The sequence below is a fragment of the Tenrec ecaudatus genome, chromosome 13 (assembly GCF_050624435.1).
Source record: "Tenrec ecaudatus isolate mTenEca1 chromosome 13, mTenEca1.hap1, whole genome shotgun sequence".
NCBI classification, from domain to species: domain Eukaryota; kingdom Metazoa; phylum Chordata; class Mammalia; order Afrosoricida; family Tenrecidae; genus Tenrec; species Tenrec ecaudatus.
In genome coordinates, this window is record NC_134542.1 from 42,548,822 (window position 1) to 43,122,444 (window position 573,623).

Below are 573,623 nucleotides of genomic sequence, written 5' to 3' on the forward strand. Positions count from 1 at the left end.
CAGGAGGTCCAGGAGGGGAAGAAAACACGGGAAATCTGCTTTCTGTTGTTTGCTCGCTCAGCTTAAAGTATTTTCTTGCCTTTTGTCAGATGGGTGCCGCCCATCGAGTGGATTCGGACGCGCGGCGACTCTAGGATAGTGAACTGCTCCCGTGGGCTTCCGAGGCTGAACATCTTTGCAGGAGCAGAACCTCATTTTCCTCTCGCGGAGAGGCTGTTGGGATTGAACTGCTTACCTTGCACTTAGCAGCGAAATCATAAACCACTATGCCACCTAGGCCACTGGACGGGTTAATGGGTATGTCTAAAACTGACTTTAAGTAGCGAAACAAAAAAACGAAAAGAGACATTGAACATAATAAAGTGTAAGTCATTCTTAAGAAAATTTAATCAAACAAGGACAAAAGAATCCTATCCCGAAAAGGCCGCCTGTCAGTCTTGTTATACTATGGTGGTCTGTGTACAGGTATGCTACCAGTATTTCAAATACCAGCAGGGGCACCAAAAGTGAGCCAAGTTTCTGTGAAATGCCCACACTAAGTCTAGACTATGAAGAAAGAATAGGCTGTCCAGAGATTCAAGCTGGATTCTGAAGATGTGGAGAAGGGATCTTGTTGCTGCCATCCGGTGGGGCTTGGGTGAATGCAGAGAATACCAGAAATATTAGTCTTTTATTGACTATGCAAGGGCATTCGACTATATAGATCCTAGAAAGCCATGGGTAGCATTGGGAATGGGAATCAGCCTTTCCCTGTGCTCAGACTGACCCTGTGTATGCACCAGGAGGAGTCCCTCAACCAGAACAAAAGAATACCCAGAGATTTGAAATCAGGAAAAATATGCAGCAAGGTTGTATGCCTTCATCGTATGTATTCAATCTGTGTGTGTTTAGTGGAAAGATAACACTCCTGTGGGGTTTGGTAGCTGAACAGATCACTTATCACCACTGGCAAGGGAATGACGATTTCGTTCTGCCCCCCCAGAAGCGCAGCTGAGAATCACTTCAGGTCTCCAGTGAGTGCAGTCAGATCCCTGACATGTTCCTCATTTACTTATCAAGTCGCTGACGGACTTGACCTGGTCATTCCGGGTCTTCAGTTATAACCAGGCTCCAGAGCCTGCGATGGAGGAAATGCCCATCAAACCAGAGTTGTGAAATTGTCGGCCAATTCAGTGAAATCAGAAGAGCACACTTTATTCAGATGAAAGAACCAAAAAGCCTCTGACAAGGAGAGTGGAAAAGTATTTTAGAACATCGATGCAACGAGCCGTTTATTCTCTATGTGTGTTCTCTACTCCAAGGTCACTCACTGGTCTGTGGAGCTAGAGCTGGGAGACAGGTGCATTCGACCCACAGATGATGTCCATACTTCAGTGTGGGGTTTCCGTGCTTTTTCATGATTAGCTCGAGGATTTTCGTTCCTGAAGGAGTCTCACAGGAGAGAAGCGCCCATGGTGCACCACGTCAGTCGGGGAGTTCGTATGTCTTATGACTAAGGTACACGGGTCTTTGGTTTAAGGTGGCATCCACTACATGGTTTACTTCGATTGTATAATTTTTCTCTTTAATATTTGGAGGGTTATTACTTTGAGGCTGTGATGTTTTAAATTGCCTCATACCCATGTGGAAGCTGTAATAAAGAAAGCACAGAAGAATTGATGCTTTTAAATTTGGCAGAGTACTGAAAGTACCGTGGATTGCCAAAAGATCACACAAATCTGTCGTGGAAGATGTACAACCAGAATGTTCCTTCGAAGTGAGGAGGGTGAGACCTTGTTTCATGTCCTTTGGACAAGTTATAAGAGTTTCACTCCCAGAAAAGGACATCGTGGTTGGTGAAGTATCGGGTCAGGTTAAAAAAAAAAAGGTCATGGCAAAATTGATTGATAGAGTGGCTGCAACAATGGGCTCAAACTTGCCAATCGTGAAGATAACTGAAGACCAGTGTTTTGTTCCACTGTACATAGGGTCACTGTGAATGCACTAACAACACCGTCCAGGTGCTGCTCATGTCCTGTTTCTCAAGTTTACATATTTACCCTGAAAATACTTCCCTGCAATATCTTTGAACCTTAAACCTTGAACATCCCCCATCTTATTCATGAACATGATTTATCTCTACTTATTTTAAGTATTTTAAAGTATAGTTCATAAATGTTTTGTACTTTTCAGCATGCAGATCCCATGTGTATTTTATTAGACTTGTGTGTAACTCTTTTGTCTTTTGGGTGCTATTGTAAAAGTATTGTGATTACAAAAAAAATTCTATCTAATTGTTCATTGTTAATGTATAAAACTATAATTTTTTTTGCATTTCCATTTCTTAGTCTGCCCACTTACCAAGTTCATTGACTAGTTTTAAGAATCTTTCATGCATGCTCTTTGGAATTTTCCGTGTAAATAACCCTGCCATCTCTGCAGAGCTTTGGTGTTTCTTCAAATCTGTGTAACTTTGATTTATTTTTCCCATGAATGTGCTGACTAGCACGTCCATCATGACAATGACTAGAGGCACCCTTGCCTTGGGCCATTAATTATGATGTTAGCTGTAGGTTTTTTGTAATTGCTCTTTATCATTCAAGGAAATTGTCTTCAACTTTTAGTTTGCTGAGAGCCTTTATAATAAAATGGACGCCATTGTCACATGCTTTTGAGCTAATCATATGGTTTTCTTTTTTTTCTGTTAATGGGTGCATTACATTGATTGATTTTCAAATGTTGAATCAACCTTTCATTTGAGGGTTAAGCAACATGATGTTTTTAGAAATTGTGGGATTTGATAATAATTTATTGAAATTTTATTCATCTTATATTCAAGAGGGATGTTGATCTTTTATTTTCTGATCATGTTTGCGGTTGGGTATTAGGAGAATACTAACCTGATAAAACAAATTGGAAGCATTTCCCCCGTTGATATTTTGAAAACAGAGGTATAGAATTGTCAGTATTTTATCCTTAAACATTTGGTAGAATTTACCATGAAGCACCTCACCTGCAATTTTGTTTGTTGCAGGGCTTTTGACAAGTTCAATTTCTTTTTACATTAACAGTTATGCTACGTGTTTATTTCATTCTTTTAAATGTTTTTTATTGTGAATTGGGTGAAGGTTTACAGAGCAGAATAGTTTTCCATTTAACAACTGATAAGCATGTTGTCTATGTAATTCATGGCAGTCTCTTCAATGTAGTGCCAGGTAGCTAATTTTCTTCCTGGATTTTTCCCCTTGAGTCCCCTCCTTGTTTCCTAACCAATCTGAATGTCCTTGGATAAACGCTGCCCTTTTGATCTCAAATGGTTGATTATTCTAAGGAGTGTGTTACCCTAGTGTTATTGTTCCCCTTATAGACCTATTGTTTGGCTGAAAATTGAGCCAAGGGAATGAATTCATTTTCAGACTGAAGGATAATTAAGAGCCATATTCTCAGAGGATTCACTAGTCTCCATCCTACCAGTAAACCTGGTCTTTTTAAAAAAAATCATTTTATTGGGGGCTCATACAGCTCTTATCATAATCCACACATCCATCCATTGTGTCAAGCACATTTGTACATTTGTTGTCATCATCATTCTCAAAACATTTGCTTTCTGCTTGAGCCCTTGGTATCAGCTCCTCAGTTTTTTTGCCTGCCCTCCCTGCTCCCCCCTCTCCAATGATCCTTGATAATTTACAAATTATTGTTATTTTGTTATATCTTACACTGTCTGACGTCTCCCTTCACCCCTTTTCTGTTGTCCATCCCCCAGGGAGGGGGTTATATGTAGATCCTTGTAATTGGTTCCCCTTTTCCACCCACCCTCCCTAGCCAGACTGGTAAAGTAGAACTGGTATCATGAGAGTGGGGTGGGGTGGGGGAGGAAGCATTAAAGAACTAGAGGAAATTGTGTGTTTCTTTTTTTATTATTCATCATTTTATTAGGGGATCATACAACTCATCACAATCCATACATATATTAATTGTATAGAGCACATTTCTGCATTCATTGCACTCATCATTCTCAAAACATTTGCCTCCCTTAGCATCCGCTCATATTTTCCCCTCCCTCCCGGCTCCAAACTCCCTCGTGAACCCTTGATAATTTATTAACTATTATTTTATCATATCTTGCACTGTCCGACGTCTCCCCTCACCCACTCTTCCATTGTCTGTCCCCCAGGAAGGAGGTCACATGTAGATCCTTGTAATCAGTTCCCCCTTTCCAACCCACCCTTCCTCCACCCTCCCAGTATCGCCCCTCACACCACTGGTCCTGAAGGGATCATCCACCCTGGGCTCCCCGTGTTTCCAGTTCCTATCTGTACCAGTGTACATCCTCTGGTCTAGCCGGAGTTGTAAGGTAGAATTGGGATCATAATAGTGGGGGTGGGGAGAAAACAGTTAGGAACTAGGGGAAAGTTGTATGTTTCATCGTTGTTACACTGCACCCTGACTGGCTCATCTCCTCCCTGAGACCCTTCTGTAAGGGGATGTCCAGTGGCCTACAAATGGGCTTTGGGTCTCCGCTCTGCACTCCCCCTCATTCACTATGATATGATTTTTTGTTCTGATGATATCTGATACCTGATCCCTTCGACACCTCATGATCACACGGGCCGGTGTGCTTCTTCCATGTGGGCTTTGTTGCTTCTGAGCCACTTGGCTGCTTGTTTATCTTCAAGTCTTTAAGACCCCAGACGCTCTATCTTTTGATGACCGAGCTCCATCACCTTTCTTTGCCACATTTGCGTATGCACCCACTTTTTCTTCAGTGATTATGTCGGGAAAATGAGCATCATGGAATGTCAGTTTAATAGAACAAAGTATTCTTGCATTGAGGGAGTACTTGAATGGAGGCCCAATGTCCATCTGCTACCTTAATACTAAACCTATAAATATATGCACATAGATCTATTTCCCCATCCTCATATATAAATATATTTACATATGTATATGCCTTTATTTAGACCTCTATAAATGCCCTTTGCCTCCTACTTCTTTCCTCTATTTCCTTGTACTTTCCTCTAGTCTTGCCCCACTATTATGCTCAGCCTTCATTTGGGTTTCTGTAATCCCTCTCGGTTACATTACCCTTGATTACATCCTACCAGGCCTCCTACACCCTCCTCACCACAGATTTGGATCACTTGTTGTTCCCTTGTCCCTGGGTTTGTTAACACCACTTCCTTCTCCCCCTCCCCCTCTCCCATGCCCCTGGAACTGTTGGTCCTGTTTTTTTCTCCTCCAGATTATTCATCCAGCCTATATTATTAAACAGACCTGCAGAGATAATAATATGCATAAAAACAAGACAGAGCAAAACAAAGCAACAAAAGAAAACAAAACAACAACATCAAAAAGCCAATGACAAAACAACAACAAAGAAAATCCAGAAATTAGTTCAAGGACTGTTTGTTGGCCTTTAGGAGTATTTTTCAGTCGAGTCTGATGGGGTGCCAAGCCCTGGCCCCAAAGTCTACTTTTGGTATTTCCTGGGGACTTCGTTGTTCTGTTTCCCCTTGCTGTTCGGTTATATAATCTTAGTGTTTTGCCATGGAGTGGTGGGATCAGAACGGGCACAATTCCCACACTGTGTCTCCAGTGTTGTCCCCTGTGGGGTTATGGGTCAGTGAGGGATGTCGTGTCTCATAGTGGGGCCAGCCATATGGTCTTCTCTGTGGATTGGCTGCTCTGAGCAGGAATCATCCTCAAGGCTTGGTGGGCCAGGAAGTGCTCCACTCTCTCTTCCTCCCCCTTCATTTGCACTCATGTGCTCTGATCAGACATGTCCCTCTCCCTGAGCTTCAGCTTCAGTGCTGTCCTCTGAAATAAATTCTTCTGGGGGAAGGGGCAGGTGTCCACGTAGTTGGGATTGGGGCCGGCCCTTCAGACCTCTCCACTGGTTCTCTCCTCCATGCTGGTACGTTGCATTCACATCTTGGAGCACCTGGTTGAAGTCTGGTCCCTTGGCAAATACATTTTTATAACTATCCTCTGCCAAATCTATATCCGAGAGTGTACAAAAAAAGATATTTTTCAAAGCTGTGTATTTAATCGTTTAGAAAACAACCTTATCATCTTCAAAGTACTCTCCAGTACACTAAATGCATTTGTCAAATCTGTGATTTCATTCTTAGAAACACTTTTCAAATTCATCAGTTTGGATGGCTGACAGCACCTCCCTAATCTTTTTCTTCATCTCTTCTTTATCTTCAAATCATTGTCCTTTCATGTCCCTCTTCATTAACAGGAACAAAAATAAGTTGCAGGGAATGAGATCAGGTGACTCAGGTGCATGGGCAAGAGAGGTATGCTATTTTTGCCCAAAACTGGCGCATTGAGATGACTCTGTGAGCAGGTGCATTGTCATGGTGGCAAAACCAGTCTGCCATCTGCCACAAATCAGGCCTTTGTGGTCACACACTGTTATGCAATCTTTTCAGAACCTCTAAATAGAAATCTTGATTAACATTCTGACCTGGTGGAATGAACTCCAAATGCATTATCGCCTTCACATTAACAACAACAACAACAAAAAGCCTTATCTTGATCTTTTATTTCACTTGGCCAGCTTTTTTTGGATGAGATGATGATGGCATCTTCTACTGGTTTGATTCATGCTTGCTTTAGGAGTCATAAGAATAGCACCATGTTTAGGAGAGGAGATGGGTTAATTAGGGTGTGAGGTAGTATCGTTGAAGAACACAGCTTTCCCCCGGATCCTGGATGCTTCCTCCCCCCAACTACCATGATCCGAATTCTACCTTGCAGGGCTGGATAGGACAGAGGCTGTACACTGGTGCATATGAGGGTTGGAGGTACAGGGAACCCAGAGTGGATGATACCTTCAGGACCAAGGGTGTGAGGGGTGATGCTGGGAGAGTGGAGGGTGAGTGGGCTGGAAAGGGGGAACTGATTACAAGGATCCACATGTGACCTCTTCCCTGGGAGAGGGACAGCAGAGAAGGGGGGAAGGGAGACTCCGGATAGGGCAAGATATGACAAAACAACGATGTATAAATTACCAAGGGCATATGAGGGAGGGGGGAGTGGGGAGGGAGGGGGGGGGGAAAAAGAGGACCTGATGCAAGGGGCTTAAGTGGAGAGCAAATGCCTTGAGAATGATTGGGGCAGGGAATGTATGGATGTGCTTTATACAATTGATGTATGTATATGTATGGATGGTGATAAGAGTTGTATGAGTCCCTAATAAAATGTAAAAGAAGAAAAGAGAAAAAATGATTAGGGCAAAGACTGTACAGATGTGCTTTATACAATTGATGTATGTATATGTATGAACTGTGAAAAGAATTGTATCAGCCCCAATAAATTGTTAAAAAAAAAAAAAAAAAAAGAATAGCACCATGTAGCAGGTGGACATTGGGCCTCTACTCAAGTACTCCCTCAAAGCAAGAACACATTGTTCTATTAAACTGGCATTCCATGATGCTCACCTTCCCGATAAGATCGCTAAAGACAAATGGGTGCATAAGCAAGTGTGATGAAGAAAGCTGATGGTGCCTGGTCATCAAAAGATATAGCGTCTGGGGTCTTAAAGGCTTGGAGGTAAACAAGCAGCCATCTATCTGAGAAGCAACAAAGCCCACATGGAAGAAGCACACCAGCCTGTGTAATCACAAGGCATTGATAGGATCAGGTATCAGGCATCAAAGAATAATAAATCATATCTGTGAATGATGGGGAGTACAGAGTGCAGAGTGCAAAGCTCATTTGTAGGCAACTGGACATCCCTTTACAGAAGGGTCTTGGGGAGGAGATGAGCCAGTCAGAGTGCAGTATAGCACTGATGAAACATACACCTTTCCTCTAGTTCTTTAATGCTCTCTCCCCACTATCATGATCTCAAATCTACCTTACAACTCTGGCTAGACCAGAGGATGTACACTGGTACAGATAAGAGCTGGAAATACAGGAAATCCAGGACAGATAAACTCTTCAGGACCAATAATGAGAGTAGAGGTACTAGGAGGGTAAGGGTAAGGTGGGGGAATAAGGGGAACCGATCACAATGATCTACATATAACCCCCTCCCTGGGGGACAGACAACAGAAAAGTGGGTGAAGGGACACATCTGACAGTGTAAGACATGACAAAATAATAAAATTTATAAATTATCAAGAGTTTGTGAGGGAGGGAGGGTGGAGGGGAGGGGGAAAATGAGGAGTTAATACCAAGGTCTCAAGCAGAATGAAAATGTTTTGAGACCGAATGTACAAATGTGCTTGACACAATCAATGTAAGTGTGGATTGTGATAAGAGTTGTACAAGCCCCCAATAAAATGATTTTAAAAATAGCACCATGTCTCTTCACCAGTAAATCACCTTGGGGAAAAAGTGTGGGTCACTTCAGAGCTGTTATTTCAAAGCACGTTGCGTTTCCACTTGACGCTCTTTTTCAGAGTCAGTCAGAACCCAGGGCACAAGTGAAGCAGCAACGCTTTTCATTCCCAAATCTGCCGTTAAAATTCGCTGAACCAAACTCCAAGACAGTCCAGATAACTTCCCCATCTCTTTAATGGGCAGTGGTCCGTTTCTAGCATAGATGCATGAATTCTGTTGATATTTTCATCCGCTTGGGAAATTGATGGACATCCAGAATGAGGTTTGTCATCAATTGACACTTCACCTTCTTTGAAATGAAAAAAATCACTCACACACTTGAGTTTTTCCCACAGCACTGTCCTTGTAAGCTGTGTTCAGCATCACAACAGTTACTGCCACATTTCCCCCCAAGCAGTAAACAAAACACTGTTCTTTTAAATCGGCCATCACAAAAAGTGAGGGTCCAGCGAAACTGCTTTTATGAAAAAATTCACTGTGACTAGAGAGAACCTTCCCAGGTGAGGTCACTGGGTGCACTAATTCAGAGCAAGTTGCTGCAGCTGGCCTCGCAGGAAAAATGCACACGATGAAAGCTATTTTGTTTTGTTTTCTGGTACTCCATTGTGTATGTTCATGGGTAATGCCACTCTTGTTATTGTCAAGTGCTGTTGAGTAGGTCCTGACCTATGTACCACAGAGTGAAACATTGCCTAGTCCTGTGCCATCCTTCCAAATATTATGTTTGAGCCCATAGCGCAGCAACTGTGTCTATCCATGCGTCTGCTCACTGTCCACTGGTACTGCAAGATTGTGTGCACAATAATATTTACCACTTGTCGTAGTTAGCTTATTGTGCCAACCTGGCTGATAAACACGTGTCAGATTAATTGAAGGGTGGAGAGATAAATGGCTGGGCTTTCTTGTCTCTTGCTCTTTGATCATCGGACCAGTGTGCAGCTGCCTTGCTTATTCTGTGCCTCAGTTTGCAAGCTACACTACCTGTGGGACACCTAACCTGTGGACTGTGTCGCTGTAATTTGAATAGGGGTGGATTGAGACAGTTAAAATGTATTGTGCCCACCTGGCTGATAAGTACATGTGTGGTTGACTGATGGGTGGAGAGAGAAATGACTCGGTGAACCTTGTCTTTTTCTCGAGTCTCTTGCTTTGTGGTGGTGGGACCAGGGTGCAGCTTACCTTCGCCAGTTCCCTGCTTCAGCTGGCAAGACTCACTTCCTGCAAGACATCCCTGAGAACATTACAGTATTATTTTTTTGTTTTGTGGGTTTCGGCACAGTCATGTTATCTTAAAGGCAAATTAGAAATAAATGCACCTGTATACTTACCTTAAAGAACTGATTTAATAAGTTAAATTTAAGTAATATATTCAGGTAATTTTGAAAAGAGCCAGAAAATTCCTGGTTATGGTATATTTGGACTCAAATGATACTTTATTGCTTTAATAATGATAATCTAAGGAATGCAAGAGGCTTCAGAAAGCTTGGAGAAAATTCCACGATCATTTCTTTTCTTTTCCCCTCACAATCTTTTGAACCCCACACATCTAAATGTTAAATACTCAAACTCCCAAACAGCTCAAGCTGTCTTCTGAATATCTTGGTGAATCGATTAACAGATGATAAAAGTCTGAATATTAAAAAAAATCTTTAATAAGATTACATCACAAAGGATTATTGCCCTTGCCCTTCCATCAACAAATAGAAAAATCCATATCTACACTGCTATCTTCTTTGTCTTCCCCTGACAATTAGTATAGAGGACCCATCAAGGTAATATGTTCAATAAAATATACTGACAGTAAAAGCAAAGCTTTTGCATTAGCTCTGGACTACATATTGCCTTTCAAAATCTTTGATGGCTGGCTGGTTTCATTTCTACCCCATACTCTCTCTTCTTGGAAAGCATCTTGGGTTCTTAAAATAACTTCATTAACAAATTCCCCCTACCTACAGTGCTATCAAGATGCAATTGCTTTTCTTATGCAAACTTACAGCTAAATAAAGTCAGAGGGACTACTACTTTACTTGCTAACAAAAGCAATCTGATTCCTATATTCTTTATTCTGTAAATAGAGTTATAAAGGCTATTTATTAAAAAGAAATTTTCATCCTAGAAATGTGAACCAACTTGCCTGCCTCTACTATTCATTAGCTTCATCCTCTTGTGCGTACTTTGTACCCTCTCTGTGCTGTGTTTCCATATCTGCAAACTAGAGAGGATTAAGTAAGTCAATACATGTTGTTGGAAGATAATTCTCCACACCCACCATCACTGAGTCAATTATAATGTAGGACAGAGTTTAATTTCTATGACTTGTGAATAGAGTACTGACTGTTTTTGTTTGGGACTATCTTTTCACGGATATTTGTAAAGAGCCCAAGAAGATAATATTTCACTCAGGAGCAAAATACAGGAGTACTTACTACTGATTATAACATATTTGAGGTCCCTAAGCTCAGGCTCACCTCCCACAATTCAACAATTTTCTGTCTGGAGCAATCAGTAATGCCCATTGGGACTTGGCGGGCAAAGGGAAACAGATGTAAGCATACTGACGATGTTCAAGCTGCTTGCTGTGTCATGAGTAGCCAAGTCCTTCGTTACATGTAGTGCCATCAGTTAATTAACATGGCCCTTCTCACCGTAGTCTTTGTGAGTCTCACACAATGATTGTGTAGGACCATGCAAAAATGGTGCATGGAATCAGTGATGCTTAACGTTTATGTCAACTTGGCTAGGCCATGATTCTCTTATGTGGTTGCCTTACGGTTTGTGATCTGATGCGATTATTTACATGATGCAGTGTGTATGCATCCTAACCTCTGTGCCTGCGGCTATGTTCCCATTGGAGATTGATTTTTCCAGTATGCTAATGATGTGGGATTAGTGTGAGAAGGAACTTGAGCCACCACCTTACAAGAAGGAATGACTGGTGTCTACCTGTACCCCCCAGTCAGCAGCCTTAGGATGAGAATCTCGTTGTTGTCAGCATCCACTGAACTAGAGCAAGCTAACTGACAAGTAGAGTTCTTCACACGCACATATCGAGGATGAAAGATTCTAGAATATACCCAGTAAATATTACTAGTTGTGTTTACGATCATCAGCATTATCTCTTTAGTTTCAAAAATTCTAAGATTTTGCCAAGGAGCTCTAATCCTTGGAATTTATTTACAGTGTCTACAAGTCACCTGGGACAGCTTTCCTGTGTGCTTCTTTAGGGGCCTGAGACACGGCTCGGAATGGATTAGGTTGAGGACCCACTCTCTTGTGGCATGATCTCAGTAGCGTACTGGAAAAAATATGCCTATTTCAAAACAGGGTCCTATTTACAAGTTCAGTGGTTAGGACTTCAACACGATTAACAGGGGTGGGGTCCAAATCAGAAGAGAGGTTTAGAGCTGGCGCTGTAAATAGCAAGCGGTTTCTCAGCAGTCACACTCTGAATAAAACAACACCGAAGACCCCCTTCTACCTTTCCCCCACCTTTCTCTCTCTTACAATTGTTAATTTTGTTTCCCACCCCTTTGAACTTTCACTGACTTGTGCACTTAAATGAAGAAATTAAAATTAGAGACAGTACATTAATAAGGTCCTGTACGATTTCCAATAAAGCATAACTACCTCTAGACTATTTTATAATCTTTTTGTTTACCTTCATTAATATCATATCAACCTTTCAAACAGTTTATTGCATCCTAAGTACATAACTTACCTAAGTGAAGAGAATGGTCAAAAATAATTGAAAGCTTACTGAAGTAATTAAAAACCTCAGAGCATATCTAGTAGTAATTAAAAAGAGTAAGAAGGGGGCATGTAATTGTTGACATGCTTGATAAATTAATTTGGATATCTGTGTTGTAAGGTAATTAATAAGAGAGGAACTTTAACAATGCCACCAATACATTCAATAGGTTGTGATACTATTCCTGGCCTCCTGTATATATATACACACATGTATATATATTGAAGTCATATTTTGCGGCAGAGGATATGAGAAGTGAAACAGTAATGTCAGTCTTGCCTTGTTGGTATAGCAAGTGACAAAGACTGTTGAATAAGAAAATGAGATAATGAAAAAACCGCTAGTAAATATATTTAGAAATATTTGATGGTTGGTGATTTGTGGGGAGTTAATGTCTAGCATGGAAGTAATGTTCCAGAAGAGACTGTATTAGAAATACTAACTAAAGAAATTCATCATCGTTTGAAAATATGTAGTGCCTAAACATTTTCCTTCTCCTTTTAGCAATCGGTAAAACATCGAGTTTGAGCTTGAGAAAGGAATAATAAGATCTTCTTTACACCCTGGTGCTGCTGTCTAGCAAGCACCGAACTCCTAACCACCAGACGGGCAGTTCAAGCCCACCAAGAGCTCTTCAGAAGAAAGAGGAGGCAATCTGCTCCTACAGATAGTTACAGCCTCACAAACCCTGACGAGGCCACGATGAGTTGCAATCAATTTGATGCCAGTGGGTTGGTTGTTTTCTTTTTTTTTTTTTCACTGTATAGAAATTTCCTAATTCAAGTTAATTACATGGCAATTCAATTGCCTCTTAATTTCATGGCTATATAGGCCAGGTAGCCCAAATAGAATTTTGATTATGAAATAATGTTATGATGACATTCATTAAAAAATTCCCACAAATGTATATGAATAACATATGTGAATATTATTTTTATAGGGAAACAATCAAGAAAGTAACATTTTAATCAAATTATTGATTATTTATAGATTTCACAAAATAATGCTTCAAATCTTCTGTAAAACAAGGAGGAAATCAACCAATAACTAACCAACCAAGCAGACAACTGATTGATGCCAACCATGTTAAATTCTGATTTAGGAACGTGGGGAGTTGGTATCAGCTTCCTTGCTATTTGTATACCTTCTTTGGAAAAATAAATTAGAATTGAGATCTTTGGCCTAGTTTTTAGTTGGGCTGCTTTTGTTAGTTTGTTTTTTACTGTTATCTCCAAACTTCTGTCTGATTAAAACACTGTAGTTGTGTTTCTTTTGTGTATAGAAGGCAAACATAACTGGTAAACACAGAACAAAAGCTATTTTAATAAGCTATTCCATTGGACAGCTACTTTTTAAGAAGTCCTCTCTCAGAATCCCTGGTTCTCGAGGTGTGTTGTTGGACACACGGCCTCTTAGCAGCGGCTCCATCTTTGGAGGAGGAAGGCGTGTCATTGTTGAACATACGTCCACCACACAGCTTCTGCCTAACACACTGACAGCATCACACTAACTGACTATGAAACACCCTTTTCCCTGCACCCCTCTGCCCCTGGAAATCACTACTACACTTTGGTCTTCATATTAAAAAACATCTATATCTTATTATCCAGCCGAGGGCTAATTTCACGAATAAATATGGAGCTCTCCCAAATCAGTATGGGAAATGGCAATAAGAAAACAGGACAAAACAGCACAGGACAAGAGCAGAAAGTTCAGAAAAGGGCACACAGTGTCACGGTTATGAACGAGATCTTTTTGGAGCTAGTGCCAGAGGACGGGCTCCTTGGGTCCCAGGGCACTGGAATGGTGACTACGGCGAGTGGTCTCAAACTACTGACCTGGTGGTTAACGTACAGCCCAGAGGAACCCGCTCCACCACCTGTGCTCCTTTCAGCTGGTATGGGGGCAATAAGGCACAGGGTGTTGTTTATTCCCCAAGTTCATCACTGCTTGGGTACAACCAGTTTTCAGGATGGTTCTCATTCTTCTAATCTCAAGAGTATGACTCATCCAAAAGGGAAATCTTTTCCAATCAAAAGGAGCCCTCGTGGCGTAGTGGGTTCGTGTTGGGCTGATAACTGTTAAGTCAACAGTTTGAAAACACTAGCTGCTCCAAGAGACACAGATCAAGATTTACGGTCTCTAAATCTTCCAGGTCCTTTATGAGAGGAAAGAACTGGGAGGCAAAGGACATTTATAGAGGTATAAATACAGGCATATACATATGTAAATATATTTTAATATAATGATAGCAAAATAGATCTATGTACATATATTTATATGTTAAGTATTAAGGTAGCAGACAGACATTGGGCCTCTACTCAAGTACTCCCTCAATAACACAAGAACTCTTGTTCTAATAACCCGGCATTCTGTGATGCTCACCTTCCTGACATAATCACTGAAGACAAAATGGGTGCATGAGCAAATGTGGTGAAGAAAGCTGATGGTGCCTGGTCATCAAAACATATAGCATATGGGGTCTTAAAGGCTTGAAGATAAACCAGGGCCATCTAGTTGAGAAGCAGTAAAGTCCACATGGAAGAAGCACACCAGCCTGTGGGATCCTAAGGTGTGGATAGGATCAGGTATCAGGCATCAAAGACCCAGAACAAAATCATACCCAATGTGAGTAGAGGGAGGGTACAGTGGAGACCCAAAGCCCATCTGTAGACAACTGGACATCCTCTCACAGAAGGGTCACAAGGAAGAGATGAACCAGTCAGGGTGCAGGATAGCACTCATGAAACATATCGCTTTCTTCTAGTTCTTTAATGCTTCCTGCCCCCTCACTATCATGACCCCAATTCTACCTTACAAATCTGGTTAGACCAGAGCATGTACACCGGTACAGATAAGAGCTCGCAATACAGAGAATGTAGGATAGGTAACCCCCCCAGGAACAATAATGAGAGTAGTGATATCAGGAGCATAAGGGGAAGGTGGGGGGAAGAAGGGGGAACTGACCACAATGATCCGCATATAATCCCCTCCCAGGGGGACAAACAATAGAAAAGCGGGTGAAGGAAGAGTGGACGGTGTAAAACATGAAAAAAAATTATAAATTATCAAGGGTTCATGAGGGAGGGAGGGAGGGGTAGGGGGAAAATGAGCTGATACCAAGGGCTCAAGTAGAAAGAAAATGTTTTGAAAATTATGATGGCAACATATGTACAAATGTACTTGACACAGTGGATGTATGTATGGATTGTGATAAGAATTGTAAGAGCCCCCGATAAAATGATTTTTAAAAAAGAGAGAAATGGCATCTAAAGATTAAAAAAAATATATATGGTCTCAGAAACCCACAGGGGCTGTTCTTCTCTGTCCTATGACTTGGCCTAGTTTCGATGGCAGTGAACCTCAAATCAGTGCATTTTAGTTTAAAGCCTAGTTAGTTACTAACTTCACACATTGCCATTTCATAGGTTGTTAAGCTTATAAAAGGGACTTGGGAGGAGGGGATAACACATTATATTTACTATATCTTCCATTAACAAAAGGAAAAAATTACATATTTTTGCAACTGGATTTCCTAGAGTAAATTAAAGAGTTTGTGTTTATCTTAGAAAGCTTACCACTGACAGTCTGATGGTCGTGTATACAAGGTTACAAAAGGAATTTTTGAATAATTTTAAGTCATAGTGCAATTTTATAATTTTCCCAGTACAAATTAAGCATTTGGGAAAATTTCGTATGTTGAATTTTCTTCACTGAAGTTGTATTGAACCAGAAATTTTCCTTAAAAAGGGATTTCATACACCTGAGATAACAAATGGCTATCATTCACATAAGCAATTATGTATGATCAGACTCAGAGGAAAAATGACATTTTCTTTAAAGGAGTTAAGGAAAAGTGGAATGGGGTGGTTGGTTGGGGGGTTTCTTTAATGCTCATTAAGGTTGTTCCCAAAGTTGTTTAAACCAGTGGTTCTCAACCTGTGGGAGGCAACCCCTTTGGGGGTCGAATGACCCTCTCAAAGAGGTCGCCTGATTCATCACAGTAGAAAAATTATAGTTATTAAGTAGCAACGAAAATGATTTTTACGGTTGGGGAGTCACCACACAGGAGGAACTGTATTAAAGGGTCAAGGCATTAGGAAGGTTGGGAACCACTGGTTTAAACAAAGGCCCCCTGGCAGGGCAATAGTTATCAGGAGGATTAGCTTCCCAAGGAGTTCAATGAGATAAGAGGCTGCTTTTAATCAACAAGCTAGCGGAACCATATGTAGACTGTAGGCTGAGCACATACTGTTTGGCCTCACAAGTCAATATGCAGACAAAATAAACAGGAACCAGCGTGATCACGGCACAGATCTGTGAGCTCAATTGATGCCGTGGGGACACTGGCTTTTAAGTTGGGGAGCTGCTGGCGCCTTGCATGTTTCTCAGGTGGCTCCTGTTTAGTTCCATAATCTTCTCCAAATGGCATGAACCCTGACCTTATTTTGGCCTAAAATAAGCTAAATAAGATTCAAGGAGAGCGATGTTTGGATAGAAAGCACATACTAATATTTACGCAGCCATTTCCTTAAATACATGAAAAGAAAGTAGGCGGCTCTGTCCATGGCAGGTCTGACTCAGGATGTGCGGGGTCGGAGCCCAATGAACACATCTGGTTACAAACTCCTGCTTTGATTAATCAAAGGTCACATACGTCAATCATGCGATAAATCTTTAAAGAGAAAAAACCTCAATGGAACTCTCTCCAGAAATAGCTTAGCCTCAGAAATGATTTCTAAGCAATTTTGTGAATGGGATCAGAGTGGTATCATTATATTTCATCTGGAAAACATTCAAAAAGTCTGAGATGGTATTGTGAAATGGTTGTGATATTGTACATAATTACTTGAGATAACATTTTCATAGACACTTTTAGTAACAAACAATACCCCATTAGAGAAGCAGCGCTGTGTGGTAGGTGATCAATGGGTCTTCAGGAAGGTCCCAGAGAGCTAGCTGGCTCTGCCTCTAGAATTGGTCCTCATGCTGAATAGTAAAACACAATTAAACAACAAACTTTTTATTCAGGTATACTGTAAATATAGAAAAAGTGCATCCCTATGATAAATGTATAACTCAATAACTTTTCACAAATTGATCTACCTGTGTACTTTAGCGCCCAGATTCTGAATGAATCCATCTCCAGCTTCCCAGAGGCTCCTCCTGTGGCCTTATTCCATCCAGATAGAAACTCTCCTGATCTCTAATGACATTAGTTAGCTTTGCCTTTTCTTCTTCCATTTAAGATTATGCTTGCGAGGCCCACTCCTATGGTTATTTGGTCGATTCCCTGGTTCACATTACTACATAGCATGTCACAGGAGTACTGAAGGATGGTCTTTCTTTTTTTGAAATCGAGTCTTAAAGCTTAATCTGTCTAAGAACAATTTACCACAACAAAAATTCTCGGGAAAAGTCCTAAATTCATCCATGCCTCTCGAGCTAACTCTGTCCCCCAGGATGCAACAGCTTGATCTGTAACTGCGAATATAAATGATGTACCACACGAGAAGGTGAAACCCTGCGCCGTTGGCTCCACAGTTCTGGGGCCAGCGAATCCCTTTTGCAAGTCAAAAGTGGAAATGTAACTGAGTGTCCAGTGAGTGTGTTTTGCATAGTCGGCATCTTCAGGCGTCCTCGGTGCTGTAAGAAAACACCACAAATGGGTGGCTTTAGGGAACAGAAATGTACTTCCCAGCAGTTTAGGAGGTGACCAGTCTGAATTCAGGGTGCCAGCTCTGGAGAAAGACTGACTGTCTCTGTTGGCCCTGCTGGGTGGACCTGGTCTCGCTGGGTGGCTGTTTCCGAGTGATCTTCCTGTGGCCTGGCATCTCTCCTCCCCCATCTCTGGGTCCTCGCTTGCTTGCTGTGCTCTTTTATATCTCAGAAGGGACAGACTCAAAGCACTCACTGCTAATCCAATCTCTCAAACAAAAGGAAGACAGCTCATTCCCGAATGTCACTATCACCACAAACAGAGAGGTTGGGATTGAGGACACATATTTTGTGGGCACACAATCCATCACACATAGTGAACTGAGAAAAATCGAAGTTTTTGAACCTTGAAAATGGAGACCAGGATGCTCAATGAAGCTAGGTCTAAAGTTACCTTGTGGCAAATAGGCCTGAGGGCTACAGATGCGTACTCGGTTGATCTGAATGGTGAAGACTGTCGAAATGTCCCCCTTGCTGCATCTGAAATCCATCATTTCTCAACATGTGAATACCCTGGCCCAGAGTTCCGACATTAAACAGTGCACCGAGCTGGAATGCTGTACAAAATGTCCCGAAGAGTCTGTTCACAGAGGCGTGGGCAGGGGTATGCACACCGAGTGTGTTGAGCCTCTTGGGGGCCAGCAGTGAGGAGAAGCCACTGCTACGCCAGCTCCAGTGGGGCAAGGAGGGCAATGGTTTCTGGAGTCCACTGAGTCATGGAAGTGGGACTGGAATTCTGGGAGAGGGGAGTACTGGGTCTACCTGCCAATCTCTTCTGGGTCAGGGGTTGAGGGAACCTTTGTGCCGATCATAAGGTCAGCTTGCTTGGACCTGCTTACAGCAGGTCGACCTTTTAGGGTGGAACATGGTTCTCCTTAGCAGATAGCCTGGTCTACAGGGAAAACCAGCTTAAGAGCCTTGAGCTTTATGTGCCATCACATGACTGGGGAGCCCTGGTGGCACTGTCAGATAGTGTTGGGCTCAGCGGAGAAATATGAGGCTGTCTACTTCCGTTTAAGATTTCCGTAAAAGCCTCCTAGCCCCTATCTAGCGTTGCTAGGAGCTGGAATCAACTGGAGGGCAGTGTGTTTTTGGTTTGGTTTGACATCGTCATAGGGCATGGGACATAATGCTTAAAAGGGCATGAGAACTTATTAACTTATATTACTTTTCTATGAGTCCACCACTTTAATTTCACAGTGCACTTTCTCTACCTTCTGACTCACTGTAAGTCTGAGACCGACTAATTGTTGCACTCCATCACCTCTCCATGACTTTAAACTAAATCACAACACAAACTCCATGGCCCAGGTTTCAACAAGGATCCAGCTTCTGGCATGGGTGACTTTTCCTTCGCTGAGAGCTGTAGATCACCCAGAATCTCCCCAGACAGCATAAAATCTTGGGTTGGAATTTTGATCCAAGTAGAAATGGTAGATTTATTTGCCATATTTGTTCATCACCAACAACAAAATAAGCAAGCTAAATATTTTGGGTTAGTAAAGCACTCATAGTGTTCCTTAGATATAAACCAAGAACAAACCAACCAACCCACTGCTATTGATTGGATGCCGACTACTAGTGACCCTTTGCAGAGTTTCTGCGGCTGTGAATTATCATGTGGGCAGACAGCCTCATCTTTCTCCTGAAGAGTAGCTGGTTAGTCTGAACCTCTGACTTTGTTGCCAGTCCCAATGTGTCTCCAGGGTGCCAGCATTTCTTAAATACATGACGCAACATATTATATTTGGGGGTTCTCTTTCCTATCCTTAAGTTTATTTCGACTTCTCTTTCCAAGAAATTGTGGAGATATATGCATTCAACAGACAGACTTGGACTCTTCCTATCTGAGTATCATTTGAAGACGCCATGGACAGCATGAGTGATCTGAGTAACAGTGGAATTCATTTGGAAATTCTTAAGGAAATAAAGCGATAAAAGTAATTTAAAAGTTATAATAAAGACACTATTTTAGCCAGAGCAACAATGTACTATGGTGGAAATAGCCCTGGTCTAGGAGGCAAAGACCTCATGCTAGTCTTGGCAAATGTCAGTTTTTCTGTGCCTCAGTCTTCTCCCCTGCTAAATTCGTACAACCGTGGAGCTATTAGATGGTCACGTGGCCCAAATGTTAGTTACTTGCTGGAAAAGTCCAACTGCTTTGATAAGCATGCAAGTGTATCTTTTAAGAAATGCCTCCTGATTGATTTCCTGTCTTGGTAAACAGACCTTCTTTCTGCACCCGGGCGTCCACTATGAGAAAGCCATGAGACCAGGGAAGAAGAACGCACTGTGAGCCCAAGGGTGGTCCAGGGAGACAGGCAGAGGATGAAAGGAGCGGCATCTCCTCTAGTTCCAGGGGGTTGAGGAAGAAGAAGGCAGACATGTTCAGCACGACAGAGATGCTTCCCCAACTGTATGCTCTCCATGGGCTCTTGCACAGAAGGAGTGGGTTTCCGGGATAGGGACTCTCATCTCGCTTTCCATTGAGGATTTAGTAAGGAGACATCCACTGGAGGGCAGCTGCTGTAAAGTGAGTTCAAGGATATGATGTACTTGCTGTGGCTGTGAGTTGCCATTGTGATGATGCTGACTCATGAGAACCCCATGTGTGCAGAGTGTAATTGCCCCACAGGGTTTCCAAGGCCGGGCCTTTTGGAAGCAGATGACCAGGCCTGTCTTCCCTGGAGCCTCTTTCTGGCTTGAGCTGCCAAACTTTTGGCTAGCAGTCTAGGTGTTAATTATTTGTGCCACCCAGAATCCTGTAGTGTAATTAAAACTATTGTTATTAAATTGACTTTGACTCATTGGATCTCCAAGGCTGTGATCATTGCAAACTTGGACTGCCACGTCTTTCTCCCAGAGGGCTGCGAATGGATTTGAACTGCTGACCTTTTAGTGATTAGCCAAGTGCTCTAACTACTGCACCTTCCTGGCTTTTTATCCACAGGTATTTTGTTGTCGTTGTAATGTGTCCTCAAGTTGATGCTGACTTATAACAACTGTGGTAGTTACATAATCTGTTGTCAATTTGAGACTTAAGAGGGAAGGGGTGGAGTTTAGTCTGTCAATCAGTTCATAGCTTGATGACCTCATTTGGAGGCGCTAAGGAGATAAATAGCTCACTGGAGGCGGGATACAGGCTCACTCCCTGCAAGACATCCTTGCAGGCAAGACACATGGAGCTACGCTAGAGCCCTGGAGCTGAAGGAGCCACGTGGAGACCCCTGACAGAGCTGAGATACTTACAAGGTCCCTGGATCCACAAGACTTCCCACCCAGTGGCCTGTGATCTTCCTGCATTCGGCGTCATTGCATGTGTTTCGTGGGTCTGAAGAGGACTTTATAGATTGGTATTAGACAGATGGGCTAATATTGGATTTATGGACTGGTCTGGAATGTTTTCTTAATGTACAATTACTCTCTGTATAAAGCTTTTTCTTATCCACATATGAGTGTCTATGAATTTGTTTCTCTAGTCTACCCAGACTATCACAACGGCACTAAGAACCACAGAACGAAACACTCCCTAATCCTCATAGTTGCTGCTAAGCTTGAGCCTATTTTTGCAGCCACAGGGGTCAGTCCGTCTCCTTGAGGGATTGCCTCTCTATTGCTGCCTCTCCACTTTACCAAGCGTGATGTCTTTCTCCAGGGACGGGTCTGCGCTGAGAACGTGTCCACACTATGCGAAATGAAGTCTTGCCATCCTTGCCTTAAGGGTTGGGATTTATAACACATATGTTCAGTGGACGCAGGTCAATTCATAACAGACGCTCACAGTAGCTACTACCATTCACTAGGCACCAAGCAGAGGAATTCTGGGGAAAAATAAAAATGCCTGTGTGTAGATATGGTGATTCATCCCTGCCTGGAAGTTAGGAAGGTTCCATAATGGAATGTTGGTTCTGTCCTCAAGAAGGAGCGCCCTTGTTCACAGTTTCTCCCGCTTACCCTCGGGAACATCTCCTTCATCATCATCCCTGGACCCCCCGGAAAGGAACAGTGAAGGAATGTCCTCGTGCTGCACACCGTTCAAAGCCTCCTTCCCGCACCTGTATAATTGGCTAAGTCTTAGTTGACAAAAGGATCATTTAGTCTGGGATCATGGTTTCTTTGGTAATACAATCACTTCTAAAGCATGTCCTTGTGGATTGAATTGTTTCCTCCACCTGCCCCCTCAACTATGTGTTACAATCCTTACCTCCATACATGTGGGTGTATTTGTTTGAAAACAGGGCACTTTGTTAGATTAATGAGGCCAAGTCAACATGCTGTTGTTGCTAGGTGCCACGGAGGTGGCTCTCCCCACAGCGACCCTCTGCACAGCAGAACCAAACAATGCACAGCCCTGCGCCATCCGCACAATTGTTCCTAGCCTGAGCCACTGATGTAGCCACCGTGTCAGTCCATCTCATTGAGGGCTTTCCTCTTTTTCACCGCCCCTCCGCTTTACCAAACCTGATGTCCTTCTCCAGGGCCTCGTCTTCCCTGACAATATGTCCAAAGTATATAAGACAAAGTCTTTTCCGTCGTCTTTTCAGTGCCTCTAAGCACTCTGGCCATATGTCTTCTAATCTGTTTGTCCTTCTAGCAGTCCATGGCACTTTCAATATTCTTCTCCAGCACCACACTTCAAATGCATCGATTCTTCGACGGTAATGTCCAATTTCACATGCATACGATGCGATGGAGAATACCGTGGCTTGGGCCAGGTGCACCTTAGTCCTCAAAGTAGCCTCCATCCTTGCTCTTCAATACTCCAAAGATGTATTGTGCAGCAGATTTACCCAATGGAATATGTCTTTTGTTTTCTCGCTCTTTTTAAAAATCATTTTATTGGGGGCTCTTACAGTTCTTATTGCAATCCAAACATACATCCATTGTGTCATCTGCATATCCCAGGTTGTAAATAAACCTTCCTTCAATCCTAATGCCACACTCTTCTTCATAGAGTCCGGCTTCTCTGATGATTTTCTCAGCATAGAGATTGAACAAGTATGATGAAGCACACCTTTTCTGATTTTAAACCATATACTGTTCTCTTGTTCTGTTTGCACACCTGCTTCTTGACGCATGTACAAATTCCACATGAGCACAGTGAAGTGTTCTGGAATTCCCATTCTTCTCAAGACTACCCACAGTTTGCCATGGTCCACACAGTTCATGTCTTGGCGTAGTCAATGAAACACAAGTAAACATCTTTCTGGTATTCTTTGCTTTGTGCCAATATGCATCTGATATCGACAATCACATCCTCTTCTGAATCAGGCCTGAGCTTCTGGCAGCTCCCTCTTCTAATCAGACCTGAGTTATAGGGTCGGATGCAGAGAACACAGAAGCAAGGAGATAGATGCTATGTGAGCGGACAGAGAAAGGGCTGTTCCCTAAGAGCCAGTACCTTGAATTCAGACTCCTAGCTCTATGAAACTGTGATGAAATGACATTTCTTTAAAGCAGTCATCTTGTGGTGTTTCTGTTACTGGAGGACCAGGATACCATGACACTGCCCAATAGATCTCTCGTCTATCCCAGTCAATTTCATGTACCTATAGCCAACTTTAAAAAGAAGGTAAACATAATTCTAAATCTTCAATATGATTTTTTTCTTTTCCTGAAAATTGGCCACTCTTGACTGAGCGCATCTCTGTTTTGTGTGAGCTTCTTTGCCTTGTCCACCCAACAGGGTCCATCACGGACCAATCCGCTTGAGAGCTGCTGACTCAGCAAACACGAGGCGAGCTGATAGCTGTCACAGCAGCACTGTACAGATCCCTTTGCCAGTGCATGTCATGATCACCGTCTTACTAGCTTCTAATATTCGTTTCTGTGCTTTCTGCTGTGGCACTCTTTAGCAAATGGCAGGTATCTTAGGGCTTTCGTTAGAGCAACATCCTTCTTCAAGGTCCCCACTGAGGACTCAGCAGTCCGCTGTCCGTTTGGGGATGGCATTATCTCTACCCACGGCATCTGTTGGTCGCCAATAAAGTAAACAGAATGACGGGAGCCACCGATTCTTCACTTCCTCATTCAGAAGTCACATGCATTGTGTCTGCTTATGTTAGATTGGTTCCGAGTAGTCACATGACTCGTCGCAAAGCAAGGGAGACTGGCAAATGTAGTGGAGCATGTAGATGTTGTGAGACGTCCATTCTTTACCACACGTTCCTTATTATTTCCCCCGTCCCATTAGAATATGCATTTCACAAGGGCACGGAGTTCTCTCTCTTCTGTTCACTTTTGTATCGTCAATAGTTAGAAGGGTGCCTGGCTCATAATAGGTGGTTATTGAATATTTGCTTAAAGAATATGTGGAAAGAAGCATCCTTTCTTTCTGTTGGTCCTGGGTGAGAAAGTGAAGGGTGAGAATACAAGAAAGGGTTCTGAGCAACCAAATCTCATGCACTCACTCAGTGGGCTCCTTAAAGTTCTATTGAGAATATTCATGCAGTTTGATACCAGCTCAAGAGCCAGAATTTAGAATGAGATAAGAAAGATTACCAAGGAAAGCTAATGGCCAATAATGAGGAAAGATGTTCTAAAGAAAAAGTTACTCCAGAAGAGTGTCGAAATCATTGCAACAGCAAAACCCGGTGATCATAGCTTGAAGCCATTGACTACAAAGTCAAGAACACTTAGACCTACCTAGCTCTAAGGCCATCAGAGAATCAGGGCCCAGAAAACAAGTGACAAGCATTATGGAAATAGTGGGCCAGTTCTGCTCTGTGTACTTGGTTCTAACGAGCAGAAGCATTGTAATGCATCTAATAATATATTTTGGCATTCAAATGTGTATCTTCTTTAATGCCGTGGCCCTGCCCCTGTTCCCCAGTTGTGACTGTTATCTGTACCTAAATGATGATTGACAGAAGAAATACTGCAGGAATGCTCATCTCAAAGCAATATTGTGCCTTCATTATATCGATTGCTTACTTGGTAACTACCTCGTGATCAGGCATTTTGCATTTACACCAACAGTAAAATATCTACTACTGGACTATTTGGTACATTCCTGATATACCTCTGGCAGTGATGAATGCTGAGCAGTGAGGTGAGAGTAATTCTGGCCGTGATGGTTAAGGTTCTGTGTCAACCTGGCTGGGTCATGATTCTCAGTTGTTTGGTAGTTAATGTAATGATGTAATTTGGTATTTATGTCCGGATATAGTCATCCTCCATTTTGTGACCTGATCTGATCATCCTCCATTTTCACTTAATACTGATTTTTGCAGACTGGCCTTCTTTTGAAACCTAACCATGATGATTAGTGAGAAGTGGGTATAGTCATTTCTACAATTGGAAGGGCCCACTCTCTGAATACTGTACTCATCAGGTTAAGATTATTACATTAAAAAAAGAGATTATTACATTTAAAGGGGGCAGATCTAGTCTCTGCGGGCTCTGAAGCTTATACAATTGTGAGCCTCCTTGAAGAAAAGTATCCAAAAACAGATTGTTAAAAGAGCTGTAAGAGCCCCCAGTAAAATGATTTATTAAAAAAAAGAAAATATACAAGAACAAAGTACAGAAATAATATTTATTTGGAATAAAGAACTACAAATAGTTACACATTTGAAAGCCTTGATGAACACCAGGCAATACTGAAATCCGAAGAATAATAATAAAATGCTGCCTGATACATTTCTATGAGTGTGCATAAAAAAGTGTTGCTACAAAATCAAAGAAGCCTTAAGTAAAGAACATATCAAAATGTGAAGCTAATGTTTAAGATAGCCTCCATATAGGTCTTTATACTTCTAAAGGCAGTATTTACTCTCTAATCCTTTGCTGCACAATTCTGCAATCTGATTTATACCACATCAAATCAGCAGTTTTGGTATACTTGAGGGACTAAAATCATGTTTGACATGTTTTTGAGATTGGGGAACAAAAAGAAGTCTGTTTAGGGCCATAAAGTAGATGGGATAAGGTTTTCCAAAGAAATATTCATAGAACAGCCTTTTCTAACCTTGAAGAATGAACAGGGTACATAGCATCATAATGGAAAAAACATATTTTTCCTTGGTGTAATTTTCCTGGTCTTTTCCTCACTAATTCTGTTTTCAATTTCCTTAAAACTGCTTCACAGTAAGTCCCGGTGTTCATCCTGTATTGTTCTAGAAAATTTATCAAGACTCCACTCTCCATAACCTTCTGAACTGACATCTTTGCCTAGAATTTAACTGGCCAGCAGATCCCCTTGGAAGAAAGTTTAAATCAGACCTTTTTTTAAGGCACCTGAGAGAGACCACATCAGATGCATTACTGAGAGAACTTGTCTGTAGCCATCTACTGAGCACAGACAGAGACAGGGTTTTAAAAATTATTTTATTTTTAATTATTTTTTCTTAGATATGTTTAAACATGTTTTATCGGAAATAAACCAGTGTATATATGAACTGAAACTTTAGTAGCAACACTTTTTAACTTACCCCTGTCCTTTTTCCCTACATATTTTGGCTGCATACTCTTTTTCTTCTTTATATGAAAATAACTTTATCATATTTTTGATGCAGTGAATTGAGATATTTCCATCTTTCAGCTAGTATGGTTGAAAAGCACTTATTTTTTATTATTGATAACTTAGAAGCATTTCTTTTCCGTCATTATTTGGAAAGACACATACGTTTTTCAGATGGTTGTAAAACTTGGGAAAATAACATTTCTTTCACATACAATGAATAAGACCTGCGAGCACATCTGGACCGTACTTCTCAAATACTGTGTGCTTCACTACTCGCGTCCCGCCGGGATTTAAGCAGGCATTCACTCAGAACGATCGCAGACCCTCCACCTGCAGGTCACAGCACTGAGTGGTCCGGGGGATGGAGGCCCTGGAGCAGTGAACTCAGGGCACCATGGGAGCTGCAAGGAGCCCTGGTGGTGATGCTGGGCATAAGTGTTGAGTTGTTAACCACAAGGTTGATGGTTCCAACCGACTGGCTCCTCTGCAAGAAAAAGATGAAGCTGTTTGTTCCCATAAAGGTGTACAAAGCCTCCGAAACCCTGTATTACAATTCAGAATCGACTCAAAGGCAGTGGGTGTGGGTACTGCTGAAGCGAATATCACAAAAAAAGGTATAGCATTTACCTCATATAAGCAGATCTTCAACTCAGCTTCCCCTTCCAAAATGCCTGCAGCTACTCCGACATGTTCAGATAGATGAGACTTACGACACAGGGGAAGTTAAAATAGAAAAGAGACATTCTCTCTTGCAATTAAAATATTTTACTAAAAAACCCCACACCAACCTTATTTTTATTATCTTGTTAGGTTTAGTTTATTCCGGAGCCATACGTTTTTGCTTCTTCAGTTTCTTCTGGGATATCGTTCTCCTCTGTACCACGTCCTCTTCTGGTTTAGGGACAATTCCTTCCCTGTAAGTCAGGATCCTTCCCATGTGTCAGGGAAAGCTCCTGGGTGGCTTGATGGGACCATGAGCTCTGGAATGCTCCATCACCAGAGAATCCACATCAAAACCTTTCACATTATTTTCTGCACTTTTAAAGCAAGTGCAGCAAAAATTAATCCAGCACTTTCTTCAGGCCACGGACCCGCACTGTTTGTTTGGCCCAGGCCCAGAGCAGCCACTCGCTCCACCACACACGCTGCTTCTGCAAAGTGACATCTTTCAAATATTTGGTGGCTTTTCAGATATGCACACCCTGGATGGCCTGGGAAGCTTCCTGAGCATTCTTAAAATGGATCTGAAGATTTGAACCTCTTTATTTGCATGATCTTGGGGGGGTTTCTGTGTCACCTCAGGCTGCCATTGGAAGGGCATGATAGCTTACTTTTGACACTTTTACAAAAACATGACATTTCTCAGGACTCTCCTGTGGTGTTGGTAGGGACCTATGAGCGTCACTTTCTTGGATTCTGTCTTTGAGTTTAACTTTGGACATCCTGGTGCTTCAGGGCGACTGTTTCCAGATGTAAGTGTGTCAATAGAAAGGAGGTAAATCGGTTGGTGACACTCAGACTAAGACACTGTCATCTGGTAAGTTGTGCAGGGCCACACCGAGAGCCTGGAAAAGAGACGAGTCAAGTGGTTCACAAGTCTGTCTTAGGACTTGGAGCCCTGTCAGATGGAACCTGTCATTTTGACTTAAATGGAGAAATCAGAATCACTTTCCTGTGGCAGGCCCGTTCTCAAGGAGACCGGACCAGCTTGTGAAATACTGAGTTCTCCATATAAAAGGCCATGGAAGAACCAACCTGGGATTCAGGGATGAGACCTCCACTGGGTAGCGGTGGTGATGGGGGATGCGAGTCAGAGACGCATAACTTCACCTCTACACACTTGCAAATCTGAGACTTTAGCATAACTGTTTTAAAGATTATTCAATATATTGATACTGACCCTATAGGGCAGCAGACCCACCCCTGTGGGTTTCTGAGACAGTAAATATTTGTAGGAGTAGAAAGCCTCATCTTTCTCCTGTTGCGCTACACTCTGGGTTTCAAACCGTGAACCTTGGCGTTAACGATCCAATGTGTAACCCACTGGGCCATTGTCTCCAGGGCTCCTAGGAGGTTATAGAGCAGGTTTTAAAGATTGATGGAGCTTATTTTAAGGGGAGAGAGGGAAAATGTGACTCTCTTGCCACGTTTGTTTTTTATCTTAAAGCCAGCAGCAGTGTAAGAGGGGGCTTTAAAAAGTTCATGGAAAAAAAGATTTAAAAATGTTTTATTGACACATAATTCAGATATCCTACAATTCATCCATGATCATTTAATTCCATTTTCCCACAAAGTTTCTGAAGCCCCCCTCCTAGAGATCCATTTTAGCTCTATTTTTATACTTTTTGTTTAAAAACAGCCTGCACCACAGTGGCTAGGCGGTACAGGAGATCAGGGTTGTGGGTGTGGGGCTGCTGGGTCTGGAGTTGGGGTAGGGAACAGCTGGCCTTATTGGGGTATAAAGCTTGGGAAATCATCAATACCAGCTGACATCACATGCCTCACCACCAAGAAGCCATTTCAGCCATCACATTAGCAGTGAGTTAATTAAATGTATAAGCCGTGTGGCCTTTGAATAGGTTATAAATCTCCAAATGGCCCTTGGCAGAATATGGGTTCTCCACTCCCAGACTAGAAACAGACCATCATATGGGATCCCTATTATCCCAGTAGGAATTAGACAAGGATCAGAAGGGGGAGGGGAGCACAGCGCCTCAGTTTGGTGGATGTCCTCGCCCTGATGTCTGGGATGGACAGACTCAGGGGAATAATGAGTCAGGGCTCTTTGTGGCAAGTGACAGAACACAAGGGAGTGGAACTTCAGGAACAACAAAGGGGGAGGATTTAATTAATGGCTCAGGCAGGCAGTTCAGGCCAGATGCGAGCGAGGGTTTCCAGAGGTTCAGAAAACATCTAGGATGCCCTCTTTCCCTCAGCTTCCCATTTTTTGGATGCTGATTTCATTCTTATGCATTGGGGGCCCTTGTACCACCAAAGATTTATATCCTTCCAATTTAATTGCCCTACTTAAAAGAGTTTAACACCACCCCCCCTTCCCCCTTCCTCTGCACCCATCCAGCAAAGCCCAGGTTGAATGTCAGTTTCCATACAACCGTCCCTGAGCCAGTCACTGTGCTCGAAGTGAAGACTGGCTACTCCTAGAGGGAGGGGGTCCGATCAGCCTCCTGGAACCAGAGTCCTTGTGGATGGGGGAGGGGCGGTTCCCAAAGGAAAAATGAATTGCCATTACCAGAAAAGGGGGAGGATGGATAATACTGCACACTATCCTCACAAAATCTCAAAATCATGGCTATCCATTATTTGGGAAAAAGTATGCGTTTGGACTTCTTCCAGACGGACATAGCTTCACTGTGAAACCTCGTCAATCTTCCCTATCGTGGGCAGGGGCAGTATCCTGACAGATGACAAGATAAGTTCATGAACATGCTCCGGATGAAGTAAACAGGCGGCTGGAAATATTAATACTATTCTTCTTATTTTTAGTGCCCTCTTTTGGCAAAGACACCGAGCGCACTGGCAACAATCTAATCTTTGACTCGTGACCACACCCCGTGTAGGTGACAGGAGTATTTCACAGTCTTGCCCTTGCGTTTGGGGAAACCGAGGCAAGACACTCTCCGTGAGCTTGCTGGGGGGCAAACCGGCCGGGCCCGGCGGACCCCACAGGGTCTCCCTGCAGCCTGCAGGCCCTCTCAGAGCGCTCGCGTCCTTCCGCGGCGCCGGGGGCGAGCACCTCGGGCTCCGCCGCAGCCCCGGGACGCGTCCTCCGCCCCGCCCCGCCCTCCCGCACCTTCCTCCGGGCGGGCTGCCCCCTCGTCCGCTTCGCCCCGCTTCTCGGCCAACACGCCCCCTCGGCCCCGACGGGCAGGCGGCCCCCCGGCCAGCGCCCCGGAGGGAGGAGCAGGCAGATGCCACCGAGGCGCCTAGCAGAAGGGGCGCCGGCGTCGCTGGAGGTGAGGGGCCGGGCGGCGCAGGCTGCGGGCCCGCTGGGCCGCGGCGAGGTGGCGGCGGGCGGGCGGGCGGGAGGCCGGTCGCGTGGCGGGGAGCGGGGAGCGGGGAGCCGGGGAGCCGCGGGCGGGCGGGCGGGCGGCGCCTGGAGAGCGAGCGCCGAGGAGCCGGCGCTGCGGAGCCGCCGCGCTCGGCCGCCACCCCCCACCCCCCGCCCCGCGGCTCGCGGACCCCGGCGCCCCTCCGATGGCTCCGCGGGGCCCCGCCGCCGCCCCGACACCTCCGGCGGGGCGCGCGCGGGGCGCGGCGTCAGCGGGGGTGGGCGGCGGCGCGGAGCCGCGTCGGGCGCCCAGGGAGATGCCGGCCGCACCAAGGCGAGCCCACACCCGGCCTGGCGCGCAGGGCGGCGGGGACGGCCGCTGAGCCGCGCCGCGCCGGCTCGCGCGGTGGGGGACGGCCGCGCGGACTCCCCCGGGCCCGCGGCAGCGGCGGCCGCAGCCCCGAGCCGCAGGCGACGCGCGCGGCGCCCCCGCCCGCCTGCTCTCCCCGCGGCGCGCGCGGACCGGCCGGAGGGCGCGGGGGCCGCGGGCCCAGGCGACGGCGGGCGCCCTCCCGCCCCGGACCCGCTCCTTCCCGCAGCCCGCACCCGCGGGCGCCCGGCCCAGGTGAGTGCGCGGCCCGCGCCCGGCCCGGCCGCGCCGCAGGTACGGGACCGCGGCCCGGAGGCGGCTGGTCGCCCTCTCTCGCGCCCCGGCGCGGTCATTCCGTGGAGATCTCGGTTTCCGCTGCCCCGAAACGCGGGCGAGAGGCGCCGGGACAGGCTTGGTGGCTCAGGGACCCCGCGGAGCCGGGGCTTGGGGGCGTGCTTCGAGCATCCCTCCGGGAGGGGAGGCGATTGCGTTTCCTTTCGCGTCTCGGGCGCGCGGGGACCTTGGCCGCAGGGCGCGGGGCCTGGCGGAACCTGGGCTGCAGATGTGGAGGTGCATGCTTTTCCGAGGGAGGACGCGCGGCCGCGGGGGTCTGCTCTCGCGTGCCCCATCGCCTCTGGGAGCAGAGCTCAGGTGGTTTTGCCTTTATTTTTTCCCGTGACTGCTGTTATTATTTTAAGAACGTCTTTCCAGGTGCATTCATTTCGTTCAGAGTTGCAAGTCTTCGGAGTTAATGCAGAGAGCGCTCAGGTACAGTTAGAAGGGTCAATAGATAGTAAACTTCAAGGAGGACCGCATCAGCGATCATTGTGATGGGAGGTGGACGGAAAGCAAACTTCAGTGAGTCTTCAGCCTTCATGGGCCTGGAATCTGCTTAATTGCCCTACAAGCAAGAGGCCTTTGAATTTATGGCCTGAGTGTGAAACGTCTCCTTTTTAAAAGAATGGTTTTCTATCATTTGTCATTTAGAAGCAACTACATAATTTAAAATAATGAATGCATCCCTTAATTCGGCCTGACGACACTCCATGTATCCCTTTGTCCATTTGTCTTACACAGGAGATTTTCTTTTACCACTTCTCTTATTCCCACAAGGGCTCATTGCTTCTGTTGCCTAGAGAGGGTTTTTTTTCCCTTCTTCTTTTTTCCCTCCTCCAATCTCTCTCCTCCCAACAGATGGCTGTATGTCCTAAAGGAGGCTCAGTGAGGTCACTGGGGGTGGCGTCACCTAGTGCAGTCACTCATAGTTTCACACCCCTCCTGTACCAGACCATACAGAATGCATTGTAACATTATCAATTTTAATCTAGGGTAAGATGTCATAGATATAGTAGTGAGTCGCTTAGATATATTTCTGATAGTAGATGCACACCACCAACAAAATTGTACTGTAGAATCTTTCTACATGGAATCCCTTAACCTAATTAGCAAGTGAGCAAAACCCTGTTCCCTTTTGTTACTAATGCATTCTCAAAAGTTTTTGATAGAGGTTCACAAATACTAATCACTACCATATTGTAGCTAGAACACACACACACACCACCACCACCACCACCACCACCACCCCCCCCCCAGAATCTGTGACTATAAAAGCACCAGCAGCAATGAAATTAGTAGCTCGTGCTTGTAGCTTATGCAGCACGTGTGAAACCATGTGATTAAGATGTCCTTGTAACTGGGTGGCCATGAGAGCTCTGATCAGAGCAGCGGTTCTCAACCTTCCTCGGGCTGCGACCCTTTCATACAGCTTCTCATGTTGTGGTGACCCCTCAACCATAAAATTATGTTTGTTGCTACTTCATCACTGTCATTTTGCTACTGTGATGAATTGGGCCACCCCTGTGAAAGCGCCATTCGACCCCCCAAAGGGGATGAGACCCACGATAGAGAACCTCTGGATCTGAGTATGTGAAAAGGTTCAAAACAGAGATAGGCACAGAGTTTTAGCCTTGTCGGTATATTGAGATGTGTTTGTAGATACTTGTGAAAAAAATCTTTTGTTGTTATATCTACCTTGATATTTGTATATAAAAAATCTACTGAAATACTGCACAAAACCTCATAGAGTCATTTTGGTGTCACTCCTGAGCTCAGTGGCTTCTGTCTGCACCTCCCTTAGTGACGCCACTGGGGAGAGCATCATTCAAATGACACCCTTATAAACAAAGATCACTTATTGATACCATCCAGTGGCATCGAGTTGATTCTTACTTCTAGTGACCCTATAGGACCATATAGGACAGAGCAGAATTGCTCCCTAGGGTATCCAAATCCATAAAATCTCTACAAAAAGCACCATCTTTCTCCTGTGGAGCGGTTGGTGGGTTTGAACCGCCAACCTTGCGGTTAGCAGGCCAGTGGGTAACCCACACCACCACCAGGGCTACTTGGGGTATGATTCCAAAGGTTCAAGCCAAACTTACTGCCGTTGGATTCCCCGACTCAGAGGGACCCTGTCTGGAACAAGAGTAGAACTGCCAAGGAAGGGTTTCCGAGGCTGCCAGGGTCACAGGAGCAGAAAGCCTCCTGTTGCTCTTGAGGTAGATTCGAATCGTTGCCTTGCCGTTAGCAGTCCATGTGCAACCCACTATGCCACCGGGGACTCTTTGCGGGTATTATTAGTAGGGTGAAAATCTGGAGTTCGTACATCTGTTTGGTCATCAGAAGAGATCCCACAGGGATCGTTTATATGGAGTGGGCGGCAGATGGCATCTGTAACTGACAGAGACCCAGTCATCCAGAGTCATAATATCCCTCAGCAGTCATCCACTTCGGAGGCTGGATAGGTAGGACTGAGGATGGGAAGACAATTTTGACCTCCCCAAAGAGGTCAAAGTCATTGTCAAGGACGTCCCAAAGTCATCATCACCTTCTAGTTCAAGCAGCACATTTAATTTCTTCCTTGAGGACCGTGGCATGGGCACCACTTCGGATCTTGCCACAGGCAGAGGTCAGGCGTGCTTCCACCCGCCATTCTTTCTGCTGACACCGGCCCCAGAAGAGCCGTTCCAAGTGATAACCGCGTCACCACATGCCTCTCCTGGACAGCTGAAGCACCGTTTGTGGGCAGGCTGGCCTTCGTTGTCACGTGAGGCAGTTTAGGTAGGCCTGTTAACAAAAATGTCTTTGAACTTAGAGTTGTCCTAACACGTGGAAAAAAAGTTGTGACTTTCTTGGCTCTTTTCTAAGGGCCCCTGGTGATGTAGTGGGCTATGCTTTCAGCTGCTGACGGCAAGTGACGGCAAGGTCAGCAGTTGGAAACCAGAGCTGCTGAGGGAGAAAGGTGAGCCTTTCTACTCTTGTTAAGATTTAATCTTGGAAATCCAGGGGGGCAGTTCTGCTCTGTCCTACAGTGTCACTTTGCGTCTGTATCAGCTTGATGGCGGTGAGCTTGTTTGTTTGGTTAGCTCGTACAGAGTAAGGCCTCAGAGCTGGAAGGACTTGGTGTGACCTTCTCTGTGCTGAGGGTTCTCCTACCCGCTCCCTGACCCCCAGCATAATTCTTCAGACTCTCAGTTATTGACAGTGATGGTTTAACACAGGAAGGAATTTGCTCTACCATGCCTACACCTGTGGTAGCCTTGCCCCATGAATCCTTATGAAAGCGGGTGAGGCAATCAATCATTATGAATTCTTGAAATAAGCCGTTTCCCACCACCATGGAAGATAATTTAAGCACTGTAGATTGCAAACATGGTACGCAATTGGCCTTCCTTCTTTGCAGTGTGTTTTTGGTGGGAACTGTTTTGATTGATGTGAGAGAAAATATTCCAATAGAGCAATACTCATGAGGCACAAGGACTATCCTGAATGAAGGACATGATCAATGTTTGATCCTGCTGAATAAGAGCCAAGGAGCAAGCACCAGCTCTATGTAACCTGGGCGATGCCACGTCGGGAGAGAAACTTACACTTTCCCAAGCGATTTGTACTGTTCTTAGCCAAAGGCAGAGAAACCAAGTTGCTGTTGTGCTCGTGGTCAGATGCTCTAGACTTTTCTGGCAGATAGAAGCACTTGGCCGGAGAGCAGGCTCTTGGGTTCTGTCCTTTTTCAGTGTCTGCCCTGGCACCAAGGAGAGGCCCTACCATTGGAAATACTTGCTAGCCCCATGCTGCGTATCTGTGCGTCTCCACGCCAGGTTGCTGTCTTCATTGTGAAGAAGGCCCTTTTGAGGAACTAGAGCCTCCTTGTTGAGGGCTTGCTGTGGGCGCAGCCTGGATCCCCAGCCTAGTGCTTTGTGCCACATGCTTTTGGGGGGTGTGGGGTGGAACGACATCCGCAATACATGCTCAGTAGGGAATGTCATTGTTGAGTCGGCATCTTTTAGCTCCCTTGTCAAATACTAGCTGTAGCTCTGGAAGAAAGAGGGCGATCTGTGAAGTTTGGATGATTTAACAGAAGCAGTTCTGAGAGTCGGTGGTTCACACCCATTAGCCTTTTCCTAGGATAGCGGGTTCTCAACCTGTGGGTCATGACCCCTTTGGGGGTCGAATGACCCTTTCACAGGGGTTGCCTGATTCATCACAGTAGCAAAATGACAGTTAGGAAGCAGCAACAACATTAATTTTATGTTTTGGGGGTCACCACAACATGAGGAACTGTATGAAATGGTCGCGGCATGAGGAAGGTAAAGAACCACTGCCCTAAGAGAAAGGTTAGACTGTTCCCATAAAGATATAGCTTGCGAAAAACCCTCTTAGGGTTGCTATGAGCCAGAATCCACTTGATGGCTGAGGACTTGGTTTGGAATTTTTAAGAGAGGCAGCTGCCAGAAGTTGCTTCCTAATAGGAAGAGTGCACCTTTCCCCAGCCCTTCCCTCCTTCATGTTTCATTTGTGTAGGAGCCCTGACCACCTGGTGATTACACATGGGGCTGCTAACTGAGAGGTCAGCGGTTGGAAAGCACCAGCCAGCGCCGAGGGAGAAGGGCGAGGCTTTCTACTCCCGTAAACAGTTAGACTCGGTAACCCACAGAGGTACTTCTACCTTGACCTGTAGGGTTGCCGTGAGTCAGCATCGACCCGATGGCAGTGAGTTTTTGAGTTTATTTAATTTGATTACTTAGACTCATTTCCTCAGAATGTTACAATCCACTCTGCGGGCCTTTGGTAGAGGGACACAGCTTGAATAAGGGTGTGAGCAAGGGAGTTGAAGGGATGCGAGCCAAGCGGTGCTTTTGGCTTACAGTCCCAGTTTATGATTTCTCTTTATTTAAAAAAACTTTTTATTGTGAATTGGGTGATCAATTTTACATTCAACAATTCATCCACGTTTTGCTATCTCTCCTTTCCTGGTATCCCCTCCCCAGTGTTTGCTGCCCTCACGCCCCCTAGCGGGGCGCCACCTTCCTTGTGCCGTGACCCTTTCAGACACTTCCTCATGTTGTGGTGACCCCCGACCATAACATGATTTTCGTTGTTACTTCCTCACTGTCATTTTGCTACTGTGATGAATCGGGCGGCCCCTGTGGAAGGGTCGCGTGGCCCCCAGGTTGAGAAACCGCTGCTCTAAGGTGTTCCTACTTCACCAGTGCTTTTCTTTCCTAGATCTGAGCTGCAGTTCACTGCCCTTGACCTTTTATTATCAAAAGGGTCTCCTTTCACATTTAAATGTAATGTTTGGCTAATAAAGTTCCCTAGTACAGTGGAGAGGCAAGAAGGATAAGAACAATCTAAACCAGGAAGCAGGAACATGCATAGGAATAGACAGATGATGAAGACCCATCAGTTGTTCTTGCTTGCTCACTATTTCCGCACACAGGAAATCGAGTCTGATCCTTAAGTCGGTGGCTGTCTACTTATAGCGGTGTCTTCGAGAACAGCAGGAATTACTGCTGACTCCAGTGGGCACCAGTGAAGCGCCTGATTGCCACCTGGAAGTTTGGCTGCGGCGGTCTGCTTCTATGAAGCTTGCAGCTTAGCTCCATGGGGCAGCTCTGCTCTGGCTCAAGGGTTGCTATTAGCTGGAATTGACGTCACAACACCCAACAGCAGGAGTAACAACAGGAACAACATTCACCTGAGACTGACACACGTGGGGACAATGCTTGTGATTTGGGAGAGCCGCTGCCACACAATGTGCCTGCAGACCGGACGGAGACATGGGTCTTGTTGATATGAATGCGAGTTTCATGAGTCCAGAACACAAGCACTGTTGTGAAGACCTGACTGTACATTCTCATCGTTTCCCAGCTCTCTGGCCCCCAGGATAAGAGGAGGGCCTTTGTTTTCTGTGGACTCTTCTGACTTCAGGCTTGGATGTGGGCCTCTGCTTTTTCAAAGAGAGGGCTTGCGTCGAAGGAGAAGTTGGTGTGTTTGTACCTTATGTGAAAATTCCCACCAGGGCTTGGGATTGTGCCGTTGACCCGGTGAGCATTTCGTTCCTGTGCCAGTGCTCCGTATATGAGGGTTGCAGTACTTATTTCTGCCAGTTACTGTCCTCTGCTCAGAAACCCCTCTTTTAAATGGTGTGCTTGGAGTGTGGACCAGCAGGTGTTACAGTTGATTATGGCTCCTCTGAAGTTCCCCAAACATGCCTGAATAAGAAGACACTTGTGTTTCCTCACCAGCTGATTCACCCATTCAACAGTTTTCCCAGGTGCAGTCCAGTGACGTTGGTTATGTGCTTCAGGTTATGCAGCCATTATCGCGAGTCTTTTCAAAATGATTCCACCAGTGTGAACAGCAACTCACCGCCCGTCATCTCATCTGACCATTTGCGCTGCTGCTGTCCATTCGATCCCATCCAGCTAATTCTTGATAAAAGCATGATGTGCAAGGCGGACTTCCCCCCCCCCTTTTTCGCATTAAGTGAAATATTGTTTGATTTATAAATGATCTGAAGAGGCAGTGTTTGTTACAATTTAAAGATGATCTTAGACTCTTTAGAGCCAGGTGTATGTGGGTCATCTAGCCTCGGTGGTTCCAGAAAGTCTAGATTCCAAGAAAACTTGAAATTGTCAAACCTAGATTCTTTCAAGAGTAAAAAGGGACATCAGCTAGAAAGGATGAGACATCAACAAGCATACTCTGGGCCTAACCCTGGAAAACCGGGACATATAGTCACCTAACATCATTATTTTTTATGTGCAAATGTGCATATGTTAAAAATGTCCTTAGTTTCTTCTAAATTTATTCAACATAGTTATATGTATATAGGCACATGCATATGCATATGTATACACTAACAATGATCGTATGCCCCTAAGTGTCTGTATTATAGGATGACCTATGTGAAATAAGCCACATAAGGCAGCTTAATCAGATGAAAAATTTATCATTTTTATCACCTCCTTCATGGATTGACTTCTTAAGTAAGCCTTTTGTATCCAGCATGTCAAAACTTTAGATCACGTTCTGATTTCCTGATTTTATATAGCTTTAAAACCAATTTGTTGGCATCATTTTCTTTCTTAAAAACCATTTATGGCCCACCAATTTCTCCTTAATTCTCAAAACAAGACCCATAGACAGTTTGGTGGTTAGAGAGCAATGTAAAAGCAAGAAAAATCACCCATTCATCCAAGTGATACTTATTGAGCAACTTCTGTGACTCACTGTATGATATAGGTGCTAGGGATAAACCAGGGAGCAAAATCAAGGTCCTTTGCCCTTGTGGAGTTTTCTGCCTACACTATAGCCTGTAGGGACCCAGGGATGGGAAACAGATAATAAGCTAAATAGGGGGGTAAATTGGACTCCATGCTCAAAGGAAGTGAGTTTTGGGATAAACAGTACAACAGGGGAAGCAGAAAAAGTAATGGTGGACGAACAACAGAAACACGAGAGAAGGGAGACAGCAGATGGTATACGATATGAAAATAATAATTTATAATTTATCATGGGGTCAGAAGGGTGGGAGGGTGGGGGTGAGGGAAAAGAGAGGAGCTGACACCAAGGGTTCAAGTAGAAAGAGAATGTTTTGAAAATGATGATGGCAACATATGTACAAATGTGCTTAATACAATAGATGAATGTTATAAGAGCTGTAAGAGCCCCCAATAAAATAATCTTACAGAAAAATAAATAAGTAAATAAGTAAGTAAATAAATATGTGGTACTTTGAAAAAAATTAAAAGTAGGATCGGATCAGTGTGGTTAGAGTAGGTCTCATGAAGAAAGAAACATTCAATAAAGACCTAAAAGGGGGTGAGTAAGAGTGTTATGTAGATATATTTCACACAGAAGGAATAGTTCACACAGAAGGAATGGTCCACACAGAAGGAATGGTCCTCACAGAAGGAATGGTCCACACAGAAGGAATGGTCCACACAGAAGGAATGGTCCACACAGAAAGAACCACTAGGACAAAGGTCGGAAGATGAGACTATGTTGGGGTCTGCTCAGAGATTCACAAGAAGACCAGTGCTATAGGAGTGGAGAATCAAGAGCAAGGTGGATATGAGATTAGAGAACTGGTGTGGCAGAACAGGCAGAGCCTTGCGATATGAGACCAAGGATGACTTCAGTAAAAATCCTGTGATGGTTTTTCCGGCTCAGGCACCGCTCGTGCTCCAACTTCGGCCGCGCTCCTCCCGGAGTGGCGAGACCACGGAACTGCAGCCATGACTGAGGCAGATGTAAATCCGAAAGCCTAGCCCCTCGCAGATGCCCACCTCACCAAAAAGCTGTTGGACCTTGTTCAGCAGTCCTGTAACTACAAGCAGCTTCGCAAAGGAGCCTATGAGGCCACCAAAACCCTCAACAGAGGCATCTCGGAATTCATCGTGATGGCCGCGGATGCCGAGCCGCTGGAGATCATCCTGCACCTCCCGCTGCTGTGTGAGGACAAGAACGTGCCCTATGTGTTTGTGCGCTCTAAGCAGGCCCTGGGCCGGGCCTGTGGCGTGTCCAGGCCTGTCATCGCCTGCTCCATCGCCATCAAGGAGGGCTCGCAGCTGAAGCAGCAGATCCAGTCCGTCCAGCAGTCCATGGAGAGGCTGCTTGTCTAGGCCCCTGTCCAGGGCGGGGGTCGGACATGCTCTGGGCTGGTGTGTGGTCTTCTCGGCCATTCCCTCATCATTGTAAAATATTGTCCTGGTTTCCGAATTTTTGTATTGTTTCATTGCCCTTTCTCTCCCTCCTCCTCTGTGCCATCTCCTCCTGCTCCCTTTGGACCCAGAGCTAGTGCCTAGAGGAAACAGCGCGTGGGCTTTGTTCAGAGGCAGGGATCGGCCAGGAGCAACCTTGTAGAACTGAGTCAGAGCTCTGGCTCGAGCTTGGGCCCGCTCCAGCCACTGGGCACCCTGTGTGCCCTGCACACAGAACCTTACATACGTGTGGAGGATTGCTAGCCTTCCTTTGCTTTCTAGGTGCTGAGTCACTTGGGGGTGGGGCGGGGGCTTGTGTTTGGTGAGCCTGTTGGGTATCTTCAGCTACCAGTGTGCCCCTGACCATGAGTGAGGCAGAGCGGCAACCGTGCCAGAGAGGTCCTGCAAGCTTGGTTCAGAGGCAGCCTGGGCGAGGGAGACTTGGGACAGACAGCCCAAGGCAGCCGAATCCCAGGAAACCTGAGTGTGGGTTCCTTCAGTGGACATTTTGTGCAGATGCTGAGCCCCAGTGCTGCTGCTGCCACCATGCCTGGCAGCCGTGTCCTCTCCCCCCAAAAGGGAGAGTGCTCATGTGAGCCAATCCATTCTTGAGAACATTCTAATAAAAGGATTTACTCACACACACACACAAAAATCCTGTGATGTCCTTAAGATGCACTGTCGTCATATTAAATATCACATTTGTATAGCAAAGATGACCCTGATCAGTGAATCTAGCTTGCGTTTTGTGAACGATGCACCTCATCAAGATTAATATAATTTTTACATCATTTGTTTATTGATGTGTTGAAACAATGTGTTTTGTTGTTGCTATTTTAATGAACGTTTTATTGTGAATCAGATAAAGGGTTACAGAGCAGATCATTCATTTTACATTTTATTTCAACTCATCCATTTCAGTCCCCTCTGTGTACCCTTCCATTCCTTCCCCGTGGCCCCTGTTTCCATTCCTCCTCTTATCTGAACCCCATCTCCTTGTGGAAATGCTGCCCTTTGGATCCTAAATGGCTAAGCTGAGTGTGAGAACAGGTCTAGCCTGGAGGGGTGACAAGTAGCCACAGTGTTGGGGGTTCTACCAGTCTTCAGCTGACCGTCCTACATCTTGACTTTTAAATGATTTTGAGTTCTGTGCCACCTTTGTCTCCTGCTCTAATCAAGAACCGTGAATGCGATCCTTTTCAGAGCAGTGAGTGGTGTAGTTGGGGGTCATCTACTTCTGGTGCAGTATTGTGGAGACTCTTGCTTGTGTGGTTCAGTAGTACATTGGACTGATGGTTTCCATGTGTCTTTTGATTTATTCACTCTTCTTTCCTCCAGATGGGGAGAGATGAAGTATTGTACCCAGGATGGCTTTTAAGACCCATTTAAGACTCTAGTTTTTTAGGATCCCAGTTTCTACTCCCCAAGGTGTGTGGTAGAACATTGCTTTCATGAGCTAAGTTACGCCAGTTGACATTGGTTTCCCCTGAGATAATCATTCTTAGCTCCCTGGGCCCAGCCACTCATTCCCTCAAGGTGTTTGGCTGTATTGAGGACGGTTTTTAAACTCTGTCCCTTGCACGCACCACAACATTTCTGGGCATATTTTCAGCAAAAGCAATTACACATCTACAAATATCCTCTAACATATATACAGATAACCCGTGTCAAATCTGTACATATTCGTGGGTGTACGCCCACTCTCCTCCTACACCTGTTGGTTTGTATGTTTAAAGCATCTACTCCCAGACCACCACTACTGCGGAATTACATATCCAATTGCTGTTTCCATTTTTACATCTTTTTTTTCTTTAAAAACCATTTTATTGGGAACTAACACATATATTATTTCATTGTTCAATCACATCGGGTATTCTATAATTGCGGACCATTTTTAATTCGTATACTCAGTTCACGTGCATAGATCAGGGGCTCTGAAATCGTTCACTGACCGACAGCAATGACCACTGTATAGCCCCACGCAAGGGGAAAGAGTAACAGAATAGTAGGTGAATGGATACATTGGGTGGTATTAGATATGGGGGAGGATGGGGAGGGAGGGGAAAAGGGGAGCTGATATCAAAGAGTTCAAGAAGAAGGAAAATATTTTGAAACTGATGATGGCAGCAATTGTACAATTATGCTCGATGTAATTGAATTATGAATTGTGATAATATCTGTAAGAACTCCCAATAAAATGATTAAAAAATGGTTCACTGAAGTCCCAAAACAGTAATGTAAATGCTGTGGTTCTTAATGTCATCACAGGGAACGATATCTCTCAGAAAATGTGAAATGTGAATTTGTGTGTGTCTAGATCATGGTGCTCAACCTTTCTAAAGCTGCAACCCTTTCATACAGTTCCTCATGTTGTGGTGACCCCCCCAATCATAAAATTATTTTCGTTGCTACTTTATGACTGTAATTTTGCTACTGTTATGAATCAGGTGACCCCAAAGGGGTCGCGACCCACAGGTTGAGAATCACTGGTCTAGCTAAAGGACATCTGTACATCAAGGCTTCAAACAGGAGTGGAAATTGAAAAGTGCAATTGGAAGTAAGCTGATGAGTCTCAAACGGTTTTTTAATTGGACGTGCTGTCCTTTTGCTCCGAACTCCCGGCCGTTGCCCGTTATAAAACTTTGTCCAATGGTGGCACGAAGCCATGGGTGTTTTGGTGTCATTTTCAAACAAAGCACAGTGGCTTCTCTGTTACGCTGTTGACATTACCCAGACGCGAACCCAGTCCAGCTTTCCTTACCAAACGGATGCATTCGGTTGCTAAAGGCGAGCACCGTTACAAAGTCCGTGCCGCAAAAATAAGTCTGAGTCGTAGTATTGAAGAGCTACTCGGAAAATCAGCTGGAAAGTTTAAGACAAGCGTTATCCTTAGAGAGAAACCAGGAAGCCATTTACAAAAATTCCATTGTCAAATGACCCTGTTGGCAGCTGCGTGCGATTGGTGGCGTGAGTGTGGGAGACTGATTACTAGCAAGCGCTTGCTAGCAGCCATTTCCCTGTGCGGCTGGATGAAGCCACCGATGTCATGCAGAGAATGAATCAGCTTTTGGCTTATGTTCAGGGAGGCGTGCTTGGTGACGCGCTGTTCATTTATCACCGAAAGGCCGTGCTTCCAGCGCAGTCCTTTTTGCTTCGGTTAACCATTATTTGATGTGAAGAAGTTGCTCAGGACACACAGAGCGTGCGTCACACACGCTAAGAACGTGATGGCTGTACGAAGCCAGTGTGCGTGCTGTTCGGTTCACACAGACGGAGTGCCTCTGAATCCCGAGGAGATAAAGTAAATGGTCACCACTGTGATCCCAGTCAGATTGAGTGTGCTCTGCAGCGTACGAGACTGGCTCTCCACCCTGGGACGTGAGAAGTGGCCAGGGGCAGGTGCTCTGTGGTGTAAGATTGAAGCGTTTCTTCATGACACCGATGAGAGGCCACTTGGGCTCACGGTGGACAGAAGGAAGAATTGTTAACAAAGGTAACCGCCTACCACCATCGTAGACGAGGACTTTTATTAACGAGAGAGTGGAATTCCATGTGGGCCATGAAGGATTAATGATGTAATAGCCCCAGGAATGGGCAGACGTTTGAAATCATAAGCAGATTCTCTTCCATTGGGAGTATAAGAACTCAACGTAATCAAACTCTGACCCAGTAAGTTTTGGTGGGGAAGGGGGACATGTGCACACATGGCATTTGTGAGCTTGTAGGTAACGTGGTGGGAGGCACCTTTTATGTGCTGTGTGGACCCCTGGGTGACACGCTTGCCGAGAGGAGGTGGACAGCTATGGAAACTGGAGGCGGCGCTTCTTAGGCTTTTACCTTCCACTTGGCTTGATTTCAGACAAATGGACTTGGTCCTCAAAGCTCTGAGGCCGTGCTAGCCATTGCCCTGTCTAAGCCTGCTGTTGTTAGATGCTGTCGTGTTTGTTCCGACTCATAGGGACCCTGTGTACAACAGAACCAACCACTGCCCTGCCTGCGCCCCCTCACCGCCGGTCCTATTCTCGAGCCCATTGTTGCAGCCGTGCTACCAGTCCATCCTGTGGAGGGCCTTTCCCTTTTTCCCTCCCCTCCACTTGACCAAGCACGCTGCCCTTCGCCAGCGCCGGTCTTTTCTGACAACAGCCCCCAAGTAGCTGAGATGCAGTTTCACCCTCTTGCCTCTGAGGAACATTCTGACTGTACTTCTTCTCCATAGGTTGGTTTGTTCTCTTGGTTGTTCCTGGTATTTTCAGTATCCTTTCCCAGCACCATAATTCAAATGCATCAGTTCTTCAGTCTTCCTTATTCAGGGGCCAACTTTTACATAATTAGGAGGCAATTGAAAATACCATGGCTTGGGTCAGGTGCAACTTTTTCTTTAAAGTGCCCCCTCAAAGTGCTTTCCAACCTTCTAATGAGACCCTGTGCAGCTGATTTAACCAATGCAATGAGTCGTTGGAGCCCTTGAAGGCTGCTTTCATGAATGTTGATTGTGGAGACAAGCAACATCAACCTTTTCTCCATTTATCATGTACCACATTGGTACAGTTGTGGGGATTTTGGTTTTCTTTACATTGAATTGCAATTCATACTGAAGACTGCAATCCTTTAAAATTTTTATTTAAATTGGGGGCTCATACAGCTCTTATAACATTCCATACATCAATTGTATCAAGCACATTTGTACATATGTTTCCATCATTATTTTCAAAATATTTTCTTTCTACTTGAGCCCTTGGTGTCAGCTCCTCTTTTTTCCCTACCCCCTCCGAACCTCGTGACCCCTTGATAAATTATAAATTATTATAATTATTATATTCATGCCTTACACCATCCCTTCACCCTCATTTCTGTTGTTATACCCCTTGTGTATGTGTTATATGTCAATCATTGTGATCAGTACCCCTTTTCTCCCCCTTTCCCTACCCTCAATGTATCACTACGCCCATTATTGTTACTGAGGGGTTTATCTGTCTTGGATTCCGTGTGTCGAGAGCTCTTATCTGCACTAGTTTGGTCTAGCCAGATTTGTAAGGTAGAACTGGGGTCATGATAGTGGGGGACAGGAAGCATTAAAGAGGAATCTTGTATATTTCTTTGGTGGTATAATGCACCCTGGCTGGTTTGTCCCTTCCTTGGGATCCCTCTGTGAGGGGATGTCCAATTGTTACAGGTGGACTTTGGGTCTCCACTCTGACCCCTCTCATTCCCATTGGTATGATTGTTTGTTTTGGGTCTTCTGAAGCCTGATACCTGATCCCGTCAGCACCTCATGACTGCATAGGCTGGGGTGCTTCTTCAACATGGGCTTGTTGCTTCCCTGCTAGATGGCCTCTTGTTTCTCTTCAAGGGCTGCGATCCTTGATCGTCAGGGGCAAGTGCTTCACCTCTTTATCACGTTCAGAAAGCAAGGTTGTGTCTCTGTGTATCAGAAATTGTTAATAAGCCGTCCTCCAATCTTGATGCCACATTCTCCTAGCTTTTCTGATTATTTGCTCAGTAAACCTTTCATGGCCTGTGGAGTCCCTGGGTGATGCGGGCAGGCCCTGGGGATATTTCAGATTTGGTTCCAGGCCATGGCAGTAAATTGAATATTTCAATACATCCAATCACACGCATTTTTAATTTTCCAGCGCATATCAAATTCTGTGCACTCTATATTTTAGTCTAGTACATGTACAGTTTTCAAGTAGTGAACATTGCCAAAGTGTGACACAGAAACCGGAAGTGAACACGTGCTGGTGGGAAAATGACTCCGAAATACCTGCTAGCCACCGCAGCTACACGCCTTCACTTTGTAACAAGCACACTCTCTGTGAAACATAGTATCGTGAGGTCCAGTACAACGAGGGACGCCTATGTGTTCATGTGAACCATCTGGGGTGTGAGTGCAAAGGACATCTAAAGAAGGGATCCTGTAGTGCACTCACCTAACACATGCCAACACACAATATCCAGTTATAGCACACATGGAAATTTAAATGCCTATTTGTCAATAAAAGCCCACCTCCTGTTTTTTCTTTTTTGGCCTTTCATAAAGATGGAGGCCATTTGATCACTGTCTCTTATCTGATAACCATTCTGCAGTGATGGGCAGTCCTCAGTTTTAAGAAAGATGTCACTCATGCATTATTCATTGACCAGACATACAACGAGCGCTGCATGCGGGGCATGCGTCAGCCATCAGACACAGAATTGAGTGAGAGAGCCAGGCAGTAAAGATAGGAAGGAACAAATGGTCAGTAAATACATGCAAAACATAGGTGGCAAACATATTAACATTTGTCCAATAGGGGCTTCTCACCTATTCTGTATATTTGAATTATTTGATAAGCAATAAAAGGAAAGCAAACAAACCCGCCACAGTTGCAAGTACGGTAAGTGCTACGAGTGTAGAATGTGCATCCGTAGGGAATGGGGTGAAACTGAGACTTCCTTTTGATGGTCAGGGAAGCCCTGTCGGGCAGCTCATCCCTGGCCTCTGCGAGAGGGATGAGGGTGATCTGGACTGGGTCCGAAAAGAGTCACAAAATGATGGGGCAAAGAAGGCCTCTCAGAGCACTCTGAGAGACCCGAGAATGCCGGGAGCGCCAGGATGCGCATCCCGACGCAGCTAGCTAGGCAATCATATTGTTGCATATATTTGGAATTTTTATATACACCTTTTCTTCATTTGTTTCTTGGGTCAACATCAGGTGAGGCAAGTAATCCAGGTTAGAATGGTGTCTTAAGAAGCTTGTATTTGCAGGTTAGAATGATGTGTTAAAAGAAGCTTGTATTTGTATGCATTGTTTTGTTTCTGCAGTTGAGAAACAATTATGAAGAATCTGAGAGGCAAATTAATTTAACCTTCTTTTTCTAGAAATCGCTTCCATATTCCTAACAGGTAGTGGTCAAGTTATTAGGAAACAGATCTCATGCCTTGTCCGCTGGTAGGGATTCTGGTGTACTTTAGTTAGGCAGGGGAGCCCTAGTGGAGTAGTTGATTATGGGGTGTGCTGCTACCCAGCAAAGTTAGTAGTTCCAAACCGTGGAGAGGCTGGTGGGGTTCCAGCTGCCCATCTTGTAGTCAGGAGTCCTACGCAGAACCCATGACATCACCAGGGCGCCTTCTTGTGCACTAAAGCAAGATTAAATAAGAACTGCCTCCATCTGTTCCGACTCACCTACCCTTAGGATGGGACCTTGTTTGTTATCCAGGGACTGCCTGTAGAGACTTCCATCATATCCCCTCCAACCTACCTGTCTGCAGAATATGATATTCCTATTATTGAAGGAAGAAGTCCAAGTTGCGCTGAAAGCATTATCGAGAAACAGAACTCTAGGAATTAATGGAATACCAGCTGAAATGTTTCAATAACCTAATGCAATGCTGGAAGCACTCACTCCTCTTGGCCAAGACATTTTGAAGGTAGCTACCTGGCCAACCCACTGGAAGAGATCCATATTTGTGCCTATTCCAAAGAAAGGCGAGCCAACAGAATTCAGAAACTATTGAACAATAATATTAATATCACATGCAAGTGAAATTTTGCTGAGGATGATTTTAAAACTGGACGGAGCAGTACATCAATAGGTAGCTGCCCGAGATTCAAGCTGGATTCAGAAGAGGACAGGGAATGCGGTATCTCATTGCTGATGGATCTTGGCCGAAAGCACAGAAAATCAGAAGATGTTTACTTGTGTTTTATTGATTGTGTAAAGCTATTAAAGTGTGTGCATCATAATAAATTTCCAGAACACTTACATTGTGTTCACCCAGAACCTGTACACAAACTAAGAGGAAATTATCCTAACAGACCAAGGAGCTATTGCGTGGTTTGAAATCAGGAAAGATGTGTATCCAAGCGGTCTCCTCTCTCTATGCCTAGTTAATCTTCATACTGAGCAAATAATCCGGATTATGTGAAGGAAAATGTGGTATCAGGATTGGAGGAAGTCTCATTAACAGCTACAGTTTGCAGGTGACTCAATTTGAAGTCCTTTCTGATGAAGCTCCAAGACTGCAGCCTTCAGTGTGGATTATAGCTCAATATAAAGAAAACCAAGACCAGTAAACAACATCATGGAAACGGGAGAAAAGATTAAAGTTGTCAAGGATTTCATCTTGTTTAGTCCCCGATCAATGCTCCTGGAAGTAGCAGCCAAAGGACCAAACAGTATGCTCTATTGGGCTGATCTGCGGCACAAGATCTCTCTAAATTGTTAAGAGAAAGAAAGAAAAAAAACAAAACACAGCAAAGATGTCCCTTTGAGGACTGAGATGTGCTTGACCCACCCAAGCCATGGTGTTTTCAGTTCCCTCATCTGCAAGTGAAAGTTGGACAGTGAATAAGGAAGACCAAAGAAGAATTGATGCATTTGGCAAGGAACATTGAAAGTACCGTGGACTAGAAGAGAAACAAACAAATGTCTCTGCATATATTGAAACTTGGCTCACGCCACTGTCTGATGCCCTGTATTGATCACATAGTGTCAGTATTGATACACAATGACTGAAGGAACCACGTGTTTCTCCCTCATGGACCACTACGAAAGGTTATTACTTCTAAGATCCAATATTAAGTTGGCACAGGATGCCAAAAGACTAACACTTATGTACGTTCTAAATGACAGAGTGTGATATTCTGGAGGTCTAATTCATCCAGAGAATTGTTATTTCTGAAATCCCCTTCTTTTGTAAGACTTCTGTGTTGTTGAGATCCATCGAGTCGATTCTGCATCATCATGACCGTATAGGATGCAGTAGCACTGCTTCAGAGGACTCTCTAGGTTACTGATCTTTACTGGAGCGGGTCACCTGGTCGCTTCTCCTGGGGAGTGGCTGGTGGGTTCCCATTGCTGACCTTTCCAGTACCCTCCAGACATTTAACCATTGCACCCCCAGGACTCCCTGTAACTCTTGTAGATCTTTGTTATTCAGTGTGGCTCACAGACTAGCAGCATCGCATCATCTGATAGCTTGTTAGAAATGAAGAGTCTCAGACCTTTCGGCAGACCCATTGAATCGGAATCGGAATTTAAACAGATCCTCAGAGGTATGCACCGTAACGTTTGAGAAACATTGTTCTGGTTCACCAAAATTCAGTAATTTAGGAGGAGTCCTTTTCTTAAAACAGTAGTGAGCCTGGAAATGAAAACTGCATCGGTCCATGGATGAAGTGCACTGTACTTTCTCCTTTGTGCCGGACGTGATGTTAGCTCATATGCTTTGGTGACCTGATTTACAATCCATGGTCTCCAAAGAATCTTAGCAACTAAACTGGTGCGTGAAGAGACCTTAGATACCTAACAGAATTAAATTAAGGTTCTCTAGAATTCTTAAAATTGACTGTTGTTCTAAGAGATTAGATATGCCAGTTTTCCAGGAAAAGTCAGAAATGGAAATTTTCTCATGTCTTCTCATTTTCAAAAGTGGAAAACTGATTAAAACATTTTAATAAAACATGCTGCTGCCCCAACCAAATAAAATTTCAAGTTAGATTTGTGAATATGGTGAAGTCAAGAACATTGTGAGTTCTGAGGTTTCTGGCTGGGTTCTCTAGAGAAGCAGAAAACAATGATGCGTTTATGAGTAGCTTATAGAACGATACTTATATCAAGAAACCACTCATTCTGTTGCAGAAACGGGTTAGTCCATTCTGGTTCAGGTCTGAGAGTCAGATGGTAAACTGGGGGTCTTTCCTAACCCCTGTAACTGCAGGGGCTGCTTCATAGAAGAAGCCATCAGAGAATTGTCAGATCATATCATGGGAGATGCTGGTTCAGCCAGGCTGGCATAAAACCTGACTGTCACAAGAAGATAGCCAGCCATTGTGGTAGATTCCATGTAATTTGTATGCTTATGATATTCTAAAGGGATAGACTAAATGATACTCTCCTAGTCTTAAAAATAGAACCACTTTATTTTATAAATAAAGAAATGGGACACTACAGAATTAAGTGACTTTCCATGTTTGCAGTTATTTCTTTTAATACAGATGCAGTACTTTTGGGACCATGCAAAGCAAACTACAGAGGACAGTGAGATGCCTGCTCCTTAAAAGGCATTTGGATCCTCTGTCCATCTTAATGCTAGCATAAGCCCCTAGTGGCCTTGTTCACACTTGGGACACATGGCCAGGGTAGACCAGTCTCTAGAAAAGCATATCCTGTTTGGTTAAGAAGGGGGTTAGGAAAAACGAGGGAACCCCTGCAGCGATGCATTGACGCTATAGTTACAATAACGGACTAGGAAGCTGAGTGTCCTGAAGGTGATGCAGGACTGGGCCAATGCCCTATTTCTGCTCCGTGTAGTCGTCCTGCCAACTCAACAGCAGCTGAGACCAGTCCAGACCCCCTCCTTTCCACGTGTTTTCCTGTGTGATAGCTAGTATGATGGTCACAGATTGCATGAGGGGCTTCAAAAAGTTCACGGAAAATTCTTCTTTCTTATTGGAGCCCCATTGAAGTATAGTTGTTATTCACACTTGGCGGAGAAGAAACCACGCCCGGTATGCTTTTGTGACTGCTGCTAGATCATGCAGCTAATTGGTAATAGGTAGTCCATCCTAATTCATCCTCTCATTTGGGACCCGTCTGAGTATGGTAGTTACACGGAGACCCAGTGCCCTTGGCAGTGTGGGGCCCAGGGTTATTTCAGCGACAGAGCTGATGTCATCTTGTCTCCATATTTGTAATGTGAATCCTTTCATATCAAGCACAGCAGGAAGATAAGGACTATGATAAAATGAGGTCTTCAAAGGGGAAACAAGGCTGTGGTGATGCAGTGGGTCAAGCAATGGACTGCAAATCATAAGGTCAGGGGGAGTTTAACATTTAACATTCCCCTCTCCCCGCCCCCCAGCCAGTCTGTGGGAGGAAGATGATGTAGTTTGCTTCCATACAGATTTACAGTCTCAAAACCCTATGGAATTTTTGACTCTGTCCATGGGGCCACTGTGAGTTGGCGTCCATTCGATGGTAGTGGGCAGTTAGGGTCACTGAGTTGGCGTCCACTCGATGGCAGTGGGTAGTAAGGGTTACTGAGTTGGCATCCACTCGATGGCAGTGGCTAGTAAGGGTCACGGAGTTGGGATCTACTCGATGGCGGTGGGTAGTAAGGGTCACTGCGTTGGCGTCCACTCGATGGCAGTGAGTAGTAAGGGTCACTGAGTTGGCGTCCACTCGATGGCGGTGGGTAGTAAGGGTCACTGAGTTGGCGTCCACTCAATGGCAGTGAGTAGTAAGGGTCACTGAGTTGGCGTCCACTCGATGGCAGTGGGTAGTTAGGGCTACTGAGTTGGCGTCCACTCGATGGCAGTGAGTAGTAAGGGTCACTGAGTTGGCGTCCACTCGATGGCGGTGGGTAGTAAGGGTCACTGAGTTGGCGTCCACTCAATGGCAGTGGGTAGTAAGGGTCACTGAGTTGGCGTCCACTCGATGGCGGTGGGTAGTAAGGGTCACTGAGTTGGCGTCCACTCGATGGCGGTGGGTAGTAAGGGTCACTGCGTTGGCGTCCACTCGATGGCAGTGGCTAGTAAGGGTCACGGAGTTGGGATCTACTCGATGGCGGTGGGTAGTAAGGGTCACTGAGTTGGCGTCCACTCGATGGCGGTGGGTAGTAAGGGTCACTGAGTTGGCATCCACTCAATGGCAGTGGGTAGTAAGGGTCACTGAGTTGGTGTCCACTCGATGGCGGTGGGTAGTAAGGGTCACTGCGTTGGCCTCCACTCGATGGCAGTGAGTAGTAAGGGTCACTGAGTTGGCGTCCACTCGATGGCGGTGGGTAGTAAGGGTCACTGTGAGTTGGCGTCCACTCGATGGCAGTGGGTAGTAAGGAAAGCAATATGTATGCTTAATAGACCAGAAGGAGCTACAAAAGCATCATGTGGAAAAAGTAGACAGAAGGCATTTCTTGGATAGTTTTTAGTGTTTATCCAGAAGTTTGACATTTCAGAGTTTTTTTATTTCTATTTTAGGTTTTTGCCCAGTGCTTTTTAAGCTCCTTGTTTTCTTCCATGTAATCGTATTCATGCGTCCAGTCTCCGTTGCGCAGTAGGTGGCAGTGGGTGAAAGAAGCACTGTGAGTTTTACATTGGGCAGCACTGTCTGGGGTGCTTTTAGACCCCAGCTTTCCTGTGCTGGGATGACAGAGATAGCCGCTGCCATATCATAGAGAATTGTTACATGTGGACGAGGGGCTTTCACACAGCTTATGGAAGAATGGAACTCAAGGGGAACGGCATTTCCCCGTGAACTTGATGAAGCCCCTCCTGCACGTGTACGTGAATGTGTGTCGTCTGTGTACATGTGAGCCCCAGGGGCACACGGGGGAGGCTCTCTGGTGCCGATGGGAAGATCAGTGGCTGGAACTCACCAGCACCCCGGCGAGGAAGCGCGGCGGCATCCTGCTTGTCTCGGGATTTGCGGCAGCCCCATGGGACAGCAGTGCTCTGTCCGGGGCGTTCCTATGATTTGGAGTCCATGCTGCAGAAACAGGGTGGGGATGCAAGTACACGAGAACTGCCTTAAACATTGTGAGAAAAAAATCCATTGTTTTTTAGTCCATTTCCCACAAACTCTTAAAGCCTTGGTGTGTGTGTGTGTGTGTGTGTGATTAAGGACTTTCTTTTAAATTTTTGAAGAGAAATACACATGCAACTTGACCTTGGATGCAGTTACACACTTATCTAACAGATCTTTAGATACATTTGGAAATAAAAAGTGAGAACAAGTGGAGCAAACTAGGAAAACTCTACTTGCAACAGTTCAGTGGTTCTAGAGGAAGTAAGTTTGAAATCGTTGCAGTTAGTAATTGCCGTATTTTTAGGTATGCATAACAAGAGTAAAAGATTTACTAGGCAATTGAGATATATAAGATTGAAAAATGTTTCTACTAAGCTTGAAGACTTAACATTTTCCATTTCTGCGTTTCCAGAATGTAAGACTGTTTAGTGGTTTCAGTTTAAATCTCGCGGAGGGTGAGCGAGATAAAACTGTAACTGCTTTATTAAGATACCCTGTTACTGACCAGGAAGCCTATGGTTTGTGCCAACGCATGGAGCTAGTTTCAGAGCTTTGTGAAATTAGCCCATATCAAGGTTAGCTACCTAATCAAGTTGTGTGAATACTCTGAGATGATGGAGGCATCCCATTGTGGCATTTTCCATTTACTTCCCTTAGAGCATGGTGCAGGATTCTGAAATCACGTGACCTGGCTTGTCCTCCAGGTTATTCAGATGGCAGTTTGTTAAGTGCTTTTTTGTGACGAGCAGAGGTCACCAGTTGAGAACCCTTTCCATCCAGTAATATCCAGTTTCATGTTACTTAGCATCCGTCCACTGAACTGACGTCTCATAGGTTAGCTTTAGGTAACAAATGTCACCTCACTTCTGGTACCCAGTTCTGTTGTAACTTAGCATGAATCAGGATGCTGACAGTCATTGTTGTGTGCTATCTAGTGGGTTCTCACTCATACTGACCCTGTAGGTCAGAGTAGATTTTCCCTATAGAGTTTCCTAGCATGTACCGTATATACCCGTGTATAAGCTGAGTTTTTCAGCACATCTTTAATGCAGCTTTTGTGGTAAAATTAGGTGCCTGACTGATAAGCAGGTTGTCTTATGCTCGAGTGTATAGGTAATCTCTTTAGGAGCAATTTGTCAGGTTTTTTCTCTCACAGAGGGACTGGTGGACTGAAACCTGTGACCTTCTTTCAGCAGTTGATCGCTTAGCCATGGTCCATCTGGACTCCTTTGCTGTAATAGACACTACCTCAGAACACAGTGACCCAGTAAGACCAGAGCTTATTTCTATTTTAAATTGCTGCTAATATTTTTATGTTACTTGTTCTTGATGTAGAGAGGTAGTTCCGACGGTCTTTGCTGCTCAAAGTGGTAACTCAGGGTCTCTTAACATTTTTTTCTTTGTACCAGTGTCACTGTTCTGCCATCACTTAGTGTGTGGCCGTCATCGGCATGCTGATGTTGCCGCAGTTCTTCCTCCAGGGGTCCTCCAGCCGGTGAGAGCGCGGCTGCACCATCGCTCCCAGCTGCTCCCATTTCATGCTTTGAACTTAGTCTCATGACCACGTTTGTTCTGAGACGGGCGACAGATGTATTCTCCAGCTGGGTGGCCAACAGCTCTGTTCTTACAGAAGAGGGAGAAGCCAGATTTGGGGAAACACAAAGCAGTCTACCATAGCTTTAATTGGTAAATTAAACCTGAATTTTTGTTCCATTATCTTTAAAGTAGTAATAATAAGAGTATCTACCTACCTTAAACTGTGCTTTTAGGGTTAGATGGAGAAATACATATAAATTATTTACAGTCTCTTGTATGTAAAATATTCACAATCAATGTTAGCTTTTAACTCAAGATACATTTCCAATGCCAAGGAAATATATATTTTCCTTCCTTTTCTTTAACATTTAAAGAATTCGTAAGCAATGCTTATTTTGCTTTAAGGAAATTGTACTATTTAAGGTACTATAAGGCACTAAACTAAATATGTAGAGACCATAAATGTTCTAGGGGCATAGTATCTAGGCTTTTTTTTTAACCTTTCAAAAAATATTATTGATGGCACAACCTTTTGTGGGATTTCTTTGAATGGCTTTATGTAGATAAATGTAAGTAGGTTTTGAGGTAAGTAGCCCATTAGAGTAATTCAATTTCACTTGCAAAATTTTCAGTTAGTTTTTTTCTCTTAAAATGGGTCATTGCTAGAGGCAGTTCATATATTTGGCAAGATATTCTTAGCATATGGATTTGCTGTAGAAGTGAGAATTCTGAGAGGCCTGTGTAATTTTTAAAGATTGTTTTCCTGATATTTGACTGGAGGGAATAAACTATAAAACCTCTCACTAAAAACTAACTTAAAAAAAAGCTAGAACTTCAGTTTTTTCATTTAAAATTTTAAACATATCTAGAAATAGAGAGAACTGACTTACTATTTTAAATGCCTGAATTTGAAAGTAGGGACTGGAATGTAAGCGCGTGGTTATTTGTGCTCTGGATTATTCACCCTCAGTCCTTAGACGGAAACCTGCCAGAGCCAGCTCTCGATGGGGCTGCCTGTGTCCCCTTTGCGCACATTCCGGCTCTTTCAGGTTTTGCGGCATGTTGAAATATTTGCATACATTACATACATGTTGAAATATTTGCCTGTAATCTCGCTTAGCCAATGATTACTATTTTTGAGTAAAGATATATGTAACTATTTACATTCACTCCTTTATCTAAGTCCCACCTGTTACCTGTCAAAGATCACTGCAGAGTTTTGACAGCATTTCTGAGCAGGCCCGTGATTCGTAAGGAGCAAACAATGATAATTGACTAGGAAGATACGGAGGGAGCTTCTTTAGCTTGAAATGTCACGTTAATTTGGTGAAACCAGAGTCTACAAAGTCAGGTTTATCAAGGTTATAAACACTGGAGCATTTTCCTTGGGAATGTGTTGCGAAGAGCGGAAGCAACCTTTAAATCTGTTTATGCATTAATTCCCTACTTTCTTTGCTGATCAGAACATCAAAAAAAAAAAAAAAAGCAAGAGCAAGAACACATGAAATGTTATTTTCCCCCTGGATTTCTGAAGTATGTTCATGTGTTGCATAAGAATCCGCTCTTGGTTTGCTCTTTCTTGGGCAAAGTGCCAAAAGAGTATGCGTGCCATCTGCTCTGTCAGCATCAATTTTAGATGAAATCTCCCAAATTTAGGTTGCATTCTTGCTGTTTAAACTTGGGACTTTGGGAACTTGCTCTCTTGATGTCTGAAATAGCTCCTGACTTGTTTTGTGGGTGAGTCTTTAGATGGAACGAGAAAGAGATGAGGCTGCCACCGTCACCGACCTTGTAACAGGTAGGTAGGTTAGACTTCGTTGCTGATCTTTCGGCTCTGATTAAGTTGCCCTGTGAAGAAATGATTGGACTGCTTGCCTCAGAAAATTGAAAATTAAACTATAGCAATATTGTATGTATGCCTATGTAGATCTTGGGGAAATAAGAACTGCCACACACATAGAGATATGTACACCCATGTTCATTGCAGCACTATTCACAGTAGCCAAAGATAGATGCAGCTTACATGCCCATCAGTGGAAGAACGGAGAAGCAAACTGTGGTATGCACACATATGGACTACTAAACCATGTTAAAGAATAATGAATCTGGGAAGCATCTCATGACATGGATAAACCTGGAGGACATTATGCTGAGTGAATTAAGTCAACCATAAAAGATACAGCGTCTGGGGTCTTAAAGGCTTGAAGATAAACAAGCAGCCATCTAGCTCAGAAGCAACAAAGCTCACATGGAAGAAGCACACCAGCTGGTGCGATCACCAGGTGTTGAAGGGATCAGGTATCAGGCATCATCAGAACAAAAAATCTTACCATAGTGAATGAGGTGGGGAGTGTGGAGTAGAGACCCAAAGCTCATTTGTAGGCCACTGGACACCCCCTTAAGAAGGGTCTCGGGGAAGAGATGAGCCAGTCAGGGTGCGATGTAGCTATGATGAAAAATACAACTTTTCTCTAGTGCCTAAATGCTTCCTCCCCCTCACCCCAACCCATCATGATCCCAATTCTACCTTGCAAGTCTGGCTAGACCAGACGATATACACTGGTACAGATAGGAACTGGAAACACAGGGAATCCAGGGCAGATGATCCCTTCAGGACCAGTGGTGAGAGTGGTGATACTGGGAGGCTAGAGGGAGGGTGGGTTGGACAGGGAGAACAGATTAAAAGGATCTACATGTGACCTTCTCCCTGGGGGACGGACAACAGAAGAGTGGGCAAAGGGAGACATCGGACAGGGAAAGATATGGCAAAATAATAATTTATAAATTATCAAGGGTTCATGAGGAAGGGAGGAGTGGGGAGGGCAGGGGAAAATGAGGACCTGATGCCAGCGGCTTAAGTGGAGAGCAAATGTTTTGAGAATGATGAGGGCAATGAATGTACAGATGTGCTTTACACAATTGATGTATGTATGGATTGTGTTAAGAGTTGTATGAGCCCCTAATTAAAATAAACAAAACCAAAAAACAAAGTCTGGGAGGACAACAACAACAACAAAAGAACAAGAAAGAAGATGTTCCCCCCCCCCAAAAAAAAGAAAGAACAAATCTTGTATGAGAAAACTATTTTTAACAATCGAAGAAAAATTCTTCGATGGCTACCAGGGGTTGGAAGGAAAGACATGTTTTGATGTGGCTGAAGAGGAGGCCACTGTGCAACAGCACAGCATACAATAAGGAAGGAGAGGAAGACACTCACTGCGAGGAGCTGAAGAGTCAAAGGTAGCGAGGGTAGATCTGGTTAGATACAGTCTTGTAATGACAGTGATCTATGGGTGGATGCGTGGATGCGCATGCAGGCTGAGCAAGTGTGGGAGGGAGCGTGGGAGTGTGCCCACAAGTAGATGTGACAGAGAATATGACAATTTACCTGTGCTGCACATACACCCGATAATGTGGTGGAGCACACAGGGACAAAGTTATGAAAACTAAGACAAAACCGAAGACCTTGAGTCCCGAGATCTGGTGGTTCAGCACCATGGTTTGGGGGACACCAATGTCAATGGACATAACCTAGTGCACAAAGACAATTCGACTTTCATGAGGGCTGAATAGGGTCTTAAAATCAGGTAAGCAGCCATCTAAGGTGCACCAATTGGTATTTGCGTATTCTGAGGAAACAAGAGTGAAGAAATGGAAAATGTGTGGAAGCATTTAGGCTAGTGGTCAAATAGACCACATGACTTTCAGTTTCTCCCACTCTGAGGGCAGAACTTGACAGTGCCCGGCTACTTCTACCAAATGTTCTGAAAGGGATCCCATGAGAAGGTCCTGGATAGAGTGGGAAAATGTGGAACAGAACCCCAAATCCTAACAGAGATCAGGTTGATTGGTTGGACAGGGAAGTGTCAGAACTCCCAAGAGCATGGCCATTAGGCACTCTTCAGTCCTGGAACGGAATTTAGCCCCCAGAAAGAACACCTGCACTCGGAGGCGCACACTCCTTAGAATATTCAACCTTTGAGGTCCAGGGGGCAGCACTTACTCCAGGACAAAGTTCAGAAAGCTTAGGGAAGAAGGAGGAACACAAATGGGAAGCACAGGGTGGGATAAATTATGTTACATTGTGGGATTGCAATCAATGACATGAAAAATCATATAAATGATTGAATAGAAAACCGATCTTCTCTACCCAATTCACAATAAAACTTGGAAAATTAAAAGAAATATAAATTAGCACTCTAACTGTAATGCATCGTCTTTATTCTGTTCATTAAACTTAGGTTTGATGTCCTATTTCTTTTAATTTTTTTTTCAAAAACTTTTTTGATCATTTTATTGGGGGCTCATACAACTCTTAACACAATCCATATGTACATCAATTGTATAAAGCACATTTGTACAGTCATTACTCATCATTTCCAAAACATGTGCTCTCCACCTAAGCCCCTGGCTCCTCATGAACCCTTGATAATATTATTTTGTCATATCTTACATTGTCCGATGTCTCCCTTCACCTATTTTTCTGTTGTTCGTCCCCCAGAAAGGAGGTTATATGTAGATCCTTATAATCATTTCCCCCTTTCTACCCCACCTTCTCTCCACCCTCCCGGTATCACCACTCTCACCACTGGTCCTGAAGGGATTATCTGCCTTGGATTCCCTGTGTTTCCAGTTCCTATCTGTGTCAGTGTATATCGTCTGGTCTAGCCAGACTTGCAAGGTAGAATTGGGATCATGATGGGGGAGGGTGGGGGAGGGAGAGGAACCATTTAGGAACTAGAGGAAAGTTGCATGTTTCATTGTTGCTACACTGCACTCTGACTGGCTCGTCTCCTCCCTGTGGCCCTTCTGTAAGGGGATGTCCAGTTGCCTAAAGATGGGCTTTGGGTCCCCACTCCGCACTTTCCCTCATTCACAATGATATGATTTTTTGTTCTTTGATGCCTGATACCTCATCTCTTTGACACCTCATGATCACAGGCTGGTGTGCTTCTTCCATGTGGACTTTGTTGCTTCTGAGCTAGATGGCCACTTGTTTACCTCCAAGCTTTTAAGACCCCAAACACTTTATCTTTTGATAGCCAGGCACCATCAGCTTTATTCACCACATTTGCTTATGCACCCATTTGTCTTCAGTGATTGTATCGGGGAGGTAGGCACACATGATATGATTTTTTTATTCTTTGATGCCTGGTCCTATTTTATTTTTACTGTGATTTATCTAGATTTGGGTTATCGAATACATAGTTTAGAGATTACTGACCTTCCCACCAAATTCCAAGGATAAATTATTAGAGTTATCTACAATGATGGCATGAGGGTGAGGAGCGTAAGCTTTTATGGATAATGACAAGTTAAGAGAAAACAAGAGGACATATATACTAATGGATGTTTAAATTTAAAAACACCTTCCTTTACCTTTTAATTTAAAAAGTTTTCAAATTGCAAAAAATTTTAAAGAAAAAGAAGCACTAATGATCGTCATCGAGATCAATTGCTCACATTCTATTGCATTTGGCTATATATCTACATATATGCATAGTTTTCCTCAGTCTTTTGAAAATAAGTTGTCAATATCATGACATAATATCCCCAAATATTTCTTATTTGCTAAGAATAAGGGTATTCTCCTGTCACCCCAATATTATTACTGCCGTTGAACCTAAGAAAATGAACAATTCCATAATATCACCTCATTTACATATAAATTATCCCACAACCTTTATATTTTTGGGGAATCCAGAACTCAATACTATGTGTTATTACATTTGATAATTGTTTTTTAGTGTCTTTGAATCTAGAGCACTCCTCCCACCGTTTCTTTTAGGGCATTGATTGTTAGGAAGAGTCCAGACAGACTATTGTAGAATGCTTCACTTTCTGGATTTGTTTACCTGTTTTGTAGTTTTTAGATTCAGATTAAACATGTTTGTCACCCCAGAAGGTGTGTGCCTGACTGTGGAGTGGGGTCACTGGATAAGTGGTGAATGTCATATAGTCTCTCTGAGTCAGTGGGTTTATTTTGAACTGTAACTCTCCCATATAAAAGAACAATATATATATATATATATGATTAGTAGGTTATCTGTGGATTAGCACTTGGGATCATATGAATGTCTGGTTCCCTAATAACCTTTCACCAAGTTCTTGTAACATTCATTAGTGATTCTTGCCTGGCTCAGTTATCACAGTGATACTTGCAGTTTCTTTCATTTTTCGTCGTTGTCCAAGAACTTCCTTCACTTCTTTTTATTGTAGATTCCTAGATATCTTATTCATTATTAATTTGTTTCCAATATTGTGCTTTCCACGGCATAACTAGTCTTACATCTGGCCCCTGGGTTCTCTTTCAAGCAAGTTGAGAAGGCCTATGGACATAATTCCTGCGGTCTTTCTTCCTTTTTAAAAAGATGAACGTAGCATAGGGTATTTACTGTTACCACATCAGTAGAGCATGCCCTCTACCAAAACAAGCCTTGTGGAGACTCTTAATACTTGTTGGCTAATTTCTGCCCTGCAAACATTCAGCAATTACAATTTAATCTATGGATGAAAGGGGATTGTTTACTACAGTTGTTTCAAATCTTAAAATCTCTCAGTGAAGACCCATTTGACACCAGCATTGAGATCCCTGGCCCACATCCTCTTCTGGATGCAGCCTGAGCCGCTGCCAGCTCCCTGTCTATGGACTGTGGCAGCCCTTGTTGGATCATCTTCAGCAGAATTTTATTTGCCTGTGATATTCATGCTATTGTTCCATAATTTGAACATTCTGCTGGGCCACTTGGCTTTGGAATGGGTACAAAGATGGGTCTCTTGCAGTCAGTTAGCCAAGTAGCTGTGTTTCAAATTACTTGGCGTAGGTAAGTATTTCCAGTGCTTCCTCAGTTTGTTGAAACATTTCAGTTGGTATTCTAACAATTCCTGGAGCCTTGTTTTTGGCTAATGCTTTCAGTGCAGCTTGAACTTCTTACTCCAGCAACATTGGTTCTTGCTCATACGCTATCTCTTGAATTAGTTGAATGTGGACTAGTTCTTTTTGATAGAGCAATTCTGTGTGTTCTTTCTGCCATAGGGACTGTGTGTTCTTTCCATCATATTTTGATGCTTCCTCCATCATTGAATAAATTTCCCATAAAATCTGTCAACATTGCAACTTGAAGTTTGAATTTTTTTTGAAATGTTTTGGATTGTGATAAGAATTGTATGAGCCCCTAATAAAATGATTTTTAAAAAAAGACAGGAGCTCTTCGCCGTCTTCCCCGGCCCTCTGCTGCCGCAGCCATGAGGGTCGAGCTGTGCAGCTTCAGTGGCTACAAGATTTACCCCGGGCACGGGCGGCGCTACGCCAGGACCGACGGAAAGGTTTTCCAGTTTCTGAATGCAAAATGCGAGTCGGCATTCCTTTCCAAGAGGAACCCTCGGCAGATCAACTGGACTGTCCTGTACAGGAGGAAGCACAAGAAGGGGCAGTCGGAAGAAATTCAAAAGAAAAGAACCCGCCGTGCAGTCAAATTCCAGAGGGCCATCACTGGTGCGTCTCTTGCTGATATCATGGCCAAGAGGAATCAGAAGCCTGGGGTTAGAAAGGCCCAGCGAGAACAGGCCATCAGGGCTGCCAAGGAAGCAAAAAAGGCAAAGCAAGCTTCTAAAAAGACAGCAATGGCTGCTACTAAGGCCCCCACCAAGGCGGCACCTAAGCAAAAGATTGTGAAGCCCGTGAAAGTGTCTGCTCCCCGGGTTGGTGGAAAACGCTAAGTCGGCAGCAGAGACTTTCTAATAAAGATGCAGCTATTAAAAAAAAAAAGACAGGAAAGAAAGAAAAGATTAAAGAGGATGTCAGAAGAGACGAAACTTGCTCTTAATCAGAGAGTAACTAAAGTAAATAGAAGATATGAGGAAGTTTTACTAAACAGTTGAACAGAAATTTTCAAAAGGCAGCTTAAGAAGACAAAGACAAATAGTATGAAATGTACAAAGACCTAGAGATAGAAAACCAAAAAGGAAGAAGGTCAGCATATCTTAAACCTGTGGTCTTTCAATATTTCCTTGAGCAAATGAATGCAGATCTGGGATTTATCTCACCTGTATTTTGTCCTTGGGGGTGACACTCTGGAATTTTTGTTATATGTTTTTCACTTTTTCAGTATATGAAACCCAGGGTTGGTGAACCTGTGGAGTCAGCGAGTAGAGTAAGGGTCTCTTGGGTGGGGTGGGTGGGTATATAAGAGGGAGTGGTGGTAAGAGGGAGCGGATGTCAAGGAGGTTGAGAATGAACAGAATGTTTGGAGACTGACTGGCAGCAACGGGACAATACTGCCTGATGTTATTGAGCTCTGGAACGATATGATATCTGTATTAGTTCCCCCCAAAATACAATGGTTATTTTGCATATCATGTGACTAAAGGCATATTTATTTTGTACTAAAGTAAATAAAGCTATTTTAGCCGTTTGTCACAATTAAATTAATCTGCTTTGGTCATCAAGTGTTTGACAGTAATCTCTCCCTTTTCTGCAGTTGCAGTGAGATGTGCGTAACTTGATTTATTGAACATCATAAGCATATCAGGAGCCTAGTGTTTGGCGAGTTTCTCAAAGCTGATTCTATTCCGATCTAGGCTTCAGAATAAAAAACAACACCAAACAAAAAACCCCTCCTGAGTCCTGTCCCCTGCGAGCTCCCTGGTGTTAAGTATATAGGCAGCCAGGTTCCCTACAACAAGACTTAGAGGTAGGCCTTCTGGGCTTCTGCTCCTGTCTTCTCCAGAACAGTGTGGGAATATAGCAGCCTGCGGAGGCTTTCTAGTGCTCCTTTCCAGTCTCTAGCTCCGATTGTAAATGGGGAAAGCCTCTGTTCTCCACCATCCCGTTCACCTTCATTTTCTAGTGTCAGCCTCTCTTTATCCATTTAGGCATTGAAATGACCACGGAAGACAGTTTAAATAAATAAACAAACCAGACAAAGAAGATGCAGTTGCATTTTGAGTCCTAGGGCCTAACAGAGGAATTAGTGCAAAATATGCCAAATGGAATCCCACTGTTAAAAAGTTCTGATTTAAGTAGTTTTACTTAAATACCTGCAAGAATTTCAGTTTCCTTCAACGTCAGTTGTGCTGTTTTCAGTTTCCTTGAAGGTTGGGAGGATAGGAAAGAGGGGCTGTGAACGGCCCTCTGACTGAACTGCCATCCTGCCCCCGATCAGTAGGCACTGGGCATTGCGTGGGAGCCTTTGACGGTGGCATTGCTTCCCGGTGAGTTGGTTTTGATTCACCGTGACCCTGGAGGGCAGAGTAGAATGGCCCCATAGGGTTCCCAAGGGTGTCAATGTTGGCAGAAGCAGACTGTTATATTTTTCTCCCATGGAGCAGCTGATGGGACGCAATCTTTGGCCTTTTGGTTAGCAGCCAGGTGCTTAACTACCGTTAACACCAGGGCTCCCAACTGGCGAATCTACTCCGCACATTTTCTTTGAGCTGGATTTCGTCATTCTTGGCTGCAGGAGTGTTATAAGAGACTCAGTGGAACAGACTTGTGGGAAATCTAGGTGTTCTGTGTAAAGCATTGCCGTAACCCACCATTCCAATAAATTCGTAAGAAAGAAAAAGTATTTGGTATAACTTAATTGTTAGTGAAACCAGACTGTTTTCTGGTGAAAGCCTCTTTGTATTTCCCTTAAGTTCCCCCAAACCAGTCATTTCAGAGTTTTATAGGCCAGGAAATTAAGCTTGATATTCAGAATCTCCCCTTCCTCCTGACTTGTTTATTGTCTGTCTGTCCTCGGTAGTTGGGTGTTGGCTGTGCTTCCAAGTAAAGTGAACCTCTGATCTAGAAGTCATTGTAAGGGCATCCCCTCCTCATCAATAAAGTATTGCAATTGTAAAGAAAAAATTAAAAAATATATTTTTAGTTGATCACAGATGAAATAAACATCGTCCACCAAACCAACAACGATGAAGATGTTGCTGATTCTGTCTCCTGAGGTCCCTGGAGTGGTGACACCCAGAAGTCTGCCAGTGGGAGTCCATCCACTGGAACCCTGGAAGAAACAGGCCTGCCTTCTGCATAGTCCGCTGAGAAGCAAGCACTATGAAATCGATCTGCTCTGTAACACGTGGTATCTCCAAAATCACAAACCAAACACAACATCAACAGCAAAACTCGGGTTTCCTGGGGCAGGATCTCAATCAGGAAACAGCGCTCGGCCCCGAGGGATGTCCCCGGCAGCATCAGCGGTACCTGGATGCTCATTAGTAGTGCCGATCCTAGGCCCTCCTCCAGCCCTGCTGAGTCAGGGGCTGCATTTGCCTCGGGCTCCAGGTGACTCTGCACACTTCAGGTTTGCGAGCTCTGGGACGCATCTCTGTGAGACCGTCAGTTGGGTGATGGAGCCTCATCTTCTGAAGAATCTGTAGATAGCTAAATAGCACAGGTAGGAAAATCCTTTCTGAGCAGAAGGCTTTCAAGTGTTTATTACAAACTGGTGGCTCACGACTATTGTTAGATACTGACCTTCCCCCATTGCTATTCTGAGATTTCAGTGGATATTTCCCAAAATACCCAGCTTACTATTTTTAAAAAGTGAGACATTCTCCCAGTCATAGGCAACGTGTTAAAGCCTTGCCTTCTTTTTCAACTTCTTTATATGTTCTTTGTGTTGTAATGCCAGATGGTGACAGTTTTGAAGTCATGCTTCAGCGTGTAAGGAAGAGCTCCACCAACAAAGCCTTAGTTGTCCAGGCCCCCGTCGCACTGTGATTCTGTGGGGTCTCTTTGGCCCCATGAACACTGTAGGGCTGGGACTGAGCTGTGGATTTACTGTGTAACCCTGTGAGGTAGTGATGAGTCAAACTCTTCATGTTAGCAACTCACCTTAACTCGGCCTTGGCCTCAGGAATGTTCATCCCTCGTTTTCTAGATAGCTGAGGTGATGGTAAAGACATTGAACTCCCTGCCCCCATGTTGTATGAAAGGTGTGTCAGGTTCCTAAATTTCACAAAACTTACTGTTCTTCCTCTTGGAGATTTTGAAAAAGGTGACAGAAACTCCACTGAGTCACCGTGGGTGCGTTCATAGGTACCTGTGTGTGAGCACCCACGTCACAATTCCAGTCACTGAGTGTTTCCCTTAGTGTGTGTTTCAGTCAGGGTTGAATTTCTTTAGTGTTCAAAATCCTTATCACTCAGCAACTATATTTAGTTTCAATTCTAACTCACCAAAGTGCCATTGGGGGAAGAAAGAAGGATTCAACCGCATCATTGTGATAATGTGTTTGTTGTACATGGTGTGATTTAACTTGAACTCTGCTCATGATCAGTTAGGATGATTGATAAGTGAATGTTGGAAGCAGGAGGAAAAAAATCCCGTACTTTTCTATATTTCTTAAATTCCATGTTTCTTATGAGAAATGCAAGTTGATGCGTCCTAAAATAAGACTTAAGAAACAAGAAAATTCCTGTATACTTAATGTAAGAATAATGTATTCTCTAGATTTAATTTGCATTTGCCTTATTCATTGAAAATGAAGTTTTAGGCAATTAACCAAAATAAAGCAATTTTTACTGCTGTTACTGTCAGTGTGAGATTCTTAGGTATAAAGGAACCAGCAAGTTGCAAATATGTATCTCTGACACTTTATACACGTTCAAGCCACAAGGCCGCCTCCGCCCCTCCCGTAGCTCTCGGCTTTCTACTCCTGTAAAGGTTTCCAGTTTGGGAACCACACGGGCACTCTGTCCTATAGGGTTGCTAAGAGTTGGAATCGACTTGATCAAAGTGAGGGTTTTTTGGGGGGGTTTATAACTCTTACTTAGATTGTTTAAGATTGAGTGACTAAAGCCAAATTATGTTTCACTTATGCTTGAATTATCAGCTGTAAAATACAGTAAAGGATAAGTGAAAAATAAATGAAAATTCATTGTGCTGTCGATGCCGACTATGACTATTAAAGACGGGCAGACGAAATTACTTCTTGCTCAGAAACAACATTGTTAGGATGGAACACGCCGGGCAGTGTGGCCTTCTGTTGTGCATTGGGTAGCTATGAATTGGACCTGACCTGACAGCACCTAACAACATCGTCAGGAGTGATGTTTTTGATTTTATATAAATAAAGCCCAAGTAAGTCTGCAATCTCTGCATGTAATATTTATCACCTTTAAAACTATTGAAGTTTCCTGACAGGCCAGACTTCTTGAAGGACTACATTTGATTTCATGTGAGTCTCCATAATGGATGTATTAGGCTTAATGTTTGAATGAGTGGGTGAATGAATGAATGACTTGAAGAAATGTATGTATAGTGAAAAAGATTTTTTCTGCCTTTAGATCTTGTCTTTAGTTTTTCTCGTCAGTAGTGGGTTTTTGTCAGTTTGTTTGAATTTCTTAGGTGAATGCAAACAAACCTTTCAGACCTAAATATATCATAGAATTGAGAGGAGAACTACGCTAAGTTAGCAAGCCTGGGGTCACAACAGGTTATATTCCAGAACCTGAAGGCTCCCAGGAGCCCCGGGGATGCAGCGGTCTCACACTCTGCTGCTAACGGAAAAGGGGGTCCAAAGCCTCCTGCAGGCCCAGTGGGGAATCCCTGGTGATCGGCTCCCTTGAGGACACTCTGAGTCCACTGTGGCAATTCTGCTGGTTTGGAAAATGTTAGAACAACAATTTGAATTAAGTTTAGGAAAATTGATGAAGTAGAAGGGTGTTTTTTTGTTTAAATAATATCTACTCATTAGTAAAATGGGGATAATAGTGGTGCCTAGTAGATAGTATTAGTCCTTCCGCATTGAATTAAATTAGGTTTTATAAAGAGTTTAGCACTCGTGCTTGACACAGTGTACGGACAATTAATAGAAATTGTGTCCTTAATAGTTTTCTGTTGTTATATTCACTCTGATTACAAAAATGCGCATATGGAGAATGTGTAATAGTAAAACAAAGAAAATAAAGTCACTGTAACTACTCCACCTTATGATTACTGGCGTCAGTATTTTAGCACACTTTCCAATCTTTCTGTCTCCAGTTTATACTTGTACAAGTCAGGTTCTGTCAAGTTGATGCTGACTCATAATAACCTTGTCGGCCGAGGTTGTGCCACGGCTTTTGCAAAGTTTTCCCGAGCTGTGACCTTTAGGGGAGCAGGCTGCCACCTCGTTCCACGTCGTGGCCGGGGGGCAAGGACTGCCGACATCTTTCCACACTGTTTCTGGTAGCAAAGGACTGCCGACATCTTTCCACACTGTTTCTGGTAGCAAAGGACTGCCGACATCTTTCCACGTTGTGGCCGATAGGCAAGGTCTGCCACCTCTTTCCATGTTGTGGCCGATAGACAAAGTCTGCCACCTCTTTCTACATTGTGGCCGGGGGGCACGTTGTGGCTGGTAGGTAAGGACTGCTGACATCTTGGTTTAGCAGCCTCAGACTTAACTGGGGCACCTCCCAGATGCCTTGTGCTTTATATAAGGAGATAGAAATAATGCTGTTTTGAAACCTTTCATTACTTAATATATTAAATTACACTTAATGTTCTTCTTTTACATAATTTTGGTTGTATTTTATCTTGTGAACACATTTTATTCTAGTGTAAATACTTTGTTATTTTCAGCCATTATAAGTTACTCTTTAGTGAGTAGTTTTCCTATGGTTGAGTCAATGGCTGTTTATCTCCTTTTTGTACATATTGCCCTCTAGGAAAGGTCTGTAGATTATTATTCCCATCTGGATTATAGGAAATTCAGTACTCACGCTTTACAAAATTGGGCATAATTGTGAAAAAGAAAGTTACTTTGATAGTTAAAAATGTCATTTTTGTCTGAACTGTTTCTATTTTTAAAATCATGGTATCAATTTTTAATGTTTAGAATCATGATTGTTTTGAGACAATTTGTGTCTTTTTAACCTTTTTTGGGGGGGTTATTTATCTTCTTAATGATTTATAAAAAGTCTGTTTTGTAAGGCTAGAGGTATTGAAAATATACACCCCAGTTTTTAATTAGCCTTTTAAGTTCATTCATAATGATTCGGAGATTCCAATAGATAGTTTTTTTCTGTTTGTTTCTGATTCTGTATGGTGCCCAGGATGCTTTTCTTTTGCAGGATACAGTCTTCTGTGTCTAGTTCAGTTCTTCATTTACAAACTATAATTACACAGATATTTCCTTATTTTTACTGTGGGGGTCATTTTGCAATGTCAGTGGTGAGATGAAAAGGAGCACGTCTTAGCCTTTTGGCATTTCAACCCTGTTGAAAAAGTAGACCGAGACTAGCTACCGCCTCTGCCAGAGGAGGCTTGCCTGTTGCCATGATGACGAATAGGCTTCAGCAGAGCCGCTCGCTCGACTGAAAGACAGAAGAGGAAGAAAGTTAGTGATCTAGCTTATGAGTGTGAAGCCCTCAAAAGCCATTCAATGAAAACCAGTGGGGCGCTGCTGGGCATCCCTTTGCCCACGGGGCATGGTGTCACCGTGTGTTGGGTGCCAACTCCAGGATAGCTAACGACACCAGCACATTAAAATGTGTACGCGTCAGTTGATGTATGGATTGTTGCAAGAGCTGGAAGAGCCCCCAGTAACATGATGTATTAAAATTTAAAAAAGAAAAGTGATATGGCAATATTCATAGAAAAATGTTTGTACAAGTGAAACTGTGGTATTATGAAAAAAACTTGATCCCGTTGCTGTCAATTCCAATTTATAGTGACCCTAAGGGGCAGAATAGGACAGCCCCACAGGGCTTCCAAAGCGGTACATTTTTATGGTAGCGGACCACCAGCTCTTTCCCCCAAGGGTTTGCTAGTGTGTTCAAACCCCTGACCTCTGTGACATCAGGCCTCACTTTTATGAAAGATAGGTACATGGATATATGAAATACCCAGTGAGGTTAGCAAACCTGAATAGGGAGGTCCAGGCAGGCTTCCCTGAGGAAGTGACCTTGCATTACATACTAAAGGAAGATTGTCTTTCAGGCGGAAAAGAGGTGTAGAAGGGAGGGTATTTCAGATGCTGGCAGAGGACTAAACTGCTGTAGTGCCGAGACCAAGACGATGGGTGACTGCCGCCAGGTGAGGGAAGCAGACCATGTAGAGCCTTATAGTTAATCTTACAGATTTTGGGCTTTTATTGTAAGAGCAGTGGAAATGCAGTCTCAGCAGCATGTTTAGGGCAGGTGCAGGGTGATATTTTTCTTTTAAAAATTAATTGAAGAAGATATTAAAAACTAAGTAAGGGTAAAATGGGTCAAAAGGGCGACCAAAGGATAGAGTGTTACCTTTAACTGCCGATGCTCTGTGTTTGCTAGCAGGGCCTAATCATATCCCTCAACTGCCGTCAGGGGGGTTCACTGGAGACTGAATCCATCCGGGGAGCCGGCAAATGGATTGTGGACTTCCACTGTCCCCCAGAGCCTTCTGTAAATGGGTGTTTACAATTTAAGTTCCGATGATACCATTCCCTTCCTTAGATTTGAGTTTTATTATTTATAACCCTGCACCACAGGCTTTTCTGTTTTGTCTAGCCTTTGTTTGGTTTGGTGTGATTTTTTACGCTTGTGCTGTGCATTGTGTGGCTCTCTGTATAGGTAGGTCTATGGAGACAGTACCTGAATGGACATTGTAGGAGAGGGTGGTGGTGGTGGTACCAGCAATGAGTACGAGAAGAGAGTGTTCTGAGTTGACCGTGGCGAAAATTACACAAATCTTCTCAATATGATTGAACACTTAAGGTGTATTGTGAACAAAAAGTGATCACGTCATAACGACTAATGAAGAACACAGACAATAACAAGTGTTGGCAAAAATGTGGAGAAATCAGAACCCTTTTCTGTTGCGGACTCCTGTGTGAATGGCTCCCCGCCCCCATCTTTGACTTATGGCTGAGGACTTCAAATGGGCGTCAGCTGGCAGACGCTTTTCCAGGCTTTCATGGGTCGTTCAGACATCTGTCGGGTTTTCACCAGTGGAAGGTCCAAGACAAGAGCTAGGCCGATCAGCATAAGTTAGGAGCTGCTTCTCTTCTGCCACTGTGAGTGAGAAGTTCCCTTTAAGTCATGCTTCCCTCCCTCTCCCCCTCTCCCCTCTCACTCTTAGATGTCTAGGAGACGCTCTCCTTCATGAACAAATTCTGAGCTTTTCAGCTGTTTGAGACGGGATCATTTTGTTAGAGTGAGATGTCAAGATGACAGAGGAATTTTAAAATTCGTTACCGGAAACAAAATTTCAAAATATATGTGTTCTGTGGGCTTCATGCGGTTTGGATATTATTGATGACTCGAGTTATCTCGGGTGAAAAAAGAAGCCACCTTTTGGTGTAGGGGATCATCTTCCTGAGGACTTTTCCAGACGGTTATTTTTCAAATTAGAGTTTAAATGTAGAAGTCTTCCAGACCAGCAATTTGCTGTGATTTCTGAGTGTGTTTTCTTGGTCACTGCTTCATCCTGTCTGATACTAATCAGGCAGTGCCTGGAAGTGTAATTTCTGTAAACAGATGTCGTATAAATGCCCATTATCGTTTATAATGCCGTCTTTACTCATTTACTTGCTTGTTGTCTGTCTCCTCGGTAGTCCTTAATCATTGGCCATCTCCATGGTGCTCCCCAAACCTGGTGTAGTATTTAGCGCAGATAGGTGCTTTCTATGTATTTGCTGAAATAATTCAAAAGCGTAACACTTTTCAGTGTTTTTTTTCTTAACTTTTGTTCTTTAACTTGAAACTTAGGGTAGCTTAGTTCTGAAACCTTCTCAGGTGTAGCAGAATTATGTAGGCAATCCTTACACTTGGACAGAAGTTGAGCAAAGTGGTTTTTCTGGAGAGGAGTTATTGTTGGTATATGAACTACATTATCTCATGACTAGCAAAGTCAGGTGTTAGCTTGTGCCTTACTAACTTGGACCCTCAGAAAACTGTTATACTGAAACCATTAAAGTAGGCATCCTCAAACTATGGCCCGCGGGCCACTTGCGGCCCGCTGACGCCATTTATCCAGTCCCCTGGGTGTTTTTGCTACATTTTTTTTACTTCAAAATAAGATGTGTGCAGTGTGCATAGGAATTTGTTCATAGATGGTTGTTTTTTTTTTTTAAAACTATAGTCCGGCCCTCCAAGGGGTCTGAGGAACAGTGAACTGGCCCCCTGTTTAAAAACTTTGAGGAGCCCTGCATTCAAGGATGTGTGAAAGATGGGGTCTTCTTTCCTTTGGTCCTACCATACTGGGTCCAACCTTTCTGAGTCTTTGGGGTGCAGCCCTCTCTCTCCGAGGCCTTCATCAAGCAAGTTCAGACGAACAGATTTGGCCCGATGACCTCTTTGCAGGCCTGGGTTATGGTAAGAGAGTCTCTGACACTATCCTCCTTAGTAAGCCTTGACTTGCTCCATGAAAAGAAATAAATCATAGAAAGAAATAAAAATAAATCATAGAAAGAAATCAAAATAAATCATAGACAATATGGACCAGAAGACTGAGAGGGAGCCAGCAAATCTGACAGAAGAATCAAGACACTTAGGCACCACAGGGAAGAGGAGAGAACACCATTCCTGGGTCTCTCAAACTGGTCATGGCAGTAACGGAGCAGATGATATCGGACCACTCTTGTAAGGAGCCCTGATGGTGTAGTGGTTGTGAATTGGGCTCCCAACTGCAAGGTCAGTAGTTTGAAACCACAAGGACAGCTTTGTTCTGTCCTGTAGGGTCTGGGGTGAATCAGGGCCAGCTTAATGGCTGTGAGTTTTTGAGTTTGAATTCTCTTGTGCTATCCTCTGTCCTGTGGCCTTAATCTGCTCATAACTTCTCCTTGAATGGACGGGGCCTTTTATTGTCTCCTAACTTGGAGGCTAGGTCATCTGCTGAGACTGAGAATAATTTAGTCTATCTGGAAACTTTGAGGAGATTGGAGAAGTAAGAACTGTCTTGGGAGTAGACCAGAGAATTGCCTTGGAAAATCTAGTATAATTTAATTCCCAGGCAGTTGAGGGCCCGAAGGCCACTGTATTTGGAGATTGTACACGTGTTCAGTGTGACACAAGCTTGGTCAATATTACATCCTCCAAGTTACCTCTGACACTGCTCAAGTCTGTTTGATGCTTCGAATATCTCCTCATGGTACTCTCAGGTCAACTGCTCATACCTTTCTCATAGTCCTATCTCTTTGGGTTAAAGTAGTAGTTTCTCATGTTTCTCTCCTCAATGACAGGGCAAACATTGTTCCCTTTGTATCTCCAGGGCCTGTTACTGTTCCGCCTCATATTAGGCTCTCATATGTTTGAATTACCCACGACAGGGCAGGGAAGACTGTGAAGTGGCTCAGGATGGTGCAACATTGCATCTGGGAGGAGAATGAGGGTCAAAGATAAGGAAGTTCAGGAAAATGAATCAAGAATGAGAGCTGGGCCCTGCTGAGTGGAGCGTGTTGGAAATAACTGATGACCTGGGAGAGGACCGTTTCGGGCAAGGTTTGAAATTCTCCAGTCGAATTGTGGAGGTTTATGGAAAGAATGCATGACCAAAATTCCATTTCCTCAAAATGTCGTGTGTTTTGCAGTTCATGCTGATTCTCTTCCAAACCAGCTTGTTTTTACTATAGTTAAGCTTAAAAGAAATTGACATTCATGTTATCATCTATACAAAGTTACCAGATATATTTAGATTTGGTAGTACTGCAGAGATGTGAATCTGACTATCTTGTTTATGTGGGAGAAATTACGGCTAACTAAATAAGCATATTAAATGGGAGCATTTGTGTGTTTTGAATGATCTGTTTTAGCAGTAAATAGAAGCCAACTTTTGCTTGGTTGTGTCTATAAATATTAATCTCTCCAATTCCTAGAGTTTAGAGTGAGTCAAAATAGTTGGGTTTTCTACAGTCACGCTTAAACAATTAATACTTTGGTCTTTTAAAGTCTCTTAAAAATGCTTGTGCAAAGTAATAATCTGTTTGCTCTTCCTGCACACCCCACCTTCAGCTTCCGTCCACCTTTGACCTTGGCTAGAAGAGTGACTGTGTTTCTTCCTAATAACACGAAGTGAGGGTGCCTCTAGCCGCTATCATTGTGAGATTCGTTTACTCATTTATTTGTGGCTCCCGAGGTATTGCATTGCTTTGGTTCCCTCTTAACCCATTGAGCCTGTGCAGCTTTTCCAGGGTCTGATGTATGGAAATAAGGACCCTTGACTTTCATTTCATTTCCTCGCGGAACGTGGGTTTTTTTAAAGAGGCAAGAAGACAAACATGGAGATCTCTTTCTAATGGATAGCTGACTATGCAGCACAGAATTTCCTACATGCCCACATCAAGGCCTGTGTTAAAAATCCTTACTGATTTTATTAGAAGTTCTCTTTAGCCATTAATCTTCGTGGGTATAACTAAGGTTTCTTTAGCATCTTGTTAGCATCGACTATCCTTGGTCTTAGGCTTTGACAGAGTGCTGAGGCAGAAGATAAGAATTGAGTGTTTTCATTGATTATGCATTTACGTCCCTGAAAGAGATTATTTCCATAGATGCCTAACAAAGTTTGCCACCTTCTTACAGTAGCATCCTATTTTGCCATTCAGAATGAGTGGCTGGTGTCCAGCTGCGGACCTTTCGGCTAGCAGTCTAATGCGTAACCGCTATGCCACCGTGGCTCCTGTTTTGTGGATACACGTGGGTGAAAAAGAAGTAGGAGGACATATGTCGGTGTGCTGACTGCGGTTATCTCTGTGTGTTACATGGAGGGAGCTTCTCTTTTTCACCTCATAACATAGACAGACCAGAACATAATCATGCCAACAAGAGAAGCGCTTCTTTAAAAAAAACGTTCAATGAGTTTCATGCTGATAGGAATGTTTAAATCTATTTTTTACTTAGTTTTTTCTACTTCGTGGGGAAACAGTGTACATGGAGACAGCAGAATCTGTAGAGTGGTCCACATTGCTCTCTAGGGATCCGTTTTGTAGGGAAGTCACGTTACATTTAGAACTTGTGCTTTAGTTGGGTTCAGAGAATCAAGCTAAGCATCAAGACCAGGAAATGGAAGTTTGAGGGGGAATAAGTCGGGAAAGGGGCAGATTATGTAATGAGCAGGTGAGCATCTGCACTGCTCTCTAGTGAGCAATTTCAACCCAAAGATAGAGTGAAAAGCTTGTGAACCTGTTCGGCACCTACTAGTAGTGAGCTTACTTTCCTTGCTTACTGGGTACACTGCCGCTGTCAGGGAGTATAAATTTGAAAAGAGGTTTTGATTCTGTAGGAAGGTGGTGTGGGATTGGGAGAGTCAGCCCTATCGACAGTCTTTGATGGGCTGAAACAGTAGGAAATTGGTCACTACAGATGATTAAGTAAGTACAAGTAAGCTGGTGCTTACAGCTTTTTGGGCAATCTGATACTGGTTTAGGCCAAGATCAGGACCAACACTTTGAATACTGAGCCACGGATAAAAGGTTTGTCATTCTAACTCAGTGTCTTCAAACTAGTGCCTGGGATCGCAAACTGAAATACAGTTGATGATTAAACGATATAGTGTCTGGGGTCTTAAAGGCTTGAAGTTAAACAAGCGGCCACCCAACAGCGAAGCAACAAGCCCATATGAAAGAAGCACACCAGCCAGTGAAATCGTGAGGTGTCATTGAGATCGGGCAACAGGCATCAGAAGATTCACAACAAACAGTAAACAAACAAAAAAATGCATTGGTGAGACTGGAAGGGGGTTGGAGCAGAGACCCAAAGCCCATCTGTGGCCAATGGAACATCCCCCCACAGAGGGGTCGCAGGGAGGGGGTGAGTCAATAAGGGTGCAGTAGAGCACTAATGGGTCATGCAATATATCTCTGATCCCTTCAGGCCTCCTCACCCCCCACTGTCATGACCCCAGTGCTGCTTCCCACTCTAGACTAGACGGGAGCATGTACATAGATATAGGCAAGAGATAAAACCCACGACACATGGAACCCAGGGACAGGGATAGGAATAGAGATACCAAAAGGGTAGGGGGAAGGTGGGGAGAGATGGCGAAGGAGGGGGCGCTGATCACAATGAATGGCACATAACCACACCCTAACCCCCCATCTAGGGAGAACAACAGAAACCAGAGGGGAAGGATGACAGTGGTCGGTGTGCGATTTGAAAATAATTAACAATCTATAATCTATCAAGGGGTCATGAGGGTTGGGGATTGGGGTGGAGGGAGGGGAAAAAAAGAGCTGATCCCAAGGGCTCAATGGAAAGTAAATTTCTAGAAAAGAATGATAGAATATGTATACGAATATGTCAGATACAACTGATGTGTGGATTGTAACAAGAGTTGTAAGAGCCCTCAATAAAATGATCTAAAAAAAAGAAGAAAAAAAAAGTAAGAAGACAATTTCAGAATACTGTGATTTTTCCAGACCAGCAAACCTCCTATTGAGTTGACAGAGCAGCAGAACCCAGCAAGAACCAGGGAAGCCTGCGAAGTCAGCGTAGCCCAGCAGATTGCACTGTCGTCTTTTTAGACCCTGTAGCCCTCGGTGAAGACTGGCAGAACAAGCAAGCCCGCTGTAGTTGAGTGGAGTCTGGCTCCCATTAGGTGTCGGGGAGACCTGTGCTCCACAGCATCTTTCCTGGCTGCGCACCGTCTTTTGGAAGTAGATTCTGAGGTGGCCTGGATGGCCGGAAACCACTCACCTTTTGGCTGGCAGTGAGCACCTTGGTCATGTGGGCTGCCCAGGTCATCTTGCCTTTCAGTCAGATCTCGACGAGCCCGTGTCTCTTCAGAACTCTGAGTCACGCCTTTGCTCACCTTTACTTTGTGATTCATGTGTTTTTAAATAAATGGTCCATGGATTAGCACAACTCAGAGTATTACAGCACAGCCTGAAAAACACCAGGAAATGGGTTATTGGTAAATATACTTTGCTATGAGAGCACCATTCCTGTTTCACAATTTCTCGGGAAATGTCTGTAAAGGCCGTGCTGAAGAAAATTATTTACACCGTAACCTGTCTAGATAGGAGATTCCAACCAAAGAGGGCCTTTTTGGAAGGAAAAACAAACTCAAAAGTAAGTCTTCTGAGCCATTTCAGTGTGTAGATGCAATTTTGATGTAGACTTTGAAGGAATGGGGTGGGTGAGACTGGTAAATAGCAGGAGAAATACCTTTTTTGGCAGATAAATTGGATTTAAGTAATGTTCATTGGAAACCATTTGAAAGTGATATCACATGAATGACTCTTACACACATGTCCAGTGATATATTACAATGTATTTCCACACGCACGCTGTTCAAAAGCATGCTAAGCCAAACTTCGTTGTTTCGCGGTGCAACCAGCAGTGGTGTGACTGGGGCAGGAGGAAGATGAGGCAGTCTGCTTGCATAAAGTGACAGCCTTGGCGATCGTGGGAGACCCTTCTGCCCTGCCTGCCGGAAGTCCGAGGCCATTCAGTGGCAATGGGAATCAGTGGGAATGAAAGTCAGAAGGGGATTCTCCTACAAGGCAAGCTAGGGACACCTCCCTGGGAAAGGAAGCGTTGTGATGGCTCTGCTGGAACACGCAGGGCTCCTTAGAGCCTGCCCTCCCTTGCATTTCTTCTATAGCGCTTGTAGCTTGCAGTGAAAAAACAACAAAGTCAAGGTGCAATGACTCCAGGAGTGCGTATGCACTCTTGGTCCAAGATTTAAGGGGCAGCTTCTAGGTTTGGAAGACTGATAGTGTTTTCTTTTCCCTGATGTTTTAATCAGGAACGTTCCTTACTGACTGACCTCTTTTGGGCTTTTCCAAAGTAGAGCAGGAAGAGCTCCTTTTCCTACCCCAGAATTTGAAGTACCCCAGAATTTCCAATTAAGGTGATGGAAGTCATCCGACTTTTGTTTAATATAATACCCATCTAATTATCTTTCAGAATCTTGACTATATTTTTTCTTGCCTTTCCTGTTTTTATAAACATCTGTCTCATTTTGTGTAATGAATTTCATAGTAAGTTTCTTTAGGGTGTGATTTAAGCTGTTGATTGCATTTCTTTTTTTCTCTCCCACAAATCATTTTATTGGGGGCTCTTACAGCTCTTAAAACAATCCATACATCAACTGTATCAAGCACATTTGTACATATGTTGCCATCTTATTTTTCCCAAACATTTTCTTTCTACATGAGCCCTTGGTATCAGCTCTTCTTTTATACCCCCTTCCTGCCACCACCTTCCGACCCTCCTGAACCTTGATAAATTATAAATTAGTTTTATTTTCATGTCTCACACCACCTGCGGATTGCATTCGTCCATTCACCTCCTCCATGCTGTGAAGAGCAGACTACATTCAAGGTTCTGTAGGTGATGGAACGACACTCGGAAACCAAGGCAAGCCCATTGCCATCAAGTCGAATATGACTCATTGTGACCCCAGAGAGGGCTTTCGGAACTCCAAGTGTGTACGGGACCAGACTACCAAAGCCTCTAAGTGTCAGTCCTGATGTTGGCCCATACCAGTGTCAGATTACCCAGTAAGCAAGGTAGGCACAAGCTTACTTGTGCTTACTTATTCATCTGTAGTGATGGTTTTCTATTTGTTCATCAAGTCAAAGACTGCTTCTAGATGTGGCTGGCCTACACCCATGGAGCAGCTGGTGGATTTGAACGGCTGGCCTTGGTTTAGCAGCCTAATTCCCAGCCCACAGTGCCACCAGGACCGCTTATACTGGGAAGAAGGTACCACAAAGCATATTATAATTCTACTCAGTTGTCCCTCAATTGCTGGTGTAGATATGACTTTCTTCGCTGCGTGTGTGATCATGTGACTCACATCTAGCTATGAGGGAAAGGCACGTGCCCTTCACCTCTCTTCTTTCCTGCTGACTGGGAGATGGTGAGACTGGGCGGTGGCGAGGCTGGAAATAGCTACCTTGGAGTCAGAAGTGGAAGCTCTACCAATCTGAACAGCTGACCTCGGGACTGCTAGAGGCAGTCTTCCAGGGAAATAGCGCTCCTGTGTAAGTCACTTCATTTTCAGGTTTCTGTTTAATAGCACCTGAGACTGTACCCTCAACTAATTTACCACAAGCACTTAGAGGTGAGGACCATAGTCTCCCCACCCCTAATATGAAATTAAATGTTTATTTGTAGGAGGACACAAAAGGATTAGGAGTGCCTAATGAAGCATGTTTGCTGAGTGTGGCGCTCTGTACACTGGAGTGTCCTCACTTTGTGACAGATGTTCATTAGGGGCGAATATGATACTATTTCTGGAGGACAATATGACAAATACTGTGGTAAGATAGGATTCAGTTAAACTTGTAGTTGGCATTGACCAGCCAAAAGTTTCAAATAAGTGACTGAGTGCAGAATCCCGCCTCTTAAGCTTGCTAGCTTTGACTCCATCATGCAGTGGTAGGGTGTCCGTGAAATATTCCTCGTTAAGTCAGAAGTCATGAACATCTCAGATTCCAGCAATTAAAAACACCCACTTATAATGTCCATTTTGATCATTGATAACCGTAGTGTTTCATTAGGAATAGAGATAGCTGGAACATCATAATGGCTGCCCTTTGGGTGTGTCCTTTTGATTAATCGACTCTTTATAGTGCCTCTCTTGGAGTATTTTAACTGGCGTTTCAAAATATAGTATCATATTAATGGGGATCAGGAATGTAGTACTTACCTGATACCTCCGCTTCTTGCTGCCCCTCAGTTTTCACCAGTGTTGGTGCTTCATCTCTTTTTTTTCCCTTAAATTTTTTTAATCATTTTATTGGGGGCTCATACAACTCTTATCACAATCCATACATACATCAATCGTGTCAAGCACATTTGTACATTAATTGCCTTCATCGTTCGCAAAACATCTGCTCTCCACCTAAGACCCTGGCATCAGCTCCTTATTTTTCCCCTCCCTCCCCGCTCCCCCTCCCTTATGAATCCTTGATAATTTATCAATTATTATTTTGTCATATCTTGCACTGTCCGACATCACCCACTTTTCTGTTGTCTGTCCCCCAGGGAGGAGGTCACATGCAGATCCTTGTAATCTGTTCCCCTTTCCAACCAACCCTCCCTCTATCTTCCCAGTACCATCACTCATACCACTGGTCCTGAAGGGATTATCTACCCTGGATTTCCTGTTTCCAGTTCCTATATGTTCCACTGTACATCCTCTGGTCTAGCCAGATTTGTAGAATTAGGATCATGATAGTGGGGGAGGAGGAAGCATTTAGGAACTAGAGGAAAGTTGTATGTTTCATTGTTGCTTCACTGCACTCTGACTGGCTCATCTCCTCCCCGAGACCCTTCTGTAAGGTGATGTCCAGTGGCCTACAAATGGTCTTTGGGTCTCCACTCCACACTAACCTCTTCATTCACAATGATTTGATTTTTTGTTCTGATGATGACTAATACCTGATCCCTTCGACACCTCATGATCACACAGGCTGGTGTGCTTCTTCCATGTGGGCTTTGTTGCTTCTGAGCTAGATGATCGCTTGTTTATCTTCAAGCTTTTAAGACCCCAGATGCTATATCTTTTGATAGCCAGGCACCATCAGCTTTTTTTCACCACATTTGCTTATGCACCCACTTGTCTTCAGCGATCGTATCAGGGAGGTGAGCACACAATGATACGAATTTTTGTTCTTTGATGTTTGATAACTGATCCCTTCGGGTGCTTCATCTCTTCAGAACCCTCAGAGCCTTTGCTGATTCCCACCTCGTCATGCTTCAGAGTTTCTCTTTTTCCCTCTTTGCTGTGTGTCCCTCGGTTCTTCTGTCCTTCTATATGACAGCCTTCTTAGTGTGAATTGCATTTAAACACTCTGAGAAAATATTTCATAGACCTTAACTACTACCCAATATATTTTAATCCCTCCTAGGATGACAAGGTTCAAAACCACCAGCTGCTCTGTAGGAGAAGACAAGGCCTTCCACTCCTGTCAAGAGTTGTAGTCTGGGAAACTCCCAGGAGCAGTTCTGCTCAGTCCTACAGGGTTGCTATGAGTTGACATCAACACAAAGGTTTTGGTTTGAGGATGGTGATAGAGGGGCAGTGGAAAAAGAGGAAGGCCCTCGGCAAGCTGGATGGACACAGTGGCTGCAACGAGGGGTTCAAACATCCGAACCGCAGTGAGGATGGTGCGGGACCGAGCAGCGTCTCATCCCTGCCGTGCACAGGGTTGCTATGAGTTGGAACTGACTCGCTGGTGCCTCAAAACAGGACAGCACTTCCTGTGCTCATACCTTGTAGATGGTCTCTCTCAATGTGTGTCTAGGACCGATACCTTCAGCCCAGGCCCAATCCTTGACCCAGGATTGCCGGGTTCTTTTCTCAGTGGTGGAACATTCATGCCCACAAAACTGCTTCTAGCCTCGCTTTCTGAAGGGAGGGTGGAGGCCAAGTTACTTAGTCTTGTCTCTAATACTTTCCTTTATGCATGCAGCCAAATGGTGACATCAAGATCACAAACCAGATAGTCTGACAAGTGTTGTTAATTAAATCAAATCAAGTAATATTAATAGAGTGTCTGCGAGACACTGTGTTAAACAAGTCAAGTCACCCAAAGAGCTGAGTCTAGGGGAGGAGAGAAGTAAGCAAATGATGACAGCAGTTTGCATCTCTCTGTGCTGTGGGTTAATTAGGACAAGGACCTGGGAAGCGGATTTGTAGGGGTGCGAGTGGGCCAGATTCTCAAAGAATCTTCTACAGCCAAGATTTATGCTGAAAAGGAGGAAGATAAAATAATACACGACAGCTTTTTATTTGCCCAAATCCTTTTAAAATTTAGCTGTTATAGGAACTAAACAGACAAAGATGTCTATGTTTGCCTTGTCCTGTGAATTCTTATAGTAAACAGCTAACAGCTAAACAACTTCTGTACTTGGATAATATGGGCTTGAAGGTCCTCTCTTTAATGAAAGTATAAGAAATATGAGTTTTACCTTCCTTGAAATCTTACTGATTTATCCTAATACTTGGAAACTGTTGAGTCATTTTGCTGTAGAAATAACATTTTAGATGCTAGAATTCACAAGGAGGAAGTAAATTTCATTGCATTTAATTTGGAGGATTTATGAGTTCTCTTGGGTGCCATGGAATTTCATAATCTATTAAGTGGTTTTCGATTACGCTCTGAACTTGGAATCCACAGATGCATCCCCTTAAGAACTTGGGAGCAAGGAAACTATGATTGCCCTCTGAGAGTTACATTTTAAAATCATTGTACACTGGAGCAGAGCACATGGCTGCAGACCCGGCCGACTGGTGGAGTATCTGAGTGTGGTTTAAGAGAGAACTTGTCAGTGGCAAGTGAGTTTGTCTGATGGTGAAGGCAAGACTTCTTCCTCTTGGGTTTGGGTTTGACCTGTTGCTGAGAATTTACATTTTGGCTCCAGATAGACTGAATCAGGACCCACATTTAGCCAAATCCCCAGTCGATTCCTTTTTCACCATAAAGAAACTATTTTTATTATTGCATAAGCAGTAAACCAGAACGTAATGCACGACAGGTGAGCTGCTAGAAATTGCAAAGTTTAAAAGGCATCTCACTTGTGAATCGATACATGGATACAATCCATTCAAGATATCACGTTTCCATGACTGGAGATAGCCATGCTGTTTGGGGCCTCGTGTCACCAAGAATGCTCTTCTCCTCCCAGGATTTCAGATGGGGTTCTGAAACATGAAAAGGATGCTGTACATGCAGCAGCATCAACTCAGAGTTAAAAACAAACAAACAACCCCCCAAAGAGAAGAGTATATTCTCTCTGATTCCATTTGTTGTTAGGTGACTTTGATTTGGCTCCGACCCATAGCACCAAGTTGATTCTTATGTGCTGCCGAAAGAGTCCCTGTGAGTTGGATTCGACTCTATGGTAATGCAAATCTGTTTTGGTTTGATTTATGGCTAGCAGTAGGTATCGACTGCTCAACCACCCAACCAACCCCATTTCCTTTGAGTTGATTCTCATCCATAGTGTACCTATATAGGGTTTTCCAGATTGTAAATGTTTATGGGAGCAGAAAGCTTCATCTTTCTCCCCCAGATCTGCTGGTGGATTTGGACTGCCAACCTATGAGTTAGCAGTTCAAGGCTTACCTGACAGTCTTGCCAGGCACCTCAGCAGAGGGTCTCTGGGTAAGACACATGATTTCCGCATGACTGCTAACCCAAAAGTAGGTGGTTCTGCAGAAGAAATGCTCAGGTGACCCGCTTCTGTTAAGCTGACAGGTGAGAAAGCCGTAATAGCACCTCGTTGTCATCTGTAACCCTCTGCACTGCCCTGGGTCAGGATGGACAGCGACAGCTCAGAAGAGTGAGGTGGTTAGCGGATGTGGGTGTGGTTTTTCAGCATAGGTGAAGCATCAAGGCTCTCAGTGCCCAAAAGCAGCTCACGTGGGCTATTTTAGAGATCACTGTGTGTGCAAAAGGTGAGTTTGGCACTGGTGGAGGTTTTCTTTGAGAAACAAGCCTCATCTTGCTCTGAAGAAGGAAGTCACTTGGGGGCCATGTTTGGCTCATTTACGGAAGAGCCGGATTATCTGTAAGCCCTGCCATCGGCCTGTCAGTTGTCACACTGGCGTGACTTGTGTGGCTAAGAGGTCGGGTGGTAGGCCACCCGTATTTCTAACACTGGCAGGGTCACACACGGTAGAGAGTTTTCCGAGGCACATGGAAAGTAAGACGGAGTAAGAAGACAGACCTGGGGATCCACTTCCCAAGGCTCGTCCAGGAAGACCCGGTGGATCACAACAAAGCCCTGTGTGCTGGGACACAAGCCCCCTCCGTTGGAAGGCACGGGGGTTTGCACGGACTTCATCGCGGGTCCCGGCGAGACGGTGGAGGTGGTGCGGGACTGGGCAGCACTCCTTGTGCCTCATGGTGTTCTGTGCAGGGTCTCTCTGAGTGGAGCCGACTTGAAGGTGATTCACAGCCACAGAGACGCCCGTCTCTGAAACAGTTCCAATGACATTTCGGTCTTGAGACCTGCCAGTCCTGAGACGTGAGTGCCCACAGCATCTCCACCACAGGGTCTTGGAATGGGTTCCTTCCTAAAGTAGCATTTTGTTGTCAGAATAAAGAGGAATGGAATAGACTGGTAGAAGCAGCATGTTTCCTCTCTAGTTCTGTTGTTGACCTTCCCTGCCCCGTGCTTACAGAGAGAAAATCCCCTTGGCCCCCTGTTCAGTGTGTCTAGGCTCTTCGACAACGTTTCCCCAGTGAACTAACACGTCGGCATTCTCTGAGTGTAGGGTTCACATAGATCTCCGGCCTTATACTGAAGGAGCTTGTACCCCCTAGAGGGGTCTACCCTGCCTGTGCCAATGAACGAGGTTTCAGAGCCTCCCAAGATAAAATGTAAAGTCCAGTCGTGGGCAAGGTGCCACCCGAGGCCCTGCGGAGTCTCTTTTCTGTCGCTCTCTGCCTTTGCTTTGCTGTGTGTGAGTCCCCACAGCGATCTGCTTATTGTGCTTGTGGCATGCCAGGAGAAGGCGAGGTGCCCCACCAGGCCAGACCTGTCATTTAGCCAGCTCTGTATTTCATATAATGGCTCTGTAGAGACTTGATTTGAAGTGCTGTTTGAGAAGTAGCACTATTACTTTTCCCATTCCCACGTCACGCTGGGTAAAGGCGGCTTTGGATGGAAGTCATTTCCCGTAACTGCTACCTGCGCAATCGGGAGGTCCTTTTGGACAGGGGACAAAAAGGCTGTCTGGGGGTCTGTAAGCTGGGCTGAGCATGGAGTGGGAGCCATGCTGGAGGTGGGCGTTTGTGCGAGGAAGAGGGGGGGAGGGGGAGGAGGGGGAGTGGCTGTTGACTTCCTGCATCTCCCGTTCCTCTTCCTCTAACTGTAAGGGTTCCTGTTGTTGGAGCTCAAGGTCAAATGGAACCTCGCTGCCTGCCTCTGATGGTTCCAGATGGTACACATTTTCCCCTGGTCACTCATGCGCCTGGGAGGCTCAGGAAGGAGACCAAGTCAAGTTGGACAGTAGGTCCTGGGGACCCAGCTAGAGAGAGGCTTGCCATTGACAAGTCCCCTGTGGTTGGGCTGAGGAGAGGAAGTCCCACCCCTGCTCCAGACGGAGCTGTGCCAAGTCTGCTGAGGAGCGCTCTGCCCGGTCATGCCGGGTGTCCTGCCATCCTCAGGTGCAGGTATACCCAGAGAGCTGCGGGCACTTTATTATCACCTGTCTTTCTGAGGAACAGTCACTGAAATATGTCTTAGCATAGGACAGGCTACAAAGCTTGATTAAATACTACAGGGAAACAAAATGTAAATTAATTTTTTGTGGTTACCGCTCCGTGTCAACAGCAGTACAAACCATTTGTTTCCATTTGTGTAGCACGTTGTCTATTGAATACATAACTCCTTTCATAAACACGTTTGCACCTAGAGTAAAACGGAATGTAGCATTTCTAACTTATCCTTTTAGGGAGACTTTTAGAATGTTTCTTGAGAGTTCCATATAGAAAATAATTTTTTTTCTAAGAAGTTATGTGCATTTAAATATACTATCCACCTATAAATTTGTTTTTATTTTAGCTTTTTATGACCAAAGTATTTTCCAACTATAGGAATATCAGATTACCACAAAGAAGGCAGAAAATATGGGAAGGCACAAAGAAAAATTGAAAATCACTGGTAATGCTACATCCCTAGCAAGTTGCTAATATCGATACATTTTTCCCCTTGTGACACAATAGCTTTAAATGTTGAGGCCCTATTTTATTTACATATTACTATGTGTACACACACGGAGACTTCAAAAAGTTTGTGAAAAAGTGGAATGAAAAGATACCATTTTTTCATGACCCTTTTAAAGCCTCGTGTGTGTGGGTCTGTACAAGGGGATTTCAGAAAGTTAATTGAATGAAAAGATAATAGAATTTTCCCCTAAGCTTTTTGCAGCCCATGTGTATGTATATGTTTATTAAATAGTGCTTTGAGTTGTTACGCTGTTTAAAAACACACACTTGTGTGTGGAGGCTGTCGCTGGAGGCTCGTGGGAGGAGCTAGTAACAGTGGTTGCTTTGGGTGGGAATAGGCAGCCAAGGAAGGAGCTGTGAGGAGACTTACTTCTCAATACTGACAATTTGGTTCTTTTGCATATCGTACTTTTGTTCACGTATTTTTCTAAACATCGGAATAGGATGAACTCCCTTCAAATAATGATATGAGCATTTCCCCTTACGATTAAGTACTTTTTTCAAAACACACGTCTTAACTGCTGCTTAGTTTTCTCATGTTTGTGTTTCGCGTCATGGATTTGGCTGTAGGTCCAGTGTGATGTAAATCACATGCGTGTTTCTTATACATCCCCAGGGATCAAGCCCTCCTTTCATTTGTGCCTTTCTGTTTTATTCGTTTTCATGAGATGCTTTTAAAATGTGTGTGCTATCTTTGCTTTTCTTTCCCCAAGTCCTGGTGGGGGCACGGCTTGCTTGTGAGGCTGCCCAGTACCCGGGCAGCAGTTTGAAAGTACCGGCCAGCCGCTCTTGAGAAAGATGGCACTTTCTACTCCACTTTCTACTCCGAAGCCCACAGGGACAGTTCTGCTGTGTCTCACTGGGTCATTGTGAGTTGGAATTGACTTGAATTTGTTTGTTTTGTTTATTCCTCTGTGGAAGGAAGAGGAAACATCCTGCTCCTGATCAGATTTACAACCTCGGAAACTAGGGAGCAGTGTGCCCTGCCCTGTTGGGTCCACATGAGTCGGAATCGACGTGATGGCACGGGACGGTTTGCATGATCGCTTTAGGCAGCTCTTGCATCTACGGATGATGTCAGACAAATGTGCAGGAAAGGTCTTCAGGGCATTGAAGATGTTTGCTTTAAGAGACGAGGTCTTTACCAGGTTTCGAGGAATTGTGTTGAAAAGCAGAGGAACCATTAAAGGCTTTCTTATTGGGATCTTTAAATAAAGAATAGTTAAATCGGAGTTATAAAAAGATGATTAAAGAAGTTTTTGCACAGAGGAAACTTTATTCTTCAATCTTTTGATCTGGGGCCAAGCACTTCCACGGAGTGGCCTGCTATAAGGCGGGAGTTCCGCAGGGGATTTTGCAAAAACCCACACCCGCACTGCAGCCTCCTAGCTTCCCAGTTCCAGTTTGTTCCCTAGAGCAGTCATGTAAATATCTAATATGTAGGATGCATTTTTATTGTTACAAATTGAACATAATTAACCATAATGAAAGCATAGTGATTAATCACAAAACTATATGTAATTATATATTGTGAACTATTTATGTGTTTTCCGATGGTCTTAGGCGACCCCTGTGAAAGGGTTGTTTGACCCCCCAAAGGGGTCGAGACCCACAGGTTGAGAACTGCATTAGAGACAGTACTTGAAGACTTGTGAAGCAATTTCAGTGAAGATTTATAGAATGTTAAGATTTCCTCCAATTGTTTACCTCTTGACAGGAATGTCACTAGCCTTTTCCAAACCTTTCTAAAGCACTTCAGTTTGTTTCCATACAATCACTCTGTTTATCCAGCCATTCTGTAGCTTATATAATATGGAATTGAATGATGGAATTTCAATAGAAAGTATGGTTGGCATAAACAGGTTTGGAAACCAGGCACACACCTGAGCTGGTGGGACAGAGGTGCACAGGGAGTTGGAGGGCAGCTTCCCAGGAACCTCTTGTGGGAGCCTCACTCAGTAAGCTTTGTGAACGGAATGAGGAATGTAGGCTGTGGGAGTAGTTGGAGAAGCGGAGGTGAGTTAGAGAAGGCTGGAAAGAGACAGTTTGCTATAGAGGTACGGAGAGATCTTTCTAGTAATGAGCTGAGGGTGATTTCCTGTGTCATCTTTTGCCACCATGATAAATTTCCAAATGTTTTTCTAGTTCCTGATACTACTGTTCTCTGTCATGTAAATAAGGTGGCTATCATTTCTTTGGGTGGTCATTCAATAGGAAAAGCAAAGCGATGAAAAATACTATATTTCCTATTACAAGCTGTGCTTCTATTCTTGGTTTCAGAAAGCTGTGATAAAAGAAGATGATTTTGGAAATTTAGATTCTTTAGGCACAAATGCCCCTAGTCTCTTTTCTTGATCACTGAGTACAGATAGGTCATTATTAACATTAATACATTTCCTAATAAATAATGCCATTAGTTCTTAACCTATAGCAAGATCTAGTAATAATCTTTCTTAAAGACTAAGGAGTAGAGTATAATAGGCAGAGCATCTGCTTGCTCTCTCAGTGTTCTTGGGGGAAGAGCAGTAATGGTGATAGTAATACTGATTGACTGGCATTTGCAGCCAGCTCTCACACGTGTGTGCCATGAAGCCCTCAGAGGGAGAAGCAGACCCTTTCCCCACATCTGTGAAGGGCGCCTCAGAGCTTTGGTGATGCCCCAGTGGTTGAGCTCCTCAGACACAAATTTCAGGGTGTTTGGTTTCTCTGCCAATTCAACTCTAGACTCAGCAGAAGACTCTAGGTACTTCTAAACTTATGTCACTATTAATGCGTTGCTTTTATGTCTAAATTAATTGACTATTCTCAGTGTCTGAAGGACTTAGCTTTTGTTGTTATTGAGAAAATCCTTTATCTTCTCCACCTTCAAAGAGTACGTTAGCTCTAAGGAACCTGCCATGTCAGTGGGCACAGAGGCTGTGGCTGGCTCCCAGGGGAGTGCCAAGTTTGGATGCTTAGTTGTCAGTTTTGATGAGCAGCCTGCAAACTTGCTTCTGTTACCCCTTCCATTCCAGGGATGTCTTTCATATAAAAAAGGAACATATCTGAGACTAAAAATCTCTACAAATCAAAATAAAAGTATTAAGACATGTCCATCCATGAGACCCTTGGACAGGATTCAAAATGCCACAGTTTTCAACGAGATAACTTGTCTTAATGCTCCTAAATGCTCCAGGCTGGCCATGGAAGAGCACCCGTTCATCTGACAGCTAACCACGGTCCAGGGACTGCTTTGACGTAAGCAGGATCCAGTTTGGAGCTGTAACTGCTTTGGGTGTATTGAGGGTCATGGCTTTGGTGAGTGCTAGGGCAGCTCCCGGCTCATTAGAACGAGCTAGGCTGCTGGGGTAGCCCTCTGAAGATCCTTTTAACTGACCTCACAGTCATCTAGGCTCCAGACACTCCCAAATCAGAATCTCTGGAGAGTCTTAATTTTAAACAAGCTTTTTTCAAATGTTCACCCAAACCAAGAAAAACCCAGATAAATTCACTGCCATCAAGTCAGTGTCAACTCGTACCGACCCCATGAGACAGAGTAGAACTAGTTGCTAGGATTTTGGAAACTGTAAATCTTTTACAAGGTTTTCAGAGACTAAATCTTTACAGGAGCAGACAGGCTCATCTTTCTCCTGCAGAGCAACTGGAGGGTTTGAACCACTGACCATGTGGTTAGCAGCCCAATGCCCACATGTTTATAGATGCTCTGAAGTTATCATCTCCCTGGCTTGTCTGGATCACAAGCAGTTGGGATACGCTCAGGCCGTATCACTAGTTGGAGGAGGGAAGGGTACCTGGGGGGACCTCCACAAGGTAGAGAAACAATCAGTAGTCTCTGCGTCTTGGACTCCGTGTTCTTCCTGCCAACACCACCCTGCCCTGTTCTCTGCCCAGGCTCACACTGTGTCTGACTTCTGAGAAGTCTTCCCATAATTATAATCACTTGTTCCCGTCCGGTCTGCTTGGCAGACCTAGAGCCCTGCCTCTTGGGCAGTTCGGTGTTTACGTCTGGACACACATCTTTCTGGAAGCTATATTGCAGAATAGGTGGTCAGGCTCTCCCACAAAAGGTGATTCACCCCAGTGTCATTGAATCACACTTTCCTAAGAGTAGGGGGTGGGGGGCGATCATATGGTAGACGAGTTTTTCTCGTTTTCCAAGGATGAGAATGATATAAGCAGAAATGGAATGAAAAGGAGTTATTTATTTATTTACTCTGTCTGTCTTCCCCTTTCACCTTTTCTAGTCTGTCCCTTTGAGGTCTTGGGATCGCACTGCGATGTGGGGGACGTCTCTCCCTACTAGTGTGAGAACTCTGTCCTTGTTCAGTTGTAACTATTGCTGCTTCCCACACGACACCACCACCGGCACGGTCATCCAAGATGCCTTTCTCACTTGGTACATTGATGTTCGACATATTTAACGAATGCCGGTGGCCATTTGGTGGACTGAGATGAGGGCACAGGTAACTGATTCTGTGGCTTCTGCCCTGTCCACAGAGTTGAATTACATGCCTCTTAAAGTCATCTGCCATGTGACTTTCTGAGATGCGTGATCTTTTCCTATTGAAGCTGAAAGTGAGTCCTGGCAGGCATCTAGGCACCAAACGGCAGACTCAAATGGTCATCCACAAATGATGTGCTTATTATCCCTCTTTCTTCCTATCCAGGGAGGAATTCTGGAAGTTGACACATAGGCAGCCGGCGTTTTGTGAGGCTGAGCATGCTAGATTTTATAGTTTATGGGCTTTACGCATGCACGTTGGAAGGCTAGTGCCAGCTGATATTTCTGATCTTTCTAGCCCAGTCCTCTCATGTGGTCTTCTTGCCCTCACAGTGGTTCCTTATTCAAAATGCTGCCATAGGATGTCACAATGCATGTGGTAGACCAAGAGCACCAATGAAGCTAGAATTGGACAAAACTAGAAGGTGCACCTAGTTTTAAAGGACCATAACTCTTCTCAAACCAGATTGCCCTCTCGTGAGATCTGCTCCTTAGCTGCCGCACCCAGGGCCTTGGGCGGTTAGGAGTGTAGTTCCATAATTTCCAATACCTTGAGCTTAGCGAATTGCATCCAAGTGCCGAGGCTCATGCTCCTTCTCCAGGTTGTTTTAATGTATTCCCAAATTATTTAGGCTCAACTCTCCTCCCCACCCCACCTCTGTAGCTGTTCTCTGATGGTGTTGGAATGGAAAGCCTTCTGGTTCAATTCTTCAGAGTCCGGTGCTTCTCTTGGAAGTAGTTGGACTTTTTCAAAAGTGATGTTGGTTAACTCATCTGCAGTTGAACTGAGGCAATATGTCTGAACGAAAAGAGGAGGTTCAGACATTCTGGACAAAAATGAAGAAGGGAAAACATGAAAGAATTTATGGCTGTTTGACCTTGAGGTCTAATCCAACTTTTCTGCCACTTTTGAATTCCTAACACTTCTGAATTTCCAAAACATTTTTAGTGATTAGGGGTGATTGAGGTAGGGATAGAAAAGAATGACCAGGGACTGTTGGGCATACTGTTGGGACTGACCATGTCACAGACTCAGAGGGATATCTGGCAAGCGGATTAGGGATTTTGATGCATCTTTTCACACGTGGGCTCCAGGTAGGCATACTCGAGACTGGCATGTACATTACAACTTGCCCTAAGCAAACAACTTTCAACAGTTCTTGCACAGCGCTGCACCGGACTCACTTTGCATGCTGGTAAGCGTGTGCGTTTGCTGGGGTAGCGTGTGATGGTTCTGACACCGATGTTTTGTGGAATCTTGTCCTTCCTTATGTAGATGCTTGAAAGCAGCATTTAAGAAATAAGAACACATGGGCATAGTGAACAGTCTTGATCGCTGTTTCTGTTTTGTGCTGGGGTGGCCAGGGCCAGCCCACATCTCTTGTAGCGCAAATCCTGATGTTTGTGTTTCATCAGTCGGAGGCTCGGCCGACTTTTGGGCAGCTGCACTGACATTCCAATCGGGGAACTCTGTCTTCCCTTTTATGGCAGAACTATGGGAAACGCAACCAAGGAAGCCTTCAATCTGAGATCCTAGGGACTAGCTTTTCGTTTTTGTTTCTCTTTTTAGTCAGTTAAAGGGGAGTATATCTACTATATTGACCTTCTGTTTTCTTCCCATTTTGCTGTGTGAATTGGTAGAGGTTGAAGGGGATATACATTAGTTGAGAACTTAATAACAAACTAAAACCAACCCAAACCCAAACTCACTGCCCTTGAGTAGCTTCTGTCTCACAGCGACCCTTAGAGAACAGTAGAACTGCCCCCCTGGGTTTCTGAGACTAACTCCCCCCCCCAACTGTTTTATTGGCATGTAATTACTTATCATACAATTCAGTAGTTCAAGCCTACCAAGAAGCGTTGTACAATCATAAGAGACTAACTTTTTCCAGGCGTCGAAGCCACGTCTTTCTCCTTTGGTTTCTGATTGCTGCAGCCGTGCACGTGACCACTGTGCCACCAGGGGTCCTGCTAGGTGGGGAATTCACCACCTGAGGCTGAATGTTTATCCTGTGAAATAAGGTCGGCATTGAAATTTGGGGGACTGCGTGCTATTTGAGATGTGCAGTGAAGCAAGGAAAGCCCAGTTCTCTCTAGTCCCTGCCAGGAGAAGGCAAAATGAACACCATCCCGTTTCCAAGCAGCGAGCAACAATGAGAATTCTGTCTGAGCCTGCGACAGGCAGTGGGAAGAAACATGTTCCGGGGAGCTACTTTTAGCTTCTTGAAAAAATCATCTCTCAAAGCCCCAAGTCTCCCTCCTCCGTCGCAGCAAGTGGCCTATATTCCCCAGAATGGGCAGCCGTTCTTCTCAAGTTTCGGGGCGATGGAATGGGGCATAAGAGAATGGAAGAGAACGCAGCAATCATTGCCAACCCGGCTCTTATATCTGAGGCGGAAAATATTCTTCCATGGTTTTTAGGCATGCATTATTTAAAGAAGAGAAAATTAACAAAACCTCCCCTGGCGTTTCACAGGCTCTGAATTGAGATCTCAGAGACTGTTGCTGCTAATAATTTATTCTTGTTTATGAATGCTAACACATGACTGGCATAGTGCTCTGCAGGGCAGAAATATGAAATTTATGAACAAAGCATAATAAGGATTAGTTTATCTTATTTTTTGTTGCATAAGCCCAGAAGGCCTCAGCCCATATAGAAGATATACTTTCTTGTATTAAGGAGATATATCAGGGACTATAAATAGCTGATTGTAAGAGATCTTAAAGGGTATACATTCCTACCAACTGACATTGGGTTAGTTTTAACTCCTAGTGACCCTGTATAGAGTTTCCAAGGCTGTAAATCTTTATGGGAACAGAAAATTTCCCATTTTCCCCAAGGAGCTGCTAGTGGGTTTGAACTGCCAATCTTGCATCCAGCAGACCAAGACCTCCTCAGCAGCACCGCCAGGCCTACTTGTTGTATGGTTTCATTGAGGTTAGGATGCATGGTTGGGACTTACTAGCAATTAGGTGGGAAGCCGCCTAAACTCTCAGCTACAAAAATAATTTTCCTTTTGGGTTTCTTGAAGAGGCACATTCTTAGTAGAAACAAAAGAAAAGGATTCTGGGAATATCACGCAGCAGTTAATGGGGTCGCTTTCATAAACAAATCAAATTCCAAATCCTACTGATAGTTGATGAACAGTATATAAAAAAGATGCACTGAGCCAGATAGTTCACGGTATTGGAGATATCTGTTATATCAGAGTCCTTTTGCACAAGGCTAATATTTTATTTTAGCCCCAAAGCTCAATTTGCTTTCTGGATGCAAAGCACAAATGGGAGAGACTGTAAAGCTTTCATTAAATGCACTTAATTAAATTCCAGAAGCTAGCATTGGCCTCATAGCTGTTTTATAGTGAGGTCAGTTGAGCCAGAACAAAAGCCAGCCTAGGTCAGGGTGGCAGTAACGGAGCTACTTGCCTAATTAAACATATTGCTAATGGAAAATCAGAATGAAATTACATCTAGAGATTCCTTTTCTGATGTCAAGGACAATGCTATGATTTTGCTGAGATTCAGGAACAGGAGCTCTTCCATGCTACAGCCTGCGAGTATAAGGTCAAGGAAGGAAGATGGCAAGAGAAGTGAAAAATCCGAGGAAAGAAAACAAAAAGGCAAATAGTTTCCTGTTACAGGGATTCAGAATAACTTAAAGGGTGAGCCTCATCTGTGGTTGTTGAGGCGACCACCCTAGTAAGTCAGTGACAGGCATTTTTAGTGGGCAGCAGCATGGCTTTGGAGGTAGCCAGAAGGCAGTGGTCGTTAATGCCACTGTAGAGATCTTTTCCACAGTGCCTCCAGCCGACAAAGCAACTTTAGCTGGCACGTTTTCATAGCATTATACTTTATTTGGTTCACCAAGAGATCAACTGGCTAATAATCCCTGGTCGCCAGGAAAAATTGAATCGTAGTGGTTCAGCATCTTTCTTGTTCTTCAAACGAACTCCGATATGATACAGTGGAAGTTCTAGTCAAGGTAAAGAGATGAGTGAGAGGACATCCAGTTAAGTAGCCACACCAGATGAAGTACATATGACGAACCTGCAAAAAAGCTAAAAAATAAAGCAACAACGACAAAAATATATATGTATATATATATATGTATACATGTGGCTAATGAAACTGTCAACCACCATAAACAACAACAAAATGCCACCCCCCCAAAATACCACCCCAAACCCTCCAAACCAAGAAAGCAGACCCACCACCCTTGAATAGCTTCTGACTCCTAGTGACTCTATAAAGCAGAGTTGAACTGCGCCTGCGGCTTTCTGAGACTAATTCTGTATGGAGCGGAGAGCCTCAGTTTTGTCTGAAGGAAATCCTGGTGGGTTTGCTGCAGACTTTGCCATTAGCAGTCCCAGGCTTATCCCGCAGTGCCCCCAGGCACGGTGTTTAAGATGAGGCTTTCAGCTTCCTTAATGAAGCTGGGTTTAAGCTAACGCATTTCAACTTCCCCCTGATACATCCTCCAAATGCGTTTTCTTACTAAGGTGTTTTGGAGAACATTCTAGACGGGAAGGTTTACTAAGCTAGACCAATTGATGTGACATGAATCTGGATCTTTCACCTTTCCTCTTTCCCCTCTCATTTATCCCATGGCTTCTCCTTACTTGTGCTATTTTAAGTAAAATAAAGCAAAATATGAAGCTATATCTGAATTATAACAAGGCAACTGGCATTGCCCTTTTAACCCCTTGAAGGCAATCTGCAGATGGCATTGTCCACACACCGATGAGCCGTTCACCAGTGGGTCTCTTGGTGAAGCAGCAGTCCTGGTCAGGTCCTGTGCTAGGAGATACGGTCTCGGCCCTCAAGGATCGTACAAAGGGAGGGCAGTGACATAGGTGGGCTGACATACCTTACACATGGTAAAGGACCCAGCGAGTAGGGATCCAGCACACCAAGGGGCACCGTGGAAGACAGGCCTAAGGATCTGCTCTGTGGGCCAGAGCCTTGGACACCCATGGACGAATTCTGCTCTGCAGAACATAGGGAGTTGCCTCAGTGGTAGTTCATGTGGCCTTTCAGTAGGAGACTGTTGAGAAATCAAGTGACATCTTGTGTTGGGGTAACGTAAATCAGGGACAGAAGACCTCTATAAAGTGTTCCAAAGCAGAGAGGTTCCTTTGAGGGCTAAGATGCTCTTTCATTTGTCTCAAGTGCATGTGAGAGCTGGACAGTGCTTCCGAAATATCAAAGAAGAATTGATGTCTTTGAGTTACGCGCTAGTGAAAAACCGTGACTACACCACGGACTGCCAGGAGAACGGACACATCTTGGAGGTGAGGATGGTGAGACTTCATCCCAGGTACTTTAGACATGTCTCAGGAGGGCCCAGTCCCTGGGGAAAGATGTCATCTTTGACAAAGTGGAGGGTCAGTGAAAAGGAGGCAGGACCCTCCCCAACATAGACCGACCGCGTGGCTGCAACCGTGGGCTCATACACAGCCAAGAGCACGCGCATGGCACAAGACCAGGCAGTATTTTCTCGTGCTGTCTATCGTAGTAGTATCACTCAGCAGCTCCTGAACAGCAGTGAATCTACGCAGTAGTACCTAATAACAACTCTAATAAAGATATCCAGTCATACAGTGACCAAAAGAACAAAAATGTTTCTGTGTCGTGTGACAGTCTCAGTGTGAAAGGGCCAGGCGTCTTTCCACTTCACGGGCAATCAGGTACTTTCCAGATTGTTGTCTCACCATCTTTTATGTTGTTGGGTCACCACAGCGGCTGCATTCCGGAGAAGGAGCGAGAGTGTGGATGAGGCATGCCCAGGCTCCTAAGGCCACGGTCATAATGCTCTTAATATGGACGTGTATTTTCTTCAGCATCCTTCTCCAGTTAATTTTATTGAGGAAGCTTCAAATAATCCACAGAAAAATGGAATTAAATGATGATGGGATTTTCCCATGAACTTTGAAGCCCCCTCATATTATTTATATTCGGCAGATCAGAAACTTAGGTTAAGATGGATTGCAACTTGCCAAAAATCATAAAGAGAATTCGTAGTAAAACACACTACTTTGATTTGTGTATAACTATAATAAGAAGTCTTAGATATAGCATCTGGGGTCTTAAAGTCTTGAAGGTAAACAAGACGCCATCTAGCTGAGAAGCAACAAAGCCCACATGGAAGAAGCACACCAGCCTGTGTGATCATGAGGTGTCAAAGAGATGATGTATCAGGCATCAAAGAACAAAACAATCAGATCATTGTGAATGAGGAGGACTGCAGAGTGGGGACCCAAAGCCTATCTGTAGGCAACCGGACATCCCTTTCTAGAAGGGTCATGGGGAGGAGACGAGCCAGTCAGGGTGCAGTGTAGCAATGATGAAACATACAACTTTCCTCTAGTTCTTTAATGTCGTCCCTCCCCCACTATCATGATCCCAATTTTACCTTACAAATCCGGCTAGACCAGAGGATGTACACTGGTATAGATAGGAACTGGAAACACAGGGAATCCACAACAGATGATCCCTTCAGGACCAGTGGTGTGAGTGATGATACCGGGAGGGTTGAAGGAGGGTAAGGTGGAAAGGGGGAACTGATTACAAGGATCTACATATAATTCCCTCCCTGGAGGACGGACAACAGAAATATGGGTGAAGAGAGATATCGGATAGTATAGGATATGACAAAATAATTTAGAAATGATCAAGGGTTCATGAGGGAGGGGGGAAGCAGGGAGGGAAGGGAAAAATGAGCTGATATCAAGGGCTCAAGTAGAAAGCAAATGTTTTGAGAATGAGGACAACAAATGTACAAATGTGCTTGACACACAACTAATGTATGTATGGATTGGGATCAGAGTTGTATGAGCCCCCAATAAAATGATTAAAAAAATATTTTTAGTGTACATGAAGGGACCTGAAGAAATTTGTGAAATAATGGAACAAAAAGAGAACAGAATTTTCCACAAACATTTTGAAACCTTTTCATATCTAGCAATATTATTTGTGTTTCTGTTGCCAAACCATATTTAGTCTTAACTAAGTGTGAAGAGAAATGGCAATAGATATTTTTTCTTCCTTGAGATATCATTCCATCTCTTTCCCAAAGTATCCATCTGAATTGCTGCTTGCACCACATAGAGGAAATCACATGAACCCAGGGCTCTTTGAGTGCTTAACAGGATGGCCTTGCTCTGGTAAGATCAGAACATTCTTCTCCTTTAATGTTTCCGTTTACTTATGTGCAGGAACCGCGATTTGCTCTGGTGTGACTTTTACACGTGGTTAGAACTCTTACCCTCATCCAGGTGGGGTGGAGAAAACTGTTCTGGAGGATCAAGGCCAGAATTGCTCCCATTAGTGAAACCGCTTTCCTAGTTCTGGGGAACCACAATTCCTGCACAGATAAATGGAATTTATCGACATTTTTTCGGGGAGGGGGGTATGTAACTAATGCAGAGCAGGGGAAGCCATAGATTTCCAGATACTGTTTGCTCTTATTCATTCATATATATATATATATCCCAAGCCTTTGCATGAAACATTTAAATATTTGGAGTTCTAGGGAATGAAAAGTTATAGGAATTCTCTCTCCTCTCTCATGTATTAGTAGTAGAAAAAGAACCCAGCATGATTACATGCCTGTGACTGCTTCAATGAACAATGGGCCAAACAATAAGACAATGATGTGTTGACAATGCTTTGAATGCGCACAGTAGAAAAGCCTTCTTTTTTGTTTTGTTTTGCTGTTTGAAGGGCCCTGGTGTTCCGGTTGGCAGATCTCAGGATTATCATGTCAGCGTATCAGAGTTCTAATCAGGGGCTTTTGCCACTGGCTCTCAGCCCTGACTGTGAAAGCCGTCAGCTTGTGTTTGCTGCAGGGAACGGGTGGCGTTTACCCTGAGAAGGCTGAGCATGTCCTACCTTCTCTGTGGAAGGAGACCGCATAGTGGTGATTGTGTTGCTGTGTCATTCACGTGATTTAGAAAAGAGTGAACTTGGCTGTTTGCTATCAGTTCATCGATTTCCAATAATATAGGCATCACTGTTGACCTAATCTCTTGGTCACACATCACACATTTATGGAATTGGTCATTGAAGGAGACATATTTAAAAGCTGATGTCTTTTCCATTTTGGTGAAAATACGAGGGGGCACCCCCCCCACAAAAAAAGGGGAAACAAGCTCCACTAGGTGGAACTTTCATTATACACATTTTCCCCAGTAGGCGAGCAAGAATGGAATTGCGGATTTGACAAATGTATTAAGTGTAAGGAGTGTATTTTAAAGGTTATAAGGCTGTTTTCTTAAAAAAAGTTAAATAGCTTTGAACAAAGTGGGTTTTTGGGGTGCCCCCGGCAGTTTGTCCATGTAGAATCCAGGGATGCGGACTGCAGTCTTCATGCGGATAGACATTCTCGTTATCCGCTCAAGACGTTCCCGAGGCAGGAGAACGTGCAGCGGGGGCAGCACCGCCCCGCCAGTCCCCCTCCGGCACCTCCACCGCCTTCCCGGCTGCGGGGAGGCCTTGCCGTGGGACTCAGTTTCTTCTAGAAGAGCAACACAAGGGTTTGAGAGGGAGGCACTCGGTCACAGCGATAAGTGAAAACGCGACTCATTCTTGCCATTATCTTTTAGTAATAATTGTCTTCATGCCCATGAGCATTCTTTTCAGCATTGAGTTACATGATGGCTTATCAAGGTTTAACCAGAACAGAGAAATAGTATTTCTCGAAGGTTTTTACCAAAATACTTCTAAGAGAGGAAGTATCATAAAAAGTTTAGATGATGCAAGTTTGACGCTCCTCTGAGGTGTCTTATCTTAAGCACATATAATATTCTGTTGCATAAAATATCCTTTGGATTCGTAACATCAAAGGAGTTCTAAATTATTCAACAGGAGGTAAAATCTGACATTCCAGGAAGGTTTTTTTCTTATGATTTGTATTGCTTCATGCTCTGAAATTTATCAAGTAGGGCTTTATGGGGTTTGCAGTGGCTGAGTTAAAATGACCTATTAATATTCATTGAGGAAGCAGGCGGTGGTGGAGCACATCAACCTCCTCTGGCTAGCCAGGGAAAAGGGAAATGTGTCCACACCAGCAGGGCCAGTGGCCACAAAGCAGAGGCCAGACATGCCTCCACCTCCGTCCTCCATCCTTAGTCCTCCAGTTAGTCTGACAGTAACTGTTCTTGCCCTGACACTGCATTTCTGCTGCGTTCATCATCTGTTCAGTGGACACACAGAACTCACAGAGAGTAGTCACAAGTAGGGGCGCTTAATAGGAAAGCTAACAGGTTACCAGTCGGGATTGAGAATATTAAGGATACAGCCTTTGGGCCTTAGCTAGCAGCCTAGTCTCTGGTCCTGTCTCTTAGCCACATGGCCCCTGAAAGGGGCTTCTGCCTCCACGAGCCAGGAAGCCCACCCGCTGCCCTGCCTCACGTGCTCGGTTTCCGTGCTGCTCCCCTGCTCTGTCCTGTGGCCTTGGTTAAACACGCTGCTCTCATGCTTCTTCTTTCTCCTATGTCCCCTGGCCTTGTCTGCTTCTGCTCTCAGGTGGGTCTTTTATGCCCAGAGGAATGGCGACCCAAACGGGTCCGTCCTTCTCTCAGTGCTTCACACATCTGATGTGTAGTGACAGTCCTACCCAGTCATCTGGAGGGAGCTACAGAGACATGCATTCAAGAGCCAAATGAAGAAGTTTCACTTCGTTGCATTCATATACGTGTTTCTGAAACATTGGGAAGAACTTTAAATTGTTAGTTAAGCCCTTTTAGAAGTCTTCTATATGAGCAGGCCGTCATTAGTTGGAAAAGCAAAAATACAAGAGAGGGTAGAGGAAGTGACTTAGGTCTAATGTCGGTTCCACCGCTTTCTGGCTCCATGAGTTGGACCTGGTGCTCACAGTTTGCCTAAATGAGAGCTTCAATTTTTCCTCTGTAAAAGAGGCATGATAATGTCTACGACATTAATTCTGGATCCTTCCCATTGTGTTCATGTCTGCGAAGAAGCTGCTGGCGTTTGGTAGGAATCTGACCCCGGCTTTAAATAATTCTTTGTACTGTATAGCCACAGTTTTGTATTGCTTTTTCCTGTTCATAGTGTCTTTCCCCCAGCTTTTCAAACTTGATTTCTGTTTCATTACTCTGCATTTCCGTGCATGAGGGAGGGCTCTACCATCCTGTTGATTAGATTGGGTGCCAGTTGACCTGCCGGTCTCCGTGAGCTTCATCTTGCTAACCCGGGGGACTCTGCGTGTTGTATTCAAAACACATCAGATTTTAGGCTTGCATTTCATTCTAGCGCCAATTTACGAACAATACGTTCTCATGAGATGGCCCTACTTAACCCCCACCCTCATGAAGAGATCACTGAAGACATAGGTGCCATAGCAAAGTGTGGGGAAGAAACTAGATGATGTCTGACTATCAGAAAGACTAGTGTCTTGGGTCTTACAAGCTTGTCTTCAAACAAGAGGCCACCTCCGTGAGGTGCCTACCAAGTCCACATGGAAGAAGCACACCAGTCTGTTTGATCCAAGGATTGTAAATAATGAAATCCAAATACGAAGGAGGGAACTGTACCAGAGCTTACAGGAGGTGCTGAATGACAGTGGAGGCCCAAATCCAGTTTCAGGGTGTCCACAGTGAACCTCTTTGATCAGTCCGAGAGTGGTAAACAGCATGACTAACAGGCAGAGAACATTGTGAAGTTGATTATGGCAGATGTAGTTAGGTTAAAATGGAATCCCTTACTTATCATTTGACCTCATTTTTAAGTTGTTTCTATTTTTAATAGTTTCTGGCTTTTTTTGGGGTGGGGTGCGTGCATTGTGTGATTTTTCTGTATATAAAATACAGGATTGGTAACTCTATAGAGGCATTAATTGGATTAATAATTACGTAGGAGCACGGCAATTATTAATCCAGTTACTTTCTCTACAGATTTATGTATATTGGATTTCATATTTGGAAAAATCTTCCAAAGCCAATAACCTTTGTAATCAATTAATAGCAAACAAAACAGTGAGAGAAAATGGGTCTTTTGACTCCTTTCAAGAGCTACAGTTTCGGAAACCCACAGGGGCAGTTCTGCGTTGTCCTGTACGCATCGCCATCGGTGTGATGGCAGTGGATTTTTCCTTTGGTAGGGCATGGCAGAGGAAGTTGAGAGGAAACAGGGCGCTAGCAACAATAGGACAAGAAGAAAGTGTTCTGAAATGGATTTTGGTGATGATGGCACAGCTCGTCTTAGTGCGATTGAACTATTGTATGATATGTAAGTTAAAAGTCGTCCAAGCCATTTTGGTTGTAGATAACTATTCTATCCTTTTGTTTTGGCAAATATTTCTAACGTTTAATCATTGGGTATGACTTTTTTATTTTGTTAACCAAGTTGTAACAAAAGAAAGTTTCAGACTTCATTCCGCTGCACATAAAGCGATTTGTTAGCAAGATACTCAAAACAACCATTCAACCTGTTCTATGGGCTCTATGAATTCCCAATCTCTGTTCTTTAAGTGCACATTTTGTGCTCAGTTGACCTGGGGCAACTCCAAAAATATCTTAGCAAGAATCAATTATTAACTGTCTAGGGTCAGATGGTAAGACAAGCGTTGAAACAGACGATCCATAGGGATTCTCAGATCTAGGTTTGAGGTGTGAGTCTTCATAGCTTGCCTAACAGGCTCGCTAGTTTTCTCTTTTTAATACTAATTTAAGTGCTACAAAGCAACTGCAAAGACATCGCAGTTTCTATCTATCCCTCACGCAGTTCTATTGGAGACACCTTACGGCGCATGGTATAGTTGTAAAAAAATAGTAATTAACATCGGCATATTAGTAGTCCCGGGGCTTTGGACTTGCGCCCACAGATATGCCCCGTCTGTTCTAGGATCGGATCCAGGGTAACACTTTGCGGTCGTCACTAGATTTGCTCACCATGCCCTCTGAAGGGGCCAGTCCACACTAACTTTACCAACAAATTCCCGTCCCTAATACCTGTGACACCTACTATCAAAGCCGGGAATTGAACCCCTGAGATCACTGCCTGAGGGCGCCCTTTAACTTGGACCAGCGGCCTTTCAGTCAAATGATAGATTGCTCTATAAAAGAAGCAACACTCTCCGGAGGAGGGAGGATTGTGCTCCTCAGAACTATCAGCGAATGAATCCCACTTGCCCTCTGGGCTGGTTCAGTGAGGGTGGCACAGCAGAGTCGTTGCCTGGGGTGGGCATCGTGTCACAGGACAAGTCGTGTTGAGCTTGCTTAGTGAGAATCTCCATCATGCACAGTGTACGCTTCCACCTAAAAGACAGCAAAGTATTTTTGAAACAATGAAACTACAGAGTGTTTTCGGAGTGTGGCTCTTGGGAGACAGTATCTGCTCTTGGGAGACAGAATCTGTAGCCTCATGAGGATGGAGGTAAAGATCGCCCATACATATGTATCTCAGCGTCTCTGTCGTAGTACTTTAAAGTCAGCCCCCGTCATAGACTCATTGGCTGATGTTCAAGGGCAGCTTAGGTTAAGCATGCACTAAAGATTATTTACAAAGGGGAATCTTTGGTTCTTTTTACAATTTATCACGTTTCCCAGCCCAGTTAAAAAACTGTCAGGTAGAACATATATGAGCAGTACTTAAAAATATTTAAAAAAAACAACAACCACTAAGTATGCTAATTAATATAATCCCCATCATCCAGTTTCCTTGGAATGAATGTTCATTTCCCCTGAATCTATTCCTTCTGTGACCTGTAGCAACAAATGAAAATGTCAGAATACTTGCAGTCCATGAATCCGCATTTATCTTGCGCTAAGTGTTTCAGGGAAGCTTATGCCCCTTTGTCATCAGGGGCAGAGTGACCTGATCCCAAGAACTGAGGAGCGAGGACACAAAACATTTCCCAGCACAAAGCACGACTGTGGTTATGAGAATCTATTATGGAATTTTACAGCTCTGTATGTTGAAGAAGTCGAGTGTGCAAATGTTTCTCAGCCCAAACCGATGAGCATGCTGATGTGACAGTTGATGCAAATTGCCTAGGCTGGCTTCTGTTTATTTTGATGGATTGATGTTTTGTTGTTTTTTGTGGGGAGGTGAACAGTTGTTGAATGACTTATGTGAAACTGATGACAGTGACTTTGCTTGTCTCCTCTGGAACCTGTGCAAATGGAGCTGGGCATCAGATTGACCTGAGGTGACAATTTCTGATCTGATTCCAGCACCTTCTGTGGGTTTGAGATTGGACATACAACTTAATCTCTGCATGCTTTGTTTTCTCATCTGTACCATGGAGCTAGTGATAGAGATGCTTCAGGTTGAAGGTAACATTAACTGAGGTAATGTATATAAAGTACTTAAGTATGTGGTAAAAGCTAAATGTAAAGCTATCAAAGAAAAAATAGGGACAGATTTGGGGAACCTTAGTACATTGCATAAGCATACTATTAAGCATAACCTCAAATGCATACTAGCAGAAGACAAAGCAGAGGGCTAGGACCTCCTAAAAAGTAGACACGAACGTTCATCAAAAGATTTCACCAGAAGAGTACAAAGAAAACCCATGGACCTGGGGGGAAATTTGGTTATAGGTTGGATAAGTAACTAATCTCTAAAATTGATAGAAAACCTCAATACCTCAACAACAAAATGGCAAAGGATACGATTAGACATTTTACTGAAAAAGACATTGAGGCCATCAGCAAGCAAGAAGGAACGTTCCCGATTGTGTTAGTCTGGGTAGACTAGAGAAACAAATCCTGGGAGACTCATGTGTATAAGAAAGAGGTTTATATACAAGAGCAGTTGAACATTGAGAAAACATCCCAGCCCAGTCCAAATCAAGTTCGTAAGTCTGATATTAGCTCATATGTCCGATACCAATCTATAAAGTCCTCTTCAGACTCAGGAAACACATGCCATGATGCCAAATGCAGGAAGATCACAGGCCAGTGGGTGGGAAGTCTTGTAGATCCAGTGGCATTGTAAGTATCGGTGCTGCCAGGGGCCTCCACGTGGCTTCTCCAGCTCCAGGGTTCTGGCTGCATCAGGGCAGGTCCTTATGGCTTCTCCAGCTCAGGGCACTAGCATAGTTCCACGTGTCTTGTCAGCTGCAATGTCTCCCAGGGAGTGAGCAGAGAGTCGCTCCCGCCTCCAAGAAGGAAGAACCAGATTTCTCAGAATTCTCAGGAAAAAGCCATGCCCACACAGAGACCTCATTGGCTATGATCTGATAGACAGACTAGACTCCACCCCTTCACTTGTAATCTTCAAATTGACACCAGATTATGTAAGTACCACACCTGTCATTAGTTAAAAAGCAACAACTAAACCACAAAACAGACTGCCATCGAGTTGATACCAACCATAAAGACCTTTTATGACAAAGTATGACTGCTCTTTATGTTTGGAGACTGTAGACCTTTATAGGAACAGACCGCGTTATCTTCTCTGACCCAGAGGCTTGGGTGTGCATTCCCAGTGACAGTGGCGTAGGACTTCCCTTCTTGCAGTTAGCAGCCCAGTGCTTAGACAAACCCCCACCCCCTAGATAACATCTCGCCTCAGCTTTCAAAGCCGAGTTAAAAAGAACAACAACAGGAAACAACCAATGCTGGGGAGGGGGCAGAGAGGGAAACTGGAGCCCTCACGACTGTGCAGTGGTGCTGCAGCTGTGGAAACGAGTATGACACTGGCTTAAGAAGTTGCACGGAGAAGTCCTGTCTACCCAATGGTCCTGGAACGTAGGAATACTTAGATCTACTAGAGAAAAGGGCCAGAACACAGCTGGGAAGACGTGTAGGGTTGACAGAGGCTATGTAGACATAGGGATTGAAAACCCCATGGGGCAGTTTATTCTGTACACGCAGGGTTACCTGAGTCGGAATTGACTAATGATGTTTGGTTTATCCAGTCCCTGGTGAACTGCTGGATTCTGAAGTTGGGCGAGGGATGTGCAGTGGGGCTGACAATTGCTATGGGCTTTCATACCTGAGGACAAAATACTTTTTAAAAGTTTCCCTTATATGTAGCATGTCTCTACTGTATACCTCTACACTTGATAACTTAATATTTTCTATTTACTTACTTTTTATCTACCTTTACGGAATTTATTGTAAAAGGTAACTATACTATTTTAAACTTTATACTTTATAAAGGTAAGGGAATTGAAAGAAGATAACAATAAAATAATTATAATAAAAACAAAACAATGTAATTGACTTCTAGTTGGATACCGATGTTTGCCAAAGGCTCTAGGCTCAAATTTTAATCCTTGTTATTAAAATGGGAGATTAGCCAAGTGTTGAAGATTTATGAAAAACATTGTTCTGCCCAACAGACTTTAGTCTAGAATAGAATTGACTTAAAAAACTCAACCCATTGCCATTCAGTGGATTCTGACTCATAATGACCCTTTCTGTTAGGACGAACTGGAATAGAATTCTTGCCGTGCTGTGCGGGAATTTCCTTTGAAAGTGCGTCAGTGTGATCAGGGCCCGATGTTCTGCTCTCAACCTCCTCATGCCGCGACCCGTTAAGACAGCTCCTCATGTTGGGGCAACCCTCCAACCATAACATTGTTTTCCTTGCTACTTCATAACTGTAATTTTGCTACTTTTATGAATCGGGTGACCCCCATGAAAGGGTCATTTGACCCCCAAAGGGGCTGCGGCGATCTACAGCTTGAGAACTGCTGGCTTAGAGGCTATTAGCTATTATTTCAAATGCCCTAATAAGGAATCAACACTTGCAGTACTGGAAAGTTAGAACTTGAGAGGATCTAATGAGCCCAAGGGGATGATGGGGATGCTTTTTCATCCATGAAGTGAGCGTGCCTTCGTGTGAATGAGCTGTGGGAGCCTGGGGGGTCTTCCTTCTTCCATGGTGCAGATCCACTCATACCATGCAGCAGCGGGATGGCTGTGTCGCCTGGGGAGCGTGTCCTGTCATTTGGACACTGGTGTCTTTCCCAAATAGGTCTTTCAGGCACCGAGGTGGTTGGAGATGGCCCAGGAAGTGGGACTTTCTTGAGTCACGCAGCAGGTTTTGTGCCTGTTCCCTAATAAACTTATCTTGGCTGAATTAACTCTTGACTTGACTTTGTTGTGGCGTCCCAGTGGTGCAAAAGGTCTCGAGTGCTTAGCTGTTAACACAAAAGGTTCATGGTCCCAGTCCATCCAGAGGCATCTTGGGAGAAAGGCCCAATGGTCTACTGCTGAAAAACCAGCCACTGGAGGCCCTATGGAGCCCTGGTCTGGATCTGACACACTTGGGGCCACCTTCAGTCGGAGTGAATTTCATGGAATTCCTTGGGTGGGGTTTGTTTGTTTGATTTTATTGCAATATACCCATAGGTAACAGGTATGTGAGGAATGGGGCACAGTACCTATGCTTAATTGGTAGTTAAGAAGAGAAACTGACTTTTTTTTCCCTGAACAGGTCAGCTTGCAGTTACTTAAAAAAAAACCCCAAAATCAACCCCATCTGTTCCTGGGTCATTTAATACTGACCCTGTTACCAAGCAACCCATCCTGAATGTTGGAAAACATGACCGTAGCGAAAGCCTTACATATGCTTATACAACTCTGGCTGATGTTTTCCCAGTCGAGGCTGAGGAATATGGTACATTGGTATTCCTCAAATCTGTGGAGAAGACAGGCTTTCTTCTTTTTCATTCTTCCTTTGTTTTCAATTTCTTATATATTGTGGGCAGATGCTCTGCATTACTAGAAAAATGAAAATCAGAGGAACAAAATAAAAACCCACACTTTTTATCGTTAGATTTGACAAGCAGAATATAAGAATAAACCATATAGGAAGAAAAAATACCACAAAATATAGCATTATAGACATTATTCCTTAAAAGTGTGTATATCTGCAGTTAAGACAGAGTTGTGATCACCATCCTAGCTTTGTTGTTAGTCTGCAATCGCAACGAAATGGTTCTAAGTGAAATAGCGATTCCCCATAGTGTACGTGTGAGCACACTTTGAACACATGCTGCATATATGAGGGTTTAAAGGTGTTTCTCTGAGAGTAAGAGAGATAGGAGAGTGAAATAAAGGAGCCAGACACATTTCACAATCGTATACTCGCCTCCTGGACGGCCATGATCTCAACAGCCAGGTCCGCGCACAGCGCAGGCAGAGAGGGCAGGAGAAGAGGGAGATTTATTACTAACCAAGGCTTATGTATCTTTTGGAGGCATGCAAGCCTCCTGATTACAGGTAAAAACATCCATCACAGGAAATGGCTGTATTATAGGTAATACAGTAATGAGAGGGGGACGATTAAGGGGTGTACACACAATAGGAAGGGTAGGGACAGGGGGGGGGCGATGCATGTAACAAGCAGACCCTAAATTCATGATGTGGCCTAACCTTGATTGCCCTTAAGTTAAGACTTGAGTCTAAGCTTTCAGGGGAAATAATCCACTGTCCCTAACAGCAGGGAGTGAGCCCCACCTATGGTGGGATAGACAATAGTGTCTGATTGCTCTGGATGGCTGACTGCCTTCAGGGAGAATATCTCTAAGCATCTGACCTCCCACCTTGTGCTGGCAAACAGCCTCTAATGTTTGGCATATCTTGGGGGGAGATAAAGCTGGAGAAAGAGAGGAAGTTACCAGAATGCTCATGACAAGACCACGCCCACAAGGAAGACATCCTGTGACCTGATTAAGAGGCTAGATTATACTTCACTCTAACATCCTCAAGTTCACACAAGATTATGTACTACCACAAGTGTTTAATTGTATACCATTTCACATCGGCTTCTAATTGTTTTAGGGGTTTAGTGCTGTCTCACTAATAAAGATTGCAAGCTTCTTTAGGGCAGAGACAGCATGGCCTTGAACATGTACTGAATGCTCATTAAATACATGTTAGGTGGAATATTACAAAAGGTGAAACAAGCAAACAATAAACAAACAAATAACAAAAGCAACCACCATTGTGGAAGATGGGTGTTTAAAGTTAGCAGAGTTTACATACAGAACAGAGAATATTATGAAATAGACTTCATTGTCATCGATGCCCCCCATATACATGTCACCTTTTTAGGTTTAAAGACTAACGGACAATATTTGTGGGACAGAGTGGCATGTAGTTTTTGTTATTATTTGGGAGGAAGAGGCTAAAATACTTAAGCAAAGTTTTACTTAAATAAAAAAAGTTAACTCAAGCGTTAGGAAGATAAATCAGTTATGTTCAGATGACTACTGATAAATCTTGTAGGAAAGTTGCAAAGCAGTGGACCTTAGCCTTGTGGATTTGCCTCATAAAACTTTAACAAAACCAGAATATTTTATATGACCAGGAATACAGATTTTTGCTTCTCTAGTTTAAAAAACACTAGAATGCAGTCTCAGGTGGATACAATCAGTGCAGGTAAAGTGGCAGCTGCCCCGATTCCTTGGCCTTTCCAGTCCTGCCTTTTACACAGGGAATGCAGATAGCTGGCATCACTGTTTAAAAAAAACCCACTTTATTTATTTCAAACATTTTTATTGGCACATAAAACACATGCCATATAAATCAATAGTTTAATCACATCAAGAAGAGTTGAATAATCACTTTTAGAACATTTTCTTCTTGCTTGTACTTGTTATTATTAACCCCTCATTTCTCCCAATCTCTCCTGCCCCAAGAAACCACGAATCCAGTTACTATCTTTAGCCACATTTCATGTACCGAAAAACATACGAACAACAACAAGAATACCAGTAACAACAAAACCAATAATGGTAACAGTAAAACAAAATAAAAACCCCAGTCGAAAAGAAAGTAGAAAATATTAAAAACTAGAACACATTTGTCATGGGTCAAAAGAAAGATCAAATGATACACTGTCAAGTTTTTATCCACCTACATCAGTAATGATCCATTTTCCAATGCACTCTGCATGGGAGCAAGGCTGTTCATACCCCTGCTCTGTGGTCAGAGGGGAGGCACCAGAGGCTGAATCCATGCGCATTTCCCTTTCCCTTAAAAAGCAAAACAAAACTAACAAATCAACTGAAACATTTCAGAAGGGATCAAAAGGGAGATAAAACAGTGGGGACTGGTGAGAGGGTAAAACTTTCAATAATTTTAATGACAGTGTTAGAACTATGCCCACAAGGTTAATATGTGTCATAATAAAGCAAGGAGGGCGTTAAAATAGTGAATATATCAAGGGGTGTGGTTGGATGAGGGTTGCCAGCCCCCCCCACTAATCACGGGTTCGATAGACAATTGTACAGTTGAGATATATTTATATTAAAGTCATCGAGCACATGAGAGATAAAAGAGATATTGAAATAATGGAGTCAGACACATTTCATGGTAGCAGTGCTCACCTCAGCCCTGCTTGTTGGTCCACGTGGAGAGAGGGGGAAGGGAAGGAGGACAGAGGGAACAGGGGAGTGAGGACAGGAGAGGAGAGGGGAAGCCAAAGAGAGGTCAAGGGAGGAGCCGAGAGAGAGAGAGAGAGAGAGAGAGAGAGAGAGAGAGAGAGAGAGAGAGAGAGAGAGAGAGAGAGAGAGAGAGAGAGAGATCTCTATCGCTAACCCAGGCCTATTTACCTTTGGGGGCGAGCAAGCCCACTAATTACAGGTATAGACATACATCACAGGAAGGGGTTGCACTACAGGTTATACAGCAATAAGGGGGCACAATCTCGGGGCATACACGCAATAGGAAGAGGAGGGATTGGGGGTATACATGTGCCAAGATGGGCGGATCCTAGATTCATGATGGCAGCTTAACTTGGATGTCTCTGAGCTGGTTTGACCTGTTCCCTGGCTCAGCTGATGAGACCATTTTCAGTAGGGTGTGAACCCAACTTACAGGAACCAAATCAATGCCTGCAGACCTGTCCATTGTCCTTAGCAGCAGGGAGTGGGGCTTGCCATAGTCTGGTGACTGACTGTATTCAGGGAGGATGTCTGTAAGCATCTGACTTACCCCCCTAAGGGGTTATCCCCCCCCAAAACCCAGAATTGCACTAGGCAGAGCAGAGCTTTCATAGTGTGCATTTTCCCCACTAGACGCGCATCCAGCAACTTGCTCTGAATTAGTGCACCCAGTGGTGTCACCTGGGAAGGTTCTCTCTGGTCACAGTGAATTTTTTTTGTAAATGCAGTTTTGCTCGAACCTAGTTTTTTTGTGATGGCCAATTGAAGAGGACAACATGCTGTTGTGAAATTTTGTTTTATGCACGGGAAAAATGCCACAGAGACTGTTGTGATGTTGATCACAGTTTACCAGGACAATGCTGTGGGAAAAACTCAAGTGTATGAGTGGTTTTCTCGTTTTAAAAAGGTAAAATGTTGATTGATGGCAAACCTTCTGGACGTCTATCAACTTCCCGAATGGCTGAAAGTGCATTTGGAGTACCTTCTACCAGGTCAGACTGTTAATCAATCTTTCTGTCTACAGCAGTGGTTCTCAACCCTCCTCATGCTGCACCCCTTTAATGCAGTTCCTCATGTTGTGGTGACCACCAGCCATAAAATTATTTTCATTGCTACTTCATAACTGTAATTTTGCTACTGTTATGAATTGGGCAACTCCTGTAAAAGGGTCGTTCCACCCCCAAAGGGGTCACGACCCACAGGTTGAGAACCACTGATTTAGAGGTTCTGAAAGATTGCATAACAATGTGCAACAAAAAGCCTCGGTTTGTGGCAGATGCTGGTTTTGACACCATGTTTATGTACCTGCGCACGCAGCCATCTCAGTGCACCGTTTTTGGCAAAAAACACCATGGCTCTCTTGCCCCATGCACTTGACTCACCCGCCCTTGCTCTGTGCTTCTTTTTGTTTCTGTGAATGAAGAGGGACATGCGAGGACAGCAATTTGATGACCTAGAAGAGGTGAAGAAAAAAATAAGGGAGGGGCTGTCAACCGTCTAAACAGATGAGTTTGAAAAATGATTCTAAGAATGGAATTGTTGATTTGACAAATGTATTCAGTGTAATGGAGAGTACTTTGAAGGTGATAAGGTTGTTTTGTGAAAAAAAAAAATATAGCTTTGAAAAAAATTCTGCCTTTTTTTTTTTTTTTTTTTTGGCTAATACTTTATATGGTAATCCCAGTCCTCCATTCATGGGGCACCCAAGGCAAGAGATCCAAACCAAAGTTCAATGACTATCAGTTCTATCCCCATGGCCTAGTAGTCATTTGCTTCTTCTCACACCTAGGGAGTTTCACCCTTAGGTTCAAAGGCTACAGGTGAGCTTGAGGTAAAGCCCAATTCACATAATGGGGTCTCCACATCGAGTCCTTGTGGTGTGGCCTTTGAAGATGTTTGCCCCTGGAAAGAACAGTTGAAAGTTCCAGTAGGTGATAGCACAAATCCTGGGTCACTAAGGTCCAGATAGAAACTAGGTCAACAAAGTCCATTTAGAAACGTGTAGCACCAGGCATATCCCTGCGTTCTGTATAACTATTGGGTTCTCTATAACTTTGTTCTATGTAACTATTATTAAGTGCCTTTTCTCCCCCTGTTGAGAGGTTGCTTCTCCCATTTTCCTACTAAGAAAATGTTCTTGCCTTCTCTGAGATATACAGATTCTCCTTCCCTGATCTTGACTTGAATTTCCAGTAAGGTTTGCCTATCACTCTGGTACAGGTGGCTGTGGCTGTCAGGTGACCTTAGCACATTTTCGTATGGCAGCAACTGAATGGTCATCTTCCTTTCTCCTCATATTGAAAAACTGAGCCCATGTGAGGTGAAGTCTCCTCTATCAAAGTGCTTTTTAAGATGGCCATAAAGTGAGTTTGATATATGGACCATAGGCAAGCTCTCTACCTTGTTGCTTGGTAGACTGGGTGAGGTAGTTAATTTATTGTGTCAACCTGGCTGTTAAACACATGTGGGGTTAATTGAAGGGCGGAGGGATAAATGGCTCGGTGAGCCTTGCCTTTCTAGTTCTCGGGTCTCTTGCTTTCTGATGGATGGGCCAGGGTGCAGTTGCCTTCCTGCAAGACATCCCCAAGGAGAAGCCACATGGACCTACCCTGATGCAGCCATGGGTGCAGGAGCAGCTGTGTGGAGACCCCTGCCAGTGCTGAGATGCTTACACATTCAATGACTTGGCTTTCCTCCTGCAGTTGGTGTCATAATGTGTGTTTTGGGAGATGGAGGAAGACTTTGTGGATTGGTGTTGGACATATGGGTTAATGGGTTAATGTTGAACTTGTGGGCTTCTGTGGCACTGGGTTGGGATGTTTTCTTGATGTGCACTTACCCTTTATATAAAACTCTCTCTTATACATATGAGTTTCTGTGGATTTGTTTCTCTAATGGACCCAGACTAACACACCTGGTTAGAAGATTACTTGACTAGGAAGCAAACACCTGCATTCCTCTTGGTGTTTATCCGTATAGTAGGGAAGTCATACAATGTTTGTCCTTTTGTGATTGACTAACTTCACTCAGCATAATGGTTTCTAGGTCCTGCGGTGTCACGAGGTGTTTCGTGGGTTCTTGGCTATTTTTAAGGGGCTGTGGGATAGAATAACGGGCCTTTCTTGCTTTACACATGTCCAGTGAACAACCCTTCCTCAGGAATGCCATCTAAGAGAAGAAAGCACGTTGTCTGGTGAGTGCTGTCACGCCCCTGCTGGCTTGAGGACCAGGGTGTCCTGGATTCTCAATGGCTGCTTCGGACATATCTCTGGCTTTACCCTGCTCCTCTTGGCTTTCCAGACACCTGTGTGCATCAGCACGTCTTTCCACCTGCCTCTCAGGCTCTGCCTTTTGGATTTAATTCCAGACTGTGCACTGGCGACACAACGATGAACTACTCTGTGGCTAAGGGAAAGATTATTGATAGGTGTGTATAGCTAGGCTGTCTACTTCTGTAAAGATTGACAGCCTTGCATACCTAATGAGGTGGTTCTAGGCCATCCCGTGGGGCTGCGATTATGAATTGGGATCAACCTGATGGCCATGGGTTTGGTTTTGCTTTGTAAACTCCATGACGGCCCATCTCTGCTTGGTTCACTATGGAATCCCCAAACCCTCCCACAAATGTCTGACGTACATTTAACATTCCCATATTTGTTCTATGAATAGGATGAAGGAGTAGCAGACTTTAGAGTTGGTTGTGGAATTGTTTACACCTCTGCAGTGTGTATTACAACATTCACTTTTAATTTAAAGTGCATTTTATCTGGAGCCCTGGTGGTGTAGTGGTTATGTGTTGAGCAGCGATCTGCATGGTTGGAAGCTCAAAGCCCCCAGCAGCTCCACAGGAGAAAGACTGGGCTTCGTACTCCTGTAGTCTCTTTCCACTCCTGTAGTTTCTGGCTGTAGTCTTAGAAATCCCCGTGGGGCTGCTATGAGTTAGCATTCAAACGATGGCACTGAATTTGGTGTTTGTTTTTCAAAAATTTTAACAATTCCAGAAAATGAATGGAAACATTGGTTGATGCTTGTTTGTTTTTTTGAACATTTTATTGTATTTCAGGTGAAGGTTTATACAACAAATTAGTTTCCTGTTTAACAATTCATACACAAATGTTCCATGATGTCATTGATGGATGTTATGGTTCATTTATTATATTTTTGGTGCTTGTGATTTCACAAATAGGAACTTAGTGTTTCATACGTCTCAACATACTTTATTGACTATGTCATCCTCAGTCAGACTATGAAATTTACTTTTTAGAGATTTTCAAGAGAATAGGGGAGCTCTCCTACTTTGCTAATTGCCTGTGGTTATAACTCTAAGGGGAAAAATGAGTCATCATCAAATTAGTTTCATGACACTAATTAAAGCCACAATGCTTTAATTAGTTACACCCCTTGTAGTTACACCCCTTGTCTGTAAGTTACTCGTGGCTTTTGAAAGTCCCTTAAAGAATATCTGACAACATGAAAAATGATTATGCAATTTCCATATTTGTGAAAAGTAACTATTAAAACCTTTCCTTTTTTTACTACCCAGTAGTATTGTGGGCTGGAAGGATTTTTTTTTTAATTAAGAAATTAAGGGAACATTTTGAAAGAAATTTAACAATCCTTTTAAACGTTTTGTCTATTTTTTTACTTTATTTGGAACTAGCAGTTTACATATTTAATTTAATACTTGAAATTTGTTCCACGTTAGCTACAGGTACTTTCTACAGAGGAAATATTTGCAGTTGTTTGAAATCCTAAAGCTTTAGTTAATGGTGTCATCCCGGAGGGGTCCCAGAGGAGGACTGGAAGGTGCGGAGTTTCCTTGGTGCTGGGACACCTTGGCTGGAGGAACAGATGGGGGAACAGGGGAGAAGGCGGGCTGGCTGGTTCACATATTAGCAGGAGGCAGGGATTAAGGAGTTCAATCTGCCACAGACCCAAAATACTGTTCTTTCTTATTATGCCTCCACCCACTCATCGCAGATCACACACACTGATGGGTTTTTATTATCATCTATGAGTTTTGAAAGTCAGCTGCCGTCAGAAGCCAGTTTCTTTCTTTTGCAAGCTCTTATGCCGTGATCTTGAAGATGTTGAGCAGTTTCACTTTAAAAAAATTTAACTTATTTTGCTGTTGTTGTTGAGGGCACACACAACAGAACGTACGTACACCAAGTTAGCAATGTCTATATGTACAATTCAGTGACCTTGATTATATGCTTTGGATTTTGCCACTGTTCCCACCCTGCTTTTCTGAGTCTCTCCCCTCCTGTTGAGATAAACACATTGCCCCTTTAAGTTTCTCATTTAATTTGTCTTGTTGCTGTCTGCTACAGACATCTTAAAAGACCATAATTCACAAGGCAGGGATTCTTTGCTAGCTAAGCTAAATTACTTGTCTAGTTTTAAAGAGACTTCAGGGTATCTATCTATCTAGCATCTATGTAGGTTTTAGGGGTTAGTTAGCCTTCATGGGTCTATAAAATCTGGATTTCATGATAATTCGAAACTTTGTTTTACATTTCCCCCCCTTTGATCAGGATTCTTCTCCACACTCTTTGGTTTAAATGTCTAGTAATGGTAGCTGGACATCATCCAGTTCCACGAGTTGAGGGGTCGGGAAACTTTTGAGATGGAAAAGCCAATCCTGCCCCTCACAATACTTTAAAAATTATTGGAGAGCCAGAAATACATGTTTACAAATACGGAAACTTTCAATTATATTAAAATTACAATATTATACATTAAGCTATGGTAGTCTTACTCTCAGTTTCTCTGCAGAGCCACGTCCTGAGTGTAGGCACCGAAAGAGCCGCATATAGCTCGCTAGCCAGTTTGCCGACCCCGGCCCTTGTCGCCCTGGTCTCACGGTCGCAGTTGTTCATGGAGGCACACTTACCTACAGCTCCATTTCCTCCTCCTACTCTTGTCTTGCCTGCTCCTGTTAGTCCACACAAATAGAGGCCAATGGTGCTCGGGATGGCTTTTCAACTTTTAGGACCAAGTCACTACACAAGGAACTAGGAGTTAGAGTGGAACACTAAATACGCTGTTCGACCAATGAGCTGGGATGAAACCAGGGCCCTGAGCTTCCCTGGGAGTAACCAGATCTCATGATGTGTTTGGTCGTATGTATGCAGGCTCAGCAACTACTTTTTTTTGGTCATTGATGACAAATACAAATAAAAAGTTCTTGTATATGTAATGGAATTTTTCATGAATATCTTGAAGTTCCCTTATATGTATCCTGTATGATTATTGCTAATTGAGCTTTTTAGAGTTGTACAACTTCTTGACAGCAATTACACTAACTGGCTGTGCAATCCTCGTTCTTAATGAATACAAATTTCCCTCATCATAGCCCCAAACTTAATACTCCATCAGCAAGAGTTCAGGAGGCCTAGTAGCAGTATAGGCTATTCATGGGGCCGCCACACAAAGTCTAGTCATCTGAATCCACCAGGCACTCCATGGGAGGAACACACAGCTGCCTGATTGGTGACGATCAACAGCTTCGGAAACCCAAATGGACAGCTCTGCTCTGTTCTATAGAGTCACTATGAATCAACTTGATGGCAGTGGGCCTTTTGTTGTTGTTGGCATTTGTTTGTTTTAGCTAGCCTTTGTTTCTCTTTCTGCCCGAATAGTAGTTTATGTAAGTACCATGTTTGGATTCATGCGAGCATCTATTTTGGCTATTGTGAGTAGTATTGTAACAAACATCGGAGCACAGTGCTGGTTCTGTCTGGGTCTGTGCTTTCAAGTTATTTGGGTTTCTGCGGAGGAGTGGAATTGCTGGGTCCAACGGGGAGTTGTGTTTGTCGTCTTTGGATACCAATACACATTCCCACCAGCCTTGGCTAATGTCTTTATATCCTCACTAACCTTTGTAATTTTCTACCCCCTCGACCCCACCCCTTTTAGTCATTGTAGTGGTAGTAAAGTGGCATCTCACTGTAATTGTAATTTGTGTCTCTGATGGTAATGAAGCTGAGCATCTTTTCACGCATTTGAAGGACCGTCTGAATGCCGGCTTTGTTGAAATGTCTATTCAAATCATGTGCCTACTTTATGATGGGTTATTTTGTTGTTAAATTGGAAATATATATATATTTAATTATTAGATTCTTATCAGGTGTATGATTTCAGAAGCAATGCCTTCCATTGTGGTGGTTTAGTTTTATATTTAAGCTGCGTCACAGGGAGGGGTAGGCAATTTCAGTTGTCTTAAACATACACAGAGATTGATGGACACAAGCCTCCTATTTTTGACACACGGATGGCTTATTAAATGTCCTTTCCTCTCCTTGCAGTTATAGTAATGTAGTAGAAAAGAGGTTAGAAAAAGTAGGTTGAGGGATTTAACTGAGAAAAGTATTTATGTCTCCCTCTAAATTCAGAAAGCAGGTCTCATTAGAAATTGTTACAGAGGGATAAAAATACCTACTTGTTCAAAGTAGTCCAACCTACCCATATATAAACTATATAAACGGCATACGTGAGCAGTATTTGGAATACACTGGTCTGTCTCAGAATTTCCCAGGACACTTTCAAACAATGAACCTTGGTTTTTCAGAGCACGTTGAAGTCAGAGTGGAAGCTTGATGACATAGGAGAAAGTTGAAACATCTGACTATCGTGTGGTGGTGGAGGGAGGTGTCCATGTTTCTGAATGAAGTAAAAGTAGCTCCTGTTTTGGGGAAGAAGACTCCTAGTAGACGGAGCTGTTCTCAGTTGTCTGCATGACTGTTTGGTTAAACACAACCCCTAAGTTATAGAAGAGTTTGTGCGGACAACACAAGGGATGGTTTAAAATCAGAAAATGTGCATCGGTGTTGTAACCGTCCTCGACACTTCATTAGTCTGCATGCTGAGCATTTACTGAAGGCGATCAAAGCGACCCTCTTCTGCAAAGATTATACTTCAGTATAAAAAAACCCCAATTTGGATCAGTAAGAAAAATCAGAACAGAACATACTGCAGTTGTCGAAGATTTTATTTTACTTGGATCCACAATCGAAGCTTGTGGAAGTAGCAGTGAAGAAATCGAACAATGATTTGCTTTGAGCAAATCTAATAGAAGAAACCTCTGCTGCTTTCTCTGTAGCTTAGAGTACTGGTTGGTGTAAGCTTTGGCTAGACAAGAGAAACATTATATGCCATTAAAAAAGAGACAACAGTACCTACTACAATGATATAAGAATTCAGATGTCCAGGGACTCAGTGGTAAAAAGCAACACCAGTGAAAAGTATTTCTAAAGCCTATCTACACTTGAATATTATTTCTTACCCCAATCCTTATGAAGAAACATTGAGATGGAAATAATTCTAATGGGACCATGTCAATCAGCCATTCCTATTCTCTTGCTCACCTGTAACTTTGCAGTAACCACCCCCTCCCCCTTTTTCTTAAAAGAGCCATGATTTGTGCTTTTTTTTCTTTTAAAAATCATTTTATTGGGGGCTCGTACAACTCTTTTCACAATCCATACACCCATCCATTGTATCATGCACATTTGTACTTTTGTTGCCATCATCATTCTCAAAACATTTTCTTTCTACTTGAGCCCTTGGTATCAGCTCCTCATTTTTTCCCCTCCCTCCCTGACAATTTGTGTCAAAAGTGATATCTCTGCTTTTTAGCATCCAGAATTTAAGAAGCTGTTATTGGTTACATCAGTGCAAGGAGTCTGTAGCTATTTTGCTTATGAAAGTTTTGTTAAAGAAGGGCAGTATTATAAAAATCATTGGGATTGAATGTTTTAAACAAAACGGGGGTATTTTCGGTCAAAATTTTCATATCAATACCTTCACTATTTTGAAAACATTTTCAAAATAAGCATACTGATTCATGGGAGCTAGAGTCAAGGGAAATCCAAGTTTTCATAGTGTAAAATGAATGCTTAATTCAGAGTAACGCGAGGGATGAAGTTTATTTGAATCTGGTTTCTGGGGAAGAGGTAGTGGGCCAGAAGAGTATGTGAGGTGAGAGTCATTTTGCACACAGTTGGAGCTTCTGTTAAAGATGGTGGGGACCTTCAGAACCAGCACAGTGATGGTTGTAGACCACGAGGAACACATATGGTGACACACATGCTATAGAAGGCAAGTTTACTGCCACTACGTCTGCTGTGTTTAGATAAGGGGGTGGATTTGCTTTTTCTTGAGCTATATTGACTTGTATGCAGCTTTTCATTACTTTTCTAAAAGTTGATAAAGTTTTGGGTCTTAAAAGACATTCAAGGAAGGACATCTTGAAGTTCTTTAAGCATTCTCACATGCTACTTGATTCCTGCCACGGGAGCCTGTCCTGTGGTGTAGTGGTTACACATTAGGCTGTTGCTCACAAGGCCAGCAGTTTGCAACCATCGGCCACTCTGCTGGAGAAAGAGGAAGCTCTCTACACCTGCTGAAGAGACCAAGAACGAAAGAAAGAGTCTCAGACCCACATGGACACTTCTGCCTTGTCCTGTAGGGTCTCTGTGAGTCAGAATCGACTTGATGCTGGGACTCTGCTATTTTTGAGTTTGATTATTGCTACATTTTGGAGTTAGTAGAGAGCTTGTTTGAGAATCTCAATTACAGCGGCTTTGCCCTAAAAACCAAAAGAACAAACTTTTTGCAAGGTGATTCTTAAGATTGAATAAATACTTGGTAGAATTGGAGGTACAGTGGCACCCCTCGGCTGCCAGGTGCTTATTCAAAGGAATACACGAGGGAGCTTTGTTGCAGCAAAGTCAGATCTCTCGGAAAGGTCATGCCACAACATCTCTAAGTTGGCATGATTTTAACAATGCATTCAGAAATAAGTAAAACCTTTGAAAAAGAACTCTCAGAAAGCCTTTGTATATTTTGGGGGTGGGGTATTTGGACTTCAGTCAACATGAATTTTTAGTGTATACAAAGTACTATGTTTATTTGGTTTCTGTTCCTCTTAGAAAATGCACGCATTGTAATGTTCTTGAGTTTAAGCATGAGAAAAAAAACCCAGAATTAAACGTAATAGGAACATTTACAGAAGGCAGTGCTAAGTTCGCCTTTGAGAAGGTTAGCTGTAATGATTAAAAAAAAAAAGTCTGAAGCCGCCTATAGTTTCCCAAAATAAACCCAGCTCTTTTCCCTTAGCCCTGAACAAAATGGCTAATTTACTTCCTTATGCGTTCTTCAAGCTGTTGTATGTTTCAAGATGTGTTTAAGTCAGCAAACTCTCATTTTCTAAATAATTGAACGAGCACAGGTTAAAATAAATGGAGAATGCTTAATTCTAGCTAACACCTAGCAGCACTCTACTCCCTGCCATCGAGCCAGTGCCAGCTCACAACTGTCCCCTAAGTCTCTGTCCTCTGAGTCGAAGACAGTACAGAGCTGCTCCTGTGAACTTCCAAGATGGTCGTTCTTTTTGAGGGTGGAGCGCCCTGTCTTTCAGCCTTGGAGCGGCTGGTGGTTTCTAAGTGCTGACCGTGCAGTAAGCAGCCCAGTGTGTAAGTAAGCACTGTGCCAACACTCCCAGTACTGTTATGAATTACAATCAGAAAACATTCCAACATTGAAAGTGGTTTATTAGTATCTAATAAGAACTATGGGAACATTATAGCTTATTTTCAATATGGGAGCTTTCAGTAACCAGCCATCCATACAAAACTTTTTCCACAAAAATTTTCACCATAAATATTTATAAAAATGAGGGAAAAGGACTTTATTTTCAAAAAGTGGGAGTGGTTAGAAAAACTATGCTGTGGCCATATCATGTGATATTTACATACTGAGAATTTTAATTAAATGAGAAGAGACGTTTACTAGACTATTAAGTGAGAAGCAACAACGACTTGTGTGCCTTCTGCAGCCTTCGGCTGTCAGGAGTGACATGACATGCAGTGCTTGAGGTTCCAAGATCTGGTGCGGTGGCTCCCCGTCGTTGCCTTCTATTCCACTCACGAGAGCCAGCAGTCATAAAGTGGCTAACTGCTCTGCAGGTAGCGAGCTGCACCTTGAGATACATGGAGGAGGAGCCCAAGAACTCAGTGTTTAAATGCATACTTGGTAGTCACTCAAATGTGTGCTATCAGGCTATCGAGTTCTAGTTCAATGTCACATCCTGGATTTTCCTCCCAGGCAAAAGGCCTTGTTTACTTTAGGAATCAAGGTGGGACAAACCAAAGAGCAGAAGAAAAGAAGCCAGGAAATTCAACTTCCTTGAGGACATTTTAAGTGGACAGGTGGACTGAGCAGCTTCAGCTTTAGGAACAGGATTAGGAGTAAGAGTGATACACTGTTTAATGTACGTCCGCATTGTCCTCTTCTCTGCGCTCCTAGTAATTTCCAGCCCCTCTAATGTGTATTACTTTGAACTGTGACCTAGGAGTCGGCTGTCTTCCACATTTACTGAAAGCTCATTAAAGGCCATGTCTAAGCTTCTTCATCTCTTATTCCATCCCTTCAGCCTTGTAGAGTGCTTGGCAAGTACTAGGCCTTCAGTAAAGGCTTGGAAAGATAAAATACTGATAATGTTTATAGTTAACAACTGCCGTGACATTGACTAGATGGATGGAGAAAAACGGTTACCATTTGCTAACATGCAAAAGAGATGGCTCTTCTGTGCTGTCATTCTCCCAGGTGAACTTTTAGGGTGAATATTTACCCCCATTTTGCAGGTCAGTGAGGTTATATAGTATTTCAAACCTACTACCTCACAAGGACTAAAGAAAAAAAAGAGAGAGGGGGAGATAGAGACTAAATATAAAGTAACATAAGTTCCATGGAAGAAAATGCTATGCATATCTGAATTAGAAATGCGGTTATTTTTAACACTAGTTCAATGGCAAATGAAGAATGAAAAAGGATTTAAACTTTGGATGAAAACATGCTGTAGAAAGAATCTGAGCTATGTGTGTGAGAATCATAAAAATGTGATTAGACGTGCTAGATTATGAACACAAGAATTACTATATATGTGCACATATACATTCATATTACATGTACACACATACAGAAAAAAATCACTGTTTCTCATGTCAGCACCAATGTACTCTGATTGTGACTCATAAGAAAAAAATAAAGATAATAAGGATTTAGATTCTTAAAATATTTCAAGGTTTCTACTAGGCTCTGAGGCCAATAGCTCATTAGTGGTATAAGATGTGTGTGTGTGTGTGTGTGTATGAAGAAAGCTAAAAAATATGTGCAAGCCTGTGTTATAGGAATTTCAGCCAGTCTTACTGCCCCCCATCCTCCTCCTAGAGTTAACGTTTTCTTTTTCTTTTATAAAATCCTTTGTGTGTGTGTGTGTGTGTGTGTGTGAATCAGGTGAAAGTGTACAAATCATTTTTCCATTCAACAATTTATACACATTTTGTTTCCTTTCATTGATTGTAATGTTCATAACGAAATACCGCTTATCTTACTTCCTCTGTGTGTGTCCTATTTCCATCCCTCCCTCTTCTCTCCCTCTACTGAACTTTGTCCTAGAGTAAATGCTGGCCTTTGATCTTGAGCTGTGAGTGTTGTAAGGCATGTGTAATCATCATTTTTATTGTTCCCCTTGTGAACCTCTCTGTTGGTTAGCTATAAATTGAGCCACGAGGTTAAGTTCGGTTGAAGGACGACTAGGGATCAAACCTCGAGGTTTACTGTAGTGTCTAGCCAATCAGTAAGCCTGGTGTTTTTTGGTAAATTTTGGCGTTTTATGCACATTTCCCCCTAACTTATCCAGAACCTTCTAATGTGAACCTTTAAACAGCAGTTGGATGTGATAGTTCTTTGGTCTCAGGGTCATAGAGACTGGCCTTAGTGTGATCCATTAATCTAGTGGACGAATTGTTTCTTTTTGTCTTCATTTCCATTCCTCTTCTTTCTTCTAGGCCAGTAGGTATACCTCACAGGACTGCTCATGAGCTTTTAGGACCCTACTTGTGGCTCGTTACAGGAGGACATAGTCTTTGTGGACTGTGTTCTACCAGTGACCGAGGTGTCTCCTGTGATCACAGCATCAGTAGTTTCAACTTCTATGTGAAGCTATTGAAAACTCATAGACAGGCAAATACGGAGTAGAAAACTGTAATCAGAATACCTTAAATTGTAAATAACAGCCAGATACTCAGAAAGATAAAGGAACCCACCTTTGCTACTCTAAAACTTTAGTGATATCTCCTGTCTGCAGATTCAATATTCTGTAATTTAAAAATTCTGTGCACTCTGTTTTCCCTTTTCTGCCCACTAGCTAATGTCATGAACTGCATGCTATAGCCAAACTGGCCTTTCCTCAATTTCCTGCCTCTTCCTTTCTTCTCAGGTTGATGGCAGCTGCCCTGTGCTCCATGCCAAGAATCTTACATACAAGGGTGCAGCAAAAATTACTGCCAGTTCATACGTGCATGGGTTTATTCCAAACAAAATATTTTAAAGATGTCTTCGTGCTCATTGGATGGCTTTCTTAGAAATATACCTATCTTCATCTCAGTAGGAAGCCATGAAAAAAGGCCCCAGTCACAACAGTGCCTTCTGAGGGGATCTGATGAGCTAGTGAAATCCAGCACAGAGAGGTTAACTCAGAAGACAGACCATGGCTACTGTTTTTGGGATTCTAAAGTGCTGATCTTGATAGGATTTTTGAAAGACACAGGGTGACCTCAGGAGTATAGTATGAAGAAGTTTTAAGGACATTGAACATGGCTTTGGTGTGCATTAAGCCTCTGGTGAATCCCCTCTGACTGCAGATCAAGGACGCGAATAGCCTGGCTATCATGCGTTAGAAAGTGGATTTTTGCAGATGCAGTTAGGTTAAAATGTAATGCCATATCATTTGATCTCCTTTCTAATCCATTTTAAATCTGTCCTCATTTTTAATAGACTGCTTTATTTTTGATTGAGGTTTTTATATCTTTTACTTTGTTATTATTGTTAGTTTTAAAAAAATGTTTCTCTGGAGTGAGAGTCTAGACCCCATATCGGCACACCAAGTGCTGAGGACAACGTCCCTGCCCAGAGCTGTGAAGGCACAGAGAGGACTGTAGGGCCCAAAACATCGCAAAACGTGATGTTCCTTAGCGGGAACACACCATGACAGAGGACCATACTGGGGACTCATGGCGGGGAGTGAGTCTGAACCCCCCATAGGGGGTCAACCAAGAAAGGAAGAGAACAGATCAGCAACGGGAGCCAAGCCAAGCCACAAAGCCTCTGAGGAGCCCCTAAAATAGACTTCGGGCTGGGGGGGGGCAGCTCCTGGAATCCCCCAGCACCAGTGGGGAGAAAGTCATAAAGGTCAGCAGACAGACCTGGAATTATGTATGGTTTTTTGGGTTTTGGGTTTTTTTTTTACTAGTTATTTTTTCCCTCTTTTTATTCAACCTTTGGTTGTGTTGCCATTATTGTTGGTTTGCCTACTTATATAAGATAGGCAAGGGAAGTCAACCTGAGGAGAAAGCAATGAACCAACAGTTCTGGAGGGACTTTGGGGGATGAATAGGTGGAGGAAGAGAGCAGTAAACAAACAATGCCAAAGACAGGGAACAACTAGGGAACTAAAAGCAACAACGAGGAGGACATAGAGATCCTGGGGGTTGGGAAACAACGGCAATCCAACTGAGAGTGATTACTAAGAGGCAGAAGAAGGGTGAGCATGATGGTGGGGCAGGGTCAAAGGAAACAAAGGAACTATCTAGGAAGCAAAACTATGGATAAAGGTATAAACATAGATGTGTCCATATATAAATATATTCATAGAAATAGAGATATTGGCCTATGTACATATATTGTAATACATTGAGGCAGTGGATGGATTTGGGCCTCTGTGCAAGCCTTACCTTAATGCAAGTACACTTTGTTCTAACAACCTGGCATTCTGTGATGCTCACCCTCTCCAGCACGATCACTGAAGACAAAATGGGTACATAAGCAAATGTGGTGAAGAAATCTGATGGAGCCCGGCTATCAAAAGACATAGTGTCTGGGGTCTTAAAGGCTTGAAGTTAAACAGCCATCCAGCAGAGAAGCAACAAGCCCACATGGGAAAAGCATACCAGCCTGTGTGATCATGAGGTACTGATGGGATCAAATAACAGATATCAGAAGACCATAAACAAACAAACAAAATACATATTGCTAAGAACAAGGGGGCTCCAAGAAGAGACCCCAACCCCACCTATAGACAATAGGACATTCCCTCACAGAGGGGTCACAAGGAAGGGATGAATCAATCAGGGTGCAGTATAGCACTGATGAAACACACAATATTCCTCTGGTTCTTTGAGGCTTCCTCACCCCCTACCATCACGATCCCTGTCCTTTCTTTCAGTTCTGGCTAGACCGGAGCATGCACACTGGTACAGATAAGAGGTCAGGACACACAGAATCCAGCTTAGATAACCTCCCTAGGAACAGAAACGGGAGTAGCGACATCAGGAGGGTATAGGGAAGGTGGGGGGAGGAGGGGAGGAAAGGGGAGTGGATTGCAATGATCAACACAAAACCCACCCAGGGGGATGAACAACAAACTGTGGGGGAAGGGAGACAGGTTGGCGTGAAATATGAAAATAATAATAATCTGTACTTTCTCAAGGGGTCACAAAGGTCAGGGGGCTTGGGGGAGAGGAAAAAGAAGAGCTAATACCAAGGGCTCAAATAGAAAATAAATGTTTATAAAAATGATGGCAACATATGTACAAATATGCTTGATACAATTGATGTATGGATTACTATAAGAGCTGTAAGAGCCCCCAATAAAATGATCTTTTTAAAAAAATGGTTTTCTGAATATGAAATTGAGAATAGATAAATCAATAGATACAGTGGCTGGATTAATGATTCCTTCTAGTATGTCAAGGGAGGTTTTGGGGGAAATAGGGACCCAATAACAATGAGCACAAGTACAAAGAAAATGTTCTAAAACTGATTGTACGGAGAAGTTCAACTCTGTCCTATGGGGTCACTCTGAGTGAAACTCAACCCACTGGTAGTGAGTTTGGTGCAATAGAGAGTCACATGTTTTGAAGTTCAAAATGAGTCTGTCCAACTCCTTTTTAAAAATTATTATTTTATTTATTTATTTAATTAAAAGATCATTTTATTGAGGGTTCTTACAGCTCTTATAACAATCCATACATCAATTGTATCAAGCATATTTGTAGATATGTTGCCATCATTATTTTTTTAGGCATTTATTTTCTATTGAACCCTTGGTATCAGCTCCTTTTTTTAACTCCCCTCCCCCAATGACCCCTTGATAACTTATAAAGTTTTATTTTCATATCTTAAAAAAAAATAAAACTGATTGTAGTGATAACTGTACAAGTCTTCTTGATGTGATTGAACTATTGGATATGTGAATTATATGCCAATAAAACTGGAAAGAAAATAAACAAATGGTCATCGAAGTGTTGCTAAGGATTGCTTTCCCATCAATTACTTGAGCAGAACTTATTATTTCAGGTTAGCAAGGCCTATCTTAGGAGAATTTCATTGGGAACCTTACCCAGCCTACCATACAGCCCTGGCTTTGCCCCTCAGACTTCTTTGAGTTCCCTGACCTTGTCAAAGAACATTTGAAAGGAACAGGATTTTAGTCTCTGGAGAATGCCCAAGGGATTGCTTGGATGTGGTGCAAATTGAAGAGAGCACCATTCTGGGTGAGAAAAGTTAGCGAGATGGAAACACCACTTTCAGAAGTGGTGCCCAGACCTGGTTGGAGAATATATAAAGAAATACATTCTTCACATTTGATACTGTGTTTAGTAAAAGCTTCTATTATTTTGTAGCAATTGTATTTTTGTGTACTCTTGACCTCCCCTCTGAAATTATCCCCTAAAATCCTAATGGTCACGGAGAAGGAGGAGTTATTCTCCTTTGGATTGCACACTTGCTTAAGCCCACACCACTGTGTCTTAGAACGTCCTTACAGACCCAGGCTCTTTGACCTGAGGCCTGAGCGTAACATCCTACCTGGTCTCCTCAGCCCCAGAACCTAGAAGGCTCTTTTGTCTCTTTACACATGTATAAAGCCTCCCATTCTTCAGCTGCTGCTTCTATCAAGCCCTTTCCCAAATCCTTTACTTTTCTATAGATGGCTCCTCCTCCTTGGATGACTGAGTCTCCACCTCTTTAGAGGTGTTCGTGTACTCTGATGCACACACCTCATATCTCCCACCAAAGTCACAAGCCTTCTGCGTATGAAGAATGCGAAACAGTACATTCTGCTAACCTACGTGCTTGGTATTGTGACTGAGCAAGGGCAAAGCCAACGCTGAAATCTGTGGGCCTTGGCTCCGAGCCTGCAGCTCACCCCCCTCATTGAGTCCTGGGAGGCAGGCCGTAGATGTCTGTGACATGAAGGAACATGTGTTGCCAAGCTGGCACGGCAAGAGTGTTCTGCCTGTGGAGTTTGCAGTGGTGGTCTTAGACCTTTGACTTCATAGACTCAGTTGTGGACTAGACATCTTGAACTTCCAGAAGCTGCTCGAGCTCAGTGCCCACCTGCGTTGTACACACCCGCCTCTGGGGGCTGTGTTTTTACAAACAGCAGTGCCATCTCCCAAGCTGACTTGAGCAATCCGGGCATTTTCATTACCTTCTTTTGTCCCTCTGATTATCCTCTCCTCGCAATCCCACGCATGCAGCTGAACACTGACGTCTGGAAAGTTTGCCTCACAACGAGGTCTTGGATGTGTATCGTCTATCCTATTGAGTAGGGTCATGCCAATTGCCCTGAGACTTTTCCTTCTCAAATCTATCTTCCAAATTGTCACAGATGTGCTCTTTCATTTTTGTTTTTTTTAATCATTTTATTGGGGGCTCGTCCAATTCCCATCACAATCCATACATCCATCCATTGTGTCAAGCACATTTGTACATTTGTTGCCATCATCATTCTGAAAACATTTGCCTTTCACCTGAGCCCTTAATATCAGCTGCTCATTTCCCCCATCCCTCTCCACCCCCTCCCTCATGAACCCTTCATAATTCACAAATTATTATTATTTTGTCATATGTTACACTGACGACTCCCCCGCCCTTTCTCTGCTGTCCCTCCCCCAAGGAGGAAGCTATACATAGATGCTTATAATCAGTTCCCCCTTTCTACCCCACATTCCTTCAACCCTCCAGGCATCACCACTCTCACCACTGGTCCTGAAGGAGTCATCTGTCCTGCATTCCCTGTGTTTCCAGTTGCTATCTGTACCAATGTACATCCTCTGGTCTAGCCAGATTTGTAAGGTAGAATTGGGATCATGATAGTGTGGGGGAGGAAGCATTTAAGAACTAGAAGTTATATGTTTCATTGTTTATACCTTGCACCCTGACTGGCTCATCTCCTCCCCACAACCCCTCAGTAAGGGGGTGTCCAGTTGCCTACCGATGGGCTTTGAGTCTCCACTCTGCACTCACCCCCATTTACAATGACATGATTTTTTGTTCTTTGATGCTTGATGTCTGGTCCCTTCTACAGCTCGTGGTCTCCCAGGATGGTCTGCTTCTTCCATATGGGCTTTGTTGCTTCTCAGCCGGATGGCCGCTTATTTATCTTCAAGCCTTTAAGACCCCAGAGGCTGTATCTTTTGATAGCCGGGCACCATCAGCTTTCTCCATCACATTTGCTTATGAGCTGTGCTCTTTCTTACATGAAAGTGTGGCCTCCCTGCCCCAACTTGTCAGTGCGCCATCCACATCTCTCAATGGTTTGGATCCCAAGGGCCTGCCCATCTGCTGCCCTTTCCCTTCCGCAACACAGAACTCCAAATTCCCGAACAAGCCATGCTCTCAGACGTTGGTGCCACTGGACTTGTGAGTCATTTTCCCAGGAATGCTTCTCTCTACCTGGTATGTTCCTTCTTACCCTTCAAGACCACCTTCCCAGAGATGTCATTGGATTCTGGGGAGAGGGAGTCAGTCCCTCGTTTGTGTTCCCAGCTCAGTTTGTACTTACAGGTCTTAAGAAGTCGAACCGTCATGTGTCCAGACTGTGAACCACTGCCTTCGTAGACCAGTGCCAGGCTCACAACCACTTAAGAATCATTCGATCAAGGGTGATGGGGGAGGCCGATTCTGAAGAGTAAATAAGGAGGGTTCTCCTCAATGCCACTTAGTACTTAATGTTTACTCTTTTATAAATCTGGTTGTAACCCACCTCCAGCCCAAATTGACATTTTGAAAAGTGCTCTAAGTACCTGGGCAGCACTGCTGTTCTCTGTAAATTACAGGTCAGCGTAAGCGTTGGCTGGACAAGAGAAACATTATGCGCCATTAAAAAAAGAGAGACGAACAGTGCCTAATACACTGCTATCCCTGTTGTGCTTTCTGAAAGGTAAATTTAATGGAAGAATTCAGATATCCAGGGACTCAATGGTAAAAAGTGGAGGAAAGTCCTATCTGTCTTTGATTATTATTTCTTACCCTAATTCTTATTAAGGAACATTCAGGTGGAAGTATCCTGAATGACCTATGTCAGTCATCTTGCCCACCTATAACTTTGCAGCATGCTTTTCCCCCTTCTGTTTCTTAAAAGAGCCAAGCTTTCTGGTAAAGTTACATCTCTGCTCCTTAGCATCGAGAATTTAAGTAACCGTTATTGGTTATGTCAATACAAGGAGTCTGTATATAACTTTGCTTATGAGAGTTCTGTTTCCCCGACAGCCTCAAAAGCAAGATCAGCGGTGACAAGAGCCGCAGAGGCCGTGACAGCACTCAGCCGATGCTGTAGATGGTCATCTCTTTGGAGTGCAGATTTTCCCTTAAAATTGTCTGTTAAATTTCAGGAAAGCGAATACTTTGGTGTTAACAGGGCCACTGTAGTTAGAACATCAAACAGAAAATCTATTTTAGCTGGCTGTTCCCATGCCCCACCTTCAATCCTTTTGACTTCTGACTGAAAATGAATTTGCTGACCTTGCATAGAGTTTAATAATTTCAGTTTGGTATCTAGTTTTTTGGCAGCCTGGCAAGTATGGAGAAAATGGATTAGTCTCATAGCCATTGAGTAGATTTTGACTCAGAGCAGCCTTGTAGGACAGAGTAGAACTGCCTCCGTGGGCTTCTGAGACTGTAAATCTCTATAAGAGCAGAAAACCCCATCTTTCTCCTCAAGTGGATTTGAACCGCCAGCCGTAGTTCGTGACAAATGGTTGAGTGATGGTCTGGTTGTAAGGTCACACCTCTAGTCTCCTGGCCCTGGTATCATGGCAGCTCCTGGTCTGGGAAGGTGTATCAGCTGCTCAGGGCCTGTTGGTCAACACAGGGATACGTAGGTTTGCTGACCATTTGCATCTATTGTCTCTGGCATGTTCTGTAATGACAATCTGCAAGTTTTATATCAAGGAGTGCTCACTAAAGAGTGTTTACTCTCCAACATATGAGGAGTTACCCCCAAAAGCTGATGCCCCCGCCCCCTTTTTTGTGTGACGTGAGGGTGATAGTCCATTTGAAGTTGTTCTACCAGGTCAGACTGTTCATCAAGCTTTCAGTATCGAGGTTCTGAAAAGATTTTGTAGCAGTGTGTGACTAAAAAGGCCTTATTTGTGGCAGACAGGGGACTGGTTTTGTTACCACAATGTACCCGCACATATAGCCATCTCAGTGCGCCAGTTTTTGGTAAAAAACAGCATGCCTTTCTTGCCCCATGCACCTTCTTTTTGTTTCCACGAATGCAGAGGGACACGAAAAGACAGTGATTTGACGACATAGGAGAGGTGAAGAAGAAAAAAACGAGGGAGGTTCTGTCCAAGAATGGAATCACAGATTTGACAAACGTATTAAGTGTAATGGAGAGTACTTTGAAGGTGATAAGGTTGTTTTGTAAAAAAAAAAAAATTAAATAATAGCTTTGGTGTTGGGGTTGGGGTGGGGGTGATTCTGTTTTTATTTTTGGGTATCCCCTTGTAAACATTTGCTCTTCTTTATTTACGTTTTCAGTAAGTTGATCTTGTTATATACTTTTTAAAAGCAGTTATGCAATTTTATCTTACCCATTAAATGTTTGTATATATTGTTTAAAAAATTTTTTGTCAGTTCTTGTCTACCAGTGTGTAGCCAATTAACTACTGAATAATTTAGACTTGAAACCATTGCTGTAAATGATACTCCTATTGTTTTAAAGTTACATCAACTATCTGATATCTAGAAAAATGCGTTGATTGCTTGTGGCTGGTTTTCTTCCATTACGACTCAAAACTCTTGGTTAATAAGTAACAATTCACGAGGCTAAAGCTTCCCTGTTTTTTTCTTTTAAATGCTAACATTTTATTATATTGCAAATTAGTTGAGTATAGGGATCTATGTCATGGTGCTTCAATGAGTTTGGAATGCACTAGAATAGGAATAAAGCACCCTGATATTTAACCCTGTGGGTTAGCCATTGGGCTGCCAGACACAAGGCTGTTGGTTCAAACCTGCTAGCTGCTCTATGGGAGAAAGATGAGGCTGTCTGCTCCCACAAGATTTCAAGTCTTAGAAAGCCTGTATAGGTTGCTATGAGTTGGCATAGACTTGATGACAGTGGGCAGGGGTGGAATAAACTATTAAAAATGATCTAGATGCTGCAAGCATTTTTAAGGATAATTTTTGAGGCCTGACTTATGTAGTATAAAATTAACTAATTTGAATAATAAAAGTTACTATTTTCATTAAATTTATCGAGTTGTGCCACCATCACTGCCATCCAGTTTTAGACCATATCCATCACCATGGTTGCATTTTTAAAAATTTTGTTTATTTATTTATGTATTTACATTTTATTAGGGGCTCATACAACTCTTATCACAATCCACACATATACATACATCAATTGTATAAAGCACATCCGCACATTCCCTGCCCTAATCACTCTCAAAGCATTTGCTCTCCACTTAAGCCCTCTGCATCAGGTCCTCTTTTTTTTTCTCCTCCCTCCCCGCTCCCCCCTCCCTCACAAACCCTTGATAATCCACAGATAGTTATTTTGTCATATCTTGCCCTCCGGAGTCTCCCTTCCCTCCCTTCTCTGCAGTCCATCTCCCAGGGAGGAGGTCACATGTGGATCCTTGTAATCAGTTCCCCCTTTCCAACCCACTCACCCTCCACTCTGCCAGCCTCACCCCTCACACCCCTGGTCCTGAAGGTATCGTCCACCCTGGATTTCCTGTGCCTCCAGCCCTCATAAGTACCAGTGTACAACCTCTGCCCTATCCAGCCCTCCAAGGTAGAATTTGGATCATGGTAGTTGGGGGGAGGAAGCATCCAGGATCTGGGGGAGAGCTGTGTTCTTCATTGGTACTACATCGCATCCTGACTGACCCGTCTCCTCTCCTAAACCCCTCTGTGAGGGTATCGCCAGTGGTCGACAATTGGGCCTCGGGTCTCCACTCTGCACTTCCCCCTTCATTCACTATGGTATATATATACATGGTTGCATTTTTATGTCCTTTCACAGCTCATCTGTGTTCCAGTTCCAGCCCAAGACAAAGGACCAGACAGTTCTGTTTCACTTGGTTTTGTTGTGGTTGTTGGCTTTTCAGTTTTCATCACGATCCAAAACCAACTCAAACTCATTGCCGGTGAGTTGTTGCTGACTCAATCCTGTAGGACAGGGTGAACCTGCCCCGGTGAGTTTCTAACTATGGGAATAGGAAGTCTCTTCTTTCTCCCTCAGAGTGGCTGGTGGTCGTGAACTGCTGAGTTTCTCAGCCATTCCACAATGGTTTGCATAGTTTCCATGGCAGCAGCTAACCACAACGTCTCTTCAAAGCTGCTTTTTAAGATAAGTTGGGGGCTCCCTGCTCCCCTGGAAACTTACAGTCTCAGAAACCTTGTGTTTGTAGGCATCACACTGGGGAGAAAGATGAGGTTTTCTGTTGGCATGAAGAGTTGCAGCCTCAGACACCCACAGGGGCAGTTCTGCCTTGTCCTACAGGGTCTCCATGAGTCGCCACCAGCTCGATGGCAGTTTTTTTCATTTTTTGTTGAGTCCAATTGACTGGATAGTTTTTTGCTTATTCAGTGCTTATATGGGTAGGAGGCATTGAGTTATGTGCTGTACCCAAGGGCCAGCTCATTGAATCCCCAGTGTGTTAGATGCTAGTTTGACTTTCAAGAGTTATCCTTATGGTAGAAAAGGTGGAAAAACCTGAAAAGAAAAGAAAATTACTAGCATTCCAACCATTTGGAGGTAACAATTGGGAGAAATGAATTTCACTCTTTTTCCCCCTTAGGCTTGTTTGGATGCAGATGTGGTTTTGTTTGGTGTCTATGTGTTATAATATTTTCTGTAAAAAAAAACCAAACCAAACTTTTTACTATGTTTCTTTCAAATGTGCTTTTTCTTTAACATTTCATATGCGTGGCCTATCTTCATCTATAATGTCACTTCAGTACTTTCCTCTGCTGTTGTAAAAAAAATAAAGCTCATTGTAATTCAGTCAGTCAATTCAGGAAGATAGAAACAGAGAGAACCATTGTTTTGTGTCTGTGCTTTCAGGAGCTCCCCTCCCAAGTTTTAATCTCTTTTAAAAGAGCTATTTATGTTGTTTACATGGATGGAAATATTTGTCAAAATTATAACCCAATATACCTTAGCTTACTGCTTTTTATTTATTCTTTTTATTCAAAGGGAAAATGTGTTAGTCCGGGTAGACTAGAGAAACAAATTCATAATACTCATATATATATAAAAGAAAGAACTTTATATACAAGAGCAATTGAATACTGAGAACACATCACAACCCAGTCCAGATCAAGTCCATAAGTCTGATATTTGCCCATATGTCTGATACTAATCTATAAATTCCTCTTCAGACTCACTAAGCACATGCAATGACGCCAAATGCAGGAAGATCAGAGGCCAATGGGTGGGAAGTCTTGTGGATCCAGGGGCGTTGTAAACATTTCAGTGCTGATAGGGGTCTCCACGTGAGTTCTCTGCTCCAGAGGTCTGGATCCATCAACCTTGCTCCATGGGTTTTCTCCAAAGGGATGTCTCACAGTTCGAGCAGAGAGAGTGTGTGTCTCCTGCTTACAAGAAGGAATACAGGAATTCCCAAAATCCTCAGGAGAAGGCCATGCCCACACAGACGCTTCATTGGCTGTTACCTGATTGACAGTCTAGACTCCACCCCTACACTAGTAATCTTCAAATTGACACCAGATTATGTAACTACCACAGAAGAGTTGTGTGTTTTGCTGTTTGGGATGTAAGAAGGCATTTAATCCTATTTCTTATAACACACCCTTGAGAAGTGATGTCATATGCTCCTTGGCGAATATAAGCAGGCTGTCTTAGATGCATGTTGATATATTGTTTGACGTGGTAAAAAACCCCCAGTGATCCCCCATCTTAGAATGCATGCCAGCACTTTGCTAATTAAAAAAACGTTTAAAATCTTTTTATTAGGGGTTCATACAACTTTTATCAAAATCCATACATATATCAATTGTGTAAAGCACATTTATACATTCATTACCCTCATCATTCTCAAAACATCCGCTCTCCACCCAAGCCTCTGGCATCAGCTCCTCATTTTTCCTCTCCCTCCCCACTTTTCCCTCCCTCAGGAACCCTTGATAATTTATAAATTATTATTTTGTCATATCTTGCCCTGTCCAACGTCTCCTGTCACCCACTCTTCTGTTGTCCGTCTCCCAGGGAGGACTTTATATGTAGTTCCTTGTAATCGGTTCCCCCTTTCCAACCCACCCTCCCTCCACCCTCCTGGTATCAGCACTCACACCACTGGTCCTGAAAGGATCATCCGCCCTGGATTCCCTATGTTTCCAGTTCCTATTTGTACCAGTGTACATCCTCTGATCTAGCCATATTTGTAAGGTAGAATTGGGATCATGATAGTGGGGGGGGGGAGGGGCGGAAGCATTTAGGAAGTAGAGGAGATTTGTATACTTCATCGTTGCTACATCACACCCTGACTAGCTCGTCTCCTTCCTCAGACCCTTCTATAAGGGGATGTCCAGTGGCCTACAAAATGGGCTTCGGGTCTCCACTCTTAACTCCCCTCCTCATTCACAGTGATATGATTTTTTGTTCTGATGATGCCTGATACCTGATCCCTTCGACACCTCGTGATCGCACAGACTGGTGTGCTTCCTCTATGTGGGTTTTGTTGCTTCTGATTTAGATGGCTGCTTGTTTACCTTCAAGCCTTTAAGACCACAGATGCTATATCTTTTGATAGCCAGGCACCATCAGCTTTCTTCACTACATTTGCTTATTCACCCGCTTTGTCTTCAGTGATTATGTTGGGAAGGTGAGCATTATAGAATGCCAATTTAATAGAACAAAGTATTCTTGCAATGAGGGAGTACTTGAGTAGAGGCCCAATGTCCATCTGCTACCTTAATACTAACCCTATAAATATATGCACACAGATCTATTTCCCCATACTTTGCTATTTTAAAAACAGAATGTGTCAATGAGGTTTTCATAAAACATAATTCAAAAGCTATCAATTTGTATTTCCAGAGTTATGTGTTTTTGGTTGTTGTTCATATTTCCTCCAAAAATCAAAACCTAGCTCCCTGCTGTTGAGTTGATTTTACTGTATAACAATCCTATAGGACAGAGCAGAACTGCCCCTGCCAGCAAAGTTAATATTTGGAAGGTCTTGAAAGATCTGAGGTCTCTTGTTAAAGCTGGTGCTTTTGGGGCAGCTGTCAACGGCACGATGCCCTTGAAAATACAATATAGTCACCTCACAACCTAGTTACTACACAGAGCTAAGAGAACTGCCATTTTTTGTGAATATTACATCCAAATGATTCAGCCATGTATTTGCGGCTAGTTACTAGTTTGATTACAATCACCCTGTCTTTGGCATGGTCTTAAATGACCCTCTGGACCAAAGTCAAATCTCTGACTGAGCTCCTGGTGTGGGATAGAATCAAATGCCGTTATCTGGAGATCCCCACCCCCTCTGTAGAAATCGGAATGGAATGGACTGTCATCGCCTTGGAGAGTGGAATATGGCTGCAGTTCAAGGCAAAAGTCTTACTATTTGTGTATTATCGTATTAGTAAAGCAAGGCATAGATAAGGTTAAAATTCTCCTGGAGTAGGGAGTTCTCTGTAGGATAAATCTAGGTCTCCTAACTACAAGGTCCCAAACCACTAAATGCTCTGTTGGAGGACCAGGGAGCCTGATCCCCAGAAGGTTTACAGTCTCAGAAAGCCCTAAAGGACTGCTATGAGTCAGATTAGACTCACTGGCAGTGGATTTGTTTGCTTTTTGCAATTTCTTCATGAGCCCTGTCATCCAGAGTGGAGATAGAGTGTTAATTATCCACATTTCATGCACCTCCTAGGCAATCATAGAGATCTGACTGAGCATTTAATGCTACGACTACTTTCCTAATGTTTTTGAGGACAAGTGAAGCTGCTCAATTTCTCTGAACTTGTATTTGGAAGCACATAGGTAAGCGGTGGACTGTGCAGATTTTGATTGTCCTGAGATGCTAGGCCTACTTGGATGCTGGGCCTCCTGTCTTTGCTCCCAGGTTAAACTCTCATTCCAGTCCTCAAGCCCCTCTGAAAATAGATGAGAGTGTGCAGTAACTAGGCACACTCCATCTTCTCACTTCTGCCCTTTCCAGGTGAAGTCTACTACTACCTACATCCTGGCCTGTGAGACTGTGCTCAGTGTTGCTGCTTATTTTAATTTATTTTTCTGCTAGCGGCACTCAGGTGTGTAATGCTGGGAGAACGCATTGGCTTGTAGGTTTTCTGAAATCATAGTTTTTTTTCCCTCTGAACCATCTGCAGGATTGAAGGCACCGGGCTGGGAAGCCCCCGCTGCACTCTGACATAAGGAGAAGCTCTAACTGCTGGGTCCCACAGGTCTCTGCTCCAGTAGGGAGACAAGCAGCTGGGTCTGCAGGGAGGCTCTGGAAAGCTAGAAAATGCCATTTAATTTGCATACAGGAGTGCGGGTGTCCCCTGCCAGGCCTGGAGGTCGCCCTTCCAGAACCTGTTCTCCTGTGTTGAGTTGCTCTTTGTCCTTCATGGTGGATTTTCTTTTTTGTTTGTAAAAGTAGCCGCAGGCTTCCCACGCTGTGGCCGGGGCTGCACCCTGTCCGCAGCAGAGGGAAGCCCTCCCTCACGCAAATGGCCGGAATGCTCTGTGGAGCCTGAATTCCAACCTAGATCATGATCCTGCCCTTTACCAAAGACTTGAGCATCTCTGTGATGGGGTTACAGGAGTCATTTACTTTGTTTTCTTGCATTTTCTTGTCTTCAAAGAATCTTTCTCCTCTCTTTCTTCTTCAGAACACTGGGAGTTGCCATGGACTCTTCCTCCTCTTCAAAACCCACATGCTTCCCCTGTCGGGCCACGCTGTGTCTCTGCTTCCCACGCGGCTGGCGAGCGTCAAACTGGGATCGTTGTTTGACTTGGATCCCTCCAATAGTGTCCGGCCTTGTCTCCCATGTTGACCAAATTTGACATGTAACTTTCATGCTTAGGAGACCACAGTCTTTTCCCGCAGCCCCAAGGTGAAATTAGGCTCTTGAATATATTTTCAAAACTCTCTATGATTGGCTTCCTCAAGGCTCTTTAGACGTGTTAAGGGGCTATCTTGTCACACACCCATCCCAACCCCAAAGCATGTGCTTGCTTGCACGTTCGCTCTCGCTCTCTTTCACACACACACACACGCACACGCACACGCACACGCACACGCGCGTGCGGATTCTCACTCTCTTACTTTCCTTTACAGGTGGACCGATGCAGTTTCCTACTGTCTTCTTGGTTCTTGTTTTGCGTCACACAAAGCTCCCTCTGGCTGCTCTTCCTTCTTCCCTGGAGGAGGTGCCATCTCTCTGGGTGGAAGTTACCGAACATTCTGTGCTTCTCTGGCCCTGACCTTAGTCAGGGCCGGGTGCTTGATTCTGTGCTTTGGAGTTCCCATCACTTTTGTCACCTCCTTGTTGTTTGTCCTTGATCATGCTGGTGTAGGGACTTTTTCTTTGCCCCGTAACAAGAACACCTGTCTCTTCATTAAGGTACCATCCCTCCTATTCATTCAATCATTCAACAAATGCTGAGCTGCCCTTCCAGGCCAGGGCATGTTTGATGCTGTCATCTGAGGGGACTGCTCAGGTTTTGTGGGAAAAAATGAAAAGATAATGGAATGTGTTCCAGGAAGTTTTTAAAGCCTCTTTGTCTTTGTATCTCTAGGCTTAGCACCTAACATGTCTTGGCTAATGAATAGTGGACTACCAGGAAATAGGCAGCAGAGCCCAATTTGTATTCCGAGAAACATTCTGGCCTCATACTTCATGTTAGCCGTGACTCTCTTTGCTTGAGTGATTGCTCTTTATTCTTATAACATTGAGTCTATGTTGCTTTCATAATTAAGTCAAAAGGCCTCTAAAATGATTTAAACAAAGAATTATAATTTCAAGGGAAAATGTAAATTTTTTTATATATTGATAAAGGGGAAAAACTATAAGTAGGATGTACTTTTGTTTTATGTATATTAAAAAAGGGAACCTTACATTTCATAATGCTCACCTTCCCAACACAATCATTGAAGAAAAAGCAGGTGCATAAGCAAATGTGGTGAAGAAAGCTAATGGTGCCCCACTATCAAAAGACATAGCATCTGGAATCTTAAAAGGCTTGAAGGTAAACAAGCAACCATCTAGCTCAGAAGCAACAAAGCCCACGAGGAAGAAGCATACCAGCCTGTGTGATCACAAGGTGCCAAAGGGATCATTTATCAGTCATCAAAGAACAAAAAATCATATCACTGTGTGCTCACCTTCCCGATACAATCGCTGAAGAAAAATGGGTGCATAAGCAAATGTGGTGAAGAGAGCTGATGGTGCCTGGATATCAAATGATATAGCATCTGGGGTCTTAAAGGTTTGAAGGTAAACAAGCGGCCATCTAGCTCAGAAGCAACAAAACCCACATGGAAGAAGCAAGCACACTAGCCGGTGCGATCACAAGGTGTTGAAGGTATCGGGTATCAGAACAAAAAAATCATATCATTGTGAATGAAGGGGAGTGTGGAGTGGAGACCCAAAACCCATCTGTAGACAACTGGATATCCCTTATGGAAGGGTCGCAGCGAGGAGACGAGCTAGTCGGGGTGCAGTGTAGCAACAATGAAACATTCAAATCTCCTCTCGTTCTTAAATGCTTCCCACCCCTACCCCCCCACTATCATGATCCCAATTCTACCTTACAAATATGGCTGGACTAGAGGATGTACACTGGTACAGGTGGGAACTGGAAACACAGGGAATCCAGGGGAGATGATCCCTTCAGGACTAGTGGTGAGAGTGGCGATACTGGGAGGGGGGAGGGAAGGGGAAGTAGAAAGGGGGAACCGATTACAAGGATCTACATGTAACCTCCTCCCTGGGGGTTGGACAAGAGAAAAATTGATGAAGGGATACATTGGACAGTGTAAGATATGACAAAATAATAATTTATAAATTATCAAGTGTAAGATGACAAAATAATAATTTATAAATTATCATGAGGGAGGAGGTAGCGGGTAGTGTGGGGGAAAAATGAGGAGCTGATGCCAGGGACTTAGGTGGAGAGCAAATGTTTCGAGAATGATGAGGGCAAAGAATGTACAAATGTGCTTTACACAATTGATGTATGTATGGATTGTGATAAGAATTGTATGAACCCCTAATAAAATAATTTTTTAAAAGGGAGCCTTATGTGTTTGCTTCAAAATTAGAATAAAAACTCACACAGTGAGTCTAAGAAAGGCCCTTCTCCTGTCCTCTAGTCTAAGCACAGTGCCACCCCACCCTGGGGACCCAGATATCCAGCATTCTCTTGTCATCCTGAAAGGCTTCCTCAGCACACACCCCGACAGCAATCCAATGAACATCATGAGACACTGAAGGGCCCCTCTACCCTGGTGAGGGGGAGACAGGTGTTTTGCTGGGACCTGTAAAGGCGTTTGGAGGAGCGTAGAGAAGCCACGCCTACCCTTCCTTCCCCCGTGGTTCAGAGTGACTGAAGCCTGAGTTCAGGTGCTGTTTCACTGTAGTCGTGGGGGCTGTGGGGTGACTTCCTGTCAATAAGGTTATAACTAATGGGCTGCATCACCCCTGCCTTCCACTACAAAGGCTGAGAATGGAGGTTGCAAACTGTGATTGTGTAGCAGCTTACTCTGCTCAAAACTCTTTTGAACCAAAGCAGCCATTCTCTGAGTCCTGCCTGTCAGGCTCTCTACCTGAGTCTCCCCCCTCCGCCCACAATCCCCTCTACATATTCCGTCTGCCATCATCCATCCTCTCGGGAACGGGAGCTGCTGCGATGACGGAGCACAGCTCGGATGGAAGCACAGCAGTGTTTGTTTCTGAGTGTTTGGGGGCCGTCTCCCACAGCAGAACGTGGCTGGGAGGAGTAGGCACAACAGTGAAGAAGGCAAAGATCTTGGGGTAGATTTAGTACTTGTCTTGCCCCACCCAAAGCGCCTCCTACAATTCCTGTATGAATCTTTTGTTTGTTCCAAAGTCTAGGATCCTAAGCAAACAAACAAATAACCTGACCCCACACAGGACTTCCGTTAGCTTGAATAATAGCGTTCCATCAGATCTGGTTTTCGTTCGTTTGGAGCTTAGCGTTTAGTTGTGTTGAATGCTGGGTGTTCCTGTCTGTAGACTTCTCAGTAACTCTCGACCTCTGTAATTGCAGTTACAGCGTTCCATGAACTTGCCTGATGGTTTCTTCCTGGGGTTTCTTCTGTCCCCCTCATTTCCTCTTAGCTTGTGTGCATCCTTCAGGAGCCAAGGAAACACGAAAGACCCCTGGGCGCCGTCCCAGAGATTCAGTTGTAGTTGGTCCGAGGAGGACCTGGATTTATCTGCTGATAAAAGTCCTCCAGATGATTCTTTTCGGTAACCAGGTGAGAACTATTGCATTGCACCATCCTGTGCTTCCTACAAGGAGGCCTGGTGCCACTGTCAGGTAAGCATGGGGATGACTACAAGGTTGGTAGTTTAAATCCACTAGCCACTCTGTGGGAGGAAGACGAGGCTATCTGCTTCCAGAAATTATTTATAGCCACAGAAACCCAATGTTGGTCACTATGGGTTGGAATTGACTAGATGGCAGTGGGATTTTTTTGGGGGAGTGGGTGGGTTGGTGCTTCATACACACACAGGAAATTGGTACACTTCTTTAGCCTCAAACAGTGAACTTAATACACAATGTAGCATCCAGCTAATGTTCCTCATTTAGAAATGTGTGGCGAGGTGAGTGAAAATGGCTCTTAAAGGACATGCCATTAGACACCACTTCAAACTTTATAGTATGCTCTTAGTTAGCGCACTTTTGCTGGAAACCCTGTGATATTTGAGTTGAGAATGTGTGCAGTTTTGCTGCTGAGAAAGAGCTTGCTTAACATTGTTGTATTGTTCGGTGCTGTGGTGTCGACTCGGACTCATAGCGACCTGTACAACAGAAAGAAACACTACCTGGCCCTGCGCCGGCCTCGCAATTGTCCTTATGTGTGAGCCGTGGTTGCAGCCACAGTGTCGATCCTTCTGGTCAAGGGCCCTCCTCCTTTGGACTGCCCTTCCACTGTACCAAGCGTGATGTCGTTCTCCGGGGACTGGTCTCTCCTGACGACAACATGTTCAAAGTACGCTAGACAAAGTCTTGCCAAAGCCTTAATTCTGTACGATCCTTTCCCACGTCAGGCTCTGTGCTTTTCACAGCTCCATGTGATTGATTACAATCAAGTAATTTTGGCCTCTGCAGTTACATTTGTAAGGAGGGATTTGAATAATCAATGATACTGATAATAATGAACACATATATTGAGTGCTTCCTCTGGTCCAGTGTATTTTTTGATATTTTCCCAAACAGTTTATTGGGAGTTAATACAGACATCGTATCACTTCATAGTTCAACCACGCCAAGCAGCATTGTACAATTGCTACCACAGTTTCCAAACATTATTTTCCTTCGTGGACTCCTTACCATCAACTCTCTTTTACTCCCTGCCCCAGCTGTACAACCCACCCCCCACTCCACCCCCCGAAACCTTGTTCTACTTGCTGTCCCGTAGGTTCATCAATCCTGGGTTTCATTTACTGAAAAATATGTAACAAAATTCAAGGTCACTCCCAATGACAACACATCTGAGATAAACCCCAAAAGAACAAACAAAAAATGACCAAAGCATGTTGGAAATCAGATCAGATGTGCATCAGAGTGGGTGGGGGATCAACTGACAAGGTTTGAACTCTTGAAGTCAGGTTATCATTTTGCCCTCCTGTATCATCTTTCCCATGCACTCTGTTTGGTGACCAGTTTCTTCCCATCCATCTCATAGCTATAGGGAAATCACTGGAGTCTTATTTCCTGTGTGGATAAAAGCAAGTGTTAAAAGCATTTTGTGAGGCAGCATTAGCTCATTATTTCATTTAATCCACACAAGAACCCTTAATTAGGTTCCATCACTCCGGTTACAGACAAGAGGCTGACTCCCAAGCCCTCACGAAGTGTTGTACATGCGTATGCTTAGGTATGTCGGGGTGCTGCTCACATTTGGGGGGAAAATGCAATGAGAAGATGATGGGTTTTTTCCATGAAATTTTTAGAGCCCCCTCTATTTATTTTTATGTATTAGCTCGCTCTTTCCCCTTCCAGCATAGAGTTATTTCATTTGAGCAGAAAAAGAAAGTTTTAAGTTCTACACAGTATTAACAAAGTCCAAAGACAAGGAGGCATGTGGAAGCATTCCTTTCCTGTGATGCAGATGAGGTGGAACCCGGGGTGGGTGCAAAGGGTAAAGTGTCTGCTACTGAGAGACAGGCTGGAGCTTTGCGCCTGCCCAGAGGCATCTGACAGGAGGGAGCTGGGGATCTGCTTCAGAAACTCAGCTGTGGGCGACCCTGTGCATCATAGATTCACAGGACCATGCGAGTCAGCGTGGACTCAGTGGCCACAGCTCCTGGTCCTGGTGTTAGGATTGGAAGCTTCGGTTTGTGTCCTTTACTCCTCACTGGCCCTGTAAACTGTGGCTTAACCTCTCTGTGCCTTCCCCCATAAAATAGAAGCCAGTCTGTCTACTGGAGCGAGTTGTTGAGAGTACAAAATGCAGTTATGCCAGTGAAACACTGGAAATGATAAGTGGGACCTAATAACAATAGCTCATTTATGGAGCCCTTGCTGTAATTGTTATCAAGTACTGGTAGCCTCATCCCCAGATGCTGCTTTGTTTTTTAGCAGTTTGACACATTATTTTAATAGGTAGGCTTTCCCCCTATCAACTCTTGTTGTCTCCTATACTACGCTCCTGCGGCTCTGGCGGGAGAGCTCTTGGATGACAGCTTGTCCTGCGGGGGTAGCGCCTGGCGACCTGTGTCTGCATGGGGAAGGGGCGGCCAGGCCGTGGGGAACTGCAGTGTGGGGAACCGGAGTAGGATCTCTGAAAGTTGGACTTTGAATGCATTCTCTGGGAACACACCACGTTATCCACAATAACTGGCACAACAGCTCATTTTTATTTTCAGAGAAAATGTTATCTTTGAGCCTAAAATTTGTTTGGCTTGTTAAACCTTCTACTTCAATACTTACTGATTTCAGAAGATCAGTCACGTTCTACCATTTATTTGTAGGTGACTCTGGAGGAGTTTGATTGAAGAGCTTTTTGTAATGAGTCTTGATTTGCATGCTGGGTCTTTCAGGGAGCTAAGCGGCTGGCTGGTGCTGACTGGACAGGAAACACTTTAATGCATGGATGCAGTGCGCCGGCATTGAGCACTTTGTAAGTGGCAAGAACTGTGCTTCAGTATCTCACAGGTGTTATTTCACTGATCCGTACAAAGACTCAGCTCTGCGCGTATCTGACCACTGTCAGGGAAGCCAGCCTCTAACACATCAACACAGGTCCAGTAGGCGCAATTGTGCAGCGATAATAAGTAAAGATTATCGTAAAGTCATAGAAAGCATGTGAGATAGAAGAGAGATTGAAATAATGGAGTCAGACACATTTCAATGTAGCATGCTCACTTCAGCCTCACTTGGTGGTCCACTTTGAGAGAGAGAGAGAGATTTATTGCTAACCAAGGCTTATATATTCTCTGGGGACATGCAAACCCCCTAATTACAGGTGAAAACATACGTCAAAGAAAAGGGTTGTGCTATAGGTGATACAGTAATGGGAGGGGTATGATCTAGCAGTACACACGCTATAGGAAGAGGAGGGATTAAGGGTACACATGTGACAAGATGGGTGGACCCTAGATTCATGATGGCAGTCTAACCTTGATTACCTTAGAGCTAGAGATTTTATTTAGCCTAAGCTTTCAGGGGAAGCAATCCACTGACCCTAACAGCAGGGAGTGACCCCTACCTATTGTGGGAGAAACAGTGGTGTCTGCTTGCTCTGGAAGACTGGAGTCTTCAGGGAGAAACTTGACAATCATTTACCATTAGTTGCAAGCAGTGTCCTAAGTCTACCATATATTTGGAGGGGACGACTTGGGAGAAATCTTTCAGTTTCCCACAAACCACCATTTGGCAGATGAGAAAGCCAAGGCTCAGAGAGGATAAATAGGTGCCCAGAGCTATCCAGTTCTGAAGTAGCAGAGCTGGGACTCAAACCCGGACTGCTGCTCTTCGAAGACCATCCTCTTAACCACTAGACCACAGGTGCTGGGTGCATAACCAGGTTCTGATCCTGTGGGTCTGGGATAGTCTGAGAGACCGCAGTTTTCAGACTCCCAATTGTTACACATACAGGGTCTGGTGACAGCATTTTGAGTAGGATGGCCCTGGGCCACTCCCTTCGGGAAGGCTACATAGGTGAGAGATTGTTCTATTTGATACTCTGTAGCATGGTCAGGTATATAGGCAAATTAGAGGGGAAAAATAAGTATGTTTCTCTTTCATTTTAAAAGATAACATTTTCTTGATTGCAGGACTATCGTTAGTTGTTGAAAAGCACAAGAAGATAATAAATTAGCCTACCATCATACTCTTCTTAAGTTGTAGACACCCAGTCATATTTTTTAAAGGCTGTTTCCACCTCAGAAACCCCGTGGGGCATTTCTCTGTCCTATGGGACATAATTGATTCTATGACACGCAACAATATAGATATATCCATACTACATTGTAGTCATTAGGGCCAAACAAACCCAATTGCCACCAAAAATTCCTTGCATCAGTCATAAAAGGGGTATAAAATCATTGCTGTGTTACAGAGCTACTGAACTAGACTAAAGGCAGAAACAAAGGAAAGGCTTATCTGTGGTTTCCTGGATATTTAGAGCATCTTGTTTTAAACATAATGCTAAATCAAGATGGAGAATTATAAAATTTACTCATTTTTGGATTTACTTATTTTTTATATTATTCCTATATAACTTTAATGTACCTCAATAAAATACTTGCATGTAATTTCATTTTGATCAAAGAGTGTATTTTAAACTTAGGCCATATGTACAAGACATTTCTGAAAGATAGTTAAAGAGTGATGTGGAAGAAGCACACCAGCCCATGTGATCATGAGGTGCCGGGGATCAGTTATCAGGCAACAAAGAACAAAAAATCATATCACTGTGTGCTCACCTCCATGATACAATCACTGAAGACAAATGGGTGCATGAGCAAATGTGGTGAAGAAAGCTGATGGTGTCCAGCTATCAAAAGGTATAGCGTCTGGGGTCTTCAAGGCTTGAAGGTAAACAAGGGGCCATGTAGCTCAGAAGCAACAAAGCCCATATGGAAGAAGCACACCAGCCTGTGCGATCATGAGGTGTCGAAGGGATCAGGTATCAGGCATCATCAGAACAAAAAATCATATCATAGTGAATGAAGTGGGGAGTGTGGAGTGGAGACCCAAAGCCCATTTGTAGGACACTGGAGATCCCCTTACAGAAGGGTCTCGGAGATGACGAGCCAGTCAGGGTGCGATGTAGCAACAATGAAACATACAACTTTCCTCTAGTTCCTAAATGCTTCCTCCTCCTCCACTATCAATATCCCAATTCTGCCTTACAAATCTGGCTAGACCAGAGGATGTACAATGGTGCAGATAGGAGCTGGAAATGCAGGGAATCCAGGGCGGATGATCCTTTCAGGACCATTGAGTGGTGTGAGTGGCAATACTGGGAGGGTGGAGGGAGGGTGGGCTGGTAAAGGGGAACCGATTTCAAGGATCTACATGTGATTTCCTCCTTGGGGGGACGGACAACAGAAAAGTGGATGAAGGGAGACGTCAGGCAGTGTAAGATATGACAAAATAATAATTTATAAATTATCAAGGGTTCATGAGGGAGGGGGACCGGGCAGGGAGGGGGGAAATGAGGAGCTGATGCCAGGGGCTTAAGTGGAGAGCAAATGTTTGAGAATGAGGAAGGCAATGAATGTACAAATGTGCTTGGCACAATCGATGTATGTATGGATTGTGATAAGAGTTGTATGAGCCCCTAATAAAACGATTGGAAAAAAAAACCCCAGTGATGTTTCAAAGTACTGTTTTGGACACTCTAAATGCTAAATCTAACTATATTTTACCATTAAAAATTTAGTGTTCCATCTTTTGAATGTGTCATAATTTCTTTAAGAACAGGTATGAAGGCAATTTTTGTATTTTGTTGTTCTAAATGATGTGATGAATATAGATGACTAGGACCAGACTACAAAGAAGGAAGAGGCTGTCCACGCTGCAGGGATCCACCATTGAAACCTTATGAACAGCAACAGGACATTGTCAGATAACCTGAAAAACATTTGACATAGCGCTGGAAGAGGAGCCCCTCGGGTCGGAAGGCATTAAAACATGACCCATTGTCAGGAAAGATGCCTAAAGCAGGAGCTCTGTTACCCCCTCTTTACTCACGAGCTAGTGGCTGAGAGGGATTAAGACTGGAGTTCCAGGGCTGCTGTTGTTCGGTGCTGGCGAGTCCGTGACGGTTCGTGTTGGCCCTGTGCACAGCAGAACCAAGCGCTGCCTGGTCTGTGCTGTCTCACAGTTCCAATGTTTGAGCCCGTCCGTGCAGCTCCCGTAGAACTCCATCGTCTGGAAGTCTTCCTCTGTTCTGCTGCCCACGACTTTGCGAAGCATGAGGTCCTTTGTGACTATCCATTCTTTAGGTGACTTAATTCAATCCCATCTTCCATACTCATTTTGGAGAGCAGATAAACTTGAGGTTCAGTTTCCTCTGTAAATATCCAAGTATATAACCCAAGACCTTGGGAGTCACCTGACTATTCTTCAGTATGCGGTATTTGGACCACTGCTGGGGAAAACATTTTCAACCCTACACTCTGCTAGTAGACAAGTGGAGTAGGGAGAGCAGGGAGAAGGATCTTTAAATGTATTTTTCTTTAAGAAAATAATTGTGGTGAATTTCTGTGAAAGCGAGGAGGCTACTCATGATGGACGCTGTGTACCTTCACACAGTACTGCTGCCCCTGGTCTGCTGGAGGGCTTTTACACATCAAGAGCACACCTTAGGAGGGAGGAGAGGTGATTTAAAATGTTTTCCTACAGGGCTGTTCTTGCCACGGGTGATTATCATCTGAATTTTGCTTTTTGGAGATCCACAAGTAAACTCTTTGGCTAAAACTGGGGCAGGGGCGGTTGGGTGGGGGGAGCGTTGACAAACCCGGAGACTACTTTGAGGGCTAAGGTGCAGACTGTTGAAAGTATGATGGACTGCCGAAAGAACAGACCCATCTGAAGCACAGCGAGAAGTGCAGTCAGAATGCCTCTTAAAAGCAAGGAAGGTGAGACTTTGCCCACTTACTTTGGACATGTTACCAGGAGAGAGCAGTCCCTGGAAAGGACATCATGCGTGGTAAAGCAGAGGCAGTGAAGAAGAGGAAGGCCCTCAACAGGGATTGACACCACTGTTACAACAGTGGACTCGCACATAACAATTGTGAAAATGGAGTATGTATTAGTCTGGGTACTTTAGAGAAACAAATCTACAGCAACTCATATATAAGAGAGTGTTTTATATAAAGGGTAAGTGCGCATCAAGAAAACATCCCAACCCAGTGCTGTCCAAGCCCACAAGTCCAACATTAACCCATTAACCCACATGTCCAATGCCAATCCACAAAGTCCTCATCCATCTCACAAAGCAGTTGCAATGATACCGACTGCAGAAGGAAAGCCCAGTCAGTGATTATGTAAGCATCTCAGCATTGGCAGGGGTCTTCTTCACAAGGCTGCTCCAGCACCCAAGGCTGCATCGGGATAGGTCCATGCGGCATGCGGCTTCTCCTTGGGGATATCTTGCAGGAAGTCATCCTTGCAAGCTGAAGCAGGGAACCACTAAGGCAATTGCAACCTGGGCCGACCATCAGAAAGTAAGAGACCCGAGAACTAGAAAGGTGAGGCTCACTGAGCCATTTATCTCTCCACCCTTCAATAAACCCCATATGTGTTTAATCGGCCCAGTTGGCACAGTAAACTAAGTACCTCAGGGCAGTACTGGCTGGTGTTTTGTTTTCTTGTATATAGGTTGCTATGAATCAAAACCAACTCAGTGGCATCTAAGAACAACATCAATGTGTGACTAGCCATGAAAGATAACCATGGAAAATCAAGTACCAGTGAAATGGATGGAACAACGATGGTTTTTGGTCTTACCCATGTTCCATAGAAGGTTATGGCACAGACAGACTAAGAAACGTTCTTGAATGCATAAGTTTCTTTGGAATTGCCCTACTGACTTGAAGGAATTAGAAATATCGTTGAACGACTTTTGCTGGATTAGGACATTTTTTGATGTGGTGAGTGGTCACCTTGTTTAGTCTAGGAAGGCATGAACAAGCCCTGCTCATGGACATCTTCTTACAAAGCAATCAGAAAAAGAGATGGTGTCTCAGTGAAGGTCTTTTCCATAAGCCTCAAGGCCCTAAACTTTGTGCTTCAAAGACCATCCACCAATCTGTTCAAATTCAAATACATTAATTTTATGGATTTGTTTGAACTGTTCCTTCTTTGAATTTCCCCAGTCTACTGGCCTGCCTATAGGATTCCTGGTGACATAGGGCTTACAAATTGGGCTGCTAACCACAGGGCATTCTACTCCCGTTAACAGTTACAGGCTTGGAAACCTAGGGCAGTTCTACCCTGTTCTGTAGGTTCCCTATGAGTCTGCACCAACTGTATGGCAGTGAGGTTTGTGTGTGCCTAGTCTGCCTTTACTTAAGAGCCCGATCCCTCCAATATTCGTAGCATTAAGTTGAAGGTCAAAAATTGAAGTTGTAATGAGAATTAAATTTATCTGGAAAGGCTCTGGCCTTTCATCAAATATGTTGACTCCCTAGAGGGATATTGATGATCCAGTGTTAGAATTCTTACCTTCCCTGTGGCGGACCCTGGTGTGACTCCTGGCCAATGCACCTCATGCACTTTGTGTGCCACCTCCAGCTTCTGTTCCTTCCATATGACTGTGACAATAAACAGCGTTTACTAGAACTTCTAGACCAGCAGTTTTCAACCCGTGGGTCGGGACCCCTTTGGGTGTGTGTGTGTGTGTGTGTCAAAGGACCCTTTCACAGGGATCACCCCATACATGGCAGTAGCAAAATTACAGTGATGAAGTAGCAACAAAAATAATTTCATGGTTTGGGCATCGCCACAACATGAGGAACTGTATTAAAGGGTCGTGGCATTAGGAAGGTTGAGAACCACTGGGCTAGACTAGGAAGGAGTAGGAAGTAGGGTCTGGTGTCTACTTCCAAAAATCACCCAACAAGAACCTCATTGCTTTTGGAGAAAAAGTCCTACTTCCAGCAGATGGTGGAACTGCCCCGTTTGGAGGGCACGTCTGAAGTCCCCATAGGTCACGAGCAGCAGCCAACAGGGAGCTGCTTTCCTTTCTTGAACCCGGGGATGTATGGCACAAATTTGGAGTGGGAGAAGAAGAGGAAGAAGAGGGGGGGGGGAGGAGAATTATTAATAATAATGAGCTGGCCACCCCAGGCTTGTGGGGCCTGTCGGGGTGAAGAAGGGAGAGGCTACATGAATTGATAAGGTTCCCCCTGTAAGGAACTCAGCCTAGTAGGTGAATCAGAACCAGTTTCTGGAAGATCCTTGATTCGTAGAAAGATAACTCTTCAAATCCCTTAGGCAATAAAGGACAGAAACAAGGATTTGAGAATTTGGCATCTGGGAAGGCCAGTGTGGGCGAGGGCGGCTTTGGGAGGCAGGACCCAGGAGGTCGCTGATGAGCTCCCCACTAAGTGATGTCCTGTGGACTGTAGGGGCAGGGGAGGTCTCTTTGAGGAATCAAGCTGGAGAAAGCAACCGGAAAAATATTGTAACGGAAGTAACTTAAATAGAAATTCTACATTCCCTTATTCTGAACACCTAGTTTGATCAACTAACAGGTGGGTGTGCTGCCTATGAAAGAAGCCAGGGCGAATCGACTGGTCTAGACCTGTGAGCACCTGAGCTGAGTGAGATCACAAATACAGTTCATATATAAATATTTGTGTGTGTGTGTGTGTGTGTGTACATTATAGAAAACAACAAGGAAATGCCAAAAAAACTTTACTGCCTCGATTTGTAATACACATCGATCGAAGAGATGCTTACTGTGAACCAGACTGCTCCAGTTCCTTCTTGTTGTTAAATCTCGGTGATTCCTCTCACAACTTCAGGAAGCGCTACCATTATTTCCTGTTTCTGACATGAGGACATGCACTTACTGGGTTTGGGGTAAAGTTTTCTTACCCGATGTCAGAGACATCTAAAACCGAGAGCCCGAACATGTTATGTTATCATGCGTCTTTACTGAAGAGATGTTATTTGACAGCCTACTCTAAGAAACAACCTATATCTACTGCCTTAGAGTACAAAAAATACTGTAACTTCCTCACTAACTAGATTTCCTGTCAGGTTTATTTTGCAGTTTGAGTCAACTGAACATGTAAGCCTTTGATTTGATTTGATTTCGTACATCTCTACCGGGCTGTTAAATCTTCCCAGTGGTTTAAAAGTTGAAGACCTGGCATGACTTTGTCATTTTTTACCAGCTGTGATCTTCATTAAAGAGTTTAGCTTTTCAGGGCCGTAATTCCTTCATTTTGACAACGAGGAGGTAATAATTATATCCATCCTCCCTGTCTCCTAGGAGCCACGGAAGGATTCCCGGGGATGATAGGTGGTGGGGCTCTGTCTCAAGTGCCCTGTGTGCCCCTGTGTGCCCTTGCTTGCTCGGCACCCTTCCCAGCTCAGCTCTGCAAGTGTTGGCTCCACATAGCCTGGGTCAGTGCTCCGGGAAGCCATCAGTTGTTTTGGGTCACAAGACATTTCTCCTTGTGCTTCTTTTCCGTCTGCAGCATCCTGGTTTTCTTTTGTTGAAGCAGCGTGCCCTTCACGCTCTGCCCCTTTGCCTGAGACCCTGGGATGCTCTTTGAGGTACCTGTTTCCCAACGTAAATGAGCCGGAACCTTTGAAGGCGGTGGTTGCGGTTGGCTGGCTCAAGTCTGTTCCAATCTATCGCAGCTCCAAGTGACAGAGAGAGCTGCCCCGAATGGTTTCCTTGGCTGTAAGCTTTAGATGAGCAGATGGCCAGTCCCTGCCCCTCACCCCCACCCCCGCCCTCACCCATAGAGCCCTTTGGTGGTTTCAAGCCACAGATCTTTTGGTTAGCTTGTGGCATTTAACCATTTTTGATATCAAGTGTTGGTGATGTTAGGCGTCTCCCTGTCAGCCCTGACCTGCCGAGACCCTCTGTCTGACAGAAGGAAGCCCCAGCCTCGGACTCTGTGCTGTGCCTGTGCTTGCAGCCCTTGGACCAACCTGTCTTCTTGAGGGCTGGCTTCTTTTTGCAGTTACTGTTTTACCAAGTATGATGTCCCTTTCCGGCGTCTCTCTTGGTAACATGTCCGAAGTACACGATACAGCCTTGCATCCTCACTTGGAAGGATCATGCTGGTTGTACTTCTCCCAAGACACATTTGTTTGCCCTTCTGGGAGCCCACGGTGCTTCCAGCACCCTCCAACACCGCTGTAATTCAGACACAACACTCCTGCAGCGGCCTTCTTCATCGCCCAGCTTTGCATGCACGGGAAGTGACGTTCAAGTGCAGCCCAGCACATTGCAGACACAGCTCTGCGTTGATTCCCAGAGTGCAGAGATGCGCTTCTGCTCTGTGGATCACACACGTCCATGCACCTGCTGTGCCTGTCACAGCCCTCCTCAGTCTCTTGGTGGAGTTTGTACATCGCTGTGCTCTGCCACCTCAGATCTCACCTTCAGAACTATGAGCACAGCATCTACCTGGAAACCGTGTGGCTGCAGGTTAATGGGTTAAAGCTTTGCCTTTTGGAGCCAAAACTAATGGCAATGTTTATAGTCAATGATAATGAAAATAGCAAATAGGTCTTTGAGAGAGTGTTTAAAACACACCGCCCATTTAATCCCCACTGCAATGGTAGGAGGTAGGTACTGCCTCCCCTCCCCCATAACTAATTAGTTTATCAGGGTTTTCTCGGACTTCACGAATAACCACATTCTCACATATAGTGACAGTCTCTGCACCTCAACTTGCTCATCTGTGAAGTGGAGGAGGTATTAGGACCAAACTCTTGGGGTTGGAGAAGATGAGAGGAGTTACTAGATGCCAAGAATGTGACCAGTGCTCAGTGCTAAGTAAGTGCTTCAGACATGTTGTGGTTGTCCTTGGTGTGACTAAGTCTGCGGTGTGACCCTACCAACCGCTAAGAGGAAGAAGGGGACATTGTCCGCTCCTATGAAGACTTACAGTCTAAAAGGGACCTTTCTGCTATGTCCTACAGGGCCACTGGGTTGGAGCTGACTCGATGGCCTTAGCAGCCTGTGGTTTCTAAGAATATAAATATCTAAGTAGGATATTATATTTAGTTGGTGAAAAGATCAGGACAGTCAAACTGAAACTGGACTATTCTACATGATTTTTGAATGAGAAGCGTGTGCGGTCTTCACAAGATCGTTAAGAAACATTTGCTGCCAAACGCCTGTTTTTACCACATGCCTCCCAAACACAAGGAATTCTGAAAGCCATGATGACTTTCTGCTGATGGGTTTAGTTATGAATGCATAATCTTTAGAAACTTGCTAACCAAAGCTCCTCAGTGTCTATTGACCACATATAATAAGGGGATGACTTAGACTACAAAAGGCTAAAATTAATTCCTGTATTTTCTCCCACTTTAAATATTTATTCCCAGATTCATGTTAAAAAGATTTCTCCAGTCCAACTACTGTGTAAGTGCACTGCACAGCATGACCTGCAGAGAAGCAGTGTGACTAAGGGCCAGCTGCTGGGCTCCAGCGGCCATTTGGTAATGGAAAGGCTGTTGGATATTTGGTAGTACATTATGGCTCTTTATCTTTTTTCCCCCAAAGACAAATTATTGTGCTTTTATTCTTATTTTAAACAGTTTTATTGCCATATAATCCATGTGCAATTCAATAGTGCAGTTGTACAACTCTCAGCACAAACTCTTCCTACACAGTGCAGTGAAAGCCTCAAATGGCTCGGCCGGGCCTGAGCTCTCTTCCTTCAGTCGAGAGATCTGTAGCGTATCCAGCCTTTTCTCCTCCGGCCAGTGAGTCTTCCTGGTCCCTGAAAGAAAATTGTGGCGGGAGGGTAGTGCTCTGACTGTGCCCTGCTGACTCACACGATGTGCCCATCCTAGGTGTGATTGTGGTGCCTAGGGAGTGGATGCACTGATGGCTGGGGCTGGGGTCCTCTGCGCCACTCTAGGAGACCTGAGGGAGGTCCCCCCAAGGATTGAGAAAGTAGGGAAGCGAGTCCCCAACAAAAATGAAATGTTCTTATAGTACATGGAATAGCCAGAATGCATTTATTTCAATACCGTTGTTAAGGTAAGTACATTTGTACAATAAAGAACACAGTTATGTGTCCGTAGGTGGGTAGGATCAGAGGAGAAAGACATCTAATGCTGGGGAGTTGGAAAAGCTGTGTAAGAAAGCTGTCCTCAGCTGATGGGAACTGTCTAGAAGTGTGGACAGATCATTCAGGCAGAGACTGGGAGAGCTAGGTTGGGGGCAGAATACAAACGCTGGCGAGCAGGTCATTTGGGGAAGTAATGGTCAGTAAGGAGTCCTTAGGTGTAAGTGGTACAGAGACGTGCTGGAGGTGTTGGTGGCTCAGACCCACTCAGAAGTCTCTGGGGAGAAAGATAGGATGGAAGTTACAGCCTTGAAAATCTTCATGGAGCACAGTTCTGCACACATGGGATTTCCATGTGTCAAAATTGCCATGGCAACATTTTTTTTCTTTCCTGGCTCAACAGTTTTTCCCTGGTGGGAAAGGCCTTTGGAATCATGTTATGAAAGGTCTCACACGCTAGGGGAAGGTATGCAATGTTAGGCAGAGCTCTGGTGGTGCAGTGGCCAGAGTGCCGGTGTCTAACCCAAGGTCGCTAATGGCTCTGCTGGAGAAAGATATGGTGGTTTGGTTCCGTAAAGAGTATACCTGTACAGGGGCAGTTCTGCTCTGTTCTGCAGAGTTGCTTTGAGCTGCAATTGATAGCAGTGGGTTTAGGTTGGTTTGAGGGAGGGAGTCACTGAAATGTCTCTAAGCAACGGGAATCGATTGAGCTGTGATTAAGTATGAGTGGAGGGAGTTAGCAGTTAAGAGGCTGTTATGATCCTTTGGGCAAGAAGGTGGCAGCAGGAATGGAAAGGCAGGGCAAGATGGAAAAGGAGATACAGGATGGGTAGATACAGGATGAGTGCAAGATACCTCAACATGGGGCGGGTAGAAAGATGTTTCTATCAATGTAATTGAGGCAGGGTTCTATTAATACATATAAGGAAAAATGAAAAAGCTGGCAGAGGGAGATCCTCCAAAATATTGAATACTGTGCGAATGTGAAGCGCCTGCTTACGTGTTGAATGGAGACACAGGCAAAGGTAGGGTGCATAACCAGTGACCCAGTGATTCTCAGGGTAGGGAATATATTTGGGCAGTTCTGATTGTGACTGAGCAGTGACTGGAACTTACTAGGAAGGGGCCTGGAATGTAGCTGCCCTCCCCATAATCAAGCCATCTCTGGATAAATGCCAGTGACACTTCCTATTGAGTAGATTGAAAGCTCTTTATTTATGGCTTCAAGGACCATGACAGTCAAAGCATGTCATCTATTGGCAGGCATAAGATCTTACTCTTTGTGTCTATAATGGAATAATGAATATTATGCCAAGCATTGCAGGTACTTTAGGAATTTACAGACAGGAAGTTTTCTTTGGGGAGAGATGGGGAAGATGGATTTCTCTGACCTCAGTAGCCCTAACTTTGCATTTACTCTTGTTTGGCTGAGTAGTCCTCTACGATCGGTTTGCGTGTTCAGTGAGTTGTTGACATTCAGTGAAATGGTATGGTGAGGGAGAGCGAGTCGTGACTGTTGTGAAGCCTGTGATGTCAGTTCCCCCTCATGGTGACCCCGTGGGCTCCAGAGAGTTTGCCTGGAATGGGTTTTCAGGAGAGCTTTCCTCTAAGCACTTCTGCATGGACTTGAATCTCCAACCTCTGACCTTTCATTAATCACTTACACCATTCAGAGACTCCATTGTTGTTTGTATTTTTGTTTTAATTTTTCAAGAGTTTTTGTTTTCCTAATCCCCATAAACATTTTCAGAAAGAAAGATCCCAAAGGGGGGCGGCCTGCTATTGGCAACAAGGTAGTCGAGGACTCTAGGAAGCTGCCTTCATGCTCACTTTCTCAATTCATGGTCAGTTCTCCACTATTTTGGATCCCTAAGTAGAAACTCATTGATAACAGGTAAGACCTCTGGGTTGGGGTAAGTCAAGAGGGGTCATCTTATAACACACTTGATGATGACTTGATTTCATCCCAAGGGAAGGAAGGGTCGAGCCAGACTTATTAGGGCACCTTTAAACCCCAGCTGGTGAGAAGGAAGAGGCTAGGCATGGACTAAAGAAAAGTGTACAATACTCAGTCTGACGTAATTGCGAATTGGCTGCAATATAGAAATGCCTCACCCACTGGAAAGTATTGCTGCTGCTTTTGTTAGTTGCCATTGAGTCACCGCCAACTCACGGCAGCCTTCTGAGTAGAAGGAAGTGTTCCTGAACCTGCAGTATTTTCATGATCATTGGGATGCTTGGGTCCATTGTAGGGGTTTCTGTGCTAATCAGTCTTACTCGGATGACTCCCGTATGTAATTCCTGACCATTATGAGTCCATGCAAGCTAGTGGCAGAAAAAGGAAGCAAACCCAGGCCTTTCACATTAATTCTAGCTGAACTCAGTCACGTGACTTCCTCCCTCTCTCAACTTACTGCCAAGGAGCAGCTCAACTTGTAACCTGCTCTTCCCCCCAAATAATAGGAAATACCTCTAACTGACTACCCCAAAGCAAGGGATAGTTTCCCAAGGAGTACTCCACAATTTTCAAGAGTTTGGCTAGTGACCACGCCTCTTCAAGTAAATTTCAGAAGTGACTGAGCTGATATCTTGTCTCCAGTGGAGATGTTAAAGCCAGGAATGAATGGGCGAATGGACATTGTTCACTGCTACTCCCTGGGGGGTGGAACCATGAGACGACACTGTATCTACCACCGTTATACAGAGAGAACCCTGTGCACTGTGAACACCCAAACGTGCTCCTCTGCCTAGGCCCAAGGGCTAGGAGGGTGATATATATCATGATTTTCTATATTGAACATATTCTAATAAATGGACCTTTGCTTTTAGAGCCTCGGTATTAAAGTGATTAATTAGTCTTATCCACTTGATGGACGAGATTAGAAATATTTGCAAATACTTTTTTTTAGGAAAAACATACCTATCCTGGATGACCTAGTATATTCTATAATTTATCTCAGAAGTAATTTCAAAAAGTAAGAAGCAGTAAAGGTTAAGGGTTGTTTCCCAAATCTTTCCACTATCAGCTACGAAATAAGTAGCTTTCTGCTTTTTTATGAGAAATATGTAGCTTCCTACATATTAAAGTTTGAAATCAAGGATTTCATCTGCTTGGATCTTCAATCAATGCTCATGAAAGCATCAGTCATGAAATCAAACATGTTGCATTGGGAACATCTGCTGCACAGACCTCTTGAAAATATGGAAGAGCAGGATGTTACTTTGGCAAATGAGGGGCATCTGACTCAAGACCTGACTTTTTTATCATTTCATTTGCATGTTGGACAATGAATAATGTAGAATGATGGTTGACTAAGACTGCTGAAAGTGTCATGGCCTGCCAACGAGCGAATCTGTCTTGGAAGTACGGCCATAATGCTCCTGAGAAGAGAGGAAACACGCATGAATTGAGCCTCAGGTGAACAGAGGTCAGAGATGGGAATAGCCTTTTTATCTTCAGAATGTGCTAGAAAGTCAATGATGGCAGATGCAGTTAGGTTAAATTCTCACTCCTTATCCTTTGACCTCTCTTTTGACCCATTTTAAAATTACTCTAGTTTTTAATATTTTCTGTTTTCTTTTCAACGGGGTTTTCTCTCTTTTATTTTGTTATTGTTGTTAGCTTTTTTGGCTCTTGTTTGTTTGTTTCGGTATGTGTTTTGATATATGAACTCGAGGATGAGTGAGTTATAGAGACAGTAACTGAATTAATTGTTCATTGGGGGTACGGCAGTGGCTTGGGAGGAAATGGGGAGCTAAGACAAAGGAATACAAGAAAGAAGAAAATGTTATCAAAATGTATGATATTTATATTACATCCCATTAAAACTGTTTATAAAAATATTACATGGAAAAATAAAACAAAAAATGTACATGTGGAAAAGAAAAAAGACAGGCTGGTGAGACTTTTTCTCTTATACTTTGCACATGTTGCCAGAAGAGACCATCTCTGAAAGGACATCATGTTTGGTAAAGTCGAGGCTCAGCAGTAAAAAGGTAGGCCCTCACGGAGATAGACTGTCCAGTGGCTGTAACAACGGGCACAAACATAACAGAAGTGTGCAGTCAGCAGTGTGGGGACCAGCCTGTCTGAGCTCCTCGTGGCTCCCTGTTGCCACGAGGAGGGTCGTTCCTCCTTGTTCCACCCTCTTCAGCTCTTCTGACACGACCATCCTGCCCACAATACTCTACTTCTTTGTAGAGTTTGATAAGCCTAAAGTCAGGATTTAAGTCCACCTTAATCCTATCCATGCAGAGCTGGTGGTGGAGTGGAATACTCCTTGGGCTTCTTACCTTGAGGTCAGCAGTTTGAAGCCACCAGCTACTCTGGGCGAAAGAGGAGACTTTCTATCTCCATCAAGAGGTACCGTCTCAGACACCCACAAGGGCCGTTCTGTTCTCACTTGGTGTCAGTGAGATTGGACTTTTGGTTTAATCCTGCCCACGAGCAGAGCAAAGAACTCTTTCCCAAATGGAATTCTAGCCACAGGAACAGAGTCCAGAGTTACAATGTACCACACAAGGAATTCTGGCTCGAAAGGTCATATTAACGGACTGTACCTCAAAGTACGGAATGGCTCTGTTGTCCATTGGATTGTTGTGAGTTGAAACCCACTCGGTGACACCCAGTAGCAGCAGCTTTCTGACTTCTTGTTCGTGTCCTTCAACTCCGCTGTCTCTGGTGACCCAGTGTATAACGGAGGCATTGCCTGTGTCTGCTCCCTCTTTCTTCATTGTTGGTCCGTTTGCGCCCGTATGGCTCTGGTGCCAATCCATCTCCTTGAGGGTTTCCCTCACCTTCCCGTCCCTCACCTCACCTCTACTTTACCTCTTCTTATGACTCGCTTCTCTTGATTAAGTGTCCAAAGTGAGGAAGTTGAAGTCTGGGGCAATGCTCTCTGATTCAGAGGTGTTTTCAGTGGCTAATCTGGAAGTAGAGCACCAGGGCTTTGCCCCAGCCTGTAAGTCTGTTGAACTTGTCCGGAAGGAGTTGCTGGGTCATGTAAATGGGTCGTCCCTACTACCAGCGTACAGTTGGCAGAGTGAACGCACCTGGAGGCACCTCAGAGGATGGCTGGCAATGTTTCCGAAAGGCCACAGCCCTGAAAGCCTTAGGGAGGGAGTAGTTTCACTCTGCACACACGGAGTCACCGTGGGTCCTAATTAAATCTGCAGCTAGCAACAAACCCGGGCGACCTTGCCGGTCTCTGAACTACCACTGGCGTTGCGTAGAGCATCAGGACGACACACAAGCCACCAGCGTATTACGAGGTGGAACTCCCTCACAGCAACCACAGAGCAGACGTCTCCATCAGCCAGCTGGGCCTGCTAAAGGTCTGAGATGGTAGTGAGCGTTTCTGAGCAGGTATTCAAGCGAGTGCCTAGCAAGGCTGCTTTGAGAAAGCTCACTTTGCTTGTTAGGAGAATCTTTATTATTGTGATAGTAAGCACACAGAAGGACATCGAGTACTTTCCTTCAGTTGATGGCTTACTGAAATGTGTAATATCTGTTCACTCACCCCATTTCTGCTTCTGTCTAAACGAAAGCCTTTCTGGTAGCTGTTCGATGATATACATTTTCTTGATTATTATAAACTTAAAAAGTACGTGGACAAAATAGTAACCTCAGTTTCACTAAATGTTTGTGTGTATGGGCTCAAAAAAATTCATGGAAAAGATTCCATTATTTTAAAATTTCATTTTCCACAACTTTTTGAAGGCCCTTCACATATACTGATAGAACATAGCTTAATCTAAGAAGTCCTCGTGGCACTCTGCGCTGCGAAAAACAAGAGTGGTGCTTCCGACCCACCAGTTGCGCTGAGGGAGAAAGTTGAGGCTGTGTGCGCTGTAAAGATTCATGGTGTTGGAAACCCTGTGTGGATGGTTATAAACTGGAAGTGACTCGAGGGTAATCTGTGCGTCTGTGTTTTTAAATGATCAACCCCCTGAACCACTGGAGCTCTCTGACGTCTGCATGTCTACCGCTATCTACAACCGAGCCCAAACCAAGCCCTACTACCGAGTTGATGCTGACTCACAGAGACCCTATAGGGGGGGTAGAAATGCCTCTGTGAGTTTCCAAGACTGTAACTCTTTACAGGAGTAGAAAGCCCAGTCGTCTCCCAAGGAGCAGCTGGTGGTTTCAAACTGCTGATCTCATGATTAGCAGCCCAATACATAACCACTGTGCCACCAGAACTCCTATACACATACACACAACACACCCTTTATTTATTACACATCGAGTAAAATGATATCCTTTCAATTATTTATTCAGTTGGCAGTAACCACACTACTAGCTCAACAGACAAGAGATTTGTTTTTAAATGCAGCTCTTTTTACATACGAGGGGCTTCAAAAATTCATGGAAAAATGGAATTTAAAGGTAACTGAATATTTACATGAACTTTTTGAAGCTCTCATGTAGCTAAAAAATCTATTTTATTGGAGGGTTACATTGTAATCTACAGGGTTTATGAAAGTCAGTTTTTCTGGCTCTGGTCACTGATTTTGGAATGATGGTAGTTGCTTTACATTAAGCACCCTCACATTGTCTGGTGCCGTGCCCTTTCTAAGCAGGTCCTGCCTGTTCCACAGCGAGTCTCAGTAGCTGGCAGCCGTGGGGACTGCTAATGCAGCGCTGTGTTCACGAGAGGCACTCAGCTTCCTAGACTGTGCTCTCTTCCCACGCGGGCTTCCCAAAGGGCTCATTTCCTCTCTCTCTTCATTAAAGAAACCCCAGCATTCACCCGTGTCCTGTTTGCAGGTGGGCTTGCCCACTGATTCATTTTCTTCTCTTTGGTTTTTAACATTTTTATTTTAAACACAGCACTCAACACTAATGAATCCAGACCTGGGGTTGCATTTGCTGGCATGTACATGAGCCTTTGCCCTGGTCTGATGTAAAATTTGATCTGCAGAAAGTTAGCAGACACAAGACGTTCCCAAACTGCAGATTCAGTCATCTGAATCAAGATAGTACTTACTATAAATTATCTCTTAAAAAAGCCCAGTCCTCTAAAATTTTAATTTTTAACCTATAGGTATAAGTTAATTGAATGAGCAGTTTACAAAGTCAGGCAGTGGTCATCTTAAACAGTGTTTTCTTAAAATTTTTTATCTTGTTCTCTGATCAGTAAAAAATAGATTTATAAATGACATGCAGAACACTGTACAGATATATGTTATAACATTTAATTTGTACCTGTGTAGACGGTGTACATGATACAACAGACAAAGCCTAGAAATTATAGTGGATTTTCCAGGTAAAAAATAAGCAATATTTTATTCTTGTAGTCTACTGTGTGTCACTTTGGAAACCATTAATTTAGGAAACTCTCATGGTACTGTTGGGTAAGCATTGGACTGCTAACCTCAAGGCCAGCAGTTCAGACCTACCAGCTGTTCTGCAGGAGAAAGGTGAAGTTGCCTGATCCTGTAAAGGTTTGCAAAGCCTCAGAAACCCTCCCTATATGGCGCTGCTGTGAGTGGGCAGTAGGCTTGGTTTTTGTCCTTTGCTTTGTTATTTAGAAAGCACGTGGCTAGTCACTGGCCTCGAATGTTTAGTTTTCAGTTGTAGTACTAATTCTAGTTTGATATATTTGAAGGATGTGCTTTTAAAATTTTTATTTTAAAAATGTAATATGTATATTATATCATTCCATAGTTCAGTCGTCCCATCAAGGAGAATTGTACAGTTTCTACCACCATCAGTTTCCAAACATTCTTACTTGATATGGGTCCTTTGTCTCCCTACATGGTCTCCCCTTCACCCCACCCCCACCACTGTACCCCACCTCCCCCCAAATTCAGGTTCTACTTGTCGCCTCTGTAGGTTCATCATTCCTGGGTTTCATATTATCCCAAAACAGAAGAACCTTTAACACACCTTCCAGAGAGTGACCTCCATTGACATGCCAGAGGGATGTGGTTTTTGGTAAATTTCAGACTGAATGTGATATTAATTGTTATCAGTACTCTTAAGGGAAATGTGACTTTTCGTTCAGTTGGAGCAAGACATTTTTTATATCTTAAATATAAAATGTAACCCAACAAATGCCCATGCTTTTATTTACCCAAACTCAAACCGTTACCATCTCATTCTGTAGAGGAGTCTACTGTTCCAAATCCAATGTTTTTTTCATTCTCACGAACCTAGAGACATTTGTTTGGGTCCCAAACAATCAGTTTTGGTTTGTGTGCTTGAAACTTTGTAAACTGCACAGCTAACTAGCTCACATAACTCATAGCGACCCTATAGGACAGGGCACAGCTGACCTTGTGAGTTTATGAGCCTGTAACTCTTTACAGGAGTAAAAAAACCCTGTCTTTCTCCTCAGGAGCAGCTGGTGGTTTCGAACTGCTGGCTCGACTGCTAGTAGCTCAATGCATAAGCGCTGTGCCATATCCTGTAGCGTATTGTAGGTCCTCCTTTGCATGTGGCACCGTAATACATGTGTATTGTGTTAGGAACGGTCCCATTGGTTCGAACTCCTAACACCCCTGTGCGCAGCAGAAGGAAACTGTGCCAGCCAATATCATCCTCACAATTGTTACGTCTGAGCCATTTGCTGCCAGAGATTTAAAAACTGAAACGCTAGCACTCTCTTCGGATATGCCTGAGTGGTCTGGATGAATCGCAGGCGTGCAAATCTTCACCGTCATGGACCTCTCCCACCAACCTTGTGCATCTCTAGGCGTGAGTGTGTTCATAAATGTCTGTCTTTGCCCTTCTCTTCTGCGTCATCTTCCTCCTCCTCCTTCTCCTCCTCCTCCTCCGATCTCCGGAGAAACTCATAATAGTACTACGAACAGCAATAGTGTGGCTATGTACAGGGGTCTCCAAAAAATTAATGGAAGAATTCCATTGTCTTTAAATTCCATTTTTCTATAGACTTTTAAAATCCTTCTCATATTTGTAAGGTGCCGAGAAAGAGAGGAAATTATTTTCGTGGGACGGGGCGTATGGAAACCCAAATGAATCACTTAAATGATGCAAATAGGTTCTTTTTCTAAATGTTGAAAATGGGGGTCACTTTCATTTAAATTCCTATAATTTACAACTGATGGCCGACAAAGGGTATTCTGAAAGTTATTTTAGACTGTTTATCTGGGCACGCCTAATCAAGAGCTCTGTGAGGCAACCTGGCAACTGTGACTTGTTCTGTCTTGGCGAGAGTAGGAATTACCAGGCTACCCGTCAGCATTCTGTGTATCAGGATGGCCTGTCGTCTACAAGCCAGAAATCTAAGAGGTTGGAGTTGGCAGAGGTCAGAAAAGAGTTGAGGAGAAAATCAACTAAGAATTGAGCCAAAATTGAAAGGACCCAGGCACACCGTGGGGGTAATTGTGGGTTTGGTTCCAGACTACCACAGACTACCACGGTAGAGTGGGTCAGGTGAGTGTTTTGGTGTTCCAGAACACACCAAAGCTGTGGATACTGTACTGTTAAGGATACAGTAGCATTATGAGAAGTTTGAAATATTCTGAGAGTGACTGAAATGTGACACAGACACATGAAGGGAACATACGCTGTTGGAACACTGGCCTTGATAGACTTGCTCAGTGCGGTGACCACATTCATTTAATTTGTAAAATGTCCTCTAACTCTATCAGCAGTTGCCACACCCATTTAATTTGTAAAAAATCTCCAAAGTGTGATAAACTGACACTCAATCACATGGGGTCTGCCTGTATTCCTAAAATATTTCTTTCTCCCTCTCTTCCCAGATTGTCAGTAAATCCACCTGCCTGTCTAGTGTTTGGTATTCCCAGACTGTTGGCCCAAGCCAAGGCACATTTCTGGTTCACCTTGTTCTTCCACGTCTGCCCTCTGCCTACCTGGATGACTGTTTTCTACCTATCACATCATTAACTTGGTTCATGTCCCATCCCCCCTTTCTCTTGGTCCGTCTCCTTACAGTTTTAAATTATATGGATTTCTGCTGAATCCACATGCTTCCAACTTAGTAGTGTTCTCTTTTCTCTGCCCCGCCCTTCTGAATTATTGGGAAGTTCCCTGAGAGCAGAGAATCTTTTATTATACTTTCATGTTCCTAGAATGGCTTCTTGCAAGTGGCTGTTTATTATGCGTTAAAAGGCAAGGCTTGTTAGCTAAACTCCTATTACCCAAGTCAGCAACGGAATAGTCCTTTGAGAGTTGAGGATTCAGGGAAACCCACAGCGGTGGCCATACTTCCATTATGGCTTATTTCAAGTAGACACCTTCAAAAGAGGTTGGGAAAAGATGAACACAGTTGGCTTCTGAGCTGTGGGAATCCACATGTCAACCCCAACACACAACTTAAAGGGGACCCCTCTCCAACTTACATTCCTATGTATGTACCTTTCAGAAGTCAAATGCTGATAGAGTGGGATGACATGTTGCCTCCCAAAACCAAACTCATGGGTAGGAGGAGGGGATTTTATTTGCATTTGGTTAGAGAGTATACGGGGTGTCGTGAAGATGAATCTTAACCTTTGGGTTCATTTTCTAGTTTATAAAATATATCCTTTCAGGCTAACTACACTAGAGGACCAATAGGGAGGTTGTGGGATTGAGTCTGAGTATAGATTTGTAGGTGCATATTTAGATAGCTTGTGAAGAAAATTCTTTGAAGGCTTAGGTGCTCTGTAGCAGATGTGCATATATATTGACTAGATCAGTGTTTCCTAAAGTGGCTGATACCACCCGCTGGTGGGTAATAGGAAAAGCAGGCCCCAGGGACCCTACAAAAGCAGGCCCCAGGGGCCCTACAAAAGCAGGTCCGAGGGGTCCTTCATCCTGCCTTATGTGCTATACCACAAGCATTTTTAATCGCCAGGGGGTGCTGAGTAATTTTTTTTTTCTGAAAAGGGTTGGTAGGCTATAATCAGTTTGACATCCTATGGATAAATGATTAAGTTTTTAAAAGGACAAAAGAAAGAGGAATATGGTAATTATATAATTTGTTGGCAGTTTGAGAGGATTAAGAGTGAAGGGCTAAAGTTTAGTCAGTCAATCAGATCGCAGCTTGATGACCTCATTCGGAGGCGCTAAGGAGATAAATAGCTTGCTGGAGGTGGGACACAGTCTCACTCCCTGTAAGACTTCCCTGTTGATAAGACACCTGGAACTATGCTAGTGCCTGAGCTGGAGGTGCCACATGGAGATGCTCACAATGACACTGGACCCACAAGACGTCTCACTCACTGGCCTCTGATCTTGCTGCATCCGGCATCATTGCATGTGTTTTATGAGTCTAAAGAGGAAATTATAAATTGGCATCGGACATATGGGCAAATATCGGACTTATGGACTTGATCTGGACTGGGATGTTTTCTTTATGTACAATTACTCTTTGTATAAAGCTCTTTCTTATACACATATGACTGTCTCAGGATTTGTTTCTCTAGTCAACCTGGACTAACACAAGGAATGATACCTTTGTCCAGTGGAATTGCGCCAGGTTAGTATTCCCATGTGTTTCTAGTGGCACGATGGGCTGTGTGTTGCACAGCTAGCCACTGCAAGGGAGAGAGTGGGGGGGGTGGTCCACTCCTGCAAAGATTTACAACCTTGGAAACACCGTAGCAGCTATGCTCTGTCCTTACTATGGGTTAGACTGGACTCAGCGACAGTGACTTGGTTTTAATATCTTTCCCTCTGGTCGAGGAGAGACCAAAGGTTGCACCTTAGATGCCTACTCCCAGTCCCTGCTCACGCAAATAGGATGTAGTGAAATGTCTTTGTGGACTGTGTTACGCCAGTAGACCTTATTGTCCTCAGAATTATGATCCTGCTCCCCAAGGCCAGTAACTCATTCCCATGGTCACTTCTCATCCATTCTTATTTGGGTGAATGAGGACATTGCACCCAGCATTATTATAATTATTTCAACTTGATTTTTTAATTAAAGCTAACTGTTGCTTTACAAATCAATCTAGATCAGCGGTTCTCAACCAGTGGGTTGTGCCCCTTTTGGGGGATCGAATGACTCTTTCTCAGGGGTCACCCAATTCATAGCAGTAGCAAAACTGCAGTTATGAAGTAGCAACAAAAATAATTTTATGGTTGGGGGACGTCACCATAACATGAGAAAACTGTATTAAAGGGTCGCAGCATTAGGAAGATTGAGAACCACTGATCTAGATAGAGAATGTTAAAAACAATCTGCCGACTTTATAAACTGCTGAATTTGGAAGTCTAAATTAGCCAAAATCTTATTTTATAACTCAAGGTTCCAAAAAGCAATATCAAATCAGTCCTTTGGCATTTCTAAAATACTTCAATCCATCTGCTTAAAAATTATTACTGCCAAATAGTTAAATTTGTTAGTTAGAAACAAAATATGTTTGTTCTGGGTTGTTAATGCTACGCTGAGGTGTGTGTCCTATAACCATCTCTTAAGGAGGTGCTGGGTTTGAAGAAAGTGTACTGCTATTCCACGGGTTAAGCAAATTCATAGACATGCAATCGGATCCCACCTAGGGGTCTGTCATCCTCTTTCATCATGTGCAAAGAAAATTTGTCAGGCTTCTCACCACTTTCCCACTCCCCCAAAGTCTTTTGGTTTTGAGCACAGTCAGTGGAATATTTAAAGGAGTCTGGTGGGCACGGCATGGTCTGTTAACTGCAAGGTTGGTGATTTGAGCCCATTATACACAGTGCAGGGAAAGCTGGGGCTGTCTGCTCCTGTAGTGACCCCAGTCTTGTAAACCCGATAGAGGATTGCTATGCGTCTGAATTGACTCAATGGCAATGGGTAGAGATGGGGTTAATTTTAGGTTGAGTTTTTAACTCTTGTTGTACGAGTCTGGGAATTATACTTCAGGCGTTCCTTCAGTTTTTTCCTCTCTTGATTGTTCGGTAGTTTTGAGAATGAAACAATAATGAATGTCTGAGCTTAGTCACCCAAACCTGTCATTTGATATCTCAGAAGGAAAGAGCCCCCAGTGGTCTCAGTAGTCTTGACAGAACCTTCACTTAAATGAGACAAAGTACTGGTGAAACTTGGCTGATAATTAAATCTCTGCATTACTCGGTACCCTGCGTATATACAGTATTTCCCCTTTTGCTGTATAAACGCACTGCTGTTGAGCCAGTTCCAGCTCAGAGGAGACAGGGTTTCCAAGACTGCATCATTACAGGGGAAAGCAACCTTTCAACACCCTACTCCCCACCTTGCTTGCTGGAGCAGTTGGTGGGCTCGAACCTTGGACCTTGAAGGTTGTAGCATCACCCAGGGCTGCATCTCCTATAGAAACCATGCCATGAAAAATGATGAGAAGGAGTTGGGATGAGACACTGAGACTAGTGATAAAGTGACAGCATATGTTTTCTTAGGTGCCCTTTACTTAGTGTTTCAAGTTGAAAAATCTAACAGGAAATTGGAAGCCATGGTGATGATAATGGGCCTGACAGTGGGTGGCAATTTTGATGTATCCTTATTCAAATGTACTGGTAAAATTCCCTACCCCCCCCCCCCCACTTAAAGCTTTGAGATAGATTTAAAAATAAATAAGAGGACCCAATCCTTCATAAATAATTTTATCCTATTTGGAGGTTAGTCATGGAAGAGGGAGGGGTGAGGATGTAGCTTAAAATAGTCCTTACTCTCAGTTCCTTTTTATGAAGCTCCCGGCAGAGTCTGGTTTATTTCCTGGGTTAAAATGATGCCCAGATCATGAGTGCCCCCCCTGTGGGTTTTCCAGGAGGGACATTTACCAGACGGATGCTACATATCCTGCCTTGTTGCAAGAGCACAAAGTGTAGAAGGTCTCAGATTGAGGATGTCTATAGCAAAGAACCATTTTGTCTAATGGAACTCCAAGAACAAAGAGAGCAAGCCATTCTGTGGAAATAACCTTGGAAATGGTTTTGTTTCTAATACCAAATATAATATTATATAAGCAAATTCGAAACAATGGTGACTCATTCTCGCTGTCTCCCTACCATCACTGTTGTAGTCACAGTGCATACTGTTGGCTGTCTAGAGTAGTATTAACTTGTTGCTTGAAGCCTCCTAGCTTTGAACTTGAATTTCTATTACAGTCCTCACTTTAGCAGTTGCAGTCTTTGTGTGTGCGTGTACAGGGGTTGTACTTGCAGACTGGTTTGTATGATTAATCTATTTGGTATCTACTTTGATCTGTTCGCAAACACTGCAGGCACTAAGGCATCCTCTTATTTTTAAGAGAGCTCATTCCTTGTTTAGTAATTCATGCCAACAGTTACAATCGACAGAACAAACACTCTCTAGAATAATTGCACCTGCTTTTCTGTCATTCTGGTCAACCAAAGAGGAAACACACTCTTAACTGCCAGAGCTATTGCTACTGTCACCAGTGACCCCCAGGGAAGACAGGATTGAGTTATTGCATATCCCCCTGACTGATTAGTGACTACATTGCATCAGAGTTAAAATTCTGCCAGGCCTCCGAAGCCCTGCCATACCCAGTACCATTGAGGAATGGAAGAAAACATGTTTCCTGGCACTGCTGGTGAACGCGGGGAGCCTTTCTCTCTTGGGTTGCAAGTCTCCCTGGAATCCAGGAGGCTGGTGTTTCTTCTAGGGAGCTCAGACTCACTTGTGTCATGTGCTGAGGTCACTTCCTTAAGCCCCCCGCCCCTTTCCATTTTGTTTTCTAGCCTTTCTGTTTCCTCACCACTGGGTCTCCTTAGAATCTGCATCTTTAAATTGTTGGCATGAAACTACATTTATTTTTATCTGATTTGAAGAGTTTGGATTAGAAGAATTTTATTTTGTTCTGTGCCTGTGTGTGTGTGTGTGTGTGTGTGCTTCAGAGCTATGCAAATGCTTTGGACAATCGCCCTGGAAAGGGCTACCATTGGTAAAGTAGAGGGGCAGCGAAAAAGAGGAAGACCCTGGACAATGGATGGACAGATTGGCTGCAACAGTGGGCTCAAGTGTTGTAAAGGGTGAGGCTGGCACAGAGCCGGGCCATGTTTCATTCTGTTGTGTGTAAGGTCACTATGAATGGGAACCAATTCAATAGCACTTACCCACCATAGCAAGAAAGACTTAGTAATAAAAACAAACAAAACCAAACAACAATGAAACCCTGAACCGGTTTACTAAAAGACCCAGAAACATCATTTGTTCTCTGGAATCACAGAATAGAATTTGCCCTGACGGCCATTGCGGTGGATTGAGTAGAATCCAAACTCATTGGAGAAGTTTGGTCTCTTTAATTCTGACTTCACTTTCGACTAACTTACTTTGAATTTCACTTCCTTTTCCTTCTTCCCTGCTCCCTGTGCTTCCTGGTTTTCTTTCTTTTTTATCTCACAATCATCTTTTATTCTGATGTATTTTTAAAATTGGGATTCAACCGTGTCTGAAATCATTCCATAGTTCCATCACATCCCCCCAAATTGTGCATTTGCTACCACAATCAGTGTCCAAACATTCTTTTCTATATAGACCCCTTGACGTCATCACCCCTGCACCCCGCCACCACCACCTCTGAGCCCCCTCCTTCCCAAACCCTTATTTCACTTGCTGATTCTATAGCTTCATCAGTCCTGGTTTTCATACCACCAAAACACAAACAAACAAACAAACAAAACCCCCCCCCAAAACCCCTAAAGGCTGCAACTTCCACCAATGATATAACATCCCTTAGACACTCCCCAACATGTAAAATTAAAAACCAAACAAAACAATACAACCCCCACATACATAAGATTTTGGAAACCAGATCAGGCCCAGCATGCATCTTAGGGGTCTCTGCTGACAAGTTTTACCTGGTCAAGTCAGCCTTAGGCCTTTGACCTGCTGTGCTCAGCTCACCCACACGCTCAGTTTGGTGACCACTCTCCTCCTATGCCTCAGTTGTTGCATAGAGGGAGTTCACTGGAGGTTCATTTCCTGTAGAGTATTTCTTGATAGACAATATGGTTGTGTTTTCAATTAAAAAATTTTATTGAGGATAATTATGTTTTGTTAATATTTACCTATAGTTTTTTAAAAACTAGATTTGTCCAATTTATGTTTTGTAAATGAAGGTGGAGCATAAAATGTTTGCTAGGATATTTACTTGTTGGTGAACATTTGAGCCGTTTACAGTTTCTGTCTATAACAAGAGGAAGACCTAGTACACATCTGTGTCTAAGTTGTTGCTTGGATAGATGAGGAATAATGGAAGGAAAAGATAACAGAATTGTTCACCAAATATTTTGAAGCACTCTAGTACGCAATTATTTTTCTTGAGCAAGTAATTAGTAGTAGACTGGACAAATGACATGGTATATATATGTGTGTGTATTGTATGTATATGTATATACTTAACTTTTAAAGAAAACAATTTCCCAAGTGTTTGTGAATATATATATACTTTTGGCCCTTGTGACCCCTTTATTGTGCATGTCATTTATCAGTACACATAACTTAACAAAACTACAAATATTATGAGTTAATAAATTCTCTTCAATTATGCAAAAGAAGTTTTAAAACATAATACATATGCTTTTGATATATCTGAATCCCTTTCTAGCTACAAACATCATTCTGACTTTTGTGCATTAAACTTCACAAAAATAGTAAACTACTGTCTATACTCGAATATAAGCCTACCCAAGTATAAGCTGAGGTACCTAATTATTACCTGGGAAACCAGAAAAATTGATTGACTTGAGTATAAGCCTAGGGTGGAAAATGCAGAAGCTATTGGTGAGTTTCAATAATCAAAACAAATGAAAATAAAATTACTAAAAATTGAGACATCAGCGGGGTAATGTATTCAAATAGTTATTTTAAATAAAAAACATAAATAAAAGGACAGGTCATTCAACATTAGTAAACCAGCACAGTAAGTAGAAAATAGGTTAAACAAAAACAGTAATGTATCAACAATGATACCTTAAGAGTACTATTCCCTGAGCTCAATCAGCAACCAAGCTAAAATGTAAAGAGTTAAAATCCTTCAAAACTGGATTCCTCATCATGATCGGTATCCCAATGCAGAGCTTCAGCTGGTGTGAGGTCATCATAGACGCTGTCCTCTCAAGGGTACCACTGACCCGTGTATAAGCCAAACCCCATTTTTTCAGCACATTTTTTGTGCTGAAAAACTCAGCTTATACTTGAGTATATACAGTATTTTATTAGGACACAAGCCAGACATTATACAATTCAGTAATTCAGTCACATCAAGAAGAGTTGTACAATCCCTACCATAATCAGTTTTAAAACATCTTCTTGTACTCCTTGCCATTAGCACCCTATTTCCCTCCAACCTCCCTTGCCACACCCCTAAGGAACCCTTGATCCGGTTATTGTGTCTACACATTCACCCAGCCTGGATTTCATGTACTGAAAAACAGAAAAATATGTAAGAGTTAAGAAGGATCACCAACAATAACAAAAGACTGCTGAGATTTGAAAGAAAAACCAGTATTAAAAGTTAAAACAAACTTAAAATGTATCAAAAGGGAGATCAAATGGTAAGGTCCTGGATTTGGACCTAATTATATGTCATAATCCATTTTCCAATATGTTCTGTACAATAGCGAGGCCATTTATGTTCCTGGTCTACGTGTAGAAGGAATTCACTGAAGACTTTATCCACATGCATTTACCCTTCTCTTAAGTAAACCAAGATTGTTATTACTACCAACAGACATTTTATATTTTGATATACCATGTGCGAGAGTTCTGGTTACTCCTCTCATCAAACCAGATCAGTCACAGTGTCCCAGTAACCCCCCATTGTGGATCCACCCTCCAGAGTCACCTGTGCTTGCCCTCTCCCGCCCCACCCCAGTCCCTACCCCTTGTCACCTCATAGTCTCTAAAGTTTAAGTCTTATACTTTGGAGAAAAGATGATTTTTCTTTTTTTTATTGTTTTCCCTTATAATGTGTCATAAAAGATTTATCTTTATAAGATTGACTAACTTTGCTTAATGTTCTCAAATTTTGTCCATGTCTTAACGTGTTTAATAGACTCTCATTGTTTTTCCCCTCATCCTTGTTTTTAAGGATAAATAGTCTTCCATTGTATGACTGTACCAGAGTTTGTTTATTCATTCCTCTGTAGTCGGAGGCTTTTTGTTGCAATTATAGAAATTGCTGTAATAAACATGGGTGTGCATTGGTCTGTGTTTTGTTCTTTGTTTCTTCAGGGTATATGCCAAGTAGAGCGAGTGTAGGATCGTAAAGTGTTTGCATTTGTTTAAGGAAGCAGCCTTCCGTTTTCCACAGTGGTTGAACAATTAATCCTACCCGCAATGCACGAGTGTTCCAGTCTCTCCACTCCTCGACAGCATTGAAGGTTTTTGGTTTTCTTGAATTTTGCTAAGAGTGTCAGTGCGATGTGGTAACTCATTATTGTTTTAATTTGTATTTCTCGTACTGATAACGAATGTGAATATTTGTTCATATGCTTATTGTCTGCCTGATTGTCATGTTTAGTAAATTATCTATTCATGTCTTGTGCCCAATTTTGGATTGGGTTATTTGTATTTTTCTTTTTTTCTTGAGGGATGTTCATTTTATTGTGATTTTGAATCATGGTCATGAGTTCCATAAGGACGATTAGGCTTCACCTATTGTTCTCATTCTCTGACCATATACATTCACTTCTCCAAAGATTTCATCTCATCTCATAGACTTACCAATATGAAGAACCTTCAATATTTTTGCAACAAACTTCCACTAATTGCCTTTAATTCCATTTTGTCCCACTCACTCTGTGAAGTCTCTTCAAGTTTATAGCATAATAAGATCATCACTTCCCACGACTGTCCAATTCGGTCTAATCCTAATTTAAGATTTTATAATAGCTCAGAAATTCTCTACTACAAACACCATATTCCATATCACATCCTCACTCTCTTTATATCTCTCCCTCTCTGTGGTATTATTGTGTGTGTGTGTTTTAAAATAATTTTATTTCGGGGCTCATACAACTCCTATCACAATCCACGCATACATCAATTGTGTCAAGCACATTTGTACATTCGTTGCCCTCATCATTCTCAAAACATTTTTCTCCACCCAAGCCCCTGGCATCAGGTCCTCACTTTCCCCTCCCTCCCCACTGCCCTCTCCCTCAGGAACCCTTGATAATTTATAAATTATTATTTTGTCATATCTCGCTCTGTCCCACGTCTCCCTTTTTTAATTTTTATTGGGGCTGTTACAGTTCTTATACAATCCATACATGCATGCATCCATTTGCACATATGCTGCCATCATCATTTTAAACCAATCTTGTTCCACTCACTTGAGCCCCTGATATCAGCTCCCCATTTCTCCCCCCCACCACCCTCCCTCACGAACCCTTGATAAGTTATAGATTATTATTTCCATATCTTACATCGTCCTCTGTAGCCCCTCACCTACTTTTACATTATTCGTCTTCCTGGGAGGGGGTTCTAGTTTGATTCTTGTGATCAATTCCCTTTTTCTCCCCCCCCACCCTCCCCTAGTCCTCCTGGTATCTCTACTCTTTTTGTTGGCCCTGAGGGGTTTGTCTGTCCTGGATTCCTGCTGTTGTAGGTTTTTAAATAGATTTTTGAAATATCGTTTGTTTAGTGATTCACATTACCATTTCCAACAAAAACTATTGAGTCTTTTCATTGTAAAGGGTTATGCTTTGGCCTAGTATTTCTGACTCATGTTTGTCTTAATAGAGCCTCTAACTTAGGGAAAAAGAGTCTGGCACCTTTGAACTGCTAAACAATTATTTTATTCCGCTTTACGACTTTGCTTTTTGGCTTGTAGGTCCTCAGGCAACCAACAACTGGGCTCCTGTGTTTTACTGTGATTTGGGAAAACCCCCCACATTACTTGGTCCAGTACAGTCTTTTCTTCCTATGATTTGACTTAAATAAAAGTGTAAATCTCTGTGAGTTCATTGTTCTCCTTTGGGGATCAGAAATTAGGCTTTGCACTGATGGCCTTTCTGTGTAGAAATAATTTAGGCTCCTCGGATTGGCGGATTTGGAGTGTGTAGATTATGAGAAATGGAATCTTTTTTCATTACACTGTGTGCTATTTTTAAGATGAAAATGAGTTAGAAATTCTAAAATGAAAAGACAATAGTTTGAGTTGTAAACTTTTGAGTAAACTATTCAAACTGGTGACTTGAAATTTTTCTACTGAGTCAAATTATATATTTCTTGAGAAATAATTGATTTTGAGTCTTTACAGTACATTATTTTCTCTTGAATTTCTTTTGCCACACAAATTTATTTTGAATAATGTAATTAAAAATATTTAACCTTTTATTACCAGTGCTAAGTATGAGTATTACTGTGGCCCTTATTAAAGGTGTAAGTAAATTTGGTTAATAAAGGTTATCTTAATTTACAGTGAAAGGACATTTTCCCCCAAAAGAGCTGCTAACTGCAGGATCAGCAGTTCAAAACCACCAGCTACTCTGTGGGGAAAGGATGGGGCCTCCTACTCCCGTAAACAGTTACAGTCTCTGGAACCCACCGGGCAGTTCTGCCCTGCCCTGTAGGGTCACCGTGAGTTGGCGGTGACTTGACACAAGTGAGTGAGTGAGACCTTTTCCTCTTTTTGGAAATCTCATTGGGCATATGAGAAACAAACTGCACTTCTCTTTCCTGCCCCTCCTAACTTATATGATGTTGTGATCAAACGTAGTTGGCAAATTTAACTTTGTGCTCATGCTTTCTGAATGCAAGGGAGCTTCCATGAAGCTCACGTTACAGTGTCGTTTTTGAAGTTTCTTTTTCCAAGATTTTTTACCCCAGACATCTAGGTGCTGTCATTAGGTGGAGCTCATGAGCTTCAGATGTGTCCTGAACTTGGAGCCCACCGTAGTTTAACTGAGATTCCTGTTTTAATGTGACCTTTCTCTTAATTTATATCAAAATAGAACTCTATAAACTACATCGAAGCTAGTAAGATAAAACTAAATATAAGCTATTGACGCTTTAAGCATTAGATACTTTAAAGCAGCATTTAAAATAAACAAGTATAATGAATAGCCAGGATTCTTTGGTCAGACAGTAGGGATTTTCCTTTTTGATTAGAATGTTTTTTCCTGTTAAGTTTTAGCTTGATGTAAAAAATTCTAAATTGCGAGTGGCCCTCCTCCCTACCCCTCTCTCCTTCTCAGGCCTGCCTCCCTTGGCATTGGAAGCACTTTGCTCAGTTCATTTTCCACCCAGCCTTTAGGTGGTTGTTAGGGGCCATCAAGTCAGTTTTGACTCACAGGGACCCTGTACACAAAAGAATGAAACACTGCTGGGTGCTGTGCCTTCATCACACATGTTTCCATGCTTGAGAGCCTGGTTACAGCCTGTCATTCCCGCTCATTGAGGGCTCCTGCTTTTTTGCTGCCCCTCTACTTTACCAAGCACGATGTCCTCCTTCCGGCACTGGTGTCTCCTGACACAATGTGTCTGAAGTACATGAGGCAGGTGTTGTCATCCTTGCCTCTACGGAACAATGGTCATACTTCGTCCAAGACTGATGGGTTCAGCTTTTTGCCGTCCATGACACTTTCAATATTCTTCTCCAACACCACCGTTCACATGCACTGATGCTTCTTCAGTCTTCCTTATTCAGTGTCCAACTTTCACATGCATATGAGCCCATGGAAAATACCATGGTTTGGGTCAGGTACACCGTAGTCCTCAAAGTAACATCCTTGCTTTTCAGTTTCTAAGAGGTCTTGTGCAGCGGATTTACCTTGGGCAACTTACCTTTGATCTCTTGACTGCTGCTTTCATGGGCATTGATTACGGATCCAAGCAAGTCAAGCTCCTTGACAATCTCAACCTTTTCTTTTGGGACGTGTGCTTAAAACCAACCAAGTTGGCTCATCCACCTGAAGTCATCTCTGGAAGGAAAAACTTGACTGATGGATTTTAATATCACCCAGTGTCTGAGACTTTGAGCTTTGCTCTCTGTCGTTAAAAAAGAACAATAACTAATTTTTTTCGGGGAACCCCCAGATGCTCAGTGATCATGCTTTGTTCAAGGTTGTTTTTTTATCAAAGTGGATCAGAGTCCACGCCACCTTTCTTATGGCAACTGGGGACTATTTTGCTTATGTGGCCACTGTGTGCAGAGTCAATACATACAAATATCTCCCTAAGCTTTGTAAGCTAATATATTATGTAGAAGATAACTAATTTCTTTAATTAACTGTAGGGGGTGGGGACCCAGTTTTCATTGGAGGCCATGTTATTGTAGATTCTCATTGGTCCTTGGACTCTTTTGGGGGGCATTTCCTTTGTTTTGTATTTCCAGCCTTGGCTTAGATTTGCTGAAATCAGAGGGTGGTCACTCATTGTGCAGCCCTTGTTCTGAAAAAATATTAGGGACCACTTACTGGACCTTCATTTTTCTTAAAGCTTTGGAGTCTAAGAAAAAAGAAGAGATAAAATTAATTACTTTTTAATAATTTAGTAATTAACTAAAGCATGGATTACTTTAAGAAACAGAAATTTATTCTCTCACAGCTTAGGAGGCTAGAAGTTCAAAGTCAGGTTATCGGCTCTAGAGGAAGACTTACTCTTTTCTGCCGGCTCTCTGGAAGATGATTGTTGCTTACAACATCTGTGGACCAGGTTCCTTGGAGAGCCCTATGTGTCTCGGCATTGATCTAACCGTGGATCTAGGAGCTTGCAATGCAGGAACCCCCAAAGACTAACTCTATCCCCAGACTCCTCTTTCTTTATGGTTATGAGGTTGTTGGCTTGCTTGTTTCCTCTAGCTCTTGAAAGAGATTGCCTCAGTCCAATACTGTAGATTGCATCCTACCCATCAACTGTCACTAATCCTGTCTCATTAACATAAAGGTTAGGATTTACAACAAAGAGGATTATTACATCACATCCCAAAATGGAGGATAATGACATAATACTGAGAATCATGAAGTAGCTGCGTTGACACATATTTTGGAAGGATAATTTAAAACACCTAGTTTCTCATAAATAATTGCATACGTATAATACTTGTCACTGGAATGGGTTCTTATTCTTGGCTTAGACTGGGTCCCTAGTTTTTAAAAAGAGAAAGTAATATAATGGATAAGTGCTTGGTGTTTTGAAATCTTTACCCAGTCACAACTAGTTAAAACTGATTTTTATTTTAATTCTAATTTTTTCCTGGAAACTATAATTTAAGGCCACTATACCTTCCTAATTTAGATGGTACAGTAATCTAAGCAAAAGAAAGAAAGAAACATTTAATTTTTATATATAAACAATAAGTCCCTTAAATATATTTTCCTCTACTAATGAAAATGTTGCTTGTTCAAGTGCATTAAATTTGGAAGCAGGGTCCAATAATTATAAATGTAATAAGGTAAATGAATTTGGTTTACTGAATCAGATGAAAACATTTTCGTTTTCTCCCGTATTCACATCACTTTATTTGATACATAGCCTTAATTAACTGGTTTTGGTTTTTGGTAAGGGATGTCTATTCTATAGAAATCATTCCATTGGACTCCAAGCCTTACTTCATTCATGCCTTCTCATTTGTTTCACTTTGAGGAGTACTCAATGTATTTCTGTTGCTGCAGTAGACGTAGCCGGACACTGGTGAGCAGAAAGGGCATGGAGAAGAACTGCTTTTCTGTAAGAGGTTGACATGCGATTCTGAAATCTCTGGATGACCCAGTAAGGTTCTCTGTCTGTCAGTGGCTTGAACTGCGAAGAAGCTAGTGCTTTAGATACATACACATGGTTACCCAGACTTGACATTACTAATTTCCTTCTTCCTCCTGTATCTTTATACATGGAACAAACACATTCACGCTCAGCTTACTCCGTGAAAGGTTGGGAATTTGAAGCTACGCAGTAGTACCTCAGAAGAAAGGCCTGGCAATCAACTTTGAAAGATTTTTGTGAGATGCTCTGGAGTTGATTTTGATTTACTAGGATCTCCTGTAAAGAACAGAATTTCTCATGGGGTTTTCTAGGCTGAAATCTTTTGTCTGCCAACCTGCGGTTCACAGCAGAGCAATTACGTGTGGAGCTGCTAGGGTGTACAGCTACTGAAAACCCTATGGCGCACTCCGAGACATCAGCTCATTATGAGTTAGAACGGTCTCTATGGCAATGGCTTTTCCCTGTGTCTCAAGACTAAGAGGTCACCACCCTTCCACCTTCGTGATCCCTTGAGAAAATACAATTTATTGTTATTTTCATATCTTACACTGCCTTCTGTCTCCCTTCACCCATGTTTATGTTGTTTGTCCCTCTTGGGGGTGGGTGAGCTAAATGTCCATCATTGCGATCAGTTGTCCCTTTCAACCCCTTCTTCCCCCCCCCCCACACTAATGACATCACTACTCCCATTATTGTTCCTGAGGGGGTAATATGTCCTGCATTCTGGGTGTCAGGAGCTCTTATCTGTACCAGTGTACGTGCTCTGGTGTAGCCGGATTTGTAAGGTAGAACTGGGGTCCAAAAAAAAAAAAAAGAACTGGGGTCATGAGGGTGGGTGGGGGGTGGGATGGGGTTGGGAAAAAGCAAAACATTAGATAAATGTTATATGTTTCGTTGGTACTATACTACTGCTCCCTGGCTGGCTTGTCCCTTCCTTGTGACCCTTCTGTGAGGGGATGGCCAATTTTCTGCGGATGGGCTTTGGGTCTCGACTCCATCTTCCCACCGCATCTGCATTGATATGATTGTTTTGGGTCTTCTGATGCTTGATACCTGATTCAGTCTACACCTTGTGATCCCACAGGCTGGTGTGCTTCTTCCATGTGGGCTTTGTTGCTTCCTGAGTGCAACTCTTTATAGGAGTAGAAAGCCTCATCATTCTCCCTTGGAACAGCTGGTGGTTTTGAACTACTGACTTTGGATTAGCAGCCCAACTAGTAACCACCACACCCCCAGAGTGCTACACATATTTCAAGAGGATTCTGATTACATTTTACCTAGTGTGTCTGCATGACTGGTCAAGTGGCCCCAAACGTACAATGGATTCCATTCCTTTGAAGAAAATCAATGTATGGGGGGCTCTTACAGCTCTTACATCAATCCATACATCCATTGTGTCAAGCACATTTGTACATATATTGCCATATTCCTTTTCAAAATATTTCTTTCTACTTGAGCCCTTGGTATCAGCTCATTATTTTCCTCCCTTCCTCCCCCACCCTCTCATCCTCATGAACCCTTGATAAATTATAAATTATTATTTTTTTCATATCTTACACTGTCTGCTGTCTCCCTTCACTCGTTTCTGTTGTTCACCCTGGTTGTGGTGGTGGTGGTGTTACACACAGATTACTGCAATAGAGTCTCCCTTTCTCTCCCACCCCCTTCCCCCTACCCTCGTGGCGTCATTACTTCCATTATTGTTCTGAGGGGTTTATCTGTCCTGGATTCTATGTATGGAGAGCTCTTTCCTGTGCCTGTGTACATGTTCTAGTCAACCTAGATTTGTAAGGTAGAATTGGAATTATGATAGCGGAGGAGGAAGCATTAAAGAACTAGAGGAAATGTATGTTTTGTCAGTGCTATACTGCACCCTGAGTAACTCGTCCCTACCTTGTGACCCTTCTGTGAGGGGATATCCAGTTGTCTACAGATGGGCTTTGGGTTTCTATTCCACATCCCCCCTACCCAACCCACCGCCTGTCTAGATCAATATGATTGTTTGTTTTGGGTCTTCTGATACTTGATCCTGTCAACACCTCATGATCACAGAGGCTAGTGTGCTTCTTCCATATGGGCTTTGTTGCTTCCCAGATAGATGGCCACTTGTTTATCTTCAAGCTTTTAAGACCACAGATGCTATATGTTTTGATAGATGGGCAGCATCAACTTTCTTCACCATATTTGCTTTTGCACCCATTTTGTCTTCAGCGATTGTGTTGGGAAGGTGAGCATCGCAGAATGCCAGGACATTAGAACAAAGTGTTCTGGCATTGAGGGAGTACTTGAGTAGGGGCCAAATGTCACATAGATCTTTGTCTCTATTGTTATATATAAATATATTCCCATATGTATGTGCCTCTATAAATGTCCTTTGCCTCCTAGTTCTTTACTCTATTTCCTTTTACTTTCCTCTTGTCCCACTGTCATGTTTGACCTTCATTCAGCTTTTAGTAATTCCTCTCAGCTACATTGTCCTTGATCAAGCCCCACCAGGGATTCTACGCCCTCCTCTCCATCAATTTTAGATCACTTGTTCCTTGTCCCTGGGTTTGTTGGCTCTCCCTTTTCTTTCCCTCACCCCCCTTCTCCCATGTCCCCCCAGAACCGTCGGTCCCATTGTTTTCTCCTCGGAATTGTTTTATTCTATCTTATTTAGATAGATATAAAAAAACCAAAAGCCTGTAAATAGTTCCAGGTCTATCTGTTGTCCTTAATTGATGTTTCCCAATTGAGTCTGATGAGGTGCCAAGCCCTGCCACCAAAGTCTATATTTGGGATTACGTGGGGACTTCAGTAATTTGCTCCTTTGCTGTTCTGTTACACTTCCTTCATATTTTGCCCTGGTGTGTGTGTGTGGGGGCATCAGACTGGGCACAATTCATCCCTCATAGCACCATGGGTCAGTGGGGGATGTCATGTCTCGTGGAGGCGTGGTCCACGGCCATCTCTGCACTGACTGCTCTGAGCAGGAATATTGTCCCCAGGCTTGGTGGGACAGGCTGTGGTTCTCTCTCTCTCTCTCCTTCCCTCTTAGTTGGCTCCCATGTGTTCTGCACAGATCTGCCCCTCTCACTGAGCTGTATCTTAGCACTGTCCTTAGTAGTGCATTCTTCTGGGGAGAGAGTCTGAGATAAAGTTTAAATGGTTCAATGAGCCTTGCCTTTCTAGTTCTCAGGTGTCTTGCTTTCTGATGATTGGGCCAGGATGCAGCTGTCTTAGCTAGTTCCTGCTTCAGCTGGCAAGGCTCACTTCCTGCAAGATATCCTTGAGGAGAAGCCACATGGACCTACCCCGATGCAGCCCTGGGTATTAGAGCAGCCGACCCCTGTCAGCGCTGAAATGCTTACACATTCACTGATTCGGCTTTCCTCTTGCAGTCGACATAATTGTGTGTGTTTTGTGAGATGGAGGAGGTCTTTGTGGATTGGTGTTGGACATATGGGCTAATGTTGGACTTGTGGGCTTGGGCAGCACTGGGTTGGGATGTTTTCTTGATGTGCACTTACCCTTTATATAAACTCTCTCGTATACACATGAGTTGTTGTGGATTTGTTTCTCTAATTTACCCAGACTAACACAGGGTCCACATAGCTCGCATTGGGGCTGGCCCTGCAGACCTCTCTGTTGGTTCGGTGCTTCATGCCAGTTGTTGCCTTCAAGTCTTGGTGCACCAAGTTGATTGTTTATTTGTACAGATTAAAAACTTAAAGAATGGACAATATTTAACAAACAATGGAGGTTGGAGATGGACAATTCTTTAAATAACACTCTTTTACAAAGGCGTAAATAGTCCTTCTGGATATTTATGCCTCTGCATGTCATAAAAAGGAAAGTATCAAAATAGCAAATTTATGGTAGTCTTTCATTGCTATTTATTGGGCACCCTCAAAGCAACAGCTTTGAACAAAGTCTAATGATTTTCAAATGACTTCTAAATTCATACCTTGGGATAGAAGTAATCTTCTCCCATTAGGGAATTTCAGTGTTAAGCTCAAGGGAGTATTGAAATTCCTTATATCTTCTGCAGGTATGTTTAAAGTAAAGTCTAGTTTGCTTAGTGGGACTTCCAAATTGTATCCTTCTGGTGTGAACTTAGGAAGCATATAGTCTAAAGTCCTGGTTGTCCATAGCACGTGGCCTGAGTCATCAAAAGCTGCATAGAAACGAGTTCAAAAGTGCCCACTTAGGGACGCAATGCCAGAATTACCCTCCCATTGCAGGGCAGGGTGGTGTGTGTCTATACGTTATTTTACACGTTTTCCTCAATGGCAGGTTGCACCAGCAATAGAAATGGGATCACCTTCTCTGAGTCATACTTCCCCCATCCCCAATCTTGCTTGGATTTCCAGTAAGGTTTACTAATCACTCTTGTAGTGTGTTGAATTGGAGTGACTATAGAACAATGTTAGATGATAGGAACCGATGGACCCTCTCCCTCTCCCCTCATCATAAGAAACTAACCCAGTAGAAGTGAGGCCTCCCTTGTGTAAGTGGTCTTTAAGAAGTACCAATAAGGGTCCATGAGCCCTAGGCAGGTACACTACCTCATTGGTTGGGAGACCAGATTAGACTAGATGACTGGAGAACCAAAGCTTGCCTTTTCCTTGGTGTCTGTCCTCACAGTAGCGGACTCATCAATATTTGTTATTTTAAGAACATATAAGAGTGGGTAGATGGTGATTATTTTCACTCAGCATTATTGTTTCCAAGTTTCTCAGCATAATGAGGTGTTTCATGGTTTCATTACTGTATTCTAAGGATGTATTCCATTGTGTGTATAGCCCAGTTTATTTAAAAAAGTAAATTAATAAATCTTTTTATTGGGGCTCATAAAGCTCTTATCACAATCTGTACATACATCAATTGAGCAAAACACCCTTATACATTTGTTGCACTCGTCATTCTCATAATTCACTTTCCACTTGGGTTCCTGGAATCAGCTCAGTTTCCCTTTTCCCCCCTCCCCCTCCCTCCCTGCTCCCCCCTTCCCCCTGGTCCCTTGACAGTTTATAAATAATTATTGTATCTTATCTTACACTCCCCGGCGTCTCCCCTCACCCACCTCCCCATTGCCCATCTCCCAGAGAGGAGGTTATACATAGATCTCCAAGATCGGTTCTCCCTTTCTACACCCCCTTCCATCCTGGTGTCGCCACTCCTACCGCTGGCGTTGAGGGGTTCGTCTGTCCTAGATTCCCTGTGTTTCCAGATCCCTACTGCACCGCTGTACATCATCTGGTATAACCAGGTCCGCAAGGTAGAATTGGGTCATGATAATTGGGAGGGGAGGAATCGTTCAGGAACTAGAGGAAGGTTTTGAGTTTCATTGTTGCTACACTGAATCCTGAGTGACTTATATCCTCCCCACTACCCCTCTAGAAGGGATGTCCAGCTGTCTACAGATGGGCATTGGGTCCCCATCACGCACTCCCCCTCATTCACGGTGATGTGATTCTCGTCCCCCCCGCCCCCCCGCCTTTGTTGTTTGAGACCTGGTCTTCTCCTGCCCTTCATGATCACCTATGTTGGTGTGCTGCTTCCGTGTGGGCTTTGTTGCTTCTGGGCTAGATGGCCGCTTGTTTGCTTTCAAGCCTTTAAGTCCCCAGTCGCTATATCTCTCATTAGCCGGGCACCATCCGCCTTCTTCACCACACTTGCTTATGCACACTTTCGTCTTCAGCGTTTATGTGAGGAAGGTGATCACACAATGATTGTTTTTGTTACTTGGTGTCTGCTACATGGTCCATTCAACACCTTGTATTCGCTTAGGCTGTGTGCTTCTTCTCTGTGGCCTTTGTTGCTTCTGAGCTAGATGACTGTTTGTTTGCCTTCAAACCTTTAAGACCCCAGACGCTATATCTTTTTGATCGCCGTAGCCCAGTTTCTTTATCCTTTCTTCTACTGATGGGCATTTGGGTTCTTTCCAACTTCTTGCTATGGTGCGCTGTGCTGCAATGAACGTGGGAGAGCATACATCTGGTTGTGTTCTGATTTTACATCTTAGGTTTATGGCCAGCAGAGGTATTGTTGGGTCATATGGGATTTCTATTCCCAGTTGTTTTATGTCTCACCATGTTGCTTTCTATAGTGGTTGTCCATGTTTACAAGCCCACCAGCAGTGTATAAGATTTCCAGTCTCGCTCTCCAGCATTTGTCGTTTTCCATTAAAAAAAAATTTGGTGTAAGGTAATATCTCGTTGTTATTTTGATTCGCATCTTCCAGGTGGCTAGTTTGTGAATATTTTTTGATATGTTTGCTAGCCATTTTTGTTGAACTGTGGTTTTTTTTTCTTTGTGGACTCTTTGCTTGGTTTCAGTATAATTATTTTGGGAGTTTGCTGCCCCTTTCTATAGTCTCTTCACTGAAGACTTGGTAGAATTCCCTGTGAAACCATCTGGTCCTGGGCTTCTCTTGGTTGGTAGTTTCTCGATGGTCTCCTCTATTTCTTCTTTTGTTACAGCTCTTTTGAGGTTATCTAAACCCATCTGCCTTAATCTGGGTAGGTGTGTATTTCTAGGTCTTCTTCTACTATTTCTAGGTTTTCAAGCTTGTTGTAGTACTCTTTTACAGTAGTATGTTATTATTCCTTTTATTTTATTTGGATCTGTTGTGATGTCAATTGTTTCATCTCTAATTCTAATTATTTGCATCTAATTATTTGGATTTCTCTTCTCTCTTTTTAAAACATTTTATTAGGGCTCATACAACTCTTATCTCAATCCATACATATACATACATCAATTATATAAAGCACATGTGTACATTCTTTGCCCTAATCATTTTCAAAGCATTTGCTCTCCACTTAAGCCCTTTGCAGCAGGTCCTCTTTATTTTTTCCCTCCCTCCCTGCTCCCCCCTTCTCTTCTCTTTTCATGTGTGCATTGATTGCTAGAAATTGCTCTCTGATAACTGTTTTTGTTGTAGCCCAAAGGTTCTGCTATGATGTAATATCAATGTTTGTTTCAAGGAATTTTGTCATTTTATCCCTTATTTGATCTATTACTCAGTTGTTTTTAAGTAGAATGTTGTTTAGTCTCCATGTGTTTGTCTTTATGTTCTTGTTTTTTCTATTGTTGATTTCCAGTTTTATAGCATTGTGAACTGAAAAAAATGGGTTGTAGGATATCATTGTTTTTGAATGTATTGAAGCTTGCCTGACATGTGATCTATTCTAGAGTCTGTACCATGTGCACTGGAGAAGAATATACACTGTATTGTTGAGTGAAGTTCTTTTTTCATGTCTAGGAGGTCAAATTGGTTCGTTGTTCTGTTTAGCCTTCTGTGTCTTCATTGAGTTTCTTTCCTTATGATCTATCTTTCTTTGAGCCCAGTGTTTGAATTCTCCTACTATTAATGTTGTGCTGTTGCTGTGTTCAAGTCTGTGAGCATTTGGTTGATGCATTTCAAGGGTCTTTCCTTGGGGGCATATGGGTATTATACTTATGTCGTCTAGCCTATTGTTCCCGTGATCATTGTATAGTGTCCATTCTTGTCTCTTACAATGACACTTGTCTTGAAATCTGTCTTATCAGAGATTAATATTGCCACGCTTGTTCTTAAAAAAAATTGTCATTGGCTTGATATCCTTTTGTCCAGCCCTTGAATTTTAGTCTATTTGGTCTTTATGTCTAAGGTGTGCTTCTTGTAAGCAGGATATTGATGAGTCTTGCTTGCTTTCAAGATACTTCCGTGTCTTGACTGGTACATGTGATCCATTCACATTCAGGGACATTATTGATGTGTGTGAGTTTGTTGTTGTCATTTATTTCTCTTTAAAATAATTTTATCTTATTTATTATTAATTGATCATTTTATTTGGAGCTTTTACAGATATCATAACACTCCAGAGTTCAGTCACATTAAACACTAATGCACAATTGCTACCATCATCAGTTTTAAGCCATTTTCTTTCTTCTTGAACTCCTAGATATCGGATCCTCTTAATATCCTCTCCCTCCCCAACCCTCCTCCCAGGATCCCTTTTTATTATTGTTTTTTTTCCCCGTAAGAGATTTTTTTTGCCTTATCAAACACACTCCAGTGTATTCACTCACATACAGTTCTGTTGTCTGATCCCATCAAGTGGGGTTACCCCGTAACTTATATTGCTGTCATTTTGATGTGTGTGTTTTTCTGTGCTGTTTTGAAACTGCTTTGCGTGCATTTATTTTTGTGAGGAATTGTATGTTGATCTCAAGTCCGCTGTTGCTGTTGATTATTTGGCCATAGTACACTATTTAGTATTTTTCCTAATGGTGGCTTTGTTTTTATAAATTTCTGTAAATTATCGTTGTCTGGGAATATTTTTATTTATCCTTCATACTGGAGAGATAATTTTGTTGGATACAAGATTCTTGGTTGACAACTTTTATTCCTTCAAGATTTTATGTATGACACTTCATTTTCTTCTTCCCTGTTTATTTCTGCTAAAAAATAAAAGCTTATTCTAATTTCTGCCCTGTTGTATGTGACTGTTGTTTTTTCTCTACCTGCCTCAGAATTCTTTCCTTGTCCAGAATATTGGAAAATTTGACTTCATTATGTCACCCAGTTTTTCTTTTGGGGTATACTCTGTTTGGCGTTCTCTGGGTTCTCTGATGGCCATCTTCTCATCTTTTATGCCGTCAGGAAATTTTTTTTCCAGGAGGATTTGTACTATTCTCACTGTGGATTTTTTTGTTTTTTCTTTTTCTGGAATCTCAATAAGTCAGAAGTTTTCCTTCTTGATAGTTATCAGGCTATCTTTGGTCTGCTTTTCATTTTTTGTTGCTTGTTCTTTTTGTAGATCGGAGTCGAATGTTTTGTCTTTGTGCTTACTACTTTAGGTTCCCATTTCTTCAGTTGTTTTTGCCTTTCTTTTATAATGCTGTGTAATTCTCTTATCTTAGTGTTCAGATTTTGGAGTTACGTTTGGAGGGTTTTTTTTTGTAAGACTTGTGAAGTTTCTAGTTTTTCTGATCTTTGCTTTTTTCCTCTTAGACTCTTTCTCCAACTGTTGAATGTACCAGATCATCATCCTTCTGAGTTCATTTTCTGGCAATTCCATAGCCTGTTCCAACTTCAGCCATTTCCTTTATTTGGGTGTTGCTTATTTTTTGTGTGCCTGTTTCTCTTGTGAGGACTGAGACATTGGGTTTTGTGAACTCTTTTGAGTGGCATTTCACTGCCATCAAGTCACTACTGACTCGTAGTAACCCCTGTGGGTTCCCGAGACTATATCTGCTTCAGAGAGTAGAAAGTCTTTCTTCTGCAGAGCTGCTGGCTATTTTGAACTGCCAACTGTGTTGATCGAAGCCCACCAGTCACCACTATGTTACCAGTGACTCTTAAGTGGCATAGTGGAGGAATCATCGGCACTTCAGAACAGGTAAATAGAGAAAAGAGATAGAGAACAAAAGAAGATAAGGAGAAATAGAATGGAAAGGAAAGTAGTAGAAGAAAGTAAAAGGATAAAGTAATGCTAAGTTAAGGAATGCTAAAGTAACGATTAAAAAACCCGTATTCTAGAAGAATGAAAGAAAAGGTAGTTCTGATTGAAAAGGAATTATAAAAATACTACAAGCTTTTATTTTGAAGAACAAGGTGAAGCTGTTACTGTTTGTTTGGGGTCTGAGTTCTGCCTAGTAGCATTGTAGCCGGTGTGGGCAAGAGAAGGGTATGCTTCCAGGAGATGTGTGGGAAGTCTAGGTGGGCTCAGGGCTTCGACTGGAAGCATACAGGCTGTGGACACAGCAGTTCCAGCAGTGTCTACGGGTGAGTGACTGCCTGGTCAGGTGTTTGGATTGGCTGAGATGGGCTTAGGCTGGTCACTGGCCTGGAGGCAATGGGATCTTTTGGGAATTGAGTAATGGAATCTCTTGCCATCTGGGAGGTGGGGAAGTTGTGGAGGGTGATCTGGGACTAAGTGGATGTGGAGGGAGTGGGGCTCATGCCTTTTAAGAGGCAGTTGTCTCTGAGAAGGGTCTAGGGAGGAGGTAGCAAAACAGAACTGGTCCCCTTTATTGGGATGGTCCAGGGATGGTGTGTGTGTGTGTGGGGGGGGGGTACTAGTGGTCTTAAGGGAGGCTCTTGCTCTGGATGGCCTAGGGTGGTCTAAATGAGGTTCTATTTGGGAGATGAGGGTATTCTAGTGTAAGAATTGTAAAAATAATATATATTTTTAATTTAAATGACTGAAAGAAAGGTAGTACTAATTTAAAAGGAACTATAAAAATAGTACAATATTAAAAAAAATGAGAAAACAAAGGGCTGAAAAGAAGCTGGGTATCAAAACTTCCCAGGTGTGCTGCTGGGATACCTGGGTGGATTCAGGAATGTGCTGGGGGCACACAGGGTGAGGATCAATTGAACAGTTGCAAGAAGCGGCTAGTTGTGAGCTGTACCTCCCATTCAGGTGCCTGGACTGGCTGGGATGGTTTTAGGAAGCCACTGTCTTTGAGGCCCTAGGGTTGATTTGGGCTTAGGGAGCTCAGGGACTGGAGTTCTTGCTATTTGGGATGGAGATGGTTTCGATGTTCTGGGGCTGAGTGTAGCCTGCTGTCTTGAAGGAACAGAAGTCAAACAGTGTTCCCCTGATGCATGGGGCAGGGCTCACACTGCTCAGGAGATGGAGGTCTCCAACAGAAGCCTGGGGAGGAGGGAGCTGGGCCAGGCACCTTCCCAGGGGAAAAGTCATTTCTTGGGATGGCCTTGGGAGCAGGGGTTGAGGCATGCACCTACTCAGGGAAGGGCCCAACAGTGGGCTAAAAGCAGTTATTGTGAGGATGGTAGAGTAGAAGACCAAGTAAAGTTTGAGTATATATTACAAAATATTTGGAAAAGGAATGGATATAAATACAGAGAAAGATTTTAAAATTCCATAGCAACTATATATAAATATAATTGTTATGAAATATTCTATATATGCATATATATCAGTACCTGACAACAAATGTTTTCACATTGTCTGAGTATTTTTAAAATTAGATCTCATTTTGTTTTAACTTACTTTTTGATATATAGAAGGTCATAAAAAGTTTATTAAAAAGTAGAATTAAAAGATCACAGAATTTTCCCACAAACTTTTTGAATCCCCTTTATACTTACTAGTTCTTTAAACTTTATTTTTCATTTGTGAATTGCCTCTTCATAGCTTCCAGGAGAAATTAAATAATTTAAGAAATCTTACTCAGTTTGAAGAACTCAAAGAGTTAAGTCAAATCTTGTTTTCTCTTTTTAATATCGTATGCATTCAACGATGTAAACTAATCACCATCTTGAACATGCTATTGAACTCAATTTTTTAAATGAAAAAAATTTGAAATTTAAAATGATTTCTCGCATTGTGCATATTTGTGCCCATTCCTTACTCAAATAGCGTGTTTTATAGCATTCCTTGACCAAAGAATTCAGGGAAAGGAGACTTTTCCTCATGGGCAGTCACCTGGACAATAACTCGCATTGTCTCATACTCCACCACAGAAGAGATAACAAGGGCCATTGTCAGGAACTCGGCCATTCTCGCAAGTGTCCTGAAGCCATGGGACATTTCCCGGCAGTTTGTACAGACGAACAGTTTTCTAGACTTCTTAATCGTTTTATAGGTATGAGTTGGGTATGACGAACAAGGATGGTTCTGTAAACGCTTTCTCTTAGCAGTGAGCGAGTGGACATGCTCTCAGGAAGGATCGTTCCTGAGGATTCGGTCAGGGCTCTCCTCAGCTCGGATGCCGTGCAGCCTTGCTGGGCTGTGATGGGGCTCGCTGCGTCTCTCTAGATCTCACACATCCCTCTGCTTATGGCAGGCCAGTTATGTTCTCGGCAGTGTCTTGACAATACAGCCTTTCCCCTTTGTTTTTCCCTTCAGCATAGTCAGAAACATGAGGAATTTGTACATAAATGCATTTAAAGGGTTAAACAAGGATGCTGCTTAGATTCCCCGCATACATTTTTAAGTCTATAAAAAATCATCTGCTGATTAATGTTTTCAAGTCCTTATCCTTCATGTGAGGTTTAGTAAGTTGACACTCACCACCAGATTCTTTAGCACAGATCTTTCAAATAAAAACACTTGCTTAATGTGTTTGTCATCGGGACTGCCTGTCCCTTCTAAACAAAATCTGCTGGTGTTGGAAATGAAGCTGTGTACTCTGGCATTTTACAGTTTGCTTAGTAATTAAGTCTCTCTTGACCCCTGGAAGAAAAGGAATTTTGTGTAAGCAGGTGTCTGGTATCTGAGAGAGCAGCAGCAGAGTGCAGACCAAATCATAATTAGAACAGGGAGCTTTTTGTGTATTTGTTTTTCCAGGAGTGCTCCATCACACTCGGTGGTGTCCGCTGGGAGGGGCCATCCAGCAGCTGCTCAGGTTCACCCAGGGAGGGTTTTCCAAGGAGCTTTATAGGACCAGCTTTCTGTTTAAGACCTTTGGTGGGCAGGAATCAATTTTTTCTTTTTGGTTTCTTTTTAATATTTCATTATGTTTTAGCTGAAAATTTGCACAGTAAATTACATTTCCATTGAAAAACTTTTATAAACTGCTCCCTGCCATTGGCTATACTTTTCATTCTTGGCATTTTCATAATTTCTTTTTCTTTTTTTGCTATTATAGCATTTTTTTAGATCATTTTATTGGGGGCTCTTTCAACTCTTGCTACAATCCATACATCAGTTGTAGCCAACATATTAGTACATATATTCCATCATTCTTTTCTGGACATTTACTTACTTTAAAAAAATCATTTTATTGGGGGCTCATACAATTCCCATCACAATCCATACATACATCATTGTTTCAAGCACATATGTACATTTGTTGCCATCATCATTTTAAAAACATTTGCCTTCTACTTGAGCCCTTAATATCAGCTGCTCATTTTCCCCCTCCCTCCCCACTCCCCCCTACCTCAGGAACCCTTAATAATTCATAAATTATTATTACTGTTTTGTCATATGTTACACTGTCTGGTGTCTCACCCTGTCCTCTTCTCTTCTGTCCCTCCCACAGGGAGGAGGCTATACGTAGATTCTTGTAGTCAGTTTCCCCGTTCTACCCCACATTCTCTCCACCCCCCAGGCATTGCCACTCTCACCACTGGCCCTCAAGGAGTCATCTCTCCTGGATTCCCTGTGTTTCCAATTCCTATCTGTACCAATGTACATCCTCTGGTCTAGCCAGATTTGTAAGGTAGAATTGGGATCATGATAGTGGGGGGAGGGGAGCATTTAAGAACTAGAGGAAAGTTATATGTTACATCATTGCTACCCTGCACCCTGACTGACTCATCTTCTCCCCACAACCCTTCAGTAAGGGGATGTCCAATTGCCTACCGATGGGCTTTGAGTTTCCACTCTGTGCTCATCCATGTTTACAATGATAGGATTTTTTTGTTCTTTGATGCTTGATACCTGATCCCTTCAACAGCTCGTGGTCACACAGGCTGGTGTGCTTCTTCCATGTGGGCTTTGTTGCTTTTCAGCTAGATGGCCACGTGTTTATCTTCAAGACTTTAAGACCCCAGGCGTATCTTTTGATAGCCCGGCACCAGCTTTCTTCACCACATTTGCTTATGCACACATTTGTCTTTAGTGATCTTATCAGGAAGGTGGGCACCCACTGATATGATTTTTAGTTCTTTGCTGTCTGATAACTGGTCCCTTCTACACCTCATGGTCAGACAGGCTGATGTGCTTCTTCCATGTGGGCTTTGATGCTTCTCAGCTAGATGGCTGCTTGTTTATCTTGAAGCCTTTAAGACCCCAGGTGCTATATCTTTTGTTAGCCGGGCACCATCAGCTTTCTTCACCACATTTGCTTATGCACACATTTTTCTTCAGCAATCGTGTCAGGAAGGTGAGCATCCTGGAATGACAATTTAATCAAACAACGTGTTCTTTCATTGAGTAAGTGCTTGAGTGGAGGCCCAATGTACATCTGCTGCCTTTAATACTAAACCTATGAATATATGCACATAGATATGTTTCCCCACACTCTTATATAAATATATTTACATATGTACATTCCAGCCTTTAGATCTCTATAAATACCCTTTGACACCTAGTTCTTTCCTCTATTTCCTTTTATTTTCTTCTTGTCCCACTATCATGCACAGCCTTTGTTTGGGTTTCAGTAATTTCTCTCTGTTACATTGCCCTTGCTGAATCCCTACCAGGCCTCTCACACCCGCCTTGCCACTAATTTTGGATCACTTGTTGGCCCCCTGTCCCTGGGTTGGTCAGCACCACCTCCTTACCCTTGCCTCACCCTCTTCCGTGCCCCTCCGGAACCACTGGTCCCATTGTTTTCTCCTCCAGACTATTCATCTAGTCTATATTATCTAGATAGATCTGTAGAAATAATAATACGCACTGAAATCAAGCCATAGCAAGATAGGCGTTGTGTACACATCGATGACAACAAAAAAGGAAACCAGTTACCCATAGAAGAATAAATTAATTAAAAGAAAAAAAATTTAAAGAAAGAAAAACCTGTAAATATATAAAGGTCTGATTTTTTATCTCTAGGCATGTCCTTCAGTCAGGTCCAATGGGGTATCATGCTCTGGCCCCAGAATCTGTCCTTTGTACTCACTGCGGGGCTCCCAGCTCTGCTCCCACGGTTGCTCTGCCACAAACCTTTAGTGGTTTGCCTTGGTGTAACAGGATCAGTCTGGGCCAGTCCCGACACTGAGTCTCCAGTGTTGTACCCCTTAGGACTCTGAGCCATCAAGGGACAACGTTTGACATTTACTTTCCATTGAGCCCTTGGGATCAGCTCCTCTTCCTGCCCCCAAGGCTTTCTCACAACTTCTGTTCTTTTTGGTTTCCATCAATTCAGCTTCCCACCCCCTCTTTGCCTTCCCATCTTGGCTTTTGGATGAATGGTGACCATCTAGCCTCATGTTACAAATATTATTTATTTTAGAACTATGGATACAAGACTGGCTAGTCCCAAAGAGGTAGAAATCAAAGATGTCCCAAATGCCTAACTTTTCCAAAATGTTATAGCATTCCATTTTTCTTGATTTGATCAACCACCATTCCCCACTGAAGTATATTTCCTCACATTCCAGGTTCTGCAGTTTACTTCAGTGTCTCACAGAACTCACACAGTTAAGTAGTCATCCAAGGTCATCCTTGTATGGGGGTTTTTAGAATTCCAATCATGTCTGTTAGTGATTTTTAATGTGTACATTAGTCTTTAGTACTTAGTTTTTGTTAACCGTCTTCCATATCTGAGGGTTCTTTTCCTCATACTCTCCGACCTGGGGAGATACCCCAAATCAAATATACCCAAATCAAATATACCCAAATCAAATATACCCAAATCAAATCGGAACAAACAGCACAAAAACAAACTCACTGCCATTGAGTTGGTTCTGACTCAGGGATCCTGTAGGACAGAGTAGAACCGCCTCTGGCTTTCTGAGACCGTAGCTCTTCATGGGCGTGGAAAGCCTCATCTTCCCCCCACGGAGTGGCTGGTGGTTTTGAGCCGCCAACCTTGCAGTTATCAGCCTAACTCATAACCACTCCATCACCAGGGCTCCTAAATGAAACAAAACATGGAATTCATTGCCACTGAGTCAGTTCTGACTCACAGCGACCCTGTAGGATCGGCTGAAGCACTCCTGTGGGTTTCTGAAATAATAACTCTTTGTGGGAGTAGAGAGGCCCATCTTTCTCCAAACCAAATATAGCATTAATTAATTCAGTGATTATATTGTTTACCTTCTAAAGTAACAATAGTGTGTGTGTTTAAAGGAACACAGTATTCACTGGTGATGTTTTGTATTTTCTGAGCCAATCTGTCATGTAAGTGAAAGGTGTCTGGCCTACCACCTTTTGTAGACTTGGAGTTTTATTCTATGTGTCTCTCCCATTTTATCCGGGACTACCTATTTGTTTCACTGTTAGTGGTAGCGGGGCACTATCTTGCTCTCTGGTCTCAGGATACCGCTGCTTGTTGTAAGTTGTAAGAAATGTTATCTTCATATTCTGGTGTAATCCATTCTGAAGGCTGTCGTCTTTGATCTTGATCAGTAATTGCTTCAAGTTCTCTTCACTTGCAGTAAGCAAGGTTGTATGTTAATTTTTATCTCTAGCCTTTTCATCTTGGATATCTTGACCACCAGTATGAGTTATTTTTAATTCACAGGATAGTACTAATCAGTTGAAATAAAGTGTCTGGAGGAAATTACCTGAATGAATCTGCATGCAAGTCCTATGTTTTCTATCAATGGCAGAATGCTTTCTTCACCCAGAGTACTTGTAGGGTGGATGGAGGGGTGGTGGGAGGAACTAGGGAATCCTACTCACCCCTATTTTCCTCTCTCTTCTCTGGCTTCCAGGTTGTGAGTTGTAAAGTTAGTTGTTAGAAAGGTAAGCTCAGGTTGACTCTCAGTACCCAAGTGAGGGTTGGCTTTCAAGTGTAATACAGGCTCTCTACGAGGTCCTAGGGCTGCTAAATACATGTTAAATTCACAAATGCATCGGCAAATTGCACAGCTTTAAAAGAGGGCAGCTTATAAGAGAGAGAGATTCTTTGTTTGCAAAGCTCTAAGGACCTGACAGATAGAACCTTGAACGTGTTCCATGAAAGGGCAGCGGTCTTGGCCCGGATCCCTCTCAGAGTCTGGCATGGGGGGAAAAGCAGGATGTAGGGCTGGACTCTTACGTTCCTACAGGAGCGGCCTTGCTCCTCTCCTCCAGGCCCAGGGGAAGTCTTGAATCTCGATGGTAATAGAGTAGACCAGTCAGAAGATCTGAGCTGGTAAAGGGCAGAGCCCAGAATGGTCGCTCAGATGTAAATCACGTCAAGGAATATTGGAGGAAAAACATGCTCATTTTTTTAACCCGTCCATTTATTTAACCTTTAAAAAATGGCTACCCAGTGTGTTCTAGTCCACTTTTTTTGGCACTGAGGATCAGGTAGCAAACAAAACAGGTAGGGGAGGTAGATCACAGTGGAGGAAGTAAGTACACTATGCAGGTCAGACCCTGGTCATTGCACGGATGAAGAGGAAAGCAGGGAAGAGGTATGAATACTATGTGCTGAAGGAGCAGTTTTGAATACAATGGCCGCTGCTGTCAGCTCGAAGGTGACAGGTGAGCGGGCTTTTGACAAAGGAATTTGTGAGTTACATCCTCAGCTAAGAAAATCAAACTAATCTACTGTACTCAACCATAGATTTCAGTCACATCTACAAGACAAAAACCAGCCCAGGGGCTGTTGAGCCAACTCTGAATCATGGCCCCCCAGTGTGTGCCAGAGGACAGCTGTGCTCTTGGGGCTTCCGGTAGCTGTTTCCCCCAGACACAGATTACCCTTCTTCTGAGGAAACTCTGAGTGGGCTTGAACCTCCAGCCTTTGGGTTAACAGCTGATTGTTTGCATCGTCCACTGATTCTGCCACTGTGCATAGTGCGTGCCAACTACTTCTGTCTTGCTGGTTTAAAATTTGTTTGCAACAGGAAGAAAAAGTGTGTGTGTGTGTGTATGTGCAGGGCGGGGTATAGGGAGGAAGAGCATGCTGACATTTTCGGCGGGTGGGGCAGGGTGTGTTTGTTTGAGCCAGGATAGACCATAGAAGGTGGCAGAGGAGCCACGCCCTCCTCTTCAGTTGGTCAGATGAAGCTGTGCTGCATGAAACACGTGGCTCCAGGTGTGTGATGGCATCATGTGACTCAGTCTATAGAAATGGCTCCTGACACCACCCAGGACAGCAGAATAATGGGTCTTATTTCGACAACAGAAGATTATCGCAGGGCCAGGTTGTGTTAATAAGCAGTTCTCAAAGCTTTCTGCCTGCGAAACCTGCACCCGACTCCTCTCGTGGCACTCATGCGTTGTGCCCGTTTGTCTCTTGCAGCTTTGTAGGAAGCCAGGCGCAGAAAGTCCGGCGGGATGGCTAGCTCAGCCCGGGAGCATCTGCTTTTTGTGCGGCGCCGGAACCCCCAGATGCGCTACACCTTGAGCCCCGAGAACCTCCAGAGCCTGGCTGCCCAGAGCTCCATGTCCGAGAACGTGACCCTCCAGCGGGCCAACAGCGACACGGACCTGGTGACTTCGGAGAGCCGCTCCAGCTTGACGGCCAGCATGTACGAGTACACACTGGGGCAAGCCCAGCACCTCATCATCTTCTGGGACATTAAAGAGGAGGTGGACCCCAGCGATTGGATTGGGCTTTATCATATAGGTGAGTCCCAGGAGAAGGACTGCGTGCGGTTTGCGCTGACCTGGTGCTCTTCTGTGCGCGCCTCTAGAGGAAGCAAGATCCTCTGCGAGGGGCTTTCAGAAGGGTCGGGGCTGGTGGGGATCCATCTCTCATCCAGGTAACGAGGTTCTGGGAACTTTCCTTTCTTCTTGGGAAGGAAAGCGTGAACAACAAATAACTGGTTTCTGTGAATTTTATGGTAGCGTGCCTGCCTTATTCAGTGTCCAAATCCGGGGATTTTGTAGTGTTTTCTTTTTAGAACTGCACACTGTTTCTGATTGGTAGGCTTGTTGTTGAAAGAGGTGACTGTTTAACATGGCTTTACATGTTTAAACAGCATGACAAAGAAGTTTAGCTGTAGATAACCTGAAACAATGTTTTCTATTTCCTAAAGGCTGAATTGAATGACTAAGAACATGAAATCTAAGTTATGCTTTTATTTTGCAATTCCCTGATGTGTCCTAGACCACTTAGGTGAAGCGAGGGTCACGTTCTCTGGCTAAACAACCTAGAAATGTGTTGCTCCTTGTTTTAATCAAAGTGGCTCTGTGTGTAGCTACTTTGCATCTGTTATTCATAGGTGAGTGAATGATGAATGGAACTGCTCAGAAAACAAACTGCTGTATTTTGTAGCGGAAAACCAAAAATAGCCATATGGCCCTAGAGAGAACACAATTAATTTTGGATTTTAATCCTAATATCTCCTAACATTGGAGATATATATATATATTTTAGCCAAATGAAGGGACTCCTTCCCAAATTCCCTATCAGAGAGAGGATTACCTGGAGATGCTGGGATTTGGGTTCCAGGCAGCTGCAATAAAGGTCATATCACAATGAAACAAATCATAAGGTTTTTTTCTCCCAGTGCATCTGTTATTTTTACACGAAACCATGGTCTACGGTGTGAAACAACACTGTGAAAAAGAATGCAGTATTGTGAGACCGGCCCACAGGGACACAGAGAGAAGAAATGATGCATGCTGCTGGTGGACTTACCTGACCCCAGGCCCCACAGCCTTCCCATTTGTAGAAAGTGCTGTGTCTGTGAAGTGTAGTCAGGCAAAGTATGCACATATTTTATGTGGCAGACATGGTTGCTTGCACTGTACATTATATACATCTTTTAAAAATGAATCTATAAATTAGCAGGACAAAGACCTGATTTGGGCAGTGATTCTCCACAGGGGCACGTTTGCTTCTGTAATGACATCTGGCAGGATCTAGTGGCCTTTTGGAGCCTCGGTGGTGTGGTGGTTGGGTTGCTAGCTGCAAGGGCAGTCATTGGAAAACTCCAGGCTCTCTGTCGGAGAAGGAAAGGGCTTTCTACTCCCACAAGGATTTCCAGGCTTAGAAACTCATGGGCAGTTCTCTCCTGCCCTAGAGGGCCCTACGGAGTGGGCATTGCCTCAGTGACCGTGAGTGTGGTTTGGTTTGAGTGATTTTTTTGGTTGTCTCAAGTGGGTAGGGAGTCCCTCGGTGCCACAGAAAGTTGAGTATTGGTGCCGTGAAAGAATGACAGTGACTTACTTCTGAAATATTACAGCCTTGAAAACAAGGAAACAGTGTGGGGCCACATCAGACCTCCTCTGGCTCCCACAGCTGATTGGCCCAGGACAGAGGTCAGAGATGCCTCCACGCTCCATTCCATTTCCCGCTCTCTGACACCAGTGTCTCTCAGGTGGCACTCCTGTGGCTGGACCGGATGATTCACTGCAAAGGCTGCTTAGGACTCACAGATGATGTTCACAAGGATGGGGTTTACTAGGGAAGTTAAACCAAAACAATAACAACAAAACACCAAACTCACTGCCATCGCGTTGATTCCAATTCGTAGAGACTCTAAAGGACAGGAAGAACTGCCCCTGTAGAGACTAAAGGACGGGGTTGAACTGCCTCTGCGGGTTTCTGCGACTGTAATTCTTTATGGGAACTTTTATCTTTCTCCCATGGAGCAGGTGATGGTTTTAAACTGCAATTAGCAGTCCAATGTGTAACCATTATGCCACTGGGGAAGTTAACAGCTTATCATTCAGGGGAAAATCCTTGGGATGGAGCATTCAGCCAATTGACCTGTCCTCTGTCATCTTCAGGCAATGTTACAGGATTTTTTAGGGCTGATAACAAATGCCCAAGGGCATGCCACACTGCTGTAAGTCTCAGCCCCAAAGGCACTCAGCTCTGTGGGTCAGCAAGAGCATCTCTGTTAACTGAGTGCCCAAGGGCACTCCACTCCACAAGCCAGCCTCCTGCCCCAAAGAACTCAGCTATACCTGCTTTGTGGGCTGGGACATCCATCATTCTGTCTCATGGTCTGGCTCCTGGTTCTTTTGCTGCTGCTGTGCCACTCCTCTGGTGTCACAACTGTCTCCCACATCAAGGGGGTTCAATGCATAGGGATCTCACAGCCAAAGGGAACGCTTCACTGCTGGCTCTTCTTTTTGCTAGTGGTACTATCCCCGCGTTCTGCTTCTGAGATGGTTCGTTTTATACCCAGCAGGCCGGCAATCACAATGAACCCTGTTAACAGTCACTCCCACCCAAACTTGTCAATGTCTTCCTTGACCTTCTCTTACCCAGATGCATCATCGAGAAAGGATCATTTCGTAGGAGTTACAGAGACTGTGGTCAGAAGAGCTATATTAAGTAATTCATTGCACTTCAGAAGTATAGTTCTACTCTGATGAATGTGGGGCCACCATGAGTTAGTTAGAAATAACTTGATCGTAATTGGGTTGGTCTTGGTTCAGTTGAGTAGAGGGAAGCAAGGCCAGAGATGCTGCAGAAATTGTACAGGACATGCCATTGCCACCACTCTTACTCAGTGTCGCACTGGAGGTGCTAGCCAGAGCAATAAGGCAAGAAAGGGAACCAAAGAATGCTCACGTTGGCAGGAAAAATGAAAACTGCTCCTTATAGATGCTGTGACATGACACGTAGAAAATCCTAGACACTCCACAAGGAAGTTACTAGAACTAATAGATGGATTCAGCAAATGGCAAGGGACACGATCAAGATACACAAGTCACTTGGGTTCCTCTACACCGGCAAGGGGAACTCTACAAAGGAAATAAAGAAAACGATAATATTTATAATATCCCACAAAGAATGAAATGCTCACCACGGATGTAAAAGTTTTACACAAGGGAAAATACAAAACACTACATCATGAAACCGATGGGACAAATAGAAATGGACAAACATCCCATGCTCATGGATTGGAATGCACAACACCGTGAACATGTCAATACTGCCCAATGAGATGTAGAAATGTAATGCAATCCGATCCAAATCTCAACTACTTTCTTTACTGAAAGAGCGTTATCTGCGACTTTATGTGGAAAGGAAAGAGAATCCAGACAAGAGAGGAATTAAGGGATCCAGTGCGCAGTACACGTTAGCTTCCAGTCGACCAAAGCCATGAAGTTTCAGTGTTCTTACATTTTACTTTCTAGAAGGTCTGTAAGTCAAAAAAGTTCTAACTAGGTAATCAGTCCCAAAGATATGGCTAAGAAAGTGAAAATAGAAATGGTCTCTTTTAGTGTGTCGGGCTGGCCCTAATCCCAACTGCACGGACAGCCCCCCCACCCCACAGAAGAATTCACTTCAGAGGTCAGCACTGAAGTCACAGCTCAGGGAGAGGGGCGGGTCTGGTCAGAGCACACAGGAGCAAAGGAAGAGGGAAGGAGAGAGATTGGAACACTTCCTGCCCACCAAGCCCCGAGGACGATTCTCCTGCTCAGAGCAGACAATGCCCTGAGAGGCCCAGAGGGCCGCCACCCCCCTCCCCGCCAGGAGACAAGATGTCCCTCATTGACCCATAGTGCTACAAGGGACAACACTGGAGGCACAGTGTGGGAATTGTGCCCAATCTGACCCCACCATATGGGGCAAATCGCCAAGGGCATGCAATAGAGCTGCAAGGGGAGCAAAGCAACGAAGTACCCAGGAAACACCAAATATAGACTTTGGTGCCAGGGTGTGGCACCCCATCAGACTCAACTGAAAAACACTCCTAAAGGTCAACAGACAAACCTTGAACTATTTATAGGCTTTTCTTTTTTTGTCCTTTTGTTGGTTTTTGTTTTGCTCTGCCTCATTTTTGTGCTTATTAGTGTCTCTGCTTGTCTATCTAGATAAGATAGGCTGGATAAACAATCTGGAGGAGAAAACAATGGAACTGATGGTTCCCGGGTGAAGTGGGAGAGGGGAGGTGGGGAAAGGAAGTAGATGTTAACAAACCCAGGGACAAGTGATCTAAACTCAGTGGCGAGGAGGGGAGGAGGGCGTAGGCTTACTGATAGTATTTGATGAAGGGCAATGTAACCTAGAGGAATTACTGAAACCCAAATGAAGGCTGAACATGATAGTGGGATAAGAGAAAAGTAAAAGAAAATAGAGGAAAGAACTAGGAGGCAAAGGGCATTTATAGAGGTCTAAATGCAGGCATGTACATATGTAAATATATTTATATATAACAATAGGGAAATAGACCTATGTACATATATTTATATGTTAAGTATTAGGTAGTGGATGGGCATTGAGCCTCTACTCAAGTACTCTGTCAATGTAAGAACACTTTGTTCTAATAATCTCGCATTCTGTGATGCTCAGCTTCCTGACATGGTTACTTAAGACAAAATAGGTGCATAGCAAATGTGGTGAAGAAAGCTGATGGTGCCTGGCTATCAAAAGATTTAGCATCTGAGGTCTTAAAGGCTTGAAGATAAACAAGCGGCCATCTAGCTGAGAAGCAACAGAGCCCACATGGAAGAAGCACACCAGGCTGTGTGATCATGAGGTGTCAATGGGGTCAGGTACCAGGCATCAAAGACACAGAACAAAAAATCATATCAATGTGAATGAGGGGGAGTGCAGAGTGGAGACCCAAAGCCCATCTGTAGACAGTTGGACATCCCCTTACAGAAGGGTCACAGGAATCCATCAGGATGCAATATAACACCAATGAAACATACAACTCTCCTATAGTTCTTTAATGCTTCCTCTCCTCCTCCCCACCCCCCCTACGATCATGACCCTAATTCTACTTTATAAATTGGCTAGACCAGAGCATGTACACAGGTACATATAAGAGCTGGAAACAGGGAATCCAGGACAGAGAAACTCTTCAGGACAAATAATGAGAATAACAGAACCAGAAGGGTAAGGGGAAGAGGGGGGAGGATCTGATCACAATGATCTGTGTGTAACCCCCCTCCCACGGGGATGGACAAGAGAAAAGTGGGTGAAGGGAGACATCAGTCAGTGTAAGACATTAAGAAATAATAGTAATTTATAAATTATCAAGACTTCATGAGAGAGTGAGGGTGGGGGAGAAGAGAGGGAAAAAAAAACGAAGAGCCGATACCAAGGGCTCAAGTAGAAAGAAAATGTTTTGAGAATGATGATGGCAACATATGTACAAATGTGCTTGACACAGTGGATGTATGTATGAATCGTGATAAGAGCTGTATTAGCCCCCAATAAAATGATTAAAACAAGCACAACCACAAAAATTGTCTCCTTTAATAAGTGCTCATTCGTCCGATTTATATAGCAATCTGATAGACTTCTGTTTGATCATCTTGTATCCTGCCACTCTGCCATATTCCTCTGTTGCTTCCAGTACTCCTCTTGTGGAACTTTTGGGTTTTTTCATATATAAAATCATATCATCTTCAAATAACGATAGTTTCACCTTTTCTTTTCCTAGACTAATACCTTTGATGTCTTTCTTTGCCTCATGTTGTTAGCTAGGACATCCAGTACAATGTTAAAGAAAAGTGGGTACAAGGGACATCCTTGTCTCGTCCCCCTTTTCAGTGGGTTTGTTTTTGTCTTTTCTCCATTGACTACCACATTGGCTGTTGGTTTTTCATACATAGCTTGCATTATATTGAGGAATTTTCCTTCCATTCCTATCTTCTTGAGTGTCTTAAACAGGAATTGGGGGGGTTGGATGTTGTTGAATGCTTTTTCTGCGTCTATAGTATCATGTGGATTTTATCTCTGTTCATGTCAATGTAGCAAATAATACTGATGGATTTTTGGATGTTTGACCTTCCCTGCATTCCTTGGACGAATACCACTTGGTCATGGTGAATTATTCGTTTTATATACTTTTGTATTTTATTGATCAGTATTTTGTTAATGATTTTTGCATTGATGTTCATCAGAGATATTGGTCTGTCATTCTAGATTCTTATGGGATCCTTGCCTACTTTAGGTATCAGTGGTATACTAGCTTCATAGGAATTGTTTAGGAGTTTGCTGTCTTTTCTATGCTTTGGAAGAATTTATGTAGAATTGGTGTCAGTTCTTCCCTGAATGCTGAGTAGAATTCTCCTGTGAAGCTATCTGGCCCGGGGGATTTTTATGTTGGCAATCTCTTGATAACCTTGTCTATTTCTTCTATTGCTATGGGTCTGTTGAGGTTCTTGGCGTCCATCTTAGATAGTCTAGGCAGGGGAAGTATTTGTCCATGTCTTCCAAGTTGTTGAATTCATTTGGAGTATAGGCCTTCATAGTACTATATAATTAGCCTTTTAATTTCATTAGGGTCTTTCATAAGACAAAATGGGTGCACAAGCAAATGTGGTGAAGAAAGCTGATGGTGCCTGGCTAATAAAAGATATAACATCTGGGATCTTAAAGGCTTGATGATAAACAAGCGGCATCTATCTGAGAAGCAACAAAGCCCACATGGAAGAAGCACACCAGCCTGTGCGATCACAAGGCATTGATGGTATCAGGTATCGGGCATCAGAAGACCCCAAACAGTCATATCGATGTGAACGAGGGGTGCTGGAGTGGAGATCCTAAGCCCATCTGTAGGCAGTTGGACATTCCCTAACACAAGGGTCACAAGGAGGGGGTGAGCCAGCCAGGGTGCAGTATAGCACTGATGAAACATACAACATTCCTCTAGTTCTTTAATGGTATCACTCCCCTGTCCCCACATCATGACCCCAGTTCTACCTTGCAAATCTGGCTAGACCAGATCATATACACTGGTAAAGATAAGAGCTGGAAACACAGGGAATCCAGTACAGATGACCCCTCAGAAACAGTAACGGGAGTAGCTATACCATGAAGGTAGGTGGAAGCTGGAGGCAGAAAAGGGCAACTAATTGCAATGATTGAGGTATTACCCTTCCTCACAGGGTGATGAACAACAGAAACATTGGTGAAGGGAGACAGCAGACAGTGTAAGATAAGTATAAATAATAATAATTTATAATTTATCAACAGTTTATGAGTGGGAGGAAGGGGAAAAAAAGCAAAGCTGATTCCAAGGGGTCAAGTAAAAAGAAAATGCCTTGAGAAGGATGATGGCAACATATGTAGAAATATTGTTTTTGATGCGATGGATGTATGGATTGTTATAAGAGCTATAAGAGTCCCCAATAAAATGAGTTACTGCAAAAGTGCTCATTTTCTTCTAGTTTATTTCAAGAAGCTTCTATTTTTTCTTATATAAATCATAATTTTTATTTTTGCTCCACTCCATATGTCATTTTTACTTTGGTTGCTTTTAAGATTTAAAAAAAACTAAACACACAGAAAAATAAACTTCCTCACTGGCCACAAAACTCATTGCCACCAGATGAATTCTGTCTCACAGTGACCCTTCAGGGAAGAGTGGAGCTGCCCCTGTGGGCTTTCAAAATGAAGACCTTTATAGGCGTAGGAAGCCTATCTTACTCCGTATCTTTCTGGAGGTCCTTGTACCACTTGCCTGAAGGTCTGTAAAGCACTGCCTGATCTGTTTCCTCAGCCGATCTGGTTTTGCTTCATCAGAAGTAGTTGTTCCCATGCTTTTGATATGGGGTTGAAGTTGCAAGGTGCCATTAATTTTCTTATCGGACCATTTCCAGAGAAATCGGAATAAAGCTGATTGTTTAGTACATGTGCTTGTCCATTTGCTTTCATGTGTTTCCTACTGGTTTTAGCTCCCTAGTGAGAACGAATTGCCATCTCTAAACTTTCAAAAGGTAGGGTCAAACCTGGACATTTAGGCATAAATATAACTCATAGCTTACCAAAGTACTTGGTGTGGCTATTGGAGTACTATGTGTTTTAGCTGGCCTTCGCCTATGGGCCCCATAAGACACAGGTCCTAGCATCTAGAGTTTGAAATACAGTGCGCTTCTGTGGCTGTGGGCACATGGCTGTGTTTAAAAGAATGGCCAGCTTCTCTGGGACCTCATACTGAGTGAGCAGAGACCTAGCCTTAAGCAGAGATGGCTCTTTCTGTCTTGAGACTAGGAGGCCTCTTCTGATGTCTAGAGTGCAGACAGCCTTACTTCTGTGGGGATTTTGCTATCTTACGTAGGAAGGATAGGCATCGATGGTCACACTGCCGTCGGTACAGATAGCCATTTCTTGCCCCCTTCATCCTGGAGACAGAATCCTGGTGGGGTCAGGCAGAGGAACTTTGATCTAAGGGATAGTAGGCCCTTACTGGCTGTGAAAGGTTGAATGTTGTATAGGTGGTTGAATCTAACTGGTGGTTAGTCTAGGATTAGGCATATTAACCAGTTGTGACCACTCAAATGGTAGTTGAGGATTTTTAGGAAGCTTGTCTTTCCAATGAAAATCTAGGCCCTCATGAAGAGACCTTACACTTCTTTTTTTTGTACTTGGGGTTTTATTCTGTTCTGTAGGGTTGCTATGAGCCTGGATCCAGTTGATGGCAGTGCGTTTGGTTTTGGTGGTTGCTGTAACATAAATGTGCTGAGATTTTAGGTTTCCTGACACCTGTCAGGAGTCAACTTTAGGCTTCTTGGTAAGCAGCAGCCACCCCCTTCGGTTGTGTCCTGAGAAGCCAGATTGTTTCCTAGCAACTTCTAGTTTTATTTATGGAGCCAGAGAGACAGTCTCTATAGAAATATTTCCCAAAGGGAAGAGATTTTAGTGGAACCTGGAGATGACGAGGTGTGGCTTATCAGCACATTCAGCATTTTGATTATGTTTTTCTTGGCTTACATTTTCTTCCCCCTTTGAAGTGAGTTTTGTTTTTGTCTGGTTGTTAATGATGCTTTGCACTATACAACTCACTCCATGTGACTTTTAGTTTTACCAATCTGGAGGGGAAATATATCCTTCTGCACTGGAAAATACATCTTTGTTTAGGTATTTTAGATTGTAAATAGGCCTGACTAGAACTATTAGAGGCCTGGTCAAGCTGTTGGCATTTGGCTGCTAAACGCAAGGTCAGTGGTTCCAACTCATCAGCTGCTCCGGGGGAGCAAGATGAAGCTGATTGTAAAGACTTACAGTCTCCGAAACCTTCGATAAGGGGTTTATGCGTCTATGTAGGGGTTGGTTGCACACTAGTTAAAGCACTCATCTGCTAACTGCAAGGTCACTTGCTTGCACCCTTAGGTGCTCCTTGGGTGAAAGAAGCAGCAGCCTGCTTTTGTACGGATATGCGGCATTGGAAACCTCATGGGGGCAGTTCTTGGCTGTGCTGTAGGGTTACTTAAGTTGGGCGATTGGCAATGTAAATGAACAAGTTACAAATAGCAAAGTACTATTTGATGAAACTGATTAAAAAGGAAGTTTGTAAAACAGAGGCTCATTACATCCCCCCTCCCAAAAGTTGCATACACCCTGAGATTTTCAGAAAATTTCTGAAAATAGCTTCTGTACGCAATAGAACCTGTGAAGTATCTTTGGTGGTATAATTATCTCAGATCCCCAAGTCTCCAAATTTCAACAATTAATGGCTTAGAGATGGTTTTCAGAAATCTCTAAGTTTTTAATTTATTGTTGGTCTCCAAAATATCCAAAATTAGAATTGATACCTTCAAAAATTTAATGGTCCTGCTCACTGCCTCTTGATAAGGACACAAAATGGAAACTATGCAAGTACTTATCTTATGCAAAAACCTGTAGGGAATTCAATGCAACCAACTTTCCTTAAAAAATCAAATAGAAGCAGATAAACAAGCGGCCATCTAGCCCAGAAGCAACAAAGCCCACATGGAAGAACACACCAGCCTGTGTGATCGAGTGGTCCCGAAGGGATCAGTTATCAGGCATCAAAGAACAAAAAATCATATCATTGAATGCACACCTCCATGATACTCGCGCCGAAGACAAACGGGTGCATAAGCAAATGTGGCAAAGAAAGTTGATGGTGCCCTGCTATCAAAAGAGATCGTGTCTGGGGTCTTAAAGACTCGAAGGTGAACAAGCGGCCATCTAGCTCAGAAGCAATAAAGCTCACATGGAAGAAGCACACCAGCCTGTGCGATCACGAGGTGCCAAAGGGACCAGGTATAAGGCACCATGCAAAATATATACCATAGTGAATGAAGGGGGAAGTGCAGAGTGGAGACCCAAAGCCCATTTGTCGGCCACTGGAGATCCACTCATAGAGGGGTTTAGGAGAGGAGATGAGTCAGTCAGGGTGCGATGTAGCACCGATGAAGAACACAGCTTTCCCCCATATCCTGGATGCTTCCTTCCCCTAACTACCATGATCTGAATTCTACTTTGCAGGACTGGATAGGGCAGAGGTTGTACACTGGTGCATATGGGAGCTGGAGGCACAGGGAATCTAGCCTTCAGGACCAGGGGTGTGAGAGGCGAGGATGGGAGAGGGGAGGGTGAGTGGGTTGGAAAGGGGGAACTGATTACAAGGATCCACAAGCGACCTCCTCCCTGGGAGACGGTCGGCAAAGAAGGGGGTGATGGGAGACTCCGGATAGGGCAAGATATGACAAAATAACAATCTATAAATTATCGAGGGCTCATGAGGGAGGGGGGAGCGGGGAGGGAGGAGTAAAAAAAGAGGACCTGATGCAAAGGGCTTAAGTAGAGAGCAAATGCTTTGAAAATGATTAGGGCAAAGAATGTACAGATGTGCTTTATACAATTGATGTATGTACATGTATGGATTGTGATAAGAGTTGTATGAGCCCCTAATAACATGTAAAAAAAATCAAATAGAAGCATGAGTTAAGAAGGAGGCAGACCATATTAAATTTGCTTCAGGCTCACAATTTCCTTCTTCTGAACCTTTTATCATGTGCTGCTTTTTCTGGCCATTCAGAAGAAAAACATTCCACCCATGGGCTTACTTTTCTCTTTGTAAGCTCTCCTTTCTCGACTTCCGGTGCCCAAGTAGAAGTAGCAAAATGCACATTATGAAAATTAGAAGTATGGACCATGCTGGACCCAGGTGCTCTTCCCAGTGCCGGTCTGTGAACTGTTTGTTGCCAAGCTGTGACTAGATCAGGAGCAGGTTCCAGAATCTAAATCGATGTATTGCTTCCTTCATGGAGAAAACCTTGCAATGGTAAAACAAACCCATGTCGCTGGAAAAGGCTAGAAAAGGTGTTTTGTGTTGGCTCAAGCATCTCATTGCATCATGGACAGGTAGCAAATAATTTACCACCATCTGTCAGGACCATACTCTGAATATACCTCTCATTGTCCATGTGTGGAAGATTATTCTTTCAAAGATCAACAGCAGAATAGCTGCATTTTAGAGCATTGTGATACATTTACATGTGTCTGCTAAAAATAAAATAAGACTGAAGTATATGGATACTTGTTAGGGGCATAATCATTTCCGGAGCTTAAGTTTCTAGTGTCCCAGTCTTCATTTCCTCCCTATGGATGGGTGATGGAGTCCAGTGACTTTGACCCTATGAGTATTTTGTTCACCACCTTCCAGATTTTTATAATATGAATTAGCACTTGTATGATTAATATTTTTCTTTAACGCATCAGATTACAACCAACAGAGTTATCTGCCCTGACTTGCTCTAAGCAATGGGAAGGGTCTGCTGGGTTGCTTATATCTATTTTGACACACATTGATTACTAAGACATAACCTTCAATAGCAAAGCACTTGAGATCATCATATGCAGCACATTTGGAGAAATTTTCGTCCAGAGTGACCAGTGGTACAGTGTATAAACTCAAGAGTGAGACAGATTATACTAAAGGACAATCCATTTCGCAGGAGACCGACTCTGGGCGAGTTATTTACTCTTTCTAAATTTCATCTTCCTTATTTGTGGGCTGTGGAGAAACAACCGAAGTACCTTCTGCATGAGGATTAAAAGAGACAAAGTATATATTACTCTGAGCAGGGTGTCTGGCACATTGTAAGGTCCTGCTGGTGATAAACTATTATTGTTTTGACTGTTATTAATATAATCCTCTGGCTGGCAGTCTGAGGCTGTAGCATAACCCAGTCCAATGAATAAATGTCCAACAAGGGCCTTTAGGTTACAGTGCCACACTGGTCTACTTTTATATGACATGAAGTATTGTCCTTTGAAACACAGCTCTAGTAGTGGTACAAAGCACCGGAAATACAAGCGCTAGGCTAATGTGGAATTTTAATTTGAGTATTATGTAGGGTTTAAAGCAGCATGCTTTCTGAGGCGACGGGAAAGCTGCTTTTCCATCTGAAATTCATTCAAATGGAACAAAGAATTAATGTACTAGGTATTTAGTTTCCAGAATACCTGTGAAACACAGGTAAGAGTGCCTCTGCTTAAGCTCTTTTGATATTTGTGCATGATTATTGCCAGATTATATTAGTTTTAAGTTATGGCCTTAAACTTTAAAAATATTTAGGAAATAAATGCTTTGAACATGAAATTGGTTTTCGAATGAACTTAGCCCAAAATTACTTTCTTGGTCCCTTGCTGCATCGGGGAAGAGCTCCTGTGGCTGAGCGAGTTACAAGCTGGAACCTCGCAGCTACCCTGAGGGAGAAAGAGGAGGCATCTCTGTCGAGAGCGACAGTCTGGGAAACCTGAAAGGGCAGTTCTGCTCTGTCTTGTCTTGTCTGTCTGACTTGTAATTGATGCGATGACACCGAGTGTTTGAGTTTAGTTGGATTAGGAGAGCTTAAGTTATGCTGTAGTAATTAACTACAACAAATGATCGTTGCTTTGTAATGGCATCTGACTCCGGGACTGATTGCCTTAAGGCAGGGGACTGACATGCTTCCTCTTACTCTGACACCAACCATTCCTCCCAGGGCACTCTACTTCCCAGCTGGGCTTGATAATTCATGGCCACACACAACTCACAGTGCTCATGATTATGGGCTTTATTAGGGACACTAACAGTTTACAAATCAGGATACAATTGTTTCGGCAAGACAATGGCTTCTCTGCTGGGCCAACAGGCCAGCCTCTCTCTGACCCCCAGCCTCTTGGTCAGGCCTCTGTAAAAATGCTCAGGCAACATTACAAAGCCCTTTTAGGGCTGCTAATAAATGACCACTCTACTGTAAGCTTCAAAACACTCAGCTCCAGCTCCCTGGGCTCCTCCAATTAAGTGCCTGGAGGGATCCCACTCCACAGTCAACCTCCTGCTGGCAAGCACTCAGCTCTACTTGCTCTGCTGGCTGGCTGGCCATCGCTGTGTCTCCTGCTGGCTCCTGCCCCTGCCGCTCCAGTGGTGGACAGCTGAGCTGTCTCCTGGATTAAGGAGGCTCCACATATGGCGATCCGGATCCAAAAGACTAGCTCTGCTCCTGGCTCTCTCTCTCTTACTGGCAGGAAAATCTCCTCTTTCTGCTTCTGAGGTGGTTTCATTTTTACATCAAACAGGATGGCAGTCACAGAATCTTTTTTTTTTTAATTCAAAAAAAGACTTTTATTGTCAGGTGAAGGTTTACAGAACGGATCATAGTTTTACGTTCAACGATTCATACCTATTCTGACTCAACTCACCTATTGCATTACTTTCAATGTTCTGTCATTTATCCACTTCCTGTTTTTCTGTTTCCATTCATAGTTCTTTCTTAATGTTTTGAACTTAGTGGCTGGATAAATGCTGCCCCTTTGATCTTAAATGACTGATTATTCTAACACAGAGGAGAGTTTATTTCCATATCTGAAGGCTAACATCCACAATTTGGGGTCCCACCAATCTCATTCCCATCAGTAAGCCTGGTGTCTTTTATCATTTTTGTTCCATAATTTTCTCCCACTCTGGCCAGAACCTTTTAAGGTGATCTTTTTTCAGAGCCGTCCGTAGTAGTAGATGGGCACTATCCACCAGGTTCATCCATGTTGTGAAGCGTTTCACAGATTCTGAGTAATTCTTGACATTTTCATAGTATCTCATTGTGTGTATAGACTAAAGTTTACGTGTCCATTTTTCCACTGAAGGGCATTTAGGTGTTTCCATCCTTCTGCTTTTGTGACTAGTGCTGTGATGACATGGGTGTACATCATATTATATACTTGTCTCACGGCTTTCATTTCTCAAGAAAAAATACCAAGTAGAGTGACTGATAGGTCATATGATATATTTATTATTATTGTTATTTTTGGTGTATTTTTCTTCTTATGGTTACAAAATCATAGAACATTTTATTAAACAAAACATTAAATATGATACAATTAAAACATTTTATTAGTGGCTTGTTGTTAATTTTTAAAAAATAATCATTCTTTCCACACTGATTGTGTATTTTAATATCCACCAGAAGTGGGATGGTAGCTGCTGAGTCAACACTTAGAAACCACTGGCCACTCCGAAGGAGAAAGAACCAAAAGTGGATGAGCTTCCAGTTTCTTCACACCCTTGTGAAAATTCACTGTGATTTTTTAATTTGTATTGCTTTTATTATCACTTTTTTTTTTTGCCATTCACTGTAGCACTTTATTTCTCCTTACACAACGCCGTGTTGCTGGGGCCTATTGTTCGCACATAACAGTAGAAAACCAAAATTTGTTGTGTCATCTCAAAGAGTTGAGAATTGCGTACAAAAAAAAAACCTTACATAAATTAAAAGAATGAGTAAATTTACAGGTTTAAATGCAAACCGTCTTCCAACTCAAGGCAAGTAACAGCCCCCGGGGCTCCAGCAGCCAACATCAGCTAAAGAAAGGACACTTGGTCCCAAGGCTCAGATTCTTTTGCCCCGCAGGCCGCACACAGCAAGGACTGGCTGCTTCCGGTCCCCTGCTGGCCTCCGGGCGATCCTGGAGCCCACAGCTCTTCCGTGAGCACCCTGCACACACTGGCCAGGCCTCCTGCACCCCGGTTGCCGGTGCTAGGGTTGAAATCAAAGGATGTACAGGGCATTGAACACAGACCAGGGGGACAGTTAACGTGAATACAAGGTCGAGATCAGCAACAAGTCTGACGATTGGTGCTTCAAGAACAATTCTTCCAAAGGCTTCTTCCAGTTTCACGAGCCAGCATGAGGGGCCGACCTGCGCTGTCATCGCGCTCAGGCGGCAGGTGGCAGCACCTGCGGGCAGTCTGTCTAGAAGCACTTGCGGTGGACAATGGAGGGGCCCGACTCGTCGTACTCCTGCTTGCTGATCCACATTTGCTGGAAGGTGGACAGTGAGGCCAGGATGGAGCCGCCGATCCACACGGAGTACTTGCGTTCAGGGGGAGCAATGATCTTAATCTTCATGGTGCTGGGTGCCAGCGCTGTGATCTTCTGCATGCGGTCTGCGATGCCAGGGTACATGGTGGTCCCGCCAGACAGCACCGTGTTGGCGTACAGGTCCTTCCGGATGTCCACGTCACACTTCATGATGGAGTTGAAGGTGGTCTCGTGGATGCCGCAGGACTCCATGCCCAGGAAGGAGGGCTGGAAGAGCGCTTCGGGGCAGCAGAAGCGCTCGTTGCCGATGGTGATGACCTGGCCGTCGGGCAGCTCGTAGCTCTTCTCCAGGGACGACGAGGAGGCGGCGGTGGCCATCTCCTGCTCGAAGTCCAGGGCGACGTAGCAGAGCTTCTCCTTGATGTCGCGCACGATCTCGCGCTCGGCCGTGGTGGTGAAGCTGTAGCCCCGCTCCGTCAGGACCTTCAGGAGGTAGTCGATCAGGTCGCGGCTGGCCAGGTCCAGACGCAGGATGGCGTGGGGCAGGGCGTAGCCCTCGTAGATGGGCAGGGTGTGCGTGACACCGTCACCGGAGTCCATGAGATGCCCGTGGTGCGACCGGAGGTATACAGCGACAGCACGGCCTGGATGGCCACGTACATGGCCGGGGTGTTGAAGGTCTCGAACATGATCTGGGTCATCTTCTCTCGGTTGGCCTTGGGGTTCAGGGGCGCCTCGGTCAGCAGCACGGGGTGCTCCTCGGGGGCGACGCGCAGCTCGTTGTAGAAGGTGTGGTGCCAGATCTTCTCCATGTCGTCCCAGTTGGTGACGATGCCGTGCTCAATCGGGTACTTCAGCGTCAGGATGCCTCGCTTGCTCTGGGCCTCGTCGCCCACGTAGCTGTCCTTCTGGCCCATGCCCACCATGACGCCCTGGTGCCGGGGGCGCCCGACGATGGACGGGAAGACGGCGCGGGGGGCGTCGTCGCCCGCAAAGCCGGCCTTGCACATGCCGGAGCCGTTGTCGATGACCAGCGCGGCGATTTCCTCTTCCATGGCGACTGGAGAGACTGGCGGCGGCGCAGCAGAGAAGCAGCTGAGACAGGCGGCGGCGGAGACTGAGACCCTATTATCACTTTTTTTAAAGATCATTTTATTGGGGGCTCTTACAGGGCTTATAAAATCCATACATCAATTATGTCAAGCATATTTGTCCATATGTTGCCATCATTCTTTTCTAAACATTTATATTCTATTTGAGCCCTTGGTATCAGCTCCTCTTTTTATCCCTTCTAATGGTCCCTTGATAAATTATAAATTTTTATTAATTTCATATCTTATACTGACTGCTGTCTCCCTCCACCCATGATTTTTTTTCCACCTTTCCTCTCTCCACCTTCCCCTTACCTTCCTGGTATCCCTACTCCTATTTCTGTGCCTGAGGGGTTTATCTGACCTAGATTCTGTGTGTCCTGAGCTCTTATCTGTACCTGTGTGTACATACTCTGGCCTAGCCCACAGTGAAAGGCAGGATTGGGGTCATGATAGAGGGGGATGAGGAAGCCTCAAGACTTATCAGTGTCTTTGTACTGTCTCTTACCCAGTCCTACCAGGAAATGGTCATTTGGTGGGAGTTAGAGGAACTATGGTTAGAAGATCTATATGAAGTAATTCACTACATTGGAGTTTCTAATGGCGTATGTACATCATGACTTGTTGTGGAGGCTTGCTTTGTTTTCCCATTCAGGAATGGAGATCACTACTATTGGAGTATTGTGATATGGAGCTTTTAAGGTTCTACCATCTTGTGCTAGCACTATGGTAGTTACATAATCTGGTGTCAGTTTGAGGCAATATCCCGGCGTGGAGGAGGGAACCAGTGGAGAGGTCTGGGAGGCTGGCCCCAGCACCATAAATTAAGTGGATTCCTGCCCCTCCCCCGAAAAGAATTTGTTCCAAAGGACGACATTGACTCTGCAGCTCCGGGAGATGGACATATCTGATCAGAGCACACGGGAGCAGACGAAGGGGCAGGAGGAGAGAGTGGAGCACAGCCTGGCCCACCAGGCCGTGATGATGATGTTCCTGAGTAGAGCAGCCAGTCCACAGAGAGAACAACATGGCTGGCCCTACTATGAGACATGATGCCCCTCAGTGACTAAGGGCGATACAGGGGACAGCACCGGAGACACAGTGTGGGAATTGCACCTGAACTGATCCCACCACACCGAGGCAAATCATTGGGGGAGTGCAGCGGAACAGCAAGGGAATGGAGTGGCAAGGTCCCCAGGGATTGCTGAAAGTGGACTTTGGGGCCAGGGCGTGGTGCCCCAACAGACTGGACTGGAAAACGCTCCTAAGGGCCAGCAAACGATCCCTGAACTAACTACAAGCTTTTCTCTTGTGAACTGTTTTGTTCTGTTCTTTGTCAGTGGTTTGTTTTTGTTGTCTGGTTGTATACTGTTGCTTTGTTTTCCTCTGTCTTGTTTTCGTGCATGTTAGTGACTCCACAGGTCTGTCTGAATAGGACAGGCTGGATGAACTATCTGGATGAAAAACAACGGGACCGACAGTTCCGGGGGGACTTGGGGTGGGGGGGTAGGGAGGGTAAGGAAGTGGTGTTAACAAACACAGGGACAAGGGAAAAACATGGGATCCCAAATGGTAGAGATGGGGGAGTGGCAGGCATGGTGGGAAATGATCTAGAGTAAGGTTGCTTAGAAAAGAGGTATACTCTAGCCCAGGTGGCGATGAAGCATGGTAGTAGGGCAGGAGGAAAGTCAAGGGAGATGGAGGAAAGAGCTAGGAGTCAAAGGGCATTCATGGAGGTCTAGACAAAGACATGTACATGCAAATATATATAGGAGGATGGGGAAATAGATCTATGTGTCTATATTTATAGGTCAAGTATTAAGGTGGCGGAAGGACCTTGGGCCTCTACTCAAACACTCCCTCAATGCATGAATACCTTCTTTTATTAAATTGGAACTCTATGATGCTCACTCTCCCGACACAACGGCTGGAGCCAAAGTGGGTGAACAAGTAAATGTGGTGAAGAAAGCTGATGGTGCCCGGCTATCAAAAGAGATAGTGACTGGGGTCTTAAAGGCTTGAAGATAAACAAGTGGCCATCTAGCTCAGAAGCAACAAAGTCCACATGGAAGAACACACCAGCCTGTGTGATCGAGTGGTCCCAAAGGGATCAGTTACCAGGCATCAAAGAACAAAAAATCATATCATTGACTGCACGCCTCCATGATAGGATCAATGAAGACAAATGGGTGCATAAGCAAATGTGGTGAAGAAAGCTGATGGTACCCGGCTATCAAAAGAGATAGTGTCTGGGGTCTTAAAGGCTTGAAGGTGAACAAGCGGCCATCAAGTTCAGAAGCAAAAAAGCCCACATGGAAGAATCACACCGGCCAGTGCGATCACGAGGTGCCAAGGGACCAGGTATAAGGCATCATGCAAAAAAACAACAACGATATAAGTGTGTGTATGTATGTGTATATATGTGTATATGTATATGTATATATATACCATATTAAATGAAGGGGGAAGTGCAGAGTGGAGACCCAAGGCCCAAGTGTCGGCCAATGGAGATCCCCTCATAGAGGCTTTTAGGAGAGGAGATGGGTTAATTAGGGTGCGAGGTAGTACCGATGAAGAACACAGCTTTCCCCCAGATCCTGGATGCTTCCTCCCCCCAACTACCATGATCCGAATTCTACCTTGCAGGGCTGGATAGGGCAGAGGCTGTACACTGGTACATATGGGGGCTGGAGGTACAGGGAATCCAGGGTGGATGATACCTTCAGGACCAAGGGTGTGAGGGACGATGCTGGGAGAGTGGAGGGTGAGTGGGTTGGAAAGGGGGAACTGATTACAAGAATCCACATGTGACCTCTTCCCTGGGAGAGGGACAGCAGAGAAGGGGGGAAGGGAGACTCCGGATAGGGCAAGATATGACAAAATAACGAGGTATAAATTACCAAGGGCACATGAGGGAGGGGGGAAAGGGGAGGGAGGGGAAAAAAAAAGAGGACCTGATGCAAAGGGCTTAAGTGGAGAGCAAATGCCTTGAGAATGATTGGGTCAGGGTATGTATGGATGTGCTTTATACAATTGAAGTATGTATATGTATGGATGGTGATAAGAGTTGTATGAGTCCCTAATAAAATGTAAAAAAAGAAAAGAGGAGAAAAAAATGATTAGGGCAAAGACTGTACAGATGTGCTTTATACAATTGATGTATGTATATGTATGCACTGTGATAAGAATTGTATGAGCCCCTAATAAATTGTTAAAATTAAAAAAAAAAGAGTGTAGGGGTGGAGTCTAGTTTGTCAATCAGGATACAGTCAGTGTGGCCTCTGTGTGGGCATGGCCTTTTCCTGAGGATTCTGGGAACTCCTGTATTTCCTCCTTGGAGGCAGGAGACACACTGTCTCTACACTCACTCCCGGAGAGACTCTCTACTGACAAGACAGATGAAGCTATGCTAGTGCCCTGAGCTGGAGAAGCCATGTGGAGACCCCTGTCAGTGCTGAGATGCCTACACTACCACTGGATCCACAAGACCTCCCACCTACTGGCCTGTGATCTTCCTGCATTCGGTGCCATTGCAGGTGTTTCGTGAGTATGTAGAGGACTTTATAGATTGGTATCGGACATTTGGGCTAATCTTGGACATATGGACTTGATCTGGACAGGGCTGGGATATTTTCTCATTATGCTACTGCTTTTGTAGATAAACCTCTTTTTTCTACACATATGCGTGTTTATGAATTTTTTTTCTAGTCTACCCAGACTAACACAAACACCATCTGGAACACATGGCCTCTTCAGTCAGGTGTTAGGGCAACAGAGAGCCAGGCGCTCACCTCAGCTCATAAATGTGTTGATGCTCATATCAGCTCTTAATTGTGGGCTCCACAGTATCCCATTCCACTTCTCAGAGTCCATTGTTCAACACTAGTTCTATTATTTCACATTTAACTGCAAGAGGACTGAGAAATGGGGAGGAGTCCTGGGCCATGTGTGAGCAGTCAGTGGCTCTGCCATAGCAGACGTTTCTTGCTAACAGCATGCCTAATCTTTTGGCCCATTCCAAAGCTTATGGCACTCTTGCATGGTCTCTGTAAGAATGGATGCTGACTGTCATACTTTGGGATATACTTTGCACGGTGTTCTGTAGGCTGAATGAGAAGACTCTCCCAGGACACTGGCTGACCCTGTGGATGCATAGTGGCAGTTGGTGGAGTCTGAAATAGTACTGTATTGCTAACTCTGACAAGCTTTCTGTTTAAAAGCTGCATGTTGAAGGTTTGACTCATCAAGGAGAAATCAATGTGTTGAAAATGTTTCTGAGAGACATCCTTGGATTTTAGGTAGGCTTTCCAAAAGTACATAACTGAGTGCAACCAAGTAAACTATAAAACATTTTACCCCCAATACATTGGTGACAAGCAGTGTTTGATGCTAAGAAAACAGAATGTAGTTTTACAGGCATTACCTAATTATTTCTATAAATGTTTCTGGAGGCCTGATTTTTCTTCCCTTACTTATTTGTGTCATCGTTTTCTTAAAGGAGGTTTATATATTCGTATGTGAACTAGCACTCAGTTCAAAACTCTATGAGATGAAGTTGATTCTGACTCATAGCAACTCAATCGGACATGGTAGAACTGACCCTTTGGCTTTCTGAGACTGAATCTTTATGGGACTTGTAAGTGTCATCTTTCTCCTGGGGAGCAACTAGTGCTTTTGAACTGCTGACCTTGCGGTTAGTAGCCGACAAGTATCCCAGTAGGCCACCAGGGCTATAACTAGTAAATGTCAAGTAAGTGTATAGATTTTGTGATGGATTTGAGATAGCATTGGCTTAAGAATTTTAAAATGTTTATTTTAATAAGACCCTAAACCAACTTAAAAAATAATTGCTTGCCTCACACAGTCAGTTTTACAGTGGGCTGTAATTGACTTTTCATACTCCAAGAGTACTGAAAAGTGGGCATACCGATGCAGGGAGCACATTTGTAGTGTATCATTGTTTTTAAGTGGTGCTATCTGCCTTAAAGTCAGTTTTGTCAGAGGTCAGTGCTATATCACCTTCCCTTTGCTCCGATTTGGCTTGATGTATTGGTTCCTGGTGCTTCACCTTCACCATTTCTTTGGTATGCATTTGTAAATCATGCTAGTGTAAATATTTACTGCAAATCACCCATAGATTGATGATTTTTTCTAATTATAAAAAGGTTGAGCATCTCTTTTAAGCTAGTGAGTTTAGTGTTTGTTTATACATTTACTGTTTGTAAGTACCTATTTGGACTTAATTCTACTTGTTATTTTGTTTTCTGTGTACTATGCTTTTCATAGGCTGACCCTCCCGCCCCCCTTTCCTGGTCTTCATTGAAATGATGTTTACTTTACCTCTGAGCACCCCATGGTCCTTGTTCTTCCTCATTCTATTTTGCTTGGAAACTCAACTTTGTGTTCCTCTTCTGTTAGAGCTTGTCTTTTAAAATTTCAGCAAATGTAATTGAACCAACCAAGACTACAGTGAATGCAGGTCTTCAGACAGCTGTCACACCGTACAGGGATCAGAGCATTTTTATTTACATCCCTTCTCTCCCTAGCTTTTTTTTTTCTTTCCATAAGACAGCCCCCTAGCTTCTTTTTTATTGGCAACATTCAATTCCCTCCATTAAAAAACTCCTTCAACAGTGATCATTGCTATTATTGTTTCCATAGATAAGGATTGTTACAATTATGTTCTTTGCATAACAAACTCTCTCCAAGCTTAGTAATTGAAAAGGACAACTGATTGCATGAGCAAAATAGCCTAAGGATGAGAAAAATGACTTCTCTGAATTAGCAGGAATTGAATACAGATGGATTTGATTTGAATTTCTTATCTCTTTTCCTTTGGCTGTCGCGTGTGTGCGAACACACACACAAACACACAATCTCCATTATATGCACGAAGGTTCCAAACTTTAGTGGAAAAGTTCCATTATCTTTTCATTCCATCTTTCCATGAACTTTCCCCTCATATAAATGGAAACAAGTAGGAGAGTAGCAGATGTAGGAGGAGCTTTAAATTTCATTTGAAATCCTTGTTGATTTACCAAATCAAAGAATATCTCCCTCCTCCCACCTCCCCTTTCTTTTTTGGTTAATGTGGTCGATGATAAAATGTTCCAAGTATGTCAGACATCTTTTCACTTTATCCCCAGGCGGTTTTCCCCTTAATGGGCTGTCACATGCTCCTCATTTAGAACCATCTATTTTTATCTTTATTTATAGAGCTTTAGTGTTTCACCATCCTTAGCCTGGCAATCTTTGCACGACAGTCGAGCTGTGGAAACTATCAGAGTCATTATATTTATTTCCGTCAATTATTTCCCACAGTCTGGTTGACATTATTAGTAAGTAAATGCAGGACCCACTTCACAGTAGTGCACCCTCATATGGACTGGAGAGGAACTCTGGGAAAAAATGCAGGCAACTCATTTTTAGTCTGTTGAAAATTGTGGAGACGAGTGCTGAAATTTGGATGTAATGGTGACGCAGGAGGATTCTTCCTTTAAGCATACGTAGCGCTATCTTGGGCCTTACTTTAGTTAAGTTATAAATTACAAAACTCCCAAGGTAGGCTCATTGAGAGAGCCTGGATCTTTTTTCTCCTATTTTAAAATGTATAAAACAAAAGTCAAGTCCTATGAACGGGCACATTTTCTCAACTTATTGTAGTTCTTCAAATCATTATTGGATCCATAGTCGATGCTCATGGGAGCAGCAGTTAAGAAATAAAACATGCATTGCAGTGGGTAAATCTGCGGTCAAGACCTCTCTAAACTGATGAAGGGCAAAGGATGCTTGAGGACAAGGGAGTACCTGCCCCAAACCATGGTATTTTCAATCGCCTCCTATGCACGTGGACGTGGTACAGTGACTAAGGATGGCCTATGAAGAATGAATGCATTTGGATCATTTCGTGTTGGCAGAGAATATAAAAAGTAGGCTGCCCAAAGAACGAACAGATCTGTCACGGAAGAGAGGATGGCGAGGATGCTCCTTGGAAGAGAGGATCTCACGTTGGAAATGTTTTCAGGAGAGACCATTTCTCTGGAGAAAGGCGTCTAGCTTGGTGAAGCAGAAAAAGCGAAGAAGAAGAAGACCGTCAAGGAGATGGATTGACGTGGTGGCTGCAGCAGTGAACCCACATTACAACGGTGAGGACCACGCATCATCTCACTGTTAACCATGAGGCCACTGTGAGATGGAACCTCACAACACACAAAAACAATAACAACCTCATTATCAGGGCTGTACTAATGTACAGAAAAATTACATCACAAACAATCCTTGAAATGCGTAAAATTAGGTGGGTCCATTGACCTCAACCTCAGGAAGATGGATAGTCTTCCTAAACCCACAGGGGATCTTCTAATTTGCCCGATAGGGTTTCTGTGGTTTGGAATGACTTGATGGCAGTGAGCTTAGTTTTATTTAGGAAGAATGTAACCATAATGCATTGGGGTCAGACCATAATGAAGACCATGGGTGAGGACTCATTTAATCCCTGAGATACGTTTAGGGTTGTAACCTTTCCCCCCTGAGAAAGGACTTTCTAACTTTAGAAAGGATTTCATCAGGAAATCAAACAACTTTTCTTTGGAGTGAGGACATGGGGCAAACGATGGTTTTTCCTCTTGGTTTTCTTGGGAGAATCATTTAACTGTTCTGGGCGCCAATTTCTTTGACTACAAAATGGTAATACTAATGCCGACCTTGTATATTTCTAATATGAATGTATGTATGGGCAGGGGAGCCCTGGTGGTGCTGTCAGGTTAAGTATTAGACCACTAACCCCAAGTTTAGTAGTTCAAACCCGCCAGCTGTACCACAGAAGAGAGATAGAATTGTCTGTTCCTGTAAAGATTTACTGCCTGGAAAACCCCAGTAGGGTTGGAATCAACTCAGTGGCAGTGGTATAGATGGGGACCTAGCAGCAGCTGTCCTATCACAAACATTTGTCTGCCTAATACACCGAAGGCCTAATGTTTGTCTGCCACCACACAATGACACAGGCTGAATAGCTCACAGTGTAATAGAGTACAAGGAGCCGTGGTGGCCTCGTGGGGTACATTCTGGGCCGCCAACTGCAAGGATGAAGCCAGCAGCCACTCTGCAGGAGAACGCGAGGCTTTGTACTCCTGTAAAGATGTACAGGCTGGTTGGTTGGTTTGGTTAGTGGGTGAGACATAGGCAGGAAAGAAATGCCGTCATCGTGCAGTGCAGTAAGAACAGTCATAAAGAACATGGACGAGCCATCTGATGCCTTAGATAGGCTCAGAGTGGTAAGGGTTAGAAAAGACTTCACCAAGAAGATGCTATCTCAACTTATTTTGAAGTAGAACTTTTTTCTGGTGGTCATTGGAAGAAAGGTTCTGCCAGGAGGAGGAAAAGCTGATGCGCTCTCTGCCGGGGGATTGTATCTCTTCTCCTGCCTCCTCCCCTCTTTCTGCCCGGCAACCCTCTGCTGCATGTCCTTTCTAGGACTCCCCCGCTCAGGGCTGCCTCCCTAACTTGCCCAGACCATTGGGCCATTTTCCTGACCCCTTGTCCTGGGTTTGTTTTCATACCAGTTTTAGTTCCGATTATAATGTGTTATAATTTGTCTTTCAATTTTACTCGTAACCCTTAAGTCTGTTTATGTTGCATCCTGAGCACTGTAGGCAGCTCTCTGCTTTTTATACGATAAAGTATATGTCATTAATTTCATTAAGACTGGATTTTGCTGTTGTTGTTGTTGTTAGGGGTCATCAAGTGGGTTCTGAGTCTTTAGCGACTCCATGCACAACAGAACCCAGCACCATACAGTTCTGGGCCCTCCTCACCTTTGGTATGTTGGAGCCCAGGGGGCAGCCGCCTCACTGGAGAGCCCTTGGTCTTTGCTGCCCCTCCACGTTACCAAGCATGATGTCCTTCTCCAGGGACGGGTGCCTCCTGAGAACATGCCCCACGTATGTCGGATAAAGTCTGTCCATCCTAGAGTCTATGGAACATTCTAGCTGTTCTTCCAAGACTGATTTGTTTGTTCTCCTGGCAGTTAGAGTGCTTACTTACTGTATCGATCGCCAACATTGTGATTCTAATGCATCACTTCTTCCGCTGTCTTCCTCCACCTTTCACATGCATATGGGGCCACCTTGGTCCTCCAAGGTACAGCCTGCTCTGTAAAACTTTAAAGGAGTCTTTTGTAGCCCATCTGCCCAGTGCAATGTGTTGTCTGATTTCTTGATAACTGTTCCATAAGGAACTTCAGTGGTGTGGTGATTACACGCTGGGCTGCGATCCTCATGGCTGGCAGTTTGAAACCATCAGCAGATCCGTGGGAGCAAGACTAGGTTTTCTACTCCCATAAATAGACCCAGTCTCAGATACCCACAAGGGTCGCCAGGAGTCAGCACTGACTCAATGGCAGCGAGTGTTGGGGATTTTGTTTGTTTCCCTAAGAGGTGATCGTGGAGCCACATAAAATGACATTCTTGGAACATCCTTTTCTCTGTTCCTCATGATGCTATCTTTTGGCTTAGTTGTGAGGATTTGTCTTTTCTTTACATTTAGTTGTAATTCCTACAGAAGTTTGCATTCTGTGATCAACAATAAGTACTTTCAGAGTAGGTTTGGTTAGACTAGAGTGATTGCAATATTAAATATTTTTATTGAAGATTATTTCACATTTCATACTTTTCTCAATTATTTATTGACCAGAACGCTTTTTGTTATTAATTAACTAATTCACTTAATCATCAGTAGTAGGGAACTTCTAGGTGACAAGCATGCTAGAGAACTTTTAGTTATCCTATACTTTTAAGATTATTTTATTTTTAAAATCATCTTTATTGGATCTTTGTTACTCTCAATTATTATAGAGTTTTCTGGCTTTTTGTTCCTCTGTTTCCTTTCTTATGGGGTCTAGCCTCAATATACAAAGTATTGTATGTTTGAATATAAGTAAATGTATTATGTGAGTTCTGTGCAATTATTGCTTTTTATTTTCATTTCCTCCCTGTCCTTTTCTGTTCTTTTGTTCCAAAAATATGTATTTGCTATTCTAAATAGTCATAGTTTTTTTTTCAAAACTGTATCTTGTTTGTCACCTGTAGTTTTCAGACATTCTGAAATAGGTACACATACTATGTTCACAATGTGACAATCATACTGCTAGTATAAGTAATTGCTATTACAAAATTATTACAAGATCATCCTATAAAAATAAGTACTGTTTTTCAGAGTATTTTTGTCACTAAGCTATCATGTTACTGAAACACTAACCTAAAAAAAGGTTAAAAACTTTGAATTTCTGCCTGGAAATATTTTTTCTATACATTGAAAGCTGTCAAGGCAATTTTAATGAACAAATTAATATAGCCACGCCCCAAACTCAGGCTCATTGCAAGCATTTTGTATCCAGGCTCGGGGGCGGAGCCCCCCTATGTTCATCTGCTGTTGGGGGAAGGTAGGAGAGGGGCTGGATGCCGTGGCGGGAAAAGACCGAGCAAACAGGAGCGTCTGCTTCTGCAGGGAGACAGAACCAACCATGTGCTTGCTGTAAGGGCAGAGACTGTGGAAATGATGGTCAACGCAGGACACTGTACTTGGACTCTGTCTCCAACTTACCAGAGTGGGGGCCTTCCAAACCGAGGAGTACCAGCTTTCCAGATTCTCTCCGTACCAGTCAGGGAATAAGTCCCAGTCAGATTTCACTCGTGTTAGTTTCCCACATTTCCCCCTTCTGTATTGTGTTTAAGATTTAATAGTGTCACAGAGGTAACATGGTCACTTCCTATCTCTTAGCTTCCCATAGAAGCATCTGCCTGGGAATCTAGGTTAACTAATACTAGAGTCAGTATTGACTTGATGGTAGTGAGTTTTTTATTTGTTTGTTTGAATACAATCTTATGTATTTAAAGCATCCAAATAGAGTTTTTTTTAACTTGTAATATTGGCATATTTTTATATGACAAAAAATTCAGTGCATAAAGGAAAATCTTTAAGAATTCAGATAATATCTGGAGGAACTTAAATTCTTTGCTTTGGGCTCTGAGATAGCTTGGTTCCCTTTAAGTGCCCAAATTGGTGTTCCAGAGTCATTTCTAGGAGATAAACAAGGTGAATTGTGCCGTGCACATGACCCCTTGTAGCTACTGATTTGTACAAGGTGACAGTTCCCCATGTGTCAGGTAACTTATGGTCTATCAGTGATTCAGTTTGACTGGGGCACCATGAAACAAATCAAGTTACTTTAAAAATATTACTTGTAACAGTATTTTTAAGTACTATAGTATTGCTAAGATATGCTATATCTCTATCATCTTTGCATTGTGATGCTAAATGATTGGAACATCCACAATTCTTCATTTTACATAAGTTTTGAGAAATGCAGGTAAGTTTCATTTCTTGTTTAAAATAGTTGAGTGCTGATAGTGAAATACTGTATTTTCATCAGTTGATTTTTTTTAATGTAGAGTCATAGAGTTTTTAGATATAGAAAGGAAATGAGGGGATGTCATCATTCCCTCACAGAAGGGTCACAAGGAAGGGATGAGTCAGCCAGGTATAGCACGGCACCAATGGTACACATAGCTTTCCTCTAGTTCTTTATGCTTCCCCCCCCACACACACACACACTGTCATGACCCCAGTTCTACTTTACAAATCCAGCTATACTGGAGCACCCACACTGGTACAGATAAGAGCTCTCCACACACAGAATCCAGGACAAATAAACCCCTCAGGAACAGTAATGGGAGTAGCGAAATCATGAGGGTAGGGGGAAGGTGGGAGGAGAAGGGGGAGAAATGGGGAACCAACTATAAGGATGGATGTATTACAATGGGCAAAGGGAGACAACGGGATGGTGTAAGATACGAAAATAATAATAATTTATAATTTATCAGGGGTCCATGAGGGTGGGAAGGTGGAAGAGGAAAAAAGAGGAGCTGATACCAAGGGCTCAAGCAGAAGGAAAATGTTTTGAAATGATGATGGCAGCATCTGTCCAAATGTTTTTGATGCTGTATGGGTTGTGATAAGAGCTGTAAGAGCCCCCAGTAAAATGATTTGTTGAGAGATCGTTTACTCTCCTGACCTCGGTGTCTAGATGAGCGAGTGAGACCTGCATTGGTTATGGCCGCTGCCCACTCTGTGAATCGTGGGAAGGTGTGATGGTGAAGAGGGATGTCCTTTGCCGTGGAGCTGGTCCTTAGAGAAAGGTGACCAGACGTCCCGCTTTTGGCGGGACAGTCCTGAGTGTTTACAATTTTTCCCCGCGTCCTGTGGCATTTTAAAAAAGTCCTGATTTTTGGAAAGAATGCACGACAAGCTAGGGTATAGGATTTTCGGCTGCCATGTGGCTATTTCTCCAGGATATGAGTTTTATCGATGGTGTCCCGCTTTACCAATGTAAAAATCTGGTCACCTTACCTTAGAGGGATTTGGGTACTACAGCCAGTTTCTCTGTAAGAGTATTGTTTTTGTTGGTTGCCATGGAGTTGAGTCAGCCTCCTGATGACCCTATAAGTGCAGGGTGGAATGGCTCCAAGGGGCTTTCCAAGACCGCGACTTTTTGGAAAGGAGGCAGCAGGCCTGTCTGCCGAGGTAGCGAGGTGTGGGCTCTGGCCACCTGTCTTTGGCTGGTTAGTAGTTGAGCTTGTCACCATTTGCACCACCAGGGACTCGCATGTCAGTTCCTAGAGATGATTTTTTAAAAAGTATAATCAAATTTATTAAAAGAAAAACTCAAAAGTTCTTTACGAAGGCAACCTGACTTATTTAGCACAGTCAACTTTTCTTCCGACAGTGGAGCAGACCTCTGTCTTGGACTGAGTGCCAGAGAAGAAATTGGCTTGTGCCTAAGGGTGGTTTTTGAACCAAAAAAATTCCCTTTCATGGTGAACTGAAATTGCACTCAGCTTGTTGGGGTGCTTGGCGCAGCTGTATGTTGAGTCCTCTTTCTAGGGGTGCCCGCCCAGGACCTGGAATGGTTCTAGCTGTTTAGAACGTTCTCGTTTCAGTCTTACCTCTTGTAGGAGGACAGTGGTGTTAACCAGGCATTTTCTAGGCTCCTTTGAAGCATCATTTCATTGTTGACAAGTCAGTAGAGTGAGATCATTCAGGGCCTTTAAAGAAAGCTCTTCAGAATTTATTTGATAATTAAAATTAAGTAGTTTTTACTGGCAGTGCCTAAAATACCATGGTGCCCCTCACCCCACCCCCGTTCTTATGATCAGCTTATTTGAACAGTGCAGGTAGTAAAATAACATTTGGAGGCCGTAATCACAGTCTCTCGTGTGACTTTTCTATATTTTTTATTTTAATTTTTTTAATTGTCGGCTCTTACAGCTTTTATCACAATCCATACATATATCCATTTTTGTCAAACACATCTGTACATATGCTATCATCTTTTCAAAACATTTCCCTTCTACTTGTGCCCTTGACATCAGCTCATTTTCCCCCTTCCTGTCCCACTCTCCCGCCCCCCTGATAATTTATATTCTCTCTCTTTTTTTCATGTCTTACACTGACTGCTGTCTCATTTTACCCACTTTTCTTCTGCTTGTCCCCCTGGGATGGGGGCCATACATTGATCGTTGTGATCGGTTCCCCCTTACTCCCCCAAGGTTCCTGTGGGGTTTATCTGTTCTGGATTCCCTGTGTTGCGGGCTCTTATCTGTACCAGTCTACATGTTCTGGTCTAGCGAGATTTGTAAGATAGACCTGGGCTCATGGTCGTGGGGGAGGGGAGCCGTAGGAGGAAGCATTAAAGAACTAGAGGAATGTTGTGTGTTTCCTTGGTGCTATTCTGCGCCCTGCCTGGCTCATCCCATCCTTGTGGCTTTCTGATAGGGGGTGTCCAATTGATGGGCTTTGGGTCTCCACTCTGCCTTCCCCCTCATTCCCGTCCATATGCTTTTTGTTTGTTTGTTTTGTTTGGGTCTTTGATGCCTGATCCCTGATCCCAGGGACACCTCATGACCCCGTGATGTTTCTTAGCAGATATTCACAAGTTCTGTTTGTTCCCTTATCTCTGATGCTTCCTTTTCCATGTGACATCCTGTTGGTTGGGCTTCAAAATCCACAGGGCTGTGTGCTTCTATAAGCTCTTAGGCGCGGGAATTCTGAGGACGTCGCCTTCTCCCATAAGATTTCAAACCTAATCTTCTTTCTCTGAACTGTAACTCATGTAATTCCTTGTTTCCTCAAGGCCGAGCAAATATGACCAGCACCTAAGAATGTCTGTGAGCTGAAATAGCCCACCAAACATTCTTCACTCTCTCTGTTAAGAAAAAGTTGGTCCCTATGCTCCAGTTCTTTGTTTTGTCTATTGTGTCGATCCAGCTCAGTGAGGGTTTTCCTCCGTTTTTCTTGGTCTTCTACTTTATCAACCATGATGTCTTTTTCTAATGATTGCTTTGCCTGATAATTTGAAATTCTTCTAAGGTCTATTTGCTCATTCTTGTGGCAGCCCACACGTATTCAATATCCTTCACCAATACCACAGTCTGCACGCCCCAGTGCTGCGGCTTTCATCTTTTCTCATTGTCCAACTTTCATGTGCTTCTAAGACTCTTTGCGATACCAGAACGTGGGGTAGAAAGGGGGACCCAGTCACAAGAATCTACATATAACCTCCTCCCTGGGAACAGACAACAGAAAAGTGGGTGAAGGGAGATGTTGGACAGTGTAAGATAATGACAAAATAAAAATCTATAAGTTATCAAGAGTTTGGGAGGGTGGGGGGCAGGGCAGAGAGGGAGGGGAAAATGTAGAGCTGATACCAAGGACTTAAGTAGAAAGCCAATGTTTTGAGAATGATGGCAACAAATGCACAAATGTCCTTGACACAATGGATGGATGTATGGATTGTGATAAGAGTTGTACGAGCCCCCAATAAAATGATTTAAAAAAATATCCTTTGGATCAGGTGCACCTTAGTCACCAAAGTGACATCTTTTATTTTTAAAAAGGAACACGATTAAAGCAATAAAAATTATATGCACACACATTTTTATTTAGAAGAAATTACACCCAAAGAAATTGTTCATTTGAGTATCAGTAATAATCTTTTTAAAGCTCGCACTACAGGGAACCAGTGGAGAGGTCTGGAGGACCGACCCCAATCCCAACTATTAAGTGGACACCTGCCCCTCCCCCAAGAATAATTTATTTCAAAGGATGGCATTGAATCTGCAGCTCTAGGAGAGGGACATCTGAATGGAGCACACGGGAGCAGATGAAGGGGGAGGAGGAGAGAATGAAGCACATCCTGGCCCACCAGGCCTTGAGGACGATCCCAATTACAGCAGCTAGTCCACAGAGAGGACCACATGGGCAGCCCCACTATGAGACATGATGCCCCTCACTGACCCATAGCCCAACAGGGGACAATATCAGGCATAGTGTGGGAATTGCCCCGCCATATCGAGGCAAAACACTAAGGGGGTGCAAAAGAACAGTAAGGGAATCTGGACTGGAAAACTCTCCTAAAGGTCAACAAACGATCCTTGAACTAACTACAAGCTTTTCTTTCTTGTTGTGTTTTTTTTGTCATTGGTTTGTTGTTGTTTTGTTGTATATTGTTACTTGGTTGTTCTCTGTCTTGTTTTTCTGTGTTATTATTTCCGCAGGTCTGTCTAAATAAAATAGGCTGGATGAACAATCTGGAGGAGAAAACAATGGGACCAATAGTTCTGGGGGGGGGGCATGGGAGAGGGGGAGGTAGGGGGAAAGGAAGTGGTGTTAACAAACCCAGAGACAAGGGAACAACAAGTGATAACGAATTGATGGTGAGGAGGGTGTGGGGGGCCTGGTAGGGCATGATCAAGGGTAATGTGAAAAAAGAGGAATTGTTGAAACCCTGGTGGGAACTGAGAATGATAGTGGGACAGGAGGAAAGTCAAAGGAAATAGAGGAAAGAGCTAGGAGGCAAAGGGCATTTATAGACGTCTAGATAAAGACATGTACATATGCAAATATATTTATGTTTGAGGATGGGGAAATAGATCTATGTGCCTATATTTATAGGTTTAGTATTAAGGTAGCAGAAGGACATTGGGCCTCCACTCAAGTACTCCCTCAATGCAAGAATACTTTCTTCTGTCCAATTGGCATTCTATGATGCTCACCTTCCGGGCATAACCGCTAAAGACAAAGTGGGTGAATAAGCAAATGTGGGGAAGAAAGCTGATGGTGCCCGGCTATTGAAAGATATAGCATCTGGGGTCTTAAAAGCTTGAAGGTAAACAAGTGGCCATCTACCTCAGAAACAACAAAGCCCACATGGAAGAAGCACACAAGTCTGTGAGATCACGAAGTGCCTAAGGGATCAGTTATCAGGCATCAAAGAAAGAAAAATCATATCATTGTGTGCTCACCTCCCTGATACAATCACTGAAGACAAATGGGTGCATAAGCAAATGTGGTGAAGAAAGCTGATGGTGCCCACTATCAAAAGATATAGCATCTGGGGTCTTAAAGGCTTGAAGGTAAACAACTGGCCATCTAGCTCAGAAGCAACAAAGCCTACATGGAAGAAGCACATCACCCTGTGTGACCATGAGATGTCAAAGGGATCAGGTATCAGGCATCATTAGAACAAAAAATTTTACCATAGTGAATGGGTGGGGGAGTGCGGAGTGGAGACCCAAAGCCCATTTGTAGGCCACTTGAGATCCCCTTACAGAAGGGTTTTGGGGAGGAGACGAGCCAGTCAGGGTGCGATGTAGCAACGATGAAACATACAACTTTCCTCTATTTCCTAAATGCTTTACTCGCACCCCATTATCATGATCCGAATTCTCCCTTGCAAGTCTGGCTAGACACGAGGATGTACACTGGTACAGATATGAACCGGAAACACAGGAATCCAGGGCAGATGATCCCTTCAGGACCAGTGGTGTGAGTGGCGATACTGGCGAGAGGGTGGGTTGGAAAGGGGGAACCAATAACAAGGATCTACATGTGACCTCCTCCCTGGGAGACGGACAACAGAAAAGTGGGTGAAGGGAGACGTCAGACAGGGCAAGACATGACAAAAATAATAATTTAAGAATTATCAAGGGTTCATGAGGGAGGGGCGAGCGGGGAGATAGGGGAGAAAATGAGGACCTGATGTCAGGGGCTTAAGTGGAGAGCACATGTTTTGAGAATGATGAGGACAATGAATGTACAAATGTGCTTTATACATTTGATGTATGTATGGATTGTGTTAAGAGTTGTATGAGCCCCTGATAAAATGATTTAAAAAGAGAACATGCATGATATATAAAGCGTATAAGGGAGAATATGTCTGATTTATATTTAGCACCATTTTCATCACATGAAATCATTCAGAGAAAAAAATTATAAGACATAATAAAAACCAATTACACTAAAACAAAAGAAAAAAGCACACACTAGACCTGTTTTCATCCCCCGGGCCTTTGGCCCTGCTCTGTGCTTCTCTCTGTGGGTCTTGTCGTCATCAGCTGAAGCCCTGCCCTGGCTCCCCCAAACCTTTGGTCCTTATTTTCCCCTCTACTGAAACCTCGTACCTTCAGAAAGATGATAGTGACATAGATGGAATTAAAGAATATTATATTAGAAATAGAATTTTTTAATAGAAAATAACATTTTAAATTTCTTTTGTACTATTGAGTAAAGCTGTGTACTTTAGGACATAGTGTTTGTTGAATTAAAAAAAAACAAAACTAAACACTATATGTATGAAGGCAGGCCTAGCAACCTGCTTCTTCAGATCGGCCAATGAAACCCTGTGGTCCCAGCAGCACTAGTCAGAGTTTCCGCTGGTTGATCCACACGCCACCGGGTGTCGGGGACTGGATCGATGGTGGCTGTTGAGAGCAGCCGCAGCAAACTCCATATGTAACGCATGTGTCAAATGTGGTGTGTGTGGTGTGTACTCAGAGGACTAATAGTATCATTAATGCGCTGTGATGTTAAATGGAACTCTTTCTCACCCAGTTTCAGGGACACGGCGACAGTGACTCTCACATTTCAGAGAGAAGTGCTGGGCTAAAGGAACGGTCCTGAGTCCATCTCATTACCCGTCACCTGCCACCCGAGGGAGGGAGGAGTTACTGAGTTGAGGGAGGGTTTGTTGGAGGAATCGCCAGTGAGCTACGGTGGAGGGCTTATGTTTCCTTGAGGCCCCGGCCTCCAGTCCAGGGAACTGCTCTGAGAGTTTCATGTGTGTCCACTGCAGTTTGAAGGACACGGTGACCTGGCCTCCGATCTGCACCTGAGTGCCATAAAGGGCGTACCTGCAACTCTGGCTCCAGAGCGAGCAGGCCTGCTCTGGCAAGCACCTGCCTGATGTGAGTTGTTGGGACAAGAATGGGTGTTTCTTATGCATCCACAAAAGAGCTGGTGTTGGGCTGCATGAAGGAGCTGAGATGACCTAGAGACAGACAGACCACCAGGTGGTCCATGACAGGAAGAGGCAGAGTATGCTCCTAGCATTGGGGACAGAGGATTATGGTGATCATATCATGTTACTTTGAGGACTAAGGCGTGCCTGGTCCAAGCCATAATATTTTCAATGGCCTCATATGCATGAGAACGTTGGGCGTTGAATAAAGAAGACCGAGGAAGAATCCATGGCAGTGCACTGTAGTGTCTGAGAAGAATATCGAAAGCACCATGGACTAGCAGGATGAACGGCTCTGTCCTGGAAGAAGTTATGGCCAGAGTGGTCCTTAGAGAGAGGCAAGGATGGTGAGAACTCATCTGACATACCGTGCACATATGGTCAGGAGAGACCAGTCCTTGGAGAAGGACATCGTGTTTGGTAAAGTGGAGGGCCAGCAAAAGAGCAAGGTCCTCCCCAGGATGCACGGCCGCGCCGGCCGCAGCACTGGCCTCAAGCATAGGCACCACTGAGGGTGGCACAGGGTAGGGCGCTGTTTAGTTCTGTTTGTGCTAAAAGGCCCCTCGCTATGGAGAGAAACCGACTCGGTGGTACCTGACAACAACAGGAGCAACAACAACAACTACAAATCAAGACAACAGCAGGTGAGTAACCCGAACAATGGGGTCTCTCTCCTGAACCCACAAAAGTTCCCTAGAGAGGAGTGAACCACCAGAGATGTTCCAAGCTCAGATTTCTGGCACCAGTCTACGCAATGCCAGCTCAACCAGACCTTCCCTGTTGCCTAACCACCGCACTGCTTCCCGAGAGTATGAACAACTGATGGGACCCAGGAAAGCATGACTCGCTGCTGGCTTTTTGGACGCTTTCTGTCGGAAGCAGGCCTACGTTGAGAAAGTAAAGACCTCATGTTTTTCTGACATTTGGAATGTGTCTATTAAAAGCCCTGGGCATATTCTTTCCAGCAGTGAGCATCTTTGTGACTTAATGTAAGTAGAAAAGTCAGGGGCCTGCTCTGCCTTTCACCCAAGTATAAGAGAGGACTCCATTCCACAGTGCAGGTTAGGACGGACAGCAGGATCAAAGAATAGATTGAAATCATACCCCATGAGGCTTGCTAGCTCAGTGTAACAGTTAATTAAACACACACTTAGGAAATGTATATTAAAAAGATAGGATTCAGCATTGTCTTTGGGGCCTAACACGGAGACCTGACATATGTTGAGGTTTGCTGGGGTTGCTATTGCAGGTTGTAAATTTACATGGAGGGATGGAGGCCAGGCATGTTCCTGTCTTAGATGTGGGGCAGAAATGGAGCTGACCGTTGCTGGCGAAGTGGCCGTGGGATGGGAAATCACACTGTGGGGAAATGTCACCTCCCTTTGGTCTCTTGCTTCTAAATCATGCTGACTGACAGCTGGGCTCAGCCCCCTGGAGAGAACCCCTTTTGAAGAAACATTCCTGTGGTAGCAACCTATGAACTATTTATGGAAAAGCAAAGCATTGCACTCAGAAGCAGGAAAGAAGAGAAAATCAGGAGACTGTGGGATTCAGCTGAGTGCGGGGGGGGGGGGGGGGGGATGCACAGCAGGGTGTACTGATCGGCACCCACAAACGCAAACACGGATGGCAGAGCCTGCCTCTGTCCTACAGGGTGATGGAAACAAAGGCCACCTTGTTGAAGCTGCCATGATGTTCCTAGAGGGAGACCAGCACAAAATGACAGGCAGGGAGAAGTGATGGTGTGGGTGGTCTGTGTTGCTCTGGGAAACATTAAAGAATTTAAGAGTGGAAAATAAGGCAGAATTAAAGTTTTGAGTGTTTCATCTTCTCTTCAATTTATCTATGATAGTATTTTTTAAAATGGAATTTATTGTGTTTCCAGGGAAACCTTTCACAGCAAATTAAGCTTTCATTTAACAATTTGTATACAACTTGTTCAATGACATTGGTTACATCTTTTTTTTCAGGCCCAAAGAAAGCAGAAAGTAATAAAAAACAGAGCAAATTAAGAATGGGTTGAAAAAGGAAAACAAACGATAAGTTGTTAAATGTTAACCTAATAATATCTGCACTAATTCACTTTCTTGTGTACTCTTTCTGACTCAGGCCTTTCTCCATCTCTGGTCATTGGTCTACAGCATTCCACAGAAGCGTATTCCTCATGGGGGTCTTGGCAAACGAACCATTGCCTTCTGCATGCTGGCTTCTCGGAAGTTAAGCTATAGTACGCTTCCCTCTCTCTTCTTGGATTTTGTTATTCAAAATCCTTGAATCACACCTGCTGATGTGCTTCTGTGTGGGCTTAGCTGACACCTCACTTGGATGGCTGCTTGTTTTAGGACCTCAGACGCTAGTCTTTTTGATAGCCAGGAATCGACCAGGATAGCACTTTTATGTCAACTACCAGTTCTTGAGTCTATTCTGACTCACAGACACGCCCCCTGTTGTGGAAGAGTACTGTGTTCCACAGGGTTTTCTTTTCTTTCTTTTTAAAATATCATTTTATTGGGGGTTCGTACAACTCTTATCACAATCCACACATCCATCCTTTGTGTCGAGCACTTTTGTACATTTGTTGCCATCATTCTCAAAACATTTACTTTCTACTCGAGCCCTTGGCATCAGCTCCTCATTTTTTCCCTCCCTCTCTACCCCGTCCCTCATGAACCCTTGATAATTTATAAATTATTATTATTATTTTGTCATGTCTTACACTGTCCGATATCTCCCATCACCCACTCTTCTGCTGTCCGTCCCCAGGGAGGAGGTCACATGTAGATCCTTGCAATTGGTTCCTCCTTTCCTCCACCCTCCCGGTGTTGCCACTTTGACCACTGGTCCCAAAGCGTTCATCTGCCCTGGATTCCCTGTGTTTCCAGTTCCTATCTGCACCAGTGTACATCCTCTGGTCTAGCTGGATTTGTAAGGTAGAATTGGGATCTTGATAGTGGGTGGGGAGGAAGCATTCAGGAACTAGAGGAAAGTTGTATGTTTCATCGTTGCTACACTGCACCCTGACTGGCTCGTCACTCCACAGGGTTTTCAATGGTTGATTTTTCTTGGCAGTAGATCGCAAGCCTTTCTTCAGAGGCACCACAAAGTGGACTTGAACAGCCCACCTAACCTTAGCTGCCAAGAACATTAACCCTATGAAACCCAAGGGCTTCAATATGCTTAGACTGATTTAAAAATATTTATCGAGTCCTTTCAGAACGTTATTTTATACAATTCTTACAGCAACTTTATATTTACTGACTACTGCCACCTGATGGTGGAAACTCGAGGGGACGGGCAGGTAGTTGCTGCCTCTTGGTCAGACATGTGGCGACAAGCTTTGTTTCCGTTTCCCCAGGGGCCCTCCTGTATTCCCGAGTTACCAAGCAAGCCCGGGAACTAGAAATGGTACCTGGACAGGCTTTTTAAAGTTAATAGTGATGGGTTTAGTTTATAAGTGTTTCTTCTCTTTTAGAAAAGCGAGGATACTGATTTTCCATTCACAGCCTCTGATCAACTTGTTTTTAGAAAGAGTCGGGGGATTACAGCACGTGGGTTGCAGGCACTGCGATGGGGCCTTACTTCTAAAGGTCATGCACAAGGTGATCCTCAGGAACCTCGGCTCTGACTTACTCATCAAAACATAGGCTTTATGATATGATCACAGCCTCTGTGATAGTTAAGGTTTATTGTGCCAACCTGGCCGATGAACACATGTGGGGTTAATTGAAGGGCAGAGCGATAAATGGCTCGGCGAGCCTCGCCTGTCTGGTCGCTTGCTATCTGATGGTCGGACTACTTCTCTGCTTCAACTGGCAAGACTCACTTCCTGCGAGACACCCCTGAGGAGAAGCCACCTGCTCCGATGCAGCCCTGGGTGCTGGAGAAGCTGAGTGGAGACCCGGGCCAGCGCTACCCACTGGCCTGTGATTATCCTGCATTCGGTGTCATTGCATGTGTTTTGTGAGTTTGAGGAGGCGTTTTAGATTGATATCGGACATACGGGACAATGTTGGACTTATGGGCTTGGACTGGACTGGGTTGGGATGCTTTCTTAATGTACACTAACCCTTTATATAAAACTCTCTCTTACATAAAATATGAGTGTCTGTGAATTTTGTTTCTGTAGTCTACCCAGGCTAACACATCCTCTGATTGCTGATCTCAGATTGTCTCATGGTGGCCTAGTGGGCTGGACTGCTAGCTGCCAGGTCAGCAGTTTGAAGCCACCATTGGATCGCCTCCACGAGAGGAAGAGAATGCTTTCAATTCCCGTAAGAGTTACCGTCTCGGAAACTCGCAGGGTTTCCACAGTCCTGCCGCATCCTTCTTGGTCACTATGAGTCAGAATCGACTCGACGGCGGTGAGTTTATTTGCCAAGCCCAGGCCTCATTAGATGATGAATTCTGTGACTAGCAATGGCATTTTATACTATGTAGATGTTTTCTTAACTGCCGGAAACGTGACTGAGTGAATAATTTTGCAGTGGGATATCTGGGTATCTGCAGTGCCTCCTCGTGGGTCTCGACTTCCACCAGCTGCCCTTTCTCTGTTCCTACTTACCATCTCCCTGGTGCCAGCTCTGAGCCCCGGTGTGCTTCCCCGGCCCGCTGCTCCCTCCGGGTCTGCCCACCACTCTCGGAGGTAGGCCAGGGTTACCCCCTTCCAGCCAGGCTTTGTGTTAAGCCGGCTTCCTTTTCCATGTCTTTTGCTTTGGGGTTTTGTTTTGCTTGTGTCTCCCCCCGCCCCCCCCCCACACTCCATCTTCTGACTAGGAAAGTCATTACTTTTAGAAGCAGTATCATTCCCTAAAAAGGAAGAGCTCTGTTTAAATTCCCCCAGAGCGAGACCCTTCGTTAAAAGATATGTCTGCCTTCCGCAGAGCTGCCGCCCTACGTGCCATTTGGAGGTGGTGGTCTGGACTTACCTGGGTGGGCGCCCGGCACACTGGGTCACTGTCGTTTGTGGGTGCTTCTTCCACTGCCCACCGCTTGTCTGTCAGTTAGTTTGTCGAGCTGCGGCGGCTTGTGCGTCTTCGGCGAGGCTGATTGATGCAGGGTCTGCATCGACGGGCTCAGACAAAAGAACTGCCGTGCGGATGGCGCAGGACCAGGCAGCGTTTCTGAGCTGACTCGACGGCACCGAAGAACACCCAGGCTTCATGGCACAGTGTGAACTCGGGACTTTGCAGACTTAGCTCAGCCTGCATGTGTGGGTCCATAGTGCCTGGTGGCCGGCAGGTTTTCAGGAACAACTTCTAGAACAGTTTGTCAGGATCCTGGTGATTCCGGGCTCTACAGGCTACACGTTCTTCTGATCTACTACTGTTCTTTGGTATGGCACGGCGGAAATACTCTGCTAGTCTTTATGTTTCGGAATGTGTTGATTTGGAAGGTGAATTTAGGACTGGATTTTCGAAGATGTGGGGGACCCTACATCCCTAGGGCATTTTTGGCAATGTTTTTTGTGATGCACGTGCCAATCTGGTCAGATTGGTGTGGCAATCATAGCTGACTGCCCTAAATACTGAACTCCCTCTTCCCCTTTTCCATAATGTCTCCAAGGTCAATTTCAATCATTTAGATCAGACACAAAGGATCATCTTCTGGAACCTGTTCTAAATGTATACCACTCTATTTTTAAATTCTGCTCTCTTTGATGAGTTTTTTAAAAAGCTGGCTGTCAGCATACTTGACAGATTGGTTCTGCTGGATGCTATTATACTTTTCCTCACTTTTAGGATTCTGTTCCAAAGTACAATAGCTATTTACTAATTAAATGCTTACGCCCAGATGTGTGACGTTCATTTTCCTTTTGAAGAGAAAGATATGGGAGCGGTGACGGTATTTACAGATCCGTGGGCCTCAAGTGAGAACACCGGGTAGAGCTATATATAACAGCCTTGACTTTTTTTTTCTTCATGATAAAAATTTGCCAGCTGATACCGCTGCCCCACATTGTAGCTGAGATCTGTGCTGGCTTGTCATGAACAGCTATTTTGAAGAGTCCTGTGCTGCACTGGGAGAATCATCTAAGTAAAGATTACTGGTTGCTTCTACACCCACCTCAGGTTGACGCACCCTGAACTTTCTACCAAACCAGGTGCAGCCCAGTTTGTGTTCCATGAAGTTTGTTGTAAGAAGCCCTCGGAAGTTGGCGGGAAGGGGGGGACTCAGCCAGAGAACTGCACAACTCTTACTTGTTTACTTTCTCTCACAATTTAGGGATTGACTCCAATGTTCATGGCCAACTCGTGGGGATATCAGGACTGGCTTCTGGCTTCTTCTGTTCCCGGTTGGTTTTGCATGGTCTCCCGACTCCCTGAGTCGTTCTGAGCCAAGCTTTGTATTTTCCAGAGGTGTACTGACAACTGGCCATCATCTATATAAATTTTAAAAAATCTAATTTGTAGATTGAAAAACATCCTAAAAACTCACTGCCTTCGAGTCAGTGCTGACTCACAGCAGTCCTCGTGGGGTTCTGAGACTGTAACTGTTTATAGGATTCGAAAGTTCTGTCTTTCTTCCAAGGAGCTGCTGGTTGTTTCGAACTGTCAGCCATGCAGCTCACAGGCCAACCATAACCACTACACACCATCATGGCATAAATACTCTCAAGATATGAACAATCTAACAACCAACTCACAAAGTTTCTGAAATATTTAACATTGACTTCGGCACTCCACTGATTGCCTTCCCCTGTGTGATCCTGCTTTTGTTGGTGGTTTGTCAGTGGTCAGTGTCCTGTGACATAAATAGAGCATGTGTGCTGATGGGAGATAAAATAGTGCAGCTTGGAAAAGGACCTGTCTTATTGACTAACTGGCCATTACATAATCTGGTGTCAACTTTAGACTTAAGAGCCAAGGGTGGAGTTGAGCCTGTTAATCAGGTCACAGCTTGATGGCCTCCTTTTGGAGGTGCTACAGAGAGAAATAGCTTGCTGGAGGTGGGACACATACACTCCTTGCGAGACATTCCTGCTGATGAGCCACAAGGAGACAGGCTGATAGCACCCAGAGCCTTGGAGCTGGAGGAGCCACGTGGAGACCCATGCCTGCGCTGAGATACGCCTACCACCACTGGATCCCCAAGACTTTTCCTCCCATTGGGCTGTGATCTTCCGTATTCAGCGTCATTGCATGGCTGTGTGAGTCTAAAGAGGAATTTATGGACTAGTATCGACATGTGGGGTAATATTGGACTTATGGACTTGATCTGGACTGGGCTGGGGTATTTTCTCAATATGCAAGTGCTCTTTTATATAACTCTCTCTTATACACATGAGAGTCTATGAATTTGTTTCTCTAGTCTACCCAGACTAACACACACTAACCAAACCTAATCCACCACCCATTCATCAATTCTAGAGAGTATAGTTGTATTAGTCTGGGTACTTCAGAGAAACAAATCCACAGCAACTCATGTATAAGAGAGTTTTATATAAAGGTTAAGTGCGCATCAAGAAAACCTCCCAACCCAGTGCTGCCCAAGCCCACAAGTCTATCATTAACCCATTAACCCACATGTCCGACAGCAATCCACAAAGGCCTCCTCCATCTCACAAAACAGACACAACGATGCCGACGGCAGGAGGAAAGCTGAGTCAGTGAATGTTTAAGTATCTCAGCGCTGGCAGGAGTCTCCACACAACTGCTGCAGCACCCTGGGCTGCATCAGGGAAGGTCCACGTGGCTTCTCCTCAGGGATGTCTTGTAGGAATTCCTTCAGCTTTGCCAGCTGAAGCAGGGAACTGCTAAGGCATCTGCACCCTGGTGAGGCCATCACAAAGCAAGAGACCCGAGAACTAGAAAGGCAAGGCTCTCTGAGCCATTTATCGCTCCACCCTTCAATTAATCCCACATGTGTTTATCGGCCAGGATGGCACAATAAACTAACTCACTCAATAGTTAAAAATGAGGGTGGAGGAGAGAGGTGACATAATCACCTAGAGAAATGAGGGGGTACATCCCCCAAAATTAGTCAAAACTCACTGCTTCACGGGTTCCTGTTTACACATTTATGAATTTAAACATGTATCTTGAATTAGGGACACGTATATCTTAGTCTCATTAGGGTATCTACACACACACACACACACACACACACACACACACACACACACATACACACACCAATCAAAACAGTGACTTCTAGTTAGACTCAAGGCAGAGAGGTCAGGGTTAATCATGATAGATATTCTTGCAGAAAACAGCATACTCATGGAGGATGGAGGTTTATTAGGAAAAATGTTAAGGAAATTGAAAACTGCTTTGGTAGAAAGAAGCCAAGGGACTTGCACTGAGGAATCACACACACCCCCGCCCCATCACAACAATGCACCTGCTGCTTCTTCAGGGCTTCTTCCTAGCAGAATTCCACTGGGAAACCTTAATCCACCCACCCTATAGCCCTGATCTGACCACTTCATTTTGTTGACAAAATTCTAAGAATATTTCAAAGGAACACAAATTGATCCCATCCAGGATGCCAACCCTGCTGCTTTGGCATGGTTTGGATCTTAGATTAAACACAGGTTCCTTCATAGAAGGGTGGGGGAGATGGAAATACCACTTCCAGAAGCATTCAGTCCTAGATGGAAGGTGTGTTGAGAGACAATTGCTTTATTTGAGTAATTTTGCTTGATTAAGGTTTCTGTGACTGAGCAGCAAAACATTGTGACTCACCCTGGTAGAAGGGAACAATTCTAACAAGTTGACCTGGCAGCGTTGAGCAGCACATACGTTTCAAAGTCATACCGTAGTCCGTCAGCATCCTCGTGTTTTGTTTTCCTCTAGCCGGACTGCCAGTTAGCTCCTTAAGCATGTTGGCTTTTGCCAGGAGAGTGAAAAAGAAGTGAGGTGGAGTTAGATGCCTTACTGAGAGGACAAGGAGGATGGCGGAAGAGTAAGGAAATTAAGGCCCTGGGGTGATTGGTAAAGAGTGCTGGCGGTGGACACAGTTCTGGACTTTGAACTTTGGAGCTCGTGAGCTGAAAGACTGGGAAGTGTTTGAACACAGGGGGAAAATGCGAAGAGACAGGCAAAGACTTGTAAACTCTTTGGGCTTTACTGCATTTTGAGGACTTCTCCCACAATCATCATCATCATAATCCCACTGTAAATACATTCTCAATGTACAGATATTTGATTACAGAGAAATTCTATGCACTGAACCTCTCTGGGATATCAATCAGTACAGGTCTTTTGACTGTGGGGAAATGAGAACATCATTCATTTCTAAGAAAGTCTAGGAAGAGACTAAAGATTCTCTCTAGTCCACTGTGAGTCTAGCAGATGTGACACAAGCAAGCATGATCCAATGGCAATCATTGAAGAGACCGTTGGGCATGCCAGTAAACATGCTTTCTTGTCTGTAATAATGGAAAAAACTCGTTTGTAGAATTTCCAATATGGATACTACAAGTGGATGCAAGCATTTCAATGGAATGAAAGGTGTTCATCATATGGAGTACAGTAGAGAACATGTCCCTGGAACTTAATTGCATCTAGTAAAAATCCATTATTACATAGTCAGCAATCGCCGAAAATACAGTGGACCATCATATGTTACTGAATCCAAACACCATCTGCAGTGCTGATGTTCGCTAAGGTGGGGCCTCACCGTGCTAACGTGGTGTGTAGGTAGAACGTCTGGGTACCACAGAGAATGCTGCGGTGTGGCCGAGGATGCTGCAGGTCGGTGTGCTTGGTCTGCACCCTGCGTGAGAACTGGAAAAATGTCAGGTTTGTCATCTGGCTGAAAGCTAAGTGGGAAGACAGACATGTTCCTAATTTCATATTTTCTACCAAAGAGCCGAAGCTTTATTAAGTCTCATTTATCACTTTCTCTCTGCGCTTTCGTAGGCTGAGTGGTCTCAGAGCTCTGGTTCTCTTCTGTACCCTGCAAAGAGTGTTCGTTTGTTTTCGAGAATGTTTTTGTTCATTTCCTTGAGCTTTTAAGATCTTTTTTTTAACTGACAAAAGATAGCTGTAAAATGAGGGAAATGACCGAGACCCTTAAAATCAGTCATCCAAGTTGCTTCGTTATGAAGCCATTTTTTGCAGAAATGAGCGCATAGTATAAATGTCTTTTTGAACTGACATTTAAAAAACGATAGTGTCTTTAAGATCTTCACGGATGCACCTACTGAATCTTTTCCAGGTGATCAGATGAACTTGGAATGGCAGTGTCTAGTTCTCGGGAAGCTTTTCAATGGCCCGTATTGTGTGCTCAAGAGTATGTGAAAGAAACATTTCACGATCTGTTGCTGTGTGAGCAGGGCCGTCTTCCTTAAAATGTGTCTGGTAAATCCTTTCTTGCAGCGGACACCACACGCGTTTTCCACGGTAACAGGAATCAGAATGCAGCTCTCGGTTGAGCACATTTGGGGAGGGCTCTTTCTTGGCTCATGGCTCTGCCCTTCTCAACACAGTCAAAATTGATCAGCAGTTGAGGAAGAGCCCAGAATAAAACCTTTAAAGCATAGATTAGTTTGTTAACTTTCATTTGGCTTGTTTTCAAACATTTACATTTACTTCACAACAATGTATTTGATTCCCCCACTAATTGTTGGTCATGGATTTTTTCCTCTGCGCTCTCGGGTTTCTTAAGTTTCAGGGCCATGACCACAAAGGTACGCAGCGGTACAAACTAAGCAAACAGCGACAGAAACCTGTTGCTGTCAAGCCGGTTCTGATTCATGAATACAAAGGCCCCGTAATGCTCTCTTGCCTCTAATCTTTACAGAAGCAGATCCCTGGCCAGGCTTTTCACGGGATGGCTTAGAACCGCCAACCTTAAGCATCACAGTAGAGTGCAAATCTGTTGCAACACCAATGGTTAACGTTAATGTTATCTATCATGTTAACCAGTTATCAGTCCATCTGCTGTCTGAGTCATTAGCAAACAGGCTACTAAATCGATAACAGAAACATTATCTCTTGGGAGACTCAAGAATCAATGAAAAATAGCAGAAGAGCACCTGGTGTGGAGGCCTATGATGTATAATGCATGGCTCCCTCACTTGAATCCTCATATTGGACAACAGAACCCAGGTTGTTTGTTAGTTTGTCTTTTCTCTTACGCTAATAATAAAAACATGTACTGCTCCCAAAAGTTAAACCTGCAGTTTTTAACACAGGGTTAGGTTCTATATAGCGAGAGGATTATTTTATTTCTGAGATAACAGTTGCTGTTTCTTTTTTCCTTTAGTAACTTAAATTTGTTATGGCAACTTTATCTGCTTCAGGGGACTCGCAGCTTCTGGCCCTTTCTCCATTTAATGCCCTGTAAATAAACGATAGCCATCCGATGAGTGACAGCTGTGCCTTATCTCAGGGCTTCTGTTTTCCTGGGAAATCATATTGGTGCAGAAAGTGTTGCCCTTAGTGAAACTTTTCTCTTAAGAGTTCAAATGGGAGCTCTTTAAATGTTCACATTGCACTGTAAAATATCTGCAAATATGTGAAAAACACATTCGTACAGGACTTGATCCCTTGAACTATTTGGTTAGTAGATAAACTGAGCCATATTCTTAGAGATGGAGATCTTACAGAAGGGCACTAAAAAGCTCTGACCTGGTGGCGAGGTGGTTACTTGGGGCTGCTAACAGCAAGGCCAGCAATTCAAACCCACCACACGCTCTGCTCTCGACCCCTCGTAGAAGAACATGAATACCAATAGCTACAAGAGAAAAGAAAATGTTCTAGAATCGAATATGGTGACAGTTGGACAACTCTTTTTGATATGATTGAACCACTGAATTGTATGACATGTGGATAAAGTGCTAATAAAACTGTTTTTTTAAAAAAGGTGTAGTCTTGGAAACCCACAGGAGCGATTCTACCCTGCCCTGTCCAGTTCACTCCGAGCTGGAATGGACTTGGTGGCAGGGAGTGACAAGGGCTTACAGGTATTTGTAAAAATTTTGAACAATAAACATTGTGCCCTTTTATCATCAAAGGCAAAATGGGTCATTGGAACTATTGACGCATGTAAAAACTGCTAGGGCAGTTTGCCCAGGTTTCACTTCGCAGTCTGTTTCAGATAGCCATTCACCTCCACAGTGTCGTCCGTCGCGTCTTGAACGTCTTCTTTCATGTGGCTGCACCATACTCTCCTGGCCGATTGATGGCCGTTTGTGTTGACTTCCAAATCTACCACTACATTTAGCGTTGCAGCAAATGAAGCTATGCGTAAAAGTTTGAACATTTGTTTTATTTTAAGTTGGGGTTTAATAATACCTTGTTTTATTTTACCTCCTTTTATTTTAATACCTCCTTTTATTTTAAGTTGGGATTTAATACCTTGTTTTAGTATTTCTAATAAATTAATTTCTAGACATGAAATTTCTGAGGCACATGGAATGCACATTTAATTTGAGGAATACTGCTAAAAACTCTCCAGAGAATTGCTAGTAAATCTATAAAGTCATTTTATTATTAAACATGAAGTTATATTAGAAAGTACTAAACAGAAAGGAGTTTTCTCGGAATCATTAGGGCATAAATCATAGCTGAAGCCATATACCTTGTTAGGTTTTGTGGAAATTTTAAATTTATCTTGTTAGTAGACCCAAGTTGAACCGAGATGGAGATCATTTGAAAGTTAGCATTTTACACTTTGATTCAGAGAGCAGGCAAAGCGGCCCGTTCCAGGCTGGCCTATAGGAAAGTGGAGGCGAGCAGAGAGCATCTTTGTATGGAGATGGGACTGGGGCGTGTGAACAGTGATACCAGTCAGCAATTGTCAGAGCTTTATGGTTTTAAAGCGAACCGCTGCGGCGGGAGTCGAGCCAAGAAGGTCTCTGTGTTATGTCGGTGCAGACCTTTAGGCTATGGGGTAGAAGTAGCTTACCAGCATTTCCTGTGCATGCTTCGTTTATAAAAACAGCCTCTTTGAAAGCACGTCTGTGAGTTTCACGTATCACGTGCTCTGAACTATTTCAGGCTATCCTGTTTCAGTCCACAGGCCTTGATTTCAATACAATGCACACGCTTATCTTTTCACTCGAGAGCACAAATGTTATATCTTTTCCAGACGTATGCAGGCTTTATCATCTACCCCCTGTGCCTCCCCCAACACACAAGTCCTCCTTCCTTTGTCTGTCCCGTTTCCTTGCTGATGTGTACAACAGGAGGGCCACGGCCTCTCTGCAGAGCTGGCTGTTAAATTCGGCTCTCCCGCTGCTGGGAAAGGCTTCAAGCATCCCCCAGTGGAGTGAAGGCCACCAAGGCACCAAATGCCCTGTGTGGTTCGGAAGAGAGGTTGACATTTTGAGATTTGCTTCTTAGATTTATGAAGAAGCTTTTTGGAGAACAGCCTAGGAAGGGAGCCAGTTGATTTTCCTATAAGAAAAAGTCTCCATGTTTCCAAGTTCTAGCATATTTTATTATTTTAGAGGGCACCGAGTTATTCGTTATTGCATAATTCAATTATTCATGGTAGAATCATAGACTGCCTGCAACCCTAGGACCTTCTTTTGACTTTCCTTAAATCCAAAGGACATATTCCGTACTGCAAACCGAGATTGTAACATTGGTCAGTCGTCAGAGTACTAAAAGACTGTTAAACTATTTCTTTAAAGATATTGAAATGTTTGCTTCATAAGCATTCTCATTGGAAACTTGCTAAGCCTGTACATCCAAGCATCTTCCATGCTACTCAGGAGACTGTGTGGTTAGAAACAACGATGACATTGGCGTTCAATATCAAGGGTTAAAAATCTACCCACATCAACCACTAATATATTGAACTTGGGCAAGTTACATACACTTAGTTTCTTCGTCTGTCAAATGGGCACCGTATTCCCCTAAGAATTGGCAGAAAATGAGTTGATGTTTTGTATTCTCATAAGTATAGATCTACAGCTGTGTTAGTCGCGGTAGACTTGAGAAAAACAAATCCAGGGAGACTCATATGTGTGTGTAATAGAGAATTTTATATCAAAGAATAATTGTATATTAAGAAAACATTCCAGCCCAGTCCAGATCTAGTCCATTAGTCTGATATTAGCCCATAAGTCCAATACCAATCAATAAATTCCTCTTCAGACTCACGAAACACATGCAATGATGCCGAATGCAGGACAGAGCACAGGCCACTGGATTGAGAATCTTGTGGAGCCAGTGGTGGTGGCATCATCTCAGTGCTGGTGTGGGTCTCCACATGGCTCCTCCAGCTCCAGGGCTCTCACTCTTATTAGCGTAGGTCCATGTGGCTTGTCAACTTGAATGTCTCACAGGGAGTTAGTGTATCGGGCCTCCAGTGAGCTATTATCTCCGTTTTGCCTCCATACGAGGTCAAGCTGCAGCCTGATCGACAGGCTAACTAACCTCCACCTCCACTCTTAATAGTCCCAAATTGACACCAGATTCTGTAACTACCACAGCAGCCTCTGTTCTAGTTGGCAAATCATCCTCAGTGTTGTGGATTACTCAGAATAGCGCCCTCTGGGTTTTGCCCCAGAGTATTCATGCTGAAGAATGAGTAACATTGGTCTCTGGAGCCCTAAATAATCTGCCACCAGAGGGTGATTTTTGAAGCATTGGATTACCTTAATCTCCTTACAAAGAGATTATATGTTTTATAGAAATACTGTTTTAAAATTAATAGCTAACACTTAATGCCACTTTAGTGCTTCCTCTCTTTTCTCAAAAATGTGAACAAAATTAGGTCCCCAAAGCACACTTCATGTTTTCGATAAGATTTGGGTGCCCCAGCTCAACAAGCGTGCACCTGGGAGAACATGGGTTTCCCACGTAAGGAGCACAGCCTTAGCCGAACGCGAGACTCAGCAAGGCCTGCAGCAGTCATCAGGGAACTCCGGGGCATGACGGATCAAATAGCCATTGCGATTTCACCAGCTTCCCTCGGGAGAGAGGCGAGACTGTGCGCCTGCAAAGACGAACATCTCAGAAACCCTGTAAGGGGTTGCTTTGCATCTGGATTGACTTGATGGCAGTGAATATGCAGTATTTGTTTTGAGTTTAGGAGTGAATTTGATGAAACATACAACTTTCCTCGAGTTCTTTAATGCTCCCCTCCTCTCCCCCCCCCAACTTTCATGATCCCAATTCTACCTTACAAATCCGGCTAGACCAGAACATGTACACTGGTACAGATCAGAGCTGGAAACACGGGGAATTCAGGACAGATAAACCCCTCAGGACCAATGACGAGAGTAGAGATACCAGGAGGGTAAGTGGGGGATGGGGGGAGAAAGGGGGAGCTATCAGAATGATCTATATATAACCCTCCCCCAGGGGGACAGACAATAGAAAAGTGGGTGAAGGGAGACAGAAACCAGTGTAAGACATGAAAAAATGATAAATTATCAAGGGTTCATGAGGGAGGGAGTGTGGGGGAGGGGGAAAACGAGCTGAGACCAAGGGCTGAAGTAGAAAGAACATGTTTAGAGAATGATGATGGCAAAATAAGTACCAATGTGCCTGACACAGTGGATGCTGTACGGATTGTGATGAGAACTGTGAGAGCCCCAGTAAAGGGATTGAAAGAAAATGAATTTGAGACCAGTTCTGAATCGTTCATTGAAACAAAACCATGTACTAATATTGGATTGTAAATAGACACTAGTTTGAAAACCTTCCATCTCTATTATTATTTATAATGATAAAGAATATGATTTATTCTTTCTTCTCAGGGCTAATCAATCCCTGTTCCCTTGTTACCGCGAGGCTTTGACTCGCATTGCAGGGAGCACAGACATAGCCAGAGGTTCGGCATCAGAAAGTGAGTGGTACAGACAGCAAGTGAAATCTTGACGAGAAAGAGTTCACCGCAAAGTCGGAACCCGAGGTGGTTTCATAGAGGACTTGAACAGAGTTTGAAAAACGATGACTTTGGTTGGAAAGTAGGCCGTTTGGAGGATATATTGCCTACTTTCTAGGCGAGTCCAGTAGACGCAGTTCTCCTTATAGATGATGGAAGTGGTGTCCTCTGGAGTTTTACAATAGGGTGGCCCCAGGGCGAGTGATGTATGAAGACAGTGACACTGGTTTGGTAACAAAAATGAGGTGGCTGGAAGAAGTAGATGCCAAGGCACAAATAAAAGCTTGCTGACCAGATGGAACCCAGTTAGGGATGAAGAAAGGACATTATAGTGGCAGCCACCGGCTTATGAAGCCTTACTCTAACCGTGTCCCTGAGGAGGAGAGAAGAGGACAGAATCTCAGACTGCGGTTTGAAAGGCTGGGGTATATCAGAAGACCAAGGGCAGGGAAAAAATTATATCCTGAATTTGGTAACAATGGAAAGGAATGAAACATATCCGGAGTTGATGTATTGGCGGCACACGGAAGGATATGGAGTTTGAGGTGTTCGTGGGCATTGGGTTCCTAATCACAAGGTGCGAGGCTCAAACCCACCAGTCACTCCCCTGGAGAAAGCTTAGGCAAAGGTGGAAGTATTTTATGCTGAGATTGAAGACCTAGCACCATTTAGTTTCCCTTCATCTAATTGATTTATCCTGTATCTCATCTAATTAGAGAAATAGAGAACAAATTCTTCTTTGTCTTCATTCTTTTGATTTGTAATAGAATTCTCATAGATTCATAAAAAATTTATATTCAAAGAGGGAAGTTTTCATGTCCTAACTTTCTCTGTGTATTTACTGTTATTTCAATGTTGATTTCTATTGCTTTTCCAGCTCCTTAATGATGTTCTTCAATATTTCTGATCTACAGCAACAGCATTTGACATTTTTATATTTTATGACTCATGCTTTTTTATTACCTTCTCCCACTTATGAGTTTTACAAGCAATTATTTGATGTCTCAGAAGATGAACTATGTTGTGTTTCACTGCTGAGGAAACATAAAACACGGCTTTTTCCCCAACTCCCAGACTTCAACAGTTACTATTTAAACATTTATTTTCCTTAAGCTTCTGTACATAGCATTTCAATTAATAAGGACAGAAATTAAAGTAAAACCAACTAAAATAAGAAAAATTCTTAGCCATCAGACCACCCTCACACACAGAAAAGGGTCTTATCATTCTGGATGATCCCAACTGGTTAGAAGCTGATACGTGGGGCTCTGCACAAAGGAAGATGGCAGCTTCGGTTTGGAAAGTGTTCGGAGATGAAGAACACTTTTGTGTCATTTTATCCTATTGTATTTTCAGTACTCCATGCTTATTTTACGGATAAGTTGATTCCCCAGTGGTAAATTATTAGACAGATTCCTAGGGCCAGTCATTGTCACGGTTGTGCCCAGAAGCCACACCTTCTTATTCTGCTCCTCCCGATGGAAGGCCTAGAAGAACCAGAGTTTGAAAAGTGTTTGGAAATTAAATAAAAGAGTGTGTTTTCACACTTGATAAGATTTTGGATTTTAAATATATGGTCCCATAATCCAAAACTATATTTATGTGACTGAAATATTATAATGAGAACCATATCAATTTATTTATCATTGAATTTTTGTAATCATATGATTTAGTTCTTGTGAATTAGTTGGGGGTTTACATGTCCTACCACCAACTCTTCATTTAAAAGTTCAAACTACTCGTCAGTCACCCCCAGGAGTCTACCCTACCTGCACCCCTGATTCTTTTCTCCTTCTTGGGGACCTTCATCTGCCATTTCACCCAAGGGAACACCTGTCAACCGTCTAGTTCATGGCTTTACTTCCCTCCCTTGGTAACCTCTAAAATCAGTTCATTTTGGTAGGAAAATCTTTGCCTAGGTACCCCTCCCCCTTATAAAAGTAGTCTTATACAATATTTGTCCTTTTGTGATTGACCAAATCTCACTTAGCATAATGCTCCCTGGGTCCATTCATGCTAGGACGTATGCATGGTTTCAGCATTGTTGTAAAGTAGTGTATAGTATGTCATGGTATGTGTTTACCAGCGTTTCCTTATGTGTTCTTCTACTGATGGGCATTTGGGTTGTTTCCATCTTCTTGCTAGTGTGGACAGTGGTGCAGTGGATCATTTTTATTCTCTTGATGAAGTCTTCTGACTCCCATCAGTGTCATCTTGAAGTAAGTCCCAGTCATCTGTTTTGCCTTCTACTGTTCGTGCTTCCCTTTATGTTTGATGGTATGTCTGTGCCCTGTAATAGGGCCCACGTTTGTCCTTTTTTCCTCACTGATGATCTTAAAGCTCTGGGATTTCCATTTAAGTCTTTGATTTCTCTTGAGTTCATTTTTGTACATGGGGTGAGGTATGGGTCCTGTTTTAGTCTTCTGAATATGGAGATCCAATTTTTAGAGCAGGATGAATTTAATATAAAAGAAGATGCAATGAGGTGTTGATTGAGTGCTATATCTACTAATGTTCCTGGCAGATGGCCTCTCAGTTCAGGTAGCTCAAGGGGTCTTTAATGCAGATACTATTATAAGGATTTGGACATGAAATATCCCTTCTAAGTGTTACAGAGCAAGGCTATCATATTGAAGAGTCAAGTGCACCTGACCCAAGGCATGGTCTCTTCAATCACTTTATCTTCATGTGAAAGCGAGACGGTGAATATGTTAGACCAGAGGAGAATTGATGGCTTTGAATCATGGTGTTGGTGAAGAATATTAAATACACCATGGACTTCCAGAAGAACAAATACATTTGTCTCGGAGGAAGTACAGTCAGAATGCTTTTTTAGAAGCAAGAATCGCGTCCCTTACTGTGGATCTGTTATCAGGAGCCACCAGTCTCTGGCGAAGGCCACCATACTTGGCAAAGTCGAGGATCAGTGAGGAGGAGGAAGCCCTTCAATGGGATGGATCGGCCCAGTAGCTGCAACCGCAGGCACAGACACAGGAGTGATGGGAGGACAGGACCAGGCACAGTTTCATTCCTCGTATATCGGGTTACTGTGAGTCAGGACTGACCAACAACAGGAATAGACAGGGAGTAATCACAAGCTGAAACCAACCAAACCCATTGCCATCAGAGGGATTGGTGGGTGCCAGCCGACATTTCAGTTAGCAGCCGAGCTTTAACCACGGTGCGACCAGGGCCACAACAGGGAATTACGGGGGATAGTAATTACAAAGTGTGGCTGGTAACAGTGAAACGGTACCATTGCCACACCTGGACCTGAAGACACCCAAAGAAGGGAAATTTAGTAGACTCTGAATACAGAAAAACTTGTTAAGAGCGATAGAGCTATCTAGTTAAGGTCCAGTGTTTGATGATCCAACCTTTATGCCTTTTCCTCCCTTCTCTCCCTTACTGAGCAGCCCTAGTGCGTAGCAGGCTGTGTCCTGGCTGCTAACTGAAAGGTCAGCAGTTCAGACTCATCAGCCCCACCCCATGGCAGAAAGAGGAAGCTTTCAGCTCCTGTAAAGAATTTCAGCGGGGCGTTTGGAGAAGGCCGTCATAGGGAGGGAGAGCGCATGGTGTCTCACACCAATGCCAGTGAGCCCAGGGAAATAGATGAAGCAAGAAAATGATCTTTCACAGGTTAGCGTTTCCCAGACGATATGCAAAGTTTAAATCAGAATGTTCGCTGCAGTTTCCGTACTTAGAGCCCATTAATATGAAATTATAAGAACACATATGAAAATAAATACATTGAATCACAAGTAAAATGAGTATTTCTGCCTAGTGTGAAAACACTTTAAAAATATTTCATTGTGTTCTAGGCGAAGGCTTGCTCAGTGTATGAGGTTATCCTGCAGTGGTTTTCATATAACGTGTTCTGGACATTGGGTCCAATTTTACCGTGGGCCAGTGTCCTCATTTCTATTCTGCGTGGGCATTTGCCATTGAGCTGGCTTCCCTGCCCCCCCTTGCCTTTGCCCCTTCCCTTTTGCATAAATTTTGACTGTTTGGTCTTAAATGTTTGTTTTTAGATTGATAAATACATTTGACCAGATATTAGCGTTCAAGGATGTGTTCATAAAAAACAACTAGAAACATTGATGGTGTTCTCTTCCCATGAGGCTACAAGGGCCCAGTGCTGAACGTGCCCTGCCACCTTATGAGTCAGGACAAGTGCAATTTCCGCTTTACACAGAAAAGACTCTTCACTTACCCAGGCTCGCCCGCCGTGCTTAGCCTTCCTCCTGGCACCTTTCTGCGTAGTTTGAGAGGTGATCAAGGGGCTGCTCTGAAGTCAGGCTACGTGGTCATTACGGCGAGAACCAGGATGCTGACCAGGATATCGTCGCGACTCCCTCAGAGAGTGAAGCGAGAACATCGACAGACTGATCATGCCAAGTAGCGTGAACGATTTCAAAGGTTCACAGATCTTCCATTCAACCAGGTTGGGGCTGGTTAAGAGTACAGACTCCAAAGGCCAGTGACCAGAACACAGTTCCTCAAATTACATTCCCCAGGCTGCTTGTGGTTGTCAATGCGAGGAAGGATTCCTTGGTCAGATCAGACTAGGACACTGTGGGAGCCAGAAGCCTTCTGGGAGCTTATATGTTTGCTCATTTAGGAGGAGAGGATCGGGTCCTGCATATTTCAACCTTATGTAACCAGACGCACCCTTTCCTAGTAATATTTTAAAGGATTGGGGGTCTCTGAAAGTACGCTTTAGCAAGTGCTGCCCTTAGGGAATATCTCATTGTAAGACTTCTTGGCAGCACATCCATTGACCTGCCACAGATAATCCTGTAACAGGTCATTTCATGCACTCCAAGCTTTTCAGTTCATAGTGTGCTTAGGAGGGCCACCGCTTGTCTGCCAGTTAGTCGTACTGTAGTGGTTTGTGTGTGTTGTGATATTGGAAGCTACATCACTGGGATTTCAAACTCCAGGAGGGCCATACAAGGAACAGGTTTCAGTGGAGCTTCCAGATTAAGAACAGACTATAAAGAAAGAATAACAGTGGAACATTATACTGCCAGAGATGAGCCCCTCAGGTTTGAAGCCACTCAAAATATGACTGAGGAAGGGCTGCCTTCTCAAAGGAGAGTAGACTGTAATGATATAGATGGAATAAAATTCTTGACACCTTCTTTTCCCCATGGGACAAAACTCAAAATGAGAAGAATCAGCTGCAAGCATCTATTAAAATTTAGAATTTTGACTGTATAAAATATTTACCTGGGAAAATTGGAAGTCATAAAAAATGAAAGCGTATGCATATCTTAGGCATTAGTTAACTGAAATGTATTGGCCATTTAGAACAGAAAATCAGGAATGACGCAATCAAGAGGAATGACATTGCATTCATTGCTGAAAATGGAGTTTTCAGGATCTATCTTACAGTACAATACTGTCTGCAATAGGATAATATTGACATACATACAAGGAAATCAAGTTAATACAAGTATTCAGATTTATGCATCAGCTACTAAAAGTTTGTGATGAAGATATTGAAGACTTCTACCAACTTTTTTAGTGTGAAATTGATCAAGCATTTTATTAAGGTACATGGACAATTATTGGTTATTGGAATACCAAAGTTGGAAACAAAGAGGTAGTAACAGTAGTTAGAAAATATGGCCTTGGTGATAGAAATGAGACTGGAGATTGCATAGAATTTTGCAAGACTAATGACTTATTCATTTTAAATACATGTCTTTAATGACATAAGCAGTGACTGTTTCATATAGAACACACAGGAATCGTATCGACTACATCTGTAGGAAGAGCAGATGGAGGAGCTCGTTATCCAGCTGCCACAATGAGGCCAGTGTGTGACTGACTGTGGAACAGACACCAATTGCTCATTTGTAAGCACAGGTTGAAGTTGAAGATAATTGAAACAAGTTCAGGAGAGCCAAAATACGACCTCTAGTATTTCCTACTCCAATTATCAGAACATCTCAAGAATCGAAAACCCGAGAAGCCGTGGGATGGCATCCAGAACATCATACGTAAGGAAAGGAAAAGGTCATTGAAATGACAGGACTCAATCGTGTTCTTGAATGAAGAGCAGCTAAAACAAATAGAAATGATGAAGTGATAGAGTTTGACAGAAGACTTCAAAGGGCAGCTCTTAAGAAGACAAAGTAAAATATTATGATGAAATGTGAAAAGATCTGGAGTTAGAAAACTAAAAATGAAGATCGCACCCAGGATATATCAAGGTGAAAGAACTTCTGGGAAAGATCATTACTGGAGTTCCAATATTCAATATTCAGAATATGGAATGATGCAGGAAGCATCCAAAGAAAATGGAATGGATACATTCACTGTACCAAAAAGAGCTGGCTGACTCGCAAGCATTTCATGAGAACGCATGTAGGCAAGCACTGATGGGCTGAAGAAAGACGTGCCGGCTGCACTGTAGGCGTTAAGGCTGCAGGAACAAAGGGAACACCATTGCGATGCTTCCACGAGCTGATGCAGTGCTGGAAACCCACCTGTGCCAAGAAATGTGGGAGACAGACAGCTGGCCAACAGACAGGAGGGATTCATACGCATGTGCATTCCAAAGAAAGGTGACCCACCGAATGTGGAAATATAGAACAGTATGATTAATATCCTATGCAAGTAAAATTTTACTGAAGTGATTTAAAAATAGCGCCAGCAGTCTGCTGACGGAGCTGGTTTTAGAAGAGGGCGTGGTTCGGTGGATAGCATTGCTGGCTTCAGATGCATCTTGGCTGAAAGCATAAAATGCCAGAAAGGTGCCTACTTGCATTTCATTGCTTATGCGAGCATTCAACAGTGTGGGCCACAGCCAACTCTGGATGGACTCGAGGAGAATGGGAGTCCCAGAACACTTACTTGTGCTCATGCTGAACCTGTACATGCTCCAACACGCAGGCGTTCAAACACTTGTCCTGAGTGATTTGTAAAGGGACTAAGTCACTACAGATTTAACTTTATTTCCAGTTTACTTTTTACCAATGTATTTATGCTTCAAGCTCCAGGACTGATGGTTTCTCTGGCCTTCGACTAGTAACCTGTGAGGTTTGCTATTCTGTTCGGATTTCCACACTGGTATTCTTGACACTGCCAGCAAGAAAGGCAAACTGTTCAAAATGCAGCTCTCTGAACCCATCACTCGTGTGTAAGAAGTGGACACATCATAAACATTTATGCATATGAAACCCTGCCTCAATGTTTTTGTCTCACTAGAAAGATTAACCTCTTATTTCTATTTTTAAGTATTAGAAATCATACAAACGAGGCAGTCCTGTGGGTACCTTTGGGAAAGGAGGACAGCTGGAAGATGAAGGTCCCCGTGGAAATACAGAGTTGTGCAGAATGCTACTTACATACATGCTCTGTAGCTAGACAGCGCCCTTGCCCCGGCTCTGCTGCCAACCTAACTGTGCACCCCTCTGACCTACTGGAGGCATTATGGTCGATGACTTGGGCCGCTCACCACGAGGGCAGCCATTCAAAACCACCAGCCCCTTTGCAGGAGAAAGATGAGGCTTCCTACTCCCAGAAAGATTCACAGTCTCAGAAACACCCAGGGGCAGTTCTACTAGATGGCAGTGAGTTTGAGTCTGGGCATATAACACAACCTCTCTGTGCCTCAGTATCCCTGTTTTTAACATGGGAATAAAAGCAGCATCTACTTTGTGCATGAGCATGGACATGAAGTGAGGCGTGTGAACCACTTTGAACGCTGGTTGGCAGATAATAGAAAGCACGGAATCAATGCCTAAAATAAGTCACGAGAAAGCGAAACCAAACCAAAAGCAGCCCATCGACAACAACCATTTACCGTGAAGCATAAGGCAATTGTAGTTCAAGGAGTATTTGTGGATAAATCAGTGCTTACCAACCATATTCTAATTTCAGGTGAATGAAAATTTTGAAATGATAAAAGTTGTTTCCTATTGGGATGTTAAAAAGAAAATTGCTAAATCATATTCCCAAAGTCATACCAAGAAAAAGCCATGCTTGACTTCCTGTCCGCTCGTGCAGCGTGCTATCTTATACCTGCGTCACACAACATGCGGACCCATGAGCTTGCCTCTACTGTGAGCTTCATGCTGAACTGGAGCCATGTGTCCCAATCCCTGGGGAGATAGAAGCATATATACGTATATGTGCATGTGTTACGTGTATATCTATTCCAAGAGCTAAACCCAGCAACATAGTCAATGCTGACTCATAGAGACCCTATAGGACAGGGTAGAACTGTCTGTAGATTTCCAAGATTGTAACGCTTTAGGTAAGTAGAAACCTTGTCTTTCTCCTGTGGAGCAACTAGTGGTTTTGAACTCCTGACCTTGTGATTAGCAGCTGAACACATAACTACTGCTCCACCAGCACTCCTTCTATCTATGCTCAGGGATGCATTTTTTATAGGAAATTTTAGTTTTATGCCTTTATCTCAAGTGCCAGACCCCCAAAGGAACATATTCTGGCTCCTTGGTTTACCCCGTTTGTGGTATCATCACTGCCACCAAGTAATACTGCTTTGATTTTCTGGGCTCGTGAGGAAAGATCAAAAGGTAGGCTTAGTTTGTAAATGAGGTCTGTTCCCAGAAAGGATGAAAACACAGATTCCACAGTAGTTTTAAAAAACTATTATTAATTGGGATTTAATATATTTATCATAGTTTGATCACATCAAGCAGAATTGTGGACTTGCTACCACAGTCCGTTTCCAAACACTCTTTTTCTACCTGGACTCCTTGACATGGTCTCCCTTTTAACCCCCCCTCGCCCCACTCGCCCCCATCCCCATCAGGGTCGCTTTAATAGAGAGAAATGAGCAGACTTGAGTCGTCGCCCAGCATCATGCAGTATTCTCACGGGTCTCGAAATACCCTTTGCTGTGGCCGTCAGTGGGTAGTGGCGTTGTAAGCTCCCTGGTTCCAAGCAGCCCCATCAGTCAGAGCCAAGGTGCACCCTAACTAGAGCCCTGCCTGCTCTCTAGTCTTGGTTGGGTCGGGTGCTTCAATTTGGTTTGTTTCACGAATAGCACTGTCACCATTTAGTTGTATCTTTTTGTATATTTAATGATACTGTAATCAAAATAATATATTAGCAGTAGGAATCATGCCTGAAAAAAAAGTTTTCCCCTTTCCTTTGTATAAGAGAGTCATTCATTTATCAGATTCACAGCAAGTGTCTTGGACGAAGAGCGTGTGCCCCTGAGGCCTGCAGAGGCTCAGGGCACAGAGGCTGAGATTTTTCCTAAAGTGCATCAGTTGAGAAGAAGAAAAACTATGTGCAAAAGTGGCAGCTAATTCAGACGGCAGTCTATTTCTTTTATTGCTCCTCACGTTTTGTTCCCTTTGAATATTTAAAATCTCCTCTTTCGTTCATGTTACTCCTCAAACATGTCCTTACGTCCTTCCCTCGGGCAGTTGTCTGTGCCTGGGACTCAGAGACCGACTCCCCAGTCTCTTTGCTCACGTGTCACTTTCTCAACAAGGTCTTCTCCGTTTCTGAGCCCCTTAGAGAAGCAGAGAAGGGGCTGCTTCTGAGCTTGATCTCTGTACCCTTGCCGGCATTTAACACCGCCCAGTACACTGTGCAACACACGTACTGTGCTTCTTGTGTCCCGTCTGCCTCCACTCTTCCTGGCCCTGCTCCGTGGGGACAGGAAGTTTTGCTTGTTTAGCTCACAAAGGTGTCCCAAGGACCTATCGTTCCTGACCCAGATTAGACACTCAACAAACACCTGATGAATCAAGGTGCTGTCTGCTCCCTTCTCTAGTGCTGCAGACACAGAGACTCTAAGTCTCCTTGTCCCAGTAATGTGACGTTGAGAAGGAGGTGGCCCACTGGTTTATAGTGGAGGGAAGGTTAGGATTGATGGCTCTGCATTACTCCCACATTCTTTCACTTTAAATATGTTGGTTTTTTTCTTACATTAAATAAAGCAGATTTAATAGCTCTTTAGGTAGACTCCTAATCAAGTTAGTTTTCTTTGGATTAATTGAACTAAGCGGGTAAATGGCACTGATCTGCTAGTCGTTATATTAACCTAGGTGAGTTATGGTCCATCACCTTGCATTGCCCTTGGCAGTTTGAAAGAAGCTCTGGTGGTACAGTGGTCGAAGCCCTCAGCCGCTAACCCAGAGGTCAGGGTTTGACCCTAACGGGCCTGGGGAGAAGCTGTGTCGGCTGCTTCTGGGAAGATTGTCAGCCTTGGGAAGTGTGTGGCAGTGCTGGGGTGTCCTACGGGGCGGGGCCGCTTTGAGTCAGAATCCACTCAGTGGGACTGGCTTTGGTTTTTGCCTTCACAATTTGTGGATCCTTTCCTAAAAATGCTCTGGCGTGTTCTTTTCTACCACCTTGAGCCAGCCTTTTCAGTCCCCATTCACTGACTCTCCAGAGAAGTGGAAGGACTGACCCTGCATCACAAAAGGGACGTCTAGGACCTGGACCCTAGTCTTGAGAGCCCTGTTAGGTGAGTGTGCTTGTTAGAGGGAGTTACAGTACCATATTCTAGGGCTGTTAACGGAGAGGGCTGACTAAAGATACCGGCTGTCAGGAAAGACATTTGTAGGGTGGACAAATAATTTCTACTGAGATCATATTTAGAGATTTGTTTTAATATTTGAATTTTAATGGATCATTGAATCCTATTCATTAATTAACTATAGTTTTAACTATAGTTTTTAAATTCTGATGAACTATAAAAGTTGGCATTTATAGAGACGACTTTTACTGTCCTCGTGACTTACATAGTGATTTATTCCATATGAGGTGTAGAAAAGAAAACATAAAATAGGTATCCCTGAAGAGTTAGTGTTAATGCCATGAAGTTATTGAGAAATGCAGATAAGAATAAAATAGACTGGAGCCAGGAGCCCTGGTGGTGTCATGGGTTGTGTATCCAGCTGCTAATCACAAGGTCAGCAGTTTGAAACCACCAGCCCCTCCCAACAGATAACAATAGTTATAAGATTCAGGTTTATCTTTTTAGAGTTGCCTCTTTTATGACACATAGTTGTGAAAAATACACTCTTCTGTACGTTAATCATTTAACTCTGTATTTTGCCAATTTTTTGTGTTATTACATAATAAATGTCTCATTCCTGTATATTTGCATAGCATTTTAATATTGAGCTAGAACATGTTTTATGAGCCAACACCTATGGACAACTAGCTTGATCCCAGTCCTATGTTATAATCCAGTAGTTTTGTGCTGAGTAACCATCTATCTGAAGCATTGAGAAAATGGCACGAGGCCACATCTGACGTCCTTTGGCTGTGCAAACGAGAAGGAGCATTCAGCTCCTCACTGGTCCATGGCTGACGCTGCAAGGCAGAGGCAGACAGGCCTCCACACTCCACCCTTCTCTCGTCCGACACCAGCGTTCCTCCCGTACCACGCTACATCTCTGCTCCATCCAGTATTCTCTTACAGTGGCCACACAGAACTCAGGGATGACACTCACAGTCATGGGGGTTATGAGGGAAATGCCACCAAGAGCTAGCATCAGAAAAACATGAAGGAGATAGTCACTGATCCACAGTAGCCAAGTCTGTCTCTGCTCTTCAGCCTCTCAATCCCATCATCCTTCTTTTTTACCGCTGTCTCTGTGGAGCAGTGACTGATAATTGCCTGTGTGACACTCTGCCTCACTGTCTGATGGTCGCAGCAGTGTGGCTTCTCTGCTCTATCTTGGCGTGTCTCCTGTGCTCTGCCCATTGATCTGCATGCTGGGCATCTGGTGTCTCTGCCACTTCAACCGGTGGTCTGGCACATAGTGCTGGTGTCTGCTCTTTCTTGATCCTCTCGGGATTCTCCCTTTCCCTGCTTTTGAAGGGGCTCCCTCGCTTGCTAGACACAAAGGGATGGCAGAAATGCACGAGTCAGAGTCCTGTACCATTTAAGACTGAATACAAATTGATGCATTTGAATTACAGTCCTGGTGAAGAATATTGAACATTCTGTGGGATTCCAAAAGAACAAACAAATCTGTCTTGGAAGAAGGACAGCCAGAAGGCTCTTTAGAGTCAAGAATAGTGTGACTTCATCTCCCGTCCTTTGAACGTGTTGTCAGGAGAGACCAGCGCCTGGAGAGGACATCATACATGACAAAGCAGAGGGGCAGCCAAAAGGAGGAAGGACTTCAACACGGTGGACGGACACAGTAGCCGCATCAGTGGACTCAAACCTAGCTACAGTTGTGAGGTGGCGCGGGAGCAGGGCGTGTGTTGTTCTGTTGGACGTCGGCTTGCTCTGAGTTGGAATAGGATTGACGGCACCGGGCACAGCAGCAGCAGCACCATCGCCGCATTATTTGCTTGTCTTCGCTCAGTCATTTCAGGGAGTTCTAGACAAATGGCTAGAAGAGCCATATTTAAGGCATTTGGCTTCACCACCTGCATATAGAAAGACATTTAGATTATATCAATGAGAATTTCTTTTTTACTGAGGTGGATTTCATACAGCATGAAGCTAACCATGTCAAATTTTATAATTCGTGGGCGATTAGTATATTCATAGTGTTGTGTAACTACCACCACGATCAAGTTCCAAAACATTTTCAGCACCCTAAAATAAATATCTTTTCTCATTAAGAGTGTGGACTCAGAGTTCGAGTCCATTGACCTTTCTTATGCCACTACCATACCGTTTTGACCACCGTCACTTTGTTGTAATTTCGGATATAGGGAATTGTGAGTCTTCCAAGTTTGTTTTTTCCTCAATATTGTTTTAACTATTTGGGACCACTTCTGATCGAAGATTAGTTTTTCCATTTTGATTGAAATATGCCATTCAGTAAAATATTTTGATAAGAATTGTATTGAATCTGAGTATTATGCATCCTATGTCCTTGCTGAATTAATTTACCCGCTTAATGATTGTTTTGTGGATCCTTTCGATTTGTCTACGTAGAACATCATGGTTCCTGTTAATAAGGGTGCACTCACTTGTTTCTGTTTAAATGTCTTTTATTTCTTTTTCTTGACTACTCTGGAAAGGACTTCAAGCACCATGCTGAGTGAGAGGCAACAGTGCAAACCCATGTCTGGATTTGCATCTTAGAGGGGAGATTTTCAGTCGTTCACCATTGAGCCTGATGGTAACGGAATTTTTCAAAAGAGGCCTTTGATCAAGTTGGGAAGATCCTTTCTATTCCTAGTTTGTTGATTGCTTTTCTATTTTTTTTGATCACGAGAGAGTATTGGATTGTGGCAAATGCTTATTCTTCATCAATTGAAATGATCCTACCCAAATCAAGCCCACCGCCTTCAAGCCAATGCTCACTCCTAGAAGCCCGGTAGGGCTGAGTCGATGTGCCGCAGAGGTTTCTGAGGCTGTGCGTTTTCACGGGAGCCGAGGATCTTATCGTGCCCCTCGGGGTGCCTGTTAGGTTCTGACTGCGACCGTTTATGTCCGCGGTCCAACACATCGCTCACTGGGTCAGCAGGGCTTCTTATTGCAATGATCACGTAGCTCTTTCTAAAAACTCCATTACTGTGGTGGATCACCTTGACAGATTTTCATATATGGAACGGCCTTTGAATTTTTGAGATAAATCCTCATTGACCATGCTGTATACTCTTTTTTATGTTGCTGGATCCAGTTTATGATGCAGTTATTCGTATAACACATGTAATTAATCCATCAATAATGACTGCCACGGTCTTTCTCAAAACACACACACACACACACACACACACACACACACACACACACACACACACACAGGGACACCGTGTTGGCATGCCATTTTATAAATCTCCAGGGCTTTAAAAGTCCACCTGTAAACCTCTGATGACTTGAAATGAAGAAGGCTTTATTTAGAAATAGAGCAAAACCTAAAGATACAAGGGCATATTATGGTTCATCCACTTTTGACCTTGACTTTTAATAGTCATTTGTTTTCTTTAATACTATGCTAAATTATTGTATAATATCTCATCAATCTTATTTCAATTTACACCAAGTACAAGTTACTGTCAGCTGTGTCCTGTATTAGATTTGACATTCCTGGTAGTTTAGGAAAGCCGACATCTTCATGTTTCACTAAACTGCCCAATAGAGGTCCACAGAGAGACAGCACAGCCCTGGGGCCTCCCTCGTGACCCTGCCAACCTCAGCTGGGTCTGGTTTCTGGGAAACTCTTGCCCTCCTGGTGGGAGGTAAGTGTCTGCTTCCTGACTTCCCATAGCATCTCCTCTTTTCTTATTTATTAGGCTGCAAGGAATAGTTCCCGGCTATTAATAGACTGGAACCTATTTCTCTATTATCGCTGACAGTATGCAAAACCAATGGCCAGTTCAGAAATGCCATTGTTGACTCATTTTTAGTGGGAATTTTGTATGCACATTTATTTGATTTATAACAAAACAATTTACAACTCAGTTTCCATGAAGATGACAAGGCATTATGAAGTGAGAATGAACCTGAATTAGGAACGGCGGTCAGTGCCCACGAGGTCAGCGGGCCTGTGGAGGATGCCAGGAGAGGGAGAGTTCACTGTGCTCGACTGATCAGTGCCACGGACAGCCATGTGGGGTAGAGGCAGATTACCCAGTCAGCAAGATGAGAACAGGTTTCTTTGTGTTTGCTTGCTAACCGGCACCTGCCTGGTCTATTCCGTCGTCTGACAGTGATGTGGGACCCTCCGTGAACTTTGTGGTCACAGAGGGCTGTCGGTACCCTCACGGTTTCTCCTGCGTTTCATACTGTAAACAACTGTTGGGGTTGAAAGCCAGAAGTGGGTGGGACGGAGATGGCCTGTCGGAAACCCCATCGATCTCTGAAGCATGGCTGTGAAAGAACCACTTTCAGAGGGGCAGCGGGAAGACTGCGGAAACTCGGCTTCTCCCAACGCAACGAGAACTCCCGGAGAGCTTGTCAAAGCCGACTCTTTATGAGCCCCAGAGAGTAACCAGAGGATGACCAAGGATCAGGACCGGAGGGAGGCTGACTAAAAGAAAAGGCACAATCTTAATAACAGGGCGAGTCGGCTTTTTGCTGTTTTAACTTTCCACATGCCCATTTTCTCTCCCCTTGCTTATCGTAGCCTTGAACACCAACCTGGTAGTGTGGGCTACACGGGCTGCTAACTGCTAGATCAGCAGTTCAAAACCAGCAGCTGCTCCCAGGAAGACAGATGAGGCTTTCCACCCTTCTCAAGGGTTACAGTCTCGGAAACCCACGGGACAGCTCTGCCCTGCCCTAAGGGTCACTGTGTGTCTGAATGGACTCCTTGGTAGTAGACAGCAGCATGTGTGCAGCCACGGTAGTGTGAAAACCAGCAGCCTAAGCAGTGACTTAAAGGACAGAGCCTCCCTAGCCTCCGGAAAGTTGTCACCATTTGTCATGTCTGGCAGCTCTCCGGAAACACCCCCCTCACCGGAAGCTGACACAGAACAGTCAGCCTCAGGCCCGGGACATTTTTCAAAAAACAATCCACATCTGCCCAAGGTTGTGATACCAGCGGGGGCAAACAACAGCTAACTAAGAAATGAAAAGGGACAGTATGCAGAATGAGATGCCCGAGGGGGCGGGGGAGGGAAGCTTGGACAAGTTCCCATAGAGTCCCGGGACTGTAAGAGGCCTCATCCCCGCAGTGTGCATGTCCAGGACAGGCCTGAGAAGACGCTCTTCTCTGAAAGCTTATATCATATGTGTAGTCTCCTGTATGTTTCCCATCTATATTGTAAGCATTTGTATATATAGTACTATTATTCTATGTTTCCACTTACCGTGTTGTGAACATTCTCTGTGCCACCAAAAATTACTTGAGCGCTCCTTGTGATGTTACATAATATCCTGTCACGTGGGTGTGTCGTCTTCATTTATTTTGAGTACTTCATGTAGTTTCTGAGTCTTACAAATCAGCTCAATTTATACAATCTCTGGTGGAAATTATTTCTTGAACATGCATCTCTTCGGGCCTTTTCTTGGCTATGAATCTTATTTTGCTTACTAAGCCATGACAGATACTTTTTTTACATGCAAAACACATCTTGACTTTTATGGTCCTTAGAGCGCTGCACGCGTCCGAAGTGACCGCTAAGGAAGGGCCGTCAAGTCTGGAGCATGGGAAGCGTGCTCCAGCTTGCACCACAGGCGGGGCGGCCTGTCAGTGCCAGGCCCTCAGGGAAACCCCTGTGCACTGTGGGCGAGGCAGTGGACTGCTAACCACCCGTGCTGGTTCAAGCCCACCAGCTGCTCTCCGAGAGAAGTGAAGCTATCTGCTCCCTAAAGATTTATGATCTAGGCAACCCACACAGGGCCACTGTGAGTTGGGATCGACTTGATGGCAGTGGGTGAGCGAACGGAGCAGGCCCTGCGCGGCACAGATGGTTAGCATGCACCATAGCTTGCTCACAGCTTAGTGGTTTGTGCCTACCTGGAGGCCCCTCAAAGAAAGATCGAGCAATTTACTCGGAAACTAACCCATAAAAACCCTGGGGAGCAGTTCCACCTTGACAGACATGGGTACCCAGGAATCTGAGTCCCTCAGAAACAGTGGGTAAAGTAGCTAAGCAGTTACTTAGCAACCACACAGAACACCTGTTTTACTCCTGGTTAGACGTTATAAACTTCTAACCAATGTGGATTTTTTTTAGATACAGGAAAATGCCCTTCTTATACTTAATACAGTACCCAGTATTTCGAGATATTAAACATCCACCATGTTAGAAAAAAGAAAAATCACAGATAATTTGTTCATTAATTGTAAACAGATGCACTGCACTAATTCAAGACGTTACTAACAGGAGATTCTGTGGGTTTGGCATGGGATTTATGGGAACGCTATACTTTCTGCTCATTTTCTTTTTTTACAATCTGGAAACTTAATTAAAAAAATTAAAAGTCCAAACTACTTTCCCTTGGTTTTAAAAGTATGCAACTTCAACCAATCTGCTTTCCATTTAATGTAGGGATTGCTACCCAAACCTTCCTGGCCCCTTTTGAAATTTGAGGATTATCAAAGAAACGTTTTTCATGAGTTTGTATTTCTCGCTCATAGGCTGAAAAATGATTTTAATCTGTCTCCTAATTTATATTTGTATATGTACATAACACACATGTGTTCATGCCTTTGTATAACGAGGAGTCAGGATTGACTGATGGCAGTAAGTACAGTGAGATTATTTGAACATGGCGCTTGGTTACTGTGTGCTCCGCTTCTAGGCTTCTCTCGTTTGTATTTCCATCGTTGTTTTGAAGTACGTAGAGCTGGAGACTAGTAAACTTAGAATATCTGAGGCAAAGTTTTAATAAAAACTAAAATTAAAAAGCGTGTAGGATTTATTCAATGAAAAACATATTTTGGCTCCTTCCTTGCAATGCATAATTATTGGGAATAGGCAGGCGAACTGCATGTGGTTCCGGTCCGTAAAGGAAGGAGTCCTGGTCGCAGGCGGTTTTCGCGTCGGCCTGCTAACTGCAAAGGCGAGCAGATAGGTCGTCAGAGTAGTTGAATCTGCTAGTCGCTCCAATGGGGAAGATAAGGCGGTTCCTGCAAAGCCTGGCAGCCTGGGAAACCCACGGGCAATCTCTCCTGAGACTCTGCTGGGCCCTGGGCGGTGGCTGTAGGTCAGAGTGGACTTGATGGCAGTGGGTACAGCTCCTTAAAGCATGCAGCCTATAAAGGGAGTTGAATGTGACCATCTATCCAAATGGACCAGATTTTCCTAACATTGTGTTAGAGGATACTGTTTAAAAAAGGCATCGGTGACAATGTGTGCCCAGTAGCTGGTGCATAATAGACAGGTACTTAAAAAATATATATTTATCTTGATGAAAAAGGTAAAAATTATTTTTTGTGGTAGTCTATCCAACTTTCTTTAAGAGAAACTGGAAATCATATATGTGATTATGAACACTTACATTGATTTCATGGGATTCTGAGCCGGTCATGGGTGCATGTTTATGCTTCCAGTGAGCCGTAGAGCAGTGGTTCTCAGTCTTCCTCATGCTGCCACCCTTCAATACACTTCCTCATGTGTGCTGACCCCCAACCTTAACATTATTTTCATTGCTACTTCATAGCTGTCATTTTGCTACTGTTATGAATCACCATGTGAATATCTGATAGGCAGGATGTATTTTCATTTACATGTCATTATGTTACAAATTGAACATAATTAAAGCAGAGTGATTAATCACAGAAACAATATGTCATTCTGTATTGTGAAATATTGATTTCTAATGACAAATGAATGAAATGTCTTGCAGCGTGGGGCAGCCTGGGTAACAGTTTTCACACCAGGTACTCATATGTGGGCGTATCTGCATGTGGGTGGACCCGCCTGAGACAGATAAAGGAGCCATATCTCAGTTCCTAAGACCATCAGACATATGTGTTTCCTGATGGTGTTAGGCAACGCCTGGGAAAAGGTCGTTCGACTCCCCAAAAGGGTCGAGACCCCTAGGTTGAGAACTGCTGTATTAGAGGGATTCTAGGACTAGGAGACCCTGATGCTTTTTGATACTTGTGCTTGATTAAATCAATGCAATGGTTTCATTTGGGACAGACCCCTTTAGGTTTGAGAACCACTGAATAGTTGACGTTATAAACACAACTTTTAATCTCTACCAGAGTTGAGTTAGTTTTCATGTGCTCTCATTACTTCATTTTTTCCTTTTCAGCTTTTCCCTTCCCAGATGTTTCCTGCATCTGCACTTTGTCCCTTATGCTGGGTGATGCCTTTATGCTGGGTGATGCCCTTATGCTGGGTGATGCGTGTGGGCTTTACCTTCCTGAGACATGATTGTGGATACTATGTCTTTAGCTACCAGGTCACTTCTTTGGGGAATTATGTGTGATAAATGGAGACTCCCTTTGAATGAGAGCTACATAAATCCACAGTATAAGTGCTATTTTCAAACGTCAGAATGGTTGGTTATTAAAGATAGGTTTACAAAGAAAATACTGAGGATGTAAAAAGATGGGAGACATTAGTCTGCATTTTTTTCTATTTCACTGTCACACGAATCCAGCATGAAGTCTTGTTGATTGAAGTAAAGGTAATACTCATTCTAGATGACTTGGAAAATACAGGAAATTAAAAATAAGGTCCTCTTTCCAAGCAATGCTTAATGATTTGCTTTATTCACAATTTCATTTTGTATGTATTATCAAATAAGGCTTATACTGTATACAGTCTTCTGTATGTTTTCCATTTATATTGTATTTGTGAATATAGTACTATTATTCTGTATGCTTCCACTTACATATTGTGAGCATTCTCTGTGCCACCAAAATTTACTTGAGAGCTTCATGTGATGCTACATAATATCCTATCATGTGGATGTGTCATAATTTATCACTTTATTTTGAGTACTCAATGTAGTTTCTGATTCTTAAAAATCATAGGACTTTAATTAGATCAATTTATATAATCTCTGGCGGAAAATATTTCTTGCATATGCATCTCTCCTCCTTGCCTTTTCTCAGCTATGAACCTTGTTTTGCTTACTAAGCCGTGACAGATGTTTTTTGCTTGCAACGATCATCTGGACTTTTGTGACCCTTCTGGTCTTTCCTTGCACTAGTATCTTTTGATGAAACAAGTGCTTAAATTTAGAAAAGAATTGTTTCTTTCAAAAAAACTCGAGTGAAATGTTTACATATAAACTCAGAAACAGGTTACAAGGTGAAATGACAAAACCTGATGATAGGCGTTTCTAATGGAAAGGCTTACAGAATCTTAAATATAGCGCCGCAGGGAAGGGAGGGCGTGAGCCAAGTTGTTACAGTGTGTTCCAGGAAAGGCATTTTGGATGCATGCCACCTACTGTCCCAGAGATGCCCGTGACTTTGGTTTCATCTGCTCTGTTAACCTTTCCCATTGTGACTACTGAAACAAGTGTCGCGGTCCAACAAAAAGAGCTGGTACCATTGGCCCCTCAGAGGTGGCACTTGACTTTCCATACAGGCCCTCCACAGGAGCCTCATTCAAACCTGTCAGCTGGCTTCCTGCAGGATGCTGCTTCTGGAGCTCAGCTCACCTGGCCCCTGGCCTCCCTGCGTGCACTGTCTCTCATCAGCCGCGACTAAGCATTCGCTACAGTAAGAAATTGTTATCAACTTCCTCTTAGAGTCGAGTGTTTCGAGTTGTCTTTGCGGAGAATGGCAAAGGACAACCCTCTCTGGAAGCAGATGGACTGTGCGTCATTTTGCTGTTCTAGGCACCGTGCTGCAGGCTGTATGCGGCACGATGCGGACTTCTCAAGCTTCTCAAACTCGCACGAGGTGACCCTTGCTATTACGATCACCGTGCACATGAGGTGGCAGAAGTTAGGAAGGCTAGTCATTTGGCCAAGGCCACGCAGCTTACATTCACTTTGCATAGACATTATTATGTGGTGAAAAGTCCCTGTCAGTCAGTCGATCGGTAGTAGAAACTAGCCGTGGTTCAGAGACACCGCCAGCCTGCCCTGCTGACAAGCTGACGTAACATGTATGCTTTGTATATATTATTATAGTATTCTCACCGACTGCCTTGCTATCTGACACTTCACATTCTTGTGACATTTATAAACAAACAAATCCCACACTCCAACTATCTGGTGCCTGAACAGTGGACATCTGACAGCAGCAAAGGTCAGTGTGAGGTGAGAGCAATATGGCTTGTGACGGTCAAGGTTGCGTGCCCCCTTGGCCGGGCCATGGCTCTCAGGGATTTTTCAGTGATGTAAAGATATGACTTGGCAGTCATGTAACAATGCAGTCTCCCTATTTTAGTGAGCGGATGTGCTCATCCTTCGTTGTTTATTTTTTCAATAATGCTGATTATAAGGAGTAGGGGAAAATGTCTCAAATAGATTCAAATGTTCAGAAAACACACCAAACAAATCCAGCGAATGACTTAGTCTCCATCTTTTAAGATTGTGGAGCAAACTTGGAAACTTCCTTTACAGATGTAAAACAGGAGACTTCTCTAGAAAAAAAAGACTCTTCATTTCTTATTCTTCCTGGATAGAGATCTTGGCAACTGGGAGCGTAGTTGCTATTCTTGTGACCCTCTCTGCCTTTTGTGGGTACAGAGCCCCGTGACCAGGTCTGCCACTGCCCCTTTGTCACCACGCGTTTAGCTGGGAAAGGGAACGTGGTATTCCTGGCAGCCTTCCCGCCACGGCCCTGGGGACATGCTGGCCCGCAGCAGGGACTGTAAAGACTGGGACTGACATTCAGCTACTTATTTAGGTAGCTTTTTGTTGTGAATTTGCTGGAGGGTTGTGAGCAGATCTTCACTTCCACATTCAATTCAGAGTTTTGTTTCCACTTTTCCACGTCAGTCCCTGTCGCGCACCGCTCTCCGTTTCCCGTCTTCTCCGTTTCTGTGTCTTTCTCGACCCTCTGTGCCTGCGTCCTGGAGCACATGCGTCCCCTTGGATTTTATTGATTCATCCCTTTCCTTCTGGTTTTTTGTTCATTAGGTGAGAGATTACATATGGAATATTATTTTTCTAATTCAACAATGTGAACTCTTTATCAGACCTCTGGCTGGCTTACCCTGTTTCTTCCCCTCCCCTTTGAGCTTTCCCTCTATCCCCCTTGCAGTATATTATCTTCTCACCCACTCAAGGCAGTGTCGCTCACTCTGCCTGCCACTTCTCCCCACTTCCCCCTTACCTCCGGGCACCGTCAGAGTCTCTTTCTTTCTGCATCAAAAGCTGTCTTGAGGGTTTTGCTTGTTTGTTTTAAATAACAGTCTCATCCATTATTTGTCCTTTACTACCATTGCTCAGCGCGGCGTCCTCAGAATCGCCCGTGTCATGCGGTGTTTCATGGTTTGATCATTACTGTTTAAGCAGGTGTGGTCCTCCATGTTGCGTATGTACGCGGATGCATCCATTCGTCCGCCGGTGGGCATTTAGGCTGTTTACATCCTTTGCTGTTGTGATGAGTAGTTCTGGACGAACATGGCTGGGCATGTGTCTGTCTGTATTATGAGCTTTATTCCTGTGGGTCTGGTGCCCCTCCTGGGTCATACGGTATTTCTATTCCCAGTGATTTCAGGAAGCCCCAGACTGTTTTCCACAGCAGTAGCTTCAGTGCCTGCCTTAGAGCTCCGCCAGCAAGAGATGGGGGTGCCAGTCTCTCTGTGCCACCCCACCCCCGCCCCAGTATTGGCTATTTTCTGCTTTTTGGAACTTGGCTATCGATTCTGGGGTGAGGTGGTAGCTCGTCATTTTGCTTTTGTATCGCTGATGGCTGGTGGTCTTGAACAGTTCTTTGTGTTCGTTGGCTGCCTGGCTGTCTCCTTTGATAAACGATCAGTCCCTGTCCTCTGCCCATTTTTACATTGGGGTGTTGGGCTTTTCCTTGCTGAACTTTTCCATAGATTTCAGAGAGTAGTCCCTTGTCCAAAAAGTCATTGCCAAACTTTTCCCCCCATGTCTGTGGGTTCTCTTTTTACTCTTTTGATGAAATCTTTCGGTGCACACATGTTTCTTATTTTTAGGAGGCCCCAGTCGGATATTCTTCCTCTTGATTTTAAATGGTTGATTAGTCTAATGTGGAGGGAATTCAGCTCTAGACCTGAAGGATGACCCAGCGCAATAGTGTTGGAGGTTCCGCCAGCTCCGATCCGACCAGTAAGTCTGGGCTCATAGTTGGCAGTTCTGTTCCACCTTTCTCCCCCCTCTCTCCGGGACCTTCTGAGGTGCGCCTTTCCAGGGTGCTTGCTAGTGGTAGCCCAGCAGTTCTTCTGGCCTCGGGTTGTAGAGGCTGGTGTCTGTGGAGTCTGTGAGTCCATGGCTCTCCATGGTTCCAGGACCCTGGCTTTCTTCCCTCTGGTCGGAGAGAGAGAGACCCGTCGTGGCTCTGCAGAGGGCTGCTCACAGGCTTGTAACACCACCTCACTACTCACCAAATTAGGATGTAGCACATTAGCTAGTGCTTAACTTTAATGATACTGACAGTGTACGTCTTCAATACGGGAGGGAGTTATTAAAAATTTACTAGATGGCAGGAAATTGGCAACATGAGACTTGTGTGCCGTGGATTGAAAACTGGAATAACTTTTGATGCTGTGTGATGCTAGTAACATTGTCACTACTAAACTTCAAGAACGTGACTAGAGAGCGTTTCGACCCCAGACACTGCAGTGACCCAAACTGTAAAAACATCCGCTTTCCGAGAACAGCCAGAAAAGACCCTCTCAGGTCGGCAACGATGCGTGCAGACAAAGTCTGTCAATCAGGGCCAACCTGAGGAGCTCTCTGAAGTGGAAAGAAACGCATTTAGAATAAGCACACCTGTACTGCTTTCGACTGTTACAGGGCAACTATTAGGGAGTTTCAAAAGTGATATTCTAAGTGGTGGTACAAACTGAAAACTGCGTCGAATCCCATAGGACAGCTTGGTTTGTTGGTGGCGGATTTAGACTGAGTGAGAGATTCAAAATGCTTATTCAGACATTCACCAAGAAATCCATTCTGCATCCCTACCCTTTTGAGATCATGTCAAAAACAGCTACTCTGTATCAAAATCTTGGCCGTGGGGACCCCCTGGACTGACCAGGAGTGACTGACTGAGTTCTAACTAAAGTTCACTGCTGCTTCTCACCTTACTGTGGTGGTTTAAACCTACCCTGGCATCTGAGCTTTTGGAAACTAGAATGAAAACAAACTATGAAAAATGGAACCGAAGAAAAAAGATCCACAAAATATAATCCCATATTTTCATGATTAAACAGATATCAGGTTACTAACATGTTTCTCTAAAAATGTTCAAGACATGCTAAATTTCTGTCCTTATTTTATGAGGTTAGTAACAGCCATTTCATGGACTCCCCACGGTCTGTGGCCCCTATTTTGACTTGGACACGCACTAAACTTAAATATAGATGAAAATGCTTTCTCATGGTAATGCTCCTTCCTGTATTCATTTTTCTTGTACTTGCTTTTCGTTCTACTGTACCTTTTTTTTTTTAAAGCAAATTAAGTACCACATACATGGGAATTGATCTTTTATAGTAGGGGATACTACCCTGTGGCAGAGTGAGTTACATGGTCAAGGTCAGTATTTAGGAACTACCAGCCACTCCACAGGGGAAAGATGAAATTTTTACTTCTGTAAAGTTTCATGGCTCAAAAATCTACTGGGCAGTTTTGTTTTCCCCTATAGGGTCACTACAAGTCAGAATCCATTCAAGGCCTATACGTTTTTTATTTCGCCAAAGTACAAAGGAATTTGCAGAATTAATTGTGACATTTATATATATACGTACTTAAATGTGTGATCTATTCGATTTTTGCATCTCTACATCAGTGTCTCTCAAGGTGAAGGCCAAGAACCACTTGTATGAGACCTAGCCGGGCTTACTGTTTTTTAAAAATTAGACCAACACCATATCACACTTACAGAATAAGGACTTCTGTGGCTTTATCTATGGAGTCTGAATTGTAATAGGCAAGAAAATTTGGGAACTAACGTTTCAGGGGTTGTGAATCTGTGTGATATGTTTAGTTTTACACTATATACCATGGTGTAGTATGTTATAACTAATGTTACAAATCATGGTTCTGAAAACTTTCACTAATGTGAATATATTTGAATATGTAAATATGTACTTTCAGCAGAATATGCTCAGGATATGTTGTCAGATTAATTCCTATCTTAACCATATACAATGCATTGTTGGAAAAAGGCATTGCTCTCATTTTAGAAACAAAAAGCATTCATAACAAATGAGTTCATTTCATATTCATCGCCACTTGTTTAATTTTAATTGCAGAGTGCTACATATCTAAAAATAAACTCTTAAATTCTTCCACATGTGCAAGAATATAGTTCCTATTTCAAGTAAAAAAAATAACATAGCTATAGAACCCATTAACCATGCAGTTAAGCACTTCTGCAGGCTCTGGACAAATCTTCCTCTGTACCTCTGACCCTTGCCATCGGGAGCCCTCATTTGAGTTACTAGACTTCTCTGGACTGTTTTTCTGATCTTCAAGATAATGCCATTGTTCAGAGAAACTCAGAATTCTATCAGATAATAATTCAGAACTACCTTGAACTGCTCTTGGCACTTGGTGGGCAGCAGTGTGCCTTGTTGGGGGAAGTTGTGTCATTTCAGTCGGTGTCACCCAGACTCTAGGATGTATGCTCAACAACTTTCTCCCTATGGGACCTGGGGCGGACAAGTTAATCGAGCCCTCGAGTTCCCAGTTTTCTAAATTTGTGCAGTGAGGATGGTAATGGTATTTCAAGTTAGGCTGAGGGTTACATAAGGGTTACATAGGGATACGTACAGCCTAGTGTGGAGTACGTGTTTAATAGGTACCCGAGGACAGCTACTATCATTCCCCCTGAATGTGATCACCTGTTATTCTCATACCAACCAACCCCCAAATCTACAGGGCTTATCGCATGCGTGAAACACACAAAGCGTAAAGGGCAGACTTAAAAAGCAGTAAAATGATACAATTCGTCATTACTTTATTTTTTAAGTATCAGTATAAAAGTTGGTTTATATGTGAGATCCTGACTTTGATCTTTTAGCAACTATCTCTTTCAAGTAGATTTAAAAAATCATTTTATTGGGGTCATACAACTCTTATCACAATCCATACATACATCAGTTGTGTAAAGCACACTTACACATTCGTTGCCCTCATCATTCTCAAAATGCTCTCTTTCTGCTGGGGCTCCTGGAATCAGCTCCTCACTTTTCTCCCCCCCCCCCTCCCCGCCCCTTCCCTCATGAACCCTTGATAACTTATAAATTATTATTTTATCATATCTTACACTGCCCGGCGTCTCCCTTCACCCACTTTTCTGTTGCCTATTCCCCATGGAGGAGGTTATATGTAGATGCTTGTAATTGATTCCCCCTTTCTACCCCCATCCTTGTTCCCTCCTGGTATCGCCACTCTCACCACTGGTCGTGAGGGGTTCATCTGGCCTGGATTCCCTGTGTTTCCAGTTCCCTTCTGCACCACTCTGCATCCTCTGGTCTAACCAGGTTTGCAAGGTAGAATTGGGATCATGATAATGGGGGAAAGGAAGCGTTTAAGAACTAGAGGAAGGTTTTGAGTTTCATCAATTCTACACTGTACCCTGAGTGACTCATCTCCTCCCCACTACCTCTCTGCAAGGGATGTCCAGTTGTCCACAGATAGGCATTTGGTCCCCATCACATGCTCCCCTCATTCATAATGATCTGATTCCCCCCCTGCTTTGGTGCTTGATACCTGGTTCCCTAGACACTTCGTGATCACACATGCTGGTATGCTGCTTCCATGTGGGCCCTGCTGCTTCTGGGCTAGATGGCCACCCGTTTACTCCCAAGCCTCCAAGACCCCAGATGCTACATCTCTTGATCAATTTGATTTTTTTTAAACCTTTCTGATGAAGCCACAAACTGGTGTGCATTTCTGTTGGAAGATTTTGAGAATCTGCAGAGCAATGATGAAATGAACATTCACGAATTGTTTTCTGAGCATCATTTCAGGGGGAAAAGTTAGCAGCAAAGAAGATAGTAACAGAGAGTAGGACATGCCAAATAATGTCATACTCTGAGCGATGTCAGATTTGGAGGCATGCAAATGTAGAAACACACAAGGGATGAATAATAAGCTGTTCAGGCAAAAGGCTATTCCTTCCTGCTGTGCTAATATTGATTCTGTCTCTCCTATTTTTGTGCCACCATCTAGATGGCTGGAGACACAGGATTTTCATTTCTGTTTGTGTTGCAAGCTAAGACTTTCCTCTCGGCTCCTCCTTAATAAGTTTGCTGAGAGCCTTGGGAATACGCTACATTAGTTAAGTGATGTCTTTAATTTTCCCTGATTAATCCATCCAGCATCTGCAAATCATAGTTTCACCCAAGAGCATCCTTACTAGATCAATATCTTTGCATGTGGAGAGCTGGGTTAATCAGTTGGGCTTTCAGAGAGAGCAGGTCTTAAATAGATGGGAAATGGGACAGCTTCCATTCCCTCTCCACACGCTTCTCTTTCTCTATGCTGATGCTTTATCGTTCAAATGTCTGACCTCCTTCACGGGCCACGCGTCTCTCCTCCTCTGGGCTTGGAACACACTGGTTGTCCTCCAGTCTTGGAAAGTGTGACACTGCTTCTTGCCATGGGTCCTTTGCACAGCGCTTCTGTCTGGAATGAGTGCTTGCTGTTTTCGTCTCCTTCCCCTCGTCACCCTGCAGACCTGGGTTCGAACCCCGCTCTGGTGAGTGAATTTCCTCGGATGTTCTGGACCTTCTCTTCCTCTTTGTAGCGTGTGTCACATTGGTCATCACACGATGCAGTTTATATTTGTTGTGCAATGCTTGTCTCCCTCTTGAACTGTGAGCTTTTCGAGGACATGGGCCATGTCCACCTGCTCGCAGTCGTCCCCCAGTTCTAGCAGGTGTTGTCCGTTCCACTCGCAGTGGCTCTCTGTACAGCGGGACGAAACACCGCCTGTCCTTTCTCCATCCTCACTGTTGCTCTTGCGTTTGAGCCCATTGGCCAGCCACTGTGTCGCTCCACCTTGTCGAAGGTCTTCCTCTTTTTGCTGCCCGCCACCTTACCAAGCATGCTGATCTTCTCCAGGGACTGGTCTCTCCTGACAACATGTCGAAAGCCGGTGAGGTGAAGTTGTGTCATCCTTTCCTCCAGGAAGCACTTTGGCTGTACTTCCATCAGGACAGACTTGGTTGTTCTTTTGGCAGGCTGTGTCACTTTCCCTAGTCTTCACCAGCACAGTGATGCACGGACATCGCTCCTTCTTATGCAGTGTCCTGCTTTCACCTACCTGCCAGGCGATGGAGACACCATGGCTTGTGCCGGGTGCACCTTAGTGCTCAAAATGACCGCCTTGCTTTTCAACACTTGAGAGAGGTCTTGTGCAGGACCTTGACCCAGGGCAGTGTGTTGTGTGATCTGTGCATGATACATGAAGATGCAAATGCAACGTGTGAGTTCACCATTGCTTGCCGAGGCTTTCCCACACTTGGTTGCCGTGGACTTGCTGGCCTGACCGCACGAAGGGGAGGGATCTGGAGAGAGGAATCGCATTACGTGTGCTCTGACCACCGGCACTGTGATCTAGCTGTGCCCACAGGACAGCCACAGTACACTCATTGCCCTCGAGGGGATTGCAACTCATAGCGACCCTGCCCAGGGTTTCCGAGACTCTGCATCTTCACAGGAGCAGACCACCGCATTTTCCTGCATCTGCGTAAGGTGGGCTTGGCTGCTGGCCTGGCAGTTAGCAGCCGAATACCTAACCCACTGCACCGCCAGGGCTCTTTGATAGCTATCCTACTCAATCAGGGTTGCTTTTTTTTTTTTAGCCCAATTGAAGAGGGACTGACTGAAATGCCAGCATTTGGAAAATATTCCCCAAATATGTAGGCACGAGGTGTCCTTAAGTCTAAGCTCCAACATTCATCTCATCACCATGCTCCATCTACACTTTCTTTCTCGATCAGCTAAAAATGCAGTTCTGTTCTGACGGTCACTTGCTAGGATGATACGGGTTCCTTGTATGCAAGGACAGCCTCTGTGGCCGTATTTGGGCATTGGTGACAGGCTGATAAGTCAGAGCTTTGAGTGTAGCTACTGTAGCATATCTGGCAAATGCTACAGTGTTTGCAAGACCGATAGTTTCAGTTTGGAGGGACGGGTCGTGTTCAGAGACTGGAGTGAGTGGGCCCCAGTGTAGCTGGAGCTGCACTCAGTGCCCACAGATGGGACCCTTCTTTCTGCTTCCCACCAAGAGATGGGCGTGTGCCCTTGGGCTGCCTCCACCCAGTCAACCAGCACTTAATAATTGCAAGGTGTGTCACAGGGGTGCCAAACAGTTCCAGAAGGCCCCGGTCTGTTTTACAGAACTGGGGATTTCCCTGCCCCAGTCTCTTCTCAGCACAAACCAAGAGCCCTGGCTAGATTGATGATGGTCTCCATTTTTCCATTACCCGTGATGGCTTGAAAGAGATCCTGTGTCGAAAGCCAACCATTTGGATTTTCATTACAGCTCTGTTGTGTTTGGGGGGAAATAAAGTAGTCCACATTGATGGTTTAAGACATAAGCCCACAAACTCCACACGGAATTGGTTAGCGTACTGTAAGCCTGTTTCAATAACCTAAATGAATGTTACATCGGGTTACGTTTGGTAATACTAAACTGTGCTCCCAAGATCGTGGCCAAGCCGTTATGAGGACACTGACTAGCAAGCTCCTCTCGCCTCTGACACCAGTCAGCTTGTTTGCTGTCAGCCTGCTGTGTGTGTGTACACAGAACTTGTTCTTTGGAATTCTCCCATGGAAAAGCCAAGGAAGGAAGCTGAGGGAGGATGGGGCGATTGCATCCTGTACCCTTTCCAGGGGTGTGGCCAGACTGCCTCAGCCGAGGGGACGTGAGGCGTTGTGTTTTTTCACTTAGGATGCCTGAGGAGTGATCCGTCTTGGTGAAAGGCAGGGTGACTCTTGGTCTGGTTTTCACTTCCTGGCAAGGGCCTGCCCAAGTCCCGCTTTGTATTTCCTTTCTGCAGCCTTTGGGGGAAGAGGAGGAGAAGCAGGCACCCCAGGGAAGGGGGCTGCCGAGCAGCCAGAGCCCACTGGGACTCTAGAGCTGCCCTGCTTCGGTTCTGGCTACTTCTATGAATGGAATTTCGAAGTGGGTGTAGGCCAAGTCCCTGGTTTTAAGGAGAATGAACCAGCTTTCCTCTGGCTGCCCCTCAGTCGGATGTGAAAGGATGGCTTCTGCTCTGGGCAAGGCACGGAGGCATTCTTTGGGATGACACGAGGTAAGGTCTTAAAAAGTTCTGTGACCTGAGTCTTCCTCTCGCCTGTTTCCTTGTCCATGTGCTCAGCCAACTGCCTTTCTCTTTGAACACGTCTTCCATGTGGCTCCCTTTGAGCTTCGTTAGGAGCAGTTACTAACAAACTGTGCCGTGCCCATCGCGGTCAGCCACTTTCCTTGGCTTAGGGGACCAGTGCTGGGACTGCCGCCTGTAATCCTGTCCAGATAAAGGTCCAGTTGCCACATGCTCCTTCCCAAGGAGTCCCAGGGGTCGTACGCGGGCTACCTGCCTGGGCTGTGAACTGTACGGGCAACCTGCAAGGATGCTTCTGAAAATGGTCCTCCAGTGTGTCTACATGGATCGCATGACAGATCGCCTGCCCGGGGAAGAATCATGTCGGTGGTTTGAAAAAAAAAAAAAAAGAATTGCAAAGCTCCTAGGGAAGGAGATGTTGAAAGATCTATTTTTAATTGGAAGTTTATGCGGGCAGGTGCTGTGGGTGGAACTGCGTCCTCCAAAATCATGTACTGTAAACCCTAACTGTCCTGCTTGTAGTGATCTTGTAATTTGGGAGTAGGTTGTCTTTGTCTGCATGATGACCCCTCTTGAGTCCGCCTCTTGGGAGACCGACCGGAGGGTAAACAAGGGGGCAGGGGTGGGAGGAGAGATGCCAAACCACAGACTTGGGGATGGCTCAGGAGCAGACGCTCAGAAGATAGAAGGGCCTTCCCGAAGGGCTGACAGACAGTCGTGACCTGCATCGCGACTTCTCGCCTCCCACACCATGCGAGAAAACGTGTCTGTGGTCACACACGCCCTCCGCGGCATCTCTGTTGGCTCAGCCCAACGTCACGCAAGCAACACATCTCACTGGATCAACCCCAGATGCTGGCGAGTCAACCAAACCTGAAAATCGAATAGTAAGAATAAAAACAAAGTTTTAAAAGGATTTTGGGGGGTGGGGTAGGTGGGTGATAACCGTGGAAAATTTCCTTTTCTATAAATCTCCAAAAGTTACAAGCTGAAACTCTGCTTTAATCAGTTTTCTAAAACCAAGATGAATGCAGGGGCAGTGTTCGTTCTGCCTTGTTGGCGTGTGTGCTGTCGATTCCGACTCGTAGGCCCTCAGGGCCAGGAGAGCAGCCCCATAGGGTCTCTTCTGCTGTGATCTGGCAGAGCAGGTCGCCCCGCTCCTCCTGGGGAGCCACTGGTGAGTTGTCTGCCGAGCGCTTCACCTTTGTGCCACTAGGGCCATTGGTTCTATTTTAACCCCTTAAAAATAATTTTGTTCTCCAGAGAAAATTTTACATTTTAGCTACCACGAAATGCCAATCATTGGTTCTTCAGAGGATGTGTTTGAGATGGTTTTCAATCACCACATGGGGTGAAACTGGCATTTACAGCCCAGGAGCCAGGGACGATCATATGTGTGCATGGCACTGGGTAGAGCGTGGCGCCGACATTGAGAAACACTGCGGAGTGTTCACTGTATTCGGTAGTAGGTGGGTGGTTTAATACAGATCAAGGGAGCAATCTATTTAGGAAGATCATTCATCTTCCAGAGAGGCACACGGGAAGCAGCCACTTATGCAGACGTAACTTTGGGAATCAGAGTCAAATAATAGACCGCATACTTGGAATATTTTCAGCCAGTTTATGCTTTCTCCAAATATTTGATTCCCTTCAATAAAGAGTAAACGAACTCATAAAAGTCAAAGGGCACATTTACTCCTGACCTGAGGGTAAGTGACCTGAAAGCACAGGAGTTAGGCATTGGGCCGGTAATGGAAAGGTCTGCAGTTCAGATCTTGCGGCCCTTGCACAGGGAAGGATGAGGCAGTCTGTCTCCTCAATGAGTTCTGGGGCTGGAAATCCTATGGCACAGCAATACTCTCGTCTTACAGTGTTGCTCTGAATCAGCACGGACTAGAGGGCAATGGATTCGGTTTTTGGTTTAACCAACGGATGTTTTTGTGCTGAACGTTATAGTTTATAAATCTTAGCATGTTTATGAGAATGGTCACGAAAAGGTGGCATTTTTGATCTTGAAGGATCTAGAGTTGCTTTGAAACCGCATTTGCAGTTGAAGGGGATTGTCTTTGAGTGAGAGCTCAGTGTTTGCATGATATCATTACTATTATTTAAATAGTGATTAGAGGGGGAAAAAGACAACCTGTCGTCAAAATCCCATCGTCTGTCCTGGCAGCTCTTTTCACATGCCGTGCCAAGAGGTCCCCAAGTTGCACACTGTATCCAAAGTCCTAGTTTCGTCGCATAGCAAATGAGAATGCGTCCACCTGGTTCTCTATCAAGACCGGCTTACAGCTCTCTAATGGGAGGGTCAGATCTGTACGACCTTCAAGCAAGAATGTGGCAGTACTGGGAGAGTATGTGGGAAACTCAGTGCTGTGTTTCCAGTGACCTAGCTTGTTGTCACTGTACAGTAAGGACTTCTCATTTGCTGCCTGGCCATTTGTCATATGTTATAAAATCTCAAAAAGTTAAATTAAGCTCATTTTTGTTTGAATTTATATATATGCTTTTGAGAAAATTCAACAAAATAAGTTTTCAAGTTAAAAACTAAGGCAACGATGTTGAAGAATTGTGTTTATGGCTATGAAGATTCTCTCTCTCTCTCTCTCTCTCTCTCTCTCTCTCTCTCTATATATATATATATATATATATATATATATATATATATATATATATATATATATATTCTTCCTTTGGGATAAAGAAGTAGATGGACTGTTTAAAACAACTCCCCTGTTGAGCTACTCATAGGTACCTGTGCTGATTCTGCAGGTTCACATTCTGAACTCCTGATGTTCTCACAATCTTCTGAACTAGAAACTATTATTCTTCTGTAGTTTGAGGACCCGGAGGCCATGCAGTCTTAGGACTTGTGGAAATCCAGTAAATAGGCCAAATGGAGTCCAATGCCTGCTGACCCTTGATGTTCTGGGCTCTCACCATCACCCCGGCACTCAGAAAGCGTCACTATCAAGTGGGGTGTTATCCCGCTGCCCCTGAAGTGTGTGCTGCGTACCTAAGGGCTTATGTGGACGAAACATTAGTGACACATGAAATACATCTCTCTCAGAGCCATACTGAATTACCAAGTGGCAGTGTATCAGAGCTTTGTGTTTTGATCGATTAAGGCCAGTATGGGCATGTTGGCTTTTGGAAGTTGCGTGGATAAGAGAGAGGGGCATGGTGGACTTAGTGGAATCATAGGACGGTGGTTTGCCTTGGAGAAGTTTGTGGAGGTGAATGAGTCACCTCACAGGGTCAGTGCACTGAAGAGTCTGATTGGCTCCTGACCTTTTCCACGAGGGTGTGTATTTATATCTGCTGTAGCTTTGTCTGCACAGGAAGGAAGGAGATGGGCGAGAGTCATGTTCAGGTTATGACTCTATTGCTTGATGTTCATCCTGGCCATGAAGCGCTATGCCCAGTGTTCCACTCTGTACACAGCACCAGAACGATTTTTTAAAATCTAGATCAAATCCTTCCATCATAATCAGAATGAGGAAAACGTTTCACTTTGGTGCAATGTAATGTTGAGTTTGTCGCTGAAACAAGATAGGCTGGCTTCATCCTGCATGTATTAGTGAGTTGATCTGAGGCAAGTTTTCCAGCATTTTTTGTTGTTGTTCCACATCTGTAAAATAGGGAGTGGAAATAAGTATCTAGTTCACAGGGCTATTAGAGGCTAAAAGGAGTTAATAAATGTAAGGCACTGTAATAGTACCTGGTACATATAAGTTCTACAGAATATGTTACTATTGTTATCCATAATGTGATGTAGGACATGGCAATACTTCACCCTTTTATACATAAATTTCATGACTTGAACTTGACTTGACCAGAGCAGCACCAAGCTGGGCCCTGCCTGTCTTTCTGACCACATCTTCTCCCAAGCTCACTAGGCTCTGGGTGCATCACTCTGCTGGAAATGATGGGCTTGTGTCTATTTCAGGGTCTTTGCATTAACGATTGATCTGATTTGTCTCCTGCTGCCCAAACAGAAATATCACAAGTGGTTGGCTTTAAAGGCCAGAAATTTGTTTTCTCATATTTCTGGAGGTTGAAAGTATAAATCAGGTTTTCACAGAATCCTCACAGGTCAACTGTCTTCGTGTGTGTGTTTATTTTGGTCTTAATCTAACTCAGACATGATTCAGTTTAGGATCTACCTTATAATGACAGAGTCTCAACTGATTGGTTAACTGCATTGTGTTAGGCTTCATTATGGGAGATGATTGCATACTTTAGATGTAGCTAATAATGAGACACCGTGAATGATAGTCCGATACACCCCATGGCGCTGATTGAATGAGTTACTATGCTTGAGGGAATGACGTTACTATGCTACGACGCCAATGAGACTAGGGTTTGGCCAAGTAACTGAGAACCATCGCCTATCAAAGATGACTAAAAATTAACTACCATAAGTTTCATGTCTGGAATGCTCTGTGCCCAAATCTCTCATACTTTATTCACACTCTCACTTCATTCAAGTCTGTTTAAATGACATTTTCCTACCAGTCGGTCTCTACCTATGCCGGTGTCTTTCTTCACGGCACAGGATCATCACCTGACCTTGGGCCGTGCATTGACCTCCTTCCTCACTTGCCTTAATCTCGGTGACACAGGGTCTTATTCCCGTCAGAATCCTTGTGACCTAGATTATTACCTGATAGATGGTGGGGCGCTCCATTGAGCTTTGTTGATCTAACTTTGAATAAATTTATTTCCACATCACGTCTATGATTGTTCTCTGTGTGTATGTGTGTTGGGGCCAACTGTTCCTTCCCATTCTCCTTAGTCATCACTTGGCCCTTAAAATAGGACCCTAAAGTTTCCCCCCTGCTTTCTACATTTTCTCATTACGACTTATTTAGCAGTAAGAAGTCTTTTCTGAGATGGCAGCTTTGGCGCACAGAATAAGATTGAGGCACCTTAAGGTCATTGTCACAGAATATTCCTGAGGGGCTTAATTTTAGATCTTGTGCTAAGGAGTTTATCAAACTACTAGATGCTGGTCACATCATGACCAAAAGAGGGTGGATTCACATTCTCATTAGAAAAGCATAATTATGCCATAAATGGGGAACATTATGTGCTGACAGTCAATGGTATTTGAACATGACTCTGGAAAATTGGGGAAAAAATCATTTTATTGGGGGCTTGTACAACTCTTTTTTTTTCCTCTCTAGAATTTACTTCAATTGTGCCCACAACCAAGAAGCCTAAAACCAGGAGTTTAGAAATAAAATTATGTACTGCATTGGTAAAGTGTCAGAGACCAAATATGTAACTTTACAAAGTTTGCTTAACCTAAGTCATGCTTTTAAAAAAAATCATTTTATTGGGGGCTCATACAATTTTTATCACAATTCATTCAACCATCCATGTGTCAAGCACATTTGTACATTTGTTACCATCATCGTTCTCAAAACATTTACTTTCTACTTGAGCCCTTGGTATCAGCTCCTCATTCCCTTCCCCCATAAACCCTTGATAATTTATAAATTATTATTATTTTGTCATGTCTTACACTATCTGACATCTCCCTTCATCCACTTTTCTGTTGTCCGTCACCAGGGAGGGGATTATATGTAGTAATTGGTTCCCCAATTCTATCCCACCCTCCCGGTATCGCCACTCTCACCACTGGTCCTGAAGGGATCATCTGTCCTGGATTCCCTGTGTTTCCAGTTCCTATCTGTACCAGTGTACATCCTCTGATCAGATTTGTAAGGTAGAATTGGGGTCACGATAGTGGGGGTGGGGGAGAAGCATTAAAGAACTAGAAGAAAGTTGTATGTTTCATCATTGCTACACTGCACCCTGACTGGCTCGTCTCCTCCCCGATAACCTTCTATAAGGGGATGTCCAGTTGCCCACAGATGGGCTTTGGGTCACCACTCCGCACTCCCCCTCAGTCACAATGATAGGATTTTTTGTTTTTTGATGCCTGATACCTGATCCCTTAGACACCTCATGATACACATCTGGAGTGCTTCTTCCATGTGGGCTTTGCTGTTTCTGAGCTAGATGGCCACTTGTTTACCTTCAAGCCTTAAGACTCCAGAGCTATATTTTTTGATAGTCGGGCACCATCAGCTTTCTTCACCATATTTGCTTGTGTACCCATTTGTGATCAGCGATCGTGTTGAGAAGGCTTATAGAATGCCAGTTTAATAGAACAAAGTGTTCTTGCACTGAGGGAGTGCTTGAGTGGAAGCCCAATGTCCATCTGCTACCTTAATACTAAACCTACATATATGCACATAGATCTATTTCCCCATCATCATATATAACTATATTTACATATGTACATGCCTACATTTAGACCTCTATAAATGCCCTTTGCCTCCAAGCTCATTCCTCTATTTCCTTTTACTTTCCTCTTGTCCCACTATCATGCTCAGCCTTTGTTTGGGCTTCAGTAATTCCTCTTGGTTACATTACCCTTGATCACACCCTACCAGGTCTCTTATACCCTCCTCGCCACCAATTTTGGATCACTTGTTGTTCTCTTGTCCCTGGGTTTGTTAACACCACTTCCTTTCCCACAATTCCCCCTCTCCCATGTCCCCCCGGAAGCGTCAGTCCCATTGGTTTCTCCTCTAGATTGTTTATCCAGTCTATCTTATCTAGATAGTCCTGCAGAGATAATAATGTGCACAAAAACAAGACAGGGCAAAACAAAGCAGCAACAACAAAAAGCCCCAAAGCAACAACAATAACAAAACCGATGACAAAAAAAAGAAAGAAAAGCCTGTAAATAGTTCAATGTCTATTGGAGAACTTTAGGAGTGTTTTCCAGTGGAGTCTGATGGGGTGCCACGCCCTGGCCCCAAAGTCTATTTTTGGTACTCCCTCAGGACTTCCTTGCCCTGCTCCCCTTGCTGTTCTGTTGCGTGCCCTTAGTGTTTTGCCTCAGTGTGGTGGGGTCAGATTGGGTGCAATTCCAACACTGTGTCTCCGGTGTTGTCCCCATAGGGCTTTGGGTCAGTGAGGGATGTCGTGTCTCGTAGTGGGGCCGGCTATATTGTCCTCTCTGCATTGGCTGCTCTGAGCAGGGATATCGTCCTCAAGGCTTGGTGGGCCAGGATGTGCTCCACTCTTTCTTCATCCCCCTTCATTTGCTCCTGTGTGCTCTGATCAGACATGTCCCTCTCCCTAAGCTGTAGCTTCAGTGCAGTCTTCTGAAGCAAATTCTTATGGGGGGAGGGTCGCTGTGTATGTAGTTGGGATTGGGGGACCCTGGGAATTTTTAAGCCTTCAATTTTTCAAAGTGCACATAGTTCCCACTGGTATTTTAATCATGAAATTGGATAAAACTATTTCAGATGCCTTATTTAAAAATATATACTTAAGTGCCTTATTTGCTTTGATCCTGAGACTTATGAATATTTACAGTTGCCAAATAAAATATGGGTTTCTTTGTTCATTTAGTAATTTTTCCATTTGAGTTATTATCAAAGAATTTTCATTCCACCATATACCCTAGATAGAAGAACATTCAATATGGGAAAAGGAAATTTTAATTTATAAATTCCCTGCAAGTCTTGGCCAAGAAGGAACTTGTGTAAGATGTTTTGAAGGCCTTTGCCTGATCCTGGTCACAGGATCTCTGGTAAGCTGCTTTATCTTTTTGTGTGTCTCTGTGATGTGCTGAAGGTGTAAACAAAAGGGAATACCAACTCAGCAGGGGGCTGAGTTAGTGTGAAGGCATTGGAAAGTTTTTCTATTACAAGAGTTAGAGTTTAAACTGATCTTGTTGGTTAAGCCTCATGAAGCTTACCATGAAATCATTGATAAGTTGTTCTCTAGTCTGACCAAGTTGGGGTTAGTGGTATGGGGTGTCTCAAAGTTCTGCATTTCTTCATGAGAATTTTATTTTGTGCATTTTAACAGTATGACAATGATATGCCGTTAATGAATAGATAATGCTAGTTAATATATTACATACAACACGTTATATAATATATAATTAATATCTATTATAATGTATAATAATGAAGTTAATATACTTGACTGGTAACCGAAATATTGGAGGTTTTAGTTCATCCAGAGGCACATGGCAAGAAAGGTTGGGCGACCTATTGAAAATCATCCAATGAAAAGCCTGTGATCACAGTTCTACTATGTGACCCACTGTGTCACCAGGAGTGGAAATGGACTCTTCAGCAAATGATGTGGTTTATTCAGTTAATGTCACATGATCATAATCAAAAGCAGCTTACAATACGCCTGTCAGTCAACCAACTTTGAGCGCCTATGTGCCTTCTTGGAACTTGGCGGACATCAGCAAACATAATTGGAAACGTCTGAGCTCTTAGAGTTGACCGTCTAGGAAAGAAACCAGAAGCGTAAGTGATTCATACGTCAGATGGACAGAGGGTTTTGGAAAGCAAGGTAAGCAGAGTGCACTCCTCTAGGAATGCTGCAGGGGTTGCCCTTTTCAACCGGGGGGGGGGATAGGGGATGGTGGTGGGGGACCTCAGGGCAGGCCTCACGGAGAAGGTGATGTTTAAACAGATTCATGAAGGAGAGGGGCTGAGCCCTGAGGATACGTGAGGGAAAGTTCCAGAGCAGTGGACCAGCTGGGCACAGGCCTGCGGGTAGTGATGACTGCATTTCAGGACGTCGTGGAGGGCAGATTGGCTGACGTCGAGTGACTAGGGAGAGGGGGCAGTAGGAAAATGAGGTTCGAGCTTCCCTGGCGAGGGGAGGGCCTTGGGTAAGCCTTCATCAGGGCTTTGGCTTAAGCAGTTCTTGCACTGCATCTCTCTTTTGCCCTCCGAGGGATTCCATGTAAAGAATCGGGCATCAAGGGAGGGTAGGCCAAATCATACTGACAAGCTTACAAATCCGTGGGATAGCATCCTAGTGAACTCCCCTTACACTGAGTAAGATTGGTACTCTGGTGGGTACATTTAATGGTAAAGAATCCCCCTCCTCCAGGGGGAAAACGAGCAGCTGATATTAAGGGCTCAAGTGGAAGGCAAATGTTTTGAGAATGATGAGGGCAACAAATGCACATATGCGTTGTCAAAATGGATGGATGGATGGATAGTGATAAGAATTGTACGAGCCCTCAATAAAATGATTTTAAAAAATTCCCCTCCTCATAATCTGGTGCATAACCCAAAGTCCTTGTCGCTTTCCCCGCTCATGTTGTAGTGGGGTTCCAATAATGCAGAGTGAGTGCTGGTGCATTTGCAGCATTCATAGTTAAGTACTCTTTGTGAAGGTGTGTTCTTTGTTCAGGTATAGAATATTTATTTTGATTCAATTATAGCTCAAGGTTGCTTCTCCTATCCCCAATCCCAGAGAAGCCATCTCATTCCCCAGTAGAGGTAGAATGGAGCCAGCTTCTTCAGGACCCACTGCCAGAGGATAATTATTTCAATTTGTATTCAAAATGTGATTGAACATACATTCACATTTGTTTTTCAGAAACCCTAGGGTGGAGATGGGATTATTTTAGTGCAAAAGGAAATTTGCAAGCACATTTTTCACTTCCCTGGCACAAATCTGTCACATGGCAATTTTCTCATAAAATTTCTTATCTCCGCTCAACTCCCCTGGGCTGGTAGAGAGATGAGGACTTTGAAAAATTGTTTCTTCCTGTTTTGTTTCCATCACTCTATGGAGCTTTGGAAATGTCAATGCAAACATCGAAACCTTTCCCAACCCAACTTACGTTTGGATTTGTTTGCTAGGTCTGATCATGTCTCAGGCGGGCTCTTAAAATCCTATTCACAGGACATTTTCTGAAAATGCAGAAATACTAGTGTTGTTGTTGCTGTGTGTCATCCAGTGGGCGCTACTCACCGTGACCCGGTGAAGAACAGAGGGAAATACGGTGCAGCCGTGCTCCGCGCGGTGGTCCCTCTGAGTGAGAGTGAGCACGCTGCTGCAGAAGGAGACTCATCTTTATTGCCGACCTTCTTGCAAGCCCTTCCCCAGAGACCGGCCCTTTCTGATAACATGTCCACAATACGTGAAACAAACTCCACGTGTACTTCTTTTTTCTTAAAAAATTTTATTAGGGGCTCATACAACTCTTATCACAATTCACACATATACACACATCAATTGTATAAAGCACATCTGTACATTCATTGCCCTAATCATTTTCAAAGCATTTGCTCTCCACTTATGCCCTTTGCATCAGGTCCTCTTTTTTAACCCCTCCCTCCCCACTCCCCCCTCCCTCATGAGCCCTTGATAATTTATAAATTATTATTTTTTTATGTCTTACACTGACTTATGTCTCCCTTCACCCACTTTTCTGTTGTCTGTCCCCTGGGAGGGGGTTATATATAGATCATTGTAATCAGTTCCCACTTTCACCCCCCACCTTCCCCTTCCCCTCCTGGTATCACTTCTCTCATTATTGGTCCTGAAGGCTTTATCTGTCCTGGGTTACCTGTGTTTCCAGTTCTTATCTTTACCTATGTACATCATCTGGTCTAGCCAGATTTGTAAGGTAGAATTGGGATCATGATAGTAGGGGGAGAAAGCATTAAAGAACTAGAGGAAAGTCTTATGTTTCATGGGTGCTGCACTGCACCCTGACTGGCTCGTCTCCTCCCCAAGACCATTCTGTACGGGGTGTCCAGTTGCTTGGGTCTCTTGGGTCTCTACTCTGCACAATGATAGGATTTTTTGTTCTGGGTCTTTGATGCCTGATACCTGATCCCATTGGTACCTCGTGATCACACAGGCTGGTGTGCTTCCTCTATAGGGGCTTTGTTGCTTCTCAGAAAGATGTTTATCTTCAAGCCTTTAAGACCCCAGGTGCTATATCTTTTGATAGCTGGACACTATCCACTTTCTTCACCACATTTGTTTATCCACCCACTTTGTCTTCAGTGATCATGTCGGGAAGGTGAGCATCATAGAATGCCAGGTTAGAGAATAAAGTGTTATTGCACTGGGGAATACTTGAGTAGAGGCCCAATGTCCATCTGCTACCTTCATGCTAAAACTATAAATATATGTACATAGATCTATTTCCCCCATCATCATATATATTTACATATGTATATGCTTGTATTTAGACCTCTATAAATGCCCTTTGCCTCCTACTTCTTTCCTCTATTTCCTTTTGTTTTCCTCTTGTCCCACTATCATGTGCAACCTTCCTTTGGGCTTTAGTAATTCCTCTGGGTTACATTGCTCTTGATCAAGCCCTACCAGGCCTCCTACACCCTCCTCACCATTGATTTTAGATTACTTGTTGTTCCCTTGTCCCCTGGTTTGTTAACACCCACTTCCTTTCCCCCACCTCTATGCGCCGGTGAGGGATGTCGTGTCGCGTATTGGGGCTGGCCTTATGGTCCTCTCTGTGAATTGGCTTATCTGAGTGAAAATATCGTCCTCCCTCCATGATACGATTGCTGAGGACAAACGGGTGCATAAGCAAATGTGGTGAAGAAAGCTGATGGTGCCCAGCTATCAAAAGAGAGAGTGTCTGGGGTCTTAAAGTTTTGAAGGTAAACAAGCGACCATCTAGCTCAGAAGCAGTAAAACCCACATGGAAGAAGCACACCAGCCTGTGTGATCATGAGGTGTCGAAGGGATCAGGTATTAGGCATCATCAGAAAAAAAAAATCTTACCATAATGAATGAAGGGGGAAGTGCAGAGTGGAAACCCAAAACCCATTTGTCGGCCACTGGAGATCCCCTCACAGAGGGGTCTAGGGGAAGAGATGAGTCAGTCAGGGTGCGATGTAGTACCAATGAAGAATACAGCTTTCCTCCTGTTCCTAAATGCTTCCTCCTCCCCAACTACCATGATCCGAATTCTACCTTGCAAGTCTGGATAGAGCAGAGGATGTACACTGTTGCAGATAGGAGCTGGAGGCACAGGGAATCCAGGGTGGATGATACCTTCAGGACCAGGGGTGTGAGGGGCGATACTGGGAGGGTAGAGGGTGAGTGGGTTGGAAAGAGGGAACTGATTATAAGGAGCTACATGCGACCTCCTCCCTGGGGGACGGACAACAGAAAAAGGGGTCAAGGGAGACGTTGGACAGGGCAAGATATGACAAAATAACACTTTATAAATTATCAAGGACTCATGAGAGAGGGAGCAGGGAGGGAGGGGGAAAAAAGAGGACCTGATGCAAAGGGCTTAAGTGGAGAGCAAATGTTTTGAAAATGATTAGGGCAAAGAATGTACAGATGAGCTTTACACAATTGACGTATGTATGAATTGTGATAAGAGTTGTATGAATCCATAATAAAATGTTAAAAAAAAAAGAGAAAATATCATCCTCAGGGCTTGGTGGGCCAGATGTGCTCCATTCTCTCTTCCTCCCTCTTCGTTTGCTCCTGTGTGCTCTGATCAGACATGACCCTTTCCCTGAGCTGTAGCTTCAGTGCTGTCCTCTGAAATAAATTCTTCTGGGGAGGGGGGTGGAGCTTTCATAGTACGCATTTTTCCCACCAGATGAGTATGTAGCAACTGCCTCTGTGTTAGTGTTCCCAGTAGTGTCGTCTGGGAAGGTTCTTTCCGGTCACAGTGAATTTTTGTGTAAAACCAGTTTCACTCAAACCTCGTTTTTTGTGATGGCTGAATTAAGAGAGCAGTGTGTGGCTGTGAAATTTTGTTTCCTGCTCCAGAAAAATGCCGCAGAAACTGTTGTGATGTTGAACACAGCTTACGAGGACAGCCCTATGGGAAAAACTCAGTGTACGAGTATTTTTCTCTTTTCCTAAAAGGCGAGATGTCAGTCGATGAAAAACTGTGTTCTGGACATCTGTCAACTTCCAGTATGGACCAAAATGTCGACAAAATTCATGCACTTGAAGACTGACAACAGACCACTGAAGAGATGGGGACGTTATCTGTACTATCTTAGAGCTTGGTTCAGTGAATTTTGACAGAAGAGTTGGGCATTAGTAAGGTCATCAGGCCAGTGGAAGATGCCATCATCACATTGCCCCCCAGTAAAGCTCATGAAGTGAAATCAAAGATCAAGCTGATATTCATTTGATTTTTTGATGTGAGGGGGATAGTGCATTTGGAGTTCATTTCGCCAGCTCAGACTGTGAATCAGGCTTTCTATTTTGAGGTTCTGAAAAGACTGCATAACAGTGTGTGGCAAAGAAGGCCTGATTGGTGGCAGACGGGGACAGGTTTGACTGTCACGACGATGCACCTGCTCCTGCGGTCATCCCAGTGCACCAGCTTTTGGTAAAAAGCAGCATGCCTCTCTTGCCGAATGAACATTATCTCCTGACTTCATGCCGTGAGACTTCTTTTTGTTTCCACAAATCAAGAGGTTTCCACAAATGAAAAGGTTTCCACAAATGAAGAGGAACATGAAAGGACAGCAATTTGATGGCGTAGAAGAGGTGAAGAAAAATACGAGGGAGATGCTGTCAGCCATCCAGACAGATGATTTTGAAAAATGTTTCCAAGACTGGAATTGTAGGTTTGACTAATGTATTGAGTGTAATAGAGAGTAGTTTGAAGGTGATAAGGTTGTTTTTGTTTTTATTTGTGTGTTTATTTTGACCTCAGAAAAATCTGGGAAAAGCAGTGAGTAAGTCAGTGACCAAAAACATAGTGACTGTTGCAATACCTTGAGTCACTTTCCTTTTAGATCTGCCGTCAGTCAGGGACACACAGCAAGGGTTCGTCTATCTGTCTGATAATCCGAAAGCACAGATCCCCTGGCAAGGCTGTGGAGACCAGAGAGAATCAACCTTCGGATGACAAACGGAAATAAAACGACAAACGGAAGCACTGTTAGCCTTACAGGAACATCCCACAACTGCTAGAGTATTATGCTTAATCTCTGCTACACATGTTCATATGCTGCATACCAGTTCCCACTTGTAATAGCTTTCTGATGTTGGTAAATTGAGGATTTCTCTTCCTTTATTTTTTTTTCAGTAAACAAAAAAACCCATCATTTTATTGGGGGGCTCTGTCAGCTCTTGGTTGTTATGTTAAAAAATTTAAATGCATAGCTTTGGGGGGACGTTCCTGGTGGTTTTTTTGGGGGGTACCCCCTTATATGTATGTCTAGCGTAATATGTTGTTTGGTATCCTGACCTCCATTTCCATGAGTGTTGATTGTGAATAACATCAAATGAAATTCTAGACAACTTTGCTATTTTCTCGTTGTCATGAGGGTGCTTACTGGTCTAGCTGTGAGGATTTTTGTTTTCCTTACGTTGAAATATAATGCATCTTGTTGAGTGTGGTCTTTGGTTTTCATGTAAGTGCTTCAAGTCCTACTTCACTTTCAGACAGAAAGGTTGTCCCATCTGTGTGTCTCAGGCTGGTAACTAGTCCTCCGCCAATGTGCTTTATATAGTCCAGCTTCGTGGGTTGCTTTTTCCGTGTGCAGATTGAGGAAGTATGGTGAAGCATGTAATCCTAACACATGCTTCTGCTTCGAAACCTTGGTGCGTCCCTCATTCTGTCTGGACAGCTGCCTTTTGGCCGACTGTAGGTTTCACATGAGCACAAAGTGTTCTGGAATTCCCACTCTTCTTCATCGTGTATACATCTTTAAAACATAAATTTCACAATCCCACCGTGATGTGGCTGAGACGCCAAGCACCAGAGAGATGCATGCCTGTGCCCGTGGTGAGGAGAGGTGCTCCTGACGGGAGAACCGCATCCTCCGCATTCCTGATTGTGAATTGTAATCTGGAATTCTCTAATCAACTCCCCCCGTGGTGAGTACTGCCTGTGAGGTCAGTGTGGCCATGGAGATTAATTTTCAAACCTGACAGAGGAGGAGAGAGGGCCTTGGCGGGGACGGTTGGTGGCACAAGTGGGAAAGAAGATTGGAGCGTGGAGGCATGTCTGGCCTCTGCCTCCTTGAGCGACGTTGAGCCCGATTCTCCTTTCCCTTTATGAAGTCAGAGGAGGTTGGACACTGACCCCACACCGTTCATTCCCCCACCAGGCACCCTGAATCTGTTCCTGTTTTCTCTGTCTTATGGTCAGAAAACTTGGGGAAAGCTGCTGTGTTAGTCTGGGTACATTAGAGAAACAAATCCACAGAAACTCATGTATAAGGGAGAGTTTTATGTAACGGTTAAGTGCACATCAAGAAAATCCCAACCCAGTGCTGGCCAAGCCCACAAGTCCAGCAGTAACATATTAACCCATATGTCCAACACCAATCCACAAAGTCCTCCTCCATCTCAAAAAACACACACAATGATGCTGACTGCAGGAGGAGAGCCGAGTCAGTGAATGTGTAAACATCTTAGCGCTGGCAGGGGTCTCCACATGGGTGTTCCAGCACCCAAGGGTGCACTGGGGTAGGACCATGTGGCTTCTCCTTGGGGATGTCTTGCAGGAAGTCAGCCTTGCAAGCTGAAGCAGGGAACTGCTAAGGCTGCTGCACCCTGGTGCGACCATCACAAAGCAAGAGACCCAAGAACTAGAAAGGCGAGACTCACTGAGCCATTTCTCTCTCAGTTCTTCAATGAACCCACATGTGTTTATCGGTCAGGTTGGCACAATGAACTAACTCAGCTGCTGTCAGGCCTATTCTTGGCATGGTTGTCCTATGCTGTCAACAGTCGCTTAAATGCTCTCTTCCCTTTCCTGATACTGGTTTGAGGTCTACAGTCTTGAGCCTTTTTTTGAAAAGACTGTGCTAGTAGTAGACCCGATGTGTCTCCTGATTCTGTTCATGGCAACTCTGTGTTGTGTGTTTGCTCAGTCCCGTAGCCATATGGCCCTATCCTTTGAGCTTTATTCTTCCTTTACTTTCTGATAAAAGCTTTTATAGATGATCACTCACACCCCTTTCTTCTAAATGAGTTCCAGGCTGAAGCAGAAGCAATGGTCCCTGGGCTCCCTGCTCTTCTGTCTGGCATCACTGTCTCACCTGGCTCAATCCAGAGATTCCAGTTTCTTCCCATCCCTCTTCCTCAGTTCTGTCCTTTAGAGACAAACACAGAAAGAAATTCATAGTAATCACCTGCCAGACAGCAGTTACTGAGAAAAGTGTTCATCAAAGTTTTCCCCCTTTATCTGATTTTCATTTATCTTAGTACTTGTATTACTCATTTAAAAAATAATTTTATTGGGGACTCATACAACTCTTGTCACAATCCATACATCTATCCATTGTGTCAGCACATTTGTACATTTGTTGCCATCATCATTCTCAAAACATCTGCTTTCTACTTGAGCCCTTGTTATCAGTTCCTCATTTTCCCCCTCTCTCTCTACTCCCCCTCCCTCATGAGCCCTTGATAATTTGTAGATTATTATTACACTGTCTGACGTCTCCATTCACCCACTTTTCTGTTGTTTGTCCCCTTTGGAGGAGGTTATATGTAGATCCCTGGAATCAGTTCCCCCTTTCCACCCCACCCTCCCTCCACCCTCCCGGTGTCGCCAATCTCACCACTGGTCTTGGGGTTTATCCGTCCTGGATTCCCTGTGTTTCCAGTCCCTATCTGTACCGCTGTGCCTCCTCTGGTCTAGCCAGATTTGTAAGGTAGAATTGGGATCATGATAGTGGGTGGGGAGGAAGCATTTAGGAGCTGGAGGAAAGTTGTATGGTTCATCGTTGCTACCCTGTACCCTGACTGGCTCGTTTCCCTGCGACCCTTCTGTAAGAGGATGTCCAGTTGTCTACAGATGGGCTTTGGGTCCCCAATCTGCACTCCGCCTTTGGCTAAGAAAGACCAATCCAAGTTCTCAAGTGAATGAATGAGTAGCAGGCTGTATTTAAGCTAAAAAACATATTTTGTTTTTTTCAGATGAGAACTCTCCAGCCAACTTCTGGGATTCCAAAAACAGGGGCGTGAGTGGAACACAACAAGGACAGATTGTTTGGAGAATTGAGCCCGGGCCCTATTTTATGGAGCGTAAGTACAGACGGGGAGCACCCACAGATTATTTCGGAATGTGTAATGCGGATGTCGTGTGGCCCTGGTGGCCCAGTTGTGAAGTGTTCAACTGCTTGCTAAAAAAGCCAACCATTTGAACCCACCAACTGCTCTGTGGAGAAAGATGTGACTCTCTGCTCCCTTCAAGGTTACAGTCGCGGAAGCCCCCTGGGTACTCGGTCCTGTAGGGGTGCCATGGGTCGGAATCCATCGATGGCCATAGGTTTGTGTAGCTCAAACTGTGGACGTACGGAGGGGCTTCCAAAAGCTTATGGAAAAGTTCTTTTATCTTTTCATGCCATTTCCCCTGCAACTTTGAGTCTCCATCATAGATTATCTCAGAAAGTTCTCATTAGAGAATACATTCACATATTTTGAAATGAGTAAGTGGGTGTGCATCCATCTGGATGGGCACATGCATCCATAAATATGTACATCCTATACCAAACCCAAGTCAGACTCATTGAAGTTGATTCTGAGTCAGAGAGACCCTGCAGGCCAGAGCAGAGCTGGGGAAGTGGCCCGCCACCTGTGTCTGCCACGGAGGGCCTGGTGGGTTCTCACCATCGTCCTTTTGGTTAGCAGTGGGATGCTTTAACCGCTGCACCACCAGGACCCCTAGACCATACTACATAAATAAAGATAGATATTTGTCACATAGCTCCATGTGTAGCCAGACTTGATGCGGGTGTAGTATGTAAGAGAGTTATATGGGCTGATCTTGAGGTGCTTTCACGGTACCGTGATTTAGCGCTTGGATGCTAACCAGAAGGGTAGCAGTTTGAACCCACTCACCACAGACATGGCAGTTTGTTTCTGTAATGATTCGTGATCTTGGAAACCTTGTGGGGCAGTTCTGCTGTGTCCTGCAGGGTTGCTATGAGTGGGAATTGATTTGACAGCCGTGGACGTGGGTTTTTGTGGCACAGTGTTCATGAGCTACGGGACTGTGAGCTTCAGGGCCGGCTGTTCTAATGAACCCAGGGACCTGCCGTTCAACTACTCCAGAGATTGCAGATGGGGACAGACCCCTTCTGGGTCAGGATTGCTATGAGTCAGAATCCCCTAGACCGCATACAACACCAACTTCGTTATGCTAAGTATCACACACTTTGATATGCTTGTATACGTATCCCGATTATTGTGAAATCATATCAATTGCAGGAAGCAAAAAGAATACTTCCAACTGACAATTAATTTAAGAACTTTATTTGACTTTAGAGCATTTTGACATTATTTTTCTTAGCAGCAGAAAGACTAGCAGCCACTGGGGCTTGATTTTTACCAAGGGCGATGGGGCACGTTGTCACTGAGTTCAGCTTGCTAGGAAGCAGAGATTAGCTACGGATCGGATGACTCTGCTATTAACCAGTTGATCTGCTATTGTATTTATTTTTAAATACAAATATTTATATGTAGTACATGGTACATGTAAACATCTCATCCTTTTTTATTTGGGGTGGAGGGAGGACTTCACATTTGACACAAGCATTCTTGAGAACACAGTAACCACTCAGGAGTTTATGTGGGCTAGATGGGAGAATAGGGACTAAGTGATCCAAGCTTATTGGACCATTCCACACATTCTTTACCTAATGCAGAGGAATGGGCTTCTTTGGAAACTTTCCAGAATTGTTGAGTTCTCTGAGCAAATGAATATTTCTTCATGCAAGGGATTTAATCAGGAGGGAAATGTACAAACAGTAGTATTTAGAAATGGAAATTTGTTGCAAGCATGTATTCACTAAAACATATAGAACATCAGTAATGCAAAAAGTTACTAAAGAAAGATGAAAACTTTTAACTACTACAAGACGTCAGACAGTTTCTCACATTATTTTAAATAACAGGTGAGAACTTTTCCTAATTTTGCTTCTATCCGCTGAGGATTGTCCACTTTTCAATGTCCACTTTTTTTAGCAGTTTTACTGCTGTATAATTCAGCTGTCATACAGTAGTTCAGTCACAGTAAGAAGAGTTGTACAGTCATCCCCTCAGTCAGCTTTAGAACGTTTTCTTCATTCTTGCACTCCTTAGTCACTCTGAATTTCCTCCCAGCCTCCCCTGCTCTATACCACAAAGCACAAAGGAATCAGTATGCCAGTTACTGTCTCTATAGATTTACTTATTCTGGATTTCATATGCAGAAAAACATTAAAAAAACAAAAATAACAACAAAGTTAAATAGATTTTTAAAAACCTCCATTGAAAAGAAGGCAGAAAATATCAAAAACCAGGGCAAATTTCAAATGAATCCAAAGGGAGATCAAAGGATAAGGTGCTAAATTTCAACCTGACTGCATCTGCAACAATCCACCCTCCAATGTGCTCTGCATGACAGCAGGCGGTTCACAGCCGTCTATGGTCGGAGGGGGTTTCCCAGAGGCTTATTCTACGGGCCTTGATTTTCTCTCTTAACCCAAAGTAGATGCAGGTTTTAGAAGCCAATGCTCATGATGCCACAGAACGTGGTGAAATTGAAGCAGATCACAGAGCTGAACCCCACCTCACAGCACAGAGTCTAAGAAAATAAGCGAGGGGAAGTCTGCCAAAATCTGAGCCCGGGTTGTTTCTGGGCCGTGAGCTGATGGGCGGTTTGGTTTCTTGCATGTTGCGTTTTGCTCTCTGACTTTTGCGCAGGGGTATTACTGATGGCAGTGTGTGGGGAGACAAACGTGAGGGGAGAGGGATGGGGAATAGCTGGGTTTACGTTCAGTGTGATTCCTCCGCTGAAAGCATTCCGGGGCTTAAGGGAAACCCAGCTGGGAAATGTGGCCCCCACCTGCGTGTTCCCCCCACGATGCTGAGAGAGCTGCTTGCCGTGTGATGGGAGGCTGCGTGTCAGTTACTGGGCTCATTTGGACGCCCGGGAAGAAGTTAGCCCCCCATGCTGCTCTACTTTGTATTGTGACATGAAAAAGACCCACGTACAGAGCACATGTCCCGATGGATTTCCCTCTTGCCACAATGTGCCAGAGACCTGGGGGGTCCTGGCTGCTTAGACTGGAGCCAGTGTCCCCTTCTCACCAATGCATTTTGCTACGTCTCACCCAGCGCCTGCCCTCTCTTTTCCTTTCCTCTTCTAATTGAACATTTACCCTTCTTCAGACCTGAAGTTGGAGATACTAGGTAACGTACCGATGGATGAGTGTAAAACTGGACATATTTATTACACAGAAAGCACTTTACATATAAAGATATATATTTATTCTTTATGTAGATTAAAGGCGATTTGCCTATATAAAGAACTCCAGGACAGTGAGCAGGAACTGCAGAAAGATTCCGCTTCGGAGTGTGGTGATCCTCAGGAAATCAGAAGGAGGTCACCCTCAACACCTGCCTCCGGCTCTCTAGCCCAGCGACATGAAAATGTCTCTGACACTTAGACGTCAACTCCGCGTCTTTCAGGCATAGGTTGTTTGTTTGCTTGTTTGTTGTTGTGTTTCTTTTTCGTCCCGTGGTGGCTAGAGCAGACCCAAGAGGACTTCACAGAGCAGCGCGGTTTTGCGGTTGGAGCTCTGAACCTAATACAAAGGGGCGGGGGGCGGGCGGTTAGGCAACGTCTGAAGTTGTGACTATTTCCAGCCTCTGGCTTGGAAGACAAATGACATTTTTAAACTCCTGCTTTCATCTTCCGAAAAAAAGAAGTTTATTCTTAGCTCATCAGAAGTCCATTCAAAGTAAAACTTGGGGGGAAACTCATGCATGTGTATACTGAAGGAAAAGTCACACTCTTGAGATTTGGGGTTTATGCGGCCCTTTGTTCCTTTGTGTGGCGCTGCAGAGGGTGGGAGAGATGGAGGGCCCTTGTTGGCAGAAGTGTTTGTTGTTGTGTGGTTTGGTGCAATCTGTGTCACCCTCAACACCCGACTTCTTGGAGCAAACACATGTTTTTTCCGGAGGCTCTGCGTCCTGGGTTGCTCTATACTTCCTTTGACGGAGCCAAGGCTACCCTGTCGGCCGGCTCTTTTGGCTGAGCCAGGGTCAGAGACGTTGCCAGTCGACGTTTTGTGGTGATTGTGATGTTTGCCTGGCTCTCTGAAGCCTCTGCAGCTTTCCTCGCTGATAGCCAGCCTCCAACCTGCACGGCCCTGGCTGAGTGCCGGGTCTTCTTGTTCTATTTTTCATCGCTGGATGATTCTCACCTCTACTCTCAGTAAATCTAGAAATGGAAATTAGAGACCAATGAACTTTAGCTTCCCTGGAGTGATACAGTTCACTGTGGGACTTTTCCTCTGGCCCTCCTTTGTCTGATGTTGGCGCTCTTGGTGCCTGGCTAGGTGAGGAGATTAAACGGGGGCGCCATCGTCACTTACGTGAGGAAATGATGCGTAAAAGGCTGTTATTGCCTTAATAACAGCTTAATGTTATGTTCCTTAAATGTTATTTGGTTTCCTCTTAGATGCCAATGTTGAGCTTCTTTAGAATAGACAGGATATAATGCCTCTTTGATGGAGTAACCAGCCCATTTGAGTGACATCCAAAAACTTGAGGTGGACATAGATACATCCTGCAAGTGGAATAGCGTTAGGAATTGTGTTTCCAGTTCTGATACGAATGATTCAGGGCCAACACTTAATCATCTTGCCTATGGCTATTTAAATATGCCTCTTCATAAATAAGAATGTAATCTGTAAGCATTTCCATTTATTTCAGTCACTTAAAAGTACAAAGGGCAATGGCAGAGATTGGTAGGACATTTCATAGGTATAGGGATAGGAAAGAGCATGTATTCACCTAGATTCAGGATTTAATGAAAGAAATGTCCGTAGTTGCTGCTTTAAGAAAAGAATCAACCTGTTTGTCTCTTTCCGGAGTCACTTTCTGCCATGCTTAACACCTAGGTGGCACTGTGGTTGCTTCCCTTGGAATATGCAAGTTGAGATGCGTAAAATAAACACGTCACTTTCCTTTGACAGCGTCTCAGCTGCCGAGTGCTTGGGTTTACACAAGTACACGGCCACATACATGTATGTAGGTTGGTGGCTCTCTAATGTATATTGTCATTTGGAAACCACCGCCCCCCCCAATGGGTAAAGGGACACCGTTTATCTGTAGCAAAACTATAGGGAACTCTACTTTGTTGTTCTGTGCGGTCTGGCTGCTAACTAGGGAATCAATGTAAATCAGAAGCCTGCATCTAGCCGTTGAACATGGAGGCATGTAGTGTACTGATGGCTGATTAACCGAACAGCTAAAGTACGGTGTAGGCAGAGTTGGGTTTAACATCTGCTGCCTTTTCTTAGTGGGCTTATTTGTTAAGCTTGTTACCTTTCTGGTTTATAAATATACATGCGCTTCACATGTACACGCCCTTGTAGTCAGCTACTATGTGCACACGTGTGCAGGCTTTTCATGGAACAGGGTCTAGGACAAGCTGACTCTGGGCTGTGCAGAGGTGCTCTAAGGTCAAGAGCTGCTGCCTTCTGTCACTTGCACAGTGGGAGACTCTGAAGAAGGATTCATGCAGAAAACAGTGTGAATGGACAGGACTTAGACATATGGCGATTTCTCGTTTCACATTTCCCTTCACACAGAATTAGAATATTTATTTTGTATGCAAAGACGACCTGGATGTAGATCAATCCTTTTAACAACACACTTTCTCCGTCCAAATGAGCCAGTGAGCACCCTCAGGACAACGGGTCCCTGGAATTCTGTTCAGTAAGAGCACTCCAGAGTAGGTCCCCCCTTTCCAAGCCCTGTCCAGAATTCTTGGTTATAGCTGTACATTTATTGTCCTTTATCCTGTACATTTTAAAACAAACCCTTGTGAGGATAAAGTCAGCATCTCGATCTTGAATGAATAAAGAAGATATTTAAAAACTGGTAAAAAAGTAAAACTTGAAGCCATGGATCTCACCAAGTTTGGGGGCCAACTCTGATTTGAGCCCTGTCGTTACCAGGAGGGTAGGGGGAAGGTGGGGAGAGGAGAGGAGAAGGAACCGAGGAGGAAGGGAGACAGTGGTTGTTATAAGATATGAAAAAAAATAATTTATCAAGGGGTCACGAGGGTGGGAGATGGAAGGGAGGGTAAAAAGAGGAGCTGGTAGAATGTAAATGTTTAGAAAAGAGTAATGGCAACATATGTATACATATGCTTGATACAATTGATGTATGGATTGTCATAAGAGTTGTAAGAGCCCCCAATAAAAATGATCTTTAAAAAAACACAACTTGCAAAACCATATTTGCACCAAGTGAGTACAAGACTGGAAATGTTGGCAAATTTCCTCAAAAGTGTGACGACAAAAATGAGTGTACCCATTCTGGATCTGCAGCCTCCGAATAAAAGCCCACAGAGAGGAACCATAAATATTAAGAACATAGTAAAGCACACAGGACAGTGTTAAGGGTGTGTTTTGGGAGGATTTGAAATTGGTCTAATTATTTAGACCACTCTCTTTTAACCAAATAGAAATGTTTAAAGGAAGGAGGCATTTATATCCCATCTATCTTCATGGTCCAACTAGAAAGCTGGGGAAAATCCAGAGTTTATAAATAGGACCAAGCTGTCAACTGCTGCCTAAGTGAATCTTGGAGCTATTTTCGGCAGTGGAAGAGATCCCAGTCTTTGAAACAAAACAATTTCTTGCTGGGAGTAGCCTGTAGAACATTTTTTTTTAGAAGAGGTTTGAAATGTAGTCATTCATTAGTGGTAGGGTTAGTATGGCAGAATTGAGTACTTTAAAAATAATTTTAAATACTTAATACATGAAAATAGTGTAATGTTAAAAAGATGCCCCAAACCACCACCACCAAACAAACAAACAAACAAACAAAAACCGAACCTTCTCCAAGCCCCAAGCCCAAACAGAAGCATCTCCTTAACTCCATTCCCCAATAACCCATCTCTCCCCTGAGGCAATGGTTGTTACAGATTTCACGTGACAGACCTGGGAGCCACTTATTCACATGTTGTTTTGAATGACTGACGAGTTGTCACCAACTCATGTCAACCCCAAATCTGCAGAATAGACCTGTTTCCAACCCAAACCCTAATGGCTGTGCAGGATCGAAGAGAACCGCTCCCAAGGTCTCTCTCCAGCCTGGCAGTGAGCAGCCCAGCGCGCTAGCCCACATGCCACCAGGGCTAGGCTGTGGAGAAACAAGGGTCTTCTGTGCCTTGTCAGCCTTGGAAAGAGGGTGACAAATCTTACTTTTAATGATCTGTCAATAAAGTCACCTGGAGTTCTTGGAAGGCATCCGCATTTATTTCCGTGACTCCTGGTTGGTGCCAGCCATTCAGAAGGGGTCTCGGAAGAGGAAGATGACTGGGACTCTGACTGTAGATTCTAGACTTACCGTGAGAGGCTCCACCCGTCTTGCTGCTCTCTGCAGCAACATGCTTTTTAAAGTAACCATTTTTTAGAAAATGCTTATGATTGACATAGCCTACCTGAAAGACTGCAGGCATGCGCACGTGTGTGTGAATTTGCATTGTAACTTGAAGTGGAATAGGGAAAGGAGTTGGCTGCCGCATCAGGCTGTGGGGAAATCATTTTCGGGCCATTCAGGTCATTCGTTCGTTGCTTCCACAGCCTCCATTTTCTTGCTTAGGGACCGGCCTGTGCCCCCGAGTGTCGACTGATCGGATGCTCAGGCTTCCTGCCGACGTTTGCTTCCCCCATCTCCCGGGATAGCATTGTGTGTGTGTGTGTGTGTGTGTGTGTGTAAGCTTCAGGCTTCATGTCTTTGTTTTTGTATTTGCTTTTTCCTCCCTTCCCCTCCCCCCCATTTATTTAAGGTCACCAGATCAGAACTAGTCATCAGCGTTACGTCTAAGTGAGGTTCTTGTGTAGTTTGAGAATTATAACTCAAGCAATATGCCTAAAAACTGTACCACAAACAGCTCTGCTGACAATTGATGCATCATTCCATAGACACACATTCTGTACACCAACCATGCCTAAGGAATTTACAGTACACAGCTTTTTAAAGTAAATATATCACTTGCATTAGAGACACATAGCAAATGAGATATTAGAGTTTACAGCTCAGGAACTAAAGTCTAAATGCTTTTTTGATAATTATTTTTTAAATAACTAGGTTAAAAATTTTTAAATCATTTTATTGGGGTCTCATACAACTCTTATCACAATCCATACATCCATCATGTAAAGCATGTTTGTACAAGCGTTGCTCTCATCATTCTCAAAACATTTGCTCTCCAAGTAAGCTCCTGGCATCAGCTCATTTCCCCCTGCTCCCTCCCTGCTCCCCCTCCCTCATGAACCCTTGATAATTTATAAATCATTATTTTGTCATATCTTACACTGTCCGACATCTCCCTTCACCCACTTTTCTGTTGTCCATCCCCCAGGGATGAAGTTATGTGTAGATTCTTATAATCGGTTCTCCCTTTCTACCCCACCCTCCCTCTACCCTCCGCTATTGCCACTCTCACCACTGGTCCTGCAGGGATCGTCCGCCCTGGATTCCCCGTGTTTCCAGTTCCAGGGACAGCATGTTTGTTGTTCTTGTTTACCGCTTAAAATGACAGGTTATAGGTTGTTGCTGAAATGATGAAGGCAGAGACTTGACTTCTCTTTTTCCCCCTTTTGTGTATTCTTCTCAGTTACTTTCTTTCGTAACCAGATTGCTCAAGTGCAGTAATTAAAATGTGGTTGCTAAGTTTTATAGTTCCCCTTGAAGTGACATCCTTAACACTAAGTCACGTCTGAAGCTGCAAGCTCCCGCCCCTCTGGAAACCATCGCATGTTGTACAGGGGGCCGGTCACTGAGCTCCTCCTGCTGATGGAGCTCACTAATTGCAGTCCAGGCCCCAGCAGCTCCTGCGTCTGCCATTTGTTTTCGTGGTATTGATGGCGTAAACCCCCTTGTATTTGCGCGTAGCCTTAAAGCATTGGGCAAATGTCAGTGCTGCGGTGCTTTGTTTGTCTCGTGAGCACGTCCACAAAACCCCTCAGGACATTCGGAGGACATGCATCTTTTAGGGATTTCAATGTGTCCTTTGGGTTGGACATCTTGTAGTGGCAACTAATAAAATCCTGCTCCAAAATGGGTCAGCTAGCAAAACCGCCTGGTGATTAAGATGCTAACGGTTATACAGATAAGCCGTCTTATCTTTCCCCTTTTTGTTTCACCATCTGTTAGCTAGTTGACTGTTAAAACCTTAGAAGATAGCCGCTGCCATCCTAGCGGACGATGCTTTATGAAAAGCTACGTCCCTTTGCTCACGCCCTCTCCGTCGCTTTGCTCTCGTGGGGAGCTGCTGCGGGAAGACTCACCCACTGTCAGTTGCCCAGCAGTTAGCGTGCGGTACTCACGAGTTCATGCCCACAGACTTCGACCCTCATGGGGGTCACCGAGCCTCTTCTGTTCCCACAGACCTTGTGCGGGATATTTAGTTTGCTTTTGCAGAATGCATGCTGTTGGTCTTGGAAGAAGCAAGTGGGAGAATGAGGCTTGCACGGATCTATGCAGCTGTAAGCGTCATCAGCAGAAACTCAAATGAGCGTCGTCATTGCTGTCACTGTCAGCCGCCGTTGGGTACTCGGTGACCTGGTGTGCAACACAAGGCAACACCGCCGCGTCCTGCGCTGTCCCCACAACGGCTGTTGCTTTGGGAGCCCATCTCTCAGCCAGTGTGCCCTGCATCTGGCCAAGGACCTTCTCTCTTTGCCGTCCTTCTACTTCACCAAACGTGATGCCCTTCTCTAGGGACTGGTCTCTCCTGCTAACATGTCCAAAGCACAGCAGCCGTCAGAGTTGAGATGAAACCGTGCCAGCCTTGCATCTAAAGAGCATTCTGGCTGCACTTTTTCCGAGGCGGGTTTGTTTGGGCCTCATCCCAGGACATCCATCTTTCCATTCATTGTGTCAAGCACATTTGTACATTTGTTGCCTATATCAATCTCAAAACATTTTCTTTCTACTTGAGCCCTTGGTATCACCTCCTCATTTACCCCCTCCCACCCTCCTTCACCTTTGATAATTTATAAGTTTTTTTTTTTTCATGTCTTGCACTGACTGTCACCCACTTTTCTGTTGTCTGTCCCCCAGGGAGGGAGTTATATGTAGATCATTGTAATCTGTTCCCCCCTTTCCCCGCACCTTCCTCTTCCCCTCCTGTTATCTCCATTCTCAATATTGGTCCTGAGGGGTTTATCTGTCCTGGATTCCCTGTGTTTCCAGCTCTTATCTGTACCCGTGTACATGCTCTGGTCTAGCCAGAATTATAAGGTAGAATTGGGATCATGATAGTGAGGTGGGGTGGGGGCAACATTAAAGAACTAGAGGAAAGTTGTATGTTTTATCGGTGAAGAACTGGGTCTTAAAAGTTTTCTGAAGCTAAATCTTTATGGAAGCAGACGGCCTCATCTCTCTCCCAAGGAGTTGCTGGTGGCTTGGGTTTGAACGTATGATCCTTTGGTTAGCAGTTCACTGCCTACTCACTAGGCCATCAGGAATCCTTAAGTATGAGCAACAATTTTAAATGTAGCGCGTTGTAGAACACCTCAATGAATACAGATATATGTTTGTGCATCATTTTTCTCTTATATGTTTTAAAATTTTGGAAATTTCAGAGAAGCATTGATGATCAAACAGAAAGTGGCATAATGTATTGTCTCTGACAGGAAAAGAAGGGATGGTCCATCAAACAGTCATGAATAGCATTGCCTGGGAGGCATCTTGGAGGATTGCCTCTCCTGACTCCTGAGTTACTCTTTCACTGCTAAAAATATCCTTTCTCTCAAATTTGCAGCGGAGATAAAAATCTGTTTTAAATACTACCACGGCATCAGTGGAGCCCTGCGAGCCACGACCCCCTGCATCACCGTGAAGAACCCCGCTGTGATGGTGAGTGCTGTCCTTGCTGGTGTCCTCAGTCCTCCTGGTCCTCATTGTCGCCTGTGCAGCCCCTGCCTGCAGGGGATGAGGAACCACGGGAAAGGGAGTACAGAACTGCATGGGGACCAGTTTAGGAATGGAAGTCGCATGCAAGGCAGGCAGGTCTAAATCCAGAATAGAACTTGAGGGCAAGGGAAAAGCGTGGCTGGGTGATAATAGTTCTGTGTGTAGTCAGCTCTCCAGCAGACCTACTCATGAGTGCCCGTGGGGGTGGGGAAGGTCAACCGGTCATCCAGCTCAAGCCGACAACCTTCCTCCCCAATGCCGTAGGCATTGCATCTCGCATGAAGGTAAGTAATGTACATAACTTACTTTTCACACATTCAGCTGTGCTTTCTTAAAAACGACCAAAAAATTCGAAGAGAGAAGAATAATTGTTTAAGCAGCATGTGATTCCTCCTGTGAGTCCCACAGAGAGCGGGATGCCCTTCGGCCGTCTCAGGCGCTCCGTGCGCAGGCTCTCGCTCCGTGCTATGCTTCAGGTTTAAGACTAAGATCCTGTGTGTGGTTTTAGTGTGATGGTCACCAAATGGAAGCCAAACTCGTCAGCAGGTCCTCAACTGGAAAAACCATCCTCGATGGCGTTTGGGAGGAAATGAGGAGTGCTGGCGTCTGGTGAGAAAGTGTGCCTATTTGTACATGACATTTTCCTGAGGATTAATTTTTCCTGATGGCATTTTTAGCTGGATAGACAAGCTAACAATTGAAGTTCTGTTGGCCATGGGTGGTTGAACTCACTTGGCCTTTGGAGATTCTGAATCTCAGATGTATAGATCATTGGAGTTTTAATTAGTTATTCATAACCTCAGGTCATAAGGTTATTGGAGACAATTTTCCATCTTTATAAAATAAGATCTTTACAGCTGTGTGTGCACTCACACACTGATACATGTGTACCTTTGTAAACAGGCAAGTGGCTAGCTGTATCCCTGAAATAATAATAATAAAAATTTCTCTACAGGGCATTTTGAAACTGTCTAAAGAGACTGAAGCTTTCTAAAATCGTGCTTTGTGCCTGCCACTCGGGATAAACTAACGAGCAAAAAATATCGTCCTTTCCCCCATTGATCCAGTGGGAGATAGGAGACCAGTTCCAATTGTACTTATGTGACTGATCATGGCTATTCAGGGGAGTGACATAGGGCTGCCGGAACATTAACATGGGAGACTTGACCTAGTCAGAAAGGCTTCCCTGTAGTGGGCATGCTGGGGGAGGAGGAGCATTTCAGGCAGAGAGAACAGCGTGTGCAAGCCCTCACTCTCGAAGGACTCTTCTTACATTGGAATTGCACTTCAGTTCTGCCTGGTGGTAACATAAAGCAGTCCCGCTTCCTCCGAGGCAGTCCTGAAGCATAGCAACCATGCTAGGCTGTGGTCTGCAGAGAAGCAACACCAGTGACACCTGTGTGTGGATGGACATGGAAAGAGACGGACATAAAGAAATGACTCGCACAGTTGTACCAGGCGGGCATGTCCAGTCTGGTTTAAGTCCCTGGGCCAGACGGAAGCAAGGGGCGTCTCCTGACTCACATAGCAGCACAGGCTATTGAATAGGAGGCAGAAGATAAAGCCAGGGTGCAGTTTAGCACCAATGAAACCCAGCTTTCCTCTAGTTCTTTAATGCTTCCTCCCTCCCACTATCAGACCCCAGTCCTACCTTACACATCTGGCTAGACCAGAGCATGTACACTGGTGCAGATCAGGGCTCGCAACACACAGAATCCATGATCGATAAGCCCCTCAGGAACAGTAATGGGAACAGCACTGCCGTGAAGGTAGGGGGATGGTCAGCAGAGAAAGAAGGAACTGATCACAATGATTGATGAATAATCCCCCCACCCCCAGGGGGATTGAACCACAGAAACATAGGTGAAGGGTGACATCAGACGGTGTTAGATATAAAAATAAAAATAATTGATAAATTATCAGTCGTTCACAGGTAGGAAGATGGGGGAGGGAGGGGGAAAAAGAAGAGCTGATCCCAAGGGCTCAAGTAGAAAGAAAATGTTTTGAAAATGATGATGACAACAAATGTACAAATGTGCTTGATACAATTGATGTATGCTTTATTAGAAGAGCTGTAAGAGTTCCCCAATACAATGGGGACTCTTATTAAAAAAGAAGAAGAAAGAACCAATGGTTCTGAAGGAAGAAGTTCAAGCTGCAGTGAAATCATTAGCCAAAAACAAGGCTCCAGGCATTGATGGAAGACCAACTGAAATGTTTGAACCAGCTGATGGGGCACTGGAAGCACTCACTCGTCTAATCCAGGATACTTGGAGGAAAACTACTTGGCTGACTGACTGGAAGAGATTTACATGTCTACTCATTCCAAAGAAAGGTGGCCCAGCAGAATGCGCAGATCACAGATAGCAGCGTCACATGCAAGCAAAACGTAGCTGGAGATCATCCAACAACAGTTGCAGCAATTCATTGCCAGGGAACTTCCCGAAGTTCAGGCCGGATTCAGAAGAGGACGTGGAACAAGGGACGTCATTGCTGACGTCAGATGCCCCTTGACTGCAAGTGGAGAGTATCAGAAAGATACTTATGTGTGTTTAATTGACTGGACCAAGGCATCTGACTGTGTAAATCCTAACAACCATGGGTAGATTTGAGAAGCATGGGAATTCCAGCACCCTTCATTGTGCTCATGTGAATCGTATGCATGGATCATGAGGCCGTTGTGCAAACAGAACAAGGAGATTCCTGCGTGGTTTAAAGGCAAGAAAGGGCTGCAGCGGGTTGTATCCCCTCATCATACTTATTCAGTTTCATGCTGAGCAGATCATCAGTGAAGCTGCAAAATACGAGGAAGAGTGTGGCATCAAGATCGGAGGAAGGCTTATTAAGAACCTGGGACAGGCAGATGGCACAGCCTGGCTTGCTGAAAGTGAGGAGGACTGGATGCACTTCTTACCGAAGATCACGGGTTGCAGTCTTCAGTATGAATAACATCTCAGTGGATTGCGGAAGACCAAAATCCTCTCAAGTAGCCCAATAGGTAACCTGACGATCCATGGAGGGAGGGGTGAAGTTGTCAAGGAGTTGTCTTTCGTGAAGCCACAGTGCTCATGGAAGCCACAGGTGAGCGATCAAATGATGCACTGTATTATCCCTGATCTTCTACATGAGACCTCCTCCAAGCATTGAAAAGCAAAAATGTTATTTTGAGGACTAAGATGTACCTCACCCAAGCCATGCTATTTTCAGTTGCCTCGTGTGCATGTGAAAAGTTGGACATTGAATAAGGAAGCCTGGAGAAGAAGCGATACGTTTGAATTACGGTGCTGGTGAAGAATATTGAAAGTGCCACGGATTGCCAAAAAAATAAATAAATAAAATCAAAACCAACTGTCTTGGCAGAAGTCCGGTTAGAATGCTCCTGGGAGGCGAGGATGGTAAGACCTTACCTCATGTACTCTGAGCATGTCGTCAGGAGCGACTGGTCCCTGGAGCAGGGCATCGTGCTTGGTAAAGTGAGTGGCAATGACAAAGAGGAAAGGCCTTGACAACATGGACCGACACCGTGACTGTACCAGGGGGCTCGGATAAGAACAACGGTGAGGCTGGCACAGGACCAGACAGTGGTTTTCTGTTGTGCATGGACACACTATGACTCGGCACCGATCCATTGGCACCTCACAACATCACGGCAACTCTGTAAAACACAGTAGACCTTCGTTTGCGTTTCCAAGTGTGTACGTCGTTACCGAAGCAGGCAGCTTCATCTTTCTCTCAAGGAGCAGCTGGTGGGATTGAACCATTGATCATTCAGTCTGCAGCCACATACCTAACCCACGATGCCTCTTTGTAGCAATATAGTATAGCATGTATTTAAGTTTCTACTCGTAGTAGGAATAGAAAATGAATGAATAGCCCATATTTACTATAAAAGACTTTGAAGGTCACAAGAGCAATGCAGAAAAGAACCTTAGCTAATATTCTAAAAGAAAAGTTATAAAACTAGGAAAGAAAGCCTTTGAGACTTAGCTGTATCTCAAATGAGACAGGAGCTCCCAAGCTTGATTAAGCAAATTCAGAGTCAATTTTCTCATAACTGGGCAGTTTCAATATCCAGAAATCACTGAGGATCTGGGGAATTTACTTCTTGGTGAACATTGATCTCATTCTATTGATTTTGATTTGAGCTGAGTCTGTCAAAGCCTGTGGGTGGTTTAGAGATAATTAATTTGCTTCCAACAGGTAGTAGGGCTCTTTAAAAGCTCATAGATAAAAGCACAGAGAATCAGAATACGTTGGGTCAAAGACCGGCTAATGGAATTGGGTGGTCAATAGATTTTTGATTGAGTTTGAGGCAGTTGGCTGTGTCTCTGGAAGTGAGAAGCAGTGCCCTAGAGGCATAGTGGTTATGCGTCATAGGTTGGGCTGCTAACCATAAGGCTGACTGTTTGAAACCACCAGCCGCTCTGCAGGAGGACCATGCAGCTTTTTACTCCTGCCAAGAGTGAGAGTCTCAGAGACCCACGTCGGCAGTTCTGCTCTGTTCCATAGGGTAGCCGGGAGGTGGCGTCGACTCTGTAGCAGTGAGTTTTATTTTTCTTTGGTGCCACTTGGGCTCTTCATTGTGCGAGTGAGCACTGTGTTTCTGTAGCAGTCCAGTAGTCACATGTGTATGTGACACGTGTTTAGTTATTGTTGGTGACCAACACCGATTTCCACAAAGGCCATATTATAATTATTTCAAAGACTAGGCCGAGGTAACTGACAGACTCCATGGGAAGGGAATGAGTGGCTCTCCTGGTGACACGGTCTCTTTCTCACCTATCAAAGAAGCAGCCACTTGAAAAAAAAGTACCTTCCCTGTTATTCACGCAGTGATGTCACTGTCATTTATCAGACCAAGGGCTAACAGGTGGCTGAGACTTCTCAACAGGAAATCCTTAGGCTTCGGGAGAGATCCAGGCTGCCATCACTCACTACCCCATATGGTTTCAACACTCGGCTGACCGTGTTGATACTGGGCTTTCCTGAATTTGAACTATGTAGGGAGTTTATTTAAAATGTCTCTCCAAACTTTGTGAAGATGTATTTACTATCACTAAAATCCCCGTGCCCCCTTGTAATGTTAGTTCTTTCCTGGCTTTGTTGCAGCGCGTGATAAGGCAGGATTCTTTTAGAATTACTTAGAGGAACAGGTTGCCACAGTAGTGATGAAGGGCACTGTTGATCAGTGGATTTTTTTTTAGAATTATTTCAGGCCACCCTTTTTTGCCAGCTAGTGAATCACATTTTAGGAATGAAAAATAGGGTTTCTTTTTTCTAATTCAAGGTAATATGTTCAGTAGGATTTAAGTGAAGACAGGCTGTCAATCTTTCCAGTCTCATTTCACTCTTTCAACACAGGCATCTCAGAGTGAGCAGAGACGCCATGCCCTTGGGGGCGGCACAGCTTACTGAGCCATACCACTCATTTGAGGTCCCACCAGGCCGTGTCAGGTAGCTGGCTGTGTCCAGGGCTTAGGGCGGACGGGTTGGTGGCTGAGTTGTAATCTGCATGATCTTGTTTTTCCCCACTGTCCTGTCTAGAGAAGCAAGACAGCAGAGGCACAGCAGCCACACATCTGACCGGTTTGCTGTCCTCTCAGCTCTGGTTACACTGGGGTGCTTGATCAGAGGAGTGCAGCCTACCAGGCTTTTAAAAAACAAAACTTCAATGACAACAAAGACCGTTCATTGCTCTCAAGTTAATTTTGACCCCTGGTGACCTCACGTTTTGGAGTACAACTGCGTTTTCTAGGGCTCTAATCTTTCAGGAGTCTGGAGCGGCCTAAACACATGCTCAACTACTTGCTGAAATGCAGGCAGCTGAAAGCCACCCAGGGGTCCCTCACAAGATAGAAGCTTGGTGATTTGTTTTGGAAAAGTCACAGCTATGAGAATTGTCAGAGGTAGATCAAGAACCAACTCTGATGGTCACAGAGGTACTAGCTTGTTCTGCTCTGCCAGGAGCCCCAGTGGCATTGTAAGTCACGTATGGGGCTGCTAGGCAAGTTACATGAAGGTCAGCAGTTGGAGACCACCAGCCACTCGGTGGGAGAGTTTCTACTCGAGTAAAGAGCTACAGACGCAGGGGCAGTTCTGCCCTATCCTATAGCATCACCCTGAATTGGCATAGACTCAATGGCAGTGCGTTTGGTTTTTTTCGATGGCAGGAAGTGTGGGTTTTGTTTAGTTTGGATCTACTCTGCATATATGGGATTACCCTGAGTCGGCATATACTGGACAGCAGCTAAGAGCAACAGTCTTAGAGAAGACCACTAACCTTCTCTTCTGTGGCTCCGTGGAGTAGATTCCCACCCCATCCTCTGAGTTAGCAGGTGTACGCGTAGCCAGTGCATCACCTAGCGTAGCCCGCTCATAAGCTGGTACCTCTGTGACCATCACGAAGTTTGGCTCTTCGGCTGCAGTTGAGATACCTGGTTGCTACTCTAGGATCTCAAAAGGGCAGGGGAAGCAGTCAGCTGAAGTGTGACAGGTGTCACTAAGGTACTGGCAGGGAGCACTGATTGCGCAGTGATTAAGTACTTAGCAGCAGCTACTCCCTGGGAGAACGGTGTGACTGTCTTGGAACCCTGCACGAAGTTCCACTGTCCTCTACGTTTGCTCCAAGTCACGATCGACTCAAAGGCAGCCTGGGGTGAGAACTCAAACCTGATTTCAACTTTTCAGAAGATCATCTCCCTTGCATCAGTTCTCTCCGTTGCATCACTGTACGTTCTTCAGTGCTCCTTGAAGCCCTTCCTTTCCAGTGTGTCCTCAACTGTGCGCTAGTCATGTACAAAATCTCTGTGCTCTGCAAATTCCTGGTCTTGAGCGAGTTAAAATGTACATGCACGTTTTTAGGAAAACTTACCAGCGTAGCGTAGTAGTACAACAGATCCATATTATCCCTACTTACACAGCATGTGCCGTGTACCGCAGCACGGTACAACCTAAAACTGCAAGGAATTAGGCACTCCCAGGTAATCACTCAGAAATATTGAAATATTGCGAGAAAGAAAAATTCTTTATAGGGAATGTTGTTGTTATGTGTTGTCTGCCCAGGTTTAACTCAGAGCAACCTGTGTACACCAGATCGAAATTTGTCCCAGGGAATCTAGAGCTCAGAGTTGTCCGATTTTGTGTCAAGACTAAATTTAAAGATGGCACCTTGCTAGATTTTAGAGAACCCTTGTTTGTTCCCCAGTTCTGGGACCTAGACGTGAAAAACACATGCTGCAAAACAGGTTTGATACAATAATCTTGATGATGTGTAATCAATCAGATGTGATTCCCAAGGAATAGAGTCATACTTGTATGAAACTTCAGATTGTTGTTTTTTCTCTTCAGATGGGGGCAGAAGGCCTGGAAGGAGGTGCTTCAGGAAGTCAGCATTCTAAGAAACTTGTTAGCTTTACACTGACAGGTACGTGGGTCTTTAAACATGGCCTCCAGTTTCAAAATGTGTGTTTTGAAAGACCTGCAGATTCTCATATGCAAGGCTTATGGCTGAAATTTGGCCAATAACAATGTTTTGTTTGGAACATTTGGGGCTTTAAAATATCTAGATTTTTAGCTAGTCATCGATTACTACTTCTCTAATTTCATTCATTATCTGAAAACATTTCCATTTGCAACCAGTGCCTTAGATTCTCATAGTCTTCAGGGCTAGCAGACGTGGAAATCTCTGGCCTGGACATAAAAACAATTAACCAACCCCAATAGCTTGGGAAATAGGAAGTTTGGCCACATCATAGGTTTTTAGTTTAGCATCATTGTTGTTAGCTTTCAAGTGATAAAATACCATACCATTTGAACCTAACAATCCCAAATTAATTATTACTCCAGAAAGTATCATTTCGACTCAACTTGGGAAAATGACCGCCCAGAAGCTGACAACCTGATGGTATTTTCCCAAGAAGTAGGAAATCAGTTTTGAGATGCAGGTGCTTTTTTGTTAAATATGAATTCTTCTAACATCTCACCTCTGTACATGTGGAAGCTAGGTACCCAACACCTGTGTTTTCCCTACTGTGTGGTGAGACAGTCACAGGCAGCGTAAAGAAATGGCTACAAAAATGTAGGCAATTAAAACAATTTTATAATGCTAATTTTTAAAAATCAGTCTGGTTGCTGCATATTGATAGTGGATGATAATATTTATCTGAGAGCATTTAAGCACTATAGAATGACTGCCTACACATATTCTGCTCTTAATTATCTATAAATAATAAGCATACGAGTCACTGAACTCTACAGCTAACATAAAGCTGTGTTTTGACTTATATTTCTCCCCCCAAAAGTCTTTAAACTAAGATGTGGGATATGCCACACCTCGTGGACACCGTCCTTTTTTTGCCTCTTATGGGGTGTGGATACTTTAAGCAGTAAAATATATAAAAGACAAGATAAGCAGAGAGCAAAAATGAGGTGTATAAAGTAAGCTGAGTTATCCGGCTAAAATGATCCATCATTTTGGTCTGATGCGGTGACGGGTTATTTGCGCAGAAGCCCGTTGTGGACGCCCCGAGTGGCAGCATCCTTCCCGCGGTAATGTCCTCCACCGCAGTGTCAGAAACTCCTGGTGGAATGCATTTTGTTCCAAGCGGAGTTTTGCTTGAATAATTCACCTCTGTTTGATTTTGTGGTGGTCAGTCCCCTAGCTGTTGCTCCTCGTTCACTGTAGAAAACTCCCGTGTTTGAAAACAGCTTTAATCTTCTGTTTTTGAGTGCTACATGAACATAATCTACAGGGGCAAGAATGTAAGCGTGTACTTGCGTTTTCCTCTCAAAGCGCCTTGGTGCTGAGGAAAGCCACGTGGAAAGTGTAGCAGGGCGAGGCTAACAGTGAAATGCGGCTCCTGCTGTGGCAGTTGGTGTGGTTTGGGGGTCTGCACGGTTTATGAGGAGCCAGAAATGGGGGCTGTCAGGCTAATGAGACTCTGGCCGCACCTCCCCCTTCTCCCACTGGTTTCCTCATCAGAGACCTTTCTGTAGTTCATGGAGAGTTCCTCACATCACTTGGATTTTTCGGCATTTTGCTAACTTACTCACCTGGTCCCACCCACTGGCTTTCATTTATGTGGCCCAAGATAGTCCTGATCTGTTTTCATCATGTGTCTTTGCCATGACAACCTGCGTGTCGTCGTTTCTATGGGCCACAGTAGACCAATCCTGTCCATCCAAGGACGATCTTATGTCTTAAGAATGACCTTGCATGAGCTAACGCTGGTGACCTGCTATGATTGACAGTCACCTGAAGGAGTGGTAAGGAGTCCTTGTGGGACTGTCAGGTAAGCATTGGACTGAAAATCTCAAGGCCAGTGGTTTGGATCCTCTTGCTGCTCCTACAGAGAAAGATGAGGCTATCCTGTTCTGATAGCCTCAGAATCCCTATATAGAATTGCCCATATATGGCCTTTTTTTTGGGGGGAGGAAGTATAATCAAGAGCTTAAGGCAACCTAGTAGTAAAGTGGTTCGAATCTACCAGCCTTTCCTTAGGAGAAAGATACGGCATTCAGCTTCCGTCAAAGAGAGACAGTCTTAGAAACCATCTGGGGCAATCTTACTGTCTCTTTTAGGGGTGGTTTGGTCAGAGTCAACCTGGTGGTAATGGGTTTGATTTGGAGGATGCAGAGTTCGGGAGCCTCGGTGGAACAATGGTTACAGCACTTGACTGCTAACAGAAGAGTTGGTGGTTCGGGCCCCACAGTGGCTCCTGGAAGAGAAGACGTGGTGCTCTGTTTCTGTGAGGTTTACAGCCTAGGACACCCTCCGGGCAGCGCTCCTCTGTGATGCAGGGTGACTACGAGCTTATGGCAATTTCATGGCACTTAGCAGCAGCAGTTCAGAGTTTGCTCCCTAGGCCATCCACAGGTCTTTCAAGACTCGGCTCATCAACAGACTTTCTCTCTGACTCGGAGGTTAGGACCTCCCTAAACTGAGCATAACGGTTACAGTGACCAGGAAACCATATTCTTTCAGGGTTACTCTGTTTCCTTCCACCTATTCATGCTGATAGTTTTAGGAAAACATTGGGAACTGAGTGGAGCCAACTTTATTTCCTGGCTTTTAAAATTTTTTTAATTTTATTTTTTAATCTCTTAGCTATATTTTAATAGGATCAGTTTGCTCCCTAAACAGACTTCATTTGGGATTTTAGCAGCTCACACAGTGTGAAGCAACAACTGCTGAATCTAAAATAAGTTACGAGATGTTTGTTAGATCTTTAAGTCATTTTACAGGCTATCAAAAAGACAAGCTCATAGTCACTTAAGATAGCAAATAACATTCAAATCCCTAACATTTGTCACATTTATAAAATATATAAGGGGGCTTCAAACAGTTAATTGAAAAAATCCATCATCTCTCATCTCCGTTTTTTCCATAGACCTTTTGAAGTTTGTGTTTGGCACTTTATTTTATTTAATAATTTTTCCACACAACTTTCTTTTTTATTGGGCGATCATACAGCTCTTATCACAATCCATACCTCCATCCATTGGTGCTGGACATTTGAAACACAGTGCGGATGAGTGTGTAGTCTGCAGTTTCAAAGTAGTGTTGATGCCCTGCTTTCAGCTCCGTCAGTTCACTCCGCCTCAGATAAGCTTAGTCAAAAACCCATTTCACTCACGTATGTGGGAGATTCGAGAAGGGGCGTGTTGGTTTCCTTTTGGAAATAAATTGTTCACTAAGGAAGTCTCTCAGGACACGGTCTGCAGTGTTGGCTGCCAGGCTCCAGTGGTCTGGGAGGTGGCATGTGTGGGCATGTGAACCGGTGCTAATGAGGGGATTCCATTTCTGTAGCAGTCAAGGAGACCCTCAGATTGTCCCCACAAAGAAAGTGTGTGAGTCACTTTCTTTATTGTCTTACACTGTAGTTTCTGTTTAGAGCTCCTGCTGTGATTTCTCCAAAGCAAGCCTGGAGCTGCTTGTCCTAATCAAGTTCTGCGGGTCTTTCCCTCCTTCTTTTCCTCCCCCCCCCATCCCCCCTCCCCACCTTCTCCTTCCTCTCCCTTTTCTTTAAAGATCTCCGGGCAGTTGGACTAAAGAAAGGCATGTTCTTCAATCCTGATCCATACCTTAAGATGTCCATCCAGCCAGGTAAGAAGAGCAGTTTCCCCACCTGTGCCCACCATGGGCAGGAGAGAAGATCCACCATCATCAGTAACACCACGAATCCAATTTGGCACCGAGAGGTAAGGGGTGGTCCTTAATCGACAAGTTCATCTCTTCCCTGTGCTCTCTGGGCATCTTCAGTGTCAAAAGGTGAACAAAAGGTGGTCCATGTGCCTGCTGCTCGGTAGGAGAAAGACAGGGCTTCCGACTTCTGTAAACAGTGACAGCCTCCGAAACCCACGGGGCAGTTCTACCCTGTCCCCTGGCTCTCTGTGGGTCAGAACCGACTTGACGGCAGTGCGTTTGGAGCTGTCTGGGTTAACTAGGTGAGCCATCGAGGTTAATTAAGCGAGGCTTTGTGCCCAGGTTGTGTTATTTTAGACTTCTTCACAACTAGCAGTGATTTTCAGTGCACCATGCCAGAGAAATCGAGGAAAGGGATTTCTCATTCGAACTACATGAGGTCAAAGAAGCAGTTTCCCATCCAAGGGAGCAAAGCCGCCCTGAGGGGTCTCAGGCAGGTTTCACAGACTGGCGGAGTGCTGTCGTGTAATCTTTGGTTGGCATATGAGTTACACAACTGATAAGTTCACATCCCAAATGTTTAATGACCACGTGCTCTGCACAGTGTTGGGGTGTCATTAGGCGGTCAGGTGTGTTGTGACTCACAGCCACTCTATGCACAGCATAGCAGTAGCACTCTCTGGTTTCACACTGCCTAAAACTACACCGTGGGACAGGGGAGTCATTCCAAGCCTATAAAATCAAATCGAGAGAAGAAGCAGGCATAGGAGTTACTCTGAAGAACCCTGGCAGTGTAGTGGTTCGGGGCCCGCTTTCTAAATGAAAAGTCCGAGCCTCCAACCCGCCTGCGCTCTGAGAGACGAGGAGGGTGTGCCTGTCTGCTCCCATACAGACTCCCGCCCAGGCACCGGGGCAGTTCTGTCTGTCAAAATTGACTCCACAGCAAGGAGTTATAACACAGTCCGATGTCGCATTCGGGTAGTTCATATGACGGTTTTAAGTGGATGAATGTTGCATGCATTCTTTTACCTGCTTAAAAGAACTAGTATCCCATATGGCCCTTAACTGTTAAAGGCATACCATTTAATCTACCACATTCGGAAGCATTGAAAATGAAATAAATCTCATTATGCACTCTAGATGGCACATGGTAGGCATAATAATGATACTAGCAACCTTATTTTCTAGCATTCTACATTTCTTGTCAAGTTGGCGACCTTGCTGCCTGTCCAAGCCTTACCAGCAGGTATAATAGACAACATTGACCTGTCTCCATTTTGCTGGTTCACATATGGAGACTCAAGGTGTGGCGTCCTTAGCTGCTCATGGCAGTGATGGGGCTTTACCTCGGCTTTGTTATTCTAAGTCTAGTTGCTGTCAAGTCGATTCCTACTCCTGAAGACCTACTGTGTGTCCAAGTAGCACTCCATAGAGTTTTCCACGGTTGGTTTTTCAGTAGTAGATCGACAAGCCTTTTTTCTGAGGTGCCTCTGGGTAGTCTTGAACCTCCATCCTGTGATTTGTTAGCAGCCCAGTGCTTACCCCTGTGCACCACCAAGGCACTCCTTAGCTTAAGCAAGTGCTTTCTCCACTAAGCAGACTGCCAAACAGAGTGACTCTTGGCAGAACTAAGAAGCTCATTGTAAGTGTGAAAAGGCTGCCTAGTGCTAGACACACCACTGTGGTCGCAGGTACACTGTCATGGGCAAAGTGAGATGGTTGAGGTTAGAGTCTTGGCTCCATCATTTACTCATCCTGGGGACCTCCGCTCAAAGAAGAGACCTTTCTCCTTGTAGGGATAAAACGGAGGTGAGTGATAAACGCAGGAGTTTTGTTAATGGCCAAAGCTCTGTACACTTATGTACTTTAAATGCATGTATAAAGCTCTTTACATTATTGTTTATTCTTGTTAATATTCAATTCCATTTTAATCCCAAACAGCCAAGTCTAGCTTAACCTCATACTTGTATTTTCCTAGGCCAGCACAAACGATCCTTGTAATAATTTCAAATGCAGTGTTTTTATTTGAACGTGATCATGGCGACCACACTCTTCTGTAGATATTCCTAATTGAACCAACTGAAGAAATATTTTCAACTATGTTTTGCAACTTCAAAATCCTGTGAGATTAGGGATTAGTGTGGTTAATCAGTGCAGTCCATTTAATCCATCCTGTAACAGGGAATGAAATGTCAATGAGTTAAGATCTAATACACCTCGTGAGTATTGAAATTGTATTATGCATAATTTAATATTTGATAACATCTTCCGAAACAGTTGACACCAGGAAGGAGCAGATGCTTGACTGGTGAGATCCTTTCGCAATTCAGACTTTTAACCATCACTTTCATCACGGTGAATGCACCGAGTGCAGAAAGAATTAACAATAGCAGCAGCAGTGTTTGCCGTGTGGACCCTGAGTGCCATCAGGATTTAGGGGAGAGACCATTTCCTAGAATAATAAAATGAGACCTCGCAACGTCAACCTTCCTTTTGAATCAGTGCATCTGGGCTTTTCTTTTTCAGAAATATTCCTTTTTCGCACTTTTGACGGATGTCTTGGAAATTGAAATTAAAGACAAATTTGCCAAGAGCCGTCCTATCATCAAGCGTTTCCTGGGGAAACTAACCATCCCAGTCCAGAGGCTATTGGAGCGCCAGGCCGTTGGGTAATCAGCCCTTACTTTCAAGGATAGTATTAAGATTAACAGTTGAATTATACTTTGTATGTGTATTATCTTACGGATAAAAGTACCAACAGACGTCTTTTCAAAATAGAAGTGCCTGTAGACTTGCTGGTTTGTCAAGATCGAAAGCCTGAGGCAGCTCTTCTCGGTCCCATAGAGTCACTATAAATGGCAGTGGATCTGTGGGTTAAACTCATTAAAGTGTGTGAGAGACAAAAAATTGTTGTCTAAAATTATGCATCTTTTTCTTTTAAGCTTTTTAAGCAGAGCCTACCCTTACTGTGTCAGTGTTACATTGTTTGGGGTTAGCTTGAAAACTTTCTGGAAAACCTGCTTCTTAGAGCAGAGTTCACGGGTAAGGCAGGCACATGCCTTATCCTATTCAGAGAGATTTACCTGATTCAAAGCTTAGGGTCTAGGAAAACCAAGCATCCTGGTTGGAACTATTTGAAATGAGACGCAGACTCTGATGAGGTCTTATTTACAACACGTGCTCATTTAGGCAACTGCACATGATTCATTGAATTGTCAAATGGGATCACATGTCTATTTTCTTTCTGGGAGCTCTTTGTAAATTGTGAATAAAGCGGTCAAGAAATCAGAGCATGCTTCTATTCCTTTTGTTGGTGTGGTTTGCATTTTCACCTGTTCAACACAGTCAAAATCAGCAACATTCGTGCTATGAGGTAGTGAAGGGACGTCTTTTGCCTTTTTTTTCAGTGTAGCAGCATATTCTGAAAGTGCGGTAATAGTCTAGGTGTATCAGTCACAGCAGTAATAGCAGCAGCAGCGGCAGTAATAATTACCAAAGGTGCTGGGAACCTCCTCACTGTCTGGAGTTAAGTGCATGACACTCATCAGTCACAACATCTCAACATCCCCGGGAGGTGGATTCTGTACTTCTGTTCATTTCAGAGATGTGGAATCTGAAGTAAATTGTGTGAAAGCGAGTACATCATGGGGCTGGAATTTGAGTTCGTAGTCACCTGCTCCAGAGCCCTGGCTTCCCCATGGTCCTGCAAGGACCGGTGGGAGTGGGCCCGTACTCTAGGTAGCCAAGAAAGGATGATCACTAGCACTCACGTTGCACCTAGTTAACCATGTCATTTTGGCAAGTCACAAGATTCTTGGGCATAGTTTTCCAATCGGAAAAATAAAGTGTTTAAAGCAGATAATCTCTGAGACTTCTTCAAAATCTGAAACTCAGAAATCATAATGGATTCGAATTCTCGATCAAAGGTAATAGATTTTGTGTGCCTGAGCCAAACCACATGACGTAGAAATATTATACAGAAATCGCAGCAGCCTTCCAATATAAGCTGGGAAGAAATCACAATTATTTTGAAGCCTAGCACTTATTGCTTCTGGTGGAGATAGATTCAGAGTTTTAAGTATTACTAATAGACTATGAAAGATTATAGCGAGTAAGCTTTAACTACAAGAGATAGGATATATGTATGATTTCATTTCTATAATTATAGCCATGGGATCTGCATTATACAGGTGACACATAGTGAAAATGTCCAGCTGTGTACACTAGCAAGAATGACCAGGGAGGGAAACACTTGTCAGTGCCTGAAGCTGTTGGTTACTTACTGGCATCTCATTTCGTTTTTTAAAGAGCTGTACACTTAAAATATTGCCAATCATAGATGCCATGTGACTGGGATGAAGTCTAGCATGAATTTGTAGGATAGCAGAAATTGGAAATATTTCACTCTAAGTAGATTGGAAGTATTGCGTGATAGAAAAACCTAGGGGGTTCCTTTATTAAATAAGAAAGATACTTATTAGCTTATCAAATATTGGCTTACCAAGCCCACTGCCATCGAGTCCATTCAGATGTCAAGCAACGCTTTGTAGGGGTTTCAAGACTGTAAATCTTTATGGGAATAGCTAGCCTCATCTTCTCCTCAGGAGCATATGGTGGGTTTGAACCACTGACCTTGTGGTTCCAAGTCTAATATGCTTACCCAACAGTACCACCAAGGCTTCCTGAATATTGCCATATAAAAATGTATTTCTGATCAGATTACTCCTTTTTCATCAAGTAACTGATGTTTGTGGAAAACACTGGGTTTTGTTTCTGTGTTTAGTCGAGCCCAGTGCTCAGAATGCGTGTGGTTTCACAGAGCAAGGCTTTATAGGACAGTAGGATTCTGCACTAACACATTTGGAGAGCATCTGTTCAAATGTGACTCTTAAAGAGATCATCCTGTTCTCCTTGCCAAAAGCTCATCCTTGATCCCATGCTTTGATCCGATGCTGACTCGGGGACAAGACCTCTTTGGACCCCAAAGAGAGTGGGGTAGGGTTGCAAATCGAACCAGATGGGACAAGATCACCAGAGCAGATGACTCCTGGCAGTTCTTCAGTGGAGGAAAAAACTCAACTCAGAATCCACTACTAGCCAGGATTCCCTGTATTTATATAAGTTTAATAGTTGAACTGTTTATCCTGCCAGTTTGGTTAATAAGCAGCATTAAAGCCCATTGAAGTGATTTTTTTAGGTGAAAGGTCTCACTTTTAACTAATTTAGTCAAGAGACAAATATTTGGAATGTCTATTGAAAGTCAAAGGAACCCTGGTGGGATAGTGGTTGTATGTTGGGCTGCTAACTGCATGGTCAGCAGTTGAAACCATGATGCACTCCATGGGAAGAAGGCTGAGCTTTCTACTCCCATATAGAATTACAGTCTGGGAAACCCACAGGTAGTTGTACCCCGTTCTATCGGGTCACTATGAGATGGTATCAACTCATTAGCAGTTGAAAGTCAAGTACTAAGTTAGGCATTCAAGATACGCTAGTGAGAAAAGGGAGAGGACTACATGCCTATTAATACCTACCTTTTATCATTCTTATTAAATATAGATCTCTTAGCTAACAGCGTGCACCTTTGTAACTATTCACCAGCAACACTACCATTAGCATTTATTGACCAGATAACACGTGAAGAAGACCTTGGTATTATTTTTAACTAAGAAATGATGAGATGACAGTATGTTTAGAGAGGTGGGGGAGGACTGGCAGTGCTGGGAGAAGCTCTTTTCCATTCGTTTCTGGGCGAATGCATTAATGGACAAATACTGAGCACGTTCAGGACCCAGCTACTACCTAAGTGCCTGTAATAAAGCAGTGAGGAGACAAAGGCATCCCTGCTCTTATGTAGATTATAACCCTTATGTAATGCCATCTGACGTTTACATCATATAAGCATGTAACTTGCATGTAATGTTTAATACACACATTCCTCATTTATCAGTATAGTTAGGTTTCAAAGACAAGTCTATTACAAAAAAAAATCTTTATGAAAAAAAATGGTGACTGCTTCCTGACTGCCAAGTGACATTATTATGTAACTGCCAAAACACTGATGCAGCCAAGTTGGCAGATCACCTTAACCATCACAGTCACCGCTGCTCTCACCTCCTGCCTCGGCATCTGTTACTGCCAGACTATGACATTCATGTGCAAAATAGAGTTGTTGGAGAGCAAGATAGTCAACACACAAGGGATCGGGACTGTTATAAATGCCTATACTTCCTTTTTAGAATAATTTTTAAAATGTCAATGTAGTAGAAAACAAGACAATTAGCAGTCACACGAAGGCGAGCCATGGATAAATGTGTGCTGTTAGCACACATGTTCCTGAGCAGCCTGCTGTCATGAAATAGTCATTGGCTACACGTAAGAGGCCTTGTGTAATCAGACTCCTACTGCGTGCAGTGATCTGGAACCAGTCCTCGGTGGCTTTACATCGGAGTAAAAAAAAATGAATGAAAGAAAGAACATCTCCAACTGGCTTTCCCAGCTCTTTCGTGTCCTTCAATCTGCATTCTCCCCAGTTACCTTACCAGTGACAGCCAATCAGTGCTTAGAAAATACCAGATAGTAATACACTGTACTGGTGCATTTCCCACCTTTGCTAATACATTTCCTTTTATCCCTGGCTTTCTCCACGTTAAGTTGTGCGAAGGAATGAGTAGCATTCCTCTGGAATGCCTTGAGCCCAGTGAGTCTGCAGGTCTGGAGAGCAGTGTCCTGGGATTGGGGGCGGGTGGCCGGCCGGGAGGGACAGGGGGAAGTTGACACCGATGTAGAAAGGATGAAAGAACCCTTTCTCCCCTTGCAGGGACCAAATGCTCAGCTACAACCTCGGCAGGAGGCTCCCGGCTGACCACGTGAGCGGGTACCTCCAGTTTCGAGTGGAGGTTACCTCCTCTGGTCATGAAGGTGAGAGGGCTGCTTCTCTGTGGCTGAAGGAAAGGCATTACACCTTACTTACTCATTTGCAGTTTGCCTTGCACTAGCTGGCAGTTTGTGACTCATTCTGATGATGTTTCCAAAGAAGATGGTAAAGTCTGTTGTTGTTTTTGCACAAACAACCTCCTCTTGGGTTGATGCCTTCCCTTTGAAAGTGGGCTGTGGAATTCCCAGCAGTGTCTAGATCCTGTCTCCGAGCCAAACAGCCTGGAGATAGACTCAGTCATTCTATCAGGTGGTGACCCTGAGCACGCTGGGAAAACTATCGGGAGGCCTCCAGGGGGTGACGGAATTCATTGAACCCATGGGTGGGAAGCACCAGGATGCATGAAGTTACTTTGTTACACTGCGCGGTTGTTGCCATTATTAATACGAGTTTCTCTGTGCTGCAGACGCTTCTCCAGAAGCCGTGGGCACCATACTTGGAGTCAATAGCGTGAACGGCGACCCGGGAAGCCCGTCTGATGAGGACGCGCCGGGGGCCCTCCACGACAGCCCGACATGCTCCAATGGGCCGGTGTCTGAGGACAGTACTGCCGACGGGACCCCCAAGCATTCTTTCAGGACTAGCTCCACTCTGGAAATAGACACAGAGGAATTGATCTCGACAGCTTCCAGGACCTCGCCGCCCAGGGGACGGCAGGATTCACTCAACGATTACTTAGATGCGCTCGAACATCATGGCCACCCCAGGCCAGGGGCAGCTCCCTGCTCCGAGCGGGCCATAGGGGCATCTCCCAAACTAAGGAGCAGCTTTCCCACCGACACAAGGCTCAGCGCCATGCTGCATATCGACTCGGACGAAGAGGAGCACGAGTTTCTGCAGGATCTGGGCCGCGCCTCATCCATGGAGGAGGAGGGCGGGTTAGTCATGGTCAGCAGGGCCTCCGGGGCGGACGATGGGAGCCTGGAATCTCAGACGAAGCCGGACCATCAGCCAGTTGGCAATGAAGAAACCTCCGCCGTCGCTGATGTCGGGGAGACGCCTGAAGACGGGCCCGAGCTCGCAGGAAGCCCCTTGCCCTCAGGCACGGCCCCAGAAGGCGACGACAATGGGGCAGGGTCACAGCCCAGCACGCACCAGGGCAGCGGCGAGACGGGGGCCGCTCCGGAGGTGGATCAGCCCACCAGTGGGGCAGACACGGGCACTTCGGAGACATCAGGAGGAAGCCGAAGAGCCACCAGTGAGACCGAGTCCCTGGATCCGGGGTCTGAGCCTTCCCAGGTGTCGTCTGAAACGGAGCCCAGCGACCCCGCGAGGACGGAGAGCGTGAGCGAGGCCAGCACCAGGCCCGAGGGGGAGAGCGACCTGGACGGTGCGGACAGCTCTTGCAATGAGAGCGTCACCACGCAGCTGTCCTCGGTGGAGAGTGCACGCTTTCCGGAGACCCCGGCCTTTTCATCTCAGGAAGAGGAAGATGGAGCCTGTGCAGCTGCCGAGCCCACCAGCGGTGACCCCGCCGAAGGGTCGCAGGATTCCATCTGCACCCCTGGTTCACTCCCCGTGGTGCAGGTGCCCAGTGGGGAGGACGAAGGACCCGGGGCGGATTCAGCCACTTTGCCTGACCAAGAGGCCATCGGGGAGGTGTGGCAGCGGAGGGGGAGCCTGGAGGGAGCTGCTGCTGCTGTCGCTGCCCCTGAGAACCAGCCCCAGGAAGAGGGGGACTCTGGGAATGCCCAAGGCGCTTGTGAAGGGGCCACTGCCCAGGAGGAGGAGGAGGAGGAGGAGGAGGAGGGTGCGACAGGAGGTAGGCTGTGGACAGCAGCATGGCTCTTGGCTGAGGTACACATACACAGAGACGTCTTGCGGGTTTGCCTCTCCGTGTAAATTCAATCGTTGGTCACACACCACCAATGCATTATCTGCCGTCTGTACCTTGGATTTCAACAATTAGGAAAAGGAAGAGTAAGGAGAGGAAGGGCTAAGGTGAAAAACAGGGATAAGGAAGATGGGGGTGCAGGTTGAAAACTTCAAGCACTTGAGGCCCTTCCTGTGGAGCAGGCCTCTCATTTCAGAGTCCATAGTCACGCAGGGGGGTAGACTTCATCATCTACACGGCGAGGACGAGGGCAGCCCCACCGTATATCCAGATAAGTAGCGTCCACATTCTGGTCTCTCTTCAGTTGTATTTTTCTTTTGCCGAAGTATGAGGCAATTTTCAGGCGGTCCAGCAGTGGTCTTCAGACTTAATTAATGAATGTCTGTTGAGACTAGTGCAGAGCCCTGGTAGTGTAGTGGTTACATGTTGAGCTGAGACCCGAAAGTTCAGCAATTCGAAATCATCAGCCAGTTCAAGGGACAAACAGAGGGGCTTTCTGCTCCTGTAAAATATTACAGTCCTGGAAACCCACAGGGGCAGTTCTACCCTGCCCTGCAGGGTCATTTATGATTGGACAGCCACTCAGTGGCAGCAAGATATTGCTGGTTATGAAGACCTGTGTGTTCCGATGCATGTCAGAAAGAGGCCACCAGCAGGGGGCACTCTGCAGAGGCGCTCGGAGCACCCCGAGTCCCCCCTCCGTGCGGAAAGCAGGTCAATGTGCACTTTGCACCAGATGTAGTGTTTTTGCCTCCTGCCGAATGAGAAATGTCAGCTACATTAGGCGATACTTAATTTAAGTAACTTAAAGCTTGTTTTTGTCTCTGTGAATGTGTCTTTAGAGGTGCTCCCTCTAAAATACTATGCACTCCTTCAGAAGTGAAAGGACAATTTCATAGGCTTAGATAGCAGACTGGAAAGCGAGAAGGATTTGCTCATGTGATTCACTTTCCAGTTTAGACTGTTCTCGTCTTTCCTCGCCTTCTGCTTCCCTCCTGCCCCTTCCTTGTGGCTGTGACCCTAGCACATGAGTAAATGAGTGAATGACCAGGACGGAGGATCCGATGGGAGAGACAGGAGCCAGGGATGGTGGGAGGAGGAGGGGCCGATGGATAGATGTCTTCCTACAACGCCTTCTTCTAAGTGAGCGTTCACTCTTGTTCCCTTCTTTCGCTCCTCTCTGGGTCTTCATCTGTCAAACGAGTCAGGAGAGAAAAGAGATGGCAACCCCAGGCTTCATGGTACGTGTGAGGGCCCTGAAGGGGCAAACAATACCCAGGTAACTTTCTCCCCTCTAATCCTAGGTTCCCAAGCCAACGGCCATCAGCCCCTGAGATCTCTACCGTCAGTGCGTCAGGACGTGAGTCGGTACCAGAGGGTGGACGAGGCTCTCCCACCAAGTGAGGACTTGTTCACTGTAGGGTTCACCTTGATCCAAGGGCTTGAGGGTGGCAGGGAGACCCATGCCCATGAACTTAAAGAATGGCTGTGTGGGCCCATAGAGGAGGCCCTGAGGGCTGCCGCAGACCTGGAGGATGACCCTGCTGATGACTTCTCCCAGCTACTGTGACGAGAGACGTAAATATTATAGTACTGGGGAATCAATATTATGATTGTGCAAGCAGATCAAGATATTTGGGGCAGTTGGGTAGATAATAGAATTTATTTAAAATTATGCCTAATGGCAGCATGAATTCTCAATTAGTAGACAGACTGGCATAATCCTTTCGAAGCACCTCACTCCATGTAATATACTGCTTTTTTATGTACTTGTGTCATTTAAAATCAGTAAGTGGGTGGTGGGCCATCCCAATTTTCTTCTTAGGGACATGCAAGAAAGCATTATTAATTACAGAAGTTAGTCTATCACTGAGACTTATCTGGGGATGGGAAAGGTACGTCATGTCTCTCACTTTCAAGAAACAGTACCCAAAGGAAGACGGTGGAGGAAGAGTACTAGGGATTCTGGGAGATAGCTATGCAAATTGCATTCAAAGGTTTGCAAGGTACCCAGAGCCGATCATAAGCTGGGTCAAATGCACAGTTCTGTTTAACTTATTAAAGTCCCTTAAAGCGACGTTGCATTGTGAGGGCAAAGCAGTTCCATGAGCAGTTATAGGGACTGCTTACGGGCCCATGGACAGCTTGTGGTCCTTGAATATCGCTGTTAAGAAACATTGGTGAGCATGCCCCTTCACCTTACTGCTCTCTGCTTGTGTTCACTCACTCATCTTCTCTGTGACCGTGGCGGGGACCTGGTGGCCATGGCCCCCTGCTCTTGTGAAGACAGGGAGACCCGAGGAGATGTGTGCGCCCAACAGCCGAGATGCTGAGTGGTTCGTTTGGCTGTGTGCAGGCAAGGAGGAATAGCAGTACGTGGAGTCTGTCACAGCATTGGCCTGGCCCTTTGGAAACTCAGTTGCACGTTGATCCTTTCCTCGTCCATATGACTGGAGACCGGAAGGCTTGCTCTCGTACATAGGAAATGTGTATTTCACACAGTGCGTTTTTAGACGAGAAACACACAGACCACACTATTGTGTTCTTTTAAATAGTTGAGGAGGGGTGGAGGTTGGAGAACATTCTTTTTGTTTGCTGTTGGAGAAAAAGGATTAGAGGAAGAGAAAACCAGGGAAAAATGCCTTGGGGATGTTTACATATAACTCAAGCAAAATGAATTAGGAACCGCAGGAAATAGCTCAGGGGAGCTTTGTCGGCGTCTGTGAATTAGTAGTAGTAGGAGTATCAGGGGTCTGGGTCGGGGGCATAGGGCGCCCTGGCGGCATAGTGGTTGGGCTGCAAGGTCAGAGATTCAAACCCACCCGCAGCTCCACAGTAGGAAAACGAGGTTCTCTGCTCCTACAAAGATTCACAAGCTTGGAAATCCCACAGGGCAGTTCTACTCTGCGCTATGAGGCCAGTGTGAGTCAGAATCAACTGGATGGCGGTGGGTGGAGTGAGTTTGCGTGGGTTTGGATAAGAGGCATACAGCATGCATGTGTGCATGAATAAATGCCACCTTCCTGGCCACATCCAACCAGGCAGTTCGGCTGCACCGCAGTGTTGTCTCCACGCGATCCTTAACGGCAGCTTCGGTGTTTCCTGCCGAGAGGTCAGGCCCACTCTGACAGTTCCGCTAGTTTCCCTAGACATTGGTATTTGCATCGTACAGAGAGACTGCACGTTAGGATTTTTAAAAACGAACCACTGCAGTTCACTTCAATAAACTGGTGGAAACAAACTGCGTATGACAGAAAGCACCTTTATGGTGCATCCTATTTGGTCACTGATATACAGACGAGAACAGCTTCCTGGGGCTGTTTCTTCTTATGCTGGGGTGCTCAGTGGTGACGGGGTGGGATGTCTCCATGTGAGGGGCATTTGGAGCCTGTGGGATGCCTCTCACCCATGTTTGAAGGATACAGCTCGCATGCACGAGAGCAGGGGCAGCAATGCAAAATAGCTTGCAATATTGAAACAGTGAAGAGTTAGCCTGCCCCAGCGTTCCTCTTGTGCTCCTGTGTTAAGAGGCTTCTCCCATGACCCTTCATCCCCGGCAGAGGAGAAGCAGCTGCAGTGACCGCTTGGGCCACTAGCATGTAGCCCAGAGAGGTTTGCTCCATCGGTAGTGGAGACTCCGGATTCGGCGGGTCTCCCGTGCCCTGGGTAGGCCCTGTGCCTGCTAGCCAATGCTGTAGTGGGTCTTTGATAGCTCCATTCTTTTTTAATGGGAATGTGCACTTTGTGCTGTTGTGTACCATTTCCATTCATTTAACAGCATGCTATGGTGATCTTTGTATAGCAGTACATAAAGAACTTTTTCTAAAATGTGGCAACAATCTAAAGAACAAAAAATCCAGTCTAACGTGTTTACACATACAGTTCAGTGACCCCCAACTGCATTAGCGATGTTGTGTTGCCATCACCAGTATCCCTGCCGAACTTCCCATCACCTTTAACAAAATATCCAACACGCCCTAAACCACGACTCCCCTTCCCCCTCATTTGGAAACCTCAGAGAAACACACTCATTCTAGACAATTGATGTCCCCTAGTCTTGACTTCTTTTCGTCTCCTTCCTCATTAACATAATCATTTTTGCTACTATTTTTATCTTGATTTATTTTCAACTTATTGAAAATGTGTGCACTATCCTCCAGCAAGCTTACACGTCTCCTTGAAAATTCAGACGCTCACTTCAGGGGATTCAGTGGTGGCCAGGTGCATTGCTGCATGAGCTCAGTTGCTGGTCACGTGGCTGTCAACAAGCAAGTGTCAGAACCTAATTGGGCAGCAACTATTTGATATCTTTTGACAGGAGCATTCTCTTCCAATTTTACCCCTCCTTTATTAGCATCTCAGGACAGATCTTGGACTTAGTACTGAGACTCCTGGGCTGTGATGTGGATCTGCCCATTGGTTCTTGGAGTTGTTCTCTTGCTGTAGGGCACAGGAAGGGTGCTGTGTGACCTGTGGGCCATGTAATGCCCTGTAACTGGCTGAGAGACACTCTAATGATTCACAGAAAATGGGAGCGTGCCAGGCCTTGGAAGTGGGCAGCACTGTTGCGACCCTCCCAGTAAGACAGCTTAGACTTGAACTTGCATGGAGGACCTGTGTAATTTGCTGTATCTTCTCATTCTGAAGTGACTGATGATAGTAGTGGCTATAGGCAGTTCAGGGCTGAAGCCCATCATAATGTTATTAGAATGACAAATCTTGGCCTTTTCATCATTAACTGGGAAAAAAGAACAGCCAGCCCAGTCCCTTCTGAAAATCTGTGTTATTTTTTTAAAGCAATCTGACTTGATCTTGAATGACTTGGCTTTTCTCTTGTTGGTTCCAGATAAGATTGTGTCTAGTACATTACTGTAACTGGAGACAGTAAAGAATTGTTAGAGAAGAGGTTCTCTCCACCCTCCCCAACGGGTAGTTTTACTTCTAGGAATAGAAATAGGTTCTAGATGAACAGACTGGGTTACTGGATTGTGATAGACTGGGTCCCAGGATTATTGCCATGTTGTCAGAACTAATGTTTTATTTTTATTTTGGGTTAAAAAACAACAACAACAAAAACAACTGGGGAATATTGCTCTCTTTTGTGTGTCTGTGCACATTCTTCATTAACTAACTCACTCACTGAGTCAAATCCAACTCATAGCTACCTTATAGGACAGGAAGCCCTCTGGATTTCCAAGACTGTAACTGTTTTACAGGAGTAGAAACCAACATCTGTCTCCTGAGGAGCAGCTGGTGGATTTGAACTGCTGACCTTGAGTAACCCACTACACAACTAGGGTTCGTTATGAAAGCATTCTTTAAAATGTAGGCCTAAGAGTCATAGTGAATCTGAAATGGGCAATTAACCTATGAGTTGTATATTTGAGGCTAGAGATTCTCACTCATTTGACCTTAAAAATCTAGTTTTGAGGGGGGAGAAATGTTGCATTTTATCTTAAATGCTACTTTCTGAGAAAAGTTAAGATTCAGATATGCAATGACTTTATATGCGTAACTTTCTATTTAACTAGAACATGCACATAGGAAACAGCAAGGAGCCTGGGTTAAGCTCTTGGCTACAAGCCTGAAGGTCAGCAGTTCCAGCCCACCCCCAGAGCAGCGGTGAGAAAGGAGGTGGCTTCTGTCATGACTGAGACCTTGAAAATCCCACAGTGTGATTCTGCCCTGTCCTGGAGGGTCCCTACGATGTGGAATTGACTCGAGCAACAACTCGGAAGAGAGCTGTAGGTTGTCGAACGCTCTCTAACTGAACTCAGCCCTGGGGCCAGAAACACGTCACCAGCACCTTAGACTTCTCTGACATGTCTCCTTCCAATCACGAATTTCCCACCCCTGCAGGAAGAGGGGACTTGAGTCCTCACGTAGATTCACTGAACTTTCTTCTAACATTATACAAATGGAATCTCAGCTCCTTGAATGTTTTAAAAAATTCTCTTTTAAACACTGCCCTGTATCACAAAAGTCATATTTCCCCCCAGAGAGCACATTCCTCCCTGGTATCACAATCCTGTGATGTTCTGATGAACAGACCTATCGAGACTCTTAGGCCTTTACCTGCTTGGGGACGTACCCTAAGAGAGCAGAGTGGAGAATTGGCCTTGAGGTAGTTTGGGACTACTTTTTACCTCTCAGAGTTCCCTTTATTGTGCAGATGGTGGTCCTGTCTGGTAAGCATTGAACTGCTGGCCCTCAAGCCAGTGGTTCAAACCCAGCAGCGAGATGAGGCTGCGTGCTCCAGGAAGAGCTACAGCTTCAGAGCCCAGAGTGGCCAGGAGTGGCTATGGATCTTCCCAGGGGCAGTGAAGGGGCGTTAAGCACTGAGCTATGAGCCACAAAATCAGGTTGAAACCCACCTGCTGCTCCTTGAGAGAGCGAGGAGACTTTCTGCTCTGGTCACGATGTACAGCCCGGAAACCACCAGGAGCAGTTCTCCCTTGTCCTGGAGAGTCTCTGTGAGTGGCCAGTCACTGCACGGCACTGGGCTCTCTATCGCTGCAGAGACCTAGTGACATGGTAGGTTAAGTGTGCGGCTGCAAGTTGAGGGATTGGCAGTTTCTGAACACATCAGCCATTCCTTCCCTGGGAGAATGAGGAGATTTTCTGCTCTGGGAAAGTCTTATAGCCTTGAAACTCTGCGAAGGAGGTTGGCTCTGTCTTTAAGGTCGCAGTGAGTCAGAACAGGCTTGACGTCAGTGGGATTTATAGGTGGGAGTGTCTGCGGTCGAGTCGGTTCCGACTCCAGGTGACCCTATGTGCGACAGAACGAAACGTCTCCTCGTCCTGTACCATGCTCACAACGGTTCTTACGCGTGAGCCCCTTGCTGCAGCCACTGTGCCAATCCACATCTCATCGAGGGCCTTCTACTTTAGCAGTAGTGATCTCTCCTAACAGTGTGGCCAAAATACCTTTGTGGTACAAATGGTTAATGTGCCCTGAGTCTAACCAAAGAGTTGGAGGTTTGAATCCGCCCAGAAGTGCCGGAAGGAAAAAGTGCCTGGGGATCTTCTCCTGGACAACCAGCCATTGTTCACCCCGTGGAGCACAGCTCTGCTCTGGCACACAGGGGGGTTGCTGTGAGTTGGAATCAACTTGTAAATTATTTAAACATTATTATTATTTATGCTTGAGGGTTAGGGCTTCGTGAAGATTTTAGTTGGCAGTGTATAGGCTGAAGTTGGGCTCTTTGTGAACGTGAACCTCCCACGCTGAGAAGCCAGCATGAGCTCCAGGATTTTTCTGGAATTTAACTTCGGCGATCTTATGTGCATGTCAGTGTCTCTCAAGTGTCAGTGTGTGTAAGAATCACCCAGCAAGCCTGCCAGAATGTAGAAAACGGAATCCCAGCCTCGGAGGGTCTGAGCCAAAGACCCATGGGAGAACTTTAGGAACTGGCAAGTGTTTCTTGCTTCTCAAAGTGTAGCCGCTACATGTTGTCTGAGTCCACACCTTGAGAAACAACTCTCTGAATAGCCGTGTTCCACATCGAACTGGTCCACCTGAAACTCTTTATTTGAGTGAAAGTTGATGTGGAGGCTGCCCAGTATGTACAGAATGGAACTGCCATGTTTCCAGAGCCCAAAGTCATTGCCTTCAATAGGCTGAATTAGTTAGAGTTGAGTTTATAAAATCTGGCCTAGATTTTATATAAGACCTTTCCAGGATGTTGACTGGCCCTTGCTGAGCCTCCTTTTTAGTTCATTCAGTGGCTGTCGTCTCAATGAGTCATAGAATTTTAGAACCAGAAGGAACTTTTAACAAATGTTTACTGTTGTCCTCTGATCTTTCAGGTGCCTGAACTGTGGTCCACAGAGGTGTAGTAACTAGTTTGGTGTCATGTAGTAAAGCTGTGGGAAAGCTATGATCCTAAACCAGAGCTTTTACCTTTGGTTTGGTAAAACACACACACGCACACGCACACGCACACGCACACGCACACGCACACACACACTCCATTGCTATCTACCTTGCTAGACCCTCTTTTATAAAGGGGCACGATAAGAAGATAATTGCTAAGTGTTCTGATTTATCATGCCCTATTTTAACATGTCCTTTCTAAAAGAAATTTTGATGTTGAGAAATGCGAAAATGCCTGCTTTAAAATTTTTAATTTATTTGTTGAGACTCTTCACAGCAAAACATATGATAATTTCTACATGTATCCTATAGAGACATTGATTATATTCTTCCAGTTGTGAAATCATTCTTAATTTCTTTTCTGGGTTATTCACTGCCCTCTTCCGGTTCCTGTTTAGTTGTGGACTTCCTGTTGTCAGTTTGAGTCCATGCAGGTAGTTCTTAGAAGGAGCGCTGGCTGTGGAGCGGTTACGAACTGGCCTGTTAACTGCTAGGTCTGCTGTTCCTGTAGGGAAAGGTGAGGTTTTCTACGCCTGTGGAGAGTTACAGCCTCAGAAGCCCACAGGAGCAGCTCTCCCTGCCCCTACTTTAGGGTGCCCTTGAGTCGGAGTCGACCCGATAGTGGTGAGTGAGTGAGAGTGCTCTTGAAAGAGCACAGTTCTCAAGGGAGATACTTGTTACTGGGTTATTGTTTGGGTTTTGAAGACTTCAGGGAATTTTTTTTTTTTTTTTTTGGTTTAAGGTTTAAAGATCCTCTCAGGGCGATAATTTCAAGGGTTCGTTGAGCCGTCACAGCGCTAGGAAGTCAGAGTGCCTGGGAATTGTGAATTCTGTTTTCTTTTTCCACCCCTTTTGATCATAATCCTATAGAATCATTGGTCAAATGTTTAGTACTGGTGGCTGGTCACCCTGCAGTTCTTCTTGTCTCATAGCAAAGGGGCAGTTGCTCATGGAGGCAATTAGCCACGTGATTCATATCCTCCTCCCACTCCTGTCTGCCCTTCGTCTTCTGTGGTTCTAGGGCAGGGGTGTCAAACCGGCGGCCCCTAGGCTGCATGCGGCCCCTGAGATAGTTTTTGTGGCCCATGATGCTCTGAAATAAAATGTAACGGAATTGTGTGTACGGTTTGCCCCTAAGCACTATTTTCTTCTTAACAATTTTTTCTATTTTCATTTTATTTCAGAGCATCGTGGGCCACAAAAAACGACCTTGGGGGCCGCATCAGGCCCCTGGGCCGCTAGTTTGGCACCCCTGTTGTAGGGAAAAGAGACCAGTTGTGTCTTGGATGGCCACTTGCACTCTGTTAAGCCCTCAGACACTCCCTCTGCAATGAACTGGGAGGTAAACGGGAAACACTGAACACATTATTAGACCAATTAACGGGACCTGAATGTCCCACGAAACCATAACCCTGAATCTTCAAACCAAGAAACCAAATCCCATGAGGCTTTGGTTTACATAGCAGCCTTAGCAGCTAGCTTGTTGGTTTTTTCTTTTTTAAAAAAAAATGTAGATTGCAACTCATTTTCTTTTTTATATTGAGAATAAACCAAGTCCTATTTAGAAAAGGAAGACAGAACACCTAAAATCTGTTCCCATTGACATGATTCTGGCTCCTAAGCAGCCGTGTCGGACTGAGCAGAATTGCCCAGGTAGGGTTCCAAGACTGAGTCTTTAGAGAAGCAGACTGCCACGTCTTTCTCCTGCTGAGAAGCTGGTGGGTCTGAACCACTAATCCGTCAGTAAGCAACCGAGTGCTTTACCCAGTGTGCCACTAAAGCTCCTTGAAATATCACTGTTTCGTTGCCATCAAGCCACTCCAGGTCACAGCGACCCTGTAGAATAGGGCTTAGCTTGAATTCCTGAGATTGAGACGCTTTCTGGGAGTAGAAAGCTTCCTCGTTCTCCTGGGAAGCAGCTGGTGGTTGTGAACTGCCGACTCTGTTGGCTAGCAGCCCAACACGTAACCATGACGCCAGCAGGGCTCCTTACAATATAAAACCCATTGCAAAGAATTATTCAAAAACCAAACTGCTTGCTCTTGAGTTGTTTGTGACCCGTGGTGACCCCACGTGTCTCGGAGTAGACTGTGCTCCCGGAGAGTTTTCAGTGATGATTTTGGCGGGAAGTAAACTGCCAGCCCTCTCTTCCAACATGCCTTGGGGTGAATCCATCCTCCAGCCTTTTGGTGGGCAGTCAAATGCATTAACCATTTACACCACCGGGGACTTCTGTGTTAAGACAGATGCTATTGGTAAAGCAATTGACACTTTCTGCGCCCCCCCCCCCCCCGCCGCCTCCACCCCCAGCGTGTTAAAGTCATTTTGCTGGAGAGAGCAGGCTTACTTTCCTGCAGGGACCCCTACTGCCTATACCTGGGTGGAAGAGTGTTTATTACTTTTGTAAGAGGTACATGTTTTTATGAATCATGAGCCTCCAGCATGACAGTCTTTCCTTGCCCGATGTCATGCATCTGTATGAAACCAGAATGCAGAATGTCTCTTGATGGAAAGGTCTATACTTAGTACCAACCTTAATTTGGAGCCATGATACCGGCTAGAGCCAGTTTAGGGCCTTGTTTTTTTATTCTCCTTATTGCACACAGCACTGCCTTTATTGAACTACAGACTAAAGTTACTCCTGGCCCTAGGAGAGGTAAAGGCAAGATCTATTTGTTATGATGGTTTTACGTCACTTACAACTGTGTGTTCATTGATTACACATCCCATCGGCTCGGGGCACCAGGAGGGAAGGCCTGGCAATCTGCGTCCTGAAAGATGACAGCTAAAAACGCTGTGTGGCGCAGTTCTGCTCTCTAACGCACGGGGTCGCTGTGAGTCAGAATCAACCCAAGAGCAACAAGGGTTTAGTTTTAGGGGAAGATACACTTGCAAATACATTTGGCGATTTCCCTTACCCCCTTATTTTATTACCCCAGTGACCCTCTACAGACGACATAAACGTTTCTTGTGGTAAATTCTTTAGTAAGTTCCAGGAAATTTTCTATCTCTGAAGATACTTTGTCTTACTTTTCTTTGTCAGAAGATGGAAAGTTTTCAACCATGTGTTTTCTTTCCTGCCTTGACTGCCAGGCGATTTAGAGCCACATGTTAGCAATAACCTTATCTCTGCAGCGTGGCAGAGGCATTCTTTCTGTTGCCCTTGGTTGGTCTCTGCTCTGGTGTATCCCTGGTTGACCTGCCCTACATTCTTAACTGTACGCCGCTGCAGACAGCCTGGGGGGAAGACTGGCCATTTGTTTTCTTAAGTGCTGAATTTGGACAGAGAGTACATGCTTGACATATCCTAGCTCTGGAGAGAAAGGAATGTGATGTGGAGGACAGGGGTGGGGGCAATGTGTGCAGGAAGCAGACGACGGCAATGGAAGAGATCGAAAGATTGGGATTCATGACTTCTGAAGATGCTTTGAAGAACTCACCATTTGTCAGCATCTCACTGGCCGACCAGACCTTGCAGAAACAGCCAAAGCTGGGACTGTAGCTCTGCCCAATGGACTCACGATTGACCGACTGTCCCTGTGGGTCTGTTACTCTGGGGCAGGCAGCCTCAAACTACGGCCCAGGGGCCACATGTGGCCCACCAAGGACATTTATCCAGCCCGCCGGGTGCTTTTGCCCCATTTGTTTTTTTTACTTCAAAATAAGATACGTGCAGTATGCATAGGAATTTGTTCATAGATTTTTTTTTAACTGTAGTCCGGCCCGCCAACGGGTCTGAGGGCCAGTGAACTGGTCCTCTTAAAAAAGTTTGAGGACCCCTACTCTGGGGGAAAGTGGCATTGAGTTGTGTGTGGTTTCTGCAGTGTTGTTCCTCAGCCCAACTTTTCTCCCTTGCCATTTCTCATGAGTTACAGTTAATTAGCAGAGAGCCCTTTGCATGCCATATGGAGGCAGCTTGCCATGACGGTCTCATTGGTCCACCTCATTGGCATGCACTGGCATCTACTAGGCACCTCTTTCCAACCCGAGGAGCTTAGTTTAAGGTGACCAGATTTTAACATTGGTAAAGCGGGACACTATTGATAAAACTCATATCCTGGTGAAATAGCCACATGGCAGCCGAAAACTGTATACCCTAGCTTGTTGCGCATTCTTTCCCAAAATTGGGACTTTTTAAAAATTCCGTGGGACGCGGGAAAAATTGTTAAAAATTGGGACATCTGGTCACCTTAGCTTAGTTGTAATACCTGCTCAGCGCACTTCCAGGGCAAATGCCAATGATGGGCGGGAGCAGGCAGACCACTCTCCTCCCCCTTGTCGCACTCACAGTTGACTCTTGGTCAATCCTGTGATCACATGCAAGCTTTCAAGATCATTGCGTTGCTCAAAAGACAGGTGGTTTTAATTTCAAAAATGTTATTTATAAAGAAATAGAAAGTTATAAAGAGCTTCCCTGGTTAAAGAATAGGCCTCTGCTATTCTCCTATCTTTCTTGTATCAGTTTTCCTCCCCGGCCACAATAAGTTTCCATATTTTGCCTTTGGAAAAGATTAGCTCTTGCTTTGTGAATTTCAATAGGGAAACAGCCTTTTACACAGTCAGAGGGGAGATGTTTGGCTCCAAGTACTCGTCTGTGTTCTGTTTTTAATGAACATGGGTGTATATATTTGTCTATAAAGATTCACACACTTTATTAATGTGATTGCTTAAACATAAAAGTAAATAATCATCTAAAACATTGTATTTATTTGACATCGGAGGCAAGGAATTCCCCATTCTCAGAATCATTTCATCGTTTTTATCACCGAACTATCATCAGTTACCTTTGTTTTGAAGGCTGTATTTGTTAAGATGGTGCATAAAAATATGCTTGTTCCAAGCTATGAGTTTTTCATCTGCTCTAGGAATAAAATACACAGCGGGAAAAACCATTAAAAATAAACATTGGTTAGTAAAAATAAACCTCCATACCAATTTTGGTGCAAATACATAATTAAAATATTGTGAAACAAATTGCTTATGTTTTTACTGCTGATGTTCATATAAGAAAATGAGCGTTTTATGAATTTGGAAGGAATTCTGTACATTCAGAGATTTCTTTAAGGGATTTGTGTTAATACATTTGGGGTTGCCATGAGTTAGAGCCAACTTGACAGCAACCAGTTAGTTTATGCATCCAGAATATGCTTGATAAAGGGCCACAACGGATTGGGGAGTGGACTCGGGAGCTGGGGGATTAAGCAGTGAAGTCTGTGTTGTTAGCCCTGATTAATAGCATGTCAGAGAAAGAAAACAGATACTGAATTAATAATCTCCATCAGTAGCCTCAGCTCCTCCTCCTAACTAATATGTCCTGTGCATTACTGTTGTTTAGACTGGGAGGCACGCATCGACAGCCACGGCAGGATCTTCTATGTGGACCACGTGAACAGAACCACGACGTGGCAGCGGCCGACAGCTCCCCCAGCCCCACAGATGCTTCAGAGATCCAACTCCATCCAGCAAATGGAGCAGCTGAACCGGCGGTGAGGCTGGGCCCGTTCCCTTGCTGTTCTATTCTATGGTTGGGCCAGTTTTCCAGGGCACGAAGTTGAGAACCTGGTTGTCCTCCTCTGTGGGGGCCCTGGTCTGTTGTAGCTGCTACCTTTTTTGATTCATAGCTTCCATTGAACGTCTCCTGGGCAGAAAACAGCACACAAACATATACGCACCTTGTTTGGAAACTGGAGCTCTTGCTGGGTTATGCATGGGGCTGCTAACTGGAAGGGTAGCAGTTCAAATCCACCAGCTGCCCCATGGGAGAAAGAGGAAGCTTTCAGCTCCCATAAACATCTAGTCTTGGAAACCAAAGATTTTACTCTTTCCTGTAGGGTCACGGAGAGTCAGAATCGACTCAATGGCAGTGAGTTTTTTGTGTTTGTTCCATTTTGGCCGTTTGGGGGTGTGGGGGGTGGGCAGCTGGAGACAAGCACAAGTACTGATGACCCCTGTAGCCAAGCCAAGGCATTGCCGTTGTAGAAGATCAGAACGTACACATTTATTGTTTGCATCCAAGTAGCTTTCAGCATCTCTAGAAGCTTCCATTTGTGGCACATCTTAAAAACCTAAGCTTTTAAACTCTGCTTTTTCCACTCAAGAACTAATTGCTATGGAGCATAACAACATTGGGGTGTTGTTTTCTTTTGTTCAAGCTAGCAACGTTTGTCTTGGTGCATAAAGAAAATGTCCCATCAACAATGGCAAAAAGAAATGTAAAGCAATGCTTTCCCCAGGCTGCTGAGGACCCAGATGTGAAGGGGTGGGGGTGTTATGGGGTGGAGACAGTTGAACTGAAAAGATAGGGAAACTTCTGAGTTTGGAGGGGATTGAGTTCCACATTTTAGTGTCTGGAAAGTAACTCTAGGCTCCTGATTGTAGATATCAGAGTATCCGCAGAACCATGACTAACGAGAGGCCCGAGGAAAGTGCCAGTGCTCTGGACGGGGCAGGCGAAGAGGCCGACTTTCAACAGGCCAGCGCAGGTAAGAGCCTCCGGGTTAGTTGGCATGTTTGTTTTTTCAGCCGCATGTGAGTGGAAAGAAAGTCAGGCTTTCCGGGAAATGAAGGCTTTTCCTGGGCAGAACTGTTGGTCTTCAGTGAGAACTGGTGATCCAAGTGCAAATGTAGAATTCACCAGAGACCTGGTCTCGTCCTTGACCTTCTCATTACTAGTAAGAAGAGAGTCACAAAACCAAACCGAAAATAACTGATTTTAATCTCAGGGTATGAAACAGTGGAAAAAACACTTAATCCATTAAAAATCATACGAATTAAAATGTTATCAGTGACTAAAAAGATCATTCAGTCCCATAACAGCATCATTAAAGCGCCCTCGTGGCTTTCACTGGGCCGTTGCCTGCAAGGTTGGCGGTTCAGACCCTTTAGCTGCTCAATGGGACAAATATCTCCCCCTGTAAAGATGGGTAGGCTCAGAAACCCTCACGAGCAATTCTCGTTGGCCCTGTAGGGTTGCTATGAGTGATAATTGCCGGGGTGTCAGTGGGTTTGGTTTAGGTTAGTGGCTCAACGTAGGGAGCCCCAGTGACGCGGTGGTCAGCCACTGGCCTCCCAACTGAAAGACGGATGGCTCAGATCCACGAGGCACACCCCGGGAGAAAGATTCGGCGGCCGGCTACAGTACAGATTACACCCTTGGGAATCCTGTGAGGCGCTTCAACTCTGTCACGGGGGCCACTGTGAGTTGAACAAAATCAACTCACATAGTAGATGCATAAATGGCTCTTTGGCTCCGTTGGCAGTCCTCTAGAGCGACTAGATGTACAAGTGGGGAAAGACAGCTCTGAGTGCCCTGTGCTCTGTCCCCTCCAGATTTCCGACGGGAGAACGTTCTGCCCCACTCCCCCTCCAGATCCAGGCTGACGCTGCTGTTACAGTCTCCCCCTGTGAAGTTTCTCATCAGCCCAGAGTTCTTCACCGTGCTGCATTCTAACCCTGTGAGTACTGCGTCGGGAAGAACACGGTGGGAAAAGAAGCCACGCATGATAGCTAGCCTTTATTGAGGACTAAGCTCTTCTTAAGGAGCTCCGGTGGGGGGTTGACGGCTAACCACAAGATCGGCCGTTTGAAGCCAACAGCTGCGCCTCAGGAGAAAGGTGAGGCTTTCTAAGCTCCCATAAAGAGAGAAAGCCGTGCAAACCCACAGAGGCAGTTCTACCCTGTCGGGCAGGGTCGCAAACAGTCAGCGTTGACTCCGTGGCAGCGAGTTTGGTTTTTGGTCTTAAGTTTCTGTTTGGTATTATATATGTACTAACATGTTTGTTAACACAAACCTGTGAGGTAATCTAAAGCTCGCATTGTTCTACCTGAAGAAGCTAAGGCACAGAGAAGTTACGTAGTGTTTCGATGATTCTACAGCAATGTGGTTGGGTTGGGAATAAAGTGCCAGGGATACTGACCCCAGAGTCAATGCTCTTAGTGACAAAGGGCAATAGAAATGCAAATACAAAGTGTGGGCATTGACCGCAGGCAGTGGGCTCGATTGGGCTTTGAGGTTATGGTCTCGATTATCTGAAAGAAACACCCAAACCAACCTAACCTGCTGCCTTTGAGCCGATTCCAGCTCAGGATGACCCCACGGATTACAGAGAAGGGGGCTCCACGGGACATGTCGGTCTATAACCTGTGGACGCAGGTCCCCAGGCCTGCCTTTTGTCACGCCACTGGGTGGCTTTGAATCACTCACCTTTTGATTGGTGGCCAAAAATAAACCATTTACACCACCCAGGGACTCCTGAGAGAAAGAATGTAAAATCTGTACATTGAGGCTGTCTGGAAAATACAACTATAGTTTGGGGGAGATATTAAAACTATGAAGTTTATGGGAGAAATCAGTATTAAAATTTTTTTAAGCTGTCATGGTGAAATTTTTGTGGTGAAGTAGATGCACATTTTCCCCCTTCTGGATGCCCTCCCTTCACTAACGTGTCCACTCCAGGCACCCCACCTTCTGTGAATTCACTACAGAGATCTTAAAATGTTAACATCAGCGAAAATAAAAATCTTTTTTTAGTAGCCAGATATTATGGAAAATTTTACCATTTATTCAGTGTTCTAAAAAGAGAAGACATTTTAAAAATAGAGTCACTATTAATCAGAAGTGATTTAGTGGTAGTTTGTAAAAATAATACTAATAACTGAGTACAGAGGGAGAGCTTTGACCATTTCCCATACCCACTTCATTTCCTGTCTCCTGGCTGTCAACCAAGGTTCTATCGCTTTTCTTATCTTAAGCCCAAAATCCCTCCCTTGCTACATTCAACAGTCATGGAATCTAGTTTCCCTCTCCCTTCCCACATTTATTTTTGAATTACAACCTCCTGTAATTGATTATTTTTTGCTTTTAAAAAATATTCTTCTCAGAATGTATTAACCTCCTGTAGGCAGGCACTGGGGTATAAGATAGCCATTGGATGCCAGTAGAAAATGCTCAACATTTTGTTTTCTGATCTCATGGCACAATTTTGTATAAAACATTTCTAGGAAAATAAAAAATAGAATAGTGTGGGAGAGGAGGGACAAGATGGCGACCAGGGAAAGAGGGAACAGACTTCAACCTGATGCTCCAAGACATGAATGCAACAGGGAACCAATAGAGAGGCCTGAAGGGTCGGCCCCAATCCGAACTAAATGGACATCCCCAACTCCCCGCCTGCCCCCAACCTGAAGAATTCACTTCAGAGGACAGCACTGAAGCTACAGCTCAGAGAGAGGGACATCTCTGATCAGAGCACACAGGAGCAAATGAAGGGGGAGAGAAAGAGTGAAGTACATCCTGGCTCACCAAGCCCTGAGGATGATATTCCTGCTCAGATCAGACAATGCACAAAGAGAACCAGAGGGCTGGCCCCACCCCGAGACACCACATCCCCCGTTGCACTACCAGGGACAACATTGGAGACACAGTGCAGGAATTGTGCCCAACCTGACCCCACCACACGGAGGCAAAACACTAAGGGTGTGCAACAGAACAGCAAGGGGAATAATGAAGCAATGAAGTCCCCAGGGAACACCAAAAATAGACTGTGGAGCCAGAGCATGGCACCCCATCAGACTTGACTGGAAAACACTTGCAAATGTCAACAAACAGACCTTGGAGTATTTACAGGCTTTTCGTTATTTTGTTGTTGGTTTTGTTATTGTTGTTGTTTTATTTTCTTTTGTTGCTTTGTTTTCTCTGTCTTGTTTTTGCGCATATTATTATCTATGTATGTCTATCTAGATAAGATTGGGATAAACAATCCGGAGGAGAAAACAACAAGACTGACATTTCTCGGGTGGGGGGGGGGCGAACATAAATCTATGTAAATACATTTATAGGTTTAATATTAAGGAAGCAGATGGAAATTGTGCCTTTACTCAAATGCTCCCTCAACACACTAACACTTTGTTCTAATAATCCAGCATTCTGAGATGCTCACCTTCCCCACACGATCACTGAAGACAAAATGGGTGCATAAGCAAATGTAGTGAAGAAAGCTGATGGTGCCCAGCTATCATAAGATATAGTGTCTGGGTTCTTAAAGGCTTGAAGATAAACAAGCAGCCATCTAGCTAAGAAGCAATAAAGCCCACATGGAAGAAGCACACTAGCCTGTGTGATCACGAGGTGTGGTATCAGGCATCAAAGAACAAAATATTCTATCCTTGTGAATGAGGGGGAGTACAGAGTGGAGACCCAAAGCCCATCTGTAGGCAACTGGACATCCCCTTACAGAAGAGTGGTGGGGAGGAGACAGGTCAGCCAGGGTACAGGGTAGCACTAATGAAACTTACATCTGTCCTATGGTTCTTTAATGCTGCCCCCCCCAACTATCATGACCCCAGTTCCACCTTACATATCTGGGTAGACCAGAGCATGTACACAGGTAGCGATAAAAGCTGGAAACACAAGGAATCCAAGACAGATAAACTCCCTGGGACCAATATTGAGAGTAGCCATGTAGGAGGGGAAGGAGAAAGTAGGGGGAGAAAGGGGTACTGTCGCAATGATGTACCTATAATCCCCTCCATGAGGGATGGACAACAGAAAAGTGGGTAAAGGGAGACATTGGTTAGCGTAAGACATGGAAAAATAATAATAGTTTATAAATTATCAAGGGTTCATGAGGGAGGAAGGAAGGGAGGGGAAAAATGCGGAGCTGATACCAAGGGCTCAAGTAGAAAGAAAATGCTTTGAGAATGATGATAGCAACAAATGTACAAATGTGCTTGACACAATGGATGTGATAACAATAATTGTACAAGCCCCTAATAAAATGATTGATTACAAAAAAGTAGAATAGTTTATGGGATCCAGCCCACATCCAGAGTGTTCCTAAGGGACGGTTATGTAATTGCAGGGAAGAAATTAAGAGACAGACAAGAGTGTTGGGGTGCTTACCTCCTCCATGATACCAGGTCCAAGTGGGAAAGAGAGAAAGTATTCTTACACCAACTTATATAGTCTAGGGGCACACAGGCCCCCCTATGTAGCAAACCACATATGTAACAAAGTGGGCAGTTTCTTAACCCTAGGGTCCCTGAGTTCATTGGGGTAGTAATTGAACGCCGTGTTGGGTGCAGGTAAGGGGGACTGGCTGTCCCCTGAGCAGGGGGAGCAATTGCAGTTCTTCTGCTTCTGTTGATAAAGCTGCCGGTCAGGTAGCAATCAGCCACGTCCTTGTAAGAGTTAACTTTAAGGGATCACTATTATGGGAGCATGTTGTGGAGGGGATTCTTCACTAGGAGAATGTGACTTGGGACACTTTTCCAACTCCCAAATGTGAAGGCCTCCCTCTACCCAGAATGCTGGCCTTCCAGGCTTCTTTAATCCTGAGACTAGAAAATTTGTCTGCATACACCTCCTTCCCCAGTCCTCAGTTTCCTACAATAACTTGAAAATGTTACAAATAGTAAACATAAACAGTTGTGAAGAAAAAAAAAAGGGATGACAGGAAGAATTCACTAGAAAGTGTTCCTTGTGGTATGAGATTTATCGTGGAGTAAATAATGGCCATTGGCCGTCAGAGTTTCAATTCAGCAAGAATTCTGTCCTTTGAATTGGAGAAGTGTCGGTGCAAAGATGTGACGATGTGGCCTACATGGGAGGACTTCAGACGGTGGGTGGAAAATGAAACTGGAAGATAAAAACAAAACATATAAACTATTTCTCAAGCTTCATGAAGTTCATGGCCATTATGACTTCATGACAATTCTGTAAGTTCCAGCTGTAAATGATGATATTAGTAATTCAGTCTACCTCGAGAGAAATGAGAGTCCTGTGAATGTGACCATGTTAATGCCATGTTAATGTAATCTTTTATATATATATATATATATATATATATATATATATATATATATATATATATATATATATATATATATATATATCATGATTGAGAGAAACGGATGCACTTTAGAGATCTTTCCAGACTAGGACATGGTCATAGCGTGGGTGCTACTTGCTGTGTACGGGGCGTGGTTCCAGAGAAGTGCCCGCAGCCTGAGCACTGTGTAGTCGGTGCGCCCAGATGGGGGTTTCGAGATGACGGGTTTGGGGGACCCTGGTGCACACAGCAGGCTGGCTGGGGTGCAAGCACCCCCCACCACCCTGTGCCAAGCCCTTCACATGCGGTGCCTTCTCCCCGAGACTCCTTGTACCTCTTCAGCTCCAAGCAAGGGCCAACCTGACTTAAGCTCTCCTGAGACTACAGCCCAGAGACCATTGAGAACAAAGCAGAATCCACCCTCGCCAACTTTCCCAAGTACCTCTCAGCCTGCCAAGGTTCAGGAAGGCCCTGTGCCTGGCCATGCACGTGGAAGAGCAGGCGAGCAGACAAACCAGCAAGAAATAGCCCCAGTGATGACTGCAAATAAATTTTAAAATAATGGAAGTTTCCCACAAACTTTTTGAAGACGCCTCCTTGTGTGTCTGTCACACCGCCTTTGTCTGTTTAGTTATTTACAGGTTTAAGCCTTACTGACAGCAATTACAGGAATCTGCTTGCAAGCGTCCCATTCCATGATCCATGCAGTTTTAACATCACCCCTACTCACCACCCCTCACTTTCTGGGTACTGATCCTAGTAACCACTAATAAGCTTTGATATCCATACCAAAAAAAAAAGAGAAAGACTAGGACATAATGTAAGTCATCAGAAGGAGACAAATCAGAACTGGAAGATGAATGTTTAAGGATTTCCCATCAAAACGTTTATAAAATTGCCCCCTTTTGATCAGAGAAATGATCAGGAACACTATTGTAATAAAGGGATCTCAGGTGAAGTTTTCCTGGGCATTTTTCTGTTAAAACTTGGGCTGATGTTCTCAAAATACTCACAGTAGGCAGTTCTTACTGTTCTTTGGCCTTGAACATCCCCCCAGACTGCTGCTGCGACTGCTCTTGATCTACCTACTTGTGCTTTGACTGGACCACTTTCACCCCTTGGTAGCCGTTGCTTAGGTTGTGGTTTCTCTTCAAGATTGGTAAAGCGATGTTTCATTTCTTGTTATAATTTTTCAAAGAAATGTGCAGGATCTTGATGCTAGTTGTTTACATTTCCATTGATAGTTCTGCTCTTGTCTGTAGTTAATCTGGTGCAAGAGTGGTGGCACCCATCAAGCAGTTTAGTCACCTTTAATTTTCCAGTCAGAATTGTGTACAATGAGCAATTGAGATGTCTCATATGTTGGCTATTGTTTCTACTTTTAATTGTCTAACCTCTTGAGTTCTGACATGAACGAGATGAATTATTTCCTCACAAATTGATCTAGGTAGTCTGCCATAGGTTGTGCTATTCACCTTCAGCATTGTCTCATCCCTTTTTAAGATTAATTATCCATGTGTAAACTGCCTGACTGGAGGGGGGGAGGGGGACATTGTCCCTAAATGCTTTTCATAAAATAACAATGGTTTTACCATTCTTCCATCTAAACTTCACCCTAAAGTTATGATGTTCTTGCTTCAATTTTAGTAGAATTCGTGATGGGAGCTCTTTTTAAACTGATGTGTTTTCCTTAGTGCCTCAAACTAGATCCTTTTAGTACATGTTAAAACAAGCTAATATTGATTTTTGTAAAAATAAAATTGAAATCTACACATCATCTTTCATGGTGTGTACTTTCTGTTTTCGAAGATCCTTCAAAATGAAGATCCTTGGAAAAAATATGAGTTATTTCATTAATCCAATAAATAATATTGAAAGCATGATTTATATTAGGATTTATATTAGGAATTATACTTGATGCTGCATTGGAGAATAAGATCATAGTCCTGCTCTCTTGGTGGACAGAAAAGAAAGGAAGCCTTAGAAAAAAGGTTATGGAATACCTTCTGGAGAAAGAGTTTTTTCATTGAAAACTGAAAGTGCCTATGGGAAAAGCCAGGGGATGCTTGTTGCAAGCAATGGAGAGAGCAAGGGCTGGGAGACTGCGGACAGAAGCCTGCTGCACAGATCGCGGAGCACCGCGGGGCATGGCGAGGTCCTGGGTTTATTCTGGGAGCTCTCAGAAGTCATCGTGCACAGAGTGACATGCTCCAATTTGAAGCCTGGAGAAGAGCAAGCCTGGGAGGAGAGTGAGTAGGTAGGAGGTACTTTCTGCAATCTTGGGGAAAGGCAATAATCGTGAGAACTGTGATGCTGGCAGGGCGTTGGAGGGAAGTGCATGGACGCCAGAGAAAGCTGGATGATAGAATCAACATGAGTTGGTGAACAGTTGATTAAGGGTGATGGAAAAAGAAAGAGCAAGGGATGCTTAGGACTTTGATTTGGCAAAGGAGTTAATGTGATTGGCTCAATGGTGCAAAATAGGGGTAAATGAGTTGCAAATGAGTTTGATCAGCCATGATAGATAAGGTTACTGTAAGGTGTTTGTGAATAACATGGTGGGCAACAAAGAATCGAGTCTTCTAGGCTTGAAGATACTGAATATGGGAAGGTTGTCGAAGCTGCACATAAAATGATTTGAATGCAGGAAAGATTGGCTGTAGAAGTCCAGTTATGTAAATTAATTCATCAACTCATGTGTTGTTAAGGGCCTGGAATAGGAGATAAGGATATACATTAGAAGGAGCCAGTATGAGAGAAAACATAGGGAAACACCTGACAAGGTTTATTGTTCCCAGATATAGAAACTCAAGAAAAAGTCTCTTCATAACAGTACTTAAATAGTAAATGAATATTGCCAATCAGTGATAGGCAAATTAGATAGAGGGGTTTGTTAAGGAAATGGCCTGGAACACAATGAATCTGACCAAACATTATGCACATTAAGATAGAGTAGACTGAAGGGAGAAGTAGATATCAACATAGTCCTAGCACCAGGAAAGTCAGTGAGGATATTAGTTATGTGCATATTTATTGATGCTAATATATTTTTGTCTTAGCTTTCTAGAGAGACACTTCTGTCTGACTTTATTGATTACAGTCTCCTGTGTAGGTTTAGCTTAGAGCAGAGAAGACTTGGGTGGAGACTAAAGCATGGAATAGCACACTACCTCCCCTCTGTATCATTCATTTAATCATCTAGCAACTGTTTATTGATTATTATGTACTAGGCACTGTGTTCAGTTCTCAGGAGACAGATTCACAGTATTCCAGATTCAGGTCCCTAGCATCTCAAACTTGGAAACATATTTTAATGCAGTTGAGTGAGTGAGAGTACAATAAGGAAGACTGGAAGAATGCCGGGGGTCATTGTGGGCTACACACCGAATTGCTGACAACCAGGTCAGAGGCTCAAACCCACGAGCTGCTAAGACCAGACAAAGATGAGGCGATAAGAGTTACAGTCTCCCACTATCACGCTCAGCCTTCATTTGGGTTTCAGTAATTCCTCTCAGTTACATTGCCCTTGATCAAGCCCTCCCAGGCCTCCTACACTAGCGATTCTCAAACTACCCTTTCACCAACCATAGCAAAATAAAACAGACAAACCTCAGTTGAGAAGAAACAAACACATTATAAACGAGGCCAACTTTAAAATGTGTCAAAGGGGGTCAAATGACAGGGTATCCGATTTGAACCCAGCTCCATCTGCCACGTTCTTCTCAGTGCTCTGCATGGCAGCAAGGCCAGTCACATCCTTGTTCATGTTCAAGGGAGAGTCACTGGAGGCTTCACTTCATCCAAATGTATTTCCACGTCACTTTCTTCAAACCGATGTACCTTTCAGATGGGTCAAAGGGGGATCAAACCAGACGGTACATTTTAAGCTGGCTGTACCTACAATGGTCATCTCTACACCGCTCTTGGATGGGACGGCTATCATATCCCTTGACTGTGGACTCAGGCGTCAACGCGCGTGTAGGAGCGTGCTCCGGATAGGTAACAGCTTGCCCAAATTATTGTTAGCATGTGGCAAAGAATTGGGAATTTCTTTTAAATGGAGGGAGAAGTCATTGGAGGGCTCCCGTAAAGGAGTAATTAGGCCTTTTTAAAAATCCGTTTTAGCTGGTTTGCCAAAAATGGATTTGAGAGCGAGTATGATCTTCTAGTGCTCTTGTAACCGACAAAGTAGAAGGAGGTGACTTTAAAGAATAGAACCTTATTTTCAGACCGGTTGAAAATCTAGACCTTTGAGTGTTTCCTTAAGAGTGGTCCTCCATAGCTGGAGTCCTGGTGGCACTGTGGTTACCAGTTGAGCTGCTGACTGCAAGAGTGGTCCTCCTTTGTCCGTTTTCGGCTTCTGGCAACTGCCAGCAATCTTCAGTGGCCTAGATGTGGGGCATCACCTGCCTCGGCTGTCGTCCGGTAGCTTTGTCTTCCACTGTGTCTGCTTGCTTCTGTCTAATGGACTCTTAGAACTTAGTGATGAGGTTTAAGACACACCTCATTAACCTAGTCTCAAACAGGATTATATTTTGTGGAGACACAATTCAGTCAATTGCAGGCATGAAGGACCAGTGAGAAGGCTCTTGTGACGAGACATGGAAGTGGGTGGGACTTGTGCAGTAGCCGTGGGAACGACAAGTGGAATGGAATCAGAATGCATTTAGAGACAGTGCTAACATCCTTATCATGAATCAGAATGTGGAGGTTACAGAAAGACTTGAAGAAAGACCAGCTGGTTGGATGGTAGTGTTCAGTGTTTGATGGAAAATGAGTAACCATCAGCTCTTTGGGGAAAAACATGTGGATGTTTACAAATAATAATAAATTACACACAGAATGCTTTTGTTGGATTTACTTGTATTAGTACCCAACCTATAGTACTGCCTGAAGAAAAAGCATAGCTCCAATGTCAGTGTTTTCATTTGTCAATGAAGTCAGCAGTTTTGGGTTTGTTTTTTTCCCCATCATTTTACTGGGGACTCTTACAGCTCTTACAACAATCCACACATCAATTGTATGAAGCATATTTGTACATATATTGCCATCTTCATTTCCTAAACATTTACTTTCTATTTGAGCCCTTGGTATCAGCTCCTCTCCTTTCCCTCCCTCCCCCTCCTACCCTCGTGACTGTATGATAAATTATAAATTAGTACTGTTTTCATATCTTACACTGACTGCCATCTCCCTTCACCCACGTTTCTGTTGTTCGTCCCCCTGGGTGGGGTGGGGGTTTTGCATTGATCATTGTGATCAGTGCCCCCTTCCTCCCTCCTGGTATCACTGCTCCCATTTGTTCCTGAGGGATTTATCTGACCTGGATTCTATATGTCATGAGCTCTTATATGTGCCAGAACTGAAAGGCAGGACTGGGATTATGATAGTGGGGGTGAGGAAGCCTCAGAAAGCCAGAAGACTATTGTGTGTTTCATCCGTGCCATACTGCGCCCTGGCTAACCCTTCTGTGAGGGCATGTCCTGTTAGACTTTGGGGGGGGGGGGGTCTCTGCTCTGACCCGCCTTGTTCTCAACAATGTGGGGTTTTTTGTTTCTTTGTTTTGAGTGTTATGGTGAAGTCAGCAGTTTTGTTGCTCAGTTGTTTTTGTTTGTTTGTTTTTAACAGAGCCACATGATAGATAGCTTTGAATTCCTGAACTTATATTTCCTCAATTTTTGTTCTATTCACCATTAACAGCACACTTTGAAGTTTGATCTGTATTATCAAGATTTTCTTCATCACTTTCTTACATCTGAACCAGAGAGCAGCATTTTCTTTTCCTTGTTTTTGGTAAAGGGCCAGAGAATAAATCTTTTAGGCTTTGTATGCCCAGGATAATATGTAAATGAATGGACGTGATTTGGTTACCAAGCATGTTGTAACCAACATGTTTTATTTATAAAAAATGTTTTGTTTATAAAAACAAGCAGCCTCCCCATGGCCCTGGAGTGTGCCAGCCCCTGGTCTCCACAGTCTGTAAGGCAATAAATAATTCTCTGATTAGCACCTACTCATTTCCATATTATAACACTACCACTGTGGGAAATTTCAAGGAGCCCTGATAGCGCTGTCAGATAAATGTTCAAGGGCTAACTGCAAGGTCAGTGGTTCAAACCCACCAGCTGTTCTGTGGGAGAAAGATGAAGTTATATGCTCCTGTAAATGTTTGAGCCTCAGAAACCCTATACATGATTCCCTGTGAGTTGGAATTTACCTGGCTGGCCATTTTGTTTTGGCATGGGTGGGGTGGGGCGGGGTGAGTCTGGGCAGTCTCAGGCCATCAGCACGGCATCCCTAACACAGCTTCGCTTTCTCGGTAGAGGCCGCCTTCTTCTCCATGACTTCCTCGTCATCTAGGGTTCCACGTAGAAGACTGATAAACAGCCACTGCCGGGGAAGGCAATGATTCTAAACTCAGCAGGCCTTTAAAACATTATGTAAACATTATATAGAACCCCAAACTCACTGCCATTCTGACTCATAACGATTTAATAGAACAGGGTAGGCTGCCGTATGCAGCCCTCAGGGAACCACTACACTTCCAGCGGTACTTAAGATATATATATATATGAATTTTTCAATTTAAATAATTTTACATATTCATTTAGTGGTATCAATGATGTTCACTATGATGGGCAACCATCCTACTATTTACAAAAGCCTTTCCTCATCCCAAATGGAACCCCAGCACCCCTAAACAGCAACTGTCTTTGTCCTCTCGCCCCAATCTGATAATCATTAATAAACGTTTGTATCTGTGCATTTGCCTATTTCCGATGTTTCATTTAAGTGATGTCACTCAGGATTTGTCTTTGTTTTTTCACCGTTGGTCTCAAAGTACGCATTTAGGGGAATGACTCGGGGATTCTGGATGAAGCAGTAGTTGCTCTAACTTCTTCTTTCTTCTAACTTCACAGAAAATGTTGCAAAACAAATTATTTCATTTGGTCTCAGTATTTTAAGATTTATTTTATAGCTTTTCATTTGAATTACAGAGTGTTGATCTATAAGTGATTCCATAGATTTACAGTTTATATCATAGCATATTTCCAACATACAAAAGGGGTGTATCACCTACATACTCGAGTATAAGCCAAGTTTTTCAGCACATTTAGGTGCCTTGGCTGATATTCGGGTCGGCTTATACTCGAGTATATATGTTACTTTAAGTGCTTTGTTGCTCAATTGATGTATGTATGGATTGTGATGAGTTGTATGAGCCCCAATAAAAAGATTTATTAAAAAAAGATTTTCAAATTCTTTTTATGATTTGATGGTGCTAGTTTATGTTAAAAGATAGTCATGGAAAATATATAACAATTGTTAACAAAATTAAATAGACACATGGTTGTCATTATTCTAAAGAAAAGTTGGAAAACATTATTTTTGGTGGGGATGGGAGTGGGGGCAGGATTCTTGTTGCTTTAAGATATATTCTGCTGCCCTCTACTGGTTGTATTAAGATTCAGACAAACTCAAACTGCTATAAAGTTTCAGCGACCCTATAGGACAGAGTAGAACTATGTATGTCTGTGGGTCTTTCTCCCTTGAACTAGTTAGTGATCTCCAACTGCCAAACTTGAGATTAGCAGCCAGCACATAATGCACTACACCACCTCGTAATAAGGTATTTTTCTCAACTAGCCTTTGGATAGACCATTTCTCCGGATAATGAAAAAGAGCCCTATTCCAAAATAATAAAAATATTCGTACAAGCCGTGACTTCGATTGTAAAGTTGATGAATTGGTGATGGTGGTTACTTTGGTGAATACATGGGTAGTCTCCTCCATTTTAGTTTTTAGCTAGATGTAAAATCTGTTAGTAAACACAGTATGAAAACAGATGATTTAAAATTGTATTATTTCTGCATCCAGGCAGACATATATGGGAGGAACATTTCTCGGTTTGGCTTTTAATACATTTTATTTGTTGCGTAATCTATGGTGTTATTATATAATCGAGTTCCAATTCATAGGAATCGTGTTAGACAGAGTAGAACTGTTCCATAAGGTTTTCTTGTCTGCGGATGTTACTGTAATTGGCCAGGTCTTTTCCCGGCTTAGCGGCTTCTGGGTTGGAACTGCCAACCTTAGGGTTAGCAACCTTAGCGATCGCATCTCCAGTACTCCTTGCATAATGAAAGCATGCACGTGCTCAGCTCTGCTCCCTTGTGACTAAGAGATGCATACAAAGATCCTCTGTTAGCATTTCTTATGTAGCATTGTTACTGAAAAGAACAGAATTACATGAAATTGGAACTGGGTCAGGTAGGCTAGGAGATAGTGTCACTTCTAACATCTACCCCCCCAAAAAAAAATTAGAGGAAACAAAAGTCTATTTGGTGTGATTTGATAAATTCCACTAAAGAATTCCCTCAACCATAGAGTGCTTATTTCTTGTGCTCACCACCATTGAGTTGACTCTGACTCATAACAACCTTCTAGAACAGAATAGAACTGACCCTGTGGGTTTCCTCACCTGGAACTCTTTACAGGAGTAGAAAGCCTCATCCAAAAATATTTTGAAAAACAGCTAGTGGGGGGGGGGCAATCCCTGCTTTGGGAAAGGGGGGTTGGGCATAGAGAAAGGCTAACTAAAAAGGAAAAAACTTAATACACACAGAGGAAAGTTCCCTCCCCCAGGGCAAGATCACTAACCCCAAGAGATGTATAAAGAACCCCCCTACTCTCTCTTAAAACACAATCATATTATCTTTTAATTTTAAATAGTCTTATTGATATATAATTCACGGTTCATACATTCCCGTAGTTCAATCACAGTGCCCTTTCTCTTAATTAACAGCGTGGTGCTTGTCACCTTTTCCATGAAAACAATCCTCATTCTCTTCCGTGAAGACATAATTCCTCTTTCATTCTAATCCCACCCCTGTCCTCCACTCTGCCAGTCTGTCTGTCTGTTTCAGGATGCTCACTGCCGTGGTGAAACTCTTGGCCATGCTGACTCTGCTCTTGGCCTCTGATGGACCACTTCCTCTCTACCTCCACCTAAAATCGTCCCTTTCCATCCTTTTCATGGAAAAGGCTTTGCTCGGCTCTGTCTTCTCAGGGTTCAGCATAAACCCACTGAGAGGCTGTGAAACTCTTCTTCACTTAACACAATGTGGGATTCTTACCCAGCATGCCGAAGACTAAAAGCAGAAGCCAGGTTTGCCACAATCATCTATTTGTTGTCACATTATACTCCTGTGGATTCTTTTCAGGGCCCCAGTGGCCGACTGGTGAAATGCTTGTCAACCACACGCTAATGGTTCGAATCCAGAAGTGGCTCCTCCGGTGAAAAACCTAGCGGTCTGTTCACGAAGAGTACAGCCCCTGGTCACGCAGGGTCACGGTGGGCGGAATTGACTCAATGATGGCACACAACAAAAGCAGCAGTTGTGAGCTGTGAGCATTTCCGTGCTGTAGCTTCTCTTTCTTCTGCTCGATCGCCATAGTTAGGCTGTGCCTGCTCCAGGCACTTGCTCCGCCCCGCTGACTTAGGGAGGGGGAGGAGCAGCGACTGCTATCCCATTGGCAGCTGAGCAAACAAAGACAGAGCCTGGTGACTTTCTGTGTGTCTGTCCGCAGTGGCTGAGCTGTGACTGGAGTCCTTGCCCGGCGCAGGGTACTTCCCGACTCCCATGATTTCCTTACTCAAAAACGTTTTCTGTGTTTGGAGAATGATGATGGCAGCAAATGTACAAATGTGTTTGACACAATGGATGTGTGCATGTATGGATTGTGATGAGAGTTGTATGAGCCCCTAATAACATGATCTAAAAAAAAAGTTTTCTTTATCCACATAAGCAGTTTGTGGGGTGTGCCTGCCCGTCTTCCGCGCTCTATAGGAAGACTAACGACAATCATGTCCACAGTGTCTGGACTTGAAAGGGTGAGATGCTCCAGGTTGTGGGGTAGTTACTAATGAGGGAAGTCTTTCTCGTGCTCTGATAGGTGAGTTTACAGAGATCAGTTGGCCGTGGCATTCTATTACAGTCTCACTGAGTGACATGGTTAAATTATAAGGCCAACCTTAAGGGTCCTGTGCTCACAGAGCTGTCCAGCTGGAGGGAAGTACTTATGAGCTCAAGCCTGGGACCTAATTGCTGCTACTTCTTGCTCTAATGAAGTTCTGCCTCTTTAAAGCCTTGTGAGGGGTCTTTTTGATGCTCTAGACCAGCGGTTCTCAACCTTCCTCATGCCGTCACCCTTTCATACAGTCTCTAATGCTGTGGTGACCCCCCAACCATCAAATTATTTTCTTTTCTATTTCATAACTATAATTCTGCTACTAATATGAATCGGGCACCGCAACCCACAGGTTGAGAATCGCTGCTCTAGATCAAGTGTGGTCTACTTGTCTTTCTTTTTAGTTGGTTTCGATAGAGAATATGTCCTTTAAGGCAAAGCCAAGCCTTGTATGATGATGATAAATCAGTTCTACTACTGTAGGGTGTGCTTCCAGGACAGTGATGTACAACGTGTTGGCGACTTACAGTAACAGAAGTGGATTTCTCATTCCCGGTTGGGCCATCAGGGTTGTCTGATCCCTGCCGTCACTCAAGGCCCCACTGTTTCCAACACTGAGGAAGAGCCGCTAGGGCAGACATCACCAGTTGTGTTTACTGAGCCAGTGGGAAGAGACCGCTAGAGAACTCAGTGCAGGCTTTGACTTGTACTTTACGGCTACATCTGGAGGGGCCTGAGAAAGACACGCATGTTACCTGCCCTTACAGCCCTTCCTCGTTCACCCCAGGAGCTAGCTAGAACTGGGCGCAACCAAGACGGTGCATGTTCACTGAAATGAAGGGATTTCCAGAAGCGGGTTTCTTCGGGGTTTTCCTTGGCCGCCCTTGGACAGAAATAGCAGACCTATCAAGTCATATCTAAAACCTGGAGGTTTCTCCATTCTGTCCCTAAGATATTAGATATAAAGCGTCCAGTGCTCTTTCTTTCTAAAATAGTTTTACTGGCACACAATGCGCACACCACACACCCAACAGTTCACTCTCATCAAGAAGAGCTGCACACCCATCCATCTTAGAATATGTACTTGTTCCGGGACTCATCGTCACTAGCTCCCCCTTCCCCAGCCCCCGCTGCCACCCCCCAAAAGAACCATCCGCCGAGTTATTGTCTCATAGATCTGCCCACCCTGCACTCCATATGCAGAAAGACACTTTAAAAAAGGAAGGAAAAACTAGCAACAATAACAAAGTAGAACAGATTAAAAACTCAATCAGAAAGAGCAGACAATATTGAAAACTAGAACTAGTTAAAAATGAATCAAGAGTAAATCTAGTGATATGGTGTTAACTGTTAACCATGCGTCTGCAAGGATCCACTTTCCCATGCGTTTTGGATGCTAGCCAGGCTATTCACGTCCCTTACCAGAAGCTTAGTCAACAGGTATAGCGCCTTCCCTTAAAAAGACAAAAAAGTTTCCATGAAACATTTTTAAATGGGTTGTGTTAGTCTGGATAGACTAGAGAAACAAATCCATGGACATACATGTGTATAAGAAAGAGATTTCTATACAAGAGCAACTGGACATTGAGAAGACATCCCAGCCCAGTCCAGATCAAGTCCATAAGTCCGATACTAGCCCATATTCCCGATATCACTCCATAAAGTCGACCTCAGACTCACGATACACATGCAATGATGCCGAATGCAGAAGATCACAGGCCAGTGGGTAGAGTCTTTGGATCCAGTGTCATTGGAAACATCTCAGTGCTGGCAGGGATGGCTGGCTCTCTGTGGCTTCTCCAGCTTCCGAGGTCTGGTTGCATCCATGTGACTTGCCTTCTGCAATATCTCCCAGGGAGTGGCAGAGGGAGAGGTGTCTTCCACCTCCAAGGAGGAAGTCCCAGATTTCCCAGAAATCTCAGGAGAAGACCATGCCCACAGAAGTCTCATTGGCTATCTCCAGATTGACAGCCTAGGCTCCATCCATCCCTACGCTCTTAATCCTTAACTTGACACCAGATTACGTGACTACCACATGGGTCAAAAGGGAGATCAGATGATAGATACTACATTTTAATATAAGTACTACATCTTAATATAAGTAATCTGCCACAATTGACTTTAAAATGCTGTCCGTCCAAGTGCAGATATTTCTGCGTCATAGGGGGACTTTGTGTGGTGGCGAAGTTTAATAAACATGAATTACAGCCAAGAAATCCCACAGAAACAGATTGAGGAAGAAACTCGTACTATATGAGGCCCAGCAGTCTTTCCCATCCAGCTTACTGAGCTTATGCTTTTAAGACGGAGTGCAATGGAGCCCTCCCACCTTCGTCTCTCTGCTGAACACGGACTCGCCTCACTGCGTGTCCCCCACCGTGAAGAGGCCACGTGTTCTCACCGAGGGCCCGTGTTCAACTGAGGAACGAGGGCTTGGTAGATGGTCTGCCACTTAAGCCATTCGACACTCAAAGAACTAGCGATTGGTTCTGATGCGGAAATCACCAAAAAGCCACATACTTGCCTCCCAAGTGGTAGCATCTGGACTACATGTTCTTTGCCAGGGAACCCCAAATCCGTCACCACCAAGTGCGCTCTGACTCGTGGTGATGCTCGAGAGCACTCCTTAGTGTGGTGAGACTCAATCTTCACACGACAGACGGCTGCGTTTTCCCCCTGGAAGTGGCTTGATGGGCTTGAATTGATGACATTGCAGTTAGCAGCCTGGCGCTTAACCCACTGTGCCACCAAGGCGTCTTTTTGCTACTTTTATAACCTAGTGTCCTCTGTAGAAGGAGACTGCCTTGTATTGTTCTTCTTTAGAAAACTAGACATCCTCGTCTGGCCACCAATTTTCTGTAGTAGTCTCTCTCTCTCTTATTTTGAGGCAGCCCTTGTCTCTGTGTTTGCTGTTTCTGTCCGTGAGTCAAGAGTTAGTCTGAACCCTCCATAAACATACGGGGGCCAGGCGTGGTGGAAGGGACCCAGGGCCGTGAGTGTCACGCGGGTTGTATAAGCACCCACGTTAGACCGAGCGTACGGGGTCGGGATGCGGGATTTGTGTGTAACACTGGTTCTCCGCCCTGCTCTTCAGAGTGCCTACCGCATGTTTACAAACAACACGTGTTTGAAGCACATGATCACCAAAGTCCGGCGGGACACCCACCACTTTGAACGCTACCAGCATAACCGGGACCTCGTGGGATTCCTCAACATGTTCGCAAACAAACAGCTGGAGCTGCCGCGGGGCTGGGAGATGAAGCATGACCATCAAGGCAAGGTAACTGGGGCCCGCGGGGGTGCGGGTGCTTGTGGCTCTCCCACCCCCCTTGGGAGACAAGCAAGCCGATTTCCTGTTCTGCAGTCCTGTGGGGTGGACAGGTGTGCGGGGACTTGCTTAGTGAGACATTCTCTGGATATTCTCCTACCTGTCATTCGGCGCCATTTTCTCCTGAGAAGAGAAAAGCCATTTTAGGCAGGGACCCTTCCTTCCCCTACGTTGGGCAACTCTGAAATGCGCATAACAAGGTGGGGTGCTGTTTGGGGAAGATGGCAGGGCGTTCCCTGAGCCACTTCACAGAGTGTGTCCTTTGAACCCAGACAGTGACCGGATGTGCGCTCCCTTTGCTGTAACCCAGGGGCCGTTAGAGGAGCCAGGCGCGAGGACCAGGAAACTTAGTTACTAGGGGTTTCTGCGCTCAGGTTTTATTTGTGTTAACTGCCGGGTCCCCATGGGTCAGAATCGACGCTTGGGCAGTGAGTTTCGTGGCCGGGCCCCCTGGTACGAGCCCGGTAGTGCTGGTGGGTGCGTGTTGGACTGCTTGATGGCTAAGTCGGTAGCTCAAACCCATCAGCCGTGACATGGGACAGACGAGGCTGTCTGCTCCCGTAAGATTGACAGCCTCAGAGACCCTCTAGAGAGTCGCCGAGTCCACCAGCTCCATGGCAATGGGCCCCTGGTGCTGTGCGTAAGCACTCAGCTGCTAGCAGCAAGGCCATCAACTCGGCCCACCAGTGAATCCCAGAAAAGGGAAAAGATGTGGCTGCGGGGCCTGTGAAGACTTGCAGAGCAGGAACCCTGTGGGGCGGTTCCCTTACACCGGCGGTTCTCAACATCCTCATGCCGTGACCTTTCCTACAGTTCCTCATGCTGTGATCCCCCAACCATGCAACCATTTTCCTTGCTACTTCATAACTGGAAGTTTGCTGCTGTTCTGAATCGGGGGACCCCTGTGAAAGAGTCGTTAGACCCCCAAAGGGGTTGCGACCCACAGGTCAGAGCACTGCTCTAAGGGCAGCCTGGGAATGGGTTACTCTAGCTCTCTGGTGGAAGTCTTTAGTCCTGTTCTTGAATGCCCACATAATTTTGCTTGTAACATCTTATGCCATTTGTCCCCATCTGTTTCTTTTCTTTTTCCCTCTTCAGGGTATACATAAATTTTTTCAAAAGCTTTTGTTGAATGGGAAAGATGGTTGGATGGCAATGACTTTATGTTTGGAAGGTACCTAAGTCTCCAGCCAGAGAAGATCGTGGAGAGTTTAAAATGTTCTTAATAACCCATCGGTTTCATAGGATAGTTGTTTTAACAAATTTCATCTCCCCAACTAACCTCTTTTGGAGAGATTTTTGTTGTTGTTGTTTTTCTTCTTTTTTTTGAATTTTGAATGACCTTCCTCTGCCCCAATGCTGTTTATATTTGAGGTGCTCAAGAAAGATTTGATGGATGAAACTTGTCACATGTCGTTTTCCGATTACTCCATAACCTCTGCCTTGTACAAATGAAGGCAATGCTGCCAAACCCCCTGATCCAAGCTAAGTCCTCCCTCCCTCCTGTAACTGTATCTAGGTTGATTTCATTTGAGCCCTAAAAATGCATATGTTGTCTCAGATTTTTTGCATTACGTGATTATGTCTGTGTTTGCACCTTAGCTGTCTTCAATTTTGGAAGACACCTTTTGTTTGGTTTGGTAATTGTGTAATTCCAAGGGTTTTAATTGGTGAGATTTCACAGGACTCTGGATCTCTTATGCTGTGTTTGTGGGTGCTAGGGGGGAAGTATCTGTAACTCACATAAAAGAAGTAAAACATTGTTTTTAAGATGAACCATTAATTAAAGACTAAGAACAGAATATTAGGCCGAGTTAAGATGATGATGATGATGATGATGATGATGATGATGATGATACCTGGGTTTATTGGACTCATACCATAGATTAGTCACCGTACTAGGTAGCTTTCTATGGATTGTTTTATTTACATTTCATGGAAATGTATAAGTGGGTACTATTATTATATACTTTTAACTGAAATTTGGGATTGTTTGATGACATATGTATTAGTGAGCAAGTGGGGAACCAATCAAAATCTGGGAGTGTGACTTTTAATTACCACGCTCATTCAAGAGATACTGTGTTTGTTAATGAGAAATACTTCGATGGACCTTCATTATGCCCCCGGAGAAGCATTCCAGGCCCGATGTGCGGATTAGTGGTGTATTTTCAGGCCGAGACATACAGGTTGCAGACATGCTATCAGAAATGCATACATAGTGTCATGCTTCAGTACCACAGAGACGTATGTCAGCGGCATGCAGTATAATGGAATTCACATGTATTAGAGGCTTTTTATATGGCAGTCTAGCATAGAGGGGTAGTTAGCTCATTTAATATTCACAACAACCCTGTGAAATAGGTCTTACTGCAGATGAAGAAACCAAAGCTCAGAGTGTTTAAGTTAATTGCATGCAAGTAAACCCATTGCAGTCAAGCCAGGCATGTCTCTAGTTAAAGCGGTAATTATATTCCTATGCAAAGCTAATCTAGACCGTACTTGTCTACTAATCACTTGACTAACTTGGGAAATATTTAAATGCCCTGAATCCGAGTTTCCTCATCTGTACGAGTTCATAGGCTGATCATCTTTTCTTGGATTTATTAGTTAGGTCACCTCTTCTGCTGAATCTAAGTAAACCCAAGTTCACAAAGATTGACTCCTAGATTTTCCTTTAATCATTTTAAAGTTTGTCTCTTCCCTTCATGTTCGGTCTGTGGCTCACTTTGGGTTCTGTGAGTTAGGAGGACCATCTTCATTCTTGGGCCGGCAGCTATCCAGTTGTACTAGCACTGCTTGTTGACAGCCTATGATTTCCCCCTGGAGTCTCTTTAGTCATCAGGGGAATGCACACGCAAAGCACAGTGTGTTCCATCTCACACCCACTTGGATAGCTATAATGAAAAAGATAGGCAGTGACAAGGGGTGGCAAAGCTGTGGAGCAATATCAGACTATACTCATTACGCATTCTCATTCAAATGTTGTAAGTGGGAATGTAGACTGGCACAGTCACTTGGGAGCAGTTGGAAGTTCCTCAAAATGTTTTAAGGATTGCTCAATGGGGGGGGGGGGGAGTCAGGGAGGGAGGGGAAAAATGAGGAGCTGATACCAAGGGCTCAAGTAGAAAGAAAATGCTTTGAGAACGATGATGGCAACAACTGTACACAAGGGATGTATGGATGAATTGTGATAAGAGTTGTACACACCCCCAATAAAATGATTTTTAAAAGAAAAAATGAAATAAAACATGTATGTGCATCAGAAGAGTTAAAAAAAAGAATCGCTTTACAATCCTACGTGACCCCTCTAAGGCATGTAAGAAGGCTTCAAAGTCCATGTAAAGATTCCACTAGCTTTTATTTTCACTTTTCTACCAACTGTGTGAGGCTTCCTCACAGGGGCCACAGAAAGGAACATGTGTCTACACAAAGACTTGTCCACCACGGGTCAGAGCAACATTGGTCACACTACTTCAGAAATTAAAACTATCCAAGTGTCCGGTCAATAAAACGTGGTAGGTCCACTTCATGGAATCTTATTCAACAATTACAAGGAAATACAGGCCTCATTACATCCTACAACATGAGTGAAACTTAAAATAATTTGCCTAATTAAAGAAACCAGTCACAAAAGGGCACATACTATGCAATTAGTCATGTGAGAGCCGGAAGCGGAACAGCTGCAGGGACAGAAAGCAGATGAATGGTTATGGAGTGCCGGGAGACCGCGTGGGGCACCACTGTCCATGGCAGGGTTTTCCTTGGGAGGAACAAAAATACTCTAAAGTGTGCTTGTGGTGGTAACTGCACAACCCGTAAAATTGACCCTGAAGTAAGTGAATTCTGTGATACTTAGTTAATGTCCCAACAAAACTATTCAAAAATAATAAATTGGATTATGGGAAGGACGAGAGATTCTTTTTATTAGGTTCTGTAGTTCTCTGATTATTTAGTCTTGAAGGCCAGACAATATGGTTCCATCCTGGACTTGGTATTAAGCATCTAATGCTCTTCTTTCTACAGGAACAGCTAATGACACATGGAAAAGTCTTTCGTTCAAAATCCTGCTGTATCTTTTAGTAAGCGTTTTGTTCCATTGCTTGATGTTCATAGTTATTTTAATTTTAGGATGTTGAGACTGACAATTAAGCAAAGATTGATTTTATCCAGGATTGCCCTTATCAATATCTGTGTCTGTCTGCTGAATCTGAGACCGAGGATTTTTACTTAGGATAGAAGACACATCTTTTTTTTAAAATCATTTTATTGGGGGCTTGTACAATTCTTATCACTATCCATATGCACATTTGTTGCCATCATCATTCTCAAAACATATGCCTTCTATTTGAGCCTTTACTATCAGCTGCTTGTTTTCCACCTCCCTCCCCACTCCCCCTACTTTATGAACCCTTCATAATTCATAAATTGTTATTACTTTGTCATACGTTACACTGTCCAACGTCTCCCCCTGCGCTCTTCTCTGCTGTCCATCCCCCAGGGGGGAGGCTTTCTATCCCATGTTCCCTCCACCCTCCAGGCATCGCCACTCTCACCACTGGTCCTGGAGGAGTCATCTGGAGGACACATCTTAACTTGCCTCATTTTGAGATGAAACGTACAGTTACTATCTGATCTAACTTCTCCGAACCTCAGCTTTATCTAAAATGAAAGTTGGAGACTTGTCCTGTTCAGCTTATGGCCCTATTGTTAGCATCACATTAGATAATGTGATAACAAATGGAAGAAAAACAATGATAAGGTTATAATGAGCATGACTCACATGAATTATTTCCTAGCTTATGATGTTGGGGCCGATAAAAACTCAACAATTATAGAGCCCTGAAAGTTTATAATTTAATTAGGGGACAACAGTAACTGCAGACTACAACAAACAAGGGGCAACTTTAAGAAGAATGGGAATTCCAGAACACTTGATTGCGCTCATGTGGAACTTGTACATGGACCAATAGGCAGCTGTGCAGACGGAACAGGGGACCACTGCCTGGTTTAACATCAGGAAGGGTATGCCTCAGGGTTGTGTCCGCTTACCATGCTTATTCAATCTGTCTGCTGAGCGAACCAGCAGAGAAGCTGGATGATATGAAGAAGAGTGTGGCATCAGGATTGGAGGAAGGCTTATTAACAACGTGTGATATGCAGAGAACACAACCTTGCTTGCTGAAAATGAGGAGGACCTGAGATCTTTGCTGCTTCTGCTGACGGATTATAGTCTTCCGCATGGATTGTAACCCAATGTGAAGAAACCCAAAGTCCTCACAACCAGACCGCTAGGTAACATCATGACAAATGGAGGTTGACGTTGTCAAGAATTTTATCTTGCTTGAATCCATTAAAATGTTCATGGACTAAGGAGCTCCTGACCCCAGCCATGGTATTTTCCATTGCCTTCAAAGTAGCTCCCTGCTTTTCAACACTCTAAAGAGGTCTGGTGCAGCAGATTTACCTAATGCAATGTGTCTTTTGACCTTTTGACGGCTATTTCCATGAACATAGATGGACACAGTGGCTGCAGCAGTGAGCTTGGGCCTGGGAACAATTGTGAGGGTGAGGAGGCACCTGTGGCATTTGGTTCTGTTGGGCATATGGTTCTTACGGGTTAGAACAGACTCAAAGGTACCCAACAACAATGATATGCATGCTTTAAATAAAATACTGTGGACGTGGCAGCACACTGAGCCGGAAGATTGGGACGAATGCTAGTCACCCAGCTATTGCTGCCTCCTTAATAAAAATGTAATCAGGTACAAGTAAAGACCATAGGGAGTAACAAGTTTGACTAATTTCAGATTTTATGGAAAGGATAACGATCTGCTGTTAATATCTAAAATCTTACTCTAGTGGAATAGACAGTGGCTTACTGTGGGATTAGGAGCCCTGCTGGCATAGTGGTGGGGCTGCAATCACAAGGTCAGGAGTTCAAAACCAGTAGCCACTCCATGGGAGAAAGGTGGGGTTTTGACTCCTGTAAACAGTTTGTGTTCGTCTGGGTAGACTAGAGAAACAAGTTCATAGACATTCCTATGTGTATAAGAGAGAGTTTTATGTAAAGGGTAATTGTACATTAAGAAAGCATCCCAACCCAGTCCAGTCCAAGCCCATAAGTCCAACATTAGCCCACATGTCTGATACCAATCTATAAAGTCCTCTTCAGACTGATGAAACACATGCAATGATACTGAATGCAGGAAGATCACAGGCCAGTGGGTAGAAAGTCTTCTAGATCCAGTGGCATTGTAAGCATCTCAGCGCTGGCAGGGGTCTCCACATGGCTTCTCCAGGTCCATGGTTCTGGCTTCATCAGGATAAGTCCATGTGGCTTCTCCTCAAGGAGTTAGCCTTGTGTTTTATCAGTACAGAGTCTCCAAGAGAGTAAGGAGAGAGAGAACAAATGTCTCCAAGGAGGAAAATGCAGGAGTTCCCAGAATTCTCAGGGGGAAGGCCATGCCCACACAGAGAGAGGGTTTATTGGCTCTAACCGATTGACAGACTAGACTCCACCCCTTCACTTATAACCTTCTCAAGTCCCAAATTGACACCAGATTATGTAACTACCACACAGTTACAGTCTCGGAACTGACAGGGGCAGTTTGACTCTGTCCTGTAGGGTCTGTGATTTGGCTTCAACTCAGTGGCAGTGGAACGTGTGACTGTAGGATTATGCCAGGGTCATCCTGTGCCATGGTGGCCCAAGAGAGTGGCTCGTCACAGCAGTTTCGCTTTTGGAAGCCTTGACCACTGCATTGTCATCTGCCCTGGAAAGTTTGCTTCTGCCTTGAACCAGAGTTTTTCTTGTTTTTCAGTTCAGAGCATTCTTTATCTTTCTCCCTAAACACCTCGTCCTGTGGTCGCTAGAGATGATTTGTTCTCTTTGGCTCTGGTGGTAGTTGCATTCTGCATCAGCCATGGTCGTGAAAGTTGGATTTTTAAATATCTTTAGCAAGGCAGGTAACTTTCTTCTTAGAACTGGAGCTGAAATCAGGTGGATATATTTGCACTAAAACATGCACTTCTTGCATCAGCCCATGAAGAGTCAGTCCCTCATTAGATGTGCCGTTTTGCGCTTCATAAGCAAAGGTGGTGAAGAAAGCATATGGTGCCCGGCTATCAAAAGATAGAGCGCCTGGGGTCTTAAAGACTTGAAGATAAACAAGTGGCCATCTAGCTCAGAAGCAACAAAGCCCACATGGAAAAAGCACACCAGCCTGTGCGATCATGAGGTGTCAAAGGGATCAGGTATCAGGCATCATCAGGACAAAAACAGTTTACCATAGTGAATGAGGAGGGGAGTGCAGAGTGGGGACCCAAAGCCCGTTTGTAGGCCACTGGAGATCCCCTTGCAGAAGGGTCTCAGGGAGGAGATGAGCCAGTCAGGGTGCAATGTAACAACGATGAAAAATATAACTTTCCTCTAGTTCCTAAATGCTCCCCCTGCCTATTGTGATCCAAATTCTCCCTTGAAATTCTGGCTATACCAGAGGGTGTACATTGGTACAGATAAGAACTGGAAACACAGGGAATCCAGGGCAGATTATCCCTTCAGGACCAGTGGTGTGAGTGGTGATACTGGGAACGTAGAGGGAGGGTGGGTTGGAAAGGGGGAACCGATTACAAAGATCTACATGGAACCTCCTCCCTGGGGGATGTACAACAGAAAAGGGGGTTAAGGGAGATGTCGGACAGGGAAAGATATGACAAGATAATAATTTATAAATTATGAAGGGTTCATGGGGGAGGGGGAGGAGAAGGGAGGGGAAAAATGAGGACCTGATCCCAGGGTCTTAAGTGGAGAATAAATGTTTTGAGAATGATGAGGGCAAAGAATGTACAAATGTGCTTTACACAATTGATGTATGTATGGATTGTGATAAGAGTTATATGAGCCCCTAATAAAACGATTTAAAAAAAAGAACATGTCCCATAATTCTAGTATGGAGTCTTGAAGAATTCAGGGCAGAATGACTTGTTCCTGACATGGTATAATTGACAAGCTGTCACCACAGTAAAGGTAATATTTGCGTTGAACCTTGGCTGATGAGTGGGACTTGATCAGAACGAGATTGTGGAGATAGAAAGTACAAGTTGGGGAGTAATACCATTCACAATAAAGGCGCAGAGGCAGGGGAACACCAGGTTGGGGGGGGGTTTGCTAGACGGTAGTAGAGCAGCAGTTCTCAACCTGTGGGTCAAGACCCCTTTGGGGGTTGAACGACCCTTTACAGAGGTCTCCCGGTTCATCACAGTAGCAACATGACAGTGATTAGGCAGCACAAAAATAATTTGGGGGGGGGGGGGTCACCACCATAAAGGAGCTGTAAGAAAGGGCCGCGGCTTTAGGAAGGTGGAGCCACAGGCGTGGGTCAGTTCTGAGAGCATAAAGCGACCTTGCAGAGGGTTAAGGCTGGGAGACAGGGTGATAGAAAGATGACACGGAAAACGTGAGGGCAAGTTTAAAAGTATCGCCACTAAGGCCCCATCTCCCACAGGCCTGGGTGTAAACGGGTCAGTGCAACCAGTGGAGGCGGCCGACCAGTGATGTATCGTCTCCATCCTGTTCGCGCTGCCAGGAAGTCCATGCTGACTCACTGAGGGCCTCTGGACAGAGGAAAAGTGCTCCTTTGGGTTTCCTGGAACGTAACACGTTACGGGCGCAGAACGCCTCGCTGTTCACTTCCGGAGGGGCTGCGTTCCAACTGCTGACTTGTGGTTAGCCGCACAGCACCCAATGGGTTAATCGTGTTAGAGTGCCTTAGTATTATTTTTAATAAAACACAGTCCAACCAAAACTAGCTTCTGAGGAGAAACTTAACTAGTAAGTGCTTGGCCAGTTATATTCAAGGCAGAAAGGTCAGATCATTAATTTATGGTGTGTTAGTCTGGGGAGACTAGAGAAACAGATCCAGGGAGACACATGTGTGTATAGAAGAAAGAGGTTTGTATACAAGAGCAATTGAATATTGAGAACACATCTCAGCCCAATCCTATGTTAGCCTATATGTCTGATACCAATCTATAAAGTCCTCTTTGGACTCAGGAAACACGTGCAATGGCACTGAGTGCAGGAAGATCACAGGCCAGTGGGTGAGAAGTCTTGTGGTCCCAGTGGTGTTGTAAGCATCTCAGCGCTCAGCAGAAGTCTCCATGTGGCTGCTCTGGCTCCAGAGGTCTGGCTCAATCAGCTTCTCTCCATGTGCCTTCTCCACAGGGATGGCTCCCAGGGAGTGAGCTAAGAGAGTGTTTCCCGCCTCCAAAGAGGAACTACAGGAGTTCCCAGAAACCTCAGGAGAAGGCCATGCCCACACAGAGACCGCATTGGCTATCTCCTGACTGACAGGCTAGACTCCACCCCTACACTCTTAACCCTCAAGTGGACACCAGATTATGTAACTACCACGGAGGGTGACTTTCCTTTTGGAGGGGGGCAGCGGTGGGGACAGAGACCCCAAAGTGTTACTCTTGATAGATTTTGCAAAGAACACAGGAAACTCACTGGAGTTTAATATGAAATTTTAAGAAAATACAAAGCTGAATTTTGGGGGGAAAATCTCGGGAAGTAGTGACAAGGGTTTTTTCCTTATGACAATGCTCCTGCTCATTCTTTGAGCACAGCCAAGACTGCCCTTGAGTGCGGCTGGGAAACCTTACCTTCTCCATGTTGTAGCCATTGTCTTGCCTTTTCTGACTTTCATGTTTGTAAAACTCAAAGAATGTTTACAAGGAATACTGTCAGAGTTCTCCATGGCTTCCCAAACTGCTTTTTGACACGGTGTAGCTGAAACTGCTCAGAATTCTTTGGGGCTGGGTCAGAGAGGTGGAAACACCAGGAGAATTGTGTAGCCCTCACTGAGAGATATGTTGAGAGACACTCTCTGGGGCGCTGCTGGGGGTTAGACAACCACAAAGTAGGCAGTTCAAACCCCTAGCTGTTCCTCAGGAGGAAGAAGAGGCTTTCTACTCCCATAACATTTTCAGCCTTGGAAATACTTGGGTGCAGTATTTTTGTATTTACCCTCTTACTATATGATTTGTTCTTAAGTTGCGTAATATACGTACAGTTTAATTTTTAGCAGTAGTGCTATTTTCATTTTCTGCTGTCATACGATATGCTCAATATGGATTATCCACCTCCTCCTCCACTGCCTGTTCGCTTTGTGTTCACACGAAGTATTCACGTAGGTCTGTTCTCTCAGGTGATTCTACTTAGGTTTAAATCGAAATACTAAGAATGTTGAACTGATAAGTAGCTCTAGAGGTCGTGATGTTTTTAAATTAAAAATTATAATTACTTATTTATTTAAATATGTTCTTTCCCATAATTTGTTATGTCCTTTCTCTGGAAAACTAATATGTTGTAATACCTCAGTCCCCCAGGTAGGTTCACAACCCTTTTGATTTGTGGATTTGGTAACTTGCGGTTTGTGACGGTGGGCATGGGCCTGGGACTTTGAGTAGTAGCTTCACCCACATGCCCAGTTCTGGTCAGCTCACCAGGGGCAGTTATGGCCACCAAGTCGATTGTGGACAGACGAGCACAGCACAGTGAGTGACCTCAAACTCACTGCCTTCAAGTAGATGCTGATTCCTTGCCACCTCGAGGACAGGGTGGGTTTCTGAGACTGTACCTCTGTAAGCAGAGCGGAGTAGCTGGTGGTTTAGAACTGCCAACTTCCTGGATCGCAGCCCAGCGTGTAGCCAGAATGCTATCAGGGGTCCTCACATTAACACACGCAGCGACAATGTGGGGGAAGCCCTGGGCGTCTGCTGGGGGAGGATGACGGCCGGGAAAGCCTGTGGAGCAGTGATGCCCGGCCCCACTGGGTTGCACGGGCTTAGAATCATCTGGAAGGCACCTGGCAGCAGCGCTGTGCCTGCAGAAGTTACTGCAGTGATGCTGGAAACCCCACGTTCAATCCCCACCAGGCCGAGGGCTACCCGTTGCTGAGTCAAGTGCTGTTAATCTCCGTGAGTAAAATCCACCTCATTATTGACTCCAACACCCCAGGTGTTCCCCTGTCCATGGTGCAGCTTGCTCACCGCCCCTTCCTTCACCGCCCTCACCTCCCAGGTCTCCCTGGGGTCATTGGTCCTGCTGATCTCTCCTCGGGCATACCTCCTGGACTTACCCTACCAACTCTGACATAACCTAAACTGATTTTTTAAATGGTAATAGTAAATAAATAAGAAAAAAATAATTTTTTTAAAAGGGAGAGAGAAGAAATATATGAAAATCCTGCGTCTGTTCGCTGGCCTTCTAGACTGTCCAGGAGCTGCCCCTCCCAGCCTGGAGCGCCTCCTGGGGGCTCCTTAGGAGTTTCACAGCTCTGCCTTACTCCAGGTGCTGATTTGATTTGCTCCCTTCTTGGTTCACTCCGTTTTTGGGGGTTCAGAGCACATTGCTTCCCAAGGACGTGACCCCAGAAATGTTCTCTGTTGCAGTCTGCTCCAGTAAGGCAAAGGGGTGGGGTGTGTTGGAGCAACAGCAAACTAGCTAAGAGGAGGTACCAAGAGGCAGAAATAAGGGGAAAGTGGCAGTGGGGCACGAGGAAGGTAAAAGGAAACAGAGGAAGGACCAAGGAAGCAAAGCAATGGATAGTGATATTAACATAATGGTATACATATGTAAATCTATTAATCCACAAAAATAGAGGTATTGGCCCATGTACATATATTTATACGGCAATTCACTGAGGTAGGAGATGGACTTTGGGCCTCTGCTCATAACCTCCTTTAATACAAGAACACTTCGTTCTAACCAATTGTCAGTCTCAGATGTTCACCCTCCTGACACAATCACTGAAGACAAAACAGGTGCATAAGCAAATGGGGTGAAGAAAGTGGATGGTGCCCAGCTATTAAAAAATACAGGGTCTGGGGTCTTAAAGACTTGAAGTTGCACAAGTTGCCATTCAACAGTGAAGCAACGAGTCCGCATGGAAGAAGCCCACTGCCAGTGCCATCATGAGGAGTCATAGGGACTGAAGAATAGGCATCAGCAGACACATAACAAACAAAAACATATTGTTGAGAACGAGGGGGGCTGGAGCAGAGATCCAATGCTCACCTGTAGACAGTGGAACAATCTCCCCACAGAGGGCCTACAGGGAGGAGATGAGTCACCAGGATGCAATAAAGCATCAATGAAATACACTATATCCCTCTGGTTCCTGAGGCTTCCTCACCCCCAGTACCATGACCCCAGTGCTGCTTCTCAATTCAGACTAGACCGGCACATGTACACAGGCATAGAAAGGGATGGGAGCTCACGACACACAGAATCCAGGAGCAGGAGTAGGAATAGTGATACCAGAAGGGTAGGGGGAAGGCAGGGAGAGGAGAGGAAGGGAGAAAGGGGAACTGATCTTAATGATCAGCACATAACCATATACCCCTCTCCAGGGGGAAGAACAACAGAAAGCCTGGGGGCAGGGAGACAGCGGTCGGTCGGTCGGTGTGAGAGAGAAGATAATAACAATGTACAATCCATCAGGGGGTTGTGAGGGTGGGGGGACAGAGGGGGAGGAAGAACTGATACCCAGGGCTCAATAGAAAGTAAATGTTTAGAAAAGAATGAAGGCAACATATGGACACACATGCCCGATTCATTTGATGTGTGGATTGTGATAAGAGTTATTCGAGCCCCCCATAAAATGATTTTTTAAAAATTCATCAGTCTTTGAAGGTTGAAATGAATTTCTGCACCTTCCTTTCAGTGTTATTAGCCAGCCATTCATGTGGAACTTTTCTCTAACTGCTCTCAAATAACTAACACCTCTTGACGTAGTTGCTTGGTTTAATCACCTCAAGTTACACGCCAAACTAGGGGAGCTGGGATGAAATTGAACTTTAAATTTATATATAGTACTTACCCCCCTCCCAGATTGCTTGTACCTTTTGAATGAGTGAATAGAGCAGAGATTCTTTTTGTGGGTGGAATTTTGAGTAAAATTCTGGATTTGTGGAATCTCAGAGGATTGTACAAGGATGGAGGTGGATCTCGTCTTTTTAAAGTTGTTCTTCTGATTTGCCTTGGGGGGTATAAATATTAAACACATATAAATAGGCATACATTGTAGCACACCTACTCTTCACTTATCAACATGTCTACCCCCCCTGAGAATTTTGGCCCAAACAAGTCGATACATAACCTTAGCTAGCACTCTCGACCTCACATGTTGGGGTTCAGCACAACCAAGTATATGCCAACAATGTGTGAAATAGTTGGAGAGGCGAGTTTTCACTGTTGTCATAAATGTGAAATGCCAGGTAACAAGGTAGTTTCTAAGTGAGGAGTGAGTGTATTCATATTTTTATTCATTGAAAGTGGTATTAATATTGTCATTAGTGTTAGTAATATTAGTAATTATTAATATACTATATTTAAAGTTTAGAGTCATGCCCTTCTACTTTACTCAAAAAGTTTTCATTTGGAATCTTCTACTTTCAATGGTGGTAAATATTTAATAACCAATAGGACTGACTTCTATTTGTTAATTTCCATTGTGTAAGTTCTCCTACCGTGGTTGATTTCAAGTCGTCCTCATCACACCCACTAGCTCACAGAAATCCTAGAAAATTTCACAATCAACTTTTATGAGCTGATGTAAGCATATTACTAGTTCTCCCATTACATTTGTAAACACCGAAAATACCACGGCGCTCAGCACATGAACTAGAGGTCCCTTAGCTGTGTTGTTCTTTTTTAAAAATTGTTTTATTAGGGGCTTATACAACTCTTATCATAATCCATACATACATCAATTGTGTAAAGCACATTTGGACATTCATTGTCCTCATCATTCTCAAAACATTTTCTCTCCACTTAAGGCCCTGGCATCAGGTCCTCATTTTTTTCCCCTCCCTCCCTACTCCCCCCTCCCTCATGAACCCTTGATAATTTATAAATTATTATTTTGTCATATCTGGCCTTGTCCGACGTCTCTCTTCACCCACTTTTCTGTTGTGCGTCCCCCAGGGAGGAGGTCACTTGTAGATCCTTGTCATCAGTTCGGGGGTGTTGTTCTTAGAGGCAGTCTTACTAGCTGGCTCTAGACCTCCAGCCCAGTTACCACAGAACGTTGTTTCTCTCCTAGCAATTTGTGATCTATGATCATAGAAATATCTTCTTAACCATTTTGTAACTAATGGTGTGGGGCTACTAAACGTTTCATGTGAACTAAGTGGTGCAAGATATCGAAGTGACTATTTTTTCACATATTTTTGTTAATACTTTTATTGGGGCTCTTACATCTCTTATCACAATCCATACATTCATCCATTGTGTCAGGCACACTTGCACATATGCCGCCATCATTTTCAAAGCATTCTCTTCCTACGTAAGCCCCTGATATCAGCTCCCAATTTCTTCTATTTTTCACTTATAACCAGTGATGGCCTAAGATCATTTTAACTCTACTGTTGGTGACAAAGAATTCTGTCTGGGTCATAGTATGGAGAAAATAATAGCATGTTTATTTCTTACCATTTGGGAACTCCTGGGGAGGTGACCAGGACTACGAAGCGATTTCTGTTTTAGGGAGCAGAGGATGTGTGATTAAAAATCATCTTTACAAAAATGAGATTATAACGAAGTTTTTTTTAGCATTTCCAAGACTTTAGGGACTGAGAAACCAGAAATTTAGAACAGATAACAATATCCAGTACCTCTGTGAGACCTGGACATTTGCTCTTTCACCCTTCCCGTGGTTCTTCAGACAAAGAAAGATCGCGCTGGTGCGCTCTCGCTCTGTAGACTTGGTTACGAGGATTCTCTGCGTGGTTGCGGCTGCATGTTCTTTTAATATGAATTCCTGGTTTGGCAAACCATCAACTGGACAGAGTTTCAGACTTCTGGAACTCAGGCTTGTTGCGCCTGAGGTTGGTGTTTCTTTACAAATATCGATGGCATTTTCTCTCCTTAAAATAATAGAAACTTTGTAAAACTTTTTTAAAAGCATGGGTTGGGTAAAGTAAGACCTATATTTGGTTTGGCCTGAACCAAAATACCACTTGGCTCCAGAAGGCCCGTATTTCCTGCCTGGGGCTGTGTCCCAAAGCAGTGAGATTGGAGGCTGTGTATCTGCATTCCGTTCACATCGGACCGTCCTGTTAGTCCTCCGTGCTGTGAAGCCTGAGTGAAGTTCCTTCGTGAGACTGGAGAGTAGGGAGTTGGTGTTGTTCATAATTTGCTAAGAAAAAGGGCTTGTTTTTTGATAGAATTGCTTTTAGTCCCCCTCTTTTGTCATCTGCATCCTCACCGTGTTGTTTATCCAGACAGTGTTTACAAATACATGTTGGATGCTTTCATACAGACGCACAGGCTATTCGGGAGTCATGACTGACAGAGTGACCCAGATAAAACAACAACAAGCCCTCAATCAGCTTCCTGGCTGGCTTACTTTCCTCAGGAGAGCCTGTGGGAAAGTGCTCTGCCATCCGGCCTCGCGTAGTAACGTGTATCACAGTGAGGAGTGGCGAGTCTCGGACTCGCGCTGTGTATTTTCTGTGCTTTCTCTGCCTTTCCCAACTCCGCTGCGATCTGAGTGACAGCAAAGCACCGTGGAAACCTGACTGAGGCCAGACGGGAGGCCCAGAGCAGAGCCAAACACCTGCCGCGGAATTGCCACACCATACTGCCTATGGGGAGTGCTCGCAACAGAAACCAAACGGTTGCCATTGAGTCAATGCTGACTCGTGGTGACACTGGAGATAGAGGAGAATTGCCTATCGGATTCCTACAGTCCTGCAGCATCTTGTCACATTTTTCTGGGGTGGAGTCGCTGGTGGGTTCAAACCCCCGCCTTTCAGTCCGCAGCCAAGTGCTTTAGCCCTGCACCGATGGGGTTCCTTCGTTCGTCCTCTCCCCAACTGCTTGGCAGATTTTGAAAGCACGTGCTCCGTTTGACTTTGACACGGGACCCCTGTGATCGACAAATTGTACCTGTTCCCACCCTCAACCGCGCTTCCAGCAGGCTGGGGAGGATCCCGGTGCAGCGGCAGCCAGCGTGCTCTCTAGAGTCACAGCAGCCGCTTCAGGGGCGACTCGGGGGGATGGGGGGCGCTCTGCGAGAGACTGACATCATCAGCCTGCTTCAGCAAGCCCATAAATGCTTTTCTCAAATCAAGCACTGCTTGAGGTGCCGGGTGAGTCGAAAGAGGAAGACAGTAGGTGAGAAAAGAAGAGGGAGGAGACAGAGGTTCTTACGACTGCCTGCTCATTGCACATCAGAGTCAGACAGACGGATGGATGGATGGATGGGTTCACAACCCAACTAGACGTTACATTGAGAAACAGAACATTGGTCCAATTGTATTAAAAGGTGCACAATAACAATCTCGTAATATACCATATCACAAAAATCCTTATTTATCACCGTGGCTCCTGGCTTAAGTCTTTCATTGCTTTGAACTTGAGAGGAAACAATGTTGCACTCTACTACCTGGAAACTTGCACATCAGTCAGAACCAGGAAGGACCCAAACCAGGCTTCCTATGTTGTTGCTAGGTGCCTCCCAGGTGGTTCCGACCCATAGTGGCCCTGTGCACAACAAAAGGAAACCCGGCCCTGCCCTGTGCCCTCCTCACGGTCGTGCCTATGCTTGACTGTGGACCTTGTGTCAGCCCATCTCGCCGAGGGTCTTCTTTTTGACCACCCCTCTGTTTTCCCAACCGTGGCGTCCTTCTCCAGGACCGGCCTCTCCTGACAACATGTACAAAGTGTGTAAGCCTAAGTCTCGCCGCCTCTGCCTCGATGGAGCACTCTGGCCGCCCTTCGCCCAAGACAGCCGTGTGTGTTCTGTTGGCAAGGCCATCGTGCTTTCTGTGTCCGTCGCCGGCACCAGAACGGAAACGCACGGATCCCTCTTTGCTCTGCCTTATTCCGTGTCCAGCTTACACTTGCATCTGAGGCCGTGGGAAGTGCCAGGTGCGCCTTCGTCCTCAAAGCAACCTCCCTGCCTGTCAACGTTCTCAAGAGGCCTGTACAGCAGATCTCCTCCATGCTGTGCGTCACTCGAGCTCTGACTGCTGCTTCCATGAGCACTGACTGGATCCAAGCAAGACAAAATCCTCGGCAACTTCAACCTTTTCTTCATGTATCATGATGCTTCCTAGTGGTCCAGTGGTGAGGATTTGGGTCTTCTTTACATTGAGTTGCCATCCATACTGAAGGCTGCCATCCTTGATCGGCATGGTTTAATGTATGAGAGTTTAGTTTTTGATCAGACAAACAGTTGAGGTGTGCCAAGTTCGGGTGCCTACACGGTTGGGAGGGGATGCTGGGGGAAGGGCCCGCCCTTGTCAGGAGAGTCCTTCCAGGACCCTTGACATCTCGCTGACAATTGTGTATAGACCGTTCCTTAGGAAAATGTCTCAGAAAGGAGAATGGTCGTGTTAGTAATACAGTGCGTTAGACGGCCACAGCTTCTGTGTTGTGCACTTTTGTCCTTTCGTTTAACCATCCGTTAGTGTGTGATCATTTCCGTTTAACAGAAAAGGCCCTGAGGGTTACCAAGTTGTTTACAGGTTCCATTGCTAGAGTTCCAAACCAGGCTTGTCTTTTTCCCTGATCCCAAATCCTTTTCATTTCTTTTCCTGATCACAAATCTGTCTCTAGTTCCCCAAATTTCTCCTCAGCTATGACTAATTGCCTTTGAAAACATCCACTACATAAAAAAAAAAAAAGTTTGTAGAAACCAACTTTTTGTTAACTAGGTGGGGGTTACGTTGCAGACCATCAGTTTTGTGTTCAGTGACGTATGCAGCTGATCTGCCCCCTTCTCCTCTCCTCCCTTTCCTTAGGGCATTGTCTTTGTGTTCACCCAGGTGAACTCCGAGCTGACTTCTCACCAATTGCTCATCCTTCCCTCCGTGTCCCGCCCACTCCTGGTAACCATCAAAGTCGGGTTCTTTTGGCATGAAAGTCGTCATCTTGGTTTTTTTCTGTCACTGGCCTCATATCAAGTCTGCCCTTTTGCGATGGGCCCCCTTCACGCAGCATCCCACCCTCCAGACCCACCGTCATGAGGAGTCCCACAGTTTCATCTGCTTCCTTCGGGTTGCGCAGTATTGTATGCACCCAAGTTGGTTTGCCCGTCCTCCCGCTGGCGGGCATTTAGGTTGTCAGTCTGAGCTCACTATCTTTAGTCTGTCTCTCGTTGCCACAGCTTTATAGAGGTGGTTTATTCATAGCTACAAAAGGGTTTTAATAAGCCTTCTATTCCTATTTTTGGCTTTACAGTTTTTAGCTCTCCAGTCTCTTTGAACAAGCACACATACACAGTGAGAGATTTCATTTATTATTATTATTATTTAATATTGAAATATTTCTGTGTTTATATTTTAAAGTATGGATTTTAATAGTTGCTTATTTAACTGTGAGTTGTCCCTTTGTATTTTTGCCAGGAGACTACATATTAAGATTTTTCTTAATTCTTTATTTCTTTACCACCTTTTTCTGCAAGTCATTGTCTTAAAAGTTTGTTAGTAAGAACCAGCCCCTACCTTCAAGGAAGTTAGAACATAATTCTTTCCCAGATGGCTTTTGTACAAGCCTTTTAGCATCTGATTATACGATGACACTCCATGTAAATCACAGTTGACCTAGATATACACACCCATTTGTCCTTATAATTAGAAATGCATTATTGTTGTCTCTATATTACCACCCTCCCTTCAAAACATTCCCAAGAAATTAGGTAGAGTAAATATGCGATTCTATTTAAATACTCTTTGTATATTTGGTTGTTCAGGACAACAAGGCTAACGTTATTGTTTTAGTAATAAAAGCTTGTTAATCTTAATTTACCTAAAGAGGAGATGAGGTTGATTATAATCCGTAATGTGTATGATTTCAAAGCAGGAGTCAACCATGCCTATTTATAAAAACAATTACTGCCTGTTTTATTATATTTTACAGCAGTAGTGCAAAAACGCCCTGGTGGCAGAAAAGACGTCCACCCATATGTCTTTGAAGCACGTATCAGATTGAGTATGTGTGTGACATTTGGGACCAGAGGCTGTCAACCCCAGTCTGCATGGGATGTAGTGTCCATTTTACAAGATGTGCAATGTATTTCACCTGATAGGTTAGGGAAACAGAGCAGGACCTGGAGATTTGAGGCTGACAAGACCATCTCTACATACGCTGCCAGTCAGATGTTGAGAGAGGGGGAAGGGAAGGATTATTTTTCCACCCATTTCTCTGTTTTTTCCTAGTACATCTGTTGTTTGGTCTTAGTGGGGTGGGGGGGGGGGGGAATCTACTGCCTCAAGGCATGCTGGGTTTCCTAGACTGAAAATCTTTACAGAAGCAGATAGTATCAACTTTCTCTTGCAGAGCTGCCTGTGAGTTTGAACCATCAACCTTGTGCTTAAGAGTCCAATGCTTACCTGACAGTGCCACCAGAGTTTAATATAAATATACATGCACACACATACATAACACATACTATATGTATACTTACATATATATATATATATGTGTGTGTGTGTGTGTGTGTGTGTGTGTGTGCCCAGCAAGGGAATATATATATATTATACACATATATCTATATACATCTATGCCATTTCTCCAGTTTTTAAGATACCTACAAATTATGCCTCACAATGGGAAGGTGGTTTTTTAACAGAGATAAATGCTTTCCTCCCCTGGGATTTGCCAAATATAATCATTCCTAGTCTCTAAGGTACATTGTTAACTGAGTTCTTTCCGTTTCAAACATCCGTTCATTTTTGCTTAGGTTATTTGGCATCTATCATGCGCCCTGACACCTGGATGTAGATAGGCAATGATTCTTTTGGATTTCCTAATGCCTCCTTTATCTTTGATGACCCAATTAAATAGGCCCTTCTATCTGATCTGGAAAAACTCACATCTTCTAATATTTCTCAAGCTAGTGGAGATGATGAATTTCATTTTACCTTGCTTGAATTTGATTGTAAACACTTAGACCATTTGACCCCCATTGATAATGATTGACAGTGCTTACGTAGGGCTTTATGGTTAAACAAATGAAAAATATTTTTGTGTATTGCATTCAATCTTATCTGGAACACCAAGGTAAATAGTTTGTGAGCATTCATGATTTCGTGTCACTAGGATTCTGCAATAAATACGAGAGACATGGTTTTACACCTACTGAAATTGACAGCAATGGGCCTTGGCTAGCTATCTGCTGCTCAGAGAACTTAAGTGAATTGGTGAAAGTGATTAAGTTTGTATAGAGGTGTGGTAGATGACTAAATTAGAAAGGCAGGTAAGAAGTGTTTTTTTTTAAGGTCTTGAAAAACTGGCCAAAGAATTTGGAATCTTTTCTCTATAGCTATTGGGTAGCCATTAGAGATTTTGGATTGGCATAGTCATGTAATCAAGGTATTTAGAAAGAGTCTTCCTATACTCAAACCCAGACTGAGTTGCATCTCATCGCAACCCTGTCGGGCAGCGTAGAAGTGCCCTCTGGGTTCCCAAGGCTGTAAATCTTTACAGAGGCAGACAGCTATATCTGTCTCCCAAGGAGCAGCCGCAGAGTTCTAACCACTGAGCATTCAGATGGCACGTTATCACCCCGACTCCTTTCTTAGAGGGAGGTGCCAGCTCAGTTAATGGAGGTGACAGAGATGTGCCAACAACCGGGAAGGTACTAGTGTTTATATTTTTTAAAGGTCTGACATAATGGCATTCCGTCTGGAAGGTGATAGCCTGGTGGGAAAATGGGGAGTTAGGACAATTAGCACACGAGAAAGATGAGGTTGACCGCTCCGGTAAGGATGGACCCTTTCTTCTACCCCGAAGGACAGCTCTGCTCCATCTTACCCTATCCTGAGCCCCTGTGGCTTGGAACCGAGTGGATGGCAGTGGATTCGAAAGTGTTACAAGAGAGGAAGTCAGTGGTCTTGGATGTTTCAGGGGACAAGAAGTTAGCCATGACCAGAGGTAGAAATCACTGCTATTGAGCCGATGCTGACTCGGAGTGTCCCTGTAAGACAGAACAGACCTGCCCCTGTGAGTTTCTCAGACGGTAGCTCGTCATGGAAGGAGCCTTGGAGGCGTCATGGTTCCGTGTAGGGCTGCTAACCATATAAGGTCCCAGTTCCACCAGGCAGCTCCACGGTAGACAGATAGGACTTTCTAATCTCTAAGAGTGACAGTCCCTCAAGAGCAGTTCTACCCTGCCCTGTAGTGCCGCTGTGACTGGGAATTGACTCGATGGCAGTGAGTTTGGTTTTGGTAACTGTAGGGGGGGGTGGGGCAGGTAAAAAGCCCTGTCTTTCTCCTGCACAGCTGTTGGCTGTTTCAAATTGCTGACCTTGCGGTTAGCAACCCAACACATAACCAACAAAAGAGCCTCAGTGAAGAGGAGCCAAAGGATCCATGCTAAGGACTTCCTTGACAGAGCTTTTCTTTGATGGCGACCTCTTAGAGTATTTCCTGTAGCCAGGAGCCGCGCTCTCTCTTCCGTAATGGAGCCAGTCCTAGTAGGGCATTCCTGTCTGTTCTAAGAAGGTAAGCAGAAATGCCCAGGTATTTTAAATTATGAGAAAGTTAAGCTGATGATTGCTCCAAAGATTTCGTTGTGCTTTGTTTCTCTTGCATGTGTGATGGTATAGGTCACTAAGACATAATTACCAATGTGGGTGGTGAGTACTGACCAAGTGGACTGTTCCCTAGGCATTTTTTGTCGACCACAATTCCCGTGCCACCACCTTCATCGACCCTCGGCTCCCCCTGCAGAGCAGTAGACCCACCAGCGCGCTGGTTCATCGGCAGCACTTGACCAGGCAACGAAGCCACAGTGCGGGCGAGGTGAGTCTCAGGTCTTCAGGGCTGTCCTGTGGGCTTACAGAAGCTGTGTTGATACGATGGCTTGTGGGGTTGGATTGGCTTTTTTGTTGGTGCTTGGCTTGTTTGATTGTTTTGATTTTCCCCATTTGGATCGAGCGAATAGCACTGGAAGGCTGAAAAAAAAAAAGCTTTGAAATGTTAACAAGCTGTTTCTGGAATTAGGTACAACCTTAATTACAGATTTAAAAATAGGACCTGGGAGAACGATTGAAGATAGTAGGGATTTCTCTTAACTCAGAGGAAGGTGAGAGAAATCATAATGTCATGTAGATTGTGTTGAAGAGAGGATGCGGCTAAGCCAAAGTCAGCTTCGTAGGAAGAAATGAGTACAGCTTTCGGTGGGTTAAAATTAACCATATGACAGAGTTTTCCAAGTGTTGTTGCTGAATTAATTAAAAATCTTTTGGCAGGATCATGGGGTTGTAGAATCCTTACTCATTTTCTTTAAAACTAGGATAAGAGAGTTAATTTACATGCTCTAAACACAAGGAGAAAATAGACTGAATTAACTCTAAAATTCTACTAACCAGCCCTGGTTCTGCTGTAAGTTCTTGCTGACTGCGAGGTTGGGGGTTCAAACCTACCAGTTGCCTAGCAGGAGAAAGACGAGGCTTTCTGCCTCCATCAAGCTCTACAGTCTCAGAAGCTCTGTATCGGGTGGCTATGAGTCTTAACTCTGCAGGCGTGGATTAAAAGAAAAAACTCTACTGTGCTTCCCTTTGCCAGTTTGCAGTATCCCGTGGTAACCACAAGAGGGCTCTGTGATATATCTCTATTCTAAGGACAACAACAACAAAACTCCTTCCTAGTTCACGCTTTCCTTTAAGAGCCTAAAGCAGGGGACCTCAAGCTTTTTAAACAGTGGGCCAGTTCCCTGTCCCTCAGACCCGTTGGAGGGCCGGACTATAGTTTTAAAAAAAACTATGAATAAATTCCTATGCACACATATTTTCATTTTGAAGTAAAAAAACAAATGGGGCAAAAACACCCAGCGGACCGGTTAAATACCCTCTGCGGGCCCGCCCGCGGGCCATGTTTGAGGATGCCTGGTCTAAAGGAATGTTTTAGGTCACTCTCTCCGACCCCACCCCGTTCCTTAATGTGGGCTTACACATTATGTGTATATCATCATTTGATGTACATTCTAATTAAAAATCCCCTTAGATAAATAGGATTAGAGTTCCTCCCGGGCATGCTTTTGCAGTGTCTGCGCATCCTGGGTTCGGCCTTGGAGAGGAAGACAGATATGTTGGTGCTGTGTGATAAGGAAAATATTAGGACTCCGACGATAACTGAGTGGATTCATCAGAACTCCGCTCTGGGAGTTTCCCCTCACGAGGAGAAATGTGCTCCGATGAGCCTTGTGTGTTTGCTGGTTGCTAAGGACAGTCATAGAAGGTATGCCTGAGAAGCTCCTATAAAAATGATATAGACATATATTGCAGGATGAGGTATGCAAACTATGTATGTTTTATGAGCAGCTAATAAATCTCTACCTTGCTGTCCAGGTAAACGATGAGTTCTGGCTGGGATGATGCAGTAGCATTCATCTGCCAAGTAGAACAGACCTCTCACCTTTGCACCTGCTGTGTGCTGGGAGCATAATTAGTGCCCGGGGGCTTTATCTCATGCCACTGCACTTTGGCCACTTGCTTATCTTGACTTCACAATATAAAGATGTAAGGGCTAGTCAGGAATATTGTATCTGGGAAAGACATGAGTGAGATTTATAGCTGTACTTAAATTTTCTTTCAACCCCTCCACCTCAAGCGTGAATTATTTTCAATGTCATGGCTGTGGGAGAGGGACCCTAAGATAAACATTGAAATCTGAATGAGGAAATCTCCTCACACGCATTAATGGAAACAGCTCAGTGGAACCTGGAGCGCCCCATAAAGATTCAGCCGCCAGCTCAGTGGAACCGGGAGAGCCCCATAAAGATTCAGCCGCCAGCTCAGTGGAACCGGGAGCGCCCCATAAAGATTCAGCCACCAGCTGCAGCACTGTTAGCCCTCAAGGGGAGTGCGCTCTGGGACCCAGCTGTTGAAATCATGCACACATGACCTTGCCACCCAGACTTATCCGGGTGCCCACGGTCTGATGGTCTGATCTGAAGAAGTGAGCTCGAAGGAGAAGCTCTTCAAATGTTCTAGGAAATGATGATACACGGCAGCACCCTGCCAGAAAGATATGTATTGGTGGGTTGAACTGGTAAGTCCTCTGACCGACAGAGGAGTAACTAAAATTTGAACCTCCCAGAGAGTGATCGGCATCATTACTGCAAGCCGGTATCTCGGGAGAAGAGTGAGAGCACTCCCTCTTACAAGCAGAAGTCTTTCCAGGAAGTACTCCAATTAGTAGACGTTAGGGTGTCGCTTCTCTCCAACAAATTAATATTTACCCAGTACCTGTGATGTGAAAAGTCAGGAGCTTCTGGTGGCATCGTGGGTTATGAGTTGGACTGTAAGGTCTCAAGACCAACAGTTCAAATCCACCAGCCCCTCCATTCAAGACTGATGAAGCTTCCCACTTCACAAAGACTTACAACTTCGGAAAACCAGAGGCATTTCGACTCTTTCCTATAGGGTCTCTATGACTCGGGATTGATTTGATGGCAGTGAGTTTTGAGGCTTTTTGAGGACAAGGTAAACACCTCGTGGTTGGTGTGAGAGATCAAAATAAGTAGAGAATATGGAAGTACCCATAATACATGTGAATAAAAATGTAATGAAGAACGTTTGTAACAGCCGTGGCTTTAGCAATACACACCAAGCCCCGTAGGAGCTTGTTGAATGTCACGTTCAACTCCAGCTCGAAGGAAAGGAAAGAGTTCTCCGAGGAGCTACTGTTGGAGCCATGCTTTGGAGAATGAGTGAGCACCTTTGGAAGGACACACAATGGTATAGGGTGAGACTATTTCCAGTTTTAGGACCTGTAGACAAATCCTAAGTGAAGAGTTGCGATGCAGAGGCGGTGAAGGATCCAGTGAGCAGGAGGAGAAACCCCATTTTGTATGTTGTTCTTATGTTTTTAGCATGTTATTTTGACTTTGGTTCTCTTCCACGACTGATTGGTTTACACCACTCTTTTACTCTTGTCTTAAGAGATTTCTGTAATGTGCAGGAAAGAAAAACCAAAACAGAAGCAAAAACAATGTTAGATTTTTTTCTAATAAGAATATCAGGGATAAATTTGGTTATCTCTGTATGTATGAGGATCTAAATCTACAATAGATGCAATAAATAAATAACTCAGGTTTACGTATTTAACTCCTCCACCAGCTGCTATTAGCTCGCTGGCGTGGGAGGGTCAAACCAGCGAGTGCGCTTGTCATGCGTGCTCTAAGAGCACCCATAAATGCTGCTGAGCCCTAACCAAGAAACCCACACGGAGACTGCTGTCCTTCCACACATCCTCTGCGGAGGCTGGGGATTCCCGGGCCTGCCCAAGCACTGCCCACGGCCCCAGGCCTCCCCTTTGATTATGTTATTGCAGATTTGTATTCTGCCCATGCAGAAGTTATTCCTGATGAACAGGTCTGCTCGATAGCTGATAGCTGTTACAATCCCAGTAATTGCAAACATATAGAACTACTTCTGCGCCACTTGATAAATAGTCACTACCCTGGCCCCTGCCGTGTCGATGACGCTCCCCGGGCCCCTCCTCCGAGCTCAACAACTAAAGCACTGCTGTCCAGAGACCTTTATTCTGCTCCACACGTGGGTTCTGTCCCGCTAGGTTCGTGCTTGCCATGTTCATTGTTAAGTATTTGCAACAACTTGGTCGGAGGTGCAGATACAGGGCCTTCCGAGCGTAACTGATGCTTGTATTTGCAGGTAGGAGAAGACTCCCGGCACGCAGGACCACCCGTTCTTCCCAGGCCATCTAGTACGTTCAACACAGTCAGTAGGCCACAGTACCAGGACATGGTTCCAGTGGGTATGTCACCTCTTTCCAGGAAGTCTTTTCCTTTGCTGGTCATGTCAGTGTATCCGTGCATACTATGCCACATTCCTGTTGTCAGCCTGTGACTTTTTGCCCTCTATTTTAAAAATGGCATCCTTTAAAAAAATTTGTAACAACATTTTGGAAACTCGAATCTCAAGGCTTATGATTAGCCAGCATTTTCTCGACTATCTTTCACGAGGAGAGAGAGGTAGGAGATTGTTGAAGTTGAGGAAGAATAATTCTTAAGACATTTTCATCATGTGATCATTATGTCTTTAATGAGACAGAATTTAAATGGCGTGTGAGTCTACAACAGCCTCACAAGGGAGGGTAGCAGGCTTAAGGGCACTTGTTGCTAAAGAAGACATCAAGAGCCTCAAAATCAGTGAAGCTGACAACCACGGGAAGATGGACCTAAAGCACAATTTGAGTTGTGACAAGAATGATCGAGCCAAAGGTGGCCAGTGGTTTTCACCTTGGAGCCCTCGGGCAGGGAGAGTAGACAGATCTGCCGGGGAGAGTGCTTTATCTTCTTGTTTGGAAATTTTTACTGAAAAACAAAATGGTAGGTACCATGAGCTGTGATGTCAGGTCTGTAGCTTGACGACATTGAAAACCACTAGATAAAGACATTGCTAGGGTCGAAGTCTAACCATCTATATTTAATTATACCACTAATAATAAGATACCAGGTACCGCGCGGAGAGTTTTAAAGCACTAGAAAAGCCTCGCCTAAGGACTTATCCAGTCTCTGATCTTGGATGAAAATAACCCCATTAACAAGATTTCAGTTATAAACATGTTTTTATTACTCATTTTAGCAAGATGGTGTGTGCAATTGGGTGACTTTTGAGTTTCCAATGAGAGTCTGTGTTAACAGAAGGTTTCTTTTGTTGTTTTTAAAGAATATTTCGTTCAATATCTAATATATATAGCACAGTGCAACTAAAAATTGGAACTGGTAGCTGTCTACGGCATTATATTTGTTTGATCATTTGGTAAGGTGCCCTAGTGGTGCAACCATTAAGCACCCACCTACCTGCGAATTGAAAGTCAGCATCAAGGGAACCCAGGGGCTCTGTGGAAGAAAGGCCCAGCACCCCACTCCGGTAACGACTGCGGCTGAGAGCATGCCGGGGTACAGATCTACTCTCGCATCTGGGGTCCATATGAGTTAGGGTTGACTTTGACTTGACAGCAACTAGCTATGATTATTTTTTCATTCAAGAAAGACATGGGTCTAGATAACATTTATAAATGCAAAAGCGCTGACTAAACTAAGCTCCCTGATATGTGAGAGTCCAGACACTTAGTCTTGAATTTTTACTGATGTCCCATTATAAGTATGCTCCTAGTGGGGTATCCATTCACCATGAGCCAACAGCAGTGAACTTGGAGTTTGGAGGGGGGAGATGGGTGGTGCATTGTGCTGCTAACCGCAAGGTTAGCAGTTTGAAACCACCAGCCGTTCCTCGGGAGAAAGACAAGTCAAGATTTACAGTCTCAGAACCCCCTGGGGACAGTTCTGCTCTGCTCAGTAGGCTCACTACGAGTCAGAATCATCTCAATAGCCCTGACTGAGTGCTGATTGTTTATGATTAATGAATAATGCCATCAAAACTGAATCCCCTTAAGGAAGCAAATTTGTTTTCTTGACAAAAGTTGTGTTAGCAAGATCGTAACAAATTTTAAACATCTGGTTTAACACTTGTAGAGACACTAGCCAGTACTGACTAGAACATACAGTTTGCATAGTTGATGATATTGGTCTAATCGGTTTGGTGAAGACTCTGCAGAGCTTGTTACTGTGACCAGGTGCCATGGGTCTGCTCTCTGGCTCACAGCAGCCCCTGGCACAGCAACAGTAACTGGTGCCCAGTCCCCCCTCTGCACAGTCATGCTGGACTTGAGCTCACTGTTATACCCACTGCACCACACTCGCTCGTGGGAAGCCTTTCTCTTTATGACTGAATCTGCTTTACAAAGCATGATGTCCTTCGGGAACTGGCCCCTCCTGACAATGGGAATGGCCTCCACATAGAATTTGAAATGGGTTCTCCTCTATTTGGGCGATAGTGATTGATGGCAATTATTGCATTTGGTGACTCTGGCTCTATTACTTTACCTCTCTGGCTGACTGACATTTGGTCAAAAGATTATTTCCCATTTCTGGCAATTGCTTGTGAAGTTAATTTTTGGTAAGCAGTTGCTGAACATGATCAATAGTGAGAATCTTATTTGTGCTTTCATATAGCAATTAATTATAAATTTGCCTCATTGAGTCTAGACAAAATGCTTAAGTAAGAGACATGTAGCAGATCTAAGTTTAAATAAAATCACATAACTAACTAGACACGTTGAGATTTAACGATTGTTATGCAGAAGGAGCCCGGGCGGTATAGTTGCTTACACATCGAGCTGTTAACCACAAGTGTGCAGTTCAAACCCACCAGCTGCTCCTCGGGGGAAAGATGAGGCCACCTGCTCCCATCAGTGTTGCATCCCTGGACTCCAGAGGAGCAAATCTACTGTATTTGACTCGGGTCACTACAAGCCTACATCGGCGTGATGGGTGTGGGGTTAGTGGGTTTAAACTGCGTCTCAGATTACAAGATAAGTTAACCAGGAAAATGGTATTTGTTACATGTAACAAATACAGTCCTGTGCATAATGCTGATAATGGATTTTCTCTTCTAATTCTATTATTCTCTGATTGACATTTTTAGCTTACAATGACAAGATTGTTGCATTTCTGCGTCAACCCAATATCTTTGAAATTCTGCAGGAGCGCCAGCCTGATCTCACCAGGGACCACTCACTCAGGTAACCCTCCTCTTGGCATCTGGTTCAAGGTGCATTCACCCGAACATCACATCCTCAGTAGCCTGCTAATCGTCTTGGAAACAGCCTTTCCCTCTGTGATTACGAACGAAAGCTTCTTGTGCATAAACATCTTACGTTGTCCATACCAGATCATCCTAGTCCTGGCTTCTCTTTGTTAAGTGTGAGAGTTCAATAAGCTCAACTGTGCTCCGAACTACACAACGTCCTTCCAAGGAAAAACACGAAGAAGAAACAGAAGTGGACAGCCCAGTGACCTAGCAGTGCAGGTTCCGACGAAAGGGGTCAGACACTAGCTCTGCAAGGGTAGCTAAAGAAATGAAAATAGCATCGAGTTTAGTGAGTTGGGATTTCTAAAATCCTAGACTTGATGCTGCCTTTTTCGCATAATAAAGACCTCATCGAACCCAAGGAGGGAATGTGACCCTCCTCACAGTCTAGCGTTGCCTCGAGTGAACTTTCTCTTCCAAACAATTTCCAATGCGTCCTGCTTTGAACCCAGTTTGACTTTCCCAACTGTGTGCTGTTCCTCTTTGGCAAACGTTTCCAAATCTGCCAAGAGAAATCTTTCTTTATAACCGCGAGGCAGACTCCTCACCCTTGATCGATGCCTTTCAACGGCATCCGCTTCTTTCTCTCTCGTGGTCTAGGAGAATAGTTCTCAAGCCCCATGTCCCCAGGAGTGATGGGAAACCTACAGAGTCCATTTGGTCCCCTTTGCCACCTTAAGTATAGGCTTGCCCTGGGTGCCATTCTGGTCCACAGCAGCGATCTCAGACACGGATCCACTTTGCTGCATCAACGGGGGTCTTCTCGGTGTTGCCAAGGAGATTTACAAACTCTCCAGGTCTGGCCTCCCTGCTCTCTTCATTCTCTGGACGTGCACCCACATTAGTCATCCTCCCGTGGAATACGTGTGCTTATTGAAAAATGTCAACAGTGACGTCCTTTAACCCTGTGAGCTGGTCTGCGCCGTCACATGGGGCCACTGTGGGTAGGGAATTGATGTGACAGTCCCCAAGAACAGCAGCTAAGGCTAAAGCTGTACAAAATTTTCAAGAATGTCACAGATGCTGAAAGTATTACTCATACCAAAATGCCAGCTTCGCCAGGTTACCACCTACCACCATCTCAGTGCGGTCTCAAACACAGGCACGCTGCGGCCATTGTAAACTGGGGCATCCGCTCGGTAACCCATAGTCCCCAAAGAACCTCAGAGACGAAGTAAATAAAGCTACATAAAAGAGGGGGTGGGGGGAAAAAGAAAAAAAAAACAATTACGTAAAAGAGCCCCTTGGTGATTTCATGAGGAGCCTCAGAGATCCTGGGCCACGGAGTCCAATTAAAACACACAACAGCTCTCCTGTTTTGCTAATCACAAAGTAAGGAGAAATCTGTGTTCTCCTTCCACCAATTCCACTCCCAATACACCCAAACCAAAAGACAAAAAAATAAAATTAACTGACCACTGAGTCAATTCTGACTCACAGCAAGCGTATCGGGCAGAGTAGGATTGCATCTCGGAGCTTTTGAGGCTGTAAATCTTTACAGGAATTCAAGTCAATGTTTGTTCTTCTTCACACGCACACACACACACACATATACACACACACTCACACACATACACGCACATACACACAATCACACATACATACATACACACACTGACACATACACACACACACAAAATTCAAGTCAGTGTTTGTTCTTCTACACACACGCACACATACACACAATCACACACACATACACACACATACACACACAATCACACACACATACACACACTCACACATACACACAATCACACATACACACACACACATACACACAATCACACACACATACATACATACACACACTGACACATACACACACACAAAATTCAAGTCAATGTTTGTTCTTCTACACACACACATACACACAATCACACACACATACACACACATACACACACTCACACACACACACACAAATTCAAGTCAATGTTTGTTCTTCTACACACACACACACACACACAGAACAAAAGCAAGAAAACTTTCCTACTTCTTTTCTGCACTCTGTTGTAACGTGAGCCAGCGAGCCTGTCTTCAGCTCTCCCCCGTCGGAGAGAGGGGCAGAGCATATGCAGAATTCCTCTCAGTGTCTTTACAGATCCCAACAGGAGGGAAAGTCACAGACCACCATCAGGGTCTTCTCCTTTGTTTTCCTCCCCTCCCCTCTCTCACCTGTCAAGTCTCTGGTTTAAATATTGGTGAAGACGGTACTTTTTAGTGAAGCTCAGGGCCCCCGGTTAAGCACAAACTCTCTTATAACATGACTGTCTCGTGGTCATCTTTAGCTAATTGATGAATTTATAGGCTTTGAAATGTGTTTCTGTTACTTTTACCTTAACAATGGACAGAATTTGGCCACAGAAAGCGTCTGCGGCGACGACAGCTAAGGGAAGCGGGAACTTAGATCAGCAAGCGAAGGCTGCTCATTACCCAGCATGAGTGTCACAGAGTTCTTTCTCCAGTCTTGGGTAGTTAAGCATTTTGCTTATCATAACAACGTGAAAGGGAAGTTCATAATTCGAAGAGAACATTCTGTTTCAGAGTGAAAAACTGCATTGTCAGGCGCATTCCCACAAGCTCAGAGATGGGGAATCAGCTGGGGTTCTTTAATCTCAGGTTTCAGTGGTATTTTTTGATAGCAAATTTCTTTACGCGTGGAACAGAGCCACTGAGTAATTTGTATATCAGAGGTGATGGTGGACTTTCTGTTGATGTCCGAGTAAGGGTTCAATACCAGTGTACTTCCCACACATTCTGCTTTCCCATGGCTCAGCCACTGAGGAGAAATACCCCTTCTCGTTTCGTCTCGGATATCACCATGAAATAAGTGGCAGCCCTTGGGAGATTCGAGCAGGTTAAATCTTTGCTTTGTATGTTGCTTGCGATTCTTCCGTAACCCACATCTGAATCTCTCCTTGCGTCTGTCTCTTCCTGTAGAATGCATGCGATTTTCCATGTCATGCGTATGACTTTATTTCCTCTCACTCCTGTGCCCACTAAATCGTTCTTTTGCTCTTGCTGTTGTTTAATCTCTGAGGCAAGCCATTTCCCTATCGGGGAGAATCAGTATCTGCATTAGTACACCCTCTGGCAAAAGAGTGACATCCTCATTTGCATTGCAGTCTCCTCCTCCTGCTTCTTACGGAAACACAGCCCTCAGAGGAAGGCAAGGAGCAGGACTGCATGGCACTGAAATAAGAGCTGAAAAAGAATGCCCCGTATTTCATCCAGGCAAAGATGCCGATCAAATGCAACCGTGCACGAATGCTTTATGAGTGAGAGTAACGCATACAACTGCAACAGGAGTTTAGTATCGGTGTTTCTACAACACTGTATTTTTAAATAGATCTAAGAAAAACTAAGAGACATTTGTGTGATTAAGTCCAACCAGTAAATCTCTTCCCTCACCTAACCTAGCTCTCCTTGTAGCCCAAACCAAACCCCAAACCCACTGCTTATCAAATCAATTCCAACGTGTAGGGACCTGTAGGACAGAACAGAATTAGCCCCTTTGGGTTTCTGAGTCTGTGGATCTCTAAGGCAGCAGAAAGCCTGCTCTTTCTCTCACAGAGCTGGTGGTGGATTTGAACTGCTGACCTGGCAGTTATCAGCCCATCACGTATGCCCCCCAGGCCTCCTCACATCAGTGATCCTTATTTAGGACATCCCACTCTTTCCTCCCTGAGTGCTCCCCATGCAGACTTCCTCCCCAGGTAGATAGGATCTGGGTAAATCAAGCCATTCTAAGTTTCATATGACCAGTAAATCAGTAACTTGGAAATAAACTCTTAAGTCACAAAGGCAGATCTGAGTCTCGGGATTCATCAGAACAGAAGTACATGCAGACTCTGGCCTTTTATATTATTTTATTCTTCATATTGTCCTATTTTAAGAGCCCAGGGCTTTGTTACTGTTTAATATTACTCTTACATTTTGATATTTTAAAAGGGATACTTGCTCACTGTGCAATGATCCAACAATACAGAAGTTTATGAAGTGGAAAGTTGAAGGTTCCAAATGCTGACCTTTCGCAAAACAAATCTCACTGTCTAAAATTGATAACTCACCTAGTTCTTATTCAGAGTGCTAACCAGGGCTGGAAACATTATCAGTCACTATCAAAGTGACTTGGTCAGAATTACAAAGCATTGACCTCTGCTTGTGCCTTTCCTGTTCAGGCTTGCCTGGCTCTCTCCTCTCTGCCTCTCCTATTTTGTCTACTGCATACTCCGTAAGGGACTCATACGTCTGGGGCCAAAATGTCAAACTTGGGATTTTTTTTATTGTGCCAAACTTAAATAGCAGATCATCTGGTCCAGGATAATTGTTTTCCTTTAGACCATTTATATAGCTGTCATTATTCAATTCCTTAAGCCAGCTGATTAAAATGGCCAGTGCCACCACCTACTAAGGGTCGCTGCAAAGTCCCGACACACACTGGAAGGAAGGTTCTCGAGCGACAGGAGAGTGCAGATCTTCAGCGTTTGAATTCTGACCCTGAAGCTTATTTCCAGGTGACTTTGAATGAGACATGTCATTATCTTCACCTCTAGATAATAGGGAGAGGAATTTTTCCCCGGAAGCCTCCTTTTTATGAGTAAACAAATATGTACTGAAGGTCTCTGGCACCGTTCTGGCTTGGTGACCATGTTTTGTCCTTAGCTGCCACCAGCCTGACCCTGATAGAGTGACCCCATGGTACAGTGGAGCGAAACACTGCCGGCTGTGCCGCCCCTGGGATCCACTGGGAACCAGAACACTGTGATGCACGGGGATTTCACTGGCTGATGTGAGAAGTAGATCACCAGGTCTTTGTCTGGAACCTGCTCTAAAATGTGTTTAGCACAAGTCGTAGCGAGGCATGCGCAGCATTGGCCAGCAAGCGAGCCTGGCTCTCCTGCAAGGAAATCAAGAGTTCTACCACGGAGCCTCAGCCACCAGACAGCAGTTCAAATGAACGTGTCAGTGATCTGACGTCGTCACGTCTCTGGTGTGTCAGGAGCATGCAGTCTGCAGTAACTTACCCCGAGGGCCCTAAGGAAGAATTTCCATAGCCTTTGTGTGTGATCCTAAGTGGGTGCTTTTTCTTACTCATGTAGCTTCCTGATTTAACGGTGAGAGTCTTTAACTTGTTAATATGTTCATCCACTGAGTATGTCTCTAAAACATCGTACTTTCTTGCTAACAAATGCTTCGGCCAATATGTTCAAAGTGTTTTCCCACATGAAGAATGCTCGTGTTTTGGGCAGTGTCTGCTCCACCATTTTCTGCTGCATTTACTAAGAGAGTAACATGTCCTTCCTCAGGCATGGACTGATCAATGCAAATGATCGGTACTGGATCTGGCCTCCCTGCCTACTCTAAATTTAAAAGAACGAGAAAGTCTTTTTTTTTTATTGTAGAGCACAGTGAATATTCATTTATGACAATACACATGCTTTGAATGAAACCTGCTTTCTAAAATCTCTTTAGACAAATTTCTAAGTCATTAAAGCATTGGAATCATCTCGTATAAAGTCAACAACATAAACATTCCTTTTGTATTAATAATGTATGGTTTTCTTTTTAACTCTACCAATGGATTTAACTAGTAGTGGAAATTGGTTTTAGAAAGGGTTGTATGACGTCCCCGTTGCTAAAGCTCACATCAGCTTATTCTATGCACGCCGTCTTCATGCAACTAGGACCCTGTCGTATAGCCCGTCCCACTCAGCCCGGCTCCTGAGGGCACGTCAGCGGCAAACATCCCTGGAGACTCTACATGCCTGACTTTTATATTTAACAACGGGAATGGCGTAAGAACCCCGAGAGGGCAGTGGTTCTGTCCTTGGCTGCTAGCCGGGAGGCTGGCAATGCGAACCCACCAACCAGCTACTCCATCGGAGAAAATGTGGCAGCCTGCTTCCGGGACGACGACCGAGTTGGAAACCCTATGCAACCCTGTCCTGTCGGGTTACTGTGGGTCACGACCAACTTGACAATAAGAAGCGTGCTGTTGGCTTGCTTGCTTGGACACTGAAAATATTCCCATCTGTCCTCCATTTGGCTATGATATTTATAATTACATATTTATATTCCAGATAGAGTGCTAGGTATATGAAGTTTGAGTCTGTATCTTATTCGCATTTCTCATTCCCATAGGGCCTCCCATCTTAAATTATAAGAGTGGGTATTGGATAAATATTTGTAAAACCAATCACTTAATAGACAATATATGTTGGAAGTAATGTTAACACTTGAAACTATTACCCCAGCTGCCATTTCCAATACACAGAGTGACACACACAATACAGCAATTTCTATAGCTGCGAACATTTTAGTGGATCATTTTGTTTGTAAATGGATTTGGATGTAATTCAAATATTCAGTTCTTCCTGCTCTATAATTATGTTTTACTCTTATTCAGTCTTTTCCTTTCTTGTAATAAAATTTATTTTACTAAAATTTATTTTTTTATGTAAGAACTAAAAATTGCTTGTCTAGGTTTCCCCTGAGTGTTTTATATTTGTTTATATTTTATCTTCTAAACTATGGCTACCAAATAGAGAAAGCTACTAGATTTTCCAGTACTGGTTTTTGGAAGTTGTTTGTTTTGGGCTTTTTTGAACACTCCCTTGACATTTTGTATCAGAATTGGAAAATATTCATTATCCTTACTTATCCCTTTATGCACTGTTAACTGGCTTGTTTATTCTAACTGCTTTACAGTAACCAATCTCCTTTTTGGTACATATATTTAAAATAAGTCTTCAGGAAGGTATCACATGGTTTCAGTTCCTGGATGTATTTTCAGTTAAACCTCCTGTTAGCAAATACATAATTAAGTATTCTAACTGATAACAAAATGCAAGCATTTAAAACTACTCATCAACCAAATGTAGTTATATATTTCAGTCCTGATATTACTTCTTCCGCATAATTATGGGCTTTGGGTGAAGCGCTAAAATGCCTTAAGTAAGGTATCTTAAAACAAGATATTTTTGTGTGCAAAACCTAAATTCTTTCTTTAAAGTGCAAAATAGATGTACTTTATATAGACATTTTATTTATTAAGAATCATGTCTCTTTTGATTCATGGGAACATAAAACTCTATATGAATTATCTCTTGGGTACTCAAGATACTATTCAACTTTATACTGTTTTATCTAATGTATATTACAGTATATCAATAAATACTTATACAGCAAAACAAGATAAACATTATTAAATAACAACTTATCTGTAACCAATACAGAAACAGAAAGTAGAATCTGTCATGAGCCACTTCATTGGACTCTGTTATCAGTGGATCATACTGTTTGTTGAAAAGGGGAAGAAGTATCTTTAAGACTTTATTGGCACAATAGTTCAATGCTTGGCAGCTCCCTGAAAGACGGCCAGGCCAGACCTGCTCGGTGGCACCACATAGGAAAGGCCTGGCTCTCTTCTTCTGTAAAGACCGTCGTGGCTAGGTGTCCTCGAGTCACTTGTAACCTGCAGCAACCCCATGTAGAGCAGACTGTAAGTAACAGTGTGCAGGCCTGTGCCATCATCAAAATCACTGTGACGTGTGATCCCGTGGCCGCCGTCATTGTGTCCGTCCATCTCGCTTGAGCGTCTTCCTTAATCCCTCTGACGTTCTGCCTTGGAATTCCCTCCCCCTCTGTTTTACTGAGCAGGATGCCTTTCTCCGAGGACTAGCCCTTCTTGATAACATCCCAGACCGCATACAATGAAATCTCACCATCCTCCCTTCTAGCAAGCATTCTGCCTCTGCTGCTTTGAAAAAAGACTTGCTTCTACTTCTGACTGTCCACGGTGCATTCAGTGTTCTTCACCAGCACCGTCATTCGAAGACATCATCTGTTCTTCAGAATTCCTGATTCATTCTTCAGCTTTCCCAGCCCTTCCGAGGTGATCTCGATTACCAGGGCGTGGCCGAGGAAACCCTCCGAGTCGCTTCTGTTCTGTCACACGAGATTGCTCAGTGGGAATCAGTGACCACAGACAGCACTGAATAATATGCCCCTAGTTAAAATTATTGAGTACTTCCTACATCATAAGCTCCGCGCTAAGTTTTTCATCTGAATTCTTTCATTTAATCCTTCCCACAACTCTGGAGGTGTAAGTATGCTTACTTCCAAGCTGAGAAACAAGACAAAGCAGTTGTCACTTTCTCAGTTCCTCTCGCATCTCTTCTGCATTTTCTCGCCTGCGAGGACATGAGTCTTTCTCTGTGGGCATGGAGATGTGCTGGTGGTCTTTCGTCAGCCTGGGTGAGGTCCGCCTAATTCAAGGCACTTCTACATTTCGGAAACATCGCCTGACCTTACTTGACCCACACTTCCAGCTCTAGACTACGTAGAGGAAGGCAGAGAGAAAGGCTAGCTTTTCCCTGTTCAGCTCTGTGTGAAGTCAGACCCATGGCTCCTGACTGTCATGACGGTGACTGATCGCCGCTAATTGTGCTGGCTTGACATTTTGCCAATAGAGAAGGCTAGGTCAAGTAGATTTCTGTAAAACTGTCCTAAAGCTGTTATCTGAGGGGGAAAAACAAACTTGAAAGGCTTGAAGCATTGGTGACGGTGCTACTGAGCTGTGCAGGCAGGACTCTGTGTATGTCAGTCTGCCCTCCAGAGAGCGTTGCGGTTTCCAGGCTGCTGCTGCTCCTTTGTTTCTTTAACTTCAACACAGTCTCCGTTGGTCTCAGTGAGAATACGTTTCCGTGGGAATTCTGGTCTGAGACTGTGCATTGTCCTCCAGTGATCTGCCAGAGCTCATCTTGGGGGATTCTCTGTGCTGAAGGAAGTGGTGACAGAGCCATCTGAAGAACACCAACAGCCAGCAACTTTTCCCTACGGTTATTGCTGTCCTGTTTAGCATTTTGTTGCAAAAGCCTGGGTGGTGTAATGGTTATAAGTTGGGATACAATCTGCATGGTCAGCTATTCGAGACCATCAGCAGCTCTGCGGAAGAAAGACTGGGCTTTCTGCTCCTGTACAGTTACAGTTTTGGAAACCCACAGGGGGTCAGTAGGAGTCAGCATTGGCCCGAAGGCCGTGAGTTTTGTTTTTGTTTTGTTGGGTTTTTTTGCGGTCATGTTGAGTTTACTTATTAAGAGATTGCCTCTCTGCCTGTCTGCACTTTCCTCAGTAGATTCTGTTGTCACAAACAAGCCGACTTCACATTCCAGTTTCTCTTTTTGTTTCTGGGCCATAAAAAGAAGCGGTGGCAAGATTATTTATTCCACACACTACTTCACTCCGGTGAAGACTGGTTCGCTGTCAGATTTGTTCGTTTGGCCTTACCTGAGCATGCGCCTGGTGTGTATTTTATGAAATGTGCGTTGTGCACACAGCACAGCCTACATACTTGGGAACAGAAAGGGAAGGGTAAATTCATAGTTCAGAAGGGATTGCATTCCCAAGCGACCTTGTTGGAGGGTGCAAACGTAGGCATTTCAGATATACTCTATGGGAGAGCATCCCATGAGAGAGGAACATAGGTAAGAATGTGATTTGAACATAGGCATCTCCATTGTCCCCATTGTTCGCGAATTGATTCTTAGTGACCATATAGGACAGGGTACAGCTGCCTCTGGGGCTCCAGGGCTGGAATCCTTTGGGGAGTGGCCTGCCACATCTTTGTCGTGGCCCCGCTGATGGTTTTGGGCGATGGACCTGTTCGCGAACAGTTACTGCTTTAACCGCCACACGCCAGCGCGCCTCATCTTCTCGGTAAGCCTCTGAAACGGGGTGAAATGTCTTCACTCAGGACAAGGCAATAGGGAGAGGGCTCAAGGGTCTGCTGCAGATTTTTGTCTCCCTTGATTTGATATTTGTCTCCCTCTGATTTGCATCGAGTAGCCCTTCCCATACATTTTTGGCTTTCTTATTTTTTTAAAAAAAATACTAGATTTTTACCTATGGCTTTATTGTTTTTGATGAGTCGATTTGCTTAATAAAAACCAAGTCCATCCTGTAAGGCATCTAAGCTGCAGGGTTTCCAGGACTGTAGAGCTTTCCTGAAGCTCGCTCACACGCCTTTCTCTAGCAGCAGTCGGCGGGTTCAAACCACCCACCTTTTGATGAGCAGTCTAGCGATGTTACCACTGCACCCACAGGTCTTCTTAATTATTTAATAATGTGCCCCTAAATCGAATGAGGAAAACAAATACCCTTGAATGCGTCCTGTAGTCGTGAACTTTATCACGTTTTCCCTCATCAAGCTGTTCCCAAACCTTTGTTCCTAGAATAAGCCATGGTATTGCTCACCCTTTGCCTGTTTTGTCTCTCTTTGCTGATGGCAGCTTACATAATGCACTGCTTAGCCCCATGTCCTCATTTTTGTGATGTAAACCAAGACTGTAAACAGGTTTTATCTTCGTAGTTGGTAACAGAGTCAGTCGTGCATCACTTGCAGACAGGGCCTGTCCTTCAGGTATTTAACATCGGGGCGCCGGTACTAACTTACTTCCCAGCACTTTAAAAGTCCCTCTCTGGCCACTTTGGCGCCAATGGCTGTAGAAATGTAATCATGGAATGAAGTCACATGGCAGTAAGCCATCACCTTTGTTAATCCACAGTGTCCAAAATGTGCTTATATCATGTATGAGTATTCCTAGCCCCCAGATGAGCGTGTGAAATGTAAAACTTCTCTCAGCATGGCAGATTATGTCTGCTGGCTCCTAAGAGAAACGACCACCAGTTTGAGAAATGCTAGCCTTTAAAATATTGGACAACCACTTGGTAACCAAGAAGTACTTTCTGTTTTGTTTTCTTAGAAAAGATGGGTGACATTTCTAAAGATGCCTGTTCACCTAAACCTGGATCTGTTCTCTTGACAGTCAATAAGCCAAAGGCCTAGACATAATGCAGTGAAATGAACAATCCAATTGAAATCGCTTCATGTGTTTCTAACAGTTTGTGCTGTCTCCCTTTGTTTCCACCACCCCCTGAGCTCCTGGACTGAGGGACTGTGCCTTGTTCCCCGTGTGTGTGGCACTCCGCCTGGCACAGTGTAGGTGCTTAGGAAACGTTGCCTGCGAAAATGAATGGATATCAGTATAAGAAAGTACTTAGTGATGTTTGATGGATGCTGGACGACCTGCTCCAGTGTCTGACTCCTAGAAACACATGATTTGTCACCGGACACTGTGATAATGAATAGGCTGGCCTGGTAGAGAAGTGGGTCTGGCCCGACTCCAGTGCGTTGTGACCTGAGGAACCGAACCAGCTGTGTTCATCTGGGAACTTTAGAGAAACAAATCCACAGAAACTCGTGTATAAGAGACAGTTTTATATAAAGGTTAAGTGCATATCAAGAAAACCTCCCAACCCAGTGCTTCCCAAGCCCACAGTCCAACATTAGCCCATTTGTCCAACACCAATCCACAAAGTCCTCCTCAATCTCACAAAACACACACAATGATGTTGACTGCAGGAGGAAAGCCGAGTTAGTGAGCATGTAAGCATCTCAGCGCTGCCAGGGGTCTCCACACGGGTGCTCCAGCACCCAGGGCTGCATCGGGGTAGGTCCATGCTGCTTCTCCTCCGGGATGTCTTGCAGGAAGTGAGTCTTGAAGGAGGGAACTGGCTAAGGCAGCTGCACCCTGGTCCAACCATCACAAAGCAAGAGCCCCTAGAACTTGAAAGGCGAGGTTCACCAAGCCATTTATTTCTCCGCCCATCAATCAATTAACCCCACATGCGTTTCTTGGCCAGGTTGGCACAATAAACTGTAACTCACCAGTTAATATTTGGAAAGTGATGCAAAGTTACCCAATTGGCATGTTTCCCGGGTGCCTTCCTCCATCTCTCCTACCCCGTCATCCTTGTGACTCAGGAAGCAGTGCTGTTTGTCTTATTCACAGGAAGTCTGCAGACCATGGCCCGCTGCAAGGCATCTTTACAATCAGTCAGCCCACTCCATTTAAGGAAGCTGGGGAGAGGCTCCGCTTGTTTGTTCTTTGGTTTTGTTCGCTTTGCCTAGGTTCTTTGCGAAGATAGCTCAGGGAGATAGACCGTATATTTGTTGGAGATTCCTCTTGATTCTTCAAGATCAAAGCATATTGTTACTGACCCTTAAGAGAGTACTTTTTTGGTTGAATTACTGCTCGTTTTCTCCAAGATAATTTGTCTCTAGTTTAATTTTTCTTAAGCCAACTTTTATATCTTATCAAAAAAGCATTCGCCAGTTGATCGGCCCTGGTTTCCATCACGTGCTTCAGATAGATAATGGTAACGCTTGAGGGGGAATGGTCTGCCTGGTTTAGTCCTGCATTACTAAAAGAGCCCAGGTCGAGAGGCTTTCTGTGCATGTTTTCTACATACATGTCTGCAGTTTATTTCTTAGCAATCTTTTTCGTATGTCTAGTCCTTAACCACTGACCATACAGAATACAAAAGAACATTTGAAACTATGAAAGCTTAGATGATTTCCAAATTAGCATATTATCTAAAGTGGATCTAGCCAGAAGAAGCCAAGGACTGAATTATATCTGTCATTCTTACCAGGCAGTATGGCTGAGGGCAAATCCTTTTTTTTTTTTTTTTGGCTGGGTGCCTCCAGCTCTTGGATTCAACTCCATTCAACTGGCATTTCCCCCCTTAATGGTATTGAATCATATGGCTCAATAGTTCAATCATATCAAGAAGGATTGTGCAGTCACCACCACAATCAACTTTCCTTCCTTTTAAGTAATGCTGACTCCCCAGTTTCCCCATCCTGCTCTTCCCTGACCCCTAGGAGGCAATCATTAGTCCATCTACTGTTTTCATACTTCAGCCCATCTCGGTTTCCCTATACAGATAAACATATAAAACAAACTTGCCTTCGAGTCTGTACGAAATCTTAAGATAATTCACAATTTGGAATTTTAGCATGCAACAAACTTTATGAAAACACCAAATGGAACTGTAAAATGTCCCAAGATACAGCTAAACCTCAGTGTTCAGACCATCGATTGGCATTGTATTTCATAGTTCAGGGACCATGTAGAGTCTACTGACATCCACACTCAGAACAAAATTGCCTGTCTCTGCTGTTCCCTATGTTCCAGCCATAGGTAATGTTTTCAGGACCAATAGATAGGATTTTTTAAATTCATCATATGCAAATTCATAATGATGGGCTGTGAAATTATATGAAAGAAATGAGGGAAAGCAACTAGGGAAAATATTCTTAAAATTGTATTCCTTTAATGAATTAAAAGTAGTAACATGAAGATGATTCGTCTGACCAGGAAGAAAAAGCTGCTGGTACCACATCTGTCTATAAAAAGTAATCAAATAAATAAGCCACATTGTTATATCTTACATATACACACATTTAAACACGTGTAGACACAGTATTGTATTGTCTGTCTGTAGTAACAGGGAAAAAAAGAACTGTATGCTTTCAATGAAATATATTATTTAAAGACGATCTGACTCCAAGTAGGAATGCGTTTCATCACACACAACTGAAAGGTATGTACTCAGGAATATAATTAACTATCTCTTTGCATGTAGAGAACTAGCTACACAAAATCTCTTAGGAACAGCAAGATCAGCTGAGTGTTCTGCAGCTTAGATGGTTTCTTAGATATTAGACCCAACACAGACTTTAACTCCAACAAGTGATGGAGTTTGTGTAGCCAAATGGTACGATCATTTCGAGGAGCAAAAAGATGAGGGTCATATGAACAACAAGCAAACTTCTTTCTCCAACACAGAGCTCAGCCGCAGATGCTCATCGAGTCTTCCTGGGTGTGTAGTCCTAGGGGTACCTGGCCCATCATAGGTACTTGCAATGTTGTTATTCGGCGGTTGTGGTGGTGGTTTTATGACAACCGAAGTACTGAATTATATCCCAGAGGCCACCCAATAAATATTTTGCATTGTTTCCTTGCATGAATAGGGAGAAGATTCAATTTATCCGAACAGAAGGAACCCCAGGTTTGGTGCGCCTCTCAAGCGATGCGGACCTCGTTATGTTGCTGAGGTGAGTTGTCAAGCAGACGTTCCCCTCTCCACAGACACTGTGGAGCATTTCAGAAAGTAATATGCCAGCCCTGACCACCTAAAAGTGCCGCCTCTATTCTTGAGGACGCATGAAACACTGATGTTGGTGATGTAGAATTCTGATGTCATCATGATTCATCTCAGATGGCACTTCTTATCACTGTTTGAAAAAACTGTTTAACTCTGCCGAGAAAGGAGATGCATTCCGACTAGGGAACGGTTACAGAGGCCGATGGATAGGATTTACCAATCACACACTAGAATGGAAGCAAGCATGTCTGAATAGAGTACATGTGGTGTGCCTCTTCAGAGTAGAATTCCAAAATCAAAGCCAAACTCATTGCCATCAAGTAGATGCCAACTCTTCGTGACCCTACAGGACAGGGTAGAACTGCCCCTGTGAGTTTCTAAGGCTGTGACACTTTACAGGAGTAGAAAGCCCAGTCTTTTTCCCAAGGAGAAGCTAGCTGGTGGCTTCAAACTGCTGACCTTGCAGTTAGCAACCCAACTCGTAACCACTATGCTACAAAGGCTCCTTGCAGAGTAGAATAGAGATCATTTCTTATTTTCTGTCAATTTTTTTCGTAACATGTTTTGTTCCCTTTTGCTGCTTTTAAATATTATTGATTTACTTTATGATCTTAATTTCTCCATTTCCCCACTGCCAACTAGATTAAAATAAACACTTCAGACCAAACTCACTGCCATCAAGTTGGTTCCGGCTCATAGCAACCCTACAGAACAGAGAACTGCCCCTGTGGGTTCCGGAAGCTGTCAATCTCCATGCGAGCAGAAAGCCTCGTCTTTCTTAAGCGGGTTTCTAAGACTGTATAGCCCTTTATAAAACTATCTGGATTTTTTTTTTCCTGAAGGCACTCACGGTGCTAGTGATTGCGCCCTGGGCTGCTGACCATAAAGTGGCGGTTCGAGCCCACTGCAGAAGAAAGACGGGCCTTCTGCCCCCATGGCGAGAGGCAGCGTCGGGGGCTCACAGGGGCAATGCTCTGTCGTACAGGGCTGCTATGAGTGGGAGTTGACTTTATGGCAGGGAGCTTAATTTTTTCTGGATGGATAGGTCAACATTGGTTTTAAAATATAAAGTAGGATCGAAGAGAAACAGGAAATTTTCAAAATATTTTCTCCTGTTAGCTATTATTACTCAAATGTAAACAGGGCAGAGAAAAATAGCAATTTGTTTTTCCCCCGGGGTTGGGACACCCACCACTGCAACTTGGTGACACCAAAGGCTAAGCCGCTCAGGCAACTAGTATGTTCTTGCCTTGTTCTGATTCTTCACTGTGACCTTGACCCTCATTATTTCTGCGGCTCACTTTACTTGCTATGTGCGTAAAACTAAAGTCAAAAGTTCGTTTCCTTCACTCTCGTCGGAACATAATTAAAAGGGATGCGCTCATTTTCTGAAGGAGCCCTGGTGGCTGAAATCCACAACTGCTCCCTGTGCTGCGGGGGTGACCTTGGCTTTCATCAAGGTCAATGCCTTGGAAGCCCCGTGGGGCGGCTCTGCTCTGTCCTACCAGGTGGCTAGGAGCCTGAATTGACTTGATGACAATGGGTTAACACTTTCTGTAGATATATCACTTGATTCTGAACAAGGCCTTTGGGGGAGATCATGGCTCACGTTAGAAGTTGTGCCCTAGACAAACAGGTACAAAGTGTGATATTTTTTCCATACTGTTTAGTTGGTAATAAAATAGTAAGTTGTGTTACAAAATGGTGGCTAGGCCATTACTCTTTTTTAAAAATAATTTTATTGGGAGCTCTTACAGCTCATAACATTCCACACATCCATTATAGAAAGCACACTTGTACATATGTTGCCTTCATCATTTCTAAATCATTTTCTACTTGAGCCTTTGGTATAAGCTCCTCTTTTTTGCCCTCCCTCCTCCTTCCCACCCTTGGAATCTTTGATCAATTATATATTGTTATTATTTCATAAATCTTAGACCCTCCGTTGTCTCCCTTCACCCACATTTCTGTTATTCGACCCCTTCAGGGGGCATGGCTCTTTCACGTCATTCTAGAAAGGTAAGGGTTTTAATTTTTAGTTTTCATTGAAACCTTTAAAAATTCTCTCTTAGAATTTTTTGGTAAAGATTAAAAAACAGAATTCTTCCTTTGTTTAATGATCCTCTAATTTAAATATTTCCTTCTAGATACTTTAAGTTACAACAGACCAAATTATTTGCCCTTTGCTACATACCAAAGTGCACAAGAAAGTACTGTCTCTTGTGTTTGAATCTTATTTCTAGACTCAAAAACTCGGTTACCATTTTCAGAAACACACTTAAGCTCAAACCTACATGTTAAAGTGGTAAAATAGAAGTTATTTCCAAAGTTGGGAGGAAAACCAGCACGTAATCACAGTTTTAAAAAAGTGATGGCAGCTTAGCCCTGAGAAGGGTCAGATGCTCCTTTGGGGCTGTGAGCGGGGGTGGATGGGCTGGGTCAGAGTGAAGGATCAAAGGCCCTCCTCCTTGTGGAAACGCGGCTCCCCCAGACCCTTCGTCTAAGGCACACTTTGTTTCTCGTCTTTCCCCAGTTTATTTGAAGAAGAGATCATGTCATATGTGCCTCCACATGCCTTACTCCACCCCAGCTACTGCCAGTCCCCACGTGGCTCCCCCGGGTCCTCTCCTCAGAACTCTCCAGGTGAGTGAGTCCCTGTGCTCTTTGCAGTGAATTCTTCAGGGAAGGAGCCCTCCCTGAGGGCTGTCTCTCCGTAAGGACACATGGAGAGTGCTCCCACAGGTGAGGCTGTGTATGTCATTTAGGATAAATGTTGGTACTGGGACACATTCAGATGGAGGCTTGACGTTTTGGAGTTATAGTGTGCCCGATGATGTGTCTTGGAAACTATATGTGCACAAAATACTGCGTTAGCCTTGTGGACTTAAGACGTTCTCATTGGGAGACCAATTTAAAGGACATTAATTTTTTTCAAGAAATAATATAGAATTAATGGATATTTTAAGACTGTTAGGGAATAATACAGAATTAAAGTTGGTCAATTTAAGGGACTTGGATATTTCCCCCCGAGATATTCACCACCTTCTTTGGATAGGGCCAGCGGAGTCCCATAATAGGTACAATATGCTAACCGATGAGAGCAAAATAAGCAACAGAGTTGCCATCATGCAGATTGAAATCCTAGCCACCCTCCAGGACAGGGGAGAACTACTCCACAGGGTGTCCAGGCTGTACAGTGGCTGATGGATTCCTTCTGGTAACCTCTCGGGTTGTAGTCGAGCACTTTAACCACTGTGCCACCAGGGCTTGCTTGACATGAAACAGCATAGGTCGTTTGTACATTCCACCTCTTTTTGGAAGAGATACAATGAATGATGGCACCGGGGAATGAAGGAATGATAGAAGATGTCGCCTAACATATGTTTTCTTCTTAAAAGCACGCTTATCAGGGTGCTGACAGAGATCAGTTACTATGAATGGTGAATTGCTCACACTTTTAACAGCTATCAGAAGTTAAGGCAATTTCAACAGAAATCCAAACTCCATATGTGCCACTGAAACCTGCTGCCTGCTCTTTGATACTGAACATATGTTTTCACAAACTGCTATGACAATAAAGTCTAATTGAATACCACAAACAGGAAAAGGCCTATTAATGTGTTCACTTAACTCAGATTTATTGAGCATCCAACTATGATCCAAGCAGTGAATTAGACTCTGGCGCAACAAAGCTGAATGACACCATCCTGCCTTTGAAGGCCTGTGGGGGATCAGCGCAAGCGAGCGAGTCAGCAAGGGGCCCCGTGAGGCTCTGTGATTGGTCAGCGCTGTAATGAAGAGGCGTGTGGGAACACCGATGTGGGAACAATGATTCCGTCAGAGTTGAGCATCAGGTATTTGGGGAAAGATAAAAACAGGTATGAAGTGGGACCTTCAGAGATGGTATTAGGAATCTACCAGGAGGAACAAAAGAAGGAGGACATTCTAGGCCAAGAGGCAGCACAAGCTCAGCCGTGGAAACATGAAAGTAGTGGCGAGCAAATGAATGAAATCCACGAGAAGGATGTTCTCAAAGATCAGAGAAGTTCTCAAAACTTAGGCTTGGACCAGCTGGCCATTCAAGCCTTTCTCTGTCATGCATGTAGAGCCTCGGGAGGTGTGTGACCAGAGGAATCCCAATAATAGATCCATTGTACAAACTTCATGTTGGTGGTCATAAGGAGGACTGATCACAGGACAAGAGTCTGGAGACAGAGAAACCAATGAAAGGCTATTGTGAAGAGCTAGTAGATTGCTCAGGGACACCGGTGACAGAGACAAGGATCCAATGGAGTCGTCAGGACTTTGCACGTAGGTAGGCTGTGAAAGCTGAAGAAAAGGGAGAGCCATGCAGACTCCCCACCACCACCTCCCCTCCCCACAACTACCAAACTAGTAGTTGCCCCATTCTCCAAGAAAAGAAAAAATACTGGGCTGGAGAGGAGAGGTTAGAAGTGTTTGCTTTGGAACATTTTTTATCGAAAACTATGTGAATCTCCTAATTGGAGAAATCCAAAGACAATTGGAAAAGACAGTCAATCATGGAGCTCAAGAGAAGTAGCAGCTAGGAATATAGGGCCGCTGGTTGCCTTTAAGGTCCAGAGTGGCAATCAGAGGAATGAAGGAAGACATGTCTTGAAAGGGGAGAATGTAGGGGGCGGCCACATGAATCACCCTAGTATGTAAGGGATGTGTACAGGTATAGGAGCGAGTGAGAGGCCAGCCGCCAGCAGATTTTGGAAGAGAGCTAGGAAAGCCTTTCCATGGGAGGAGGTAGTGATGAATGGTATCAAGGGCTCAAAAGTTACAGAAGGGTGCCGTTGGATTTGAAAATCATGGCCTTGGCCCCAGCGGTGTCCATGAAGGAATAGCTTGTAAAACTGGACTGGATTGTGACGAGGGAAGGAATGGTCCAGGATGTAAAACGGAAGCTAGGAGTCTACCGTACAATTTTCCTGAGGTAAAGAGGTGAAAAGAAAGCACAGTGGGCCAGTAGTTGCAAGGGCAGGCAGTTAGAGAGAGGTTTAGGGTGGGAAAATTGAGCATGTGTATGCAGATAGAAAGATCAAATGGTCGGCAGTGGGCTTGGGGAGATGTGGGAAAGAGGTCATTTACCAAATGGGGTAAAGACCAAAAACCACTAGTGCACAAGCCGTAGAGCGGCAGGACATCAGAATGAAAAGCACAGGTCAAGTTGGGAACCAAGTAGGACCACCTATTTTGAATGATATCTGATGCATGGAACTAAGAATATGAGACTGCAGGTAAATTTACAGGTGTAGAGAAGGAAATTAATGAAATTCACAGCTGGCCTCAATCACTTACCAACTGTGTTCATCTGGGTAGACTAGAGAAATTCATAGACACTCATGTGTATAAGAAAGACCTTTATATACAAGAGCAATTGAATATTGAGAAAATATCCCAGCCCCTTCCAGATCAAGTCCCTAAGTCCAATATTAGCCCCTATGTCCGATACCAATCTGTAAAGTCCTCTTCAGACTCACGAAACACTTGTAATGATGCCAAGTGAAGGAAGATTACAGGCCAGTGGGTGGAAAGTCTTGTGGATCCAGTGGCAGTAGAAGCATCTCTGTGCTGATGTGGGTCTCCCACGTGGTTCCTCCATCTCCAGAGCTCTGGCTGCATCAGTGTAGCTCCATCAGGCTCGTAGTCAGGAATGTCTCTCAGGGAGTGAGCATGTGTCCTGCCTCCAGCAAGCAATTTTCTCCTTAGTGCCTCCAAATGAGATCATCAAGCTGCGACCTGATTGACAGGCTAAACCCCACCCCTTCACTCCTAAGTCTCAAATTGACAACAGATTATGTAACTATCACACTAACTGTGGACAGTTTTGGGCAATCACTGCCCTCCCAGAACTGGAATTTATTTTTCCATATAGTAGTCACAATGGTAATCTCCCCTTTGTGGTTTTTGCTGGGGAGAGTTTCAAGGCTGGTACCTGATCCATGACAACCTTCCCATTCCAGTTCACTTATCCATTTATCTTTATTCCTGGAACTCTGGCTTCAAAGCACGAAGGTTGTCCGTGTTTGAACCGTGAATAAATGGAATATGTGAATCTGTTTCTCCCTGGTAGCAGAACTAGATACAGAATTATTCTGAATAGTTCTTAACTTAGCAAGAACCAACGCTGAAGCTTAAAAGGGATTGACCTCTGTCCTCGTGCATTATGGGTAAAGAAGCTGTGTGCACTGTGCTCATGGCATTGAGGCTCTCCTTTACAGGCCTCGGCTCTGGCCTCTTCTGCCCCAAGACAGAAGCAGATCTCCAGATTCTGTCCCCGCTGCTCTTCAAGGCTGGCTGATGTGTCTCTGTAGGAGATTCTCCTTGGTAACCAAGTACAGCACCACAGATGCACGGGACTGCCCGTGGTGGTCACAGGATGCCTTCTGGAATCTCAGTTGTAATGTTAAGCATGTTCCAAAGACACGGATAAGCCAGGTATTTCCAGCTTGCCAGCAGTGCTTGTTGTGGTTTCAGTTTTCAGGCAGCGTGATCTCCCTCTTTGGGGCCTGCTCCGTTTCAGTGGGCTTTGTTTGATCGTGAGCTTGGGATGGACTGCCTGCTATCAGTTGAAGAAACGTTAACTAGTCCCACATGACACAAGGGCCGCAATAACTTCACCCCACTTGCCCTGTGGGACAGTCTCCGTTTCTTTTGAGGAACTTAGCCTCTCCTTTCTTGAATATTCCCCAGGTTTTGTGAAAACCCCATGTCCCATGCATTTTCCCCCTGATGTATTGTTTCTCCTTCTTGTCACTAGAATGTCACCATTTTTGGTGACATGAGACGACTATTGGGGAATTATGACAATCATAAATTTTAATGATCTCCCTTCTGAACTCCTAGGAACCTAGTAAATGTTCCACTCATGTCCTCATTCCATGTACATTTACATGTCTTCTTAAATGGTGTGTGTGGGGGGGTGCTGTGCTGGAGGGGGAAGGGCTGGAAACTTTGACTCACTGCTTTGTGCAGCTGGTAGAGTGCTCACCTAAAATTGGTCAAAATTGTGGAATGTGAAGGTTTGTTTTTCTGGGACCGTTTTAATGTCAGCCGTGACCTCAGTTCTGCCAGAAGGAAAAGATCTGTCCCACATCATGGGGTTATTGTGCCAAATATGGGACCCGGCTTCTTATCTAAGGATCTTTTGCAGAAGCGCATTTCTAGGAATTTAAATAGAATAACATCTAATGTATCTAATATTGTTGGAGATATGCTCACCACTGTGAATTTTCCAGGCAACTGGAGCTGCGACCTTTGAAGTGCCAGGAGATATTTGCTTAACGTACCATTGGCTAAGACCCTTTTTACAAAAAGATCCATGAGCGCTTCCTGGTGTGCCTTTGCACAGCCCACTGAGGATTCGCAGGACTGTTCTGAATCCCTGCGACGGCCAGCTATGGTGCAGAACTGTTGTCACTGGACTAGATAGAGTGGGATGGCCCAGAAGCGAGGACCAGCACCGGTCACAACAGCAGCAGCGAAGTGGACTGCTGTCTTGAAGGCATGGGAGAGGAACTCACTTCTCCTGACAGATTTGTGTGACTCCCCATGAATCCTCTTTTCCAGTGTCTTCCTTCCCAACATCTTAGCAGCTTAGCACTTGCTCATCTCCTCACCTGCCTTGGAAAAAGAAGTCTCTTCCTTTATGCCCCACACCCCCCACCTTTCCCACAGTCCTCACAGCACCGTCCACAGGTTTCTGTAAAGAATAGTCTTTCCTTTCTCTTTACTCAGCCCTACAGAGATGATGCGGCATCCAAACAGCGCAAAGGAAGGATGCTCCCGGGGCGGGTGGGGCTGGAGTCCAGAGACTCAAGGAAAGTGGCATATCCTGTCCTTGGGATAAGACGGCAGCATATTGTTTCTAGTTTCCAGCGGGCCCAGCCCTGGTGCATCAGTCTGCACTTGTTGGCATGCCCTTCAGCTCTACCCTTTTAATAAGTTGCGTCTAACTTGCCGAGGTCTGAGAGATCGAATTGTCAAGATTTTCTGTTTGTTTTTGATTTTGGTAAATGAGGTGTAAATGAAAGCATCAGCAAATTCCACTGAGGGCCTTTCCCTCTAAAACAAAATCACATGCAAAGTTATTGCCATCGAGTTTGGTTTGGTCACACAGTGGCCCTATAGGACAGAGTAGAATTACTCTCAGCGAGGAAGCAACTTTGCCAGGTCCTCAGTGGTACTTGTGCTTTGTTCCATTTATTTTGGGTTTTGGATTTTGTTTACTTTGGGGTTGTGCTTGTGTGTGTGTGTGCGTTTAGTTTTGTTTTTAAGTTCCAGTGTTCTTCCATGCAGAAGATGGAGTCTGCCAGATATTGTATTGCTGAAGGGTTTGCTGTTCTCATTCACCAACAGGGATTGTGTTAAAAAAAAAAAAACACAACAAAATCATAGAGGTTTTCGTTAGAAGTTGAACCAAGAAAGAATCGGGCTTCTGAGCCTGGAGCAGGCCGGTTCTGAACCCCTTTGTTGCTGTTCACGAGTAATTAGAGCAATCAGAGTTTCATGCTGCACACCCAAAGAAAAAGTACCCAAGGTTTTCTGAGGGTTCCTGAATTGTTTTGTCACATGTAATTCCTAATTTGTATATAACAAATCAATCTTATAACAGTAGATTAGCTAGTATAACCATTCATACAGAAAGGTAGATTTTCTACTCCCATAGAGAGTTAGAGCCACAGAAACTTGTGGGGGCAGTTCTTCCCTGTCTCCTAGGGTCTCTGTGAGCCAGCATCTACTCGATGACAGTGAGCTTGGTTTGGTAGAGAAGTGCTCTGGGTCTGCTGAGGAACAATAAGGAGTCCGTGACTGGTGCTAATGGTTAACGTGCTTGGCTGGGTTTAAGCCAAAGACATGGTGAACTTTCAAAACGGTGATACTTTCTAAAAACAAGCCATAGAAAACCCCATGCTGTCCCTATGAGTTGAAATTGACTCCTGGCCACTCATAAGCAATAGTAGAGAAAAAGAGCCTCTAATCCCTTTTACTGAGTTTCTTTCCTGTGAGTAATTGTCATCATGCTGATTGTCCAAGCCAGTCCTTCATTTGATCATTGGTCTTTTTATCTCTAGCATCCTGTTTAAGACTACAATGACCACAAGATTATTCATTTTATAGAGTATTAGACCATAGAACGTCACTCGCAGACATGGCACCGCTATAATCCTATTTGCTCAATCACTCAGGAGCACTTTGAGGGGAAGCAGTATTATTCCTGCCCTAGGATTTCTTGGCAATTGCACCTGACTTGCAGTAAGAATTTGATGGGGGCCAACAGCATAATTTACTGTAATGTTTAAACCATGAGTAATGTGTGAATATGTTTTCTTTTCATAATAGAATTATTAGCAAAAGAATTTTTGTGCCTCACGATTCTTATCTCCAGAGTCTCCATAATTGAATTCCTTTATGTAGCATAAAAATAGAGTTGGAGCTAATTTTTATCAAGAGCCTGAACAGATATTGATATTGATGGAATTCATGATGGCATTTCCCACATCCTTTTCGGCATCTCAAATTATCCAGCAATAGTATATGTGTTGTTTTTAAAAGCAATCAACTCATAAAGAATCATGTTTCTCTTGAGTTCTGAAAGATTTTCATTCAGTCCTTTGTCATTTTCCTCTTCCCTCTCAAGGACCATGCTCCCGAAAGCGGATTCATTGAAGCTGCTCTCGGGACGGCCTGTGTTTCCTAGTCTGCAGTTTTCAGACTTGCTCATTGACAGGCTTATTCTGCCCGCCCTGTGTGGTTTTGTGCTGGGCGGTTCTGCCTGCCCGCTGCATCCAGGAGAGCAGCCTGTTTCATGGGGAAAACGCTGCCCCTCCTTCCTGTTGCAAATGATGCCTTTCTGACACACAGGAAGGAGTCACCTGCTCTTTGTCCCGGGATGCTCCCCAGGTCTTTCATTGGCTGCACTAGACCTGTAGGGAAACCTGTTTCCGCCCAAGGGCCATTTGGATATTTATAACATCATTCGAGGGCCCTACCAATGATCAACTTACAAACCAGCCTGCTGTAGCTGGTCAAACATTCAATGAGCTCACTCCTACTGTGACGCTGGGCCGGCTTCTCTCTGGTGAGGCATGTGAGGATAGTTGGTATTGAGGACTGATTGGGCCGTATACGGCGCGAAGGCCAGAGGCTCCCCACCCCTGCCCTACAGGATGAAGGGCCTCAATCTTGGTTGCGCATGGGAGTCATCTGGAGAGCTCTGAGAAACACGGGTGCCTGAACCCCACTCTGGACGTTGATGTCATGTGCCATGAGGATGGCCCGATGGCTGTTATTTTAAAAACACACTGCCTGATTTTGTGCACGTTGGTGGCTCAGTGGTGGGGTTCTCACTTTCCGTGGGGAAGACTCCCAGTGGAGGCGTTCGTGTTGCTACAACACTGAGCAGGTTTCCGCAGGGCTCCCAGACAGCCGTGATCCAGATGAGCAAGAAAGGCCTGGCCACCGATTTCTGCAAACGAACCAATGACAGCCCTATGCTTCTCCACCTTAAGCACCAGAAGGGGAAAAAATAGATGGTGCTTGCCTACCGCTTCTGAATGTTCTGATTAGGACCCGGTAGATGAAGCCCAATTAAAAGGGAGGAAAATGTGGAACAAAACGTCAAGTCTTACAGAGTTCACACTTCCTGAATCTATTGAGGCTGGCCATGTCCCCGAGATGGTGGACCCGAATTGTTCTTCAAGTGGTGAACTGAAGCTGGACCTTGACGTTGCTTTTAAACTCCTGTACAGTTGAGCCCGAAGAGTCAGATTCCCACCCGTGGTCCTACCTTTTAAAAGTTACAAAGAAAAAAACCCTCCTGCAAGACTGGAAGGTCCACAGTGACTGCAGAGCCCAGGTGAGAAGTTCAAGTAACTGGAAGTGAAACAACTTGAGCAGACTTCATGGGAAGAGTGTAACCCTTGCCACTGAGCTTCATGCCCCAAAACTGGCAAATGCAAATAGACTTTGCGATATATTTTTTCACAAAAAACAAAATTTTACATAAGAAAAGGGAATAAAGAGAAAAAGAAACCCCCATGGCCTGCACTAGTTTGCTCCGCACGCAGTGGCGGGCAGCGTTTCCTTCCTTTGTGTGTGAGGTCATCGCAAGACAGCAGCTGACCAAAGCGAGTCCATCGTTCAGTTGAGATTTGGAAGGATGCCTAGAAGTCTCTGCTCCATCCCAAAGCTTTCACCCAGAGGAGCCAGGCTCCCTGCCACCGCGTCGATTCCACTCCCAGAGACCCTGGGGACCGACGAGGGTTCTGAGACTGTCCGCTCTTTCCAGGAGCCGCGGGCGCTGCAGTTGGCACAGATCAATGAGTAACCGCTGTGCCACCAGGCTCCTGAAACTGCTTTCTGGACACGTGAAAATACCGCACTCGACTATAAAAACACACGTTTTACTAGAAAAGCTTATATATCTTATTTATTATTTGACCAGCCTTTTTAGGTAAAAGATTTGTCTCCACACAGACTTCTGCACAGATAACTGACTAATAGCTCAGGATGCAAAACTGCCTTCCTGAAATCCTAAGACGTTTCCCCCGGTCTTCCTTACACCCCTCTCTCAGCTCCTGGCAGTCACGGCTCGCTCTGATGGTGGCCCTGCTCTCGGTACTGTGCCACGCGCCCTAACTCACTCAATCCACGCTCGTGGCCCCGGTCTCTTGCCTGAGCTCTGCCGCTATATTTTCAAGTGTGCATCAAGCAGTGAAGAAGCCTTGGTCATGTCGTGGGTTAGGCTTTAGGTCAGCAGTTCAAGCCCACCGGCCACTTAGGAGAAAGAAGGAGGTGGTCTGTTCCCATGAAGAAAGATTTACAGCCTGAGGAACCCTGCTTGCCGTGGTGTGGAGGTAGAATTGACTTGATGGCAGTTCGTTTGATGGGTCAGAGATGGTTCGATTGGAGAGGGCTTATAGCACAGAGCAGTTGCCTATCTGAACATCTGTTGCCTCCGGGTGATTCTATGTCAAACTTCCACGTCCCTCTCCGCCAGTATCATTTCCCACGCTGCTTTCGCATCAGTAGACCTGGCAACAGCCCAGAATCTGTCCACAGCTGCATAGTCAGTACAGGAAGCTGCATCTACAGTTTCCTTCATGCAAAGTGGAGGTGATGGTTCTAATACCAAGTACTTGTTTCGTGGCCTTGTCCTGAGAACCTCCCAAGGGATTCTCTGCATCCTCCTTCACACACAGCAAGCTCTTGGGCAGGGAGTGTCTGTTGTGGTTGTCATTTAGAAAACAAACAAAGCGCTCTGTCCTCACCAGAGTTCCCTGTTCCTCCTGCTTACTGGTCCATTCTGTGGCCAACTCTCAGTGCGCCCTCTGCGGCTCTGAGTCACCCTCCCACACTCCAGTCAGTGCCTCATCCCCTCAGGCCTCCATTGCTGCGACCACTCTGCTGCCTCTGCTCGCTCCAGTCTCCTTCCCATCAACCCCCCCCTCCTCGGTTCAACACAATATAAAAATGATCTCCTACCCACAATGCTTTAAGTTATTCCTTTGCTCGAGAACCTACAAGAGCCTCTCACGGCCCACTATCGCATGCTCAGATTCCTCAGCTAGATTTTTAAAATTCTTATCATTTGCTTCCAAGCTTTCTGATCGATCTTCCCTCCCATGGACTCCCCAGCATTCTCCTTTCACTCCAGGTTGGCTGGTCTCCTTGCCATCGTGAGAGTGCATGTGCAGTGCTCTGGGGCCCCACCTCGGCTCACCCTGTTAGGGAGGTCATATAGAATGCAGAGAGTTGACGGAGTGGGCCTTTGCACGCCCTCGTTTCCAGACAGCCTCTCCTGTAGGGCCTTTCCTAAGTTGTCCCTACTTACTGTTGACTCACCAGTACATTTATGGAGCACTTATCTCAGGCACAAGGAGCCCTGATGGGGCAGTGGTTGTGCATTGGGCTGCTAACCACAAGGTCAGCCGTTCGAAATCACCAGCCACTCCAAGGGAAGAAGGCAAAACTTTCTATTCTACTGCCGTAGAGTTTAGACCTCAGAACCCCCCAGGGCCAGTTGTGCCTGGTGCTTTGGGGTTGAGATGAGTCCGCATGGACTTGATGGCAGTAAGTTGGTTTTGTTTCCACCTCAGACACAGTATCGAGGGGGCCGGTGTCATGGGCTGTGCCCAGGAGTGGCTGCAGCCCAGGGTAGACAGTGACCACCTACCTGCAGGAGCCAGCTTCTCCGGTCAGTTGCTGTCAGATTTCCCAAATAATTTTCCAGAGAACAATATCGATTGTTTCTTCTTGACATTTTCTAATTTTAGAATATTGGCAACGAATTTAAAATCTTTTTAAATGTTGTGAAAGAAATAAAATAGATCTCTACGGCTAGTAGAGCCCTGGGACTCTAAGTGTCTCTTCAGCTTTGTAGTTTATATTACCTCCATTAAGATAGGGACATTCCTGATTGTTTCCAGGTTTCATTTCTGTCTCTCCAAACCAAGTTTTCAACTCCAGGGACCTCCCCATATTCATTGTAGGCACCGTGGAGGAACTTTGGGTAGAACCACCTGGAATTCACTCTATTGGTATATTTACAATAAAAACACAACAGTGCTGCTGTAGCTGCTGTGTGCAAACACCTCCTGGTATTTAGTTGCTTAGTTGGCAGTTTAGAGGTCACGGTTCATGGGACATCCTGGCTAATTGGCCTCATCGTGTGTTTAGGGCTCCTGTTGTCCCGCTGAGTTTGTTGCAAGTGATCCTCCGTGGCACAACCGGGATTCTGTCTCACCTGAAACACAAACAGAGGAAAGAGGAGAGTCAGGAATGTGAGGAGGCTGTGGAATGTGGGGCTCACTGCCTCTATGAACAACTGTCTCCTTTGCGCCGGGACCGGAAAGGGACAGGTCCTGGATACCGTGACTGAATACTGTGGACACAGCTTTCCTAACTGAATCCCGGTGACAGAATAGAATCTCACATTCTCATGGTTCTGGACGTCCTGCAGGATGGAGGGTGCATGACACCCTGGAATGTCTGGTTCTGAGATAATGTCATCCTAAAAGCCATCCTAAAACCAAGCAGGAGCTTTGCTAAACTAGGAAGAACAGGTCTGCCTTAAGCAGTCTGCTTTTTCAGAATTGTATGGAGAGGATCGGATTGGACAGCAGCACCTGGGAAGAGTCGATAGCGAGTGTCTGTCAGTGAGGAAGGAGTAGCTCAGAAGAGGAGGATGGGAAGGTCGTGCACCCGGAAGAGCGTAACCCACGTCGCTGTGTTGTGCATGTGGACCCGGTACCTGTTTCCCTGTCTGCGGGGGTCTTCAAAATGTCCCTGTAAATGTTTCATGATCACTTTCAATGTTCGTTCCGTTGTATTTCATTTTCCCTCGCCCCCTGGGATAGTATTCTCAACAACAGCAGCAAAATACAAGCTCGGAGGGAAAATAATCGCCTTGTAGATTCACTCGTTCAAGACACTTGAAGGCGCTCACAGTTGTGTGTCAGGCGTAGAATTTCATGATTTTTGTTTTCTGCCCTCTTTCTTATCGGGGTGTCTGCCACCACTGAGTCTGACTCCTCTGTTCATCGACAGTTTTATGTCCCGGCTTGTCGGTTAGTCACTGTGTGACACAGAGCTGGGTTTTTCTATGGCAAGAGGAACAGACTGGGCTACTTTTACATCTGATCGATAAATTTGCCACGGAGCAACATATAAGATAGCATTAGATAACATAGTAGATGATCATAGTATTTGCCACTTAATAAGCAGACAGCAAATATTAGTTGTGTTTTTTTCCCTGTGCCCACTCCACGATGCATGCCTTCTGCAAAAGGACTGAATTCAGGTTTTGTGCCGAGACGAGCTGACGTATGAGTGAACTATTCATTGCAAAATGTATGTAGTTTGTGTCTAACGTCATCTTAAATCCATCACGCTTTATAAAGGACGTTTTGTAGTGAGGAATTTAGAGTGAATAATGGAAAGATCTTCACTCTCCTTCAACACACCACACATTTGCATGTTGAACTTCCTGTCTAGTTGCCATGATATCAACTCAGCAACGAGTCATGAAACTTTGCCCTGAACACTTAGCATTAGACACGAGCGACTCTGTTTGACGCATCTTCGTTGGGACTGAAAAGGGAAACATGTTTGACCAACACACGGGCACTCCTATCACTATTGAAACCAATTGTTACTCTCAGTCCAAAGGCCCCAAGGAAGACCTTGCTTAAAAGCCTTACTAATAAACTGCTCTTTCTTTCGACCTGGAAAGGTTGCAAACGTAACAGAAGGGAAGACCGCAATCTCTGGGTAACTGTCAACTATCGTCTCACACCCCCTGTAATATTTTTTCTGAGGGCGTCGCACCAACGCGGGCGGTTGTCTTTCTGTGGTTGCCTGCAGGTACTCAGCGCGCCAATGCCCGAGCTCCAGCACCGTACAAGCGAGATTTTGAAGCCAAACTAAGGAACTTCTACAGGAAGTTAGAGACTAAAGGATATGGACAAGGCCCAGGAAAATTAAAGTAAGTCACCGTGATGTGCACCAGATGACGTAGGCATGACGAAAGGCTGCCTGGGAATTTAGGAAATTGATTGTGATTTGGGATAGCCAGCAATTGTTGTCTGTGGGGGGAGTCAGTCTCATTATCTTGAATCTGTAAGTTACAGAATCATGTAAAACATAGTCCTGGAATTAAGTGTGAGTACAGAAAAATTGAGATGCTCAAACAAACCGTAAAGAGATTACTGCTTTTCTGCAAAATGATAGGCAAAATTAAAAGATGATCTTTTCCTCTTGAAAAGTTACCACTTTGTGAGCCTGTATATATTCCTTAGAAGGCTGTCACCGTACCCTACCTGGCCTTCTACTGCCTCCTGGGTTAACCTGTACAGAGGAATCCTGGCCCCCGCTGCTTGGTTCTATGAAGCAAACTGGGCTTGTCCAAGGGAATAGCTCATGAATGTCATTTCTGCCTTTCTGTGGCCACTTCCCTATGAATGAGGAAACTAAAACATAATCACACTGGCCTCGAGTTACGTTTATTTCCTGTTCACCCCAACTGCCCCCTGATCCCCTCCTCCACTCCTGCCCCTGCACTACCTGCCAGCATGCCACTGTGCCACCTGAGAAAGGACGGAGGAGGGAGCTTCTCCAGTGCGCCCCAGCCCTGGAGCTGTGGGCCAAAGGCCAGCCCCACAGCACAGCCCACTGCTGCACAGGAAGGTGTGCTCCTTGTTCGCCTTGCCCTGAAACAGCGCCCGCCGGCCTGTGGCACACACGTGCTACTGAGCTCTACCTTTCCCACGGCTTCGCTCAGAGTGGTCTTCATGATCAAGTTTCCTGTGTTTGGCCTCCTCTTTAGCTGCTTCCGTTCAAGGGCAAAGTGATATCTGTTTAAGAGTAGTTTTAATTGTGTCCATCAAAAGAAAAAAATGGATTACAGGCACCAGTCATTTGTATCTGTCCCTTAGAAAATCTCAAGATTCTCTTAGTCCAGAAATTAAGTATAGTTGTAAACTCCCCTGCTTTGCAGGGCACTGTCTCCCCCCACCCCCACTATGCAACACCCGCCCCAAGTTGATCTTCCCCTCCCCATGTCTCACAGTCATCTCGCAGGGCCTGCGGGCACTGGGCACTTAGTGACTGAATTCCTGGTGCATTCAGACTTAGAACATGACCTCATAAGCTTATTCTTCTTTCACTGAGTGAAAGTTTTGTATGTGTTGCTGTATAAGCATTTTCTTACTGGCATCAAATGATTTGACCAATTAGACTGAACCCCAAGTTCCTTATCACCCATCCTGGGTGGGGGGTGCACTAATTACCAGTTCCTCTCTGTTACATTACTTTGACTAATGCTATGACCACTTGAACACAAATGTGTGCTGGATCATAGGCAGCAAAGATATTCAGTAAGGCCAACGCTCACCTAATTTGTTGTGGTAGGTTGAAATTAAATGAGAAATGTCAACCCGAGAAAGATCAGAACTAGGGAATAACCTGTGTTTTTCACCCGTCTCTTCCCTGAACAGGCTAATCATCAGGAGAGATCACTTACTAGAAGATGCTTTTAATCAGATTATGGGCTGCTCCCGAAAAGACCTGCAGAGAAATAAGCTGCATGTCACGTTTGTCGGGGAGGAAGGGTGAGTAGAACAGGGAAGTGGCCTGTGGGACGCAGGGCCTGTGGGACGCAGGCTGCCACCACACCGCCGGATGTGTCACCACATCGCTGTGGTTTGCCTGAAGCAGGAAACCCTTCCTGGCAGGAAACGCTGTTCTCATAGACTTCAACCTCTGCTGCTGCTTCGTGTGTGCGCGCGCGCGTGTGCGTGTGTGTGTGTGTGTGTGTGTGTGTGTTTCTCTGTTTGTTTGTCTTCTCCTACAACTTCCTCTGGTTTTTCCATCATTTGACACAAAGTATTTCGTAAATCACCCAGCTCTCGATGACTTCATGGGCCGGAGGTTGGCTTGGTTTCCTCTCTCTGCAGCTCTCTTATCTGAAAGAGAAGACGCGGGTCTGTAAGAAGGAAAGCGGGGAGGGAGTTGCGTCGACCGTCCGTGATCTTGCCGGGTGCGCTGCAGGCTCAAGCAGAGCCGCGTCCCTTGTTTGATAAGCTCAGTCCCCGAGTCCTGAGTCGGACCCTGTGGTACCTCCCAGAGGCCCCCACAGCAGTGATTCCTGGGCCTTGTTCTTATTTCTCCTCCCTGTTTCCCTCTTCCCTTGGGAGGGCAGGCCGCCACCAGAATAACTACCTGCTGTAAACAAGCAAGCCCCGCCCTCTGTGACTGCCCTGTGCATGCTCCCACAGAGAAGAGTTGGGAAATAGAGGCGTGAGGACTCCCACCCAGCTGTCTGTTGTAGCCCAATAAGCCTACGAGTTGCTAGACTCCTCAGAAGGTAACACAGGTCATCCTTCCCGCCACTTTTCCTCTTGCCACTCCAGTCTCAGAGCTGCCAGGCAGCGCAGTTGCCATCAGGGAAAGTACCACCTGCGTGTCGGAGCTCTGGTCGCCTCTCCCTTGATGGCGTTGGTCTGAATCCTTCGCAGGCCAGCCCTCTCCATCATGCTCAGGAATGCGGTGCGCTGGGTTATGGAATCGTGGTAGTGATTTCTAACGCAGTGAGCCATTCAATATACACGTAGTAAAAGGGAGTCTCCATAAGCCAAGCTAGCTGATGGAGTTAGGCTTCCAATCCAGGCCTTTCGTCCCTTATCTGCGACTCCCGACGCACTCAGCTCTGGGCCCTGGTGAACACGCTGTATGTTTGCCACCCCTGCATCCTTACATCCTTAGCCACTGACAGCCTCACTCTTGGCGCGTGCTGCTGTCCAGTCTTCCCTATGCCGGGACTAAAGATAAATAGGATGTGGGAGTTCACAGTCCTGTAAACCAAGTTCGGGTACACTGGTGGCCCATTTTTGAGCCCTTTTTGCGCATGTGCAGAATGGACTCCCAGCTGTGTTAGAGAGCTGCAAGATGCAGGTGCATGTTAGGAAAAGGAGGAAGCTGCCTTCAGTCGTGTCACCAGCGTGCACTGGCTTCCAATTATTTCCTCACATAACCGGTCTGCTGTGGAGAAGAACACCTTTCCTCCCCCGCAACACCAGCCGCCTTCCTTCTTTGTTGGACAGTGGTTTGCTGAGGTCTGCCGAGATTCAGGGAAGAGTCTTTCGAAGCCATTGTACTTAAGCTCAAATGGAGTACACGCCCATGCAGTCTTCCAAAGCAATCTTCCTGCAGCCTGGACGGGTGACATACACTCCAAAGGAGCAGGGCTAGGTTCAGGGCTGATTCATTTCTATTCTGTCGACATTGGGGTCCAAACACATCCTGCTTTCACCCCGTCTCCTCTCCGAAACCCCCGAGGTAAACCGAGGTAGCGTATTTTGATGCCGGATGCCGAGCACCACCGAACAGTCTCTTACTCGGCCTCTTTCAGTGTAGATGGTTTATTAATGCAGGAATGGAGGTCTTGTAGCCTTTGCAATCTTTCTGAGGACAGTGGCTCTATCCCAACATAGAAAAAGATTTTAAAATTTCTTGCTGCATGATAATAAAAACCCAAACTGAAAAGCTCGTGGGCAGAGCCTGTTACAGATGATTAACTCGCTCAGTGTCCGGCCAAGAAGTTCTCACCATCCAGAGGCTCCTTGAAAGAAAGGCGCAGTGACCACCCTGTAAAACATAAGCGAATCTGATCAGTACGGGGCAGAAGAGAGTCAAGCTGAGCCTTCAGAAGCCTTCTTTACTGCCAGAGGGCAAGAGGATGCTCAGCCCTCTATAATTACAAGAAGAGCGCCCAATGGCCAAAGCTGGAGCAATTTGAGCAACAAAATAAATAAGGAAGTATTAGAATATAACCCAAACTATAACATAAATATCCATGTGTGTGTGTGTGAGTGTGGGTGTGTGTGTGAGTGTGTGTGTGTGAGTGTGAGTGTGTGTGTGTGTGAGTGTGTGTGAGTGTGTGTGTGTGAGTGTGTGGGTGTGTGTGTGAGTGTGTGTGTGTGAGTGTGAGTGTGTGTGTGAGTGTGTGTGTGTGTGTGAGTGTGAGTGTGTGTGTGTGTGTGTGTAAATGGAGACATACTGGGATATGTCACTAAAGGACTTTTCTTATTTTCATGTTCTCTGATTTACTGTTACCACAATAAACGTTGGCATGTGTATAGCGTCATCTATATACTCAGGGAAAATAAAGTAGAATTATATCATAGATAAAATTTTAAAAAGAATAAACTACTTACTGTTTTATGTTGCTGATGTCAGCCTTCTATTATTTATAAAATAATAATAGTTTGTAATTCTTATTCTGTCTCTCTGGTTGTATTATTATACTGCCACCATCGGGGTCTGAGCTTTATCTCTAGAAGCACTGAAATGTTCTGGAATTCCCATTCCTCACAATGTTGTCCATAATTTGTTAGTCTCCACATAGGTGAATGCTTTCGCATAGTCAAGAACACACCTCATGGTCCATGAACTCAAGTCTGACAACCGTTGAGACGGATAGCACCCAGTAGGGGGACACAAGGGGACAGGAACGGCAAGACCTCAGCAACTACCAGAGAGGTGCCCCCAGGAGGGACCAGATATCCTGCACTAGCTGGCAGTGGGGAAAACCACCTTGAAGGCCAACTAGATTCAAGTTTCTTAACAGAGGTAGCAATGCCTGCCAACAGACTCCCTTTTACCATTGACCAGAGGCAAGAGCGGCTTCTGTGAACCCTGCCCCTCTCTGGCACAGACAGTTTTTCCTGGTCCCTGAAGCAACCCAGCCAGCCAAACCTCTTACCCCACTGGCCTCTGGGACTGTGCATAAATAGCAATTATGTAAGTAGCTTGGTGCAGATATTTTCAGTACCCACGGTATGGTTTTTGCCATTTTCCCCCTTCCTCCTCTCCTACTTACTTGTTTGGTGCTCACCAACACCGCCCCCACCCTCTGCTGTGCCCCACCTCCCCTGCCCACCACACGCATGCACAGATGTAGAAAAGCTAATCTCACTCAAAACCAAAGAAACAGAAAAGTTCATTAATGCACTTCCATCCAACAGAAGCCCAGGACCAGATGGTTCCACGGGGAATTGTACTTGGTACTTAGGCATGCCTGGGACCGATTCTACAGATTATTCAGAAATGTAGATGCAAAGATTCTAAACAAAATTCTGGCCAATAGGATCTAACAACCTATAAAAAATACATTCATCATGTCCAAGTGAGGTTTATCCCAGAGATGCAAGGATAGTTCAGCATTTGAAAATCAATCATTGTAATCCACCACAATAAACAAGACAAAGAATAGGAACTCCAGATCATGTCAGTAGCTGCAGAAAAAGCATTTGACAATATCCAAGACTTATTTCTGATGAAAAGCACTCCATAAAGTAGGACTAGAAGGGACATTCCTCAACATAATAAAGGCCATATATGAATATCCAGTGGTCAACATCATACTCATTAGGGAAACACTGAAAACATTTTCCCTCAAAATAGGAACTAATAAAGATGCGCCTTATACAACTCTTACTCAACATCATGCTGGAAGTCCTAGCCAGGGCCATTCGACAGCAGAAAGAAATCCATGGAGTACAACTGAGCAAAGAGAAGTGAAACTCTGCTGTTTTCAGTTGACCTGATTTTATAGGGTTAGACCCTCCAGACCTCCACAGAAAGACTCTGGAAACAATGGGGGCGGGAGAATGATGGTAAAGTAGCAGTATACCAGAGTAGCAAGCAGAAATCAATCAGATTCTTATCTATCAGTGAAGAGAATCCCAAAAAAACACCAGGAAAACAATACCATTTACAATAACCACATCGATACGAGGAATAAACCTAACCAAAGAAACAAAAGACCTATACCAAGAATATTACAGAACATCATTATAAGAAACCAATAGAGACCTGCACAAATGGGAAAATATTCCATGTTCATGGATAAGAAGACTTCAAGCACTCTACAAATATTACACCACTCCAATCTTGACCCAGCTTCATTCTTTAAAGAAATGCAAAAACAAATTACTAACTTCATGTGGCGAAGAAAGCGACCCAAGATAAGCAGAGACCTTCTCAAAAAGGAGAACCAAGTAGGAGCCCTTGCACCACCTGACCGCAATCCTGCATAGCAACGGTAGGCAAAGCAGCCCGGTACTGAGACCAGCTGCATACACCAATGGAATAGGGCAGAAAACCCAGAAATACAAGCATCCACCTACATGCAATTGATTTTTTCACAAAGAACCAAGAAACATCAAGTGGGAAAACCATATAAAGAGAAGATGCTTTACTTTGAAGAATGATGCATCTGCTTGCTTCTCAAAAGATGTGAATTAGCAGACTCTGAGGGAGATTTCCGCTGCACCATAAGTAATTTCTTTGCTTAGGTCTGAAACATGATCTAAATTGTTCCTGAAATGAAAGATTGAGTCTAAAGAAATGATGAGAAAATTCATCGTTCAGAATTTACAGAATACCGATAAATTCTATGTGACATGGAATTAATTCCAGAATGTTAGAGATTGACACCCCCTCCCCCAAAAAAGAGTACAGAAGTAATTCGAGGGTCTCTAGATGCAATTTGAGAGCCTACAAACGAATGCCAATGCATTAGTTGACAATTAACTGAATGCTAATTCTTACTAAAGTTTCAAGTTATGTTAACTTTTTAATGAAATTTAGAGTATTTCAAGGGTAATTGCAATGATTTTATTTGCTTCTGGGTGAGGATTTTTTTTCTTTTTGCCCATTGAAATTTCCACTCAACATCATTTGGTTATCTGCTCTTGCAAAGTGGAGGGGAGCCACCCGCAGCGGCTGGGAACTGAGTCATTTTGACGATACAGCAGGAAATGGCAAGCTGTGGTCGTCTGCTTCTGTGGCGTTGGTTTCATTCTTCTCAGCAGTAGCTTCTCTCGGGAGCCGGGTCATGAAATGCAACACAGCCCCCATCATTGCATTTCCTTCTGCATTAAAAATCCCAACAACGAGTGCTTCTGTGGTGTGACAAGTCAGTCAGGTAGACTCTTGTGTTCTGGTAAGGCCGTATGCGCTATTAACTTCTTAGTACCCCAAACAGGAAAGCAATAATGGCTTACATAAAGAGGGTGTTTACCCTGCCACAGCCCTGCCTCCTCTTCCTCCTGTGGCCAACCCTGTAAAAGCGTCCTTTCTCTAGGAAAAATGAGTTCATTATGTGTAAGGTGCCAGCAGGATGACTTCAGTCATTGTCTTGCAAAGCTGCACTTAACCTGGGGAGGGATGTGAGCAAACAGTGGTAGTTCAGGGGGTTTAAGAAGAGATGAGCTGGTGGGGGTGGGGGAGTAGTATTTTGCCTGTACCATCCAAAGGAAAGCAACCAGGGAGGATGAGATTTGAAGTAATTTTCTCCTTTCTGTGTTCTTGCTCTATTTTTTTTTCTTCCAACAAGTGACCACATCCTCTCTAAAAGGTCTTTGGGGTTCTGGACCTGCCGAATGACACATTTCCCCAGAAATCTACAGCGTTTCCTGTGTGCCTTTTGGTGCCGTTTGTGCTCTTGTTGCAAGAGGCTTCAGCAGCGTAACCCAGGGACCCCGACGCTGCTGGAAAAGTAAAACTTGAGCCTATGAGTGGCTCACACAATGCCTTATTCAGTCGCCAGCCTTTAAACGACCCAAGAAGCATTGCCTTGCTTCTATAAATATCTGCGGGCGAGTCAGAGGATGTGCAGGCCAGGTCTGCCTGCGCCGGCTTGTAAGCAAGCAGAGCTATCTGTCTTGACGGCCACTCGGAGGAAGCGATAGTGAGGCACGGCCGTGGACATCTTTCATGTGACAAGCTACTGCCAAGTCGAGCTAGTCTTCAGCCCTTCAGAGCTGAAAACTAAAGCACAGGAGGCTAGAATTCTTTATTTTGATCAAGTGCTGTATGCCGTCGCTCCATTCAGGGAGTCCTTTCGCCCTAGAAATGTGATGGTTTTAAACATGCTCCGTCAGCATTTCTTGGGGCTCAAAACGACATGGCCACCCCAAAGACATCTGTGCTTATTCAGAAATGCCCTCAGACGCAGCTGCTATGTGGCTACACACCCGTTGTCCAGAGTTTCTGTATTTCCGTGCCAAGACTCTGGCTGTGGAACCAACCTAACTGGCAAAACAGGAATGCAACAAATGAGCCTGTGATATGAGTCATATTAACTATTTCCTTGGAAGAGGTGACTAAAACATGACAGAAAGTCCAGGCAGTGTGGGTCCCCTGCGGTGACATCTCCTATCACATTAAGCAGACTTCTCTCTTCTACACTGTCACCCACAACCTGCTCTCAGATGTGCGGGGCTCCGTTGGGGATTATGATCTGATCAAAGTGTACTGATTTGGTCTTGGGCCAAGACTTCAAACTGGGTTCATTTCAGATTGACAGCCAACACCTGTGGTGAACTCTGCTGGGAATTTGGCATTTCCACCAAATTCAGTAGATTGATTCATTACCTCTACGGAGGAGATGGAAATCGTCAACAGTGGGTCAGCCTGGACTGGGTGGATTTGAAGCCTTGGTCTGAGCTGTAATTATTTCATCAGAGCTGCTATAGAGAGAAAAGCCCGATAGGCTGAATAAGATACATTTCCTCTTAGGAGAACTACTAGATTTGTTTTTCTGGGCATAAAAAAAAAGTGTTAAATTTCAGTGTAACTCTTCACTGAACACCCGTCTCGTCTTTAGCCAGATCCAGCTATTACCATTAAAAAGAAACGAATCCTGATCTCCACCTTTGTTATTTTAACTACCATTCCCCAAACTATCTTGTACCTAAAAATAATACACCAAGCTTTCAAAGCATAATTCAGGCATCCTCAAACTATGGTCCACGGGCCACATGCGACCCGCCGAGGACATTTATCCGGCCCACCGGGTGTTTTTGCTCTATTTGGTTTTTGCTTCAAAATAAGATATGTGCAGTGTGCATAGGTATTTGTTCATAGTTTTTTTTTTTTAACTATAGTCTGGCCCTCCAGTGGGTCTGAGGGACAGTGAACTGACCCCCTGTTTAAAAAGTTTGAGGACCCCTGGTGTAATCCATTAATGTAACTTCTGACAGCCATTTTCAAGCTGAATTGTCTTTCACGGAGTCACATAATCTATTAATGTCTTCAAAACAATACACTCCGTGAAGACAAACTCATGCAGATGTCCTCTCTGCTAGGAGTCACCTATGTAAATAACGGTGATTTGCTTTAGAGAGACATGCGAGGCCTACTGTAGATTCAGTAATGTGTGTCTAGTCTCTACTGGGAATAGAAAAATTAGTAAAACATGTTGTTACCAAGGAATCGATTCTGATCCATAGCAACCCTATTGGACAGGGAAGAAGGGGCCCGTAGGGTTTTCAAGCCTTATCTTTCTCCCTTGGAGCCACTGGTGGCTCAAACTCTCAGCTGACAACCAAGCGCTTTAACCACTGCACCACCAAGGCTCCTTAAGGAAGACAGCCCTGCCTTTAGGATGTGTGTATTGGGAAGGCGAACACACACACAGATTGTTTTTAATCCACTCTGGGATTAAAACACTGAGAATTAAACCTCAGAGAAAATCTGACGTTAGTAAACAAATGCCACTGTTTAATTGTAAGCAACCAAAGAGCCAGTTTTCTGGTTCCAGTCTTCTCTTTGTAAGAAAACCGATTCAAGGTATTTTCATTAGATTTCCACGGTCTGAACCCAGTGAGTCAGGAAGCACATACAAACCCACGTGAAACCATCCAGTGTAGATTAGTGAGTACGCACAGGTCGACCTGCGCTTACCTAGCGGGGTGCCTCAAAGACACGGGGCAGGGTATGCTGTTGGTGCTTTGATAAGTATTTTAAAACCGTGGAATACAAAATTGATTATGTGAAATGCAATACCACTACCCCACTCCCTCATCTCACAATAAAAATATATTATGAAAACAAAGAAGCATGATTCTTAGGGAAGAGTCCTGGTGGCAGAGTAGGTGACGCATGGGGCTGCTACGCACAAGGTGGGCGATAGGAAACTCCCACTTGCTCCCTGGGAGAGAGATGAGGTGTCTGCTCCCTTAAAGATGCTAAGTCTTGAAACCTCCAGGGGCAGTTCTTCTTGATCCTACAGGGTTGCCGTGCGTCGGAATGGCTCGATGCCAGGGAGTGGGTGACTCTGGAGGAAGGTGCTGTGGGCCTGGGAGAGAGACAGAGACCAGGCAGACCGAGAAACAGAATCGGTGATTCAGTGAAATAACGTGACATTGTTCACTAGATTGGTAAGTGTGCACCAGTAAGCCCATGCTTGCCTTGCTTATTGTGCAATCCGACTCTGTCTCTCACCCTCCTCTAGGCCTTGGTTGTGTAAGAAGCTCCCGCAGCGTGGCACTGTCACCAGGGCGCACTCAGTGGGTCCCCCTCAGCAGTGACCGCCCCTTGAGGCTTCATACACCCTGGAATAGGATTTGAACACATTTCAGATTTCCTTGAAGCACAAGGAAGGGCAGGGATGGCACCTGCCCTTGGTGCCACTTGAAAGGATGAGTGCAGCTGAGTTCCACTAGAACTTTGTTTACAAAAACAAGAGGTGGACAACAAGTGACCGTAGGCCATACTCTGCTGACTCATGTTCTCAAAGTCACGTACTCTAGTCTAGATAAGCACTTCGATCCTACTAAAGAGTAATAAGCTCTAAACTTGCCGTGAGAAACCTACATGAAGGCATGGTTCCTTCGCGGTGGCAGGTGATGCGTGTCCGTGACCTTCCTCCAGCCTCAGTCTTCCTGCTAAAATGGAGGGATCAGACCTTTCTCGGATGCTTTTCTCCACTGAGATACTGTTTCTGGGAACCGGGGGAGCTGCTGACGAGGTTCTCCGCTCACAGGACACTTACACGCTCCCTATGCAGAGGGCTCGGAGCAGCTTACAATCATGGGCGACCTCTCACAAAGTGAAATTTAAGTAGGAAGTCCCTTATCTTAAGTCTTAACTAATACAGCGGCATGACGCCAGGGAGGAGTTGTCCCCGGTTAAAGGAGCACAGGTGAAAGGTGGAGCCTTTGCCTGATGACCAGCTCATTGTGAGTCCACGAAGTGGCTGCCCCAACAGGTAGCGTCGTTTGAAACCGCGAACGGAGAAAAGTCCCTGAGAAGGCCAGAGTCCTGTCTAAGCTCCCTGGTGACGAGGCCACACCTCCAATATTGTGACCAGCCTTAGCTGCCACACCCTGTCAGCTTTCTTGCCCTGGAGTGCCCAGAGCACAGAGGTCTGGGTAATGAGGGAATGCGACACTCGGCCGTGAGAGCCTGCAGGCCGTGGCCGTGGCCACGAGAGGGGTCGGGGTCAGCAGGGCCCGAGGCCAGGAAGGTGAAGCTGCTCTGTGCAGAATTCCTGCAGACAATGGCCTTTTCTGTTTGGATATTATTCCATTTCTAGATTAGTGTCCTAAACACACCCCAAACCAACCAAGCAAGCCTGCTGCCGTGGAGGGGATTCCACCTCACGGCACCCATGTAGGACAGAGACATCTGCCCCACAGTTGCCAAGGCTGTAACTGTTTACTGAAACAGACTCGCACGTCTCCCACCCTCCCTTCCTCCCTTCCTCCCTCCCTCCCTCCCTCCCTCCCTCCCTCCCTCCCTCCCATGGTGCGGCAAGCAGGCTCAAACCACCAACCTTTCGGTGAGCAGCCACATACTTAACCCAGAACACCCTCCAAAGCCCACAATAGACACTTAACTATTTGTTGGAGCAAACCTCGGCATGAAGAGCGGCTGAGTGGGCTGTATTTGTCCTTGTTCTGGGCGATGTCAGTGGAAGGTAGCCACACGAGTAGGCCGCTGTCCCCTCACATGAGTAAAGGCAGTCTGTTCACCTTTCCATCTGAGGCAGCAAGAGATGCTTTGGGGGCTCCTGGTAGCCTGAGGTTGATCCTCCAGATGCTGGTGACCACCTGGTAGCTGTACCACGTAGTATTCAGCTGCCTCGCAGAACAGTTACATCATGTCATCTTAAAGCCCTTTTGGCTCTGGGAGTCTGCGCTCTTGGAATTTTCAACACATAGGTTTCCTGTCAGATTATTTAAGTCTCTGAAAGTGTACTGTGGATATGAGTATGTGGTACTCTTGATGGGATAATTGGAGATGTTAGTGGTGGCAAGGTGGCTATGCATTGGGCTGCTCACTGCGAGGTCAGCAGTTTGAAACCACCAGCTTCAGAGAGAGATGAGGCTTTCTACTCCCATAAAGATTCACAGTCTCCAAAACCTGAAAGGGTGGTTCTCCTGTGCCCTGTCAGGTTCCTATGGGCCCAAATTAACTTGATTGAGAAGGCTAAATTGAAATTATTTATGCATTTTTAAATTGTGTATTAGAAAAGTTTTAGCTAGTATAGCTCATTTTGTTAGACATGGCTAGATTTAAAAAGCAAGTAAATTTAAAGTGTATTAATGAACATATTGTGTAACTCATAGTACAGATATGTCAAACATGGGGAAAGTACCATGAAGAGTCTGTGTATTAGATCCTTCTTTTACATTCACAACTAAGGTATTTGGAAACCATGTTATTTCTTTACTGAAACCCACTGCCATGGAGCCCAGTCTGTTCGGACCCACGGAGACCTTGTATGGGGTGTTCGAGACTGTAGTATGTATAGGCGTAGGTAACCTCTTCTTTCTCCCATGGAGCAGCTCGTGGATTTGAACTGCTGAGCTTGTGATTATCAGTTCAGCACTTACTTACCCAACGGAGCCACCAGATCTCCTTATTTTCTTCATCAGTATTCCAGTTTTCTATTCTGCCTGTAATAGGATTTATGCCTCATCTTGGGTATGTAAAACAGTCTATCGACAGACAAGAATCAGATGATTTCTTTTTCGTTAGAAGAAAAACTGCAATGCAACAATGTCCATAAAGGAAATTTTAAAAGAGGAAATTTTCACTTAAAGCATTAGGGGAAGAAACAAAAAGGTCAAGAGGTCTTCCATAATCCTACCATCCAGTTTATCAATTATATTCCGTTCTGCTTCACTGTTTTCAGTCTTAGAAGCCATTGTGTGTATTGTTCTCAGAGGTGTTTTTCATACTAAACGCTTTTCTGCAAGCTGCTTTTGAACTGCAAATTTTGATCTCAGGCCTGTTAGTCACTTGTTATCCCTCACACGGACCATATTCTTTTCCTGTGCTTCCCTCTGACCCCGATGCTGTCTTTGAATGTATGATGGCATTTGCACTGTCATGCGGTCCTTCAGGAGCTGGAGTTCCAGCTGCTGCTCCAAATCCCTCCCTTAGGAAACCGCGGCGCCTCATTGTCCTGGTTTGTACTTTCCCCTGGCGTTTTGTACTGTAACGTTTCCCCATGAATCCCACCGTGGCCTGTTTCTGCCTCTGATTTCCACAGGGAGCCTGTGTCTATACAGTTGTCTCTCTAATTCACGAATGCTCGTTCACCCTCCATTTAGATGTATTTCCCACATCCTTGAGGATGCCCTGCCCCTTGAGTAAGATGGCTGCGTACCTTTGGTTTATTTAAATGAATACCCTAGAGTTGGTTGCCTCCTCGGAGTGACCACTTGGGACACAGTAGAACTCCCCACAGGGTTACTAAAGCCGCTCGTCTGCCCAGCAGCAGATTGCCACTCTTTCTCCTGTCAAACGGCTAACAGGTGTGAACTGCCGAGATTTCAGGTGCGTAACCACTGAGCCTTAAGTATATCTCAGAGCTACCCCACATGACCAGAAAGAACTGCCCCTATGGGTTTCTGAGGCTGTAACTCTTCATGGGAGTAGAAAGCTTGTTTTTCTCCTTCTGAGAGGCTGGTGATTTCAAACTGCTGACCTTGTAGTTAGCAGCCCAGGGGCCTAAATACTCTCACTGCCATCGAGTCAATGCTGACTCATTATCCCCCCCCCCCTGTGGGTTTCTGAGACTAACTATTTACAGGAGTAGAAAGCCCAGTCTTTCTCTTGCGGAGATGTGAGTGGTTTCGAACTGCTGACCATGCGAATTGAAACCCAACGCATAACCACCACACTACATGGTTGAAATCAGGAAAGGTGTGTGCCAGGGTTGCATCCTTTCAACACACTTCTTCAGGCTGTATGCGAAGCATATAATCCAGGAAGATCGACTGTCTGAGGAAGAAGATGCTGGAGAAAGAGTCATTGACAAGCTGAGACATGAAAATGACACCATCTTGCTTGCTCTTGGAAGTGAAAGGACTTGAGCACTCACTGATGGCGTCTGAAGAATACACCCTTCAGTAAGGATTACACCTCAAAACATTCACCACTAGACTAATAAGCAACATCCTGATAAACGGAGAAAAGATTGAAATTATGAATAATTTAATTTTACTTGGTTTGACAGTCAATGCGCATAGAAGGAGCAGTCACGAAATCAAATGACATGTATTGGACAAATCTGCTGCAAGCGACCACTTTAAAGTTAAAAAAAAAGTCACTCTAAGAAATAAGGTGCCCTTGATCTAAGCCATGGTATTTTAATGGTGTCATATGTATGCCAAAATTAGATAATGAGTACAGAAGAGCAAAGAAGAATTCGTGTGCTTGAACTGTAGTGTCAGCAGAGAACGTTCAAAGACTCCTGGACTGGCAGGAGAACCAACAGACCTCTATTAAAATAAGACCAGTCAGAATGTTCCGTAGGACGGAGGGTGAGGCTTCGTCTCATGTGCGCTGGTCCTGCTGTCAGGAGGGACCAGGCCCTAGGGAAGGGCAGCGGGCCTGGAAGAGTGGAGGGCCCGGAGAGAGAGCCAGCCATCAATGAGATGCCGGCAACGGTGGGCTACAGTGTGGCAGCAGCTTCAAGGATGGTGCAGGCGCAGGGCAGGACCAGCCAGTGTTTCTTTGTGTCGTATGAAGGGGAGCTGTGAGTCGGTACCCACTCCGTGGCACCTAACCACAGTTTCATTTGGGATATGATTTAGAGACATGGCCATTTCACAATTGTGGGTCAGGACATGAATGTCACATTGTCTTAGCTGGGGTATGTGGAAAAGTAAACTTACAATGAGTATTTTATAGCATATTGAGTACTGTAGAAAATGGGCCCCATCTATACAGAGGAGGAAAACAACTGTTCTTTTTCTGGGTCTTTTTTTTTTAGGCTGGATTACAGTGGACCCTCCAGAGAATTTTTCTTCCTGGTATCCAGAGAACTTTTTAACCCTTATTATGGCTTATTTGAATATTCAGCCAATGACACATACACAGTACAAATCAGTCCCATGTCTGCTTTTGTAGACAATCACCATGAATGGTAAGTTGGTTTTGTTTCACTTGATTTGATATGATACTAAATTTTAGGTGAATCCGTCTTGAAAGTGGTTTTGTTCTTGGACCAAAACGTATTTCAGTTAAAAACCTCCTGCGAGTCTTGCCTTTGCTTCCAGATGGCAATGCGCAGGCATTCTCTAAACTGGTCATAGATTCTGCCCCAGCAGGTCAAGTTTATGAGAAGTGGGGTGAAAAGGTTTTTCCAATACAAAGCTGCGAGGATGTTGGGTTGCCAACGAGATTCCTGAATCATTGTCAGCACCTCTGGGCATCTGTGAAGTGGGGTGGGGTGGGCTGGAGTGGGCTTCGTAGAGGAAGGGTGCGAGGTGAAAGTCCTGGAGGGAGGAGCTAACACTCAGGGGGCGCAGAGCAGAGAACAGCTGGGTGGAGTACCCGCTGCAGCAGCCCGGGCCTTGGGTGGGGGGGTGGTGGTAATGCCCTGTTGCAGACCAGGGCAGTGGGGGAGGGTCTGAGGAGGGCCTGGTGGTCTAAACCCTGGCAGAAGGGAGGGGGGCTGGGTGGTCCCTCAATGTAATTAGAGAGTATCTTTTCTCTACTTTCTCCTATAAATTATCGAGAAAAACTGACATTTGAATCCTATCTGGGATTATTTCTTCTGAAAATCCCAAAACATACTCTTTCAAAAAGCTCTTAATCCCCCCCCCTAAAACTCTACATTTATAGACTTTGGCTATTTCCTATAATCCCTAATGATTTATTCCTATTTATAGCCACTGATAGTAACCAAAGAGCAAGGCTCATGGAAAATTCTTCCTGGAGCCACGATTTAGCCAGGAAGTTATATTGGTGGGTGGAGGGTGTTAGCTTTTAGGACCTGTTCTTCAAATGAGGTTCCAGTTCGCTACAAGCTGCCCTCCTGCTACCTGCAGCCCCACAGCTGTGCTCACGCGGAAAGAAGCTGCGGAGCCTTTGGCGGCGAGTGGCTGCCCCAGACGCAGTGACAAACTGACAGTGTGGCCCCCTCCGTGTGGAGCTTACATTTTTGGAAGGCATCAGACTTCCAAGTAGCAAGAAATGTAATACTTCTGAGCGAGCAAAGAAGTGTACATTTCAGTGAGCAAATCCAGTCATAACTGATACACTTAATAAAGTTTCCAGAGTGATTCAGAATAGAACTGAGCCCTGACATTTTAGAGAACAGAATGTCCCATGAGAAAACTTCCCCAAATATCCACATGCATAATTTTGAGATGGTGACAATGACCATCAGGAGTGTGGTTTGAGACAGAAGAGCGTTAGGAGCTGAGATTGGGCTTTTCCTCAAAAGGGAATTGCTACTGAGCCTGCATTTGGGAAACCCTTCTGGGAGTGATGCAAGCGAGCGAGAAGGGAAGGGTGAGCTCTTCATTACCACGGGCTCATCTGCTCAACAGCTCTTAGTAGCACCTTGGGGAATTGCACCGTAACACTTAGGGGAGGTCAGGTGGGTACCCGAGGGTAATAATGTGCTGGCCATTACCGACATGGGGGAAACTGGAGCCTGGTTTCTCTCAGCCTCAGAGAGAAATGTCTCTCTAGGAAGTAGATATGGATGGTTGGCCTAACAAAGATACCCTGAGATACACACAAATTCTCATGGACCTCTGAGCAAGAATCCTGGACAAGCTGAGATGCTGAGTGCTGGAAGGCGTGTCAGAAGCATCTCGGACCCTCTAGAAATGGCTCCACGCATGACTGTGGTCTCCTCCCTTCCCTTCGCAGGTTCCGGTTCAGCGGTCGGATCCTTGGCCTGGCGCTGATCCACCAGTATTTGCTGGATGCCTTCTTCACACGGCCATTTTATAAGGCACTTCTCAGGATGTAAGAGTGTTTTTATTGCTGGCGTAATTAGCATGCAAAAATACAGTATTTCTCTTCTGGGGAAAAAATGTCTTTTGTCAGAGTCATTGCTTATCTGTCCACTATCTCAAATCTGTTATGAAACTTAATAGTGGTTTGCATTTCTGAAATGACTGAGTTCAAATGTTTTCTGTGTTTTTCCTGCTTGTGACCCTCTATTCTAATTTGGCCCCTCAGAGTCTCCAAATAACTTAGCCTCATTTGTTGCAACACATGTTGGTTTGTTTATTTTTTTCAGACCAATTACTCTTCAAATACAGCATTGAAATTCTTGTGGGAGTAATGCCGATTATTAATGGAATAGCTGTGGGTTAGGCTGGGTGACTCACCGCCCCATGCTCTTTATTAGAAGGGTGTTACATTTTGCTTTATGGAAACTTTCAACTGCTTACTCTGAATTCCATTTCCATCCTCTCTGTTTCCACTCTTGTTTTATCTGGTTTGTTTGTTCGGGGGGGGGGGCGTGTCCATGGGCCTTTCAATGAATTGTTATCAAATGAAAGATTGGGATCGTTGGAAAGTGTGAGGGAAGCCATTGCTGTATGATCATCAGTGAGCAGAAGAAAGAAACTCGATATCTCTTGGACAGAAGCTCAAATCTGCAGTGAAAGAGCACAGAAGTATTGCTTGGCTCTGTCCAACCTATATTCCCCAGCCTAGGCCAAGTACCTCATGCCCACGCATCTTCAGCACAACGGGAGCCTAGACCTCAAGAGCAGGAGTTTTAAGCAGACAAAACCATTGTCCTGGGTCTCATTACACTCGCCTTCTTCCTGAAGCACTGGGCAACAAAGGTCATTTTAGGCCTCTCTGGCTCTCTCTGGGACACTTTTCCTCTTCTCATGCATTACTCTTCTCTCATCTTCCGAGTTAAGCTTCCTAGAAAAGCATTATCTCTTCACTATCTGTATACATCCCACATCAAATGTATCCCCTCTCAACTCACTGTAGGAGCCCTGGTTACGTTGTGGTTACACTCTGGGCTGCGAGCTGCAAAGCCAGCACTTCGGAAGCACCAATGAGTAGCTCCACTGGGTGAAAGATGAGGCTTTCTATTTCCGTAAAGAGCTGCCATCTTGGGAACCCACAGGGGCAGTTCTGCCATGTCCTTTAAGGTAGCCATGAGTCCGCATCGGCTGGATGGCAGTGAGAATTTTTTAGTTCAACACACTATAGCCTACCTTGCTTCCCACAAGTAACCAATGGATGATTTAAAAGAACATGGTCCTTATCTCTGAGGGTCTGTTAGAAACCGGTCTGCTGATTCGGGTCTTTTTGATCATCCTATCCCCACGCGAGCACCTGAGTCTTCCCCAACGGAACCCGTGCCACCAGACACTTCCCGGGACCTCGGTTACTGTTCTCCCTCCTCTGTGGCTTTCTCCTCGGTGTCAACTGGAAACCTTGGTGTTCCTGAAGCGTCCACTCCTGGGGCTCTGCCATTCTCTCTGTCCTCACGGCCTAGGAACATCTCCTGCCTGTTGCATCTCCCGCTGAGTCACAAGTCTGTACCCCCAGCCCTCATCTCTCTTCCATTGCACATTCCCATGGTCAGCACTCCATTTAATAGCTCCATCTGGATGCCCAGTATAGCTCTAGATATTCTACAGCTTGCTGTTTATAAAACCGCAGGAAAAAACAATAACCAGGAAGAAGAAAGTGAAAGTGTGTGATAGAATCCAGTCTTTAGAAACAAAATATAGTATTGAAAAGAAGAAGAACCCATAGCCATCAAGTCAATTCTGATGCATAGTGATCCTGCATAGGGAATATTCCCGTGTTCTTACATCAGGAATGTTGTTACAGGGGTAGATGACATTGTCTTTCTCTCTAAGTGCAGCTGGCAGGTTTGAACAGTCAACCTTACAGTTAGCAGTAAGTATAGTCTTGTGCGATGGCACCACCAGGGCTTCTAAAGCACAGTATGAAGCATGCATGATGTCAAATTGGGAGAAGAGTATTTTGAGAGAGTATGTTCCTGTAAAACAGTTGGGGTCTTGGAAACCCACAGGTGGTTGCTGTGGGTCAGCAGTGGCTCAATGGCAGTGAGTTTGTTTTTCAGTTTTTATAGTAATCCCAACTTGTTGACTCATCTCCCCATTCCTCCTCTGGCATTGATTTGGGTAACTGTACAAATGGCTCCTGGTCTTTAAACCTCCAGTTCTTTGACTGTAAAAGAAAGGGCTGACGGAGTGATTCCTAAGACATCTTATCTAGTTGGAATTTTAAAATTCAACATATGCCAAGTTTCTGAATGATTTCACTAGTTGACTATCGATCTTCACTAGACAGATTCCAGTAAGCATTGCCTGTTTAGTTCATCAGGAATGTGATTTTAAGTCGTAGGTTCTTCTCTCATGACTCTGAGCCGTACCTCCCTCGTTGCTTCTCTCTGCCCTCGTAGTCTGTGTGACCTGAGTGATCTGGAATACCTTGATGAAGAGTTCCACCAGAGCCTGCAGTGGATGAAGGACAATGACATTCATGACATCCTGGACCTCACGTTCACTGTGAATGAAGAGGTTTTTGGGCAGGTCTGTGATTGGGAACCTCCATGGCTGAGTGTGCTAATTGAATGCTATTGGTTGGGAAATCATTTATTTAAGGGCTAAGAGCCAGATACTCATTTGTGACCTGGTTGGTGATTTAGACCCACGTTCACATTCAGTTGTAATAATACTCATTGGGAACATTATTCTAATATAAACTGCAGGTTAAGATGTTCTAACTTAGAACCTTTTTGTGTTATAATCAATATTATTTTTATGTCTAGTTAAGATCAGAATAGAGATCAGGATGTGCCTTGTGTAGGATAAAGGTTTTAAATGAAAGGAACTGAATTCAATAGGTTATATTAAAGTGGAGGACAAGTACATGACACTTTGTTGAAGGTTTAAAAGCATGTGTGTGAAAGCTTTGTTCTATTCAACGTCAGTAGAAGAGTATATTTTTAAAACTACTTGCAGAAATAATATACTAGGCTATAAGAAAGATTCTTAATTAGACATAATTATTTGGCTGGTCTGAATTTCATGCATTTTCAAAAATAATGTCTCAATTTAACATTCACTTGAACCCAATTCTGCTGCCTTAAAATAAATCTTAAATATTGGCCTTCTGTAGATTGCTTAATCCAAGTTTTGAATTGGGAATTTTTGAAAATGCATTTTTCTCAAGCATTCAAAAAATGGGGAACCAGTTCCTGGAGCCATTCCATCTTTATTTTAAAAACTTAAGCTTTTTGGTCGGGACACAGGCTTACCATTCAGTTCTTGCGACACATTTTTCTTTTTCAACTATGGAGGCTTTGGCCGTTAGCTCACTCCTAGTTTGTACGGATGTTGGCCAGTGTGTGTTTCAGCGCAAGGCATCCCTGGGCAGAATGTGTTCTGTGCCAGGTGGGTGCTTGTGGGAAGTGCTGGGGACAGTGGCGGGTGGCTGCTTGATTTCTGCTCATTGAAGTAGCCCATTCTTATCACATGAGGACATGCTCAGTGCTTTTGTGTTTTGACTGCAGATTACCGAACGAGAACTGAAGCCCGGGGGAGCCAACATCGCAGTCACCGAGAAGAACAAGAAGGAGTACATCGAGAGGATGGTGAAGTGGAGGATTGAGAGGGGTGTTGTTCAACAAACCGAGAGCTTAGTGCGTGGCTTCTATGAGGTAAGACGACCAGCAGGAGTGGGCTTCTGTAGTCAGATGTCAGTGATGACATGTCTGAATGACCGTAGCTTATCGAGGTGGGTATTTCAATGTCCGCTCTTGCTGTGTTTGTGGGTGCTGTTCGGTTTTAAAGAACTCTAAGACATTCTCCCTGTGTTTCAAGAGCACAGAAAGGCTTCAGCCACTTTACAAGAGATCACTGGAAAATGTCGAGGCTTGATTTCAAATTGGAGTCGATGATTTAATGACCACTTATATCATTTAAGTCATGCATTTTACCCACGATTCTATGCAGGTAATCCAGTCCCATGCGTGACCTGAAGTGAAGGTATCTGAGGGCCCGAGTGAGTTAGCATATGTGTTCCACGTGACTTTTTTCTCAACGTTTCATTATGAACTCGGTGATTAGCAGTTCACGCACATGAGTTCAACGCCTCCAGTGCAATCCCCTCAGTGGATCAGCACTGGTCCCACTTCAGTCCCCTCAGTGGATCAGCACTGGTCCCACTTCAATCCCCTCAGTCGATCAGCACTGGTCCCACTTCAGTCCCTTCAGTGGATCAGCACTGGTCCCACTTCTTCCATGTTTGCTTCAGTTTTCCCACCTCTTTCCTACCGGCCCTTGGCCTCTGAGCACATGCCGCACCTTTGGTTTAACGTGGTTGCTTCTGACAGGAGGGTGAGCTCCGGTCCAGGCCTGACAGGTGACAGAGGAAGAAGCTACGTGACCCTTATGAGTACTAGTTCATGTTCAAAAGTGGACCAAGCCAATGATACGTCAAAAATCCTCTCAAAGTCAGTCTATCGAGGTGATACTAAAATATATTTGGAGAAACTGTTGAATAGGTGTGTGTGCTCCTGTGTATGTGTTCTCAACAACAAACATAAGTTAAAATGCATTAATAAATTATATATATATATATATATATATATATACACGCATCTTGTGTATAGTGAATGTTTCCGTTTATAAAGTGCCTACTACATAAATTTTGGGGTCCTCCTGTTCTGATCAACTTACTTATAGCAAAGATTTCCCTGGGATACTGAGCCACGGCCTCTACAATGTCTGTTCTGCAGGTGGTGGATGCCAGACTGGTGTCTGTCTTCGATGCAAGAGAATTGGAACTGGTCATTGCAGGCACCGCAGAAATCGACTTAAGTGATTGGAGAAACAACACCGAATATAGAGGAGGTGAAATGAGATTTATTAGATGGTTGGATTTTTACATTCCAAATTCAAGGGAAAAAAACAGTTCCGCTTTGCTGGACTGCACGCAAGGCGAGCAAAGGCACGTGCGCTCCAGACATTGGCCAGAGACCCTCTCCTCGAGACGCTGGGCAAGGGCCATTCCCTCTCTTCTTTAGAAGTTACCTCGGCTGTCTGAGGGGGGGGGGGGACTGTTTACACACCATGGAAGGATGCCCTAACTTTTTAGTTGTTGATGAGGCAATGGGACCTTGGGAGCGCTGATTACTTGCTTCGTGGTGTTGTTAATAGAGCCGCAGGAGCTAGTACCCAGCTGCTGAGACCCCACCTGTTCCACCTCCATCCTTGCAGAGACGCGCCCCTTGCCCTGCCTAATAAGCAGTCCCAGGTTTTCTGTATTTCATTTAACCGCTTGCCAGATGTGGTTCACAGCTGGAGCAGGTGACTAGAAAGCCACATGGTCTCAAAATCCAAATTGCTTATTGATGAAACCTTTCTTTATCCAAGCATTAAGTTCAATTGAAGAGAAAACTATTGTGTTATTCATTAAAACCTGTGCTCTCTGACATTTCACTGCAGATCGCTGTAAATCAGCACATGTTCCTATTAGTTCCCAATGACCACAACCACTGAAATCCAGTCGTCAAATCAGCAGTCCACCTTAGATGTTAAATTGTGTATCCGTTTCATTGATTTTAAGCAAAGACATTTCCTGAGATCCAATGCAACGCTGGAGCATCTTTAGACGGCCGTGTCAGACCTGTGTGTTTGGTTTGGTTCTAATTAAAAATGTAAACGGTCAGCCATATCTTAAACTTGGGAGAACGGAAAAAAGACAAATTTTGATTCACTAAATCAGTCACTTACCTGAAATAGACTTAAGAACTGAGCCCTTCTCGTTGAAACAGAGAAAGAAAAGAATGTTGAAGGTTTGGAATAAAAGATGAGGCTTTCTGTTTCCATAATGATTTCTATCCTTGGAAACCCTGCCTTGTCCTATACGGTCTGCGTCTGTACGGATGTACAGACTGGACAACTGCTCTGTCCCACGAGGTCACAGTGAGGCAGGACACAGCAAAAGCAAACTCCACGTAGAGAAGCCCTTATGTGTTTGAATGACCCCGGCAGCAGTAGGTTTGGGTGGTGGTTACGGTTAGGTGCCACTGAGTCGGTCCTCTTGGCTCAGTGGACTCTGGGTTTATGATGGGCTCTTCCAGGATGTCAGTGTTGCTGAAACCTGGCCTTGCTTTCCCAGTCTCTCTGATCCCATTCCACCCCGTTCGGGTTCCAATGCATTGCAACCCAATAGGGCAGGGTAGAACTCCTCCGCAGAGTTTCCTAGGCTGGAAATGTTTACAGAAGACTACTTCATCTTGTCCGGCAGAGAAGCTGGGGGCTCCAACTGGAGGTGCTAATGAATCAGGGCTTTGAACCAGTTCTTCGGGGCTCAGTCACGGTCAATGGAGTGAAACCAGAATGGACTTGGATTTGTAAGCTATGCGTGTACCACTGTGATAAACAGAATGGAAAAAATTACCAGCCAACTCTCTGCTAGAAACATGATCTTAGAAAACAAGGGCAACATGTACATCACATAGCAACCAAATCTCTTGGGCAGAAAAGTAGGAAATACTGGTGCCCATTTCATCAAAGACAGCAGCCAACTATACTGCTATGCTTTCATGTTGCCCTGAACTGTCCTGACAGTCATCCTGTCCAGTCTACCTCCTGAAAGTGCTCACTGCACCTCTTCCAAGTTTCCCATGCCTGGGCTTCAGCCCATCATTTTACCTGTTCTGTTGATCAGCCCACGACACCCACAAAATTAGCTCTGTCCCAATTGCGCTGCATCCACCATGTCTGAACTGGTTCAAACTGGTTTTCAGCCCTGCATTAAATTGCAGTTACCTCTTCTGCTATCTCTTTAAGTCCAATTGGTGTAATAAGTCATTTCCGACTGACCCAAGTCTAGCTTCAGCTAATATAGCTTTCTGACCAAATGACTTTTAATAACAACACGCTAGAAAATTTACTTTGTTCCTTAAGTATTATAGCTCATGCCTAAGCACAGTGCAATTCATCACATCAGTCACTTTTATCTGTACATTTTCTACCTTTTCGTTCATCATTGTATATTGCTAATCATTTATCGATTTCTAAATTCCTTGTCCACCTTATCAAGCAAACTCTTTGGGAGGAGAGTGCTGAATCGGGTGGTGACGGGAAAGGGTGAGCTACTCAGCTGCCGTGGTGCTGCCCCCGTTGGTTGGCACTGAATGACGCAGCTGCTCCTGACCACTTGCTGTTCACACCGCAGCTGCGGTAGAGAATACAGTGAGACACACTGGCTTCTCCTCCTCCGAGATGCTTGGCACAAGCAACAGAGTAGAAGCAAAGGAGGGCTGACTCATAAAGTCAGAACACTTGAAAGCCGGGAGACCTGCTGCACTTCGTTTATAGGCGAGAACGGTGCCTGCTCGGGACGAAAGAGCTGGTCTCTACACAGGTCACATGTGACCCCCTGCGCCCCGTCCAGTCTTCACGTGGCTCTCTTTTTTCTGCAAACGGGGCCTCTCCCTCACTGACCAACTGGGAAACGAGTCAAAATTCTTCCAAATCCTGCAACTGTTGAGAAATGTGAGGAAAAATTCAGATTAAAATAGTTTGGACTGCTGCCTCCATCCCTTTCCTAATTATGTCTGCTGTCAAAGAAGCAGAGTAGCTTTTGTGCGTACTGGAGCTTGTCCTTAATTGGTTGGAATCCCTGTTGGCACCTTATTCCTTGCCAGCTTTCTCTCTGAACTTGATTTCAGTTCACTGAAAGGAATCCACAAGCACTGCCTCATTCCAGCCTGTGGGAATTAAATTCCTTTAAAGTATGAAATAGAAGTCACATTTAAGTTGATGATGATTTGCTATATATTAAGTGGAGGCGTCAGTCTCCACGCCTTTCTTTTTTACTTATTTTCAGTGTGAAGGCAATGGAATTGTGGAATGTGAACCTGTACGTAGCATGTCAAACAGCTGGCCTCCTGGACCTATTGGTGCCACGATCAGATTGACCTTTGCCTCGCTTACCTGGGCTGGACCAGACCGCTGGGAAGGCCCGTTTTCTTGGCCATTGTACCTACAAGCTTTAGCACAGTGCTTGGTACATAGTGGGTCTCAAAAATTATGTCTTCTTCTTTTTTAATAGTTCTATTGGAATATAATTCACATACAGTTCAAGCATATTAAGAAAAGTTGTGCAGTTCACCACACTCAGTTTCATTCTTTCTCACACTTACCCGCTCTCTCCCCTGCATGTCCCTAGGTAATTATTCATCCAGCGATGGACTTACCTACCCCGGACGTCATATACAGAAAACCACACAAAACACCAACAGGAAACAAATAACAACAAAAAGCACAGCAACAATGATAAAAAAACAAATCAGAAAAACCTCAACCAAAAAAAAGAAAATTTTAAAAACGTAAACAACTTTAAAATGGGTCAAAGGGGAGATCAAATGATGAGGTGTTAACATTTTAACCTAACTACGTCATCCATAACATTGACTCCACAAAGCTCTGTCTGATAGAAAGGCTGTTCGCATCCCTGAGCCATGGTGAGAGGGAATTCACTGGAGGCTTAACACATGTGGGGACATGCCAAGTGGACTTCGGGCTTCCACTGTCATCCATGGCCTTCTGCAAACCAAGTGTTCAGAACTTAAGCTCTGATACCATTGTTTTCTTTGAATTTGGATTGTAGTATTTATAATACTTAGATCACACAGGCTGGTCTACTTCTTCCATGTGGACTTACTTAATGGCTCCTTTAAATAGCTGCTTGTTTTAAGACAAGCCTTTCAGACTCCCAGATGCTAGTCTCTCTGATAGCCAGGTACCATCTGGTTTCTGCACCACACTTTGCTGCAGAACCCATGTCTTCAGTGATCTCTTCCTGAGGGCAAGTATCGGGTAAGGCCATGTCATAAGAACTAACTGCTTTCACATTGGGATTAGAATTAAACCCCAGATCCGTTCTTGTAACTGTGGTTTATAGATGCCTCTGGTTCACTGTGGAGACATCAGTGTCATTTTATGATGGAGAACACCATCAGTCACCCTCCGGAGGCATACAGTAATTCTGTTGATTGATTGTGCTATTGACTTAGCCAGTGATATAAAATCTAAAACACTGTGTTCTTCTCTCAACAGTGTTTTAAAAATGATTTCTTAACTAAATAACAACACATGGGTGAAGCATTTTCAGCAACAGTAATTACGTTGTTCGGAATTGATGGGGTTTTAAAGAGAAGCATTTGTTGTTCTCTCCACTGCTTTAACTTCGTGACCACTAAATGAAAACAGACTTCTTGGTTTCGTTCAGTGGATTCAGATGTTCTTTTTTGCTTCACTTTTGGCACTCATCTGGTCATATTTACAGAAATATTCTTTAAAGTATAGACAATCTTTAAAGAATCCAAGATAATGATTTATGTGTGGAGGTCTTTAGTCATGTTTACCTAGACAAATATGGAAGGCTAAATATGAAAGAGTTAAAGTAATGTGGTCTTTTGTGATTGATTTACTAGGATACCATGACAATCATATTGTAATTCGGTGGTTCTGGGCTGCAGTGGAAAGATTCAACAATGAACAACGACTACGGTTGTTACAGGTAAGATGTCATTGGCTGACATTTTTTTCTTGCATGAATACAATTATTGTTGAATTGCATTTTTAAATAATTGTTACATCTACTCGATACATGCAGACCGTGTTGACCTGGATGTATGCAACCTACCATGTTTCTCTCTGTTCTAACTGCATTTGTGAGTCCATCACCGTGCAGAATCTCCCCAGCCAAGTCAAGGAATTTGATTAGAGTTGTGAGGAAGCAAGCGCCAGCTCCATTCCAAGAACCGCAGGAGAGGCGTCTGCTCCAGAGCAGCTTGGCCCCTTCGGCCAAAAATCCCCAGAGTGCTCTGCAGGCCGGGCCCCGCCCGTCCACCTTAGCAGAAGAGAAGTGACCCCAATCTGTGATAAAGAGGCCTTTCTTTTCTTTCATGTCTCCCCACAATTTTGAGGTAACAGTGAAGTTCACTGAAATTATCAGGGGAAAGAAACTCATTATTTTCTGTTGGTGTTTATAATTACCCACATTGCAATGGAAGCATGTCCAGCGGAGGAAAGCCCGGGCATTCTCCGTCAGAGTATGAGGAGGGACCTGGGTTGTGCTCCTTAGGATCGGGTTCTGGCCTCCAGTTTGCAAGTCCTGAAGCGGTGTCATTGGCCTGGAGTTGATGGGGACTGATGCCTCTTAAGCTGTCACTGCTGCCCAGTTGGTTCTGACTCTTAGAGACCCCATAATAGGGTGTCACGGACTATAAATCTTTAGAGAAGAGCCTCATTTGTCTCCTGAAAAGTAGCTGATGGGTTGGAACTGCCAGTCTTGCAGTTGGCAACACAGGACCCAACCCCGAGTGCCCTCAGCGCTCCTTGCTTCCTAAAGCCTTAGATTAGCTGATGCGGCCATTCGGTTCGTCTGTAGTGGGGTACGGGACTGGCTTAAAGTTCTCAGGTGGCCAGCTGCACGGGTACTTTCTCTTCTACTAACTCTTCCCCTTCCCCGTTTCCCTGGAGAACGCACTGCCCTTGCTTAGCGTTTGTCTCTGTTTGCTGCCTGCCACAGTCCGTCTGTTGTGGCTGTAGCGTGTCACCTCCCACCATCTCCCTCCGGAGCGGCGCTCTGCTCTAACGCGGCCTGGTGCGCCTGGCGGGGTGCTGGCCTCTGACCGGGCCTTTTCTGTTTTCTTGGGTTGATAGTTTGTCACAGGCACATCCAGCATTCCCTACGAAGGATTTGCTTCTCTCCGAGGGAGCAACGGCCCAAGAAGGTTCTGTGTGGAGAAATGGGGGAAAATCACCGCGCTTCCCAGGTAAGAGAGAAGAAACACTATCTATTTACACTTCATGACAGTGCGGTTCTAGGGCACAGCCCACCATGTCTATACAAGGGGGCTTCAAAAATTCTTGGGAAAAGCCCACTCTCTTTTCCTTCCATTTTCCTCTACCTGTTTGAAGTCCCGCTCGCCTATGTTCATTTTTTAAGCTAAAATCTTTTAAAATGACTTTATCTCTGATATAAATAATTTTTTCTTAAAAACTGTGATGAAAAATTCACCCTGGCCACATTTGTTATTTTCTCTGTGTTTCAAGTGTATCTCCAAAAACACACACTGCATTTGCAGAGCCCCTTTGTACGTCATACTCACAAAGTCTTAGGAATGTGTCTCCGATGGGATGTTCCCAAAAGTTCTCATTTTGACTTGAGATGAATAAGGATTTAGAATGTCTACACTGAAATTTGCTATTGCGGTTTCTAAAGAATACGCCATCACATGAATGTGCTTTTTCTGCCTGAATCTTACATGGCTTATCCCTATGTTAATCTCTCTGCGCTTTATTCTTACGCATGATCAGATCATACATTTCCTTGAAATAGAAAAACAAACCACATTAGTGCTGTTACTGATAATTGTGAGATACTGGTAAGGTAGTACGAGAGGACTTCCAAGTTTCATAGAAAAATAAAGCTAGAAGTTCATGACATTGTTCCCAGGAACTTTTAAATCCCCGTCATAGCATGAAGAGATGCACTGACGGCTGACTGGAGAACATGGGAGCTGGAGCGAAAGAAGGGCCGGAGCAGAGGACCAGCAGTGAAACGGGATTTTGTCGATAAAAGGGAGCCTCTGAGTACAGGAGCTCTAGTGGGGTAATGGTTACACTTTGGGTTGCTAACCACAAGGTCAGCAGTTTGAAACCACCAGCATGCCATAGGAGGAAGAAGGGGCTTTCTACTGTGTCAAGGGGACCTTAGGTTGCTCTCCTTTTGTGATGCAAATGCAGTCTGGGGAGGTTCGTGATCTGCCCACGAACAGCAGGTACCACCAAGGCATCATCTGAAATTTAAGGCCACGTGACTTTGAGAAAACTCTAATCCAGTCTTCTTAACATTTGAAAGAGGTCAATACTGAATGGTCACTGTATGACAGGGGAATCAGGGACTGAGGATGTAATCACAGACAACAGAGACAGTGCCAGCTCAAGGGTTAGCCTGAACCTCGCCAACGTTTACTGCAAACTGTGACCGGAGCGAGCCACTCCCTGCCCTCACCAAAGTCATCCCTGGACTCTCATTTCATGATCTAATAAATCCGTCTATTTTATTTACTGCACTTACTTCTTATTTTATACATGGGTGTTTGCATCTCCAAAACGGATTTTGACTAAATAAAGCCATTTCAGCTCCTAGAGGGAACCTCTCCAGGATTCGCATTGCGATAGGAAGTAGTAGCAGGCTAACGGCGTCACCTGCTTTGGATCATGTTTCTGTAGTCATTTCTGAAATACACTGTAACAATATGCACCCATGCCGGCTGTTCCTGTGTAGTTGCTGTTCCTGTGTAGTTGCTGCTGTTTTCACCAAGTGTGCTGAGCAGGGAGAGACAACTGTGGATCTACAGTGCGCCAGCTTCACAGAGACTTGGACTCAAGCCCAGCTCTGCCGTAGTGGGCTCTGGAAGAAGACGTGTCATCTCTTTGAGCCTCTGTTTCCTCTTCTGCCGTGTAGATTTTTCCCCTGGGGATTATATGAAACATTCAGTCACAAAACACTCCAACCTGGCCTCAAGTGAGGATCTAATAAGTGATTCCTGCTGTTCTGACTTCTAGCTCTGTCATCTAGCCTGCGGGTTAGACGGCAGCAGGGCGCTACCAGGAGCAGAGTTGGAGCTCAAAGACCAGTGTTTGAATTCTTCCACCAGCCAACTCTGTGACCGTGCAGGTCGCTTGACCTCTGGGCCTCAGTTTCTTCATCTGCAAATGCCCTGGGGGTTCAGGGGTGCATTACGCTTGCTTCAGCAAGAAGTAATGCTGGCAGGATGATGAAGTTCCTTGGGGTGGGGGTGGGGAGTCAAACTCAACTCCCACTTACACTTCCCCCTGAGAGCTCTAAGAAGTGTGGACTCATTGCAAATGGTGGTTTTCGTCAGGACCATTGCACACACACAGTTGGGCAACAGGTGTTGCCGTTTCTTCTTCTCCTGGATGGCTGCTTTTACCCAAACTGTAACATAAAAGAGCACAACATAAATACAGGATGCATCGTACAAGTAAGCCTCTTTACATACCCTCTTCCCAACAATCCCCCACTTTCTGGGTCTGATGAGAAGCAAAGTCAAATTGCACAACCTGGCCAAGGGATGGGGTGCAGCTCTGAGGCCTGGGACGCACTTGTTGTATGAGGTAAGCAAGACCGTAGATGCAGCGCCATCCTGCAGGAGTAAGAGTTTCATGCTCCAAAGGTAGTGTGACACCCGAGTGCAGTGATGTGTACGAAAGTCCCAAGGATTTGTGTGGTGGTGGTTCTTTTGCACCTTTTATCTGAATTCTTCTTGAAGTCAGTATATGATGGTAACTATTAAAACGTGCTCCCTAGAGTAGTGCATTTGAGAAAAATAAAATAACCTGCCCTATTGCTTGATAAGTACCGTTTTATCAAGAGCAAGAGATGTTTTAAAGTTTATCGGCACTTCAGCCACATGTCATGCAATTCAACAGTTCAATCATATCTAGAAGAGTTGTACAGTCCTTACCACAATCAATTTTAGAACATTTTCTTCTTCCGTGTACTCATTGTATTCATGAAATTATTTTTTCATTGTGGCAAAAATGTACAGAACAAAACATTCTCCAACTTCTACATGCATAATTCATTACCACTAATTACACTTTTCGTGTTGTACAACCATGATTGATATCCTTTTCTAAATTATTCCTCCACCAGTAACATAAACTCAGTGCCCCCTAAGAAAAACACTCCTTCTCCTTCACCCAGGGGAACCATAGGTCAAGTTTAGATGTTTTTGTGTTTTGTTTTCAGTAGTTTGCTTAATATAATATTCACAGATCAAACATGTCCATAGCTAAATCACTTTTGAAAAAGGGTTCTAGATACATCATCACAATCAGATCAAGAGCCTGCCCACTCCTGCATTCATTGTTTGCATCCCACTTCCCTTCCCCTTCCCTTTTCCTGTGTCCCCGAGAAGCCACCGGCTCAGTTGTCCCTCTGTGCATCCGCTCCTTCTGTGCTTCATAAATTGGTACACTCTACAGACACAATAAAAATAAAAAGCAAAATGAACCAGAAGGAAGAAATTACTGCTACGACTACAAAGATGAACATTAAAAGTAAGAAAGAAAAGACCACCAAAAATATTCTGAAAGCCAGAGAAGGAATGTCTGTCATGGCACATCCGAGAAGTAGTTGAGCCTAGAGCAAATTCAGGTTGGGTCAAGAGGGAGGTCACCTGAACAAGTATCATGTTATACTTTGGTTTGCTCCACCGTAATCAAGTTCACAATCATCTCTGTCTGATAGGAAAGCCGTTTGAGTCCCTCGCCTGTGGCTAGAGGGGATCTGCCAGAGGCTTAATCTGACTGGATACTCTGCAGACGGGTTTTGGACTCCCGCTGTCCCCAATAGCCTTCTGCAAACTGGGTGTTCACAATTTAAGCTCTGCTACTTCCCCCTTCATATTTGTTAGCATCTTTGGACCACACAGGCTGGTGTGCTTCTTTATGGACTTGACACCTCACTTAGATGGCTGCCTGTTTGAATATAAGCCTTTAAGACCCCAAACACGATTCCAATTGATAGCCTGGTCCTATCTGACAAATGAGCGATTTCTTCACTAACAACTTTGCCATCATCGCTTTCTTATGAAATGTAAAGTATTACTTAGGTGTGGGCAAGATTTGTGAAACAGGCTCTAGTTTAAAGAGGTTTCTTCTTAAATGGTCAAGTCCATAACTGATAAGGTGAACTTGTCTCCCTGCTGTTTCCTTGCAGGTATGAGGGGGTACCAAAAAAAAATGGAAAAAATCTCCACTGGGCAGAACTTTTGTAGTAAGCCTTTCCCTGACTAGGCTAGCATTGAGCAGCCTGCTCTGAGTTAGTGCACCCAGTGACATCGCCTGGGAAGGTTCTCTCTGGTTACAGTCAGTTTTTTGTAAAAAGTAGTTTTGCTCAAACCTCATTTTTAGTAATGGCCAGTTAAAGAGAACATCGTGCAGCGGTGAAATTTTATTTCCTGCTCAGGAAAAATGGCGCAGAAACTGCTGTGATGTTGAACACAACTTACAAGAACAGTGCTATGGGAAAAACTCAAGTGTCTGTGAGGGGTTTTCTCTTTTCAAAAAAGGTGAAATGCCGATGGATGGCCTCATTCTGGATGTCCATCTACATGTCAACAGAATTCATCCATTTGTTCTCAAAGATCGACATGAGCCATTGAAGAGATGACCGACATGGGCCATTGGAGAGATGGGGAAGTTATCCTAGCTATTTCTCAGTTCAGTGGATTTTAATGGAAGATTTGGGAATGAGAAGGGTCGCTGCAAAATTCGTGCCTTGGGCTCTGACTGACCAGGAAAAAGAGCATTGTTTGGAAACGTGCTGTGCTTTGGAAGAACAGCTCCGAAGTGACCCCCCACTTTTCTCCAAGGTCATTACTGGTGATGAGACATGGTGCTATTCTTACAACCTTGAAAGCAAACATCAATGAAACCAGTGGAAGATGCCATCATCACCTTACCTCCCAAAAGGCTTATTAAGTAAAATCAAAGATCAAGACGATGCACCTTTGTTTTTTGATGTAGGTGGATAGCGCATTTGGAGTTTGTTCCACCAGGTCAGACTGTTAATCAAGCTTTCCATTTAGAGGTTCTGAAAAGAATGTGTAACATGTGTGACAAATAAGGCCTGATTTGTGGCAGATGGGGGATTGGTTTTGCCGCCACAACAATGCACCTGCTCACCCCACCATCACAGTGCGTCAGTTTTTGACAAAAACCAGCATGCCTCTCTTGCCCCATGCACCTTACTCGCCTGCCCTCACTCCATGGGACTTCTTTCTGTTTCTGCAAATGAAGAGGGACACGAAAGGACAGTGATTTGACAACCTAGAAGTGAAAAAAACAAACAAAAATGAGGGAGGTGCTGTCAGCCATCCAAACAGATGAGTTTGAGGAATCGCAGATGAGACAAATGTATTAAGTATAATGGAGAGTACCTTGAAGGTGATCAGGTTGTTTTAAAAAAAATAGTTAACTAGGTAACTTTGAAAAAAATTTCCATTTGTGGGGTATCCTTTCGTAATGGTGCAGGCTGAAGAGTTGGTCTGTCTCAAGGGTGGCCTCAGTGTATTGCTTTTTATTATCAGGGAGCTAATGTGAGCATTAAAATGTGACATTGTGCACACTGGAGAGAAAATCAGTGCCCCTTTTAATGGGTCTGGCATCAATCATCTGGTGTCAGCCTGGGCGGCTGCTCCTCCTGAAGGAGTGGGAAGGGGTTGTACAGGAAGAGGACAAGCCATCTGGCAAACAGGAGTAATGAGGGAAGGCAACTTGGTCTTTCTCGCCACAAATGATTGAGGGCCCCTCAACCTTTCCAGCCAACAACTCCGAGTCTCACTCTGTTCTCAGATTTCTGCACTTAATGTGTGGTACCCACAGATAGCACTGCTTACAGTGCGGGCCAAGAAGTATCTTAGTGCACATGTGGTTGTTCCTGGAGCCACTGCAAGTGGGGTCCCCGGCTCCTTCTCCTCTGCTGTGGTAACTAGAGACCCGGATGATAAATCATGCTGGAGGCAGACAGGAATCCCCATGGAGACGCTGAGTCTAAACACATCACTGCACTCTCTCTGCTTAGTGGTGGGTAGTTAGCTTTGTAGTTTGTTTGTGTAGACGACGTCCTACCCTCTGGATCTGTGATGGATGTTATGAGGGAATAAATCTACTTTATTGCAATTGTTCTCCAACACTGAACAGACAGGCTGCTGACATGCCAGCCTGGAGCACTCCAGGCTGGTCCCCTCTCATCTGGAGGGGACTTCTGTATTCGTCTCGGAGGTTCTGCCTGCATTCGCCCCACGGCAGTTACATGTTATTCGTGCATCGAGCAGTGCTCCTTCAGGAACTGGTCTACACTGAGTTGCCTTCAATCGGCATCTTTTCCCAGGGCCATCCAGAGTCAGAAGCTAACCATGCATCATCTGAAAGCGCATCATCTGCTAGTTCTCTCCAGGTAGAGGAATTCTCACAGTGGGAGCAGTTCCTACTGTGTTTATAGATCCAGGTGCAGTGTAACCAACAGTGTGACCTAATGAGACTTTGGAATAAGGCCTTAATTGCCTGCTAATTTAATTCCTCTAATCACTCTAACTCATCATGCACTCGCTATGTGCAAAACCTGTGAGAGAGATAAATTGGTCTTTGTCCTTAGGGCTCTCAAAACACAGGGAGGGAAGTAATAGCTATTGACATGAGAAAAAAAACCAACCTCATTGGCCACCACATGGCAGCTGACAAGTGCATAGTTGAGGTACTGAGTACCCGATGATTCTTGGGCAGTGATTCACCCTGCGGAACACCTGCCAGAGGCCCAAAGGCGCCACACAAAGATTTATGACTGAGATTTACCCAGCATTCCCCGCTCTAAACCTCATAGTCCAAGAAGGCTGTATGGTGATCTCAGAGAGATCATGGCTATTTTTTAAAACTTTCCAGAAAATTAGACCTTTATTTTTATGTTAATGAAGCTGCCACGCAGCTAGCAACCCATGGAGGGCTTTAAGTGAGTTTTATCACCTCGATGTGATTGGGAGCTTTGATTTTCACATGCTGCTGACTCACTGCCATGGAGTCAAGGCCAACTCACAAGGACCCTAGAGGATTGGGTAGAACTGCCCCTGTGAGTTTCCCAGACTAACTGTTAATGGAAGTAGAAAGCCCTGTCTTTCTCCTGCAGAGTTGCTGGGGGTTTTGAACTGCTGATCTCAGCCCAACACGTAACCCCTATGCCAGCAGGGCTCCCTCATGCTGATCTCAAGGTCTAAATCCGCCACTCATTTCCCGTGCTCTCTGCCTTGTTCAGCAGCATGAGTGTCATCACACTCATTAGCTCCACCTCACCTTCATAGCACATGGGAAAGGTCTTTGCAGAGAACACATTTGCTCCTTCATGTCCTGCCTCCTGCTCCACTGCTGATCCGGCCTTGGCTCCTGTCACTTGGACACTTGTATTTCTCAGGTTTCCTGGTGTTGCAATGTTTTCTGGGCCCTCTCCTGGGAATATCCTACCTCTTGTTGATCCAGAAGCGCCCTCCACACCTACACATGCTTTAAGGCTTAGTACACGTGCCTTCCCTAACTGCAAAGCAGACTGCTAACTCATTGTGTTGTCGTGACTTGTGTACAGGGCTATTAATAACCCGCATGCACCTTTTGGACTCTGATTAGACAAAGGTGTCTCCTAGTTTGCTGGGGAAATGCCGTCGTGAGCGAAGGCTCATGGGTTGGCTAGCCAAAGGTGGCTGGATTTTATGTCTGCTTTCCCGCAGCCAGAGCCCCATATACAGAGCACAGTCTGCACAGCGATTAACAGGGAGAAACAAACAAACAAACAAACAAAAACAAACGATTGAGCACAGTTCTGTCTTGACACACATGGGGTGCCCATAAGTGGACATGAATTCAATGGCAACTGGTTTGGTTTGGTTTGGTTAGGAGAGCCAGAGGAGACAGGAAGGATAGAGAGGACACACCACACCCCAAGTAGACACAAACACGAAAGGAAGCAAGGGTGTAAGCTACCACGGCTCCTGCCTCCAGCAGGGAACACTGCTAAGAGTGCAGGCACACCGCATCTCCTCGGGAGAGGAACCTGTGGACACACGTTCAGATACGTCACATCTAGACTTGGCAGGTGAATTAGATCATGAGTTCACATTTCCAATTTTTATGTTAAAAACTGATATGTTCCAAGAGTCGTTAGGGACTTCTTTAAGGTGTTTTAGTCTATGGTTTTGCTTTATGCATAACTTAATAATAAAAATACCAAAAATCCACTGACATCAAGGTGATTCCAACTTCTAGTCACTCTACAGGATCACCCCTTTTGGTTTCCAATACTGTAACTCTTTATGGGTGTAGAGCACCTCATCTTTCTTCTGTAGAGCGGTTAGTGGTTTTGAACTGCTAACCAGCTACACCACCAGGTCTCCACAGAGCTTAATAGAAAGGTAGAAATTAGAGTAAGGACACTGAAATAATAAGGTTAGGTATCACCACCAATTAAAAATAAGACCGTTATGAATGAAATGTGAAATTATAAGGCAAGCAAAAAAATGACTTTATTAGTTTAAGACATTTTATTTCAAGGACTGTATCTACTTGACAAAATGATTGAGGGGCTTGGTTTTCTCTTTCTCAATATTAATCCTGATTGTCATATTCTTATCTTATTGTGTATGGGGGGGTGTCTTATAACCAAAACCCAATTTGCTGCCATCAAGTCAATACTGACACATAGCGACTCTGGGACAGGGTAGAGCTGCCCCTGTGGGTTTCTGAGACTGCTCGTGGGACTAGAGACAGCACTGTCTCTCCTGAGGAGCAGCCCCCTCGACAGATCACCGCTCAATGTGGATCCACTGACCTCCAGGGCTTGGGGCTATTACAAGCTACTTAAAATCACTTTGGGATAAAGAGGAATAAATGAACAAAGAAATGCTTTCACATACACACTTTAAGCGATTGATTGATCTTTGACCATTTTAGATGCAAGGATGATACCCTGGGCTTGCTGGATTTAGATTATTTCTTTGTCCGTAGCATAAATTCCCAAACTTACTTAGCCTACTGCCCCCTTTTCAATTTTAATTGCCCTCCTGGCAAGTAAACACTTTTGTACTCTAGTCCATGGCCCAGGATATGCAGGTATCTGTTTTTGCAGACCCCCTAGATTGATCCAGTGCCCCCCCGGTGGGGGGGGGGGAATATCACCCACTCTGAGAAACACTGGTTGCAGCAGAGAAGAGAGCGGGCAAGCATCTGACCTCTTGGTTCACATTGGAGGGATCTAGAAGGCATCAAGACATCATAAAATCAGACCAGATGTCTGGAGGTTTTTCTAAGCCTTTCTTATATTGATGCCAGCATAGTTTCCCAAAGATGAGTTTAGACCTGTCCTTTTTGAGCGGTCTGGCTGCATGGACTTAAATGAGGTAAACTCATTACAGCCTTAGTGTCCATGCCTTTGAACGATTTGGAAAGCGTCCCTTTATGGAGACTGAATAGCTGGATGCATGTCAGCTGCCAATATCAACAGAGTCCAAGGGCCCTCCCATTACTTTCTGCTGGAGTTTTCTTAGGACATGAAATGGGGCGGGGGAGGGGAGCATTAAACGCCTCTGAAGACTGTGTTTTGTTTTGTTTTGTTCCCCCCCTCCTCCCCCCCCACCCCCCGCCTTCTTGGCGCATACCACAAGTTGGTGGTAAACATTGGGCAATTTATTTAACCACGTGATTCCTCAATTTCCTTATTAGCAATACTGTCTTGTTCATGAGGAGTTTTGTAATTGTTGCAAATACACAAAACACTGTTGTAGACATCCACCGTAGATATTTCTGATCCACTTGATGTCTTTCCCCGGTGGAGACCAGGAGACTACTTGGCATCAGAATCACCTGGAGGGATTCTTTGAAGGATGATTCCCCACACCAGCCTCAAACTTCTTAATGTATGCTCCCTGGAGGTGCCCCTAAGAATCCCCAGTGTAAAAAGCTTCTTGGTGATTTCTAAGCACCCCAAAGTATCCCTTTGGGAATCCCTGCTTTCTGGTAAACCTGATAGAACTAGATGGTTCGACCACCCAAAACCCCCCTGGTATCTCCCAGGCCTTCGGAACTGACTCAATCTGAATCATATTCCCCAGAGCTAATGTATTCTGTGATACAGTTGTCCACCGAAGAAACGTTTGAATGCCTTTCTTACTCATCCTGGTCCTTCAACTTCATGAGATTTGATTGGGCGTTGAAGACTGGCACTTCATTGTCAGAAGTAGGATACAATTAGCATGCGGGCTTCCAGAATTCTCCAAACAGAGCCAATGGGCACTAATCTCCTCTTTTCAGTTGAATGGTGGACTTCCCCTTGGAATACCCAAGTTTGAGCCCTTAGTCTTGGTTTGGCCCCTGACTCAGCTTTGACCTTGAGAAACCATTTCATCTTCCTGAACAGTTTGCAGCCTCCACAATTAAATGCCACCTCCAACCTCAGGAAACGTCCTCCACAGGAATTGCTCAGTTGATTCAGAAGCAAAGTTCTGCTCTGTTGCATTAACCGTGTGGTTTGTAACCACATGCAGTTTAGAAGCAGTGATAGCCTGGGATTATGGATCCGTTATGGGGATTGCATCCTATGATTTAAGAAGATCAAAGAAGTGTGTGCAGTGTTTCCTGTGCTGGGTGGAGAACTGGTGGGTTTATTGGAGAAGCTTCTGTAGTATCTGCAGCGTTATTAACAGAAGTTGCCAAAAGACTTCCCAAGCTCCTGTTCCTGTGTTTAGAAATCCGGGGGCATGAAGGAGCCACTGTTTAGTCCCAGTTTGGCCCCACCACCTAGACTTGATAGGCGTTTTATCATCACACTTAGCAGAGATTTAGCTGGGGCTTCTTCTCAGAGTCCCGCAAGGCTTGAGGTCAAGGTGCCAGCTGGACTGTGTTCACTTGTCTGCAGGCTTCACTAGGGGAGGAGCTGTTCCCAAGCTCCCTTGGGTTGTTGACAGAAATCACTCTTTCCGTCAGCGGTAAAATGCCTTGGAGAGGGAACCACATCTGATCTCCTTTGACTTCCCTAGTGCCATGAGCTAGGGCCTACCATCCATCTTTCTTTGCCTACTCAACACCAGCCCTTCTTCCCATGGCGCTCTGCTGCCATGCTAGGCTTGATCATTGGTTGCAATGGAAACAGAACCCACAGGTAAGCATCACGTGGGGGCAAGGGAGGGCTTACTAGGGAAGTTCATCTGTTACTAGAAGCAAGAAATGGTAAGGTCTGAGATGGTCATTGGTCCACAGCCAAGTCTTCATGTAGCCTCTGAGCCATGGGGTCCCTTAGCCCCTGCCTCTGTGTGCCAAGAACCCTGTTTTGTCTTGTCCCTGCTTTCCATCCCACAGTCTCTGCTCTGTCTCATACAGCCTGGCTTCTTTGCTCTGGCCCCATAGTCTCCGTGCCTATGTTCTCAGCCTTCACCACTGGAGACAGAGATCTGGAACATGGTCTTTTACGGTGGTCCTGGCTTCTTTTTTTCTCTGTGTCTGAGTCGGCTCTGATACACTGAGCCGTGGCTTTGATAGAGGTGTAGTCTTTTAGCAGACCGTACCCCAAAGGCAACAAAGAGTGTGACTAGGTTCACACCTTCCACTAAGGTGAATGAATACTTAATCCCATCTTAATCCTGTCCATTATCATACATCACATTAATTCCCTACATCTCAGTACTTCTTCAAAGCCAGCAACAGTGAGTGCCGGTGTCTTTGCTACCCTGACTCTCTAACCTCTAGATGTTTGTTCTTTTAAAGGTCTTGTCTGCTAAGGTCAGGCCCACCCAGGAATATCCCCCAGGATTAATTGAATGACAGCGCAATAGAGGCGTTAATTATATTGACACCATCCACTCCCCCTTTACCATATTACAGGGCCTGCTCACATAAGAGAAAGAGGTTAGACAAAGGTGGGGATCAGTTGTGGTCCTCTGAGACTCTGCCTACCACCAGCGCACAGCAAATTAAACATTACTCCTTATGAATGCTCTTTCCTGGGTATGTGGTCTTTGATACTTTTTTAATTAACTGAAATTGGCCATCGGTTAAGGAGAAAGTATTTGGTTATCAAGATTGTAAAAACCAGCTTCACTTAGCAGTGAAGTGAAATGACAGCTGCAGGCATGACTTGTCCTAAGCAAAGAGAACATTAGGCCTGCGATTGGATAGTCCAGTCTGCCCAGAGTTTCCTCAGAAGAAAGAGTTGGTGATGCACTTCCAAAAACTTAGCCTTTTGTAGCGCCATGGAGTAAGCACCCACCGTTCTACTCTGACTTGCATGAGGTGCCAGGAGTCATGGTGACTCAATGGCAATTGGTGGTGATGGTATTGCTTACCTAAGACAGTCACCTCGAATCCCATGCACTGATAAGGGCTGCTAGTTTACCTGGTATGGTCCCATCCGGGCACATTCGTGGTCACCATGATACCATTATATAAACTGAGTTACGTTGCTAAGAAGAGTTGTCCCAAATATTGACCTATCACATTCTTTGACACCACTAGTTCGACCAAAAGGAAAAGAAACACCTTTTCATTAAGGACAGACAATGGAGATCATCCTTTCAACGTGTCTGACCGTAACGAGAAGACTGCAGAGAAAAGGATGGTGTGTCAGACCAGGAAAAGACCTAAGCATATTAGCATTGCTCTCTGAATAAAGTTCATAACTAAGTAAAAAAAAGTAAACAGGCTAGAGGAGATTGACAGGAGATAAGAGTTAATTTCTTTATTGCATGGCATTTATATAAATTAATAGGAAACCCCAAAGCTTTAAGAGGTAAGCAGACAAAAATGAATAGGTAGCTCACAAGACAAGAAGCGTAACAAGCAGACAGGCCTGGGGAAAGATGCTCAGCCTCAGTAATAACCAAGGGAATGAAGATTTAAAAATAATAATCAGGTGCCCTCTTTAGCATAATGAGATAATGAATGTTGGCATGTAATTATATTCCAAACATATTTCACTTCTCTTTCTCCTGTCCCTAGAGCACAGATAAAATTGTCATCTAATATTTTTATTTCAATATTTTACATAAGATATATTTTATACTGGGCTCTCTGATAGTTGATTTATTTTTTAATTTCCCATTTTACTTGAAACCCAAATTTGGGTTCTAGTATAAAGAACATATAATAGAAAGTCCATTCAATGTAATTTAGAAGTGTTGATTTTAAAAGTGTATTTGGAAGCGAATGTTAACTGGATGACTCTCCTGGTGTTTCCCAGAGGTCATAGTCATAGGAGCAGTGAAATGAGTCTGTATTCAAGCTCACTGCCATAAAGTCAGCGTCGACTCATCGAGACCCTTTGGGACAGGGTAGAACTGCCCTGTAAGTTTCTGAGACTGTAACTCTTACAGGAATAGAATGGCTCACCTTTCTCCTGTGGAGCAGCTGGTGGTTTCAGACTGCTCATCTTGTGGATTACAACTTAACTCGTAACCACTCCAACAAACCCAGGGACAAGGGAACAACAAGAGATCTAAAATCGATGACCAGGAGGACATAGAATGTCTGGTGGGGTTTGATCAAATACAATGTAGCCAAGAGAAGATACAGAGAGCCAAGTGAAGGTCGAACATGATAGTGAGACAGGAGGAAAGTAAAAGGAAATAGAGGAATAAATACAGCTGTATATATCTGTGTGTACATTTAGTAATATATTATGGTAGGGATAGAGGTCTATGCACATATAGTTATAGGTTAAGTGTTAAGGTAGCAGATGGACATTGGGCCTCTACTCAAGTGCTCCTTCAATTCAAAAACACTTTGTTCTGATAACCTGGCATTCTGTGATCCTCACCTCTCTGACACTATCACTGAAGACAAAATGGGTGCATAAGCTAATGTGGTGAAGAAAGCTGATTGTGCCTGGCTATTAAAAGATTTAGTGTCTGGGGTCTTAAAGGCCTCAAGGTAAACAAGCAGCAAGGGAAGCAACAAAACCCACATGGAAGAAGCACACCAGCCTGTGTGATCACACGCTATTGATGGGATGTCAGGCATCAGAAGACCGAAAATGAACAACTATTGCAATGTGAAGGAGGGGCTCGGAATGGAAACCCAAGGCCCATCTGTAGACAGTTGGAATCCCTTCAAAGAAGGGTCAAAAAGAAGGGACAAGCCAGCCAGGGTGCAGTACAGCACCAGTGACACATACAACCTTTAGTCCTTTATTGCTTCCTCCCAACACTATCATGTAAGACAGATTTGTTCTGTCTTACAAATCTGGGGCTAGACCAAAGCTTGTACACTGGTACAGATAAGAGCTCTCAACACAGGGAATCCAGATAGATAAATACCTCAGGAACAATAATTAGAGTAGTCATACCATGAGGGTAGGGGGAAGGTGGGAGGAGAATGGGGAGAAAGGGGAAACCAATCTTAATGATCAACATCAACCCCCTCCCTCCCCCTCACAGGGGGATAAACAACAGAGCTGTGGGTGAAGGGAGACAGTGCATATCATATAAAATATGAAAATAAAAATAATTTATAAATTATCAAGGGTTCACAAGGGTGGGGGAGGAAGGGGAAAAGAGGAGTTGATCCCAAGGGCTCAAGTAGAAAGAAAATGTTTTGGAAATGATGATGCAACCTATGTGCAAGTGTGCTTGATATAGTTGATGTATGCATTTTTATGAGAGCTGTAAGATCCTCCAATAGAATGATTTATTAAAATAAAAAAACCAACCTCATAACCACTATACCACCAGGGCTCCTGAGTCAGTACTGGCTATCTTAAAACAGTGTTCTTTTTTAAATGGTGCTTTTATTAGTATTACTATTGTTAATCATATCATTGGGTACTCTTACAGCTATTATAAGAATCAATACATCAAATATATCAAGCAAACTTGTGCAGGTGCTTGCCATCATTTTCAAAACATTTTCTATTTGAGCCCTTGGATATCAGCTCCTCTTTATTCTTCCCCTCCCCCACCCTACCACCCTCGTGGACCCTTAATAAATTATATATATGTTTTTTCATATCTTATACCGTCCAATGTATCCCTTCACCCACAGTTCTGTTATTTGTCCCCCTCAAGGGGGTTGCTATCACTTCCCCTCTTCCCACCCCTTCCCCCTCTCTTCTTGGACCTTCATGGAATCCTTACTCCCATTACTGTTTGAGGGGTTCATCTATCCTGGATTCTGCATGTCAAAAGCTCTTGTCTGTACCAATGTACATACGCCAGTCTAACAGGATTTGTGAGGTAGAACTGGGGCCATGGTTGTGGGGGGAGGAAGCATTAAAGTACTAGAGGAATGTCATGTGTTTTGTCAGTGCTATACTGCACCCTGGATGAATGGTCCCTACCTCATGGTCCTTCTGTGAGGGAATGTCTAATTATCAACAGGTGGGTTTTGGGTCTCAACTCTGACCCCTCTCCTTTGCATGGATATAATGGTTTGTGTTTGATCCTCTGATACCTGATCCTGTCGATACCTCGTGATCACACAGCCTGGTGTTCTTCCATGTGGGCTTTGTTGCTTCCCTGCTAGATGGCCGCTTGTTTACCTTCAAGCCTTTAAGACCCCAGATGCTGTGTCTTTTGATAGGCAGGCACCATCAGCTCCCCTGGATTTCTGTAAACCATGTGACTAATTGCCTGCTTTGCATTATCGTTTACAACTTATTTAAGACAATTGGGGTTGATCTTTTTGACAGGGATGAAATAATTCTGTTACCTCATTTAATCCTGGCATATTCCTGAGAACAAGCTACTTGATTCCCACTTTACAGATGGGAACCTTGAGATTCAGATTTTTAGTAAATCACCTAAAATCACACTCATAATCATCATTCGAACTCAAGTCTGTCCAAGTTCAAACTTGGTATCTTTTCATTACACTGTACTACCTCTAGAAATGTAATCTTATTTATTTCACAAGTGTAAAATTATTTTTAAGAAAATAATCCGAACACATGACTTGGTAGAACTAACATAGCTTCTGTATGCTGGAGCCTTTTTTGAAGTTAAAAAAAAAAAACTGTTTCGCTCCCACACATGAGCTGTTGAACATTCAGAATAGAGTGCTTCCTATTCCATGTCAGGAGTGTAGATTGGCTTCCTGATAAGATGTACTATTTGGAGACTGTCTGTTTTTTATTGTGATTCAGGTGCAAATAACAGGAAAACATATTTTTTCCCTATCTTGGCAAGAGAGTAGGCATTTCTAAAAGGGAACACATAAGCGAGTGCTTACGTGGCCATTATTTTTGCATTATGAACTAGAGGAGAGAGAACAAGGGTTACAGCACAGGGTTCAAAGACAGAACAATGGCTAACCGACTTCAGCAGGGAAGTCCAGGGGATTTCCAGGACACACACTGAACTGGGAGGCAGCTCTTCAGAAGCACGTGGTGCCCTTCCCTGCCCAGCTTAAGGAAACATGACCCACCCACAGGGGCCGGAGAGATGCGCGAGCAAAAGCCCGCTCGGACAACGAGGCAGGTGCTGCGCGGGGCTGATATTCCCGCCCTGAGTATCTAACACCAAGAGAGACACAGGCAACAAACGAACTTGGGGTTGTAATCCTCAGACAAACGGTAATGTATAAGAAGGGGCTTCAAAAAGTTCTTGGGGAAAAAAGTCCTTGTTACCATTTTGTTCATGAACGGATGGAAGCCCCCTCATATGTCATCTGGGTTTTAAATGGCTGTGAAACTGGAATGAAAATATTTTTTAAATGTCTCATTTCCCTTGCCGAAATGTAATTCTGAATTTTCAAGTCAAAATGTTTTTTAAGGGCTTTCCAAAAGCAGCGTGACAATTGGCAAACAAATCGATATAAACGTGAAGGACACACACGCGCGCGTGCACGGTCTCTCCCCCTCAAAGCGTCCTAAGCTCTGTGTCGCTTCTTCTGTTTGCAGGGCGCATACCTGCTTTAACCGCCTGGATCTGCCCCCGTACCCGTCCTTCTCCATGCTTTACGAGAAGCTCCTGACAGCAGTGGAAGAGACGAGTACCTTTGGGCTCGAGTGACCCGGAAACACAACTTCTTCCTTATGGACAGCAGCTCAAAGCTGCCCTCCGGCAGGATGGCTGGACAGTGGACGTTCCAAGCGGACGATGGCACCGATTACGACTGACATTGTTTTCAAGGAACGCGTGCTCAGTCACTTTGGGGGACAGGACAGAGGTCTTGAGTCCTCTTAGAAGGCTTTGGGCGAGCTTGAGTGATACCCAGAGAACCCAACAGTCCTTCAATCAACAAGTCTTCTTGACGGTTAAACGTTTTGCATTTGTTCCAAGACCAAGGTGAATCTGTACATGATCAGCTTCATCGTAATTTTCAGGACTCTGGAGAATCTTGAGACCCTTGAAGGCAGTTGAAGCCAAACTGGCAGTACTTGACCCAGTCTCCAAATTAATGCGAGTGAAATACTGTAATAAAAACAAACAAACAAACACATGTCATTCGTTTAAGCCCCAAAGTATAAGAGAATATTCCTTCTTTTGCTTGAGTGCCTGCATGGTGTGCACCAGAGATTTCAGCTTTTATGGGAAATGAGCGCAAATGAAATCAAGTCAACATGAAGTAACTTTAAAGATTTGCAATAAGGTGGTCTGTGATAATTTATATGCAAGTTGTATCGTGTAATTATGGCTAAAGATGAACTGTTATACACTGAATTGCTAATGGCAGATTTTATGCTTTGCAATGCATGAGAACCATTTTTTAAATAACTAGCAATTAATCACAGCATATCAGGAAGAAGTACACAGTGCGTTCTGTTTATTTTTTATAGCTTCATTATACCTATGTTCTTTAAGATGTATATAAGAACCTACCTGACATACTGTATGCACCATCGCCTGTTCCATTTTCATGTTCCATGCTTACGTGAGCATCACGCTAGTGTGTTCCCTTTTAAGGACTCTCATGGGAAAGAAAAGGAGGGGGTGGCTTTTATTTTTGTAAAGGCGAAACAAAAATTTCCCCCAAAATATTTTGCACTGAATGTACCAAAGTTGAGGGACATGACAACATAACTAACAGCGCCTCCATCACTTGACAAATAGAACAGAAAATAGGTTCTAAACCAGACTTCCTCCACAGTGCCATGCCTACCACCACAGGGGCTGTGCACCTAAGTAATACAGTTTTTAAGACTCACTTTATGTGATAGTGCGATGTGCATTTATTTAAAATGCATTAGACTCTCTTCCATCCATCAAATACTTTACAGGATGGCATTTAATACCGATATTTCGTATCCGCCCCCTGCCCACTGCTTTTTATTGGTAGAGCATCCGTACACGCGACGCTCCGTTTGAGAGTCATCAGCACCATCAAGGACACCGGCTCTCTTTGGTCATAAGAGTTATGTTTTCTCTTATCAATATAAACATCACACACTGAAACTCTCAGTGCTGTATTTCTAATCCTGCATTTTCATTGATGCATAATTTTCTTATCCATATTAAGGGACAGTTTTCTATGCTGTCTGAGAAATGGCATAGCATCGCTAACTTTCTTTCTGCTGAGTTTTACCAGGAGGTGTCCTTTAGTTTAAGTGCTTCTGAATTTACTCCACAATATTGCTCATAATACATCAGATGCTCAGTAGAATGAAGTGAAATTGTGGGTAATAAAACTATTGTATTAATGTTTGGTTTGTCAGCTTATGGTTTTACAGGCATTGTGTGGGCATTTATTTGAGAATCATATCTCAGATTAGCCATGAAATTCCTATTATGGGATGTTGGCAATCTTATATTTTATAGAGGTCATAAGCCTGGTTTGCATAGGTGACTTGAAAGGACTGGTTGCTCCCTTGTTGACTAAGCTGCATTTGCCACCTGAGTCTCAAGAGGATACCACCCGTGTTATAACATCCCTGTAGGTACTGCAAAGTGGGAAGATGCTCTGAAAGAAAAGATTATAGGAACTTGGAAATAAGAAAGGAAGGCTTATGTACCAAAATTGGACCTGAGAAAAGACAAAGGAAAGAAATTTTAAACTGGAATGTAAGTTTGTATTTATTGATCATGAATATAAGTATATATTTAATTTTGCAAACGATTTTTACTTGTTTGTATTTTTTCATTCTACAAATAATATAGCATACTTAAAACACACACACTTTTGATGGTGTGTAAGGTGTGCAGGGCTGGCAGTGACTGAGCAATAGAAATCAAAGGCTGTGCTCTCCTCGAGAATGCAGCCCTAGACCATGTACCTCTCAGATCCCTCCTTTCTTACGACACCCCATGTTCTTAGGCAAACAAGACCCAAAAGAAAATGTCTCTCTTTAATTTTTCTATCCAGTGTATTTATTGGTGAGGCATCAGCTTCTCAAACAACAGTTTTCTCTCACTGGCGCAGTCATCCCTGAATGTCACCCTCTAGCTGATATTAGTCTCTGCACTGATCACTCGTGAGGATGTGCTTAGTATATCAGAACAGCGTGATAACTGAGCTGCTCTTCTTTATTAGCAAAACAAAAAGCAGCCAATGATAAATATAAGAAAATACTAAATATCGTCTCAAAAAATAAATTAGACCAATATATTCAGCAATGAATACCCATACGTTTTTCTAGATAATTTGGCTTTATTGTCTTTTCTTTAAGAAATTCATAAATGATTTTTATTTTACTATAAAAGGCAGTCACAATACTTTAAGTACAAGTATGTATGCAAAGCATTCCTTGAATGAGAGAAGAGGCATCCTATTGGCGGGTTTTTTTTTTGAACCAGACACTGTGGTTGATGATGGAGACACAAAATACAAAGCCAGAGTAGATGCCACCTGGGTAAATACCTATTTGTTATTACTTCTCATTGCCATCAAGTCAATTGTAACTCATGGTGACTCTTAGAACAGACTAAGGTGTCTGAGACTGTAACTCTCTGCCGGAGCAGCTAGATTCCTCTTGCTCCTGTGGAGCAGCTGGGGGTGCTTAGCCATTGACCTTGAGGGTAGCAGGCCAACTCTTAATAACATGTAATCGTCTGCCAAGATTGGTTGAACAGTGTTGAAGACCAGGCTCAGTGACAGGACATGTGAGAGGTGAGAGCCTGCAGGCGAGGAGCAGAACTGTGAGAGAGTAACCCAGGGATCGCCAAAGGATCAAAGACAACTCCTGCTCCCTCCCTCTCTTCCCGTTGCTGCACTGCCACGTACCTTCCATTTTCAGGGTGAAAGTTCTGGGTCCCTGTGCCCAACTGAACCTCTGGGATCAAAACATTGTGTGTGGGGGGGGGGCACAAAATGAATGGTTAGACCCTTGGTCAAAGAACTGTCATTTTTTAGCATATGTTGCATTTACAATTAAATGGAAATTCTGTAATAAAGAAAATTTGCTTCACCTGTAAAGCAATCAGCAACGGTAAAAATGCTTTCAGACGAAAAACCGGACCAGTAAACTGTGTAGTGCTTTCGAATGTCAGCATACTTTCAGAGACTTCAGCTCCTGCGAGCCTCCCAAACTTGGGGGTGGGGGTGGGGAGAAAGTATTAAGTCCCATCTGGGTTGAGGCTGATTTTCGTGAAAGGCTTGTGGGGTCAGTTTCCATGTGTTTGTTCTGGTTGCAATTCAGTTTCACCTCAGGAAACGTGGAGACCGGTGTTTGCACCTGCCTATTCTGCTTTCAACGAGTGTGCGCGGTGCTCGGTTGGCTGCGTTTCAAACAAATACAGTTAAAATGCAACACCTCCAGAAAATCAATCCACGAAGAAATTTGTATATTCAGAGGAAAACTTCCTATACACGCAATATTTCCATTTGACTCCTTGTTAGGAGAAATTAGAAATAGGATACAAAATTGTTGGTTGATTTTGGTAGATTGTATGTCTATACAATGTTTTGGCTTTTTCAAATATTATTTGGAAGCAAGATCATGAGAAAAAGAGCACTTTACCAGTAACCTTTTTTCTCCCTTTTAAACTGAGGATGGATCTAGAAAGCTCCGAATATGCAATAGGAAAAAGAACTCCTAGTGATTATTTTTCCCTTCAACCTCCTCATGTGCATCCAAGCACTTTGTCCCGTCTCCCTGTGCAATGTTATGACTGGTTCCCATCTACCAAAGCAAATCTCTTAAGCTGGGAGTCTAAAAGTCAGTCCAGGTCAATCTTACTCAGGAAATTCCAGGGCAGGTGAAACAATGCTCCGGCATCATTAGAAGTTATGTGTAAGTAACCCTACATCATGAAAACATGCACATGCAGTCTGGTTTAGTGGATGAGTGACAGCACTTCAGTACTTACCCAACTTACTTTCAGGTCATTTGAAATATTCCAATTTTCCAACTGACCCTTTTCCAGATCATGTTTTCCAAATAAACAATGTGCCCAGTATGCGGTCGCTGTCGAAGCTCTCGGGATTGGGGCTTATTGGCAAGCACGGTCTTTTAAAAAGGTGTTCTGGCAAAAAGGTGAAGAGGACCCTCACAGTTGGGTCACCCGAAGAACGCTATTCTAATTATCAACCAACTACTAAAGACCGGAGACCTAGGATATAGCAAGTGTGTGTGCTGTCTCCGTCAGACATTGAAGGCCCAAAGAGCAAAACCAAAAGACCAAACGCATGGTTGTTGATTTCAACTCCTCACCACTTTTTCGAGTAGAGCTGCCAAGACTATAAAAGGGATCATTAAAAATGGGAGCAGAAGGAATGTGAATGCAAGGCTGCTGCCTCCCTACGACCACGGAGTCGATTTCGACTCATGGAGACCCACAGGACAGAGGTTGTCCCTGTGCATTCCCAAGGTTGGAGATCTTTAGGGGAGTAGAAAGCCTCATCTTCCAAAGCGAGATCACTTTAGGAAATGTCAGTTGGAGGTAGTAATATATACTTTAGTTCAGTGAGAAAATGAACATAGGAGGCTGCTGCTTGATAATCTACCTTCATTTTATAATTTCAGTAGGTTTGCTAGCATGTTTTGTAATGCAGGAGAGAATTGCCCAGGTGAATTCAATTGCTTAACATTAAATTCTGTTGTGGATCTTAAAAAAACTAATTATCATTATTAGTCTTGTATATTCAAAGAAATGGTAGTGCTTGGCATATTATGCTTCATGTTCTTTTTGCACACCTTTTTGACACATCTCCATGGTTTCTCGTGGTGACTTCATACTTACCTACAAAATAAAGCCTGAGATGTTGGTTATGGAGTCGCAAATAGAGGCTTGATCCATGTTTCAAACTTAAGAGGTGAATCCAGACTGAAAATGCATTTGCTTAGATTTAATCTATAGTTCATTTGACTTGCATGATTGAACCGGCCACCAAAACAGGATAGCCCTAATGGTATGGTGTCTGAGGACATGGGTGAATTAAACTTTTATATGTGACTTATATGTCAATTGGCCTTAGGCAGGTGATCACTTTCTATCCACATTTCTTTTGAGATAGAACCCTGAGCAGTGTTGGTAGGTGTGTTGTGTGATTCACATTGGACCCGCTATTCCTGATGCAAGAAAGGAACTATCAGTAAACTTGTGGCTGGGTTACCACTTTCTGGAGGGGAGAGGGGAGGAGATCAGGCAAGAAATCCCTTTAAGGACTAACCCCAGGACTACAGAGAACCAAATGTTCTTTTAGGGCCCAGCTGCTCTAAAAGTATGTCATTATAACCTCTTTTTCTTTGTATGATATAAGTAACACAGGAGGCTGTTCATATGTCAGAGAGTGCATACCTGGTTGTTGTTTTTTATAATAGGGATGCAGGCATTCCAAAATAACTCAATAAAAAATGCATGCGTCTCTCACCTCTTGCCAAAAGTATTGATCTAATTTTACAACAACACTTTTTTATGCTGGACAAAACTTATTTAGTTCTAAAATTTAAGTAGGACACAAAGAGTATGTCTTTTTAAGCCTTTTCATTTTTCTCCACCAACCTGACTCATTGCGTTCACTATACCATGTATAACAGTTAATAGCGATGTTTCTATCTTTATTCAGCTGATTCAAGCTTCATATTTGTTCGAAGTTATTTTAAATAGAGAATAATAGTGAAGAGATTTTCTATTAGCATGAACATAAAACAGCTCTCATTTTACCTTACATTTAAATTTCCATTCCCTTTCCTCCCTAACAGAGCAGCTTGTTAACATCCTAGCAATGGGTAGTGGGTGGCATGACGTGGAGGCTGGGACTCTGTAGTGTGGACTAGTTGTTTGCTTCCTGGGAAGTCTGTATTCTTACCCTTATCGGAACCCCTGACTCTTATGTTGTATTTTTTATGATTCCAAAATGCTTTGAGGGCAAGATATTTTAATGTGTACAGTTTGTTTTATTTTCATACTGATCTCTATTTTTGTTTAAAACCACATTGCATCATGAAATCACTTAATCCAAAATAAATCTTCTTTTAAATAAATAGATTATGACTTTTCTGTCATATATTTGGGGAGGAAACAACTCAAAGGGAAGAGAACAAAGGTGGGGACAAAGGTCTTATGGGGTCACCTAAACCCCCAGTCTGCCGGAAATATTCCAGTCATATTCATAATTAAGATTCTATTCTGTTCTTTAGAAATAGTTTACTTGGCTATGCCATTATTTAATATGGAAGGAATAAATTAATATGTCATACTCTTCATTCATATGGTATCTTAGGTTTAGAAACAGACTTGATCAGATATATCTAGAGAGAGATTTATGAAATAGAGATGACCTTAAAGGGGATCATCTGGGACCAATGAGTTGACAAGCGATGCACAATTTGGTTGCGTAGTACTGCTAATGGGAACAGGGCTTGGCCTTCCAAGGAGGTATTTGTACAAGGGTACTGCCAGAGTTGGGTGTGTGGAGGGGATCCAACACATTCTTTAGCTTGAATGTTGTGGTTTTTGAGCAAAAACCAAAGGAGGGGTATCCTGTGTAACTTCATATTGGTGTAGGGTCTAGTATGGCTTATATTTGGATTATAACCAGTAATGACCTTGGATTAGCCCAAATCTTCCTATGCTTATTTGTAAAGACCAGGGTCATAAACTTGTTTCCTGAAAGAAGAAAACAAGCTTTTAATTATGTCTTGCTTGACCTACTCGGTGCTAATTTTAGTGGAGTTTTTCAAAATTTGAGAAATTTCTTAAGTTTTTTATTATGGTAAATGTTTGCTATTTTTACATGTATAATCCAATGACAATAATTATGCTCATTAAGTTTTCAACAATGAAAAGGTTTTACATTAAAAAGAGATTTATTTTAAGAAACTGGCTCATGAGATTGTGAAAACTAGCAAATCCAAGATCAGGCAGGAAACCAGCTGGAAATCCAGGCAATTTTGTGTCCCCCAATTTAAAGGCCAAGTGGTTGCAGAGAGAGGAAATTCTGGCAATCTGTCTTTATTTGCAAGAGGTAGAATATTCCTCAGGAAATTTTCCCCTTTTCACTTAGAGACTTCCACTAATTGGATGAGGCCCATTCACATTCTGGAGAGTAATCTGTTTCCTTAAGGCCAACTGACTTGATCTCATATAAATACTAAAGAACAATATCTAGGGCAGTGTTTCCCCAAGCAGCTGGCATTGTACCGTAGTCACAATGGCGCATAGCATTGCCGTCACCCATGTGTTGGGATAAATTAACATGGATTTGTTATACTATCATGGCTGGATAGCTTAGTCACAAACGCACACGTAACACCACCGCCATCCACCTCAGTTTAATCCAGGGGGTAATATGCACACGCCTCACAGTGATGAGGGAAGAGTTTACTGTGTGAAATTGGCTGGGTGTAAACAACAGAAAGTGGTGGGGAACAATCTAATTTTGCTCCAGCAGATTCTAACCAATGAAGTTCAGGATGGTCTGATTTCTCCAGAGGAACCCAGAAACCCAAATATCTTAAGTGATGTTTGGATCAAATCAAAGATTTGTAGAGGTTGACCTTTCCTTGCAGGCTGCCAGTTTCAATCAATACCATTGCCCTTTATACTTGATTGTGCGGCTCCAGCGGCATGGTGGCCATGCACTAGGCTGCTAACTTGCAGTGAAAGGTCAGTAGTTCAAACCACCAGCTGCTTTGAGAGAGAAAGACAAGGTTTTCCACTCCCGTAAAGAAACCCACAGGGGCCGTTCGACCCTGCCCTATAGGGTCGCTGTGAGTTGGAATTGATTTGATGGCAGTGAGTTGTAGACTTCTTTGACTGGTGGCGTAAATGAACTGACCAAATACGTAAAATGTGACGAAGACTTAGAGTCCCTGCTTGGTGCAAACAGTGACGGTGCATGACTGCAAACCCACGTCAAGAAGAAACACTCGAAAATACTTGCACAACGTCGCCCATTAACAGCTCTCTGGCCCACAGTGCTCTTTGGCTCACGTGGATTGCCGAGAGCGGAGATCAGCTCCATAGCAACTGGGGCTTAAGACAGGGCAATTAAGAAGAAGAGACGGAAAAGTAAATACATTCTCGGAGGGCAGACAAGACTGACTACCTGCTCTGTAAATCTTCACCTAATTCACAATGAAGCCTTTCTGTTTGGTTTTTAATGAAACCCACGTCCAAAATTGTAGACCTTCGCAAGAACGTGCTAAGCCATCCCTCGATGGTCCGATGGTCCGAGGCTAAGCAAGACCTGTTTTTTATTTCTAAGAAGTATTTGCCCCAATGTCTGACGTTAATTTCTTAAAGTTCAATTAAGCCATGTGAAGGACATCTTTTGCAGTAAATAAAGTCAGGTTTTAAAAGTACAAAAGAGGCCAAGAGGCTTCCTAGGCTGTTTTTTTGTTTCGTTTTCTAAGCCCACACACAGCTTGGCCCCCTGCCTCTTACTAAGAGGGACAGACAAGTTCCTGGAAGAGAAAGGGAAGTAAGAAAATGTGCTTGTTACTATTTGATCCCGATTGTCCACTGTCGGTCTCAGGCCAGAGGAGTCCCAGAATGAAAACAGCATCTGACCTTCTGACAGGTTCAGAATAACGGGACAGACCCAGAGCTAGACAGTCATAGCAAGTCACGGTGGGCAGCCCCTCAAGTGAAGCGGCAGTCAGCTTCCTTTACCGTCCAGCCGCAAAGCCTGGAAATGCAAGAGAAATCTCGAGTGATGAAATGAAATGCTGAGAGACTTGATTCCTGAATGTGACTGCTCTAGATCATCATTTCTTCTTTGGGATGGAATGAGAAACAAGAGCCATACATTTCCCCTAGGGGTGAACTTTATTCACAAATGACCATCTTCCCCCAGACAGTTAACTCATTTCTATTTGCCGGCTAGGACTTACTTACGAACTTGCGTAAGCTTACTATTACTCAATTGGGAATGGAGTAGCAGCATTTCTTACACGTTTCACCCAGTCACCATTGCAGACAGACGCGCTACGGTGGAGTTGAACTGGACTCAATGCCACCAACACAGAGACGTAGCTTAAAACCAACCCTACCAAGACTAAGTTATTTGTATAATTCACTTATTTTTAACTTCAGGAAATTTGTATGCATCAAGATTGGTTTCAAATTTGAAAGAAAATGTGTTCCCTTTGCTATAATAAAGGATTTCCCCCCTACCCCCCCCCGCCCAAAACCTTAATGTCATTTGCTAATCTAGGAAATACTCTGATTTTGACTGTTTTGCGGCCAGCCAGAGTGTAGACCCCACCTGGGAGATGCACGCAGTGGTTTGAAAAACAACCTCAGTCTCCTCACACAGTACCTCTGGTGAGTTAGAGGGAAAATGTTTGGGTTTCTTTTCTCGCATCTGCAATTAACCTGTCTGTTAAATAACTCATAACAATGTTTAAGGAGGAATGAAGATAACAGGCTGTCTGAATCTGTGAGCCGAGCAAAAATGCCAACAGTATATGGTTGAAGTATATGTTCACCTCTCTCCTAACACATTTACTTGTGTGTACACTAGTAAATGTTTCTAGCCGACTGGGCCTTTCTTTAGTTAAGGTCTTTCGTTTAGAGATATAATCATATTTCAAAAGTTAGCCCTGTGTTTTAGGAAATGACAGATTATAAAACTGAGGCAGTAAACTTTCCCATTGAATGTCAAGCACTTTATAGCGACAGGAAGTAAGGAAGTCCCTCACACGCTATTAAAAAAAGACACAATATGGGTCATGACAAAATGGCACAAGTGCCAGCTGATAGCTCACAATGGCTGAAACCGGAACAATTTGAGCAATAAAGCAAATAAGCAACTATTGGATCATAAAATCCAAAATATAAAATAAATATCCCTGAGCCCATACTAACATGAATAATTAAATAAATAAATGAGAGCATATAGACACATCTCCCAGGTAACAGCATTCCAAATATGTGGAGATGTTGTTTTGTTCTTGGTGCCTCGGTTGAGTTAGTTCCAACTCCTAGTCACCTGATGTAAAACAGTGAAACACTGTATCATCTTCGCAATTGTTACCTTTGAGCTTATTGTTGCAGCCCCTTGTCAGTACATCTGGTTGAGGGTTCCCCTCTTTGTGCCCACCCTGTACGCTGCGAGGCATGATGGGAAGGAGTAGACCCCCTTACTCTCTCTGTGCTGTGCAGGGTGCACAGTAACTTCCTTCCAAAGAGTGCAGTACCGAAGAGGATCGAAGGAGGAACTGCACTGTGGAGCAACTTGGTGGAAACAAGCAAAACCTCAGACAGGTGATCAGATCAAGAGCAATAGTCATAGATGATGGTGACGCTATGAAGCCTGATGTGATGAGATGAATACTGATCTTTCCCTATTGAAAAAACACAAAAATTCCACTAGAGGAGCATCCTACAAAAGCACATGGCAAGTGGTCCTCTAATTTCTCAAGAAAGTCAACCAGGAAAGTCTGTGAACCTGCTCCAGCCGAGAGGAGTTCAAGTGGACATGACAGCTAGATGGCCTGGATGGGATCCTGGAAGCGAATAAAAGACGAGGTGAATTCCAAGGACATTCTGAATAAGGGATGGTAGCTAATTCACACATTGTATCTATTAGTCTCAATGAGCCCTAAGTGGCACCACAGTGGAGTTGCAGCCCAGAGGTTGGCGGTTAACACGCATGCAGCAGGTGCATGGGGAAAGTCCTGGGCTTCCATACCCATACAGATTACAGCCACGGAAAGCCTCTTTTTAACTTATCAAGCATGATGTCCAGCTCCAGGGACTGCTCCCTTCTGATAAGTCCAAAATTCATGAAATAAAGTCTCCCAATTCTTACTTCTAAGAACCATCTAGATGTACTTTCTCCAAGATAGACGTATTGTTCTTCAGGCAGGTTCTGGTATGATTCATACACTTCATTAACACCATAATTCAGAGGTATAAAGTCTTCTCCAGTCTTCCTTGGCTCGTGTTAGGTACACCTTAGTCCTAAAATTGTTGTGTTTGCTTTTAAACACTTTAAAAGAGGTCTATTGCGACAGATTTGCCAATGCATTACATCATTTGATTTGACGGTTACATCCGTGAGCATTAATTGTGGATCCAAATAAAATGAAATACTTGACAGCATCACTATTTTCTCTTTGATCATAATATTGCTTATTGGTTCAGTTGTATGAGATTTTTCTTCATGTGGAGGTATCATCTATACTGAAGGCTGTAGTCTTTGATCTTTATCAATAAGTGCTTGACGTCATCTTCACTTGTGTATTAGCAAGTATATTAGACTGGGTTGTCTAGAGAAACAAAACTAGTGATTAGATATAGATAATATAGAGATGGAGATAGAAAAACACACATGTATAATGGATTTTTTCAAAGCTATGTGCTTAAATTCTTTTTCTGTTTCCAAAAGCGTTTTCATCTTCAGAGTACTTTCCATTTCATTTATTTGTCAAATCTTCTATTCTGTTCTTGGAAACATTTTCAAAACTCATCTGTTTGGAGGGCTGACAGCACCTCCCTCGTTTTTTTCCTTCACGTCTTCTATATCAAATCACTGTCCTTTCATGTCCCTCTTCATTCATGGAAACAAAAAGAAGTCACAAGGAGCAAGAGCTGGTGAGTGAGGTGCGTGGAGCTAGAGAGCCACACTGATTTTTGCCCAAAACTGGTGCACTGAGATGCGTGAGCAGGTGCATTGTTGTGGTGGCAAAACCAGTTCCCCATCTGCCACAAATCAGGTATCTTTGGTCACACACTGTTACAGTCTTTTCAGAACCTCTAAGTGACAAGCTTGATGAACAGTCTGACCTGATGGAACAAACTCCAAATGCGCTACAAGTCAACATTTTCATCGTTCAGGAAGCTGATGGATATCCAGAACGAATTTGTCATCAATCGACATTTCACTTTTTTTGAAACAAGAAAACCACTTGTACACTTGAGTTTTTCCCATAATGCTATTCTTTTAAGCTGTGTTCAACATCACAACAGTTTCTGTGGCATTTTTCCTGAGTGGGAAACAAAATTTCACAGCCGCATGCTGTTCTCTTAAATCAACCATCACAAAAAAAAAAATGAGGTTCAACCAAAGCTGCTTTAATGAAAAATTCACTGTGACCAGAGAAAACCTTCCCAGGCGACACCACTGGGTACACTAACTCAGAGTGAATTGTTCAATGCTTGCCTAGTGGGAAAAATGCATACTGTGAAATCTCTGTGCCCAGCACAATCCCGGTATTTTGGGGTGCCCATATATATATGAAAGAGCTTCATACCAAGAAGTAACCATAGTTCAAGAAGGCATCCCAGGCCAGTCCAACTTGAGTCCATGGGACCAAGATCCCTCATCTGAAGCACAAAGTTGCAGGCCAATGGTTCAGAAAGGTAAAGTTGGATGCAAGAAAGTCACAGACCTGTGGATGCAGATTCATGTGGGTCCAAGGTCAGTGGAAACATGATAGGGCTCTGACAGCTCTCGGGGTCCAGCGGCCCACATGATCCCCAGGGGTAGACACAAAGTCCCACATCTCCCAGGTCAGACTCCACCCCTAGACAAGTACAAGTTGACAAAATCTAACTGTCACAGCAAGCAAGGTTATGCCATTTGGCTATATTGTCCTCGCCAGTCTTGTTGCCCTGTTCTTCTGCACACAGTGGGTCCAGTTCTCAGATTATTGGCTCAGCATGCAGATTAAATAAGTATTGTGAAGGGATATAAACCTTGCATACACCTCCCTGACTAAAACCACTCAGTATTCCCTTGTCTTTTTGAATGATTGCTTTTGGTCGATGTATAAGTTCCACATGAGCACAATTAAGAGTCTGGGGATCCCATTCTTTGCAATGTTATCCATAATTTGTTATTCTCCACACAGTCAAAAGGGAGAAACAATTACAGATTACGGTAAATTACAGCCAAATAATAGAAACTACTTCTGCAGGAGGACTTCACTTGCTGATAAAGATGAAGCTGAAGAATTTCACCCTTCAGTAAGGGGTACAACTCATGTAAAAAAAAATCCTCACAACTGGACCAGTAGGTAGCATCATAATAAACAGAGAAAAGAACAAAGTTATCAAGGATTTCATCTTGCTTAGACTCACAATCACTGTTCACGGAATCAGCAGTTAAGATATCAAACAACACATTCATTGCGTTGGCTAACTCTGCTGCAATGAGCTGCCTTTCAAGTGTTGAACAGCAAGGATGTTACTTTGAGGAATAAGGTGGACCTGAACCAAGCCTTGGTGTTTGCAATCACATCACATGCATGTGAAAGTTGGACATGGAATAAAAAAAGACCATAGAAGATCTGATCCATTTGAATTGTGGTGCTGAAAATACCATAGACTTCCAAAAGAACCGACAAATCTGTCTTGGATAAGTGCAGACAGAATGCTCCTTAGAGGCCAGGATGGGGAGAATTTTCTTACATGCTTTGGCATGTCAGGAGAGACCAGTCCCTGGAGAAAGACTGGTTGGTAAAGTAGAGGGACAATGAGAAAGAAGACGGCCTTTCAGTGCAGCTTGGACTTCTTCCTTCAACACCATTGGTCCATGACCATGTGCTACCTCCTGAAATGGTTGAACTTCAACCACTTCTTTTTGGGGACAGTGATTCTGTATATTCCTCCACTGTGTTTTGATGCTTTAAGAGGACAGTGGATTTAGTTGGACACTGTTCAATATTTTGCTCCTACATCCTTCAACACTATAACTCAGTATTTGTATTTTTCTGTTTTTAGTTTGAGGAATGCTGGGCATGTTCTTTCCTTGTTTGTTTTTCATTGTTGTTGTTTTACTTTTCCTTCAGGTGTGTAGTAGTTATATAATCTGGTGTCAATTTGGGAACTGAGAGGATTAAAAGTGAAGGGGTGGAGTCTAGCCTGTCAATTGGGTCATAGCCAATGAGATCTCTGTGTAGGCATGGCCTTCTCCTGAGGATTCTGGGAACTCCCGTATTTCTTCCTTGGGGGGCAGAAGACACACTCTCTCTCTGCTCACTCCTTGGAGACTCTCTACTGACATAGCTCACACCCTGAGAGACGCTCTACTGACAAGACATTTGGCACTATGCTGATAGACCCTGTGCCCTGGTAACTGGAGGAGCCTCGTGGAGACCCCTGTCAGTGCTGAGATGCTTCTACTACCATTGGATCCACAAGACTTTGCATCCACTGGCCTGTGATTTTCCTGCATTCAGTGTCATTGCATGTGTTTCATGAGTTTGAAGAGGACTTTATAGATTGGTATTAGATATAAGGGCTAATATTGTACTTATGGACTTGATCTGAACTAGACTGGGATGTTTTCTCAATATTCAATAGTTCTTGTATATAAGCCTCTTTCTTATACACATATCAGTGTCCATGAATTTGTTTCTCTAGTCTACCAAGACTACACAAGGTCTTAGCATGTTTCATACAACACACGGTCTTCTCTAGCTGGCCTTTGAATTTTTCTGTTCAGCTCTTTCACTTCATCCCTTTTCCCATTCATTTTTAGTAAAGAACAAGCTTCAGAGTCTCTTCGGATATCCATTCAGCCTTTTCTTTCTTATCTTTTTAAAGATCGTTTACTCTCTTCATGTATGGTGTCCTTTAGGTCATCTGAAAACATGTTGGACTTCAGTGTTTAAAGTGTCAAATCTATTCGTGGGATGGTCTCTAAATCCAAGTGGGATATACTCATGTTTGTACTGGGGCTCTTGTGAGCTTGTTTAATTTTCTTCAGCTCCAACTTGAACTTGCATTTGAGTAATTTATAAATTTTTCTGTATTTTTCTGTTATCTCTTAAGAATTGATTTTTTCACATGTCTTTTTGCAATGTTTTAAAAACCCTTAAACTTGAAAATTGTAACTATTCTTACAAGAATCTTTAAAAAAATAATTCCGTATGATCCTAAATAATACATACTACACAAAATATATTTTTAAGACTTCACATTATCTTTACAGACATACATATTCGAGGGGGTATAGCTCAGTGGTAGAGCATTTGACTGAAGACATACATATAATATTATGCTGTAATTATTAACCTGAAGGAGGTTCAATTGTTTTACTCATGAGTTAAGTGGTCCAGACTATGCATTATCATAAGTACCTTTCTAATATGCCTGTGTTAGTCTGGGTAGACTAGAGAAACAAATTCACAGAAATTCATATGTGTATAACAGAGAGTTTTCTATAAAGGGTGATTATACATTAAGAAAACATCCCAACCCAGTATAGGGAAAGCCCATAAGTCCGATATTAGCCCATATGTCCAATACCAATCTATAAAGTCCTCTTCAGACTCATGAAACACAGGCAATGATGCAGAATGCAGGATGATCACAGGCCAGTGGGTAGAAAGTCTTTGGATCCAGTGGCGTTGTAAGCATCTCAGCACTGGCAGGGGTCTGCATGTGGCTTCTCCAGGTTCAGGGTTCTGGATGTCACACAGGACGTGAGCAGAGAGAGAGAGAGTCTCTCTGGACTCCAAAAAGGAAATACAGGAATTCCCAGAATTCTCAGGAGAAGGCCATGTCCACACAGTGGCCTCATTGGTTGTATCTTGATTGGCAGGCCAGACTTCACCCCTTCTCTTGTAATCCTCTCAAATTGACACCAGATTACGTAACCACCACAACTCCTTTTTTTGATTGCTAAATAGCTCAGATTGCTATATTCTCAACTCTAGCAATCTCTCCCATATTCATTTTGCTTCCTTAAATGAACAATAGGAAATGAGGTCAACAAGCTTACCTAACATTCATGCTCCATTAATAAAAAAATAAGATGCTGATGAGAACCTAAGAAATATTATTGAAGATAGGATAAAAATGCATGTGTTGTATGTCACTTGAATGCCATGTGCCAGTAGCATTCAGCCCCATACACACTCAAAAAGAAAGTAACTGTTTAGTGGGGATTGGAGAATGACCTAGGTTAGAAACTGTATAGGTTAAAAGGAACATATACTTATAACTATTAGCAATTATCATTCAGTTTTTTCATTGCCATGTATAGGTGGTCACCAAGGTATATGAGATCAGTTCCTAAATATTTCTTTAAGTCAAATTTGTGGTAAGCCAGAAACAGGTGCATAAAGTTCTTTTTTAGCTTTAATTTAGTGCAAATAAAAAAAGATTGTAACGAAGTCTATTCGGTAACTTTAAAGCTGCATGTGTAGGAAGCAAAGGTACGGTGATTGTGATGAACGTGTGCGGCAGGTTCAGGGTTGGTTCAAAGGGAAGCCACTGCCACTCTCACGCTGGACCTTTGTGGCAAACCAACTCCCGAATACAGTTGAGAAGGACTTCTTGATCCTCTGCCCTGGAGGAGCTCCCAGTCAAGCAGGAAATGCCCAGGAAAATAACTGTAAAATAAAACTGTCTATGGTACAGTGGGGGTCTATGGTACAAAGGCGAACCTGAGTTCCGCGGAAGGACGTTCAAGCTAGTTTACAGAAAACCGAGAGAACAGGAAACCAGAGTTGAAGGGTTCAACTCTCTTTTCTTTGCTTTATGCTTGTCTGGGTTGAGTTTTCAAGTTTCAGACCATCACTTCATTTGCTTACAGGCATATAAAAATAAACATTTTACATAGAAACAGACAAAGACACACATGTGCCTAGTCAAGGATGACTTTGGCCTCTCAGAATGTGCATTTCGTCTCCGTGGTGACCCTGAGCTGCCTCACATTTTTGCTTTACCGCTGCCCTGCCTTGGGGAGCACCAGGCAGAAAGGGGTTCAGGTAGGGCAGGCTTTGGGTGTGAGGCCATCTTGGGTTTGTACCTTGGCTTTGCTGCTTGTTAGATGTGTGACTTTCACTAAGTTTCATAACGTTTCACAAGCTAGGTTTACTCATTTCTAAAATGGGGGGATTATGTTTGCCTCACAAAGTGATCATAAAATAAAGTGGATTGAATGAGATTGATATCAACACCCTTCGGGATATTGACTTTGCTCCCACGTGACTCATTCACACAGGGTTGTATCTCAGGAGTTGTGAGTCTGGTCCCAGTTGGACCAGGAGTGGGCATCTGTCCCAAACTAGGCTCACCCTGAAGCAGCCCCAGAGAATTTAGAATGGAGAAGGAGCAAGGTCATTATCTGTCTGGGCTGTGTCAGGAACAGAAGAGATGGAGATCTCTGGAACACTGGTGTGTGGACATTCCATTCCCAAAGCAGCCAGACAGCAGAAAGAGAAAAGTTGGGAACGGCTGGCAGAGGGAAAGAAAGTTGTGTTTCCAACTGATTTCTGCTTCCTGATTCCAGAACCTCTCTTGGGTCTGGGTTTCCATAAAACATGGACTATCTGCTCCACAAATACCTGTAAGACATGACTGCTAGGTTGGATTCTCACCAAGTCCTACTCCAGGTACCATGCTGCTGAATAAAAAAGGTTGTGGTTTCTGCCTCCGGGGAGTTTGCAGCCCCATCGGGAAGACAGGCCATCAACTATTAAATCCATCATTGGTTCTCCAGCTTCCTTATGCCGTGACACTTTCATACAGTTCCTCATGTTGTGTGACCCCCAATCATAACATTCTTTTCGTTGCTACTTCATCACTGTCATTTTGCTACTGTTGTGAATCGGCATGTAAATATCTGATATGTAGGATGTATTTTCATTGTTACACATTGAACATAATAAAAGCATAGTGATTAATGACAAACACGTCATTCCATCTTGTGAAATATTTATTTCTAATGACAAATCAATGAAATGTTGTCTGGAAGCATGGTGTAGCATGGGTAACAGTCTTCACACCGGGTACTAGTAGGTGGGGGTATCTGCATGTGGGCAGACCCGCCTGGGGATGGATAGAGGAGCAGTGCTTCTGTACCTAAAACCTTCGGAAATAGGTGTTTTTCCACGGGTTGAGAACCACTGGACTAGGAGAAAAACGTGTTATGGAGAACAGGGGACGGGGTGGGCAGGGAAAACCTCCCCGGAGGATGTGACCGTAAGCTGAGAACTGAAGGTGGGAAAGGAGCCAGTCTGGAAGCAGAGGACGCTGAAAGCTGGATCCCCTCATCACCGCCAGGGAGAATCTCCTCACAGGTGAGCGCTGCACCTCTACCAGGCTTCTCAGCAGAGGTTTTGTTTGTTTGCTGTTTGCTTACTTCCTGTCTCTTAGCAGGTAGACTGCCAGGTCTGTAGATTTCCACTGTCTAATAAAAATACTCAAAGCGACTGGCCGGCCTTTTCCCACGTTCACGTGCTTGCGAATCCGATTGCGGGTCTCTCCTTGCAGCCAGCGGCGCAGCGTCGCAGCATCATGGCAGGACAGGCATTTCGAAAGTTTCTTCCCCTCTTTGACCGAGTACTGGTGGAAAGGAGTGCCGCTGAAACTGTAACCAAAGGAGGCATGATGCTTCCAGAAAAATCGCAAGGAAAAGTCCTGCAAGCAACAGCCGTAGCTGTTGGGTGCGGCTCGAAAGGAAAGAGTGGAGAGATTGAACCAGTGAGTGTGAAAGTTGGAGATAAAGTTCTTCTGCCTGAATATGGAGGCACCAAAGTAGTTCTAGATGATAAGGATTATTTCTTATTTCGAGATGGTGACATTCTTGGGAAGTATGTGGATTAGAGTAAGCCACTGTTGAAATGGCATCATGTGAAGCTGCCCATTCCACTGAAGTTCTGAAATCTGTCATCATGTAAATAATCTCCATGTCTCTCTTTTATAATAAACTCATGATATGCGGTGTCGCTAAAATTTTGTTTCTTTGTTTTAAAACATTTCCAAATAAAAATATGCAGACCAAAAAAAATACTCAAAGCTCTGGGGTTTGGATAGTAAGCTAGGGTGGTCGTACATACTGGGGAATTAAAAACTGAGAACCAGTCTCCTCTCTTCGCAGTACACTGAATTCAAATTCTGCCTCTACTCATTAGCCGTGTGGCTTCAAGAAGGTCACGCAGACGCCCTAGCCCTGCGTTTCCGCATCTTCAAGACTGTGATGAACGGGGATTACAGGTTGCAAAAAGAAGTCTTTCCATTTGATGTTTCCAACGCTCCTGAGGCTGGCGCTTCACTCTAAAGCCATGTATCCACTGCACTCTTGCATGTGTTGTCTCACGACAGAAATGCTGGCTTTGGTACGCTCCTTTTCTGCTAGGCGTCTTCCTCAATCCTGGTGACTGGTGTGGAATTTTTACTTCTTGGTTAAACCTTATTCTTCAGATGGCAAATCATGTCAGTGCTCCACATCCCAGGTCAGTCCCATCCCAAACTGCCGGAGGCAGTCCTGGGCCGATGGGAAAAGGGGGCCGTAGAGAAGGCTTGAGCAGTGCTCCTGTGTGATGTCAGAACGCCCTCCTAATGCTGCACCCACCCTGGCTGGCTGTCCCATCTGACCTTCGGATCCCCCTGTCAAATTCCATTTTCTTTTCTTCCCAATATTTATGGTTTCTCTCTTATAAGACCTTCTAAAATGCTTCCGGAAGAAGAGAGGGGAAGAGACAGGAAGATAGGGGCAGTGAAAGTAGGTCAAACAATGTTGCTTTCTGAGCAGCCCCTCCTGTGGTTGGCCGAGAAGAGTTTATAATCTCCAACTCTGGACTGAACTCTGACCTTGAATGGGCAAGTCCTGTAACTCTGTCTCTGTTTCCGGTCTGTAAAATGGGTCAACCCCAGCCTTGTTTATAACGATCTCAGGATTCTTGAACTTGGGACAAAATATTGTACGTGACAGCTCTGTTTGAGCTACTGGAAGGGGACTTTTCTCGGTCCATGAGTAATGGAAAGAGGCTCAGCGGCATTTCTGAGTTGCGCTTTGAAAGAGTGACCTCAGAGGCAGGCACAACAGAGGGAAGAAGTCAAGGGCTGGAAGATTCGAAGATCATGAAAAAGTCTACAAACCCACCTATTTTGGTCACTTATTCAATTTACTGGAGCAAATGTAAATATGGTTCTAGCCTAGGTTGAAACAGACTCACTGAAGTAATGAGAACTGGTCAGATATTTATTTTGAAATTTTCTATTTTTAGCAAGTGGAGAGAAATAATTTTTAAAAAACCAAAAACCTCGGGGAGAGACAGCAAGAAGCTGCTCAGCAGCTTCCCTCAAGTGCACCAAGATCACCATCCGTAAAGCTTCCAAACCCTTCTAGTCAAAGGAGATGCAGTTGGGGTGAGGCTTGTAGGAAGTGGGTTAGCACTGGTCACTCCATGCCCCTGGTTTTCACTTTCTCCCCCTATTCTCATGGTAGGGTATACTGATTTATGGTTGGTTTGGGGGGTTGGTTTTTGGTGGGGTGGGGGGAGTGCCTTCTACTGCTAACAGAGCCTTTCTTGGTGAAGCCAACTGTGGGAATACTCCAATCCAGAATCATGATCACTAAACTCAAGCCTTAGCAACTGAAGATCATTAAACAACAACAAACAATGAATTGTTTCCCAATAAAATTTCCCTAAATTACTTTAAAACATCACATTAAAGAATCCTAAATGTGAGATAGGCTTTCAATTACAAAGAATAAAAAAAAATTAAGTCAATATGAATTTAAGTCTCCATTTGAGTTAGCATGAAATGGCAATATCTGAAGGTCTTGATATTTCTCACTTGGAAGTCTACCAAGAAGGTGGCTGTGAAAAAAACACTTGAAAATATGCTTGCAAAATGATAGAAGGCAGAACCATTCCAGGCCCTAGAAGCTCAAATAGAAAAGCATTATATTTTATATGACATTAAAATATAATGAAGAGTAACCTATTAGGAACTAGTTCCAAAATCCTTTCTGGATAATTTGGTACATTTGAGATCGGGTGTACTTTTCGTGCCTCTCAAGCAGGCTATAAAACAAGATACTCTCCAGAGCATTAGGACGTTTCTGTTTTGATTGGCTTGGAAGGGCTGGAGGTCCTTGGAATGATTTATAATGAACTAAGCCCTTGGCATGGCATCATCTCTTCAGAGCCTCTTGCCTATTTTATAGACAGTTTATAACTGGGAAGTACACAATGAAAATCCTACACTCTGGTGCTTGAAAGTTGGAGCACACTTTGAAATTCTAGGTAAAGGTTACAGTTTGAGAAGAATGCCAACATTTTTTTCCACCTTTAAGAATGCTACATATTTCAGTCCATTTACATAGTTGTTTTCTGTTGAAGATCAAAGGGTAGATTAATTTTGCCTTCTTTAGAATGAATCCTGATTTATTTGTGAAATTTCAAAAGGGATGATGTTAAAAGAGCCCAAGATATATAGCCACAGAAGTTATATATCAGCTTTTGTCAGGGCAGTCAGAGTTCTTAAGGGTAAGTAATTAAGCATCTCTGATTGGTGGAACTAGAAAAGGAATGAATTTAAAAGATGGCAGGAAACTCATAGTAAAGAGATTTAGTCTGGATGATCAGGAGCAGGACAAGACAATCATATTCAAAGTCATGCTCCTGAATTATTCTAGTAACCAACTCCAAATCAAAACAGACCGACACTACTTGAAGCTTCACTGCAGGAAGGAGTCACCCTGGATGTGGGAGGCGCCATCAGAGCTGCCATTTCTAGGACCTGATCACCATGCTACTCTACGTTCTGTCTCAGAGAGTTCACAGGCCCTAGCCTCGTGACTCCAGATTCAAAGGCTTAAGTGAGTGTATGTGGCAACTCTTCCTGCCCTAGCTACAAGGGAGACTGGGAATGTGAGTATTTAGCACATTCCCAGGCTTAAGCTCAAAAGATGAGAAATTATCTAATCACCGGAGGAGGAGATATCAGGCAGCCAATTAGTCAAAATCAAACATTGAGTCTGCTCTGACGCACAGTGGCCCTATAAGACAAGAAGAACTGCCCCTTTGGGTTTCTGAGACGTTAAATCTTTACAGGAGTCGACACTCTTATCTTTCTCCCAAGGAGTAGCTGGTGGGTTCAAACCACTGACCTTATGATTAGCAGCTCAATGTGTAACCCATTGACAAATATTCCAGTATGGAAAGAACTAGCTGAACACTATGATTGCAATAATAGTTCTCAATCACTTTGGCTCCCCAATTTTGTACACTCATAAAAATGACTTTAAGGAGTTTTAGTGTATATATGTAATTTCTATCAATAGCAATAATATTATAAGTTAACACTGAGAAAATTTTAAAACATTAATTCATCTAAAATAGCAATAACATATTGTAACAAAATTTCAAATGAAAGCCATAGTTTCAAACCAAAAATAGTGATAAGGGTGATATTGTTTTCTATTTTTGAAATCTTTCTAATTTTCATCTTATTAAAGCACATATGGATTTTCATATCTCTTTCTACATTGGTAGAAGCAGGATACAATACTCTGGTGAGAGAAGGATGGTGTAAAGGTAAATATCATCTTAATATTGTTGTGAAAATAATTTTGATCTTGGGGAATCCTCCAACAGGTCTTGGGACCTCCTTACCACAGTTGAAGAACTGATAAGAGATTCACTTTTTGATTAGAATTAAATAATATATTTGTACACACAGTTCTTTGATTCGTTCTGCAGTCTTTTTTAAAATTAAAAAAAATCATTTTATTGGGGGCTCTTCCAGCTCATAACATTTCATACATCAATTGTTTCAAGCATATTTGTACATACATTTCCATCATCATTTTTTTTACATTTTATTAGGGACTCATACAACTCTTATCACAATCCATACATATACATACATCAATTGTATAAAGCACATCTGTACATTCTTTGCCCTAATCATTTTCAAAGCATTTGCTCTCCACTTATAGCATCTTTTTTTTTTTAATCCTAAACCCACAAATTTTGCTCAGAGGTTGATAAGGTTGAGCCTATATCAAATTCTTGACAGAATGGTGTATTGAAAAGACTGTGAGAATAGTGACAGGATTGTATTTGGGTTATTCATTAAGCTTCGTCCTCTCGTTGGATCTGTCGTGGTGGCTTACTCCCTTGAGGTGCTACCCACAGGTCAGCAGTTTGAAAGATGAGGCTTTCTGCTCCCGTAAAGGTTTACAGCCTCGGACATCCAAAGGGGGCAGTTCTACACTGCCCTACAGGGTGCCTAAGAGTCAGACTCAACACGATGGCAGGAGACTTTTGGAATTTCTGATTCTACAGTGTACTAAATTGGAATATTTTAAGCAATGGCAGACCCATTCACACCCATACACATGATTTCTACTGAGGCAGAGCCTCAGTGTCTAGTGTGCTTGTGGCTAGAAGACAGAAGTTCCTCTACAACTTGGCTTCAGTTTCTACCAAATACTTTGGTTAGCAAATATACAGGACTCTCTGAAGCACAGCCTTAAACAAATTGTGAAAGACAGCTGTGAGAGGGCAGCTGTGGGAAAATGTGGCCAGATGCTAAGGGGGCAGACTAGGTGGGTGTGCAGTCAGGTGATTTTAAAGAAAGGAAGCAGTGACAGACGAAGGTAAAAGGGTCAAATACTAAACTGCTGAGCTCCAAACCAGAGGGTCATGGGGTACGTTAGAGAATCTAGGACGTACTGTCTTTTATCAGGTATGCAAATTCAACTAGGCATGGTTGGTGTTGGTGAAGGCATATTGTACATGTCACTCAATTAATTATTCAAATAAATGTAAAGAGCTTTTCTTTCCTCTTGAAGTATTTCTCCGATACAATTAGGTGGATTGACCTTGAGATTAAGACTAAAACCCAAACAAACCCAAACCCATTGTTACTAAGTCTATTCCGGCCCACAGTGACGCTACAAAAACTGACTGCCATGGGGTCAATACATGGAGTCAATAGCATCCTTGTAGGACAGCATTCACCACCCCTGTGGGTTTTCAAGACTATATAGAACTGTTTGGGCCGGTTCCTGACCAAGACAGCCCCTTGTAGCAGCTTCTCGAGAAGACAAATGCCCTGGCCGGATTTCAAAGCACCTGCTTTCAGTGTTTCACAGAGCTAACCTCCCAGGACAGAACACAGCCCCCCACCCCCCCAACCCCTCTCCCTTGAATTTTTCCCTAGGAGCAACATGATTTACTGATAGGATGTCACCTGGCCCAAAACTTGCAACCGCAGCACACAGAAACTCCTTTCCCCTTACTGGCCCCTATGCCTTTAAGCTCATACTCTATATAAGTCCCACTGCCTCACTGCCAGGTGCGACTCCCTGCCTAACTCCTTGGGTCGCGGAAACTGCCAGGGGCTCAAGATGCCTCCTTCCCTTTCCTTGCTCTCCCTTCCCTCCCAGGGTTCTTTTCCCTTACTAAAATCCTTTTCTTTTACTTCTTTTTGTCTAAACCCTGTGTCTGTCCTGCGACCCGTCTCCACCTCTCAATAACTCTTTACTGAAATAGAAAGCCCCACCTTTCTCCTGTGGAGTTTCGTGGTTTCAAACTGCTGACCTTGTGGCACTCAAACCAACATAAGTAAAAATGCTCCATTGGGTTTCTGAGATTGTAAAACTATGGGAGCAGACAATCTTATCTTGAGTGAGTGGTGGGTTTGAACCACTGTTTTTTCCATTAGTAGCCCAATGCTTCACCAATGCAATTCATTAGATTTCATTACAACCTAAATTCTTCTTTGGGCCTGCTACCAACTAGTTGTGTGATTTTCTGTATGTCCATTAACTTCTCTCATTTTGGGTTTCCTCTTTTCTAAAACAAAGGGATTGAGCTATGAAGCCCTAATGAACTTTTGAAGCTCATGCTCAGATGACATGGCTTGTTTACCATCAATTACAACACTCTCAGTACAACGATAAACAATTTGAGGCTTAGAAGCAATTAGAAGGCAAGTTTTTAGCCCTTTAGATCTGTGTTGCCTAGCACACTAGCCACCAGCCAGGTGTGGCTACTGAGCACTTGCATTTTGATCTGTTTGATTGAATATTAAATTTTATCTCAATTTAATTAAATTTAGAAATTAATGCTGTATTCAATTACTAAAAAAGTAATGTTTCCAACAATTTCGATGTATAAATCTGTTTTTTACTATTTTATGAAAAATTATATGAGAGCAAGTATTCCAATAAAAATTGAGAAGCACAATAACTGTAAAATATGTACCAGATTTAAGACAGTATCAACAAGAATTTAAATATCCCCTGGATAATTTTATATTGAAAGGACAATATTTTAAACACAGTGAATTAAACCAAATATACCATTAAAATTAATTTCATCTTTTATTTTTTAATTTTGCCTATTCAAACCAAACTCATTGCCATCAAATCAATTTTGAGTCACATCTCTCCTATAGGACAGGGTCGGACTGTCCCTGTGGATTTCTGAGACTGTAACTCTTTACAGGACTACAAAACTAACTACCACTAACTCTTTTTCCTTGGGAGCTGGCTGGTGGTTTCGAACTGCTGACCTTGTGGTTAGCAGCCCAACACATACTCACTATGCCACCAGGACTTTTAATTTGCCTATTGGACCATTTGAATTGATATATGTGGTCTGCATGCCATTTCTTTGGGACAGACTTTGAGGACCGTGCTCTATCAGGGCCGCGACTCGATTGGCAGTCTACATGCGTCACCGTTATGCTTGGGTGCTTCAGAGAAAGAGTTACCAGGCGTCAGCCTTTGAGGAGGGTTCCGGAACCAGCTTTAGTCATTCCTGTTATCGGTACAGAGTTTCATCCCTTACTTTTGTCAATTGAGTTTTTTGTTTCAAGAATACCAGGGGATACAGATTTTCATAGCTTACCTTTTTTTCAAGAAAACCAGGAAATATAAGGTTTCCCAACACTTCCAAAACTAATAGGTGAGCCCCTATCGGCTCAAGGTTTGAGCCAAGCCCCTTCCGAGGGCACTGTACCATTAGTCTGGCTACAAATTCCTGGCTCATTTAGTTGTAGACTGGTGGGACGTACTTGTTTCCATATGGATTGAGCTACAGAATCTTGATATGGAAAATAACTGGTATGTTTCCCCCTCACCGAGGCAGATGTGTCAAGGGAAGAAATTCTGAGCGTGAGGATTTCTTCTCTGTATTACATTCCACCTTTGTTTTCTGCATCTATCGGGAGTGCATGTGTGACTAAGGAGGATCAGCCTTCCTGCTCAATATGGCGGCTCAATCTGGTGTTGTGATCAGGGTAATCACCTTCCCTGGATAGAATATGATGAATGGCATGGCATGATCAGGGAGGATTACCATCCCTCATCAGCATGTGTTGATTCTCCTGAGATGATCAAGGGAATTATTATCTCTGGTCACATGTGATGACTCACCTGGGAAGATTGAGGAAGACTGCTATCTCTAGTCAACATGTGGTAATGACCACAGAATGGCCAGTAGGTCAGATAGACACTTCCCACTCAAGGGAGTAAGAACAAGCACCTCTGGCATGGCAGCGAATGTCCTTCGGTAGACCAGGTGGGTGCAGAGATATGCTGGCTTCAGAACTTTACTGCAAAGCCGCAGGTGGTACAGTTTCTGTCTCTACCAGGAATTCCTTGTTTCTTGAAACCCAGTGCATGAGATCAAGCAAGTGTAGTTGAATATCACTGGGACAGTCATATTCTGAGAATCCAAGGCTAACATCAGGTACAAAGTTCAACAATCGATGTAGGGGAATAAAGCAGGCCATGTGGTACAAGTATAAGCCCTGCCCTTAGGAGTGAATCAGCAAAGATTTCTCATATTTTGAAGGGTAGTCTTTTCAATGCTGGAATTTGGCAAACATGTTACTGATGAAGGTGGTAGAAAGATGAAATGAAGGCCAAGGCAAGACAATACAAGAGATGAAAAGACTCACTGGTTTAAAGTGGTGATGAGAGAGAAGAGGATCCATTACGGTGTGAAGTGATGCGATACTGGGTTAGTAACAGAGAGGAAGGCAGGTGGGTAGGAGCAGACTGCCATGAGTCGTTGATCAAATGTTGGAACTGAAAGGGTCCAGGGTTGTTAGAAATCAAACCATTGCAAGTGCAATAATGAAGTTCTTTACATCTTAGAGGTTACTGGTTCCAGCACTTATACTGGGACCTCTGGGATGCAGCAGCCATGTTCACGAAAGAATTGATGAAAGAATTGATGGGCAGTGTTTCATCGCTTCCTGAACTCTTAGCGACGGACAGCTAACATTTTTATTTCACTGTGTGGCTTTTTTGTTTGTTTCCAAACCACTATAGGCATCTTCAGTGAATTCAGTAATAATCAACAAGAAACTATGAAGACAGAAGCAACATTCTTCGGGTTACAGAGTTTTTAGGGTAGACACATTAGGAGTAGGGACAACAAACAGATTTTATTAAAGGTCCCTTGGCAAATGCTTTTGTCTTGAGCAAATTAGTGTGCAAAAGCAAAAGGAGTTCGATGGGAATTTTCTTGGCATGTGTAAGAAAGAAAACGTCTTCAGTGAATGTTATGGTTTTTCTTTAAAATAAGAGGGCAACCCCCTCTGAAAAGTTTTCCAATAGTTATCTACCTGCCGCCCTACCTATCATTATTGTAAATCTACTCTCCAACCAATCTTCTATCGAGTCAATGTGACTGACAGTCACGCGCTAGGGCAGGGTTGAACTGCCCCTTGGGCTTCCTAGGCTGTAGCTCTTGTTTTCTTTAAACAGTTTTATTGGCACTTCACCCACATATCATAAAATTCAGTAGTTCAATCATACCAAGAAGAGTTGTACAATCTTTACCACAATCAATTTTAGAATATGTTCTTCTTCCTTGTACTCATTATTTGTGCAATTATTTTATTCAATTTTGGCAAAAATATACAAAACAAAATATTCTCCAATTCAACAACTCCTACATGTATAAACCAGTGACATTGATTTTACTTTTTGTGTTATACAACCATGATTGATATCCTTTTATAAATTACTCCACCACCAGCGCTTCCTAAACAAAAACTCTTCCTCCTGTACCTCTGTTAACCATAGATCCAGTTTGATTTTTGTTGTTGTCGTAATTTTGATATAAGATTTACATATCATACACTTCCATAGTTAAATCACTTGTAAAAAGAGTTGTATATGTATATATCTTCACAATCAGTTTTAGTGTTCCCTCCTCCATCCTGCATTCATTGATGGCTCTCCAATTCCCCCGTTCAGTTACTGTCTCTATACATCCACTTCTTCTGTGCTCTGTAAACTGGGAACCTAACAAAAATAATAAAAAACAGAAAGAAGAAAATAATAATACAAAGATAAAAGTACAGAGTAAGAAAGACAAGACCGCTAATGATATTTAAAAAGCAAGAGAAGAAATTTGTCATGATGCAATAAAATTCAAGTTGGGTCAAGAAAGAAGTCAACTGACAAAGTATCATACCATGGTTCGATCCACCATAATCAAGTGGACAATAATCTCTGTCTGGTGGTAAAACTGTTTCACTCCCTTGCCTACGGCTAGAGAGGATCCGCCAGAGGATTAACCTGATTAGATGTTCTCACTGTCCTCCATAGGCTTCTACAATTTGGGTATTTGCAATTTAAGCTCTGATACGGTTCCCTTCATCATAATTGGATCACACGCACTGGTGTGCTTCTTCTTTGGGGACTTAGTTGATGTCCCACTTAGATGGCTGCTTGTCTGCATACAAGCCTTTAAGAAACCAGATGCTGTTTTTTTTCTTTTTTAAATCAGGGGATAGCGTGAATGCAGTCCCCCACTACCACAAATAATGCAGTCGGGTTTCCACATTTGGGGAAATCACAGGAGTCAGCACACCTGGAGAGCAATGGATGAGCCTCGCCCTGGGGAAACCATCTTCGTGATCATGGTATCTCCCCTGCCAGGTAAGTATAAACCAGATGCTATTTCAATTGATAGCTGGTCACCATCTGCTTTCTTCACCACACTTTGCCACAGCACCCTTATATTCAGTGACCTCTTCATGAAGACAAGTATCGAGTGGGGCCATGTTATAAGAACTAACTATTCTTGGATTGGAACTAAAATTTAGGTGACAGCCCAGAACCTATCTGCTTATGCCCAGATTATAAACAACTCTGATATACTTTGGCGGTCATATTAGGACAAAAACAAAAACCAGAACCAGCAAGAACAACAACAAAAACACCCCCCCCATAAACAAAACATAATAGAAACAAAAAAGAATCATGCACCTACGGTATAAGGCAATTGTATTGCTATCATCAATAGTTTCCAATGTCATAGAATCTAAGGTACTGTTCATATGAGGAGTTTATGCCAGTAGAGTCTAACTGCAAACTGCAGTCCATGAGTTGTTGCTTGGTCCAGGTTGACTTCTTAATTGAGTGAGCTGTTTACATTGAGCATGGGGGGTCGTGCGATGGGAAATTTTTCCTCTATCATTTCTTCTAAAGGGCAGGCTTGCCTTTCAGATGAAAACCTATCATGTTAACGCAAGGGGAAAACTGAGCGTCTAAATATATGGTGGCTTTGGGGCTCCTTTCATTGGACACCCGCTAAGCCCAGGGTCCCAGCCAAGGTCCAATGACTGCTATTTCCAGTCTTGGGGAGGCCCGCGTTTGCTTCCTCTCCCCGTTAGGTATTTCAGTCCTAAGTTCCAGAGTATAGCTAGTTTTGAAGTAGGACCCAATTCATTCCACTTGGGAGTCCTTCTGGTGTGGCCTTTAGGCTGTAACTCTTTATGGAAATAGAAAGCTTCGTCTTTCTCCCACAGGCCAATGGTGTTTGGAACTGCTGACCTTGTGGTTAGTAGCTCAATGCATAACCCACGATGGCAACCAATCTTAGATTCATTAAATATATATATATATATATGTATATATAGTGTCTGGAATAAGACTTTCTTTCCCTTTTTTTTCATTCTGTTCACTGGGTGACAGAGGCAGAGTCGTCTGCTGCGGTTTTTCATCTTGAATTCATTCTATTCAGGCCTGCCTCAGAAGACCACCACTCTCTGGAGCACGCGCTATGTGTTGGGTCGGCCATACACGCTCTCCATTTCCCAGCAAAATGTGCCCAGCAACTGTGGCACCGGGGACAACTCTTCACCTGCAAAGAGTCAGCAAACAGGTCCTTGGTGGGCGCCTGAGTTTGCTCATGCACTTGGGAGGAACCTGCCTGCTTCCTCTCCCCAGCTCCTGGGCAGTCACGCTCGTGGCCTGGCCACTCCGAAAGCCGAGAGGGATGCTTCTAATTAAAGCGCCAGTCTCACATGCAACGACCTCACTGCTCCCTACTAGCGCACCCCACCTGCGCCCGCCTCTAGCCGTCTGACGCGAGCCACACCCTCCCGACGCTGAGGCCCCGCCCAGAGCACGCGTCCCAGCTCTGCGCCCCGCCCATCTCCTTGAGAGCCAGCCCCGCCCTCCCCGCGCGCTTATTGGTCCTGCAGGACGAGGGGGCGGGGCCGCGCAAATAGTATCGCCTCCTGACGCGGCTGCACTTTTCAAACCTCAACTGTAAGCCGCGGCTCGTCCCTGCGGCGGTCGCCGGGGGCTACCTCACGGAGGACCGGGTCGCCGCTGCTGGCCGTTGTCCGGAAGAGTGGAAGGGGGGTCCTGCCCCCCTCAGAGCTCTTCGGAGCCGCCCCGGACCCGGTGGGAGAACTTGCCCTGACCTGCCCGCCGGCGCGGGCCCCTCGCAGGGGGCAGCCCCGAGAGGACGTGCCGAGGCCGGAGCGGTCAGTATCTTCCTCGCGTGTCCGCGGCCTGCTGGGCTTGGCGCGGGGGCGCGGGGCTTCGAACACCTGAACCCCAGGACCCCGGACGCTGAGGCGCGCCGGCGGAGGGACCCAAGCGATGCGCGTGGACGGGTGGGGACTCTGCGGGTCCCTCTGGGCTTTGGGGTTGGGGTCCCGCGGCGCCTCGGCGGCCTCCCGCGGGCTGGGCTGGGGCGCCTGTGCGCGCGCGGCTACGCGGCAGGTCGCCGGCCGGTGGGCCCGAGGGCGCCCCGCGGCGGCCGGGGCGGCGGCCCGGGTTCGCTCTGTCCACGTCTCCCGGACGTGGTTCCGCGCCGCTCCGAGTCCCCAGCACGCGTCTGTATTGGGGCGCACGTCCTGCTCACGCAGCCTTTCGTCCGCAGAGTTTGCTCATCTGGAGTGGCGTTTCCAGTTACCGCTCAGAGCAATGAGTGTGCGTGCGTGTGTTTGCGCGCGCGTGTGTGTCGCACGAGTGGACAGACAAGTAGACGACTGGCAGCTGGTGCCTTGGTTGTCAGCCACCCCGCCGTAGTTAGACGCCCAGTAAACCCTTCATTGTACAAGGACCACCCTCAACCTACCACTTTGGCATTTACTCGGCTTTGCTTTGCTGTAGGGAAGTCTCTTATCTTCGGATTACCCGAGAGAGGTGGATAGCGGAGACAAGGTTGGGAGCCGCTTTGACAGCTGGTAGACAAGAGCCCTGTTTTCTCTCTGATGGGACCAGAGGCACGCGGGCACCAATGTGCAAATTAAAACTCAACGACTGCATTTTTAAAAGCCAGCTATAGCCCCGTCAGAGTTCGGTGGTATTACAGGCCTAAGTTCGTTTTCTGCGCCATGTTCACGAATTGCTTTGCCTATGTAATGTTTACATCCGAGGCTGTAGTGACACGCTGAACGGAGCAGTGGTGTTTGCTGAAGCAGTGATTGAGACCATGAGCTCAGACAGGGTTATCAATGGAAACAACCAGCCATGGGGCAGCCTATGGAAACGGGCATTTTACAAATGCAAAGCCTTTGGCGGGGCCAGGAGCACAGTTTTATGACTTTCTCAATGACACATTCTTTTATAGCTTTGTGATAGACTACCCAGAAGTAGTTTTCAACAACTGCTAATGCGTGTAAGCTCCATACCCATCGCGCCCTCTCATTGCCATCAAGTCAGGACTGACTCGGTGACCCTGTAAGACAGGGTGGAACGGCCTCTGTGGGGTTTCTGAGACTGTAATTGTTTACTACTACTAGAAAGCCTTTGGTGTTTCTTCTGTGGAGCTGCTGGTAGTTTCAAACTACAGACCTTGTAGCTTGCAGCCCTACGCATAACCACTGCATTAGGGCTTCTTCGCCCATAGACCCACAGAACTGTGCCTTTCTTAAGATGTGCAGGTACACTGCAGTAGTGCTCAAAGGTCCACACTCTTCTTTCCCCAATCCTGCTCCTCGGAGCAGATGTTCGAGATTTTCTTTTTAATCATTATTTTAATAGTTGGAACTGTTATTATTAGCTGCTTTAATTTTGAGATACACATTGTAGGTGTTTTGTTTGCTAAGTATGGATAGAAAGTTAAAGGGATATTTACAGGACAACATGCTTAAGTTTATTTTTTGTGTCTTTTCTCATGGTTACAGTTTCTCTTGAGATCATTGAGTAGTGAATTACAATTTAGTTAGGATAGAATTCCTTTTGTAGGAAAATAGAGATTTGACTAATTGACCCTTGCATCAATACACGCATTACCAATATGAAGGAGATAAAAGCACATCTATGGCAGCCATGTCTAGTGCACCCTTTTTATTATTAAGTTTGCAATGAAAATTATTTACTGATGTGAAGAAAGTGTAAACATTTCAAAAGCTTTGTATGGAAGCTGTTTCATAACTATAAATGAAAAATGTCTTTATCAGATTGCCCTGATTTTTATCATAAAGAACTCACTTAAAGCCCTGGAAACAAGAAAAACAATTACTAACACCTTGACTGAACCATGAAGTTCTTACAATTGCACACATAGTGTATTGAATGCATAAAGCCCAAAGGCTCAGTATTGAGGCTCAGCAACCCTGTAGGACAGGATAAGTTTCTAAGACTGTAACTCTTTACAGGGGTAGAGAACCTCATCTTACTGCTATTTAATGCATACATATGTACAATTGGCACTTAACAAAACAAACAGTGCTCCTAGACTTACAATTTCCAAAGCAATTTTAAAATTTACTCTTGGTTTTTAAAGAATTCTTTTGTGCCTGAGGGATATTTAATGTGTTAGAAACATTAACAGTCATTTTATATGCATTTGGGAAAACTTCAAATGAATACAGTTACTTTAGTTTTTTACTATATTGATAAAAAAAATCAATGATTTTATTTTTAAGGAGCATATAGCTTTGTGGTAGACTGTTTTCATAGGGTATTTCTTATAATATTTCAATTAAATATACTTATAAATTACTACATTCCAAGCACACTTTTAAATTTAAATGTTGTAATAAATCTTACAACAAATTGCCAAGGCACACTTTGTTAAAGTTTTAAAAATTGTTTTTCCATTTATTTTGGTTTATCCTTTTTCTAACATTTCTTAAATTTCATTGCCATTTTAAACATGTAGTCCTTTTCTTTTAATATTTATATGCAACATGTTTTTATCCTAAGACCTTTGCAACATCTTTCTTGAAAGAGGGCATTTAAATATTTTTTAAATGCAATTATATTAATGATATGATAGTTTCTTCTTTAATCCTCAAAAGAGCAGATTTCCATTACGCATTGTAATAGTTACTGAATAAACAGTACTTCAGCAATGCTATTAACTAAACAGTAATTTATTTTACAACAGAAACTTAATTTTCCACCTGACGAATGACAAGCACTGTATGTTTTTTGGCCTTCTATATTTCCGTTTTTCAGCATCTCCCTAATCTGGTTCACAATTATAGGATTTAGTTGTTCTGAAAGTAGAGAGAACACTTGGCCTTACTATCTTGGCACAGACTCAAGCCTGGGGTTGTTTAACCTGGGACGTCAGTCCTGGGATAGTATATACCAGACTGGTTGGGTCAAGTCTGTTAGCTGACTTCCTGTTGTGATTTTTCAAAGGACTAAATTCTTGAATTATATGTTCTATTCAGATTTTGATGGTGTTTGTTTCCAACTAACAACACATAAACCTTTAGTGGGAGAATACATATGTGAACATACTTCTTGAAACCTTGACTAATTGGAAATGGTTCTTATCTACATTAGTAGATGGCTCTTCCTTTACTTTTGATAGATACTGGATAAATAAAGCTCCAGTTTCTCTGCTTTCTTAGAAAAAAACAGCTGTGATTAAAAAAAAAAGAAAATTCAGCTATGAATATCTATGTGTCGTTGCTTGGTATCATTGAATTGATTTTCAACTCATAACCACATCATGTAACAGAATAGAACTGCCACTTAAGTTTTCCAGACTGTAATCTTTATGGAAGCAGATAGCCAGGGCTACTAAGTAGGCTTGGTTAGCAAACATTTAACCCTTGTGCCAAGAGAGCTCCTTTTGAATTCCTATGTAGAAGAAGCAATTGTTTCTCTGAAATCTTGTAACTTTAATTTCCATTTCATTTTGATTTTACTTCATGAATTTCTAGCAGAATCTGTCCTTGGTAAGACAAGTGCCCGAATGTCCTAATTGAAGTAGTTTTTAAAATATCACTGCTCTTACTTGAATTCGTGCATGGAAACAGGTGGCCAGCTCTTCTGGCGTGATAGGTACAAGTAAAGTAAATGGTCTGTTGTTGTATTTTAATAATGATAAAATAAGTTTATCCATGCTTTTAGACTTTGTAGCTATGCTTTCAGAACTAAAATTCTCTGGCAATTTGGAGTGTTCCTTGTTTTGTTTAGGCAGATATTGTATTTGAAGGTTCAGTACTATAATTTCCAAATGGATCTCTCAAGGTCTTCTAATCTCTTTAGGTTACAAGCCTTATTTTATTTATTTTTTGTTGTATCTTATAATTCTTACAATAACTCAGAACCGTTTCTGTTGGGTGGATTTGGACTTACAGTGAGTGACTTATGTGTGTCGGAGTAGACTTTGTTCCATAAGGTTTTCAGTGGCTGATTCACCCAAGCAGAGCTTGGTGAACTTGAACCATCAACCTTTAGCAGCCAATCACATTAACTACTGGCACCACCCAAAGACTCTAGTTATGTAACTTAATTAGCTAATGGGCTTATTATGAGTTGGAATCATAAGAAGACAACTGATGGTAATAATTCAGTTCATCAAACTTTCACCATGCTGGGACCTTGGATATAAAAATTGATGGTTTCCCTGTAGATACTAAAGAGTTTCAGTATAACATGTTGCAGGTTAAGGGGAAGAGGTATGCCAAGGGCCCTCCTACTTGAAGCATAAAGAAGAGACATTTAAGCCAACCCATGTGTTTTAGGCAAAGCTTCTGAGGAAGGTGGCATTCTGCATCGACATATGGACAGTGTGCAGGAAAAGTTGCTCAGTTAAGGAAAGGTAGAAAAAATATTGGAAGCAGAGAATTGATAAAGGTGTAGTGGCAAAATATGCTAAGTGGTGTCACTTGTGTTGATGTCATCCAATGCAGTAACTCTTGGGGGTGAGGTCATCCCCCATGGGCAGGGCAGCCTGTGAACTGCCCCCTCCTGGTTGGCAGCACAATCACAGCCCCTCCCCTCTCCCACTGGATTTAGATGGTTGCAGATTGTTTGGTAGGGGGTTAAGAAGATGCAAGGGGAGTCAGAGATCTGGTCGATAACTTTCATGTAGCTAAGCATTAAATATTATATGAAAGGTAGCCAGATATTGTTGGAGAATTTGGTGGACAAGTGACCTTGATGTTTTATTGAATATGCAAAATTGTCCAAAACAGAGGAAATAGAAAAATAAGTAGGCTGTGACACTGGCTCCAGTCCAGTAATACTAGGGAGGTGAAGAAAAGCAATGTTATGCGCAAAGAGTGAAGTAAAACATTGCTATTGGGGTTCTAGTTTCAACTGGCATGTGGTTATTCTAAACAAAATGTGTTCAAACATGTCTTTGCCATCAGTGGATGGCCATAGACAAGTTCTTTCTGTAATTTACTTGTCTCAAAACAAAAGGTCCAATCAAAACAGTGATTTCCAAAGGGCATCAATCTGCTGAATCAGTTAAACTTAAGGCAGAGAGGTCCCCTCAGAAGCTTATGGTAATGACTTTTTTGGGAGTCCTAAGGGGGTAATTCTGATGGATATTCTCAAAGGACATAGTATGATCTTGGGAACTACTATAGAAAAGTTTTGAGGAAATAGAAAACTGCATTGGTGAGAAAATGCTAGGAAAGTTGAAACGCAGGCAATTTCCCCATCACAACATTGTACCTACTCATTCTTGTAATGTAGCAAGGGCTGTCTTGTAGGAATCCCATTGGGATACCTTATCCCATCAAGCCTACAACGGTCATCTTGCCCTTGCATATTTTATATTTATAGCTACCAAAGCTCAAAGAGAATTCAAAAGAAACATGAGTTGAGTCCCTCAAAGATGCCAAAGAGACACTTTTGATGTGGTGTAAATTGAAGAGTTCAGAATTCTTCAGGGAAAGAATGGGGAGCAATACCTCATCTTAAGAAATGTAGAGACCTGGATGAGGAGGATATGTCCAGTTTCACATAATGATGTTTTTTGTCTAATCATGGCTTCTATTATTTTGTGGCAACACTTTTGGATTTATCCTGGTACAGATCTCTATAGCAGTTTGTAATAAAAGTATTATAGCAATACCAAATACCTAAATGAGTTTACGGTTCATTTGTCAGAAATGTGCTCTTTTTCTGGGGCATAACTTGTGTTCCAACATATGAAGAGCCACAGTATCAGCATAAACTGCTCGCCTGCCATTGTTTTTACCCATATTTATATTCACCCAAATTTTGTTGTGAAGTGCCCTGAAGTTATTTTTGAGACAAAGTCATCCCATGTGACAAAGTAGAACTGTCCCCTGGGTTTTTTGTTTGGCTGTAATCCGTACAGGAACAGATTCCAGGGCTTTTCCTGTGGAGAGTAAGTTGGGTTCAAAACCATCCGCTTTCTAATGAGCAGCTGTGTGCTTAGCCATTGCATCTACAGAGCTGCAGGAAAAATAAAACAAACAGCAATAACAGCAACAAACAAGCAAGCCATTATGATGACCAACAGTATATGGACGTATTATAGAATATGTTTGGCAAAAATGAAATATTACTAGTATTAGGGAATATTGTTAATAGGTTGCTTAAAGGCTCTGGTTATTATCATTATCCACTTCAAGTTTTGATCATCTAAGCTTTGTCCTAATATAACTTAATAAAAGGCATTTTCAAACTTAATTTTCATCAGTATCCCTGGAAATCAGTTTTTATTTTGTTGTTGTTGTTGAATAATTCCAGGATAAATTTGGATTTGTACGAGTGGTACAATGAAGTCATACAACTGAAAAAGTTACAAATTTCCATTCATTATATAGAATTATATCCCAAACCAAATCTACTCCCATTGAGTCAATTCTGACTCGTAGTAATCCCATATAGGTTGTAAATCTTTACAGGAGCAGATAGTCTCATCTTTCTCCTCCAGAGAGGCTGATGGATTTGAACAGTAAACCTTGTGGTTAGCAGTCCAACACTTACCCAGCAGCACCACCAAAGCTGTTATAAAGTTTATTCAGAACTTACTAAGTGATTTTTCTCTATGCTATAATAAACTAGGCATTAATTCTAGCATAATATTTACTCTACATGCTTATAGCTGAAAAACTGACCTATGAAGTAGATAAAAAAAACATAAAAGCTCTACATAAATGCATAGAAAACATTGAAGCCTTTTAAGACTCGAATAGTAATGACCATTGAACTTTTCTATTTGTTCGTCTTTTTTTTAAAAGATAATTTTACTGCGTGTGTATCTTTAAGGGTAGCAGTGCGCAGAATTCTGAAAAGAACATTTTGGGGTAATCATATAATTCTTATTGTTTCATCACACCAACTGTGAGACTTTAAGTAAATTATTTAACTTCGTTGAGTTTTGATTTAATGAAAGTCTGCATCGAGCAAGTGTTGGCAAGGAAATTAACCAAAAAAAAATCAATCCTCCACGTGGTGCTATTGGGGGTTGTAAATGGGATGGGAAAAAAGGACCAACTGCAACTTAGTCTACAATATTTTGTTTGTTTTTGATTACATGAAGCGAGAACTGTAGGAACTGAAAACAATGAACTCTAATCACAATGCTTCTTTGCATAATTCATTACCATCAAATCAATTCTGACCCACAGTGGCTCCATAGGACATAGCAGGATTGCTCCACTGTGTTTCTGAGATGGTATCCTTATGGGAGCAGACAGCCGCATCTGTCTCCCATGGAGCAGCTGGTGGGTTTGAACCTGCAGTCTTATGGTTAGACGCTCAGTGCAGAGGACACTACACCACCAGCACTCCTTACATGAAATATTGAAAAAGTAATAAAACTTGCAAGAGCAAATACTGGTTATGACATTTTTATCCTTTCCTATATACTTGGAATATCTTCTTTTTTAAAGTATTAAATTGGGCCCAAAGATCAAGGAATGGGCCGGGGGGGGGTGGGGGAATCTTGCTGGCTTGAGAATGAAACCAGCAAGAGAGACCTGTAGGAAGTGAAAACAATAAACTCTAATCACAGTGCTTCTTTGCTAAGTTGAATATAGTTGGCATTTAAATTTAGAAAAATGAAGAACAATACATATCAAGTAGGAAATATGGAGAAAAATTATAACTGAGAAGAAACAATAACCGTCGATGTTATAGGAGGGTGTTAAAAATAATGATGTTTGTCTTTTATTAAGTAGGCATAGCAGAAGTATCCTGAAATGTATAGCTTGCCATTATTGTCTGAGATCAGATGAAATGAAATAGTGATTTTAATATTAAACTGAATGTATATAAATGTTGAGCAAAACTTTATGTATTGGCAAATACTTATACAGCAAAACTATTTTACTCTTCACATGTGGTGAACTTTGTGCTAGATTGTACCAATAGAAAAGAAACTATTAAGCTCTGTGAAAATTTCTGAATATAATATTGAATTGTAGTCAGTGTGTGAAACAAGTTCTATTCTTTAGTCATTCACATGTCAGTAATATAACTTAATATATGTGAATTCATCATTACAGTCTCACTTTCAGTTCTGTTTGGCAATGTGAAATGAAATTTAAAATCAACAATTTGTGTCACATTTTCATGTTAAAGATGAAACTTTAAAGCCTGTGTTTTAAAATAAAATTATTTGCTTGTATTATAATTCTATGACAGCTATTTGTTTAAGAGTTTGGGAGGTCTTGCAGGAGTTTTACAGTCATTTAATTGTGAAATTAGGTCAGTGACTTTGTTCCGATGCTGCAGAAGGGCTACTGATTTGTGGTATGTTCTCTGATATCTATCTTCCTTGTACGTGGGATATGCTTGTACTTATTTGGGGTGGTGGTGAAGGTTATTGCTTATAGCTATATTTGGAGTTGCATATAATCTAGTGCACATCCTGTCTGAGATAACTTTTTTTTTTCTTAATAACATTTAAGTTTCATGCTTTGTTTTTTTTTCTCAAAGGTCGAAACCAGTAAGAAACGACAGGTATCTGGGAGTTCGCTAACATGTCGAGGAGAAGATTTGATTGCCGAAGTATCTCAGGCTTGCTAACTACTGTGCCACAAACTCCAATGAAACTGGACAATGTCAGTAACTTTTATACACTTACATCTAAAGAGCTAGGAAGGTAAGAAAACTAAGGTTTACTTTCTGATTTAATTTTGATTTAGGGTTTCTGTTTTCTTTTTTGTAATTGATACCGTAGAACTCACTTGGATCGTTACTTTAACAGTGATCAGAAAGAAAAGTTATCTCCTTTGCTGCTATTAGTAGCCAATCTTAACTGACTTGAAAATCAAGTCTGTGGATGTTCCAGTAAGTTCCTATCATGCATCCCACCCAGCTTCAGAGCCCATTGTAAAAGGGTTCTTAGTTGAGGAAGTGCAAGGAAGAAATGGGCCAGCTAGGAATGAACATTGACCTCAGGTAAGTTACACTCAGTGCTGGAGTTGTGAGGATTCCATTACTAACTAGTATGTCTAAAATGCTAGGTGAGGGTTTGTTTTTTTTTAATTAACAGTTTAAAAATTTCCTAGTATACTGTGCTGCGTGAAAAATGGATCTGGGAGATTATCCTCTTCCTCTTTCCTGAATTAAGCAAAAATTTGATAGTGTAATGAAAAATACATGTATTTTTAATGTTAAATCCTATACCAGTACTAAAATATTTTGGTCAAAGATGAAATCTCTTTGAGGCCAAGGAGTGAGCTGATATTGAGACTTCTTAATATTACTATTTAAATATATATGATAATTATAATTTGTATACCAAATTAATTATACAATCAGTGTTATATTTTAATTTAACTTTAAATTTTAGAGGTACTTTGGAGATGGCCATTAGTTTATATTTTATTTTGCATTTATTTTATATTAGGCTTTAATCCTGCAGGGGAAATGGTTGGGGGTATGTTACTAAGTCTGTGTTAGAAGAACAGTGCAATTGTATAATTGATTTTTATCTTTTAAAATCACAATATGGAAACAAAAATTCGTTGAACACTAAAAGCATTTCTGTTTTTGGTAGGTTTTTCCCATGGGTAAATACAAATCCTAGCTTTTTCCTTTGTTGGCTATTGGGTTATAACTTTGGTCTTTTTGCAAAGTAAGGATGGATAATATTGTTACCTTATCAGACTAGGAATTAAGTGTAAAAGCAGACTGCATGATTCTTGGTCTGTCCATTTAATTTTATGTGCAAACTGTTTGGCTCTGTTAGTGGTAAGGTAAAATTCAGAAGTGGATGGTGGTGATGTTTGTCCAGCGGAGGTGCTGTATATTTTACCGTGATTTTTTCAAAAGTCTCTTGGCGAAGATGAAGAGATATAGATTGTGTGTGTGTCTTAACCTTTTAGAAATTTGTTTTGCATATATTCTTTCCTTTTGCATTATAACAGGAAAGGTTAAGTGTTTTCCGTTGTTTTAGTTGTTTGGATCTCACATTAAATAATCGTGGGATATTTGCATTGCAAGGACTTCAGTGGCGAGGGGTCTTCTAATTTAATGTTTTAAGCAGTGCAGCAATCTTTTCTGTAATTTCCCCGAGAAACCGTTGTTGAGCCTTAATTTGAATGTGTTAGGGTTGGAGCCTTTTCGACCTCAGCTAGCATCGCTGTTTAGACACCTTTTGGTATAAAAGGCCCTGTTTTCTACTTTGCTAACATCTACCCAGTTGTCCTGGTTCACCTTCTGTTGCTGCGCATACTGTCTTCCCTGCAGCCACACCTGATTTCCCTTATAGCTAAGCAGCCCCAGTCATCTGGACTATTCACTGTGTGGCCTAATTTCCAGATAGCCCTCTTTGATAATCTTCTGATCCACATTGTATTTTACATAGTCCCCTTTAAAATGGCAGACTAAAATTGGTCACACTATTGTCAACATGTAACCACAATACAACAAAATACAATGAAATTACGAATTCCGTTGAAGGTAGTCTCCTTTATGGGTTTTCTTTTATCCTTGTCCAGGTAGTGTTCTATGGCACCACATAGTATATTAATAAAAACAGCCTGACCTGGAAGCCAATTTACTTGTCTTTGATATGGACCCAAAGTTATGTAGCCTACTCAAGTGCATGATATCCTTTCCTTTAAGATAAGAAGGTGGATTAAATCATCTCCAGGCCTGGAACCGTATAAAGAGTTTTTTTTTGCCTTTGTTTTTAGCTTTCTATAGTTACTTTTTTGTGTGAATATATTTAACATAGTAAACAACATCCGAGGCCACTGAGTCAGTTCTGTCTCACAGTCACCCTGTAAGACAAAGCAGGGTTTCTGAGTACACCCAGAGTCACTTTGTCAGGAAGGCCTGGTGAGAAGCTACCAGAAAATCAGCCACTGGAACGCTGTGGAGTTCAGTCTCTATGGGGGCAGTTAAAAGGGGTCTGTGTGAATCCCAATCAACTTAATGGCAGCAAGTTACCTGATGACGAAGAAAGAACTTTTCATTGAGGGTTTTGGGAAAAACATTGAAGAGAACAATATTAAAAACTCTAAATTGGTTATAACAGGTGACGTACATTATAAATAACAATCACAAATTTGAATCAGTGTACTTTCTAACATTTTACAGCAAAAAATTTATGATGGAATCTGAGTCAAACAAATTCAGATTGCTAGTATCTCATCTAATAACTTCATGAAACATTTTTCTTTTAATTGCTGTGGGCTAATAAATTACATGGTAAATATTGATATGTGTAGTAAACCTTGATAAAGGAGAAAGCATGGCCTTTTATCTGTCAAGAAGATGATTACAATGTCTTTCAGTATTGTTATGAATTTTAATATTCTACAGTTTTGTGGCTAGGGAGGCCCTCATTATATAGTGGTAATACATTAGGCTGCTACCCTCAAGGCCAGCAGTTCTAAACCATCGGCTGTTCTGCAAGAGAGAGGTGAGTTTTCTACTCTCACAGAGTTACAGAGAGAGGTGAGCTTTCTACTCTCACAGAGTTACAGAGAGAGGTGAGGCTTTCTACTCTCACAGAGTTACAGAGAGAGGTGAGGCTTTCTACTCTCACAGAGTTACGGAGAGAGGTGAGGCTTTCTACTCTTACAGAGTTAGAGAGAGAGGTGAGCTTTCTACTCTCACAGAGTTACAGAGAGAGGTGAGCTTTCTACTCTCACAGAGTTACAGAGAGAGGTGAGGCTTTCTACTCTCACAGAGTTACAGCCTTGGGAGCCCACGGAGCAGTTAATCTGTATCCTGCAGGGTTGCTAAGAGTCGGCATTGACTTGATGGCATTGAGCTGGAGAGTTAGAATATGGTGGAATATAGATTAGGATCCTAGTCTTGTTTCTTCTGAGCCCTGCACATGTTGAAGTATACAGACACACTCATAATTCTAGCATGTGGTGAGCTCCACAAAGTTATCGTTCTAAATCAAGTTTTTTAAAATTAATTTGAAGACAATGTTTGAGAATTTATACCAGCAAACTCAAATAAAATAAACAAAAATTAGGAGTTCATTTCTGTCTACCTCAAACAACTTGCATTGTTCCTGTTTTTAAGCATATTGGGTAAGTTTCTTCCACCCCTCCCCCAGCTGAGGCAAGGTTTCATGGGACTGCTTGTGGTTTGAAGGGTGAGGCCGATTCAGAAATAAACGTCAGCTTCCTTTGTGGCTTACCCTCCCCCCTCCTTTCATATTTTATTGTGCATTCTAGAATGCAGAACAGTAACTGCCAGAGCTTTTACCCCTGGGAAATCTAGTCAGCCTTTTTAGGGCATGGACTAAATATTGCCATTAAAGGACTTTTAAGTTTCCTTGAATTTTTAAAATTAAATTTGGCATATGAATATACATAATTAAAGATTTTATATTTTTGATGCTTTTAAGCCACAACTCCCAAAATCCAAAAACCATACTATGCCAACTCATAATGAATGACCCTATGGGACAGGGCAGAGCTGCCCCTGTGGGTTTCTGAGACTGTAACTCTTTAAGGGAGTAAAAAGCCTCATCCATTTTTGTTGGAGTGGCTGGTGGTTTCAAACTGCTGACCTTGTGGTTAGCAGCCCAACATATAACTGCCATGCCACCAGGGCTCTTAAAATAGGCAGAAGAACCACCTGTTTTTTCTAAATCAGCTGATAATTAAAGCTTTTACCTTATTTAGCGACATATAAGTGAATATGCTTGTGTATATATATTCTTTTAGAATCTCAAATTAGCTTTAAAAATTGAAAATGCATTAAGGATAGTATAAAATAACATAGAAATAAGTAAGCGTAACCCCTGTATACCCTCAACAGATATCTACATTCATTCAACAGATCCTACACTGTGTTAATTCAGTGTAGATTTTTACAATCTCTGTAGTAGAGAGGATCTCTGGTGATACAGTGCACTGTGTGTTACGCTGCTGCTAACTACCAGATCAGCGGTTCAAACCCACGGGTCTCTGCAGGAGGAAGAAAGGTCGTCTACTCCTATAAATATTTAAAGACATGGAAAACCCACAGGGGCAGTTCTGCTCTGTCCTGTGGTACTGTCACGAGTTAAGATCAACTCCATGGCAGTGAGCAGTAATGGTAGTACAGTCATGAGAACACACGCGGTCGATGGCCTCATGGAACTTTCCATTCGGAGGTGAGCATTACTTAGCAAATAATCACAGTTGTCTTTTGGTGACCTTTGCCCTTGATTAATGAGTGCAGGCATTCTTGTGTATGAGAGCCTTTGAAAATACCTGGAAAATTACATAGAAAGTGTTAATTTTGCCTCTTTATTTTTATAAGAATTCTTGTTGAACTTCAAGGTGAACTAACAGAAATAAATTGTCACAATTGGTACTATTATAAATTTTTTTCCACAAACTTTTATTTTTACTATTTATTTCCTGAATTTTTACAAAGTAGATTTTTTTCTGAAGTCAAATTTTCATGTCTGTTTTAGAGTAGTTTTTGCTTCTAAATCTGTGTAAGAATTGGCAGAAGGGAGCTACACTTCTTAAAAATAATGGTTTTGAAGGGACGACTTGTTTTGTAGTGGTTAGAACAGAAAGCTAAGAATCCACATTCCACAGTTTAATTCTTGGCACTCTAATTCCATGTATGACTTTTCTTGAGTTATTTATTCTTATTCTCAGTTTATCCACTATAGCATTTGTAAAAACTAGATCCTTTTAATAGAAAGAAATATAAGTTATTGTGTGCTCATTAAAATGGATCAATTTGTAGTCTTTTGGCATATAGTCAGATAATATCTTATAATTGAATTAACTATGCTCCAATCTTAAATTGACAGTGCTTTCTAATAAATTTTAAAGTATATTTATTTACTTGTATATTTTGAAAACTGTAGATGAATCAAATTATACCTTGGCTTAAAAAAAAGCCTGTTTTCTTTTTCAGCTGTTTCCATTGTTTTTCACTGAAACCAATTTTGAAAAAACTTGAGAAATAAAGAGCAGGACTTGGTCATCCTGGCCCTTAGAAACAGCGAGTAGGATGCAGACAAGCAATTTATTTTGCTAATTTGTGTTATTTCCACCCATGTGAATGCCAACTGTCTTAAAATTGTATTCCTGATATGCTGGGACAGAAGTATATTCATATAGAGATTGTTAGCGCTCTTTGAAGAGTCTTTATTTAACCTGGATTGTTAGTGCTGGAAACTGTGGAGTAATTTGAACCTTATGATAAGAAAGTTCATGAATGTGCTTAAAGATCTGAAAATTTTGTGGAATTATATGTACAATTTCCTGTTTAAGATGCGTGTAAATTTTTTTTGGGGGGGGAGACAATCAGTAATTATTAGTTTCTCAAAATATTCTAGTTAAAAGTAGCTTTAAGTCTTTGAGAAATCAGATTTTGGGAAATTGTAGACTTGGAATTTACAAATTTCCCAGTAAAAATAGTAACTTTATGTGTATTAAAAAGGACTGAGGTGATGAACAGCCTACTGAGTAAGACACATTTAATCCTGTAATATAACCTTAGTATGTGTGTTTGTTATCATTGATAAGCATTTATTTTCTGTTGACTGTCATGTGTCAGCAGAATACTCTGCATGAAACACATATATACCCTGATGTCTATTAAAGAATTCATAGACTTCTGAGCAGTGCCAAGAAGTATATGACAAAACTACTTAAGAAATTTTGATAGGAAGTTTCACAGCTCAATAAAAATGGAATGGGAAGATAAAGTCATTATGTTAATAAATGTAAATAAATCACACTCATTTCTATATCCTTTTTAATTTGGGGGAAGATTATTTTGATATGAGAGTTAATGTAACACCCTATAAAATCATGGTCTTTGGAAATTGGATAAGTCAAAATGTACTGTTATACAACCATCTGAAAACTCAGAAACCTTTATTAAGTGAACCTATTGCTTCTCAACATAGCCTCAAACTAGATCTATATACTTCTCGAAGTGATATTTCCATATCCCAAACTTTGTCCCCAAATAATTCAGTGCTCTTTAATCTATGCCATAAAACAGCAGGTTTGACCTACTTGAAGGATTCAACTAATGTTCTTTTCAAATGTTTTGAATTTTGTAAACAAAACAAAATTTTAAGGGGCACTATCAGGGTTATAGGTGGATGGGACGAGGGTTCCCTATGAAATTCTCAAAAGACAGCCTTCTTATCTTGGATGAATGAAATGAGCAGATACATACATGATCATGATTGAAAAAAGGATCTTGGGTGTAACTTTCAGACCTTTTCCTCAGCAATGTAATTTTCTATTTTCTTAAAATTTCTCCGTAATAAGCCTCTATAACTCACCCTCCCCTTCCCCCAGTCCTCTGAGAAAAATTTATGAAGATGATTCCTCTAGAATCCAAGAGAGCTGGTGCCATAACCTTCTGAGCTGATCTATCTGCACTGAGTTTAACTGGTCCAGCAGCTCCCCTAGGAAGCCGCCATTTTAATTGGACCTCTCTTTTATTTTTATTTCTTTTGGAAAGACTAAGACAAATGCAGTACTGTGAGAACTTACCAGCAGCCATCTACTTACGAAGCACAGAGACATGTTTAAACCTGTGTTGTTGGGAATAAACTCATGCAGCTCTGAACTGGAACCCTAGTGTCAATACTTGATGACTTACTCACGTAGACTGAAGTTTAAATCTTGACTTTGAAGTTACATACCCTTGCTGTAGTTTGCAAAGCAAATAGAATAGCATGCAATAATTTATATGAAGAGTGTGATGGGGTATAGGTAAGTAAATGATACCTACTTTCACCTCCTCCCTCTGCACACATGCACAATTACAATTTACTTTTTTGATAATGTACTCTTAATAGCGAGGAAAAAATATTCTGTATCATACCTTTTAATTCATATTATTTATGTGACAATAGTATAATTTCTATCAAAATATTTTAAGTACCGATTCTGTTTTCTCTATAGAAAAGCTAAAATTGTTTTTCTGTTTTTTTCCCTCAGAGGAAAATTTGCTGTGGTCAGACAATGCATATCAAAATCTACTGGCCAAGAATATGCTGCAAAATTTCTCAAAAAGAGGAGAAGAGGACAGGATTGTCGAGCAGAGATTCTGCATGAGATTGCCGTACTCGAATTGGCCAAGTCTTGTCCCCGAGTGATTACTCTTCATGAAGTCTATGAAAATGCAAGTGAAATCATTTTGATATTGGAATAGTAAGTATGCATTTCTGAAACTTTAATTATATTAATGGTACCTGTTTTAATTGATAGAAAAATCACTTTTGAAACATCAAGAATAAAAATAATAAAATTATCATAAGAGCATATACAAATTGCTGTTGATCCACAATTTATTTGAAAAATATTTCCCAAAGCTAAATGCACAACCTCATTTTAGAGGTATAATTAATTAAATAGTACAAAATCAATTAATGGTGTGTAACATTTGAGGAAAGTGGAGTCTACTTTTATTTTACTAATGGCACAGACAATTGGTTAAATATTTTGGGCAAATGACCTGATGGGCTGAGTGACTCTGTGTGCAACAGAAAGAAGCACCACCTCGTCCCGCACCAGTCCTGCAATTATCATGTTTGAGCCCATCGTCGCAGCGCCTGTCAGTCTGACGTGTTGAGCACATCCATTTCCTAGAACACAGGGCGTCATTTTAAGGCGTGCTTTTAGCATTCTCAACATAAATCAGAATTACAGAAAAAGCCAGAATACTAACAATATGATTTCATCTTCCATACATTTTTTGATTCTTCGTCTGACCTTTAAAAAGTTATTTGCATGGTATATGCATGTTTTAATTATAACGAAACATTCGTTAATATTTTTTAAAAAGAGAATATCGAACACTTCCCCCAAAAACCTTCTTTTGGGAGTTCCTTTAAACAGCAACAAAACATGAATTAAACAAATATGGACTATATTCACACTCAGAAATCGACTCAGGCCTCCTACCCAGCAAAATGAGTGTGAAGCTGGCGCAGCTGTGACAGATTTCTTCTGTGCAGTGTGGCTGAAATGTGGCCGGCACTGAGCAAATGTCTGGCTTGGAAACAAACCAAACCCACTGTTGATGAGTCGGTTCTGACTCATAGCAACCCTGTACAGAGTTCCTGAGGCTGTAATTCTGTATGAGATCAGAAAGCCTCATTTTTCCTGCAGAGCTGCTCGTGGGCTGGAACTGCGGCCGACCTTGTAGTTAGCAGCACCAGATGCAAGCAACTGTGCACGTTCTTGTCAGAGCAGCTGGAACTAAAATGCACTGCCGGGTGTTTGCTTTCATTTTGCTCGTTTGCAGTGGCATAGTTGTCCATCAAGCAAAGAAAGAAACTTGGTTGGATAGGTGGCAAAATCTTTATATGGAGAAAATTAAATGGTAGAACTTTCCCTATAATAACGATTCCCTAGTTGGTCCCCTCCTCACTCACTGTAAATACTCATTTTTTGCCCCTTAATTTATTTTTTAAAATCATTTTATTGGGGCTCATACAACTCTTATCACAATCCATACATACATCAATTGTATAAAGCACATTTGTACATTCATTCCCCACATAATTCTCAAAACATTTGCTTTCCACGATGATGCTTCTTTCTGAAAGCATTTATTCTGCCACTCTGTGGTTTTTTGTTTATTAGCATATTAGTACATACATTGCCCTCATCATTCTCAAAACATTTGCTCTCCACTTAAGCCCCTGGCATCAGCTCCTCTTCCCCCCCCCTTCCCCGCTCCCCCTTCCCTCATGAACCCTTGATAATTTATAAATGATTATTTTGTCATGTCTTGCCCTATCCGACGTCTCCCTTCGCCCACTTTTCTGTTGTCCATCCCCCAGGGAGGAGGTTACATGTAGATCCTTGTAATCAGGTACCCCTCTCCAACCCACCCTCCCAGTATCGCCACTCACACCACTGATCCTAAAGGGATCATCGGCCCTGGATTCCTGTACTTGTGCAAAATTTCAGAAAGTGTATCCAAATGATGCCATTCACCTTGATTTCCCAATTGGCCTTTTGCCACTATTTGAAAGTAATCTGTAGATATCATGATATTTTTCCATTGCACCATGAAACATTTCTTTCTAATATAAGGGCATTTCCTACATAACTATCACCAATATAAAATGTAAAAGTTTTAACAGTAATTCCCTAATACCATCTAGTATACAGTGTTTAAATGTCTTTTATTATCTATAAATATCTTATTCCTGTTTTGTTTTCTTTGTTTCCACTTATACTGTATTAGTCTGGGTGAAACAGAGAAATAAATTAATAGATACTCTTATGTGTATAAGAAAGATCTTTATACATAAGAGCAATTGAATATTGAGAAAACAACCCAGCCCAATCCAGATCAAATCCATAAGTCCGATATTAGCCCATATGTCTGATACCAGTCTGCAAATATCTCTTCAGATTCAAAGATCACATGCAATGATGCCAAATGCAGGAAGATCACAGGCCAGTAGGTGGAAAGGCTTGTGGATCCAGTGGCAGTAGAAGCATCTCAGCACTGGCAGGGGTCTCCACATGACTCCTCCAGCTCCAGGGCTCTAGTGTAGCTCCATCTGTCTTGTCAACAGGAATGCCTTGCAGGGAGTGTGAGTGTGTCCCGCCTCCAGCGAGCTACTTATTTCCTTCAAGCAGTGGTTCTCAACCTTCCTAATACTGCGACCCTTTAATACAGTTCCTCATGTTGGTGGTGGCCCCCAAACATAAAATAATTTTCATTGCTACTTCATAAACTATACTTTTGTTACTGTTATGAATTGGGCAACCCCTGTGAAAGGATTGCTTGACCCCCAAAGGGGTTGCGATCCACAGGTTGAGAACTGCTGCCTCAGAGCCTCCACATGAGGTCATTAAGCTGTGACCTGATTGTGATGCTAAACCCTACCTCTTCACATTTAAGTGTCAAGTTGACAACAAATTATGTACCGATCACAGGTACCATCAATATTCACAGGCTGACTTTACTTTTTAGTAAGTTTTTTTCTCATTACATTGATTTTTTTTTTTAAAGGGGGCATAAGTTTGGGAGGAAGGGAAGCTATGCCAATTTGTCATGCAAAATGCCTAACATTCTAATCTGACTGTTTCCTTGTAATTAGATTTAGGTGGCGTATTGGGGGGCCCATTTTTGAAACATTTATTGGCATATTGTTCACATAACATATGATTCAATTGTTCAGTCACATCAAGAAGAGTTGTATAATCAATTCTAGAACATTTTCTTTATCCTTGTACTCATCATTATGAGCTCCCTATTTCCCTCCAATAGCCTCGGCCATAGCCCTAAGGAACTGACTACAGATTTGTCTGCCCTGGGTTTCAGATACAGAAAAAGTTAAAGCAACAGCAGTAAAAACTAACAATAATAACAAAGTAATGTCATTACTATTTCATGTTTAAATTGTCACAAATTTAGTCAGTGCCCTTTCAGACTATTTCCTGGGTCCTTTTGAAATGATCTTGATGGTCTCGAAGGATTTCCTCGATTTATGACCTTGATTGCCAGGTTCACCTTCTAGTTTCCCTGCGTCAGTCAGCTGTCTTAGAAGTTCTGGCTCCTTGTAGTGGAAAGTGACATTTAGAAACACAAATCTGAGGCTAGCTTCTAGGCCTTTTCTAAGAATAACATTAGGAAATATTAACTTTAAAAGTCAGGAGTTCATGCTGATCACCCCAATTCAAGTATGACACCTCGAGGCTTTTTATCACTTCTCTTTATTCCATATTTAAATCTGCTTTCCCAGAGCGAAATCCCAACTCTTCAATTCTAACTGTGTATTTACTCATTGGCTCTACCTTACAATTCCCTACAGTGCACAGGATACAAAACAGTCTCAGCAGGATAAACTAACACTACAATAAACAACATATTATTGATGAAAGTTCAACATGTCGCCGCTGTTTTGTTTTTTGCCCTTAGAATGTAGCCCACTAAGGATGTAAATTCAGTTATGTAGTTAGGTACATTTGGTTATATTTGTATTTAATCTTAGGGTATGAATTTTAAAATCATAAAATATGACTCAAACCACAACAAATGCATGAAAGTGTTTACTTATATCCATATTACAAAGCATTACATAATTGTTAACCTTTTAGGCTAGTGGTGTGGATAGTGATGGGAAAATTTTCCTTATTCTTAGACATCCTTCATGATGCAATAGAAAAATATATCTACAGCTTACTTTCACTTGGTTCAATAAGTGTGACATAAGGTAAACAACTAGTGAATCAAGGTGAAGGGCATATGGGTGTTAATGATACTGTTCTTTCAGTTTCTCTGTAGATTTGAGAATTTGCTGAAGCTTATGCTATGAGGGAATCATTAAAAGCTAAATGTTATTTTTTTTTTAAAAAGGGAAGGGGTGGGGATGTCATGGTCAGGCTGTGCTGGAGCAGCTCCCACCTCCCCCAGGAGACCGGAAAAAGGGTGAGGAGAAAACACCTGGTGTGCCCACCAAGGGGGCCCTGGGCAGTCTGTGTAGGACCTATTTATAGAGGTGAATTTACTTCTGCTTTAGATTACAGTGAGTAAATAGAATGTAGATCCAATATATCTTTCTATATTGTAGTTTGGGACTTCTGACCACGGGGTTGGTGGTTCAAATCCATCAGCTGCTCTGCAGGAGAAAGGTGAGGCTGTTCCTGTAAAGATTTACAAAACCTTTTGGGAAGCCTGGGAAGTCCTCTACAGGGTTGCTGGGAGTCTAAACTGACTCGAAGGCAGCGGGATTAGATCAGTTTTTATACCCTTGTATGGAATTCACAATTACAGATTTACTATTGAACTGTATTCTTCATACTGAGATTTTAATTGTAGTATGCTGCAACAGATATTGGGGTTAATTTATTATGATTTTCCAGGGAGCTGAGAATTAGGAGTAGAAATGAAATATCTGATCAGAGCTCTCACTGTCTTCTGTTCGCGACTTTCCTCCTGAGTTTTCTCTGGAATATAAACCCAAGTGAACAGCAGAACATCCCAGTGGCCTCTACCTGGCGTGCTGTGCAGATGGTTAGATTACTGATTGTGTGCACTGTGATATGGCAGCCCTTGTGGCTGCCATTTGGGGACTCAAATTTGGGACTACCATTGATTTTTTTCTTCTCATAACTCCGAATATATATGACATGCAATGTCCCAAACTACTTAGTCTCAGTCACAGCTGTTGTAAAGAACGATGGCTTCAGCCAGCCTTTGTTTACTCTTCAAACACTTGTGTGCAAATATCAACATTCCAGAGCATTGTTCTTCAGGCTCAGGATATAGCAGTGAACCAGATAAACACAAATAAGTGTTTTCAATAGGAGTGAGTATCTCATTTTATCACCTCAAGTTTGCTTTACTTGACAATTCTGAACCTACCTTATGAAATGTGCTAAGTAACTATGTTGATTTTTTTATCTTATGATTACTGACAGTTTCTTATTCATATTTAACCGCCCCTCCAAAAAAATTCAGTGATGGCTTCATTTTACAGAAAGGGAAACCCAAATGATGTGACTATGTTACACTGCTGGGGACAGCAGAGTTAAGACTTAAATTCAGATCATTTGTTTCCAAAGTTAGGATTTTTTACTATGCCTTTATCAGTATCCTTTAATACTTAAAAATAAAAGAGATGAGTTGGGTTCTGACCATGGGTGTTGTGTGTGAAGCAGTAGTACTTATGCAATGTAGTGGGTCAAGGATGGAAACTCCTTATGCAGATTCATATTCTGGCGCCACCCACCACACCTCACCTCGCCCTGTTTACTGTCTGACCTTGTGCCAATGCTTAACCTCTTTGTCCTTACACTCCTTATCTGTAAAAAGAGCAATGACGACCACGTGGCTGTCAGGTGAGTCAATGTACATGCTATTCACACACAAAGGGACTTTAAAAAAATTCCATTCCCCAAAACAGTTCCATTATCTTCTAATCCCATTTTTCCAAAAACTTTCAAAGCCTTATGAGTATCCCTGTATGCACATGCCCGCATAGAGCAGAGCTGAGCTCTCGGTATTGTTATTGCTTCTAAGGCAGCATTGCAGTAGACATGCGGAGTTATTGAGTTACAGCAATTCACTTCTATTTGTTGAACATTCCATTGCGAGTCCCTAGGATCTAAGATATTTATGCCCTATGTTTACTTCCTTAAAGATCCCTCCTCTTTCCCCCACTTTCTTGCCCTTCGAGGACTAGACTGTGTGTCTTTTATGAGGTGTACAGTAATTAAAAGTTGACACTTTGTGATTTTTCAAGTTTTTATTGTTTGCATTTGTTTTAGTGCTGCAGGTGGGGAAATTTTCAACCTGTGCTTACCTGAACTGGCTGAAATGGTCTCTGAAAATGATATTATCAGACTTATTAAGCAAATACTTGAAGGAGTTTATTATCTACACCAGAATAACATTGTACACCTTGATTTAAAGGTAATGTGGCATGTGAATGTAAGTAATATATGACATCTGTGTTTCTCCTCTGTTCCTGATGTGTCAGTTTCAAGCTGGTATTGATAAGCAGTAGCAGTCTGCTCATCGCCACCTAAACGGCACTGAGATTGCTCTTTTGTTACCTTTCTTACTTTTATTAGCTACACGGCCTTAGTTTTGTATTGTCAAAGAGAAGACTGCATGCATAAATAGCTCCATTTAATCACTAGGCTCTTTAAAAAGCATTATTTCTTTATTGTCTAATCAGATCACCATTCCACTTCATATCCGTTCTTATAGCCACATCCTGTACCTTCTTGTCTTATTAAATTGTCTCCCTGTGAAGTACTCAGTTCGAATCTCCCGCATGGAAAATGACCTACTAGTCCTCATGCCTTGTTCCCATTGCTCTCATTCATCTCTCCCTTGAGGTTTTCAATTGTAGACTCCTCCTTTTCCCACCAGGTCAGTTAGGACACTTTCCAGGCCTCTTAAACACTAAAGCCTCTCATGCTGTTACCCTTTCTCCTTAGTCTTCCCCCACAGCCACCCAGGGATCTTCAAATCTGATCACGCTTATTCCTTTGGACATCAGACCCTTCTCTCTCTCTTAAAAAAAAAAAATTATTTCAATTAATCATTTTATTGGGGGGCTCTTACAAATCTTGTAACAATCCATCATTCAGTAGTATTTAAGCACATTTGTACATATGTTGCCATCAATATTTCCAAACCAATTTCATTCTACTTGAGCCCTTGGTATCAGCTCCCCTTTTTCCTCTCCCTCCATCATCCTCCCTCCCTCAGGAATCCTTTTTATACAATCTACCTGCGCGATCCTGTGACTTCCACTATTTTTATAGTGGTGGCTTTCAGATCTCTACCTGTATCCTTGGCCTTTCTCCTGGATTCTTCCGGGGTATTTCTACCAACTGAAGATTAAAAAATCATTTGGACATCCTGTAGAAACTATAAAATTTATGTCTCAAATTAGACATACCATCTCTCCCTCTTTGGCGTCCACATTTTCTAAAAGACAAAAACAAAAGGTGCGTGTTCTTCTGTGTTGGGCTGACAGAGGAGGAGCATCTCCTATCTAGCATTACTGCCAGTTCTCTTACTGAGAGGACGCTGGAGGGGAAACAACTTGCTCAATAGGGTAATCATGCTCTCACCACCTTTCGGTTGGGTTTATTTCACATGAAAGACGAATCAAGTATATTGCACAGCATCACATCCATTTGCAATCTGGAGGAACATATAAACCTGGCTTTACGTATCTCCAACCCATGGTTGAGAACAAAAGGGCTAATTACATGCTCCTATTGCCTTCTGACGGTCTCTGACATGACAGTAAACAAGCATAAACTGTTCTCAAAGTCAGGAGACTTGTGTGGGGGGGGGGGGGTCTTCTCTGGGGTATGGTGGAAGCAGGATGCTTTGTAATAGGCCTTGGGTTTGCAGTGCTAAAGCAAAGTCCATGTGCCTCCTCATTTGCAGAAACAAAAAGAAGTTGCACTGAGTAAGGTCAGGTGAATAAGGTGCATGGGGCAAGAGAGGCATGCTAATTTTTGCCAAAAACTGGTGCACTGAGATGGCTGTGTGAGCAGGTGCATTGTCGTGGTGGCAAAACCAGTCCCCAGCCTCCCACAAATCAGGCCTTTTTTGTCACACATTGTTATGCAATCTTTTTGGAACCTCTAAATAGAAAGCTTGATTAACAGTCTGACCTGGTGGGGCAAAGTCCAAATGCTCTATCCTTCTCACATCAAAAAGAACAGATGAGTATCATCTAGTTCTTTGATTTCACTTGTCGAGCTTTTGGGCGGCAAGGTAACAATGGTGCCTTCGCAAGGTTTGAATGATGCTAGTCTTTGGGGTCGTAAGAGTAGCACCTTGTCTCATCACCAGGAATGACCTTGGGGGAAAGTGAGGGTCGCTTCAGAGCTGTTCTTTCAAAGCACAGCACGTTTCTACTTGTGCTCTTTCTCCTGGTCAGTCAGAAGCTGAGGCACAAATAGCACAGCAACTCTTCTCAGTTCCAAGTCTTCCATTAAAATTCGCTGAACCAAGCTCCGAGATAGTGCAGGTCACTTCCCCATCTCGTCAGTGGTCTGCCGTTGGTCTTTGAGCACAAGTGCACAGATTTTGTTGCCGTTTTCATCCGTTTGGGAAGTTGATGGATGTTCAGAACGAGGTTTGTCATCAATCAACATTTCACCTTTTTTGAAATGAGAAAATCACTTGTACACTTGAGTTTTATAACACTGTCCTTGTAAGCTAATCTCAGTCTCACAACAGTTTCTGCAGCATTTTTCCCGAGCAGGAAACACAATTTCACAGTTGTATACTCTTCTATTAAACTGGCCATCACAAAAAACAAGGTTCAAGTGAAACTGCGTTTATGAGAAAACTCACTGTGACCAGAAAGAACCATCCCAGGTGACACCACTGGGTGCTCTAACTCATAGCGAGTTGCTGGATTCTCCCTTAGAGGGAATGATGGCTTACTACTGTTGCTCTGCCCAGCGGAGCTTTCTCCCATTTGGTGGGGGGGGGAATTCCCCCTGATATGTCATAATTAAACAGTAGGTTCCATGTAATTTATTACTGATATAAGACTAGTACTCTTTTACTCTACAGTACTTATCTCGTTTGTTGTGCTTTATTTAGCCACAGAATATATTACTGAGCAGTGTATACCCTCTTGGAGACATCAAAATTGTCGACTTTGGAATGTCTAGGAAAATAGGGAACGCATGTGAGCTTCGGGAAATCATGGGGACTCCAGAATACTTAGGTGAGGATTTTCTTGTACTTCCTACACCACTTTTCACATTGACTAAGTAAATTATAACTGGATAACGCTGTTTTAGAGCATGGGCAGGTAGGGTGCACTTAGTTCAGATTGAATGTACTAAAATTTGGTTTTGATACCTTTAAATAGTTGATGGTGAATGTAGTTCATAGAACATTGAAGATATAAGTAAAAGAGTTTAATTTCTTGTAGCTGTTTTTAAACAGAGGGGAAAATATTGGTAAAAGGAGTTTAAGAAGCTAGAAAATGAAGTAGGAAACGGAAACTGAAAGCCTCCCATGACCCATTACTGCCTTTGAAGCCTGCTCTTACATAGACCTGATTTCTACTTCTGTTTGGCTCCAAATCCTACGCTGCTTAGAGTACAAATATTTTCTGCATGGCAGGAATTGTTAGCAATACTTTGTGCTATTTAACAGTTCACCAAGTATGTGAACAATGTATGTGGTATAATGGGAGGCTGACAACATATGATATGACACAAAGGCTTTACTACCAAAGCTGTTAGACATTTGAAAACAAGTTATCTCGAGGGAAGTTAGAAAACCACATTGTAAAACAAGAACTTTATTATTCAACCAAAAATTATAGTTCACTTTCCTAATTTGAAATGGATAATAATGCTTAGAAAGTACAGATAGCTTATTCTTCACTTTTTAATTTGGACAGATGAAATATTGGGGAATTAATGTTTTAGGAAGTGTTTGATTATTATTTGATAGTTTGAAGGAGTGTATTTATATTTAATCTGCTTGAAAGCCTACAGCATTTCCAGAAAGCATACTTTACTCATAGTGTCATTATAAACATAAATTATCTGCCTGCATTGGAAAAAAAGAAAAACAACTTTAAAACAATCTAATAAAATAATACAAGCTAATTAATAATATATAGTATAGTAAATCGATTAATAGATATAAACTTTTCGAAGCCACTAATATTTTATTTTTCTATAATTATCTTTTTCTGAGATAATCTTAAGTGTGCTTTAGAAAGAAAACTACATCTATGCCTGTTTCTCAAAAATGTGTGTGCTTTTAAGCCATCCGGTGATGCAATAGCCTTATTATTAACCCACGTGTGGAGGTTCAATTGCACGATAATAGATGCCGGGCTGAAGTTCCAAATTTGAATCCAGTTATAATTTCATACAGCTTTCATTGCTTCAAATATGTAAGTTTTGAATTTGAGGTTTGTTTTCTCTTTTAGCTCCAGAAATCCTGAACTATGATCCCATTACCACAGCGACAGATATGTGGTAAGATTTTGTTCGTTACCAAATTCCTTTATTAAAGTGGGCTAATAGATATGTGGACCTTGACCAGTACAGCTTAATTGGTTGAAGGCCCGTAGGCATTTTGGAAGAAAGGCTTGACTTCCTTACTCTTGGTAAATTAGCCATTGATAACGCCCCAGGAACAGAGTTCTACTTTGACACCTGTGGGGTTTCCATGAATTGCTATCATGCTATTGACAACTGGGTGGAGGAATATTCCTGGGCGCTTTGATTCAAAATTTAAATAATAAAGCCTTTCTTTAAAGGTTGTTCTTACGTATCATTATCATGCCACAGTAAGACATTTTCCTGTACATTCTTTTTTTTTAAACTTGTATTAGTATATAATTTACAAACTATGTAGATTTCAGTAGTTCAGTCATACAAGAAGAGACATACCACCTTTACTCTGAACTAGAGGTACAAAAAATAAATTTAAAAATCATTTCCAACAAGGAAGACTTAGTCTAATGGAAAAACAAAACAGTCGGTGCAATGCAGGATGTTCTCGTATTATTAAATGCCATTGAATCTATTTGAATGCTTGAGGACCCTCCGATGAATGTAAACTGTAGCAGCCAAGCAGTTAGGTTCTATGACATGGGAGACATGTGATGTAGGTCAAGAAGAAGGTTTAGAAAGGCATGTGCTAAGCTTGAAAATGAGGTCATCCATATAAAAGCTTTGTATAATACGGGAGCACCTCTGGATGCTTCTGAGGGTCTCTGTGGCTGCCGCATAGCAACAGAACCAGAACTGACACTAGGAGTTGAACTGGGAAAACCAGTATGGGGACAGACCACAGAGCAAGTGGGAGAGTTTAGACTGATTCGCTGTGTTCTATGAAACGATCAATGGGTTCTCCTTGCAGAAGGTTCTGTGGGTAAATAACTGAGAGAGACGTTGTGCTGGATTGTCTTTTTATTCTGGCCCTTGAGCACCAGATTTCTCATTAATATATGGCTCTGAAAAGTTCTGTAGCAGAGATTCTCAACCTGTGGGTCGCAACCCCTTTGGGGAACAAATGACCCTTTCACAGGAGTTGCTTGATTCATGACAGTAGCAAAATGACAGTGATGAAGTAGCAACAAAAATAATGTTATGTTTGGGGGTCACCACAACATGAGGAACTATTAAAGGGTTACAGCACTAGGAAGGTTGAGAACCACTGTTGTATAGTAAAGAAATTTGCCTGCCTAACATTGTGTTTCCCTCACTGGCAAACCCTGAAGTTGATATGAGTCAGAATTGACTTGACTGGAACTGCTTTGGTCTTGGTTTATTTGCCTTTTTTAAAAGGCCCAGAAAACCTATTCACATTTCACAGATCGTTGCTGTGCCCTTAGACACTGGACAGCGCTGTTCTTTGAGCGACTATGTGTCCTCAGAGCAGTGTCAGTGTGAAGGGCAAATTGTGCCTGTAATGATGCACGTGTAATATATTGTATTTTTAAATAATTGTATCACACACACTCATTCCATTTTTCTGGAAGACAGAATTTGAGGTCACACAACTATTTTAATTTTAATAAAATAAGAACTTTTAATAGAAATCTAAATCTGTGATTTAACTGTATAAGTCTTGAGGACAGGAATATAGAGAGTATTGATTAAACTTTGTGTGAATATTTTAGGATGAGCACAGTTCCTAACTTGCTTGTTTTCCATTGTTTTCCAGGAACATTGGCATAATAGCATATATGCTAGTAACGCATACGTCCCCATTTGTGGGGGAAGATAATCAAGAAACATATCTCAATATTTCTCAAGTAAATGTGGATTATTCAGAAGAAACATTCTCATCAGTTTCACAGCTGGCCACGGACTTTATCCAGAGCCTTTTAGTAAAAAACCCAGAGTAAGTAACAACATCAATTTACTTAAATATGCTTATTGACAAGGATTAATTCTAACATAAAGTAGTAGTATGCTCTAAAGTTTGCAGTTGAATGGAGAAATGGTATGAAAGTTTATTAAACAGTAAATATGTAACTTCAAACAAAATATATAGCAGGAGATTTGGGAGTAAAGAGAAAAGTTGGGCTATTTTTCTCTTGTGTACTATTCAAAAGTCCAAACTAACCTCACTGCTATTGAGCCAATTCTGACTCCTAGCGACCCTATCAGACAGAGGCAGAACCTGCCCCCGTGGGTTTCTAAGACTTTTTAAAGTGTTTACGAGAGTAGAAAGCCTCATCTTTCTCCTAAGGAGTTGATTTCAAATTGCTGACCTTGTAGTTATCAGTTATCAGTAAAAACATTTTATTATTGTTCATCGCTGTATTACTTATAATGTCAAAATTCTGGAAGCATTAAGGCTGGTGAAGTAAGTTATGGCTTACACTCATGGAAGAGTCCTAATCTAGGTGTAAGTGACTTAATTTCCTCTTACGGATGTAGGAAGCTGTTGGAGCTATGTGGAAGCAGAAAGCAAAGTTCAGGAAATAATGGGACATACATGTAAACTTGTGAATGTGCACGTGTGCATGCATAGGAAGTGGGCATGGGAAATGGGAGAATGGAAAAAGATACTGTGTTTCTTGTCTTCGTGAGATGTAACATGGTGTAATAAGTAAGCACACAGTCAAGGTTCCATTCACCCTCACTAGTGCTAGCTGATGAGCTCTCCGGCGGGATCCTAGTCTCTTGATATTAATAATCAAGAGCGTAATAGACACCCATTTCTTAAGTTTCTTGTGATTAATATGTTAGATAACATATGTGAGGCATATATAGAACAGAACTTAAGTAAATATTTAATAAATATTAACTGTTACTCCTTTTGTACTGTTTGGGTTTTATTTAATAAATACATGTGGTTTCATGATCAGTGAAATATCTGCTGTTTGTCTTCTGACAAACTGCCAACATTTTAAAATTGATGTTTAATTTTCAACCTTCCCTTGCTTTCTCTTCCCGCTCCCCAAAGTCAAAGACCAACAGCAGAAATCTGCCTTTCTCATTCTTGGCTACAGCAGTGGGACTTTGGAAACTTGTTTCACCCTGAAGAAACTTCCAGTTCCTCTCAGATTCAGGGTCAGACAGTAAGGCCTTCTGAAGACAAGACCTCGAAAGTCCCCTGTAACGGCACCTGTGGTGGCCGAGAAGACAAAGAGAACATCCCGGAGGACAGCAGCATGGTGTCCAAAAGATTTCGATTTGATGACTCGTTGCCCAATCCCCATGAACTAGTTTCTGACGTGCTCTGTTAGCACCTCCCTGGCTCAAGTCCGCCCCAGTGTGTGCTCGTGTGCACCTTCACCTATGGCATGTTTATATTGTAAATGCATTTTTTGCATAGAAGGACTTAGGGAAATGCTTTTATATTCAGTTACTGGTTTCAAACATAATTTTATTTTCTATCTTGAATTAGCAACTCTACAGAGAAGAAATTATTTAAATATATGACAAAAAATAAAATTGCACATGTGAGTTTACATGTTTATGAAAGAATTTAAGTTTAGATGAATTTATAAAAACGTTTTTACATATCGGGGAAAAAGTGGCTTGAGTTGTATTATAATTTATATAAACTGAATAAAATGAAGAATTTTAATTTAACCATTTTCACCCGCTGAAGTGAGTCCTATTGCCATGCTCCTCCATGGACGGAATTTGTTTAGGAAAACAGTGTCAAGTTTAGTAAGTCAAAATACACTTGGTGTTCAAGAAACAGCTTAAAATCTAAAGTGTTTTTCAATCTCAAGTATTTTGAAACTGCATACAACTTCGATTATACGAGGTCTGCTACATGAAAGCGGCCCTGGGACTAGAACATCGAAAGTGTTAAACACCTGACCAGGTCAGAGGATGTTCTCCTTTTCAACCCCAGTGTCTTCTCACCACTCTCAGCATACGTCGGATCTCATAAGTTATGGACGGTGACAAATAGACTTTCCAAATTCCAAATGACTTTGAGAGAGAAACTTTGGCAAAGCTAAATGCACTCTACTTTCAGTCATCCATGAATTTTTATTAATTGAATATTAATTTCAATATGAATTGTTATTGTTATTATTAAACGAACATGTTGACAGACTTGACATTCAGAATTTTTATGTCTTCAAAGTTTTAGACTATAAATTAGTCAGAACCTTAGAAGTGCGTATAAATAATACCACACAGCACCAGGCAGGTTGCAAATAGGGTTGATCAGCAGCAGCCAGGCTGATGTGATTAGTCAGCATGGAGACATCAAGCTGTTCTACACTCCTTGGGTAAAATTCCCAGTGAGTGCTGAGCACATCAGCAGAAGGCCATTTGCAGAGTAGCCTGGAAGTATGATCTTTTACTCAGACCAGTTCAAAAGAGCAGAAACTTTCATCAGGGGTTCAGTGCTGATGGATGGGCAATTTACCCTTGGGGAATCTTTGATGAATTTCTGCCTGGTGACTATCACAGAGCTGATTAAATGATCATATCAAGATCACTGTGGCCTCATGACCACATACTATATAAAAAACGATTTTGATTTTAAAATAACCTGCATGTTCCCATAGATTACTTTAAAAACTTTAAGTCTTTGAAATTTTGATTAAACCTCAGATTCTTTAAACAGAAGGAAAAAAATAAACTGAACTTTTATTAACCATCCAGTAAATTTATCAGGCCAAATGGTAAATATCTTGAACATTTTTTAGTATCTTACTTTCATGTGTGTGCATGTATGTATATATGTATAGATTTATGTATATTTGTATAGAAGATTCTATATAGTCTAAACATTTTTCTCATAGAGATTCCTTGCTCTATTATGTTGTGCTAAACTCAGGTGCCAAAGAACACTCTTGTTATCACATGTAAATATGCAATGAAAACTTTAAGAAGCAGTTTTTGGGTCCAATAAACTAGCCAAGCAGAAGCAATTTAAGGCATTTATATTTCAAACTATTGTTTCTAAGTTGTCAGTTGTCCACTTACTTGCCTTCAGCATTAAGCTTTGCAGGTCGACCGTGTCAGTCATTGGAACATGAGACAATGACCATGTTCCAAGAGATCACGCTGCACTGAAAGTCCTGGGGAATGTGCCGTACTCTCACGGAAATCAGAAGAGAGTCTCACTTTGGATGTTACATCATTTCTTTAAGAAACGCTGTGTCAGCTTTCTTTTTCTCTGCAGAATCAAAAAACAATTCACATCTTTCTCCCCCATAAATGATTGAATGTGCACTCTGTAAATTTCTATACCTTTTTTAACATAAGGCTTTATAGTGCGCATGTTATACAACCTGGTCTTTTCCTAAAGTTGAAATGTGAAAATTTATTTACAAATAAATCAATTCCTTTATTTTTTTTCTCTCAAGGTTGGAAACAATAAAAGGTATATCTAGAGAAACCCCACTTAAGTTAATATTTGTCAGGAATGTTTCAACTTAGCTGCATGTAATGTTAAATTGTGGGAATTTTATAAAGTGTAATTTGATTTTTTGATTAGATCCCTTGGTAGAATTCGAACACCAATAATGCATAGGTGATCATTGTAATTGTCATTTTAAATTTGTTCCCCACTGTGAAGTTTTAACCTAACTTTACGCAGCAAACTTAAAATGTCACTTTAAAGAGACAAACAGCACCTGCTCTCCAGTCCGTAGCAAGCCGAGTAAGGCACGGGCGTCCGAATCAAACCAGCACATCGCTTCCTTTCCCACGAAGGGCTTGCCGTGAGGAGGTCAGCGGAGCCAGTGTGTTACTGGCGAGCTCATTTCCACGCTGGCACGTGCTGCTGCTTGCATTTTGGACTGGCCGCCCAGGCCGGCGTAGTTTGAATACCCTTGCTCTAAACTGCACTCATAAATGCTGATGGTTGATATAGCTGTTTACATTTCTTCTGTTTACTTTTGAGTTGCCGCTTGATACCTTAGGAGCATGTCTTTGTTAATTGTTGTATAAACAAAATTTTAGTAACGTTAAGTTATTCTATTTACAATTTCACAGAGTATTATCAATGGGTAATTTTCCAGAAGTATTTTAAAGAACTGTTGACTTCCATTTTAAACTTGACACAAATTACATCTGTCCTGCCATCTTAACTTTGATGAAATAATCATGTTGCTTTAGGGCATATAGTAAGACATTATTAAGACTATATCAGTAAACAAACTGTTTGTCAACTTACTCTTTTGGTTGAAAAGTAAAAGCACTTTTTTTTTACATTTGTGGCTGTCTTTTGTGAACAAGCTTACAAATTTGCTTTGCTTCAAAGCTTGTTTGGAGGTTCTAGCCTTTGACCTAGATCATCTTTAATCTCTCTTTCCAGTATAAAGATATGTATTCGATCCTGTCCAATTGAAAAAGCTGCTTAAAGATGTATTCTATATTAGCTATATTACCTGGCAACAACAGATACTTGTAGAAAAGGTTGATGAATGACAGTATGTACCTTATATTGTCCAAAGATGGTATTCTTCAAGAGCCTTAAAATCTTGTTGTGCAATATGGTACATTATAAAATTAGAAAATCATCATATGAGGTGTGCAGAATTGAATAATAATTACATTTGTAGATAGCAGAAATTAATATGTGCTAGAACATTTTTAAAAATTTTATTGGGGGCTCATACAACTCATCATAATCCATACATACATCAGTTGCATAAAGCACATTTATACATCCATTACCCTCATTCTCAAAACATTTGCTCTCCACTTAAGCCCCTGGCATCAGCTCCTCATTTTACCCCTTTCTCCCCCCTCCCCCCTCCCTCATGAACCCTTGATAAATTATAAATTATTCTTTTGTCCTATCTTACACTGTCAAATGTTTCCCTTCACCCACTTTTCTGTTGTCCGTCCCCTAGGGAGGATGTCCCATGTAGAGCCTTGAAATTGGTTCCCCCTCTCTACCCCACCTTCCCTCCACCCTCCCGCTATCACTACTCTCACCATTGGTCCTGAAGGGATCATCTGTCCTGGATTCTCTGTTTCCAGTTCCTATCTGTACCAGTGTACATCCTCTGGTCTAGCCAGATTTATAAGGTAGAATTGGGATCATGATGGTGGGGAGGAAGCATTTAGGAACTGGAGGAAAGTTATATGTTTCATCATTGCTACCCTGCATCCTGACTAGCTGGACATTTTTAACGAACAATTCCCTTCATAGTCCCTGGCTTATGTTCTTATTCTGGCACTTATACATTGTTACATTTTCTTCTTAAGTCCAAATTTCCCCCCTGAGCACTAAAGTCATATTAGTACCTTTATTTGGATCCAAGGATCCTCAAATGCAAAATAGCTTTAAATTAAATGTGGGTCATACCTTTCTCTGCCACTTAGGTGGCCACTCAAATGTCCCAGCTCTCTGTCACCTGCCATAGTGAGTACAGGTCTATTCCCCTGCACGTCACAACTGGAAATCTCTCCATATTTTTTGTCATCTCCCTTTGTCACTACACCCTTACCAGTTAGTTTTTATTAATTTATACGACTTGTATTTCCTTAATCTCAGGTTAGCTCCTGGGTCTTATTTAGCCTTCCACCTAACTGCTCTTTGTAGCGCTTTGCTGAGTCCATGCTGATTCAGTGACTTTAGAATAAATGGAACTGCTCCTGTGAGTATGCAAGACTGTAACACTTTACAGGAGTAGAAATCCCCCAGCTTTCTCCAGCAGAGCTGCTGCTGGTTTTGAACTACGGACCTTGCCACCAGCAGCCCAAGGCACGACTCCTGCACAACCAGGGCCAAGCCTTGTAGCACTAGCCTTATTGAAATGGGAGTCAAGGCCAGAAAGATGACCACAAACTGTGACAAGCTGAGGAAGAAGCGAGTCTCAACTGCATGGACTTCATCCAACAAGCAGTCTTCCAAGCGGAAGAGGCTACGGAATGGTGATTAGAGTGAATAAGTTCACTACAAGGGTGAGCTTGCAAGTAGTTGGAGAACAGTGCGAGGCTGAAGCTGTAGGCCCAGGGAAAAGATAGTGTAAGAGTAACCTTTCTTTTAGCATGGGAAGCCCTTGGGAATGATTACCGGTAAAGAAGAGAAAGGTCCTATGCGGGCAGCAGTTGAAGTGCAGGGAAGTGTATGATGACTGGAGACGACAAAAAGAAAGATGAGGTCACAAGTAGACAGCCGATCTGCCGTGGCTGGTAGAAGGAAGGGCCCTCTCAGACCAAGGAGGAAGCAAGGTGGATGGCAGAGGTAGGAAGGACAGGGCTGAGCTGCTTCTCTTTTGTTTGCATTCTTTTTCAAACATTTTCAATGATTTTGAAAATTTTGTTGGGAATATACACAACACAATACACATCAATAATTTCTACGTGTACCTCTTAGTGACACTGATTACATGCTTCTAGTTGTGCATTCTCACCCTTCCCGAGCTTTCTTACTATTAACAAATTCACTGGCCCCTAAGGCTTCCCGCTTTCTAGCTGCTGTTATCAGTTGGATGAGAAGCTCTGGTGTTGTAATGGCTACTCTTTGGGCTGTGATCCTCAAGGCCTGCAGTTCAAAACTACCAGCTGCTCCTCAGGAGAAAGCCGAGGCTTTCTGCGCCCGTAAAGACTTAGGTGGGTAACTCACAGGGCAGTTCGGCCCTGTTCTGTAGGGTTGCTATGAGTCCGCATTGACTGGCTGGATGTTAGTGAGTTGAGTTTTATTATCAGTTTCACCCCATTGTGATAGTTCTTCCCCCCCACCCCCATAGAGATAGTTCTTAAAAGAGCATAATGCTTTTTTATTAAGAGTTAAGCAAGACTATTTTGGAGTTTAAGATAGCTTCAGGAGTTCCTCCAACCTTCATGGGTCCAGGGAAAATTGTCATTTTATTCTGCATTTCACACCTTTTTGATCAGGATTATTTTATGGACTAGTTAATCAAAATAAACGCTTAGTAATAGTAGCTTGGTACCATCCAGTTCTGGTTTCATGGCAAAGGAGGCAGGTGTTCATGGAGGCAATCATCCTATGTTCTATATCTTGGCTCCGTCCTCTGGTGTCCCTGGTGAATAGAGACTGATTGTGCCCCAGACACTGCACAATTGCAACTAGGAGAAAGAACAGAAACACTAAGCTCGTCCAATTAAGTGGGATGACCCCTGGAACCATGACACTAAGCTTCGAAACCAAGGAAACCGTGAGCTTTGAGGTTGTGTATAAGCATCTTCAGCAGCTACTAATTGGTCATTGTAAATACATCACACAAGTTTTGTCAATTCAGCAATTGCAATAACTGGTGTATGCCCTAATCTTCCCATGACCTTTCCGTTAGGGTTCTCCCCCTGTGAAAATGGCATGGAGGCATCATCTGGCCACCTCTAACTTCACAATGGGGGAGGAGAACAGAGATGCAGCATCAGCCACTCCAGGGCGAGTATTCCTGTGAGGCCGAGGCTAGGCAGGCAGACCTCCACGCACCCTTGGCTTAACAACTGGCCTTCCCGTAGCATTCTCTACTCGGCTGAACTTGGTAATCCATTGCAAGAGGACACATGGACTCACAGACAATATCATTACGGGATTTACTGGGGGAAGCAACAGGTTACAATCGAGGCTCCAACGGGGAGTTCTCCAATGGTTATAGTTCTCCAATGGGGCAGCCTTCTCTCAGCAACACCCACAGGCACAACCCTGCTTCATGTACCTTGCCTCTGAGGTCTGCACAACCCCCTTTATCTACACCCATGGATAAAGCACCTCCTTGCCCTAAGGCATTCTGTTCCAGCTCCCTAAGACTGCAATTCTAGTTCTGACTGATCAGTGCCCTGAGGCACTGCCCTCTGACATCAAATCTGCCTTTCTGTAGGCACTCAAACCAGGAAGCCACCACTTTTGTCTCCTAGTCCTGCTGCCATTTCTCTGTTACTTCCCTTCCACTCCTGCTGTCTCTGGTGGCCCAGGTCTGGGCTTCTCAGGATCAGCACTAGAAACAGGTCATTCTCCTCTCCTGGCTCTTCTTTTTTTTTATGAGTCTTGAGGTTCTCTCTACCTATGAGTTGGCTCGTTTAAAACCAAGTGGAATGACAAAACTGACCAACCCCCTTGTTAGGGTCCCGCACAACTTATTTGCATGATTCCCCCCTGCCCCTGTGGATGTCAGAAGAGACTCTAACATTTGCTCTAAATCAGAGAGTAACTAAAGGAAATGGACGAATGGATGAAGTCAAGGAGCTGAATAGAAAACTTCAAAGGGAAGTTCCCGAAGACAAAGCCAAATATAATGAAAAGTTCAAGGACCTAGAATAAGAAAACCCCAAGGGAAGAACACACTCAGCATATCTGAAACTGGAAGAACTCAAGAAATATCCAGGCCTCAAATTGCAATTTACAAGATTCTATAGGCAATATAGGATAATGCAAGAAACACATTGGAAAAAAATACAGAGAAAATGGGGGAAATCACTGTACCAAAAAGAACTGGTTGGCATTCCACCATTTCAGGTAGTAGCATATGAGCAAGAACCAATCCTCCCCTCCCCCCCCCCCCCCCACTATTCACACTATCATGATCCCAATTCTACCTTGCAAGTCTGGCTAGACCAGAGGATGGACACTGGTGCAGATAGGAACCATAAACACAGCCAGTTTGTTGCTGTATAATTGTTCATAATATTCCTTCACAGTTCTGTCTTTCTGTGGGTCAGTTGTAATGTCCCTTTCACTTCATATCTTGGCTATTTATACATATTCTCTTTTTTCTTTGTCAACCTAGCTAATGATTTACCAGGTTAAAAAAATCTCCTGGTTTTATTGATTCTCTTTTTATGTGGTTTGGTTTTATCCCTTTCTCTTCTGATTTTTGTTCCTTACTTTCTCAGGCAGGCTTACGCTCTGTCCACTTTTCTTTTCTTTTCCTCCTGGAGTTGTCCAGTGAGGCGACTCGTTTGAGGTTTGGTGCTCTAATATCCACATTTATTGACGTAGGTGCCACTCTGGGCATTGCCTTTGCTGCTGTTACTTTTACTATGTTGTACTTTCAGTTTTACGCTGGGAAATTTGTGATTTCTCTTTTGATTTCTCCCCTGACCTATTGATAGTTTCATCGTGTGCTGTTTAATTTCCATATGGTTGTGTGTCTTCCAGATTTTTCTTTCTGTTATTGATTTCTAGCTCCACTCAAGTGTAGTGGGAAATTACTTCTATCATTTCAGTCTTTTAAATTTCAGTCTTGCTTTGTGGCCAAAATATGGTCTATTCTGGAGAATTATCTGTATGCACCGGAGCACAGATGTATATTGTGCTGTGTTTGAGTGAAGTGTTCTGTATATGTCTGTTCAGTCTGGTAGGTTTATGGTGTTATTCAGGCACTCTGTAGTCTTGTTGATCTCCCCAGATGTTCTATGCAATATTGAGACTGGTGTATTGCCATCTCTAACTATTATTTTCTCTCTCTCTCTCTCTCTCTCTCTCTCTCTCACCGTCAATGCTGACTCAGCGGCCCTCTGTGAGTTTCCCAGCCTATAACTGTTTATGGGAGTAGAAAGTCTCCTCTTTCTCCTGTGGAGCTGCTGATGGTTTTGAACTGCTGACTATACGGATCGCAGCACAACCCCACCAGGGCTCCATAACAATTATTATAGTATTGTATTCATTTCTCTATTATTTTACATATATTTTCTTTATATGTTTAGATGCCCCATTTTGAGTGCATATACATTTATGACTATTACGTGTTCTTGATTATTTTACCACGTAATATCAGTCTTTATCTTTCCTAACGTATTTCTTTTTGTAAACACTACTTTGTTTCTCTGATACTAAGTTTTCTTCCTCAGCTTTCTTTTGGTTATAATTTGTATGGAATATTTTTCCATCCTTTTATTTCCAACCTAAATGGGACCCTGAATTTAATGTATGTAAACTTCAGACAGTCGAGTCCTTTTTTAAAGATGCAAACGGCTACTCTGCCACTTCATAGCGGCATTTGGTCTGTTTACACCATTATAATTGCAGACAGGAGGCCACTTCAGCCATCTTTCTCCTTCCTTCGTGCCTCTTGATCCATTTTTATATGCTTGTAACATATTTTCTGTGTGGTTACCATGACTATGACACTGTAAGTGCTTACATTTATCATATACAAGGATAAGTTGGTACCAACTTAAAACTTCAGTAGGATACAAGAAATTCTATCTCTATACTATCCCACTCCCCTGTTTGTTGGTATCACTATCTCTTTATATTCCTGTGCCCTGTAACGTAATTATATATGTGTTATTAAAAACCACGAAGGGCCGAATATTTAGAATTATCAAATAGGAATACTTTATTACTGGTCCATATACTTGTCAACTTATTTCCATTTACTGGGCATCTTTCTCTTTATGTATAGCTTTGAATTGTTTTCTAGTGTCCTCTCCCTTCCATGTATAGAACCCCTGTTAGTGGTTTTTTAGGGCTGAATGGTAGCTACAATCTCCTTCCGCTTCTATTTCTCTGGGGATGTTTTAATTTCACTCTTATGTGTGAAGAATAGTTTCTCTGGATATAGTATTCTTGCTTGCTAACCCCTCCCCCACCCCACCCCCCTCCAGCACTTTAAACGTATCATCTATTGCTTTCTGGCGCCCAAAATTTCTTTTAAAAATCATAATGAAATCCTATTGGGGATCCTTTGTGCATGGCTATCTGCCTCTTTCACTGCTTTGAGGATTCTGTCTTTAATTTGTGAGAGCCTATGGTCTGTTTTGATATAGTTTTCTTTGGATTTATCCTGCATGGGATCCTTTGAGCTTCTTGCTTAATAGATTCATCTCTTCGTTTCATTGACATTTTCCCCTTGTTATTATTTCCTCAGATATTTGTTCTTCCCCTTTTTGTTATCTCTTTCTGGAATTTCCATGATGCCTATATTAAATCTCATCGTCACATAATTAGATTAAAGTGTACTCAGCCTTCTTGAGCTTCCTCTTTTGTTGCTCCAGCATTTGTAGCTTTAACTGTCCTCTAATCTGCTGGTTTCTCTGATTTAAATCTGACGGTAAGTCCTATGTTACTCTTTCTTTTGTTTTTAGGTTCTCATTTTGTTCTTGCATGGTTTTCCTTATTTAGCTTTAGCTCACTGTCTATATGTTGTCCTTAGTTCCTTAACTATGTTTAGTATTGTAATCTATCTCCCAATTATTTGGCCAAACCTGGATGTTCTTCTCTCTCTTTGTCATGTTCATTTTGATGGGCCATGTTGTTGTTGTTGTTTTTATGCTGTCTGGCTTGTGATCTTTTTATTGTGCATTGACGTTTTTGAAGGTGTTCATTTTCTCAGCTTTCCCTCGTGCTTGTTGTTAATGCTCATACTACTTTCTGAAAGGAGTTTTCTAGGTGGTTAGAGCCTGAAGTCTTTGCTTACTGTTTCCTCTCCCTTTCTATGATCGCTCTTCCTCTCTCTCTACTTTAACTAGGAATTAAAAGTTCCAGATCTTGGTTTTAAATTTACAACCCATCCTAAACATACCGGAATGCATGCTGTGGGTCAGTCTGTCCACCAGGAGGTACTAGCATTCATGTGAAATAATGTGTACTGCCCAATCTGTTCACTAGGGCGAACAGTCCCCTCTCTATGGTTATTGCTCCCCTTCTTTTTCTCAAACTGTAATTTTAGTCAGATAACCCCCAATCAATGGGGCTCCCTTGGAGCTGATTTTGCCCAAGGCTTCCTTCTCTACTGGGTAGGGGCTGCTTGCATCTCCGCTGGCCTTCAGGGGAAGCACACACTCACTCTCCATCATTGGAGGAGAAGGGGCTGGCCAGGACCTCTGAGAGATCTGTCTTGTTGGCTTCAATCCACTGGTCCCCCTGTGGTTCTTTGGAAAGAAGGCTCCACTTAGGTAGTCCAGTTTCTAACAATAGCTCACTACCTCCCCCCACCAACTTCGATGAACGCTGTTTCCATTCTCTTATAACTATGGAGGAAGAGACAAGAGAATCCTGGGAATGCCAATCCTGACACTGAGTCACTGGAGTTGCTGAGGTCAGGGCAGCCAGCATTTCTCATTCAACCTTTTATGAGGGAGAAAAACGCAGCCCTGTGGATTAAAGCCACTCAGTGGGGTTTTCTTTTATTTGTCCACGCTGCAGCTGAAAGCACGCTAATTGATACACTCACCAATGTTTCCTAACCTCATATCCCTCATCATTTTATTAGGCTTGAACTAAACAAAGCATTCTGGGCCAAAGTTTATTTGGGAAGCATCATGTTAATAAATGTTAAACATGGATTTTTACTACAGGATTCCTTGGAGGCGTTTCTGGGAGCCACCCAGTGAGGAATCCATTGTGTGTAGGGTTTCGTAATGACTTTGACCCCCGTAAAGTATCCTGCATATTATTCACGGTCGTTTACTTATTCAGAGCATGCTGCATTGGATGCCAAAGCAATCCAGTCCAAGGATCTCCAAAAGCAGGTGGGGGGTTATAAACAGTTTGAACTTGATCAGTCATGGCCAGGGAAGCGAAACTGGATCAGACCCACATTTTAAAATTTTGAGTGACCCAGAATAATAGCCAGAATGGGAAAAGTGAAGGGTCACGGCCCTGGAATGGGAGACTCAGAATAGCTATTGACAGGTCTGTGGAGCCTGACCAACTTCCAAAGCGGCATTGCTGGCCGCTGTCACTTTTGAGAGGGCACCACTGCTCCTGACTCTGCTCCAGGTTGGATGGGCAAGGCATTTGGTTGCTACGCAATGTTTTCGCTGCCCTTATTGCCTAAGAGGGAGATTACGTTGCCAGCAGGGTTTGGATCTGTAATTTTCCCCATCCCAGTTATCATTCTGGTTCACTCAATTTTCAAAATTTTGGGTCTGTTCTGGTTTCAATTCCTGAGCTGTGACTGAACTAGGAAGAATCTTTTTGAAGTCTTGATCTGGCTTAACCAGTATGAAAGCATTCGAGATATCTTTTGTGAACTAATTAGTTCTCGTACTGGAGATGAGGAAGGCGGATGTTCTAACCCTTTATCCAAGTCAGATCCTTTTCTGTAGCATTCCTTCAAGCATTTTAAGTTTTATATCTTTATTAGGAATCATCAGATGGTTCAAGATTCAGCAAGCTCTGATTCTCAGAGACTGTACCTCAGTAATATATTGCCTTGATAAAATATCATCTGGGTGACCTTGTGCTGGGACTTTCAGCGCAGCCATACCTGGCTCTCTAGAACCAGCACATTGCACCCTCACGGTTCTGTTTATGTCAATAAAACCAATAAAATGGAAACAATTAGTACAATACAGTATGATCCAATACAACATAATTTTCCTCACCCAAGAGTCTTTGCATTTTGTCTTATTTTTCATCTATGAAACCTTTGGGAGAATAAAGAAGTTTCAGCTTTGTTCGATACATGTAGCTCCCACACAACCACACACACACACACACACACACACACACACATTTCTATCTTGTATGGAAAAGTAAAAGTTTGTATTTATAGGAAACAACTGGTTCCTTTAAAGTCCTTCCCTTTAAAGTTTGTTACCAAGGAGACCGTTCAAGAATGTCTGTAATCGGCAGGGTGGGTGACAGTGTGGTCAGAAGCAAATGAATAATCTGTCACGTTTGGGTCCTATGCCAACCCGATGCTGTGGAAAAGGGGGATTATTTTATAATTAGTTGGAAGGATTGCACCCTATGAGGTTCACCACTGGAATTTAAACTTAGTAATTGTAGTGCTCCTTTGAAAGGCCAAAAAACCAGTATATGTTAATTATACCAATATTTCCAGCAGATTGTAAAATGCAACTGGGTCACTGCTAACAGACACAATCGAAAGTACACACTCACTGTAATCATGCAGAATACAGGGGGTGTAAAAATGTATGTGAGAGACCTTATAAGGGTAAAATTATTAAATAAATAACACAAGAGATTCTCATGTCATATAAGGTACTTCTACCTAGCACTTCCCTGATCTACGAATCAATGATCATGAGTAAATCTCAGGCTCCATGATTCCCCCTGCTCATGTAATAACTGGATTTTCTGATATTTATCATTGGCTGAATTGCTTTATAGTTATACAAAGTCAATATTGTATAGATGAAATATTGTGATTTGTATTCTTCCTATGAGAGGAGTTGTTAGCCCAATCTAATAAGAACGTGATTGGTTTTTTAATTGGGATTTGCACAAAATGGGCACGGAAATAAATGAATATCTAAGAGATCACAGACTAAAGAGTATTGGAAGCAAGTTATAAGGAGAGAAAAGGAGAGGTTGACATTTATTTAAAGGCCTTTTTTGGTCCCTTTAACCTGTGTGAACATCAATTATTTCTTTCTTTTGCAAAGCAGCAGTAATGAGCTATTTGTTTCTTTGATTAGTTCTGGTCTTAATTCATCCAATACTAATGATTAAACATAAAATACTGCAAATAAACCTGTCTTCTTTTCATCCAAGAAATAAAATAATTACACTAGTCAATGGCTGAGGCCTCTATGTTACTAAGTTTGTAAGAGATTTAATTACTCTGGCCCTGCCCCGGTGCCCTGAGCAACATGTACACACAATCCCACAATGGTGTATCTAGGTTACCACTTTAAGATGGGAAATTCTTCTCCATAAGTGATTTTGTAGAAGGGGTGTTTGCGCATCTCTCTAAACACATTCAGAGAATAGGAAGGAGGCCTGGTGGCATAGCAGTTCATGAGTTAGGCTGATAGCTTCAAGGTCATGACTTCGAAACCACTAACCTGATGGTGTAGTGGTTACATGCTGGGCTGTGAGTCTCATGGTTGTCAGTTTGAAACCACCAGCAGCTCCTCGAGAGAACAAAGGGACTTTCTACTCCACAAACACAGTCTCAGAAACCCACAGGGGGTCACTGTGAGTCAGGGTTGACTCCATGGAAGCGATTTTGTCTTGTTTGGTTGGCTCCGGTCCCAGGAAGAGCTGCAGTCTCGGAAAGGCACGGGGCAGTTCTACCGTGTTTCACAGGGTGGCTGAGGTTGGGATTGACACGATGGCAGTGGGTCAGTTTGGGGTTTTGTGAGAATTATATGAAGGTACATGTTAAGGGAGGCGTGGAAATAGTGTAGCCAAACCTCTGACCTCCTTCGGCACCCAAGACTGATTGCGGCAGGCAGAGGTCAGACATGCCTCCATCCGCCCACCCTTTCCTCCTCTCTCAGCATTCTACTTCTGTGTCTGGGTTCAGTCACAGACAGTGCTCACCATGTTGGGGCCATTCGGGCACACCGCAGGTAACAAATGTTCAGTGTACAGTGCTTCAGTCAGGACAGTTTCTTCCTTGCCAGGCCTGCAGACAGGCCTCTTTCTGGCCCTCTTGGCTTGACCTCTGCTCTGCTCGGGCCATGTTCTAAAGCTAACAAGCGCCCAATAGTCACTGCACTCCACTCTACCCTCAGCCCGAAGGCACTCATCCCCAGTTCTGTGGCTCAGCAAAGCCAGCTCAATTAAGTGCCCAGAGGTGCCCCACTCCACACACCTGCCTCCCCTTCCAAAGCACTCAGCTTCACTTGCTCTGCGGCCAAGAAGCCCTCCACGGCCTCAGCCTCTGACTCTCAGCGCTGCTGTTGGGTCTCCTCAGTCACTCCTCTGGTGGCAGAGACGTCTGCTGCCCCAAGGAGGTCCAATGCCCAAGGCGCTCAGCCCCTAAAGACACACTGGACTCCTGGCTCTTCTGCTTTGCTGGTTTCTTGGTGCTCCTTTCATGAGCATTGCTTGAGGATCCAAGTAACGTGACATTTTTGACAGCTTGAATATTTTCTCCCGTTGCCCTAACCTTGCACTCTGGCCCAGTTGTGAAGAACCAGGATGGACCAATGGGCATTTTGTTGTAGGAATCCGGAGCCTTAGAGTGATTTCTCTAGTGGTGGAGAAATGAAAGACTCAAATAAGTACCTAATTCACAGGAGGCCCATGAAATTGAGAGTCGAGAACTGTCCTAGAATACTTTTCACAAATCAGGTTTCCACATTAAGAGAGTCTTGTCGACTTGATTGAAAACCAAGTCTTCTGGGGGATAACTGTGGAGAGGGTGGGAGGGAGAATAGGATGGCTGGATGTGACCAGATGAACGATGGAGAGAATTTAGAATCTGTTTCACCAATCACCTACCCTTCCTATCCACCAAGGGCAGCAATTTCTTAAAAGACAATTGCGTTTGGCTTCTGGGGAGCTGCAGGATCGGCGGGTCTCCCTTCCTCAAATAGTCGCAGCTCCTTTCTTTTGCTTAGATCCCTTTCCCAATTCCTGGAAGATTTTTGTACTCACATCCTCTCCCTCTTATCGACATTTTCTTTCTTCTCAACAGGGAGGGACCGATCATTGCACTTTCGTTGGACACTCACAAGCTTCACACACCAGAGTCGTACACTGAGCAATGGTCTTTGTGAGCTTAATTTTTCATAACTTTGTCCCTGAGCTATAATAAATTAATATGGCCTTCCAGCCCAAATTCCGGAAGGAATGTATCATAATTCTATGCCCGTGGCTATGATGCCACTTTGGAGGCTGTTCTCTATTATAACTAATGGACAGGATTCTAAAAATAAAATCAGACTCACTGTGCTGGTTAAGGTTTATTGTGCCAACCTGGCCAATGAACACATGTGGGGTTAATTGAAGGGTGGAGGGATAAATGACTCCATGAGCCTCACCTTTCTGACTCTCGGGTCTCTTGCTCTCTGATGGTTGGACCAGGGTGCAGCTGCCTTAGCCAGTTCCCTGCTTCAGCTGGCAAGGCTCACTTCCTGCAAGACATCCCTGAGGAGAATACACATGGCCCACCCCGATGCAACCCTGGTGCTGGAGCAGTCATGTGGAGACCCCTGCCAGCACTGAGATTCACTGATTCAGCTTTCCTCCTGCAGTCAGCGCCATTGCGTGTGGTTTGTGAGTTGGAGGAGGATTTTGTAGATCAGTATTGGACTTATGGGCTTGGACTAGACTGGGTTGGGATGCTTTCTTAATATGCACTTACCCTTTATGTAAAACTCTCTCATAAAATATGTCTATGAATTTTGTTTCTCTAGTCTATCCAGACTAACACACTCACTGCCATCGAGTCAATTTCTACTCATGCTCTCCCTATATGACAGAGTAGACCTGCCCCTGTGGGTTTCTGAGACTATAACTCTTTACAGGAGTAGAAAGCCCTGCCTTTCTCCTGCGGAGCAGGCTGGTGTTTTTGAGCTGCAGATCAAACTCAGTGCCTATCCACTATGCCACCCCACAGGACAGGGTTAGGATGAGACCTGACGTTAGTAGAGGGTGTGAACCATGTCACACCCTTTGTTTCCTTGGGGCCACATTTAGACTCTACAAGAGGGCGTGACTTAAGACACCATCCTTTGTTCTTTGGGGGTCTGTTCAGCTAAAAGTTAAAAACCAAACCTCCATCAAAGCCTCACCTCTGTTTTCCTCACTGAACTTTGGTGGAAGAAGCAAGAAGACCTGTTTTGACTTGAGGATATTTTTGGCTTCTGGCTCTCAACCTTGCATTTGCCTCTCCTTTGCCTGGCCTCTGGATTTGGGACTGAACAGCATCCACTAGCACCTGAGACATTCCCTGAAAGTGTCCCGAGTTTCTGTGCAGCGAACTGGAGGACTCAGGGATGTGAGGGCGTAGGGAAAATGCTCAAGGAAGGAGTGAGGGGGAAATGGAACAGAGTAACATCTTGGAAGAGTTGGACACTTGGGACATCGTTACTCTCCAACTCCTTGGGACAGTCTAGAATTAATGGTCACAAAAGAAATGGTTGCCACAACCCCCTGTAAGCTCCCCCACAGTCCGGGATGTATTTTCAGCAAAGGTACATAAACAGCCCTGTACAAATATCCTCCGTCAAGCCTAAACATACATTTGTGGGCAATCCCCACTTTTCAAACAGCTTTTTGAAGTGAGCTGTGATCCAGCAATAAAAAATGAGAACATGCCAGGTCACTGCCAGTCAGGCAGCAGAACCTTCAGTGGAAGCGTAGGTACTGAGGCTCGACCATTAGATGTTTTGCGGAACGTCCTACGTACCTGAAAGGATACCAGTGAGTGACCGTTTACTTCACTCTCCGGTAATTATATATTATTTCCCTGAGCAGCAGTAATACTTGACTGTACAAACAGGTGGCATTTGTGGGCTGTCGTAATAGTTTTTTTGCACAGTGAAGCAAGCACCAACAAAATCAACACAGACGCCAGATATTCCTGGAAAGGTTAGGGGGGAAACAACTCACTGAATGAGAGACTCATAGCTGTTGCCAAATTTTTGCAGTATTTCTGAGCTTCAAATGTAAAGAGGAACATATAGTCAAAGCCTGTGAATTAGATTACTTTTTGACAAAAATAATTGGCTAGTTTTGCTCAGAAAGCATAGCACACGCTTAAAGCAGCAGGTACAAACACGCTTAAAGCAGCAGGTACAAACTCCTGGCTGGCGTCCTCATGGAAGCAGATTACCAGGTTTCCTTCCACCCTGCTGTCTCTCTCTGCTTTCACTTTCTGTTGACGAGCCACATGGAGCCACGCAGAGACCTGTGGGAGCCCTGGAGATGCTGCCACTGCCACTGGATCCACAAGACTTTGCACCCACTGGCCTGTGGTCTTCCTGTGTTTTGCATCATTGCATGTGCCGCATTAATCTGAAGGACTTATGGACTAGTATTTGACATATAGGCTACTATCAGACTTAAGGACTTGATCTGGACTGGGCTGGGACGTTTTCTTAGTGTACAATCACTCTGATATAAAGCTCGTTCTTATTCATATATGAATGTCCCTGGATTTGTTTCTCTAGTCAACTCAGCCTAATACATTGACCTTGCAGTTAGCACCTCAACTTGTAACCCACTACACCACCAGAGTTCTTCATTGATTTGGGTTAGTAGTCAAATGCCAACCATTTGTATCATGCAAGGGCTTCATTATGTAGTAGGAGTCCTTGTCATTTTTTTAATAACAGCATCATTACATCACATAAATGGGCCATTTAAAATGTACAATTCATTGTTTTTAGTGTAGCCACAGATATGTGCAAACATTATTGCTATCTAATTATCTAACGTTTCCATCATCCCTCAGAAAAATTCTGCTTGCAATCCATCAGGTGTCCTCTCTCCTCAGGAACTAAGGATTTGCCTCTCCTGGGTGCTTTTCATGGACAGACTCACACAGATGTAATAGTTGTGACTAGTTTCTTTCACTTAGCATATGCACACAACCATGATGTAGCATATACCAGTACTTTATTTTTATGACAGAATAGTTCTTAACTGTAAATACAACATATGCTTTTTTTTCTAAATCCGCTCTGGCATAGTGGGTTAGTGTTAGGCTCCTAATCCCAAGATCGGCAGTTCGAGACCATCATCTTCCCTGTAGGAGAAAGAGGAGGTCTTCTCCTATGAAGATTTACAGTCTCAGAAACCCAAGAGGATAGTTCGACTCTGTCCTACAGGGTCACAGGTGTTAGAACTGGCTCAAAACCAGTGGGGGTTGTTTGTTTAGAGACCATTGGACTATTTCCACTTACTGGCTATTGAGAATAATGCTGTTCCGAACATTTGTGTACACGTTTTTTGTTTGTATTTTATTAATCATTTTATTGGGCGCCCTCACAAATCTTATGGCAATCCATCATTCAATTGTATTGAGCATACTTGTACATATATTGCCATCAACATTTTCTAAACATTTCTTTCTACTTGAGCCCTTGGTATCAGCTCCTTTTTTACCCCCTCTTCCCCACCCTCCCACTCTCATGAATCCTTGATCAATTATATATTATTATTGTTATTTCGTATCTTACACTGTCCATTGTCTCCATTCACCCATATTTCTGTTATTTGTCACCCTGGGGAGTGGGCTATATGTCTACCTTTGTGATGGGTTCTCCCATTCTCCCCTTCCAACCCCTACACCCACCATCCCGCTACTCTTAGGATATCGCTACTCCCACTACTGTTGCTGTGGGTGTTCTCTCTCCTGAATTCCATGTGTTGAGAGTTCTTATTTGTACCAATGTGTGTTCTCCAGTTTAGGCAGATTTGTAAGGTAAAACTAGGTCGTGATCATGGGAGGTGGGGTGGGGAGGAAGCATTCAGGAATGATGTGTGTTTCCTCAGTGCTATACTGTACCTACCCTGGTTGAATTGCTCCTTCCTTGCAGCCCTTTTGTGGGGAGATGTCCAATTGTCTACAGATGGGCTTCGGTTCTCCACTCCAACGCCCCCATTCACATGAATGTAATTGCTTGTTTGGGATCTTTTGAAACCTGATACCTGATCCCATCGGCACCTCATGATCACACAGGTTGGTGTTCTTTTCCCATGTGGGCTTATTTTCTTCCCTGCTAGATGGCTGCTTGTTTAACTTCAAGCCTTTAAGACCCCAGACACTTTGTCTTTTGATAGCCGGGCACCATCTACTTTCTTCACCACATTTGCTTATGCACCCGTTTTGACTTCAGTGATCTGTCAGGAAGGTGAACATTAAAGAGTGCCAGGTTATTAGAACAAAGTGTTCTCATGTTTAGGGAGATCTTGAGTAGAGGTCCAAAGTCTGCTATCTTAAAATTTAACATATAAATATAGATATGCATTTCTCTTTAGTACATACCTAGAGAAGAAACTGTTGGCTCATTGATAAATGAGGAATTTCCACAGTATTTTCCAAAATGGCTGGACCATTTTACCTCCCCAGTAGCAGCAGATCAGAGTTCCACTCTTTGCACACTCTCCCTTTCTTTTGGTTTTAGTCTTGCTAGTGGGTGTGCATAGGAGTGCTGGTGGCATACTGGTTACCTGTTGGGGTGCTAATCTCAAGTTTCACAGTTCAAAACCACTAGCTGCTCCACAGAAGAAAGACTGGGTTTTCTACTCCTATAAAGAATTTTTCTCAGAAACTTCCAGGAGTCATTCTACCTTGTGCTATGGGGTAGCTATGAGTCAGCATCAACTGGAGAGTAGTGAGGGGGAGGAGGAGGAGGAGAGGAGGAAGGGGAGAGGTAGTATAGTGGGTTTGAAGGAGCCCTGGTGGCATAGTGATTATGCTGCAATGTCATCAGTTTGAAGCCACCAGATGCCCCTAGGGAGACAGTGGAGGCTTTCTACTCTCATAGGTTCCGGTACTTTTTGGTCCTGACTGGCAAGGAGTCTTGATGATACAAGTGATGATGCAACAGTGAAATGCTGGATTATTAACAGAAAAGTTGGCGGTTCAACCTATCTCTACTCTGTAGGAAACACCTGGTGAGCTAACTGCTTGGGCGTCCTTAAAATTACAAAGGGTCCCATGGGTCAGAATCTACTCGACGGTAGTGAGTTTGGTTGTGAGGTAGGGGAGTCACTTTGATTCCAATCCACTCAGCGACACCCAGCAATAACAGCAGTGGAGATGAAGTGGTCTCTCCGTATGGCTTTGGTGGGATCTCTGATTTGAGTCATATCGCCTTCGGTGTGATTGGCTGTAAATCCTCTGGGAAGACCTGACATGACTAAGCAGACCTTTTGCTCACTTGCCAATAATATTATTGAATTGCAATGGATTTTTCTCTATCCAGACAGACGTTATTCCTTAGATTTTGATCGTCAGCCGCCTAGTGTGTATCCTCGTACGCCACTGGGGCTCCTTGATGCCTTCATTTTTGAGGAAATGCTTTAAAGATAATTCCAAATATCTGGTGACAGCACCCAAAACTGAAGTACACCCACACATGAAATATGAAGTACAATTCCTTCAGATTTTATTTATTTTTTATTTGTTTACATTTTATTAGGGACTCATACAACTCTTATCACCATCCATACACATACATACATCAATTGTATAAAGCACATCCATACATTCCCTGCCCCAATCATTCTCAAAGCATTTGCTCTCCACTTAAGCCCTTTGCATCAGGTCCTCTTTTTTTTCCCCCTCCCTCCCCTCTCCCCCCTCCCTCCCCTCTCCCCCCTCCCTCATGTGCCCTTGGTAATTTATACATCGTTATTTTGTCATATCTTGCCCTATCTGGAGTCTCCCTTCCCCCCCTTCTCGGCTGTCCCTCTCCCAGGGAAGAGGTCACATGTGGATCCTTGTAATCATTTCCCCCTTTCCAACCCACTCACCCTCCACTCTCCCAGCATTGCCCCTCATACCCTTGGTCCTGAAGGTATCATCCACCCTGGATTCCCTGTACCTCCAGCCTTTATATGTACCAGTGTACAGCCTCTGTCCTATCCAGCCCTGCAAGGTAGAATTCGGATCATGGTAGTTGGGGGAAGGAAGCCTCCAGGATCTGGGGGAAAGCTGTGTTCTTCATCGGTACTACCTCGCACCCTAATTAACCCATCTCCTCTCCTAAACCCCTCTATGAGGGGATCTCCATTGGCCGACACTTGGGCCTTGGGTCTCCACTCTGCACTTCCCCTTTCATTTAATATGGTATATATATATATATATATATATATACATACACACATACACACATATATCTTTTTTTTTGTTGTTTTGCATGATGCCTTATACCTGGTCCCTTGGCACCTCGTGATCGCACTGGCCGGTGTGATTCTTCCATGTGGGCTTTTTTGCTTCTGAGCGAGATGGCCGCTTGTTCACCTTCAAGCCTTTAAGACCCCAGACACTATCTCTTTTGATAGCCGGGCACCATCAGCTTTCTTCACCACATTTGCTTATGTACCCATTTGTCTTCCGCGATCCTATCATGGAGGTGTGCAGTCAATGATATGATTTTTTGTTCTTTGATGCCTGGTAACTGATCCCTTCGGGACCACTTGATCACACAGGCTGATGTGTTCTTCCATGTGGACTTTGTTGCTTCTGAGCTAGATGGCCGCTTGTTTATCTTCAAGCCTTTAAGACCCCAGTCACTATCTCTTTTGATAGCCGGGCATCATCAGCTTTCTTCACCACATTTACTTGTTCACCCCCTTTGGCTCCAGCAGTTGTGTCGGAAGAGTGAGCATCATAGAGTTCCAATTTAATAAAAGAAAGTATTCATGCATTGAGGGAGTGTTTGAGTAGAGGCCCAAGGTCCTTCCGTCACCTTAATACTTAACCTATAAATATAGACACATAGATCTATTTCCCCATCCTCCTATATATATTTGCATGTACATGTCTTTGTCTAGACCTCCATACATGCCCTTTGACTCCTAGCTCTTTCCTCCTTCTCCCTTGACTTTCCTCCTGCCCTACTACCATGCTTCGTCACCACCTGGACTAGAGTATACCTCTTCTCTAAGCAACCTTACCCTTGATCATTCCCCACCAGGCCTGCCACTCCCCCCTCTCTACCATTTTGGGTCCCATGTTTTTCCCTTGTCCCTGTGTTTGTTAACACCACTTCCTTACCCTCCCTACCCCCCCACCCCAAGTCCCCCCGGAACTGTTGGTCCCGTTGTTTTTCCTCCAGATAGTTCATCCAGCCTGTCCTATTCAGACAGACCTGTGGAGACACTAACATGCACGAAAACTAGACAGAGGAAAACAAAGCAACAGTATATAACCAGACAACAAAACAACAAAAACAAACCCACTGACAAAGAACAGAACAAAACAGTTCACAAGAGAAAAGCTTGTAGTTAGTTCAGGGATCATTTGCTGGCCCTTAGGAGCATTTTCCAGTCCAGTCTGTTGGGGCACCACGCCCTGGCCCCAAAGTCCACTTTCAGCATTCCCTGGGGACCTTGCCACTCCATTCCCTTGCTGTTCTGCTGCACTCCCGCAGTGATTTGCCTCGGTGTGGTGGGATCAGTTCAGGTGCAATTCCCACACTGTGTCTCCGGTGCAGTCCCCTGTATCGCCCTTAGTCACTGATTGGCATCATTTCTCATAGTGGGGCCTCCTTCAGATTTTAGAAACGCATGTTTCTCATTATTGTCCAAACCAAAAAAGTACTCTGAGAGTGTTTGCTATGAGGTGTCAAGATGTCTGTGCCATCCCTCTGACAGAGGAGAAATGCTCGCAAGGGTCTCCCAGGCTGTAATTGTGGGAGCAGATCACCAGGTCGGTGGCCCATGCAGCTGGGGCGTGGATTCGAATCTTCCACCATCTGCTTAGGAGGGGCTGCTTAACCATTTGTGCCGCATTGCACAAAAGGATGTACAAAAGGTACAAAAGCAAGGAAGCTGTGAAATTATGGTGTATTTCTGTGATAAACATTGTATTTCCTTCAAAATTACAATTATGAAGTATTTTATATTATCTTGGAAAATTCTTACATTCAATGACAAAATATATGTTGTGTAATCTCAATAAGGCTTCACCTGTATATAAATGACCGGAGCAGTGAAATAAAGGTAACAGTTTCCTTCGTGCTTTCCAGTCAGATGTAGCGAGTATGTACACATTGATTTTGTAATCGGGCATTTGAAGGGAGATGGGGTGTTTGAAGCTGTCTTAGCAGCAGCACCTAAAATATAAAATCAGAGTTAGTATATGATGGGACTTTAAACATTTCATGGACAACGGGAATGAAAAATTAATGAAAAATTAATGAAAAATTTCCGTGAGCTTTTGGGGGCCCCTGGCACTCTGTAAGGCATTCTGGTGACAGAAGAGCATGTTTTTGAATTGCATGGTATGATAGCATTTTGATCATAAGAAGCCATTTGCTATGAATTAAATGGTGTCCTCAAAAAATGATAAATTGAGGTCCTGATCCCCACCTGTGGTAGTTACATACTCTGGTGTCAACTTGCGAAGGGGTGGCGTCTAGCCTGTCAGTCAGGTCCCAGCTTGATGACCTCATTTGGAGGTGCCACAGAGATAAGTAGCTCACTGGAGGCCAGATACACACAGACTCTCTACTTCGTCTTCCTGCTGACAGGACACATGGAGCTACGCTAGAGCCCTGGAGCTGGTGGAGCCATATGGAGACCCCTGCCAGTGCTGAGATGCTTCCAGTGCCACTGGATCCACAGGACTTCCCACCCACTGGCTTGTGATTTTCCTGCATTCAGCGTCATGTGTTGCATGAGTCTGATTGATATTGGACATATGGACTAATATCAGACAGATGGACTTGATCTGGACTGGGCTGGGATGTTTTCTGAATGTATACTTACTACTCTTTGGTATAAAACTCTCTCTTACACACATATGAGAGTTTCCCTGTCTTTGCTTCTCTAGTTTTCCCAGACTATCACCCCTACTTGTGAAGCTTGTGCATGTGATATTAGGCACAGTCTTTGAAGATGTTACTCTTCAGGTGACTAGGAGGTCATAGCGGAGTAGGGTGGGAACTAATCCAACACAAGTGGTGTCATTATCAAAGAGCCCACAGGAGGCAGGGAGGGCCGAAAGCCATGTGACAGTGGAGTTCTGCTGCAACCGCAAGCCAAGAACCAGAAGCTGGGCAGAGAGCACAGGATAAAGTACAGTCTTCAAAGAGAGCCTGGTCCTGCCTGCACCCCAAACTTGGACTTCTCGTCTCCAGAACTGAGAGAAGGTCTGTTCTGGGAAGTCGCTCAGTTTGTGGTACTTTTGTTTTAACAGCTCTGTGAATGCACCCTTTTACTTACCAAATCCCACTCCCATTGATTTCAGACTGTATTTCCCCAGGTGTTCACGAAACTCTGTGGACGATAGCTGGCCCTTAGCAGAAGCACAGTGCTTTGTTCAGGCAGCTGGCTATTTACTGGTATTGCTCCACTCCACTATTTAGCAATAGCAAAGAAATCCTGATAAAGGACACTTCTTTTCCTATTTGATTTTGTTTTATTTTCCTTCAAGTATTATTTAGAGAGAGGACCATAAAGCTCTTTAAAAACAATAACTTTTGTGCACAATAATTCCATGCTGCTGTCTTTTCGCGGCCAAAGCTCTCCCCGTGATGTAAGCAAGTGATGGCTCTCTGGACACAGTTTTCGAAATTGCTATCATTTCAAGACAAACCACGAATTTCTGAGGAATTCACTGGGAGCTAAAAACGAACTTTTCTTCATAGCCTACTCCGTGGGCCCTCTAGCAGATTTCTCTTGTTCTCCCGCCTGCGATCTCATTATCCACTACAATTCTTATTCCCTCCTCTCCATGTGAAGTGTATTTTAAGACAAAGCTACTTTTGCAAAACACCCTGTTCTGGTGGGTTTGGCTGCTTGACGATGGGAGGTGGGGGGCTGGCAGAGAGCTGTGAGCAGAGGTCCAGAGGGCTGTTTGAAAATGTGATGCCAATTTTGCTAAAAATAAGGGAACTCTCTTTGCAATTTGTAGAGGTGGAGATAGAAGGGAGACTCCAGTTGTCCTTGGTTTTCCCAAACGCCCTTTCATTTCCTGCTGCGAGCTGATGTTTCAAAGCCTCCACATGAATTAACGTTCCAAAGAGGTTTGCCACAGTGGTTTCTTGGGAATGCTCATACTTTTTTTCTCTTTGGTTTTTGTTCTCAGCAGAAAGTGTTGTTTGTGATTATTCCTTTTCTAAATTATATCTCTTTCTCAGATCTGAAATTGAACTTTTGCCCCCAGCCCCAGAACACAAATAACTCCCTGACCTGCACCCAGCAGAGGATTTTTTTGGGGGTAGGGTGCGGTGGAGTGGGGTGGGGGTGGCAGGGGTGGCATTTGAAGGCTACAGTGAATTTACTGACTTTCCCGATTTTAAGTAAACTTTTCCTACATTTTTCTCGTGAATAGACATTGTTCTAACAGGTTAATTATTTTACCACATAAAATGCTGATTGTTCCTTGCTGTGTGCCCTGACTAATTCAGGCTTTTCCTTGTGTGGAGACAGTCCCTACTGAATTTAAGAAACATTTACCAGAGATTTTTATCCATTCAGGGACTCAAAGTTTGCTAAGATCTAAATAACAATGTAAGAGAAGAAGAGGGAGGAGAAGAAAGAAGAGGAGGAGGAGGAGGAGGAGGAGAAGGAAGTAAATTTAAAGTAGATGCCTCCCCTCCCCCAAGAGCCAAGAATCACTCTTGCTGGGCTCTGGGTCACAGAGCAGGGAGGATTTCACACTCTGCAGCCTGGCAGCCCTGCTCAGGACAGCACCGCTCTCGTCTCTCATTCTCTTCCTCCCTCACGCACGACTTTTTCCTTCCTTCTTTTCTTTCTTGTTTTGATGAAAACATTCACACACACGCACACACACACACACGCACACACACACGCACACGGAATGCATTGGCATTTCCCAGTTCCATTCCTTTCCAGGGAATGTGAGACACTTGAGGGGCAGGGAAGGTGCCCTTGTGGACCAGCCTTCTTCCAATTTGACATCCCCTCCTTAGCAGGAGGTCTCCAAGGTACCATCTGTGAGAAAGAAGCTTCTGTTCATGGAAGCCACCTCCTTGTGGTCCTTCTGTCACCGCAGAGTGCACGCTCTAAGAAGAGCAGGTGCGGCTCTAATGGGTGTTGAAAATGCGGAAGTGCTTTTGGAATTGGGTAACAGGAGAAGCTGGAAGAGTTTGAAGATGCCTAATCATAAAAGGCTAGATTGCTTTGAAGAGATGTTGGTAGACTTAGGAACATCAAGGGCAATTCTAGTGAGGGCTCAGGAGGAGGTGAGGAAAGTGGCAGAGAAAGTATTATCTTAGAGAACTCTGTGACACCATGGAAAGGATGTTGCTAGAAATGTGGACATTAAATGTGCTTCTGCTTAAGCTTCAACAACAACAAAAGAGATGTAAACATGTGGGAAAGTGAAATCACTCAAATATGGTTCTTCAATCCATTTTTTTAATTCCTCTCACCAAATGGTTGAGTAGGACCATGTAAACCAGGTGTGTGAAACAGTAATACAAGGAACTGGTCAATGTTGCCTGTCCTGTCTGTGCAGGAGAGCCATCTCCGAAGCAGGACCAGAGAGAATACGCGGGCCATCGAGGAAACAGCTATCAGTGTGCAGGCACACCGCCTGTAAGGTGATGAAGGCAGTGTGCACGGAGACAGGAGACAAAGCCGTGGAGCCGTGCTGAGAACATGAGGCAGAGAGGTAGGTGGGATTTCTACGCCACAGTTGCAGACGTCGAGGGAGCTCATGGCTGGGAAACTGAGGACCACACAGCCTTGGCTGTTGCCTGAAAAGGTGTTCTGTATTAGCTCTTAACATAGTTTTATTGGCATACAAGTCACAAACCATACAATTGAATAGTTCAACCATACTGAGAAGAGTTGTACAATCATCACCCCAATCAATTTCCAAACATTTTTTCTTTCTTATATGTTTTAACCTAACTGCAGCCTCCGTAATTGACTCTGCATTGTTCTCAGTCTGATTCAAGGCCATTCACGTCAGTGGACTATGATCAGAGGCGATTCCCTGGAGGCTTAATTCACGTGAGCACCCTGCAAATGGATTCTGAGGTTCCACTGTCACTCACAGCTTTCTGAAAATCAATGTTCACAATTTAAACTCTGGTATAATTCCCTCCTTCAGATGCAGATTTTATCACTTACAGTCCTTGGATCACATATGCTGATCTGCTTCTTCCATGTGGATTGAGTTGAACCTAACTTGGATGGCTGCTTGTTTTCGGAAAAAGCCCTTAAGACTCAAGATGCTATTTTTATTCCTGTTAGCTAGGCATCATCTGGATACTTCACTATACTTTGCTGTAGCACCCACATCTTCAGTGATCTCTTCAGGCGGGTATCAAGAAGGACCGCATTATAAGAACAAAGTGTTCTAAGATGAAGGCTGGAAACAAGTGTGAGCCCAAGGTCCATACTGATTGTATACCTAGTGTTTTCTGATTCTGACCTGTCGTAAGCCAGTCACTTCTCTAATAAGCCTCGGGAGTATGAACATAGTCTGTGAGCCCTGGAGTGGGCGTATAGCCGCCTATATTTCAGAGTCAGTTCTTCCTCAACTCGGTTCCAGAATGTGGGGTTAAGGCTAAGGTGTGCCAGACATAAGTGGCTGCTTTTTATGTCTAAAAAGCAGAATCACGCATCCTATTGGGGCTTAAGGAGTAGGGGTTTCCAGTCAAGTGGACTAGGAGAATGAGCTTTCCCAAAGCCAAGGGAACAGAATCCAAGAGGCCTGAAAAATGGGGTTGAACCCAGCGTCAAAGGATCTCCACTCATAATCCGGAAGACATGGCCAAGAGCCAGACTGTAGAGGGTTAAGACCATTGCACAGATGTCTTAGAAAAGAGTGAATTATTTTCAGGTTTTGGCTGTGGACTTGCTTGGTAATTGTTATCCCCCTTATCTTACCAGTTTCTCCTATTTGTAATAAAAATGTCCCCTTTGGGGACTGAAATGCGACAAACTTAAGCCATGGTCCTTTCAATCACTAAATATGCACGCGGCATTGGCACGGCGAGGAAGGAGGACTGAAGAAGCATGTATTTCCATCACGGTGCTGGCAAAGACTACCGCAAGTACCACAGAAAGTCAGAGGAGCAGAAGTACAAGCAAAAAGAGGCTTAGAAGCTAGCAGGGTGCGAGTTGATCTCATGGACTTTGGACATGATGTCAGGAGGGAGCACAGTCTAGAGAAGGACATTATTCTTGATAAACTAGACCAGTGGTTCTCAACGTTCCTCTGACCACGGCCCTGTACTACAGCTCCTCGTGTGGTGGGGACGCCCAACCATAACATCATTTACCTTGCTGCTTCATCACTGTCATTTTGCTACTGTTATGAATCGGGTCACCCCCGTGAAAGGGTCGGTCTACCTTCAAAGGGGTCGCGATCCACAAGTTGAGAACTGCTGAACTAAAGGGTCAGAGGAAAAACAGGAAGTTATTCTCAGTGAGAAAAACTCACTGAGACGAATTGGCAGTGTTCATGGTGACTTCTTTTGGGCATGACTTCTCATCAGGAGGGTTCTTCCCAGAACCTCCCCTCTCTCCTGCCTTCACCTTCCTGCTGGCTGACCCTGATTGCTTCCAGAGCCCCTGCCATTGGATCCTCATGACTCTGCCAAGCAACCTGTGATCTTCCTGCCCTCTGCGTCATTGCTCCTGAAGAGGAACTTAGGGACTAGTACCGGACTTACGGCCTTGAGCTGGACTGGGCTGGGATTTTAAAAAATATACGATCACTCCTTCATATAAGGCTCTTTCTCACACATATGTGAGTGTATCTGGATCTATTTCTCTAGTCAACCTGGCCTGACACACAGTGGTCACAACAGCGAGCTCAAGCACAGCTATTGTGAAGATCGCGCAGGACTGGGAAGTGTTTTTCCTGACGTGCCTTGGGTCACAGGAGTGAGAACTGACAGATGGCACTTAGCAACAACCTTGTGCCTATTCTATGACAGTACTGTGGAAGCAGAGAACCTGTATTCTGGACTTCACAGGTTCACAAATAAAGGGTAATTTTGCCCTACGATGTAATACATATAAAATCTCATTCCTGTTTCATTTAGTTGTTTCTGAAGATAAGATGTTGAGCTTTAAGTAAACTTAAGATTTTTTGGAGAAGGTGATGGATTGAGCGTGTTTTGCACGTGGCAAGGACATACATGTGGGGAGGATGAAGGCAGAACTGCTGTGGCTAAATTGGGTTCCCCAAAGATCTCGTGGTATAACTGCCCCACCGCCCGTCCCTGAGCTGTGGTACTGGGGTCCCACCGCCCGTCCCTGAGCTGTTGTACTGGCGTCCCAACGCCCGTCCCTGAGCGGTTGTATCGGGGTCCCACCGCCCGTCCCTGAGCGGTTGTACCGGGGTCCCACCGCCCGTCCCTGAGCTGTGGTACCGGGGTCCCACCGCCCGTCCCTGAGCGGTTGTACCGGGGTCCCACCGCCCGTCCCTGAGCGGTTGTATCGGGGTCCCACCGCCCGTCCCTGAGCGGTTGTACCGGGGTCCCACCGCCCGTCCCTGAGCTGTGGTACCGGGGTCCCACCGCCCGTCCCTGAGCGGTTGTATCGGGGTCCCACCGCCCGTCCCTGAGCGGTTGTATCGGGGTCCCACCGCCCGTCCCTGAGCGGCTGTACCGGGGTCCCACTGCCCGTCCCTGAGCGGCTGTACCGGGGTCCCACCGCCCGTCCCTGAGCGGCTGTACCGGGGTCCCACCGCCCGTCCCTGAGCTGTGGTACCGGGGTCCCACCGCCCGTCCCTGAGCGGTTGTACCGGGGTCCCACCGCCCGTCCCTGAGCGGCTGTACCGGGGTCCCACCGCCCGTCCCTGAGCGGTTGTACCGGGGTCCCACCGCCCGTCCCTGAGCGGCTGTACCGGGGTCCCACCGCCCGTCCCTGAGCGGCTGTACCGGGGTCCCACCGCCCGTCCCTGAGTGGCTGTACCGGGGTCCCACCGCCCGTCCCTGAGCGGTTGTACTGTGGTAGCTTTCAGGTTGCTGTGCTGGTGGAAACGATGTCACCAGTATTTCACATGACAGCAGGTCGTCAAGGTGAGTTGGCTCAGTGGGGCTTCCAGACTACACCAGACTAGGAAGAAGGGGCTGAAGATCTACTTAATCAAATGTTTGGCAACTAAGACTTTCCGGAGCTTAGTGGGACCCTGTCTCACGTCGTGCCTGCAGTTTCAGTTTGGAAGTCTGTCCCAATAATGCTGAAGAACCCATCCTCAGATGAACGCTACCTTAACAATGTCTTGGACTAATGTTTGGGGGACCTGTATTTGCTCATGTGACATGACTCAAAAGGAGAAGAAATATTGGAAAATGCCCATTAATAATTTGAATACAGATCGTGCAAAGTATGAATGTAGCAAAGCTGGAAGCAATAAAAAGTGAAATGTAACACTTGAGGACTGATACTGTGATGAGTGCGCTCGGGTGAGCTGATATTGGTCAATTTGAACTGAACAATCATATGGTTCACTATGCAAGTAATGAAAACTTGAAGAAGAACATTGACCCACTTATTGTCAAAAAGAATACTTCAGTTTCTACCTGAGGCACAACAGTGTGATAGGATCATAATCATATACCTACAAAGCAGCCAAGTTCATATGACTATAAATCAAAGTTATACGCCAACTCCTAATGCCAAAGATTACCAACTTGTGACATCTGAAAATGATCAACTATACAGCGAAGATGCACCATTAATTATTGGTGCTTGAAATGCAAAATGGGAAACCAAGAAGGATCGGTAGCTGAAAAATGCAGCCTTTGGCAGAAGTGACACCAGAGTCTTATGATGAAACTTCGGGAGAAGAACAACCTATGTGTTGGAAATATGTCTTAAACCAAAACCAAAAGCAAGCAACCCTCCCGAGTCCTTATCCCTCAAACTTAATGAGTGGTCTGAGTGGCATTAGAAAGAGAGAGGAAAAGAAAAGTTAGAATGGACTTGGCATCTTTAGTTATTAGCAGACAAGTTCATCTCCAAAAGACAAACTCACTGCCCTGTAGTGGATTCGGACTCAGAGACCCTACACGACAGGGCAGAACTGCGTCTCTGAGATTCATACACTGTCACTCTGTATAGAAGGTTAAAACTCAGTATCTTAGGTTTGTCCTTGACCCACTTTTAATTTGTTCTAGTTTTTATTTTCTATTTCCTTTTGGACTGAGGGTTCTGGTTTTGCCATTGTTGTGGTTTCTCTTTGTGTGTGTGATTTTTACAGGAAATCCAGGCTAGGTAAAGCTGTGAAGATAGCAAAACTAGATCATAGCTGCATCTTGGGTTGTGGCAGTGGAGGCTGGGGGGAATGGGGAGCTAATAATAATGAATAACAAAAAATGAATGTTCTAACAGTGATTGTAGTGATGATTGAAAAATCCTTTAATACACCTAACAATTCGATTTTAAGAGTTTGTGAATTATATGTCAATAAAACTATTTTAAAAAATTTAAAACTTAAAAAACAACAACACCATAAGCAGCAACTATACCCGTGTTTTCTCATCAGATAGAATACACAGGAATCAAGACAACTACATCTGGAAAGAGACGATGGAGAAATTCAATGTCACAGTCAGAACCAGACTGGGGCCTACTGTGACACAGATCATCAATGTGCAAGATCAAGTTGAAGCTGAAGAAAATTCAAACAAATCCAGGAGAGCCAAAGTACAACTTTGCGCACATCCAACTGAAAATAGAGCCATCTCAAGAACATAGCTATGAGCTTTTCGCATTATTTCCACGTACTTTGCATAAACAGGACCACAAATTTGGAAATCTCAGCTGTCTCCTAAAATAGTGCATAACTACTTCATGTAATTAATATAGCATATCACCCTGTGTGTTTCTACTGTGCTCAAAAAATACTAGATTGTATGTTTATTGGTAATGAAACAGATAAATGCTAATGGAATGTAAAGGTTAGCAAACTCGCTCTCACAGGGACTGTGTGTGAGGTGACTGCCAATGTCTGCACTGCCTAGGAGGTCAGACAGCCTCTGAGGATTTATCTCCCCTGTTACAACCTTGGCAATCCATCTGGTTCCGTATAAAAAAATACCAACTATCTGGATAACGGATAAAAGGGTTTTAGATGGTTTTCCCTAGGGCCCTCATTCTTTAGGTAAGCACCATACTCAGAAATTAGGGGCTGGGTGGTACCTATCTGTTTGCCTGGCATTAGTCAGTTTGATGGGCTTCGCAGGCACTAGACAAACATCTGAGGAATGTGCAAACAAATGACTAATATGAGGGTATGTCAAAGGCATTGCTATAGATTCATAGAACTTTATGAAACAAAAAATAAAAGTAGGAAGCTATTCTTTCTCAACACATCCTCCACCTCCGCCTAGGACATTACCCTTCTGAAGTAGGGATTACCCTCCCTCTAAACCTTCCCTGAACGATTCTTGTCTCTTCAGTTCCCACCACGTCAAAACACCTGTTTTGACGTCCTCAAGGGGATCAGAGTATGTTTCTTTCATCTGTTCTTTGAGTGCTGGAGATCAAACAAATTCTCTGGAGGGGCAAGATCATAGGGGTAGGGTGAGTGGGATAACATTTCCCAAAGACGTGCCTGTGGCCCAGCCCTGGCTGTCCCAGGTGAGCGAGCATGCGCAGTGATGCCCAGGTGAGCGAGCATGAGCAGTGATGCCCAGGACAAAGGACCTTTACGCGACTCTCCTGGCCTTTTCCTCAGCAATACCGTTTTCTAGTTTGTTTGAACACTTCCTCCTAATAAGTCCTTGTGATTGTCCTGGGTCCTTTGAGAGAACAGATTAAGATTAGCCCTTTGATATCCCCAACAGTCACCATCACCGTCTAAGCTGATCTCCCTGCCTTGAGTTTAACTGGCCCTGCAGCTCTCCTCAGAAGCCACAGATTTGATAGCATCTCTTTTGTCCTCTTGAACACACCCTACGAAGACTGAGATGAAATAGAGGAAAGAACTAGGAGGCAAAAGCCATTTCTAGATGTATTAACATAGTCATGTACATATGCAAATATACTAATATATATTGATAGGGATATAGGTCTTTGTACATATATTTACAGGGTAACTATTAAGGTAGCAGGTGGACATTGGGCCTCTACTCAAGTCCTCTCTCAACGCAGAAACACTTTTACCTGGCATGCTGTGATGCTCACCTTTCTGACATGATCACTGAAGACAATATGGGTACATAAGCTAATGTGGTGAAGAAAGCTGATGGTGCCCAGCTATAGTGTCTGGGATCTTAAAGGCTTGAAAACAAGCGGCCATCTAGCAGGGAAGCAACAAAAGCCACATGGAGGAAGCACACCAGCCTTTGTGATCATGAGGTGTTGATGGGGTAGTGTATCAGGCATCAGAAGACCCTGAACAAACAACTATTCCAATGTGAATGAGGGGGTTTAGAATGGAAACCCAAGGCCCATCTGTAGACAGTTGGACATCCCCTCACAGAAGGGTCATGAAGAAGGGACAAGCCAGCCAGGGTGCAGTATAGCACTGACGAAACACACAACATTCCTGTAGTTCTTTAATGCTTCCTCCCACCCACTATCATGACCCCAGTTCTAACTTATAAACCCTGCTAGACCAGAGCATGTACACTGGTACAGAGAAGAGCTCTAAACACATGGAATCCAGGACAGATAAACCCCTCAGGACCAATAGTGAGAGTAGTCATACCATGAGGGTAGGGGGAAGGTGGGGTGAGAAAAGGGGGAACAGACTGGGATGATCACTGTACAAACCTGGGGGGTGAACATTGCCCTAGGGGGTGAACAACAGAAACGTGGGGGAAAGGAGAGCAGATGGTATAAAATGTGAAAATAAAAATAATTTATAAATTATCAAGAGTTCACTAGGGTGGGAAGGAGGGAGAGGGAAGGGGAAAAAAGGAACTGATACCAAGGGCTCAAGTAGAAAGAAAATGTTTTGGAAATGATGATGTCAGCCTATGTACAGATGTGCTTGGGACAATTGATGCATGGATTGTTATAAGAGCTGTAAGAGCCCCAATAAAATGATTTATTAAAATTAAACAAAAAGAAGGCTGAGGCAAGTGGTGTTATCAGTGAGGGAACTTGTCTGCAGTTACCTAAGAACCGCCGAAACATTTTAAGCATGTTTAGTTTGGAACAAACCTGCGAATGTATGAACTAGTGCTCAAGTAGCTGTACTGTGCTCACCCTCGTCTGCCACCGAACTACTTTTCCTGACCTGACTCAAAAGTAAACCTTTTTCTGGCCTGATTCACAACTGGAATGCTGAGTTGCCTAGTTACTTGTGGCTCTAAAAAGAAGATTGGCCTTTAATCCGGGCTATCAAATTCCCCTCTATCTGTATTTGAATTAGAAGTCCATGTCCTTTTCCCCAAGAAGCCTGGTGGCGGTGTACCAATACTGCTTTGACAATAGGTACTGTCAAACAGGATATTAACTAATGAGCAGTGTCTACTTCTGGAAAATGCAAGAATGAAAAGCCTGAAAGAGTAATGCCATATTTTTTCATGTATACCAGCCCCACATAAATAATGCACACATGCATATAATGCACATCACCTGCTTCAGAAATTAGTTCTTGAGGGAGTTGCATGGTTTGTGAACCCATGCAATGTGCATGGTATCTGCACAAAAATATGGTGATATCATTATTTTCGATGTAATTGTTGAACATGAGTAGTGAGAAAATGTATGCCAAAGAAATATAAATGGTGGGTCCTGAGAAGTGGGGTAAAGGTTTTTTAAATCTTAAAAGATTCCCAAAGAAAGACAGACCACACATTTCCGATGGGGGAAGTATAGGCAGAATGCCCCATGGAGATCTATGCATGTGCTTTACGTCCGCGAGAAAGCGCCTGATCTTGAGAGGCGAAGGTAAGCGCTCACTCTCATGTCCTCACTTGCAGCACATTTTCCAAAATTAGAAAATTGTTGTTTGCAATTGGACTATCCACTTCCATGCCACCACTCTGTACACACACACACACACACACACACACACACTCCACAATTGCATGTTTATCTACTGCGTTGGTGAGGCTTTGTATGTCTTAACTCTGGTATGGAAGTTGACACAGAGCAGGATCTCACCAGATACAGACGTAAGGAACTCATTTCCCAAAGCACACCAGAAGGAAGCATTCAGGTGTATGATTCTGCGTTATCATCCCCACCTGTCGGATGAGGAGAATGAGGCTGGGAGTTGAGACTTATTAAAAATCATGTGGGTAGTGGCCGAACCCAGTCCTGAGCCTACACCTCATGTCATAAAAACTATGTTCTTTCAACTACAAAAAGAAAACCTAGGCATTTTGAGGAATGCTGGAAGTGTAGTGGGTTATTTTCTCTCTCTCTCTCTCTCTCTCTCTCTCTCTCTCTCTCTCACACACACACACACACACACAGACTAAAAATTAAGAACTAGGAAAATATATACTGTAGTCATATTGCTACCACTAGTGAGTCCTATGGGCCAGGCAATATTCTAAGTGCTTTACAGAGATTAACTTACTTGGTATTCTCAATGATTCTGTGAGGCAGACACTATTATTATCTCTGGTTTTATAATCATGAGAACTGAAGCACAAAGGACTCCAATAACTTTACCTCGATCACAAAGCTACTACGTGTTGAAGCCAGGATATAAACTTCAGTATTGTAGTCCTAGCACTCACGCTCAAAGTCCTACACCATCCTGCGTTTGCATGCCATTGGGATCTGAACATCTCCCACTTCTGTCTGCAGATTCACGCCCTGAGAAACGTTGTCCCTGGAGCCACTCTCACACATGCCTCTAAGAGCCGACCATAGGCCTCTCTGTCTCAAATATATTAAAGTTTCACTTTGAGGAATGCTAAGTATTTATTTAGACCAGCATATGATAAGACCTTGTGTAGTCTTGGCCTCTCTTATGTCCTAGTTTCCCTGTTTACTCAGTGGCATGGCCTTGGGCCTCACTTTGCTTTCCAACTGTATCGTCAACACTCAGTGCTAAAAGCATCTCACTTATATTTCCTCAGATCTGGGAGACATGCAATTGGCTGTATGTATCAACGATGCGCATTATTGGAAAGGAGGGGGACGTCACTCTATGCAGCCAGGTAGAATTTCTACAGATGTTGTTCAAGTGTAAATCACTGGTGCAATCAAGTCTCAGCAATCTCATTTCATTTTCTCAGCATGCTGTCCCATCAGATATTCCCAAAGGTAAGTGAGTGTGGCAAGTATTAAATTGCATCAATGGCTTCTGAAAACTCAGCCTTCAAACCCCTACGAAGCACGGTGGCACACAACTAACGACAAGGACACTAGAGAAACGTTCTTTTCTCAGTGGGCTCAGCCATTCCTTTACCAAAGGATAGAAGGCTGGGCGATACCCTTACATTAAATCCATCATATTGTTTTCAGAGGTGGAGATGGAAGAAAAATTCTCCAGATCTGTTCTCAGAGTGCCATCCTTAATTTGGGGGCTTGGTCTTCAGCCCTACTATTCAGTCTTCTTTCTTTGATACCTCCTTCAATAATTTCATCCAGTTACGTAGCTTTGGGAAATATTTATAAGTCTTTTTAATTTAATGGTATTGGAAAAACTGAAAACTGTATTTAAACAAACAATATGTGCCCGCTACATTTGTTTGCCAACCACTCCCACCTTCTCCCCACCAGAAGACATTCAGAATTGCCTCTATGCCGACTCTGAAGCACTGGCACAGCGGTGCTTATGAAAATACGAATTTTCCAGAAACAAATTTGAATAGTGTCATTGTTGAAAATAGCTTCCGGGAGGAGGGAGTGGCCATCAAGCAAACGTAGAAGGCATATGTTACTGGCATACAAATATAGTACGAGAAATTAACGTTGGCTTCTACCTCATGCCATACACAAGAATTAATTTGAAGTGAATCACAGGTTGAAACATAACATCTAAAACAAAAAAAATTAGCTGGAATAAATGCAGTAAGATATCTTCATGACCTTGGGGTAGGCTTCTCAGGAGAACTAAGCATAAAAAATAAAAACATAGATTTTATCAAAATTAAAAACGTGTGCTTGTTAAAAGATCTGAATTTAAAAAAAAAAGTAAGGGAGCAAATTTTTGCAATAGGACTTTTATCCAAAATAAAGGCTCATCATAAAAAGACGAGCGGCTCAATTTTAAAAGCCCCTAACTGATACACAGAGACACGGATGAAAAACAAGCACGTTTAAAACGGACTCCGCACCATTAGTTGTCAAGGAAATGTACCTGACAGCGCCAATGGGCTGCCCCTTCCCAACCTTTAGCATGGCTGAAATGCAGGGGCGAACTGAGCAGCTCCAGCAGTCCACCCTGCTGGTGGGAATACACAGAGCAGCACTGCTTTGGAAAACTCCTCGGCACTGCTGTTATGACGTCAGACAACCATCTCCCCTATGAGCAACAATTCCATGGCTTTCTAGGCATTTACTGAAGAGGACGGAAATGCAGGCTCACAAAAAGACTCGCACGTGCGTCTTCAGGGCAGCTTTATTTTTAAAAAGCTAATTGGAAACCACCCAAATATAAATGGGTCGACACATGTCGGTATATCCATACTCAGGAATCAAGCCATGGACACCCACTTGTGAAAAGAGCAGGTTAATGGCTTTGTTCTAGTGCAGCTCGGCAAGAGTGCCTGGTGCATTGACTGGGGTCAGCGTCAAAGAAAGCACTTCCGGAGTGGGGAGGTCCCACCAATCTCTTTTCAAAAGAGTTGCCCAGAAGAGAAAACGTGGCCACTAAACTTTCCCCTTGGTGACCTGTCCCTGGAGTCTCTGTGGACATCCAGCTTCAATGTTCGGAATTAGTGGCACGACTTTCAACTTTATTGTGGGCAAGTTTGTGCATTGGCATACAGTTGATGTTGATTCTAAGAATTTTAAAACTGAAAGGAACTTTGGAGAAGAATTCATTCATTACAGTGTATTGCTCATCTTCAGTCTGTATACTTCCATTTTTTTCATTCATTTATTTTCCTTTAGCCACTCAGACAACTATTTGACGGATAAGAAATGTGAAGGGATTTTTGCTGTTATTTTATTTTTAAACATATATACAGCCCATCTGTGGTAGTTACATAAGCTGGTGTCAATTTGAGAGGATTAAGAGTGAAGGGGTGGAGTCTGGACTGTCAATCAAGATATAACCAGTGAGGCCTCTGTGTGGGCATGACCTTCTCCTGAGGATTCTGGGAACTCCTGTAGTTTCTCCTTGGAGGCGGGAGACACTTCTCTCTCTCTGCTCACTCCCTGAGAGACGCTTACTGACAAGACATGTGGCGCTAGGCCCTGCAAGCTGGAGAAACCACATGGACCTCCCCTGATGCAGTCGGACCTCTGGAGCCGGAGAAGCCATGTAGAGGCTCCTGTCAGCACTGAGATGCTCACAACTCCACTGGATCCCAAAGACTTCCAACCCACTGGCCTGTGATCCTCCCACACTCGGCACCATTGCATGTATTTCGTGAGTCTGAAGAGGACTTTATAGATTGGTATAGGACATATGGGCTAATATCGGACTTATGGACTTGATCTGGGCTCGGACATTTTCTCAATATTTAATTGCTCTTGTATGTAAACCTCTTCCTTCTATACATATGAATGTCTAGGAATTTGTTTCTCTAGTCTACCCAGACTACCACACCATCTCAGGCAATGAAACCAACAATAGTCTGTTATATGAGGTTCTCTTTCTTTTCCTCCCGATCCTCTCCCCACCACTCAATGTGCTATCTCTCCCCTCTGCCTAGCCCCGCCCCCTCTCCCCCTGACCTCCTTGTAGTTATCAAAGGCTTGTCTTTTGGCATATAAACCACATTTCTCTTTGTTTTTCCTTATAATAATGGCCTTATTAAATATTAATCTTTGTCAGACCGACAAAGTTCACTCAGCATCCTGTTCCCTAGCTTTGTCCGTGTCTTGGGATGTTTAAGAGAGTTGTCTTTGTTTTTTGTTGGTGCACAAAGCGCCGTGGTAGGCTTGTCTATCCGCTCCTCTCTAATTGGGAGTTTTGGTGGTTTCCATGGATGCTTCCATTTGAAGTCTCGAGAAGAGGACGACTTGGCAGAGCCGTGACTAGCCGGAGAGTCTGGCCTCTCTGCCCTGCAGTAGCCTTCCCACACTGCCTGCCTGTGAGCCATGACCCCCGGGTCACTTTGTAGTGCTGATAGCCTCCCTGTGAGCTCGAATCCTGTGCTTGCTAATACTCTTCAGAAATAGAAACTTCAGTCAGGTTCCTGTCCCTGAAGATCGGCTAGGGTGCTTTTAGCTGCAATTTTCATCTTTCCCTGTGGGGTGTAACAATGCGGAACTCCTTGTCTCCCCAGAGAAGAACTTTAGAGGCTGGGCTACCATGTGGCTCTATTAATCCAGCAGCTCCGTCTCATCAAGCTTCTGTGGAGAGGAAAGCTTTCCTCCAATGCCCCGGCGAGGCTGCTTTTTCAGATGGTTCTGATCACAGGCAAAACGGATTGTCCGGCCCTGCCTCATTCCTGGGTCTCAGTCTGTAGACTGTGATAGCTGACAAGACCCGGGTTCTTAGCCATGGTGGAAAAGAGCCTGCCATTTTCTAGATGCCCCGCCCCCTGCACCCCCCAACTGTATGCAGCATGTAACATATATACTTCACCAAACCCATTGCTCCTGAGTCAATTCCAACTCCCCCTGACCTGGGAGGACAGAGAACAGCTCCATTGAACTCCTTGTCTCCCCAGAGAAGAACTTTAGAGGCTGGGCTACCATGTGGCTCTACTAATCCAGCAGCTCCGTCTCATCAAGCTTCTGTTGAGAGGAAAGCTTTCCTCCAATGCCCCGGCGAGGCTGCTTTTTCAGATGGTTCTGATCACAGGCAAAACGGATTGTCCGGCCCTGCCTCCCAGGAGCGGTTGCTGGCTTTGAACTGTCAACCTCTCTTGCAGTTCGCTGCTGAGGAGTTGGTCATCTCACCGGGGCTCCTCAAAGGCCAAAAAGTGCATTAAAAAGAGGAATTCTGCAACTGACCCCAAACTGTTTCCTGCCATGTGCAACTAATTAGGTCCTTTGGCTGTTAATTGCTGTGATCTAGAACCTCACAGCTGCTCCTCAGCTGTGACCAAGGTGTGTGGCGCTGTCCCGGTGCCTGAGCAGCATATTATGGAAACTCCCTACTTGTCGGTGCAACCCCGAGACCATGTGAACACACACACACACACACACACACACACACACACACACACACACACACACTTTTAGATAATAAAAGAAAAAGTTCTTAGCATGAGCCAGACATGCACCTTTTCTGATGAAGACTTCTCAGAGTCCCTGGAATTCAAATGAACAAAATTGCTTTCTCCATTTCCTCAAAAGTGACCCATTTTTACTCATATAAAGTACGTGGCACCTAATTTATCTTTCATGAACAGAGCCGAGCTGGGAATCTAACCTTCCCTGCCTCGCAGCTCCAGGAGGCTGAGCCAGGGCTGACTGCCACCAGCTCCGCCCCTCCCGCTGGCACTGTAGAAGTTTAGGTCACTATCAAGCTCCACGTTTGACTCACACATTATCGGTATCGGCAAACCATTCCTGCTTCGGTGCTCCTGTTGCCAGGCGATTAGATCCGTCTTTCTGCCTCACCATCCTTATGCCCTCACTTATTTCCTAGTCCGCAGAACCTCTTAGCTTTGAGGCTCAAACAAGCCAGTGTAAACAGTGAGGCCAAATGTCTTCTTTCTATCTGAACAGCATAATGAAGGAAAGAGCAGGCGCCTCATCTCTAGTCCCTAACTAGAGAAAGAGCCAAATAACCAGTGCGAGAAGTCTCCTGTATCATAACCTAGCCCACAGTTCTGGCTGGAGTCTTCAAAATAATGAAGGAGGCAAATGGCTGAGAACCTCTATCGTTTTGACTTCAGCCTGTCCCATCGTAATTCCTTCTCCACCACCCTCCTTTTTTCCTTTGTAGCTCCTGTCCTAGGTGTCCCTTGGAACCATTGAGATCGTCTCTGCAGATTTAGGCAGAGGATGTCTTATGCATAAACACAACATTGCTTACAGTTCAAAAGATCTCTGGTAAACCCTAATAATTCTTCTTGTGGGTGAGTAGAGTTAGAGGTGGGTGTTGTTGTTGTTAGGTGCCATCACGTCAATTCCGACACATCGTCAGCCTGTGCACAACAGGACGAAACACTATCTGGTTCTGTGCCAGCCTCACAATTGTCCTGATGGTTGAGCCCATTGTTTTGGCCACTATGTCAATTCATCTTCTCAAGGGTCTTCCTCATATTCGCCATCCCTCTACTTCACCAAGCACGATGTCTGTCTCCAGGGACTGGTCTCTCTTGACAATGTGTCCAAACCATGAGACAAAGTCTCACTACTCATGCTTTCAAGAAGAATTCTGGCTATACTTCTTCCAAACCAGATTTATTTGTTCTTTGGGCAGTTCATGGTATCTTCAATATTCTTCTCCAGCACCACAATTCAAATGCACGAATTCTTCTCTGGTCTTCCTTATTCAGTGTCCAACTTTCACAGGCAGATGATGCAATGACGAATACATGGCTTGGTCAGGAGCGTCTTTCTCTTCAAAGCAACATCCTGGCTTCTCAATACTCTAAAGAGGTTTTTATGAGCAGATTGACCCAGTGGCATGTGTCTTTTGATCTCTTGACTGCTTCTTCCATGAGCCTTGCTGGTGGACCCAAGACAAAATCCTTGACAACGTCAATCATACATTATGATGTTGTCTTTGGTTGAGTTGTGAGGATTTTCGCCGTCTTTGCACTGAATTTTAATCCAAACTAAAGGCTGCAATCTTTGATCTTCATCGGCGAGTGCTTCAAGTCTTCCTCTCTTTTAGCAGCAAGAATACTGAAAGTTGTTAATAAGCCTTCCTCTATCCCCGCTGCCACATTCTTCTTCATATCATCTAACTGCTTTGATGACTTTCCCAGTACACAAACTGAGTAAGTATGTTGAGCGGATACAACCCTGACACACACACCTTTCCTGATTTTAAACTGTGCAGCTGATTTGATGGGTAGTTGCTATGGTTTCGTGGTAGTTACCATGGAATCAAATCCAACTCATGGGGGCTTTGTGTGCGTCAGAATGAAGCATTGCCCAGGCCTGAGATCACCCTCCTAATCTCGCAAATGTTCAGCTCCATCACTGTGCTCATTGTCTGGATTGCACACTCTGCAGGAGAGTCTCTCTCTTGGGCCTTTTGCTTCACCAAACATCAAGTTCTCCTTCAGCAATGTACTTCTCCTGATGACTAGTGCAAAGCAAGTGAGCCGGACAATACTCTGTTGTTATCTACAAGATTGTCATTGGCTAATTTTCAAAAATGGACTGCCAGGTCTTTCTTCCTACTCTGCCTTAGTTTAGAAGCTCTGCTGAGACCTGTTACCAATGGACTCTGGTGGCTAAAGCTTCTAGCAACATAACAACATGCAAACCGCCACGATGTGAGACATTGGACAGTGGTGTGGTGGTGATAGTTTCAAGGATTAGACTAAGTGAGAAGTTTTGATACTGTGACTTCTGAAGAGATTTTTGGCCAACTCAATGCCTCTTAGGGGCCTGAATCTCTGGCATAAGGATACAGCGACTTCTGGCCTCAGGGTTTCCTTTCCCTCTTCGACACTTTCATTGGCCCTCATCCGGTATTACCAAATGATGGAGGTGCTGGAGCATCAGAGGACCCCTTTGGTATGCAGGTTGTCCCTGGAGAGCGCTAAGGGACGTGTTCGGTAGTCTGTCATTGCTTCTTTCTCTGACCTCTGCAAGATGTGCTTTATAATTGCCCTCATTCTCTTGGTAATCACACAGTGAATGAGGCCAAGGGTAAAACAATTTCTCTAATTGAAAGGAAGGTGTTCTGATTTAGCTGGGCTAGTGGGAATCCCTTGCATGCCTGAGAATTGAAGTCCCATCTTCTGATTTTGATGCTGGAAACTGCACAAGAGGAATGGTTCTCTGGGGCTTAGAACACCCAGCTTGAATTTAGCACCAGTCAGGCCCTGGCATTTTAGAGGGTCTAAGAGTCAAGTCCCTGAGGTAGAGGCTATTGTGAAAATCTCAGGTTTTAATAGGAAGCTCTTTTGATTACATAACATATTGAACTTTAATATTATGAACTTGAAGGGAAAATTCCCTCTGTAGTAGTGGGCACCATCTGTTATGTTTTGGAGGAATTTTCCAGTAAATCGTCTGACAGCTGCTTTGCTGTCCCGGCCCTGAAATGTTATCCTTTCATCGGTTACACATGCTTTTGCTTTTGGGAACTTCACATGCTTCTCTTTACCAGTAATATTTTGTTTCCAAAATATCAGCTCCCGGAGAGGATTTAATGAAGGCTGATCCCAACAGAAAAATATTTCAAGTGATCCTTCTGGCTAGGTATCCTTGCCCTATGTAAATGCATGTAAGTAAGATTTCATTTGAATGCAAATTATATTTCATAGACTGTAAATGCATTCTATGTAAGTGAGGTTTGATTTGGGGGCAAACGAAAGAGTTAATCATCTCTCAAGTGGAAGCATTTTGTATCTGTGACGGTGAACACATCAGTGATTACGAAGTATTAGGACAGTGTGTGTGTGTGTGTGTGTGTGTGTAACTGGAGGTAGAGCAGGTGGGGGAAAGATGTAGCAGAAATGAGTTGGTGGTGGTGTTAGGTGCTCTCGAGGTTAATTTTGATCATAGTGACCCTGTGTGACAAGAGTGGCCCTATCAGTTCTCTAGAATGTAATCTTTGTGGGAACTGTGGGCCAGGTCTTCCTCCAAGCGCGAAGCTTGGTGGGTTAGAACCAGCACCCTGTGGTTACCAGCTGCCTGCTCAGCCGTTGCCTCACCAGAGCTCCTGTGGCGAACATGTGGAAATTCTCTTCTTGGTGGTACAGATTGAAGATTCCTGTCATAGAAGGGAGACACTGGATGAGTGCTTTCATGTTACCAAAATGAACCTGCAATTCTTGAAGTGTGTTCTGTGGGAGAGTACTTGGTCCTGGGAGGTACTGGTTCAAGACCAGTGTCATGATGTGTTGACTTCATGAAGGTGTATGTGGCCAGAGAGGATTAAAAAAATTAAATGGGGGCTAGAAACTGACCAACCATGACCCCAGTTCCCTGGGTAGAGCTATTATTTAAATTCATTGAGAAGGGGAAGATCTCCTCCTGGGAAGGCCAAGAAGGATGTGGACAGAAGGTAAACTGGCAAGAAGTGCTCCTGAAGGAGGCTGACACTGATCACAGCGGTGTATTGGGCAGAAGTGAATCATTGAAAGTTGGAAGCAAGTCACTGGCCTTGGGAAGAGGAGGGGTCCCATTCATGAAAAGTTTTGCAGCTGGTGAAGAGTTTGGAAGTCACTGGCACAATTAATTGGAACCTGGCCTTCATTTTGACTCATTTAGCAATTTTGATTCAGAGCAACATCCTGTTTCTTATATATTGGGATCAATAAATAAAATAGCATATTTTCCCTTATGGCAGTGACTTACTATTATTTTTTCTTCTTTTTGTTTTTCCCCTTAGCCATCGGAGCTAAAATTATCAGCTTAATTTTACATCATTAAATAGGCTTAACCTAGAAAAATGCCATTTTTCTAGTTAATTTATGGATGTTTCCTTTGGGCCTGAGAAGGAAAATTATTGAGGTCACTCCTTTTCAAAATATAGGGCAACTGGACGATTTTTGCATTTGTTCAATTGTATATGTAAAATTATGCCAGGTATATTTGAGGGATATAGTGACTAGGACCATCAGGTAAAAATGTATAGGAAATAAATAAACAAACAAAAGTAGGACTGGGACTTTAAAAATAAGTAGAATGGAAAATATGTATACAAGTAAATAAATAAGAGTAGCATTCACACAAAAGATATTGGTTAAAAAACTGGAATAGTATGCATTGAAAATTCTAATTTTAAAAATAATAACCATATGACAACAATGCCACACCACTGAGTGGATATTGAGAAAAATGCTTCATGGATGAAATTAGAAAAAACGAATCAGAAACAAAGTGAGCTCAGTCAAAATGTGCTGTTGTACAGTCAGCCCCTGACTCACTGAGAGCTCACACACCAGAGAATGAAGTGCTCTTGTACCACCCAGGGAGCTGCTGGGGATCCAACCGTAGTGACTCGGGGGATTTTCATTGGTTGATTTTCACAAGCTGATTTTCAGGTCTTCCTTCCTTGTCTGTGTTCCACTGAAAGCCCCGTGCTCAGCAGCACAGTAACACGTAGCCTTCACTGAGAGATGGGTGACGAGGCACAGGAGGCTGGGAATCAAACCTGGGAAGGAGAGACCTCTACACTAAACCACCCACACCTCACCAGTCACGATACAGAGACGCAGTCTGAGGAGAAGTTCCATGCTGGATGATGCAGAGACCCTCCGTGGATAAAAGGTTGTTTAGGGATATGGGCTGCGGAAGGAAGGAAGGAATTTTCGGCTAGCCTCGTGAAACAAATTCCATGGCCCCGGACCCAAGGTGAAGTCCCTATGCACTGTCCAGCGTATCTGTGCATGAAGGGGCAGATTAACCAGACCGGACAACAACCACAACAAAAGACAATTCAGGGACCAATAAAGCTAGGTACGTGCCCAGAGTCTGGACTTAAAAATGGCAGTGGGTCTGGGAAGTTAAGTGGGAGCCATTTTTATGAAAAAGGAATGCCTGGATTTGGATTTGGAGGGTAGGAGACAGCAGCAAAATCAACCCACCTTATTGAGTTTAGAAGATTTAGTCGGTAGAGACTCCCCATTTTAGGATTTGGGAATGACAGGAAAGCAAAAAACTTGTGTAGAATTTTGTGCGACATGTCAATGAAACATTTATTTTGTCGACAAAAAGGCCTCTGTGTGCTAGTCTCTTGCTCTCAGGTGATCGGACCAGTGTTCAGCTGCATTAGCTACTTCTCTGCCTCAACTTCTGAGCTACACTGCCTGTGGGACAAGCCAACTCGTGGATCGTGTAACTAGAGCTTAAGGTTCCTTTGAGACCTTCTTCACCATGCTGCTGGTGTGTCCATGGCTTGAGCTTGAGGCTGGTGGATCCTGGTGTCTTGCGTTACTGGTGCTCGACATCCCATTCAGGCCTGTTTCACTACGCTCCTGATGCTTACTGTTGGTGACCCGCCCTGCCGTTTGCTGCTTATGGGCAGGTTCTGCCTGAATTGCCCAAGGGAATACTAAGCTGTCTGCTTCCTTGACCTTGGACCCAGCAGCCCTCGTGAGTTGAAGGATTTCCAGTATATAAACTGTTCCATGGAAGTGAGTTGAACTGAGCCCTCAGGACTGCCGTATGGTCTAATTAGCTGTTATATTCCTTTGTGCTGTATAAATCTATCTATCTATCTATCTATCTGTCTGTCTGTCTGTCTGTCTGTCTGTCTGTCTATCTATCTATCTATCATCATACGTGTCCTGGTTTTGTTTCTCTAGAGAACCCTGCCTAACACAACCTGTGAATGATTAAAAGCAGAGTCTACTTCCATAACTTTATTTCATCTATCTTATTTTCTTTTGATCTGTAGCCATTGCCTAAATATTCTGTAAAAGAAAAACAAAACACACTAATAAGTGTTACCATGAAATTATTTTGAAAATAATGTTATATCAACTATAATTACTAATATTCCAAAGTGTCTTCCCTTATTGTCTTTTTTAATTACGTGGAGGCTTACCTAGGTTTTCCCTATTAAAAAAATGGAACCAAACTACGGCAGAAGCAGCAAGTGGGTCAGGGAGCTGGTAGCAGGTCGTCATACCAAGGATCATTACTTTCCTGTGTTATGGCTCGACACTTGGGAAACAGGTGACCCATCTGATCTGGGGTTCCTTATTCTTCACGCCCTTGAAGAGTATTCTTATTCCCACGCCTGCACTATTTTATTCTGTTGCTTGAACAATACATAACAGTACTCCTTCACATTCTGTGTCAGCTCTGTGGATGCAAACATTCAAGAGCTGTTGAGAAAATGGCTGGAGGCCACATCTGCCCTTGGAGAAGGGGAATCCAACCAAGAGTGGCAACAGAGGCCAGCCAGGCCTCCGCCCCCCCGTCTTCTTTCCCTCCAGCTGTTTGGACCTCAGCACTTGCTGCTCTGCTGGGCTCAATGATCTATTGAAATGGCCCAGGATCGTGATCGTGGGGGGGGGGGGCTTATTAGGGAAGCTAACAGGTTACAAAAGGGTAAGGATACAGTCCTCTGGTCCAAAGGGCTTCTTTGCAGTCATCCTGGTAGGCATATTCTCTGGCCCTTGGCTTCCTGTGGTCCCTGGTCTCTGCCTCTGGGCTTCAGTGGGGGGAGGGAGGGGTCTCTGATCTGTCTCCTGGTCTCTCAGAGCCGTGGCCTCTCATAGCTCTGGTGCCTCTGACACTTCCGACAGGGCTGTCACTCAGATGGTCTGAGAATTCTCTTCCCTCTGCTTCTGCGTTGACATCCTGGCGCCCAGAGGAGGCGCAAAGCTGCCCATCCCCTTTGTTTTTGTTGCCCTCGCCCTGTTTACATGATCCCACCCACTCAAAAAGATAAGCAGATTTCAAAACATTCGTGGAAAGATTTGCTTACCTTTTCCTTCCATCTTCCAGGATCTTTTGGAAGCCCCTTGGTTGAAAGAACAAAGGGTATAATTTTCCAATGCAATCAGCAAATATCTCAAACTGCGTGTTCCAAACTAATTTGAAGGAAAACTGGCGTAAATGTGCATTCAAGAACGTTTGCCTCATTGTGGCATGTGCTGAATGAAGTACGTTTTAAGGAAATATGACCTGGTTGCTGCTTTACAGGCATATACATGCAAATAAAATGGTTCAATAGGGACGCTAGCGTGAGTTGCTAGGTTATTGGGTTGGGTATAGCAGTTACATGGTAGGCTGCTAACTCCAAGGCCAGCGGCTTGCAAACACCAGCTATCCATAGGAAAAAGACGATGGTACTTTCTACTCCTGTGAAGAGTTGCAACCTTGGAAACCAACAGGGGCAGTTTCACCGTGCCCTGTAGGGTCCTAGGAGGTGGAATCGAACAGGTGGCAGTGAGTTTAGTTTCTGTTTTAGAGGGAAAACACCAAACTCATTGCCATTGAGCTGCCCCCAGCTTCTGCTGTGATTAGGTTCCCTGGAGTCGGCTCCGACCCAGAGTGACCTTAGGCACAACAGAGCGAAGCATCGCACAGTCCTGTGCCAACCCCACCATTGTGCCTGTGTCTGAGCCTCCCAACACGGGGTCCCCCTCTCTAGGTTTCCTTATGGGAGCAGGCATGAGTCGCTTCGACTGCGGGCGTGTTCTGGAGAAAGGAGACCTTGGATGATGAAGGGTTGGAGCGGTGGAGTGTACACGTGTGGAGAGGGAGGGCCAGTCATTCCTCTCCGGGACAGCGGCCCTTGCCTGGCTCTCAGTTGCCTTCCTCAGCCCTTCGCTGCACACAAGCCTACCTTAGGCGTTCCTTGGTCACTGGGTGATAGCCTGTGTCTGCTCGGGTTCTGGAGAGCAGAGGGCAACATAGTGACTATACTTTGTACTCTGACAAGACTGCCATGTCAACGTGTCCCAGGTCACATCTGTCCATGTCACCAGCACTTGACAAACATTCCAGAGTCCCTAATCTATGAGCATGTGATTTATAGCTTTATAAAGCATTTCTGGTGAAAAGAAAGCAAGAGAGTCAGGAAAGTTTGCATGTTTGTCTTAGACGTGGCACTCAGTTAGCTTAGCAAAACGAATCCGCCCAACAATTATAAGAGACCGTGAGCATAATTCAGAGAAGAGGAAACAACAGTTTGGAGGTGGAAGTAACTTGTTCACCTTCATGAGCCCTGGGGATGTCTAGAGACAACGCTGGAGCTCAAATTAGTTCTGGAAATTAGTCTCTGTATCTCATAGCACACTCTGTCCTTCTAGATCGAAAACACTTATTTAATTACAGAAACAAGCTAGTGTTGAAGCTACAGAAAAGAGAACTCACGAAATTAGTTTCAAGGTCAGATAAAGCATTTGGTAGGCAAAAATTGTTGGACAGGTTCCTACTCAACCTTTGACCAGGAAAAGAGGACGCCTTCAAGTGTGTTCTTTGGAAAGATTACCAAAGTAAATAAAGAGAAAGTTTTCTAGTTGCCCCAAGCAATCATGTATACACTGCATAGCTCTGTGGTTACCTAGCAACGTTAAAAACATTTTAGTCATAGAAAGCCCAGGATGAACTTGGTGCCAGTGACCTCTAAGCCATCTGAAAAACACGGAACCCGATAAGTAAAAACGCATGCACGAGGTTCCCAGTCAGAAGGTCAACGCTTTTGACACATTGGCTTATATGAAGCATGTCACCAGAATCCCAGGGACGCTTTCCTCAAATCAAACTGAGCTGATGGACACAGTCATTTGGTTTCACATTGTGCTGCAGAACAGTGACCAGCATGTCGCCTGAAGCTGTCTCAGAAAGCTCTGTGAAACCGCCGTTCAGTATGAACTGTTTCAACAAAGAAGCAGATTGACTTTCTGAACACGTTATTTATGTCCATCCTAATAACTGACGGCATTTCTGGATGAGTACAAGAATATAAGACGATCATTTTTTATAGAACAGCGCGCGCGCGCGCGCGCACACCCACCCACACACCCCTCTGATTTGCAGGTGTAGATACCTCCCCCTAGTGTCCAATGAAGCCCTTGGCATCTTTCCTGATCTGGTTCCGATCAGTAGCAGGTCAGTGTGTGGTAATCAAGCAGCAGCTTTCTCTGGTTTTGTGGGAATTGGTCCATATAGAGTTCAGTCTTTGTCACAAATACCACATGCATGACTTGCCAACCGAGTCTGGAAGGAGGCTTTTCTATCTAAGACATTGTAACTCTGTGTTAAACAATCAATAAAATATGTCATTTTTAAATTTCAAGTTTCCAGAAAGAGAAACCGAGAGCCTCAGGGCCTGGGCCTTGGCCCATCTTTCTTCTTTTCTTTATCTGCTCTCACTTGGTTCCATCTAATTCCGTGCCTTCAGTTGCTGTCTGTCTATGGCTGCGTCTCTAGTAGAAGCCTGGCCTCCCGCTGAGCTCGAGCATTGTCCAGCTTCCTGGGGCTTTCACATCTCTGCTTGCCTGTCTCACAAGGGTCTTTTTCAAGCACCTGAAACCAACTTCTTAATGTTTTGTGTCTCCATGCCTCCTCCCCAGCCACCTCAACAGCCAGGCATGCCCCATGATCATTAGAGGCTCCGGTAGAAACCTCGAGAGTTAGTTGACCTGATTCTTCTTCTTTGCACGTAACCCAGCAGCAAATCCTGTCAGTTTACCTTCAGAATATATCCCTGATTTGTTCATTTACCGGAATCTTTTTGCTTCTCCTGATAATTTGACCCACCATTGTTATTTTTTTGGCCTACACCAAGAAGTAATTTTTTCCTCTTTGGGGACAAAATCCAGGATCAAACATCCAATAGGTTCTTAATTGGCTTTCTTGGCTCCACTCTTACACTATTTCAGTTCATGCTTTCGCCGTGTAATTTACCTAAAACCTGTTCTTTGTTCCTGGCCTGCTTCAGGTCCTTGAATGTTTCCAGTCTCTTCCCATATTCAAGCCTTTGCAATAGCTCCTCCTACTGTCTAGAAAAATTACCTCGGTGCGATCTACAAGGTCAGTAGTTCGAAACCACCAGCAGCTCAAAGGGAGAAAGGCTGCGATTTCTACTGCTATCAACAGATCCAGTCTAGGAAACTGACAGGGGGTCACTATGAGTAAGCATTGACTTGATGCAGTGAGCTTAGTTTGTTTTTGTTTTTTTTAATGTATTGCTTTGATGGAGTTCCTGGCAGGCACAAATAATTAAGCACTGGACTATCAGCCCAAAAGGTGATGGTTCGAACCTGAAGACAGGTCTGGTCACCCAAAAGACCACATCCTTGAAAACCGTCGACAACAGTTCCTTGGTGCACACAAGGTGCTGCTATGCGTTGGAATCCACAGCCATCACCACCACCATCTCTGGCTGGCTGGCTCCTTTTTGTCCTTCAGTTTTCAGTTCAGAATACATTTATCTCCATGTCAACCCTATTACCCTCTTCATGAATGTGTTACTATATGAAATGGTTTATTAATATCATTGTTTTCCTTGCTAATTTTGTTTGTCCTTACGAAAGCTAAGCCTTATTTAGGCTGCTCCTTATTTCCCGAGGAGTGAGGATAATGGCCCCTAGCAGGTGTTCAAGAAAGATTTGTGATGAGTGTACAAGCAAATGTGGAGAAGAGAGCTGATGGGGCCCAGCTATCAAAAGACACAGCCTCTGGGGTCTTAAAGGCGTGAAGTTTAACAAGCAGCCATCTAGCTGAAAAGCAACAAGCACATATGGAAGAAGCACTCCATCCTGTGTGATCATGAGGTGTTGGTGGGATCGGGTAACAGGCATCAGAAGACCCCAACAACAACAAAAAAGCATATTGTTGCGAATGAGTGGGCTCAGAGCAGAAACACAAAACCCATCTGAAGACAATGAGACATCCCCTCACAGAAGGGTCACAAGGAAGGGATGAGTCAACCAGGGCGCAGTATAGCACTGATGAAATACACACAATCCTCTGGTTTCCTGCGGCTTCCTCATCCTCCACTACCATGACCCAAGTCCTGCCTTTCATGGAGGGCTAGACTGGAACGTGTACACAGGTACAGATAAGAGCCCAGGACACACGGAATCCAGGTCAGATAAACCTCTCAGGAACAGAAATTGGAATAGTGACACCAGGAGGGCAGGGGCAGGGGAGGAGAGAAGGGGAAACGGATCACAGTGATCTACGCATAACTAGCTCCCTACCCAGGAGGACGAACAACAGAATCCTTGGGGGAAGGGAGACAACAAACGGTTGGAGTAAGATATCAAAATAAAAACAACTTCTAATTTACCAAGGGGTTATGAGGGTGGGAGGGAGGTGTGTGTGTGGTGGGGGAGAGGAGCTGATACCAAACTCCTGTTCTTATACTCAAACAGAAAGTACATGTTTAGAAAATAATGATGGCAACATATGTATAAATATGTCTGATACAGTTGATGTATGGAGTGTTTTAAGAGCTGTAAGAGCCCCCAGTAAAATGAGGGTGTTTTTTTTAAGGAAGATATTGTGGATTGAGAAAAGCGAGGGAGAGCAGAGGCTCACAAAGAGACAAGAAGAATATACAGGCAAACAAACAAACGACATCCCTAAACACCCAAGGCCAGACAAGCAGATTCTGGACCCTGCTGCTCGCCGTCTACAGTGTTTTCTCCGTCCCATGCCTGCCCCATCGCAGCGGAGGGTGGCTGTATTTCCTCCACGGGAGCACGTGAACCAAGCAACTTCACCCCACCTGCCCTTCCACACATGCCACAGCTTCAAAAGCAGGAGGGTATTTTTTGGGGGGGGGGTGTTGTTGTTTTTTAAAGAAAGAGTAGTAAAAATAACAGAATAAAAAGTTAGAACTCAGCATCTGTATAAACTTATTCAATATATTTTAAAAGAAAAAATGTACTTAAAAACCCCCATTCTTGTCAAAGATTCCCTTAGGAGCAGCACAAATTGGGGCATGTAATCCTTAAGCAAGCATTTGGTTCCTGTCTAGGAAAAGCTATTTTAGCAAAAATCAGCAAACCATTAAAGGAAGCACAAGATCATAAATGCAACTGAACTTGAACTTCAGAGAGCCAAACATCAAGTCCATTTCTGTTCTCCATTTGGTCCTTTGTACTTGAGTAACGGGTTACCTAGTAACTGTTCCCAGACATCTTCTCCTAAAATGAGCTTCTTACTTGTAGGTTAGAAAATTGAAAGCACACAGACAGCACTTCTCAAATTCAGTCGCGGCAAGGTGGGTGAAACGTTGGGGTGCTAATCGGAAGGCTAGTAGCTTGAACCCACCAGCCGCTGCAGGAAAGAGGACACATCAGGCTGCTCCTGTAAGGAGCTGCAGCCTGCAGCCCCCTCGGGAGGAGTTCTCCTGTGTCTATAGGATCTCTGGGAGTCAGAGTCGAGCGAGTGGAAGCGAATGGGGTTTAATTGGACATACGGAAACCTTTCAAGGAGACCAGCAGGAAAGAGTGACAGGTTTTCTATAAGTTGAGGGACCAAAAAGTCCAACACATTTTAACTTAGTAGTCATTCAGAACATTTTGAGAAAGATGTCAGTTCTCATTCGGATTGTGAGCTGCCCTTCTTCCGCACAGGCTCGAGATGACTTGACTTGTTTCTCTCATCTCAGCACTCTGTCTGGCTGGTGACACGACCGACTACTATGAGACCCACGGATTCCGTTCCAGAAGCTACATTCTTCTTGCTTGACGGGTATCCTGAAAAACGACAAATACGAAAGAATCGCCCTTGCCAGGTTTTGTAAGATTGTGTTTCCTTCCATTATTCTGTCAAGGTGGCTCCCAGATTACTAATTTAGAACTAGGATTGTGCCAAGGGACAAATGGCCCGCGAGAAGCTGCTTGCGTGGATGAAGGTCTGTCAGAGGCTGTGTGGGACATCAGCATGCCTCAAGGTTGATGCAGAGTCTGGTTTTCAGACTGAGCGAATGGAGTGCACAGACAGAAGGGGATTAATGAAGGAAGAATGTTCCGTGGATGGGGGAGGGGATGGGGCATTGTGATCTGTTAGGACTCATCCCTGTGTACCATTGTTGAAATGAATCCATCCATCGAGCCTTCCCAGGTTGTGTAGTGATTATGAATTGGGCTGCTAAGCAAAAGATCAGTAGTTCAAAACCACCAGCTCACTCTGAGGAGAAAGATGGGGCTTTCTACTCTCATAAGAGTTAGTGTCGCAAACCCGCAGGGACAGTTCTATCCTGTCCTATAGGGTTGCTAGGAGTCGGCAAGACTCGATGGCAGTGATTTTGGTTTGAATTGATCCTTCCATGACCTGCTCTTGTGGACTAGGATCCCTTATCAAGCAACCCAGCCCACCTTTGACTTCTACTGAAATCCTTCCACCTGAATTCCTAAATTCCTTCTTAACATCTAGGGCTAGTTTGTTGGGCAACATTTTGGCAGTGACTGAACCTAACACCACCACTCTTTTGCTTTTTGCCTGTGTAAGTCCTGGTGGCATCCTTGGATAAGCACTGAACTGCAAACTGCAACGTTGGTGGTTCTAACTCACCACCTGTTCTGCGGGATAAAAATGAGACTATCAGCTTCAGTCCATATGTACAGCCTGGGGAGTCCTAAGCGGTGGCTAGGGGTCAGAACCCACTTGATGGCAGTGGGCTCCGTTTGGTTTGTGAGCCCATGAGAAATGTCTTTCTCTTTCTAAATGTTTTTGCTTCACCTTGGCTGACTCAACCTGTTAACTAATCTACTTGCTTTCAAATTGTTGGACTGTGCTCTCCGATGACAAAGCCAGGCCCTCTATCTAGGTTCCTGCGCCTTCCCTCTACCTTCAGACCGTCACTGAAATCGCACTCGCGAAGCCTCTTCCTGCCTGGGTCTTCCATTCTTTCACACTCTGAACTTTGGGAGGTGGGATCGGCAATGCTGATTCTATTTTCTAGTAGAAATTCTGACGAATGTTAGGCCCACAGCATCTTTTCTCCTACTCCATTCAATAGAGACTCCGGCTCACAGTTTGCCTCTCTACTCCATGTGAGTCCTAACCTTGGCAATTTAGTTCCTTGCCTTTCTATGGCCGAGTCTTCCATTAAGTCATCCATTTTCTTTTTTAATTCATCATTTCATTTAGGGGCTCTTACAAATCTAATAACAACCCACCGTTCAATTGAACCACACACACTTGTACATATGTTTCCATCAACATTTCCAAAACCTCCCCAACACCTGGAATGGCGCCGCTGTTGAACTCAGTCTCCACAATCTTTCCAAGTCTGGCGGACTCCTCTGAATGCCTAAAGCCTAGCACAGGGCCCTTTGGGCAGCCCTCCATTTCAAACTGTTAGCTTAGTGAATCTTCCAGGGTCTCTTTCTGGTGTTTTCCTAAGAGCTGGTTTTCTAGCGTGTGGGAGGAGTCAGGGGGAAGTTGGAAGCACATGGGCACTCAATAGAAGCTAGGTCTTTACTGGCTGCAGTCCTGCATGGCTTCTCCTCACTGCAATCCCCGCCCTTTCGCCCTGATGTTTGCAATCATTCATTCCACTCAGCTGTGAGCCCTCTGGGCACAGTTGAAACTACCAAACTGAGGGCTGAAGGCAGAGGTCCCGCACACCCATTTCAGTTCCAGGGAGGGTGTAATGATCGTAGATAAGTAGTCCTAGAGTTTTTTTGGTTTTTTTAAAATTCTGGGCAG

At 43.8% G+C, this 573,623-nt stretch overlaps 3 protein-coding genes, 1 non-coding gene and 3 pseudogenes across 5 annotated transcripts; 5 read left to right on the top strand and 2 right to left on the bottom strand.

The window, feature by feature from the left end:
• The first annotated feature begins 29,901 nt into the window (after window positions 1–29,901).
• On the top strand, window positions 29,902–460,990 carry HECW2 (HECT, C2 and WW domain containing E3 ubiquitin protein ligase 2). 2 transcript variants are annotated; one of them, XM_075529169.1, is made up of 29 exons: window positions 29,902–30,241; window positions 193,465–193,791; window positions 290,886–290,993; window positions 301,744–301,838; window positions 309,243–309,318; window positions 312,925–313,094; window positions 315,565–315,707; window positions 319,859–319,959; window positions 320,382–321,737; window positions 323,114–323,209; window positions 335,021–335,171; window positions 336,064–336,167; window positions 337,015–337,139; window positions 354,580–354,765; window positions 376,499–376,633; window positions 380,509–380,611; window positions 383,347–383,443; window positions 397,397–397,480; window positions 400,064–400,173; window positions 412,924–413,044; window positions 414,555–414,668; window positions 428,135–428,287; window positions 430,027–430,125; window positions 432,569–432,698; window positions 433,682–433,828; window positions 434,909–435,023; window positions 439,619–439,704; window positions 440,853–440,965; window positions 457,651–460,990. In XM_075529169.1, the coding sequence occupies exons 2-29, from the start codon at window positions 193,500–193,502 to the stop codon at window positions 457,760–457,762; spliced, it is 4,722 nt and encodes a 1,573-aa protein (XP_075385284.1). In that variant the 5' UTR covers window positions 29,902–30,241; window positions 193,465–193,499; the 3' UTR covers window positions 457,763–460,990. The 2 variants fall into 2 exon arrangements, with proteins under 2 accessions (XP_075385284.1, XP_075385285.1); XM_075529170.1 differs by lacking the exons at window positions 29,902–30,241; window positions 193,465–193,791 and adding an exon at window positions 273,818–274,109.
• On the top strand, window positions 39,229–39,615 carry LOC142424509 (NHP2-like protein 1 pseudogene; annotated as a pseudogene).
• LOC142423862 (large ribosomal subunit protein eL24-like) lies at window positions 60,964–61,482 on the top strand. The gene has a single exon (XM_075528989.1). The coding sequence runs from the start codon at window positions 60,982–60,984 to the stop codon at window positions 61,453–61,455; it is 474 nt and encodes a 157-aa protein (XP_075385104.1). The 5' UTR covers window positions 60,964–60,981; the 3' UTR covers window positions 61,456–61,482.
• LOC142423799 (actin, cytoplasmic 2-like) lies at window positions 208,556–210,249 on the bottom strand (annotated as a pseudogene).
• Window positions 460,991–476,329: 15,339 nt separating the features above from the next.
• Window positions 476,330–476,813, top strand: LOC142424301 (10 kDa heat shock protein, mitochondrial pseudogene; annotated as a pseudogene).
• A 9,769-nt stretch (window positions 476,814–486,582) lies between these two features.
• Window positions 486,583–486,745, bottom strand: LOC142425302 (U1 spliceosomal RNA). The gene has a single exon (XR_012779648.1). It is a non-coding gene; the product is annotated as a U1 spliceosomal RNA (small nuclear RNA).
• Window positions 486,746–488,325: 1,580 nt separating this feature from the next.
• STK17B (serine/threonine kinase 17b) lies at window positions 488,326–520,411 on the top strand. Its single transcript, XM_075530395.1, has 8 exons — window positions 488,326–488,575; window positions 497,214–497,379; window positions 504,665–504,877; window positions 510,962–511,106; window positions 513,780–513,906; window positions 515,134–515,182; window positions 516,879–517,058; window positions 518,130–520,411. The coding sequence occupies exons 2-8, from the start codon at window positions 497,258–497,260 to the stop codon at window positions 518,410–518,412; spliced, it is 1,119 nt and encodes a 372-aa protein (XP_075386510.1). The 5' UTR covers window positions 488,326–488,575; window positions 497,214–497,257; the 3' UTR covers window positions 518,413–520,411.
• The last annotated feature ends 53,212 nt before the right edge of the window (window positions 520,412–573,623 follow it).

Excerpts from the sequence above, each read along its gene's own strand:
- LOC142423862 (XM_075528989.1), top strand. The coding sequence starts at position 60,982 with ATGAGGGTCGAGCTGTGCAGCTTCAGTGGCTACAAGATTTACCCCGGG.
- HECW2 (XM_075529169.1), top strand. The coding sequence starts at position 193,500 with ATGGCTAGCTCAGCCCGGGAGCATCTGCTTTTTGTGCGGCGCCGGAAC. Across the intron at positions 301,839-309,242 it reads TGAAGAACCCCGCTGTGATG|ATGGGGGCAGAAGGCCTGGA; the intron begins GTGAGTGCTGTC and ends TTTTCTCTTCAG. Across the intron at positions 376,634-380,508 it reads GAAGCCACAGTGCGGGCGAG|GTAGGAGAAGACTCCCGGCA; the intron begins GTGAGTCTCAGG and ends TTGTATTTGCAG.
- STK17B (XM_075530395.1), top strand. The coding sequence starts at position 497,258 with ATGTCGAGGAGAAGATTTGATTGCCGAAGTATCTCAGGCTTGCTAACT. Across the intron at positions 504,878-510,961 it reads ATCATTTTGATATTGGAATA|TGCTGCAGGTGGGGAAATTT; the intron begins GTAAGTATGCAT and ends CATTTGTTTTAG. Across the intron at positions 511,107-513,779 it reads TTGTACACCTTGATTTAAAG|CCACAGAATATATTACTGAG; the intron begins GTAATGTGGCAT and ends TGCTTTATTTAG.